The 539473-nt window shown below is 44.0% G+C and overlaps 5 protein-coding genes, 4 long non-coding RNA genes, 1 other non-coding gene and 3 pseudogenes across 27 annotated transcripts; 7 read left to right on the forward strand and 6 right to left on the reverse strand.

Annotated features, from left to right (window-relative positions):
* Positions 1-69817: 69817 nt before the first annotated feature.
* Positions 69818-72249, reverse strand: LOC134477648 (uncharacterized). The gene is made up of 2 exons (XR_010049736.1): positions 71463-72249; positions 69818-70851 (listed from the first exon to the last, which is right to left on the reverse strand). It is a non-coding gene; the product is annotated as an uncharacterized LOC134477648 (long non-coding RNA).
* Positions 72250-87348: 15099 nt separating this feature from the next.
* On the forward strand, positions 87349-94601 carry LOC100714863 (small ribosomal subunit protein uS2-like; annotated as a pseudogene).
* A 52086-nt stretch (positions 94602-146687) lies between these two features.
* LOC134477545 (uncharacterized) lies at positions 146688-170403 on the reverse strand. The gene is made up of 3 exons (XR_010049563.1): positions 170226-170403; positions 151128-151183; positions 146688-149534 (listed from the first exon to the last, which is right to left on the reverse strand). It is a non-coding gene; the product is annotated as an uncharacterized LOC134477545 (long non-coding RNA).
* Positions 158662-160460, reverse strand: LOC100714587 (pyruvate dehydrogenase (acetyl-transferring) kinase isozyme 1, mitochondrial-like; annotated as a pseudogene).
* A 34284-nt stretch (positions 170404-204687) lies between the features above and the next one.
* Positions 204688-242588, forward strand: Tmem45b (transmembrane protein 45B). Of its 6 annotated transcripts, none has more exons than XM_063256078.1 (8): positions 204688-204774; positions 225263-225331; positions 231911-232098; positions 232874-233080; positions 233576-233760; positions 234129-234274; positions 237194-237435; positions 241043-242588. In XM_063256078.1, exons 3-7 carry the CDS (start codon positions 231918-231920, stop codon positions 237411-237413), a joined length of 939 nt encoding a protein of 312 aa, XP_063112148.1. In that variant the 5' UTR covers positions 204688-204774; positions 225263-225331; positions 231911-231917; the 3' UTR covers positions 237414-237435; positions 241043-242588. The 6 variants fall into 6 exon arrangements, with proteins under 6 accessions (XP_063112148.1, XP_063112147.1, XP_063112145.1 ...); XM_063256077.1 differs by lacking the exon at positions 241043-242588 and adding an exon at positions 240040-240175; XM_063256075.1 differs by lacking the exons at positions 237194-237435; positions 241043-242588 and adding an exon at positions 240040-240531.
* On the reverse strand, positions 233050-269988 carry Nfrkb (nuclear factor related to kappaB binding protein). Of its 7 annotated transcripts, none has more exons than XR_010049738.1 (28): positions 268827-269643; positions 267489-267643; positions 264343-264544; positions 261786-261913; positions 260025-260199; positions 259374-259511; positions 257512-257585; positions 256788-256872; positions 256122-256302; positions 255793-255901; positions 255453-255579; positions 255172-255237; positions 251716-251795; positions 251565-251611; positions 250608-250668; positions 250022-250196; positions 248930-249036; positions 248071-248194; positions 247769-247848; positions 247426-247646; positions 247062-247332; positions 246393-246605; positions 243056-243823; positions 240648-240754; positions 239727-239862; positions 238747-239615; positions 237822-237948; positions 233050-233834 (listed from the first exon to the last, which is right to left on the reverse strand). XR_010049738.1 is itself a non-coding variant. In XM_063256071.1 (26 exons), exons 2-26 carry the CDS (start codon positions 267621-267623, stop codon positions 239490-239492), a joined length of 3936 nt encoding a protein of 1311 aa, XP_063112141.1. In that variant the 5' UTR covers positions 267624-267643; positions 269865-269988; the 3' UTR covers positions 238215-239489. The 7 variants fall into 7 exon arrangements, 5 of the variants coding, with proteins under 5 accessions (XP_063112141.1, XP_063112144.1, XP_063112142.1 ...); XR_010049739.1 differs by having other exon boundaries at positions 233050-233907; XM_063256071.1 differs by lacking the exons at positions 233050-233834; positions 237822-237948; positions 268827-269643 and adding an exon at positions 269865-269988 and having other exon boundaries at positions 238215-239615.
* Positions 269989-274608: 4620 nt separating this feature from the next.
* Positions 274609-366342, reverse strand: Prdm10 (PR/SET domain 10). Of its 3 annotated transcripts, none has more exons than XM_063256080.1 (22): positions 366024-366341; positions 331025-331210; positions 328258-328422; positions 326414-326473; positions 317802-318000; positions 315897-316138; positions 314201-314404; positions 309413-309485; positions 307466-307583; positions 304065-304194; positions 302855-303097; positions 297169-297516; positions 295253-295408; positions 291189-291368; positions 290105-290215; positions 288974-289174; positions 287914-288057; positions 287354-287524; positions 285408-285548; positions 284191-284407; positions 280460-280563; positions 274609-277674 (listed from the first exon to the last, which is right to left on the reverse strand). In XM_063256080.1, exons 2-22 carry the CDS (start codon positions 331091-331093, stop codon positions 277471-277473), a joined length of 3480 nt encoding a protein of 1159 aa, XP_063112150.1. In that variant the 5' UTR covers positions 331094-331210; positions 366024-366341; the 3' UTR covers positions 274609-277470. The 3 variants fall into 3 exon arrangements, with proteins under 3 accessions (XP_063112150.1, XP_063112152.1, XP_063112151.1); XM_063256081.1 differs by lacking the exon at positions 274609-277674 and adding an exon at positions 277687-280047 and having other exon boundaries at positions 366024-366342; XM_063256082.1 differs by lacking the exon at positions 297169-297516.
* LOC134477650 (uncharacterized) lies at positions 328407-330801 on the forward strand. The gene is made up of 3 exons (XR_010049741.1): positions 328407-328582; positions 328900-329037; positions 330014-330801. It is a non-coding gene; the product is annotated as an uncharacterized LOC134477650 (long non-coding RNA).
* LOC134477651 (uncharacterized) lies at positions 364663-388617 on the forward strand. Its single transcript, XR_010049742.1, has 2 exons — positions 364663-365131; positions 382638-388617. It is a non-coding gene; the product is annotated as an uncharacterized LOC134477651 (long non-coding RNA).
* Positions 383990-384122, forward strand: LOC111757702 (small nucleolar RNA SNORA2/SNORA34 family). Its single transcript, XR_002791986.1, has one exon. It is a non-coding gene; the product is annotated as a small nucleolar RNA SNORA2/SNORA34 family (small nucleolar RNA).
* A 24793-nt stretch (positions 388618-413410) lies between the features above and the next one.
* LOC111757682 (U4 spliceosomal RNA) lies at positions 413411-413540 on the reverse strand (annotated as a pseudogene).
* A 7518-nt stretch (positions 413541-421058) lies between these two features.
* Aplp2 (amyloid beta precursor like protein 2) lies at positions 421059-482188 on the forward strand. Of its 4 annotated transcripts, XM_063256083.1 has the most exons (18): positions 421059-421260; positions 450911-451084; positions 451824-451947; positions 457791-457903; positions 458790-459013; positions 459417-459628; positions 460565-460732; positions 463496-463626; positions 464611-464685; positions 465919-466077; positions 466837-466965; positions 470415-470514; positions 472190-472342; positions 473707-473742; positions 476614-476699; positions 478846-478920; positions 479223-479378; positions 480815-482188. In XM_063256083.1, exons 1-18 carry the CDS (start codon positions 421156-421158, stop codon positions 480914-480916), a joined length of 2322 nt encoding a protein of 773 aa, XP_063112153.1. In that variant the 5' UTR covers positions 421059-421155; the 3' UTR covers positions 480917-482188. The 4 variants fall into 4 exon arrangements, with proteins under 4 accessions (XP_063112153.1, XP_063112154.1, XP_063112155.1 ...); XM_063256084.1 differs by lacking the exon at positions 473707-473742; XM_063256085.1 differs by lacking the exon at positions 460565-460732.
* Positions 482189-494565: 12377 nt separating this feature from the next.
* On the forward strand, positions 494566-531520 carry St14 (ST14 transmembrane serine protease matriptase). 2 transcript variants are annotated; one of them, XM_063256088.1, is made up of 19 exons: positions 494566-494796; positions 517161-517320; positions 517426-517553; positions 517662-517732; positions 518794-518951; positions 519103-519138; positions 519378-519618; positions 521653-521792; positions 522069-522166; positions 524138-524247; positions 524343-524473; positions 525085-525189; positions 525426-525536; positions 525617-525730; positions 525960-526082; positions 526342-526528; positions 529320-529594; positions 530041-530177; positions 530255-531520. In XM_063256088.1, exons 1-19 carry the CDS (start codon positions 494716-494718, stop codon positions 530414-530416), a joined length of 2568 nt encoding a protein of 855 aa, XP_063112158.1. In that variant the 5' UTR covers positions 494566-494715; the 3' UTR covers positions 530417-531520. The 2 variants fall into 2 exon arrangements, with proteins under 2 accessions (XP_063112158.1, XP_063112159.1); XM_063256089.1 differs by lacking the exon at positions 494566-494796 and adding an exon at positions 506498-506751.
* Positions 531521-539473: the final 7953 nt, after the last annotated feature.

Genomic DNA, 539473 nt, shown 5'->3' on the forward strand with positions numbered 1-539473 from the left:
ACAAAACAGGGTTCTAAGAACCCTGAGACAAGTGAAAAAGGATAGTACACAGAACAGGCTTTCAGAAGGGAAAGAGGGGAAGCAACAGGAATGGGGGGAAATAATGCCTCCAGATTAATATCAAGTCCAAAGACCCAAAAGTTCAGGGAGCATCAGTACGGATAAATTCAACTCCTCTTAAGAAAACTAACAAAATCAGAAAATGTCCATGCGTAACATATTAAAAATACAACGAGAAAAAAAAAAAAGACAAAATCTGAAAGAAGCCAGAGGAGCAAAATATCTTATATAGAATAAAAACATTTGAGTTCTCAAAAGTCATGTAAATTGAAAGTTATTTAGGTGTAAGGAGAGAAAAAGAGAAAAATCCACTAACCTACAATTTTGTACCTCCCAAAATTTGTCTTCAAAAGTAAAGGAGAAATAAAGACTTTCCCAGACAAACAAACTTGGAGGGAATTTGTGGCCAGTATACTAGCTTGGAAGAAGTGTCTCAAGAAAGTCTTTAGGAAAAAATGGTATAGGTCAGAAACTCAGATCTGCCTAGAGAAAGAAAAACCATGACAAAATGATTGAGGATAAGCAAACCTTTTATTCTTCCTCTATGCAATTTAATCAAACAGACTTGAGTTTGTTCAAAATAATAGTAGCAAATAAGTATTTGATTATTCTGGGGTGCGTGTGAGTGTGTGTGTGTGTGTGTGTGTGTGTGTGCATGTGTGTGTGTGTGAAATGACAACAATAATACAGGAACAAGAGGAAGAAATTAGTACTATTTTTTATAAGAAATATATAATATCAATGAAGCAGTATTGTATGATTTAAAAGTGCACTTGGGTTAGTTATAATGCATATTGCAAACTCTAAGGCACTTAACAGTACTTTAAAATTCTAACTGATATGCTAGTAAAAGAGAGAAAATGAAATTATTGAAAATGCCAAATTAAAATCAAAAAAGCAAAGACAAAATTTTGGAATGAAAAATGAAAGCAAAATAGAAAACTATAACAAATATGGTAAATATTCCAACTATTTCAATAATCGCTTTGAACATCAATCATCTTTATCATAAAAGATAAAAGATTATCAGGGTGGATCAATGTGGATCAAAGATTATCAGGCTGTATCAAAACACACAGAAGACCTGGATGGGCCAGGTGTATAAAATGCCTGACAGTCAGGAAGCCCTGGGTTTGTTTCCCAGCCTGAAAAGAGGAAAAAAAAAAAAAACAGAAAGAAGATCCAACTATATGCTGTCTACAAGAAACTAACTCTAAATATAAATTAAAAGTAATCACAAATAAATTAAAAGTAAACATATGAGAAAGATACATCAGGCTAACTATAATCAAAAGAAAACAGAATGGCTATACTAGTTTCAGACAGCAGACTTCAAAGGAAGGAAATTTATCAGAGATAGAAGCAGCAATACCTAATTATAAAGAATTCACCAAGAAGACATAATAATCTTACCATATATGCATTTAACGAAACAGAACCAAATGTATGATATAAAAATTGACAGAATTGTAAGGAGAAATACACAAGGGGCTGGGGATTTAGCTCAGCGGCATAAGCACCTGCCTTGCAAGCAGGCAGTCGTGAGTTCGATCCTCGGTACCGATAAAAAAAAAAAAAGAAATACACAAATCTATTATGGTTAGGGGCTTCAATACTTCCTTCCGCAGACAAGAACAGAACCAGGAGGCAGAAAATAACTGAGCACGGTTTAACTCAACAACATCAACAATCAACCTGCTATAATGGACATTTATAGACTGCTTCAGCCAAGATTAGTCAGTGTAAACACATTTTTCTCATGGAAATCACCAAGATAAATCACACTCTGGGCAACAAAACACCCTTTAACCCTTTTTTTCTTTTGTTCTTTTTCTTTCTTTTTTGGAGACTGGATCTCACTATGTTGTCAAGTCTGATCTTGAACTAGGAGCTCAGCAATCCTCTTGCCTCAGCCTCCCAAGTAGCTGGGACTACAAGTATGTGCCACCATGCCCAGCATCCACACCTTAGCAGATATAAAAGAATGGATATCACACAATCTGTGGTCTCACACCACAATGAAATTAAACTAGGAATCAGTAAGGATGCCTGGAAATTTCTCAAATACATAGAAAATAAGCAACATGCTCCTAAGTAACACCTGGGTACAAGGAGAACACTTCTGAAAAAAATATAAAAATGTGTTAAACTAAACAAAAATGAAAGCACAACTGTTCAGAATTTCTGGGATGAAGTGAAATCAGCACTTGGAGAAGAAATGATAATACTGAGTACACACGTTAGAAAAGAATAAAGGTCTAAAGTTTAAGCTTCCACCTTTGAAGATTAAAAAAGTAAGAACAAATGATATGCTAAGTAAGCAAAAGACAAGAAATAATAAAAGAACAGAAGTCAAAAAATTGTAAATAAGAAACAACAGAGAAAATCTGAAAGCAAATTAGCATTCTTAGGAAAGATAAAAAAATCAATAAGCCCCTAGGGAGACTAAGGAAAAAAGAGAGAGAATGAATTACTAGTGACAAATAAAATAGGAGATACGGTAGTGAAAGGATATTATGAACAACTATGGCCACAAGTTTGATAGCCTAAATTAAACAGCCATATTCCTTGAAATGCAAACTGCTAAAATACAGAAGGAGAAGCAGATGATCTGATAGGACTGACTGATGAGAGAAACGCAGTTAGTCATAAATAGCCTTCCAAAACAATGCACAGAACCAGGTAAGATCACTGGTGACTTCTATTAAACATCAAAGAAGTTATGCCAATTCTTTGCCATCTCTTTCAGAACATGTGGGCAGAGGGAACACTTCCTAACTCATTCCATGGGACCAGCATCACCCTAATACCAATATAAAATAAAGCCATTTTGCCTGTCCTTAATGCAAAATGCAAAAATGGTTAAAAGAATACCAGCAAATTGAGTCTAATAATGTATAAAAAGAATTATACACCAGAACCAAGTGGAATTTATCCCAGATAAACAAGTCTAGTTCAGTCTTCATAATTCATCAAGTCAATTGGCTATAGAAGAAAAATCATATGGCCATATCACTAGATATGGAAAAGTATTTGACAAAATCCTACACCTGTTCATAATAATAAAAAAAAACACTAAAGAAACTTAGGTTTAGAGACGACTTTCTCAACTTGATAAAGAATATCTACCAAAAAAAAAAAATAAAACATCATTAATATTGCCCTTGAAGGTAAGAAACCAGAACTTTCCTACTGAAACAAGGCAGGGATGCCTCATTCTATTTTCCCTTTCAGCTCTGTACTGAAATATCTTATTCATACAGTCAGACAAGAAAAGGAAATTAAAGGTGTGCTTATTGGGAAGGAAAAAATAAAACATGCTTTGTTTAAGAAAAAAACATTATTTTTCTATATAGACTACTTTAAGCAGTCAACAAAAGTCCTTGTAACTAATAAGCAATTACAGTCAAGCTGTAGGATGCTATTTAATATACAAAAGCCAGCTTCTTTCACATATAAAACAGTGAGCACTGCGCTCTTTGATATCCAAAGGAGTTGAAATTTTATGTCCAAATACACCTGTGTATGGATGCTCAGAGCATCTTTATTCATGACTGCTAAAATTTGGAAAATGTTCTTCACAAGAATAGATAAATAAATTTAAGTCAGTGGATTCTAATGGGATTTACAGTAGATTTCACACAAAGTATATAAAAGAACGAGGATGAGCTCACAACCAAAATGTACAAACCATAAAGTCAGGGTTTGTGCATAGACGCTAAGCACATACAAGCAGACATAAGGCATTGGGACCTGGAGATGACTGCACTTGAGAAAGATTATAATATGTACATATTTAAACTGATTAAACAGATAAACTAAGGAAGAGACTTGCATGATTTTGAAAAGCAATACACGTATTATATATCTCAGCACTTGTATCTCTTGGAAGTTAACTAAGAGCAACCCAAGAAACATGAATAATAATGTAATAGTAATGCAGTTCACAATAGCAAAACCTGGAAACAACCCAACTGCTAGAAGACAGAAGAGCAGAGAAATAAACAATAGTACAGTCACACAGAAATACAATAGCGCATTATATTCCGATGACAACAAATGAATCATACAAGTCTGCATAGAAATTTGGATGAATCTTGACAACACTGTAAAAAAAAAAGTCCCAGAAGACTATTTTTACTAGAAAGCTACAAAAAGTTACAAAGTTTAAAATTCAAAACTGAACCACAGTGGTGTTCATTGGAATAAATATATTTTGGGAATATATGCGTTTTTAAAAGTAAAACAATTACCAGTATTAGATTCAGGGAATGGTTACCCTCTATGAAGGAAGAACACAGGCACAGATGTTCTTGTTCATATTCTAGTCCCTTAGATTTTATGCTGTGACTAAACACATACAGGAGCAAACAAGAGGTCCATGCATGAAAAAAGCAACTGAAATGTACAATGAACCAATGATGAGCACCAGTCTCATTCTAAATACTTCAAAAAATCCCCAGTGAGATGTAGCTAAAACACCCTTATGGAACTAATAGGAAACTGAAGCTTAAAACTGAAGATGAAGAGATGATATAGAGAAAAAATGAGAAAACAATATACAGAAATCAGTTGAGATATGGAGAATTTAGTGAATAAAGGCAACATTAGAACAGAGCACACTATTCTGATTAGGCACACTGGGGCATAAAATAGAAAGAATTCAGAAATATTCAAGGAGATGATAGTTGAGAATATCCTAGAACTGAAAAAAAATAAGACTCTAGATTGAAAGAAAGAAATATGATTTTTAGCTGGAAAAGATGGCAGATAGATAATAGCAGATACAGAGGCTCTCTGAGATAGCTAGCTTATATTCCAGAACCGGTGCAGCATGCAGAGTCCTAAGCAGAGGGAGATATAGCCTGCCGACCCAGGAACAAACTAAGCTGAGAGAAACCAATTGGAAACACAGTCCCAGTGCTACGATTGGAACAGCTAAAGTCTCGGTATCGCCACTTAAACTAGCAGATTGAACTCACTGCTGCTGCTGCACCTAAATTGATGCAGCCAGGATAGCCTGCTAGTTTCAACTCACTGGAGATGCGAATGCACTGAGAGCGGGAATCAGTGAACTGAATTGAGAGCAGAGCTGGTGGGGAACCCTACATCAACCTGCAGGGAGTGAGAGGAATAAAGATCCTTCCATAGACAAAGAGGCTCCAACAGTGAAATTCTGGAACCAGGCAGACTGGCCAGAACAGGGCACTGCAGTGACTTCAGTCACATTGTTCCCCTCTAGTGGGATTGGTAGGGAGCGCTTGACCTGGGTGATGCAATGGACTGAGGCCCAGTAGGCTAGTCTAAACCAAGACCCGGCACCTGGCAGTGCACCCTAACACAGTGAAGTCTTCAGTAGGTTGATCTGGAGGGGCAGGCCCAACATAAGCGACCCTGGTCTGTACCTCCTAGCACACTGCAGTGGGTGGGACCACTAGTCAGCGAACTTCAGACAAACTGAAACCAACAAAGAAAGAAACAAAGAAACCAACAAAGAAAGAAACTGGTCCTCCTATATACATCTGTATGGAAGAAACAAAAAATATGAGAAGAGGAGGTAACAAGAAAGGGTCTTCAGTCCCCAATCCTGAGAACACTGATCCAAGAAAGGTAAATGCAAAGGAGAATGAGGACAGCAATATCAGGCATGGCACCAACAGACATAAAGCAGTATCTTTGGGACCTCACAGACAAGTTCAAAAGTTAAGTATTTAACCAAGTAAATCAAGATGTAAGTAAAATAATAAAAGAAATGCTAAGCATCTCTCAAGAAAAAACAGATGGTAGAATGCAAGACCAAAAAAAGGGGGGGCAAATTGTTGGAGAAAATAGAGAAAACATAGAATACATGAAGCAGGTTCAGAGATTACCAGGAAACTAAAAACTCTATTGAAAGCTGGCATTAACCACTTGAAAGAAATTAAAGTTAGATTATCTGAACTGGAGAACAGGTTTGTAATGTGGGAACATGAAAGGAAAACATTTCTTAAAAATAACAAGGAAACAAGCAGTAACAATACAAAGGCTAGAAGATGACAAGAGGATCTATAACTTAAGAATAAAGAATGTGAATGAAGAAGCAGGGGTACAAACAAAGGAACTGCAAAGGCTATTCACAGAAATAATTAAGGAAAACTTACCAAACATAGGAAAAGGAAAAGATGCTCAGATGTATGAGGCTTACAGAACTCCAGCCACCTACAATCAAAACAGAACTATACCCAGGCATATAATAATCAAGATTCCAGAAATCCAATATAAGAACAGAATATTAAAAGCTGTCAGAGACAAGAAACAGATCACTTACAAGGGAACACCTATCAGGATTACAGCAGACTTCTTGGCACAAACAATCAAATCTTGAAGAGCGTGGGGCGAAATAATCCAAGCCTTGAAAGACAATAACATCCAGCCAAGATTGACATACCCTGCACAATTATCCCTAGAAATTAATGGAGAAACAATAAATATGAGAAAACAAGAACTCGATGTGATAGGGAACCAGAGAGTAATAGAAGTAACTGCACCAATATTTATGGATAGGTTGAACAGACAAGCTTTAATAAATGAAGAAATATAATTAGAAATCCAGCCCAGGAGTGAGAAAATTCGGAAACACTTAGGTAAATAGCAGGCTCCCCCCCCCCCAGTATAAAACCATGAGTGTTGGAGAGACCCAAAAAATACACAGTTCATTCTGGGAGAGTAAAGGGGAGGAATAGTCTTCAAAAAAAAAAAAAACAGCAGAAGATATAGCTAATTGTGTATCAGGAATTAAAACCCTTATTACTCTCACCACTCTGCTTGGTTGGAATTTGTTCTGTCCTAGTTTGTATACAAGCACTGGATCTTAGGGCACAGACAGCTGCTGTCCCAAAGATATCAGGACATAGCACAGTGGTCATCTTTAATTTCCTATTAACTCAATCAGGATCCTTGTATGACTTATACTGTTGTATCATGACTGATCTTAGTTAAATCTGACTTGTTTGATTGCTGCTTATTATTGACAGATTTTATTCAAAACTGTTAGGTTGCTGGTATCAAGTTGAGGAGTATAGACAACTACACTGAAAATGAGAGTGATTCACCATGATATCCATTCTGATTTGATTACTACCTGTTTTTGTAGCTCTACACTATCTACAAAGTTGTATTTCTGTTAATTGTGTTATGTACTGATATGTTCAATTATACTTTATCTGATGATGTAGCCGATTCTGTTGATGATAACAAGAAACAGCACAGTAACCCAGTAACCATGGTAGATCTCCTTATACAGCAGTTTTATATATATTTTTAGTTTTATGTGTCTATAGGAAAAAGTTCTGTCCTGCTTTGTTATGTTTCTCCCTCTTATATAGAAAGGATAGAAATACATGTTAGGACTCATGCTTGCGTAAAACCTATAAACAGTTTATGAGAATGATCTTATGACACATGATGAAATGAACAAATACTTTGAAGGAAAGAAAGGGGCACTGCAGTACTCAGTGCTGATTTCAGTGTTATGATGTGGAATCCAACAATATTATTAATCTTTGTTCAGAAAGATTTTCTCTCCCTGAACCTCCCTGAACCTCTGCTCCTCAGCTACACCTAACCTGGTCAGATAGCATCCTCTGATGCCCACTTGAGATAACTTTTAATAATTCCTCTTCTGAGTTCCACATTTTGACTGAGGAAAAATTGGACCATCAGCCCTGATGAGTGAGTTGCCACGAACTTTTCAGAGGTTGCCTCACCTAGAAACAACCCAATTGAACACTTTTCAAAGACACCAAAAAGGAGACAAAGAAGCTCATTAACTATTAGCCACAAATCTGATTTTTAAAAAAGTTACCTGATGTCTGTTAGGAAATCCAGTCTTATAGATGCCATATCCTCTGGCTACAAGTTACAAGGGCTATGGACATGATAGATAGATAGATAGATAGATAGATAGATAGATAGATAGATAGATAGACAGACAGATAGAATGGATAAGATCTCTCAAAAACTACAACCTGGATCAGATGACAACACTTTCATCAGTCTGACAGGCTCAGACTGGGCTTCATTTTTCCACTGCACCACCAGGAGTCCCTAGAACCATCACTGGGGCAACTGGAGATCTTGCCTCTTGTCTTTTCTGCCAGGACCAAACTTGCAGCCTGAGAAGACATCTCAAAAAATGTTAATTCCTATATAAGCCAGTCCCTATATTGCTTCTGGTAAGAGACTTCCTCTTCAAGTTGGAAGCAGACATCTCCTTTGCACCGAGCCAGTCAGCCTTTTCTTTAACCTTACACTTTCAACTCTGACTGCACCCCAAGGGGAAGATGATGTCTGCATCAGTCTGAGATGGATAACTGCAATCCTGATGTTCTGCAAACTCTCCTCACAAAGATATTAACTAAAGACTTGCCTCTGGGTCTGGCCATCCACAAGGGTGTGGGAACTCATGCACTATTTTCAGGGAGACTCCAACAACAGATTTGGCCACTCTGAGATGGTCTTTTTCTCCAATCCTTCCAGTTCCACAGTTCTGTCACTGTCCCCTGGGTCCTGAAGTTGGATCACTGACCACCTGCCTCTGACTGTGAAACTCCATCCCAGGGCAGCCTCACCTGCATCAAACTGTATCCCATTCCATGAGAGACTCGGATAAAAATCCAACCACACATCCAAAGTTTTCAAAATCACAGAATATAGACTGTCAACTGCTGAAATACACCTCTCCTGCCTGTGAAGTCAGTTCAAGATCTCTGAGCTGCCAGTGCCACCACAGTTGCCCTAAACGTAGATTGCCTCAGTCTTCTGCCATCCATAGCGGGCTGGTACACCTGTCTGATCCTTAAAAATGCCTTCTTCTGCCTTCAAGTGAGCTTCTGTCAGACAGGCCCCTTTTGCCTTTAAAAATGGAAAGACCCAAGTTCTGGACTCAAAAACCAACTGACCTGGACTCAACTTCCCAGAGGTTTAAAAATTTGTTTTCACTTTTAAAAAAGTACTTCTAACTAATGGCACTCAAGCTGCCTGCTAGAAAGACACAAAAGTTCTATAGTATCTGGAAGACACTGATTACAAGAAAAACTCCACAAATTTCTTGGAGCTGTTGACTTCTATAGAATCTGGATTCTTGAGTTCGTAAAACAATGATGCTTACTCAGACCGTCACCCCCTGAGAGTGACCAGATCCACTGAAAAATTTACCTGGACCAGACAGCTCACTGTAAAGAAACAACAAACGCAAAGCCTTACTCTGGTCGCTCTGGACACTGACCAGTCCACACATAGCTGAAGCTGAGAACACAGTTTACAGGACTGCTCCATACCTATTCCTCTTTGTTTTTGTGTCTTTCAGGCTACTTACCCCATTTTCCCCACCTCCTGCTAGCTGTGGTTTCTGCCTTAAACTTTATGTACCATTACCCCAAGAGAATAGAGCCATCAATCAAATACTTGACCAAGATTTGATAACTGTCCCAGGCACACTGTACACTCTCCTAGATCAATTAACTCCATCACTAACTTGCCAGAGTAATATTACAGGACAGGCCTAAATTGTGTCTCTTCCAAAAACAATGTTAAAAAAAAAACTCTGTAATAAGACAATCTTGGGGACTGTGGCTAGGACTCATCTTAAAATCATAGACAAACCTAATGCGTCTGCTTCTCATTGGGTCTTGTAATCAAAAGATCATATGTAATATACCTAGCAAAGATTTTCAGGGAAACTAAAAGAGGGGGAAAATGTACCAGATAATGTCCCCCACCCCAGCCAGTATGCTTTGGTTTGTTGGTTGCTAGATAATAGTTCCTGTTCAGTTCCAGTTGCTCCTCTCTCAGAAATAGCCAGTCACTGTGATGCATAACGGATCACTATGATGCACATTGTATAAACCAATCCCCAACTGAGAAGCCATTCTGCCTCTGTATTTCCTGCCTGCTTATCTCATATAAGCCCCAGAACACCGGACATCAGGGCCTGATAATCTGGGAGTGATCCCAAACAGTGCCCACTCACATAAATCTGCCTCCAGATCCTGGGTGTTTTTCAGTGTTTCTGCTTGCCATGGTGGTGAAACACAGACTTGTTTTTCTCAGCTTAGCCAAGGTCCTCTTCTTCTTTTGAATTCTGTTTCACTGCTGATCCTGTTCCAGGTCTCTGACAATCTGTATTTCATGTAGCAATAGATATAGCATTTTCCTCCTTTTGACTACAGAAAATATCATCATAGTTGTCTACAGTTTCCTAAGTCCTCAACTTAAAAAAAATGTAAATATGATAATGATAGAGTTGTGGTTTTATTATCCTATTTGGGAAAATACACACTTATGTCCAGAAGAGATTTATCTTCCTCTTTGTGCTGACTTGGAATTGCTTCTTAACAACTCGTGATTTTCTCAATAGTTGTAGAAGAGATTCCATTGGAGTGTGGGGTTCTTCAGTGGGAAAAACCAACTTTCAGGTTGAGAACCCCAAAGCTGAGGACCACTGGGGAGCGGTTATTCACTGAATGGATGAACACATGGGGACTTTGTTCATCAGCTGCAGGGAAGTCACACGCAGGAAGGTTAAAGGCAGATAGTGGTTCGAGGATAACTGACTTTGAACTCCCTGACTTTGGGTGGTTCAGCAATGGTTTTAGCACTTTATGGTGGTGGGAAAGCACGTTTTCAATAGAAACCACACTTCAGATAGGTGAGACCTGTAAACACAGCAAACGGAAATAATCCTAAATAGTGACAAGAGCTAGTTTTGTTCCTCCTAAGGGAAAGCTGAGAAGCCATAAAAGAAGTAGAATAGAATGGATGCTCCCCTTTCCCAGGGGTGCTGTAATGAAGGATACAAAGTCTTTGGCTTTAAACAACATAGACACCACCTGACCCAGCTACACCAGTGTGCACCCAGGGTGGGGATGAAGGACTTAAGGTCGATACGCATAGTGATGCACATCTGTCTATAGTAGACAATTCATAATAACCAAACTGTGTACACAGACTAGATGCACAGTTATAGATGAATGGATAAAGAAAATATAGTCTATGCATAAAATAAAATATTACACAGCCATAAAAATGAAATCATGCCATTTGTAGGGAAAGAATGAATCAAACTAGAAACCATTAAGTTAAGTGAAATTAGCCAGTCTCAGAAGGTTAAATAGCACATAAACCGTTATATGAGAAACTTAATAAATAAATAAGAAAAGATATGAAAATAGAAAGCACATTTTTGGAGATGGGGATGAGAACAAGTAGGAAGAAAAGTGTTTCAAAGATGAATAAGAGGCTGAAATGAAGTTATATTAAATTCATGCACCAACTTCCCAAAACAAACCCCATCATCATGTAATATTAACATGCACTAATAAAATTTTTAAAATAAAATATTCTAAACAGAAAATTAAAAGTCAAATTGTAGAAAAGTACTGCTCCATAGTGCTGGAGACCAGAAATTCAAAATCAAGGTGTTGGCAGCCATCCTTCCTTCCAGGACTCCAGGGAGACTCCCCCTTGCCCTCCTGCTCTGGTGGTCACCCTCCCTTCCCCCCTGATTGTGTTACTCTAACATATAGGTGTTCATGGGGCCTTCTGCTTTTCCCACATGTCTCTCCTCTGTGTGTCTCTCATAAGGACACTTCCTCATGAATTTAGGGTGAAATTTTTAGCTCAATTCCATCTGCAAAGATTCTCCTCACAGGTTCACAGGGTTGGAACCCCCATGTGTCTTTTTGGGAGCCCAGGACTCAATCCACTACTGTGGATAACAGGATAAAGAGGTTTTGTGATAGCATTTAGGGAGTGTGGTTCATTGATACAGTGCTAACCCAGCATGCATGAGTCCCTAGTTCAGTCTCAGTACTTCCCCAAAATGCAACTAATTTTGATGAAATTTCTAATGGCTGATGGGCAAAAATGATCATTTGAGTGCAGGGATGTCAAACAGGCCATCTGAAATTATTTACATTTCTGAAATATAAATCTTTCTCTATGTTTCCCTAAATCTTATGATATATATTATAAATACATTCACATGCAGGACTTCTTCAACTCTCCTGTTCATACACATAAATTCATATGTGTACTTACATATATGTGTGACCATTTTTACCCAAGTGCATAAAGAAGATGATGGTACTTACCCTTTCATGAAATGTTATAGTTATTAATACATGCAAGATTCCATTTTGTCTGACTCCATTTTTTTCATTCAACATTATATGTTTGGTATATATCACATTATTATATGTACTTCAATTTTATTCCTCCCAAATGCTAGTCAATATTCCATTATATGCATATAATACATTTTACTAAGTTTGCTAGAATAGATCTCCAAGACACTTCCGTCTTTTTCAATACATTCAATGCTGGATAAGTATATCCCTGAGGTCTCCTTGGTCATATGTGAGCTTTTCTACTGTGGGATTGCTTGATTGTCGTGTATGTGCATGCGTTAAGCACAATAACACTAGCTCTGCAGAGTGACTGCACCTGTTTGTGCTTCTCCCAGGCAGTGCATGAAGGTCCTTATTTCTCCTTATCTCTGCCAGCACTTAATTTTATGTACTTTCCTAATTTTTGTAAATCAAATGGATGGAAATGATCATCTTTTTGTTGTTTTATTTTCTCTGCTAATTAGTAATATTAATCATCTTTCTATATGTCTATTATCTGGTCATGTTTCCTTTGCTATGTCTGACCTATTCATATCCTTTTATCTAGCTCCACTTTGGTATCCATGTCTTTCTTGCTGATAAGCCAGATATTAATTCATTGTTACTCACAGTTATTGCAAGTATCTTGTAGTTTCTCATCTTTCTGTTAATGTCTGGTGGCAATATTTGTGATCTTTCATTTTAATATATTCAAATAAATCAATTTTCCCTTTATGCATTGTTTTGAAAGTCTTAATTCCACCCTCATGTTAAAATATACTCCACTGTCTTATTAGCTTTGTAGTTTTATCTTTTATATTTAGCTGTTTATGTCATATAGAATCTTTATTTTCCTATCTGATGTAAAACAGAATTTAAATTAGTCTTTTTCCATATGCAGACTCAATTCCCCCAACATTGTTAACCAAATCACATGTTGTAATATTTTAAAGGTTTTTTTAAACTTTGGCCCTATTAGATAAACAGCTTCTGACCATAAATGACTAAGAGAGCAAAAGATAACACTCAACTGGGCAAAGACATGAATTAGCAATTAACAACAACAAAGGAATTCCAAACAGTTAAGAACATGGCAAAATTATATGGTAAACAAAATTAAAATTAAAACAACAAAAATCCATTTGCACTTCTCAAATTATCAAAAATCAAACGGTTGGGAAAAAATGACAGACAGCTTGATAGGGAGTGGGGATGGAGAGCCTCCGCGGGGAAAGCAGCTCAGATGCTAGAGTTTGACAGCATGGAAAGGGCCAGACGATTGGAGGATGATTTTTATTAATCCAGGAGGAAACCAAAAGGAAAAATAAATTAGGAAGAGAAAGGAAAAGCACAGGTGGAGGGCTGTAGCCCAACAGGCTCACTGAGACCCATTCTGCACTGTGCTGGGCACTAGAGTTCGACAATCCAAAGTCACACTGAAGCCGCAGCTGCTGATAACAGGAGTTGATGAGTCCTTCCCGGCCCTTGACGGGAAGACGCGATGCAGTGTAAGTGGAGCGAAGGGGGGGAGCTTTAGTGGCTCTCGGTGAGTACTGGAAATTGGGTCCCGGGACCCTGCGCTGGAGGAGGCCATGGAGAGGACCATGCAGCCGGGCACCAAAGCCAGGCACCGCGCAGGTTTCTGAAGAGACAGGATGCTGATCTAGACGTGGAAAAACCACATCAAGCTAGAATCTACTTCTGCGAAGGAAGGAAAAATGCGAGTGGAGGTCTGGAGCCCTGAGCGCTCACTGAAACCGGTCTGCACTGTGCTGGGAGCACCATGGAGTCAGATGATTCAAGGTCAAGCTGAAATTACAGCCCCCGATAATGGGAATTGTTGAGTCCTGAGCCCTTGGCGGGAGGACACGGTGCAGCGTGAAGTGGAGTCAAGAGGAAAAACTGCATTGATTCCCGGTGAGTGCTGGGGATTGGGTCCCAAGGCTGCTGTCGCTGGCTGGAGGGCATCTTGGAGTTGGGCAGACCCCGGTGCCACCGCGGCATCAGTTGGCAGTGGACTCTGGTGGGCTCTGCTGGGGCTGAGCTATGCCTCTGGTTGGGACCCAATAGCCAAGGACAAAAAGGTCACGACTCTGTGACGCCCACAAGGTATAACCTAAGTCGCTGAAGGAAATTGCAGGTCGACTGGCTCAGAGGCTCGAGGCCAACCTGCTCCATCCCTGCATCCTAGCCTGTACCTCAGATAACAGCCAATTGGGGAGGGCAGCAAAACCCCAGTCAGCATGGTTCAGAAAGACCCTAAGCAATATGGAGAGGGCCAGAGACCTCCAAGACACACCTGTCTGAAAGAAACCAGAAACATGACAAGAGATAGAAATTAAAAAAAAAAAAAACCTCCAGCCACTGACCCTGGGAAAATAAGCCCAGGAGAGGTAAATACAGAAGAGAACCAGTGCAGCAATCATGCAATATGAGACACAGCATCAGCGGACATAAAGAAATACCTTCATGACCTCATAGACGAATTTAAAACTGTACTTCTGATCCAAGTGAGGCAAGATGTAAAAAGATTAATTAAAGAAATGATGAGACCCTCCCAAGAGAACACAGATGGAAGAACAGAGGAACTCAGAAAAGGAAGAGAAACTTTTGATGAAGAAAATAAGCAAAATCTAGAATACATGAAACAGATCCAAAGAGATTACCAGGAAATTCAAAACTCCATTGAAAGCTGGCAAAATGCCTTGACAGAAACTAAAGTTAGCCTTTCAAAACTTGAAGAGAGATTTATGATGTGTGATAGTGAAAGAAAAGATCTCTTAAAAATAACAAGGAACCAGGAAGAAATAATTCAAAGACTAGATGATGACAAGAGGATTTATAACTTAAGAATAAAAAATGTGAACATAGAAGCAGGAGTAACGACAAATGAACTACAAAGACTATTCACAGATATAATTAAGGAAAATTTCCCAAGCATAGGAAAAAGAAATGATATCCAGATATATGAGGCATACAGAACTCCAACCACCTACAACCAAAACAAATCTAAACCCAGACATGTGATAATCAAGATTCCAAAAATCCACCAAAAGAACAAAATATTAAAAGCAGCCAGAGAAAAGAAGCAGATCACCTACAAAGGACAAATCATCAAAATAATGACAGCCTTATCAACACAAACTCTCAAATCAAGAAGAGCCTGGGGGGAAATAGTCCAAGCCCTGAAAGAAAATAACTTCCAAACAAGACTGATGTACCCTAAAAAACTTTCTCTCAAAATTAATGGAGAAATAAGATGTTTCCAAGACAAGGAGGAACTGTGGGAGTTCATGGCCACAAACTCCCAATCCTACATGGCCCAACCCTACAAAAAATACTGAAGGACATTACAGAGAGAAAGAGAAAAAAAAATACCAGGATTCCAGCAACAGTGGCAGAGAGGCCTCAATGAATGGGGCAGACAGTGTAATGAAGGAGTAAAGTGGACAAATAATAGCAGAAGAATAGAATAGCAGAGATGAGGCAGAGATGGTAAGCTATAATCTTTAATACAGATAGCCTTGATACACTAACAAAAAAGAAAGGCAGAGTAGATTAGGAGGTAGGATCCATCGAGATGCTCTGAATAGGAAATACACTCAGCCTGAAAGAGGGTCAATACACTGAGAGTCAAAGATGAGAAAACAATGCTATATGTGACAGGAAACCAGAGAGAAATAGGGACAACTCATCCAGGAGCTGCAGATAGATTGGAAAGTTATGACACTTTTGTGCAGTGTAGAACTACACAGCCGGAAGGGAGAAAAACCTTTGTGGCTTTAGTAAGTAAAGGAGTACAGCTCAAGATTAATCTCAGGGGTAAAAAGGTTCAGCAATACTCAGATAGGTAATAGGTTGACCCCCTAATCTAAAAACTATAGGAGCTAGTGGGACCCAAAATATACAAAGCATCCTGAGAAGGGGAAAGGTGAGGAATTACCTAAAAAAGGAAGGCAGAGGACATTGTTAAAAGTGTATCATAATTTAAAAGCCACAGTAGTCTTATCGCTCTGTTTAGTTTGATTATATTTTTTTCCAGTCTGTCTACTCATAAGAGATTTGAGGGCACAGACAGCTAACCAAAAAATAACAGGTTATACCATGGTAACTATCCTTAATTTCCTATTAACTTAAACTGAAACCCTGTATTACTTACATTGTCTTACTATGACTAATCTTATTTGAAGCTGGTTTGTTAGACCATTATTTTGCTTTGACCGATTTTATTCAAATTTGATATGCTTGATAGTATCAAGTCTAAGAGTAGAGGCAACTACTCTGAAGATGACAAGATGTAAAAGACATCTATTCCAGTTTTGATTATTAACTGCTTTCAAGTCCTACAATGTCTTCAAAGTTGTGTTTTTATAAAAATAGCTATGTAACACTATGTGTAACTATATAATGCCTGATGATGTGTGTCGGTGTCGCTCCCGGCCGGCAGGAAAAACACACGACAGATTCTGACGGTGTGCAACCTTGTCTTTATTTGTCTCCGCGTGGGCCCCGCGAGGCCTCTGCTCTGCCACCAGTCCTTTCTTACCGGTGGACTTTCTCTATCTCTCTCTGTGCTTCTCTCTCGTAGCGGGAGAGGCACTCACTTTTATAGGGTAACAGTGGCCAATCAGTTCAAAGCGCGCGATGCGGGCTGACTGGCTAACATCAGTTGTTGCTAGGCAGACTATCTTACAGAGCGGGTTGTTTAAGTCGCCAGGGCAATCAGGGGGCAGGAAGCAGGCGCCAACTTGGCTCACTCGATGGGAGGGGTAATCTAGCTCAGGCTTTGTTCTTTCTTACAGGCCTCACGTCCGCCAAGTAAGGCGACCGGGCTCGGCCGCGGCTCCCAACATCTCCCCCTATTTTATTTATTTTGAATGAATGTACGCATCGCAGCCCGCCCTGGATTGAGTGCAGAGGCTTATGCCCTGTGTTGAGGCCCACCGTAGGCCCTTGGCTTGGACCCTGGTCGGCCGTCCCCGGGTCCACCAAGGCCTTGAGACCCTCGTCCTTTTTCCAGGGCCAGGAGTGAACTGGACGGAACCTGGATGCACATAGGCATGCACTCATGCCCCTCCGTGTGATCCCCTCGGAGAGGCATCTAGATCTGGGCAGATTCTAGTAATCCAGCGGCTTTCGTGCAGTATGGGGTAGGGCCTGGCTTAGGTCGAGTCGTGCTGGGGAGGCACGCTCTTACCCGTCATTGACTCACCCACCCTGCTGTGTGGTGTCAATAGGGAAGGAATGCGGAAGACCCGCCACATCTAGACCCGGTCGTAGGCCAGTCGAGCGAGCCATGCGTAGGCCTGGGGGTCATTGTGCCCATCACGGGCTGCTGCCAGGGCCGCATGGGTAACCAGGCGTACTTGACGCCGGGCCGCCGCAAGGCGCCCATTAATAAATGATGTGACCCATCGGAGCAAGCATGGTCCTATAAGCAGGAGCAAGAACAAGGAGCATAGAGGGCCTAACAAGGGTAGCACATAGGGGAGCAAGCCGTTCCAGGCCCCCAAAAAGGGATTGTCCTGCAGTTCTTTTAGGGCTCATCTTGTTGTTGGGTCTGCGGTTGGCCTCTGGTGGAACAGAGGCCTGATCTTCAGTCGAGGGACTTGTCGCGTCAACCTCTCCGGGACCCACAGTGGTTCTCGTCCCGGTTCCTGCGGAAAAACACAAACCGCGCCTCGGTTCCAGCTAACCACCGGATCCGGGCCCATCCATTGTCCCGTCAGGACGTCCTTCCATTTAACCCATCCTTTATTTTTTGGGGATGGGGTACAATGTGCCATAGCTGGGGAGCAATTTTCACTGTTTAAGTTTAACCGTGCCTTTGGGGGTAGGCCTTGGCTTACTCCCCCTTTTTGTTTTTTATTTTATTTTATTTTATTTTATTTTATTTTATTTTATTTTTTTTTTTTTATCGGTACCAGGGATCGAACTCGCGATTGCCTGCTTACAAGGCAGGCGCTTATGCCGCTGAGCTAAATCCCCAGCTCCCCTTTCCTCGACCGGCGTTTCTCTCAGCCTGCTCGGCAGAGAACTCTGCGTACCATGCTCGCCAATCAAGATAACTACCCGAAGGAAGGCATGCCTTGGCCAGCTGCATCCAATCACCCGGTGTAAGAGGCTGAGAGGCAAGATTCTCTAGCATAGCTATGGTATAAGGAGCTGTGGGCCCGAAGGTCGTGACAGCGCTTTTTAATTCTCTAATCTGTTTTATTTCAAACGGTTCCCAAACATTGCGCCCTTGGCCTGGGGCCATTTGCACAGGAAATACTCCATAAGGACCGTAATCTATTCCTTGTATCGGTGGATCCCCTCCAGGCCATCGTCCACCCCTCCATAGCCGCCCATGAAAATACAATCCGCCCCGCGGCGCGACGTCATAGGACGGCGGTCGCGACAGAGTGGAACGGGGCATCACTTCCTGTGCCGGCTGAGAGAAGGGAGGGTCCCCTGTAGCGGCCTCTCGGCGGGGAACCGCTTCTGGAAAAGAACTCCAGGGCGGAGCGGATGGCTCTCTATCTCCTCCCCTCCAGGGAGCGCTCGGGGGTCCTTTCTCCTCTCTTTGCTTTTCTCGGGCGGCGCACGCACACAATTCGCGGCGCAACTCGGCATAGGGGTTTTGGGCCTCTCGGCTTTCTGCCCCACCTTTTGGTTCCTCCTCGCTATCTAAGTCAGAGGACTCCAGAGCTTGGGTGTCCTCTATCTTTTTCTGGATCTTTTCCCCCTGGACGGATCCCTCCCGAGAGCATTTCGATTTTGCCTGCTCAAAAACCTTGCGTGCGTCCATGATTTCCGCGTCTCTAACTGCCGACGGGAACCCCTTCCCCTCCCCTTCAAGACACGCATGGATCATTTCCCACAGGGGGCGAATAGCCGGCGAAATATCGCCTCCCAATTCCGCCGAGGCGAGGTCCCCGCCTAACTTCTCCCATGACGGCAGGTTTAAATGCCCTGTGGGTAAAAACCAGGGAGCCACCCTATCTACCTCTGCTATGAATAGTTCCAGTGTTTTTTGACCTACCCTGAGGTCTCTAGCTTTTAAAAGCTTTCTAAGGGCCTTTACCAAGGGCCGCGCCTCCGCGCTCGGTAAATTACCCATCTTTAACCTCTAAGGGCTGTAACTCACCGCGTGTGACTTAGAGAACCCGTCACCTACGCGTGAGCCTGAGGGGAGTCTAAAAGCCCTGTAGGTGCGAGCCACCCAGAGCCCAGGCTTATCCCCCACTCACCTGTCCGGCAGCACCACGCTGGAGCGTTGCACACCACCGAGGGGAGTGATCAGTCCCCCATACGGGCCACCAGATGTCGGTGTCGCTCCCGGCCGGCAGGAAAAACACACGACAGATTCTGACAGTGTGCAACCTTGTCTTTATTTGTCTCCGCGTGGGCCCCGCGAGGCCTCTGCTCTGCCACCAGTCCTTTCTTACCGGTGGACTTTCTCTCTCTCTCTGTGCTTCTCTCTCGTAGCGGGAGAGGCACTCACTTTTATAGGGTAACAGTGGCCAATCAGTTCAAAGCGCGCGATGCGGGCTGACTGGCTAACATCAGTTGTTGCTAGGCAGACTATCTTACAGAGCGGGTTGTTTAAGTCGCCAGGGCAATCAGGGGGCAGGAAGCAGGCGCCAACTTGGCTCACTCGATGGGAGGGGTAATCTAGCTCAGGCTTTGTTCTTTCTTACAGGCCTCACGTCCGCCAAGTAAGGCGACCGGGCTCGGCCGCGGCTCCCAACAGATGTGGACAATTCTATTGAAAATAACAAGAGAAAGTATAGTAACTACTGTAGATTACCTAATATTGTGGTCTTATATGTCTTTTTCATTTCATGTTTTTCTAAGAATTTGTTATGCTGTCTTGTTTTGATCTGTTTTCCCCTAAAATACAGAAAGGATAAATATACATGTAGAGATTCACACATGGGAAGAATTTCTAAACTATTTACGGGAACAGATTATATAATACACAATGTAATGATCAGATACTCTGAAGAAGAGACACTAAGAAACCAATGCTAATTCTGTAGCATTATGATATAAAATCTAGCAATACTATTATTCACTGTTCAGAGTGATATTAGTGTAGTCTCTTACGTTCAATTTCAGCATATGTAAAGATAAGGACAGCTACTATGAAGAGAATGAGGTACATTATGGTAGTCATTATTGACTTCCCCAAAATCAGGTCTTGAAGACCTAAAAAGCCTTTATCATCCTGTAATGATTTGATTAGTTCTATAATGTTCAGTATATATTCAATATGTTTGAAGATGGGGACAACTATTAGGAAGAAAACTAGAGACAAGATAGACAGTGATCTCCAGTGGACTTGCTTTGAAATTTATGTTTCTTTAAATTGTTTCTTTAGGAACTGTTTTGTTTTGTTTGACATGTTTAATCTTACCCTCTTTAAGATAAAAAAAAAAATGTGTAGGACTGATAACCATATTACTAAGGTTTTGTTGGATCATTGAGCAGAACTGTTTGCAGTGTCATTATTTGAATATCACTTTGTATGCTTTAATTTTGTAACTTGAACAACTATTTCTAAAATGATAATATGTAACTTATTAACTAGTGATTTCTTACTGTTTATTTTTCTGAAATTCTGTATTATTTCTACCCTTTTTTCTGTTTTTTTTTTCTCTTTAAATAAAAAAATCAAGGGGTTAAAATCATGCTTAGTGTTGGTGAGCACATGTAAGAAAACAGGTATTCATGTTCTACTGATAGAAGGCTAAATTAGTACAAATGCTTTAGAGGGAAACTTGGCAATATCTAACACCCGTGACTTATCATTGAATTTTTTTACTTATTATTTCCTCTTGCACGAATATAATTTTAGCAGTAATCATGACAATGCCTATATAATCAGAGTAGTTTTTGCCAAAGGGAGAGGCAGCTGAAGTTTGGTATTCAGGGACTCTATCAAACACGGTGACCTCACACAAGAAAAGTGGACTTTACAAAAATAGTTCAGAAAAGCCGCTATACCAATGGATGACTGCAGCCACAAAAGTGATCCCAAAGAGGAGGAATTTGATTTCCAAAAGTATCACATTGCAATACACAAATTGTCCTGTCACACTAGGAAATTACAAAGCACACAGTATAGTTAGAACAATGGAACTAAAGAAATCATTTTTCTCCACCTGTTTGAGTTTTCACCCTGGAACTCTTACTCTCACCGCTGTACTAAGAGAGGTTGGAAATAACATAACAAAGCCCCACAAAATCTTTGAAGCTCTAGGCCAGAGCTTATGCTATTGGATCTCTTGGCCTGACCTTCAGTCAGCTTTAACATACCTGAACCTTATTAAGTGTTCATAAATATGCACCACTTCTCATACATGTGATGAAAATTGGATTGAATTCTGGGACGAGCTTGTGTGTTGAGATGACTCAGCACCTTGTCAATCATTCCTGTCAATCTTACTTAGAGACTCAGTGAGAGGCACCCAGCCAGGAGTGCATATTCTCTAAATTCCTACAGCCTGACTTCTCTGTGTGCAGCACCTTGCTGTTACTGTCCTGTCACCCCAGCAGCACTGTTCTGCTCATTTCATATTTTTCCATATTTTTGTTGGCATAGACTGGCCCTTAGCACACCGTCCTGTGATTATCAATGAATATAACTGCCTTTCATTTGTCATCATGGGTGTGCTTACAATTCATTGTTCATCATTCAAAAGATCCTGGAATTTATCTGCTGAATTCATCACATGGTAACTCAAAGAAATAAGAAAATATGTCTCATTCATAGCAAAAAGTATTTTAACTGTAAGTATCTTTAAGGAAGCCCAGATATTAAAATTAGTAGTCAAAAATGTTAAATTAGCTATCCTGAGTATGGTAAATGAAACAAAGGAAGCCTTAGACAGGAAATCAAAGAAAATCAGGAAAACCATGTACAAATAAATAGGGAATGAGGAGATAGAAATTATCAAAAGGACCTAAATAGAGTTCTGGAACTAAAGAATATAATAACTGAAATAAAACCCTCTAGAGTGGTTCAGTGGCAGATTTGAGCAAGCAGGGAAAAGAATCATCACTGTGAATTTAAGGCAATTCAAATCCTCTGACATAAAGAAATAAAACATAAAACAATTTAAAATAAACAAAAGGAACTGAGAGACCTGCAGTACCCCCCCAAACGTACTCATATCTTCTTTATCATGGAAGTTCCAGAAAAAGAAGAGAAAATTAAAGGCACAGATGCATTAGGTATTTATCTTTTTTTAAATTTAAATAAAGACAAAACAAAACAGAAAACATGTAGAAATAGTACATACTTTAAAGAAAAAAATATAAACAGTAATAAATCACTAGTTAATGTTTACATATTGTCCCCCCACAAATAATTGTTCACGATACAAAAAAGGAGCATATAAATGGGAATTCAACCAGCGAGACTGCAACAGTTCTGTTCAACTATCCAACAAAAACTAAGTAATATGGCTATCAATCCTATACACTTAGACATGTACGCATTTATCCATACCTTCATTTATGTTGAGACCAAATAAAACAGCAGGTTAAAATCATTCTGAACAAAGCTTAATAGTACTGCTGGATTTCACATCATGACACTCCAGAATCAGCACTGAGTACTGCAGTGCCCCTTTCTTTCCTTCAAAGTATTTGTTCATTTCATCATGTCATAAGATCAGTTCTCAAAAATTGTTTATAGGTTTTACACAAGCATGATTCTTAACATGTGTTTCTATCCTTTCTATATTAGAGGGAGAAACAGAAAAGAATGGGACAGAGCAAAACATTCCTATAGACACATAAAACTAAAAAGACATATAAAACTGCTATACAAGGAGTTCTATCATGGTTACTGTGCTATCTCTTGTTATCATCAACAGAATTGGCTATATTATCTGATAAAATATAATTGAATATATCAGTTCATTACAGAATTAATAGAAATACAACTTTGTAGATAGTGTAGAGCTAGAAAAACAGGTAGTAGTCAGATCAGAATGGGGGAACACCCAAGATCTGACCATGGTAGGACTCAGGCAGCTTATTCACCTGCCCTCTTGGTAAGCACCTGCAGTGTGGGCCTGGAGGAGAACCATTACCTGTGAGCCTACTGCCACACGGGCTGGAAAATCAAGCACCCTTCCCCCGCCTGCCCCCCCCATAGCTACTGGGGATGGATGTCTCAGCATCTCTTGGGAGAATGACCATATACAGTATTGCAAATATGGGGCATTTCCTTCTATCATCTGTTTGAAGGCATAGGTTGTTTTCACTGTTTTGTTTGTTTTGCTCTATTCCGTATTCTCAATTGGTTTTATAATGTTCTATTTTTGGTTTGATTTTGCTATACCTAATTGACTGGACAACTATTGTGAAGTTAAAGAGATATACCATAGTACATATTACTACTATCCCTGTGCCAATTTCACTGCATTGTTTTGATTGGCTTTGTTCTGTCTTGTGCTGTTGCATTTTTACTACTTTCAAAATAAAATTTAAAAAAAACAAATCAGAATGGGTATCATAGTGAATTATTGTCATTTTCAGTATAGTTGTCTACACTCTCTGACTTGATACCATGAACCAATCAGTTTTGAATAAAATCTGTCAATAATAAGCAGCAATCAAATAAATCAGATTTAACTAAGAGCAACCATGATGCAACAGTGTAAGTCATACAAGGATCCAGATTAAGTTAATAGGAGATTAAAGATGACCCACTGTGCTATATCCTGGTATCTTCAGGACAGCTTTCTGTGCCCTCAGATCCAGTGCTTATATACAAACTGGGACAGAACAAGTTCCATCCAAGCAGAGGGGTGCAAGTAATGTGGGTTTCAATTCCTGATGCACTATTAGCAATATCTTCTGCTGTCTTTTTTTTAAGACTATTCCTCCCCTTTCACTCCCCCAGGATGTACTTGTATTTTTGGGTCTCCTCAACACTCTCGGTTTTATATGAAGGGGGCAACTTGTTATTTACCTAAGTGTTTCCAAACTTTCTCACTCCTGGGATTTCTAGTTATATTTCTTCACTTATTAAAGCCTGTCTTTTCAGCCTATCCATAAGTACTGGTCTATTTGCCCCTATTACTCTCTGGTTCCCTATCACATCAAGTTCTGTTTTCTCATATTTGATTTTGGTCCATAGACCCTTCTTCAGGTTAATTATATTCCCTATAAAGAGCCTCTCTGTGGACCCTACCTCTTGATCCACTCTGCCTGTGATTCTCTCTTTTTTCCCTTGTTAGTGTATCTAGGCCATCTATATTAGAAATTATATCCAACCTCCTCTGCCTCCCTTCTGTGGTGCTCTTTTTCCATCATTAGTGTCTGTTTGTCTTCTACATTTCACTTTTCGTTCCATTTGTTGGGGCCTCTCTGCCACTGTTCCTGAAATCTTGGTGCTCTTCTCTCTCTTTAGAATGTCCTGCAGTATTCTCTGTAGAGATTGGTGGTTGCAAATATCTCCAGTTCCTCTTTATCTTGGAAGCACCGTGTTTCTCCATTAATTTCTAGGGACAGTTGTGCAGGATAGATCAACCTTGGCTGAAGGTTATTTTCTTTCAAGGATTGGATTATTTTGCCTCACACTCTTCGAGATTTGACGGTTTGTGCCGAGAAGTCTATTGTAATTCTGATGGGTGTTCCCTTGTAAGTGATCTGTTTCTTGTCTCTGACAGCTTTTAATATTCCATTCTTATATTGGATTTCTAGAATCTTGATTATTATATGCCTGGGTATAGTTCTGTTTTGATTGTAGGTGGCTGGAGTTCTGTATGCCTCATATATCTGAGTATCTTTTCCTTTTCCTATGTTTGGGAAGTTTTCCTTAATTATTTCTTTGCAGTTCCTTTGTTTGTACCCCTGCTTCTTCATATACATTCTTTATTCTTAAGTTATAGATCCTCTTGTCATCTTGTAGCCTTTGTATTGTTACTGCTTGTTTCTTTGTTATTTTTAAGAAATTTTTCCTTTCATGTTCTCACTTGACAAACCTGTCCTCCAGTTTGGATAATCTATCCTTAGTTTCTTTCAAGCAGTTTTTCAAGCTTTCAGTGTTTTTAATTTCCCGGTAATCTCTTTGAACCTGTTTCATGTATTCTATGTTTTCTCTATTTTCTCCATCAAACAATTCTTCCCCCCCCCCTTTTTTTTTTTTGGTCTTCCATTCTTCCATCTGTTTTTTCTTGGGAGGTGCTTAGCATTTCTTTAACTATTCTACTTATATCTTGCTTTATTTCATTAAATACTTCACTTTTGAACTCATCTATGACGCTCCAGAGATATCACTTTATGTCTATTGGTGCCTTGTCTGATATTGCTGTCCTCATTCTCCTTTGCATTTACCTTTCCTGGATCAGTGTTCTCAGGATTGGGGACTGAGGACCTTTCTTATTGTTCTCTCTTCCCATACTTTTTGTTTCTTCCATACAAGCGTATATAGGAGGCCCAGTTTCTTTCTTTGTTGGTTACAGTTTATTTGAATTGCGCTGGCTAGGTGTTCCTGCCTGCTGCAGTGTACTAGGGAGACACAGACTGGGGCAGCCTATTCTGGGCCCACCCCTCCAGGTCAGTCAACCTGCTGAAGGCTTCACTGCATTTCACTGCATTAGGGTGCACTGCCAGGCATAGGGACTTGATTTGGGCTAGCCTATTGGGTCTTAGTCCATGGCATTACCCAGGTCAAGTTCACCCCACCAATCCTGCTTGAGAAGGGAGTAGCCAGCTGAAGTCACTACTGCTCCTTGTTCTGGCCAGTCTGCCTGGTCCCAGAATGCCATCTGTTGGAGCTCCCCTTTCTCTATGGAAGAGATTTTATTCCACTCACTCACCACAGGTTGATGCAGGGTTCCCCGCCAGGTCTGCTCTCAACTTGGTCCACCAACTCCTGCCCTCATTGTGAATGCCTCTCCAGTGAGTTGAATCTGGCGGGCTATCCCAGCTGTGCCATTTCAAGCATCTGTTGGAGCTCCCCCTTCTCTATGGAAGAGTTTTATTCCTCTTACTCGCCGCAGGTCGATGTGGGGTTCCTCACCAGCTCTGCTCTCAATTCGGTTTGCCAGCTCCTGTCCTTGGTGTGAACGCCTCTCCAGTGAGTTGAACCTGGCAGGCTATCCCAGCTGCACAGTTCAGCACAGCAGCAGCAGCGAATCCAAGCAGGGAGTTCAAGCGGCAGCACTGAGACTGTAGCTGTTCCAATCGTATCACCAGGACTGTATTTTTAATTGGTTTTTCTCAGCTTAATTTGTTCCTGGATTGGGAGGGTATATCTCCCTCTGTGTGGGACTCCCCACACTACATTATTTTTGGTATCTAAGTTGACTATCTCAGACAGCCTCTGTTTCTTGCTACTATCTATCCTTCATCTTTGGGACTCCTGCATTAGGTATTTAAAGAAATAATGACTGAAAACCCCTCAAATCTGATAAAAATTTATACCTCCAAGAAACTCAAACTATACAGACAAATTCAAAGAGATCCACTCCAAGGTATACAACACTCAACTTGTTCAAAAACAAGGCAGAGGATTTTGGAAGCAGTGAAAAGTGCTCACCGTGTATAAATGAGCCTCAACAGGTAACAGCTGACTTCTTACCAGAACCTACAGAGGTGAGCAGCCAACGAGATGATACACTTCAAGGACTATGAAAACAACACCAACAAAACTCAAGCAGGAATTCCTCATCTACTAAAAAATACATCGTTTAAGAATGAAGGAGAAATTAAACCATTATCACATAAACAAGCTAAGAAAATTAGTTACCATTAGACCTGGTAGTGTGAGTTACTCAGAACCAAATGAAAGGTCAGTAGTCGGTAAGTCAAAGCTAGACACAGGAAACAGAGCACCAGTAAAGTAACTACATAAATAACCATAAAGCCCAGTGTATTTTAACTTTGTAATTCTTTTCTATTCCTGTAAGATTTAAAATTTAAAAATATAAAACTGGCTGGCACAAGCGATGTGAGGCCTGGGAAGGTCAATAAGAACAAGAAGCCAATTTGCCCTTCCTGTGAGCCAACTAGCACTCAGGCTAGCAGACAAGAACACCCACCACACCCTCCATGAGCAACCAGCTGATTTGGAGGACAGACTGAGTTGATAGCATCCAAGCAGTACCAACACAACTTAATGCTGTCATTGTCTGATTGACTTTGCAGGCCTAAGGCCAGTAGTCTGAGCATCTATTAAGAGGACAATAGTATGCTATATAGCAAAGATGAGGGGGTTCCCTTCTGTCTTGTTTTTTAACTCCAATATGTTCTCACTGTTTTGTTTTGTTCTGTTTTATTGTTTTATTTTATAGAATGCTCTGTTTTGATTGGTTTCATGCTGTTCTGTTTGTCTGATTTTATTATGTCTGATGGTTTGGGAAGCAACTTTAAGGATAACAAGAGGCATTATGGTAGCCATTGTTGATTTCTTATTACCCTGTCTTGAAATCCTATATCATTTTCACTGTTTTCTTTTGAGTGGCTTTATTCTGATTTATTTTTTTTTTGTTTTATTTTCTTCAAAATATGCTTTCATTCTTTTGTTTTGATTGGTTTTATTCTATTTTGTTTTGTTTGATTTTATTAAGTCTGATGGTATGGACAGATATTTTAAAGAAAACAAAGGACATTATGGTAACCATTATTGATTTCCTATCACTTGTTTTGAAGTCCTGTATTGCTTTCATTGTTCTATTTCGATAGGCTTTATTCGGTTTTGTTTTGTTTTATTCTCTTTAAAATAAAAATGAAAAAACAAAACAGTTATAAGTCTGTGGGCACTCAATGTTCAACAATGTAATATGTGGCAATAACTATAAACAGGGAGAGTCAGCTATGCCTAGGAGAGATACACCAGTGTACTCCGGAAATAGTTGGTATTACTTGCCAGAATGTGGTAAGTTTAAGTTGTTGCTTGCAATGTCCAACATAGCCACTAAGAATTTAACTAAAAACCATACTTAACAATGAATCAAATGATGGAGTACAGAAACATCAACTAAACAGAAAAAAAGGAGGCAGTAATGTAAGAACTAAAGAAAAAAACAATATGATACAGAAAAATAGTTAAACAGCAGAAGTTTTCCTAGGAAATGTAAATTATTAAGGAAATAGAAATGGAGTAAAGACATAAACTGGAAGAACTGATTTTAGAAAATGATCCAGCTACATGCTGCCTACAGAAGACTCTTTAGATCTAAAGATATAAACAACTCAAAAATGAAAAGATAGAAAAATATGCCATGCAAAAGAAAGCTTAGTCTGTTAATTGGTTCTAAATACCCTGTAATACTGTCATTCTCTTGAATGGTTTTATATTGTCTTGATATGTTTGATGCTACAGTATACGAAGTTATACTCAAAGATTTCAAGGAAAGAGACACTACGGTAATTACTTTTATGTCGGAATATCTTGTGGTGAAACACTATGTTGCTTAAATTGTTATGTTCTGACCTATGCTGTTTTGTTGCTATGTCCTCTTTTATCTCAATCTCCTTTTTAAATTATTTTTATTATTTTTTATTTTTATCTTTTTAATTACGGGAAAAAATAAATACAAAATAGCAGGATATCTTATAGAAACCCAGTTTGATTTCCTATTAACTTGATTTGAAACCATGTATTGCTCTCACCATCTTGTTTTCACTGATTTTCCTCTATTCTATTTTGCTTGACACTACCAAGTTTGAGAGTATAAACAACAACTTTGAAGACAATAAGATTCATTATGATGCCCATTCTGGTTTGACTACTATCTTCTTCTGAAGTCCTGTAATGTCTCCAATGTTTTGGTTTTATTGGTTTTGTTCTTTACTGTTTTGTTCAATTTTATTATAACTGATGATATAGGCAATTCTTTTTAAGATAGCAAGAGGCAGTATGGTATCCACTGTTGATCACCTGGTATTCTGTTTTTACATCATGTACTATGTCCATCCTTTTGATTTGACTGACTCTGTTTTGTTATGTCACATTTGGTTTTAGTCTCTTAAAAAAAAGTAATAAGAACTGTGAGAGTAATAAAACCCAAAATGTGTAATTGTCATTGTAAAAAAGAAAGGAAAAAAGAAAGTGCTCTAAAGGACATAACTGCATGTATATTTAAGTGTATAAGACAGATAACCATATTACTGAGTTCCTGTTGGATCATTGAACAGAACTATTTGCAGTCTCACTGTTTGAATGTCCACTTTGTATGCTTTAATTTTGTAACTTGAACAACTATTTCTAAGATGACAATATGTAATATATTAACTAGTGATTTCCTACTGTTTTTTTTTTGAAATTCTGTATTACTTGTACCCTTTTTCTGTTTTTTTTTTCCTTTTTCTCCTTAAATAAATTTTTTTTAAATAACAACAAAAAAAGAAAGCTTAGATAGCTATATTAATGCCAACAAGTCTTTAAGTCAAAATCTAGGGAGCAAAGACAATATAAGCGTTTTGGTAAATCACTAGTTGATAAATTACATATTGTTATCTTAGAAGTAGTTTTTCAAGTTACAAAATCAAAGCATAAAAAGTGGACAGACAATAAAACAATGACAGTACAAACTATTCTGTTTGATAAACTAACAAAAACTTAGTAATATGGTTGCCTATTCTTTTTTCTGTTTTGCTTTTTTTTCTCTAAATAAAAAAAAGAGTTTTGGTAAAGAAGATAATTTGCACCAAGAAAATGTAACAACTACAAACACATCTGCACCAAACAAATATTGGCAGAATTGAAGATTGAAAGATACAACTCAACTGTTGTAGGTGGATGGTTTAACGTCACACTTTCAATAATGATCAAGCAGACAAAATTTATTTTAAAACACCAACTAATTATATCCAAAAAACACAGAGCACACCAACCAACAATAGCAGAATATATGTTTTTGCAAATGCACATAGATCATTTTCCCTGATAGATCATATTTTGCCAAGAAAACAAATCATATTAAAATCATAGAAAATACCTTTTCTGATGAATAGGATGAAATTAGAAACCAGCAGCAGAGGAAACAAAGGCTCAAAGAAGAAATCACAGATAATTTAGAAAGTAAAGACAGATAAATAAAACTAAAACACAACATACCAAGCCTAATTCTTCTTTAATTCTTCCAAATATTGAGAAGAATGAATACTTCCAAATTCATTTTAAGGTCATCATTAACTAATGGTAAAGCCAAAGACACTGAAAGAATATAGAGCTGTAGAGTATTCTTTATGAACAGTAATGCAAAAATTCCCAAACTAAAGCCCAAAGAATATTAAAAGGATTACCCATTGAAAATGTGGTATTCATACACAGTGGAGTACTATTTTTCCACAAAGAAGAATAAACTTGAGTCATTTATAGGAAAATGGATCTACTTTGAAACCATTATGTTAAATGAAAATAATTAGATATACAAACTTAAATTTCACATGATTTATCCTATATAAAAAAACAAAATATAAATAAAGAGAAAAATAAAAGATAAGTCTCTGGACCTGGGAAGACAGATCTTTTGCAAATTTGAGGGAAACTGAGAGGTAGATAGAAGGGAGAAAGAGGGGAGAGGAAGGGGACTATAGAAGAACTGAGGTGCATTATGTACATGCACATGTGCCACACACAACTCCCTGTGAAAAACGTGACGGTTACGTGTTCTGCAAATGGACTAACAAAAACCAATTTTACTACTAACAAAAAACAAATTTTAAAACTTTAAATTAAAAATAAATAAAAGGATAGTACATCATGTCATAGGGGATTTATTCCCAGAATAAAGGATGATTCAACATATGAGAATAAATCAATGCACTATGCCACAATAACAGGAGGAAGGAAAGAGCCACCTCATCATCATGAGTGATACAGAAAAGGCCATCTGTCAAACAGAACAGAACAGGACCGGGAGAACATGGTGGATAGATAGCAGCAGCTACAGAGACTCTCTGAGATACCCCACTTAGAGTCCAGCAATGGTGCAGTGCAAGGAGTCCTAAGCAGGGGGAGACGTACCCTGCTGACCCAGGAACGAACTAAACTAAGAGAAACCAACTGGAAACACAATCCCGGTGCTATAACAGGAACAGATAAGGTCTCAGCATGGAAGCTGCAGCCCGCACCGCTGGAAGCTGCGATTTGAATTTCCTGCTGCTGCTGCGTCTGAATTGGCACAGCAGGGAGAGAAACGCACGAAAACTCTGAGAGTGGGAACTGGCGAACAGAGTTGAGAGCGGGACTGGCAGGAAGACCTGCATTGGCCTGCGATGAGTGAACAGAATGGGGACCCTTCCATAGAGTAGGAGGCTTCAGCAAAGGACATACTGGGACCAGGCAGACTTGCTGGAACAGGACACTGCAGTGACTTTAGTCGCATATTCCCCTCTCAAGCGGGATTGGTGGGGAGTGCCTGGCCTGGGTGACGTCACTGACTAAGACCCAGTAAGCTAGCCCAAACCAGGTCCCATCGCCTAGAGGTGCACCCTAGCAGTGAAGCCTTCGGTATGTTGACCTGGAGGGGTGGGCCCAGCAGAGACTGCCCAGGTCTGTGTCTCCCTAGTACACTGCAGTGGGGGGGGGGGGGAGACCTAGCCGGTGCAATTCAAACAAATTGTAACAGACAAAGAGAAAAAAACTGGGCCTCCTATACTTACTTGTATGGAAGGAACAAAAAGTATGGGAAGAGGAAGCAACAAGAAAGGGTCATCAGTCCCCAATCCTGAGAACACTGATCCAGGAAAGGGGAATGCAAAGGAGAATGAGGAAAGAAAACATGCAATATCAGACACAGCACCAATAGACATAAAGTGATATCTCTGGAGCCTCATAGATGAGTTCAAAAATGAAGTATTTAATGAAATAAAGCAAGATATAAGTAGAATAAATAGAGAAATGCTGAGCACCACCCAAGAAAAAACAGATGGTGGAATGGGAGAACAGAAAAAAGGGGAGGATTGTTTGATGGAGAAAATAGAGAAAACATACAATATGTGAAGCAGGTTCAAAGAGATTACCAGGAAACTAAAAATTCTATCAAAGCTTGCATAACGGCTTGAAAGAAACTAAGGATAGATTATCTGAACTGGAGGGCAGATTTGTAATGTGGGAGCATGAAATGAAAAACTTCTTTAAAATAACAAGGAAACAAACAACAATAATACAAAGGCTAGAAGATGATAAGAGGATCTATAACTTAAGAATTAAGAACATAAAAGAAGTAGGGACACAACAAATGGACTACAAAAGCTATTCACAAAATAATCCAAGAGAATTTCCCTAATTTAGCAAAAGGTAAAGATACTCAGATGTATGAGGCATACAGGACCCCAGCCACCTACAACCCAAACAGACCTATATCCAGGCATATAATAATCAAAATTCCAGAAATCCAATATAAGAACAGAATATTAAAAGCCATCAGAGACAAGAAACAAATCACTTACAAGGGAACACCCATCAGAATTACAGCAGACTTCTTGGCACAAACCATCAAATCATGAAGAGCATGGGGGGAAATAATTCAAGCTTTGAAAGATAATAGCCCCCAGCCCAAGATTGATATATCCTGCACAACTGTCCCTAGAAATTGATGGAAAAACAAGGTGCTTCCAGGATAAAGAGGAACTAGGGGAATTTGCAACCACCAATTTAACTCTACAGAGAATACTGTAAGACATTCTAAAAAAGGAAAATACCAAGATCCCAGAAACAGTGGCAGAGAGGCCACAATGAATGGAGCAGAAAGTGAAATGAAGAAGACAAACGGACAACAAACGACAGAAAAAGAGCTCAACAGAAATGAGGCAGAGAAGGTAGGAACAGCTATTTTGGAGAAAACAAGACCTCATAATAGTTAGTGCTGATTTAATATCCTCTTGTTTTGAAGTCCCATCAAGCTTTTGTTCTTCTGTCCCAATTGGTCTTAACATGTGGTATCTTATTGGATTTTATTATATGTGATAATATAAACAAAAACTTTTATAGACAAGGAGATTATACAAAAACCATTGTCCATTTTCTGATAGTTGGTTCTAAATACCCTGTAATACTGTCATTCTCTTGAATGATTTTACATTGTCTTGATATGTTTGATGCTACAGTATACAAAGTTATACTCAAAGATTTCAAGGAAAGAGACACTATGGTAACTACTTTTATGTCAAGATATCTTGTGGTGAAACACTATTTTGCTTAAATGGTTATGCTTTGACCTGCACTGTTTTGTTTTTATGCCCTCTTTTATCTCAATCTCCTTTTTTTAATTATTTACTTTTTTATTTTTATCTTTTTAATTAAGGGAAAAATAAAAAATAGCAGGATACATTATAGTAACGCACTTTGATTTCCTATTAACTTGATTTGAAATCCTGTATTGCCCTCACCATCTTGTTTTGACTGATTTTCCCCTATTCTGCTTTGCTTGATAGTACCAGATTCGAAAGTATAGGCAACAACTGTGAAGATAATAAGATTCATCATGACGCCCATTCTGGTTGACTATTATCTTCTTTTAAAGTCCTGTAATGTCTCCAATGTTTTGGTTTTATTCTTTACTGTTTTGTTAAATTTTATTATAACTGATGATATAGGCAATTCTTTTTAAGATAGCAAGAGGCAGTATGGTAACCATTGTTGATCACCTGGTATTTTGTTTTTACATTATCTATTATGTCCATCCTTTTGATTTGACTGACTCTGTTCTGTTATGTCACATTTGGTTTTAGTCTCTTAAAAAAAAGTAATAAGAACTGTGGGAGTAATAAAACCCAAAATGTGTAATTGTCATTGTACAAAAGAGAGGAAAAGAAAGTGCTCTAAAGGATATAACTGCGTATATATTTAAGTGTATAAGATAGATAACCATATTACTGAGTTTTGTTGGATCATTGAACAGAATTGTTTGCAGTCTCACTGTTTGAAAGTCCACTTTATATGCTTTAATTTTGTAACTTGAACAACCATTTCTAAGATAACAATATGTAATCTATTAACTAGTGATTCCCTACTGTTTATTCTTTCTCGAATTCTGTATAACTTGTACCCTTTTTCTGTTTTTTTTTCTTTTTCTCCTTAAATAAAATTTTTAAAAAACAGAACAGAACAGAGTAAAATCAGTCAAAACAAGATGATGAGAGCAATACAGGGCTTCAAATCAAGTTAATAGGAAATCAAAAAGTTACTATAATATAGCCTGCTAATTTTTTAATTTTTCCCTTAATTAAAAAATAATAATAAAAATTTTAATCAAAACTTTATACTTACTAAAATCCTTCTCTGTATAAAACATTTTACCTTATATCTATTGTTTCATTGAATCTTCATAAAATATACTTTAGGGTTTTTTTGTTTTTTATTATTTAAAGAAAAACAAAACGAAATAGAAAATAGGCAGAAATAGTACATACTTTTAAAGAAAAGAAATAGTAATAAATCACTAGCTGATGTATACATATTGTCTCCCTACAAGTAGTTGTTCAAGGTACACAAGTGGAACATATAAATGGGATTTCAGCCAGGGAGACTGCAAACAGTTCTGTTCAACTATCCAACAAAAATTAAGTATTATGGCTTTCAATCCTATACACTTAGACATGTATGCATTTATCCATATCTTCATTTATGTTGAGACCTAACACAGCATATTAGATTAAAATCCTTCTGAACAAAGATTAATACTATTGCTGGATTTCACATCATAACACTCTGGAATCAGCACTGGGTACTGCAGTGCCCCTTTCTTTCCTTCAAAGTATTTGTTCATTTCATCATGTGTCATCAGATCAGTGCTCATAAACTGTTTATAGGTTTTACGTAAGCTTGAGTCTTAACACGTATTTCGATCCTTTCTATGTTAGAGGGAAAAACATAACAAAGCAGGACAGAACTTAACTTTTTCCTATAGACATATAAAACTAAAAAGACATATAAATCTGCTGTATAAGGAGTTCTATCCTGGTCACTGTGCTGTTTCTTGTTATCATCAACAGAATTGGCTATATCATCAGATAAAGTATAATTGAGCATGTTCTGTTTGATAGTATCAAGTTTGAGAATATAGGCAACTACTTTGAAGGCAATAAGATTCACTATAACACCCATTCCTGTTTGACTACTATCTTCTTTTGAAGTCCTGTAATGTCTCCAATGTATTGGTTTTGTTCCGTACTGCTTTGTTCAATTTTATTATAACTAATGATATAGGCAATTCTTCTTAAGGTAGCAAGAGCCATATGGTAACCATTGTTGGTTACTTTGTATTCTGTTTTTACATTATGTACTATGTCCATCCTTTGTGTTGACTGACTGCTTTGTTTTGTCATATTTGGATCTATTCTCTTCCAAAAAAAAGTAATAAGAACTATGGGAGTAATGAAACACAAAATGTGTAAATGTCATTGTAAAAAAGAGAGGAAAAGAAAGTGCTCTAAATGATACAGCTGCAAGTGTGTTTAGGTATATAAGATAGAAGACCATATTACTAAGTTTTTGTTGGATCATTGAACACAACTGTTTGCTGTCTCACTGAATGTCCACTTTGCATGGTTTAATCCTGTAACTTGAACAACTATTTCTAAGATGACAATATGTAATCTATTAACTAGTGATTTCTTACTGTTTATTTTTTTAATTCTGTATTACTTGTACCCTTATACTGTTTTGATTTTTTTCCTTTAAATAAATTTTTTTTAAAAAAGAGGCCAGAATAGCAGAGGAAATTTTAAGCGGCAAGGCAAGGAAGGAGGCATCACAATCCCTGACTTGAAGTTATACTACAAAGCTACTATAATAAAATCAACCTGGTATTGGAATAAAAACAGATCTGAAGGTCAATTGAATAGATTCATAGACTGCCACAACTACAAACACCCTCGTCCACCTTATCTTTGAAAAGGAGGCCAAACATATTCACTGAAAGAATGACAGTCTCTTTAATAAATGGTGCTGGTAAAACTGGCTCTCCACATGCCGAAAACTAAAACTAGATCCATGCTTATCACCATGTACTAAACTAAAATCTAAATGGATCAAAGATCTGAATATTAAAACAGAAACACTAAATCTGGAAGACAAATTAGGTAAAAATCTTGAATACATAGGGGTAGGTAGAGAATTCATGAACAGGAATCAAACCCCACTGGAAATACATCCCAGAATTAATAACTGGGATCACATCTTATTAAAAAGTTTCTGCATATCAATAGAAACCTACAGCATAGTGAAAAGAAAACCCAAAAACTGGGAAAAAAAATCTTAGTGAACTGTCCCTCAGACAAAGGACTTTTGTCTAAAACATATAAAGAATTACAAAAAATCAGATCCTTGAAATTCAAAGACCCAATCCAAAAATGGGCATCTGAGATGAACATACACTTCAGATGAAGAAATACAAATGGCAAATAAATACATGAAAAAAAGTTTATCATCATTAGTCATTAGAGAGATGCAAATTAAAATCACACTGAGATTCCATCTCACTCCTGAAAGAATGGCCCGGATCAAGAAAACTACCAACAACAAATGCTAGGGAGACTGTGGGGAAAAAAGGAACTCTCCTGCACTGTTGGTGGGAGTGTAGACTGGTGCAACTACTGTGGAGGTCAGTCTGGAGATTCCTCAAAAAGCTGAGATTGGAAGTTCCAATTGACCCAGCTATTCCACTTCTAGGCATATTCCCAGAAGAACTGAAAACATGATACCACTGTGATATATGTGCATCCATGTTTATAGCAGCACAATTTATAATAGCCAGATCTTGGAAACAACCTAAATGTCCATCGACTGAGGAATGGATAAAAAAGATATGGTGTTTTTATACAATGGAGTACTACTCAGCTATAAAGAAGGATCACATTGAGATATTTGTAAATAAATGGATTCAATTTGAGACCATACTCATAAGCAAAATAAATCAAACTCACATGTATAAATACTGTATAGTCTCCCTAGTGCAAAAAAGAGTCAGAGTATATAAGATTTTATGGTAGCCATTATTTCCCATTACATTGCTTTGAAGACTTATAATGTTTTCATTTATTAGTCAGAATGTTTTTATTCTGTTTTGTTTGATTTTATTATCTGTGATTGTATGGAGAGCTATTTTCAAGAAGACAAGACATTATCATAGCCAGTGCTGATTTAATATCCTCCTGCTTTGAAGTCCTACCATTCTTTTGTTCTTCTGTTTCCATTGGTTCTATCATGTTGTATCTTATTGGATTTCAATATGTGTGATGGTTTAAACAAATATTTCATGGAAAATGAGATAATATAGTATCCATTGTTCATTTTCTGTTATTTGGTTCTGAATGCTCTGCAATACTTTCATTCTCTTGAATGGTTCTATACTGTTTTGTTATGTTTGATACTATGGTATGTAAAGGTATGCTCAACTTTTCAAAGAAAGACAAATTATGGTAGCTACTGTTAATGTGGGGTTGTCTTGTGGTGAAGTACTGTGTTGCTTACATTGTTTTGTTCAGATCTGCTTTGTTCTGTCCTCTTTTGTCTTAATCTCTTTAAAGTAAAAATTTTTTTAAAAAGGTCATCTGACCACCCATCACACTCTTACAATGAAAAACACTCAACAAACTAGAAATAAAAGTACGCTACTTCAGTCTAATAAATGTCACATGTGAAAATCCCGTAGCTAACATGGTCCTTGGCAATGAAAGGGTGCAAGTTTTCCCCTGAGATCTAGAACAAGACAAGGGCTACTTTTGTCATTTCTCTTCAATATAGAGTTGGGAGTCTAGGAAGAACAACTAGGTGGTAAAAACAAGTAAGATTCATCCAAACTGAAAAATAAAATTATCTTGCTAAGCGTGGTGACACATGCCTGTAATCCCAGTACTCAGGGGACTGAGGCAGGAGGATCACCACAAATTTGGGGGCAGCCTGGGCTACATAGTGAGACTATGTCTCAAAAAAATTTCTATTTACAGCTTACAGGATCATATGTGCAGGCAATTCTAACTATTCAAATAAAATAAAGAGTTAAAATCTTGGAAACAACCAAGATGCCCATCAGCTGCAGAGTGGATGAAAAAGATGTATTTTTCTACAGTGGAATATTGCTCAGCTATAAAAAGGATGATCTTGAGGCCTTTATTGGTAAATGGAGGCAACTTGAGACTATCCTCATAAGTGAAATAAATAAGAATCATATTTATAAGTATCACATTGTCTCTCGGTGTAAAAAGTAGTAAAAACTGTAGGAGTAGTAAGTTCTGAAATGTGTAATAACTATTGTAAAAAAGGAAGGGAAGGGAAGTGCTCTAAAGGATATAACTGCACGTGTGTTTAAGTGTGTAACATAGATGACCACATTACTAAGTTTTTGTTGGATCATTGAATAGAACAGTTTGCACTCTCATTGTTTGATTGTCCGCTTTCTGTGCTTTAATTTTGGGACTTGAACAACTATTTCTAAGATGTCAGTATGTCATAATCAACTAGTGATTTCTTAGCGTTAATTCTTTTGAAATTCTGTATTACTTCTACCCTTTTCTCTGTTCTGCTTTTTTTCTTTAAATAAAAGAACAAAAATAAAGAGTTAGAGTTAATAAATTCAGTAATGAAATCACATAAAAATGTTTCATTCCTATACATTGTAAATAAATTTGAAAATGACATTAAGAAAATTTCCCTTACAATAGCATAAAAATTCTTAGAAAGAATCTTAACCAAGGTCATGAAAGACAGTATGAAACACTGAAATCTATAAAACATTACCAAAAGAGTAAATAAGATATAAATAAATAGAAGATATTTAATATTCATGAAATAGAAGACTGAAAACTGTAAATCTGTCAACACTGCCCAAGGTGATCTATCAATTCAATGCAGCTTCTATCAAAATCTCAATGACTTTTTGCAGAAAGAGCAAAGTCCATCTAAAATTCATACATAATCAGAAAGGAGCTCAAAGAGTCAAAACAGTTTGAAAAAATAATAAATGTGAGGTCTTACACTCCCAGATTTTAAAACTCAATAAAAACTATAGCAACAAACAGATGCTGGCCTAAAGACAAAATAATGGAATAAAATGAAAGGCCTAGAAACAAATTTCACATATACAGGCAAGTGATTTCCAAGTAGAATGCTAAGACCATGCAGGAAATAGTCTTTTCAACAAATGGTACCAAGTCACCACACGAAAAAACTGAAATTGTAGCCTTGTACAACACTGGACACAAATGTAACTCAAAACAGGTGAAAGATCTAAAACTATAAAGCTCATGGAAGAAAACATAGGAGAAAATTCCATGACGCTGGATTTTGCAATATCTTAGACATGATTTAACTAGCACAGAAACCAAAATTTTTACAACATAAAAAGAGGCCCCTTCAAAATCTAAAAGACACTAGAATGCAGGCTTCAAATCACATGCATGATAAAGGATCCATGACCACAATATATAAAGATCTCCTACGACTCAATAATCACAGCCAAAGAATCCAACTCAGAAGTGGGCAAAGAACCTGACCAAACAGGATTCCAAATAAGGTCTATGAATAAGATACAAAAAATGGATTTGTGTTGCCAGGGGAACCAATGTCATTAGTCATTAGAATGTAGTCAGTTCCACAATGAAACTGGACTTCACATTTACTCAGATGGCTATAATTTTTAAAAAACCAGAAGTGTTTCCAAGGACAGGTAGAAAATGGAACTCTTGAGCCTTGCTGGTGGGATAAACAGTGCAGCTACCGTGGAAAACAGCTGCTTAGAAAGTTAAACATGGGATCACTGTAAAAGCTGGCAATTTCACTCTCAAGGATGCATTCAAAAAAAAAAAAAACAGTGGCACAAGTGCATGTATGCCAACATCTATAGCAGCATTACCCATTAAAAAACACTGAAAATAGTCTAAGTGTCTACGAAAAGATTCCCTAAAGAATGAGATATGTTAGGTTCAGACCACAGAATATTATTTTGTCATTAAAAAGAAACAAAACCCTGACACTTGCTACAACATGGACAGACACTGGAAATCCTATGCTAAGTGCAATTTACCAAACATGAATCGTGTAAGTGATTCCATTCATATAATTAAATAGAATGAAGAAATTCACAAAGATACAAAGTAGGTTACAGAAACTCCGGGAATTTGGAAGGGGGAATGGTGAGTTTGTTCCTTAACAGATGGGAAAGGTTTCTTTTTGGAGTGATGAAAGATTTTGGAAACAGATAACAATGATGCTTAGACAGCATTTAGACAGCGAATTAATATCACCTAAATCACACACTTGAAAATAAGTTTAAAAGAAATGTTGTGTTTCATATATTTTACAATAAATATTTTAAAACTCAAGGAGGGTTTCTCACAACAGTAAAAAAGAAGGAATGACATGATATAGAATGAGTTGGATAAATCTCAAAACTGATGCTCACTGAAAACAGACCAAAGGACATCGGGAAGGAAACGAGACTGCAGGAGAAATCCTCCTAGCAAGGGTGAGGGTGCGGCGGGAGAGCCTTAAAGCAAAGGTGGCAGAAGTGTTCTAAATTGTGTTAATGGCTACTACTGACATTAGTGTGTCGCTACTCACATTAGTGTGTCGCTACTCACATTTGTTGAAACTGAGCTGCACACTTTTAAAAGGATGATTTCTACCCCAGGTGAATTGACACGAATAAACCCACCTTCTAAACCCTACCCCTGTGGGAACGCGTCCCTGCACTGATGCAAAGTCCTAGCTACAGAGACGGACCTGAGCACTTCTCCTGTCCCCGCAGTCCTGACACTCCTGTGCTGGCGCAGTCCCAGCAGCCACATCCACGAACAGCCATGCATGTGAAAGCTCTTGGCTGGATGTCATGTGTCACAAATTGCCAACAATTTGCAGCATGAAATCATTCCAGCCCTGGAAACCTAGTGAACAGGGACCTACTAGCTGGCAGGTGGGGACGGAAAGGAGACAGCGGTTTGCTGGCGATGGCAGGTGCATCGGACTAGAGGCAGAGATGGGCAGATGACCCACAATGGGCAGAAAGCTGGGTGAAGCTGGGAGCGGTCCCTTTCTCCCTCTCGTACCTTTCTACTCCTCCAAGGAACGGGCAGGTCCTCCTTTCTTGCAATCCTGCAGCGAAAGAACTTTTGGCACCCACTCCTGGCATGGGAGCCACTATCTTCTTGGCAGAGGTGCTCATCTCTGACATCCTAGGGCCTGCCTGCCCCAGCCTCCCCTCACTGGCACCCTGCTGCTGCACCCACATCCTGCCATGCTCCCCAGCAAAGGATGCTGCCTGCCACATCCTAATCCCCTCCCAGGGGGACCCGTCCAGGCCTGTCACTTGCTTCCTCTCCCCATCCTAATCCTGCCAGCCTTGTAGGGGTGCTGGGGGCAGGCCATGGGCCTTGCCATGGGAAACTGCACCACCCTTGATCCCAGCCAGGAGAATTAATTGCCTTGGAAGGAGTTGTGCTCAGCTCCTGTGGGAGTGGCAGGGAATGCAGCTGCCTTTCCTGATGTTTCTGGCTCTCGCTTCCAGATGCACCTGGGGACCTGGGCTTGCCTCTAGGCAAACTGAGAAAGGACAGCAGAGAAATTAAAACACTCACCAGAGAGTCTAGGGCTTTCCACAGTCCACAGAGGATCTATGACCAGCTTCCTTGGCTTGGGTTTACAATGGATTGTAGTAACCCAAACCAGCCATTCCACTGACTCCTAAGGCAAGAAGAGATGCCCAAAGGACTGTAAGTGCCTAGCATAGCCAGGACTGGAACCCAGAGTTTTCCTGACAGATTGTATCTCTCTTCTAAACTCACTCGTGGGTTCCTTTTCTTCTAGCGTGAATACTGAGTGTTTATGGTGGCCCTGCATGAACTGCTTCCTCCATCTCCAGAACCTGTTTGGTCTCCAATTTCTTCTCTCCCTGCCCCTCCACCTCACCACAGGGACAGCAAGAAGTCCCCCAGCACACAGGTCCCTGAGCACTTGAGTATGCTCTGCTCTTTTCTCTCCAAGTGGTCATGCGTGGGACATCTGGCTCCAGGTGGTGATGTTAAAAGGTGATGGAGTCCTTAGGAGGTCCTTATGGCTTGCATCTAGATGTCCTCACCAAAGCCTCACGTGCTCAGAGGTAGGGAGTTTCGAAGGTGCCTGGATTACAGTGTGAATGTGGATTAAGGGCGTGATGCTGAGATGCATGCTGTGGATAATGGAAGCCCCAGTCCAGGTGTGGATGGCACCAGTCAGTAGCCTGGGCAGGATGTACAGGGACAGAAAGAAGGCAGGCTGCTATTTCCTTGCTGCCTCCTGCCTGCCCTGCATGGACTGTTTCTCCTCTGCAATGTCCCTCTGCCACACCACCCTGCCTTGGAGCCAGCCAAACACAGATTGAAACCTTTACGGGCTGTGAGCTGAATAAACCTGTCCTCCTTTGACTTGTAGGTGTTGATAGTTTGTCTCAGCAATGAGAAGGTAACCAAGATAGAGCTGGAGCCAAGTGGGAGGTCATTGCCCTCACATGGGACTAATGTAGCTCTCATAGACTCAGTTATCTCAAAGAAGGTCGCTATAAAAGGAGCCAAGCTGGTCCCTTTCTCTGCTCTGGGCTTTGATCCTCCCACTGGCTCAGCTCCTACCAAGAGATCCTCACCAGAGCTGAACAGATGCTAGCACCACACTCCCAGGCCTCCAAAACTGTGAGCTACACAGACCTCTTTACTTTTCAAAAAACACAGCTTCAGATATTTGGATATAGTAACAGAAAACTGACTGATACTTTACACCACTGTTGCCCTGGACATCAGCACCCTCAGCACCCTTACCCACTTCAGATCTTAGTTAAATGAGGCATCTCTGACCACCCTGTCTGCCTTGCCCCACTGATGTTCCAAGTCTCTTACCCAGCTCCATTACTCCTATTAGTGCTTCCCAGGGCAAGTGCATTCTTTTTTTTTTTAATTTAAAGGAAAAAAAAAAAACAGTATAAGGGTACAAGTAATACAGAATTTCAAAAAAACAGAAATCACTAGTTAATAGATTACATATTGTCATCTTAGAAATAGTTGTTCAAGTTACAGGATTAAAGCATACAAAGTGGACATTCAAACAGTGAGACTGCAAACAGTTGTGTTCAATGATCCAACAAAAACTTCACACCTAAACACACTTGCAGTTGTATCCTTTAGAGCACTTTTTTTATACATTGGCAAGTGCATTCTTTAACTTCCTCATTCATGACCCTTCCTACTGATTACCTGCTTCTAACACTTTTCTTGCACACAAGGGCATGAACTCCATCTATTGTGTTCACTGCTGTATCCCAGCATCAAGAGGGGGCCTAACTCAAAGAATCATTAAGGATCCTGTTCAGAATGCATGTGTACAGCCGCCCTTCCTGGTAAGTGGCCCTGGCGCAAGTCAGGAAGAGAACCAGTCAGTATCTCCCATGAGCCTACCAGTGCATGGGCTGAGACTCAAACATGCCATCCCTCCCCCGCCCCAATTGGCAACTGGGGGCAGAGGTCTGAGCATCTCTTAGGAAGGTGACAGTGTACAATATAGCTAATATGAGGGATTTCCTTCTGTTTTCTGTTTGAAGGCAAATGCTTTTCACTATTTTGCTTTGTTCTGATTAATTGTTTTGCTCTATTCAGTATTCTCTTTCAATTAATAATATTCTGTTTTTGGTTTGATTTCACTATAGCTGATTGATTGAATGGTCAGCTATTGTAAAGATAGCAAGATACACTACGGTACCTATTACTGTTATCCCAGTATCCTGCTGTGAAGTTCTGTACCAGTTTCACTGCATTGCATTGATTGCTTTGTTCTGTCTTGTTCTGTTGCATTTTACTACCTACAAAATAAAATAAATTTTAAAAAAGAACACATGTGGGCTACATAGATGCACTTGGCTTTCTAGGTGCCCTTCATAGACTTAATATCATGTGTACCCAATGATACACCTGCTTCTTCAATTCACCCCCTTTTATAAAAGCATTGCCTAAAGTTGGTGGCACTGTCTCATCCTCAGCTGGGCAAACAGTGGCGCATTTCACAACACTGCTGCTGGTAGAAGCACACTAAGACCTTATCAGGCATTGAGTTTCATGCTGCTGCCCGGGAAAGCTGGGTCCCCAGTACCCCTGCTACAGAACTTGGAACACCTCTGAACCTACTTCTTTTGGATATGGCTTTGGTGACTCAGTCACAGGTTCCAGGCCAGTCCTAGGATCCCACTAAAATGGTGTATTGTTTTGTTTTGTTAGAACAATGTACTCAGTTCCTCTCATCCCACCGCTCCTTGATATTTAGGACGTTTGTCTGATTGGCAGCTGGTGGGGTGGTGGTGGTGAGAAGTCAAATTTACTGAGTACCATGTTTTGATTTCTAGGTGCATAAGCCCTCACCATGCTCCCAATAACCCCTGCACTCAATATTTTAGGAAATTGAAGGGACTGACCCAGGTCACAAGGCAAGGCAGAAATGAGGCAGAAGATACAAGTTCCTGTTCTTCCTCCTGCACCCGGCTCCCTCCTGCAGATCAACCAATGAACATTAAGGGATGAATAACTGAAGATGCACAGATGTGAAGGACAGATGCAGGTAACGGACAAGTTTTGGGGGTGGGAGGGTCACAGCATGGAGAACGGGCACAGGGGAAGGCGACAGGGTCAACGCAGGGTGGCAGAGCCCCAGCCAAGTGCTGTCCCAGCTCGGCTCCTGCATGGGCTGCTGGCTGTGGTACCCAGGGCACTCTCAGTGTGTCTCCTCTTCACAGCCTTGAACAATCCTGCAGCATAGTATTAGTGACCCTATCTTACAGATGAGAAAACTGAGGCTCAGGGAGCCACACAGCTCAGCCACCGCCTGAGCAAACGCGGTGGCAGATCTAGGAGCCATCAAATCGTGTACCCCCGCCCCAGCATGGCATTCTTACCACCACAGCCCCAAACGGAGACCCTGGGCCTCACCGCAACAGTGGCCACATCAGGAAGCAGGCCAGGGAGGGACAGCAGCGCACAAGCTGGGACCCTAGCACAGCCTGTGGCACAGGGCCTGGGACCACAGGGGAGACATCCCGCACCCAGCCTGGCTCCCTAGCCCCTAGTGGGTCGGGCTAGACCAATGGCAGCAGGTGCCCAAGGACAGAACCTGCTCCTCTCCTTCTGTCCACTCCCCAGAAACACCTCGACAGCTCCTGACACTCTGCAACTGAGAATGGCAAGCTGGACATCCCGACCTGCAGGGGCACTGGGCGTCACCCCGCTAACGCTGAGCCACCCTCAGCCCCCGGCCCCAAAAGCCTTTCAAAATATGCTTGCCTTCTGTCAAATCCAAAGAACTGGTAAGCGGGAAAACATGCCCCAGAGCGCAGGCTCTGCCTGGCAGGGAGAAAGGCTGTCCGTGGGCCCGGTCCCCTTCCACCGACCTTCCACTTGTCAGACTCCCCAAGGGGGTGGCCTGCCACCTCTGCCCCTGCAACTGCTAGGCTGCCAGCCTTGCTGGCCCAGGGGACAGGGTTGAGGCACCTCCTTCCTTTCCGAGGTGCTCAAGTGGTACAGGCTGGATAACAGAGAGGACACCCAACTGAGAAGTGGGGGACCGGGCAGAGGGGGAGGGGGAGTCAAGGACCATGGGCAAGACTTCTGGTCCCTCATCAGTGAGGTGAAAATTAGCTCACTAGCGTTTAGGTCCAGAAACGCTACCTGGTTGTCATGGGCTATGCAAGTGGCAAAGGTGGCTCAGGTGTTGTGGGTGACGGTGCCGCCCGTCCTGATGGGTGGGGTCCAGCTGGGCACCTGGGGCGGTGCTGAACTGGCAAGGGTCCTGTGGTATTTCTCATCATGCACATTCACATCCTTTCCCCGCAGATACAGACGGAGCCAGCTCTTTTCTGCTCCCTCAGCTGAAGCTGGGCCTGGGAGCTGCTGGCCCAGAGCTGGACCGAGGGCCTGCACAGCGGCCCTCCCTGGGCTCGGGAGAGGAAGGTGGCCCTGCGCAGGGCTTTGCAGAGGTGGACCCGGACGTCCCCGGGCTTGGTGATTCCAGGCCTGGCTTTTCTGGCTCACTTTGCCCCTCCAGACCCGACCAGGGGAAACCGCGTGAAACGGGCTCCACGCGGAGCTGCCCGGGCTGGCCCCCGGGTCAGCAGACTAGCAAGGCCGGGCCTAGGAAGGATCTGCTACGAAGACACCACGACCAGGACCAGGACCGGCCAGGAGAGGTTCTCCCTGCGTCCTCTGAGTGCCCTCCCCCTGGGGAGACCAAGCCCGGCTCCTGCAGGACCCAGCAGGAGGGCTTGCGTTTGGCTCGGTGTTTTCCCTGCCGGAGTAGCTTCGGACAGGCCGGGCTCGGCCGTGCCCCCTTGTGGTCAGAAGGGTTATTGCAGCCCGGTTGGGTTTGGAGCTGGAACAGGGACTCCCTAGGCAGGAGCAGAGCTCTGGCCTAGGACACCGTGTCACATTGATGTCCCGCATTTGGGAAGCCTGCTCTGGCCTCCGGACTGGACTGGGGACTCCCTATTTCCATAGGCGCTAGCACCTGCGTTGCTTAATCATATTCCTGCCGACTGTCCTGGTGTCAGGGTAGGACGCCTCTCCCCAGCACCATCTCCCTTCGGAAAGAAAGCTTTGTCCTTCAGGATAGCATCAGTGCTCAAGGCGTCCTTTGAGAAAGCCGGCTTCAGCTCAGGTCTCCCAGCTCCACTGCATCGCCCCACCTGAGCTGGCGATGCAGACCCAGGCCGCCTGGCTCTGGGCCCTCCCAGGCTGGGTGCACAGCACTGTTCCAGCAGGGCACACAGCTCCCCAGGGGTGGTGCACCCATCCTGGCCCCCATCTCGCCCCGCTCTGTCAAATCAGTTTTACTGCTCTAACATCAGGAACGGGGTGCATCCCTTCTACTGCGTGTGTGTCGTGTGGTCAGCACAGGCCTGAGGGGGACAGCCAACAAGAAAAAAGGGCGTAAGCAGAGGCATGAAGGGCAGGCCCTCTTTAGGAGCCCGCGGCTCGAAGGGGAATGAACCCTGTCTCTTCCTGCATAGAGTTTCAGTCTAGCGGGGGAGACAAGGTAAAAACTGCAAGACAGCAAGGTCTGAGTTACAGGAAAGGCTGATAGGAGCGTGGGAGGAAGGAGCCAGGCGCCTCTGAGGGGTGGCTCACAGCTGACTCCACACAAGAAGAGGTACAGGAGCCCAGAGAGGGACAGCAAGCCAGACAGTAGATACCAAGAGGCAGCAGCACCTGCGTGACTGGAGCTGGCAGCAAGCTCTGCAGAGGAGGGGAGGGAAGCAGGGCATCTGAGCAACTGCTGTGGAGTGCCCAGCAGGGCTGGGCGGGAGGTTCTAAGCAGGGTGTAAGGCCCCTTTGGATTTTTCCACTGAAGATGTCTATGACAGCCATGTGGAGGTGGGAGATGGAAGCAGGGGGCTGGGGGATGATGCTGGCACAGTCTGAGCCAGGGATGAGGGAGGAGTCCAGCAGGAAGTGGCAGTGGGGCTGAAGTAGGAGGATGGACGGAAGGGGAATTAGGAGAAAAGGCTTGGGACCCAAGGGCCAGCTTGGCCTGGAGGAGGTGGGGTGCAGGGGATGCTGGTGAAGGGGTCCAAGGCTTCCAAAGCTTCCCGCTCTTCCTGCTGTCTCCTTGTCCAGAACCTTCACTCCCAAGCCACAGGCCTGCTGATGACAAGGGGACAGGGCTGCACACAGCACCACGGGTTTCTTCTAACAGAAGTGGGTGCTGGTGTCCTGAGCCAACGGGCTGGTGGGAGATGGTCCAAGGGGCAATGTGAGCCACGCGGCAGGAATGACCCAGGGAGGGAACAAGAGTGTTCACCGCTTAGCCTAGGACAGACGCCAACAGGCCCTGCGGGGAATGCCCTGGCCCTGCTGGCCACTTGGGTCTCCCTGAGGTCACTGTCATTTGTCTGAACTGGTTTCTTTGGGCACTGCAGAGCTGCTTCTGGGGTAGAACTCACTCTACACTTTTCTCTACGCAGAGCTAGGAAGATGGAAAAACAGAAGGGTGTAGATTGCTCTGCAGTCTCCTCACCAGTTTGTTGACTACCCTGAAAGAGACTAACTTATTCCCTTTCCTCCATGACCTCACCCCCTTGGACTGGAGATGATTAATATGACCTTTGAGTGCAGGCAGATAGCAACCCAGAGTGAGATCAGAGAAGAGATTAATTCTCTATACAGGGCAAATCCATACTCCTTCTCTCTGTCTCTCTCTGTCTCTGTCTGTCTCTCTCTGTCTCTCTCTGTCTCTCTCTGTCTCTCTCTGTCTCTCTCTGCCTCCCTGTCCCTCCCTCTCCATTCCTTCCCTCTCGCCCTCCTTCTCTCCCCCATCCCTCTCTTTCAGGCAGCAATTCAATAAATAATTAATGCTCGTTAATCTTTTAGCTGTTTCTCTCATTGTAAAAAAAATTAATTGGTCTTCCGTCATCTGTTGCACTGCACCCTCGGGGCCTTGGCACTTCCCTGCTGCAGCACGTCCCTCTGGGGCTCCCAAGGCTATCAGAGACCTCCCAGCGGTGCCCAGTCCCAGTTCAGGGTGCAAGTCAGTGAGCAGCCATTGAGCGGATACCTCTAGGAGACCACAAAATACCGCCTCTTTCTTCCCCTACACTTGGGGAGTCCCCTACACTCGTGCTCACCCCACCTACTAGCTGTTGAGACTCTTGCTTTGCAAGAGAACAAACAAGACAGCGCGGGGAGCAACATGAAATGTCTTCAGGTGGCCTCCTGGCTTTTTCCACTCAACCATGCCTCAGTTTACCTTGAAACGAAAACGCAGAGATATAGAAACCTGAGAGAAGAGGGTGAGGACTCCTCAAACATCTTGCTTCCTCTACCCTCATCTACTATAATTTTCCCTTTTTAGAAATCAGAAACCAAAGGTACCACCTCCTCCAGAAGTTCCTGATTCAACCAGTCTGATTATTCCCATCCCCACGCCTCCCCTGGCTTTCTTCCGCAGAGCCTTTGGAGATTCCAGACAGAGTTCGCCTGATAACTGGGTTGTCTCCTTTCTCCTCACATCAGAGGTGAACTGGAAGGTGCATCAGGGATCACATGGGAGGATGAATGGAGACATCCTTTGTCGACTGTAGGGCACTAAGTCACCAGGACCATTCACTGTGCTGCCGGGGGTGCAGTCCTCTTGCTCTGGAACCATCTTCAGGGACCCCTGTGCTCACCTTGAAAGCAGCCTGAACTCCTGTTTCCCAGCTCCCTCCGGTAACTCAAGGACAGAGCACAAGGTCAGAGCAAGGCTGATCCCTTAAATGCAGCTGGCTCCTCGCTTTACAGGTGAGGAAACAGGAAGTGGGCTTTCTGGCTGCACAGACAGAGCCCTGAGTCCCACTCCAGGCTCCCCATATTTACTGCTTAGTGGGGGACTCCTTAGTAATGGTGTTTTCACTGAGGACGTCCTTGTGCCAGCTGTCCGCTGAGCACTGTGTGGCTTCTGTGACTTAATTTTCATTCAGTTGTGTGAAGTCAACAAAATCACCATCCATTTGCTGCAGACAGGGTCACGGAGGCCCTGTGGCCACATGACTACAGTCAGTGCCAGGTTCTGTCATGCCAGAGTGTGCCTCACAGTGACCGTGCACAGCTACCTCTGCCTGCTATTTTCTCATAGGCTGATTCTGTCTAGAAAAGAAATCATGCAAAAAGAAAAATACCTTGCTAGTCACTGGATTTCTTAAACAGAAGGGCAGAATCTCTGACTTCAGAAGTGGATGATCGCTCTCCTCGTCTCTTGCCTCCTGTGCATTCTCTTCCTGTCACCCACTGAATGGTCTGGTCCTGAATGTATTAGTGAGGCTGAACAAAAATGGGCTTCTATTTCCAGCATGGGAAGATGGTGGCCCAGAACGAAGCATCAGAGTCCAAGCAAGGTAAGGGCATCGAGCTGGGGGTTACCTGGCCCAAGAGTGTTAGAGCCTGCTGTAGTCAGGGGTTGTGAGAACAGTTGCGATCAGGACACAGAATTTATAATACTATTTTATGATGGTCACCTAAAGTTAAGCACAATAAAGTGCAGGAAATCTGTCCACAACACTAAAGACTCAGAATATTCAACCAAGGGCCTGATCCCACAACAGTGTCCGACATGAATCCAAGCTGAAGACCGAGAGCCCATGACAGTGCCTCCCACGAGTCCACCTGCAGGTCTAGAGCCCACAAGAAGGACTCAGGCCAGTCTGTTTTATGGATCTATGCTGAGAAGGCCCAAAGGTCAGCAGGGGAAGCTAGAAAGTCTATGCCGGCAGGGTAAAGGAGTTGTGCTGATAGGTTGAGTGTTCTACACTGAAGCTGAGAAGTCACGCTCATAATAAAGGCCAAGGCTGTACTGCAAAACACCTCAGCAACTCAGAGGTCCCAAGCTCTTCCAATGATGAGAACAGTTGAGTATTTGCCAGAAAGCCAATGTGACAAGTTTCTCCTGAAGACTAAATGGCACAAATCTTCCCCTCAAGAGCCAGGAAGTGATGTTCGATGTAAGGACCAGAGCTCCCCCAAAGTGAACCACAGCCACTCACACCAAGATCCCAAGCTCCTCTAATGACAGTGGTCAAATTCACACTGGGGAAACCAGTCATGATGAGCTCTTCCAGGAAAACCAACGGCTCAAAACAGCAGCACTTAGAGAAACCCACAATGCCTACCTCTTCTTCTCCACGTCTCTATTTATGCTGGCAACTTTCCTCAGCTGGGCCATCTATACTTAGCACCATGCTGATTTAATTCAGCTGGTGTTACTTTGATCACCAGTTTTTAATCCGTAACAGAGTCCAAGCTGGGTTCAGAGGGCATCCCCAGGGAGACCACTGGACTACAGAGCCCAAGCTGAGTGCAGGGCATGTCCACACAGCAGCAGGCCAGCATTGCATGTGGGAGCCCAGACAGAGAGAGGAGAAATGGCCACAAGTGGCAGGATTTCATTACTTTTATGACTGAATAGTATTCCACTGTGTATGTGTTATTGTCCTTATCTGTTCATGGGCTGATGGACATCTTGGTTGCTGTAAATGGTACTACAGTCATAATGGGTCAGCAGGTGTCTCTTCAACACACTGGTTTCCTTTCCTATTATGTATGCCTAAGAGTGGGGTCACTTTGTCATCTGTTTTAGTTTTAGTTTAGTTTTGTTTTTGTTTTGGTACTAGGGATTGAACTCATGACCTTGCGCTTGCCAGGCAGGCACTGAGCTAAATCCCTGTACCTGTTTTTGTTTTTTAAAGAAACTTCATACTGGTTTCCATGGTGATTGTACTAGTTTACATTCCTACTAACAGTATGCAAGGGATCTGTCTCTCCACATCCTTATCAGCATTTGGCGCCTTCTGTCTTTTTGAGAGGAGCCACTGTCACTGGCGTGAGGTGACATGGAGTTTGGTAGCATGGTGGTCAGGAGACAGTGGCGAGAAGAGAGGAAACGAGGTGAGCAAGTTTGACCCTGACTTCTAAGCTACAGAGAAGCACTACAGTGACCACAGGGAACAGCGAGGTACTGAATCTCCAAGAGCCTACCAAAAGTATTTGGAACGTTTTCAACAAAGGTAAATGACAGAAGTGGGAGGAGATAGCTATGTTTATGTTTTCATCTATTGATTCAACAGTTAAAACAAAGGAAGTAGTTGATCCAGATGTACTGATTTGAAATAGGGCCTTCAAAGACTGAAGCTTCTAAAAGGCTTCATTAACAAATGAGTGATTATTGTCATTGCTACTCCTTCTGGCAGCCCAAGTAACCTTGTGGCAAATTAATACCATTGCCGTGCTATAGCCCGTCCTCTAATTCCCCACACTCCAATATTGTTAACATTACCAGCTCCATTTAGTAAATAAGATGTTCGAGTTTTGGCTATTGCATCTTTATATAAAAGTATGAAAAGGAGAGGAAAGACTACAGTCCCTGATTTCAAATGCCCAGAGAGGATCAGATGGTGTAGCTACTGCTCTGAGTGCCTACAGAGCTCACACCAGGGATTAAAATCATCATTATTAAACTCTGGAAAAGCCACAGCTCTCTGCAGTCACACTCACACTGGCCTGTTTTTAAGTGCCTGCAGTAGCGATATGAAGCTCTACTTCCTGTTTCTGGCACGTCAAGGGACCTGTAGTGGCCATGTCAACCAAAGCGCTTCTCCCTTCACTTGCCCTGCAGACTTTAGAGCTAAGAGACACAAGTTCCATGGGTGACACCATAAGAAATCAAATGGGTTGTGGCTCAAAGTCATGAGAATGTCATTTGGAATTAAGTAATTAGTGTTTCCCAATAAAAAAGTCCCAAATGATGGTTCGCTTTTTAAGCACAAACTTGTTTAACTTATAAAGATGCATTCTAATAGTAAAATGTACATCATTTGTGACTGTATTTTCTTAACATGAAAACGATCTATGAACTCCAAATCTGACTGCCAGGAAGCAATGTGACAGTTTACTGGCTCTCTGTTATCAGCCCACTCTAAGGGAGGCTCCTGTTTCTTCCCACTGCCAGGGGTTTTTGAGTGAAAATGCAGCTTAGCAGCGATGTCCTTGAGGCAGCAGAACATCCTGCCTGGCTCCTGCATCCACCTCGCCTTATCTTCCTCTAAGCATAGGGCCTGGACAGTGCCTTCAGTGCCAGGAACAGAGGTGGCCCAGGTGAGCCCAGCAGTGTGCTGTTCTAATCACTTGGATTAGAAACGATGCCCTCTGCATCAAAGATGCATTGAGAAATTACTAATCTCTGTACCTTCATTAAGCCTTAAAACTTTCTAAGAGCATTTGGCACATTTTTCTAGAGCTGTATCAAAGCAAGAAATCCATCCCCACATCACAATGCAATTTTGATAGAAACCTTTTTTTATTTTTACAAGGCAGAATTGGGTGTAACAGTTGAAATAAATCTAATAACTATGAAAAAAAGAAGAAAAGAAAGGGGGAAAGGTAAGAATGAGTCTCACTCGCTGAGTGGAGCTCAGAGTCCTGGAGTGAAGGCATGAATCCCAGCACATTCCAGTCCTGCTGATGGGAACGACAGCTCTCTGAAAGAATTCTGCTTCTCTAGGGGAGTCTTGTTTATTCCAGAGATATCAGAAATCTAGATACAGGGCAGACTTGACATACATATCCTGAGATCCTGGACAAAGGAGCCCAGCAATTCCTTCCTACTCGTCAGAGAAAATGCCAGCAGGTGCAGGAAGAAAGCCTAACATCTTCTCTCAGCTCAGCCCATCCTTCAGATTTCCTCATCCCTCCTCACGGGAAGGCTGTGCGCTGGTTCCTTGTAGTTCAAATCTGTTGTTCCCCAGGGTCCTGGGTGCCACCCCAGAACCATGGGGATCTTCAGAGTGAGGTTGAAGAAGCTGTATTTATAATGATCCTCCAGTTAATTCTTACACAGTCTTCCTACACAATGAGGATGACCCAGGAGTCATTGGCTTCCAAAATGGCATCGATACTAACAGTCATAGTGCTGAAGAAAATGCAAAAGAAAGAAGGGGGAGTAGAAAACTGAAACTTGAGGTAATTCTAGTATCCCTCTTTCAAGCATCACTGATATTTTCTTGTCTAAATTCCCTTCCCATCACCTTTGGGATCTTGCTTTGAGTTGGGCACCCCCGCACTCCTCCCAGATAGCAAGATGCTCCAGGCTACAGAATCATGCGCTTCAGATCCACAAAAAAATGGAATGAACAATTGAAAAATTCTGCAAGACTTTATTGATGTCATACAACTATTCCACACCACTAGCAGAATCCAGGTCTGTCCATCACCTAAAACATTTATCTCTCCCACAAGAAAATCATATATTCTAAAGTTACTAAATCTAATTGGCTGCACCAAAATGCATGGAAGCTTTGCCACCAAATCCCACCTGAACTCCCATCCACAGTTACTCTTGACAGCCCACTATTTGTTAACAACTGCATTAAGAGCTCCTAAAAGTTCAAATACAATTTCCAGATGGCTTTTTAAGTCTTATATAGTACTCTGGTCATACTCAAAGGAAAGATGAGAACTATGCTGGGAAGGCAAGAGAAGGTTGCAACAAAGGCCTGGCATTGAGAATAGAGGAGGTTATGCGTGAGAGAAAGGTACATTGTCCAGGTTGACCAACAAGCAGGACACTACACAGGACTCATATATACATAATAGAATAAAAAATCAATAGGGCCAGACACATTTCACCTCTGAGATCCCACCACTTCATAAAAGTCCAGTGATACCATGATTACTCAATGATTACTCAAGTCGCTGGTATCTCCATTTTGCCTTTTGATGGGCCTGCGATGGATGTAGTGCCTTGCCTAAGGCTGTGAGGCCATGGAAGGGCAGTAGAGGCAAGAAAGACCAGACAGATGACTTGCCAGCACCTCCAAGTGCCAGTGTGCTCCAACACCTCCGACAGCCCTGCAAACACGGGATCAAGGAGCTGAGGCCCAGCTGGCCTCTGCCCCTTCTGTGTTGTGTGACTTTGAGAAACCACTTAGCTTCTGGGAACCTTGAGTCCCTCTTCTATAAAAGGGAAATCACAGAACCCACCCCACTTACCTCACAGCATTTCTGTGAATGAGGCAATGCACAAGTGCCGTGTGAACTATTCAGCCCTGATGAAACACAGTGAGCTATTGTTAACATCCTAAATAGCAGAGACCTCCTCTGCTTTCTGCCTCTTGCCCTCTGCAAGCTGACCTTCTCTCCCTACCACAGGCAAATGATGGCCTCTTTCTTGTGGTCTTAGTTCAATGCCCCGTCAGTCTGAGTCCACCAAGGGATGAGACCCTGACTCTAACCCACACTCTTTGGGCCACCACAGTTTACAGGGACAATACCTCGGGTATATGTCCCTCTTGCCCCAATGGTAGGGCTAACTCAACTGTAATAGCAACGAAGCCCTGCTTGGCAAGTTTTGTCTTTGCCACCCCTTTGTTAGTGGTTGGTGCTGCAATGATAGCTGAGCTATTATTTACCCATCCTATGAAGGTTCTGTTTTCCATAATCCATTTTTCTTGAATTTCATATAGCATGGACTTGCCCAGGGCCCTGGACTGCTAAAGACAGCAGAGTCACGCCAACGACCTCCTAACTGTGAGGAGAACCAGCACCTTCGGGCTGAGACAGAGCAGAGGCCGCTCTTACCCTTCTCCCCTCTTAGGCCCCAAAGAGGAGATCATAGATTGTGAAACATCTTGATGGAAAAACAGCCACAGGGCACCAGCTTAGCAGGATTGTATCCAAAATCATTATGTCATGAAATTTTCTTTCCCCAAGTACATACAGGCTGTTTTCCAGCAATTATCCTAAATCACTTTTTATAGGGAGATGGGGTTAAGGAGGAGGGAGAGAGAGGGGTTGATAGGCAAGGAGATACACAATCCCCCGATTCATTTCTCCTGGCTCCAGGTCCCCTCGCATCAATAAAGGGGTTATTCCCCAACCCCTAGGCACTGGGCTGTCCTCCTGTCCATACCCTCACCACCTTCTTATACTCATTAGGAGGGATTTTTGACAGGAGACTTGCTAAGTTGGCATTAATCACTGGCATTTATACAGCCCTGATGACAGCAAGCTCTCTGAAGATGGGAATGAAAATAATTTATCTCCACATAAAATAAGCAATAGGTCAGGACTTCCTGGGATGAAATAATTGGACTGGGAGAAGATGGAGAGATACAGTGAGATGAAACCCGTGAGGGAATTCTAGTCCCAGCTGCACAGTGAAGTAACAGGTCACTTACAGGATTGGACACAGGACCAAAATGATTCCCCAAGTCCCAGCCATTTACAAAGTCCAGTGAGTCTGTGCAGTTGGGCTAAACAGAGGACCCTTAAGAGATGGTCCACACTCCACAACACGTTGCAGGAGACAAACTTTCCTTACTATTCCTGGAAGACAGGTAAGCACTGTAACTGTAGGGCTGTACTAGAGAATGGGTAAGTGTAGGTGGGAAATAGGCAGGCGCTGAGGATGGAAGATGGTCATTGCATGGAGATGACTTATGAGACAGCCCAGGCACTAACCTTCTGGTTTATGGGTCAGTTTCAATGGCTAACCAATCAGAAATTCAAGAGAAGGGGTGCAATCTCAAGAATGGGGTCACCTCTCCCTCCCCTGTAACAGGAAGGATCTTTAGCAGCAATGGATTCTGAGAGAGCCATATGGGTCAAGAGTATCCTGGACACAAGACCTTAAGCCAGCATAATAACTAGCAAGGGTGCCCCTTCTTACTGCCTCACCTGCATCAACTGTTAGGTCTCACTGGGTTTCAGCGTACTGTGTTTGACAGCAGGTTAAGTTTTAAAATACTATCAAGAAATTAGTAAACACAAAAAAAATACAATATGAGACGTACAGCTTTGAAAGGTGAAGATCTGAGCACTGAGTGCATGTTTCCCTGTGCAGAGCAGCTTCTCTAACCTGGTAAGTCACAGCCTTCTGGGGATAGTGCCGATGGCAATGGGGAATTCCCACAATCCGGCCTCCACACAAACTATTAGTATTAATGACTGTGTTGATATGATAAAGATATCATTAATAAGTTCCTGGTTTCAACACTCGAGCAAGTTAGGGGGAAGTCCCAGGTGCAGAACAAAGTTTAGTCCCTTTACTTCCCATTTCCGTATCATTTATCAAATACCCTGAGCAGCCATAGCTGCAGAACTCAGCCCTCCCCCAGTGAGCCTCAGGAAACTTCTACACAGAATGCAAGGACACAGGCCTCCTCCACAGAGCAGAGACCCTGCAAGACTAGGACCAGAGGGACTGAGTCAAACATTTCTTTGGTTCAGTTGCAAAAACAGCACTAATATACTAATATATATTTTCCATGATAAGAACATGCCTAGACATGAGAGTGACAGAGAATAAAAATCAAGAAATTAACTCCCATAATGACTATAATCCTCATAGCCACTCAGGCTTTGCTAGTTGTCTCACTAAAGCCCAGGACCCCACGCGGCCTTAGGTTACCATGTCTCATGTGTCTCCTTTAATCTAGAACATTTTCTCTGTTTCTCTGGATTCTGGTGCCTGTGCTTCCACTAGAGGCTATGTCGTGGTTGTTTGTAGACTGGTCCTCCATTTGGGTTTGTTCAATGTTTTCTGTAAATGGATTTGGGAGGGCATTTGGGGCAGAAATCTACAGGCACATTCTCCTTGCATTTTTTTGCTGAAACAAGATTGCAGTTTGCCTGATGTCAGCTGGATTGAACTTGGAAGTCTCTGCTGAGGCGCTGTCTGCCAGACTTTTCCATGCTAAAATTGCTCTGTATCCATTGGTAGATCCGACACTGTTTGAAAGCAAAAACTACACCAATCTTTATTAAAATTTCACCCACAGCTATTCACCTTCTGGGTATCTTCCCAGAAGAATTAAAACATCATACCACAGGGATATATGTGCACTCATGTTAATAGCAGCACAATTTGTAATAACTAGATCTTGAAAACCCAGATGCCCATTGACTAAGGAATGGATAAAAAAGACGTGGTATTTTTTATAATGGAGTCCTACTCAGCCATAAAGAAGAAAAAACTTGAGAGTTTTATAGATAAATAAATGCAACTTGAGACCATGATCATAAGTGAAATAAATCAGACTCTCACACGTAAACATTGTCTCCCTAGTGTAAGAAACTGAAAGCATAAATAAGATCCAAAATGCACAGTAGATATTGTGAAATGGGAAGAAACTTCAAAAAGAAAGAGAAACTGGGATGAGTGAAAGAAGAAAAGAAGGAAGGGAAAAGGGAAAAAAATATATACGAGAGTTAAGATAGTTACACTACTAATTTTTCTTGGATCATTGAAAAGAAAGGTTTGTGCTAATATTGTTTGGCCGATTTTGCATGTCCACATCTTGTACTTTGAAGATGATGATACAATGTATTAACCATTTTTACTTCTGTTATTTTATTTTGAAATTTTGTTTCATTGTTTTTATTGTTGTTTTCTCTTTAAGATAAAATTTTTTAAAACTTCGCCTACTAGCCCTAACAATCTTGACACTTCTTGGCTGAATGAACACCAACAATGGTGAACAAATCCATCGTTCTTCCTAAGTGTATTAGTTGATACTCTGTGGTGAGGAAAAGCTTCCCCCTTTCTTCATTTATGTATTTATTTATAAGTATATCAGTACAGATTCATGGATCCTATTGGGCTCAACAGGATAGAGTCAATTATTAGCATTCCTGACTTCGTAGACAAATCACGGCAGATTTGAGAGCTGAAAGCCCTTTCAAGCTGGCGCCTTAGTCCAGACGAGACATCTCCATCATTCATGAATACTTCCCAACTTTCCAGCACTACAAAATAGTCCTAGCTCTTCCTGTTCCTCCCCAGTCACACCCCTGGAACATTTCTCCTGTTAATGAAAAAGAGAATTTGGAGACTAAGATCAGTGAATTTGTAGGAAAATGGATCCACTTTGAGACCATCATGTGAAGTTAAATAAGTCAGACAAACTACCTTAAAAATCATATGGTTTCTAGTGTACAAAAGAAACCCAAGATAAATAAAAGGCAGACAGTGGGAAACAGGTATAGAGATATTTTGATGATAAGAAGAGGACCAAGAGACCAGGACAGAAAGGGAGGGAAAGAGCAAGTTACACGTATACATGTAGCAGCTCCCCATGATGAACATAATCACTACAGACTATAAACGTACAATAATAAATTTTTAAAAAAAGAAACTAAGACATGAGCACTAAGTCTGCTTACTGTTGCTGGAGTATTCCTGTTCTCGAGTCTTCTCGACTTCTGGAGAGAGCACATACTGTATTGGTCAGCTTTTCATAGCTATGACCAGTACCCAAGAAATACAACTTAAAAGAAGAAAGGTTTAGTTTGGCTCATGGTTTCAGAGGATTCGGTTCATGGCTACTTGACTCTGCTGTTTCTGAGCCCGGGATGAGGTAGAACACAATGGGAGAAAGCATGGCACAGGAATGCTGCTCACCTTGTGGAAGCTGGAAAGCAGAGAAAGATTTCCCCCAAGGAATACACCCTACAAACCGTGCCCCCAGTGACCGACTTCATCCAATTAGGCCCCACATCCTAACAGGCCCATTGAGCTATGCACTCAATCTCTGGAGCTTGAACCACTGATGAACTTAGAAGCCTCAGGATAATACCCCTTTCCCAAAGCCCCACCTCTGATCATTGCTGAATTAGGAACCAAACCCCAAACACATGAGCCTAGGGGGATATATCAAACCCAAACCATAGCACACACACACACATATACACCTGAATACAGAAACACAAACACTTGTACACACACAACACTGATACACAATGCACAATACACAGAATGCATTGAGACAGAAAGCAAATCAGTGGTTGCCTAGGGATGGAACGGTAGAAAAGGGTGTGAGAAATCTATTATGGGGCAAGAGATGCAAGGAAACTTACAGGGCAATGAATATATTCATATGTCACAGCCCAACACAGTGTCCATTATAAACGCTTACAGCTCATCACACATGGATTATGCCTCAATAAAACTTGAAAGGAAAAAAGAAACACTTGTTATAGGAAGAATAAAAGATCCTGAAAGGATGTGGAGAGAACAAAATCATATGTAATAAGAGGTTAACATGTAAATTTGCTGTGGTTTTCATCAGTGTGCTCCAGCCAAAAGCCATTAGGAACAACCAAGTTGATTGGATCACTTACTGAGAAAGAACATTCAATATGAAGAACTGCAGGGGTTTTCTAATAAGAACTGGGTGTAGTTTTTAAGATGCTTATGTATGATTTGGGAGAGATTTACAAAAGTGCAGGGCTCATCTTAGACTGGGAGTATCAGAAAATGGGAGTGATTCTATGATAAGGCATCTCAATAAACCTAATCCTTACAGAAGGGGCAGCACTCCCCCCTGGGTGATAAGCAAGTGGCCATCATTTCTTCCAGGTAAGATGGGAGGCGCTGGGCGTGTTATGTGAAATACAAAATGTCTGTGCTTAGATACAAGTGAGACATGGCTTTGCTTTGCCTCTGTGCGGTTGTGTCTTCCCAGAGAAGAATCAGGGCCCATCAGTTCAGCCAGGTCAACTTCTGGATGGTGGAACTTTGTTTTTCACCTCTTTGTCCCCTGGACCTACAGCTGGGGCTACAGTCTGAAGCTCCACGTTCTAAGGAGACACTAATACAGAATTTGCTAAGCATGACCCAGTACCAGCCAAGCAGTGTTCAGCCCATTACACACCGGAGGCCTGATGATTAACAGGCAGAGACTGGGAGAAAAATTCAGCAGAGCAAACCATCTCAGCACCGTAGTGAACTGCTCATGGCCACAGGAGGTGCTTTCCCTGCCCCTAAGCCGTAACCACCAGAAACACTCATAGGAAACTCTGAAGACAAGCAGTCTGACCAGCTTGCAGGCAGCCCAAAGGGACAAAGGCCATGAATTCACAATTCTGTAGAAGTGAGCAGCCTCAGGACAAGGAACACAACAGGTGCTGTGTGCTCTGGGAAGACTGCTAGGGCGGGGGGGGGGGGGAATCCGAGGTGGCCAGGCATTTGTGATGATCGTTCACACAGTTTTTTGCTTCGTATTCATCTGCCCTAGTACACAGTAAACACTGTCAAAGCAAACTGGCAGCTAGTCTTTTTCCTGTGGCCCCCAAGTTCCTGGAAGAGCGAGTTCAATAAATAAACCTGGAATGAATAAGAATTTAATGCGTTATGACAAGATTGTTTGCTCCATGTTAACAAGAAGGACCCATAAATCAGTCATGTTGGTAAGCTCAGAGTACAACACAGTGCCCAAGTCACAGGAAAACATTTAATTCAGACATATTGTCCTGAGTAAGGTGTCAGTCATTTTATATAACTATAAACCTGTGATCAGTGGCAGATAAATGGTCTATAAGAACCTGTAAATATGATTAGGTTAACTAATTGAAGTATAAATAATAAAATAATTTGATGATTATTTTTATTTTGTGTTTAAAAATTGGTCAGACATGGGGAAGTTCTGGAGTCATAGAAACCTAAATGGAACAGCTGCCCTTCCAGAGACCACAAAACCAGATTGCAATTAATCCCAACCTCCCCTTTCTGCAACTCCAGAGAAATCAAAGCAGAGTTTTTGGTAGAAAAGAAAGATGGGGGAGGGAAAGAGAATAAAATAGTGAGCAATCCATGCATGTCCCTTCTTCTCCCTGCAGGTTTCCATTTGCAGGGAGAGAACAAGCCTCGAAGCAGGTCAGAGCCCGCAAATAACTAAATTCACTTTATAGTGCCCTGAACTAACTTCTCTAATATTTGAGAGTAACTAGGGAAGTTCCTACCAACACAGCAAAAAAAAGGGAAAAAAAGGTTCCAAGTGATGGTATTAAAGCACCAGGTTTCACCAGTGGTTCAATAAAACATAACATATACACAGTGATATACTGGTACAGTCTTTAAAATTAGTACACTCCAGTTTTTCAAGAAGTTTTACAGTTACAAAAAGTGAGCAGGAAATGTAGTTTTCATATACTCCCTCTGCCCCTCACTACCTAGTTTTTCTTGTTAGGAACATTTTGCACTGATACTATGCTTTAATATTGTGCATTATTATTGACTAAAATCCACAGTGTGTGTTAGGATTCCATCTTTCTACTGTATAGTCTATGGGTTTCTATAAATATATAATGCTCTTTACACACCAGTATAACATACAATAGTCTTTCCATCCTAAAATCTCATATGCTCTGCCCACTCACTCCTCCCCTTCTCCTCCAGCCACTGGAAACCTCTGATTTGTTTCATTGGTGTATGTTTTCAGTAAATAATAGTTATATTCCTTTTGGGGAAATGGTACGTGCATATCACATACCTTGATCATTTTCTATCTCTTTACCCTCCCCTACCCTTAGCTTCCCTTCTCCCGACCCCCTTCCCCTCTCCAAAGGGTCCACCTTCATGTTTCTACCACTGCTCCTTTATTTCACTCATGTATTTGTGTTCTCATGCAAGAGAAATCATGCAATATTTAACTTTCTGTGTCTGACTTATTTCATTCATTTTCTAGCAAATGACATGATTTCATTTTTTTATGGTTATCTATTTGTCTCTTGATAGGCACCTAGGCTATTTCCAGAGTTTAGTTATTGTGGAGTGTGCTACTATAAACACATACCACTGTACTATGATGTCTTGATTCTTTCACGAATATATACAGGAGAAGTATAGCTGGGTGGAATTTCTGTACTGAGCTTTTTGAGGAATCTTTATACTGATTTCCATAATGGTTGTACATTTTGACCAACAGAATAGAACAAAAGACACAGAAACAAGCTTATGAACAATCAGGCTAAGAAAGGTGGCAAAAATATATTTTGGAGAAAAGATAACCTCCTTAATATGGTGCGGGGGAAACAGGTTGTCCATACACAGAACATGGAAACCAGATCCCTATCTCTCACTTTGTACTAAAATCAAAATGGATCAAAGACATAAATATCAAAACAGAAACTTTGAAATTGCTGGCAGTTTCCCCACTAAGAAATCCTTTAAGCCATAGGTACAGACACGGACATCTTAAACGGAACTCTAACAGCACAGGAAATAATATCAAGAATCAATAAACAGGATTACATCAAAGTTTAAACCTTCTGGACAGAAAAGAAAACAATCAACAGAGTAAAAAGACACCTAGATAACTGTAAAATATTTTTCCATCTACTCTTCTTATAGAAGACTAATACTAATATAGAAGAATATATAAAGAACCTCAAAAAATAATTGAGCCAATTAAAATGGATAAATGAATTACATAGATACTTCTCAGCGAAGTACAGGTGGCCAAGAAACACATGAAAAATGTCCATTAGTCATTCAGGAAATGCAAATCAAAATTGCCCATCAGATTTGTATCAAGAACACAAAAAGCAACAAGTGCAAGTGAAGGCAGGGGATGTAGCTCAGCAGCACAGTACCTGCCTGGCAAGCAAGCACAAGGTTGTCAGTTCAATTTCTGGTATTAAAAAAAAATACAAATAGAGACACTGGGGGAAAAGAACCATTCTACGTTGTTGGTGGGCATGTAAACTTGTACAACTACTGATATTCATACTTTCCAAATCTTTCCTTTTTCCAGAATGCTGTGTTTGGAATCACACAGTATGTAACTGTTTCAGACTGGCTTCTTTCACTTGCAATATGCAATTAAACTTCCTCCATGTATATTCTCAGCTTGGCAGCTCATTTCTTTTACCACTGAACAGTATTACACTCGTTTACCTACTCGTCTGTGCAAGATATTTTATTGCTTCCAAGCTTTGGCAAGTGTAAGCTTTCCCTTACAGGTTTTGTGTAGACGTAAGTGTTCAAATCCTTTGGACAAATACCAGGGAGCACAATTGCTGGAATAAAAGATAAAAGTATGTTTAGCATTATGAGAAACTGCCCAATTTCCTTCCAATGTGGATGTACCATTTGCATTCTCAGCACTGATGAATACAGTTTCTATTGTTCCCTCTCCTCACCAGCATTTGATGTTGCCAGTATTGGATTTTAGCCATTCTCATAGATATGCAAAGGCATCTCATTGTTTTGCTGATAGTTTAAACTGGCTCTCTAGCAAAAGGAAAGCTTTGATTCTTTTTTTGCCAATTTTCACAGTGTAAATGCTCCCACCAAAGAGAAGTAAATAGGTACAACCATTATAACAGTTTCCTCAAAAACTTGAAAACAAAGTTACTATAAGATCCAGCAATCATGTGTGTCTGTGTGTGTGTGTGTGTATCCAAAGTAAATAAATCACCATTCCAAGAAAATATCTGCACTCCCATATTTCACCACAGCATTGTTAACAATAGTCACAACATGGAAGCAAACTAAGTGTCCAACAAAAGATGAAAAACCTACAGAGAAAATAAAAAGAGAAATTGAAAAGACAGATAACAACATAGAAAGGAAAATGACTATCTACACTCTCACTCTGGCTCCTAGCTTGTGGCTTATGAAACAGGCAGACCAAACCTACAGAGACAAAGTCAAAGTCCAGAAAGCTTGAAGGAGAAAAGCAACAGTGGAACAGACCAGTGGATGCTGTGAGCTGCAATAGCTAGTGAGTGACTCCGGCCCAAGTGCCTGCCATAACCCCTTGGTGAGACACCATTCCAGGGAGAGGTTGATTATTTGAATCTAGGACTCAGAACAGTCATGGGATGGCTTCACTTCAGGTTTCCTAACGTTACATTCCCACAGTGACTGGATGAGGGCCATCCATGACAGACAGCCATAGTCAGGAAGCCACTGTCAAACTGACAAAACACCTGTAAAGGGGTTTAAAGTAAAGGCACAGGCCCCTCCTCCAAAGCCAGAGACCAGGCTCAGACTGAGTTGCTCTGGATTTGAAAGTTGTAGAACTGGTGTTGCGGCCGTAACCTACTGCCTGCTGTGCCCTCATCTAGTATGAATCTGGGTCTGACTCCCTTCTTTATACATGTGAGCTGGGACAGGTCTTGATTTAGACACTGGCCCAAAATTTCATATCCTAGAATAAGATCACCAAGAAATTTTTATTTATTTTGTTTTTGTGTTTGGCTTTTGTATATTGTTGTTGGTATTGTTGCTGTTGTTGGGGGGGGGGGTTGCTGTGTACGTGTGTGTATCTGTGTGTGTGAATGTTGTCTTCAGTGGGTTTTTTTTTTTCAATTATTTTTCTCTTCTTTCCTTCCTACCTTTCTTCTTCACTAGTTTATCAGGATTTGGTGAATTTTGCTTTGACCTTCTTCCTGGCTTCTTGTCTCTTTTTCTTTACTTTTCCCATTTTCCCTTTTAATTTTTCTCTATTTAATTTTTTCCTCCTATTTTACTCTCTATATAATTTTTCTCCCTTTACTTTAGCTTCTATGTCTTGTCAGTTTTTTTCTTTTACTTTTGCCTAACTCTGCAAACATCCTACTACTTCACAACTCCAGGATCTTTGGTACCACTTCTCTCTCCTCTTTCTCATATTATAGAGTTTAAGGTTTCAAAATTTTCCTATTGCATTACCCTACTCACAAACCTTGTGAGTGCATCAAAGCTTTGTTAATCTTTGGATAGTTAATTCTGAAAAATTATTGTTGAATTCTTGTCTTCCATTAGCAGAAATATAGCTGTCATATTTAATACATATTAGATATAATAAATGTCTGGTTTGTCTTAATGTTTACACCACAATTGGAGATTTCTTCTCTAGGATTAAGGGTTGTATATAATTGGTTCTTATGCTATTTTAATATCTAGCTTTTCTTGGGTGATAATACTGTAGCTGATTTGCTTGATATTAATGGGGTCACATAATTATTGCTTTTCTACGTAAGCTAACACTCAAACTTGTGACATTAACAATACTAGAGCATATTCCTAAAGAAATTTCTTACTGAGCTACCTATATTGCATCCTCTTCCAAAAATAACAAAGGTGGTCAGATTTTAGGGCTGTGGCAAAGGGTTATAGTTAGTTATCCCCAAATTGTATCACTCAAAAGCAACTAAAAAGATCTCTATACTAGCAAAACTTGCTAGATTACAAGAATCCACAAACTTCAGACCAAAATTAAAATAAACAATCAAAACAATAGATATATGAGAATAAAAGGCAACAAAATGCCTCACAAAACCTGTAAGCCCCCAAGGGGCCCGGAGAGGCAGAATAACATAAGCCACTCACCTAAATTACTCCAACAGATGACTGAAGAGGTTAGAAAACAGAACAAAGAACTTGTACTTTGAACATAATGTGGTACAAAGAACTTCTCTTTGGGTCACTTTGGGGTTTTATATGCCTCACCTATCTATATGTTTATTTCTTTCCCTGTATTTGGGGAGTTTTCTGCCATTATTTCTGTGAACAGATTTTTTTGCCATTTATGCTGTCTTTTGACTTTTCGTTTTCCAATTATAATAAAACTTGGGTTTGTGAGCATATTTAATTCCAGAAATATGCTTGTAATACAAAGAATTTTTATATAAAAGCAAAATTTCCCCTTATCCTTAGTTATGGAAACTCAGATGGCACATTCTGCAACCCAAAAATATTCATATAAAAATAATTATAATATTATAATACAAAATAATAAAGAAAAATAAATTAACATGCATTTACCATTGAAAACCTTCATGGCTTGTGTGAAGGATACAAGAGAGAGGAGGGTTATGGTGTACAGTGACTGTCTCTGTCACTAATGAAATCACTGCTACCTGTTTTGTTTGTTCAATAGAATCTTTTCCTTTTCAGAAACTTTAATAAGGAAGCTATCTAATTATACATACTTTTGCCTCTTTTTGATTATTTTGTAGAAATGTAACATTTCAGCATCATTCAACAGATTCATTGCTTGCACTACTACAGACTTACATGGGTCATACTTTTTTCTACAAAATGCTGCACTCCTTCCCACATTTTACACATCTCTATTATCTCATTTGAAGTGAAGGATTCCTCCATCTTTTTTTCCTCTACTCTGAAGATGAGATCTCCTCCATAACCCCTTGCCACACTATATTCAAAGTATCAGAATCCCACCCCAGAGACAAAATTTTAAAAGCCATTAGAGAAAAGCAATGAATCACATATAAAGGTAAACCCATTATAATTACAAGAAGAGAAACCCCAACAAAGTGAAGAGACAACCCACAATGTGAGACAAAATGTTTGCCAGCTGTACCTCAGACAAAAGATTACTATTGAGAACATATAAAGCACTCAAAAAAAAATCAGTCTTCTCAGATTTAAAGACCCAATCTAAAAATGGGCATTGGAGATTAATATATACTTCTCAGATACAAAAAAAATACAAACAGCAAATAAATATGTGAAAAAATGCTCAACATCACTGGTAATTGGAGAGATGTAAATTAAAACAACATTGAGAGTCCATCTCACCTTGGAAAGAATGGCTGTTATCAGGAAATCAACTAGTAACAAATGCTTGCAGGGAAGTGGGGAAAAAGGAAACTTTCTCCACTGTTGGTGGAAGTGCAGACTGGTGCCACCATTGTGCAAATCATTGTGGAAATTCCTCACAAAACTAGAACTACAGGTCCCATTCGACCCATCTATTCCCCTTCTGGCTATCTTGCTAAGAGAATTAAAAACATCATAACACAGTGACATATGTGCACTTATGTTTATGGCAGCACAATTTGTAATATGCAGATTTTGGAAACAACCTAAATACTCAACAACTGAGTAATGGATACTACTCAGCTCTTAAGAAGGATAAACTAGGGGCTGGGGATTTAGCTCAGCGGCATAAGCGCCTGCCTTGCAAGCAGGCAGTCGTGAGTTCGATCCCTGGTACCGATAAAAACGAAAAAGACAAAAAAAAAAAAAAAAAAAAAAAAAAGGAGAATAAACTAGAGACCTTTATAGGTAAATGGGTGCAGCTTGAGACCATATTCCTAAGTGAAATAAATAAGACGCACATGTGTAAACATCATATTGTCTCACAAGTGTGAGAAGCGAAAGAACCAACATATGTATATGAATATGTGTGTGTGTGTGTGTGTGTGTGTGTGTGTGTGTGTGTATGTATTAGTTAAGATACACTACTGATTTCTCTGAGTTCACTGAAGAGAAAGATTTATGCTGGTATTGTTTGGACAATTGAATGTAGGTATCTTATGCTCTGGGTGAATGATTTGGGGATGACAATGCACAATGTATGTACCATTGTTGCCCCATGAAAAAATAAATAAATAATTATTAAAACAGAAAAGCCTAATCTTCTAGAAGACAAAATAGGTAAAGACATGTCTTGAAGATGTCCCATTGTATAAGAAATAATAGGAAGAACCAACAAATAGGAACACATCAAACTATAAAGCATCTGCACAGCAAACAAAACCACTGACAGAGTAGAGACAACCTAGGGAATGGTAAAAAATACTGCCATCTACTTGTCAGACAAAAGATTAATATCTATAATACACGATGAACTAAAAAAAGCGGACTCCCAATTTTAAAGATATAACCAAAAAATGGGCATCTGAAATGGATAGGCAATTCTCAAATAAAGAAGTACAAATGGCAAATATTTACATGAAAAAAATATTTTACATCTATGGCCATTTGAGAAATGCAAATTAAAACACTGAGATTCCACCTTATTCCAAAAAGAATGGTCAGTAAGAAACCAACCAGTAACAAATGCTGGGGAGCCTGTAGGGGAAAAGAACCCTTGTTCATTGTTGGTGGGAGTGTAAACTGGTACAACCACTATGGAAATCAATATGAAGAGTCCTCAAAAAGCTAAAAATAGGCATTCCATTTGGCCCACCTGGTCCCCTTCTAAGTATCTTCCCAAAAGAATTAAAGACATCGTGCCACAGTGATGTATGTGCACCCATGTTTATAGCAGGACAATTCTTAATAGCTAAATCTTGGAAGTAGCCTATATGTCCATCAACAGATGAATGAATATAGAAAATATTTGTTTCTATGCAATACAGTAGTACTTTGCCATAACTAAGGATAAGCTTGAGTCATTTGTAGAAAAATGGATGCAGCTAAGACTATAATGTTAAGCAAAGGACACAGACACTTCAATAGTGCATGGTTTCTTTTATATGACAAACTCAATGTATAAATAAAGTGCAAATTAAAAACAGACAAAAGGCAAAAAGAGAAAGAAAAACGCATTATAATCTAATATGGGCAATGTATTTACATTGTACCTTTGGTACCAATGTGTACTAAACACATTGATTTGGTATAATTGTCTTACACAGTTAATACAGTTTTTGGCCTGTTAGTCTGGCTGTTAATCTGTTGGTATGATAATTAACATTATAAAGACAAAAAACTGAATGTGATATTGGAAAGAAAGGCTCTGATCTCACTTATACATAGAATCTAAGAAAAGCAAAACCATATAAGCAAAGAGTAAAAAGACACTAAAGGGCAGGATAGGAGTGAAATGGAGAGGCTCTGGTCCAAGGGTACAAACTTCCAATTATAAGATAAGTAAGTTCTACAGATCTCGTTAACAACAATACACTATATATTTGAACTTTACTGAGAAAGGATACCTTAAATATTCTCATCATAAAGAAGAAAAAGAAACTGTTCTGTAGGAAATGTTAATTAGCTTGATTGTCGGGATCATTTCACAATGTATATGGAATTGAAATATCACATTGTAAATCCTGAATATACACGATTTTTATTTGTCAATTATACCTCAACAAAGCTGGATAAAAATAATTCTTAAAGCTCCCGCAGTAGCCAATTTTTGTTTGTTTGTTTGTTTTTCTTTTCTTTTTTACTGAGAATCAAACTCATGACCTCTCACTTGCCAGGCTTGCGCTGTGCTACTGACCTATATCCCCAGGTGCAGTAGCCAATTTCAAGCTACCAAGGTGATATCAGTGAACTCTGCGTTGGTAAGACAGCCCTATACAAACAGGACTTCACCTCCCCACTGCCTGCCCAGTGCCATACAGAGAATGGGCACAGCCCCTCTCAATGCATTCACAGTGACATCTCAATGTCTTGTATTAAAGAACTTCCACAGCTATGGGCAGACTGAATGGACAAGGGTGGATGTCCTAATGCTCAGAGTAGAAAAACCATGGAAGTAAGCAGCTTCCTCCAGAGACCCCAGGATTAACGAGGCTAACTTGTTTTCAAAACAAAGGCACTTGGGGCAGGAGGGTGTCGATGTCGCTCCCGGCCGGCAGGAAAGACACACGACAAGGTCTGGCGGTGGTCAGGCTTTTCTTTATTCTCTCCTTATACAGTCTGCCCCGAAGCCTCTACCGGTCCGCTCTCCGCGGCTCCTTCCGTGCTTCAGTCTGCCCCGAAGCCTCTACCGGTCCGCTCCCCGCGGCTCCTTCCGTGCTTCAGTCTCCCCCGAAGCCTCTACCGGTCCGCTCCCCGCGGCTCCTTCCGTGCTTCAGTCTCCCTCTCGGGGGTGGAGGCACTGGCTATATATAGGATTAATAGCTAGGCAGACTACCCTGTGAGGCGGGAACTTAGTGGGGTGATAAGAAACAGGTGCCACACAGGCGGGCTCGATGAGAGGGGTAATCTAGCTCAGGCTTTTGTACTTTCCCACAGGCCTCGCAATCACCGCGTCTGATGACTTGACAGTGCCACGGCTCCCAACATCTCCCCCTATTTTATTTTAAATGATGGCTACGCGCATCGCAGCCCGTCCTGGATAGAGTGCAGAGGCCTATGCCCCGAACTGAGGCCCACCGTAGGCCCTTAGCGTAGATCCTGGTCGGCCGTCCCAGGGTCCACCAAGGCCCTGAGGCCCTCGTCCTTTTTTCTAGGGCCAGGAATGAACCGGACGGAACCTGGTTGCACATAGGCATGCACTCATTTCTCTCCACGAATCCCCTCGGAGAGAAATTTATCTAACAATCCAGCGGCTTTCGAGCGGAACGGGGTAGGGCCTGGCTTAGGTTGAGTCGTGCTGGGGAGGCACGCTCTTACCCGTCATTGACTCACCCACCCTGCTACATGTTGTTGTCTAGGGAGGAGAATGTGGGAAGCCTGTCACTTTTAAACGCGGTCGTAGGCCATGCGAGCGAGCCATGCGTATACAAGGGTAGCACATAGGGGAGCAAGCCGTTCCAGGCCCCCAAAAAGGGATTGTCCTGCAGTTCTTTTAGGGCTCATCTTGTTGTTGGGTCTGCGGTTGGCCTCTGGTGGAACAGGCCTGATCTTCAGTCGAGGGACTTGTCGCGTCAACCTCTCTGGGACCCACATTGGTTCTCGTCCCAATTCCTGCGGAAAGACACAAACCGCGCCTCGGCTTCCTCTTTTGTATCTCTGCCCTCCTTGACGGACCCTTCTCGGGAGCTTCCTCACTGTGCCTGTTCAAACACCTCGCATACTTCTACAAGTTCTTGAGAGCTCCCCCCGTAACTACCCTCACTCTTTAGGCACGCGTGTATCATTTCCCACAATGGACGAGCAGAGACTGAAGCTCTACCCTCCCGTTCTGCTAGGGAAAGGTCTCTGCCCAACTTTTCCCAGGAGGGCAGGTTTACATGCCCTGTAGGCAGAAACCAGGGAGCAAAGCTGTCAATCTCTGCAAGGAAATTTTCTAAAGTCTTACGCCCCACCTTGAGGTCCTTGGACTTTAGGAGTCTCCGAAGGACCAACACCAAGGCTGTGTATCTTTACTTGGCATGTTTCCCATTTTTAATATATCTTCTGTTATTTTTACTTCTATGTTTATGTTTTACACTCTTTTATTACCTTAAGTTCTGGTGTTATGTTTCATACTCACCGCGTGAGGCCCAAGAAACCCGCCACTTACGCGTGAGGTTGAGAGGAGTCTACAAACCCTGTAGGTGCGCGCCACCCAGGGCCCAGGCTTATCCTCTACTCACCTGTCCTGCAGCTGCAGCACTGTGTAGGAGAATGCAGTCCACCGCCGCGTCTCGGGGTTGATCAATCCCCGTGCGGGCCACCAAATGTCGATGTCGCTCCCGGCCGGCAGGAAAGACACACGACAAGGTCTGGCGGTGGTCAGGCTTTTCTTTATTCTCTCCTTATACAGTCTGCCCCGAAGCCTCTACCGGTCCGCTCTCCGCGGCTCCTTCCGTGCTTCAGTCTGCCCCGAAGCCTCTACCGGTCCGCTCCCCGCGGCTCCTTCCGTGCTTCAGTCTCCCCCGAAGCCTCTACCGGTCCGCTCCCCGCGGCTCCTTCCGTGCTTCAGTCTCCCTCTCGGGGGTGGAGGCACTGGCTATATATAGGATTAATAGCTAGGCAGACTACCCTGTGAGGCGGGAACTTAGTGGGGTGATAAGAAACAGGTGCCACACAGGCGGGCTCGATGAGAGGGGTAATCTAGCTCAGGCTTTTGTACTTTCCCACAGGCCTCGCAATCACCGCGTCTGATGACTTGACAGTGCCACGGCTCCCAACAGGAGGGTATTTGGCAATCATGAAGCCATCCCCATCATTGTGCTAGTGCTATAAAAGGTTTCCCAAGCTCTAGACCCTTATCCCAGTTGTCACAAATGTGCTGGCAAAACCAAAGTGTGACCATCCATACCTTCCTCCTCTGGCTTGTCTGCTCTGACAGGGGGCTGTGAGGATGACCTCTCCATTCCCTTTTCTCCCTTACCTTTCCTTGTTTTTCTTGCTGTAGGTAAAGAATTTAGTCAGTGCCTATTTGGCAGTGTCATGGTTGTGTAATATTGATGGGAAAAGCGTGGGAAATCCCCTGTCTGTTTATCCACCATTTCCTCTGGGCTCCACCCCGCCCTGTTCCCCATAGCCGTTTGGGGGTCAGCCTGTATCTCTGTAACCAGTGGGGTTTCCACAGCATCTACAGGACACCTCAAAGAGGTGTGAACTTTCTGAAATAAGAAGGCAATTGGACGCACACAGGATTACCTTTTAAATCTTCCATGGTGCTCAATTATATAACTGTCTGCTCTCTCCTAGAGCCTTCGTTCCTTATTAGTCACCAATAATTGGAGTCAGTAACAACCGTCTGATGATTTAATGCTAAGCAATTATTTGATTAAAGCTAAATTTAGCCTTTTTATGTGAGAGTATTCTTTGAAGTGCGACCAAGTGAAACCAGGCATCACAAGAACAAAACAGGTGCAGCCACGAAGTCAAAGCAGAGATGTAAGGGAAGAATGCCTGGCTCCTCTGCCCAGTCCCATGGCCATGATCATTGGTCCACTCGCAGAGAGGGGACACTGGAACAATTAGCAAACTGCATTAGTAGGGGTGATCATCCTAGATAAGCAAAGTGATTTGCTTGAAAGAAAAACAGCTCCCCTAACTCTCGAAGGCTGTGCCAGTGGCCGGCTTGCAGTTGGCATCTCCGGCCTACTGAGTGCCTGCCTGAAGGTCTGACCTTGGACAGATTGTGCAAGCCCTGTGAGATTAATTTCCTTGTCTGTTACCTGAACCCACAGCCTTCATGATGGACAGGTGGTCTGGCTCAGAGGGAGCAGCCGCAGTCTGCAAGCAGGCAACAGGGAATTTAAAACCAGACCTCTCACTATCCGTGCCATGTGACCTTGACTGGGCAAAGTACTTCATCTGAACCTGTTTTTCTCTCCCTACTAAACAGTGATGCTGAAGAGAGGGGGCAAAGGAAGAGGAAAACGGAGGGAGGACTGAGGAGGAGTGCAAGGCTTAAGAAGTTACAGAGTAGTCACTGGAATTCCCTAAACCATAAACACACTCTTGACCTGATCTAAGCCTCAATTCCTGGCCTGGAAGAGTTGGAAGTCCTTCCCACAATGTTGCTGAATCCCTGTGCTCACCTCTCGGTGGTTCTCAGCTTCCAGCACCTCTTTTTTGCCTGGCATCAACCCAGCCCCTGATGTCTATAAAAAACTCATTTGCATGCAAGATTCTCATGCATTCTGAGAAACCGCAGCCTCCCACCTCTGCCTGTTCCCCTCACCGCCACCTCTGCAGTGTAACATATGACCCTTCCCATGCCTAGGAGTCATCCTGATTCTACTCAGGCCCGGACCATCTTCATGTTTCAGCTCCTGCTCCAAAGCACAGATCGAAATATTTCTCTAATGAATCATTTCCTGGTACCTATAATTCTCTCCATTTTGTTGACAGAACAACTTCTATGCAAGCACTTTGTTTGTAGGGTGCTTGCTCAGTCATTGAACTTGATCCTCACAGCAATCTTGAGAAGTATGATTTCACGGATGGGGAAACAGAGGCTTGGAAATGTTGAGGGACTGTTATGTTCTACACATGTTCCCTCCAAGCCTCATGCGCTCATAGGTAGGGCTTTTGAAAGGTGACTGAATTGTGGGGGCACCATAGAAAAATAATATTGGGAGGTGGCATCTGATCAGCATAAGCAGGTCACTGGTGTCTCAACAAAGAAGGCTAGATCTCCCTCCCAGCTCACCCCTTTCTCTCTGCTGCCTAGCTATCAGGAGGTGAGCAGATTTCCTCCACCGAGCCACTTCTGCCCTGAAGTCAAGTGACTATGGCCTGAGAACTCTAAAAAAGCTGTGCTGAGTAAGCTGCTCCTCCTGAGTTTGTTGGTCTGGGGCAGCACTGAGTTCCAGTGACAAGAAAGTGACTAAGACACAAACACTGCACATCTGGGAAAGGGAAGCATCTGAATGAAAGCCAGGCTGACACCAAAGCCCATGATTTCTCTGCTCCCTGCCTTCCTTTCTGTCCCAATGAACCCCTGTTCCCAGGAAAACACTGATTGCCACCGCTGTCCCCACAACAAGGGTGAAAAAACCCTTCACTTTGCACCACATCCTCTTTACTCACTTGGATTCTTTGAGAACACCTATTTTCTGACCACTCTGAAGACAGCATATCTTCCAAAGGTCTTTCTCCAGAGCAGCAGGAAGAAAGGCTGCTTAACAGGAAGTCAGGTAGGAAGGAGCCCACCCACTCTGGGTTTTCTCCCGTCTATATTTGAAATTCCATGCCCTTAACCAAGCATCCCACTCTCCCTTCCCTAACTCCACAGGTTCCCAGTGAGGATATTTATGCCCTAGCTGGCGGGCACAACACAAGGAAAGTAAGAGACAGGGGGACAAAGGGTCAAGTCTGGGTTGGGGGACATGGGAATACAATACAGGGTCAGACAAAACTGGAAGCCAGTCATGGGATGGAACCATAGAACCAACAAGTACGCATTCCATGTAAAACCTTTTCTAACTAATTTCAGGCAATCGTGATAAAAAGTAGAGAAGGGGGAATGTATCTTAGCACAGACACCTGGAGACTCTGGCTTTGGATTTCAGCAGGTCTCTTGCAGCCTTTCACGCTGTAGCGCAAGGCGGCTCCAACTGGCCATAAAATGCACTGGCGACTTCCCCAGCACACTCCCACCAGCTGTCAGTGGACGGGAGCGGCAGAGAATGTGCTGTGCTGGTGGTCTGGTTAAGTCAGCCTTGGATTAAAGATTGGCTGTGAGTCACACACGAAATGAGCGCTCGCAGGAAGCTGACAGCTGACCCCGCTACATAAGACAGACGCAACCCCAGCTGAGTGAGGAGACTCAAGACTACACCAAAGCTTTGCTCATCAAATGCAATTTTTGTAACCCCTGCACTGTCCTGTACATATCTTACATAGAGTGCAGAGTGGGGTGCATGGCAGTTAGATTGCTTCATTTGGAAGCCAGTGCCACCACTCTTTTCGGTAATTTTAGGAAAACGATGTCCTCTTCTCTGCCCCAAGGTTTCCATGTCCCTGCTGGAGATGAGAGTGGTTGGTTGAGGGCTAAATGAGATACCCATTCATTCATTCATTCAGGAGCTTAGGGCATCTGCCACATCCCACACTGCTTCAAACATGGTCAACACCTCACACAGAAAGTTCTCTGTGAAGCCTTTCTTCTGGTGGGGGAGACAGATCACCACGATGATGAGTATACTGTACTGTTTAGTACAGGGATCATCATACCCAGTTCCTCAGAAGCACTCAGCAAACATTAGCCTTCTGCTAATATAACCCTGTGAGGTACACTACCCAAGCCCACCACTCGACTTTTATAGACATGCAGAGGCTCAGAGAGGTTAATGACCTGCCCAAGGCCACCCAGGTGGCAGAGGACAAACCAGACCTGCATGAGGATCGGCCCCCAATTGCCTTCCTAGATTCTCTGTGCTGGGAAGAGGAGTCCAAGTGTCCTGAAGGAGGAAGAAGCATGCAGGTGGATCGGGCACAGAGAAGCCACTGTCACTTCTCTCTCAAAGACAGGACCTGCAGTGTAGTTGCCACTGTGCCTGGGTGCCCAGGCATCAGGAGACAACCTGCCACCATGGTTGAATTTCACTTTGTTGAATCCTGCAAGGCTGTGGCTGGGTGACAATGAACAGAGGGCAGAAAAAAGGGGGCCTTGGAGCCCCATCTCGGGGCAGGGCATCCTGGTGAGGCACCGGTGTCTAGCAGCTACGGGTCCTCATTTGTGGCTGCAGCACCAGGCCCTGCCCCCTATACAGGGAGGCAGTACACCCCAGCACAGTGGGCCTAGGGACAGCAGAGTTCGGGCACAACCTGCTCAGAAGGGCCTGTCTGTGCTGGAGCTGCTATGTGCTGAAGTCTCCTTGCCAGACCACCACTGCATGGGGTTCTGTGGTTTTGACTCTTCGCAGCTAGAGACATCTGCACCCTCAGCAACCAAGGCCTTGCTTCATGCGTGATTCAGTCCGACAGCACTGCCAACATGGACGTACCCTGGACATTGGTCAGTTACTGCTGACGTTCACATGGGGATCCTGCCCCTTGCTCTTGGGTGTACTTCTGGCAGCTGTTTCTCCACATCTCCCAACTCGCTGACCCCTTCTGGGAATTCTGATCTCCCAAGGTCTGGCACCTAGTGTGGCTCTTTCCAGATTTCTCTCCCATTCCTTCCATGAAAATGTGTAAGCAGGTGGGCTGGAGATGTAGCTGAGTTACAGAGCATGTGCTGTGCTTATCCTGGATCCCATCTCTAGCACAGTAACAACTACCATACATGTGCGCACACACACACACACACACACACACACACACACACACACACGTGCATGCATGGTCAGAATGTGTACTAGTATCATTCTTGTACAAAGGCTCTGTGACACCCTGACAGGCTTCCAGATGCTGCCTGCTTTCCTACACCTTGGAATGACATGGCCTCTGCTGACCTATCCCTGACAGGCACATTGGAGCACCCTAGGGAGCTTCTGCAGAGGTCTGCACACCTGACATCACGAGCTGCCTCACCAGGGAGACCACCTCCCAGCACCCACATCCTGCACTCATGCAGTTTCTTCACCCCAAGGAACAGAACAGGTTCAGGCCCAGACTGCATCACACCATGCACTGGTGCAAGCACCTGGTCCCTGCTAGGTTATCTTCTGATATGTGGGAGGATGTGGGTTCCTAGCTCCTAAAGAACACTGTGGAGGGGCAGTTACACAAGTTGTTTTATAAATATGTGTCTCTGTTAAACTGGCATCACAAAAATTCAAATAAAATAGGCACAAATAAAGAGTAATCACTCCCCTGTAATCTTCCTCCTTGATCTCTCTCCCACACAGCTTTCATATATGCACAGGCACACACACACACACACACACACACACACACACACATACACACACACATACAGGTAAATACACTAGAATTGTCTTACACAGTGTGCACATTGTTATTTTAATGTGGCAAGGACATTTCTCCTTTTCAGGAAACTTAAAACTAACTCATGGCTTTAGTGATGCTATAGTATTCGTGCTATAAGTGTTCCACAATGTTTGATTGTTCCCTTATTGATGTACATTTAAATTGTTTCCAGTTATTCATGACTGCAAACAACATTGCAATAAACTTTCTTGTGCATACGTGCTTTGGTACTTGTGTCTTCCCATAGGTTTGTTTCCTGGAATTTGTGTTATCCTATTTTAATTAATATTTTTATTATTAGTGAGATCAGGTATATTTTCATCTTTTGGTTGGCTGAGCCCTCTGCGTTACACTTTCTACAATGCCTTTGTCCCTGCTACCTAACTTTGACCCTCGACTGGATAACAGGGTGTGAATGAAAGCAACTCCCTCAAAATCCCATCCAAAGTAAGTACCATCCCACTCTGCTGCCCACCATGGTTCCTTTCTGAACCTTGACTGTCATCCAAATGATGGTGGAGGTGACACTCAGGAAGGCTCAAGCAATGTGCCCTTGGTGAAATGTCCCAAAAGGAAACTGAGGGCTACTGAAAGGAGGTGTGAAGGACCCCGATGAGGAGTTAGAAACACGGGAATGGGAGTGATGAAGGAACGTGGTCATAGGACTTTGCAAACTCTGAGTGCTGAGCTCTTATTCCCTCCCTTCTTTCCCCACTCCCACCAGGCAGCAAGATGATGGGTCAGTTGACTCACATCAGCTCTCCTAATTCTCTGATGCCTTGATGCTTTATGGTGCTTCTAGAACTCCTAGGAAGTGACATACATGAAAAACATAACCTTATCTGGCAACATTTTGGCAACTCCCATCCTACCCTGTGCAGTCCCATCTCTTTGGAACTTTTCACAGGCCAAGAGGTGGGTCCTTGCATTGGATGATCAACTGTCCTTGGTTTATAGCTGGTGCAGTTGCTTGGACAGAGAGCTTTCTTGGTCAGTGTTATGGTTTGAGAACTGGTGGTCACCTTAACACCAGCTGGATTACATCAGCATGCATTGAGAGAAGATGCTCCACCTGAGGAGGGTTGCCAGGATAAATAGGTGGAGAAGAAGGGAGGTGTAGAGAGGGTTGAGGAGTTAAGGAGGCATTGTGAGTTGCTGTCTGAGCTGTTGATTCTCCTGGAGAAGCTTTGGTCCTCACATCGAGTATTGCTTCCTGGCTCCGGAGGGGAAGACGTGTGCTGCTTGGTCTCCAGGATGAACCTGTCACGCTGCTTCCTGGCACGTACCTGACTGTGCTTGTCATAGGAGGAGCTCAGGGCCTCCGTGTCGCTGAGGACAGCTGTGGTGCCTTCAGGACAGCCCCGCTCTTTGTTGTGAGTGTGACTTCTCAGCTCTAGCGTAGAACCCTCATCCCACTAGCACAGCTCCTTCATCCTGCTGGCATAGACTTTCTGGCTTCCACCGCTGACCCATGGGTCTTCCCGGCATGGATCCGTAAAAGAGATTGGCGTGAGTCCTTCTTGTGGGCTCTGGACTTCCAGTTGGACTCGTGGGAGGCATTGTCCTGAGCTCTGGGTTTTTATCTGAACTCATGTGGGACATTGCCGTGGGATTTAGGCTGTTGACTAAATAATCTATGTCTTTGGTGTTGCGGATAGATTTCCTGCATTCTCCTGTGTTAACTTCCGGTGACCATTATAAAAATATCATAAACTCCATGTCCTAATCCTGTTGTTCTCTGTGTACAACCCCTGACTACAACAGTCAATGTGGGCCAGGTTAAGATCATGTGTCTTCACAGATGACCCCCATCATCTCTTCAGAGTAACATGTAAACTTCAGACCAGAAAGCTCCCATAGCTCTAGAATATATGTAAAGAAAGACAGGAGCATGTGGATGGTCTTGTGTATTCAGTCCTCTGGAGTAGTTAGGTGTTACCAGCAACTCTGACAAATAAGGAACATCAGACTTCCAAGGCATCAAGGAACTTGCGGAGGTCTCATCCCGGGTAAGAGGAAAAGCACGGCATTAGCTCAGGTCTTCACTGTCCATGTCCAGAAGGCGCCCTTACACCAAGTTCATGACATAATCTGTTGGTCATCTTACCAAGCATAATTAATGAGCGGTACTGATTTGCCTTCCTTCCCTATCTCTCCATTCTAATATAAAATATCCCAAGTAGATAACAGAGAAAGAACCAGAGGACCGACTGGAAGTCATCCCACTGGCTGAAGAATGGACTACCCAGCGGGGTAGTACTAGTTAAAAGTACAAAATGCTAACTTGCAACTGGGACAGCAGACAAAATGAAAGCTGTCTCTCCCTCTGCAGAAGGAGGTATATCAGCATCTTTGTGTTGCCTAGGAATTGGTAATGTCCTAGACAACTAAAGTGGATAGAAAAAGAGCAACCAATTCAAACTCGAAGGCAAGTTCAAAGCCAGGCATGCTGAAATGGGAGAAATAACTTTCTTCAGTGAGCACACAATTAGCCCCCTGGCGGTAAGGCTAATATGGAAGTCCCTTGCTTTCCCTCCTTTCCAGGCCTTGGGCTGCTGAAGTGGCAGGCCATGGTGTGCCGGTAAACATTTAACAACCAGCTCCTCAGGAAAAATAAAAGTCTTGAGTTTTAGTAGTGTTTCTTTGTTCCCCAAGATGAAAATACAACCCCCAGACCCAAATTAAACTCTGATGTGATCCCACCAGTGAGTGCATGCAGTTGACTCCTGCTCATGCCTGGCAGGTGTGAAAATCCTACAAAGATCAGGGCTCAATCAGGAAAGGGGAGGAAACACCCCAGACAGCAAAAACTCCCACTTTGGATACTCATTTGAAGTCTGCACTGTTCGCATCTGTCCTTCTTCACTATATGTGAAAGGTGAGGCACACTTGCAGGTGACAGCATTGAATAACAAATAGAGGGAGAATGAGCTGCAGAGAATCTTCTCTGTTGTTTGAAAATGCTTTTAAAAGAGAGTGGCCTGTGAGTTCCTGCTCTGCGCCCCTCCAGGGGAAGTCTTTGCAGCTGGAAATTGAACACACATGCAGGGTGTAGCATGGCTGGGGCAGTGCCAACCTGAGAACAGAGACCCCTCAAAGGTCAAGATAAGGCCACAGCTGAGGACAGTTGGCTCCAACCCCAGTTAACAAGTTAGAGACTGTAGATGCAGGCATCTCAGACCTGTAGTGAAAGTCAACCTGGAGGCTGGGGATTTAGCTCAGTGGCATAAGCACCTGCCTTGCAATCAGGTGGTCGTGAGTTTGATCCCTGGTACCGATAAAAAGTTTAAAAAAAAAAAAAAGAAAGTCAACCTGGAGACCTTGTCCTAAGATACTTTTCCTAAATTAACATACGCTGTTACTTGGAAAAGTCCATGAACCACTCCCAAAGTCATGCTTTCCACTCTAACCCCTTCCTTGTTTTTGAAATTTAAATAAATGTGGGCTACCCAGAGACATTTCTTGTCTCAGCCCCCAGAGTCTTGAGCTCTGTTAGAGGGCATTGATCATCCTGGAGCCCTTGTCTCATTTACTTAAGCCTTCACCATACACTTGTTTGGGAGATTGGGGATTTTGGCCAGGTCCCCTATACCTTCATTACATCCTGGAGGGCAGGCTGGCTGCAAGCCAATGAGTTTGTGATCTGGGCCTCATCCACTGCATCCTGGAAGGCGGGTCAGCTGAATGAGTGTCAGACGGATGGGAACTCCAAGACCCAGGGCAAAGGCCAGCACACACACCTCTGGAGGGTGACATAATCAGCAAGGCCAGTAATGTGGAGGGTCTGAAGTGGCAGCAAGGAGACAACATCTGAACTCTGGAGAAATCCACAGACAGAGAAGACCATTCCCCAGCCCCTACACCCAGAAGCCAAGATTAGCTCCATACCTAGCACATCTCTGGGATGCAACATGGACACTATCACAGAACCGTAAGCACTAGAAAAATAAAGTGAACACAGATGCCCTGCAACCCACCAGCTACCATTAAACACCGGTGGCCAGTGCCAGTAGGGAGAACCAGCCAGCTGAGCTCCTGCACACCTGCCACCATCTGGGGAGCCTTGGTGTAACTGCTCATGTCTGGAGAAGCCAGGCCTGTTCCCCAGCCCCTCTCAAACCAGACTGATGTACCCTAAAAAACTGTCTTTCAAAATTAATGGAAAAATAAGATACTTTCACAATAAAGAACAACTGAAGGAATTCATGACCACCAAACTAACCCTACAAAGAGTGCTAAAGGATATTCTAGAGAGACATAAAGATGACCATAGTTCCAGGAACAGTAGCAGAGTGGGACTGCAGAGCAGAGCAGGCAAATGAATGGAAGAGAAAAGTGGGAGACCAATGGCAGGAGGATAGCATGGTAAAGATAAACCAATGCATGCCGGTTATAACCATTAATGTAATTGGCCTTAAGTCACCAATAAAAAGTAGCAGGCAGAATGGATCAGGAGACAAGGTCCATCAATATGCTGTATACAAGAAACACATTTGACTCAAAATAAAATTCATGGACCAAAGGTCAGAGGACACAAGACAATGCTCCATGTGATAAGGACCCAGAAAAAAGCAGCCCATTGACCATGCAATGGATAGGAGAGATATGATTTTCTATACACTGGAAAGCTGCTCAGCTATAAAGAAGGATAATCTCGAGGCCCTTGTAGACAAATGGACACAACTTGAGATCATGCTCAGGGGTGAAATGGTTCAGACTCACATGGGTGAACATCGTGTTGTCTCCCTACTATAAAAAATCTGAAGGAGTTAGTGGGATCCAAAGTGTACAACAGATACTTCGAAAGTGAAAGGGAGTCTAAAAGGAGAGGGTGGTGCCATTGTTAATTTCCTGCTACCTTGTTTTGAAGACCTGTATCATTTTCATTGTTTTGTTTGGATTAGTTTTATACTGTTTTGTTTTGTTTTCTTAGATTCTATTATGATGGTATGGGCAACTATTTTGAAGATAACAAGATATATTATGGTAGCCACTTTTTATTTCCTATTTTCTTGTTTTGAAGTCCTGTATCACTCTCCTTGTTCTGTTTTGATTGGCTTAATTCTGTTTCATTTTGTTTTTATTCTCTTTAAAGTAAAATTTTAAAAAATAATAATAAAAAGAGTGGTCCTGTCCCTCCTTTTGGCCTTTCTGCTCCTTGTGCTAAACTCTGAGCCAGGGTGTGCACTCAGAGTTGAAATTCCACTTCCTTTGCTGGGTGTTTCCCCAGTCCTCTCATCACATGGGCTACCAGGTTACCTCTGGTGCCAGCAGAGCATTTCTTCTAGCAGAAGAATCTGATCATGTCACCTGCTGCTTCACCCTCTCCTCCTCTTCCCCTCTCTTTATTTATTTAATGTCTATCTTCCCCACCAAATGCCAAGCTCCTCGAGGGCACTGGAGTTTTGTTCACTGTGGCATGTGCTACCTAAGATGGTGCTTGGCACATAGAAGTATTCAATAAATATTTCTTAGATGAATCCCAAACTGCTATTTAATAATGCAGTCATCAAATATTTCTAAGCATTTCAACATGCTAAGAACTGAACAAGGCCCTGGAGATTTGGAAATCAATGGGCATTGTTGATATTGCAGAAGATTCCTCCTTTCTTCCAGTTTTCCCACTAAGCAAAAATAGGAACCATGGACCGAACATTCCCAACATGCTACTGAAGGAGAAGCCAGGTGACAAGTGGGAAGCAAGAAGAAAACTATGGGTTCCAGCTATAAATTATACAAATACATGGCATTAAAAATAATTTTAACATTAAATATTAAGTCATTCGTATGCTCTGCAATTACTTTATCTGTCATCAACACACTCGAGCTATTTGAAGCGGTGACAGATGGGCGAGAGTCCATGCCAGTTTTTCCCCAGGTGTGCATCTGGGCTGGAGGGGAGGGTTCTGTACGTGCAGCTAAGGAGGGAGAGGGACGGGTGACTGAGGTTATGAAACTGGAGCTGAAGTGAGAGGCTTGGCAAAAAATAAAAACTGCCAATTTGCATCATGGAGAGCTGCAGGGCACTACACTCCCTGGGAACTCAAGGCGGGCATGAGCTGGGTAGCTCCAGGGAGGTGAACCAGCATGCTCACCACATCGCAGAAGGAGAAAATCAAGGCCCAGCGGGACTGCAACCACGCGGTGACCAGACCCAGGGGGGCATGCAATCCTCTTATTTTAACTCCTAAGCGATTCTGGGAGCAGAGATTTGGAGAAAGTCAGGAGAGCAGGGAAGGTGGAAAGAAGGGGTTGTGAGACCACAAAAGATGTGGGTTTCCCAGAGGCCATCAGGGAAGGGCTCCAGGAAGGATATCAGTAGGACCCAGCACAAAATATGTGAGCTGATCCACAGAATTTTCTAGAGAACAGAAACCACTGGATATGAGATCCACTCTAGAAGGGGTTGAACGGTAACTGTAAACCAACCTGAGGTGGAACGGCCTTGGTCTAAGAAAGATCTACTGCCAGGGCTACAGCACATATGCCCAGACCCGCCTTTCCCCACTTACTCTGCTAGACACCCAGAACCTGACCAGTACCTTTGGCTGCCTTCTGCCAAGTGGGAATCTGTTGCTCACTCTGGAGAACTCAGCCCACCTCGGCTGAGCTCCTTGTGAATACCACCCACGGCCACTCCACCTGCCTCTGCCCACTTTCAGGCTGCACATTGTCCAATCATGTTAATTCCAGATCACACTTTTGATTCTTCTAATTAAATTTGCTATCAGAGCTCAACCCTCCTTACTTTTTTACCTTCCCTCACAAATCTGGACAACTTATCTGACTCCACCGGACAGACTGAACATCCCCCTGTCCTGCCCAGCCCTAGTCACACAGTCCTACATGCGTGCGCATGCGCACACACACACACACACACACACACACACACACACAGTTGCAATGTGGCCAGCCACGAAAGCAAATTCACTCTGTGGGTTTCCTTCTCTGAGGCAATAATCTATTGGGCAGAAGATGAGACTGGATTTCTTCCATTCCATCTTCTTCAGTGGAAGAAGGGTAACACTGAGCATAACAAGAAGGAATGAAAGCCATTGTGAGGAGCAAATTTCAGCCTGTGGAGCTGGATATTCAGGCTTAAAGTAATTTTGGGGTTTTTTTTTTTTTTTTGGTTTTGGTTTTTGGTTTGTTTGTTTGTTTGTTTTTTGCATCACTAGGTACATGGGAGACTTATCAGGTCTAGAAAACTTGGGCAAGATCTTACTTATGGCCGGGGCTTTAGCTCAGTAGCATAATTGCCTGCCTAGCAAGCACAAGGTTTGAGTTCAATCCCTGGTACCAAAAAGAAAAAGGATCTTACTTATGCAACTGCAGATGGACCAGGGACTCTCCCTCTGTGACGGGCCACGGGGACATTTTGCAGAAAGCCAGCTACCAAGGGCCAAAGGAAACAACTGACTTTTTGTGAGCTGACTTTCAGGGAACTGACCTAGCACTCCACGGTAGAGGCCTATTCATAATGAGGAAGCCCAGGCAGATGGATTCCACACATATAGACCGGGCAAGCATGTTCAGACACCACTGTTTCGACTTGTTTTAAGAACCATATTTGATTTATTTGGAAGTCTCAATAGCTTTAAGGAAATAGAAAAGATTCTTATGTTTAATCTCAAAAGAGGGTGTGAGTTTTTAAAAATTGAGAAATTCTGTTCTTAGACAACACACATTCTTACCCGAGCAAAGGCTGGATTGAGATCTTCGCTTTCTTTGCCTTTTCATCTGTTCATTCCTGTAAGACATAGTCACCTGTGTCCTATTGTAGGCAGAGTTCTCTGTGAGGCCTGGGATTATAAAGATGAATCAAGCCCGGTCCCCAGCCTTGAGAAGGGCATAATTCAACAGCACAGAATGGGCATGAGAGCAAATAACCATTTATCACACAGGGCTGGTCCTGGTATGCAGCACACTACAGGAAGAGGATGGAGGAATTAATTGGTCCTGCGTGAGTCAGGGAGGCTGACAGAGGCAGAGAGGTCTGAGCAGGTTCACAGGGAACTCACAAAGAGGGTGAGCTTAGGGCTGAGCGTCAAGGGAGCAAACAGCATGTGCAAAGACGTGGAGGCCGAGGCACCATCCTAGATTCAAAAATGTCCCAAGGGAGTCTGTTACTGGGCAGCAGAGTGAGCATGGCAGGAGCTGACTCAGGGATGGGGAGAGCGGGGGCAAGGTCACGGAGTGCTTGGGTGCCAAGCTAGAGTTACAGTTCACCAGGGACAGGAATCCATTGGAGAGATTTCAGGAGGGGAGCAACATGCTCAGGGTGAGCTCTGAACAGACTGGGGAGAGGGCTGCTGAAATCTGGGTGAGAGAGGGGCCTGGGCTGTGAATCATAACGTGTCCCTGTCTCTCACATTGGACAGTCCAACCACCCTACACTTCCTAAGACATCAGACCGTGGGAATCAAATCCGGGTAAAAAAGCAGAAACTCCAGGAAAAATGAGTAGCTGCTACAGGAGAGAGGTGCATAAAGAGAAGGATAAAAACCAGCTTGAGGGACAAACTCCTGTGAGATGGCACACCAAGAATGAACAATTATTTCTAAGATGGCAATATGTAATCCATTAACTAGTGATTTCCTACTGCGCATTTTTTTATTCTGTAAATCTGTATAACTGGTACCCCTTCACTGTTTTTTTTTCTTTCTTTTCTTTTCTCCTTAAATAAAAAAAAAAAGAAAGAAAGAAAAGGCCAAAAGAAACACCCCTCATATTCATGAAGAACTTGAGCTATATTCCAAAATACTTTAGGGTCTTCCAAGCGTCTGAATTCTCCAGGCCTCCTTCTGCTTTGTCTTGGACGTTGCCCTTCCGTGGGGTCCCAGCCCTATGGGGCTTCGTGCATCAGCTGGCTCCGCTCACAATCCACGCAGGTCACAGACAAGCCTGACCCCCCTGACTCAGCGCTCCGACAAGATCTCTGCCTCGGGAGGTCAGGCTTCCTGGCAAGCACGGACGCCCTCGCCACGCCTGCTGTCAAGAGAGAATGATACATCCTAGGAATGGATGGGGCTGGATTGGGAGACCAAGCCCTTGTCAGTCAAATGCCAACCGAGCAGTTCTGAACCTGCCAGGCTGGGTTAGTCACCACCTTTATAAAACAAAATATCCCAATAATTAATACAGAACAAATTAATTAAAGGAAATTGGAGCATCACAGGGCCCATTATGGACTAGGTGATAATTATTAGCAAACACAGGAAGAAGTTGAGCAAGTGCCCCTCCTGCCTCTCGCTTCATCAACAATGAACTAAGCCCTGAAATCCCTCGAATCAAAGGTCAGGAACAAACAGCGGATCAGCGCAGAGCCCACCCAGCAGAACAGACTTCACCCACTGCCTGACGCCTACCTGGGGGCCACCCAGCCTCAGCCCTTTGGCCTTGGCAGCTTGCCCACCTGAGAATTTCCTAACATCTCTGTCCCTCAGAGTTAGAGCTCTGGCCATCCTCTGTAGAGGTCCCTGTCTACATTTTTGATGGGAAAAGCAAAACTAAGGGAACCTTCTTGCCCTGACAGTCAAGCGTGTCTTCAGCCCGTGCCTCCCTCGTTTTCCAGCACTGCTTCCTGGCCCAGGTGATCCCCTACCTCGGTAGACACAGACCCGTATTTGTCTGGACCACACTTGAAGGGCACCTGAAAAAACCTTTGTAAATGAGTGCAAACAAGAACGATATCTTCTGCCTTCTTAACCTCTAGCTGCTCTTCTTTTACCTCATCATTCACCTGCTTATAAAGTGCATCCATTGCTTTACACGCTCGCTGGGGCTCAATCACCCCACAAGAGCAGGTCCACTCAGGACAAGCACTGCCTCCCTGTCACATGTGGCGTATGTAGAGAATCATGCTTCCTCCCAGCTACATCAGGTTGGATTTAGAGTCTAGAACCTCCAAAAGAATCAAAGAACTGCATTACCCATCATGTTCCACTGTCACAGAGTCTCGTCAAGAGCAAGGATTTTTATTCATTGTTGTACTCCATGACCCTAGAAAACTACCTGGCACATAGTCAATACTCAATAAATATTTATTGAGTAGGGCAATGCATAAGACTATGGCAGGCATTTTCCAGAAGCATACCCTGTAAATTCTATAGGATTCTAAGGGGCAATAGCACTCAACCACAAATGGCCCTTGTGACCTATCCGTACCACTGTTGTAGCTACTGCAGTGGGGGCTGCTGGGAACCAGGAAAAGATCAGGAGACAGCAGCAGGTAACCAGAGAGGCCTGCACAGTCTGAGATTCCCCGTTGGCCTCTGACCTTACCAGAGCCTGTGAGGAGATAAGAATAGACCATCGGATCTGAGTCTGGGGCTCTACACAGCTCTGGTGGTTCTAGAGTTACAGGTCATGTACTCCTGCCTCCTCTGAGGGTTCCCAGGCCATATCTTCAGCAAATTTAAGTCTTCTGTAGCCCAGCCCAAGCTCTCTGAGCGCAGAGCAGATAATCTTGCAGTCCAGGAATGCGGCCCAGCAGTATTCTAGAGCTCAATGGAAATTGGAATCCCGTTGGCCTCCTTCCATCAGAACACCCTTGCTGGTACCCAGTGCTCTGAGCACTTCGGACCCACTTCTGAGGCGGTGCCAAGCTGCTGGTGGGAAACAGCAAGGACAGTTCTTTTACTGGGAGTACATTCTCTGAAAGCAAAGTTCCAAGTGGCAAACTTGGCCAGCCACTGTTGGTGGAAACAGCTGAGCTACAAAATAAACCAATAGATCAGAAGAAAGTGTTTCTTACAGGGAAGTGAGAACTTTCAAGCCTTCCATGGTAAAAGACACCGCTGTATTCATTCAGATCTCTGGTCACTGGCCAACTAAGTCTTATCTCTTACTCCAAGGAGGCTGAAAGTGCCAGAATATGTTAGCAGTGAAGCAAACAGTGGCCCTGGGGCGGGTGGTAGGTCTCTGTAAGTACATGTCTACACAGGTACAGCGATCAGTTCAGGGATCCTCCCACCCCGGCTCTCAGCCGAAAGAAGCATTTCTCCACATCATCCATGTCGTTTGATGGAAATGCAACATTATTAATTTTTCTTCTTTGTCAATGAAGCCACATGTTTGAAAACTCAGTCTGACTACCGCTTAAATATCTCCCACTCTAATTCTCTCCTTCTAACTGGTGTCCCCACCTACAGTGTTGCTCCCTTCCAACCCATTTACCACTCTAGCTGGAAAGATCCCACCCAAAGGCCCTCCTTAAAGCCTTCCAGCTGGTGTGATGATGCATGCCTGTAATCCCAGCATTTGGGAGACTGAGACAGGAAGGTGGCTGCATGCTTGAGACCAGACTGGGATGCATAGTGAGTTCACAGCCAGCCTGAACGACACAGATCTTGTCTCAAAAAAAACCTTTCCAGTTGTTTCCATTCCCATAGTCCTTGAGGTTGAGTTCATTTCAGTCTTCTTAACCTGATCCAGTGCCTCCCAACCTCTGCAGACTCATTTATAATCTCCCCTCTGTCTCTCATCCAATGAAGCAGCCACATTCAACTCATCTCCTTTCCCAGGACACCATGCCTGTGTCCTGCAGGCGCCCTGCGTGCTGTGTCCTTTACAGTGCCACTCTCCTCGGTGCGTTTCTTCCTTCCTTCCCACCTGCTCACTTACTGACTCCTGCATCTCCTCCTCTGACCTCAGGTCGGGCACCCCCAGTCCCCCACCCCTGCTATAGATCCAGCACCTGAATCAAGCCCCTCAAACCTGATGGCACTGCACAAGGACTGCCCCGGTTATTGCCAGCTTCCCATGGTGCTGAGACCTTACCCTTCCTTAGTCCATTTGCTTTACCAACACCCAGGGTGTTCCTGGATCAGCCAGTGTTTGACGCATGACTTTCAGAACAGTTGTGACTCTCTGCCTCTGTGCTACTCCTTTAGCCTCAGGCACAGTCTCGCCCCTGAAGTCTAGGTTCATTTCATACCTGGAGTCCTCCTTTTATTTTATCCTTTTAGTCTTTCCCTGTTCTCCTGTTTTCCCCATGAAATATCTTCTGTGTTACTTTTTCTTGTTCCCTCATGAGCTCAGTCTCAGACTTTTTCTCCAGAGAGTAAAATTTTACTCTATTCAGGAGTTCAGATCCTCAGAAGAACATCAGAAACACTAAAGAATCAGCAGCTTGACTGTTTCCAGCAGCAGCGAGGCCTGGCATGCCCCCTAGAGGTGACCAGGAGGAGTCTTGTAAAACCATGCCTCTTCCTGGGTCCTGCTGATCATCACAAGCCTCCTCAGAATTCATGGCAAGCAAGTCTGATGGGAATGTTAGGAGCCCCGTAGCCCCAGCACTGTCTTCCCATTTACAGGTGGAAACTAGGGCTCCATGGTGGTGCAAGTCTAGAACCCAGTCCCAAACTGGGCGAGTGGTCTCCAGAGCAGAAGTGGAAAGTGGCAGGGTCTCCCCGTGTCCCAGTTAGCTCTGCTCCCTGGTGCAAAGTTCCAGGCAAGAGTATATCTATGGCCTTCAAATTTCAAGAGAGTATTGATGAGGCGAAAAATAAAAAATAATAATCTAACATTGCCCTTTGTCCCTTCCAGCCCCTCCATTCAAATCCAGTCCGCTACAAATTCAAAGAGGAGGGGCTGGGGATTTCGCTCAGCCGTGTAAGCTCCTGCCTGGCAAGCACAAGGTTGTGAGTTTGCTCCCCGGTATCAGAAAAAAATATGCCAAGAAACACCCCTGGGTGATCTGATCTAAGTCTGTTCTCCTTTCCTCTCCCAAGAATGAAGAATCTGTCTTCATGAGAATCTGTTTTCCAGCCAAGGAAGCAGGTCTGAGGTGACCAAACAAGAGTGGGGGCCACTGTCCTGTGAACAGTTTGGAACTCTGTCCATGCATTTCTCTCCCTAAACTATGCACAATATTGCAAAAACTTTACTTTTTCCAGATGTCAATCACCTGCACAGTCAGAGATTCTAGGTAACAGAGTCTAGGTAACAGAACACCTAGAATGTTTCTGCTTAAGTTGAGTAACTGTATAAGTATTTACTTACAGATATTTTGTGGCAACAACAGAGAGCAAATGGGTACTACTTCAAAGGTGTTTGTCTTCAGTTCGGCATATCTATCCACTGTGCCTAGTTCATCCACAATACCCCGGGGTGATGCTAAGGCTGGAGGAAGGAGGAGGAGGGGCTCCGAGCTTAACACATATTAATGTAAAGCCAAATGGCAATCGCACAAGATCAGATGCAGCCGTTAATGAGCGCAAAGCTTTCCCACATGCCACACTTACCAGATTGGCTTTTTCTAAAATAACACAACTGTTGAGTTAAGACATTGAATGTTGATGAGTTTTGAACACTCAGAATTTGCTGAAGAGTTTCTCAAAAGAATAAACGTAGGATACCAAAAGGTCTCAAAACTTCTCCTGTGAATGCTTGAGGTCAAAACTTCTTACAAAATAATATTAAGATATTACTCATCTTTTCACTGCCTTCTATTCTGAATCACACAGATTTTTCTCTCATTTGTTTATTTATTTATTGCAGTACTGAGGATCAAACCCACGGTCTTCACTTGCCAAGCAGGCACTGTGTGCTGAGCTATACACCCAGCTCTACAGCCCCAGACTTTTAAATTTATTTATTTATTTATTTATTTAGGATATCTAAATTGCTAGGTTGCCCAGTGTTGTAGTCAGGGGTTATGAGGAGAACAATTAGAATTAGGACATGGAATTTATAACTTTATTTTATGATGGTCACCCAGAGTTAACTTAAGAAAGTGCAGGAAATCTGTCCACAACACTAAAGACATAGAATACTCAGCCAAGGACCTGAATCCCACAGCAATGTCCTACATGAGTGCAGATGAAGACCTAGAGCCCATGACATTTGGGGCTTTTGAACTCACTACTTATGCAATATGTACGCAATATGTACGCAATATTTACGCAATATGTACGCAATATGTATGCAATATGTACAACAGTCCCAAGAAAATGAAAGAGCTCTGTTAAACACTTTTGAATGAATAAATCTTTCCTATACTAACAGAGATGGAGGAAAGAGCAGACGACAGGAGAAGAACTCAGTAAGAGAACTCTAGTCAATATCTCAGTGGAGGTATTGGTCATTTAATGACAACTTCCCAAAGCTAGAATGCAGAAAGCATAGCCATGGAGCTTTGTAGGACACGGAAAGGGATCTCGGATTCCCGAGACTTGTCAGGATTCAGAGGACAGGAAGGGGCCTTCTCTCTACTTCCCACTGTCGACCTAATGCAACATGACCTCTAAATCCCCTAGGCTAGGACCATCTGTTTGCAACAGTGCACCAATTAGAGTTCCTTAGAGAGCCTGGGGGAGCTCAGACCCAGCAAGTCCATTTGCCAGCCCATCACCCCAAGGCCAGACGGAAAGACTGCCTCCTCCCCATCTCCCTTTTTTGCCAGCTGCACAGTGAACAGTGGACACTGAGAGTGACTGAGCCTTTTTTTTTTCTCCCTAAGAGCAGTTTTGTCCTTGCGTGGTGGTCTGATAACTTTATTCCTCTTTGGTTTTCTCCTGAGAGAGGATAAAGACTACTAAAGAGATGACAGCCCTAAGGACAGAGACTCGGGAAGGTACAAATACCTGCTTCTCCTATGAAAAGGCAGCATTAGTGCCCAAAAGAATTTGAAGCATGTGTTCAAGCAAAGCTCAACGTGAATATTCATAGCATGCTGCTCAATCCTGCCCAAAGACGGAAACAACCCAAACTACCCAACATCAATGAATATCCATTGATGAAATATTATTTAGCTGTAAAAAGAACATTCATGCTACAACACAGATTAACCTTAAAAACACTATGCTGAGTGAAAAAAGCCAGATATAAAAGATCACATATTATATGGTCCCATTTATGTGAAATAATCTACAATAGGCAAATTCAGAGTTCAAAAAGCACAGAAAATGTTGTCAGAGGTTGGGGAAGAGAAAACAAGGAATAATTACTACTGCATATGAGATTTTGCTGGGTGATGAAATGCTTTAGGATTTGATAGTGTCAGTTGATGGTGTTAACCACTGGGGTTGGGCAGGCCACAGCTGGTTCTTTGGGTTTGTTCCCCTGGCCCATAACCACATGTAAGAAATGACCATGCAAATAAAAAATTCAGTTTACCTTATGGCTAAATTGGCAGACCAGCTAATATGCTCCCCTTGGAATGCACAGAAATACCTCAATTTATCAAAGCCAAGAACTAAAAATATGTAGATTTAGCCAAGCATTGGCCCAGAGGGCCACTGAGTCTTCCTTGGCATCAGAATGACCATTGTACAATATTTGAATGTAACGATAGTCACTAGGAGAACCACGACAACCGAGTGGAGAAAGGCACAGAGAACTAAAGGCCAATCTCTTAATGAACGTACACCAAAAAGTCCTCAACAAGACACTGACAAAAACAATGAAACAAACCATCAAAAAGCCCACACATCGTAACAAAGTGGTCTCAGTCCACTCCACAGATGCAAGGATGGTTCAACAAATGCAAACCAATGAGTGTAATACATTACACAAAGAGGAGCAAAGACTAAAATAGAATCATCCTCTCAATAGATGCAGGAAAAGCCTTTGATGAAATACAACACCCATTCCTGACTTTTTAAAACCCTGAAGAAAACAGGTATAAGAGGACCTTATCTGAATCTGATAAAAGATAATCATGATAAAACTACTGTCAACATATTAAATGAGGAAAAGCTGAAAACTTTCCCTATACAATCACAAATAAGAATGTCCATCGTCACTACTCCTATTCAATATAGTATTAACCACAGTATTGAAACACTAGCCAGAGCAATCAATTGAGAAAAATAAATAAAACAAATACATACAGGCTGGGGATTTAGCTCAGCAGTCTAAGAGCCTGCCTGGCAAGCGCGAGGTCGTAAGTTCGATCCCCAGTATCAAAAAAAGGAATACATCCAAGAAAAGAAGTAAAATTATCATTATTTACAAACAATATGATATTCTACATAGAAGAGCAAACAAATTCCACTGAAAGAGTCCCAGAATTAATAACCAAATTCAGTACTATAGCAGAATATAAAAATCAACACAAAAATCAATAATGTCCCTGTACACCAAAGAAGAAATCAGGAAAACAATACCATTCACAATAGCACGAAGGAAAATTAAACACTTAAGTATTCACTTAACCAGGGAAATGAGAGGCATCTACAGTGAAATCTGTGGTACTCTAGCAACAGTGACATCAGAAAACGGAAAGGCGACCTCCGTTCCTGGGTAAGCAGAATGAATGCAATCAAAACGGCTACACTTCGAAAACTGATAAATAGATTTAATGCAATACCAATCAAAATACCAATAGCATTCCTCACAGAACTAGATAAAACAATCCCAAAATTCATAAGGAACAAGAAGAGACTCAACAGCAAAATCAATCTTGGGCACCAAGACCAAAGCAGGAGGAATCACAATCCTAGACTTCAAGTTATTTTACAAAGCTACAGTAATGAAACAACAGTGCAAAAGTAGACAGGAGGCTTCCCGTGCTGCCCAGGGAGGGGTCTACATGGCCTCGGGCTTGACGGGAAACTTTCACAGTGTCCACAGCCCGCGAAGCCCTTCAAACGATGGAGAAGGTTGTGCAAAAAGTCCTCGCCTAGGAACCTGCTTAGGTGGCACCACATGGCTTTCCAGATGGAGCAGTGCAGTGATGGGATCTACAGCATGAATCTGCAGCGGACCTGGGAGAAGCCTCTGCTGGCAGCACAAACCACAGTCACCACGAAAACCCTGCTGACATCAGTGTCACTGCCTCTGGGAACACCGGCCAGCTGTGCTGAAATTTGCCACTGCCAGCGGGGTTGCTCTCCTGGGACCTTCACTAACCAGATCCAGGCAGCTTTCCGAGAGTCACATCTTCTGGCGGGTGCTGATCCCAGGGTGGACCCTCAGCCCCTCATGGAGGTGTCTTACATCAACCTGGCGACCACTGCTCTGCGTCATACAGATTCTCCTCTGAGCTGCGTAGACATCGCCATCCCGTGCTACAGTGTCACACAGTGGGTCTAATGCAGATGCTGCTTGGGAAGTGCTCCGTATGCGTGGCACCACCTCTCATGCACACCCGTGGGAAGTCACACCAGAGCTCTGCTTCTACCGCGGTCCTGAAGAGGTTGAAAAGGAAGAGCAGGCTGTGGCTGAAAAGGCGGTGACCAAAGAGGAATCCCAGGGCGAGTGGACAGCACCAGCTCCCAAGTTCACTGCTGCTCAGCCTGAGGCTGAAGACTGGTCTGAAGGGCATGCAGGTGCCCTCTGTGCCTGTTCAGCAAGTCCCTACCGAAGACTGGAGTGTCCAGGCAGCCACAGAAGGCTGGTCAGCAGCCCCCACGGTGCAGGCCACGGAGTGGGTAGGAACCACCACCTAGTGGTCTTGAGCTGTTTTATAGACACTTCAGCAAAGTGGGAATGAGACTAATGGAAAATAAAACACCAGTCTTTTAACTAAATAAATACATAAATAAAAGTAGGCATGTGGATCAACAGAACTGAGGCATATCTAACTAATCTTTGACAAAGGGGGCAAAAACATACGTTGTAGGAAAGATAGCCTCTTTAACAAATGGTGCTGGGAAAACTGACCATCCACATGCAGAACTTGAGTCTAGAACTATATCTCTCACCATGTAATAAAGTCAAAATGGATCAAGGATCTAAATGTTAAAACAGAAGCAATCTGCTGGAAGACAATTAGGTAAAACTCTTGAAGACGTAGGCATAGGCAAAGAAATTCTGAACAGAACCTCCCCAGCATAAGATAAAGCAAGAGTAAGTAACTGGGCTCATATCAAACTTAAAAGGTTTTCTACAGTCAAGGAAAAAGCCTGCAGAATGCAAAGACAACCTACAGAATGGAAAAACATTTTTCCAGAAGTACAAATGACCACTAAATACTGGCCATTCAAGAAATGCAATTTAAGACATCACTAAATTTCCATCTTACTCCTGAAAGAATGGCCATCATCAAGGAATCAAATATAGTAACCAACCCTAATGAGTCTGTAGGGAGGCTGTAGGGAAAAGCAGACATTCTGCATTGTTGATGGAAGTGTAAGCTATATAACCACTATAGAAATTAGTATGGAGACAGCTCAAAAATGAAAAATAGGAATTCCATTTGTCCCAGGATTTCCCCTTCTAGGTTTCTTGCTGAAAGAGTTAAAGATATATTACAATGATATGTGCACACCCAAGTCTACAGCAGCACAATTTATAATGGCTAAATCTTGGAAGCAACCTATATGTTCATCACCAGATGGGGGATAAGGAAATGTAGTTACATACAACTGGGTACTATTCTGCCATAAAGAAGGAAAATGACTCACTGATAGGGAAATGGATGCACCTTGAGATCATAATTTTAAGTGAAATTAAACAGAAGTTTAAATATTACATGTTCTCTTATACAAGAAAATCAAGATATAAATAAAAAGAAATTAAAAGATAGGTCACAGGAAATAGGGAGATGGATGTTTTGCAGAAGGGAAGAGCCCAAGGGTTGGAGAGAATGTGGGAGAGAAGAGGGATGGGAATGTACAAAAACTTAACATGCATTGTATGCATGTACCAAATCCTGTGATGAGTAATTATTATGGACTGCAAACATGTACTAATAAAATTTTAAAATGAATGCCACCAAATGGCACATTTTAATGGTTAATTTTGTATAACAGTAATCACTATGCTACTGGTTTATGGGTGCACACCTTCTACTCATTTATCGTAAGGCCACATTCTGTGGCCAGCAGCTTCATACATGACATGGTTACCCTGTCTCTTGATCACATCAAGCAGTCAGGTGCAGTCACCCACTGCACCATCTAGATGTGTGAGAACCTCTGTGATGTTTCCACAACAACAAAATTACCTAATTACGTGTTTCTCACCATCAGTCCCCGTAGTCAAGTGATACATGACCATGCTTAGGCAAAAATTACCCAGGCTGACACGCATGACTCTCCTCTGTGTGGTGCAGGTCCTTCCCAGGCTGATGAGGGGCAGAAGCCTGGGAGGACTGAGTACTCAGACTGAGTTTTTCTTGGATCCCAGCCATTCAGTCTCCCCGTGGAGTGTCTGTGCCAGCAAAGAAGCAAGGACTCTTTTCAGCTTCCCTCTACTCAACCCTGAGCAATAGGAGGATGTCCCTGCTGTGTTTGGTAGACTTTCCATATGCACTTTTGTATTGTACATACAGTGGTAGCACTGGCCCAAAAATCGATTAACAGAAAAAATATACAGTGGAGCCTGTGCCTCACCCCAATTACTACACACACACACACACACACACACACACACACACACACACACGTACACACACACATGCACATGCACACTGTTAATCTGTTTTACTAGTATCTGATATCTCCCTTCCCAGAGTGTTTTTAACGTCACAACATTTCTCTTCCTATTTCATTTACCACACAGGTAGCATGTCATATTCATCCTACTGAACTTGTCTTTCACAAAGCCCATAACAGCTTGCCCCAAGCAGCACTCAGCCAGCACACTGGTGTGCGTACTGACCCTCCCAAGCATCATTCAGCTAGTGTATTCTTGTTTTCATGAGACACTCATATTTGTGTTTGATTGTTTTCTGTTAACTATTTTTTGCACCTTTTTATTTAGAATGTTGTATTTGTCTTTGATGTTAGTTTCTAGTGAAATCTTATAAGTTCTAGTTATTTTCTTTTACTAATTCGTGTTTATTTGTGAATATAATCTACAATTTTGTGCTGTAATTTATAAAAACTCTTATTGTAAGTATATTAGATAAAATTTTACAGCACTGTTCTTTTAAAATATAAACAGACAGATTTGAAACACTGAGACTAAATTTGAAGTGTCAAAAGACCTGCAAAAGAGGAAATCAAAAGAGAGATAAATGTTAGCAGATTGGAGAAGAAATGTCTGTATATGAGTTGAAACACAAAAAGATGCCTCCTTATTGACAACTATTCATAGTACAGAAATGATAGAAATTGAAAGAATAAATAAAACTAAAAAGTTCCAGTAGTAGTCAATGATTATAATTTCATGATTGGTACTGATAGAATTGACCAACACCTAATAAGCTACCTTGTAATAAAAAAGCAAGGAGAAAATATGATTATAAAATATGTATGCACTTTCTGAACCAAAAAATATGGAATTCATTTGTTCTTTATTCAAAAAAGGGGATCATAAAATCATTTATAATTTAGATTAGCTCTAATGGACCAAGTGGGATCATGAAATGCCAACCAGGATGTCCATCATCGATGTCTTCACCATTACGTTTAATAGAAGACATTTTATTGAAATTATGTCACACACAGAAAAAAAGAAAAGGCCACTACAACAGTGTACAGTGTATTCTTCAAACAAAGACAATAATGCAAAAAAGATTTGGGAAAATCTAGATACTACTATCCAGACCATAACACTGCATTGTATTGAAAGTTTTCAGGTATACTGTAAATTTAAAAAACAAAGAAACATTGAATTAATGTGTTAAAATTTCATCTTTGCCAGTGTGGGCAGGGAGATGCAGCCAAACATCCTCTACACATCCACCACCACCACTGGAAGACTTGCTTCCTGCAGGCAGCCAGTGTGGGCAGGGAGGCACAGCCAGATAGGCCCTGTGTGCCCACAGGCAGCCACTGGAGACCCTTGCCTCCTTCTGGCAGCCAGTGCCCACTCAGAGAATCAGACAACACAAGCCTATATGCCTACCATCATCAGAGGAGTCCCAGTGTAGACACACAGGCTAAGGGAAGAAGCAGCCCCACCACCATGCACCCTTGGCCATCAGTGAAGCCTCAGTTCAGCTTCACAGGTCTAGAGAAGCCTGTCCCATGCCCTGCTACCTCCCTGGGAATGTTTAATGCCTGTCACATTCCCCTACACTGAGGAGGGGCAGCCAATGGAGGAAGTGCCTGGGACCCCACAACCAGCTTGTTGGAAGGAGCCCAGGAGAATGTCAAGATGAAGGAGCAAAAGGCAATCTCAGGCCTCCAGCCCACACAGAACAAGTCTGGAAGATACAGTCATAGAAGAAAATGGAATCACATACCTGAAATTTCTGAGAGAGCAGCAGCTGAAGTAAAGAAACAACTTCATAAGACTGTAAAAGTAGTCAGATCAAAAATAATGTCTCAGGTAAAAGAAGAAATCACAAACATAATGAAATAACTGCTGGGCATATCTAAAGAATACATAGATTTAAAAGAGAGAGAAACATAGGAAAATATAGAAAGGAATACAATGCATGAAAAAGATTCAAAGAAATATTCAGGAAATTAAAAAGTTGATTGAAAGCTGACAAAATCACTTGAAAGAGACTGAAGATAGACTTTCAGACCTTGAAGACAGGATTACAACTAGTGATCATGAAAGGAAAGATCTCTTAAAAATAACAAGGAAACAGGAAATAACAATTCAATGGCTGCAAGATGATGTAAAGAAAAATAATTTAAAAGTGATAGGTATCAGTGAAAAAGCAGATGTCAACACAAATGAAATAAAAAGGCTATTTACAGAAGTAATAGCAGAAAGCTTCCCAAACATGGGGAAAGGATCTGGGATACAGATAAGAGAGGCATACAGAACTCCAATTAGCCATAACCAAAACAAATCTATACCCAGACATATAATAATCAAAATTCCAGAAGTTCAGCACAAGAACAGAATATTAAAAGTTGTTTAAGAAACAGATCACCTCTAAAGGAAAACCAGTCTGAATCACAGCAGACTTCTCAACACAAGCCATCAAGTCAAGGGTTTCAAATCCTGAAAGAAAACAACTTCCAACCCAGACTGATGTACCCTGAAAAACTATCTTTCAGAACTTGTGGAAAAATAAGATACTTCCAGGATAAAGAACTGAAGAAATTCATGACCAGCAAACCAACCCTATGGAGAGTGCCGAGGGATATTCTAGGGAGAGATAAAGAGGATCATGGTTCCAAGAACAGCACATAGGAGGTCACCAAACAAGACAGGCAATTGAATGCAGTGGATAAATGGAAGGTTAACAGCAGGAGGATAGCATGGCAGAGACAAACCAAAATATGCTGGTTGTAACCATTATGTAGATGGCCTCAATTCACCAATAAAAAGAAATACAGGAAGAGTGGATCAAGAAACAAGATCCAATAAAAAGGGGGAAAAAAGAAACAAGATCCATCAATATACTGTATACAAGAAACACATTTAACTTGAAATTTATAGACTGAAAATCAAAGGAGAGAAAACAATTGTTTCACATTACAGGAGACCAGAAAAAAGCAAAGGTAACTTGCCCATCAACCACAGAATGGATAAGAAAGATATGGTATTTTCATACAATGGAAAACTACCCAGCTATGACGTAGGATAATCTTGAGAATGTTATAGGTAATTGATAAAACTGGAGATCATGCTTGTGGGTGAAATTGTTTGGACTCATATGGGTGAACACCGAGTTATCTCATGAGGCATTATGGTAACCATTGTTGATTACCTTGCATTCTGTTTTTACATCATGTACTATGTCCATCCTTTGTTTTGACTGACTGCTTTGTTTTGTCACATTTGATTTTATTCTCCTCCAAAGAAAAAGTAGTAAGAACTGTGGGAGTAATAAAACCCAAAATGTGTAAATGTTATTGTAAAAAAGAGAAGAAAAGAAAGTGCTCTAAAGGATACAATTGCAAGTGTGTTTAGGTGTGTAAGGTAGACGACCATATTACTTTTTGTTGGATCATTGAACACAACTGTTTGCAGTCTCACTGAATGTCCACTTTGTATGCTTTAATTTTGTAACTTGAACAACTATTTCTAAAATGACAATATGTAATCTATTAACTAGTGATTTCCTACTGTTTATTTTTTTTGAAATTCTGTATTACTTGTAATTTCTTTATATTTTTTTCTCTTTAAATAAATTTTTTAAAAAACTGAAGGAGTTAGTGGGATCCAAAAAGCATATTAAATATTATGAAAGTGATAGGGGAGGAAATGCCTAAAAAGGAAAAGTGGTAACAAATGTTAATTTCCTGTTATCTTGTTTTGAACTCTTGTATCATTTTCATAATTTTGTTAGTTTGGTTTTATTCTATTTTGTTTTGTTAGATTTTCCTGTGTCTGATAGTATGGGCAGCTATTTTGAAGATAATGGGATGTGTTGTTTTGAAGTTCTATAAAGCTTTCATTCTTTTGTTTTGATTAATTTTGTTTTGATTAGTTTTGTTTTGATTTTATTGTGTGTGATGGTATAGACAGCTATTACGAAGAAAACAAGAGATGTTATGGTAGCCATTATTGATTTCTTGTTGTCTTGTTTTTTTTATTTAAAGAGAAAGAAACAAAAAATACATGGATATAAAAAAGGGTAGAAATAATACAGAATTACAGAAAAATAAGTGGTAAGAAATCACCAGTTGATAAGTTACATATTGTCATCTTAAAAATATCTATGCAGGTTACAAAATTAAAGTATGTAAAATGACATTCAAATAGTGACACTGCCAACAGTTCTGCTCAATGATCTAACAAAAACTTAGTAATATGGTTATCAGTCCTACACACTTGTTTTACATCTCAAAGAGGGTAAGATTAAACATATCAAAACAGAACAAAACAGTTCAAAAAAACAATTTAAAGAAATACAGATTTCAAAGCAAGTCCACTGGAGATCTTCATTGTTTATCTAATTGTCTCTAGTTTCTTCCAAATAGTAGTCCCCATCTTCACGCACATTAAATACATACTGCATATTATAGAACTAATCAAATCATTACAGGATGATGAAGGCTTTTTAGGTCTTCAAGATCTGACATTGGGGAAGACAATAATAACTACCATAGTGTCTCTCATTCTCTTCGTAGTAGCTGTCCCTATCTTTACATATGCTGAAATTGAACTTAAGAGACTAGACTAATATCACTCTGATCAGTGAATAATAGTATTGCTAGATTTTATATCATAATGCTACAGAATTAGCACTTGGTTTCTTAGTGTCTCTTCTTCTTCAGAGTATCTGTTCATTACATCTTGCATTATATAATCTGTTCCCATAAATAGTTTTTTAAAAAATTCTCATGTGTGAATTTCTACATGTATATCTATCCTCTCTGTATTATAGGGAAAAATAAATCATAACAAGACAGCAAAACAAATTCCTAGAAAAACATGCAATGAAAAAGACACATAAGACCACAATATTAGGTGATCTACCATAGTTACTAGGCTTTCTCTTGTTATTTTCAATAGACTTGTCCACATCATCAGGCTTAATATAGTTAAGCATAGTATTACATAGCTATTTTTATAAAAATACAACTTTGAAAACATTGTAGCACTGGAGAGCTGTTAATAATTAATACCAGTATGGATATCTTTTACATCTTGTCATCTTCAGAGTAGTTGCCTCTACTTTTAGGGTTGATACTATCAAGCATACCAAATTCAAATAAAATCAGCCAAGGCAAAACCGCGGTCTAATGAATCAGATTCAAACAAGATTAGTCAAAGTAAGACAATGTAAGTAATACAGGGTTTCAGTTTAAGTTAATAGGAAATTAAGAATAGTTACCATGGTATAACCTGCTATTTTGGGGTCAGATGTCTGTGCCCTCAGATCTGATATGAGTGGACAGACCAGAACAAATTAAATTCAAACTAAACAGGGCGATAAGACTACTGTGTCTTTTAAATCCTGATACACTATTAACAATGACCTCTGCCTTTTTTATAATGTATCAAAGCTATCTCTACTAAAGATTATAGCTTACCATCTCTTCCTCATGTCTGCTACTCCACTTTTCTGCAATAATTTGTCCACCTTACTCCCTTATTCCATTGCCTGCCCCATTCATTGAGGCCTCTCTGCAACTGTTGCTGGAATCCTGGTATCCCTTCCTCTCTTTCTCTGGAAGGTTCTTAAGCACTCTCTGTAGGGTTGAGTTGGTGGCCACGAACTCCCACAGTTCCTCTTGTCTTGGAAGCATCTTATTTCTCCATTAATTTTGAGAGACAGTTTTGATGGGTATATGAGTCTTGTTGGCAAATTATTTTCTTTCAGGACTTGGAATATTTCTGCCCATTCCCTTCTTGATTTAAAAGTTTGTGTTGATAAGTCTGTTGTTATTTTTATAATTTTCCCATTGTAGGTAATCTGCTTCTTTTCCCTGGCTGCTTTTAGTATTCTGTTATTTTGGTGGATTTCTGGAATCTTGATTATTATATGTCTGGGTGTAGATCTGTTTTGGTTGTAGGTAGCTGGTGTTCTGTATGCCTCTTTTATCTGGATATCATTTCTTTTCACTATATATGGGAAATTTTCCTTTAATATATCTGTGAATATTCTTTGTATTTCATTTTTGGTTGCTCCTGCTTCCTCACTCACATGCTTTATTCTTAAGTTATGTATCCTTTTGTCATCTTCTAGCCTTTGAATTGTTTCTTTCTGGTTCCTCGTTATTTTTAAGAGGTCTTTTCTTTCACAATCATATATCATAAATCTCTCTTCAAGTTTCAAAAGGCTAACTTTAGTTTCTGTCAAGGCATTTTGCCAGTGTTCAATGGAGTTTTTAGTTTCCTGGTAATCTCTTTGGATCTCTTTCATGTATCCTAAGTTATGTTTAAATTCTTCTTCAGAAGTTTCTCTTTCTTTTCTGATTTCCTCCATTATTCCATCTGTGTTCTCTTGGGTGGGGCTTATCATTTCTTTAATTAATCTCTTCATATCTTGCCTCACTTGGATCAGGAATACAGCTTTAAATTCATCTATGAGGTCATGGAGGTATTTTTTTTATTTCAGCTGATGCTGTATCCAGTATTGGATGGTTACTGTGCTTGTTCTCTTCTGTGTTTACTTCTCCTGGGCTTATTTTCTCATGTTGGGCAGCTGGAGTTTTTTTTATTTCTATCTCTTGTCATGTTGCTGGTTTCTTTCAGACTGGAGTGTCCTGGGGGTCTCTGGCCCTCTCCGTATTGCTTAGGGCCTTTCAGAAGTGTGCTTATTTGAGTTTTTGTTGCCCTCCCCAATTTGCTGTTATCTGGGGTAGGCAGGGATTCAGGGATGGTGCAGGCTAGCCTCCAGCCTCTGTGCCAGTCAATCCACAATTTAGGCTGTACTTTGTGGATGTCACAGAGTCACATTGATTTTGTATCTGCTTCTTGGGTCGCAATCAGTGGTTTGGTTCAGCCCCAGCTGATCCTGCACACTGCACTGTTGCCTTCACTGCATTCCTAACACAGCACCAAATGGTCAGAAAACTGCATGGTGTCTGGCTTCTGAGCTCTGGCACTTCTCACAATCTCCTCCGACATGGCCAGGCAGCCCTGGCTGCTTCACAGGGTCCTGGATCTCAATTTCCAGCAGTTGCCAAAAGCCAATACAGCTTTTCCTCTTAGACCCACTGCTCAATGTGCTGCATTAAAGGTGTGGGATTTTCAGACTCCCGTTATCAGCAGCCACAGTCTCAGCATGACTTTAAATCCTCCAGCTGCGCTGTCTTGATTAATAAGAATCATTATCCACTCATCTGGCCCTCTCCATGTTGTCATATTCTAGCATCTAATATGATTTCTCCACAGAGACTCTCCGCCCAATCCACTAGCAGCCACCATTTTTGAAACTCCTTATTGTCTTATTTTGAAGTCCTGTATTGCTTGCATTGTTCTGATCTGAGTTGCTTTATTCTGGTTTTGTTCTCTTTAAAATAAAAAAATTAATTAATTTTAAAAACTGTCATTTTAGGACTTCTGGGAGAACATGGCAGATAGATAACAGCAGCTATGGAGGCTCTCTGAGATACCCAGCTTAGAATCCAGGAATGGTGTGGTGCGAGAAGTCCTAAGCAAGGGGAGATATACCCTTCCTTCCCAGGAATGAACTAAGCTGAGAGAAACCAACTGGAAATGCAATCCCAGTGCTATAACAGGGACAGATAAAATCTCAGTGCTGAAGCTGGAACCCGCACCACTAAAAGCTGTGATTTGAATTTCTTGCTGCCACTGCTGCATCTAAATCAGCACAGCAGGGAGAGAGATGCGTGAAAGCTCTGAGAGTGGGAATCAGCAAACGGAGTTGAGAGTGGGACCAGCGGGGAGCCCTGCATCGACCTGTGGTGAGTGAGAGGGATGGGGACCCTTCCATAGAGTAGGAGGCTCCAGCAAAGGACATTCTGGGACCGGGCAGACTAGTCAGAATAGGATGCTGCAGTGACTTTAGTTGCATATACCCCTCTCAAGCAGGATTGGTGTGGAGCACTTGGCCTGGGTGATGCCACTGACTAAGACCCAAACCAAGTAGGCTAGCCCAAAGCAGGTCCCAGGGTGTGGCAGTGTACCCTAGCAGTGAAGCCTTCAGTAGGTTGACCTGGAGGGGCAGGCTCAGCAGAGGCTGCCCAGGTCTGTGTCTCCCTAGTACACTGCACTGGGCGGGAACACCTAGCTGGCAGATTCAAACAAACTGTAACCAACAAAGAAAAAAACTGGGCCTCCTATATATGCTTGTATGGAAGGAACAAAAAGTATGGGAAGAAGGAGCAACAAAAAAGGGTCCTCAGTCCCCAATCCTGAGAACACTGATCCAGGAAAGGTAAATGCAAAGGAGGACAGAAAACATGCAATCTCAGACATGGCACGAATAGACATAAAGCGATATCTCTGGAGCCTCACAGACGAGTTCAAAAGTGATGTATTTAATGAAATAAAGCAAGATATAAGTAGAATAGTTAGAGAAATGCTAAGCACCACACAAGAAAAAACAGAGGGTGAAATGAAAGAACAGAAAAAAATGGGAGAATTGTTTGATGGAGAAAATAGAGAAAACATAGAATACATGAAGCAGGTTCAAAGAGATTACCAGGAAACTAAAAACTCTATTGAAAGCTGGCATAACAGCTTGAAAGAAACTAAGGATAGATTATCAGAACTGGAGGACAGATTTGTAATGTGGGAGCATGAAATGAAAAACTTCTTAAAAATAACAAGAAAACAAACAGCAATAATACAAAGGCTAGAAGATGGTAAGAGGATGTGTAACTTAAGAATTAAGAACATAAAAGAAGAAGTAGGGACTCAAACAAATGGACTACAAAAGCTATTCACAGAAATAATCCAGAAGAATTTCCCTAATTTAGCAAAAGGTAAAGATACTCAGATGTATGAGGCATACAGGACCCCAGCCACCTACAACCCAAACAAGCTATATCCAGGCATATAATAATCAAAATTCCAGAAATCCAATATAAGAACAGACTATTAAAAGCCATCAGAGACAAGAAACAGATCATTTACAAGGGAACACCTATCAGAATTACAGCAGACTTCTCAGCACAAACCATCAAATCATGAAGAGCGTGGGGGAAAATAATTCAAGCTTTGAAAGATAATAACCTCCAACCAAGATTGATATATCCTGCACAACTGTCCCTAGAAATTGATGGAAAAACAAGGTGCTTCCAGGATAAAGAGGAACTAGGGAAATTTGCAACCACCAATTCAACTCTAAGGAGAATACTGCAGGATATTCTAAAAAGAAAAATACCAATATTCCAGAAACAGTGGCAGAGAGGCCACAATGAATGGAGCAGAAAGTGAAATAAAGAAGACAAACTGACAACTAATGACAGAAAAAGAGCTCAACAGAACTGAAGCAGAAAAGGTTGGATGGTAGGAACAGCTATTTTGGAGAAAACAAGACATCATAATAACTAGTGCTGATTTAATATCATCTTGTTTTGAAGTCCCATCAAGCTTTTATTCTTCTGTCTCCATTAGTCTTCACAGGTTGTATCATACTGGATTTTATTATATGTGATAATATAAACAAAAACTTTTATAGACAAGGAGATTATACAGAAACCATTGTTCATTTTCTGATAATTGGTTCTAAATATTCTCTAATATTGTCATTCTCTTGAATGGTTTTACATTGTCTTGATATGTTTGGTGCTACAGTATACGAAGTTATACTCAAGGATTTCAAGGAAAGAGACACTATGGTAACTACTTTTATGTCAGGATATCTTGTGGTGAAACACCATTTTGCTCAAATGATTATGATTTGACCTGCGCTGTTTTGTTGTTATGCCCTTTTTTATCTCAATCTCCTTTTTTAAATTATTTACTTTTTATTTCTATCTTTTTAATTAAGGGAAAATAAATAAAAATAGCAGGATATTTGATTTCCTATTAACTTGATTTGAAACGCTGTATTGCCCTCACCATCTTATTTTGACTGATTTTCCCCTATTCTGCTTTGCTTGATAGTACCAAGTTCGAAAGTATAGGCAACAACTGTGAAGACAATAAGATTCATTATGATGCCCATTCTGGTTGACTATTATCTTCTTTTAAAGTCCTGTAATGTCTCCAATGTTTTGGTTTTATTCTTTACTGTTTTGTTCAATTTTATTATAACTGATGATATAGGCAATTCTTTTTAAGATAGCAAGAGGCAGTATGGTAACCATTGTTGATCACCTTGTGTTTTGTTTTTACATCATGTATTATGTCCATCCTTTTTATTTGACTGACTGTTCTGTTATGTCACATTTGATTTTACTCTCTTCAAAAAAAAGTAATAAGAACTGTTGGAGTAATAAAACCCAAAATGTGTAATTGTCATTGTACAAAAGAAAGGAAAAGAAAGTGCTCTAAAGGATATAACCACACGTATATTTAAGTGTATAAGATAGATAACTATATTACTGAGTTTTGTTGGATCATTAAATAGAACTTTTGCAGTCTCACTGTTTGAAAGTCCACTTTATATGCTTTAATTTTGTAACTTGAATGACTATTTCTAAGAAAACAATATGTAATCTATTAACTAGTAATTTCCTACTGTTTATTTTTTCTGAAATTCTGTATAACTTGTGCACTTTTTCTGTTTTTTTTTCTTTTTCTCCTTAAATAAAATTTAAAATAAATAAAAATTGTCATTTTAAATCTTCTTTTATATAATATAAAAATAAATAAAAATCAGGTTTTGGACATCTCTATTTAAGTAATTAGGCTGGTAAGTGATTAAGATGCCTTGGGAATCAGTTGCTAGTGCACTCTCTTATCTTTCCTCACAGCCGTATGGAAGTACGGTACAAAAGTACTCTAAGATGATCATTTCCAACTTCATCAATATGGGGATGAATTCCAGCCATTTGTTATTAAAAACCAGTAGCAATTCATTAACTGTGCACACGGCATTGAGCATGTGTGTAATATTTGAGAAGGCAAATTCAACAGGGTGTGACTGCTGGGTCAAAAACTTATATCCCTTTGTAATTTTGACAAATACTGCCAGATTGGTCTTCAATCTTACTTTCCAACATTAATATAAGAAGTTCTATTTCCCATAGAAACAGCAACACCAATGTGATGTCAAACTTTGGTAATTTTCCCCAGTCTGATAGTTGAAGAATAATATTTCAAGGAAGATTTAATTTGTATTACTTTATTAGGAGGAAGGTCTAGCATCCTCTTTCTATCCTTAAGGGTCTTCTCTGTTTTCTTTTCTATGCCCTGTGTATTCACAACTTTTTACTCATATTTTCTTCTGGGATTTTGGTTTTTTGTTGATTGGTGCCTGAAGCTCTTTGCCTGTGAGGAACATGCACCAATTTCTCTGATATGAGTTCCAAATACTTTACCTGGTTTATCATATTTATGAATGGTATTTTGCTGTGCAGAACTTTTTTGTATTGCTTACCAATCCTCTCTCCCTTTTTCGATTCCTTAATTTTGTTTTTTATATTTTATTTTAAAAAGAGAAAAGTCAAAAAAGAAAAACAAAAAGCAAAAGACATGAACAACAGCAGCAAACTCAAAACAATAACAATATAGGTTTTCAAAACAGAATGAAAGAAATTTAACAATGGTTGTTATATTGCATATTGTTCTTTTTTTCCAAGAAAGAAAAGAAAGTAGAAAAACAGAAAAGAAGGGTAGAACAATACTGAATTCAAAAAAAAATTAACATCATAGAATCGTTAGTTCATACAATACTCACTGTTGTCTTAAAAATTAGTTGCCTAAGTCACAAAAATCAAAGCATAAATAGTGGCTAGACACTCAAACATTGACAGTGCAAATCCTTCCATTCAGTGTTCCAACATAAATTCAGTACTATGGTCATCTGTCATACACACTATACATACCGTTACACTCTTTGGAGCACTTTCCTTCCCTTTCACTTTCACAATATCTATTATACCTTTTGGATCTCATTATTGTCTCAGTTTTTATTATTTTTTACACTATAGACACAATGTGATATTTACTTGTTTATTTCACTTGTTTATTTGTCTTGTTTATTTCACTGAGGATATTTTCAAGTTGCCTCCATTTACCTATAAAGGCCTCAAGATCATCCTTTTTATAGCTGAGTAGATTCCATTGTATAAAAATACCACCATTTTTCATCCACTCTGCACTTAATGGGCATTTTGGTTGTTTCCAAGATTTAGTTATCACAAATTGTGCTGCTATGAACATGGGTGCACATATATCTGTGTGACATGATCTTTTCAATGGAACTTTCCATCTTAGTTTCTTGAGGAATCTCCATACTTATTTCCATGGTGGTGGAACCAGCCTGAACTCCCACCAAGAGTGGAGCAGTGTTCCTTTTCCCCCACATCCTTGCAAACGTTTGTTATCAGTTGTTTTCTTGATGGCAGCCATTCTTTCCAGGGTGAGATGAAATCTCAATGGTGTTTTAACTTGAATTTCTCAGATGACCAATGATGGTGAACATTTCTTCATGTATTTATTTTCCATTTGTATGTCTTCATCTGAGAACTATGTTCATCTCAGATGCCCATTTTTGGAGAAGGACTTTGAATTTGAGGGACTTGATGTTTTACAGTTGTTTATATGTTCTGGTTATAAGTCCTTAGTTGGAGGGGTTGTTGGCTAAAATTCTTTCCCATTCTGTGGGTTTTCTTTTCACTTTGTTGGTGATTTCTTTTGAATTGCAAAAACTTTTTAGAAATATGAGATCCCAGTTGTTGATTCTTTGACGTATTTCCCATGAGGTTTGTGTATTATTCATGAATTCTCTGCCTACCCCTATGTCTCCAAGATTTCTACCTACCTTGTCTTCCATAGATTTAGTGTTTCTGTTTTAATGTTTAGATCCTTGATCCATTTTTACTTTAGTTTAGTATATAGTGATAGACAGGGGTCTATTTTCAGTCTCAGCATGTGGAGAGCCAATTTTTCCAACACCATTTATTAAAAAGGGTATCCTTCTTCCAGTGAACATGTTTTGTCACTTTGTCAAATATCAAGTGGATGAGTCTTTGTAATCATGCGTTTGCATCTTTTAATCTGTTCCATTGATCCTCAGCTCTATTTTTTTGCCAGGACCATGCTGATTTTATCACTGTGGCTTTGTAGTATAGTTTCAAGTCAGGAATTGTGATGCCTCCTGCTTTGCCTTTGTTGCCAAGAATTGCCTTTGCTATTCTAGGTTTCTTCTGTTTCCAGATGAATTTTAGGAATATTTTTTCTAGAGCTGTAAGATATGTTAATGATATTTTGCTTGGGATTGCATTGAATCTGTATAACAGTTTTGGGAGAATGGCCATTTTCACAGTGTTGGCTCTTCCTAACCAAGAGCAAAGAATATCCTTCCATTTTCTAATATCCACTTCAGTCTCCTTTTTTATAGTAGTATAATTTTCAGCATATAGATCTGTTACATTCTTAGTTAGGTTGATTCCTAAGTATCTGAATTTTTTAGATGCTATTGTGAAAGGTGATTTTCCGTAATTTCTCTCTCAGTGAGTTTTTTGTTTGTGTACAGGAATGTTATTGATTTTTGAGTGTTGACTTTGTATCCAGCTATGCTGCTGAACTTGTTTATTATTACCTCTAGTAGTCTTTTAGTGGAGTTAACTTCTTCTTTTCCTACTTTTATTCCTTTTATTTCTCCCTCTTGTCTGATTGCTCTGGCTAATATTTCTAGAACTATATTGAATAGGAGTGGTGATAGTGGACATCCTTGTCTTGTTCCTGTTTCATAGTGAAGGCTTTCAGTTTTTGTCCATTTAGTGTAATGTTGCCTGTTGGTTTGTCATAGATGGCTTTTATGAGATTGAGGTACATACCGTCTATTCTAAGTTTCTGTAGGGTTATCATGAGCAGCTGTTGGACTTTATTAAAAGCCTTTTCTGCATCTATTGAGATGATCATGTGATTTTTGTCCTTGGCTCTGTTGATGTGGTGTATTACATTTACTGATTTGCATATGTTGAACCATCCCTGGAATAAATCTCACTTAGTCATGGTGTATAATCTTCTTGATGATTTGCTGCATTCTATTTGCCACTATTTTATTGAGAATCTTTGCATCAATATTCATTAGGGAGATTAGCCCATACTTCTCCTTTTTGGTTGGGTTTTTCTCTGGTTTTGGTATCAGGATGATACTAGGAAAGACTGCTTTTCTTTCAATTTCATTGAAGAGTTTAAAGAGTGTTGGCATTAAATCTTCTCTCAGTTTCTTACAGAATTGAGCCATGAATCCATCAGAACCTGGCCTTTCTTTGTTGGTAAGTTTTTAATCACGTTTTTTGATTTTATTATATTGGGTTATTCAAAATTGTTATATTTTCTTGATTGAGCTTTGGTAGTTCATACATTTCTAGAAATCTGTCCATTTCTACTGTGTTTTCCACCCTATGTGAGTAGAGATTTTCAAAGTAGGTGTTCATGATCTTTTGAATTTCCATGGGATCTGTAGTAGTTTCCCTCTTTTCAGTCCTTATGGCATGGATTTGAGTTTTTCTTTCTCTTCCATTATAAGGTTGGCAGAGGTTTATCAATTTTGTTTATCCTCTCAAAAAAAACCAGCTCTTTGACTCATTAATTCTTTGTATTTTTTGTTTCAATTGCATTAATTTCTGCTCTAACCTTTACAATTTTCTCTTCTGTGAGCTTTGGGTTTGACTTGCTCTTCCTTTTCTAGGAGCTTGAGATGTAGCATTAGGTTATTTACTTGTGCTCATTCCATTTTCTTGATGTGACTTTATTCTATATATTTTCTTCTGAGGACTGCTTTCATTGTGTCCCATAGGTTACAGTATGTTGTGTCTGCATTTTCATTATATTGTAGGTATTGTTTTATTTCTTCTTTGATTTCATCTGTAACCCACCTGTTGTTCAGAAGGTTGTTATTTAATTTCCATGTTTTTATGCAGGTTTCACGGGGGTTTTGCCATTGCCAATTTTAGTGCACTATGATCAGATATTATGAATGGGATAATTTCATTCCCTTTGCATTAACTTAAGAATGTTTTATGAGTTAATATATGGTCTGTTTTGCAGACTGTCCCATGGACAGATGATAAGAATGTGTATTCTGATGTGGTCAGGTGGAACACTCTGTAAACACCTGCTAAGTCCATTTGTTCACAGGTATGATTCAGTTCTTTTATTTTTTTTGTTGACTCTTTGTCTAGTTGATCTATCTCTTTGTGACAGTGGGGTATTAAGGTCTCCTATTACAATTGTGTTCTTATGTATTTGGTTTTTCATGTCCATTAGTGTTTGTATTACATAGTTGGGTGCTACTGTATTTGGTGCATATATATTTATAATTGTTAGTCCTTCCTCTTGTAGTTTTCCACTTACAAGTATGTAGTGGCCTTATTTATCTCTTTTAATCATTTTAGTTTGAAGCTCACTTTGTCTGCAAACAGAATAGCTACCCCTGCTTTTTTCTGGGTTCTTGTTGCATGGAATACTGTTTTCCATCCTTTGACTTTTAGTCTATGAGTTTCTTTTTTGAGTCAGATGTGTTTCTTGTATACAGCATATTGTGGGATCCTGTTTCTTGATCCATTCGGTCAACCTGCTTCTTTTGATGGGTGAATTGATCCCATCTACATTTATGCATATCACTGATATGTACTGGCTTGACTTTGCCATATTATGTTCCTATTGTTGGTTTCTTGCTTTCCTCCCTTGTTTAATTTCTTGTCGAGCCTGGTGGTTTCTTTCTGTTGTTGTTCTGGAGATTGTGGTCATTTTTATCTCTTTCTAGTATGTCTTTCAATACTCTTTCTAGGGTTGGTTTGGTAGATATGAATTTCTTCAGTTGTTCTCTGTTATGGAAGTATCTTGTTTCTCCTTTAAGTTTGAAAGACAGTCTTGCTAGGTACATCACCCTGGTTTGAAAGTTGTTTTGTTTTAGGATTTGAAATACTTCAAGCTCATCTTAACCTGAAGGTTTGTGCTGAGAAGTCTGCCATGATTCTAACAGGCTTTCCTTGATAGGTGAGTTGTGTCTTTTCTCTAACAGCTTTTAGTATTCTGTACTTATGTTGTATGTCTGGGATTATTAATTAATTATTATATGTCTGGGTGTAAATTTATGTTGGTTATGACCGTTTGGCATTCTATATGCCTCAGTTATTTGTATGTCAGTGTTTATCCCCATGTTTGGGAAATTTTCTGCTATTACTTCTGTGAATAGCTTAGTTACATCCTTTGTGTTGTCTCCTGCATCCTCACTGGTGCCTATTAGTCTGATATTGTTTCTCTTGGCATCATCTTGAAGCTGCTGGACTGTCGTTTCATGCTACTTTGTTGTTTTTGTAAATCCTATCTTTTCATGGTCGCTATCTATGATCCTATCCTCAAAGTCTGAAATTCTACCCTCAGCTTCATTTAAATGGTTTTTCCAGCTTTCAATAGAATCTTTTGTTTCTTGGATGTCTCTTTGAATTTGTTTCATGGATTCTGCTTGTTTTCTACATTTTTCATTCAACATTTCAATCAATTTCCCATGCTCCTGTATTTTTTTATCTATTTCTTTCCTATCTATGTTGACCAAATCTTTTACTAAGGTTGTTATTTCTGTCTTTACATAAGACATTACTTCTAATTTGATTTCTTCCATAGCCTCATGGATTTGTTTCTTTACTTAGTTTGCTACCTTTTCAGAGATTTCTGGTGTATGACCTTTAAAGTCCTCTATTTCGCTGTTGCCTGTTCTTGCACCTGATGGACTAGATGTCTCAGATTGCATTTTGATTTTTTGTTATGTCATTTTCACTTTCTGAGCCAATATCTGATTATTTGATCCCAATAGTCATAACTGTCAACAGTGTATATCCTAGGGTCCTACTGTGTGGTTGATGTCTATCCGCTTGTGGGGTACATAGTGACCAGAACCTGCCAGAGCCCTCTATCTAGGTAAGGGGCCACCAAGTCTCCTGTCAAATCAGCACTGCCAGTCCACTGCAGCTCAAGGTTCTGGGAGGGAGATTGGGAGCCAAATGTTCACAGCAGTGCTTGGTCTAAGAGATGCAGAGGGTAGCCGAGGGCAGCAGGTCGAGCCAAGGTGGGTACAGCAGTCCTCTGGGTCAGCACACAGGAGGAGCATGCTGGGTCGCAGGCACAGCTCAGCTGCCTGAGCTAGGGCAGGGATCAGTGGTCTACACAGCGGCAGTGGGGGGACACCAAGGCGTGCAGGCATGCCCAGTGGCCCAGCTCAGTGTTCTTCCTCCACTCAGGGGTGGTGGGGGGTGCTGAGGTGTGCAGGCATGCTCAACAGCCCCTGATTTGTGAATTTTGAATCATAGCTAGAAACACATTAGGTTACAAAGATTTTAATATGGAAATTCTTGTGAGCTTTCATCTATTATGTATCATGTGGATTTTCTTTTAATTCATCATTGGCTCCTGTGGTGGTGTTTTTTGGTTTTGTGTTTGGCTTTGTTTGGTTTTGACATCTCACCTTTGGAGAGAGGTTCACTGTATCCTCTGCTTTTGCCCTCCCACTCTCCTATCTCCCTTTCCTCCTAACCTGAGCTTGGCCCTGACCTTACATGGACATTATGAAGCTGCCCACAGTGTAGACTTCAGACAAAAGTGGCAGCCCTGGGCCACTAGGCATCTATGCATTAACCTGAGCTGTCTGGGTGAAGGAACTTGGGGGAATTGAAGGGGACAACTGAAAGGACCCCAGTAGCAGGGACCCAGAGATGGTTGCCTCAGCCACTTAAAATTCTTGGAAGCTCTGGACACAGTGACTTGCAAAGGGAGAGAAATGGACTTAAAAAGCAATTCCAGGGTTTTGACATGTGTTCTTCGTTGGTAAAATTCAGAATGAGGATTTGGAGGACCCAGAGGGAGTATCCGCTCACCACTCTGCCCTAATCCTTTCCAAATCGCCCGGCTCTACAGCTGTTGGTTGGCCAGATAAACTATTTGTTCAATTATTCTTGGCCAGGATGGAGCGGCTCGCCTCAAAGGCTCCAGCTTCATAATTCGGGCTACTTCAATCAGCCAAGGCCCTCCCAGGGCTGCCTGGGGAGACAGGGCTTGTTTGAAGACAGCAGTGCAGGGCGAGTCTTCCCTTCCACCCCTTTTCATCTCCGCCCAGACAGGGCTGGGGTGACTGACACCTCCCCATGGACCCTGTGTCGGGGAGCAGAGTTAGCTAGGGAACCATGCCAAAGCAGAGAATCAAGGCGATAAAATAATTACAAATGAAAGGGAGATTAGCAGGCCCTGTAGGGACAAATGCTTCCAAAATGGTTCGTGAGATCTGGGCGGCGCGTTCTCAAAGGAGACCTCTCTGCAGCTGCTGTCTCCATGGCGATGGGAGCAACAGATGCCCGCCTGAGGGCATGTCCACACATCAGGCCACAGGACACCAGGCCGAGGAGACGACAGCCCAGGTCACCTTGGCATCATGGAAATGGACTTGTCAGTAACACGACTTTATATTCTCCATTTGTCCAGGCTGCTTCCCCCTCCCTTGGCTTCAGGGAGCCCCACTAATAAATGGGTGACAGCTGCTGAGATGGGGCCAGCCTGGTGGTTGCTCTGAGGAATCCTCACTTCTGGGGTTTGATGCCCCATGCTGAGGCTGCAAAGTCCTGAGCTAACTTCTCATCTTGGTCCCTTTGTTAACCTTTTCTCAAAACACTGTTCAGCTTCTTATCAAATGCTGAGGCTTTGGATAACGGTGCTCTGCTTCCTGTAAGCTTTGCAAAGAGCACTTCTAGCCAGCAAAAACCAACAGCAGCGAGACTGCCATGCAAGTGCGTACACGAGGTAAGTTCACACGCCTCAAAAACTCCAGACCCATTATGGATAGTGCCTCTAGCTAACATGGTACAGAACCTGAGGTGCTCTCTTCACCCTTCCTTTCAAGTTGCACATATTCCGTGGAAGCTTTTCTGAGGGGCAGAGGCCTGGGCCTCAGTAGTGTAAGCTCATAGTAGCAAAGGTACTTTCTAAACATGCAAATCATGACCTGTCTTGAAATAATGGGTTCATCATACTTTTAGGGATTGAGCATCCCTAATCCAAAATCTGAATTTCCCATAACCCAAAACCTCTGAGCTCTAGCAAAACACCACAAGCAGAAAATCCCACATCTCGCATGGGACAGGGCATAGTCAAGAGGCAGCACAGCAAAAATATTGTATAAAATATCCTTCAGGCTCCATCTACCATGTAAGATGTATATAAAACATAAATGGTTTGTATGGGTGGACTTGGGTCTCTCCCTTAAAATAGCTTATTATGAAAATGCAAATATCCCAAAATCTGAAAAAAATTGGAATCTAAAACACTTCTGGTCCCAAGCATTTTGGACAAGGGATGCTCGATCTGTTCTGACTTGGAGCTAAAATATCAGACCCCAGTCTCCACATCTTTGTTCACAGCTACATTAAATGGCAAACTCGTTGGGATCACATCACATTTCTGACCATCTCTAATGGCTAGTAAAATGCACTTTGCAATCATCAAATGATAAAAAAGGGAAAGAAGGGAGGGATAGAATGGAGGGAGAAGAGAAAAAAAGGGTAGGAGGAAAGAAATAGAGGTAGGGAGGGGAGAAGGAAGGAAGGATGGAAAGAAGGAAGGACATTTCTGTAACGCAGAGTATTTCAAACTTTTCAAATCATATATTCTATTTTCTTTTTTAAATTTTATTTATTTTGCAGTACTAGAGATTGAACCCAGGGTCTTCACATTGAGGTTCACCCCCCCCCCCGCCTTTTTATATTGTCTGAGACAGAGTCTGTCTGACTAAATCACTAAGTTGCTCAGGCCGGGCTTAAAGGGGTGTTTTGTTTTGTTTTTTTCGTACTAGGGATCGAACTCATGACCTCACACTTGCCAGGCAGGCACTTATGCCGCTGAGCTAAATCCCCAGCCAGACTCAAAGTTTTGATCTTCCTGCTTCAGCCTTCCAGAGGGTTAGGATCTCAGGCATGTGCCACTGCACCCGGCTCAAATCATATATTCTTATCAGTAAGCTTTAACATGTGTTCCCAAAGTATGTTTATTTAAACAATCTGAACTACTCTAATAATATAATGAACATTATAGTAATAAAAAAAATAGAAATTGAAAAGGGATGAGGTTAAAAATAAGTAGTTCTAATAATTTCCTTCGGTTGCAGTGGCAAGGAGTATCTTTCCCATGTTAGAGATCCCAGTGTCAACACTCCAGTGTCCTGCAGTCTAGCTGAGGAGACTTGAAACAAAAAACAACACAGAAACTGCTGCAGAGCACAAATTCAGAGGAGAAGGCTGTCATCGAGGACAGGCTCTGGTTCCGCAAAGCCAGGACTCACGGAAACTGAAAGCCCAGATGCATACAGATGTGCTTGTGTGCATTTTTGTAGGAAAGGCCCAGCGCTTTCGTGTGCTTCTGGGCTGATCCACAATGAGAAGGGTTACGCGGAGAAAAAAAAAAAGTGAACTGGCTTACAGGGAGAAAAGAACACGAGGACCCAGAGGGAATTCAGAGGTGACCCGTGCAGGGTGCCCTGCTTTTGTAGAACAACTGAGGCAGATGGGGCTCTGCTCCAGAGTTAGCAGGGAGAGTGAGGCATTTCCAAAGGCTGTTAGAGACTTTTTTTTCCCAACTTCTTTAGCAATGGCTATCTTTGAAGTGAAATCTTACATGTGACCCATGTGCATAAAAATAGATCAAAGTAAAGATGCTCTGGCTGAACCAGGGTTGACCCTAGGTCATCCTCACCATCCCCAAGCTCAGCACCCCCACATCGGGCTGGTCTGCTTGGGACAAGAAGATTTTCCATAGAGTGGTTCAAAATCTATCACCAGAATCACCTCATTGCTTGTGACAGTCACACAGTCCTGGGCACCACCCTGACCTCCTGACCCAGACCTCCAGAGCACGAGGTCCAACTCCATAAAACTCTCAGTGACCTCATGAGCCTTGCCTGGGATCGAGAGAGGCTTCTGAGATGGGGCCACACTCAACATGGCTCTGTGTGTGCCCACTTAAAAGCTAAAGATAGAGCCAGGAGGAGATGGAAATTCCAGGACCAACTGTCCATGGCTCCAAGATCAATGATAACTGCATGTCGTCTGGGGTGACTGTCCTCTTTCTCTGGGCAGTGTGTACAACAGCAAACACTTCTGCTTTTTAGGCTGGGTTAAATATAGTGCCTCATGCTTTGCAGACTTCTGGGAAGGAGAGGAATTCACTGATACAGATGTCGCAGACCCACGAGTGCAGCCAAACCCCATGTGGTTTCAGGATATTTATTCATTGGAAGGGGACATCTCCCAAACCTTGTGCATTTTTCCTGCAAGTGCCTAAGCTGATGCATAATCTGCCTGAGAACTACCATCATGGGAATTTCCAGAGCTAACTGATAAACGTTGCTTTCTCATATAGAAGTAAGATCAATTCACAGAGCTATAAATGGCAGAGTGAAAGGTCATAAAATCAGTTCTCTATATGCCCCCCCCATTGGGGGCCCAAATCAAGTTCTGCCTCTTTGATGAAGCCTCATCCAACTCCGCTGCTATAGTCAGGAGTTGGGAGGAGAACGATTAGAATCAGGACACAGAATTTATATTATTTATGATGGTCACCCAGAGTTAAACACAAGAAAGTGCAGGAAATCTTTCCACAACACTAAAGACAAAATATTTAGCCAAGGGCCTGATACCACAGCAATCTCCTACATGAGGCCAGATGAAAACCTAGAGCCCATGACAGTGGGCTCTGTCCACTGTCTCCAAGTCCAACTGGAAGTCTAGAGCCCACAAGAAGGACACACACCAGTCTCTTTTATGGATCCACACTGGGAAGGCCCAAAAGTCAGTGGTGGAAGCCAGAAAGTCGATGCCAACAGGGTGAAGGAGCTGTGCTGGTAGGTTGAGGGTTTTACACTGGAGCCAAGAAGTCACGCTCATTCATAATAAGGGCCAGGGCTGTCCTTTAAGCACCACAGCCATCATCAGTGACACGAAGGCTCTGACCTCCTGCAGTGATAAAAACAGTTGAGTACATGCCAGAAAGCCAGCATGAGTTTGTCCTGGAGATTAAACAACACACATCTTCCCGTCCAGAGCCAGATAGCGATGCTTGATGTAAGGACCAGAGCTACCCCAAAGTGAACCACAGCCACTCTCGCCAACAAGGTCCCGAGCTTCTACAATGACAATGGTCAAACTCACACTGAGGAAGCTAGTCATGACGAACTCCTCCAGGAGAACAAATGGCTCAAAACAGCAACACTTAGAGAAACCCACAATGCCTCGCTCTTCTTCTCCATGTCTCTATTTATGCTGGCAACTTTCTCCAGGTTGAACATCTATGCTCAGCACCATGTTGATTTAATTCAGCGGGTGTGAAGTTGACCTCCAGTTTTTAATCCATAAATCCTCTCACTCTCTCTCTCTTCAGCCCCCGGGGACACTGACACAGCAGTGACGTCCACTAGGCTGACGTCCACCAGCTTACCCTTCAGTTTCAGGATTTTGCTCTTCTCTCCCTGTCTCTGGCATCTCCACATCATCAGTGGAGCATCCATGAAGATGTGTCGAAGTGAACAGACTACATCAAGGGAAAGAAGCCTGTGCTAACAGTAGCTCATGTTCTACCCTGGGAACTCCAGGGCACAAACACAGAACCTGTGTTCAGCCACACATCTTCAGAGCCACCCTGCGAGGTGGCCCACATCCCAGAAGGGGAGGGTTAGTCACATTGAAAGGGAGCAAAATATGCCCTGTCACACAGCTGCCCAGAGGCCAGACTGGGACTCCGGAGCCTGGCTCTGCCATGCGCTCCAGCACTGACAAAGGAAAGCTGCCTCTCTCCTGCGGCTGTGGGCAGCAAAAGGCTGGAGAAATGGAGGAAGTGAGTGCTTTCCAGAAAAGAGACTCGGCCTGAGGGGCCACGTCCCACCCCAGCTTGCAGGGAGCAGCGGGGCTGCTTTTCCCAAGCAGGAGAAAAGCAAGCTTTGTCCCATGCCTGGCTCTGCCTCTGTGACTGTCAAGTCATAAGGGAGCGGGGACTCTGCCCTCTGTCATTCTGCCTGCAGCCGTCTGCCTGGGAGTCTATAAAGGATAGCCCTAGAGGAACCTTCAGTGGGGACAGGATGATTCTTTCCTAAAGGCGGTGGCTGTTTGAAAAATCACTTACATGAGATAAAAGAAATACAGTCATTGGCACACACAGCAACAATGGCAAAGGTATCTGGCTAGTTGCTTTATACTGCTAAAACCATCTTCCAACTAATTCAGAGACACTGGCTTGGTTTAGTTGTTACGGAAATCTCTGTGTTGTGTAGTCTTCCCAAATGCCAAGAGAAGCACACTTTTATCCTGTCATTCACTCAACAAACCTATCAACTGTGTCTGCCATGCACTGGGTTGGGGTCCTTGGGCTGTGTGCTGGAGACCAATGATGAATATTCATCCAGGAGAGTTTGGGAGACAGAGGAGGATGAAAGCATGTGCAGTAGAAGTTTAGATTTGGGGATACCTGTCTGTGCAGGGAATACATTGTGAAGGTATGTGGAGGGACCCATTAGATGGACTGAGGGGCTCAGAGGGCATGGTGGGCGGACAGTCACTTAGAAATCTGAAGCAATACGGCTCTCAGTCAAGCATAAATTACACTCAAAGAACTACAACTATGTATCAAGGCTGAACATGGAGAAAACATGAGAAGTGAATATTGGAGGTGGAGACCGAGTTGGAGTAAGAGTCTGCAGTTTGCAGGTTACTCCCAAGTTCAGCTCCTATAACCAAGAACTTAAGTCAGTGATTTCTCAGCCTGCATCATCTGGAGCTCTTTGAGGGAGCAAACAAGCCTCAAAGACACACAAACAGGGCTCAGGACAGGACATGGCCGGGACCGTGAGTCGGAAAGGAGCCCGGGCCCCACTGGGGAAGAATGGAGGGCTGCCCTGGGCCTCTCTTCCGCCCCAAGCTCAGGGATTTTCTTTCTTCCTTTCTCTGCACAGTGCTTAGCCCAGTATTTTTCATTTCATAAATATTAACTGGCCCTAAGTTTGGCCATTTTTCATGTGATCCCTTTTGGATAATAGGACACAAATCATCTCTGGATGCAACCCAGCAAGTTGCACAAAGACACTGAACCAGAGAGCATGAACTAGACTAAGTACTACTATTTCTTATGTATCAACCAACCATCAGGCACAATACTCGTGACTTCTTTAAAGTTCATTTCTGAATCACAATATTTGTAAGCCTTTATGGGGTACATTATGGTCATTCAATACATGCATGCAACGTGTAATGAGCCAATCACAGTAATAAACATTTGTGTTATCTCTTCAAACATTAATCATTTTTATGTGCTGGGAATCTTGTGGCCTTCTCGCCAAGTTATTTCTAGACATATAATCGGTTGTTTTAAACTGCAGCCACCCCACCAGGAGCGTGCGTTTCACCGTCTGTGTGATTCCGTGCTCCTGGGGAACTTCTTCCATCCCGCGCCCTTCCCAGGGTCTCATAGACATTGTTTTATTCTGTTTCTCTATCATAATTTGACTTCTTAGCTCCCACAAACGTGCTCTCATGGCTTTTTGTACACATTTACCTCCTCTAGCATTCACAACAAGCCTACACAGCAGGCATCACCATGCGCAGTCTACGAATGATAAAAACAGCTTCCATCTGTATTCACGGCACGCGTAAGTAGCCTCAGCTGCAGGGGTCTCAGCTAAGGCCGTCATCACTCTGCCTGCAGCAGGCTCACGCAGGACACGGAAGCCTCAGGCACGTGTCTCACCAGTGAGTTCACTGAATATTTCATTAATTCCCTTCCTGCCCTTCTTGCACCACCCCTGGAAATGGGGCAGATGCTCAGGGAAGGCTGTCATTTCTAGAAGGAAACCCATCTGGGACAGAATGGAGGACTGCAGAAGACACCACACTGAATGAAATAAGCCAGCCACAAAAGACACACATTGCACGATTCCACTTAACACAAATAGCTACAAGAATTAAACTCATAGAGCCGGAAAATAGTGTGGTGGTTGCCAGGGGGTAGGAGCAGGAAAAGAGGGGTGCCATGGTTCAGTGAGTAGAAACCTACAGTTACACAAGAAGGGAAGTGTTATGGTTTATATCTGGAGGTCTCCCCAAAGCCTCACGTGCTCATAGGTGGGGCTTTGGGAGGGGACTAGTTCATGAGTGCATGATTAAACCCACCGAATTAACCCATCGATGGGTTTACACCTGAGTGTAATGTTGGGAGGTTAAGCCTGATGGGAAGAGGTGAGTTACTGTGGGCATGGCCTGAACAGTATGCATTCCTCTTCCCCCTTGATCTCTCTCTGCTTCCTACCTACAATGCCACGAACTATTGCTCCTATGCCTTGCTGCCCTGCCTTGGAATTAGCCAGTTATGGACTGAAACCTCTGCAAACTCTGAGCCAGACTAAATCTCCCCTCCTATAACTTGTGAGTGTTGGGTATTTTATACCAGGAATGAGAAAGTAACTAAGATGGGAATGTTCTAGAGATCCACTTATCGTTGAAAATGTCATTGTGCACTTAAAAAAATTGTTACATTGGGCAAATCTCATATTGTTTTCACCACAAAAATAAACAGATACAAGAACACTTTGACAGTTGTTGGAAGGCTTTGTTATCTTAGTTGTGGTGATGATTCACAGGCATATGCACATCTAAACCCACCAAATTCTATACATTAAAATGTGTAATTTACTGTATCAGTTATACCTCAATAGCATTGAAAAAAAGATAACATTTTCTTAGGTTCCTTTCCATCCAAAAATTTCCTTCACTCCTTCTCTAATGTTGAAATTGGCTCAGCCCCTACAGGTTCGCGTCTGTTTGTGCTGTTCTGGATTTTTCCTTTCCCTCCTGCTCTACCTGAGAAGCATGAACTTCCCAGCTTAGAATTTGAGGAAGTGTACTGAAGGTCTTCGTACCCTCTGAGGGTACACGGCTTCACTGCTAGGATAACCTGAGGAGTAGGGCCCTGCTCGGGCTGCAGCATTCCCTGCTCCGCCCCAGGACAGCTGGAGAAGACAGATTCGTCCAGGCCTCAGAGACTCAGCCAGAGGCTCTGGCATCTCCTGCAGCCCCAGCCTTACACACAGCAGTGTGAGTCCCTCAGGGCTGGCCTGTTCTGCTTGGCACAATGCTTCCCCTCTGCAGCAGGGTTTGCCAGGGGACTCTGTACTTGTGCTGTGATGGCATGATCCCAGGATCCATTCTGTGTCTCCGTGGCAGTTCTCTGCTGATAGGCCAAGGCCAGGTGGCACAGGGACATCCCTATCAATCACTGTCTCACTTGCTAAGAACCCTGGGTGGCTCAGCTTTTTCAAAACCTGCTGGCACCCTCTCACTTTTCAGAGAGCTAAGAGCTTGACAAGGCAGGAGAGAACAGTATAGTGAGACGATTTTGAAACTAGGGTGTGCGGGATCAAAGAAACATCCAGAAGACAAGGAGGGGCAGGGACAGAGAGGAGTGGAATTTTCCTTAGTAGACAGCATAAAGGGCTCTGCACAGCTTACTTTTCCAGGAAATCTGAGCATCAACAAACCTATAAGCATAAGAGCCCTGGCTGTTTGGAGGCTCGGAAACATGGGCTTTGAGTGTCTTTCTCACCCAGAGGAAAGGCACACACTGATATTCAGTAGCTGGCTGCCTGTTTGGAGCTATGGAGTAAGAGGCTCTCTTCAGCAAGGTATCTGCAGGAGTTGCACAGCGCCACCTGGCGGCCGCACAGGTGTGAATGGCATTGCAGTATCCAGGATCGTGCAATCAGCGCCACCTGCCGGATTCTATACTATGAGGCTTTGCTGGCCCAAACTCCTGGATTTGCTCTCGTAGCAACACTGTGTTGAACCTACCAGAAGTGTACTTGCAAAACCTGTGTGCTATCTATGTTGAGATGTGGACCTGAAAGGGCATGTTGCAGTGTGAATTTTGGAGTCAGATAACTGATAACAAATTCTTACTTACTCTGTGAGCTTGGGAAGAGTAGCTAGCCTCTGGGAGCTTCCATTTTCCTTATCTGTAGAGGTATTATTCTTTCAGTGTTGTAGAAAAGTTGAACGAAATTGTATGCATAAAATAGAAGTGAATGTGCATAAAATAAATGATATATAATAATTATACGTTCCTGAAGTGGGTTCGTAAACAATACAGGAATCCAAGCGGCCAAATTGATAAATTTTGGAATTTTATTAGCTGAGCTCAGCGACCACCCGTGGACCCCTGCTGCAGAGTCAAAACGAGTGGCACTGGAGGGTTACAGGGCATTTAAAGAAAACCACAAAGCAAGACATCCTGTTGGAAATAGTTTAACTAGAATCTTACATTAATTTTTGTTGACACTTATATCCTGCTTCTTTGTTGAGCAGGTTAATTTTTCTCTTGTGGGTGCAGCTCATTCTGCTTTTCTCATGGGATTGCACCCTGAGTAATTTTTCACTCTTCTGGGTCAAATACAGGGCACAAGATGGCATCAGTTATGCCAAGCTACAACAATTACACTGCAATATAAAAATTTCACAATTTTTTTCTAATTCTTAGTATTATTAAACACTCCTGAAATGGATTTAGTGAGTGAAAAGATAGAACCTAAGATATTTTTTGAATATTCTACATTTTCCTGTCTCAGGAATGGTTGTTTCTGAATCTTCTCCAGAAGACAATGGGTTTTGGAGTATAAGCTCTAAAAACAGAATTCTGACAAACTGAGGTCTCATTAGCTTTGAAAGACAATCTGGCAAGTGCTACGCTTTCAAAAATGCTCTTCCATTATCACCACTAAAATCTAAAACTTCAGGATCCATCCCCTCCTTCCACAGGGAAAACTTACCAAGAATATGAGAACCTTTTCTCACATAGCCTCTCAATCACTTTTAGGGTTATTCAGAAAATCACCACACTGGAAACTACCCAGAAGCCAATTAGCAGGAGAATGGATGGTAATATACATACCCACACTGGGGACCATTACGTAGCTACCCACAAGGGATGGCTTACTGGGCCCATCAGCACCATCCAGAAAGCTGACTCAGAAACTTCTAGATTGTTTGCAAGTTGACTGACACCACGTCGGTAGCTCAGAATCCACCGCAGTAGAAAGGTTTACATCACAAATATTACAAAACACAGCTTTTTTTTTTTTTTTTTTTTTTTTTTGTCTTTCTCCTTTTTATCGGTACCGGGGATCGAACTCACGATTGCCTGCTTGCAAAGCAGACACTTATGCCACTGAGCTAAATCCCCAGCCCTAGCACAGCTTTTTAAATCCCCCTCAAGAGTCAGTTATTTAATACTGTATACTCATAAAAAAGCTTGCTAAACTATAAGCTGAAGGTCAGTATACTAAAACATATGAAAATGATATCTCAATTACACCTAGAAAAATAGGTTTCTCGCTATCAAAGTCTGCAGAAGAGCAGAGCTGTTGCTCATTAGAAGATTGAAAACCACCTTTTCTGAGCCTGGGACACCTGAAAAGCCTTTTGGTTCTATCCCAATGACTTTAAAGAGAAGAACCCAAGAGATGGTTCCATGACCCACGAGGGGCGCTGTAAGGTGGGGCCCATATGCTGAGAGACACTGCATGGGTTATGATCTTTGATCTTCCCTAGAGAGAGAAGTCAGAGGCCACACCAGTGCCCACCATCCAACCCTGTCACTTTACTTAGTTCTGTAATTATGACACACGTGTAGGTTTATGTAGTCACACAAACAGACGCGATCAGACCACAATCAGTACACACCACCTAAAATCAGTATCACCCCCTAAAAATCCCTTGCAGTCTTCCTTTGCTTGTCTGTTTGTTTATTTGTTTGTCTAGTGTTTTGAGACAGGGTCTCCCTGTGTCATCTGGGCTGTCCTTGGATTCAAGGCGATCCTCCAGCTCAGCCTCCCACGTGCTGGGGTGACAGGCATACACACATTCCAGCCATGGTCTCCTGTTTTTATCGCAGCCTCCCTAACTGCTGAAAACTATTGGCCTCTTCTCCACCACTGTTTAATCCTTTTAAAACTCATAAAATGACTGAAAAGAAGATTCCAACACAGCTGACTAGGGTCGGATGTTCAGGAGGCAAACTCAGAGGAGAAGCCAGGACCCTGCGCCACCTGGTTCTGATCCTACTCAACTGCAAAGGTAAGCCAGACACAGACCATGTCACTGGGAAGCCCACGCCGATGAGATTTCCATATTAGCAACAGTCACTCCACTCTAATCTCTAGTTCCCAGAATTAAAAAAGAAGAAGAAAGAAAGAAAATAAGGTACTGAAATGTCTCTTAAAACTTCTAACTATCCCAAAGCTGATCCTGTGGGCATTATTGAGAAGGAAATAAAAAGCCAAATGGCTGAATTATCTGAACTGATGAAAGAAAAAATAAACAATAACAAAAATGAAAGAAAGAAAGAAAAACAGACCAGTAAGGTATTCGGACAGCTCAATGATATAACTAAACAAATTATGGATATAAAAAACAAAATGGTCAGTAAGTTTAAAGAAGACACAAATAAAAAGCCAGACTGGGCTACATAGTGAGACCCTGCCTCACACACACAGAGACACACACACACACACACATACACACTATTGAAAGTGTAAGTAGCAAATGTGGCCAGAATGAGGAAAGACTGTTAGAACCAGATGGGGCTGACTAGGTGAGCACACTGAGATCCTTACAAACAACTAGAAGAGAAGGGAAAGGGGCACAACACCTCTCTGAGTCCAACTGGAGTTAAAGTCAGAAGACAGCATGCATGGCTTTAAAAATCTGTTTACAGAAATCATAATAGATTTCCAAGTATAGGGAAAGAACTCAACACACAGGTAAGTGAGGCATGTATAATGCAAAATAGCTATGACCAGAAAAGAACCACACCACGACAAAATCCCTGAAGTCCAACACAAGGACAGAACCTTAAAAGCATTAGAGAAAAGCAACAAATCAAGATAAACACATTAGAATTACAGCATACTTCTCAACACAAACTTTAAAAGCTAGGAGCGCTTGGAGTGAAGTGTTTCATTGCCCTAAAACAAAACAACTTCTAACCCAATAGTTTTTATATATTGAAAAACTATTGAAACTGATGGCCTAAAGAGCATTTAAGAAAGTTATGACTTCCAAAACAGCACTCCAAAAATTTCTCAAGGATATTCTGGTCAGGGATATCAAAGTCAACACTGCCAAGAGTCTAATGGAATGAATGCATCAAAGAGGGAAAACGGTTAAGCAAAAGGAGAACAAATAAAGAAATCAGGAACAGAAAAACGACCAGTGACAGGAATGATTGAGACAATGCTGTTCCACAGTAACTCCAATATAAATGGTCTCAACTTCCCATCGAAAGGCACAGAATGGAACACTGGATCACAAACCAAATCTTTAAAGTATATCATACACAAGATACACATTGAATGCAAAGAGAAATTTATAGACCAAAAATCAAAGAATGAAAAAATATTTCATGCAATTGAAACCCAAAAGCATACATGTGGAGCTATCTTTCTCCACATGAAGTCGACTTCAAGTCAGACCTGGTCAGAAGAGGCAAAGAAGGTCACTACATATTAGTAAAGGGAACAATTTAACAGGACGAGATAAAAATTGTACATGTATGTACCAAACACCACCACACCCAACTTAATAAAACAAATACTCCTGGACATAAAAGATCAAATAAACATCAGCACATCAGAGTGGGAGACTTCAACACCACACTATCACAAATCAGCTAGACAAAAGAGTCAATAAAGATTTTTTTTTTTTTTTTTGCAGACTCCTGGGAGTTTTCCCCTAGGACAGTTGTATCCACTGCAGACAGGAACTGTCTACCTGGGGTGGCATGCAGGGCCAGGGTAAGAAGGCAAAATTTTCCTCCCTGATTTAGGAACTCTAGGGCAGCACTTCCTTGCCTCTGGCCCTTTTGGAAAGCCTGGAAATCCTGGGCAGCAGCAACACAGAGGAGTGAAGTAAGGGTTGTAGGGGAGGGGAGGGAGTCAACACCTCTTATTAACAAGAACAGGCAGGGACAGCGTGGGATGAGGCGAACAAGGGACAGATGAGAGCCACAGACAAGGTGCCCTGCTCTGCAGAGAGGCCATGTGCTGTGTCCAGCATAGCTCTCAAAGTTCCAGGGCAGGGGGAGATGGTGGAGGATGAAGAAATAAAGACAAGAGTCAGAATCCAGAGATCTGAGGACATGTGGCGCCCTCTCTCCTGATAGGAGAAAAGGAACTGCCCAATGACTACAGCACATTTATTTATACACTCTGCGAGTGGATGTCACATGACATCCCCTGCCTATCAGCTTGTTCGCATGTCTCACCTCGGGCACTCCATGTTCTCAGGGCTGGTCTTGCTTTAGCCCCATGCATATGATTGATCTCCAGCTTCAGTTGCTCCCCACATTTCCCCCTTTTCTGTTTGTAGTTGCAAGTAGTGAATGGTCAGTTGAAGTTGGAGGAGCTGTTTCCTGGAGGATGCTGTAGAAGACCCTCTCATTCTCAAATCCCTCCCATTCTGAGGAAACCTGCTTGTTTAGGCTAAAGATTTCCAGTCCAAGGATTTTAGGTGCCTGCATTCAGCAATTTGACCCAATACAGCCCAATAATCCACATGGCAGTCAGTTTTCAGTGTAGCTGGCAATTGTCAGAAGGTGTTAGTGATTTGAGTTTTCTTATAGCCAATGTATTATTATGGCATTGTTTATATATCTTGTGGTTATATTTTTTTGCTAGATGTTCAAGACCAAGTTAAGGTAAGATATATATTAATCATACTATAGAAATGATCCCTGAAAGTATAAGCCTTGACATGTATCAATTAGTTCTTTGCTATCTATCAAGGTCACTTAAGTCTCAAGATTTACCTTGGAGCTATGTATAGCACCTCTTAGTTCTTCTGTCAGTGTCAGCCATCTGGATGCATCTCAGCTGTTGCTTGGCCAAGTTGCTTTCTGTGCAAGCTCGAAAAATTTTTGCCTACTGACTCTCCATAGGCAGACTATACACTATAGATCTCCTTCCTCTGGTCCAACCATCTCCTTGGTCAGAAGATCAGGGACTCACCATGTTATAGCATGCAACAGAAAGATTCTCTTGTGTTGTGGGTCCTCAATGACGTTGGAGGGCTAGGGTTTCCAAGCCCATCTATATTTCTAGTTGCTTGTCTCCAAACTTCAGTTGCTGAACATCCAGAACACAGGGTAGTGACACTACACTGTAATGGAAGCAGTGAGCTTAATTATCATAACATTATCTGAATATTGAGCACCTTGAAATATAATATACAACCATTATTTTCTACCAAACGTTCTAGTTGTAGAATTCTTATAAAATGTTAGCAGACTGTAGTCACATAGTTTTACACATAAAACAAATCCATACATAATACTATGGTATGACAATCATAATGACATTTTTGTAATACATCTAAATTTTTGTTTTGATATATGGTAGCCCTTTTAGTCAATCACCTCTATTCAGTACATGAGAAGATTTTACCTAATTCATTGACCTTTAATGGAATGTCATTGAAGAGATTTATGGCATTGTTTTGGACTGCTTAGTGTCTAGGCATCTCTAAGTTTAATGGCACATATGAAGCATATATACGCATACATTTTGTTAAAGAGAGATGTCTGAATCTGAAAGAAAAGTCTATTACCATAAACAATCCCTGTTTTACATTTTAGAAGAACTGAACCGCTGGAAGGCATAGATACATTTAACACACCACAAAATTAATAACAATCCACAGTCATAGCCTTACAAAAACTTCTGTACCCCTTTCTTTCACATACTTCTACAGTGTGTAGTTATCTCCACACACTATCACCTATGCAAACCTTCAATTCCCACTGTTGGTTACCATCTCCTGGGCATCCTGGGTCAATTTCTTCAATTGGTCCCAAGTCAGGTTTAGTCCCATCCTTGTCTCTCAGTTGTGGCACAGTCTCAGAAGCATGACTGCCACAGGACTGAGCACCAGCCAGCTTCATGAGAGGTGGAATCAACTCTTTCTCTATGTCTGGGTCCTGGAGAAAGGACACAGCTAGGCAGCCTGCTCTGGCACACAGAAAGGCCATTCAGCATTCTCTGGAAAGACACAAGGATAGCTTCTGCCTCACGTGACTACTGGGCTGGCCCCTTCCATTGACCAATTCAAAGATCTTTCCAAAGGCCTCTTCCTAACTTCTTTACCTGATGTCATTGTCTTTATGCTGCTGTGGTCCCATCCCTATTAAAAAATTAATAGCATATATTGCCAAATGAAGTCTATTAGGAAGTGTGAATTTTGTGTAAGGAAAAATTCCCCTTTTCGTTTTGTAGTTGAATTTTGAGTATACAGTGAGTACGTTTAATAATTTCTTGACCTTGAAAGTTAGGTAAGGGAAATGTGAAAAGTATTACAAAACATTTGGAAGGCAGCATTGTATAAGCCAGGTCACTGTCAGTCTTAAGTACCCACAGGCAGCCTCAGGCTACCAGAAGAGGGCACCATGGCTCCACTGCCTCCCAGCAATTGGTCAACTGTGGAGTTTCACGGGCATCATGGCCACCAAGGGTGGCAATGGTGGCAAAGCCAGGTGAGGGTGTCACTTTCCTGTTGCCATCCACTCACCTGCCCACTGGACCACAAGCCTCCAGATGCCTAGCACAGCACAAGTGCCATGGCACTGACAGGCTAGCAGTTTAAAGGACTTGTGTGATGTGGAGCTTGCACCACATCACAGAGGAGGCAGGCAAGCCTGGTTACAGTTATCAGTTTTACTTTGGGCAACTGTGAAACGGAAGTCACCTGGAAACACTCCTCTCATAGGGATCTTTTTGGCCCCATATTACCTTCCTTATCTGACTGAGCAAAGCAAGAAGGTTTAAGCTCTGTGTGGGAGAGGGGAGTTGTCACTCCACTATTCTTTTCCTGCTAAGTACTTAGTTTTAAAATAGTGCTCCAAGTCAAATCCTCTGTGATCATCTCAACAAGTATACCATCATCAAGACACCCCCTAATCCAGGTTCATGAAAAGAAACGTGCAGGAGTCAATGCAGCAAGCATTTCTATTTATAACTGTTGCCCTAATAAACCTGTTTTACTCCATGTTTTACACCTGACGGAATCAATATTGATGACATCCCTCCCCTTTACATCTCTTGAGCCTCTTTTGCTTTTGTGAGCCTGATTTATTTGCACACATACTCAGAGATGTCCTCTCACCTTCTATATGATGAGATTTCACATACCCCAGGACCCTGTTCAAGCATCAAAATGCCACATCCAGCACAGCTCTCAACTTCCCAAGGGGGTGGGAGCAGATGATGGAGGATGAAGAGATAAAGTCAGAAGTCAGAATACAGAAGGCTGAGGTCAGGTGAAGCCCTCTTTCCTGGTGAGAGAAAAAGAATTGCCAATGGCTGCAGCACATTGATTTACACACTCAGCATGTCAATGCCACATAACACCTCTCTGCCTATCAGCTTATTTGCTTGGCTTGCCTCAGGCTCTCTGTGTTCTCAGAGCTGGAACGACTTGTTTATGTGGCTCACCTGGGGCACTGCATGTTCTTGGGGCTGGCCTTACTTTATCTCCATGCATGTGATCCATCTCCAGGTTTAGCCACTCCCCACAGCTGGACTGCACTTAAAGTGAGAACAGGTCCTGTATAGGAGTTAAGCTTGTCATAGTGTGAGAAGCCCAGAAACATTGTTTTGCAGGAATAGAGGTGGAATGTTGCTAGGACATTTTCTGGACTGGGACTCATTAAAAGAAAACACCTAAGAACAAAGCCAGAAGCATTCTGAGCACAGAATAATAAAGTTTCAAGTCTGTAGGATCCTGGGTCACAAGCATCTCTTCTCTGTTACTGTAACTTGAGGACAGACGGTCCCAGAGGCCAATGGGTCATGGTCAATTCTCAGCAGAGTGACATGGTGCTGGGGAGCCAATTTGTACCAGAGTATAGGAAGTGCTTCCATAAGGACCCCAGAAACATTCAGTGCAGACTCTATAGCAGCAAAAGACCCTGTGAGATGGGGGTAGAAGAGCTTGTGATGCAGGGTGTTTTATCTCATGAAATCCCTTTTTTGTAGACCTGTGAGCTCAAGGAAAATTAAAAAGAAAAAGGGAGGGAAGGCCACCTCTGTCCCTCAGAACAGGCTACCCACCTCCTTCATCAAAGCTGCGCAATCTGTTTCTGCCATCTCCATGGCATTACCTGACTACCCATGAAGTTGCTGAAATGGCCCAACAGACAATGGAGCCAGCAAGGGACCTGCACTGAACCATAGTGAGTGCTGGGAATAAGACCCTCCCACGGGAAATGGGTGACCAACTGGACAACATGTGGGAATCAGGCAGGACTGGCAGGAACAAACAACAGCAGTGACTTCAGTCAGTTGTTCCCTTTCCAGATCAGATTGGTGGGATATGCTTGACCTGGGTCACACCTCTGGCCGGGATCCAATAAGTCACCCCAAACCAATTCCATATGTGCAGCACACTCTAATAAAGTCAAGGCCCCCAAAGGTTGACTGGCCCAGAGGAGAGGGGCCAGCATACCCTGCCTCTGCTTGCACCTCAGTGACCAATAGCAAACTGGAGAGAGCAGAAATCCCTAGCCAGCATGCTTCAGAAGAACCATAACCAATAAGGAAAGGGGCTGGGACCTCCTCGATAACCTGTTTGGAAGAAACCAAAAACATGACAAGAGAAAGAAACAAGAAAAAGTCCCCAGCCCCCTGAGAACATTGATCCAGGAGAGGTAAATACAAAAAAGACTGAGGGGGCAAACATGCAATATCAGACACAGCATCAGTGGACATAGATATTTTCAGACCTCATAGACAAGCTCAAAAGTGAAATATTTAATCAAGTAAAGCAAGATGCTGGGGATTTAGCTCAGCGGCATAAGCACCTGCCTTGCAAGCAGGCAGTCGTGAGTTCGATCCCTGGTATCAATAAAAATGAAAAAGACAAAAAAAAAAAAGTAAAGCAAGATATAAGTAGATTAATAAAAGAAATGCTAAGTACCTTCCAAGAAGACACAGACAGAAGAATGGAGGAATGAAAAAAAAGGAGAGAAACGTTTGACGAAGAATATAAAGAAAACCTAAACTACATGAAGCAGGTTCAAAGAGATTACCAGGAATAAAAAAACTCCATAGAAGGCTGGCAAAACTGCTTGAAAGAAACTAAGGATAGACGATCAAAACTTGAAGACAGGTTTGCAATGTGTGATCATGAAAGGAAAAATTTCTTAAAAATAACAAGGAGGCCGACATCCGCATCCCCATTCCAGCTGCGCTCGGAGAACTGTTGGAGATTCCAGCAAGCAGGCGGGTGCACAGTATCCCTGGAGCCCAGCCTATTTGGGACCCTTGCACCATCTGGGTGCAGAGTAAGGGCTGGGCGGGTCTGGGGCACCTGAATCCGCCTCCCCGTGTGTCTGGAGGACTGTGGATTTCTCAGCAAGCAGGCGAGCATCACCAGTTCCAGAGGCCCTGCGGCCTGCAGTAAGTGCTCAGTGCACTCTACCCGAAGCCCAGACTGTTCAGGACCCTCCAGGCTTCTGGGTGCATTGAAGTGCCTAAGTGGGTCTGAGGCATCTACATCCGCCTCCCCATTCTGGCTGCGCTTGGAGTACTGTGGAGTTTTGAGCAAGCAGGCCGGGGCACAGTGTCCTTGGAGCCCAGTTTATCTGGAACTACAGAGTTCTAAACAGGCAGAAGAGGGCCACTGGTTCCAGAGGCCCAGCGGCCTGGGGGAACTGGGTGCCAGAGTACCAGGAGCTGTGAACATAGAAGTGGATTTCCAACAGACCCTGAGGAAGCTTTCAAATAACACTTGAAACACAGAAATACAAGAAAATGACAAAACGAAAGACCAAATTACAACCTCAAACCTCTAGCCCATCTCAAGAAACCATAGGAGCGATGTATATAGAAGAAAAGGTATGCCATACACCTCAAATATTGGATGTAATAGTTACTGAAATAAACAAGCAACTCCAGGAAGCTTTAACGGAATTCAAACTCGAAATAATCTCCCAGGTAAAAGAAGAAATGATACAAGAAATGAAAGAGATTCTGAATATATCTAAAGAAAACACAGTTTAAAAATTGGAGGAAATAAACAAAAAGATAGAATGCCTGGATGAGTAATATAAGAAACAAACAGAATACATAAAGCAAATGCACGAAGATATACAGGAAATAAAAAAACTCCACTGAAAGCTATAAAAACTGCCTCAATGAAAGTGAAGATAGAATTTCAGACCTTGAAGACAGGATTGCAGCTAGCAAACAGGAAAGGAAAGATCTTTTAAAAATAACAAAGAACCAGGAAATAACAATTAAACAACTACAAGATGATGCAAAGAAAAACAACATAAGATTGATAGGGATTAGTGAAAAAGGGGACAACATAAAGGATGTCAAGAGGATATTTAAAGAAGTAATAGCTGAAAATTTCCGAAGCATGAGATCGGAAACTGACATCAGGTTCAGTGAAGCATACAGAACTTCAAATAGCCATAACCAAAATAAAACTACACCCAGGCATATAATAATCACCATCCCAGAAATCCAACACAAGAATAGATTATTAAAAGCTGTCAGAGAGAAAAGACAGATCACTTACAAAGGAAAACCTATCAGAATCACAGCAGACTTCTCAGCACAAACAATAAAGTCAAGAAGAGCATGGAGTGAAGTATTCCAGATCCTAAAGCAAAATGATTTCCAACCTAGACTGATGTACCCTGCAAAACTATCATTCAAAATTGATGGTAAAATACGATTCTTCCATGACAAAGAACAGCTCAAGAACTTCATGAACACCAAGCCAACTCTGCAAAAAATATTGAGAGACAGTTTAGATACACAAAGGAAAAAACCACTAAGCAAAGCAGATAATTAAACAGAACAGAAAAATAAAAATGCAACAGCAGAGAGATAACATGTCAACAATAAACCAGCATATAACAGTAATAACCATTAATGTAAATGGTCTCAATGCACCAATCAAAAGAAACAAACTAGCAGAATGGATCAAGAAACAAAATCCAACCATATGCTGTTTACAGGAAACCCATCTAACCCAGAAGGATACTCACAGACTGAAAGTCAAAGGATGGAAAACAATACTTCATGCAATAGGAATCAAAAAAAGGCAGGAGTAGCCATTCTGTTTGCAGACAACGTGAACTTTAAACCAACAATGATCATGAAGGACAAAGAAAGTCACTACATACTCATTAGGGGAAAACTCCAAGAAGAAGAGATAACTATCTTAAATATATATGCACCAAACTCCAGAGCACCCAGTTATATAAAACAACTATTAACAGAAATGAAAACTCAAATTATCAGTAACACAATTGTAACAGGAGACCTTAATACACCATTGACACCAAGGGACAGATCAACCAGACAGAAAATGAGCAAAGAAATAACAGAACTGAATCACAGCTGTAAATAAATGGACTTGATAGACATATACAGAATATTCCACCCAACAACATCAGAATACACATTCTTCTCAGCAGTATATGGGTCATTCTCTAAAATAGACCATATATTAGCTCACAGAACATGTTTAAACAAATGCAAAGGAGTTGAAATCATCCCTTGCATGTTATCAGATCATAGCGCTTTGAAATTAGAAATTAATGATAAAAGATACTGCAAAAATCCCACAAACACATGGAAACTGAATAACACACTATTGAGTAATCAGTGGGTCACAGAGGTAATTAAAGAAGAAATTAAACAATACCTACAAGAAAATGAAAATACAGACACAACTTACCAGAATCTGTGGGATGCAATGAAAGCTGTCCTCAGAGGAAAATTGATTGCACTGAGTTCCCACATCAGGAAAACAGAATGAATACAAATAAATAACCTGATGCTACACCTCATACAGCTAGAAAAAGAAGAGCAAGTCAAGCCCAAAGCCAAAAGAAGGGAGGAAATTATAAAAATTAGAGCAGAAATCAACACAATAGAGACTAAGAAAACAATCCAAAGAATCAATGAATCAAAGAGTTGGTTCTTTGAAAGAATAAATAAAATCGATAAGCCCCCAGCCAACCTTATTTTAAAAAAGGGAAGAAAAAGCTCAAATTCATGCAACAAGAAATGAAAAAGGTGAAATCACTGCAGACTCTACAGAAATACAGAAGATCAACACCTATTTCGAAAACCTCTACTCTCAAAGGTTTGATAACACAGAAGAAATAGACAGATTCCTAGAAACATATGAAATGCCAAAGCTAGATCAAGAGGATGTAAAACTTCTGAATAACCCAATCTCTATTAATGAAATTGAAAATGTAATTAAGTCCTTACCTACAAAGAAGAGCCCAGGCCCAGATGGATTGACTGCAGAATTCTACAAGAAATACAAAGAAGACCTAATGCCGACTCTCCTCAAACTATTTAATGAAATTGAAAGGGAAGCAATCCTTCCTAAGTCATTCCTGGAAGCAAATATTACTCTAGTATCAAAACCTGAGAAAGACCCAACTAAAAAAGAGAACTATAGACCAATCTCTCTAATGAACACTGATGCAAAAATCCTCAATAAAATATTGGCAAACAGGATACAGCAAATCATCAAGATTATACACCATGACCAAGTGGGATTCATCCCACTTACGTATGTTGAACCACTTATGTATGGTTCAACATACGTAAATCAATAAATGTAATCCACCATATCAATAAAGCCAAAAGTAAGAATCACATGATCATTTCTATAGATGCAGAAAAAGCCTTTGAGAAGGTCCAACATTCATTCATGATAAGAACTTTACAGAAAATTGGAATAGATGGTCTTTACCTCAATATAATAAAGGCCATTTATGACAAACCAACAGCTGGCATCATACTAAATGGCCAAAAATTGAAAGCCTTTACTTTAAAATCAAGCACAAGACAAGGATGTCCTTTATCACCACTCCTATTTAATATAGTACTAGAAGTACTAAGCAGAGCAATTAGACAAGAGAGAGAAATAAAAGGGGTAAAGATAGGAAAAGAAGAAGTTAAATTATCATTGTTTGCAGATGACATGATACTCTACATAGAAGACCCCCTAAGCTCCATTGAAAGACTCTTAGATATAACAAATAAATTCAGTAATATAGCTGGATACAAAATCAATACTCAGAAATCAAAAGCATTCCTATACACTAACAACAAAATCACAGAGAGGGAAATAAGAGAAACCACACTCATCACACTAGTAAGCAAAAAAATGAAATATTTAGGAATTACTCTTATGAAAGAAGTGAAAGACCTATACAGGGAAAATTATAATACATTGAAAAAAGAAATTGAAGACGATCTCAGAAAATGGAAAGACATCCTTTGCTCATGGATAGGAAGAACAAACATTGTGAAAATGGCCATTCTCCCAAAACTGTTATACAGATTCAATGCAATCCCAATAAAAATACCATCAACATACCTTGTAAGTCTAGAGAAATCACTCCTAAAATTCATCTGGAACCAGAAGAAACCTAGAATAGCAAAGGCAATTCTAAGCAGGAAAGGCAAGGCAGGAGGCATCACAATCCCTGACTTGAAGTTATACTACAAAGCAACAATAGTAAAATCAACATGGTACTGGAATCAAAACAGAGACGAAGATCAATGGAATAGATTAGAAGATACAACCACAACTACAAACACACTCAACCACCTTATCTTTGATAAAGGAGCCAAGCAGGTTCACTGGAAGAACGACAGTCTCTTTAATAAATGGTGTTGGAAAAACTGGCTCTCCATTTGCCAAAAACTAAAGCTAGACCCATGCCTATCACCATGTACTAAATTAAAATCTAAATGGATCAAAGATCTGAATATTAAAACAGAAACACTAAATCTATTGGAAGACAAATTGGGTAGAAACCTGGAAGACATAGGGGTAGGTAGAAAATTCATGAACAGGACTCAAACCACACGGGAAATACTTCCCAGAATCAATAACTGGGACCACCTCTTATTAAAAAGTTTCTGCATGTCAAAAGAAATCTCCAGCATAGTGAAAAGAAAACCCACAAACTGGGAAAAGATCTTAGTGAACTCCCCCTCAGACAAGGGACTTTTGTCTAAAACATATAAAGCATTAAAAAAACTCAGACCCCCAAAATTCAAAGATCCAATCCAAAAATGGGCATCTGAGATGAATATGCAATTCTCAGATGAAGAAATACAAATGGAAAACAAATACATGAAAAAATGTTCATCATCATTGGTCATTAGAGAAATGCAAATTAAAACCACACTGAGATTCCATCTCACTCCTGAAAGAGTGGCCAGGATCAAGAAAACCAACAACCACAAATGCTGGAGAGGCTGTGGGGAAAAAGGAACTCTCCTACATTGTTGGTGGGAGTGTAGACTGGTACAACCTTTGTGGAGGTCAGTCTGGAGATTTCTCAAAAAGCTGGGATTGGAAGTCCCATTTGTTCCAGCTATTCCACTTCTAGGCATATTCCCAGAAGACCTGAAAGCATCATACCACAGTGATATATGTGCACCTATGTTTATAGCAGCACAATTTGTAATTGCCTGATCTTGGAAACAACCCAAGTATCCATCAACTGAGGAATGGATAAAAAAGTTGTGGTATTTCTATACAATGGAGTATTACTCAGCTATAAAGAAGGATCACATTGAGATATTTATCAATAAGTGGGCGCAACTTGAGACCGTACTCATAAGTGAAATAAATCAATCTCACATGTGCGAATACCGAATAGTTTTCCTAATGTAAGTAATGATTCAAATATACAAAAGTATGTGGTAATCATGATTCCCCATTATGTGGCCATGAAGCCTTATAAAGTTTTCACCTATTAATTGGAATGGCTTTATTCTGGACTGCTTGATATTGTTGCCTGTGATGAAATGAACAGCTATTTTGAAGAAAATAAGTCATCACAATAGCTAGTGCTGATTTACTATCATCTTGTTTTGAAGCCCCACCAAACTATGGCTCTTCTGTCTCCATTGGTTTTATCATGATGAGTCTTGCCGGATTTTATTATATGTGATAGCATAAACAAAAATTGTTATAGGCAAAGAGATAATATAGAAGCCATTGTTGATTTTCTGTTGGTTGGTTCTTCTTCCTTTTTATCGGTACCAGGGATCGAACTCACAACTGCCTGCTTGCAAGGCAGGCGCTTATGCCGCTGAGCTAAATCCCCAGCCCCTCTGTTGGTTGGTTCTAAAAACCCTACAATGCTCTCATCCACTTGAATGGTTTTACACTGACTTGATATGTTTGAAGCTATAGTATAAGAAGTTATATTCAAATATTATTTTTATGATTTTTTAATTAAGGGGAAAAATAAAAAAATAGTATGATATATTATAGTAACTTATTTGATTTCCTATTAACTTGATTTGAAGTCCTGTAATACTCCCACTATCTTGTTTTGACTGATTAGATGCTGTTACCATTCTGTATGATAGTATCAAGTTTGAGGGTATAGGCAACTACTTTGAAGGTATTAAGATTCACTATGATGCCCATTCTGGTTTGACTATTATCTTCTTTGGAAGTCCTGTAGTGTTTACAAGGTTTCGGTTTTATTGGTCTTGTTCTCTACTGTTTTGTTCAACTTTATAATACCTTAGGAAATAGACAATTCTTTTTAAGGAAGCAAGAGGCATTATGGTAACCATTGTCGATAACCTTGTACTCTGTTTTACATCATGTGCTATGTCTATCCTTGGTTTTGACTGACAGCTTTGGTTTGCAATATTTGACTTTATTCTCTTCCAAAAAAAAGTAATAAGAACTAAGGAGTAATAAAACCCAAAACGTGTAAATTTTGTTGTAAAAAAGAGAGAAAAAAAGTGCTCTGAAGGATACAACTGCAAGTATGTTTAGGGGTGTTAAATAGATGACCACATTAATGTTTTTGGTTGGATCATTGAACACAACTGTTTGCAGTCTCACTGTTTGAACGTTCACTTTGTATGTTTTGATACTGTGACTTGAGCAACTATCTCTAAGACGATAATATGTAATCTATTAACTGGTGATTTCTTACTGGGTTGTTTTTTTTTTTTTTTTTGTAGCTCTGTATTAATTGTACCCTTACACTGCTTTGTTTTGTTTTGTTTTTCTCTTTTACCTTTTAAATAAAATTTTAAAAAGGATACAAGCAGTAACAATACAAAGGCTAGAAGATGACAAGAGGAACTATAACTTAAGAATAAAAAACATGGGGGGCTAGAGATTTAGCTCAGCGGCATAAGCACCTGCCTTGCAAGCAGGCAGCTGTGAGTTCGATCCCTGGTACCAATAAAAAGGAAAAAGACAAAAAAAAAAAAGAATAAAAAACATGAGTGAACAAGCAGGAGTAAAACCAAAGGAAATACAAAGGCTATTCACAGAAATAAAATAACACTTCCCAAGCATAGGAAAAGGAAATGATATTCAGATGTATGAGGTATACAGAAATCCAGCCACCTACAACCAAAACAGAGATACACCCAGCCATATAATAATCAACTATATCAGAAATTCAATATGAGAACAGAATATTAAAAGCTGTCAGAGAAAAGAAACAGATCACCTCTAAAGGAAAACCCATCAAAATCACAGCAAACTTCTCAACACAAACCATCAAATCAAGAAGAGCTTGGGGCAAAGTATTCCAAGCCCTGAAAGAAAATAACCTCCAACCCAGATTGATGTACCTTGCAAAACTGTCTCTAGAAATTAATGAAGAAACAAGATGCTTCCGTGACAGAGAGGAACTGGGGGAATTCGCGAATACCAATCCAACCCTACAGAGAATACTGCAGGGCGTTCTAGAGAGAAAAAAAAGTACCAGGATTTCAGGAACATTGGCAGAGAGGCCTCAATGAACGGAGCAGACAGTGGAATGAGAAAAGCAGACGATTAATGGCAGAAAAATAGCACAACACAAATATGGCAGAGAAGGTTGTCTATAATCTCTAACATAGATGGCCTTGATACGCTAAAGAGAGAGAGAGAGAGAGAGAGAGAGAGAGAGAGAGAGAGAGAGAGAGAGAAACACAGGCAGAATAGATCAGGAGGCAGGGTCCACCGAGATGCTCTATATAGGAAATATAATTAACCTGAAAAAGGGTTTACAGACTGAAAATCAAATATGAGAAAACAATACTCTATGTGACAGGGAACCAGAGAGTAATAGGGGCACTCCACCAGCATCTGCACATAGGTTGGAAAGACAGGTTTTGTAGGTAAAGGAATACAACTTGAGATCAAATCCAGAAGGGAGAACATTTGGAACCACTTAGGTAAATAGCAGGTTACCCCCTCAATCTAAAAACTGAGGGAGGTGGTGGGATCCAAAAATGAACAGTGCACCCTGTGGGACTGAAAGGGGAGGAATAGTCAAAAAAAGAAGGCAGAGGATATTGTTAATAGTGTATCAGGATTTAAAACCCACATTACTCACACCACTCTGCTTAGATAGAATTTATTCTGTCCCAGTTTGTCTACTTGTACTAGATCTGAGGGCGCAGACAGCTATCCCAAAAATAGCAGGACATAGTATGGTAATCATTCTTAATTTCCTATTAACTTAATCTGAAGCCCTGTATAACTTACACTGTTTTATCATGAATGATCTTAGTTAAATCTGGTTTGTTTGATTGCTGTTTGGTATCAACAGATTTTATTCAGAACTGTTACGATTGATAGTATTAAGTGATAGTATTAAGTCTGAGAGTATAGGCAACTACACTGAAGATGACAAGATTCACTACAATATCCATTCTGGTTTGATTATTGCCTGTTTTTGAAGTTTTACACTATCTACAATGTTTTCTTTTTACTAATATTGTTATATACTGCTATATTCAATTATACTATGCCTGATGATATACACAATTCTATTGAAGATAACAAGAGACAACACAGTAACCATGGTAGAACTCCTTGTATAGTGGTTTTATATGTCTTTTTCATGTGTTTATAGGAATATGCTTTGTTTTATCTTGCTTTGTTTTGTTCCTCCCTCTAATAAAGAAAAGATAGAAATACATGTAGAGATTCATGCATGTATAGAACCTATAAACACTTTATGAGAACTGATCTTATAATGCAGATGAAATGAACAACTACTTTGAGGAAAAAGAGACACTACAGTACCCAGTGCTGATCCTGCAGTGTTATGATGTGAAATCCAGCAATATTATTATTCTTTGTTCAGAGTGATTTTAGCCTGCTTTGGCTCGTTTAACCTTAACATACATGAAGATATGGATAACTGCATGTATGTTTAAGTACATAGGATTGTTAACCATATTACTAAGTTTTTGTTGGATAGTTAAACAGAACTGTTTGCAGTCTTACTGTTTGAATGTCCACTTTGTGTGCTTCAGTTTTGTAACTTGAACAACTATTTGTAAGAGGACAACATGTAATTATCAACTAGTTATTTTTTTACTGTTTATTTTTCTTTGAAATTACATATTATTTCTACCTTTTTCTGTTTTGTTTATTCTTTCTTTAAATAAAATTTTAAAAAAGAAACTAAAAATTTATACAATGGAGTACTACTCAGCTATAAAGAAAAATTGCATCAAGGCTATTTTAGGTAAATGGGTGTGACTTGAGACCATACTTATAATTCAAGTAAACCAAACTCACCTGTGTAAATACCATATCGTCTCCCTAGTGTAAGAAACTGAAAGAGCAAATAAGATAAAATCTACAAAATATTGTGTAAGAGTATAAAAATGCTCAAAATGGAAAAGTAACTGAGATAGGGAAAAGGAGGAAAAAAGAAGGGAAAAGACATAAATTAGTGTGTATATATACATAAGATAGGTTAGATGACTGTATTGCTCATTCTATTGGTTCTTGGAAAAGAACAGTTAACACTCATATGATCAGAAATTTTTGCATGTCTGTATCTGGTAATCTAAGCCACCCTTTTGAAGATAACCACATGCAACATAACAACCATTGTTCAAATTCCCATCATCTTTAAAAGCCTATATTGTTATTGTTTGGGGTTTCTTGCTGTTGTTGGTCTCTTTTGTGTTTTATTTTTCTTTTGTCTTTTTTTCTCTTTTAAATTAAAAAAAAAAGAAGAAGAAAGGCAAGAAACCCTAGCATCCCTGTGCCCCCCACAGCCCTGTAACCCAATCTCTCCCATCTTCCTTCCCCCAGCTCACCCATTCCCTGGGCCTTCCTCAACAGCTGGGCCCTTCCTGGTCCCTGCACATCAGCAGATAAGCCAAGGTTCCAAAATAGTGTCCTGAATGATGATGACAACTGTGTGGTTATTTTGGAAAGTGTGTGCGGCCAGAAGCCCAGAAGCACACAGAAATGACAATGGGTGACAGGCAATGGGCTGCCTGGCCAGCCCTGTCTGTGCAAATGAATTCACAAGCCTGGTATTTCTCCAAGAAGATGACCGGGACATGAGTGAGCTTCAGCACCCTACTGAAACCTGATCACTAATGTCCTTTGTCCCTTTGAACACACAATGGCTTTAGAGACATAAAAGTCACTTCGTCTATAACTGACTTTATGACTCTCACAAGGGTGACCAGGGTCCAGAGTTTGTCTTGGAATAGGCTGGGGTGTATTCCAAGCACCTGCTGAATTCAAACTGCAGTTTCCAAAACAGAACAGAATGGAGTCCGATCGGCCGACTGCGGAGGGAGGCCGGAGACCCTCCTGGAAGACTTCCGGCCGCCGTGGGCTCGAGCCCCGGGTCCCTGAGGATGAAGACAGAAGGCACATAAGGATAGTATTGGACTTGCTGTTGCCATTTTTTCAATTGTATCATCATAATAAATCAGATCATAAGTTGTCTATACTGACTTCCGGGAGAACATGGCGGACAGATAACAGCAACTACCGGAGGCTCTCTGAAAGACTCGGCTCAGAAGCCAGGAATGGTGCGGACTAAGGAGACATAAGCAGGTAGAGATATGCTCCGCTGACTCAGGAACGAACTGGGCTGAGAGAAACCAACTTGGAATGCAGTCCTAGTGCTAAAACAGGAACAGAAAAGTCTCGGTGTGGAGGCTGGACCCTGCGCCATTGTAATCCGCGATTTGGGTTTCCCGCCGCGTGGCGGCTGGCTGCCTCTACAGTGGCTCGGCAAGGAGAGAGACATGCAGAAGCTCTGAGAACGGCAATCTGCGAACGGCAGGGAGGCATGCACTGACTTGTGGTGAGGTGAGTGAGAGAAGCTGACACTCTACCACAGTTTGACTCCAGCGGAGGACTTTCTGGGTCTGAGCAGTCCTGCGGGAGCAGGGCCCAGTGGCGACTCCAGCCACACATCCCCCTCTCGGGCGAGATTGGTGAAAAGTGCCTGGCCTGCGTGACGCTGCCGGCGGACCTGGTAGACTGTCCCAACTCAGATCCCAGAGCCTGACGGTGGCCGGGAGGGGAGACGCGTAGACTACCTGGTCCGTAACTCCCTGGTGCGCAGCGGTGAGCGGGAACACCTAACTGGCGCAATTCGATCAGGCTGTGGCTGACTGGGAGAGAAGCTGGGCCTCTTATATAAGCTTGCATATATAAGGAACAGAGAAGAAGAGGCAGCATGGGAAGAGGCAGCAACAAGAAAGGCTCCTCGGCCCCCAATTCTGAGAAACAGGCAATAGCAGACACCGCACCAATATACATAAGGCACCATATAGAGAGCCTCATAGACCAATTCAGGAATGAAGTTATCAACGACCTGAAGCTAGAAGTATGCAGAATAGTTAGAGAAATGCTAAGTACCACCCAAGAAAAAACAGGCGGTGGAATGGAAGAACAGAAAAAAAGGGGAGAATTGTTTGATGGAGAAAACAGAGAAAGCATAGAATACGTGAAACAGGTTCAAAGGGACTACCAAGATACTAAGAAGTCTATAGAAGACTGGCATAACAGCTTGAAAGAAACTAAGGACAGACTATCTGAACTGGAGGGCAGACTTGTAATATGGGAGAATGAAATGAAAAACTTCTTAAAAATAACAAAGAAACAAACAGCAATAATACAAAGACAAGAAGATGATAAGAGGATCCATAACCTAAGGATTAAGAACATAAAAGAAGAAGTAGGGACACAAACAAGTGAACTACAAAAGCTACTCACAGAAATAATCCAGGAGAATTTTCCTAATTTAGCAAAAGGTAAAGATACTCAGATGTATGAGGCATACAGGACCCCAGCTACCTACAACCCAAACAGAGCAACACCCAGGCATATAATAATAAAAGTTCCAGAAATTCAATACAAGAACAGAATATTAAAAGCTGTAAGGGACAAGAAACAGACCACTTTCAAGGGAACACCCATCAGAATTACAGCAGATTTCTCGGCACAAACCATCAAATCACGAAGAGCGTGGGGGGAAATAATTCAAGCTTTGAAAGATAATAATCTCCAGCCAAGATTGAGATATCCTGCACAACTGTCCCTGGAAATTGATGGAAAAACAAGGTGCTTCCAGGATAAAGAGGAACTGGGGGAATTTGCAACCACCAATTCAACTCTACAGAGAGTATTGCAGGATATTCTAAAAAAAGAAAAATACAAAGAATCCAGAAATAATGGCAGAGAGGCCACAACGAATGGAGCAGAGAACAAAATGAAGAAGACAAACTGACAGCTACTGACAGAAAAAGAGCTCAACAGAAATGAGGCAGAGAAGATTGGATGATAGGAGAAAATGACATCTTAATAGGTAATACTGATTTAGTATCATCTTGTTTTGAAGTCTCATCTAGCTTTTGTCCTTCTGTCTCCAATGGTCTAAATAGGTTGTATCTTACTGGATTTTATTATGTATGATAGTATAAGCAAAAACCTTGTAAAGACAAGGAGATTATACAGAAACCATTATTCATTTTCTGTTAGTCGATTCTAAATACTCTGTAATGCTGTCATTCTCTTGAATGGTTTTACATTGTTTTGATATACTTAATGCTACAGTATACGAAGTTGTACTCAAGGATTTCAAAGAAAGAGACAATATGGTAACTACTTTTAGGTTAGGATTATCTGGTGGTGAAACACTATTCTGCTTAAATGGTTATGTTTTGATCTGCGCTGTTTCATTGTTATGCCCTCTTTTATCTCAATCTCCACTCCATTATTTACTTTTTTATCTTTATCCTTTTAATTAAAGGAAAAAAATAGCAGGATATATTATAGTAACCCACTTTGACTTTTCATTACCTTGATTTAAAGCCCTGTATTACTCTCACCATCTGGTTTTTAACTGATGTTCCCCTATTCTGTTTTGCTGGATAGTATCAGGTTCGAAAGTTTAGGCATCAGCTGTGAAGATAATGAGATTCATTATGACGCCCATTTTTGTTGACTTTTATCTACTTTTGAAGACCTACAATGTCTCCAATGTTTTGGTTTTGTCGGTTTTATTCTTTACTGTTTTGTTCAATTGTATTATAACTAACAATATAGGCAATTCTATTAGAGATAGCGGGAGGCATTATAGTAACCATTGTTGATCACCTTGTATTATGTTTTTACATTATCTATTATGTCCACCCTTTTGACTTGACCAATTCTGTTCTGTCACATTTGGTTTTACTCTCTTCCAAAAAAGTAATAAGAACAGTGGGAGCAATGAAACCCAAAATGTGTAATAGTCATGGTACAAAAGAGAGGAAAAGAAAGTGCTCCAAACTATATAACTGCATGTATATTTAAGTGTATAAGATAGAAAATGATATCACAGAGTTTTATTGGATCAATGAACAGAACTGTTTGCAGTATCATTGATGGAATGTCCACTTTACAAGCTTTAATTTTGTGACTTGAACAAGTATTTCTAAGATGACAATATGTAATCCATTAACTAGTGATTTCCTACTGTTCATTTTTTTCTGTAAATCTGTATAACTTGTACCCTTTCCCTGCTTTTTTTTCTTTTCTCCTTAAATAAAATTTAAAAAAAAAAAAAAAAAAGAATGGAGTCCGATCAATTTGCAGCAGTGTATTTCCTTATTTTTCTCTAAGGAAAACATGTGTACAGAAATGAACATAAATTTACAGCTTAATGAATTTCCATAAAATGAATATCCCTGCAGAAGCACCACCCAGACAAAGAGAGAGAGTGCTCCCAAAGCCTGAAGTCCTGCTCACACCCACCCAGTCTCCAACAACCCCAAGGTAATAACCGTGCTCCTGACATCCAAACCTGTGCGCTAGTTTTGCCTATTTTTCCAACTTTCTGTAATGGAATCATAGAAGATATACATTTTGCAACCAGATATTTCCAATCAACATTATGCCATTATGCTTGTGAAAGTCATTCTTCTTATAATTAATTACTGCATAGTATTTCATTCCCACATTTAATTCACCTGTTCTACTCTTGAGCATTTGGATCATTTCCAGTTTCGGGGCACCAATAATAGAAAGTGATGCAAATATTCCAGAACATCTTCTTTATTTTATTTTATTTTATTTTATTTTATTTTATTTTATTTTATTATATGTTATTTTATTTTATTTATAGAGCAAAGAACAGCATTTATTTCCCAGACACAGAGAGTTTAGAGAAAGCCCTGGTCAGGTATGGAGTCAAAGGGGCTGGCCTCCGGCCTGAGCGCGCTGCCCATGACTAGGGCACGGCGGGGAACTCGTTCTGCCCTGGAGAAACCCGTGCAGGTCCTTGGCCATCCCAGGTCCATCTGCTGTCCTGGCGAGGCAGGGACTGTAGTTGTCCCTGGGCACCTCTGCGGGGGGCGGGGGGCGCCTCGGTCCCCTCCAGATTGCAGGGCGCGCCCCGCTGCAGACAGCAGAGCCTGTGTCCGGGGCTGGAGCGAAGCGCACTGAGCCGCGTACCACTTTATGTTCAGCACTTCCTCTCGCTGCTGGGCCCGTATTGCAGAGCTGTCCTGCGCTCAGGACTCGTTAGCTCACATCTGCCTCGCCTAGAGAAGGAGGCAGGGAAGCAGCCCTGGCCTTCCCGCAGGAGCCACCCTCGCCGTGAACCCCAAACACTCCTGGGTCCCCAGCGCAGCCAGCCACACCCCACACCCTGGCCTGCCAGGCGACCCTCCTACCCGCGCAGCCCGCCCTCTCACAGAGCCAGGCTTTCTCCTGCAAGCGGCATTCTTCCCCGGGGCCCCTCGAGTGCCCCAGCCCCGGCGCACCATGGCTGCGCGCTCAGGCGAGGCTCCTTTGGAGGGGCCCAAAGCAGCAGCGCCAGAAGTCCCCGGCTACAGCATGAATCCCAGAACATCTTTTTTAGTAAACACATTCTGTTGCACATGTATACCTCCAAGTGGGATTATACTTCTTAGAAATACATTTCAGAGAAAACAGATCAAAATTTACCAGGACTTGGCCACTGTGAGACACGGATGCCGTGATTCTGGGGCGCCCAGGGGGCTGTTAGCTCTGAACTGTTGTAGTTTGGCATAACTGATGCCATCTTGTGCCCTGTGTTTGACTCATGCCCTGTATTTGACCCAGAAGAGTACTCAGGGTATGAGTTCCATGAGAAAAGCAGAATGAGCTGCACCCCCAAGAAAGAAAAATTAACCTGCTCAACAAAGAAGCAGGATACAGTCAACCAAAAGTAATGTAAGATTCAAGCTACAGTGTTTCCAACAGGATGTCTTGCTCTTCAGTTTTCTGTTTTAAAAGCTCTGTAACTTTCCAGTTCAGTGCCACTGGCTTGGACTCTGAAACAGGGGTCCAGGGGTGGTCACTGGGCTCAGCTAATAAAATTCCAAATTTATTAATTTGGCTGCTTGAATTCCTATATTGTTTACAAACCCACATCAGAAGAAGGGAACTCACTGGGACAACTGTCATGTTGGGGGACAGAGAGATAAGATACTTCTGTGATGATACCTGATAGGAAAGAGCTCAGAATTAATAGAATCACACAGACAAACAGGCTGTCTTCAGAGACAACTGTCTTTGGAGACTGTTTGAGATCATATAGCTAACTGTGATGGGAGAAAAGAGAAAGGAAAGAAGGGAGAAGGAAAAAATATATGTATACACACAAGATAGTTAAGATAGTTATACAGTTTGTTCATTGAAAAGTTTGTGCCAATATTGTTTGGATAATATTTCATGCCTGTATCTTATACTCTGAGCAACTATTATCAATGTAACAATATGCAATGTGTTAATTATTGTTACTCTCCTACTAGCCTGTTTTGAAACTGTTTTATTGTTATTTCCTCTTTAAAACAAAGAAAGATCATATAGTTATTCTCTATTTGTATATGCAGACCTTTTTGTCGGTGAGAGCCGGGGCTGGAGAGTGAGACAAAGGAGGTAGGGAGAGTGTGTTATGTGTATCTGGGGTCTAAAACAATCTACTTTGGGAGTTTTATTAATAAACTTGGATGAAAGTAAGGGAGCAGGTTCAGTCTATGACCTTCAAGTTAAAAGGACTTACCGGGCATGGTGGCACATACCTGTAATCCCAGCACTCAGGAGGCTCAGGCAGGAGGATCTCTGAGTTCAAGGCTAGCCTGAGCTACACAGTGAGTTCAAAGCCAGACTCAACATCACTAATCATCCTGGAGGTGTAACTCAACAGCACAATGTGATGATCATCTCATCCTGCTAAGAAGGCTATTGCAGCAGTGTGGGTGAGGATGGAGAAAGGAGGTGCCCTGCACTCCACTGTTGGGAATATAAATTGATGCCATCATTGTAGAAAACAACATAACAGTGTTCAGAAATGTAGAAATAAAACCACCAGAGGATCCAGCAATCCCGCTGCTGGTTTGCATCCACAGGAAAAGAAGGCCATATGTCAAAGAGACGCCTTCCTGTACGCTCACTACAGCCCTACCCACAGAAGAGTTGAGTCTTTAGGGGGAGGAGATGGGGCACACTAGTTTTCCAGGCTGCTCTTGAATCCGTAGGCTCCAGTGATCTTGCAGCCTCAGCCTCTCGGGTAACTGGACCATGGATGAGCATTGTGCTGCCCGACTTAGCACTCAAGTCCACTGACCAGATGGCTTTGGGAAATCATTTGACCTTGCTGTGCCTCAGTTTCCTAACCTGGGAACAGAGAAAAGAATGAAGCTCGTACTTTCTCAAAGTACTAGATAATCGAGATAAACGTAAATGTCGGTCCCTTGGTAATGTACTCAGCACATGGTAACTTCAAAACAGGACCCCTCAAAGAGCCGCTGGAGGAGGCAGACAGTAAAACGAAGCCAGAAAACCCATCTTAAACACTAAAATAAAAATTAAAATATCCCTGGGATAGTTCATCCACACATAGATAAACATCAAAGCTGGTATTATTCTTACAACCTACACTTAGGAGTGATGCAGTAAGACTTCTTTAATCTCAGATAAAGATAAATAAAATGTCAGTAGAAGACCATGTGTGTGTCCAAAAGACTTTAAGAATCGGTAGTAAGTTATACAGCATCAGTACATTCCTAAATCCTGTTTCTCAAGCCTTAGTTATTCCTTCTTATACTGTGTCAGTCACTTCCCCAACGCTGGGACAAAATCCAGTGCCACCATTTAAAGGGGGAGAAGTTGATTTTCCTTCACGGTACACAGAACACTCGGTTTAGGGCTGGGCGCACCATGGCAGGCACAGCCCAGCAGAGGGCGTAGTGGAGAAAGCCTTTCACTGCGACAGACCCATCGGCAACCAGGCGCTGCCTGCGACAACACAGTCAGCTGCAAACTGACCCACGGATGAATCAGCAGAACACGCCCCGGACGCACTCACCCTCCAAGCGCCACCTTCAAATACCTGAGACTTCCAGGCGCTACTTTAGCTATAAATTATAACATGCATATTAAGATATATGCTACGGTAGTGTCTGGTTGAAGCCTACCCTAGAAAAAAGAGCAATCCCAGTTTCCCCCTAAGGTTGCCTATTCTTATCAGTTTTCAGGTGGCTCACGGATGATCCCTATAACCTCTAAACCCTGCCAACCACCTTCTTTGCAAACGACTCCAAGATTCAGCTTTTCAGCTGGCCCTTCTCATGTGCGTGTGTGAATCACATTTATTATCCTTTACAAAACGTGGCTGTATAACAAGTGCACCTCACGGCTGCTTCCTCTGTTTGCTAAAACTGCTTTTCTTTCTGACATGAAACCGCACTGCCGGCCTCCACGGAGCTCCCCTGTGCTTTAGGCTGAATCCTCCCTTTCCCGTGCATCTCCTCTTGTAGCCACCACAACTGCTCCCAACTGAGCCACTACCCTCAGCCCAGCCCAGTCCGGAGTGGGGCTCCCAGGTTGCCGCTCGAGAACTGGCCCAGGTTTCATTCTTTCTTTCCTGCAACCACCAGAGGGAGCTTCCTACCTAGGTGAGCACCCAACATGGTAACATTCACTGTACCTCCCCCATCAGGTCACGACTGTCAAGGCAATCTCAAATGCAGGAAAAAATGATGCATTAAAAAAAGAAAACAATAAACATGAAAAACAACCAGGAATTTTGACACAGAGTATAAAATAAGTGAAAAAGCATTAAAATCACTATTATCATTGTCTCCTATATGTCTAAGAAGTCAGAGAAGAGACTGTGTGTTGATACAAATATGGGAAATTTTTAAAAATATAATAAAAGAAGAAAAGCATTAAAAATACTCAAATTGAACCAGGCAGTGTAGCACATACCTGTAATCCCAGCTACTTCGGACAGTGAGACAGGAGAATTGTAAGTTTGAGCCAGCCTGGGAAACAGAACAAACTCATTTACACAAATGAATAAGTAAACAAATAGCTAAATAAAAAGAGATTAAAACTACAATGTCTGACATGAAAGTAGACCAAATGGGATTAATAATAGTAGGTTAGACATTGACAAAGAAAAGACTAATGGACTTACAGATACAGCTACGCACGCCACCGAAACTGAAATACAGAGGAAAAATACTACATTCATGCACTGGGAGCCAACTTCAGTCTAATATGTGAAGAATTAAAAATGTTCCCAAATATAAAAATTATATAAATTTTCAGAGAGTCCACCAGAATTTCTTAATAATTGTATTCAAGGAAAGTAAGTCATTTTGTTGTCTGAGGTCCTTGTAAGTAAGTCTTTGTGCCAAATTCCTTATGATATCACTGACTCATTTGTTAATATTTTGAATACTATAGAACAACAGTATACAAAAGAGGGTTTCCTTCCAAAAATGCAAAAGTTATCCTACAATAAGAATGTGATCTACATAAATCACTGTCTACAAATTCAGAAGAAACCACATATTTTAGCATTATTCTAATGCAAAAACATTACCTAATTAATAATAGAAAAAAACTATTTACACAAAACAAAAACCGCTTATCAAAACAAAATTTTGTTTTCAACCACGAAGGAACAGAGACTGGATTCATTCTCCCTTCTTGCATCATTAAAAACTGAACAAGATCCAGGAAGCAAAAGCTTCCTGGCATTCCTGACAACAGGCAGTGAGGACGGTGATTCCTGAGAGAAAGAACACAGTGACATCGGGCACGGCAGGTGCCCCCATCTCATTGCCTGGAGATGTTCCCAGGATAAATGCAAAAGGAGAAACCAGAACAGAGTCAGTGGTCTCCCTGGCTAAGAAAGCAAAGTTCAGTCTCCGCAGGGCACAGTGATGGCAAAGTATCAAGAAGCAGCCGCTGCAGAGCGAGAGCTCCAGTGATCTGTGGAGAGGTCCTGAATGTGGCTGAGAGCATGTGCATGTGAGGAAGCCACTGAGAGCAGAGAAAGGATAACAGGGAATCAGTAGAACATCCCCAGAGCTCACAGAGGCAGGAGCAGTGTTCTCACCAGCCGCAGAGCAAGATCTCCTAACCCACCTTGTGTGTCTCTACCCAAACTACTCCTCAGACAAGGACACCCAGATGTATTGAATTAAGATCCTGCCTTTGTGCAGAATTACCTTGTCTTAAAGTAATTATTTGGCAATAAGCTTATTTCCAAATTAGCTTTCATTCTGAGGTGCTACAAATTAGAACTTCCACATACAAATGGTAGGAGACAAAATCCAGCCTATAATGTCCAGTACAAAATCGTTTCCAGCAAGATGGAGGAATGAGTGGTGAGCAGCAGAGAAAGAGCCTGATTGTGATTTGCTGTCCACACCTTGGAATATAGCAACATGAGGAAGAGAAGAGAAGGGAGGGCCCAAATCAAGAACTAAAGCCTATGGGGAAAGCAAAGAGAGAGAAACGTCAACAAAGTTGAAGGTGGCAGGTGGCACTGCTCTGAGCCCAGAAACTTCATGTGGGAGGGGTGACTCAAACCTGCAGCTATGCTGTGACTACTGGCCACCCCTGAGGCCTCACAGAAAAAAGCACAGGTGGAACAGAGCAGCAGCTACAATACATTGCCGTGGCTGGTGAGTCACCCAGGATCAGGTGTCCCGCAGCAGAAGGTATGTGGCGGGGTGCCATCTTGGAGAAGAGACATCGTGGAACTCAGAGCAACAGCCAGCTCCATCTAGTGGCTCCCAGCCAATTTCAGTACCACAAGAGGCACACAGACTGCTGCAGGCCCAGTGGGTCTGGTTCCGACCTCACAACCAGAAATGAGCCTGAACTTCAGTGGAAACAAAGGTGCCGGGTCACTGGGATTATCCACTTCCTCACTGTAAAGCATCTGCTAGGTTTCTGGAATTAATCAACACAGATCTGGACTCTGTCTGCCTGTGACAGCAGAGATACACATTGAAGTGAACATTTATTTTTCTTGTTTAGAGGTGACCCACATTTTCAGTTTATCGCCATACAGAAGACATTTTACAAAATAATAAGGTAGACTTCCACTTCAATATCTTTATGTAAAAACTTCACCACAGTTCAAGAAAGTGATCATTTGACTTCCGGGAGAACATGGCGGACAGATAACAGCAACTACCGGAGGCTCTCTGAAAGACTCGGCTCAGAAGCCAGGAATGGTGCGGACTAAGGAGACATAAGCAGGTGGAGATATGCTCTGCTGACTCAGGAACGAACTGGGCTGAGAGAAACCAACTTGGAATGCAGTCCTGGTGCTAAAACAGGAACAGAAAAGCCTCGGTGTGGAGCTGGACCCCGCGCCATTGTAAGCCGCGATTTGGGTTTCCCGCCGCGCGGCGGCTGGCTGCCTCTACAGTGGCTCGGCAAGGAGAGAGACCCGCAGAAGCTCTGAGAACGGCAATCTGCAAACGGCAGGGAGGCGTGCACTGACTTGTGGTGAGGTGAGTGAGAGAAACTGACACTCTACCACAGTTTGACTCCAGCAGAGGACTTTCTGGACCCGAGCAGTCCTGCGGGAGCAGGGCGCGGTGGCGACTCCAGCCACACATCCCCCTCTCGGGCGGGATTGGTGAAAAGTGCCTGGCCTGCGTGACGCTGCTGGCCGACCTGGTAGGCTGTCCCAAACCAGATCCCAGAGCCTGACGGTGGCCGGGAGGGGAGACGCGTAGGCTGCCTGGTCCGTAACTCCCTGGTGCGCAGCGGTGAGCGGGAACACCTAACTGGCGCAATTTGATCAGGCTGTGGCTGACTGGGAGAGAAGCTGGGCCTCTTATATAAGCTTGCATATATAAGGAACAGAGAAGAAGAGGCAGCATGGGAAGAGGCAGCAACAAGAAAGGCTCCTCGGCCCCCAATTCTGAGAAACAGGCAATAGCAGACACCACACCAATACACATAAGGCACCATATAGAGAGCCTCATAGACCAATTCAGGAATGAAGTTATCAACGACCTGAAGCTAGAAGTATGCAGAATAGTTAGAGAAATGCTAAGTACCACCCAAGAAAAAACAGGTGGTGGAATGGAAGAACAGAAAAAAAGGGGAGAATTGTTTGATGGAGAAAACAGAGAAAGCATAGAATATATGAAGCAGGTTCAAAGGGACTACCAAGATACTAAAAAGTCTATCGAAGACTGGCATAACAGCTTGAAAGAAACTAAGGACAGACTATCTGAACTGGAGGGCAGACTTGTAATATGGGAGAATGAAATGAAAAACTTCTTAAAAATAACAAAGAAACAAACAGCAATAATACAAAGACAAGAAGATGATAAGAGGATCCATAACTTAAGGATTAAGAACATAAAAGAAGAAGTAGGGACACAAACAAGTGAACTACAAAAGCTACTCACAGAAATAATCCAGGAGAATTTTCCTAATTTAGCAAAAGGTAAAGATACTCAGATGTATGAGGCATACAGGACCCCAGCTACCTACAACCCAAACAGAGCAACACCCAGGCATATAATAATAAAAATTCCAGAAATTCAATACAAGGACAGAATATTAAAAGCTGTCAGAGACAAGAAACAGACCACTTACAAGGGAACACCCATCAGAATTACAGCAGATTTCTCTGCACAAACCATCAAATCACGAAGAGCGTGGGGGGAAATAATTCAAGCTTTGAAAGATAATAATCTCCAGCCAAGATTGAGATATCCTGCACAACTGTCCCTGGAAATTGATGGAAAAACAAGGTGCTTCCAGGATAAAGAGGAACTGGGGGAATTTGCAACCACCAATTCAACTCTACAGAGAGTATTGCAGGATATTCTAAAAAAAGAAAAATACAAAGAATCCAGAAATAATGGCAGAGAGGCCACAACAAATGGAGCAGAGAACAAAATGAAGAAGACAAACTGACAGCTACTGACAGAAAAAGAGCTCAACAGAAATGAGGCAGAGAAGATTGGATGATAGGAAAAGCTATTTTGGAGAAAATGACATCTTAATAGGTAATACTGATTTAGTATCATCTTGTTTTGAAGTCTCATCTAGCTTTTGTCCTTCTGTCTCCAATGGTCTAAATAGGCTGTATCTTATTGGATTTTATTATATATGATAGTATAAGCGAAAACCTTTTAAAGACAAGGAGATTATACAGAAACCATTGTTCATTTTCTGTTAGTCGATTCTAAATATTCTGTAATGCTGTCATTCTCTTAAATGGTTTTACATTGTTTTGATATACTTAATGCTACAGTATACGAACAAACTCAAGGATTTCAAAGAAAGAGACAATATGGTAACTACTTTTAGGTTAGGATTATCTGGTGGTGAAACACTATTCTGCTTAAATGGTTATGTTTTGATCTGCGCTGTTTCGTTGTTATGCCCTCTTTTATCTCAATCTCCACTCCATTATTTACTTTTTTATCTTTATCCTTTTAATTAAAGGAAAAAAATAGCAGGATATATTATAGTAACCCACTTTGACTTTTCATTACCTTGATTTAAAGCCCTGTATTACTCTCACCATCTGGTTTTTAACTGATGTTCCCCTATTCTGTTTTGCTGGATAGTATCAGGTTCGAAAGTTTAGGCATCAGCTGTGAAGATAATGAGATTCATTATGATGCCCATTCTTGTTGACTTTTATCTACTTTTGAAGACCTACAATGTCTCCAATGTTTTGGTTTTGTCGGTTTTATTCTTTACTGTTTTGTTCAATTGTATTATAACTAACGATATAGGCAATTCTATTAGAGATAGCGGGAGGCATTATGGTAACCATTGTTGATCACCTTGTATTATGTTTTTACATTATCTATTATGTCCACCCTCTTGACTTGACCGATTCTGTTCTATTATGTCACATTTGGTTTTACTCTCTTCCAAAAAAGTAATAAGAACCGTGGGAGCAATGAAACCCAAAATGTGTAATAGTCATGGTACAAAAGAGAGGAAAAGAAAGTGCTCCAAATTATATAACTGCATGTATATTTAAGTGTATAAGATAGAAAATGATATCACAGAGTTTTATTGGATCAATGAACAGAACTGTTTGCAGTATCATTGATGGAATGTCCACTTTACAAGCTTTAATTTTGTGACTTGAACAATTATTTCTAAGATGACAATATGTAATCCATTAACTAGTGATTTCCTACTGTTCATTTTTTTTTCTGTAAATCTGTATAACTTGTACCCTTTCCTTGCTTTTTTTTTCTTTTCTCCTTAAATAAAATTTTAAAAAAAATAAAATAAAATAAAAATAAAAAAAAAAAAGAAAGTGATCATTTATAGGCATGGAGACATCAAAGGCCAGCCAGCTCTTCAAGTAGAGGGTGGACAATTTTTACTATCCCTTCCTAAAAATTGTTGGCATGTTCATTAACTTCCCAAGTTATAAAGTCAGCATCTACTTCTTGACCTTCATGTTTTTTTATCTGCCCTGCTTATCATTAAGGCTGGTCAACAGAAGAGTACATGCAAGAGTCTAAAACTGGGTAGCTCAGTGATTCAAAACCAACCAGGAACAAGCTCTCCCAGAATTCTTTTTGTCCATTACCATAAGAACAAAGTAAAAAGACGTTAACCTTAAAAAGCCAAAGGAAAACAAATTCACTTTTCCTTTGAAAACATTATTTCTTAGCTCTTAACTGTACAGAGAAAAACTAATTTTCTTGGGGTAGGAAAAACTGTTTCATAAGTAAAAACACCAAGTTTAGCTGTACAAATGTCTTATTTAGGAAAGCATATTTTAATTCAAAGGATTCTAAAATACTTCATTCCCTATAAGAAGAGTTTAAAGCTAAGAAAACTATAATGCACTGAACTAATATAAGTCAAGCATTAACACAGTTTACTGTTTCCCATAAAACCTCTGCGGGAGAACTGTAGTAAACAAGGGAAGACGTGAATCTTTTCAGCATTCAGTCAGATTAGATACAAAGCCCTGAGCCTCTTCAGGTTTCTGGGGCTCATGGTCCTCTTTTCTTACATGAGGGCCAGGACTAACCTCCCTTCCAAATCTACAGATTTACATACACTTTTTTCTGACAGCTATAAGAATTTCACTTGTGGTGTATGATTTGTCTGTAAAAAATAAAACAGTACCTATTTAGGAGGTACAGTGTGATCATTTGATACACATATAAAATGCGGAGTTTCACAGAATGTTCATAACACCTTAAATGATGAGGAGTGAAGTCCACAGCCTCCTGGACTTGCCTGTGGATGGTGATCGGCGGGGACAGTCTGGACTCTGGTTCCACTTCTGTGAGTCTCTAGATCACGCTGTACCAGTTGCTCTTTCAAGTTTTGCTTTAAAGACCAATAAAGCTATAATAATATCTCAACATATTTGTAATTACACATTACTATACAAATGCAAAAGGTTGTTGTAATAAACACAAGCTGAGTTTTCCCTAATAATGGAATTTGGGTATTTTATGTTCTTTCCTGACTCTTAAACTAAGAACAAACTGGCTGATTGGTACCAAACAATTTTCCTACACTATTTTGTTCTCTTGCTTCTAATAATGTGTCTAACTGCATCAAGTCTGAGAATCAGTTGTGTCTTAACAGTCAAGAAATCTGACCTTTAAATAAGTGGAAACCAAAATCTAAAGATCTCTATTACTTCACAGTAATTCACATTAAAAGAGAAGTTCTAATTAGGCAAAAGTCAGGCTCACCTTGGAAATGTTTTAAAAATTGAAACCCCTGGGCTACAGTCCTGGAGGTTTAGATTATCTCTACAGTGGGACCCAGAAAACTCTGTTTTTGAAGGCTCCCTCAGGTAATCTCAACAACTGATTAATTGGGTTCTGAGAATGTGATGCTTTGCCCTAAATTTAGTGTCTTTAATTTTAATACCTGCAAGTCATTCTTGCACTAATCACAGCCACACTTGGAACACAGGAAGCCTGTCATCAGTAGCTATTTCAATCAAATTGTAAAATGATTGGTTGAATTCAGAGCTAAGGCAATCTACGTAGATGCTGAAATGAGGCTGGTCCTGCACCTACAGCTGCGTTATGCTTGATGCGTAGTTGGTAACTGATAACCAAGAAGAGTATTTTATCAGCACTAAATAAAAGATGGTAGAACTCCAAACAAGACAAGGACAGCTAACCAGCTAGTTAGCATTATTTAGAGAATGTTTCTAGTAGACATAGGTGAAACATACATATTTTTTAAAAAGTACCCACTTCTTATATAAACTCAAACACGTCCATGATTCTGAAGTCTACCATAAAGAACAAAATTGACCAAACTACAATTGTCTAAAAAAATACGTTAGATTAACTGTGAAAATAGACATGTAAAATAGGTGTACCCTTATCCTTTAGGAAGGTTAAGAGGCACACATATAATTCAGTTTCCGATAATTCTACCCAAAGAGAATTGTGAAAGTGACACATGAAGTATTGGTATAGTATAGTTCTGAACAGTATCTCTTCCAAATTTAACATCAGAGCCGCACTTGGATTTTCCAGGTGTCCCAAGTGCATTGGGCACTGCAGAATGTCATCACGTCCTTTGGCTCTCTGCTGGGGACACACCAGCCAGCAGCCTCACTGTTGGCACTGTAATGCTTCCAGGCAACTTTGTTACATATACCCTGAGAGTCTCTCAATTGCTTCTGTTAACAGAGCCTCTATGGAAATAATAGCATCCATGTGGTACTCCTCCAAGAAATACAGCTTCAGGTCCCTTTGGAAGTACTGTGCATACAGACGCCATTCGGGCAACCTATAACCAAAACTAGCCAGGGGTGTACTCGGGAAGTCTCCACACATGGCCATGGCGCAGTTGAATGTGCGTAGTTGAAGAGTCTGTTAACTCTTCCTCAAAGGGCTGCCACCTCCCGGTCTCTCTTCTTCACGTCAAATCCTCGTTACCCAATGTTGAATGAACTTGAACAGGGAGGTCAACACCTTTGTCTGCTTGGCGTTCCATAGTTGCTCTCATGTGCTCTTGAAAAGTTCAAACACCATGAGACAGAGATGGAAAGGCATATCATCCGTTTGTCCTGGTTGTCCTGGTGATTTTGCATCAGTTCAAGTTCTAGTTCAGGAGAGTTAGTGTGATACAGATCACACAGACGCCTAGCATTCCCATAGCCATCTTTAACAGCTCCGGCTACATCATACTTTGGATTTATGCTGCCACTGTGTTTTTGATGAGATGCACTTCCTTTTCCCCCAGACTGTGAAGAGTGCTGAGTGAGTAACATTCTAGTTGCAATACAACCCATATAGAATCAACTCAAAAAGCACTGAACATTCTGTATGGTGACAGGAGCCACCCCAAAGCTCTCTTTGTTCTCAGTCACATCCTGGGCCATGATGGGAATGGCATCATTGTGTCACAGTCTCTGCAAAGCCATAAACAGCTGCAGCACCTTTATCCTGAAAATCAAGAAGCTCTTGAAGACTCGGATTCACCCACTTGTACCAATTGAAAGGCATCCCGAGTAGACCATCTAGAAGGAGACTCATTTCTCTCATATTTGCAAATCTAATAGGCCACTCTTGCCCAAGAAACACAAAGGAGGCCTTTTCACAAGCGTTCACTGATCCAAAGTCCAGGAACTGCTTCCTGGAGAGCAGTGATTGTGAGGAGTATGCGTTGAAGTCCACCTAGTCCGAAGGAGTGGTCCAATGCTGGCGCAGGGCCCGAGTCTGAGTTTCTTGTTTGGTTTGGTTTGATTTGGTTTTCTCTTCATTATGTGTTCTTGTTTTCATGAGTGAATACAGGCTCTACTTTTTGTTGTTGTTGTTATTGTTGTTCTGTCCTTGTTTTTATTTCTTATTTTTCTCATTCCCTCCAAGTTTCCCAAAGTTTGTGAAATCCCCCTTTTCCTCCAGCTGTGCTTCTGATATCTTCCTCTTCTTATATTTCTCTATTTTTCCCATAACCTCTTTTAAATCTTCTCTCCTGAGAATATAACTGCCATTTTGAGGGCTTATTTGCTATATAAAATTTTCTGGCTCATTTTGGATTTTGTTATATAATTGTGTCTTACTTATCTCTCTGTGACAAAATATCTAATACTCAAAATTAAGGAAGGAAGGGTTTCTTTTGCTCACATTTTTAGAGGTTTCAGTTCATAATCGTCTGGCTCCAAGGCAGGGTGGCATGGGGAGGGGCAACAGCTCATGGCAGCAGAAGACAGCAAAAACAACAAAAGCAGAAGGGAGAAAGCAAGCTTCTTTTTCTCCCTTATATTGTGTGCAGACTACTCACCCTGGTGGGTGTAGCTCCCATATCCCTAGTCCCAGCCCTAGACAACAAACCAATCACAAACTCTAGATCCAGTTACCACTGAAAAGCCCAGCCCCCAGGACCTCATGAGGCTTTAGGAGAACATCCAGACACAAACCATAATGAACCACGAAACTACCTCTTACAATTAAACAAAATAAATTAGTAAGTACCTCAGTTTGTGATTTTCTGGGCTGCATTTGATACTATTGTTATTGTTACCACTTTAGCCAAAGTGGTGCAACTTCTCTAGTTGGTCTTCCTGGTACACCAAGACTGAGATTAGCAAGTCATAAAAAATACTACAAGTCACTGCCAAAAATCCAGATGCTGAGCCTATTAGGCATCAAATTTTCATCCCCAATAAACTGAAGAAGTAGGATCCTATAACAAACTCAAAACCTAAAAGCAAACTATACCTGAAAGATACTTCTGAGCAGTTATCATTTCCTAAGGGTTCTAAATACTACACTAAATCTACTCATTATGGGCAATTTATAAGCATCAACCTAGCAATGAAGCTTAAAAAAATTGAAAATGACAAGACACTTAAAAAAGAGGCAACCCAAGTTTGCCAAAGGCAAATCCAAGGGGCAACAAGGTAAAGCAATCCAAAAGACAGCCACCTGGACTCTCTGAAGTAACAACAGCAGAAGTAACAAAACAAATGAATGAGGCCCTAGAAAATATCAAATCAGAAATAATTTCTCAGATAACTACAAAGATAGAGACTGTAACAAAAGACATAATGACTCTAGAACAGATATGGATAAAAACAAAGCAGGGCAGAGTGATAGAAATCATGAATGCCTAGAATATGAAAAAAATGGAATCTAAAAAACAGATTCACACAGATATTCAGAAGATCAAAAATTCTGTTGAAAGCATACATGGTAGAATGAGCCAATGTGAGGACAGAATCTCAGATACAGAAGACAGGATTGTAGCTAGTGATCATGAAAAGAAAGATTTCTTAAAAATAGTAAGAACCAATATCAATATCAATTCAGCAGCTGCTAGCTGCTAGATTATGCAAAAAAGAGTCACATAAGATCAGAGTTAATGAAAACACAAGCAATAGGGTAAATAACACACAAAACCGTGATGTTCACATACATCACGGCAGAAAATTTCTCTGGCAGGAAAAAGATTTGACATGCAGATCAGTGAGTCATACAGAAATCTGTCTTGGTTACTTTTGTCTCATTACTGAGACAAAATACCTAACATCCAAAATTAAGGAAGGAAAAGCATTTACCTCACAGTTTGTGGAGGTTTCAGTCCATAATCAGCTGTCTCCAAAACAGGGTGGCATGGCACAGGACCAACAATTCAAGTTTGCAGAAGACAGAAAAGCAGCAAGAGCAAAAGGATGGAGCAAGCCTCTTTTCCTCACTTATACTGTAAACAGACTACCACCCACTAGGGGGAATGCAGCAATCACATCCTGCCTCCTGTTGTCCAGGCTCAGGATGTTCACCTAGTGAGGATCCTGACCCCCGGCTGAGTTGCTTAGTTAAACTTACAAATATATCAGCCATTGATACAATGTATCATCCATTGTAAACGCCAATCAACCATGATCGAACAAAATTTATGACAAAGCATATAATAGTCAAGATTCCAGAAATTCAACATAAGAATAAAATATTAAAATCTGTTAAACCTAGTAAGCATGAGATCCTGAGTTCAATTCCCACCACAAAAAAACAGAAAGAAAATAAACAAATCCCCTGTAAAGGAAAGCCCATCCGAATCACAGCTGTCTTCTCAACACAAACCCTCAAGGAGAGCTTGGAGCAAAGTTTTTCAAGCCCTAAAACAAAACAACCTCCAACCCAGATTGAGTATCCTACAAAATTATGTTTCAAAATTGATGAAGAAATGAGATACTTCCATGACAAAGAACACCTGAAGAAATTCATGAACAATAAACTAGCACTTCAAATGTTCTGAAGGACAGTCTGGAAATGAAACACAGACTACAATTCCATTGTCCACCGTCACCACTCTTATTGAATAGAGTTCTGGAAACATTAGGAAGAGCAATTAGACAAGAGAAAAAAATAAAAGAAAAAGGATAGGAAAGAAAGAAGCTGAATTATCATTATTCACAGATGACATGATACTCTACATATAAAATCCCAAAAACCCCACCCAAAGACCTTTAGATCTAATAACCAGTTTCAATATCATGACTAGATACAAAGCCCAACACTCAAAAATCAATAGCCTTCTTGTACATGAATAACAAACTCACTGCGAGAGAGAATTAGAGAAACTCCTTTCATAATAGCATCCCCCAAAAATGAAATACCAATGAATCAATCTAACAAAGGAAGTAAAAAGACTTCCACACTGAAAACTTCAGTACTCTGAAAAAGATTGAAGCTGATAACAGAAATATATTCCTTGATCTTCAGGAAGAAAAATTAATATAGTGAAAATGGCCATACTGCCAAAACTGTTATAAAGAGTTAATGCAATGCTGATCAAAATTCCAACAGCATATCTCACAGAATTAGAGAAAGCAATCAAAATTCATTTGGAACCAGAAGAGACCTAAAATATCAAAGGCAATTCTGGACAACAAAGGTAAGTCAAAGGACATCACAATCCCTGAATTGAAATTATACTACAAAGCTACTGTGATCAAAACAGCATGGTGGACTGGGAATTTAGCTCAGCGGCATAAGTGCCTGCCTTGCAAGTGTGCAGTTCTGAATTCAATCCCTGGCACTGATAAAAAAGAAAAAGACAAAAAAAAAAAAAAAAGCATGTTACTGGCAAAAAAAATACCCAAGGATCTATGAAACAGTTTAAAAGATTAGAAATAACTCCAAATATTTAGCTAATTTGTCTGACAAAAGTATCAAACACTCACTGAAAAAATAGCCTCTTTAATACATGGTGCTGGGAAAAACTGGCTTTACACATGCCAAAGATTAAAATTAGACTCATTTTTCATCATACGCTGAACTAACTTTGAAATGGATCAAAGATCTAAATTTTAAACAGAAACATTAAATCTGCTAGAAGAGAGAATAATTAGAATTCTTGAAGACATTGGTGTAGGCAAAGACTTTAAGAACAAATCTCTAATTGCACTAACACAAAGAATCAACACCTGTGATCTCATCCTTTTAAAAAGCTTCTGCACTGCCGGGAGAACATGGCGGACAAATAACAGCAGCCACAGAGGCTCTCTGAGATTACCAGCTTAGAATTCAGGCATGGTGCCATGTGAGGAGTCCTACGCGAGGGGAGATGTACCTTGCCGGCCCAGGAACAAAGTAAGCTGAGAGAAACAAACTGGAAATGCAATCCTGATGCTATAACATGAACAGATAAAATCTCAGTGTGGAAGCTGGATCCCGCGCCATTGAAAGCCATGATTTAAATTTCCTGCTGCCGATACTGCGTCCCAATCCGCACGGCAGGGAGAGAAGCATGTGAAAGCTTTGAGAGCAGGAATCGGCCCAAATGGCATTGAGAGCGGGACTGGCAGGGAGCCCTGCATCGAACTGCAGTGAGTGAGAAAAATGGGGACCCTTTCATAGACTAGGAGGCTCCAACAGAGGACATTCTGGGAACGGGCAGACTAGTCAGAACACAGCCCTGCAGTGACTTTAGTCGCATATTCCCCTCTCAAGCGGGAGTGGTGGGGAGCGCTTGACCTGGTGACACCACAGACTAAGATCTTGTAGGCTAGCCCAAATCAGGTCCCTGTGCCTGGCAGTGCACCCTAGCAGTGAAGCATTCAGTAGGTTGACCTGGAGGGGTGGGCCCAGCAGAGGCTGCCCAGGTCTGTGTCTTCCTAGTACACTGCAGTGGGTGGGAACACCTAGCCTGTGGATTCAAACAAACTGCAACAGACAAAGAGAGGAAAAAAAACTGATTCTCCTACATACGCTTGTATGGAAGGAACAAAAAGTATGGGGAAAGGGAGCAACAAGAAAGGGTCCTCAGTCCCCAATCCTGAGAACACTGATCCAGGAAAGGTAAAAGCAAAAGAGAATGAAGACAGAAAACATGCAGTATCAGACACGGCACCTATAGACATAAAACGGTATCTCTGGAGCCTCATAGACGAGTTCAAAAATGAAGTATTTAATGAAATAAAGCAAGAAATAAGTAGAATAGTTAGAGAAATGCTAAGCACCACCCAAGAAAAAACGGATGGTGGAATGGAAGAACAGAAAAAAAGGGGAGAATTGTTTGACGGAGAAAATACAGAAAACATAGAATACGTGAAGCAGATTCAAAGAGATTACCAGGAAACTAAAAATTCTATTGAAAACTGGCATAACAGCTTGAAAGAAACTAAGGATAGATTATCAGAACTGGAGGACAGATTTGTAAGGTGGGAGCATGAAATGAAAAACTTCTTAAAAATAACAAGAAAACAAACAGCAATAATACAAAGACTAGAAGATGACAAGAGGATCTATAACTTAAGAATTAAGAACATAAAAGAAGAAGTAGGGACTCAAACAAATGAACTACAAAAGCTATTCACAGAAATAATCCAGCAGAATTTCCCTAATTTAGCAAAAGGTAAAGATACTCAGATGTATGAGGCGTACAGGACCCCAGCCACCTACAACCCAAACAGAGCTACACCCAGGCATATAATAATCAAAATTCCAGAAATCCAATATAAGAACAGAATACTAAAAGCCATCAGAGACAAGAAACAGATCACATACAAGGGAACACCCATCAGAATTACAGCAGACTTCTCAGCACAAACCATCAAATCACAAAGAGTGTGGGGGGAAATAATTCAAGCTTTGAAAGATAATAACCTCCAGCCAAGGTTGATATATCCTGCACAACTGTCCCTAGAAATTGATGGAAAAACAAGGTGCTTCCAGGATAAAGAGGAACTAGGGGAATTTGCAACCACCAATTCAACTCTACAGAGAATGCTGCAGGATATTCTAAAAATGAAAAATACCAAGATTCCAGAAACAGTGGCAGAGCGGCCACAATGAATGGAGCAGAAAGCGAAATGAAGAGGACAAACTGACAACTAATGACAGAAAAAGAGCTCAACAGAAATGAGGCAGAGAAGGTTGGATGGTAGGAACAGACATTTTGGAGAAAACAAGACATCATAACAGGTAGTGCTGATTTAATATCCTCTTGTTTTGAAGTCCCATCAAGCTTTTGTTCTTCTCCCTCTATCAGATTTAACGTGTTGTATCTTATTGGATTTTATTATATGTGATAATATAAACAAAAACTTTTATAGACAAGGAGTTTTTAGAGAAACCATTGTTCATTTTCTGTTAGTTGATTCTAAATACCCTGTAATACTGTCATTCTCTTGAATGGTTTTACATTGTCTTGATATGTTTGATGCTACAGTATACGAAGTTATACCCAAAGATTTTAAGGGAAGAGACACTATGGTAACTACTATTATGTCGAGATTATCTTGTGGTGAAACACTATTTTGCTTAAATGGCTATGTTTTGACCTGTGCTGTTTTGTTGTTATGCCCTCTTTTTTATCTCAATCTCCTTTTTATTATCTACTTTTTCATTTTTATCCTTTTAATTAAGGGTAGCAGGATATATTATAGTAACCCACTTTGATTTCTTATTAACTTAATTTGAAACTCTGCCTTGCTCTCACCATCTTGTTTTGACCAATTTTCCTCTATTCTGTTATGCTAGATAGTACCAAGTTTGAAAGTCTAGGCAACAATTATGAAGACAATAAGATCCATTGTGACGCCCATTCTGGTTGACTATTATCTTCTTTTGAAGTCCTCTAATGTCTCCAATGTTTTGGTTTTATTGGTCTTTAGTGTTTTGTTCAATTTTATTATAATGTGATATAGGCAATTCTTTTTAAGATAACAAGAGGTATTATGGTAACCATTGTTGATCGCCTTGTGTTTTGCTTTTACATTATGCATTATGTCCATCCTTTTGATTTGACTGAAGCTGTCCTGGTATGTCACATTTGGTTTTACTTTCTTAAAAAAAAAAAGTAATAAGAACTGTGGGAGTAATAAAACCCAAAATGTGTAATTGTCATTGTACAAAAGAAAGGAAAAGAAAGTTCTCTAAAAGATATAACTGCATATATATTTAAGTATATGAGATAGATAACCATATTACTGAGTTTTGTTGGATCATTGAACAAAACTGTTTGCAGTCTCACTGTTTGAAAGTCCCCTCTTATATGCTTTAATTTTGTAACTTCAACAACTATTTCTAAGATGACAATATGTAACTAACTAGTGATTTCTTACTGTTTATTTTTTCTGAAATTCTGTATAACTTGTACCCTTTTTCTGTTTTTTTTTCTCCTTAAATCAAATAAAAAAAAAAAAAGCTTCTTCACTGAAAGAGAAACCACTAATAGAGTGAAGAGGCAACCCACAGTGTTAGAAGAAAAATTTTCTAGATGTTTGTCAAACAAAGGGCTATTACCTAGAATACAAAATCAAAAACATCAGACCCCCCACCATACACCACATATAAAGACCCAGTCCAAAAATGGGCATCTGAAATAAAAAGACACCTCTCAGATGAAGTGGCAAATAAATACATCCAAAAACGTTCAACACCATTGGTCATTTGAGAGATGCAAATTAAAACAACACTGAGATTCCATCTCACCCCAGAAAGAATGGCTATGATCAATAAATCAACCAATAACAAATGCTGGAGAGGCTGTGGGGAAAAGGTGACTCCGATCTTCTGTTGAGGGGACTACAGCCTGTGCCACTGCTGTGGAAATCAGCGTGGAGAGTCCCAAAAAACTAGGGTTATTAGAGGTTTTCTTTTACGTTTGAATATTGCATTGCATACTGTTTTCATATATGAGGTTCATTGTAACTCAAGATTTTCATCAAAAGGATCAAAGACTGCTTTTTCCTCTGGTGTAAGAAACTGTAAGTGTAAAAAAGGACCAAAATTGTTAGCAGATACTGTGAAATACGAAGAAAATCTTCAAAAGAGAAAGGGAACTAGGGAGAAGGGAAGGGTAAAGGAAGGAAGGGGAAAGAACAAATGATGAGAAAAGGGGGGAAAAGTGAAAGTAAAGATTTTGTAAACAAATAGAGGAATAACAGTCAAAGGGAGAGAATTGGGGAAAAAAGAATTTGTACCATGTCAGGTACAAATTCCCTATGATGAGTGTGATCATGCTCTATACCTAAAATGTGCCAATAAGTTTAATCCATAAAAGAAAATAAAATTCATGAATGAAAATAAAGTATTTTGCAAGCATATAAGAAGGAGACTTTCCATCACCAAATCATCAACTAAAAATTGTTAAAGGAAGTCCTTCAGGCAGAAGAAAAATAACGTCACACAGGTATCTGGATCGAAAAGAAACCAAGACCACAAAAAATAGTAAATACTGAATACACATGAAAGACTCATCTTATCTTGAAATTTTACTTAAAGAACAACTGTGCTTCTGGTTATCTGGTCCAGCAGGTGAGAAACTTGGAAGTTGCCACTGTCAAGTAAAAAGTGAAAAAAAAAAAAAAACTGAAAAATATTCTTAAGATCCATAAGAGAAAGGAGACTGCCTCAGGTTGAAGAGCCAGACAAGGGAGTACAGAGAATAACAATTTTCCTGAGCAGACGCTCGCCATCAGAACGCTCCACTGGGCCTCAGCAGGAAATAATAAATTTATGAGGTTCCCTGTGGAGAAGTTAGGGGGACAAAAGTTCAAGGGGAACTTACAAATGTACTAATGAAAGAAGCCAGTCTAAAGAGGCTGCGTACTGTGAAATTCCAAATATATGACATTCTGCAAAGGCAAGAAAACTATGGAGCTAGGGAGAGACCTTTAGGTGCCAAGGACAATCAGGAGGTAGAGCTGAACACCAGAGCTTATGGGAGTTTGAAGACAGTGAAGCTGCCCCATAGGACACTACCATAGTGACCGCATACTTCACATCTGCTCAAACCCACAGAATACAAACTTTCAAGAGCCCGCCCTGGTATACACTATGGGCTCTGACTCATACAACGTGTCAATGTAGGTTCATCAATTACAGTATCCCACTGTGCTGAGCAGTGTGAAGGGAAACTCTAGGGAGGGTATGCAGGAAATCTCTGTATCTTTTGCTCAGTTTTGCTACAAACTTCTCTAAAACACAGAATCTCTTTTAAAAACAGAAGAAGGATAACTAATTGACTATAAAGCAAAAACAGCAATGCGTTTTAGAGTTTACAGCATCTACAAAAGTACAATGCATGACAATGCAGAAAGACCAGGAGGGAGAGGAAAGGATATTATTCTAAGGCTCTTGCACTGCAAAGAAAGTGCTATAATAGTCTTTCAATGTACATTGTGACAATAAATGTGTGTATTGTAAACTATAGAAGACTTACTAAAAAATAAAAATAAAAAATAACAATGATAGTGTCAAAAGCACACAATGGTAAGTGTACTTGTTAGGAAATTTAAAGAGATGAATGAATTCTTCTATCACCTTTATATTTCCATGTCACTTGAAAAAATAGAGCCCAACCTGATAAAGTGCCACCAGTAACAGTTATTCCTACGAGGGCTCAAATGATTAAAAAAAAAAAAAACAAGTGGGCAACCCAGGCAAACCAGCCCATGCCAGCCCGCAGTCCCTGCTATGCGGGAAGCTGAAGCAGAAGGATTCCTTAAGCCCAGGAGTTCGGGGCCAGATGGAGCAACGTGGCAAAACTCTGTCTTTTTAAGTAAATGGATAAAGGTAGTTTTGTAGCCAGGGGTTGTGAGAACAATTAGAATCAGGACACGGAATTTATAATATCATTTTATGATGGTCATCCAGAGTTAACACAAGAAAGTACAGGAAATCTGTCCACAACACTAAAGACTCAGAATATTCAGCCAAGGGCCTGGATCCCACAGCAATGTCCTACATGAGTCCAGATGAAAACTTATGACAATGCCTCCCACGAGTCCATCTGGAGGCCTAGAGCCCACGAGAAGGACTCACGCCAGTCTCTTTTACAGATCTGTACTGGGAAGGCCGAAAGGTCAGTGGTGGAAGCCAGAAAGTCTATGCCAGCGGGGTGAAGGAGCCGTGCTGGTGGGTTGAGGGTTTTACACTGGAGCTGAGAAGTCACACTCACAACCAAGAGCAGGGCTGTTCTGAAAAGCACCACAGCCATCCTCAGCGACACAGAGCCCCAAGCTCCTCCGAGGAAAAGAACAGTCGAGTGCATGCCAGAAAGCCAGCATAATAAGTTCCTCCCAGAGATCAAACAGCACACATCTTCCCCTCCAGAGCCAGGAAGTGATGCTTGGTGTAAGGACCAGAGCTACCCCAAAGTGAACCACAGCCACTGTCACCACAAGGTCCCAAGCTCCTCGGATGACAATGGTTGAACTCACACTGGGGAAGCTAGTCATGATGAGCTCCTCCAGGAAAACCAACGGCTCAAACAGCAACACTTAGAGAAACCCACAATACCTAGCTTCTCCTTCTCCACATCTCTATTTATGCTGGCAACTTTCCTCAGGTGGAACATCTATGCTCAGCACCATGCTGATTCACATCAGCTGGTATTAATTTAACCACCAGTTTTTAATCCATAACAGGAAGGCAAACCCCGAGTCACAGACTTACCCAAGAGAAAATGGGAAGCAGGGAAAAGAAAAAAATTACCAAGTAACAAAAGGAATGAATAGAAAACAAATACCAACATGGTAGATTCAAGCAGCCTGAAATTGATTATAAATGTACTAAAACTCGACTATAAGCTATGGACAAGAAGCCCATTTTTGCTCACTGTGATGGCTTGTGTTGAGCTGAAAGCCTCTTGCAGGTGGCAACACTGGGTGTGACACTGGCTCAGTCCACTGATGAGGGTGTAATTTGATGTGATGTTGGAAGGTCAGGCCTGGTGAGAAGAGATGAGCCACTGAGGGTGTGCCTGGAGTACACATCCTCCCTCCCTTCCCTGCCTGCTTCCTGCTTCCTGCTTCCTGCTTCCTGCTTCCTGCTTCCTGCTTCCTGCTCCCTGCTTCAGGCTCTCATGCTATGAGCTCTCCTTCCTCAGCCAGAACCCTCTGCCACGCCACCCAGCCTTGGAGCCAGTCAACTATCCACTAAAACCTGTACAAACTGTAGCCAAAATAAACTTTCCTCTTTTATCATATCTCAGCGACCAAAAGGTAACTAAGACACATTTAATTGCACTGTGATTTTTGTGGCTACATAAAACAATATTTGTTCCACTGTGTTACTTTTGTTTGCTGCTGTTGTCTTATTAATGGAAAGTAAGAAAGACCTCGGGATGTCTTTTTCTAAACTCAGGACATTAAACCAAGCTGAAGGGAAAAAAGAGTTTTCACAAAATCACTACAGGAAAGAGGAGTCTTTGTTAGCGTGCCTTATGGCAAAGGATGAACCACTTGTACAATTACATTTCCCTTTTAATACATCATGTGGAAGGCTTTAATTAAGAAGGGATTCCTTCTGAGAGCAGTTGGTCCTGGGCAAGCCATGCACTAAATGATGTAGCTCAGGGCCAACGGGCAGTTGGGGTGGCACACGTCCTCACAGCCAGTACTGATTCCTGGACATTTATCAGGGATAACGCACTCTTCCCCGGTCTCCCATGGGTGCGCTCATGATCCGGAGTAACATCCCCAGGAGCAGCCTAGGAAACAGATTCTGTGACAATCTCCTACAGGCCACTGGTGCAGTTCCCCTCCCAGATGACCACGTGGGAGCTGCTGCTGGCCACCACGAAAGTGATGACAGTCAATCATTTCCCTGGAGTGCAGGACCCGCCCACAGCTGTCATGCTGGCCACACAGGTTGAACATGTGAACACTGACTGTGTCCACCCTCGACTCGGTATCAAAGATCTGAGAAATCAGGATGCAGCAGCAGGGCAGTCCCTGCCACCTGACACACTGAGCCTGCTTGCTGACCTCAGCCTTGTCTAGGAAGCCTGTGATGCTGCCAACTGGTCCTGGATGGGACACTCCCAGCATGCATGTACTCCGCATCCTCCCTCCCAGCCCAGACCTGCACCTGGAACATAAGCAGGCAGGGAGTGGTCACTCCACTCACAATGCAGTCACTGGAAACCAGTTCTCCACCTTGTCCAGCCCCACAACAGCACCTGCTTGCTCACATCAGTCATGTTGACTTCAATAGCTCTGTTCAGGTTGTTTGGTTTGCTTTCCACCATGTCTATGGTTCCTGGCAGCCTGCAGATCCCCTCTGTGAAACCCATTGACATAAAATATCTTCATCTAATTCACTGGCTTTTGCCAGATTCTTGAGCACCCAGCAACTGTCAGGGCCACAGACCTGCTTATATGTCCTGACCTTGTGGTTGGCCTTGCACTGGGTCTTCCACCCATGGCTTAGGTCTACAGTCTTACCATTCATCAGGCAGCAGTTGGTCAGATGACAACTCTGCTCCTCTGCCAAGAGTTTGCCTAGAGTTTGGGGATAGGGATGGGGAGGGGCTTCGAAGTGCGCATGGCTCCAGGTTCCCTGAGCCAAGACCAAGGGGACTGACAACTGCCACCAGCCAAGGTGACAAGAACAGGAACACAATGAGCTGCTCAAGAAGCCAACTTAGAATAGAAAGGCACTGCTGTGTCAAAAAAAACACATGGTGTGGGGCAAGAGCTGAGCACACCCCTTTCTTGTAAGCAATCAGCTGATTCAGAGAAACACAGGCTGAAATGATAGTTACTGAAATAAAAAATAACTTAATGCCTGCATTGTCTGACTGACTTTGCAGGCCTAAAGCTGGTATTTTGAGCATCTATTTAGAGAATAACAACATGCCATACAGCAACTATGCGGGATTTCTTTCTGAAGGTGGTAACCATTGTTAATTTCCTGTTATGTTGTTTTAAAGTCCTATATCATTTTCATTGTTTTGTTTGGTTTGGTTTTACTGTATCTGATGGTATGGGCAGCTATTTCAAAGATAACAAGATATATTATGGTAGCCACTGTTGATTTCCTATTATCTCGTTTTGAAATCCTGTATCACTTTCATTGTTTTGTTTTATTTTTAAATCCATTTTATTTCAAAGAGAAAAAAAGAAAAGTAATTTCAAAACATGTCAATCCGGGGACAACAATGGTATGTATATTGTGTATTGTCAACCACAAATCATTCACCAAGGAACAAGACCTCTGCATTCAATTGTCCAAACAATATCAGGACAAATCTTTCTCTTCAATGACCTTAGAGAAATCAGTAGTATAACTATCTTAGCTATCATTTTTATATGCAGATATACACAGATATACGTATACATTTACATATATATATGTTGTTTCACCATCTCACACTAGTGAAACAATACAATGTTTACAAACATGTGTCTGATTCATTTCACTTATAAGTATGGTCTCAAGTTGCATCTATTTACCTAGTAAAGTCTCTAATATGTCCTTCTTTGTGGCTGAGTAGTATGCCATTGTATAAAAATACCACATCTTTTCTATCCATTCCTTAATGGATGGGCATTTAGGTTGTTTCCAAGATGTGGCTATTGCAAACTGTGCTGTTATTAATGTGAGTACACATAGATCACTGTGGTAAGATGTTTTTAATTCTTTGGGGAAGATATCCAGAAAGGGAATAGCTGGGTTCAATAGACCTTTAGTCTTAGTTTTCTGAGGAATCTCCACACTTATTTCCACAGTGGTTGCACCAGTCTGCATTCCCACCAGCAATGGAGAAGGGTTTCTGTTTCCCCACAGCCCCTCCAGCATTGGTTGCTGGTTGATCTCTTAATAATTGCTCTTCTTTCCAGGATGAGGTAGAATTTCAGTGTTATTTTAATTTGTATCTCTCAAATGACCAATGATGTCGAACATTTTTTCAAATATTTATTTGCTGTTTATATTTTCCATCTGAGAAGTGTGTTTTCATTTCAGATGTCCTCTTTTGGACTGGATCTTTAAATCTAGGAGAAATTATATTTTTGAGTTCTTTATATATTCTAGATAGTAATCCTTTGTCTGACATACAACTGACAAACATTTTCTCCCACATTGTGTGTTGTCTCTTCACTCTGTTGGTGATTTCTCTTGCTGTGCAAAAGCTTTTCAGTAGGATGAGATACCAGTTGTTGATTCTTTGTGATAGTTCCTGTGTAATTGGGGTTTTGTTCATGAAGTCTTTGCCTGTACCAATGTCTTCAAGAGTTTATTTACCCTATCTTCCAGCAGATTTAATGTTTCTGTTTTTATATTAAGATTTTTTTTGTCTTTTTGAGACAGGGTCTCACTGTGCAGTTCAGGCTGGCCTTGAGCTCACTTTGTAGCCCAGGCTGGTCCTGAACTTGCAAGGATCCTCCTGCCTCAGCCTCCCCTGAGTGCTGAGATTACAGGGGTGAGCCACCACGCCCGGCTAGTATTAAGTTCTTTAATCCATCCTGGTTTTAGCTTAGTACAAGGTGAAAGATATGGATCCAGTTTTAATCTTCAGCATGTGTAGAAGAGCCAGTTTTTCCAGCACCATTGATTAAAGAGGCTTTTTTATTTTTTTTTTTGATACTGGTGATTGAACTCACAACCTCTCATTTGCCAGGCAGGCTCTTACACCACTAAGCTAAATCCCCAGCCAAAAAGATGCTATGTATCTCCCAGTGAATGTGTTTGGCACCTTTGTCAAATATAAAGTGGCTTAGTGTGTCTAGAGTTGCTTCTGCATTTTCTAATCTGTTTCATTGATCTTTGGGTCTATTTTTTTTTTTTGCCAGTACACCATTTTTATCACAGTAGCTTTATAGTTTAATTTCAAGTCATGTCTTATCTTTGTTGCCCAGAATTACCTTTCCTATTCTATGTCTCTTCTGGTTCCAGATGAATTTTAGGATTTTTTTCTCTAACTCTGTAAGATATGCTATTGGAATTTTGATTGGGATTGTACTGAATCTGTATCACAGTTTTGGGCATGTGGCCATTTTCACTATTTTGGTTCTTTCTACCCAAGATCACAGAGTATCTCTCCGTTTTCTAATATTCTTTTCAATCAACTTTTCAGAGTACTGTAGTTTTCAATGTAGAGGCCTTTTGCATCCTTCATTAGATCAATTCCTAGATAATTCTTTTTTTTTTTTTTTGGATGCTATTGTGAAAGGTATTATTTCCCTGATTTCTCTCTCAGTGAGTTTGTTATTTGTGTACAGGATGTTCTATTGATTTTTAAGTGCAGAGTTTTTATCCAACTACTTTACTGAATTTGCTTATTAAATCTGGTAGCCTTTTGGTGGAGTTTTCTGGGTCTTCTATGTAGAGTATCATGTCATCTGCAAATAATGATAGTTTAACTTCTTTCTTTCCTATCTTTATTCCTTTTACTTCTTTCTTTGTCTAATTAAAGTTTCCAGGACTATGTTTAATCAGAGTGGAGACAGTGGACATCCTACCCTGTTCCTATTTTACAGGGATAGTTTTCAGTTATTGTCCATTAAGTATGATGTCGGCTGTTGGTTTGTTGTAGATGGTTTTTATCGGATTGAGATAAAGATCATCTATTCTAATTTTCTGTAGAGCTTTAACATGAATGGATACTAGATTTTGTCAAAAGCCTTTTCTCCATCTATTAAAATGACCATCTGATTTTTGTCCTTGGCTCTGTTAATATGGTATATCACCCTTATGGATTTATATATGTTGAAAAGTCCCTGCATCCCTGGGATGAATTCCACTTGATCATGTTGTATAATCTTCTTGATGATATGTTGTATTGTGTTTGCCAATATCAAATTAGGAACTTTTACATCTATATTCATTATGGAAAAAATTGGCCTCTAGTTTTCTTTCTTGGTTGGATGCTTCTCTGGTTTTGGCATCAGGGTAATACCTGCTTCCAGGAATGAGTCTGAAAGTACTGCTTCCATTTCAATTTCATTAAAGAGTTTGAGAAGTAGTAGTGTTAGATCTTCTCTAAATTTCTTGTAGAATTCAGCAATGAATCCATCAGGGCCTGGGCTTTTCTTGGTTGACAGGTTTTTAATTACATCTTCAATTTCATTGATTGATACTGGTTTATTTAGGGTTTTTCTGTCTTCTTGATTTAGCTTTGGTAATTCATATCTATCTGGGAATCTGTCCATTCCTTTTATATTTTCCGTCTTACTAGTACACAAGTTTTCACAGTAGCTATCGATGATCTTCTGGATATTTGCAGGGTCTGTTGTGATTTTACCCTTTTCATTTCTAATTGAGTGAATCTGAGCATTTTGTTTCCTTTTTTGATAAGGTTGGATAAGGATTTTTTAATCTTACAAAGAGCCAACTCTTCAATTCATTCTTTATATTTTTTTAGTCTCTAGTATATTAATTTCTGCTCTGATCTTTATAATTTATTCCCTCATATGAGCTTTTGGTTTATCCTGCTCTTCTTTTTCTAGATGTTTGAAGTTCACTATTGTTTATATGTGCTTGCTCTGTTTTCCTGATATAGGTATTTATTGCTATAAATTTTCCTCTTATGACTTATACTCCTATAAGTTCTAGTATACTGTACTGTTGTTATTCAACTGTAAAAACTGTCTAACTTCTTTAATTTCTTCTGTGACCCATTGGTTGTTCAATAGAATGCTATTTAATTTCCACATGTTATGAAGTATTTGTGGTTTCTTTTGCCATGGATTTCCAATTTCATTGTACCACTGTCTGATAGTATGCCTGGACTGATTTCAATTCTTTTGCATTTACTTAAGTATGTTCTATGGTACAGTACATGGTCTATTTTGGAGAATAGGTACAGTTGAGAAGAATATGTATTCTAATGTTGTGTGGTGCAACACACTATAGACACCTACGAAGTCCATTTGTTCAAAAGTGTGATTTAAGCTAGGCATGGTGGCACACTCCTGTAATCCCAGCACATGGGGAGGCTGAGGCAGGAGGATTTGTGCAAGTTTAAGATCAACCTGGGCTACAAAATGAGACCAAGGCCAACCTGAACAACATAGCAAGACCCTGCTCAAAAAAACAAATAAATCAAAATTTTGATTTAATTCTAATGTTTCATTATTGATTCTTTTGTCCAGTTGATCTGTCTTTTTGTGACAGTGGGGTATTGAGGTCTCCCAATACAATCATATTAGGGCTTATTTGATTTTTCAGATAGACTCTATGTGGAGTCATAGTTGAATGTGCTAGTATTTACTGTGTATATATTTATCATTGCTATCTCTTCCTCTTCAATTGATCCCTTTATGAGGATGTAGTGACCTTTATCTCTCTTAATTAGTCTTGGCTTGAAATTCACTTTGCTTGCAAATAGAATAGCCACCTCTGATTTTTTCTGGGTTCCAGTCACATAGAGTATTTTCCATCCTTTCACTTTCAGTCTGTGAATTTCTTTTCGAATTTAATGTGTTTCTTTATGCAACATATGATTGGCTCTTGCTTCTTGACCCATTCTGCCAGTCTGTGTTTTTTGATTGGTGAACTGAGACCATTCACACTGATGGTTATAACTGATAATTTTTGACTTATCCTTGTCATGCTATTGTCTTGGTGTTGGCTCCCTGCTGTTTTTTCCCCTCCCTCTAGTTGTTTGCCTTCTCTGGTGGATTCCTGTTGGGGTTCATTATCACTTTATGAAATGTCTTTCAGAACATTTTGGAGTGGTTGTTTGATGATGATAAATTTCCTTAGCTGTCCTTTGTCATATTTCTCCATGAATTTTGAAAGATAGTTTTGCAGGATTCACCAATCTGGGTTGAAAATTGTTTTCTTTTAAAACTTGGAGTACTTCACTCCAAACTCTCTTTGACTTGAGAGTTTCTGCTCAGAAGTCAGCTGTGATTCTGATGGGCTTTCTTTTATAGGTGATTTATTTCTTTTTTTCTAACAGCTTTTAAGATTCTATTCTTGGGGTGAATTTCTGGAATCTTGAGTATGATATGCCTGGGTGTAGATTTTTTTTGGATCATGGCTAATTGGAGTGCTATATGCCTCATTTATCTGCATGTCAAATTCTTTTTCTCTACCAGGGAAGTTTTCTGTCATGATGTCTGGGAACATTTTTAATATCATTTGTGGTATCTCCTGCTTCTTTGTTGACACTGGCCAACCTTAAGTTATTCTTCTTTGTCTCATCTAGTAGCTACTGGATTGATTTCTCATGGTCCCTTGCTATTTCTGAGAAATCTTGCTTTTCCTGGTTGCTAACTGCAAGTCTGTCTTCAATAGCTGAGATCCTGTCCTCACATTGGCCTAATCTGCTTTGAATACTTTCAGTGGAGTTTTTATTCTCCTGGATGTCTGCCTGAATCTGCTTTATGGATTCCATTTCTTTCCTATGCTGAGCTTTCATGATTTTCTTAAGCTCATCTATTTTTTGTCTGTATCTGCTCTAACATTACTAAACATGGTGTGTATTTTGGTAATTTCTGTAGTTATCTGAGAGTTTATTTCTGACTTCATCATTTATAGAGCCTCATTCAACCGTTTTGCTGTTACCAGCTCAGAGAGGCCTGTTGCAGGCTGTCAGATTGTCCACCTCTTTGCCACCCGAGTTTGCCTTTGGTGAACTACCTGGGGTTGCATTTTGCTTAAGTGTCTTCTCATTTTCTTTTCTTTCTTTTTGTAGGTTAATTCCTAGGGTGATGCTTGTAGGTTGCCTATGGTGGATTGCTTTATTTTTTTTATTTTAGAGAGGATAAAACAGTATGAAACAAATCAAAACAAATCAGTGTAAAAGATACAGGATTTCAAAACATTACAAAATCAACAATAATTACCATAATGCCTTTTGTTGTCTTCAAAATAACTGTAGATAACTTTGGACATAGTAAAAATCAAACAGAACAAAATAGAATAGAAACAAAAAAAAATTAATGCAATAAAGGAGCTCAAAATCATCCTATAGTAAGTCCAAAACTGCTACCATAATATATCTTGCCATCTTTGAAACAGCTGCTCCTGCTATCAGATTTGACATAAACAAAGCAAAAGAGAATAAAACCCAACCCAATAAAACAGTGGAAATGATGTAGGACTTCCAAAACAAGACCATAGGGAATCATAGAGGGCTGCAACCCTCAAAAGGCAACACCCCCTAGATGTCACACTGCGTACCGCCATCCTCTGAGCCTATGATCAGACTACTGGCCCTAGACCTGCAAGGTCTGTGAAGCACCAAAGCACCACAGGCATCCAATTGCATTTCACCTCCACAGCTATCATCACAGCCTGTGTTCTTCTGGATAAGCCAGTCATTTACAGTGGGGTGGGGGGAATTGGTACTTCTTTTTTGCCAGCCCATGTACCAGAAGGGGCTGGGATCTGTCTGTTCCAGTCTTCCAGTGGCCCACGCATGGTGCTGGTTCTCAGACTGGGCTTGGTTGCTGGTGTGCTTTGTTCTCTCTATGCTCAGTCCACAAAAGCACTGACTCATTGGGAGAGGCTGGAGGTGGTGGGTCGCTTTATTGTTAGTATAGGACCCCTAGGTGATGACTACTTCTCTGAAGGATCTTCCAGATGTAGCTCGCTTTCAAGTTTTGGGTCTGTTGGAAGATTGCATCTCTTCAGTTTTTGGAGATGAGAAGTTGTTGCCCATTTGGCCTAGTCTCTGGTTCCCTGACACTGTGCCACAGTATTTTCTGTGACTCTTAGTCAACCCCAGTCATGGAATCCCAGGGCCAACAGCACCCGCCTGTGCAGGTGCATCTTCTGCTCCCTTCCACTGCTGCGTCTCTCTGCAGAGGCCTCTGGAGTCGCCAGCCATGGCTGTGACTGTGTGTCCGCAGGTTTGAACTGCTCCTCCTGTGCAGTGAGTCCCATCTCAGGGAGGAGGCGTCCTGGATACCATCTCCTTATTTGTTGAGGTTTCTTCACTCTCTCTGTCAGTTTCAGTTCACACTTCAGATCCTTCCTGGGTCCAGTCAACCCACTTCCCTCCTCCCTGTCTTCCTCATGATGCTATTCCAGCATCCAGAGGGTGACTGTCAGAGAATCTGTTTTCTCTGTTGCTTACTGCTCTGCCATCTTTGTCTCTTTTTGTTTTGATTGGTTTTACTCTGTTCTGTTTTGTTTGATTTTTACTATGTCTGACAGTATGGGCAGCCATTTTGAAGATGACAAGAGGCATTATGGTAGCCATTGTTGATTTCCTATTATCTTGTTTTGAAGTCCTGTATCACTTTCACTGTTTTTGTTTTGATTGGCTTTATTCTGTTATCTTTGGTTTTATTCTCTTTAACATTAAAAAAATTTAAAAAAGAACATGGTGTGGAAATCCTATTCTGATGAATGGACATCAAATAAAGTACATTTCTGGACAATAAATATTATAAGGATGAAACCACAAGGACATAACAATCTGAAACATGTGTCCTTCTAACAGCAAAGCTTCAAATTTATTTTTCAAAAACTGATAAAAATGAAAGGACACAGATAAGTTCCATCCATAATTGGAAATTTCAACACACCTCTTTCAGCAACTGAAAAAGAAGTAAACCAAACTTTTAAACATGATATAAATTCTGAGCAACACAAAAAACCAACTTGATCTATCTAACTTTTACAGGGCACTCTTTCTAACCACATAAAACACACTCCTTTTCATGTGTCAAAGGAATGTTTACCAAAATAGTCTCTATGTGGAGCCATAAGACATGTCTTGAGAAAAGGATTCTGGTCAGAATATGTTCCCTGACCACAGTGGAATTAGAAATCAGTAATAGGAAGGCACCTGAAAAACTCTGAGATATTTGAAAATTAAAACACATTTCTTTTCAGTACTGGGAACTGAAGCAAGGGCCATGCACTTGGGAGTGAAGCATTCTGTCGCTGAGTTGTGTCTCCCTGCTTTTTATTTTCCTTGAAAGATGGTCTTGCTACATGGTCTAAGATGGCCTTGAATTTGCTACCCTTCTGCCTCAGCCTCCAAAGTATAAGTGCACCACCATGCCCAGTTAGAACATATATTTCTTTAGAAGAAGGAGAAGCTGGAGGAGCAGAAGGAGGAGCAGGAGCCAGGGGGCAACAAATAAAATTGTAAACTGCTGACACCACTTCCACTAAAAACAGGAGGCACGAGAGGAGAAGGATATCTGCTCTCACTACTGCATTTTATATTGTTTCATAGGTTCTGCTAATGTAAAAAGGCACAAGGAATATTAAGTAAATGATGTGAATATTTTAATTTTCATAAATAGTAGCAAGATTGTTGATAAGTAATGCAACAGTTATTGTATTATCAAACATCCTCTTCTTTTCCATTAGTAGTATCATAAAATTATACATCTTTTTATTTTTCTTGCTATATGCCCCAGACCAGTCTCCAACTGCTAATTCTTCTGGCCCAGCCTCTTGAGTAGCTGGGACCACAACTGTGGAGCACCATGCCCAGCAAAATTATATCTCTCATTCTTGCACTCATTGCATAGATATGATGGTCATAATAGTTACATCTTCAGCGACAGTACTGGTATCTCTCTGGCTAAAATATTTTTAGATGAAGCTACTGTAGTAGCTGCTAACTTAACATTCCCATGTTTATCACATCATCTCCCTCATCTAACTTTTCTTATTTGATTCCTTATAATACTTACCCTAATAGCTGCCTGATTTGTTTTGATTGTAATTGGCACTGGAAGCTACCTCATCTTTCTTGGAAGAGGTACCGTGAATGGTTTTAATTGCTGGACATTTTTAACAGAGCTTTTCAGTATGAATATATTTGGGGAGTTAGTTATAAGGCTCAGTGAGTTTGCTGGTAAAACTTGTGATCTCTCACTCCATGCCTCGGACACTGCTCTTCCATCTCCACTTCAGGGAAACACAATGATCAGCCACTGTATTTACCCAAAATTCCACATTTCTGCTGATAACTAGAAGATTTGTGATCTGAAACTGAAGATTTGTAATAAACTTCCTACCAGTGCTCATGATTTTAATCTCTACTATGTTCTGCCTCCAACAAAGCAATTATAAAAAGATTCTGCATTTTAAGAAATACAATATTGAGGCCAGGGGTTTAGCTCAGTGGCACAAGCACCTGCTTGGCATTTGCAAGGTCGTGAGTTCGATCCTTGGTACCAAAAAAACAAAATACAATATATACTTGTAACTAAGGCACTTTCTCTTCATTCATCCTATAAATACAAAAAGAAGGACAATCAAAATTGATATACATATCCTATTTGGGCCAAATAAGAATTGCTCTGGAACATATTAATGCTAAATTTAAATTAAGTAATGTAAGTTACTCTCCAAAAAAATTAGACCACTCAGAACACTTGTCTTGACCAATTCTTTTATCAATGGAAAGAACCTAAAACCACCTCTAGAAGGAGACTTCAGCATCTCAAAATGCAGTAACGTATTTGGCAGAGCTGCTCCAAGTTCCCAACATGGACCACCATGGACAGCACCCCCAGAGCCCACCAAATTTGCCACTGGGCCATATCCTTGATCAATGCTTGCCTCTGACAATTTGAAAAAGGAACAACCTACCTATTATTGCAATATGGCTCGGGTCCAGTGCCAACTAGGGAATGGTGAGAGATGGGTACAGAATGGCAGTTTAAATTATGTTACTATTTTTTCAGTTAAATCTTTCTACACAAAACATAGAGAATGGAGTCCATTTCTTTTTTTTTTTATTTAAAGAAAAGGAAACAAAAAAAATACATGGAGATTTTAAAAAAGGGTAGAAATAATACAAAATTACAGATAAACAAAAGGTAAGAAATTGCCGGTTGATAAGTTACACATTGTCATCTTCGAAATAGCTGTTCAGGTTATAGAATTAAAGTATTTAGAATGACATTCAAAAAAGTGACCCTACAAACCATTCTGCTCTATGATCGAACAAAAGCTCAGTAATATGATTATCAGTCCTACACATTTGTTTTACATCTCAAAGAGGGTAAGATTAACCATATCAAAACAGAACAGAACATTTAAAAAAAATAAAAAACATTTTAAAGAAATACAGATTTCAAAGCAAGTGCACTGGAGATCTTCATTATCTAACTGTCTCTAGCTTCTTCCTGGAGTCCATTTCTTATATCCAGGTTTTTGTTACCCTTTATCTCTAGGGGAAAAAAATACAAACTATGATAGAACAGAAGAAAGGAATGGTATCTTTGATGATCCTGTCCTTGGATTCCCACCTGTCTCTCAGGGGACGTGAGTCTTCCCATCTGCTTAATGAACACAACTGCATGGGACAGGGCCAACAAATCAGTCACCCTTCCTTCCAGTGACTCGGGGACCCCACCATCCCCTAGCACCTCAGTGCCAGGAATACCCCACTCAGCCTTCCTCAGTCCCCCTCATCATGCTTCTCAGACAGCTGTAAGTCCCACAGGATATCCTCGGAGTGACACTTCCAACTCCTCTAACTCACAACTCATGCTAGCCCTGAAAAAAGTCCCAGGTGCACCGGGGACTACTTGATTCCAGCACCCTTTTTCAGTTGCAGATGAAAATGTAAAGAATGGCTAGGTCAACTCCAGAGGATCCCAGTAGGTTTGTAAATGCATTTCAAATTTTGGCCTTTACTTTGGACCTATCAAGGTAAGATGTTCAGTTCATCCTGGCCACTTTCTATACCCCAGATGAAAAATAGAGTCCTAGAAGAGGCAGCAGGACATGCATATGAACAGTATAGTACAAAAGGGAAACAAATCACTCCCAGAGAGGTTGCTATGCCTTCAAAGAACCAAACAGGGACCTGTGGGATAAACCTGGTGTCTAAGGTGATTACTGCTCCAATCATGGAGCTAAAACGTTCACTAAGAAGTCTGTTATGATAAGGTGAATGCGGTTATACAGGGCAAGAAGAAAACTCCAGCTGTCTGCAATAGCTCTCATGGTAGCCAGCTCTCATCCTATAAAGTGTACTTATTTTCTTACTTTTACTTGCCCTAAATTCACTCTCAGAGCCCTGTTTCTTTTCCTACATTTAATAAGTGTAACCTTGCCACCTTTCAAAATAAAATTCCCCAGCAATTCAGGAGGGGCTGTATCTTTCCTACAGTCCTACATTTGGTGTGGTGATTTATATCTAGATGACCCACCAAAGCCTCATGTGCTCACAGGTGAGGCTTTGGAGAGGTCATTGGATCATGGGGGCTGATACTTATCAGTGAGTTAGTCCACTATGAGTTTATAGCTAACCATGACTTGCAAAGCAAAACTAATTGGAGGAAGGTCACTGGAGGCATGACCTGGAATGATGTCTCTCCCACCCTCCTCCCTTGATTGTTGCCTGCTTTCAGACTGCCATGTCATGAGCTGTTTCTCTTCTGGCATATCCCTGTGCCATGCCACCTTCCTTGAAGCTAGTCAACTATGTCCTGAAACACCTACAAACTGTGAACCAAAATAGACCTCTCTGCCAGGTGTGGTGGCCCCTGCCTGTAATCCCAGAAATTGACAGGCTAATGCAGGAAATTTGGCCATGATTTTGAGGCCATCCTGGGATACATAGTGAGTTCGAAGTCAGCCTAAATACACAAGGAGACCTTGTCTCAAAAAAACCAATCAATCAATCAATCAGTAAGTAAATAAATATCTTTTTCCTTAAATTGTGGATATCACATATTTTGTGCCAGCAATAAAGAAAGTAACTAAGGTAGATTTTGGTACCAGAGAAGTGGGGGTTGTTATTGTGACCACCTAGCCATGTGGTTCAGAAGCCTTTGGAATTGGAGTGCAGAAAGAATTTGGAAAATGCTGACTGGAGAAGTAGCCCTAGAACACTGTAAGACCAGCTTGATGAGAGATTCTTGTCAGAGCTCAGAAGACCACAATGTCCTTAGTAATACAACAAGTAAAGGCAAGTCCCAAGAGGTTCCAGGTGGGGATAAGAACTGCTTGGCAGTTGGACTCCCAGCCATGTGCGTTATGCTTCAGCAGAAAATTGGTCTTTTTCCTCATGTCCTGAGGCTTTGCAAGAGACAGATTAAGGGCAGTAGATTTATTAGTCTGGCAGAGGAAATTTCAAGGCAGCCAAACATTCAGGTTGTGACTTTTACCTGGGGGCTTTTAGCTAGATCTACAATTTGAATCAAAAGCAAACAGCCCTGCAGAACCATTTTAGAAGTTTTGAATTTGGCCTGAAAAGAAGCTCAGGAAAGTTAGGGCCTGCAAAGATGGAGCAAAGGAGAACTTCATTGGTAAACAGATTAGCATTAAAAAGAAGTCAAGGACTTTGGAACAGGGAAATACAAAAAAAATGCCGTGAGGAAATAAGGCTCTGGTGGATTAACTAGTGGTCAATTTGTAATAGCCGTTGAACTGAATCAGCATGGTGCTAGGTAAGGATTGTTACTGGCAGCATAAAGGGGAACTGGCAGGGAAGATGGCGCACTGTTGATTCTTCTGGGGAAGCTTGTCACACTGGTTTTCCTGATATCAACTCAGCTATTCTCATCATTGAAGGACTTTGGGTCCTCACTGTCACTGAGATGCCTGCCGTTCTCTTCAGGAGAACATCACTTCCTGGTGCCAGTGCAGATCCCTCAGTCTGCTGGCACAGATCCTTCATCCCACTGGCACAGACTCTCTAGTTTCCACCACTGACCTTTGGGCCTTCCCAATGCAGATCCTTAATACAGACTTGCAAGAGACTTGTAGTGGGCTCTAGGCCTCCAGTTGGACTTGTGAAGGACATTGCCATGGGCTCTAGGTCTTCAACTGGACTCATGTAGGACATTTACATAAGATCAAGGCTTCAGTTGGATTCTTTGGGTCTCTAGTGTGTGGACAGACTTACTGCACTCTTTCACATTTGACTCTTTGGGTGAATATTTTAAAATACTCTTATAAATTATGTGTCTGTGTTAAATCTATTCCCTTGAAAACCATGATTACAACAAGCTCCATCCTTTGCAGGCTCAAAATTGAAAGATAAAAGACTTTGGTAAGAGAGCCCCAAGGCACCATACTCCAAAATGGCAGCTGCCTAAAGAATGGGCATTGATACCCCAGGATTCAGTTCATTGCCCTCAGCCATCCAGGCACTCATAGGACTCTGCAACCACTGGCAAGATGCAAAAAGACTCAGCTACTACTCCAAGTCGCAGCAGATGCTGACATCATCCATGTGGTGCTGGTTTTACAGGCATGCAGGATGCAAAAGTTGTGGGGTCAAGGAAAGCTTCCACCCAAATTTCAGAAGAAAGCCTGGGAAGCCAGGTAGTGTGTTCCTGAGAAGGCAGTGTGTGAAGCTATAGGAGTAAAGCCAAAAGTGCTGTGGAGACTCCAGGACATTGAAAGATCCAGAAACATGGAAAGCTGCAAGGAATGAGCAAAGCCCACCCATGAGAGAAGCTGTGATGGCTACAATCACCACCAGTAATGCTGGATAGAAAGAGCTGCCCAAGATCCTTGGCATTTACATCTTGCTACAGATCGTCCCAGGTGTTGGATATGGAAAAACAGGATTTAATGTTTGCCCTGCTGGATTTTGGTCTTGCTTGGTCCCGTCTCTTCCCCTATTTCTGTCTTCAGGGATGGAAATGTTTATTTTGTGCCAATGTATTTTGGAAGTGTTTAACTTTCTTCTTATTTTTAGAGGACCCGTAGTTAAGGGTTTGCCTTAAATCTCAGAGAGGACTTTGTAAGACTTGGCCTTTTCAGCAACACTGAAACTGTTAGGGCTTTAGAAACTCTTAGAGAGGGACTAAATTTCTCCTAAAAACCTAATCATCTCTTAAAGGCACCACCTCACAACATCACCAAACTGGGGATCAAATTTCAAAATAAGTTTTGGTGGAGATAAACCTCATTCAAATGATAGCAACTGCAACACTTATTCTTTTAACACATAACCATTAGGCATTTTCCAGAGCAGTAACTTGAAACTAAATAGCTCATTCTTTATCAAATTTCCAATTTATTTATTCATTTAGATCAGTAGGAGCTCAGTCTTCTCATTTATTCAATGGATTGTTACAACAAACTACTGTCATATATTTTGTTATCCAAATGTTCCTCAATTTGGCTATAGAGAACCTTTCAAGTTGGTCATTTAACATGTGCCTTCATCATTTGAGTTTTGTGTGTGTGTGACACAACAAGATAATTCCAGTTTCGTGTTGTACTTTCCCAGCACCAGTCCAGGAATAACCCATTTCTCCAAGGATGTCTTATTCCCTGGAAATGGTGGGAAATGATGCTTAGAATCTAAGACCTGAGCTCTAAGTGTGCTTGTTGCTGTGAGAACACAGTGCTTCCAAGCATGCTCTGACAACCTCCCCAACCTGCTGGTTCCAACCCCCTCCAGCACAGTGGCCTGCTGCACCATGCCCAGGCTCTGACATTTCATAGCAGGCTTCCATCCCTGTCACTGCATGGGCTCCAATACTGGACACTGGGCATCTCCCCTCTGGATACTCCTTTTATCCTAGTTAAACTCTAGTGCTCCACTCTAGGTCACTGGGGCCTCCCAGCATACTACAGAGGTCTACCTTCTCAGCCCCATCTGATGTCTTTGAAACTGAGTTGTTCTGAAAGGAACAGAAGGGAAGGAAGTACTACAATTTGATATTAAAGCTTTATTGTTGATTCTCTTATACTCAGGCCTAGAATCTATTAGAAATTGCTTTTGTGTTTGAAGTTTTGTAGAGGTCCAATTTTCTTCTTTTATATAGATCACCAATTATAACAACACTGTTTATTGAAAATCTGTAATTTTCTTTTTTTTTTTTTTTGTCTTTTTCTTTTTTTATCGGTACTGGGGATCAAACTCACAACTGCCTGCTTGCAAGGCAGATGCTTATTCCGCTGAGCTAAATCCCCAGCCCCAAAAGTCTGTAATTTTCAAATGTTTGCCATGTACTTTTGCCATGAATAAAGTGTCCATGCACATGTAAGTCTGTTTCTCGGTTTCTGTCCTATTTCCTTTGTCATCTCTTCTATTCGTTGTGAAAACCACATCTATAGCATTCTAAGCCTTGATTTCCAGTACAAGTTATCCTACATTGTGTATTGCCTACTTCCACAAAACAATATAATAGGCTATAGATTAAGATTGTATTAGATTTAAAAATAAAGTTGAGGAAATTTTAAATATTTTCAATGAATATCTTTCATTTATAAATGTGATAAATCTGCATTTAATAAAGTCTTTTCTAATTTCTCATAAAAGGAAATTTATGGTTTTTACAGTCTCAATGTCTTAGTTACTTTATGCTCGTTGCTGAGACAAAATACCTGATGCCCAAGTTGGGAAAGGAAAGGTTTATTTCTTACAGTTTTTGGAGGTTTCAGTCTACACTCAGCTGGCTCCCAGGCAGGCGGGCATGGCTGGGCCGCCATTCATGGCGGCCGCCAACAGCAAGCAGGAACCAGCAAAGAGCAAGACACACCTTCTTCCGGCCATTACATCACATCCTGGCTCCATCCCTATGTGGTGGAGCACTGACACCATCAATCCAAGCACTAGACAATGAACCAATCACAAATACACAATGCAAACTCATGGGGCCTGGAGGACACAGACATAAACCGACACTCAACATACCTTTTACTGGGTTTATTATTATACAATTGATATTATGATACATGATATCTTTCATAATTTTTTATTTTCTAAATTTTGTTGTTACACAATAAAAATTTATTTTCTGTATTAATTTTATATTCAGCAACCTTAATAAATTCATTCTAAGACTATATTGTGATACTTTCGAATTTTCTGCATATCTATTGATATTGTCAGTGGCAATTATTCTTATAACTTTTTATCACTTTTCTTAGACTCTTTAGTGAAATGTTAAATGCAGGGGCTGAACATTGGTGACTTTGCTTCTGACATAAAAGAAAAGGTTTTAATGCTTCACTATTAAAAATATTTTTTCAGCATCTGCCTGGCAAGAGTAAGGTTCTGAGCTCAATTCCTTGTATCTAAAAAAGAATGCTTTATGACAATTTCGGTAAGTAACTTTCTTTTTTAAAATTATTTATTCTTTTATTTTATAAAAAGATAGAAGAAAATTTCATAACAAAATAATAGGATAAAAGCAATAGTTAATACAGTACAAGTTGTTATCTTTAAAGTAGTTGCTCAGGGTTCAAATATGGACATAAAAATTGCTCTAAAAGGGGCTGAGGATTTAGCTCAGCAGCATAAGCACCTGCCTTACAAGCAGGCGGTCGTGAGTTCAATCCCCGGTACCGGAAAAAAGCAAGCAAAAAAAAAAAAAAAAATTGCTCTAAATGATATTAGCACAAGCCTTCATTTTTACTGAACTGAGAGACACTAATAATAAAACTGGCTTGCTTTTTCCCCCTTTTCCTTACTGTCCTTTCTCCTTTGGTAACTTCCATGAGATTAAGGAAATTCCTTTCTATTCTGTTTTCTAGAACTTTTAAAAATCATGAACTATTATAGATTTTTTAAATGACAATTCATACCTATTGTGAAAGTAATGTTTTTTATCTTTTATTCTGTTATTATAGTGATTGAGTTGTTAATGCTAATCCACATTTATATTCTGGGTATAGGCTAATTTGGTGCTAATGCATTCATTGTCCTTATCTGTATTTATAAACATATTCAATTTTACATGTGAAGTCACACAGATTAAAAGAAAACAGAATATATTTCATGTTAACACCAATCAAGAGAAAGCAGGAGCAATTATATTCATACCAGAAAAAGAAACATCAGACCTAGAAGTTACAAGGATAAATAAGTGTATTACATAATGATAGAGAGATCAGTTTTCCTAGAAAACATAATAATTGCTAATGTGTATATCCAAACAACAGATCATCAACATACATGAGGCAAAACTGATAGCACTTCAATAAGAGAGAATCCACTATTATTTGGAGTTCTCAACAAGCCCAGCAGACAGAAAATATCTAGAGATAAATTTGAATTCAACAAGACCATCAGTCAACTGGATATAACAGAAATGTATAACCTGCTTCATCTAACAACAGCAGAATATACATTTTGCTTAAGTTTCCATGGAACATTTGCCAACACAGACCACATTCTGGATCATAAAACACGCTTCACAAATTTAAAAGAACAGATATACATTGTGGGAGACAACTCCCACAACTTTGAATCCAAAACAATTACTGTGACTGATTATTTGGAGACTCATTTCCTTGTACTGCTATGTACAAGGCTGGCTAGGGTATTTCCTTCTTTCTTCAATTGGCTCTGAGTATTGTAAATAAGGCTAGCCAGGCACTAATATGCAAAATCTATAGCCATCAAGACAGTCCTGTTTCCTCCAATAGTGTTCTCCACAATACAGGATCGAGCATAGGAGATGTTAGAGTCAATAGCTCCAGAATGTCAACTGGGTATGATCCTCAAGATAAGAGGCTATGACTCCCCCAAGCACAAGAGTCTGCATATCAGAAACCGAAGCAATAGCCCCCAAAACAATTCTACTGCTACCTTAATTGGATTATGTAAATTGATCCTTCTGCATATCTTTATCTCGGCCATTTACAGAGATGTCAATCTTGCAACTGGCCAGCCAGTTCATTGCTCGTGCAATTCCCACCATCCTCACTATCACTCATCCCTGAGCCACCCCCCTTCTTCATAAGATAATAAATTCTGCGAGAGGCCTTTGTCCCCATGTCCTCACAGGGATTGGATTTAGGGCCCCTTGGATGCCCTTAACTTGGAATATGTCTTGGTGTTTTTACTCTCACTGTGGGTTGCATTGGTGGTGGTAGATGGAATTAACTTACTGGAATTCCAATGACGTCTCAGTGGGATTACAAATATAACTTTTTGGATTGTGAGGAAAACTAGAAAGAGAATTACAATACTTGGGTGACTGAACTCGCTATTTGGGTTTACAATAATATGTTGTCTATTTTCATACCACAGTGGAATTAAGATAGAAATCAATAACAGATATCTAGAAAACTCTCAAATTCATAGAGATTAAATACCACATTTGCAAATGATAATATACAAAAGAAGAAATCACACAATAATTGTAAAAACATTTTCAACTAAGTAAAAACACAATCTATCAATATTTGTGGTATATAGTGGAATCAGTACTTACAGGAAATTTTGTAATATTGAAAATATATTTAAAAAGAAGAAATATCTAATGTTAAAAATCTAGGCCTGGGGATGTAATTCAGTGGTACTTCCATTGTCTAACATCTTGAGGCCCTTCAATTCCCAATACCACAAAAGTAAAACAGTAGAGCTTCCATTACTGAAAACTAGAAAAATAAAAAAAAGTTAAATCTCAAGTAAGCAGAAGACAAGAAATAATCAAAATGATGGTACAATTCAATGAAATTCAAAGCAGCAACTTAGATAAACTCTATAAAGTCAAAGTCTTAGAAAAGATCTTACTGATCTTAGGAAAGATCAATAAATTTAATCAGCTCTTAGCTGATTTCTGACTTCACTTAAGGAAGTCAGAAATACACAAATTACTAATATTAGAGATGAAAATTGAGATAAGATATTACTAACAACTATGCTCACCTGATAACCCAGGTAAAATGGATCAATTCCTTGAAGGACACAAAGCACTAAAACTCACACAAGAAAAAACACACAATCTAAGTAGCCCTGATTTATTACAGAAATTGAATGAGTGATGAATATCCCATAGCAAGCACCAGGCCAGAGGGGTTCACTGGTAAATTCTTCCAAACATGTGAGGAAGAAATACTAAGCCTGTATAAGATATTTCCGAACATGTAAGCAGAAAATATATTTCCTACTTAATTCTATGAAGTCAGTATCACACTACTACAAAAACCAAAGATACAACAAGAAAACTGCTTACCCATAACTCTCATTAACATAGAACCAAAACGCAACAAAATATTAGAAAATAATATGGCCAACACTGTTTACCAAGAAGAATACAGGATAATCAAGTTTGAATTATCGCAAATGTGCGAGGCTGGCTCAATATTCAAAAGTCTATTGATCTATCACATCAACAGACAGCTGAAAAAGAATCACACAATCATGTCAGTGGACACTGAAAAAGCTTTTGACAACATCCAACATTCATTCATGATAAATAAAAATAAATCTCAATGAACTAGGAACTGTAGGGGGTCCCTCAACTTCATAAAGAATACCGACATAAATCTTAGAGCTAGCCTCATACTTGGTGAGGAGAAATGTGAAGGCTTCCCACTCATATCGAGAAAAAAGCAAGGTCATTCTGTTTCATCAGCTTTCTGTTACTGTAACAAATCATGAGATAATCAGCTTATAAAGGGAGAGGGTTTGTTTTGGCTTACAGTTTTAAGGGTTTTGATCCAGATCAAGTGGCCCCGGAGGTTCTGGGCCATGGTGATGCAGATGGAGAGGAAGTCCATCATGCAGACAGTACATAGTGAAGTGAGCAATTCACAGCATGGTGGCTGGGAAGTAAATAAAAGAAACAGGAGGTGGCTAGGGGGTCCATGTCCTCTGCAAGAGAATTCACCAGGGACCTGAGCCCTCTCAGGAGGCCCCATCTCTTGAAGACTTCTACCACTGCCCTATAGCACCAAGCCAAGCACTAACTCCTTAACATATGGCCCTTTGGAGGACACTTGTCCAAACCATAGTGCCACCGTTTTTCAACATTGCACCAAAAGTCCTGGGCGGGGTGACTCACGCCTGTAATCCCAGCACTAGGGAGGCTGAGGTGGGAGGATCGTTGCAAGTTTGAGACCCGCCTGGCCTACAAAGTGAGCTGAAGGCCAGCCTAAACTGCATAGTGAGACCCCGTCTCAAAAAAGACGAAAAAAAAAAAAAAAAGGCTGGAACCAGATGCTCTCACTGGGGCCAGTCCCGTGCTGTGCTGGGCATGCCTTGGAGTCGGATGATTCGTGGTCACACTGAAGTTGCGGTAGTGCCCAAATCGGAGGTTGGAGAGCTAGGAATTGGGTGGTGAGTGCTAGGAATTGGGTTCCGTGGAGGGGGTGACCAGCTGCATGACATACTGGAGTTGGGCGGGATGGGCCTGAACCCGGAACGGCAGTGGTGTCAGTCAGCTGCTCCTGGCTCAAAGAGGACTGGAGGGATCTGCTTGGGACCCTGATTGGGACCCCATAGCCAGGGACGAAATTATCCCGAACCTGTGACGTCTGCGCCGGCACAGACTAATGTACTGAAGGCACTCGCCAGTTGACTGGCTCAGAGGAGAGGGCTCAGCCCACTTCAAACCTGTGTGCACCTCACAGACCAACAGTAAACTGAAGAGGGCAGCAATCCCCTAGCCAGCACACTTCAGAAAAACTGTAAGCAACATGGAAAGGGCCTGAGACCTCCACACACACCTGTCTGAAAGAAACCAGAAACATGACAAGAGAAAGAAACAAGAAAAAGCCTCCAGCCACTGACTCCAGGAAAATAAGTCCAGGAGAGATAAATACAGAAGAGATCAAGGGCAGCAAACATGAAATATCAAATACAGCATCAGTGGACATTAAAAAAATACCTGGGATCTCATAGACAAACTTACAACTGAAATTCTAATTCAAGTGAGGCAAAATACAAAAAGATTAATAAAAGAAATGCTAAGCACTTCTCAAGAAGACACAGATGGAAGAATGGAGGAACCCAGACAAAGGAGAGAAACCTTTGATGAAGAATATAAACAAAATCTAGAATACATGAAACAGATCCAAAGAGATTACCAGGAAATTAAAAACTCCATTGAAAGCTGGCAAAATGCCTTGACAGAAACTAAAGATAGACTTTCAAAACTTGAAGATAGATTTTCTTTTTTTTTTTCTTTTTTTAAATTTTTATTTAAAGAAGAAAAGCAAAACAGAAAAAAGGGTAGAAATAATACAGAATTTAAAAATAAAACAATAAGAAATTCCTTGTTGATAAATTTCATATTGTTATCTTATTTTTTTTTCCAGTACTGGGGATTGAACTCATGACCTCACACTTTCCAGGTAGATACTTGTGCCACTGAGCTAAATTCCCAGCCACTACATATTGTTATCTTAGAAGCAGTTGTTCAATACAACATCAAAGCATAAAAAGTGGACAATCAAACAATGACAGTAAAAACAATTGTTAGATAAACTAACAACTTAGTAGTACAGTTATCTATCTTGCACACTTAAACATACATAAAGTTATATCCTTTAGAGCATATTCTTTCCCTTTCATTATCACAATGTGTATTGTACATTTTAGTACAATTTTTTTTACTAGAGAGATGATACGATATTTACAAATGTCAGTCTGATTTATCTCGCTTATGAGGATAGTTCAAGAAGCAGGCTGTTCTTTACTGGGATTTTGCCGTGGTTTCCTCCCAAGCTTCCTGAGCCATGCCTGCCCTAGCATCAAAGCAGGGCCAGCTTCTCCGTGTTGAGTTGTGTCTCATACTCTGTTGCTTCTATCTGCTGTCTGTTGCTGCTGTCCTTCCCGGGCCGTGCATATGCTGGGGAAATTGGGCCTCCCATGTCTGGTGGCCCAGGAGTGTCAGGTGAGGCACTTTAGCCAAGAAGCATGGTAGAGGGAGGGTTGAGGAGGTGATGAGGAGGTCGCTTACCTTTTCCAATCATCCTGCCTGTGTCAGATGCTTCATGCTCGGTTCTTTGTTGGCCCACATAGAAACACGGGTAGTGGCTTTTGTTCTCCAAGTTTGACAGATAAGGAACTCAAGGGCAAGGGGGTAGTTTTGGATAACAGAGCTGAGATCTCACCCCAGAGCATCTTATTACACTTCCCAGTCAGAAGATAGATTTTCAATGTGTGATAGAGAAAGAAAAGAGCTCTTAAAAATAACAAGGAACCAGGAAGTAAAAATACAAAGGCTAGAAAATGACAAGAGGATCTATAACTTAAGCATAAAAAACATGAGCAAACAAGCAACAGCAAACACAAATGAAATACAAAGACTATTCACAGAAATAATTAAGGGAAACTTCCCAAGCATAGGAAAAGGAAATGATATTCAAATATATGAGGCATACAGAACTCCAGCCACCTACAACCAAAACAGATCTATACTCAGACATATAATAATCAAGGTCCCAGAAATTCATCACAAGAACAGAATACTAAAAGCCGTCAGAGAAAAGAAACAGATCACCTATAAAGGAAAACCCATCAAAATCACGACAGACTTCTCGACCCAAACTATCAAATCAAGAAAAGCTTGGAGCAAAGTATTCCAAGCCCTGCAGGAAAATAACCTCCAACCCAAATTGATGTACCCTGAAAAACTGTCTCTCAAAATTAATGGAAAAACAAGATGTTTCCATGACAAAGAAGAACTGTGGGAGTTTGTGACCACCAATCCAACCCTACAAAAAATACTGAAGGATATTCTAGAGAGAGAAAAAAATCACCAGGATTCCAGCAACAGTGGCAGAGAGGCCTCAATGAATGGGCGGACAGTGGAATGAAGGAGAAAAATAGACAACCAACAGCAGAAAAATAGCATAGCACAGATGAGGCAGAGAAAACTGGCTACAATCTCCAACACAGATAGCCTTGATACACTAACAAAAAGAAACACAAGCGGGACTGGAAGTTTAGCTTAGCGGCATAAGTGCCTGCCTTGCAAGCAGGCAGTCGTGAGTTCAATCCCCAGGACCAATAAAAAGGAAAAAGACAAAAAAAAAAAAAAAAAAAAAAGAAAGAAAGAAAGAAAGAAAGAAAGAAAGAAAGAAAGAAACACAAGCAGAGTAGATCAAGAGACAGGATCCATCGAGATGCTCTGAATAGGAAACATAATCTACCTGAAAGAGGGTTTATGAACCAAAAGTCAAAGATGAGAAAATGATCCCCTATGTGACAGGGAACCAGAGAGAAATAGGGATAGCTCGTTCAGCAGCTACAGGTAGGTTGGAAAGTCATGACACTTTTGTGCAGTGGAGAACTGCTCAGCTATAAGGAAGCAAAACCTTAAGGCTTTAGTAGGTAAAGGAATACAGCTCAAGATCAAGCGCAGGGGTAAAAAGGTTCAGCACCACTTAGGTAGATAGCGGGAAGCCCCCCTAATCTAAAAACTAAAGGAGTTAGTGGGACCCAAAATGTACAAAGCACCCTGAGAAATGGAAAGGGGAGGAATTATATAAAAAAAGGAAGGCAGAGGACATTGTTAATAGTGTATCAGAATTTAAAAGCCACATTAGTCTTATCACTCTGTTTGGTTTGATTATACTCTGTTCCAGTCTGTCTACTCATTCTAGATTTGAGGGCACAGACAGCTATCCCAAAAATAGCAGGATATAGTACAGTAACTACCCTTAATTTCCTATTAACTTAACCTGAAGCCCTGTATTACTTACATTGTCTTACTATGACAGATCTTAATTGAATCTAGTTTGTTAGATCATTGTTTTGTCTTGATTCATTTTATTCAAATTTGGTATGCTTGATAGTTATCAAGTCTAAGAGCAGAGGCAAATACTCTGAAGATGACAAGATACAATAGGATACCCATTCCAGTTTGATTCTTAACTGCTTTTGAAGTCCTATAATGTCTTCAATGTTTTGTTTTTATTATTATTGCTACGTAGTGCTATGTTCAATTATATTATGCCTGATGATATAGATAATTCCATTGAAAATAACAAGAGACATCATAGTAACTACTGTAAATCATCTAGTATTGTGATTTTATGTCTTTTTCATTTCATGTTTTTCTAGGAATTTGTGTTGTTGTCTTGTATTGATTTGTTTTCCCCTCTACTATAGAAAGGATACGTGTACATGTAGAGATTCATGCTTATGTAGAACTTCTAAACAGTTCATGAGAATTGATTATGTAACGCACAATGTAATGAACAGATACTCTGAAAAAAATGAAACACTAAGATATCCAGTGCTAATTCCATAGCGTCATGATATAAAATCTAGCAATACTATCATTTTCTGTCCAGAGTAATATTAGTCTGTTTTCTTTTGTTTAATTTCAACATATGTAAAGATATGAACAGCTATTTTGAAGAGAACGAGAGACATTATGGCAGCCACCGTTGACTTCCCTGTTGTCTGGTCTTGAAGACCTAAAATGCCTTCATCACCCTGTTCTGATCAGTTTAGTACTATTTTGTTTGGCATGAATTCACTGTGTGTGAAGATATGGCAACTATTTGGAAGAAAACAAGAGAATATGATGGACAATGAAGATCTCTGGTGGTCTTGCTTTGAATCTGTGTTTCTTAAATTGTTTTGTTACAATCTGTTTTGTTATGTTTAATTTTACCCTCTTTAAAATAAAAAAAATTAAAAAGATCTATATGAGTAAAACAACAAAGGTCTGATAAAAGAAATCAAAGAACAAATAATACAAAAGATAGGACCTAATATTGTCATTTCATCCCAACTTGATCTATAGATTAAGCATAATCGCAACAAAAAAAATCCCAGTTATTTTGCTGAAGAACATCAGCAAACACAGGCTGACGTGCATATAAACAAACAAAAGACCCACCATAGCCGACACAATAAAGAGGGACAGAAACAAAACTGGGAGACTGACACTACCCAACTTGAGAACTCATTATAAAGCTTTGGCAGTCAAGGCAGTGTGATATCAAAGAAAGAACAAAGAAAACAGAATAGAGATGTCCAGAAAATATTCACATAAATGACAAGGAGCAAAGACAACCAAATAGGAGAAGATAATATTTTAAGAAATACTAGAAAAATTGGGCATCTAGGTGCAAAAAAAATGAATCTAGACCCAGAATCTTATACCTTTTGGAAAAATTAATTCAAAATATGCAGATACAAATATAGAACACAAAATTGTAGAACTCCTAGAAAATAATATAGCATAACATCTAGATGGCCTTGAGTTTATCAATAATGTTTTTAATTGTGACACCAAAGACATGATCTTTGAAAGAAATGATCAGCAGGACTTCTTGAAAATTTATTATTTCTTCTTAAAGTTGACCATAACGAGTGCTCATGAGAATGTAGTGGACACTACTGCTGATAGGAGTGTGAAATGAGGGAAGGTTTGGAGCAGACTCACCCTGATCTACACGGCCATACAGTCCATTCACAATGGAAGAAACTCCTCTGTGGGAAAATGTCCTGGAGGTAGGTGTATATTTATCCTGTGGACAGGCCACATTCAAAAATGTTTGTAGATGCATTGTTTATAACCTAAATAAGCTAGAAATAACCCAACGGTCTGCCCATCACAGCAAGACTGAGAACTACAGCCATTCACAAAGGCACAGATGAATTTCACCAACAGAGCTAAGCAAAAGAAGCAAGACACAAACACATAAAGTAAGAGCCCACTGGTAAAGAGCTCATAAACAGGCCAAGCTGAAGGAAATTGTTTAGGGATGACTAGAAATATGATAAATAATGACAAGTAAGAAAATCACTAAAATGAAAGTCACAATAGTGGATACTTTTAGGGTTGAAAATGTGACTAATAACATTAATCTGAGTCTTCTGCATACTGGAACTGTTCCATTTCTTGCTCTGGCTTTGGTTTTATGTGTTGTCACTTTATAATTGTTCACTGAACTGGTTATTTATGTTTAATTTTTTAATTTCTTCTCTACAAAAAATATTGTCAAATGCGCAATGTATATTTATCCTGTGGATAGGATATTTATATATTTATCCTGTATGTACCATTGCTGCCCCCCAATCGATGTGTTTTAAAATTTTGTTTTATTTTTTCTTTTTTATTCTCTTTGAAACAAAATGGATTTGAAAAAGAGAAAATTTCAAGAAAGTGAAAAGATAAGCTACAGACTGGGTGTTATAGCTTGCATCCAGACGTCTCCCAAAACCTCACATGCTCTAGGTAGAACTTTCTGGAAGCGGCTGGACCCAGGCTGTGTGATGCAGGATCAGGGTTTATGGCACTGGGATTGAGGGCATGTGATGACTAAATTGATTTAGCATAGATCTGGGTGTGGATAATGGAAGCCCCACGGTGGGTGTGGATGGCACCAATAAATACGTTTGTAGCTCAGATGGGATAAAGAAAGCAGACTTACTGCTAGCAGCCGTCTGCCTGCCCTGCCATGGACCATTTCTCCACTGAAGTGCCCCTTTACCAGGCTTCCCTGCCTTGGAGCCAGCTGACTGTGAATTGAAACGTCTATAAAATATGAGCCAAAATAAACAGAAAATGAATTATAGGCATGGAAGAACTTTTTGGTCTCCTTTTTTTATTTTCTCTTTTTTTTAAACTCACCTTTTTTTTTTTTTTTTTTCTTTTCTGTTCGTTTGTTGTTTTCCTGTTAGTACTGTGGAATTTTATTTATTTTATACTTTAACTGGGTTTTTAAATCTTTATTCTCTTCCTCTTTCACATCTTTCCCTTCTATTGTTTTAACTAATTTTATTGTTACACTTTTGATATACATAATGATCACGTTCACCATAGGGAATATGTACCTGTACACATAACCTCGGTTCTTCTTTTTACCCCCATTCCCCTCCTCTTCCTTCAACCTTTCCTCCTCTCTTTACTTAGAGAAGCTTTGTTTCCATTTATTTCCTTCTATTCCCTCTTTTTCCTTTTCCCTTTTTGGCTTCACCCTCCCCCGCTCTCCCTCGTTCCCTTTTCCATTTGAATGTTTTCTTCCTACCACCCAATATCTATAATCCACTTGGGCCTTATTTGCTCTTTCAGTTTCTCACACAAGAGAATGCAATATTTAAACAGGTGTGTGCAATTTATTTCACTTAAAAGTACGGTCTCAGGGTGCCTCCATTTACTTAGAAATGTCTCAAAAAATTTTTATGGCAGAGTAGTACTCCATTGCATATAAATGTCACATTTTCTTTAGCTGTTTATCCAATGAGTGGCATCTAAACTGTTTCCAAGATTTACCTCTTCAGTGCTGCTAGTATATACATGGGTTATGTATATATCACTGTGTTATGATGCGTTTAATTCTTTTAGGAAGATACCAAGAAGGGGAATAGCTGGATCAAAAGAACCTCTAGTTTCAGTTTCTTGAGGAACCTCCATACTGATTTCTGTATTTGTTGGACCAATTTACACTCCCACCAAAAGTGGAGAAAGACTGCTTTTTTCTCCACAGCAAATGGATCAAAGACCTAGGCATAAGACCTGAAGCTTTGAAAGACAGATGAGAAACAAAGCCATAGGCACAGGCAAAGACTCCCTAAATGGGACTTAAGAGCACAGGAAACAACAGAAGAATAAATAAATGTAACTATATTAAATTAACTACATTTAAAAGCTTCTGCAAAGCAAGAGAAACAGCCAACAAAGTGGAGAGACAGTCTACAGAATGCAAAAATCTTTGCCAGCTACTCTCCCAGCACATTAATAACTAGAACTCAAAAAAGGTAACAGTAACTAATCAAGCAGCCCAATCAATAAATGGGCAAGAGAATCAGACACTTCTCAAAAGTGACCATTTTTAGATAAGAGGAAGGGAATAAGGGTGGGGAAGGTGGGTAGAAGGGAAGTTCATGGGAGGGCAGATGTGGCCAATATATGTTATAGATATGTATGTGAACACCACATGTAAACTCAGTATTTTATACAATTAATAGGCACTAATAAAAATACAATTTAAAAAAGACCATCCTTTCCCTATAGCACATTGCTACAAATCTTGTCAAAATCAAAAGGCTATATATTTGTCAGTCACTTTCTCAACTATTTTTTCTGTCTCTTCCATTCTATGCAAGCCAGATGCCCTGAGAGCAGGTAGCACTCACACCCAGGGCACGGCACCCTTAATTCTAGACAGAACTACGCCAAACCAATTAGTGGACTAATTTAGTAAACACTGCCCTAGATCCCAGCATCATGCACTCTGAGAAACACCACCACCTGAGGTTTTGGGAGGACATCTAGATATAAGCCATAACAAGTACTATATACCTATAAAAATAGAAAAATACAGTACTGAAATGAAGACATATCCAATGGAATAGAGCCCAGGAAATAAACCCTTTCACACGTGGTCAAATAATTTTAACAAGAGTGTTTCCAAGGCTGGGAAGTTTAGGATCAAGATACCAATGGGTTCTATTTCTTGTAAGAGTCCTGGTCTCTTTCCAAGATTGTGCGTTGTTGCTAGATCCACTCAGTGGAGAGAGTGATCCAACAAATGGTGCTGCAGAAAGTGGCTAGCCACATTCAAAAGAATGAAGTTGAATCCTTCCTATACACAAAAATGAACTCAAAATGAATTAAAGACCTATACATAATAGCTACACTATAAACCTCTTATAAAAAAGGGAATAAGCACCTGCTTTGCAAGCAGGCAGTTGTGAGTTCAATTCCTGGTACCGATAAAAAGGAAAAAGACAAAAACAAGACAAAAAACAAAAAAAGGGAAAAACTTCAGGTCATTGAATTTCACAATGATTTCTTTGATACAGTAGGAAAAGTATAGGCAACAAAAGCAAAAATCGCAAATTAGATTTTATCAAAAGTAAAGCTCTTTGTAGCAAACAACACTATCAACAGAGTAAAAAGCGATTCACAGAAAGGGAGAAAATAATTGCAAATTACATTTCTGGTAGGCGATTAATATCTAACATATATAGACAACTTCTAAACCTCAACAAAATCAATTACCAACTCAAAACTTGACAAAGGACTGAGGATTTAGCTCAGTGGCATAAGTACCTGTCTAGCAAGTATAAGCTTATGAGTTCAATCTCCGGTACAAAAAAAAAAAAAACTTGACAAAGGATTTGAATAGATTATTTCTCCTTGTTTGATTCCATTATGCCTGATGGTATGAGCAATTCTTTTGAAGATAACAAGAAGCATTATGGTAGCCATTGTTGACCTCCTTGTATTTTGTTTTTAAGTCATATACCATGTCCATCCTTTTGTTTTGACTGACTCCATTCTGTTTTGTTTCATTTGGTTTTACTCTCTTCAAAATAAAAAAATAAAATACATGAATGGCCAATAAGCACATGAAAAGATGTTCAACAACACTATTAAGAAAATGCAGGCGAAAACCACGAGATACCACTTTATGCCTATAAGGACGCCCATTACCTAGCAAATATTGGTGGGTACAGATACTTGAGAAGGGAAAATGTTGTAACTGCTGTGGAAAACAATGTAATGCATCCCAGGAACTTACACACAGAATTGCCATTTGATCTAGCAATGCCACTTGGGAGTATCCAAACAAAATAAATGAAGGCAATGGCTCAGGTAATTTATACAACAGTGTTCACAGCAACATTATTCATAGTGCTCAAAGCAGAAAAACAATCCAAATGTTTATCAGAACACGAATGCACCTGTGAAATGTTTACTGGTGCACTTTAGGTATGCACAATGACCACCTTTGTCATAGGGGTTTGTACCAGGTATCGTGACACACCTTGATTCTTTTTCCCCATTTCCCTCCCTTGCCTCCAACCCTCTTTCCCCTCCTTACTTACAAAAGCTTTCTTGTAGTTAGGGGTTGTGAGAAGAACAATTAGAATCATGACACAGAGTTTATAATATTGTTTTATGATGGTCACCCAGAGTTAACACAAGAAAATGCAGGAAATCTATCTGCAACACTAAAGACATACAATATTTAGCCAAGGGCCTGAATCCCACAACAATGTCCCACAACAATGTCCCACATGAGTCCAGATAAAGACTCAGAGCTCATGACAATGCCTCCCATGAGTCCAACTGGAAGTCTAGAGCCCACAAAAAGGACTCACGCCAGTCTCTTTTACGGATCTGTGCTGGTAAGGCCCAAAGGCCCAAAGTCCATGCCAGCGGGGTAAAGGAGCTGTGCTGGTAGGTGGAAGGTTCTACGCTGGAGCCGAGAAGTCACACTCACAACAAAGAGCAGGGCTGTCCTGAAAAGCACCACAGCCAACCTCAGTGACACGGGCTCCTCTGAGACAAGCAGTCGAGTACCTGCCAGGAAGCCAGCACAACGAGTTCATCCTGGAGACCAAGTGGAACACGTCTTCCCCTCCAGAGCCAGGAAGCAATGCTCGATGTGAGGACCAGAACTTCTCTAGAAGAACCAACAACTCAAACAGCAACTCGTAGAAGAACCCACAATGCCTCAATGCCTCAATGCACAACTTCTCCTTCTCCACATCTCTATTTATGCTGGCAACTTTCCTCAGGTGTAGCATCAACACTCAGTGCCATGGTGATGTAATCCAGCTGGAGATAAGTTAACCACCAGTCCTTAATCCATAACAAGCTTTGTTTCCTTTTTGTCTCTTTTCTTATCATTCTTTTCTTTTCCCTTCTTTCATTTCCCCTCCCCCATTCCTAGTTCCCCTTCACATTTGAACATTTTCTTCCTATTCCTGTCAACATACTTATACCACTGAACTGTACACTTAAAAATAAAGTAGTAAGTTTTATGTTATATAGGTTCTACCACAATAAAAGAAAAGCAAAACCCTCCACTACTCCACAAATTTTCAACTTTAACTATTTTCATATCAATAATATAAATAAGCCTGTTTCACCCTTTGACACACCATAGACGTATGTTTATATTATATCATAAATGGTATGCTATAATATGTCTGCCCCCATACTAACAGACATTTGCTATTATAAACAAGGTTGCATGGGCCAAGGATATAGCTTAGTAGCATAAGCGCCTGCCTGGCAGGTGCAAAGTCCTGAGATAGATTCTCAGTACCAAATAAATAAGCAAACAAACAAGGTGGCAATAAGAATCTTTAAAATATCTGTTATCTGTTAGTTCTGTATACTGTACCTTGAGACCATAAATGCTAAGTGAAATAAATCACACACACAAGCTTAACTATTACATGGTTTCTCTTATATGGGAAATTCAAATATATAAATAAAGATCTAAATAAAAGATAGGTAATAGGAAATAGATCTTTTGAGAAACCAAGAAATGAAGGGAGGGGAACAAAGGGAAGGGAAAGGGGATGGAAGAAAGACTTGAGATGTTATGGCGATGTTTCAACCCCCCAGGAGTATGTGCTGCAGACAAGTTCCAATCCAAACTGTGAAAAGAAGCATCTCCACCCACACGATTCAGAGGACCTATGTTTGTTCCGTGATCCTAGCCTATGACAAATAAAACATTACTAAAGAGTCAGGCTGCGAAGGCCTCTTGATAGGAAGCACAGCCCCTCCCAGGATGACAGACATCCCGGAATTCACCCCACCATCCATTTCAACATCCACAGGCTGTAGCAAGTACCAGGCAGAAGCCTAGAGGTTAACAGCCGAAGCTCAAAGCATTGTCCTAGCACTTGTCCACACCCGGGTATTTTGAAATGGGTGACAGGATGGAGCCTGGACGCCTGCCACCTGGGAGAGGCTGCTGTTCCGCACAAGATCCCTCTTAGGAGTGATCCCTTCAGGAGCTTAAGTGGTGCTCGCCAGCCTCTGGCTCCTGCCCATCATGACCCAGGGGCTGCGGCTCCATTATGCTTTTAACTGAGCACCCAGCCTCCCCGACTTGATCGCCTCCAGCCTGCCCGCTCACTCCATTTGACAGAAGAAAGTTCTACCCCAGTCAATGCCCTGTGTTCCAAGCGTCTTCCTTTGCTTTTACGGAAAAGAAAAGGCAATTGATGAAAGGCAGCCGCATCTAGGACCCAACCGCTTCTTTGTGGTTAGTGCATATCTGTTACCTTGTTTTACAGCCCAAACACAAACATTATTTCCTCCAAGCCCTGGACAGTGGAATCAGCTAAAAGGCATTTTACAGAGCTCGATCCACGCGTCTTAACCCTGACTGTCCTGCCTTCTGCGAAGCTTTTACCAGGCTCCTCCCATACACCTATCAGCGGATCAAGAGATGAACACCAGCCCAACGGTGCAGGAAGCCAATATCTTAGTTACAGACACTACAAGGACATTAGATACTTCAAAGAAAGTCCTGCTTGCTAGGAAGAAAGTGAGCCCCTCCCCTGAGGAGGGGGACAGAGACCTTTGTCTCCGCTTACAACGTGCCCGTCTGTCACATTTGTCGTCAGATGAGCACATGGCAGATTTGTTAAATGAATCAATGAACGAATGAATGAGCAAAGAATATGACACTCCAAAGTCAACCAAAAGTGGATCCTGCTCCCGGACCTGCCACAGGAGCCTCTCTCTGCTGAGTCGATCCTCGCGCTCGCGGGAATTGCTTGGCTGAGTATGCAGAGTCCTCCCCAGGAGCTGAGAGTTCTTTGCACAGCGGAAAGTCACCGAGAGGCCACCTAGATGACCCAGGAAGCAATCTGTGCTAAAGTGCTCACCTTAAGGAGTGCCCAGGAACGGGCCATCTCCAAGGAGCGGTCCAGAGGGTGCAGCTGGAGCGACTGGCGGGGCCGGAGGCGGTCGGGGTGCAGAGGACTTGGGTGGGGCGGGGCGGGGCGTGGAAGGCGAGCGCACCTGCTGGGCCACCGCTGCGCACTTGGCTCCGGCGCTGGCGGCGGACACCCAGAGGGCGCACAGGTCAGAGCCCACCGGGTCCAGGGCCGACGCGGAAGGGGTGGGGCGGGGCCGGGGCTCGAGCTGGGCCGGAGGGCTGAGGGTGGGGGGCCTGCAGGAGGGCTCCTGAGACGAGAGGCGCGCTCAGATTTGGAAGCAGGTTCAGACTGGAAAGCAGCGCCGAGATGGGGAGGGAGGCGGAGGGCAGTGGGCGGCGGCGCTGCCGGCGGTGTCTGGAGGGAGGTGCGAAGTGCTGGCCCCCCGCAGCGACCCCGCCTAGCTGCGGGCGCCTGGACCCCGCCGTGGTCCCTAGTTAGCGCTGATCCGCAAACAGCCGCTGGGAGCCGTCCTCAGCCGGGGCATGAACCAAGGGTGGGAGCGGTGGGTGCAGTGGTCCCTCGGGCCAGCGTCCGCTTCGGCGAGGAGCACCAGGAGCAGCAGCCCGGGCCCAGCAGCCGGGCTTGGGGACCTTTATCCAGGTCCGGGGGACGACCCTGGAGATGTGACCAGCCCTCAACGGAAGAAGGCTTCCACTTCAGCCCGGGAAACCCGAGCTCCGTGACATGAAAATCGCTCTTTAGTCCGGGGGGCAGGCCCTCTCCCCCCGGCCCTTCCTCCTCCGGTCCCCTCTGCCGCCGCCTCCCCGCCCCGCCACCGCCGAGGGCTCCGGAAAAGCTATAGCAATCACCTCGCGATTGTGCACCTGCTTTGAAATAGGAACTACAGATTCCTGCCTGTAAGAAACGCGCCTCTGGGCCGGGACCAGGGTCACCAACTCGCGGTCGCGCTCTGCATGGAGCAGAGTGTGGGGTTTGCAGGCTGTAAGCGCCGAGGCGGAGAAGCACAGTCCCCGAGAGGCAGGGACCCAGCGCGCCTCAGACCCAGCTCTTCATCTCCGTGCGTTTCTTGCTTATTAACAGGATCACTCTTGGTCTCCGCCACGGTTTCTGGGAAATCTATGGAAGGCTTTATTGGATGTGTTGAAAGTGATATTCGGGCTTGATTTTACAAGGAGGGTGTGCTGGAGGCAAGCAGAGGGTGAGGCCTTATGTGTGGTTGCTCAGTATTCTGGTAATATAAGAGCCAGCCGTCAATTTCCCACTTCCTAAAGAGTTTTGATTTCCTCTCATTTCTCCCGTGGAAGCTGGAATCAGCTTCTCAAAGCACGCGCCTTTCCCTGTACCTGTGGGTCCTCCCATTGGTGGTATGACCAGATCTCACCAATGTTCCACATAAGCCTCCCCTGTTGTGTCTCTGGTTATGGCTCTAGCTTAATCCTAGCAAGTGGCACTTACAGATAGTGTTCCTTAAAAGACAAGAAGTAGCCGGGGGTGGTGGCTCATGCCTGTAACCCCAACACTCGGGAGGCTGAGGCAGGAGGATCCTTGCGGTTCGAGACCAGCCTGGGCTACAAAGTGAGCTCAAGGCCAGCCTGAACTGCATTGTGAGACCCTGTCTCAAAAAAGACAAAAAAAAAAAAAAAAGACAAGAGGTAAAAAGAAAGGCTTCTGTTTCTCTCCCACATTTCAAAATAACATCAGCCACCATGCGTGTTCAAAGTACAGATGTAGCCTAGGGGTGTAAACAAACTTTATCTCTTTTTCAAATATTTGTTTGGCCCCAATGGGTAAGGGCAGGTTCTTCCACTTGAAAAGCCACTCCCATAAACAAAGTTCCTGCAAAAGGGGAAGCTTTTTCTCTGTAAGAGAAATGAAGCCATGGATTTGTCATCAAAAAGCATTTGTAGGTATGTTTACCATCTACATTTGATTCTATAGACATGACATAAGACACACACCAGATAACTCAAGAAACTACCCATGCTGCATAGGAACAACCAGAGCTGTCAGGCACTATGCTATACTCTTCATCTGAACTCAGCTTTTACCAGCCAGTCCACTCCCCCAGAGCTAGCAACTAACAAAAAGAGATTATTGAAATTTTAATTTGTTTGCCTTTTTTATAATCTGTCCTCTCCTGTACATATTAAGTAGCCCCAAGATATATTATCGAGTCAAAATAACCATCAGCCTCCTGTATGTGATGCAAATGACACTGAAGTTGTCACATTATTCTCCTTGCCAAAACTTAGATATTATGAGCCACTATCAGTATCTTGCTAGTAATTAAATCATAATAGAGCTTCACAGAACACAAAATGATCTTTTTTATATGCAGCACGGTAAGAATAATGTCTCCATGTTATAGCTGAGGAAACTGAGACAAAAGGATTTTGGATCTGGTTCAGAGTTTTCTAGTTATGAAATAGCAGAGCCACGATGTCAACCAGAATTTCTTCAAGAATACCATAGCTCCCATTAGGATATTGTTGTTGTCACTGTTGGTGATGTTGTCATTATTTAGTTTTGTGATGAGGGCTATGATTTGCTTCTTCTGAACAGTTAATATAGTCTCTCACTTGAACCTAGGTTAAGAGACACTTGACCTATATCTTACTTCAGTATAATCACAAAAATGCTTTACAGCTGGGTCTTGCCATAAGGACATGTTTTTCAAAGAAAAAGAAATTCTTTGCCAAATCCATTTTTTTAAAGAATTATTATAGCTAAAACCATTAAAACCAGATTTTCTGGTGTTCAGACTGATGCTGTCTGTAGCACATGATCTCTTGTAAATTCCCCAAACATATATTAAGTGATTTATTCTGTTGAGGTCTGCAGCAGCAAGCCACCACCTTTCTGAATCCCGGTCTCAAATACTGATGTTATTCTGAAGTGTGAGAGAGAAACAGAAGTCTTTCTGTTTACTTCTTTTTTTCAAGTAACCCATCTATAAGTGCCACTTGCTAAGCTAAGTTAGAACCATAACTAAGGACATATCTGGGGAGATCTCAGCGGGGTTATAACCTGATAAACAAATCACAAATTGGAAATACTGCAAATCAAAACTGCATGTACCACATCTCACCCCAAACATCCTAGCTCAGGCAGACAGAACACTGCAAAACACAGGCCAATCCTGGTGTGATCACACGCCTGCTGCCAGCTGGCAGGGAGACAGACTCATACATGTATTCATACATACGGCTCTCGTGGGAGAAGGTCAAAGTTCAAAACCTGGGGACCATGATTCACACCATCTCCTAAATTCAAAAACCCTAAGGCAAACCGTTGCAAGCCAGAGACCTCTGCACTTGTAGATCCTGCCAGTCTAACTACATTCGGTAACAGAAAACATCTTATTTGTCTGACTTTCTAGATGGCTCCTAGCACAGTGCCCACAGGTAAAGGAGAAGTTGATGCATGCAGCCTTTCCTCCCACCACGAAATAGGCACAGCACCTGCAGGCATGTCACTCTGGTCCACTGACTGAGTGGCTTGGAAAGCTGCTCGCTGTGACTGCAACCCAGAATGGGAGAAGGTTCTCCCACAGATCCAGACGGTTGTGCAGGCTGTTTTGCCACTTGTGCTATGCAATCCAATGTGTTCCATACTGTTAGAGGCATTAAATATTTGTTAAATAAATGTCTGAACACACACAAGATGACATTAGAGTTTCATTCAGCTACGAGTAACAGAAAACCTTTCTAAGGTGGCTTAAACAAGAAATTTTTCTCAGCTGGGAGTTTGGAGGTGAGGCGTTTGAGGCTGGGGAAGGTGCCATAGGACTTCACCTGAAACAGATAGGCTGTCACGCCGAGTCTCCAAGGCACCCGAGTTTCAACAGAAGGAGTGCAGAACGCTGAATACCAGGTGTAACCTGTCCATTTGCTATTTCAAGATTGCTTTTCTGGAAGTTTCTTATATCTCATTTCTAGAACTATGTTACCTAACTACTCCACCAACATGTGAACTGAGAAAGCCTAGTGTTTTACTGGACATGTCGCCCATGCAACAAGGAATTCTGTGAATAAGGAATAGAGGGGAATGGGTGGTAGACAAGCAACTAGCAGAGTCAGTCATACTGTGCTTTGTGAGTCAGAGGTTCTGTTTATAGATGCGTGGTTTTTGTTTGGTTGGGATACCACAAAAGCAGTAGACAATTCGCCGAGTCTAAGGGAACTTTTTAAACTCTGGATTCTGTGGGCCACCCCAGGCCCACAGAAAATACTATGACAGTTGTCCTTCCATAGCTGGGTCTTCTGCATGCACAGACAAAAACAAACTGCAGATCGAAAATATTCAAAAATGTGAATATACTGAATGCACCTAGGGCTAGGGCGGGTCTGTAAACTTGGATTAGAGCCTGGCTGTCCAGGTCATTTGAATGCAGGTGAATGCCAGGCAACACGCTGAGAAAATGAAGTTGGAGTAGGTTAGCAAATCGCCTTTATGTTATTCCCAGCAGATTTCTACCCCACTCCTCCTGAGGCTGTGCCTTACTTTATAGCTTTCTACTTGGGTCAATACAACTCAGTGTATTATCTCAGAAGTCACAAGTTAGAAGGTTTTTACTGAGTTGCTTCTCCCTAAAATGCTTTCCTTGTGGTTTCTTTTTTGTTCTAATTGTTGTTAACATTGAAGTTTTTAGTGTCACTGACTATAAACCACCGAAGTGTATTTTATTAGGCAAGTCATGACAGTTGCTGTGTCTTAGATAATTTGGCAGTATGCATTTTCACCAAATAGTGGAGAATAAAGTAGTCACTATATCATGCAGAGATATTCTTGTGTCCTTTTTTTTTTTTCATGCTTTCACTATTGTTTTCCCCAAATTGGATCCTTTCAGCATTTCCATAGATGCAGCTGGCATGTTTTCAGATCTTCCCATCACATGTTCTGGTACTGGATGCTTCCCTGGGGCGTGGGCCTGTCCTTTACATGTAAAGATGACCCCACAGAGGGCAAGTCATCTAAGCATCTACATCTGGGCTACAATGGGCTACAAGCTCTCCATCTCCATTATCAAAATCACACATAACCATCCGTGGAAGATTTTTTCGAAGATTCTTCCAAAGGCTTTGCTGTCTTATAGTGAAAGACAGCATCAACTTAAAAATTGTGTTGGTACATTTTAGGGATTCAAAATGATCATATTCATCATAGGGAATTTGTACCTGTACATGTTATCTCTTGCTTCTTCTCCCCACCCCCCTCTCCCTTTAACCCCTCTCTGCCTCCTTAATTACAAAAGCTTTGTTTCCACTTTTTCCTTTATTCTCTTTTTCTTCCTTACCCCTTCCTTCCTTTCTCTCTCTTCTCTCCCTTGTTTTCCTTCCCGTTTGAACATTTGCTTCATATTTTCCAATATCTATTATGCATTTTGGTCCTTATTTACACTTTCAGTTTCTCATACCAGAGAAACAATGCAGTATTTAAACATGTGGGTCCAGTTTGTTTCACTTAAGAGTGTAGTTTCAAAGTGTACTCATACCCATTAAGCTAGAAATGTCCCCTACTTGGTCATGGTGTATAGTCTTCTTGAGGATTTTGCCAGTATCTTACTGAAGATTTTTGCATCTATGCTCATTAAGGGAGATTGGCCTGTAGTTCTCTTTTTTGGTTGGATCCTTCTCTGGTTTTGGAATCAGGGCAATGTTTGCTTCCAAGAATGAATCTGGGAGTATTGCTTCCCTTTCAGTTTTGTGATGGAGTTTCAGAAGTAGAAGCATTAGGACTTCTCTAAATTTCTTGGAGAGAGCTGGGCGTGGTGGTGCATGCCTATAATCCCAATGCTTGGGAGGCTGAGGCAGGAGGATTGTTGCAAGTTAGAGACCAGCCTGGGCTACAAAATGACCTCAAGGCTATCTGAATACATAGTAAGACCCTGTCTCAAAAAGACAATGAATAAATAAATAAATGTCTTGTAGAATTCAGCAGTAAATTCATCAGGATCTGAGCTTTTCTTTATGCCAAAGTAGTACTTCATTGTACAAAGACAAAAATTTTAAAAACCTTCTTTATTCATTTATCAGTTGATGGGAATTTGGGTTGTTTCCAAGATTTAGCTATTACAAATTATATTGCTATAAACATGGGTGTGCGTCTATTGCTATGATATGATGCTTTTAATTTAGCCAGGCATGGTAGCTCACACCTGTAATCCCAGCACTCGGGAGGCTGAGGTGGGAGGATCATTGAGAGTTTGAGACCAGCCTGGGCTACAAAATGAGCTCAAGGCAAGCCTGAACTGCATAGCAAGACCCGTCTCAAAAAAGACAAAAAAAAAAAAAAATGATGCTTTTAATTCTTTCAGGAAGATACTAAGAAGGGGAATAACTGGATCAAATGAAACCTCTAGTTTTAGTTTTCTGAGGAATCTCCACACTGATTTCCACAGTGATTGCACAAGTCTATGCTCCCTCCAACAGTGAAGAAGAGTTCTTTTTTCCCACAGCCCTACCAGCATTCATTATTGGTTGATTTCTTGGTAATAGCCATTCTGTCTGGAATGGATGGAATCTCGGTGTTTTAATTTGCATCTCTTAAATGACCAGTGATGTTGAACATTTTTTCATATATTTATTTGCCATATCTACTTCATCTGAGAAGTGTGTATCCATCTACTATTTATTTCAGATGCCTGTTTTTGGATTAGGTCTTTAAATTGGGGAAATCTAGCCAGGAATAGTGATGCATGCCTGTAAACCCAGCACTTGAGAGGCTGAGGCAGGAAAATCGTTGCAAGTTTGACCAGCCTGGCCTACAAAGTGAGTTCAAGGCTAGTTTGAACTACAAAGTGAGACCCTGACTCAAAAAAAAAAAAAAAAAAAAAGTTGTGGGGCTGGAGATTTAGCTCAGCAGCATAAACGCCTGCCTTGAAAGCAGGCAGTCGTGAGTTCGATCCCCATTACCGATAAAAAGGAAAAAGACCAAAAAAAAAAAAAAAAATGAGAGTTCTGATTTTTTTGTTGTTGTTATTTATGTATTCTTGATACTACTCCTTTGTCTGAAGAACAGTTGGCAAAATTTTTTTCCCACACTGTGGGTGGGTCGTCTGTTCACTGTTGGTCATTTCTCTTGCTGTGCAAAAGCTTTTTAATAAAGTGAAATCCCAGTTGTTCTTTGTGATATTTCTTGTGTAGTTGGTTTTGTTCATAAAGTCTTTGCCTACACCTATGTCTACAAGGGTTGTACCTATTCTGTCTTCCAGCAGATTTTGCGTTTCTGTTTTAATAATGAGATCTTTAATTTATTTTTATTTTAACCTAGTTAATGGTGACAGACATGGGTCTTATTTTAGTTTTTAGCACATGGGAAGCCAATTTTCCCAGCACCATTTAGTACAAAGACTATCTTTCTTCCAGATTCAGAATGTCATATTGTCCTTATCATTTAATTGTAGAAATGTCTAATTTTTCTTTTTTAATTTCATCTGTGACCCACTGGTTGTTCAGGGATGTCTTATTTAAATTTAAATTTAAATTTAAATATGTAGTCTTTGTGGTTTCTTTTGCCATTGATTTCCAACTTCATTGCACTATGATCTGATAATATGCACAGGATAATTTTTTTGCATGGGATAATTTGCATTTACTTAAGCACGTTCTATCAGCTAGTAGGTGGTCTGTATTGGAGAGAAGAATGTGTATTCTGTTGTTGTTAGGTGGAGTACTCTACTAAGATATCTACTAAGTCCAAAGGTTTGGTCCCACACTGATATTTCTTTGTTGCTTTTCTGTCTAGTTTATCTGTCTATTTGTGATGGTAGGGTATTGAGATTCCTCATTACAATGTACTAGTGCTTATTTAATTTTTCATATCCATTAATATTTGTTTTATTTAGTTGGGTGTTCTGGTATTAGGTGCATATGTATTTATGATTGTTATCTCTTCCTCTTGGATTCCCCCCTTAACAAGTATACCTATGACCTTCTTTTCATCAGTCTTGGTTGGAGGTTGTTTTCTTCTAGGACTTGAAATATTCCACTCCAAACCCTCCTCATCTTAAGGCTTTGTGTTGAGAAATCAGCTATGATTCTGATGTGTTTTGCTTTATAGGTGATCTGTTTCTCTTCTCTAACAGCTTTTAGAATTTTGTTCTTGTGTTGAATTTCTGGAATCTTGACTGTTATGTACCTTGTGTAGTTTTATCCCTAGTTAGAGTTCTATATGCCTCACTTCTCTTGATCTCAAGTTCTTTTTTCATGCCTGAAAAGTTTCCTGCTATTACTTCTGCAGACAGGTTTCTTTTGTCCTATCTTCTGATTCTTCATTGATCCAACTAATCTTATATTAATCTTTATTGCATCATCCAGCAGCAGTTGGATTATTTGTGGTCCACTGCTATTTTTAAGAGGTCTTTTGTTTGATGGTTACTAACCACAACCCTGTCTTCTAGATCTGATATTCTACCTTAACACTGGTTGACTTTGCTGCATATACATTCAGTAGAGTTTTTAATCTTCTGTATTTCTGGTTAGTCTCTTTTATGAGATCCAGTTCTTTTCTATGTTGGGCATTCAGAGTTTCCATGTCTTTCGTACTTCCTCTATTTTGTTTATCTGTGCCTACTCTACATTTACTAATCACTTCCTTCATTAGGATCATCCTCTCTTTAGTTGGTCATCATAGTGGTCAGCATCTCTGTTTTGCTTTTGTCAGGAAACATCGATCTGTTTTGTTGTTCCCACTGCCACCTTTCCCTACACTTCAGCTGGGAGGTTTTGCATTTCTTCCACCTCAGCAGCCCCTTGATTTGCCTTGGGCCAGCTGGAGGCCTGGGTTTGCACTTTCTTCCATGTTCTCTCATTTCCTTTCTCTTTTGGTTTTTGTTTCTTATTAGTTTGTTTTCTGCATTGAAGCTTGTATATTACTTATGGTAGGTCGCTTTAGTACTAGCCTTGAGACCTCCTTAGAAAGTGACTACTTTCCTAAGAAGTCTTCTGGATGTAGCTGGCTTTTAGCTCCCGAGTCTGCTCTGAGATTCTACCTCTTCAGTGCATTAAGGATAAAAGATTGCTGTCTGTGTGTCCTAGTGCCCAGTTCTTTGGAACTGGACTATACTGTTATTTATGACTCCCAAATAATCCAGGTATTGGCATACAAGGAAGATCACAACTACTCTGTCACCTTGGCTAAGTAGTACAGTCAATAATTAGAATAGCATCAAACACAGACTAGAAAATGACAAACTGCAGTAACTAATAATTTTCTACCTTTCACCAAAGGTATAAGATGTATATAAGAAAGCCTAAGATAAATCAGGAAATTATATACAGTAAGTGTCTACTCAATAGAATAATTTTACCCCTGAGGGGAGAAAATTTAAAAGGGATTAGAGGAAAAATAGAGAAATAAAAGAACAGAAATAGATAGGAAGCAAAGCTAAAGGATAAAGGAAGATTACTGAAGCATCAGAAAACTGTTAAAGACAACAAGAGGAGAAAAAGGGAAAACAAGAACAAAACTAAACTAAAAATAATGTTCACCGTCATGAAAAAAAAAGAAACAATAGAAAACAAGAAGAAGAAAGAAAAAGACAGAGAGAGCTCTTTGTGATTTCAAGCCCATGATCACCCTCACTTCTGTAGTACTGTCCAACTCAGGCTACAACACCGCTGTTGGCAGCAGAGAGCCCAGAGCTGTGCTGGAGAATCCCAGCAAGCTACAGGAGGAATGGGGCAGGTGCTTGTAAATCTGCAGAAATTTAGGCTGATCCTGGCCTCTGGCTGTGGGTTGGAACCTGAGTCATTCAGCTTGCAACACTCTGAGTGCCTCTTGCCAGCCTGAGTCTGGCTCCCTGACCCTGGGCATCCCTCATGGCTGTCCCTCCCCCAGTCACTATGAGATTTCAACACTGGGAGCCCTGAGATGAGGCCAGTCCATGGCCGCTCCAAGTCCCAGGTTCAGTTGGCTCCTCCCTAAAATGGCATCTGGCCAGGCACCCTCTCCAAGGGACACAGGGATCACTGGGACTGGAGTCCCTCACCAGCTGTTGTAGCCCACAGAATCCACTGCTCTGTTTCACTGGTGTTTTTCTTCCTGGAGGCCTCTGAAGTCACCCGCCCTCACTGTGTCTCTGTCGATTTGATCCCCAGGAGCTGGGGAGAAGGTGCAGTGTGTGCCCAGCTTTCTCTCAGTCAAGGTCTGTCTCTTCCCTTCCCCCACGGGCTCCAATTCCCCTTCAGATCCTTCCCGGGTCCTAGAGACCCACCTCTCTCCTTCCTTTCTTCCCCAGGATGTTATTTCCCAGAGTCCGGACTCTGAATCTTGCAGAAGTTCCTTTACTGCTGCTCACCACTCCCCATTTCCCGAAGCTCCCAGCTTCCCTTTTGTAAACGCTCAGTATAATTATAAGTTGCTGTTGTGATGCATCACAGATTCGCGTCCACATCACAATGACTATTAAATATCATTCTTATGTGACAAATCCAAATGTCTGCCCTTCCTTCCTCACCGACCCTGTTTCTCTGGAGTCCTGATTGCTACATTTTCTTCAGTTATTTAGTGTTCATCTTAGTTCTTGCTTCAACTTTGAAAGAATGGCAAAATTTCTTTCAATAAAGTCAAATGTTGAGAAATTAATTAGTTTAATTTTTTTTTCTTGAAAGCATCCCTGATCATTCATCCATACTCTGGGACCAGATATTCTTCTTGGGCCCCTGGTGAGCATCTCTTACTGGCCCCCCAGGAATGGGGCTGGGTGCCCTTTTCCTGGAATCCTTGCCATCTCATTCCCTGGTTCTGCTAGAACATAGCTTCCTGCAAAAGGACACGGGGTGTGAGAGGCAGACTTACCCTGCCGTTGAGGAAGCTCACGGGACCCTGCTACATGCTGAGAAATCCTCCTAGTTGTCCAGTGGAGGACATACCTGGGTTGGTATCAAAAAACAACTGGGGCCGGGCATGATAGTGCATGCTTAAATTCTAGCACTCTGGAGGCTGAGCAGGAAGACTACCTCGAGTTCAAGGCCAGCTGGGCTTATGTGTGAGCTCAAGGCCAGTTTGGACTCTGTATGGAGACCCTGTCTCAAAAAAAAAAAAAAGCAACTGGGGTGAAATTTCCAAAGAGATTTTAAAAGAAAGAGCTCTGAAAATCCATGGCCCCAGTTTGTCATGATTTCTTTTTTCATTTTTCAAATACATTTTCACTTTTATACCCAATTTTGTATTTATAACTTTATGATTTTTTTAAAGAGTTCTCAAAATTATTTAAGACTTGGGCCTCACAAAACCCAGTTACTATTTGAAACCTAATTCAGTTCTTTTTATTTTAAAGAGAATAAAACCAAGCAGAATAAAGCCAATCAAAACAAACCAGTTAAGTGACAAAGGACTTCAAAACAATAGAAAATCAACAAGTTACCATAATGTCTCTTGCTGTCTTCAAAATAGATACAGATACCTTCAGACGTAGTAGGAATCAAATAAAACAGAATAGAACCAATTAAAACAAAACAGTAAATGGAATAAAAGACTTCAAAACAAGAATAAATCCAAAATGGCTACCATAATATATTCGCTATCTTTGAAATAGCTTCCCATATCATTGGATATAACAAAATCAAACAAAACAATAAAATTCGACCCAACAAAACAATGAAAATGATACAGAACTTCAAAACAAGATGATAGGAAATTAACAACGGCCACCACCTTCAGAAGGAGATCCCCCATAGGTGCTACATTTACATATGGTTATCCTCTGAATAGATGATCTGACTATCAGCTTTAGGCCTGCAAAGTCAGTGAAACACGAAACACTACAAGCATTAAGTTGTATTTTACCTTGATAGCTATCCTCACAGCCTGTGTTTCTCCAGATCAGCCAGTAGCTTATGGTGGGGCGGGGTGAGGCTTGGCTCTTCCTGTATCCCAGCACCTGCCCCAGAAGGGGCTGGCATATGGCTCTTCCCCCAGTGGCCTACACATGGCGCCAACTCACAGGGAGGGCTTGGCTTCTTCTGTTTTGGGCTCTTTCATGGGAAGCATTTTTATTAAAATATGTAAGATTTAAAATTATGAGCTGTCCTGGGTTTAATCCTTAGTATTTTTTTTAAAGAATGATATAGGTAGTCTGTGAGCTGGCTTGGAGGTGAGTATCCCTATAGGGTATTTAGACACAGCAGGCTTTTTGTTGATTTATCATTAAATGTCTGTTGCAGTTAGACTTTTTGTTTTGCTTGGTTTTGTTTTTCATTCTTTGAGACAGGGTCTCACTATGTAATTAAAAAATTAAACTAATTAAGACTCATTAGACTCTTCCCATTGAGAAAGGCCATTGATCACTTAGATTTATGTAACTGTCTTAACAATGGAGGTTCTTATTGTGAGGTGGTGTGTTAATCAGTTTACTTTGATAATCAACTGATAAAGAGAAACAGGTTTTTTGGCTCAGGATTTCAAAGGCTTCAGTCCCCAATCAGTTCATCCTATTGTTCTGGGCCTAGGTCTGTGATGATGTAAATCACTTACCTCATGGCTAGAATGCAAAAAGAGCAGAAAAGGGGGCAGAGGCCCCATGGTTTTCTCAAGGCTATGCCCTTGATGGCTGGAGACCTTCTGTTACTTCCTGACAGCACCCAGAGGGGGACCAGTTCGCTAACCCATAGGCTGCCAGGAGAGGTCGCAGGCTCAAACTATTGCAGATGAGTAAATGGTAGTCTAGGGTTCAAAACCAGAATTTTGTTCTTGACTCTGACCTAAACTTTTTGTTTCTGACATGTATCTGTGCTTTATTCCCTCGGTTGAAAAGCACCAGGAAAGATTCCCAGGATTTCAGGGTAATGAAAGGTTTTTGAACACACAGACAACCGATTCTTAAAGAATAACTATTTGCAAGACAGTCTGGGTCAAATAGAATTTCTAGTTTTAGATTTTTGAGGAATCTCCGTGCTGATTTCCATAGTGGTTTCCCAGGTTCATGCTCCCACCCCCACTGCAGCTTCCCCACCATGTATTACTGTGTTTGATTCCTTGCTGATGGCTATGGAGGGGTGGTAAGATGGAATCTCAGTGTGGTTTAATTTGCATTTCGCTAATGGCCAGAGATGTTGATTTCTCTTCGTGTATTTATTGGCTATTTGTATTTCCTTTGTGAAGTGTCTCTCTTTCATTTGCCCATTTTTGACAGTCTTTTGCTGGGGGGGTGTTTTTTTTTTTTTTTTTCAGTTCTTCCTCCTGCTCTCTTTTGCTCACAGACTGCAAAGGAGCTATGCTGAAACACCAAGCTGAGTCAGGCAGAGTTGGCCGCACACCAAAGTATACCTATAAAAAGCCTGCCGAAAAGGACAGACTCGGAAAGCATAAGAGCCATGAAGTCTTTTCGTTTTGCTTGGTTTTGTTTTTCATTCTTTGAGACAGGTTCTCACTATGTAATTCAGATTTCCCTTGAGCTCATTGTGTACTCTAGGCTGGTCTTAAACTCACATCCATCCTCCTGCTTCAGCTTCTCGAGTGCTGGAATGTTAGGTGTGCACCACCATGTCTGGCAAAAAAAAAAAAAAAAAAACCATGTTCTGTGGCAAAATAATATGCTATGACCACCGCATAGCCTGCTTCGCTCCTCACCAGACATATCTTATTCCTGTTAAAAATCCTGCTTCTTAGGGGCTAGGGATTTAGCTTAGCGGCATAAGCACCTGCCTTGTAAGCAGGTGGTTGTGAGTTCGATCCCTGGTACCGATAAAAATGAAAAAGACAAAAAAAAAAAAAAAAAAGAAATGAAAAAAAAAATCCTGCTTCTTCAGGGTTAGGTGATTTTAAATAGTGATTTTTTGTTCAACAAGTATATTTCAACAAGAAGTCTGCAAAGTCCATATTTCAGTGTTAATACTGGGACTCCATGTAAGAGCATCCAGAGGAAACTCCTTTCTCTAAGATACAAAGTCCAGGCAGTAGTCCACCTTTTCAGGTATTTGAAGATGGCTAGTAATGTTGCTGTTTCAGGAAGGGAGTACTGGGATTCAGAGGGTTTAAGGAACCTGCCCAGGGATCCGCCAGCCAAAGTAGCAAAACTAGAATTGACCTGAGGTCTGTTACTCCACGACTCCGTCCTTTCTATAGTGTTCACTCTATTCCCCCGCTAAAGGAAGGGGTAGGATAATCTAGGAAGTACAATGGGCCTGTACTAAAATAACCTTAAAGACGGTTCTAACTCGGCCTTCCCAGGGGTGGGTTTGTATCCTCTGTCGGATTCTTGGGCACACAGGAGCATGGTACCTGCTCAGCTGGACTGTTAAGTGCACTCTTCTGGTCAATCCCAACCCAACAGTTTCAAGGTTGAATGAACTTCGAGGTCTATGGGAAATAATGATTCCTGGTCCTTCTTAGTAAAGAGGCGAGGGTAAAGAAAACGGTAACATTATCAAGCCCAACTCTGCTGTATAAATTATTATCTGCCGTAAACTTCATCCTTTGCTCTTCCTGGAACTCGGCCTAGTGCTTGTTTTTCAAGGAAGCCGTCTTGGCATTTCCCTTACTGTCTTTCTGTTTCGCCCCATGAACCCAGCTGAACAAGATTCCACCCTGTATTTTCATGACACTGTAGACTCTAACACAGCCTTTTGGTTGTGTGTCATCATATTTTAATGAATCACTGTTTAGAGCAGGTTAAAGATCCTTCTTGATGATTCATGAAACTTCTTTTTAAAAGTGTTGCTTAGGCACAAGTCGTGGGGTGGGGAGAAGGGTAGGTTGGGGTGCTAAGACAATTCCCTGGGGGAAAACAGTCTCAACCAACAGCTGGGACACCGTGTAATTCTACTTACATGAAATGTCTAAAGTAAGCAAATCTACAGAGATTTAGTGATTGCCAAAGCTGGAGGGTTGGAAGGAAATGGGACATCACTGCTAGCAGGCAGGTATAGGACTTCTTCTAGGGTTGACAGAAGTATCCCAAAATTGTGCTGTTGTAATTTATCTAAAATTAGATATGCAGTAATCATGATTGCTCATCTGTGAATATGTCAGAAGTCACTGAATTATACAATTTGAAAGGGTGGATTTTATGGTGTTTGAATTATAATTATATGATATTCAGGGTGTTATAGGGGTGCCAGAGCAATTGCAAGAAAAAAGTGAGATTTCTATAATCTTCTTAGGTTGACTTTAAAAGATATCAGAAGAAAATTATCCCTGGAATGAGAAAATGGTAATACTGAGTAAGTTGTTGAAAGCTTCCTAGTTTCTTTTTTTATACAACCTACAGTTGTCTTTCACTGTGAATTAATAAATCCATCAAACAGAAAATGCAGCATGAGGGACCAAATCTCCTCAGCCTCAGCAGGCCAGGCTGCCGGAGCCCAGGAACAGGGGTAGGGGACACAGGGTCAGAGCCACTGTCCTATCAGCCTGGAGGACAGGGTGTCCCTGTGAACCCAACAGAGCATCAAGCGCAAGATTATTTTCAAGCCTTAAAACTTAATCAGATTTGTTCTGCTGATTTTTAAAGTTGCTTGGGACCCATAATCACTGTCTTCTTCCAGACCCCATCACCCCTTGCTGGAATGGGAGTCTGTTCTGTGCCTGTCCTATTTTGGAAGCAGGTAATTTCTTGTCTGGTTTTAAAGCTTCAAGCTGAATTATATCTCAACTCTTACCCATACCTGATTTAGATGATGCTAGCAATGGTGTTTGTTTGTTTGTTTGTTTGTTTGAGGCAGGGTCTCCCTATGTAGTCCACACTGGCCTTGATCTCACTTCCTTCTAACCATAACTCACAGTGATCCTCCCATGGCAGCCTTCCAAGGGCTGGGACTACAGACGTACGTCACCACACCCAGCAAGCAAATGGTTTTGGACTCAAGAGTTGATGCTGGAGTAGGTTAAGACTTTGGGCACTGTTGGGAGGCACTGAACCCATTTTGCATTGTGAGAAGATTTAAAGGGATCATAATGCAAGGACCATGGGCTGAATTTTGTGTTTGAAACCTCAAAGGTTGAACTCTTCCCTGCTAGAACTACATGATGTGACTGTATTTGAAGATAGGATCAGCAAAGAGACAATTAAATTAAAATGAGATCTTTAGGACTGGCCCTCAGTGAGTATGACTCATATTCTTAGAAGCAGAGGAGCTCTGGATACACACGTAAACAGAGGGAAGACTGTATGCAGAGAGAAGATAGCTGTCTAGGAGCCAGAGAGAAATCACACAAGAAACTAACCTTGCCAACACCTTCATTTTGGACTTTTAGTCCCCCAAACCACAGAAAAAACACATTTTTGTTGTTTCAGGCTCCTAGTGTGGGAGGGGAACTCTATTCCAGCAGCACTAGCAAAATAAAAAAGTGGTTTAATTCCATACAATGAAATATTACTCACCATAAAAGGGAACTATTAGTGATATGTGGTACAGTGTGAGTGAACCTTGAAAACATGCAGACAGAGATCCAGCCACCAAATACCACACGTTGGGGGTTCAGTTATGAATAGGCAAGTCTATGGCTATGTAGAGATTAGCAATTGCATAGAGTTTGGGGTGAAGGCCTAGGGGAATAAAGACGGACTAATGGGTGGAAGAGTCTGAAGCTGTGATGGTGGCTGCATAACTGTGAACATATTCAGAATCATCTACTCTCACACTTTAAATTGGTAAACTACGTGGTATACGTGAATTATGTCACAATTAAGTTATTTTTTTAAAGGTATAGGCAGTAAGAAAAAAAAATTGCTGAGGAAATGGGCTTTCACTCCATAACAGACCCCTCATTGTGTGAAAGAAACCTCTCTGAAGAACAAAGGAAGGCAGAAATAACAAAGAGAGGGAGGCGGCCCAATCTTAGTTCTTTCAGGACAAAGGGAGTACAGGAAGCTGGCCCAGAACTAAGCAGGGTCTCCAAAACGCAGCATTATGATACTTTGGGCTGCAGAATTCTTTGTTTGAGGAACCATCCTGTACCTTATAGGATGTTTAGCAGGATCCAGATTGTCTTCTTCTTCCGGAACCGCGAGCTCCGGAATAGGGCATTCCAGTAAACTGTTATTTGTACATTGCCCAGTTGGTGCTATCCTGTAGCAGACTAATTTGGGCGCACAATTTCTGCCATTCTCACAAACTCTTCCTTATATTTAACAAAGCTTTTCAATATAAATCTAAGTACTCTTACTCTATAACATGTTAGTCTGGATCATATTTCTGCCATTCAGAATACATTAGGTAATTCTGGTTCAAAACAGTACACAAAGCTTATACTGAATGGCTCCCTCATGCTATGGTCCATCAAGGTTTCTTTGGGGTTTGCTCCATGTGTCTTTATTCTGAGATGCAGGGAGGATGAGGAGGTGCCACTGTGAACACCAGCATCACTGTGGTAGAAGGACATACCTGCCGGGAAGTCTTGAATTTGTGCTTCAGGTTTAAAATACCCTGATACTTCTACTCAAAACTCATTGGCCAGAACCAGGACCAAGACCCTACCCAATCCCAAAGAAACCAAAAAGTGCAATTACTATGTGCCTGGAAGACAGAAACACCCAGTGATTACCATTAAATACCTCTGATAATCCTCCATATTGCTTTTTTGTTCATATGTCACATATACATGTGTATAACCCCATAGACGAGTATGAAAACGGGGCATATTATTAGTTCACAAAGTGGAGTCGCAGTAGTCTTGTTTATCTTGCTTGTCTCTGTGTGGTGGGTTGAAAACTGATGGTCAACTTAAACACCAGCTGAACTGAATCAGCATGGTGCTGAGTGTAGAGGGCCTGCCTGAGGACTGTTGCCAACATGAAAAGGAGCCCTGGAGAGGAAGAGTGGTGCTGTTGCTGTTGTTGGTGTTGTTTGGAGCTGCTGGTTCTTTTGGAGCTGTTGGTTCTCCTGGAGGAGCTTGTCATGCTGACTCCTCTGATATGAGCTCAGCTGTTCTCATTGTTGGAGGAGCTCAGGACCTCATTGTCACTGAGGATAGTTGTGGTACTTTTCAGGGCAGCCCTGATCCTTATTCTGAGCATCGCTTCTTGGCTTCAGTGCAGAACCCTCAACCTACTGGCACAGATCCTTCTCCCCACTGGCACAGACTTTCTAGCTTCCACCACTGACCTCATTGTCACTGAGGATAGCTGTGGTACTTTTCAGGGCAGCCCTGATCCTTATTCTGAGCATCGCTTCTTGGCTTCAGTGCAGAATCCTCAACCTACTGGCACAGATCCTTCTCCCCATGGCACAGACTTTCTAGCTTCCACCACTGACCTTTGGACCTTCCCTGTGCAGATCCATGAAAAAGACTTGCACGAGTTCTTGTCATGGGCTCTAGCCCCCAACTGGACTCATGGGGGGCACTGTCATGGGCCCTAAGTTTTCAGCTGAACTAATGCAGGCCCTTGGCTGGATTTTCTAGGTCTTGAGTGTGCAGACATATTTCCTGCACTTCTTATATTTGCTTCTGGGTGACCATTATAAATAGTACTACAAATGATGTGTCCTGTACTTAATTGTTCTCCTTGTAACCCCTGCCTACAATACTGCCAACAATAACTCATAAGAAACCACTCAGTATAGTTGATAGAGATCTAATTCAGTCTTTGTAGTGGTTACATGGTATTACATAGTGATGATAAAATATAATTTATTCAGTAGGCAGAATGTCTGGTTCAGTTTTGTACGCTGTCACCGCAAATGGGAAAACTGGCTGTTTCGCCTCCTTCTGCCATAAAAGCCAGCTCCCCAGTTTTTGTGATGCTTTGTGGTTTTTTTCATTAGATTAGAAGGTTTTAGTGTGTAAAGACTACACTGTATTTATCAGGAAGCAAATCACTTAAGTATTTACTTAATATTTACTTTAAAAAATAGTTTATTTCAATCATTTTTGAAGCTGGACTTCTGGGCTTTGTAGATTCTTTGGTTATCCAAATTATTAGAAGTCTAAACTTTTATTGTTCTATTGAAAGTAAGTTGTTTCTTGGTTTCTCCTTGTACTAACACTGACCTATGATATATCTGTCTGTATCTACCAATCGTATTCCATAATGTACCTAATATAATGAACTAATCCATTAATTTGGGAGTGGAAAAAATTACCTCCTCTATCTCTTTCTTCCATCAAATCAAGGTACTCAGACTTCCATGTAGTACAGTGTATTAGAACAGTAAATTTAAAAGACTTTTGTGCAGACATGCTGCAGGCCATGTTATCCTCTGCTGTGAATTTTAGACCAGGTGAAGGGGAAGGATGGAGCTTGACAAACCGGAATCACACAAGGTCTCATTCTTTACTTACCACTGTTCAGAAACCTGAGGAAAAGCAAGAGGAGGCACCAGCTGGCCCTCGCAAAGCTTCACAGACATTTGCAAAGCTGGTTTTTCTGCACTTTGTGGCTGGGAGAACAAAGGAATGCAACAGGCTTTTTCTGTGTTGCACATTAAAAGTAGAGATATTTTTACACTGATTTAAAGAGAGTTTCAAAAGAATGAGAAAAGGGCCCTCCAGTTATGGCAGCATTAAGAGGCAGACAATTTCTGCAAAAACTGAAAAAGACATATAAAGATAGACAAAGCTGTCAAAACCAACCATTTCATGGAATTAGAAATTGACCAAATGCGAACAAAAGAACTGAGAAGCAGTTATTCTTGGAAAGCTAGATCTCCCTCTAGAACAGCCAGGGCTACTCCCACTGCTCCCTTGCTCAGTCTGAGTCTTCTAACAGGGAGCTGGCTAGGACAACAGGAGCTTCACTGCCACAGAAAGACCGGACTCAGAGTGATAATACTGAAGCCTTGGAGATCCTCAGCTTTGCTGGTTAGTGTAGGAATGACTACATTTGGAAATAAGCAGGGAAAACCAACAGCTTGGCTAGCCTAAGGCTGCAGGCCTACCTGGGGCAAGCATCAGACTAGTGAGAAGTTCAACCAGGAGATCCTGGAAATAAGAAAGTTACAGAAGGGTTGAAATAACTTCTCCAGGTATCCCTAGCTATCTAAGAAACTATATATACAGTTTATACACACATATGTATGTGTATATATATATATATATATATTTATCTCCATGGTAAGGCTAGGAGCATTTTACATATATTCATTCTTTGCAATATGAAATTGTTTAGATTAGTAATTGCAATCCTGTTGGCTTATAACCCACAATACACATGCCACAGCAGGCATGCAGAGCCTGTCATGTGAGTTTAGACTTCAAGGTACCCAGACAACCTGATACTGAAGTCTTGGCTGCTTGCCTAGGGTGCTCTTCAGGGTAGTGTGACCTTCTGGAAATGTCCTAGCAGAAGGAAGGTCACTGGGTGTGCACCCCTGAAGGGGATATTGGGACCTTGGCCTACTCCTGTCTCTCTGCTTCCCAGCCACCAGCTTTGTTGAGCCAAGCAGCTTTATTCTGCCATTTGCTCCCTCCACGAGAACAAACTTCAGAAAAATACATTCACCGTATTTGTCTGAACCAGCAGCTGTGTAGATCACAGGTGCTTTATGTTCTTAGGGCTCTTTTTTAGATCACCGCTGTGGTCTGTCTTCTCTTCTGTGACAGAATACAACTGACTGGGTCGTTTATAAACAGTGGACATTTTTCACAGTCCTAGAAGAAGGAAGCCTAAGATCAGAAAGAACTTGTACCTGCTGTGGTGTTTGCCTTTCGCCAATTCCACATCTGGGGGTTCCATGCCTTGCCTGCAGCACCCCGACTCCAAGCCCACTCTGTGTTTTGTTTCCCCTCAGCCCAGGCGGTAGAGGCACCATCAACCAACGGACCTGATCGTGGACAAGGCCGACACCCCGTGGGAGAAGGTGAGCCCCACAGAGGCTACAGCTCCAGGGAGAAATAGCCTGGTCTGCAGCACTGGCCCCCAGGAAAGCCCACAACCATTGTAAACTGCAAAAGCAGCCTGAGGTTTTTCCTCCAAGAGACTCCATAGCAGGCTAGAGTTGGAGAAGAAACCCAGTGCAGCGCCCACTGGCTGAACAGACAGGGTTTAAACAGGCGCCATTCAGGGAGGGCTTCCTGAGACTGAGGGGAAGATCAGTGGCAGAACCATCCCACTTCAGGGTTTCCTGCATTGTACCTGGGTAAGAAACACCCAGAGGACACAGGGTGGATAGGGAGCAGGTTAGACAGATCCCCGAGGAGCTGACCCTCAGACGGAGGAGGCCGTGGGCCTGGTCTCCATGGTGAGATCTCCGGCTGGCGAGTGTGACCAGCAGAGGTGACCGAATCTGAAAGCAGTGGCCTTAAGTCTAGCAGACTGCCTGGCTCCCTGCCCACCGCCTACACTCAGCAGAGGCCAGGGGTCTCTACCAACATGAGCGCCTGCACACCTTAGCCTGGCTGGAACGTATGGACACGAGGGCCTCTGGAGCATGGTACAGTGGGGGTGAGGCCACAAAGATAGGCACAGAAAACCATGACTTGCTGAATTCCAAGACTGTGGAACCTGGAAAGACACTCATTCCAAAAGAGGAATATTTTTAACTCACTGTTTCTTTTCTTCTTTCATTGGTTATGGTTGTGTTTTTTGTTTTTAAGTTTAGGTTTTTTTCTCTCACTTTTTTCCCTTTTATTCTTCTTTTAGTTCTTTTCCTTACTATTTTGCTCTTTTTCTTCGTTCTTTTCTGCTTTTATCTAATACTATTAATTTTCTTTCACTCCTCAGTAGGACCCTTTATTTTTCTGTTTTCTCCTCATTTTCCATTGATTGATTTTTCAAATCCTACTCTTTTCATTCTCCAGTTCCTCGCCTCCTTTATCGCTACCTGCATATCTATTAAGCTTTCTGAGTCTTTACACAACTAACTCCATGCTATTACCTTGGATACTGTCCTGCTGTGAATGAGGTATATAGCGGCTAAACTATATGTCAGTGTCAGTGTCTGGCTGGTCTGAGTGTTTATACTATAATTACAAATCCCTATTCTTAGGGTATGTCAACACACAGTTCGTCACTGATGCTATTTCTGTCGCCGACTTTATTGCCTCTGCCGAGGTGGCACAGTTGCTCTCCGTATGCCAATCTCCGGATTGTCTTCATGGCATTAACAGCACAATGGCCTGTGCCCGGAGAACTGGGTCCTGAGCTGGATGCTCTGCAGGCTTCTCTCCCAAATAAACAGAGGGGGGTGGATGTTGGGACAGAAGCAAAGGTAGCCATGCAGATAGCGGAGCGCAGATAGTAACTAAAGAGGTCTCCCTGATGGCAGCGAAGTCTTCCACTATAATCAACCCGTGAACCTCAGCACAAAAACCCCCAGAAACATGAGAAGACAAGGCAACAAAATAACCCCAAAATTCTGACTCCTACAAAGCTGACCCATGGGGAATCAAGGGGGAGAAAGTCACACAACTGAATTTTTTGAAAGGATGACAGAAGAGACAGGGGGAAAAAATCATTAAGTGCTCACCAAGCTCCACGAAGGAATAACTAAACATATAATGGACTTAATAAAATGATTGGCAGATTTACAAGTGACACTGTAAAGAGCTGAGGTAAAACAGTACAAAACACGAATTAGCAAAGAATTAAAGTTCATGAAAAAGCACAAACAGGAGCTCCAGAGATTAAAAATTCTTTTGAAAGTACAAGCAACAGAACCAACCAAAGTGAGGTGAGTGTCAGAAGTAGAAGACAGGGCGTCTGCCAGAGACCAACTGTTTGGGTACCTTAAAAACACAAGATACGAAAAATGGACCCAGCAGCTGATAGACAAACCAAAGATTCATGCAGGATTAGTAAGAATTGATGAAAAATCAGAAGACAGCACAAATGGCATTTAAAAACAGTTTATAGGAATAATAGCAGAAAACTTTCCAAATACGGGGAAATTCCAAACAGCCACAATCAGCAAAGAGCCCCTTGAAGACATATCATAGTCAAAATCCCCAAAGTGCAACACAAGGACCTAATCTTAAAATCTGTAAGAGAAAAGTACCACATCACTTATAAAGATAACCTCATTAGAATTACAACAGACTTCTCAATACAGACCTTAAAGAGCTGAAGAACATGGGGTAAAGTATTTCAAGCCCTAAAAGAAAACAACTTCTGGTAAGCACAGTGGTACATGGCTGTAATTCCAGCATTTGGGAGGCTGAGGAAGGAGGATTGCCCAGAGTTTGAGGCCATCCTGAGCTCCATAGTGAGCTCAAGGCCAGGCTGTACTACATGGAGAGAAATGGTCTCAAAAAAAACAAAAAAGTAAAAGAAAAGAAAAAAAAAAAAACCTTCCCATCCAGATTTATGTATCCTGCAAAACTGTCTTTCAAACTTTATGGAGAAATAAGGTCTTTCCAAGACAATGTGCACCTTAAGAAATTCATGATCACCAAATCTAGACTCCAAAAACTTCCAAAGATATCCTAGAAAGAGACAATAAAGCCAACAATGCCACAAGGCCTAATGGAATATATAAATCAGGAAAGTGGCAGTTAAACAAAAAGAAAACAAAGACAATAGCAACAGAAAAATAATGCAGTGACAGAAATACATCAAAATTTTTCAGTGGTGACTCTCAATTTAAATGGTCTTAATTTCCCAACCAAAACATGTGGATTGGAGAATGGATCAAGAAACAATACCAATGATATGCTGTATGCAAGAAACACATCTAATCCAAACACAAATTCATAAGCTAAAAAATGAAAGGATGTGGCCGGGGATGTAGCTCAGCAGCACAGTAACTGCCTGGCAAGTTCAATTCTCAGCACCAAAAGAAAAAAGAAAAAAAGACAGGAAAACAATATTCCATGCAATGGGAACCTGAAAACAAGCAGAAATAGATATCCTATATTCAGACAAAATTGACTTTAAGCCAGAACTGATCAAAAGAGACAAAGAAGATCACTATATATTGGTTATGAGAACAATTTAACATCAATAGAAAACAGTTATAAACATAATGCACACCTAATTTTGTATCATGAATGCTACTGGACACAAAAGATCAAACATCAATTTAGAAATTTAGAGAAGATTTAATGCCAATACTCTTCAAACGTTTCAATGAAATTGAAAGGGAAGCAATTCTTCCTAACTCATTCCTGGAGGCAAGTATTACTCTGATACCAAAACTAGAGAAAGACCTAACCAAAAAGGAGAACTATAGGCCAGTCTCTCTAATGAACACCAATGCAAAAATTCTCAATAAAATACTGGCAAATAGAATGCAGCAAATCGTCAAGAAGATTATACATCATGACCAAGTGAGATTTATCCTAAGAATGCAGGGATTGTTTAACATATACAAATCAATAAATGTAATACACCACATCAACAGAACCAAAGACAAAAATCACATGATCATCTCAATAGACATAAAAAAAGCTTTTGATAAAGTTTAATACTTGTTCATGATAAAAACCCTACAGAAACTTGGAATAGATGGCATCTACTTCAATCTGATAAAAGCCATCTATGACAAACCAACAGCCAACATTTTATTAAATGGACAAAAACGGAAAACTTTCACTCTAAAATCAGGAATAAGACAAGGATGTCCACTATCACCGCTCCTATTCCATATAGTTTTGGAAACATTAGCCAGAGCAAATAGACAAGAGAGAAATAAAAGAAATAAGGATAGGAAAGGAAGAAGTTAAATTATCACTATTTGCAGATGACATGATACTCTACATAGAAGATCTCAAAAACTCTATCAAAAGACTACTAGAGCTAATAAGCAAACAGCAGTATAGCTGGATACAAAGTCAACACTCAAAAATCAATAGCATTCCTATATACAAACAAAAAACTTACTGAGAGAGAAATTATGGAAATGATACCTTTCACAATAGCATCCAAAACAATGAAATACTTAGGAATCAACATAACAAAGGATGTAAAAGACCTATACATTGAAAACTATAGTACTCTTAAGAATTAGATTGAAGATGTCAGAAAATGGAAAGATATTCCTTGCTTTTGGTTAGGAAAAACCAACATTGTGAAAATGGCCATACTCTCAAAACTGTTACACAGATTTAATGAAATTCAGATCAAAATGCCATTGGCATACCTCATAGATCTAGAGAAAACACTCCTAAAATTCATTTGGAAACCGAAGAGACCTAGAATAGCAAAGGCAATCATGGGCAACAAAGGCAAGGCAGGAGACATCACTATCCCTAACTTGAAATTATACTACAAAGTTACAGTGATAAAATCAGCACAGTACTGGCAAAAAAAAAAAAAAAAAAAAAAAAAAAACAGACAATCAATGGAACAATTAGAAGATGCAGACACACACTCAGCCACCTTATCTCACTGGAAGGATGGCCTCTTTATAAATAAGTATTGGGAAAATTGGCTTTCCACATGCCGAAGACTGAAACTAGACCCATGTTTATCACCATGCATTCAACTAAAGTCAAAATGGATCAAAGACCTAAATATTAAAACAGAAACACTAAATCTACTGGAAGACAAGGTAAGTAGAAATCTTGGAGACATAGGGATAGACAAAGAGTTCATGAACAAAACTCAAAGTAAGTGGAAAGTAATTCCCTAAATCAATAACTGGGATCTCTTCTTACTAAAAACCACAGCGATATATGTGCACCCATGTTTATAGCAGCACAACATGTAATAGGTAAATCTTGGAAACAACCAAAATGCCCATCAAACACACAACAGATAAAAAAGATGTGGTATTTTTATACAGTGGAATATTACTCAGCTATAAAAAGGATGATCTTGAGGCTTTGTAGGTAAATGGAGGCAACTTGAGACCATAGTCATAAGTGAAATAAATCAAACTCACATTTATAAATATATTGTTTCCCTACTATAAAAAAATAAAAATCTGAAAGAGTAATATCCAAAATGTACAACAGATATTGTAACAATGAAAAGGAAAGAAAGTGCTCAAAAGGACAGAACAACTAGGATAGGGGAAAGGAAAAGGTTCTATGTTGCTAAATGTATAAATGTCTTTATCTCTTTGTGCTACATAGATAACTGTACTACTAATCTCTCTTAGGTCACCAAAAAACAGTTGAAATTCTGTATCATTTCTATCCTTCTTTTTCTGTTTTGCTTTTTAAAATAAAAAAAAAAATCAACACATCCCAGAAGTACAAGTGGCCAATAAATACATAACAAAATGTTCACTGGCCATTAGAGAAACACGCAAATTAAAACAACATTGAGATTCTATCTTATCCCAGAAAGAATGGCTATCTTCAAGAAATAAAATAACATACAGGTAAGGCTGTGGGGGGAAAGAATCCCTCTGCATTGTTGGTGGGAGTATAAAGTAATACAAGAATTATGGAAATCAATATGGAGAGTCCTTAAAACAGTAAAAATAGAAATTCCATTCAACCTGGCTATGTGTCTTCCTGAAATAATTTAAACCCCACTGTATTACACATATAACCATATTTATAACCACACAATTCCTAATAGCGAAATCTTGGAAGCAGTCCATCAATAGATGAAGATGTGGATTTATATAGAGTAATACTTTGCAATAAAGATAAACTTGAGTCATTTGGAAGCACGTTGAGACCATGATGGTAAGTGAAGTAAATCAGAGATTACAAGCTTAAATATTTCATGGTTCCTCTTACTTGAAAAACCAAAATATAAAGGGCAAGACAAAAAATAGACTCTAGGAGATAGGGAGATCTTTCACAAAAGGGAGGCCAGGTATGAGGGTGTATGCCTGTAATCCCAGAACTAATAAAACAGATCCTGGGGAGGCTGAGGCAGGAAGGTTGCCACAAATTCAAGGCCAATTTGGACTACATAAGTGAGTTCAAATTCAGCCTGATCTACAGTGTCTCAAAGAAAACAGAAGCCGGTTGTGGCAGCATGTTAGTAATCCCAGCACTTGAGAGGTTGAGGTGGGGAAGATAGGGAAGATCACTGTGAGTCTGAGGCCAGCCTGAACTGCATAGCAAGACCCTGTCCCCAAAAAAACAACATAACAAAAACAAAAACAAAATAAAAGGAACCAGGAGATGAGGGCAGTGTGTGTTTTGCAGTCATTATGCACCGCAAACATGAACCAATAAAAACATTTTTTTAAGAAAAAGAAGTTTAAGGTCAGGTGCCAGCATCTGGTATCTGCTGAGGCTGAATTCTCTCATGGCCCAGGCCAACTCCCTCTACCAAGCCTCCTTTTAGGGCCCCTGGGCCCTCTCACAACGAAGGCCTCCTGTCTCAATCACCTCTTCCTCAGCCTTGTAAGCAGCAGTAGCTCTCCATCATGTTTCTCACTTGCAGGATTTCAACAACAGCTCAGAAAGGCTCATGAAAATGAGAGCTCTTCCTTGATGCTTAGGCTCTGACACCCTCAGGGACATGCTGTTTCCTGCCAAAAGATACACTTCACATAGCCCGCTAACAGCTGACCGCAACTTCTGTGTCCTAGAGTGAGGATGGCAAACTTCAAGGGCCACGCCCTCCCGGGGAGCTTCTTCTTGATAATTGGCCTGTGGTGGTCAGTGAAGTACCCGCTGAAGTACTTTCACCAAAGAGGGAAGAAGAACAAACTGGACCACCTTCAGCAGCGTCTTGAGCTCATTGAAGCCACGATCAAGACTCTGTTCTCAGCCATTGGTAAGCATGGGTTTTTTGATCTAGGGAAATCTTCCCATTACACACAGAAACTTTAATGCATTTTCTGGATCCCATGAAATAGATGAATTAAAGATTCTGGGCCCCCTTCCCCAACATTCTGAACACCCAGCATGAAGGCAAACCTTCTGCCTTTCCCGAAGAGGTCATGCGAGTAGAAGGGACACCGGAGAGCCACCCCAAGGTGCAGCTCTTTGCAGCTGGCTTGACTCGCCTCTCCTTGTATGCAGTATGGGTCTGCCTCCAGTTTTTGTGCCCTCCGGAGGAATTCAGTTCCAAGCTTGCTCTGACCAAGGAAGGGCGCTCTCTGAAGTCTGCCCTGATAGAGTCCCCTCTCCCATCAGTGTTCAGGTTCTGCATTCAGTCTCACTGTCCTTCCCAGCAACACTTTAACTGCTCACTTGGCAGGACAGCCCAAAGCTGTACCAGCCACTGTCACTGAGTAACGATGCCTTGTTTTCATCTCTGCTGCTGGCTAAACGCCCTGGGGAGCTGTGTGTGGCTGTTTCTATAGCTTTTTTCCCGTCTCCAACCCCCCAGTGGAACAACATCAGCCAGGTGTCTACACAGATCACCCCGCAAATACCTTTTCTATATTGAAGTAGCTGCACCTGAGGTAGCATAGTAAGCGCGCCGACCTGTGGGCCACCATCACCGCATCTGGACTCTGTTTATGCTGTTTGTTTTCTTTTCTGTCTCCTATTTGTCTCAAAGCTACTTGGTCTTCCCTCTTCACTTTCTGCCCGTTTTTCTGTAGGGATCTTGGCAGAGCAGTTTGTTCCTGATGGGCCCCATCTCCACCTCTACCATGAGAACCACTGGGTAAAACTAATGAACTGGCAGCACACAACCATGTACTTGTTCTTCGGAGTCTCAGGAATCATTGACATGCTCACCCTCCTCATCGCTCACATCCCCTTGGGTGTGGACAGATTGGTTTTGGCGATGGCAGTCTTTATTGAAGGTAATAGAGAGACATACACAATGTATGAGGATCAGAGTACAAACGTTCACAAATAAAGCAGTCACAAGGACCTTCACAGAAGTGGCTCAATGCTCCGGGAAGTGGGAGAGTAGCCCTTTTGGTTTGGAAGAAAAACTCTACAGCTCACACCCTGCAGTGTTACTGTCCAGCCTCCAAGACAAATCTTAGGAGACCCACTGTACTAGTCAGCTTCTGTCCTTATAATGAAATACCTGCTGTAGACTATAAAGTCAGACTCCTACCATGGATTCTGTAGATACTCAGAAGTTACGTTTTCTGCTAGTCTTTATACCCACAAAATTACATGCATCTGTTTGTTGCCTTGCAATGTTACATAAACTGACTTCCCAAATGCTAAAGAACCTAGCCTTGAGACAGGGATAGGAGGAAATCCCAATAGTCGAACAGCCCAGGGTAATCATCTGCAAGTGGAAAAAAGCAAGTCTCTGATGAGTGTCCTTTGGTTCACTGTAGGTTTTCTCTTCTACTACCATGTTCATGACAGACCTCCGCTGGACAAACACATCCATTCACTCCTGCTGTTTGCTTTGTTTGGAGCAAGTATCAGTATAGCCCTAGAGGTGATCTTTCGGGACAACATTGTGCTGGAACTATTCCGAACCAGCATCCTCATCTTCCAGGGAACCTGGTTCTGGCAGGTGAATACTCCCACCAATGGTCTCCATAGGGCCTTTGCACATGCCCAGGGGAAGTCCTCAGGGTGACATGATGTCTGAAAACACAGGCACAGGAATGGGTTTAGATGGCCTTTTTATTCTCCTCGTGTCCACTTCTCCATTAATGTCCTGCTGGTGCATAAACAAGAACCTGTGTACCTTACATGGCAAGCACCACTGCCTGATATGGGACCATCTTACTAAACTGCCCGCATGAAACACAGGCCCTGAGCTTCTGCTGTGTGAGGGAGTTAGGCAGGGTGCGAGCCACACTGGTGGCCATGGAAGAAGCCCAGGCTGCTTCTTAGCACAACTAACCACAAAACCAATCTCTCCATTTAACCCACCAGATTGGATTTGTGCTCTTTCCTCCTTTTGGGACACCTGAATGGGACCAGAATGACATGGACAACATCATGTTCATCACCATGTGCTACTGCTGGCACTACCTGCTTGCCCTCTGCATTGTGGCCCTGAACTACTCTCTCGTTTACTGGTATGGCTGAGGGGAGGTTTTCCATCCTAGGTCCACGTTTAATATGTGCTAATGACACATCCAACTTTGAGGAGGACACTACAGTTACAGGTCTCCACGCCGCATTTTCAAGTGTGGGTAATGAGGCTTGGTGCAGTTAATGATGTGAGTCCCAGCCAACTTTTAAACCTGCGGTGAAACTGGGGGAAACTGAGCTGCAATCAGCGCCAATGTATAGACCCTGTTCTGCCACTTCCTCCTGGGCCCATCAGTGACCTCTGCGCCTGCCTTGCCCTCTCCTTAGAAATCTACCACGACAGCCAGAGCAGAAAGGGCTCTTCGAAGTGCTTGTCAGCAGGGTGGAGACTGAAACGACGATTACTTCCCAGGCATGCACTGTGCCAGGCACTGCAGCCCATATGACCCATTCTGTCCTCTCCGTTTTATGATGTCCTGTTAAAGTTTTACAGCAGGAGAAACCAAGTGTGCAGCAGGCTGAGTGATTAACCTAGGTCACCCACCTAGTAAATGGCAGCACCTTGCTGCACAAGGTCACTTTTACCACGTGGAGTTACGGTTCTACCGCCCTGGAACTGCCTTACTTCCCCAGACTCAGAGCAGACACCCTTCACCTAAATTCTTGCGCAGACCAACAGAACAGACTAAGGCCAAGGCTTCTCTCAGTTCTCTCTGGCCAACGACAGCAAACTGGGTGGCAGTGGACCTGAATTTAGTCTCAATGATTAAACATTCATTACCATGAGTCCCTTTATTACTGAAAAAGAAAACACTGGTAAGTCAGGTGTGTAAACCTCTAATCACAACAGTGAATACGGACACACAGAAGGATCAATAGATGGTCCTCCAGTGAGGGAACCAGAGACTGTTCTGGCTGGTCTAACTGGTTCTTATGATTTATCACAGCATTCTGACTCGGGTGAGGCGACCTGGAGGAGGAGAGATTATTGGGATTCAGAAGCTGAAGCCCGATCACACGTACCAGACTGCCCTTCTGAGTGGCTCGGATGAGGAATGAGAGGGGGCCACCCATCCCGCTGAGCCCCGAGGCTAAGTGCCTAAGGCTCCTGTCCCTGGCTCTGAGGCCCGCCTTGGATTGCTCCTACAGCACTGTATCTTTGCACCTCCTCACTTAATACGAAGTTGGAGGCTCTCATAGACAAAACTGTGTATCTTGCTGCTTGGGTTTTTGAATCATAACTTAAGACTGTTTAATACCCTTCATAACGAAAAACGAAGTGCCACCTCTAAGCAGCAAGCCTGTGTGTCTCCATGCACAGAAACTAGACTGAAAATCTAAACTAGTAAATTATTTTCTGGACCAAAGAGGGTACGAATCCGACAGGACATCATGCTGCTTTTGATAATCTGCCTCTTTTTCTCCAAAGTAGGTACTTTCTTGTCAAAAAGACATTAGGAGCTATGTGAACAGCAGTGCCTTTGGCTTAGAACTGTAATTCTAACTTTGGTATTTTTTAAAAAACAAACGCTATTCAGACTTTGGTATCATAAATGTTGTTAAATATTATCTAACTAATCATATCAGAACACTGCAGTTCCACTGTTAATAAGGTACAGAACGAGGCCAAAGGTAATTTTTTTAATCAGGAAGCTACTTAGCAGCCGACCTGAGAGCTGGAATCTGCTGTCCTGACTTTGCAAAGCTTCCCTAACACAGGAGGCACATAGGAGGTAAACAGGAATCTGGGTAATAAGGTAGCAAAAACGACGTCAGGTTACATAGAGCTTGGGCTTTAACACAGCTGAAAGCAAAGACTATGGATTCTGAATTAGTAATTTAAGTCTTGATTCTGGGTCTGTTTTTTCTTTATTCCTTCAAAAGGAAGATTTTATTACACATAATAATTTATAATTTATTACATGTAAGAATCTATTAAAACACTTTTCCCCAGCACTGAAATGGCTCTAAGAATTAATCCAGTATGAGTTCAGAAAGGAGCTGAGACTGCTATTAGGGCGAAATTTCCAGGCAGTTATATTCAGTGATGGGCTCTGTGAATGCTAAGTGCAAACCACAAGAGGAAGGAAGGGACGAGTCTGCCATCCGGAAGGCAAAGGCACTTTCCAGGGAAGCACCAGAGGTATGAGCGGTCATGGGGACTGAGATGTGTTCTGTATGTAAGTGGAGAAAAGTGGGTCAGCACAAGGTGAGGGAAACCAGAGGGTCCCTTCTAGGTGCACGGCGCTTCTCCATGTGAGACGCACTCTAACTCACCTGGCACTGATCATTGCCGACACCCTAAGCACACAGGGTCCCCCAGATGCTGGTTAGTTAAAGGTACACAGCTACCACATGGCAAAGCCAGTCTCTAGTCTGACTGGACCATCCAGTGACTGGACCATCCAGTCTTTCTCACCATCCCACCCTACATCATGCAAGTCCAGCAGCATTTACACAAAGCTCTGCACACCCTCTAGAAGGAAAACTGTACTTACAGGAATAAGCAGTCAGACTTCCAGAGCTGAAACACAGCTTAGGGGTTAAGAATGAGCTGCTGAACATTATTAACTTATTATTATAGAACTCCCCTTTCAGGATCTAGCTCAATTCCTCAGCTGAGCAGGAACTCAAACATCCAAGCAAATAGTACCGGGGACCTATTATTAAAGGTGATCCAAAGTGTGCTTTCCTTAGCAACAGAGGTAGCAAAGTAAACCTATTCTCTGCCTTACTGTCACAGAAAAGATGCACATGTGAGATTTCTTAAGTGCAAAATACTTTAATGTATTCTCCAAGTTAAAGACTAAAGTATAAACTATTAAAATTTCTTTTGGTGTCCTTCACACAGCCTGGTTTGGGATATCATCATGGCAGTGCCCGACCCGGCATAAATACGCTTAAATATGCTATTAAAGTAGTCATCGAATCCTGCCTTCAGTGTGTGGTCTGAATAATTTTAGTAACATCTGCCAATCGGAAGCTTCATTGCTCAGTGACTGCCACCAACAGCTCGACAGGAACTGCCCTGCACACAGCCCCAAAGCTTGGAGCCCCGGAGTCTGCTCAAAAGACGCATGTGTGTGCCAACACTGGTGCCATCTCTGGGAACAGCCCCACACTAATGGCCTAAAGCAGGCTGCACGTGGCCTCCTGTTCTCAAGAGGACCGGCAGCCCCGTGACTTCAGCACGCAGAGGTGTGAGGTAGGGCTGGGCTGAATGCCAGAGCTACTTTTGTGTGGGATACTTTGTTAAACACATTCAGAGGGGTTTGTTTTTAACTTGTAGCAATATCTGAGACAGGATACCTCAAATTTCTGTGTCTTGTTTAGAAATAGTCACATGGCTTTTATGTGAAAATGCCTCTGGAAATTAACAATTATGTGCAAATCTGAGCACTATAAAACACACACAAGCTCTCCCGCCCTCGGGTGAAAGGCCGTTCCCCTCGCTTCAGTCCCGTCTCCCACCCTCCCCAGGCTTATTCCAGGCCAGTCTTCTCTACCCATCAGGAGTTCCCTCTTAGCTCATCATCCCTGCTCCATGGAACGGACCTTTCTACCTCCCAACCTCACCACCCCAAAGCTCACCGCAGTATCCCAGCCACCTCCCTCAGAAGGCAGCAGAAAGGGAATGTAGGATCAGGAACCCGGATTCTCATCTTGTTCTCTTCTTCAACTCAGACACATCTTCACAGTTAGCCGAAGACGACGACATCTATTTGACAGATTTTTTTTTTTTTTTGGTGATGCTAGGGATTAAATCCAGGGCCTCGTGCAAGAGCTCTACCACTGAGCCACATGCCCAGCCCTATGTAACAGGATTTAAGAACCAAATTAAATGGTAGAACGCTGGGGCAACCAACAAGTCACTCAAACCCTCCTCTGCCACCTGCCCAGTCACCCACCTCCAGGCCAGCACCATCCGAATCACCCATTCCCACTTAGCTCCCCTCTGACCCCACAAAAGATAATCACTACAGGTTCATGGATTAAAGGCAAAGTTTTAATAATTTGGACATTTTTGAGATAGGGAAATCCTGTCACTGCAGAAAAGTCTGCCCATCCACCTCTGCCACACAACGAACCCATTCACTAGTGCCACCTGTACTCAGGGCTCAGACCTTGTCCCAAGCTCTGCCTACAGCGGCCCACAGGCTGAAAAGTGGAAAGCAGCCAGCAAGAAACAGCTTCCAGGCCAGCCTGACCTCTCGTGCAGTAGAACTGCCAGGCCACACCCGACCCTGCACCTCTGACCACTCTCCTCTGCCAATACCCTGTGGAGCAGAGGTCAACCAGGTTTATTCTCGAAGGGCTACAGAAGAAACCGTAGGGGTCTGAGGGCCATTCAGGCCCTATAGCCTCCATTAATTCTGCCCTCTATTTGAAGGCATCATAAATACTATCTAAATGGATGAGGACAGTTTTGTTTACAGAAACTGGTGGCCTGTGCCAGTGGTCTAATACGTGACTCCTGCTCTACAGAAAAACAGAACGTACAAACGTCTGAACTCACACAAGTCTGTACTACAAAAGCAGCATCCTGCTGTCACTCCTCTGCCCGTTCCACGGCTCTGGGCTTCGTGTGAATGGCTCTTCCGCAGTCCGTGTTGGAGCATAAAAGCAGGGACCATGATTAGTTCCAAGCCTCTTCAAGAGGCAGGGCCAAACTAATCCTGCTTCAGGGAACCCGCACCACCTCACTTCACAGTTTCCCACCTCACAGCCTTGCAATTATACCAACTTAACAAACTTCTTGCTATTTTCTCATTCTAGCCAAAAGAGTAACTTATCAGCTCGGGGTACAGGCAGCCCTAGAGCCCAGGCTTCTATTTGACAAAGATGTACGATAGATTCTTTAAAAAAATAAGTTACATAAAATTTTCTGGACACAAATCTCATATCAAGACCTCAAGTCATAAAGACCAGAGGCTAAAAAATACAGCTGTCATGTCCAACGAGGCTCATTCACTGCCTGCCCACCCTGTAAGCCTTCCCTACTCTCAGGAGAGAACTTTGGCTTCTATGCTGGAACCGGGATCTCCCCACTCTACCGGAACCTTCCCCTGGACTGGTGCAAGGCAGTCAGCCCGAGCTGGGGTTTGACCTGGAGCACAGCAGCAGAACCCAGGCCATTCTCGCCTTCCTCTTCCCGCTGGCCTGCCTCAGACAGACCAGCTCGGGGCAGACACAGTCCCCTGCTGCCTGCCTTCCAGCCAGAACAGATCAGGTGTGCTCCCTTATGGAAGCCACTCTCAGTCATTGCTGTTCAGGTGCCTGTTTAGGAGATGGAGCAGTGGTCACCACAACAGTGGAGACAGCTTTGGAGGAACCAGCTGCTGTGCCCTGCTGGAGGTGGGAGGCGGGAACAGTCTGGATGCGCACCTGTTGGAGAGACAGAAGACCTGATCGGCAGACGGCAGATGCACCTACCAGTTAGGGACCTGAGAGTAACTGCAGGAAACACTGGACCATGCAGCGCTGCCTCAGCCTTACCTGTGTGGCCTGACCTTGCTGCTGAAGCTGCTGTAGCTGCTGTGCAGTGAGGAAGCTGACAGGTTTGTTGCCAGCGATGAGCTTGGTACCTGCTGGCATGGTTGTGAGAATGATATTGCGGCCCAAGCCACTGAGGCTGCAGAGGGAAAGCAGATGTAGGGGAAACTGCATCACAGGGTGTTCCTCCAGCCCAGGCCCAGCACATGACTGGGGTCAACAGGGAGGGCCAGTGCCTCGTGAAATTCCAGCCTTCTGGGTTCAACTGGAAGCAGCATTGAGACCATCTTCTTTCTGCCTCTGCCTCTCACTGCAGGAGCCCCCAGTGTATTCATAGCCCAAGGCTCTGCGCCTTACTAAGCAGCAGTAAAGCAAGGCCCCGAAAGCGTGCTCCGGACAAGGCGCCCCTCCCTGGCTCACCCCAGTGGAACACACCTGCGGCCCCAGCTACGCAAGAGACCGAAGCAGAAGGACTGCTTGAGCCTAGAAGTTCTGGGCCTGCTATCTCTTCAGAAGAGAAAGAGCCCCTGCCCAATGGCTTCTTCACACACGCTTGAGACCGCTGGACTCATCTCACCATGCTCTTTGTTTCTAAGTCAGGGACACAGGAAACTGTCACCTGTCCGAGGGGAGGCTCCTTAGTCCAACCAAAGCCCACATCACCAGTCCTGCACCTCCCAAGCTCCTTCTCCTTTGCTTTTCTACCACTGAATGTATTACTTTTTTAATAATTCCTCCCCTACTCTACCATGTCAGCTTGAATGGTAACAGACGTTCAATAAAGATTACTAATGAGCTCAAAGAGAAAGAGACGGCAGGGTGGGGGGAGGAACACAGCCAAATTTCCATTCTGTGAGAAGGTCGGGTGTTAGAAGCACCCCCAGGCCCTGCTGAGTTGGGTCCTTCACTGCAAGCAGCACTCACTTGGCTCCAAGGTTGCCTTTGATGATGGGGGCCGTGACCACGCTCTTGCCCTTCATTGGCTGGCTAATCACCGACAGCGGCACTGTGATCCGGGTAGGCAGCTTCCCCTACAAAGAAAGAGCAACCAGTTTTGATGGCATAGCAAGAGATGAGAGAAACCAAATGTCACCCTGAGAGGACGAGAAGGGAGCAGCCAGCTCTATGGCTGCTTTTAGCCCCTGTTCCTACCAGGAATTTAGACTTAGACAGCCTAAGAAAGCAGTTCACATGCCATTCGGGTGTCCGGTGACCTTTTACGCTACCTACTGGACAGCTTCACCTATCTGCTTTCATTAGGATAAAACCTGTTCCCGAAGCACAAAGATAAGTATGTGTTCACTCATGCACACTTCCAGGTTCTGAGCCCAAGGGCAGCCTGCACTCCGTGGTGCTCCCCAGTACCTGGCAGCACAGGAACGGTGATAAAACCAACAGGAAGAAGGACAGCGTGCTCAGGAGTTAATGCGCAAGTGCAGAACCAGCCCTCACAGGAATGCAGGCTCAGCGGGGGAGAACTGCAGAGCACACATGGCAGCACATGGAGGAGGACAGAGCACATTCTCCAGGTGCTTTCTGCTTCTCCCAGAACTGAGAGAGGTTAGTTTGGGGACACTAGTAATAAACTTGATCAAGTGGAAAGTGCAACCCCAAAGCTAGTCAGGCCCGAGAAAAACCATAAACAAGGAAGACGGGAGAAACAGAGAAAGCTGAGGCTCTCAGGGGTTTTGGGAGTAGTAAGATTGTCATTGCATCCACCACCTGTTCTCAGGCTGCCTCATTTCTAACACTTGTTTGCTTGGTTGGATTTTTGTGTGTGATGCTGAGGAACAAACCCAGGGATTCAGACATGCTGGGCAAGGGCCCTACCACCGAACTCCTATAAAACCCAGTGTTTCACATTTATACACAGTGAAATCTGGTGCAGATTAAACCTGGTGGCATCTCCCTCCAGGAGACTAACTATGAAGCAGCAGGCATGCACACTGCTGCGGGGCTCACACCACGTCTGCTGAGAGCCTCACAATCTCTGGCCCATTACATACAGATGGCAGCAAGCAGAGACACCTCAAGCTGCTGCCTCCACAGGGATGCACTCATGACTATTTCCTTCTTGAAGGGCATTTATGACAGGCTGGATCAGCAGTACAGTTACTACAACTAGCTTAACTAGGTGGCTGGATAGGAAAAAGGCACTTCCCATTACTTCCTGCCCCTGCAAATACTCTCAGCTGTGTTTGCCTAGACTGAACATGACAAGAACACCCCAATGCAGACTTCTGTATCAGGAGATTTAAGAGCAAGGAGAGGAAAGCAGTTTCCCTACTTTTTTCCTTCTTCATGTGTGATACAGAAAGCTAAACAATGTCCTTTTAACCCATGGTCAGGGTTACTGGTCTGCTTACTTTATTATGTGTATCCTCCTTCCTTTATGCTCAGTATGGCCAAAAAAAAAAGACAAACTAGAAGACATTTCCATACATATACAGTTATAAAGCGCTGCCTTCAACAACGTGAAAAAGCCAAACACTGCAAGCCTAGCCAAGGCCTTCACATCACTAGAGAACAGGCCAGGCTCCACATGAACAGGTGCTCAACCTCGTTGGGGATCAGGAAGCAACACTGGCAAAGAACTGCTTTCCACCAGAAAGGCAGGAACACAGTTAACAAACTTTCCACTTGAACCCACCAGGCCTGACTGCTACCAGAGGTGGCAGCAGGCTGCCCGGCCAACACGTGAGTTGATGTGGCCCGCGTGCCAATGCAACTGGAGCACAAAAGCACTCAGAGCACGCACCTTTATGATGCATCCTAGCCATCAGTCTCCACTTCAGGAATACCCACACATGTTCAGGCACACGTACGAGGGCCTGTCCCGTGCGCTGGGTATCCTGAAGTACAATCCATTCTATGGATTATCTGAGTACAGCCTAGAACAATTCCCAAGATATTTTAAAAAAAAGCAATTTTATATGGCTGGGAGGAGCTCTCAGAAGTCTCAGGGTTTGGTTTTGTTTTCTTTTCTTTCCTTTAAACTATATGTATACAAATGAAAACACTCAGGGAAAGGACCAGAAGGGTAACGACACGTTAGCAACAGTGACTAGCCCTTGTGAAGAGAGAACTGGAGTGGCAATGGAAGAAATCCTACATTTTACCGTGAGCTTCCAGCACCATTAATATTTTATAAGAACGCATGCATGACTACGTTTCTGTAAGTTTTGTAAGTTTCAAAAGAAAACAACAACGAAGTCTCCCAGTCAGCAAATCTATTTGGGTCAAATGAGCCCATACGGATAGGGTTTCTATTTCCACTTCTACAGAGAAGTTCCCTGAGCAGAGGGCTGCTTTTTAACACCGATGCTACTCACAGCCTGGGACGTGGACACAACTGTGGTGCCGACAGGGACTTGCCGCACAGTGGGGGCTCCTGTCCCGATGCTGATGGGGGTGCTTGTGGCCCCAGAAGCCACAGCCACAGTCTTGGACATGGCAGCGCTCATACTAGGCAAAGACACTGCTGGAGAATGGACAGTTCCAGACCCGCTGGCTACTGAGGCCCCTGGCTTGGCATGGGCTGCAACGGTGATGGTCTGGCCTGCTTTGGGAGGCATCACACCCAGGCCCTGCACGATGCGGATTGTGGCAGCTGGTTTTGCTTCTGACGAGGCCACTGTGTTTTTTCCCTTCTGATCTGCCACGCTCATGCCCAAGGCTGGCATCAATCGAAAAGCTGAGCTTGAGGCTTCTGTCGGCTTGAGGTCAGGTGTCACTTTGACCACGGTGGTACCTGCTGGGGCGGAGGCAGGCGCACTGGCAGAGCTGGCCCTGGCAGGGCTCTCGGCAGCATGCACAGGATTGGAGGTGACATGTAGGGTAGCAGAGATGCCTTTGCCTGCAGTGCCACTTCCTGTCCCGAAGAGGTCCTGGGTCAATTTGACAGTGGTAACCTGGGACTTGGCCAACGTGGCCATCATGTCCGGAGTGATTCGCAGAACCGTCTGGCCCTTAGCATCTGTGGTGATAGAGGAGGGAGGCAGCCGCAGCACATCCTTACCCTGGATACGGAAGTTAGTGGCTGTGAGTGGAATGCTGTTGCCTGTCTGGGGCTTCACACCAAGCTGCCCAGTGATAGCCACCTGGATGGGGGAGACGTACACTGATAAAAGGATCCATGACGCTAACCGGGTTACACAGCAGCATCCGGCAAATCTCCACATAGCTTTAATTCTTATTTTGAAAAATGGTAAACATGCACATCAACAGAGAAAAATGTAACAAACCCATATCATTTACTCAGCAACCGAAGTAATCACTTTATGGGTCTTGGTTTATCTTTCCCCGCTTCTGGGAGATAGGAGTAGGAGACTGGAATCTTGTGAGGGGCCTTTAGGGGGCAAAGTTCTGGGAGTAAACCTAAAACCTCACCACTGAGCTACATCTACACTGGAGCACTTCAGGGTACCACAGTTTTCCAGAAATAAGACCTAACTGAAAACAAGCCCTAGAATGGTATGTCAGGGTGCTCAAAATATAAGCCATACCTCTAGAACAAGACCCAGTTAGTTTCACTAGCCAATCAGATGCATTCAGTCCACCCACTACAACACACAGCGAGTGTGCTATAACATTCATATACAGTTAAACATAAATAATTCTCATGGACATTAACACTTCAATGACAGTACAAATTATAATTAACATTTGTAAATACTCAAGCAGGCACCTATGAATAATAAATTCCTATGCAAATAAGTGAACTCAAGCCTTACTGCTGAGTGACCATCGGATACAAACACAATATGCAGGCACCACGCACAGGTGACAGACAGACGTGGCTGTGTCTCCTGTGACTCTTCCTGATTCAATACATCCTGTGTGGCACTGGACACACTTAATACATCTGTGTGAAATAAAGAAGTGTTTTCTGAATTCTGGTGCCGCGATTTTGCACCGTTCCTGTGCACAGCCTCACTCTCGGCCATCACCATTTTTGCGGCCACTCCTGTCTCACGTCCTCAGTGAACACTGCAAAGCCGCCTGCGAGGCCATGCCTTGGGGAAGAATGCACGGGTTAGAATCACGCACGGCTGTGTTGCTAATGCACTGTGAGGAGGTTACATGAGCAAGAAGGAAGCTCTTCTCCTGGACATGAGAGGCCAGGTCAGCAATCAGAGAGGAAACGCAGCTGCAAGAAATTTAGGCCAGAATCCAGGGTTTGGAGAGTTAGGATCGTATTCCAGAAGAAGGCACAACCACATCTGAATAAATGTACATTTTGTACTTGAAAAAATATAGTGCTGTACATGAAAAAAAATAAGACATCCCCTGAAAACAAGTTCTACTGTGTCTTTTGGAGCAAAAATATGTAAGACCCAGTCTTATCTTGGCAACCCAAGATTCATCACCGTACCACTTAAAACTTGCAAATATACCTCCAAACTTGAAAAGATACTTTTAAAATAAAAACTACTCACAATCCCAATGTTACTATTACCCACCATAATCACGCCGGCACACTTGTGTTCCCCAACTGTCTCACACGTGACTGCTGGTGGACGGGCCGCCTCCATTCTGAAAGCAGCAGCACAGCACGACACCTTTGAGCAGGAGCCAGCCTGGTCCCGAACACCCACTCCCCAAAGGCCGATCCCAGGAGCCACAGCTCAGGCCCCACCCTGCTCAGGGCTTCCTATCTCTGGTCCCTCTGGTGCTGTGCTGCAGAGACGCCAACATGCCAGGTACCAAGGGCTCTGCTCCACACCTTCCTCCCTACTCCACTCCCACTCACATTCCTTGCCAGCCCAGTTCTCTGCTCTTCAGATGCGAAATTCCTCTAAAAATTACCTAGCCTTACCGTCTCCGCTTTCTCACCTTACTCTCCTTTGAACCCACTTCTAAGCATCCCACAAGCCTCTTCCAGCTTCATCCACTCCACACAGGAGCTGCTTCTTGATGTAGCCCTATCTCTTCGCCTTAGGAGAACCTGAGCTTCCCAAAGGCACGAGCTCAGTTAATTAATACACTACACACTCCTCAAACCCTTACACAGTGCCTGCCACACGGAAGGAAACTGGGTCACTGAAAGAAAGGTTAGGTCATCATTGTGTGGCTCTATTTCCTCACCTATAAAATGCGTGTAAAGGGCTGGGGATTTAGCTCAGCAGCATAAGCACCTGCCTTGCAAGCAGGCAGTCGTGAGTTCGATCCCTGGTACCAATAAAAAAAGACCAAAAAAAAAAAAAAAAATGCCGTGTAAAGTGCCTCCCCATAGCGTCGAGACAGACCAACACCTAACAGTTCAATGAAGGTGTACACAAAGCACTCCTCTCAGTTCTAAATGCTAGTCTGCATCAAAATTCTTTAATACGCAATAGTTATCCTTCCACATTCACAACCAGGAAAGTTCCAGTGCGCTGACCTTTAGTGGTGATAAACTGAAAAACCAATAAAATATGATCATAAGAACTGAACTAAGTAAGTTCATGAAGCAGTAACTTTAAATCCAGAAATTCAACTATCAAATGCTGAATTATAAGGAAGCAGAAGAAATCTCTTGGGCATCCACAAAGGCTAGAGTGTCTTGGATGGGAACTCAATCCTAAGGGTCAAAGATGACAAATCTTCTCTCCACAGGCATATGACTGATTCAGGAAGCTAGCACCCAGAGACCCTCTGCTTCAGGACACAAGCGTCAGGCCTACCCACCTGCTTGATAATGTTCTGCCCTGTAACGTTTTGAATGACAGCAGTTGTGGAGGCACTTGGAGCCGAGCTTCCGGGAGAACTCGTGGCTGGCTTGCTCACAGGGCTGGCTGCGGCAGGGAGACTTGTCACAGTAAGCCCAGTCTGCCCAGGGCCAGGCCGCTGCACAGTAGCTGCTGTAGACTGCGCTTTGACAGGAACAGTGGTCATGACGGCCTAGTTCAAGACATGAGATCGAATGCTCGGTTGGACAGTGAGCTGGAGACCAGTACTGCAGCAGGGTCTCCCACGCTTCAGCCCCCAGGAGGGGCTCCTCACATTGCCTAAGGCTCAGCACACTGAAAACTCACACAACCGGCCAGTGGCGAGGCTAAGGACAATGGAAGGAAGCTGGAATGAGAATCTCAGGTTTGGACCCACATTCCACCTCTATGAGCACCCTGCCATTGGAATCCCGGATAAACCGCTAAACTGCTGAGAAGGCCTGATTCCAAGATGTCAAGAAGATAAGTGCCTAACTTGCTTTTACTATTAAGGAGTTATTTTAGTGAACTTCATTAGCAGCAACCACCACCTCACTTCCCCACTCCTTCCTGACGATGCCTCCTGACTCATCAGCCAACCTGGGGGTCCACTGCCCCTGTTTCTAACAACTTGAGCTTCCCTGTTTACCTGGGGCACTACTTTGGTCTGTGTGGCAGTGGCTGGCACCCGGATCTGTGGTCCTGCTGGCATCTGTGGCAGTGTCGGTGCTGGCCCTGCTGGCTGCTGGGGCACAGCAGGAAGGCTGGGCTGGGCCACCACTCGCACCTGGGGCAGCCCAGCAGAGCCAGAGTGGCTCACAACCCGGGCAGGCGCCTGAGAACTGGGTGGAGTCTGGCTGGACGCTGGGGAAAGCATCGTTCCTAACTGTGGCATTGTTGGCGAGGACACCAGAAGAACACTGTGAGGAAAATCAGGGAAAAACCATGAACAAAAGCTTAGGAGAACACAAAGGACTCTAGGAAAAAGCTAGAGAAAAAGCAGAGGCACTCACCCTGAGCTAGACTTTGCTGGTTCAGAGACAGAAGTAGGACCACTTTTGTTCACTGATGACACAGGAGGAGGGGAGATGGGTGTAGCAGGCAATGCTGGTGTGGTGGGCGTCACGGGTGTGACTGGGGTAGGCGGCATGCTGGAGTCACTGAGACTCATCTGGCTCTGCTCCGAAGTGCCACTGCTCAGGACCTTCATGGAGCTCTCCTTGTTACTGGATTTCTAGAGGAAGACACGGAGGAATTCACTGTAGGTATCTCAAGAACACAGGCCCTAAGAAAGCCAAGCTGGCATCCAGCTGGTCCACCCCAACCCCTCGGGCAGTGCTCATTGAGGTCACTCACCACCTTGGAAGGGGGCTTGGGCTTCTGCTGAAGGGCTTTCCTGGCTTTAGCTGCAGCTGCTTGTGCTTGGTGAATCCTCTCTGTGAACAAGAGCGGTAACTTCAGCAAGAGTTTGACCATGCAGCGTTAAAGAGGGGGGCTTAGGGTTATAAAAAACTGAGGCCTTGCTGCCAGCCTCACTGCTGGATTGGATCCTGCGTCCATAATCTCTTGCCCAAATGCCAAAGGGAAAAATAATGGAGCTAGGAAAGTCGGAAGCACCCCTAGTCTACCGGGACATGCTGCTCAGAGGCTACACATACCAAACTCCTCCTCACTCCGGTCACGATGCAGGTAGATCCACAACTTTCGTCCAATGTCATACTTTACACAAGGGTCTTTTTCATAATGTAGGCGATCCAGGGCACCACTCACGACTGTGTTCACCTAAGATCAGAGCAGGGCAAAGCAAAGGCCAAGTCAGGACCAACTGCAAGAAGCTGTTTGTACCCTAGAGAAAAATCACTGATCAAAGCTCTGATCTTCTGCAGCCCAGCAGTGTCTTTCTGATGGCCCACCAACACACTTAGCCAAACAGAACTCGCTGTGAACCTGCTGAGAAATTGATCTGCTCCTACTGTAAGGATGATGGGGACTCGGGACCTGCAGCAGTCTTTCCTGTACTAAGCTTGGGGTCAAATTTGTGCTTCGTTGACGAGTCTTTGGTTATCACTACTTGTATATTTCAAGATGCCCTTCACTTCTTTCTGTTTTTCATTGTTATTTTTTATTTGTTTGAGCAGGGTTCTCACTCTGTTCTCAGGCCAACTGTGAGCTTGTGAGCACCCCGCCCTGGCCTCTCCACCTTGATTAACACACTTGCCAACACACCTAGTTTTGTCAGTTGTTTAAAAATTTGTTTTAGGCACAAACACTTGTAATTTAAGGATTCAGGAGGATGAAGCAGGAGGGTCATAAGTTCAAGACCAGCCTGGGTTGCATAGAGAATCCATCTCAAATTCTTCTCCCCATGTTGAAAAAAAAGTTACATTAGCGCTTGTGGTGGTGAGTGTACGGCCCTAGATTTGCGCTTCAGCCCAAAAGAAAAAAGTGATGTATTTCCCAGTGAGTTTTCTTAAATCCACTCTGAGGCAAGCAATTCAAAGCCGTTTCCCAGCTTACCTGAGTGCTGGTGACGTCTGGAGCAAGAAACTGCGAGTCCTTGAGCAGCTCACAGATCTCTGCCCGCGTGCCTTCCCCGTTAGGCAGCCGGGCCGCAGCATCCCGCACTGACGTGCCAGAAAGCAAAGCCCAAGAGTCAGTCAGGTTCCGCTGAGGACTGACAGCCCAACCCAGGGTTCCTTTCCCAGGTTCCTGCTGCTCAGCCTCCCTGAAGAGCATTAGGAACTCACGCCCTCTGGTGGCCAGCGCCCTGCCACTGCAGTTTCCCACATTGCACTCAGGCAGGAGAAAGGGCAGCAGATGCCCTGGCACTCAGAGCAGCCCTAAACTTGGGGAAGAAAAATGCGGTATCTTCACTGAAATCTAGTGCTTCCTTCCATTATGAATAAAGCCTGTGAACCATGTAATGGAAGTCCTGTGACTTAATTAACACAACTCATACATTCTTACTTTACAGATAGTGAGGATTACTCAAAATATAATTTACATTCATTCCCATTTGGAAGTTATAGAAGTTGTAAGACCTGCCACTTAGTATCGTAACAAAAACACATATTTTTGCATATAAACTTTTTCTAACATCTTGATAGATTTTTTTCAATATAAATGATTTCCTTTGTAGCTTTAGGCTTTTATGCCTTTAAAAGTGTACTAAGGAGGGACCCACAGGTTTTTTTCTGCCAAGGGGATTCATGGCACCTAAAAATCATTAGGGAAGAAAATCCCTATCACTTACCCTAACTGTTTAGCTGGCCTGTGGGCAATTTCCAAATAAACATAAACATTAGCCTAACTAACTTGATGAAGAAACACCACCTTGTGGCTTTGATCTTTAGAACCAGATTCTCCACTTCATCTTTCCCACTACAAAGCCCCTACGCAGTAAGAAGCCTGACCCAGGAGAGGGAGGTGGGCAGGTGAGTGAGTTTGTGAGCAGAGGACATGGCTGTCGTTTGTTTTTTTTTTTTCCTGGTATCTGGGATTGAACTCACAACCTAGCACTTGCCAGGCAGGTGCTTATGGCCTCAGGACACAGTTGTCTTGAAAGAAGCTGCAGAGTGAAAATAAATCTCTGATAGATGCATCACATACCAAGAGACAGGATGGTGACATAGGCCGGACGGTCCGAGCGCAGCAGGGAGTGTTCTCGGGCCTTGTTGAGGGAGGTCTCCTTGTCAAACACACCCTTCACTGGCCCCACCACTGACTCGAAGCCGTGCATGCGGAAGGTGAATGCCTTGTGGGGCTGGCTGTATCTGTACCGCTCCTATGCAGAAGAAAGAGAAGGCTCCTGAGTCAGAACTAGGGGCTCCTCTTTGGAGCTCCCGTACAGTGAGGGGATCTGTGAGGGGAGAGATTACAACAGGAAGGAAACACGACTCCAGTGCAGGTCAACCTCAGCAGGAAAAGGACGCTCTTCTGCGCCCACTGGCAAAGCACAAGGAAATAAAATGCATTTTGCTGAAAGATCATCAACATGGTTCTCATCACTTATGGTTCTTCACATCACTCTCACCTGCACACTTCAGCCTCCAACAAGAATCAGACATCTCACCAACAAGCAGGAGGTCTGAGGCACGTCGACCACCCCAGAGTGGACTCAAGGGGAGTGAGCTCACACCTCCCTCTGCACAGCCCTACGGTGCCAAGCCCCATAATCCTGCTAGGAATCCCTTACCTGCTCCTGAAACACCCGCTTCTCCTCGCCTGTGCTGGGCCGCACCACATAGTCAGTTCTTCTGAAACACAGAAGGAATTTCGTAAGAACTCCGAGGGCTGCTGGAGGGACACAGCCCTCTTCCTGCTCCAGCGCATAGGAAGGTTCTTCTAACTACGCAAGGACTGCAGACTCTGCTGTCCAGCTCCTACCCAGCAATTCCTGATGATGTTTCCACTAGTATTGGGTTCTTAGAAACCCAGAAAAATACCTTTACCTAGCATTTTCAGCACTACTGATAAGTAAGCCCAATCTAATGGCAGAAAATTCAGGCCCAGGGGAACAAAGGACTTCAAGCGTCATGGATGACAGGGAAGTGACAATCTCCTGCCTTCTAAACATACTACTTCTCTCTATTATGTAAACACATATATTTATGTTTGACACACTTGGGTCTCTGTGCTGGAGTTCCAAAAATCTTCCAAAAATAGGAGTGTAGCTCAGTGGTTCAGCACTTGTCTAGCATGCACCAGGTCCTGAGTTTGATCCCTAGTAGTGCAAAAAAATAAACCTAACCCAGAACCATACCAGACAGGAAACTCCAACATGATATAAACAGCCCAAGACTAGATGTCAAGGGATATAAACTAGTGGAGGTTCTGTCACTAACCTTTACCAACCCATATAACCTCATTACCTAGTTTCTCGGTAATGGCCAGACTAGATAAATCATTCTCAAATGGGATCCCAGGAGGCACACACATGGAAAACAGGATAACCACGGTTAAGGCAGAGTATGTCCCATCTCCCAACCAACCCATTCCCCCAAAGCTACGCTGAGGTAGGTGAGCATGAACAGCCTCTTAGGCGCCAAGGGCCCAGGAAGCCTAACACACTAAGACGTGTCAGCAGAACCACGGCAAGACTATAAAGCACAGCTTCACAGGAAACCACCCACCACGATGGCACAGTACTCACACCCGAGGGACAGGGGTCGTGGCATCTGAGCTGTCTTCATTTTCTTGCTGAAGAAAAGGAAAATGTTAACAGGTAAATGGTCTAAAGAATTTCCAGTGATTTGAGGGCTCTGGTAACCCAATGAGGAAGAGTTGGTATTTCAAAATCACACCTTACAGAAGGCCTGGTCTTTTGTCTCTAGCCATAGCTGGAACAGTGCAGCTAACTCTTTTTCATTATCCTGGGACTGACCTGGGGGAAGAGGAGACAAAAAAACCAAAAAGATCTAAGATGTTATGCAGAATCTCACTTTCTCCTTACCTGCTCTATGCACGCCAGAGACTACATCAGGCCCTGTAGCAATATGATGCCCACCCACTGGCTGTCCGACCACTACTCCTGGATGTCGCCTAGTTAAATAACTCCTTCGGTAAGCACCTTCACTGAGTGCCACTGTGTGCCAGGGTCACCTGTGCGTTCTCTCCACACCCTCAGGAGTGTAGAGCCAAGTAAGGAAAAGGCCTGTATTAAAAGCAGTTCTAAAAGTGGTGGGAGTCACAGAGGACATCAGATTGACTGCAGGTGGAAAGTCAGCCTGTCAGCTGGCTGGAGGAGGCATCCTGCACCCCGCACAGCAGCCCGAAGGCCCAAGGAGAAAAGAGCTCGACTCCTTCGCCTTGAGACAAAAGCCCCCCATTCTGCATCCTCCTCCCATGTCACTCTGCTCAGACTCCTAAAGCAGCTTTTGGTACACGAGGGTACTTAACACTCCTGCCCAGGCTGGAAGGCAGCGCAGGACACCACCACCTACACCTACCTATGTGAGAAGGCAGCTGCACTTCCCGAGAGGTACTGAAACCACACTCCCTTCGCCCCACCGGCCGACACGCACCACCAGCACCAGCTGCATCCTGCAACCTCCACTTCTACGCCTCGCCCCTCAGGACTTTGCTTTCTGGAAACCTCGTTTCTCAGCCAGTCTGTTCCTCTGCAGCCTCATCACCCCCTTCCCGTACCCTCCTCTACTTGTTTAGAATGAAAGCCTGTTTTCCCTGATCCTGCACCCCGGGGATGCTGCTCACTTCCTCACAGCCATGTCCTACAGAGCAGAGGTAAGTGTCTGCTACACCCATCAGGGCCTTCAGGTCCTGCACTTCTCCCTGGTTCTAGAACAGCAAGCAAACATAAAAACCTGTTCCAAACAGCCCAGAAATAAACAAGCACACGCAGATCACTCGCTGCTTAGCAGGGGCTTTGGAGGTGTGACCAGGTCACGAGAATGCTCACCTGTGGGTCAACACACTGAAGAGCTCAGAACTGAACAGGATGCCGGGAGGGGAGGCTTGGTGCTAGGAGGTGGGACACTGAGGTGTGGCCAGGAAGGGTCCATCTCCTTCCCTCCTCCTGTGGCCACATCATGAGCTATTTCTCTTCCACTGTGCTGCCCAGCCTCGACACCAGCCAACTATGGACTGGAAACCTCTACAAACTGTGAATCAAAATAATCGGCTCCTCCTTTAAATTGTGAGTGTTGGGTATTCTATCCCATCAAGAAAGTCACTAGAACCCCGAGATGTAAAAACGACCTACATGTCCATCAGTGAATGAATGGATAAAGAAAATATGATGGACTGTTACTCAGTTTAGAGCAGGAAACCCTACTGCCTCCAACAATATGAGTAAGGCTGTGTCACAGTTCCCGGACAAACACTGCACCATCTCACTAATTCCAAGAGCATCGTTCCAATAAAGCACTTCCCCATAGAGTCGCACTTGCCCTCTCCCCTCTGCCCTCTTTGTCACTGCCACCTAACAAAACTCAAACTCATTCCCTGCACTTCCAATTGGGCAGCTGAGGGATCCCTGAGGAAACAAAGCACACAAAGAGGCAGAGTACCATGACAGGTCAACAATGAAAAGCTGATACAGACAGTGGCCTGCCCGTCCCAACACTGCCACTGGTCACTGGTCACCCTGCTCTGCATGTTCCCTGAGAGGGTCTCGCTCCCGCCTCAGCCCTCTGCCTCCTTTACACTGGAGAAGCAGCAGACCAAAGCATCACAGGAAACAGACCAGCCCACTGCTGTGGCTCCAGTTTCTGCACTGCCTCCTGCCATCCAGAGCCAAGCCTGGATGTCCACCATGACGCCATTCCCCTGCTCCCCTGCACCTTCAATATCCCACTCTACACACAGCCTTCCCGACAACACTTCAACTCACCCATTCTAAAAACTTCCTCTCCTGACCACAAGTACTCTCTTATTCTTCCCCCTCCAGTTAAACTTGTAGATAGAGCTGTCCAGATTCTCTGGCTCTTTAAACAGCAATGTGCTGGACACATTCCAGCAGCACACGGAAAAGGAGCCCTGACCAACTGTAGCTGCAGACGTCCATGATGCATTCGACAGGGCAGCAACCCACCACTGCCTGTGGAACACAGTACAGAACACAGCTCCGCCGGTTCACCTGCCTACTGCCTGGCTGCTCTGCATCATACGGCAAAGTTGAACACTAGTAACAGAAACAACCCAGTCCACACAGGCTTCCAATACCTAGTACTTGATCCTAAAAGAACTAGTGTACAACCTGATGCCAGAACCCTGACGATGCTGGGCTCCAGCCACCAGTCGGACAGTCACTATGCACAGCCAGCATGAGGACCTTCGGTTCATACTGTCTTCAACCCTCATCACCAATAAGGAGTCATCCTTAATTAAAAATTCATGAAGAGCCAAGCATGGGGGTATATACCTATAATCCCAGCTACTCACAATGCTGAGGCAGGAGGACCGCAAATTCAAGGCCAGTCTGGGCAACCTAGTGAAACCACATCTCAAAATAAAAGTTAAAAGCCAGTGGGAAAGCAGCTCAGTAGTAGAGCACCTGCTAGCAGGAGTGAGGCCCTGGTCTCTCACACATACCCTAATTCTAAGTCAGCAGATCTCATCTTTCTCTCACCAAATCTTTCAGGAACAGTGACACCCAGTAACTGTCACCCACCTTCCTCCAGTCTCCACAGGCCCCTCTCGCACGCACACTGCACCTGCTGCCTCTCTCATGGAGCTGCTCAGGGCTTAGCTCCCAGCTCTCCGTGCCCTCAGGGACACAGAGCCTCACCTGTGTTCTTTACTGCACACAGCTGGCCTCTGTAGCCACAGGTTCCGTATCTGCTGATTTTAGTATAAAGCCGATACTGAACTTCTATCTTACTTGAGATGGATTTTTAACAACATTGTAAGCAAGGCTTTGTTTATTTAAAACAAAAAGACCATGTTCCTTAAAAATAGCTTATTTGGGGCTGTTCAATATCCTCAATAGTAAGGGCCATTTTCAGTGATGAATAAATAAATAAGTAACCATATTACAAATCAATCCAAAACCACTGTGAGATTAGCTCAAATCCTGAAACTCTTATAAAGAAGCCCTGCAGGCTGGCACACAGCAGAAAGGCAATTCTGGTTCAGCTTAGGGAGCTATGTGGGGAGGGTGTGAAGACTGCACCGAAAGGGTACAAAACATCTCAGACCTCTTCACGGAGCAAAGCCAGATCTACAGGCCCTCTCTTGCCAGTCCCTGGGAAGCAAAAGCAGTCTAGGGAAGGCGGTAGAGAGTGATGTGAATTACTTACCAAGCAATTTCCACTGCTGGGTTTTCTCTTTGAATTCAACGAATGGAGAGAAACTGGAAGGAACAGCTGTAAAAAGGAGATCACATGTATAAGCCACAAGGTCAGGAAGTGCAGAGCTCAGGGCAGCCAACAGCTCTGAGCTCTGAGCAAGCTGCTCAGTATTTCACACAAGAGGACAGACATCAAGGGTATGGCAGAACAAAAAGAAACAATGGACCAAATGAGCATAGCTGCCATTTACTGTTAAGAGCTAGACAAAAGAGGAAAAAACAAAACCTTACCTCGGCTTTCTCCAGCAAGATACTGCAGGGCAGGCAACACCAACTCAGCCCAGTTGGGGGCCGCAGAAAACCAGCTATTGAGGGAACTGGCTGGAGATGACTGCCAATCCAAAACACGCTCTTCCAGCTGAGGGAAAGGAAAAGCAGGAGCCAGTGAGATTTCTTTCCTACATCAGGATCCTGGAGATGTGCCGAGCAAGTTGCATGCATTATCTGGTTTGCTGTAGTCCCAAAGCAAGTTAGCCTGGGCCCTGCAGAGCTGCTTCTAAAGCTACAGACCATTGAAACTTTTGACAATTTCAAACCCTCGATGTACATTTGACTTCCCCAATGATCTTACCATAGGAAGGCTAGCCTGATTCTCCAGCAGCAAGATCTCTAACAGAAGAGAAAAGAAACTAGAAGATATCTCATTGATTCCAAGGCAAGGCTTGAGGTCTTCTAAGGGCCTGAGGAGAGAAGGAAATGTAAGAACACACGGTAGGTTAGTTCAGGGCCCCTGAAGCCCTGGCAGTCACAAGCAAGGAGCACATGACACATTTCGCCAGCTCACTACTGGCAGCGCTGGCAGGTTCGACACTTACACCAGCTCACACAACCTCAAGAGACTGACAGCCCTGTGTCCCGCCGCCCGCCCGCCTGTCCCTGGGGTCCCCGCCGATTACTTACTCTTCCTTTATAGCGGGTACTGCCAGCGGAGACGGGGCCTGCGAGAGAGCTGGAACCCCTTCAGTACCACTCAGAGGCTCAGCCAAGTCTTCTGCCTCCGATTTGACTAGCTTTATTTTCTTTTTCTTCCTTTCCTCCTTTTCCTTTGCTTTTTTTTTAAGGACAGCCAAGTCATATAAGGCTAGGAAGTGACAGAAACACATGTCACAGGCTGCATTTTCTAGTCAGGAAGTGAGGGGTCTTACCTGCACACTATTTCCCAAGACCCACCAAAGGCAGCAAAGTTTCATAACAGGACATACGGATTTGTTTTTTTACATTGACCCAGGGTCTTACTATGTAGTTCAGGCTGGCCTTAAATGCTGGGTACCCTCCTGCCTCAGTCTCCTGACTGCTAGGATTAAAAGCATGCAAAACTACACCTGGTCGGACATACAGATTTTTAACCTAACTCAACGAGTGATTCAGGGTTCAATTTTAATGTCTACTGACAGACTGCATTCACTTCAAATTTATAAAGACAGTAACCAAACAAAGGTGACTAGCATAAAGGAGACACTAGTTTCACGGACATTAGCCATACATGGGCAGTCTTGTAACATTTACCAGCAGACTGAAGGCCACTCAAAAGTAACCAACAGTGTTTTGTTTTGTTCTGTTTTTTACCTGCTAGAGAGCCCTTCTTGCCAGCATTTACTCGGGTCATGATGTCACTGAGAGTCAGGTCCCCTGTCAAAAGGTCCGGGTGATCCTACATGTGACAGTCAGAAATTCAGTTATGGAGGCCAAAAGGAACAAAGACCAATGATGACCGCTAATGTCCCTAACAGAAATGATGCCTGCAGGCAGCACGCTGAATCATGGAAGTGCAGAAGCAAGCTCTGCTGCTCATCATATTGGTGCACGGGAGGACCCAGTTCAAGCCCCTGCGGTGTGAAATGTACACTTCACACAGCTCTTCTGTGTTCCTTATCTCATGTGCTCTTCAGGCTTATTCTCCGACATGTTACAAAGTCTAGGAACTGCACAATACTGAAGGGAGGGAAAAGGACAGAGAAAGCTCAGCTCGGCCCCAGCCATCCTGGTGCTCTTCTGCCTTGGAGGGGGTATCCTCTCTCCACTCTACTCTCTGGTTTGGTGCCACCACCCTTCAGGTGTGTAAAATAACAGGACAAGTACAAAGAGGGAAGGGTACAAGGTCAGCTCTTGGTCCTGGAATCTACTGGTTACAGAACCAAGGGTAAGTGCCTTCAGCTCCTTGGGTACCACTAACAAAGAAACTACGAGACGCACTCATGTGCCAAGAGAGGTGGGGAAACTAGTTCCTCGCCCACAATAGCCAAGCCACAGACATTCAAACCCTGAGCGGCCACGTCCATCCCCATCTTACTGGCTGATGTTTCCGCTTCTCATGATGCTTCTTTAGCATTATCTTCAGGTCACTGTCCCCAAGTTCTATTTTATCTGAGAGAAAATGAACCAAACCACATGGACTAGGTCATTCACGACAGTAATGCTCTAACTAAAATTTTCCTGGTCACCTGTGACATTCTTAGGCAAGATACTCCTGAGAGTCCAAGTCCTGGGTACTAAAAGCACCAGAAATCTTTAGTCACAGGATCAGGACTTCCACTCTTCTACAGACCGATAGATTACTTCAGTTACTCAGCTGGTCTAAACACACAGTGTAATTTGCCGACACAGTCCACTCCAAATACAAGTTTTCCAGTTTCACAAGCATTCTAAAGGAATTATTATGGCTCTAGTTACGACCTTTATTCTATTACTGAATCCTCCCCGAGGTTTCTACTTTAAGATTCTGCTCTTTAGTACAAAATACCAGCGGATCAGTTCCTCAGGACGATTTTCAAATCAGAGACAACCCCCAGAATGGGAAGAAATTTCAGCTAGCTACTCATCAAAGGACTAATATCTACAATATATAAAGAACTCAAAAAAATTAGACCTTCTCAAACTTAAGACTCAGTCAAAAAATGGGCAACTGGCTAGGTGCAGCTATGCAAGCCTGTAATCCTGGTACTTGGGAGGCTGAGGCAGGAGAATCACTGAGAGTTCAAGGCCAATTTGAGTTACACAGTGAGTTTATGGCCACCCTGAACTACACAGTGAGACCCTACCTCAAAAAAACAAAAGGGGTGTGGGAGACATCTGAAATGAATATACACTTCTCAGATAAAGAAATGCAAATGGCCAATAAATACATAAAAAATGTTCAACATTGCTGGCCATTAGAGAAACACAAATTACAACCACACTGGGATTCCAGAACTCCAGCAAGAATGGCTATCTTGAAGAAGTTAAATAACAAATGCTGGAGAGACTGCAGAGAAAAATGGTGGTACAATATGTATGAAGAGTCCAAACTGCAGGTACAATCAGTACCTCAAATACTAGAAATAGAAATTCCTTTGACTCCACTATTCTCCTTCTATGTATCTTCCTGAAAGAGTAAAGATACCATATTACAATGACACCTGCATACCCATATTCAAAGAGCACAATTCATAATAACTAAATGCTAGAAGCAGTCTTTATGGCTACCAACAGGTAAATGGATTAAAAAAACATGGGATGGGGCTGGGGATTTAGCTCAGCGGCATAAGCACCTGCCTTGCAAGCAGGCGGTCGTGAGTTTGATCCCCAGTACCGATAAAAATGAAAAAGACAAAAAAAACATGGGATGGAAACACAATGGAGTGCTACTACTCTGCCACAGAGAAGGATAAACTTAAGTTATGTGTAGGGAAATGAATACCGTGAGACCAAGTAAAGTAGATCGGACACACAGGTATAAATATTGCATGGCTTCTCTTACATATGAAACCCAACCCATGAATAAAGTCTAAAATAAAAGACAGATTAATAGGAAGTAAGGAGATGTCACTTTCTCAAACTGGAAGGGGATCAAGAGATGATCGGTGCTAAGGTAGGGGAAACAGATGAGAACATTAATGTGTGTTCTGTACGTGAGGCCCCTTGACAATATAACCTTTTCATACTGTAAACATGTACTAATAAAAAATAAAATAAAATAAACCAAAGGAGAGGAGGCAGGCCTATCTGCAGATGTAAGAACGTGGAACGGTACAGAGACTTCTCCGAATCACCTAATTCTAAAGAACACTGCGTGGCTTCCCATCAGGTAAGAACCTGGTCCCCAGCTCCCTCTAAGGGAGCTTTCACCTCTGCACCGCAGCTTCCAAGGATGGCCGGCACGAGCTCAGTTCTCACCTGCAGTTTTCATGTCCATGGTGGAAAGTGTGGGCACCACCCTCAGGGGTACCGCGGGGCTAGGAGAACGTGCTGGAGAGCTCGGAAGCCATGAGCTGAGATCTTCAAAAGAAAATTTTTCTTGTAAATCCAACGTGGCTGTGGACTCCAATAGGGGAGATTGGGTAAGTGGCCATTTAGGTTCAACAGGGCTAAGCCAACAACATGGAGGCCAGGGTTCCACATCCTTTCTGACCCTTCCCCAGACGAGCTGGAGCACACTTAGGTCACTTAAACGGCTCTTCCAGGAAGAGAGACTTCAACAGAGTGATGGGGTCGCATTGCAGCAGGCCAACAGTCACTACTACTCTCCTGTAAGGGGAAAAGCAGTTCTCTCAAGTGGTACAGTGGGGCCGCAGCCTACTGTGGAGAGACCCTGGCCTGCAAGGACTTGTCCAGGAGTTGCTCGGTCTAACTCCAGTGCCGCAGGCACACAGGGACAGCTAGGATGCACAGTCAGTGCGGCCTCACAGCAGCGTCTCGGGAGCTCAGAGACGGGTGACAGGTCCCCCTCTCCGCCCCCAGACAAGACAACTCAGGTGCTCCCTGGGGGGCGAGTGGCTACCTCTGGCTCCAATAACCCAGCTGCCCCAAGAACCCCAGGACACTCACCCTCTTCGTCAGACGACAGAGCTGTGTCACCACACTCCTCCTTCACTTCCCTCAAAACCTTCAGATAGCGCTGCTGGGTGCGCCACTCCCGCTCCTCGGGGCTGCGGGACGGTGAAGGGCGCTTGTGTCGGAAGGGCAGGGCCGGGCCACTCCTGCGGGCCATCTCCAGCAGATCCTAGGAGGGATAGAGGGGGCACGCGTCAGCGCCAAGCTCACTCTGGGAAGATGGACGGACACTTGGACACTTGCAGGGCCAGGGTCCAGCCCCTTCAGTGCAGGCAAACTCAACTCCCTCCCCTCCAGCGCAAAGGAAGCAGCAGACTAGGCACAACTAAAAAGGGCCTATACAGGTTACAGATTAAGCGTATTTTATCCAAAAATGTGAAATCTGAGATGTTCTAAAACCCACAACTTTATGAGTACAATGAAGCCCCGACTGCCAAACAAGCTCCACTCTGGGAAAATCTTCCTAAGGTGGATTTATTCATACGTCTGACAGTCTCACACATTTCTGACATCCAGACACAATGTTAGTCGTTAAAAACCAAACAGACACACAAAATACTGTAAATAAACTATTTCTACCTTCACAGTGAGCTCAAAGTGGCAGTACAGTACAACTGTGTGTAAGCTACAATCCCTCACTGATCTGCACTTGTTCGCATGGTGCCTGCTCTGCACCTCCTGCAGTCCCCTCCACAGCACCGCCGCTCTTCCTCCTGTGCCTGGACAGCTCGGGCTCCACTGAGCACTGCACTGCTGCACACTCTGCACTGCGCAGGGAGCGCATGGCAGCACAGCTCTGACGATGCCCAGCAGGCACATGAGCTACTTCTGTCACCTCTTGGCATCTGTGAATGTGTGTAACGTGAGGTCCATTTGTAGCTGTCAAAGTTCACAAGTCAAATGTTCGTAAGCCAGGGATTTACAGTACCAACAAAACACCACAATGGAAAATTCCACACTTGACCTCAAATTAGCAAGTGAAAGTCAAAATACATCTACACCAAAAAGTATGTAGAACTGTTTTTAGGCTATGTATATGAGATGTAAGTGAAATATAAATAAATTCTGTGTTTACAATGGGTCCCATCCCCAAGATATCTTACCATGTGTAAGCAATATTCCAAACTCTGAAAAAATCTGAAATTAGAAAACTTCTGGCTCTAAGCATTTCAGATAAGGAATACGCAAGCTGTATCATGTGGTGAAAACACAATGTCTGATGACTTATTCAAAGAGAATAAATACTAGACAACAAGTGCTCTATTTCTCTACTGAAGCTTTGAAAACTCAGAACACTGTGCTCTAAGAGTTAGCAAGCTGGAAAAACCCAGAGACCACTTAGCTCTATGGTCTACAGAGCCATCACAGCACTCGGAGGCCTGTGCACACCTGCACATCGAACTCAGAGCATCCTAGTTTTCCTCGGTAACTTGGTAATGGATTTCTAATCCATCTGTTTATCTTGGTAAGTTTTGTGGGGCTAAATTATTTGATGTTTTTTCATTTGCTTATTGTGGTGCTGGGGATAGAACCTGTACATGCTAGGCTTTCAGGAAGCACTTTTTTTCACATTTTAACACCTCTGAAATCAGAGTACATTTGAAAATTGATCATAAAACAAAAGATGTAATTTAATTAGCAGCATGTTTGTCTTAGTAGTATCTTCTGTGTCTTGCATCTAACCTGAAGTCCTGACACCCACGAGTTCACTTATGCCCAGTTCCCATCTTACAGCCAGTTCCCAGCACTACTTACACTCCGGGAAGCAAGAATGTGCTTCAGCAGCCGGTGGAAATACTGCTGCTGCGAGCTGAGGTATCTCTTGTACTGTGACTTGAAGCATAGCTGCCGGTATTTGACCACCTCAGGGTTAAAGTATCCATCTTTAAAAGAAGAGGTACAGCTAGATATGTGTCTATCAACATATATTTAATATGAAATTATAGTAAAGAACAAAATAGAAAAGTGAATATAACAATCAGGAAACAGAACCAGAATTAAAAGAATGCTTAAAACAGCAATGATAGTTCAATTAACTCTGATAATTACAATAACGATGTTAAAACTATCACTACTGGGCCAGGGATTTAGCTCAGCAGCATAAATGCCTACCTGTAGGACAAGGTCGTGGGCTCAACGCCCAGTACCAATAAATCAATGTAAACAAATAAATAAAACAAACTGTTAGCTGGGCAGGGCAGCATAAGCCCATAATCCTAGCACTCAGAAGGCTGAGGATGGAGGATCACTGTGAGTTCGATACCAGCCTGGGCTACAAAGTGAGCTGAACTGCACAGTGAGACCCTGTCTCAGAAAAAACAGTAACAAACAAACAGAAACAAAAACTAGAACTCAAATACAGCACTAACCAGAGTGAAACACACAGAAATTCCAGCCTTCAGCTTCATTCTTTGTCCACGTCCTCAGCGGGCTACCGTGTTATTTGGGGGAAGCATGCTGCCCTTACACAACCCTCCTAAATCCAGTGAGGCTTCTTTCCCTCACTCTGCTCCACAGGCGAGGGGACAGGGTGCTCCCAGCTGAGGCCTCAGCTTGGGTGAAAGAGGTCTGTGCCAACCAAGAAGGAGAATTCCTCTTTAATAATCCATTAAAAGAGACAATGAAGGCCTGTAGTCTCAACTACTTGTGAGACTCAGGCAAGAGGATGACCTGGGCCCAGGAGTTCAGGGCCAGCCTGGGCAACATAGCGAAACCCTGTCTCTTAAAAATTTTTCTTTAAGAACAAAAGTGGGGTTGGGGTAGGCACTTGCCTAGCGTGGAAGAGGCCTTGGGTTCAATACCCAGCACCACAAAGCAGGAGAGGGTACTGATTTTTAATCCTTAAAATGAGAAATTTGAAATAATAATCTTTCTTGCTCCAGTCTCAAGCAACCATCAAGTTGTCCACTCTAACACCACTTATATTGTTCTACTTCAGGGCGTCTTACTAGGCCGTCACCCAGAAACGGAAAGGTACAGGCTTCTTCCACTCCTCTCAAGACAGAGGGCAGACCATGACTTAAGAATAGTCCCAAATTCCTCTGCAATGCCTGAAGTAATAGTTCATTCAAGCAGGAATCACTTATGGAAGCAAAACTAGTAGGTAACAGAGGGCTTTAAAGAATCATGATTAGTATATGACCCCAAATATCTCCCCACAGATTGCTTAATAATAAAGGAATAGAAGCACCTTTGCCCTCAGAGGTGTGGCAAACATCACTTAACAAAGCAGTCACACATGGCCATAACCAGAAATGGAAAACTGACACCAAGTGCCTCCTGCAGTGACACAGCTGGAAGGATTCTTCCCAGATGGCACCCTTGCCAAAAGTCCTGGATACCAATCTAATCCTGGAGCCACAAGAAGACCAATTCCCAGAAAGCAGAACATCTTAAAGTTCAAGTGTCTTGGGCCCTGCAAATATGCCAGTGTCTAGAAATTTAAAAAGCCAAGGATCCTCAATTCACAGAGCTCTTAAGACCCAAGCAACACATAAAACCTTAACAAACCCTGGATTTAAACAGCAACTTACAAAGGATATTTCCAGAACAACTAAGAAAATTATAATGTGGACTATTCTATGATAATATTTGTTCAGTGATACATTTCTTGGCCTACGTAACAGGAGTATATTATCTGGAAGAAATGTTTGGTAAAAGACACACATGCTGGCCGGGCGTGGTGGCTCATGCCTGTAATCCCAGCACTCTGGAAGCAGAAGCAAGAGGATCGTTGTGAGTGTGAAACCAGCCTGGGCTACAAAGTGAGCTCAAGGCCAGCCTGAACTGCATAGCGAGACCCTGTCTCAAAAAGACAAAAAAAAAAAAAAAAAAAAAGATACACATGCTGGGTTGGGGATTTAGCTCAGTGGCATAAGCGCCTGCCTTGCAAGCACGTGATCATGACTTTGAGCCCCAGTACCAAAAAAAAAAAAAAAAAAAAAACAATATACATGCTCAAAAGATTGGTGCTGAAAGATCACCTTTCCATAGGGTAAAAAAAAAAAAAAAAAAAAAGACAAGCTGGTTTTAGTTTAATTTTATGCTTCTCATTAAGGGATGCTGGACGGTTTTATTTCTTGTTCTGGGTGGTGGTTACACAGCTCAGGTTATATTAGGTATTTTCTATTTATGTCAATAAAATTTTATTTAAAAAGAAATAGTGTAAGCAGCGAAGAATTACCCAGAAGTATTCTGGGCTGACTTAGCTTTCTGTCCACGAGAATGAATAAAATAAAACAAAAGGCACATAGTGTCAGAGAACGTGTCCCCGCCCTCCACCCTATCACAAACAGCAGGCTGAGCTACAGACCTCGGAAAAGCTTCTGGGCGATGTGCAGAGGGTTCCCAAAGCGGAAGTTCTCCCCACTGAACAGCGCTAGGATGAGCTCGTTCTGCTGCTCTGTGCTGTCTGAGGGGAAGTGAGGCAGAAACTGCTGGAGGTGCTCACGCTGGGAGTCACTTAGTACTTCTTGCCACGTCGAGAGGCTGACAACATCAAAGAATATCTCAGGCTAGGAGAGTTTGGGGAAAAAGCAAACGACAGAAAAATAAGCACTTCAGTTTGTAGGTGTGTAGGAAGATATAAAAGAAAGCTTACCTCTCATGTCTTGAAGTGCACAGCACAATGGTTTTGAAGACATTCACACTGCAGCGCAATCATCATTCCAGCCGAGATTTTTTTTTTTTTTTTTTTTTTTTTTGGGTCTTTTTGAGACAGGCTCTCACTACGCAGTCCAAGCTGGCCTTGAGCTCCCTTTGTAGCCCAGGCTGGTCTCAAACTCACAACCGTTCTGCCTCACCCTCCCAAGTGCTGGGATTATCAGTCAAGATTTTTTAGATTTTTAAACAGACTAAAATTTGCAATGATCTTTACTCAATTCTCAAACTTAGAAATTATAAAGATGACACATAAGCCACAATCTTGCATCTAACAGTAAATACTACTCCAGAGGAAAACTATCTCAGTGCAAAGAATCCCATTGGGAAAACATCTATCAACAAGAGTATGACGGTGAACATCTGAAGTCACCTCAGGCTAAGCAGCACGTAAAGAGAGCTGGGGCAAAGGACCCGAGCTGAGGTCACTGCTGAGGGTGAGAGCAGCTGACAGAGTTCGAGTTTAACTCACGGCTACACAATACCACCCACATGCCAGGGACTCCCAGCTAGATTGCCATGTGCACTGAGAAGGCAAAGCGAACAAACGTGCCACCTTCACACGGTGTAAGAAGTAAGAGCGTGTACAAGGGTACAAGAGTCAGGAAAGGTCAATAAAGCGAGACATTTAAGGTAAGTCAAAAAGCTAAGGAAAGGAGAATGATGGGGGAGTTAAACTCACTGAGAAAAACCATAAAAACAAAGGAAAGGGTAAACAGGCCAGCGGAAGAATGGAAAAGACGGAGAAAGGACACACAGGGCTCAGATGGTGCTGGTGCTGTTACCTTAGGCGGGGGACATTGCATGTTTTCCCCTTGTTTTTGTTTTGTCTGTGTGTATCTCTGTTGCTGAGTTCAGTTTTTTTGGTTTTGGGAGTAGTTTTTGAGATGAGTACCTCATTATACTGTTCCAGCTGGTCTTGAACTTGAGCTCCTGCCCCACCTACTAAGTAGCTGAAAATACAGGCATGGACTATAACGTACAGCTTGTATCCATGTTTCATTGGTGCTTAAAGTGTACACACAGTCTATCCCAAAAACGTATACACACTTCAGCAGTTCGCTGTACTAATATCTGGAATTTAATGGCGGCCCCTATAAGCACCTCTTGTAATTGTAGCGGCCAAAGGTAACTTGTATTAACCTCACATGTCACCATTAATTTAGCATTAAAATAGTTAATCAAGTTTATCTTTTCTTAATGTATACATTTTTTGATAGATTGCATATGCATTTCGTAAGCTCTTTTTACGTGTACAGGTTTCAATGAAAACAGTTCAGGCAGTGTCTGGCTAGAGAAACAGCAGAGAGGGTGCGGGAGGCAGCAGACATCAGGGAGAAGCACTGGACTTGTAAACTGTTAAACTACTGCTAACTTAGTCCTAAGGACAGAATAAGCCATAGGAAGGGCATAAGAGGAAATAATGGGAAATCCAAACTGCATCTGAACATGGATGTATCAAAAGCAGCTCAGACTCAATGTCCACACGCCTCTGCTGCAAACCTATTTTTGCACCCCGTTTTACTTCTAGCATCTAACTCAGTTTCTGGCATAGAGTAGATACTTTTTTAAAATGCTGACTAAATGAATTACATACAGAGATTTTCTTGTAAGAGTATTCTTGTAAGAAAATACACACAGGACTGGGCAACACAGCTAGACGCATCTCAAAAAAAAAAAAATAGTAACTATACATACCAATACAGTACAACTGCTCATACAGGTAGGTGGGAGGGTTAAAGAAGCACACAGTGGTGGCTTCTGTTTTACCTATAAATGTACTGTTAAAGAAGAATCTAAACAAGTATGACAAATGAAACTATATCCTAAAGCAGGGTGATGCACCAGTAATCGCTTATTACACTCTACATCTATCTGTACGCTCCGAATATAGCAAGTCAATGAAAATATATACTTAAATCAATGTTTCGAGATACACAGCGCCTTGCACATAAATGCTTAATAAATGGAAGCCACCACAATAACAATGATCACATCTTGCTTCTAAACGAGTCAAAAGTACCTTGAAATCCCATCACGGAACACGTACTAATACTTGACCAGAGGGTTACCTTGTGGATAGCACAGTATGTCAGGGTTTTGTTTATGACTCACCACAGGACAACCATTTTAAAATAAACACACACATATTTCTTCTCTTAAAATACACAATTCTCGGGGCTGGGATTTAGCTCCGTGGCATAAGCGCCTGCCTTGCAAGCAGGCAGTCCTGAGTTCTATCCCTGGTACCGATAAAAACGAAAAAGACAAAAAAAAAAAAAAAAAAAAAACACAATTCTTTTAAATTAATGAAAATTATCTTGTTAAAAATAGAGCTTATATCATCCTACCAAGTTATTCTGCTAGGTTATTAAACAGGTAGACTGCAGCTTGCATTTTCCTCTTCAATCAGAATACTAAGCAGACACTATATTAAAAAAAAATAAGAAATTACTGTCTGAATTTTTTTTTTCAAGACAGTAGCCTGGGCTGGCTTCAAACTTGTGGCAATCTTCCTGCTTCAGCCTCCAGAGTGCTGGGATGACAGTCACAGGCCACCATGCCCAGTCTTTCGAAATATTTTTTTTTTAAGGACAAGAATCACAAAAGACTGAAAGCTTGCAGGCTGGGAATGGTTGTTTTTTTTTTTTTTTTTTTTTTTGGTCTTTTTCCTTTTTATCGGTACCAGGGATCGAACTCACGACTGTCTGCTTACAAGGCAGGTGCTTATGCAGCTGAGCTAAATCTCTTCCTCAAGGCAGCTGACATGGGAGCAATGTCTCTAACATTACCACTTACATCCTCCAGCAGGTCTTCAGGCAGGCTCACTCTGGTGCCTCCCAACAGGCAGTCCTCCATAATCCTGGTGCCTTGGCCATCTCCACACGGACCCAGCTCCAGAGGGTCCGTCAGCATATGGTCCAAGGAATCCATTGCTGCTCCTCCACAGTACCCTAGACAAATTCATTTTGAGGCAGAAAGGAGAAATCTCAGGCATGGGGTTGATACTGACACTCTTCTAGAAACTATTCAACCTCCATTCTATCCTTACATCTTATCCTTCAACCCTAAGGTAAGCCATTCCTCTTCACTGCCACACTGCATTCCCAGTAGAATTTTCAAGTCTTCCCTAGTGTGGTTCTTTTCTCAAAATGCTTCCATAGTAACTCCTAAATTCATAATTTTTTTCATACTCTCAGTTTACAGAAGCATAAAAAGAAAGAGAAACTAAATGATAAGCAAATCAGTTCATAATTTACAGTTCCCAGGTCAACAATCTCTCCAACAGCAACTTCATACTGAATAGTTGGTTTTAACAATTAATTCTTCTTAGAAAGTCAGAAATTCACAACATAGTGGTAAAGCTCGAACATAACAGTAACAGTTACTCAGTTACTTCATGAAGACCTATTAAATCCCAGACCTTTCAGAAACCTCATCTAATTCTTACAAAGGTACCTACTATACTGGTTTTATACATAATAAAATTGAGTCGAAGCAGGTAAGTAGCTGAGATACATGCCTGTGATCCCAGCACTCAGGACACTGAGAAAGGCCAGCTTGCACTACAAAACACCAAAGCCCCCTCCCTCCAAAAAAACAAAACATATAAATAACTTGCTGAATCCCAGAGGCAGCAATGAAACTCAGAGCTGCTTGCCTGCAAATCCATGTCCTTAACATTATATATACAACACCTATTCCATAAACTCTCAATTTAAATCATAAGAAGAAAGATTCTTAATATGGCTTTATTGATCTCTGAAGCTCCAGGGGCTCCAAGCACCTGGCCACAACCACCAGTAAAGTCAGTGGCTGATCTTAGTAACCACATAAATTGCTATTTTTCTCCTTCCTATAAAAATCGAACAGTGCTCATCTCCATTAGAAAAGTACATTCTAAAATATTTTCAGAGTGCATCTGGCAAAGCTGATGGCTGGAAGCAGGTGTACAGTACAGGCAAAGAAGCAGCACAATCCCAACACCACCACTCACAGGCCTGAACTGGATCCTCTACAAACACTTACTAAATCCTTTCCCATTAGCTCCTACACCTACTAAATGGGCTAAACAGAAAGAAAAACGCACACCAAAACAGAAAGAAAAAACAGACTTCGGTCGGTCCAAACACAGACCTTATCCCACCGGGTGTCAATTTCCTTCTTCATAAAATAAAGAGGCTATGGGGCCAAGTCCTCCCTACTATTAATTCCAATCTTGAAATCCTGCAATGAATAATCTTCATTAAATTTATTTTATTTAATGTAGGTACTTCTCCCCAAACTTTTAAATCATAAAAAGCACGCTTGTAACACTACAACTAAAATGAACACCTTTCCACAAAACCATGTCCAGTTCTCTTGAAGAGGTTTCTGGTGTAGGTAAAGATGCCGCAGTAAGATCAGGGTCAGATCAAGGCATCTGGGCGGTCCCCAAGCGGTGGGCCCGCAGCTGGCAGCACATGAAGCGAAGAGGGTGCCCAGAAGAAGGCCGGCGCCTAAGTAACTTAGGCAGGTAAGAAGATAAGGCCTGAGAACCAGAATTCCACCTTTAATACAGGTGGGGGGAAAAAAACAACACAGAAGTAATCTGATGCTTAGAAGAAAGTCCTCTCAGCAGAACTAGCACGGAAGAGACTAGTAACTCCAAAGTGAGTGTCCTTTCTGACACCTATATACACAGTGTGCACAAACTGTTTACAAGTTTCTACAGCCACCGCGGTATGCAGCTAAATTTCACTTATTTCAGTGACACCCTCGGCCCAAGGGTGCCGTCCTGAATAGGCTCTCCAAACGCAAAAAGCAAGCAGCCAGCCAGGAGCTGAGCTCCGGAAGCTCTGGGTTTCCAAGCCTCGGAGAGTCCTGGACTTCCTCACGAAGACCACAGAGCCCTTCCCCAGAGGCCTGTCCTCTGCCGCGGGCTGACCTTCCCACCGGAACCCTCCTGGAGCACAAACGCGGCCCGAGGCCACAAGCCCGCGGCCCGGCGCGGCCTGGCCCGGCCCCACGCGTCGGCCCGCGCAGCCCACGCCCGCCCCTCCTCCACGCGTGCCTGTCCCTAACCTTACCCACGCAGCCGCCCGCTCCCACGCCCACGGGGCGGCGAGCGCCGGCACCCACTTACGCCCTCCACCGCCGCGCGTCCTACTCTCACCACCCCGGGGCCGCCCTCACCTGCGCCGCGGGAGAGGGGCTCCCGGCCCACTCCGTCTGCCCTACCCTAGCCTCCGCGACGCGCTCGCCCCCGAAGGCGTCTGGGTGCGTGCACGCTCGGAGCTCCGGCAGCGGAAGGGGCGGGGCCTGGGGCGGGGCGGTGTTGGTGGGCGGGGGTGTTTGGGCGGGGCTATGTTTGGGGCGGGGCGTGGTGGGGAGGTGATGGGCGGGGCAGAAGAAGGTGCTGCGCGGATTGGGCTGCCTGTGAGTCGCCGAGGCCTCTGAGTGCTGACTGTTTGCAGTGTTATGGCAGCTTCCGGAGGACACAATGATTCGGTTTTGTTTCCAGGCCACAAATCGTGGCTCTGGAAGCAAACATTTGCGGAGAGCATCCCTGCTTCAGGCCTTGTGCTCACCACCTTCTGTCCGCAGGCATTATGCACGAATAGTGCCCTTGTACTGTGGAGGAAACGCGGCTTCTTGAGGTTCGGTGGCCCCTGTGCCACATGAGTGGTAGCCAGGAGTGTTGTTTCTCACATGTAATCCCAGCTCGCTGGGAGGCTGAGACAGGACTATCACAAATTCAATTCCAGGCTAGGCAATCCAGTAGTTTAGCAAGACCCTGTTTCCAAGTGAAAATAGGAAAAAGAAAAAAAAAAAAGAATTCGAGTGTAGCTTAATGAACGGTTTCTGGGTTCAGTACTGAGAGAAAATTTTATTTAGAGCAATTTTTGCTTCATAGCAAAACCTAGTATAGTGGTTAAAGATTTCTTTTATCTTTTGTTTTGTTTTGATTTTTTGGAATCGGGGATCAAACTCACCACCTCATGCCTGCCAGGCAGGCGCCTGTGCCGCTGAGCTAAATCCCCAGCCCTAATAGGGGTGGGGTTTTTTTTTGGGGGGGGGTATTTTATTGTATTTATTTATTTATTTATTGGTGGTACTAACGATTTATCTCAGGGCTTTGTGTATGCTAGGCAAGCACTCTACCACTGAGCTACATCCCCAGCCCTTGATTAGAGATTTCTTGCCAGAAGTGATAGCACATGCTTGTAATCCCAGCACTGGGGAGGCCAAGGCAGCAGGATCACCCTCAATTCAAGGCCAGCTCAGGCTATATAAGTTCAAGGATGGCCTTTTATATTGTAAGACCTTGTCTCAAAAAAATTTTTAAATCTGATTTACCATGTCCCACTTTACCCCCCCACACACACACACATACATGGCCTCTTTTCATCTTTATTTTTCATCTTTATTACCCATGTTACAAATTAGTTTCACTGCCCTACAAACGTCCATGCTCCACCTGTTCATCCTGTCTCTCCACTACCCCAGGGGACCTCCGTTTTGTTGTGTTGCTTTGTTTTATCTTGGTACTGAAGATTGAATCTAAGCCTTCACATTGAACTACAACCCCATCTCCTTTTTGATTTTTATGTGGAGGTAGGATCTCAGTAAGTTGCTAAATTGCCCAGCCTGAGTTTGATCTTGCTGTGCTACTGCTTCAGCATCCCAGAGTACTGGGGTTACAAGCCTGCACCCTAACACTTGGCTACTTTTTTACTGTCTTCATAATTTTACCTTGTGAGGAAGGTGTTTTTTGAGACAGGGTCTTACTATGTAGTTAAGGCTGGCCTTGAACTCAGTGATTGTCCTGCCCCAGCCTCCCAAGTGCTGGAATTTACAGGCATGTATCACCATGCCTGTCTAGTTTTGTTAGTTTTGCCTTTCTCAGAAGGAAATAGTTGGAACCATTCCATATGTAGTTTTCCTTTTTTTTTTTTTTTTTTGTGTTTTTTGTTTTTATGGTACCAGGGATCGAACTCATGACCGCACACTTGCAAGGAAGGCACTTATGCCACTGAGCTAAATCCTCAGCCCCTCTTTCTTTTCCTGTGTGTGTGTGTGTGTGTGTGTGTGTGTGTGTGTGTGTGTGTGTTGTACTGGAGACTGAACTCAGGGCTAGGCAAGCACTCTATCACTGAGCTACATCCCCAGCCTCTTTTGTTTTTTTTTTTTAACAAAACATGGGGAAAGTCTCTTGGAAATTTCCCAAGAGCATCTCTAAAGTCCAAAATTCCATCACAAGGAAGTTTACCCATCTCTGCACAGATATTGTCCATAAAGTTACTGAGTCCCACCCCAAAAACATAGTTTCCTCACTCTAGAGATGATGAAATCACCAGAATGGCCACTGCAGCCCATGGATTCATAGAATTAGAGACGTAAGAACCTTAGCGATCCTTGGTCCCAAGCCTTACCCTATACTGGGGAAGCTGAAATGAAGTGACCGAGAGATGGCGAGAAACTCCGATCTCTGCTCCCTCGATGCTCCACGCCCTTCTCACCCACCTTCAGTGCACCTGTCAGCTCATTTTTTCAGAACCTCTTTCCTCTGGTTCCATCTGTTCTCAGCTAATATGCAGCCTTTTGGAAACCCATGCACCTCCCTCTGGCAAGGACACACCCTTCTTTGCTTCATTCATAACCATTAGGTTTGCACTTGTCAAGGATGTATTTAACTCCATTTTCTATTGTAGTATCTGGGGCAGGGCAAAGGGAGCTCGACGACTTTCTACATATATAATATGCATTATTCCCAGCTGCTTTCTAAACTGATACATAGGAGGTTAATTGGCTTCTTTCACTTAGTAGCATGCATTTAAGTTTTCTCGGTGCCTTTTCATGGATAGAGCATTCCCTTTGTAGCCCTGAATAACGCTCCACTTTCTGGATGCACCACAGTTCATTCTCCTCCTTGAAGTGTAGGGTTGAATAAGCAGAAAACAGCCCAGGTTCTTGTACAGGACAACGAAAGAATGCCAAGTGTATACCTCATAGTATACAGCAAGTAGCTACGCTTATTAAACTCATGGAGTGGTAGAACAGGAGGCAGAAGGGTGGAGAAGAAGAGGAAGAGATACTCGCGGTAGCAGGCAAAGCTGTGGTGGTGTTCTCAGGGAAGGAGCTGGTGGTGGTTTGATGTTGACATTGTCTCATGGGCGAGCTCATGGCTGCTGTGTTGGCTTGTGGGCTCCTAGCTGTGCTGGGCTCAGGAGGAGGAGGAAGAACCCTTGATAACTCAGCCTCCAGGATTTAATGGGTCAGATGCCTCTAATCCACTGTGGTCAGACACCCGTGACTCCAGGTCCTTCCCATGCCTTCTGTCACAGGTGTCCATATCTGCCACTTCAGGTACCCCAACCTCCTATCCTAAAAGGTGGGTAACTTTTAGGGTGGTGCTGTGTTTATGTTAAATGAAGGGAAGGGAGTGGCTCCCTCAACTTTCCTGGAAAGGCCTTCTAACTGCACTAGAAAGACAGCTGATTGCTTCCAGCAATTTGGCAGTTACAGGTAAGATGCTACCAATGTCCATGTGCAGGGTTTTGTATGGACATAGTAAGTTCTCAATTTTTTTGTTTAAAACACCAACAAGGGTTATTCCTGGAATGTATACAAAGTATGTTTAGTTATATAAGAAACTGCCAGAGCTACACAGCCCTCCATGCACCAGCAGCAGCCATGCCAGCCAGCTATGTAGCTCCCTGGGCACCAGCGGCACTCCTGACTAGGGAGAACTAGGAAGGAGGCCATGCCCCCCTTGCAATCAACCGGCTGATTCAGAGGAACACAGGCTGAGATGTTAACAACTGAAATAAAGAAATAACCAGTGTATTGTTTGACTGACTTTGCAAGCCCAAAGCCAGTAGTCTGAGCTACTATTTAGAGGTTAACAATATGCAGTATAGTAACTATTGTGGATTTTCTGTCTTATCACTGTTTTGTTTTACTCCATTTTGTTGTTTTATTCCCTTTAAATAAGGGCCGGACTGCCTTTCAAAGCAGCTGTACCATTTTCATCACCACTAGTAAGTAGCAAATGAGAGTTCCTGTTTCTCTACATTCTTGCCAGCATTTTGTGTGATCATTGTTCCAGATAGCAGACCTTCTAACAGCTCTGCAGTGGTATCTAATAGTTTTAATTTGCACATGTCATAAAATGCGGAAAATCTTTTTATATGCTTCGTGTCATTCCTATATGCTTTTCCCTGAGGTATCTAGTCCACTTTCTAGAACAATTGATTGCTTTATTATTGTGTATCCTTTGTATATTTCAGATAATGTATATTCAAATATTTCATTGTCAGAGTTACAATAAATGACATTGTTTTTAACTTGTTTCCTCTTATTCATTGCTGATATTTAAAAACCATTCACTTTTGTATGTTAACATTTTACCCTGCAACACTGTCTCAGCCTAGTTCCTGTAGGAAGGAGTGATAGACAGGACTGCATAAAGATCTGTTGCTTTGCTTCAAAGGCTACACACATCCGCACCTTGGCTGGATCTAGCTGCACTGTATAAAGCCAGTCAGTGAGGGAGAGCATTTCCCTAGCCAGCTCTTTGCCAATACATGGAAGTAAGACAATGGGAACCAGTATGGAGGCAAGCTTCTCGCAGGAGGAGCTGTCCGGGTGATCCTCCATCAGGGGAATTTAGCAAGAGCCTGTCTCAAAATATAAAAGGCTGGGGATGTAGCTTAGTGCCAAGGCCCTGGGCTCAATCCCTAGTACTTCAAGAAAAAAAAAAAAGGTCTTATTTATTTATTTGTAACAGGAATTAAACTCATAACCCCACACTTGCCAAGCAAGTGCTTGTGCTGCTGAGCTATATCCCTGGCCCTCAAGTTGTAATCTTTAAAAGAAAAAAGTTTAACCATTTCAGCAGATCTTGTAGCTTCAAGCACACAAACAAGAAACACGCTTATTAAAAAAAATATTTATTAATTTTTACACCTGCTGGGTAGCACAAGACTATTAACACTGTAACTCACTGAATGTACAATAAATGTTCACATTTAAATAAAGGATAGGGTCGACATTTTCAACCAATGGGTCAGCTTTAGCATCTCATGAAGTGCTTCTTTTTATTTTAGTCTTAGATATCCTAAGAGTTTTCTGAAAGGATAATTCCAGGTCAGAAAAGAATTCAAGAACATCAAAGAAAGTTTTTCCAGAAGAACAGAGATTTTACATGATGAAATAACTGTTTCTCTGGATACAAATCAAACAAAAATGCAGAGTCTATACCCAGCCCACTCCAAAATATGCACATTGCACTGTGCCAAGTCCACAGCGCCAATGTGTCCTGCGAGAGGCCACAACATAAACACCGGCTATGTGCTTCCAACACTGGGTCTTCAGAGGGGCGATAATCTGCCATCTGCACCAATTCAAGTCGTTACGAAAATCCTTTGCCTTGGCACCTACGTGCAGGACCCCTGATCCTAACGTGACGTTACTGAGGCAGAACCAGGGCGCAGCTCTCTGGGAATGCTAAGTTAGCTTCCAGGTCTGCACCGAGACCACGAAAGGAAAACACTTCGGGAACGGGACGCTCCTCCTCAGTATTTCCCTTGGTGGATTCTAAGGGAATCCTTGAAATAACTGACATAAAATGAACATTCTACTCAGTGATAGATTTTGATTTTAATCAATAAGTTATTCCTGAGAAGAGAGGAAGAATTCTTGCTGGTTCAAATTAAAAAGAACATAATTGGGCCAAATTTAAGTTACAAAAACAAAAACTGGTCCTTTGGGAAAATCTTTTGTCCTTCACCCTAGTAAGTCTTTCTCAGCTGGACACCAGGTTATTTATAATCAGCAATTTGTGAAAACTTTGGAACCACCATCTGCATTCTGTGACTCAGGACAGTATTTTGCTGAAAATATTGGTATCCTTTATGTCACCAAAGATACAGGATCCATGTTGAGTTTCTGCACTTCTGAAGTAACTGTTTCAAGTTCTCTTAGTGCCCAAATTTCCAGAGATAACTATATAAATGAGGTCTCAAAAATAAAGTGCAAGATCTACATATTAGTAAAGTTATTCTAAAAGAATTGTTTCCTTTTCAGAATGGCATTTTCATCAGACATGAGCTAGTACACTTCTTAATTCATAGAACCAGTTTCTACTCAGAAAGGTAACAAAGTAAATGAGTTACCTTCATTTGAAAGGGATTTAAGTCTTTCTGATATGGAGTAATAAATTCACTATACATTCACTATACATTATTCTAAAAATGCATGTCACAAAAGCTTTCAAATGTGTACTGACTTTTGAAATGTTTTCTGTGTGTACAATTTATACAATTGGAATGTACAATAAAAAGAAGGGAAGCATTTTCCCCACTGGATTCATAGTAAACAAGACTCCCAACCAGGAACACATACAGGACGAACTAGCGTCACAGCAGATGTTCTGCCTCCCAGCTTACAACCGTAGCATCGTACAGACTCAGACAGCTTCCAGACCCTTCTGTGGACTATAAATGGTCCCCACATTTTCCCCCACCAGTGTGAAGTTGGTCATCTTACAAAAAGGTCCAGATGAGTTACAATATGTTTAAAGTTGAAGTGTCTGGAAATGAGGAGGAAGGCCGCCTTTCCATCCAACTGTAAAGAATGTTCATTTTAAGACAGCATTAAAAGTACTAAAATAAAATACACTGAACACTAACAAGAATTAATGTAGGTGCTGGAGTCCCTGCTCAGGGTTGGAGCAGGAGTGAGGCTTGGTTTTGAGCCCCATGGTCTCACGTACACACACACACACACACACACACACACACACAGAGGGGAGGAGGAAGAGAAGGTAAAGGTACAGTTGAAAGCACAAATAGGTCATAGTTTCAGTACTATCGATGCGTGTGTGTATACACTAATATTTCCTTCTGAATACAACCACAAACAGAGAATGGGAGGAAAAGCTTTCGTGTTTAAATTCTGCTGACATCACCTCTTTTGGAGGAATCCACCCTTGTGGAGTAACAAAGGGAGAACTGTCAGAATATTAGGATCTGCCCGGATCTGCTGAAGGCCAGCACCTGTGCAAACACTGCTGACCGCCCAGCAAGTTTTCCAACACAGAAAAGTTTTGAAAATCATGGTGGCACCTCTATAGTGCCAGCTGCTTGGGAGGCTGAGGCAAAAGGATCCCTTGAGCTCAAAAGTTCCGGGCCAACCTGGGCAACATAGCAAAACTTCTATCTCAAAAAAAAACGAAAAACAACAATCTGAAATTTTTAAATGCCAGCTTTTCCTTCCGAATACCTCTGTCAAACTTTGTCTCATCATTTTTATTTTCTTACCCAGTAAACTCAAACTCGCAAGAAAAAGCAGCGCTGACCTAATTCACACCTCTGAAACACCCCTTCCGCACTGGTGCCAGGGCCAGAACTCTGGAGTCCAGCGACCACGCGTCCCGTCTCCACCTTTGGTATGAACATAGTATACCGCTCAGTATTTCCACACAGGGAAAGTAAGGCTTATTAGTGAGTTAAAAAACCAACCCAAGAGCAAAGCAAAGCTTCTCCATCCTGATATCTACCTTCCCCTGAAAGATTTCCATCCTGTGGCAGAAACCCTGGGGCTGAGGAGTCCATTTGGTAAAGATGACCTCGGCAAAGCCCACCCCGCTGGCTGTGTGGGTGTCAAAACTGCAGTTTCCAATCTCTTGAGTGAATAACAAATTTTAAAAAGAGGTCTAAGTGTTAGAAGCTTTAGACTTGTAAACGAAAAAAAGACGGGACCCGCGCGCTGACTATAGCTCCAGGAGAACAGACAGCTATGGTTTACTGATGTGGACTTCGCTGCTCCCGCTCCCGTTGGCGGTGGCCGTGATGATGTACTGCGTGGGCTGCTGCTGGCTGCTGGGCGGGGGCTCCAGGGCGTCACTGTGTGTGGGCGGCTGGACCTGGACCCCACTGGGGAGGGCAGAAGTTTGCTTTTCTTCCAATTCTGGTTGACTTTCTGACAACACATAATGACCCTAGAGCAGGGAAAGAAGAATCTGTAATATCTGGGGCCTAAAAGGGAAGGACGGAAAACCAAAGACATGCTACGCTGGGACCGAGACAGGTACTTCTGCTCTCTCCTGTACAGAACGTGGGTCAGCCGCAATAACTGGCTACAAAGGTTAATTCAAAGGAGCACATTAGCGGTATCACCAAATCATACCGTGAACTTTAGGTGCAGAAGTTTGCGCCATGTAATCTACCAGCCAACAATACAGTATGCGCTTCTATAATGTCCCTAAGAATTTAACAGCTGGTCATGGTGGCATACCCCTGCAATCCCAGCACTCAGGAAGCTGAGGCAAGAGGGTTGCCAAGAGTTCATGACCAGCGTGAACTATACAGAGAGTTTAAGGCCAGCCTGAAGAACATAGTGAGACCTCAATCTCACCACACACACCAAAAAAAAAAAAAAAAAAGAATTCAGAAATTCTACCTAAATTCAGAAATCTGTCAACCACATGTTTAGATTAATACAAAATGGATCAAAAGACCAAAGTTTCCTTAAAGAGTCAATCTGGCCCCCAAACAGGTAATCAAGATCAAAGAGCCCCAGATTTAGAATTTGTCAGACCAGAAAAACTAAAAAATACTAACTGGGTCCAAAAGTTTTATTTTGTCAAGTAAAGTTATTCAAAATATGCTACCATCAAATATGCACTTTACTGAAAAGCACAGGACAGGAAATGAAGTGTCGCTCAGTGGTGGATGACCATCTGGCATATATGAGGCCTTTGTCCCAACACCACACAAGAGGGTTAAAAAGGCACAAGGAGACCATGTCTCCAGAGGAAGTTCTTGTATGAGTAAATTTAAGGGGATTCTCATGTTGTCTTTGTTTTCTTTATTTTTCCTCTGAGCATAAAAGCATCACAGACCTGAAAGCTGGCCATTTCATCATGTGAACATTTCAAAAGAAAAGATATGTCTGTCCAAAGGGGGGCTGGTCATCTGCAGAAGCAGAATCCTATGGATTGAGTAACTGTCCCCAGGGCCCTGGGTTGAAGGCTTGGTCCCTGCAGGGTCCTATCAAGGGATGGTAGTGTTTCAGTGGAGCCCTCTCACTTCCTCTCTGCACCTCCTGGTGGACGAGGTGAACAGACAGCTCTGCTGTGAGCTCTGCTGTGATGTGCATGCACCTTGTCCGACGCCCAAAGCAACAGGGCTGCTGGACTGTGAACGGGAACTAGCAAAACCGCAAGCTAGATAGACCTCTTACAATTGTTATATTGTTACAGTAACACAAAACTGCCTAATACACAGGGAGAAAAAGCAGTCACAAGAGAAACTCAGACAGTGGCCTTTCCAAGCACTGTCCAGAAAAAAGGCCATAGCCAAGCACTCATTTGATTCACCTGGGCCCCCACCAAGCAGTGATCCTGATTCTGATTTAATCCCCATGTAGCTCTTCCTGTAGTAGGGAGGGGGTTCTCAGTCTAGCATCCACCAACCCCTAGGGGCCCTGCAGGCATGCTGCAGAAAATCCATGAGCTCCCCAAAATATACAGGAAATATACTTATGTGCATTGTGCAGGGGACAGGAAATATCCTGGGCCATAATGGGGTTCTAAAATGAGTCCCCAATCAAACACACACACACATAGTACATCTGCCAGCAGAGAAGGCACCATCCATGCCAATGGGACAGTTCCACTTTATATCAGTTACCGTGTTCGTTACCAACTTAACAATGTCACTGTGGATTCGCATAATCTCCCCTACCTCTTGTTCATACAACGTGGGATGCTGAGAAAGGAGTGCTTTCTTCATATGTGTTTTTTGAAAATCAGGTTTTTGCAGTCATTTGGCTATGCTGCTTCTCTCTAGGGCCTCCTGGGAAATAACGATCCGCTGGGAATATCCCAAAATCCCTAGCTACAAAATCCCTGGTACTGTTCTGTTATCCCCCTGCATGACTAATGTATAATCGACAAAAGGTATATGCATTTACGGTGCGCAACATGGTGATGTGATAGGCGATGCACTGTAAAGTAATTAAATCAAGATAATAACTCCATCACCTCACATACTTACTGTTTTTTGTGGTAAGAATATTTAAGATCTATTCTCTTAGCAATTTTCGTGTACATCATTCATTATTAGCTACAGTCATGGTGCAGTACATGAGATCTCCAGAGCTCATTCATCCAAGACAATTTTTATTTTCTTTTTTTGCTACTGGGGATGGAACCCAGAGCCTCCTGCATGCTAAGCACACGCTCCCTGCCCCAAGAGTATGTTTCTTTTCTTTTCTTTTTTGTCTTTTTGAGACAGGATTTTCCAAGAATATTTTTTAATTGAAATTTATATACTGTCTTCTAAAAACTTAGAGGCAGGTAACAATAAACCTGTGAAGATAAAAATATAAGCAGTAGATAGAGTCAACATTGTATCTTCCCAAGTTAAATACTAGAGATAATTTACAACAATGTTTCACACATGGGAGACGATGAATTTAAACAGCTCTATCACCACTGCATTATTCTTTCCCAGACCAGCTGAGGACAAGTAATGGTGAGGACTCTAATGCCTCCAAGAAGCACATAAAAATGTGATCACACACAGATGGATCTGGGGCCTGCTCACAGTTACCAGCTGAGTGGGTATTTACCGAGCATTTGCCAAAGCCCAGTCTCCCAAAACAGGATAAAGACCCAGCTTTCGTGGAACTTTGGTGAGAGACACCAGAAAACAGACCTCTCACCAAAACCAAACTGGGATGGGGGCCCCACGGGGGCACCGCGTGGGCAAGGCGCTTACCGGAGCCACCGTCTTCACCTGGCCCGCGGTGACCGGTGCTGCCACTCCACTGTCGGTGATCACAAACTGACCTGGGGGAAGGGTCATCATTTGAATCTCAGATGCTGGAAAAAAGGAAATTATGAAGTTCAGTGACCCAAGACTTAATGTAAGTTCTAGAAACAAACACAGACGCTCCTCTACTCATATAATGGTGTGACAGCCCAACACATCCATTGTTAAATTGAAATATCATAGTGCATTTAATACACCTAACCTACCTGAATGTGCTCAAAACACTTGCATTAGCCTATAGTTGGGAAAAATAATCTAAAACAAATTCTACTTTATAATAAAGTATTCAATAGGTCACGTTAATCGACAATGTATTGAAAGCCAAAATCAAGAAAGAACTGAGTGGTGAAGAACTCCTGTAGTTTTCTCAAGAGGCTGAGGCAGGGAAATCCCTTGAGCCTGGGAGTTTAAGACCAGGCTGGACAACATAAATAAGCCTTGTCTCAAAATAATGAGAAAAAGCTAGGCATGGTGGCTCATGCCTATAATCCTAGCACTAGGGAGGCTGAGGCAGGAGGATCCTTGTGAGTGCAAGACCAGCCTAGGCTACAAAATGAGCTCAAGGCCATCCTGAACTACATAGTGAGACCCTGTCTCAAAAAGACCAAAAAAAAATAGAGCTAGAGAAAAAAATGAATCCAAAATGGGTTTGCTTTTGTACCAATGTAAAGTTAAAAAAAAAAATCCTAAGTCAAACCAGTGTAGGCTGAGGACAGTGCACCTAACTCGTGCCATGCTCCCCACTGGACATTTCCTGTGGGTTTACTTGCTGTGATAGTCATCCGGTGATGTGATTTTTTGGCAGGGTGAAAGGGACTCTCATGAGGATAAATTGGCTGAGTAGAGAGGCTGCCAAAGGTCAGAAACAATGCATCCCCACTCAATGTGGCTTCTGAATATCTACCAACGCAAATATTTAACACTTTTTAAAAAATGTTAAAGTAAGTCATATTTATCTACCTGGCCTAATATTTTTATCTTTTATACTCAGGTATGACTTCGTGGCACAGATGTATCCACTGGTTCTTAGCAATCACAACTGGGTCCAACATGAATGTTATTTCATCACCAGTTTATTAAACCAGACTAAAAACAAAGTTCACCCTAATATCCTCTTCGTGGTCTCTAAATGGCCCTTGGGATTAAAAAGACTGAGATTCAGCCAATTCCAAGAGGCCCCGGCAAAACACTCGTTTGACTGAGCAGACGCCGAACAAGATGAGCGGGAAGCATCTTGCCTGCTAATAGGTTTTACATCACATATTTTTTGCAGAAATTTATATATAATCCTGTAGGTCATTGTGAAAAGACACAGAAATCAGGATAGCCATTTCTTTACTATCCACTTAAAATTTATTCATTCTATGTTAGTGGGACCATTAACTTGCCACCAAAGCAAGACTATTTAAACTGAAATTTAAAATGACTGTGGCCTATCCATAATCACCCTGGTTACCGATGAAGCTTCACCTACTGTGCTTATTCAATACATTAACCAACTGTAAACACAGACCTTCATCGATGCAGGCAAAGAATTAAGATAGACTATAAAGTCATCTAAGTTGAAAAGCAATGTTTCCTTATGGAAGAGCTCTCTGATAAAATAACTGAGCTTAGGAATAAACATAAAAAAGACAGACAACCAAAGTGACGTGTTGCCTGGTCAGCTCTGAGGTAGTTTATGGGAAGAAACTGAACCTGATCCTGCCAGGTCCAAACCTGCAGACCTAACTATGAGGCCATGGGAAGCAAAATGTATGTTAAATGACATGAGGATGCCCCAGCAAAATCCAGGATATGGAAACCAACTCTAGAACAAGTGGCTCATTTTCTTCAATGTGGAAATGGCAACACAAAATAAAGAGAAAGTGAACACATATTAAAAAGAACCCCTCCATATCCAGAATGAGTGTATTAAAAAAAAAAAAAGAACCCCAAACTCAGAGCCAACTATTTTTAAAACTTTGAAACAATCACAGAAATATGAACGCTCACTAATTTTTGAAGTATATTTGTGGGTAAACAATTGTCATTTATTTTTAGGTGTGATATTGTGTTGTGATAATGGTATATTTTTAAAAAATAAGTCTTGGGCTGGAGATGCAGCTCAATGGCAGAGAACTGCCCAGCATGCCCCAGGCCCAAGGCTTGACCCCCAGAAGCATCCCCCAATAGTCTTAAAGACACATACAAAAAATGTATGGATGAACATGATACAGTGGATTCTTATCCAGCTGGAGGATGGGAGAGAACGTCAGGATAGAATTCAGACAAGGTGGCTATGAGTTCATTGCTGAAATTGGATGATGAGAATAGAGGGTTCTTATACTATTCTTCATTCTCTCTATTTTTATATAACTTTGGCATTTTTTTCCTAAGAGAAAAGTTTCAGTTCCAGAATCTTCATTTTGGAATGCTAACTGGTGGCAACTATTGCTACCACCAGTATCTTCATGACTCCACTTTTTTTCTTAGGGATTAAACTGAGCATAAATTCTGCGGTGTCCAGGGCGAGTAAGAGGGTCTTTTCTTGGCTAGACCCTGGCTAGTATTGAAGCCACCAATACTTAGGTGAACAGGTCACACAAATAACTAAACGGTGGAACTTCAGCCTGGCTCCATAGCAAACCTACATGAGAACCAAGGTCAGTCAGAACACAGACAGATCTTCCCCCAAAATAAATCAATACTAGAAGAAAAATCAATACTACTTCTTCCTCTCTCGGCACCTTCTTCCTCTCTTGCCACTGCTAAAGACTGTTACTTCTATTCCTGTCCCTCCCACATCTTCCATGATAAACGGCTCACGGCTTCCAGTCCATACCCCAGACTGCGGTTCCAGCCAAGATTTCCACTTGCTTGACAGCCAGCTGCATGCTAAAACCACAGCAGTGACCGAGGGCTTTAGAATCAAATTGATGCACCTCCTCTGCTAGATGATGATCCTTTTCAGCCAAGAGAGGTAGCATGGGGAGGTGAACTTGGAAGCCAGATTTCCTAGGTTCCAGCCCCACAGACCACTGACTGGCTATGTCAAGCTGTGAATACCTAAAGTGCCTTATCTGTAATTGCAAATAACACTGTGTTTCTCTTGTAGGGTTTTGTAAATGCTGAAGGTGATGCATGGATTTAGAATCATTCCTGGAATATGTAAGAGCACAATGAAAGTTGGCTGACATTACTATTTTGTGGTACGCTGGATATTAATATCAATATTAATCTTTGAATCCTTTGGGTCGAGCCAGTGAGGAATACAAAAACATTCAATAAATACTGGTAGAAGAAACAAGTCATTAACATCAACATACCCTCTATTCATCTATTCTACTTAAATTGCCTGCCTGCACTTCCTCTAGAAAATTAGCTAATGTCTCTGAAAATATCGGCCCTCTGAGATCAAAACAAGGCCTTGAGGTGTGTCGTGAAACTCACTCAAATACATGCAACCATAGTGTGCAAGAAATGGCCAGCTGCCAGGCGTGGTGGTGCACACCTGCAATCCCAGCATTTGGGATACTGAGACAGGAGGAACCCCGTGAGTTCAAGGCCAGTCTGGCTACACAGTGAAACCTTGTCTCAAAGACAAAACAACAAAAAGAAAATGGGTAATTGACATTTTAATCCCAAAAGCCTATCAGAAAGCTGACTGCCCGGCGTGGCCCCCTCTCCTTACTCACAGTAGCCGCGGAAGGAGTTCCAGGCATTGGGGAGGTAAGTGTGTTGTACCGAGGAGCTCTGCTGCTGCTGCTGCTGCTGTTGCTGTTGCTGCTGCTGCTGCTGCTGCTGCTGCTGCTGCAGGGCCTGCCCTTGTGACGAGGAATTGCCTGGAATATGCGAGGGGCTGAGCCCCTGCTGCACCTGTTGGGCAGAGGGACTCAAGGGCTGCCCGGCCACCTAGGGAGAAGAAGGGCACAAGGGCAGGAAATTGAGAAATTCCAATGGATTTAGGACTCACAAATAACAGAAAGAAGAAAGCAGACTGCTGTGAATTATGACTGAAAGTATTAGTGCTAGAGTAGAAATATTTAAATAAGAATCAAATTAGTGAAACCCAATCGTAACTCTGAAATTCTCATTTGTTTCTAAGGATTAGCTGCAAGAGTACTCAAAAAATTAACTTCCATGAAGTTGTTTGAAACACAATGAGTGAAAGTATAATTGCTTACATCATATAAAAGTTTTAAAAGTGAGAGGTGAACCAACTTGCCAGTGTCAAAGGGCTAATCTGCAACCCAAAGGGAAACCATCCCCGTGTCACCGTTTCTTCCAGACTGCCTCGGACACCCCCACCGAGTGGTGAGCGGGTCAGGGGACACGGCAGGCGCCTGGTGGAGTGGCTTGCTCCTCGCTGGCCATTCAAAGCTCTCCACACTCCTACTCCACGCTGCCTGCCAGCTTTCCTTCCGAGCACCGCTTTCTGTTCCCCGCAGAATCCACTACGATTTCCTATAAATATTCCGCAGTTTCCATCTCCCTCTTTTATCACACTGAGCGTTTATTTGGATCACAGTGCCTCCCCGCACGTTAGGTCAGCACCCTATTCTTGTGTTAAGACCTAATGCAAAGATCACATCTTCACAGGTGATTTTAGATTTCCTAACCACACATATTCTCTCCCTCTTCTGAATTCCCACTCTTCCCTATGTATTTCAAAGATGGCTTCCATCTTACGAACACAATAACACACGATAATACTCCAGTAATGTCAGGATTCCAGTGTAGCTGCTGCAATAAGAATCAAGGCTAACGCTGTCTCCAGGTTATGGAGTCACAGGGTTCCACTGGGACAGGGGACTCTAATGACAATGCAGTGTGTCTACCACGAACGGCATCACCTCAATGGTCAGGGATGACGTGCAGGGATGACCGTCGTGGGCACTTCTGTGCAGCGTACCTGGGACGACGCAGGGGCAGGGGCCGCAGACTCGGTCACCTGGATGTGCTGCACCTGGATGGCGTGCTGCGTGTAGGTCTGAGGGTCATGGAGCTGGCCCACGTCCACAGTGGACTGCTGAGACTGGTGAGGGGACGTGGCCTGGAGGGAGAAAAACAGACTCAGAAACCAAAACTGTGCTGACTGAGGTTAAGGGAAATCCTTCCGAAGAGAGAGATCAGAGGAAAGCAACATCCTTAAAAGGGCTGTGGAGGCGCAGGGCTGTAATCCCGGCACTGGCGAGGGGCGCTGAGGCAGGAGAACTCAAAGTTCAAATCCAGCTTGGGCAATTTAGCAACATTAAAAAGGACTGCAGATGTAGCTCAGTGTGAAGGCCTTAAACCCTTCAGATCCCCGCCAAAAATCCCTGGCCAGCAAATAGCAATTGTACAAGGCCCAGGAACCTCAGGTGCTCCCTCGCTGCCGCCGGGATCCCCAGGCAAGAAAACAGGAGACTGGTAGTCCAGCAGGGCAGGTCACCCCGTCCCCTGCCACCTCCCTCCCAGGCCATACCCTCTGGAAGGTATCAGGTTGCCGTCCCAGATGTGAAACCAGCCAAGTGCAAGTTATTTACGCTCTGATCTACTTATAGAAAGTGTGCCAACCCTCCTCTAGAGCAGGAGGATCATTCTGAGTACTTTAAAAAATCCAATATCAAAAAAAAAAAAAAAAAAAAAATCCAATATCCTGAGAGCAAGAGAAGCACGGAGGAAACTTCAAACCCAGTGCTGCACTCCCAGAAGACTCACACCAAGGCCAAACTGGCCAAGAGCAGAGACAAAGACAGTCTGAAGAAGCGTGCTTCTCAAGCAGAGGCTTGCAGCCTTCTGAAGAGGGACAAGGAAAATGGTTGCTAGTACACGTAAACTGCACAAGCCCTCAGAATCAACAGATTTGGTTGAAATCCCCCAGATTTCAAGGAGACTGAATGGCACTCCACCTTGTCTGCGAGATCAGAGCAGAGAACCTGTTTTTAGTTTGTCACTGGTGACCCACTCGGCAGCAGTCTCTAATCTCGTCCATATCCCAGAGACCCCTGAAACACTGGTCAACCTGGGCTCTTCCTCTAGAGCAATGTGCACTTTTATCATGCTTCTAGGCACCTTCAGAGCCTGTGGCTCCCCACAAAGCCGAAAGCTAAGAATCTTCTCATAAGAAAACGACAGAAGGCCGGGGTTTCAGCCCAGTGAGTAAGCACCTGTTCGGCAAGCGCAAGGTTGTGAGTTCAATCCCCAGCACCAAAAAAAAAGGAAACAGAAAATAAGACAGAATGAACAACTGTCAGTGAGATGGATGACTCACACTTTCTGTCAGTTTAAAATCATGTTAGTTTAAATTAATGGTTTTTTTCACAAATGCATTTTTTTAAGGCAAAATTATTCCAAAGCAACAGGTTTGTTCATTTATGTCTTTAATATACTTCTCCAGAGCATAATTAAATGAAAGACAGTCCTGGGAGCATTCCTTTTCATAGGTCCCTCATCATTGAGAATATTCATAATCTGGCAAAAGAACATAGTTATTGTACCTCTGTACTAAAAGGGTACTGATACTCATGAAATAAATCAAAATTATTCTTTATAACTTTTCACTGATACAGGTCGTTTGATGCCCGGCTAAAGGTTTATCAGAATGGCTCATCATCCAGTAATCAAGCTACCAAACGGTGAGGGTGCGGTCGAGGCTCCGAACGAGGTGCTGCTGGTACTTGTGCAGCAGCGCAGGACGACTGCACGCCCTGGAGCCTGGGCTGAAGAGACGCGTCAGCTTGGCAAGGGAGGCGGAGGTGGCACTCACAGACACTGGGCCCTCAGAGTCTCCGCGCAGGAGCCTACCATGCAGAGCCCGTACCCATCTCGAGCGAAGGACATGCACAAAGGTAAAGAGGAAGGAATATCACGCCATACCGGGGCCACTTGCACCACTTGAAGCTGTATATGCTGAGGCTGCTGGAGGCCGGACGTGGACTGAGACACGGGGATGTACTGAATCCTCTGGTAGTCTCCTTGTGGTGTCCGGTAGTCTGTTGTTAAGGTCTGAGAGAGCTCTGTCATTGCTTGGGTCAGCAGGTCTGTTGTCTAGAAAAGTCATGCAGGATACGTGATTAGCTGGTGGCACTGCCATAGGTAGCTGATTTAACACATCAGGCCAGTGGATCATGGAACTGCACATCAGCACTGAGTGGCTGCCTGACTCCATGGAGCCTCCCTAGAGGTCCTGACAGTATCGCAGCACAGAGGCAACACCGAAAATCTCTTGCTATGCCTTTGACAGAGAATTTGGAAAGCACTGACCAGGGGACCAGTCACGCCATAACACCTGTGTGACAAACTGAAGGAAAGTGGGCTCCCTCTGCAGCCAGTTAAATCCCAAGGCTGACAGGGCTTCGGGGTGCACAGATCCGGGGGGCACAGACAGGGGGACAGTGGGAATGGGGAACAAACCCTCTTCCTCCTCACGTGCTCACCACCACAGTCTCTCCAGTGGCACTGTCTGTCGTTAACACAGCTGGGGTGGCACTGATCACAGCAGTCGTTAGCGGGGTGTGGATGCTGTTGGGAAGCTGGGCGTACTCGGGGTGCTTCTTTCGAATATGCTGGACCATCTTGGTCTGAAAAGTTAAGACAAGACCAGGAATAGTAACTGAAATTATTTTCAACCTCCCAAAGATGAGAAGGTTGTTTATTTTATGTGGGTTTTTTTTGTCTCTTTGAGACAGGGTCTCGCTATGCAGTTCAGGCTGGCCTTGAGCTCACTTTGTAGCCCAGACTGATCTCAAACTTGCAACCCTCCTACATCAGCCTCCCAAGCATTGGGATTACATGCCCGGCTCTTTATTTTGTGTCTTTCAAAAAAATAAGAAATCAGTGCTGGGGATGTAGCTCAGTGGTAAAGTGTTTGCCTGGCATGTGAAAAGTCCTGAGCTGGATCCAGCACTGCTAAATAAATACTCAGGCAGATCTGCTGGACAGGGTGGTATATACCTGTATTCTCAGTTACTTGGGAGGCTGAGGCAACAGACCTGTTTGAGCCCAGGAGTTCGGGCCAAATTGAGCAACGCAGCAAGACTCCATCTCTTAAGTTAATTAATTAAAAATTAGAGCGATCCCAAACATATACCTACATTCCCCAAAGTAACACAAGGGTATCATAGGTGGGGCAGTAAAGTCTCACCTGCTCCTACCAGGTAAGGTCCAAAACCTTATGGCACCCCCACCCAGTAATACCGTTGATAAGCAGTCACACAGCAATGACCACCCTGTTTCGGGGATGACCATTTTAGTTCCTACCCTCACCAAGCCAATGGCAAAGGAGAAGTCACGGGTAGGTAGCCCTCATTCTGAGGAATCCACAATATTCTCTTCAAATTCTTTGCCATCGTCCCTACTTAGAGGGGCTGGGGTATCTCTTTTAGCCCCCCATCAATTCAGAGAAGTCACCCAGCCATGTGGATGAGAAGCTGTCTGCTCTCAAGATGCTCCACACGGAGGCCTGCTGCGGGCAGTGGTCGGGAGACTGGGCCTCACCTTGCTGCTGTATTGCTTGGAGCAGTGTGGGCAGCACACGGGTGGGGTGGCGATGGTGCCCGTCAGCTGGGTGTGGGTGCTGAGCATGGGGTCTGGCTCCCCGGGGCCTGCAGGGCGGAGTTTCCGGATGCTTGGTGGGAGCTCAGCTCCTGGATGGTTCTTCAGAATATGGGCTTTCCTCTTGCTGGCACTTTTGTAAACCTGCAAGTACAAACACTGCGCCATGGAAACAGTACATGGACTGTCCCACTTTCTTGCTTAAGGCAACTAACAACTTCATTCTAAGAAAATGAGGAGAAAATACTGATGTAGCCAAAGGGAGGAAAAAGATATTAACCAATTTATTGAAGAACAGTATGGATTACCTACAAATCAGAATAAAGTCGAAGATAATACAGATAATGCCAAGTATCTCTCTTCAAGTTTGTGCATATAACTAAGACAGTAACTTCAAACATACCTTTTCCCCAAAATTTTAAAAGGGAAACATATATAGAAAAAGAATTGTTTGTAAGGCCAGTTTATCCTTTTATCTGTCTGTAAAAGCTCTTACATGATACACATAATACAGTTCTAGGAACCCAAAATCTTCCAAGTGATAAGGTAAATAGCCACTAGTGGCTTTAGTGAGGATTCTATGTTAAAAATATCTTTCTTACTTTTAAGCCGACATTGATGTCTTACATAAGGAGCATTCCCACATGGGAATAATACATTATTTTCTGTCTTTCTTGTAGCTGCACACAAAAAAAGAATGGAATAATACAAATAGCGTACTCCACCACGATAAAGCTTTTTTACAGTCTGCTCAATCCTCTAGAAACTCCAAATCTACCATACTTTACAAGTAAAGTGATAAACATTCATTTTACAGCTTAGGAATTTAAAATAAATTCATATACGAGGCTCTTGGTAATACATCTCTTTTAAAAACCTTGCATGAAGAAGGGATAATATGAAAAACAACAGCAACAAATTAAAAAGACAAAACATTGAAATGAGCTGCATTTCTACTCCCTCCGTGCCTGTGTGTTAATGTACAGCAAGGCAGGGAGCAGGTGCTCACCCACTTTTGCGCAGGAACTGGCTCCAGCCAGGCTTCCCAGGCGGTGCCCAGGCCGGTGCTCTTACCTTATCGCAGTACTGACAGAAGTAGTCCCGGTTGGGCTTTATGATGGGCAGAGTCAACTCCGGCACCTCCTCTATCTTCATGTCTGGATGCCTCTTGGATAAGTGATTTACCTACCGTGGGAAAAGAAATGAATGAAAAGAAGAGATCCCATCAGAGACGCACGCCTCCGACAAGGAGTGCCGGAAGATGAAGCCCCAGCATCCCCAGGGGCGGAGGCGTCTGCCGGGAGCCGGCGCTGGAAGGGAGTTGGCACAGAAGCAAAGGGGATTCAGGTCCCAGTGGATCCCATCAACAGTCTTCCCATCAACAGTTGGAAAAAGGAAAACCACACTCAACGGAATTGCTTGGGTGAGTTCTCCTGACTTAAACTGTCCTTCATTATTTAGTGCCTGGGCCTGACTGACAGCACTGAATGAGACACAAAGTAAGGTCCTGAATTTTAAATCTTGTCCTGTGACTTTCTAGTTCCTAGAAGACACACACTTTACAATTGTAACAAGGTCTGAATAGGTTGAGAGCGGTGACCTGGGTGCTCTGAGGCTTCCACTGACCTGGAACCACACGCCTGGTTCCTAGGGAAAGCTCTCTTCTACTGCTATTTCCTAACTGAGGCAAAGAATCATTAACAGAGAGAAGATGTAGGTAGACCTTACCAGAAAGTATATGTGGGGATACAAAAGAGAGGAGGGAAGTAAAACAGGACAGGAGCAGAAAGACTTAAAATAAGAGTAAAGAAAAACAAAAGCAAGAATGAAAAGTGGCCGAGGGCTGGGGTTGCAGCTTAAAAGAACATGCTTAGGATATGCAAGGCCCTGGATTTAATCTCTAGCATCAAAACCAAACAAACAAACAAAACAGGGGCAGGAAATGATCTCCTTCCAGAGGTTACCTGAAAAGCGATACAGGAGGGCAAAGGTAGATTGGAAAAGAGAGGCTCCAAATGGGGGCTGTTTGCTGGATGCTCCTCCAGACACGGAGCAAACCTACTGACACACGTAATGAGCAGAGTGCACTGCAGCGGCAGAGGCTGGGGAGCAGAGGCACTGACCAGCATGACAGAAGCGGGGGAGCGGAGGCACTGACCAGCATGCCCCGGCGCCGGAAGCCCATCATGCACAGGCGGCACTTGAACGTGAAGCTATCGTAGTCAGTGGACGTGATCCGAGGCTTGAAGGTCTTGGAGCGGCTGATGCGGTCGGCTTTCTTGGCCTCCCTCTCAGGATTGTGCATCCTCTGCATGTGTTCCCGAAGTTTGTCTTTTCGCTGTTTGGAGACAATGTTTGCAAAGGGGATAGAAAATTTTAACCCAAGGGATAATGTTTAAAAATCAATACAAAGTAGCAGTCACCATAGCCTAGGGAGAGGCGCTCAAGTTTCCGGAGCACTGAGACTGAAGGACGTGTGCAGAGGGGCGGAATCACAGCCCCCTTCCTGTGAGCCTGGGTTTAAATATGAAGGGCACTGATTCCTCCTTTAAAGAAAGACTCTGCATTTATGTGGACAAGAACCAAGGGCACCCAGAATAAATTTGGTGTATCTGTGTAAGACACACAGATAACGAGTGACAGGTAATATTGGATTTACAGAGCCCTGTGTGCTCGATTCTTAGACCTTACAATAAACATAATGATGTCCTCCAAAATCCCAAGTGAACTCCAGCAGGAATCTCTTTCAAGTCTCCCACATCATGGATTTAGATATTTAAGCACTCGTATTGTCCACTACAAGATGGAGCATGGCACCATGTGCCCCTATGTCCAGCTGTGTCCTACTTTGGTAATACAATAATCCATGCTGATGTGAGTCCTTAGAACATTCGGCAGAACCCATCCCGCATTAAATAAACTCAAAAGGTGTGTGGCTCAGTGGTACAGTGCTTGCCTGGCATGCACCAGGCCCTGGACACCATCCACTGGGGAGATCACTGCTCTTAGAAATACTATTAAACTGCTACTAACTTGGTAAACACTGGGAATCCTTCTACACAACTAGTTCTTCCCACCTTTTCATACAGAGGCTTTGTTTAAGCAGTAGAATGCTTCCCTAGCACAACAAGGCCCTGGGTTCAACTCCCCGCAAGAAAAAAAAAAGTATCACTGTGTCATCTTATCTATTACTTATGAAGTCACTCCTTTACCCCAAATCAGAGTTAATCTCTCTCTTAACAAATCATCTTTTCCTCAATTTTTTTTTTGGTCTTTTTCATTTTTATCGGTACCAGGAATCGAACTCATGACTGCCTGCTTGCAAGGCAGGCACTTACGCTGCTGAGCTAAATCCCCAGCCCCGATCCTTTCCTCTGTTATAATATCCATAATATAGTTGATGTCTGATTAACCAATTGAAGTGTGCATTCCCTAACGCTAGAAGGTCCTGCCTTATTTTTTATATACACTGTAAAATTTAGTTATCAGGACAGACAACTGCAACTCTAAGTTGTTACCACACGATGGGATCACCAACAAAAGGTGCTATGGGGATTCCCAGGAGCAGTGCTTAACCCAGGGACCGAGCGATGCCCCAGGGAAAAGACAGGTGAAAACCTTGTATTATGTTTTTACATTATCTATTATGTCCACCCTTTTGATTTGACCGACTCTGTTCTGTTATGTCACATTTGGTTTTACTCTCTTCCAAAAAAGTAGTAAGAACCATGGGAGCAATGAAACCCAAAATGTGTAATAGTCATTGTACAAAAGAGAGGAAAAGAAAGTGCTCTAAACTATATAACTGCATGTATATTTAAGTGTATAAGATAGAAAAGGATATCACTGAGTTTTATTGGATCATTGAACAGAACTGTTTGCAGTATCATTGTTGGAATGTCCACTTTACAAGCTTTAATTTTTTAACTTGAACAATTATTTCTAAGATGACAATATGTAATCCATTAACTAGTGATTTCCTACTGTTTATTTTTTTTTTCTGTAAATCTGTATAACTTGTACCCTTTCTCTGCTTTTTTTTCTCCTTAAATAAAATTTAAAAAAAAATAAAATAAAATAGAAAAGACAGGTGAAATGATGCAAGAGTCTGGAAATTCATTTCTAACCAAGGATAGGAAGGAGTGAAATCAAATGAACGGGCCCCAGGAGACACGGAAGTGGATCCATGTGACTCTGTACAGCCAGATGCAAAGCAGTAGTGAGAACTAGAGAGGCCATCAGGCACCAGGTCAGATAGCAATGGCAGGAACCTAGGGCACCCGGGCTGCAGCGGGCTGATCATATCACTGGAAGCTCTAAAAGGTTTACCACCACTGTCCCATGGTGTCTTCTATGTGATAAGAACTACGCCTACAGGAGTGGAGAGATAAAAGCTTTTTCAGAAGGGTCATGGTGTCACACCTATTCTCCAGAAAACTCACTCTGGCTACCATCTTTAAAAATATGCACAAAAAACCAACCAAATAAAAATATGCACTGATGGTATGTCAACTCAGCTAACTCAGCCTGTGTTTAAAAAGAAGCACTTCCCCATATGATTCCAAGAGAGAAACGCACACCAGATGGGAAGGCAGGAACAAAGCAGGCATACCCCAGCAGCTCAAAGTGCCACTGTAGCAGCAGGTATGGAGGTGCCAGGGGCTCCCCACTAACCCTCCCTCCCACTCAGACGGCAGACTCCTTCCTGAGTGCCAGCCCCACTGGCCAAACCCAGGAGCAATGCTAACTGCAGCTCCACGGCGTCCACCGCCTGGAGTGCCTGGGTTCCCAGGTCCTTAGTCAAGCTTTTGTTTGGCCACCTGCCCAGTGCTTCAGAAAGAGCTCTGATACCTGCTTTGATCCCCTAAGTGTTCCCTTCAGACCCTCACTTCCGCATGAGCTTCCATACTTATGTTCTTAGTTCTAGGAAAAAATTCCTCATTCTAAAGTATTCACAAAAGTTTTGCTTCTCTGACTGATCCGTGTCTGATATATTGGGTGAAAATGGAAACAGAAAGTTTGTTATTTTGGCTTTTAAAAAATCCTAAGTGATAAAATGGTATCAGGCATAAAATAATACAAAGATGCTGAATGGATAGGGTGGACAGATGGTCAAATGTGAACATCAAAGAGAGAACTTTTAATATAAATCAGTTCATGGGGCTTTGGGTATAGGTCACCTATAGTGCTACAGCGCATGCTTGGCACAGACAGAGCTCTGGGTTCAATGCCACCCAAAATAAAGAACAGAAAAAAAACCAATGAACGTTTATCCATCCTAGAGTCCTCTATACAGTTCTAAAATCATGCTGCTACACATTGAAAGCCATTGCAATCATGTTTCACAATACACATACCACAATACTCACGCTCTGAAAATCACTTTCTATTTTTCTTCAGTGTCTTCATGTTCTACACAAGTTTTCCCCGCATGAGAATCTGCTTCTGATTCTTTCCAGTTTCTATGACAGTGTGACCTATAAGCTTGCTCAGCCATGTCCCTCAGTGACGTCTGTGTAAAATCACACCATTTCCCAGTGATGCTATATGATTATTCTCACATTTTTGTTTTTCTTTTTTGAGACAGGGTTGGGGCTGGCCTTGAACTCACAGTGATTCTCCTGCTCCGCCTCCCGAGTGCTGGGAGTACAGGCGTGCACCACTAGGCCCGGCCTCTCACATCTGTCTAAGCTGTTCTTACCGCTGAGTCTCCTGCAGGATTTTCTTTGGTTTCCCCTACATTCCAGGAAGGTTACTCACATGCACAATTTTTTATTTTAATCCTGACATCGTTAACAGTCTGCAAAGGGATCTAAGCCTCTCATGCTCATGCTTCCCAGCTGACAGCCCTGCTTCCCCTGTGACACTCTTTAAGTTCTCAGGAAAATTGCCTGGCTTGGAAGGCAGGAAAATGTATGGGTCTCCCAGGAATTACTCAGGGCAGTGAGCTCCGCTGGTCATTGCACACTTGGCACGCTTGGGTTCTTGCAGAACATGCACTACTGGTATATTTGGGAATCTGAATTTGTTTGGGACATTAAGTTTGTCCCCTTCATTTTATAACTAAGCCAAATAGGAGAGCCAAAGTATATTCCAATCTCAGTTCTTGGTCAGAGGTGCTAAGCGGATGAAATGCAGGGACACTGTCGCCTCGCAGCTGGATTCCCAGGGCGCTAAGCACCGCAGGGTGGGCCGTGCCCAGGCTGTGCCCAGGCCACCTACCTTGAACTGCTTCCCACAGGTGGAGCACAGGAAGTCCTTGCGGTCCGAATGCCGCAGCATGTGCAGCCGCAGCTTGTCGGGGCGGCAGAAGGCCTTGTCACACTCCGTGCACTGGTAAATCTTCTCCGAGTGGAAGCTGCGCACGTGCTTTTTTACCTGGCAGGAAGACAGGAGAAAAACTCAGGCACTGGGGCACAGAAGGAGCCGCCCGAGGGGGGGGGGGGGCGGGGGGGCGCTGCCTCCGCTAGGGGGCGCCCGCGCGCCACCGAGGATCCGCGAAAACCCGGGCGAGCCACCCAGGCAGGTCTGACGATGGCCTCCAAAACTGTCCCGGTCACAAGGAAACCACACAAGCTGCCAGAAAGCCCTGCAAATCTCAGCCTCCCTGGGGACAGAGGGCGAAGCAATGTCATCTTCATCAAAGGCCAGACCACTTGCTACTCAAGTGTCTCTTTATCTTAAAAAAAAGGATTCTATGAATTTAAATGAATCTTGCTAAATATTATCTATGAGAAGACAAAAAAATTCTTCCACACTTCTTTCTGCCTTCAGCAAGTACAGAAGCAACTCATCCCCTTGTAATAACCAATCACTTTACTTCTTCTAATGAAAGCAGGATGGGGGCAGCCCAAGTAGCAGAGACCTCACCTAGCAGCTGCAGGGTCCTGGGTTTGATCCCCAGCACCAAAACCAGAACAGAAGAAGCAGGTTTTGAAGAATCAAAGACATGAGCCAAACAATGTAGAAAACATTACCCAAATGTGGTGATGAGACAACACGGTGACGTCATTTCCCCTTAACTGGGACTGTTTCCTTTACGTTTAGGTAACGAATAAAAAAATTAAGATTCATCCTGAGGTCAATTCCTAACCCCATAAATAAAAAGAATATTGCTCTGAACTCTTTTTAGCTATAAAAATCCAAAAAGAACTGAAAAGGAACTGTGGATGGAAGCTAAGCAGTGAGTTACATCAAATTACAGTTTGCGTCACTGTTTTTGGAGTTCTTTCATCATTAAATTCTGCCTTAGCAGCCTTTCTTTTTGTCTGTGTGAAGCAAGAAAATTTACAGGGCTCACAACACTAGCAAATTATTATTAACTCCTAGTTTCTTTCCCTTTAATAATGTTTTATTAAAAATTGTGGCATATACCTGTAATCCCAGCACTCAGAAGGTGAGGCAGGAGGATCATGGTGAGTTTAGCCTGGGCTATAAAGTGAGTTCAAGACCAACCTGAACTGTATAGAAAATCTTGTCTTGAAAAAGACCAAAAAATAAAGAAAAAAAAAGGAAAAGAAAAATTTAAAGTATTTTATAAGACATTTAATTATTCACTAACTAGCATATAAAATTATTAACACTTAATGTCTAATGAAATTATGAATATTTTAGAATTAAACTTCACCCAGTTTGCTCCAACCAACAGCATACAATCAGGGAGACAGTCAGTGCTTGATTCAAAATGTATTATATACCAACTTTTTATGTTTCCTTCCAAAATGCATGACCTTAGTAAAGCAAAACAGAAAACCAGAGACAGGGAGATGTTTTCAGCCACCGAAGCAGGAGTATGTCTTCTACAGGCTCTAAGTTTTAGTGCTAATGGATACTGATAAAGATTTTGATAGACCTTTCTCTTGACAGACTTTTAAAAATTATAACCAAATCTGGGTGTACATTACTTGTTATGTAACTTAAATGTTTAAATATCAATATCTGATCTGGACAATGAAGGGTCATAATACTCCCCCTGTCTTCCAAAAGTAATTTAATTAAGAAAAAACATAGTTTCTCAATTATAAAGTCATTTCAAAGAAGAGTTGAAAATGTAGGTGCTACGCACTTTTGACTTTCTAAAAACCTGTTTCTTTCACCAACAGAAGGGAACAGACAGGAGTCTCAGTAGCGACACTCACCTGAATAAAATCTGGGAACCGTTTCTTACAAGTTGGGCAGGTGAAATAGCCATCATTGATATGAATGGCCACATGATCTTTCAACAAATCAAGGCGGTCAAAGGATTCTGGGCAAAAAATGCAAGAGTAAGTCTTCTGGTCCGAGTGGAGCTTCATGTGGCTCTCCAAGGAGGCGCTGCTGATGAAGCCCTTGTTACAGAGATCACAGGTCAACGGGCAGTTTCCCTCCCGCCCATGGAAGCGCAAGTGTTGGTCCAGTTTGTCCTTTTCCCGGAAGGCCTTCCCACACTGCAAACATTTAAAAGGCCGGAAGGACTTCCGAATAAACAGATGCTGAAGAGCTGCATTCTGAAAGACATACACAAATACGGCGCTGGGGTGAGGACACGGAGAGCTCAGGGGCTCCGCTGCCAGGGGGAAGGGGGTACTCCCTGCAATCGCAGACACCCCAGAAGGCCCGTTCCAGGACGCAAGCGGGGCGAGGAGACTCGGCTGGCAAAGGCGGAAAATGCAGTCATCCCCAAGTGGGTCTTGAAATGTCACACTGTGCGCGTGTGTCATTTCATGTTGATGTCTGTGTGTTTTTCTTCCGAAGAATATAACTTTGAAGAGGGCGTTTTCCGCGGAAGACTGGGATGGAAAACCAGACCCCAGAGGGAAGCAATGCTAAAGCTGGAGATTGGAAGGAAAGGTGGGGAAGCCACTCGGGCATGGAAGGCGGCGGCACGCTGGCCACGTATTACTCCCCGAAGTCCTTGATTAAAATAAAAAAGCTTCATTAAAACATTTGACAAAAAAGAGTCCTAAAGGAAGTGAAGTACAGTTAGTCCTTCCCAGGAGTGGGGTTGGAGAAGAAAATGGACATGGGGTTTCTCCGAGGGGAAATCAAAATATTCTGGAATCGTAACACAAATGTATGCATAGAATATACACATAGTAATATCTCGGTAGTGATGACAGCAGCACAACTTCTGGGAATTATGAAAGCGATGCTTAAAAAGCTTGGGGGTGTGCCCATCATACAAAAGGCCCTGGGTCCAATCCCCAGTAAACCCCTACACACACACTCAAGCGCACACAAGGTGAATTTTTCACTGTATGAATTAAAGATCTCAATGTAAGGAATGAAAATGAAATGAACTTGCTTCCTTTATGTGAATGTGTTTGTTCTTGAGACACGACACGAGTACATATCAAAAATGAAATTTATGCACTGCAGCGCTTTCTACTTAGAAATCTGGAGGACGAGTTCCCAAGGAAGCCAGTTAGTTCTGCTGGTTAGGATGCCATGCTAAGAAAGTTTGCTTTTTTTTTTTTTAAATCACAGATCACACTTCTAATGCTGACCAGCTCTCCTGTGAATTCATGCAAGTGTGAGAGGGAATCCAAGTGAGAAAAGATGGCTCAAGGCAAATCAGTCACAACCACAGGAAAAACACCCCATGCTCCATGGAGAGCCAATCTACAGAATCAACTTCACACGAAGAATACAGAGATCAATATTTAGTTAGGCTATAATGACTCATTCATCAGTTGTTGAAACACCAAAGGAAGATTCTAGTTAGCTCTGAGGGAAAAAAAACCCTTCAAAAAGTATACCTGTGAATGTGCTCTCATGTGACTAGAAAATCACTGTAATTGAAGCCTTAAGGGGGATCTTAATGCATTATACTTGCAATGAAGAAAGTCCAGTCCAGTCCACTCTTTAACCCTTAATTACTTAGCAGCAACTTCTGACTTCAATGTAATGTAAAATATTTATTTTTTTACTATAAATAATTCATTTGATACAACAGAAAACTTCTTTCTCAGGCAACAGGGATAGGAGATTCTTTTATGATGCTGCCAACTTGCTTATCTTGAGTAGGGTAAGATTAATTCTGATGTCCTCTCAAGTTGACTAAGGGTCACGGGAGGGTAGGGGATGTGGGTATCATATTTCATTCTCTTTTGTGTCTAGATCCTTTAAAATTGATTGAAGTGTCCAATACAAGATTGAAAATTAATATAGTTCACAAATGTCTAGGTTCTTTCCTATGGCAACCAGAAACATTTTAAAGAATAAACCTTTTCCAAATCACCCACAATCCTCACACTCCTTAGTGGTCACCAAATCTTTTTCACTCAGAGTGGACACATATTTTTTTATTTGACACAGGAGCTCTTTAGTCTTCAGCCTTTTTTCAAACTTTATGGAAAGATGCCAGAAAAACAGATGCTATTCTGAGGTTCAGAGATGACTCAAGTTTAGAGCGAGCCTGCCATGTCAGGGTCACTTCCTGTGTCTGACTTCAGTCATATTCCCAAGGACGGACATAGTACACAACAGTTGATGATGACCCCAGTGAGGATTCCAGTTCTCATCGAGTGCCCAATCTAGGATTCAGCGTTGCTTTGGCTCACTATGTAAATCAGTTGTCTGTCATTTCTGATTAGCATGAGAATTTTCAGACACTTGATTTAAACCAAGCAGCCACCTGGCTCCACTTCCTTAGTTCTACTGACAATTCTTATCTCTTTAATTTCCATGGAGCCCTGAACATTGCCTAAGTGCTCAAGAAGCAGCCCGTATTTCTCTGAGCTAATGATACTCATATACGATGTAGTAAAAGTGCTAGATCTGTCCCCACTCCTTGGCCCAAGTGCAGACCAATTCTAAGACAGCTTCTGTGGTGCAGTCACATCGGGTCCACTCGCTAAGAGGAGTCATGACAAGTGGGGTGCATGACCGAGAGCCAGCCCAGCTCTCCTGGTCTCCTGAGTGCAGTCAGCCAGCCAGCCCGCCACACCACCTGGTACACTGCTGCTCCAAGTATGACCAAGCGGTATGATCACGGGGTTCTGTGACTCACCCTGCGATGACTTGCTATTTCTGAAATGTTTCTAAAGCTTGAGCTAAAGGTACCTACACAATCGATCAATTTTCATACTTTTTTGATCCTGAGACTAACAGGAAATAAAACAATCAGTGCTTGTTTGTTGGTTTGGGGTTATCGTTAATTTTTAAAAAGCAACTTTTCTTTGTCCTATTTTCTGCCCAACTTTCAAAATCGTAGGCAGCTCAGCCCTGGCCAACACACCTCACCCCCCACTCTCCTTTGCCTGCCCCCAAGGCTGCAGTAAGCCAGTGTGTGCTCTGCTCCGTCACCACCAACTCACTCCTAAGCGTCGGGCCTCTGATCCTCTGTCCACGCTCCGCTGGAATGGTCCCCTTCAAGAGACTGTCTTTCCTCCTTTCTCCCACAATTACTTCCTGCTTCCTCCATCTTTCTTTGGTCTTTCTTCCACTTCCTTGAGCAGTAACGGTGAACCTATGGCACATGTGTCACAGAAGACACACTGAGGCCTCTCTGATGGCAAACGAGCCAAGCTGCACCAGCCGCCGAGCATGGCTAATACTCTGTTTTCCACACTAAAACCTCCACACTCTGATTGCAGTGTTGCCCACAGATAAGTGGGTTCTGGGTTGCAATTTTCACACTTGGTCACTGACAGGTTTGCCATCACTGTCATAGAGCAATTTTATTATATAACTGTACATCACCTTACATTAATACTGACTCTGTACTCAGGCTGTAAGCTCTTAGAGACACAGCCCAATGGACAGTTCTCTTGGGTGACTAGACAGTGCTTAAGACACAGTTAGAACTCATCACCTTTCCATAAGTCACTCGCATTCTTTTATAGCTGGAAGGGACCTTGGAGATCACTTAGTCCTACCCTTCATTTTGTATAGAGGAAGCTTGTACCCTCAACTTACTCACTGACTTATTCACAAGTAAATTACCACTATTCATTAATTTGTATCTACTGTAGCAACCAAATTGTGGTTTCCACCAGGATTTAGTAAGTACAGGTTGCAAAGAATAGCAGGGCAGGCAAGCACTTTAACATTCTGTTACGTGAAACACAGGAAACAAACCTACCTGCAGCTCCAACTGAGCAGGCAGCATTAGAGGAGAGAAAAATAGTTACATTACCAATTGGATTGGAAGACTTCCCTTCAGTTGGTCATTACCCATCTGGATTAAAAAAAAAAAAAAGACGAAAAAAATACATAGCCCTACATTTTAGAATGTGTAATAGGAAAAAACAAGACAGCTCAACTAAAGCAGACCTCCAAAAGCCACAGACAGGTGGCCTGTACTTTGACAAGGAATCTTCTACAGAAACCAGGACCCCAAGCCTTCAAGAGTCCAAGTGCACTTACAGCTAGAACATGCCTGCACATCTTCACTACATGCGTGAGTTTTAGGGCTTTTTTGCCTTCAAAAAAATTTTAAATCTGGAAAGCATTTTTCTGGACCTAGTAAAATATTGGAATGGCCAAAGCAGAAAAGATAACTGTGCAAATGTACAGATTAGGAAATACAGTAGGAGGGTAGACAGGAAGATGTTAATGCATAGATTTAAAGTTTCTGGTCTATAGTTAGGGTGCTTACGAGTCCTATTGAAAGAATATAGAGTGAGCTGAACATTGCATATGTGTAGATTAGAGAACCTCACAGAAAATGCATAGGGTTCCCAGATGCCTTCAGAGCAGCCACGGGGCAAGGAGTGCTTCAGGGTGCTTTTACATGAAGGCATGGACTAGACTGCTTTTCAAGGTCCCTTCCAGGCAAACAAACCAAAAGTGAGAGGCAAACCCAAGAGCTCTCACCCACAGCAAGCAGGGTCCTGTGCAGGACACCTAGCATCTACCCCTTCCCTGAGTACTATCTCCCTTATCATCTTTAAAATGACCAAGAGAAACAGTAAGCTAAAGCAATCACCCATCTAGAAACTGAAAAGTCTCCAAAGGTAATGAAAACGCTCTTCCATCTACAGGTCAGTCTTTTACATCTGGCTGCCACAGACACGGGTTTCAGGTCAGTTTTTTGTCCACACTAGCGCTGCCTACAACCCCAAGGTTGCACACGTGTGTCCCCTGTGGTTCCTGACTCAGACTCCACGCTGCCTGTGTGCTAATGCACAGACACACGTCTGAAGGGAAGCCCTGCAGCTACATGCTTGGAAGCCAAGACACGGGTCACATACGTGAGACCTTGACCAGCCCACAGCTTTACTGTGAGCTCTCCTCGGGTGTGCAGACTACATCTGCCAACCAGCTTGGGCACAGGTCCAGCACACTGGTGGGTACTGACCTTGCCAGTCTCCCCTTAGACACTGTACACAGCCAAATTTAGTCACCCACTATTCACCTGAGAACTGTAATCAGGCCCTGATAAGCCTGGATTAAAGATAAAGAATTACACCTGAGCTGGCACTCAGCAGCAGAGCACCTCCTAAGTGTACAGCAGGCCATGAGCTCAATCCACGGCACAGGTAAGTAATGTTATTAGAGTGAAGTATGGTTTTTTCTCCATTTCCACTCTCGGAGCTCAGAGATGTGGACAGCTATGCTATGTTAATGACAACGGTGCAGGGGCTGCCAACATCCAGGCTTCTGGGTGCTATTACTCAATTGATTCGATCTAAGACCAGCCATGCCAGCCTGCCAAGGGACATAAAGACAGTAAGATATGCAGAAATTGTTAATACTTCTTTGCAAAACAAGGAGATTGAACATGGATTGGCCAGATGCAAGGTTTCCAAGTGGACAGGAACAGCCTGGAACACAAAGAGCCGCAAAAGCCAGGGAAGGGAGCTCCTGGTCGGCCGGTAGGGGGCGTGCTCTCCCACTTACTCGGATGCGTTTGGCCCTGCGCATGTCATCGGCTGTCAGCGTGCTCTGGGCGGGCACCACGCTCTCTTCGTGCTGCGGCTGCAGGTGCAAGGTATGGGTTTCCGGTTCGTGCTCCAAAGAAGCCTGGGCCTCCTGTGGGAGCTGAGGGACGGAGATAGCAGTCTGCTCCGGGGGGTCCAGCCCATTCAGGGGAGCTGGTTCAGCCTCATCAAACTGCTCCTTTGCTGGAAAATGCAGCAAGTCCTGAAATTTGTAACAACCAGAGATTATTTCCCTACCTACAGATCAGTGTTGCAATGACTGTTAGCTCAGTTTCAGAGTTGTTGCTTTAAAACCACCACCACCACAACATATATATATATATATATATATATATATATATATATATATATTTCTATAGAGAGATGGGATCTCTTGATATAGCCCAGGCTGTTCCTGGGCTCCCTCGCTCAAGTGATTCTCCCACCCCAACTTCAGAGCAGCTTGGCGTGTCTGTGCCACCTTAATCGACTACTGCTTATTTTCAAGTGACTGGGTACACGGTGCTCAGGAAAAAAAATTCTCCCTGTGGAAAAGTTAGATAAGTAAATACATACAGAATGCAAAACCCATGAGATATTCCTGAGCACTGAAAAAGGAGAAAACCATGTACAACTCTTCTGGAATATTAGTAATTTTAACAGTTTAAACAAATTAAACAAAAATCCCCCTCTAATAGCTCTGGTCAATTTCAAATCTTTAGGGCAGCAAAGCTAAGTTTTTGTTGTAAGTAACACTTGAAAATACATTCTTTTTTTAGCTGGGCATGGTGGCACATTCCTGCAATCCCAGCAGTTTGAAAGGCTGACACGGGAGGATCACTGTGAGTTCAAGGCCAGCCTGGGCTATAGAGCAAGACCCTGTCTCAAAAACAATAAAGAAAAAAAAAGAAAGAAAATACAGCCTTTTGGGACTGGAGATTTAGCTCAGCGGCATAAGCACCTGCCTTGCAAGCAGGTGGTCATGAGTTCGATCCCTGGTACCGATAAAAAGATTAAAAAAAAAATTAAAAGGAAATACAGCCTTTTTTCCTTTCTCCAATCACGCTTTGATTATTCACAGACAGCAAGCTGTTTCAGGAAGGACTGCACACGTGGGTTCCTGTTTAACCTAACATGGGCTCTGAGGCCTCTAAACGAGCGTCCAAGAGCTCTTTTCCTTCCTCCAGTACCTGTGTCCCCTCATCGCTCTTCTCCCCGTTTTCACTGGTTATTTCCAAGCGGATGAACTTCGGGGGACGCCCTGGCCGCCGACCTGGGCCGAATCGCCTCTTGCCTCGTCCTCTTCCTCTGCCTCTTGTTCTGGGGATGAGAGATAGCGTTCAGAACAGCCCACGACATCAGCCTTCCCAGCCTTCGCTGCACAGTGCTCACTAACGCCAGCCTTTGGGTTCCTTTCATTTTACGACTTTCCCTGATTTCTTTCTCTCATGGAAACTATTACTTACTGAATTTCTCACGGTTGCCCTCTCTACAGCCCAGAGATATCTTAAAATTACTCTGAGGAGGAAAAAAAGAGCCATCAAAAGCACAGACAGTATTCTGCTCTGAAAGGAGGTAAGAATCGGACACAGGACAGAATATGCCAAGCTTCCAGATGTGTGAGGCAGGTGTCACCCAGACAAGGTTCCGTGCCGTCTTTCCCCCTCGTCAAGGCTCATCTTCCTCCCGAGAAACATGGCTGAATTCGAAGAATCTTCTTGTTTTATCAGGACCTTCCAAAGGTCAAAAAACATTTCTAGCTCAATTGTCCTGTATACTGTGAACAAATCTTACCCCCTGTAATGGTTTCTAAAATGTGAAGTTTCCCTATTAAAAGAGACTTTGAAGCATGCACATGTCGTCCCAGCTGCTGAGGAGGTGAGGAAAGAAGGGCACAGGTTTGAAGCCAGCCAAGGCCACTTAGCGAGACCAACCCGACCTCAAAATAACATTTTTAGAAACAGAGAGACATCATGAAATTGTCTTTCAGAAGATGTGGTGTATTACATTAGCCAGATCATGTTTTGCTTTTCCATGCATCTATTTAACAAATACACGATTTTTTAGGATCTTGTTTTGTGTTCGTTTCTGAGATCGGGCTTGCTGTGTCACCCAAGCTGGTCTTCAACTCCTGAGGTCACGGAATTCTGACTCAGCCTCCTAAGCAGCCGAATTAGAGGCACCTGCCACTGTGCCTGGCCTCTGGGAACTCTACACATTCTTCACTATGGAAAATTCTGAACACAGGCAAATATAGAAAACGGTACTAATAAGCCCAAGGCACCCACAACACTTAACACTTATCTTATGGTCATATATGATACATTTTCTATCTATACCTGCACCATGGCTCCACACATATCCATCCCAGACACCCTTTCATCTACAGACACATCAGTATGTGTCTCTAAATCACAGACTCTATGTGTATGCCACACCATAATACTCTGGCCACGGGGCTGGGGATTTAGCTCAGCTGTGTAAGTGCCTGCCTGGCAAGCGTGAGGGTCGCAAGTTTGATCCCTGGTACCAAAAAAGAAAATACTCTGGCACCTAAAAATACTCCTGCTAGACCCTCAGTATTATTATACTATCTAGTCAAACTTCAAGTCTGTCTCAAATTTCTTTTTTTGTTGTTGCTGGGGTTTTTTGTTTTTGTTGGGGTTTTTGGTCTTTTTGAGACAGAGTCTCACTATGCATTTCAGGCTGGTCTTGAGCTCACTTTGTAGCCCAGGCTGGCCTTGAATTTGCAACGATCCTCCTGCCTCCGCCTCCTGAATGCTAGGATTATAGGCGTGAACCACTATGCAAGGCTTTCAAATTTCTTTTAACAGGTGGCTAAAATCATATTATCTACTATGTACCACATCCTGTACTAGGCACTAAAGATATAAAATGTAGCATAGGCAGGAGACATAAATCCAAAGTCACAGTATAAGAAAACATCAGGGACACTCAGGAGTGAGTGACTTAGACCTCACCATGTCCTCCCCACGCAGACACTTCATCTGGTGGTCACATCACAGACCCGCTGTCCTAAATAAAGCCTGGGACCGATTCCACGTGCTGCCCACCATGGTACCATTTCCTTGCTCTCCAGCTCACACCTTTAGCCCCTGGGCCCAGCGTCCCATACCATGAGCAGCGTGCGTACCCAGCCCTTCCTTCCTCCATAGCACATCCTCTAGGCCAATTCGCTGTAATCACTCCCTCCTCCTCGCTCTCAACTCTCACCCCTGCCGCTGTTGCTTCATCTCCCTGCGTCAGACACACTCAGCAAAACCACAGCCATGCGCAACCCAGTCCCCTGCCCACTCACCCCATTCTCCTGCCCTCACTCACTCTTATTTCACAAGCAGGAACCTCCAGTGGGCGCTCAGTGTTACGGGCCACTGCAGGACATTTGCCTAGGACTCTCCCTTTCCCACTTCTTTTTTTTGGATACAGTCTCACTAAATAACTAGAGCTAGGCTTGACTTTATGCTCCTTCTGTGTCCGCCCTTCAGAGTGCTGGAACTGCAGGCAGCTGCCTCCACACCCAGCCGGGTTTGGCTCTTAAATATCCCCCAAAGGCACCTATGCTGAAAGCCAGGTCCCCAACTGGTGGTGCTACTAGGAAATGGTGGCATCTTCAGGAGGTGGGGAGAAGCAGGTCACTGGGCGCCTTTGGAGGTCCGTGCGCACGCTGGCTTCTCTGCTCTTTCCAGCCAGCAGCCTCCTCTGCCATGGGCTCCTGCCGCCATGGCGCTCTGTCTCACCACAGATCAGCCTACCATAGACCAAAACCTCTGGAAACATAAGCCCAAACAAACCTTTTCTCTTTCAGACTTTTTCCTCAGGTGTTCTGTCAGTGCCAGGCAGCTAACACACCTGTCTTTCCAGTTCCTAGAAGTAGACACCCCTACATTTGTCCCTGTTCCAAAAAACCATCCTTCCTCACTTGAACTATCGCAATAGCTTCTAACTGGATCCCCTATTTCACTTTACACCCATATAAACAAACCTGTTGTTTTCATTTTTATCCAGAACCAACCTTTAAAACTGCAATTGATGTAAGTAACTAGCCAAAATCCTGTAAACACTGCCTATCACACTTAGAATAAAATCCTTTTGTGTGTGTGTGTACTAGGAATTGAACTCATGACCTCTCACTTGGGGTGAGACAGGTGCTGTGCCACCGAGCTATATCCCTAAAATCGAAATTTTTTACCATCATCCTTAATATCCCAGCACCTGCTACCCCATCCTATACAATTCTCTCCTCGTCTGTGTTTTGTATACCTTGGGTCATATGATTTAGTTTGATGAAGGAATTACACTACTTGGAAAAGTCTGTAAATCAGAGCTCAGGATTTCAAGGGTATATGCTATCTCAGAGATTCTTATTTCAGAATCTCTAGTTGAAAGAGTCTTAAACAAGGTAAAAGTAGTCTCTCTTACCAGCCTACCTGGTGTCCTACCAGTCTAAACACACACACACACACACACACACACACACACACACACACGAAATAGTTGTTTGTTTATAAACATACAGAAATAATCTGAACCTGTAAGAACTGGTTTATGAGTCCTTGTCCCTCACACATACCTGCTAAACACGTCCAGTTTTTCGTCATGAGAATTGAGATGCTGTTGCAACTGTTCTGAGCTTATAAAACGGCGGTTACATTCGTAGCACGGCCAGTTCTTCTCTTGCTCACGAAGAACTACAGTCACAAGAGAGAAATCATCATAAAGGCTGATGACCAACAGGCACCAGTGAAATTCAGAGGCTCACTATTGATTATCTCACTGCGGACAGGATCTGTTATTTGTATTACTTTTCTGTTGTAAATCAAAGGCTAAATTTTGACAGAGAAATGCTTTTAGGACCTTATTTCTAAAACATTCATGCAAGACATCAAAGGAATAATACCCTTACATCACTCCCTCTCGTTCTGAAACACGCTCAGAAGCCTTACCACTGCAATGGAAAGACAGAAAATGCTACAGCAGAAACCTAGTGATTCAGACCACATTTCACCATTTAAGGTTATATTAAATCACAAATAACTTAAAAGTCAACACACAATATAATCACCTTAGCAAAATATTTCAAAATATCACCCAAGGCAAAATACATGCATGTCCTAGGACCTGGCAACCACCTCCAGCGGTGTATGAAGGCCATGCCAGCATTGGTTAAAAGACATGTACTACAATGGTCATGGTGGCACTCTTCACAATGGCCAAACACTACCAGTGACCCCGTTATGTTAAGAACATGGCTGGCCTTTGTTGCTGGTTCCTGGGAGGTAACCTGCTATCAGCGGCATTTCCACAGAGACAGGAGTGTCTGTTACTCATGGGCTCCTCATCCTACCAACCTTCGTGTAGAGGTGATGACTCAGTGAGCGCAACGGCCGCACCAGAAAGCCTCACTCTGTGACCGGAAAGCTGATGCTTTAACGGGTGATACTCCTCCAAGACAGGAGGTATTGAGTTTAATCCTATGACAGGGATTGAATCAATCATGGCAATGTGATGATGCCACAGTAAAAAGCTGAACAGTAAAGCCCAGGTGAGTGTTTGTGGTAGGTAATGAGACATCAGCATGCCAGGAATGGGGTGCATTTGGAAAGCATGGAAGTTTTATCTGGGGGCCCTGCAGACCTCACCTCATGCATTTCTTCATCTGGCTGATCCTGATACGCATTCTTTGTAATAAACCGTCATCATTATGTAAAACGTTTTCCTCTTACGTGAGTCACTCTAGAAAGTCATCAACCCTGAGAAAGTTATCAACCCTTGAGTTGGTCAGGAGTACAGAGGCCCTGGGACTCACAGATCATGTCCCTGCCATCTGAAGAGTCTGTGAAATCTGATCTGACTTGGGACAGTCACTAATATAACTGCACTGCACAATCAAATGCACAGGAAGGTAGACAAACGGGCGGTTCAAGATTCAGACAACAGAAAAGCAAACAGATGTGAGCATGAACAAATTACAATTATATACGGAACATGATACTGAGTAAAACAGGCCCAGGCACAAAAAGTGTATGCACCATGTCATTCTGTTCATGTCCAATTCAGTAACAAACAAATCCATGTGTGCTGGTGGGTGTCGAGAGAGTGCGCATGCTCAGGAATTCACACAGGTGTGATCACTGCACACTTAATGACCTCTGTGCCTTCCTGTATGCAGACTACCTCAGAAACATTTACATTACAAACAAAGCCATCACCTGCCTTGCTGTGTCCTAGAGATAACTAAGGCCAGATAGGAGTCATCCTCTGATCTATGTTCTAATTTGGTATTTGGAGGTTTTCATTACATTAAATACTATTTTCTAGTGCCCAGAAAAGAAATGTAAATATGTCATTGTGATTCGATCTTAGAATTGGGTGGAGATGGGTAGTGCCAAGAAATCTACTGGAATATCTTCTAAAATATATTAAGATGGAAAAATCAGAGGCTGCCTGACGATGTAACATCACAACTTAGATGCGATATAAACAATTTAGAAAATGGACAGTGTAGGAGTCCAACCACCTTTCCTTTCCTCCTCGGAAATGTCATGGATTTTCCGGTTCACGAACTCAGCGTAGGATGCAGCATACCACACCTGCAAGAACCAAGGGCTTCATTAAGAACAAAGAGATACTGCCAGATGTGCTTTACATGCTTAAATTATTTCCCCTGCTTACATTAAATAACTCTGGCTTTTCCATAGCCCACTAAAAAAAAATAAAAAAGAGAAAATGCACCCCGTGAGCCTTTCCTTGTAACATGTACCTGGCAGGTTTTCTATCAGAAGTCCTTTTACAATACACTGCCTGCTTTTTTCTCCTTTTTTTAAAAAAAAAGTTTTGGCTGGGCATGCGATGCTGCCTAAAACCCCAGCACTGGGGAAGCTGAAGCAGGAGGATTGCCACAAGTTTCAGGCCAGCCTGGGCTGTATAAGTTCAAGGCCAGCCTGAACTACATGGTGAGACCCAGTCTCAAAGAAACCACGACTCCGTAAGAATGATGTTCAGTCCCTTCACAGGTTTTAGTAACTCGGTGATCACAGTGGCTGCCGTGAACAGCTCACAGTGGAATCACCAGGAGGACTCTGTTTCCTGGGGCACTTCTGCCCTCCCTTCTCTGCTCCTGGCTGCTGCTCCCCACTCTTCCTCCACCTAACTCCTGAATACCAGTGCTCCTCAAAGCTGAGTCCAGGGCGTCTGATGATCAGACCCATGTCTACCAACTCTTTGCTAACGCCCCCAGATGAGTAACTCAGGTCCTGCTGATCCACTCACTACCTGGGCATCTCAACAGCTCACACTAACTGGAATTCCTCATGCTCCCCACCCACGGCCCTTGTCTCTGCCTGTCTCCTCTTCCTCCTCAGTTACTGCCTTACCTCCCCCTTGGTGTTCAGACTTGAAGCCTAAAAGGTGTCTCCATGTACCGCCTGGGATACGCCAACACCATGACACACTGAGCTATACCCTACCCCTTTTTCGTTATTTTGAGACAGAGTCTCACTAAGTCACTAAGTTGCCAGAATGGGCTTGGACTCACAACCTCCCTGCCTCAGCCTGCCACAGAGCTGGGATTACAGCTCCACCTGGCCTTCTAACTTGCGCCCCGCCACTACTCTATGATCCACGCAGAAGCCAAAGTGGGGATTCGGTCTTCTCATGTTACGCAGGCCCTGAAATGCTCCGTGACAGTCCCCAAAGGACTGCGGAGGTCCCCTCCAGTGCTAAGCGTGCTTGGCTTATCCCCGCACCCACTGTGTGCTCTGGCAGCTCCTCAGCTGTGCCAGGCCGCCCCAGCCCACGCCTCTGCCCTTGCTGCCTCGCCGGAGGCCTGCAGGCTTCTCCCTGCTGCCTGGCCCTCAGCCTCAGCAGGGCGGCTGCACCTCACTCACTCCAGCCCTCAGCCGGTCGCTCTGGGCAAGTGTCCAGCCGGCAAGTCTTCGCCAGTCCCTGCCTACGATTCACCACTTACGTCCCTAACAGTCCTGCCTGCGTTGGTGTGTGCTCACTGCTCCTGCTTGATCGGTCCCTGCTTTCCCTTCCCCTGCTCTCTGGGGCACGGGTACCCTGAACACACAACTTCTCCAGTGCCCTGACAGCAAACCTGTGCCCATGGCAACCCCAAACCCATTTATTCACCACCCAGTGCCCACACTACAATAAAACCCAAATCCTGGGGTCCCAAATCCTTAGGCCAGTGCTCTAGCACTGAGTTACCCTCCCAGCACTCACAAATATTGAGCTATCTTTAAAAGACAGTTTTTTAGGGGCTGGGGATTTAGCTCAGCAGCATAAGCGCCTGCCTTGCAAGCAGGCAGTCATGAGTTCAATCCCCGGTACTGATAAAAAGGAAAAAGACAGTTTTTTACTATTTGTTTTCTCTTCCCAATAAAATCTATTGCTGGTATTTGTTCAGTTATGCTTTTGAAGATAGTGAGGCTGGATGTACATAACTTCTTCTCTCGCATTACAAATATTTTCTCCATCCTCTGATTGTCCATTACATTGAACTATTATATTTTTATTTAATTCTAACTTTGCCACTACATGACGAGGGGTTTTATTCATGGAAGAGCATGTGTTTAACATGCCTAAGGCCCTGAGTTCAATATCCAGCACAACAAAAAAGAAAATAATTGCTTTAAAGTTAAGAAGTATCCATTTCCAGGGACTATTTGGGCAGAGCAGTTCTCTGTGGTGGACAAATACCGTATTTTTTTATCCGTTTATCTGCTGATGGACATAGGCTGCATCCAGAGTCAGCTATCGTGAACTATATTGCTACACAAATAAAGAGCAAAATAAAAGACAGATAATAGGAAACAGGGAGACAGCTCCTCTGCAAATGGGAACAGGACCAAGAACAGTAGGAAGTGGGCGTGGGAGGCAGAGGGTGATGAAAAAGGAATTAAGATATATTGCCAGGCATGGTAGTGCACACCTGAAATCCCAGCACTCAGAAGGCTGAGGCAGGAGGATCACTGCTAGTTCAAGACCAGTCTGGGCTATAAAGTGAGTTCAAGGCCAGCCTGAACTGCATAGGGAGACCTTGTCTCAAAAAAAAAAGATACATACATGCTCCAACTCCCCATGAGAGATGTAATCATGACATGCTGCAAACATGAACTAATACAAAATACAAATCAGGAAGAAGAAGAAGTAGAACGAAAAGCGACTATTTGGGAAAAGAAGGGGGTCCACAGGAAGGGGAGAGAGACAGGGTGAGAAGGGAAAGCAGCCATAATCCATCACACATTCCATGTCACGATAAACATGTAAAAACACCAGTAAAACTCACAGATTTATAAAAAGCTTTCTTCTGATTGGGAGGCTGAGGCAAGAGGATAGTGTGAGTTCAAGGCCAGCCTGAACTACACAGCAAGACCCTATCTCTAAAAGCAACAAAACACACAAAAAAGTGTTCTTCTTACCAAAAATGGTTGAGGCGATCAGGGTGTAGCTCAGTGGCGCAGCACAGTTAAGTCTGCACAAGGCCCTAGGAGTGGTCTCCAATGCCACAAAAAAAACAAAAGTACCAGGATAGATGGTGTGAGGTGCAATTCTCTGTTTGCACACTTACTTCGACATTCAGGACTTAGGCCTCCCCCTAAAAAGGGAGTATCCAATCTCCAATGTACCATCCCAAGGAAGCACCCACGGCCACATCTGATACACATCACTGACATGATTATTTCTTGACAATATTTTATTTATCTCAGGAAGCTAAAGAGTACTTTGAGCCCTTCTTTTGACCATGTTTCTGATCCATTAAGCTTTTTCAAAAGTAGAGGGAATCTTGGGCCGGGGACACAGCTGTGTGATAAAGCACCTGGCTACTGTACAAGATCCTGAGCTCAACACTGCAACACTGCAAAAAGGAAGGGGTGGGCTGGACTTAGAATAATAGCAGATTTTTAATGTCATCAAGAGTTAATACTTTGGGCTGGGGATTTAGCTCAGTGGCATAAGCACCTGCCTTGCAAGCAGGCAGTCGTGAGTTCAATCCCTAGTACCAAAAAAAAAAAAAAAAGTTAATACTTAGAGAAATTCTAACAGTTAGCCTGAAAATAAGTTTCTGCAACCTAAAGTCAGCATATATATGAATTCCATTTTTCAAAGTAAGTTCACAACTGAGTTCTGCTTCAGTATATGTTATACTAAGTGATACCATCCATAACCCCCCAGCTCAAATACCTGTCTGTCCCCCAAAGCAATTTCTTCCTTACAGATGGACCTGATGCCCACCCGTAGGCACACAGTTTTTGTTCATTTGGGTTGGTGATTTTTTGGATTCTTTGTTTTTCTTTTCTTTTGTAGGACTGGGGAACGAACCCCCCAAAAATGCAATACAATATCCCATCCTTTTTATGTTTTAATTTTGAGCCAGCATCTCAAAGGGTCGGGTTTGTTTTGTTTTGTTTTTGCGACAGAGACTCACACTATGTAATTCAGGCTGGCTTTGCAACCCAGGCTGGTCTTGAACTAGCAACAACCCTCCTCCCTCAACCTCTAGAGTGCTGAGATTATAAGTATGCACCACCACATCTGGCTTCAAAGGTCAAGTTTGAGACCAGCCTTAAACTTGTAATCCTCCTCCGTTAGTATCCGAAGTAACTCAAGTGATATGTGCACTGTGCCCGAGTACAGGCCCTTAATAAGCATAAAAGCCATTTCTTCTTCATTCTCTTTTATTTACAAGATTCCCCCCACCCACCTGGGTGTTGAGGATTGAACCAGGGCCCTGCCACTGAACTCCAACTCCAGCCCTTTTTTTATTTTTCATTTTGGGTCACAGTTTTACTGTGCTACTAAGTTGTCCAGGCTGGGTTTGAACTTGCTATCCTCCTGATTCAGCTTCCCAGGTAGCCAGGATTATATGTGTGTACCACCACACCTGGCTTTCGGAATAGGCCCTTGATTTCATTTTATATAAGGATTATTATGTGTGTATGATACACAGCACAGTCCTTATCTATACCACAGGTTCCATCAACCATACACGAAACGTATTTGAGGGAAAAAGCTATGTCCATACAGAATGTTTTCCTTGTTATTATCCCCTCAGCAATCCAGTAACAATTATTCCCCTATCATTTACACTGTATCAGATATTATAAGTAATCTGGAGATGATTCCAGCTGCATGGGAGGAGCACATAGGTTCTAAGTCCGTACTATGCCACTTTAAGTAATTTTGTTATCTGTGGAGCATTCTCCAAGGACAGGCTACAGCTGCTCAATAGGCAGTAAGTTAAGACTTCAACCTGAGGAAAAGTCCTAGACGAGACGGCACCTGGGATGCAGCACGGTACCTTCAGCTCCTGCTTGGGTTCCACATTCTTTATGGTCGTGTAATACACGTGGTGGCCATACTGATACGCCACTAGGTTCTGCTCCAGGTGGTTCTGGGCGGGACGCACAAACATCATCCAGTTACAGAGGCTCTCATCAGACAACTCAAACCACAGGTCCTCGTGCAAATCCCTGTCTTTTCTGTCCCCCTTTTCAAGAGACACCTGCAACCAGAGAAAAGGTTAAGAATTGCACCAAAACACAAAAACAAAACAATCCCCAACCCTTGCCTAAAATACACATTCATATAGGAAATAGTGCATCCTCAACCAACCATACATCTTGAACCTTCCCCATGCATTTAGCAAGATACAGAAGTTGGGATTTGTCAAACCTAGAGGGAAAGTTTACATACTGCAGCTTCACCTAGAGGAGAATTAGCTGGCAAAACCTATGAGTCCATAAGCTGCTACATGGCTTTCGTTAACATTTCATAAAAGCAACACAACAAAAAAAATGCTATAAATAAGTCAAAAATGTAAGCACAACGCTCTCTAGTTCATTATGACTTGTCTCCTCTGGAGATTCAACTCATTTATAATATGTAGCACAAGGATACATACTTCTCTTTACAGAATCATATTCTCACCTGGAGATCTTGTCTACTCACCAAAGAAAACTTTCCAAGTAGCTAATTTCTTTAAAAAAATATATATCCTAGCTATTCATCCCCTCCCTGCTGCTCTTAGCTCTCCAGGGTGGCTACTCCAACAACAGACAGCAAAGAGAGATGCACAGAAGCAAAAGCACTAAATGTGAAGAACGCAGATCAAAATAAAGCTACCTCAGTGAACTATTCTTGAATTTAAAAAAAAATCAGCAGTAAAAAGCTGTTTCAAAATTGAAAAGTGGTTTTCTCGCAGATTACTAGCACACAGTAGATACATACATCTGTGTAATTCTCTTTATATTCCAAATTAATTTTAAGCACAGAAAAAGAAAATAAAGACTGCCGATGCCTCTGCTACCTGTTGAATTTTGTGTTCTCCTCACCCCCAAATCCACATGGGGGTCCTGTAAGCCCAGAACCTCAGGACGTTGACTGTTGACTGCATGTGCAAACGGCCTGTAGTGGGTCATTATGTTAACATCACCTCTCTAGGCTGGGCCCTGACCCAGTGAGCAGTTCAGATAAGGAGAGGAGATCAGAACAGACAAGGGCATGCACAGAGTAAGACCTTGCCAGAACACAGCCCAGGAGAGCAACCAGAGGAGAAACCTGCCCTGCCCCTTGCCTTGATCTTGGGCCTTTGCTTCCCAATTTCAGTTTAAACCACCTGGTCTAGCATTTAATGAGGGCAGCTTGAGCAAACTGCTTGCCCCTAAGAACTATTCCTGGGGCTGGAGGTTTAGCTCAGCGGCATAAACACCTGCCTTGCAAGCAGGCAGTCGTGAGTTCGACCCCTGGTACCGATAAAAAGGAAAAAGACAAAAAAAATAAATAAATAAATAAAAAAGAACTATTCCTGTTAGAATTAGTCATCTAACGCCTTCAGGGGCTGAGATTACAATCTCCATTTTTTACAAAGACAGAAAAGTTTCTTTGCAATAAATTAATCATACAAGAAAAACACAAGGAATATGTGGCTAATTAGAAAAATGAGTGCCCGGGGAGGAGGGTAGGGCCAGAGTGGAGGAGGGGAAAGCGGAAGTTACCTTCAGGTGGATGTAGCAGTCTTTCAGCTCAGACCCCCGGACCAGCGGTCCCTCCACGGGGCCAAACTGCGTGCGCTTGGGGATGCGTCGCTTGGAGAACACCCCGCCAAGGAACCTGTCTATGTAGAGCACCAGGGGCAGGCTGGCCCGGGCCCGAGTGAGCACAGGCCGGTTGGGGATGGGGTGCAGGGGGCCATGCTTCGGGCACACTGAAGAATGTGCATTGTTGCACTCCTCGCACCCTGCGAAAGGGAGACAGCTTTGAAGGAAAGTCCAGTTCCTGGGCAGGATTTGCTCTCAGGGAAGAAGTGCTGACCTGAGAAATCCCCAAAAGCAAGGTTCCGGGCCAGAATTCAATTACATTTCACAAGAGCACTACTCGTTCCACTGCGACACATTAGTTTTCATAGGCCGGTCATAAAAGTGTTGTCATTTCCTCCTAAAGCAGGCAGAAGTTGCTTATGCCTACCAAAAGTAATGTGCGGGCCATGACTTAGCTCTCTGATGGACAATAATTCAAACCCTGGCTGTCACAATTTACAAATCCATTACAACACTTGGGGAAGGAAAAAGAAGGCAGTCTTTAGCTAGATATTGCAGCATCTAATGAGACAAAGTTATTTCAATAAAGCTGCTAGGGGGAAAAAGAAAACCTTCACAACACAATCGATTTCCTCAAAGGGAGCTAGTGAAGCCTTACCAGAGGGCATATCTAACTCAAGCAGGGAAAGTACTACACAGTTTGAAATTTCAACACAGACTGTCTGATCATGCTAAGATGAGCAAATTCAGCATCCCCTTCCTTCACTTGGACCACACAATCAGCCCCACCTTCACTCACTCTAAAAGAACTCAAATTGCACCAAGCCTGCCACATTCACGTCCTTTCCGGTAGCATCCAGAAAGATTAGTTAGTTGCCAGAAAGAAAAATGCAAACCCACCAAACAGGGACAGTGACAGAATGGAGGCGTCATGCTCATCCCATTTTACCCACTCTGGCTGTGTGGTAACATGGTTCAGGAACAGAACAATCTTTTCAATTTCTACAACTTTCAAACAGAGAGTGACTCTGTATTGACATTTATGAAACCAAGTGGACCTCTGTGCACTTGACTTAGGAGTTGACCTTCAGAAATTCTGACTTCCAGGAGAAACTAAAAGAAGTTCTCTACTGGACAAGGATGAGAGCTGAGGCTGAGCATGGCCCTATGCAGGGAGGCCCAGGAGAAATAGCTTGAGGCTGAGGAAGTCTAACTGGACCTAAGTGACACAAAGGAATGGAGCAAGCACTTTGCCACAGGAGCATGGGCATCCACCAACAGCATAATGGTCTGGGAGGTGGGAGCTGAGCTTAGAGCAGGCGGGAGGGACCAGAGGCCGTGGGTAAGGTGGCTGACCAAAGCCACTGCAGTGCAGCCAGGCATCCTGACCTGGAATTCAGGCCCTCAGCACATGTGTAGGACCTTGGGAAAGTGTCCCACCTGCTAAGAAGGTAGAAGGGGTCAAACACATTAGTGTGGTTCACTAAGCAGGGAACATGTAAGTGTTTTGAAAAGGTTTTATGCAACAAAGAAGGCAACAAAGCAAACTTGTTAGAAATAAACAGTCCATGCCTGGACCAACACACTGGAGCAGTCTGGTAAAGAAAGACCCAGGATCAGACCCCTGAAACCCTAATCATCTTTACACAGCTCCGAGCAGGCAGCCTGTCACCTTCTGGACTTCATTTTCCTCCTTAGTAAATCTGGAAAGCAAACACCAGTGCCAGAGCCTCCCTCCGAGGGTGGTGGGGAAGATTGAGTGGGATGACAGATGCAGAGCGGGTGGCACAGCATGGGGGATGTGGGAAGGGCTCAGCACATGTGACGCACATGCATGAGAAAGAGCCCAGCGCCTGCACTTACACAAGTCATGGGGGTCAAAGGGCCGGGGCGGGTCTGGCTCCCAGTCATCTAGATCTGTGTCTTCACCATCATCTTCCTCCTCCTCCTCAGTATCCTCCTCTTCTTCCTCCTCTTCCTCTTTCGCCTCCAGCCTGGCCATGGGGTTCTGTAGAGTGGCCAGAGGATCGGAACCATCCACACTCTCAATGGAAGGCAGCACCTGGTTAGGCACAGGAAATGGGGTCTGGGCAGAAGTTTAGGTATGAAGCGAGCAGAGAGCTGCTCTTAGTTAGCTGGGACCCAGTATAAGCAGCAAGGACAAGGCTGCTGGGCCGCAAGCTCCAAGATCCCTGCAAGACCCTGGGAAACCTGTTTCCACGTAAGCTGTAAATAAGAGATTGACTTCATTCTGGATGATGCGCACAGTTTTTAAGTTCCTGCTTCCCTCCTCCCTGTGCCTCTTATCCCAGCAGGCTAAGAGGAAGCTAGATCTCTCTCCTTTGAGGCTGCAGGAGGTTCAAGCCCCACAAGGCTCTGACCTTGAGTGTCTGACCCCACCCTTTCACCCATGAAGCCAGGCTCCTCTCCCTGCTCCTGTAGACCATTACACCTGCTGGAGATGCCTGCCCTGCTTCCCCAGAGACTCAGCACAATGCACTCACTAACTAATTCACCGACGTGGAATAGGCGTGGGACCTTAAGCCCGCACATCTGAACTAAAGCTGGCATTGAGGGTCCCTCCAGCCCTTTTAGGGTGGGCTCCACACAGCAGAGGGAAAATCTGGCCTCTCTTCAATAACTTTAATTTTTTCTTTTTTTAATTTTAAGAGACAGGGACTCACTACATGGTACAGGCTAGTGCCAAACTCCTGGAGTGAAGTGATCCTCATGCCTCAGCCTCTCAGGTAGCTAGGACTACAGGTACAGGCCTTTGCACCTAGCCCACATCATCTTCTTCCCGTGCAGGTGCGGTGCTGCAGGGTGAACCCAGAGCCTCACACATGCTGGGGAAGTGCTTCACCACTCAGCCACACTCTCAGCCCATTTCACTTTTAACACTGAACACATGGTACCATGAGTAGCCGACACAGCTCCACAGATAGCAGCTCTCCTTTCAAACACTGCAGAGAAACTCAGGTTTTCAGGAAAGACAAAGTGCCTATTGCTTTCTTGCTGAATCAGTCTTTTGCAAATAAGGTAAGATTTGGATGATGTTCTGGTTAATATCATCTTACAAATATATGGGCAGAAAATAAGCAGCACCTTACAAAAGTTCTCATGCCTGTAACATGAGACTTAGGCATCATATACCACTCTACACTCCTCCTGTCTCTCCCACCCAGTCACCTATGGGTCACACTCAAGTCATGCATCCCTCTATTTGGCCCACTCCCCACATCTCCCCACATGCTGCCTTCCTCCCCTAGCCTCCTAATCCAATCAGGACCTCATCTCTCAGTGAGCTGTGTCTGATGCCGCAGGGCCTGGAACAGTCTTGCCCAGTTCTCCAGAGCCCACATCCTCTGTGCATGTCTTTTTTTTTGGTCCCAGAGTTCGAACTCACGACCCCAAGGCAGCGCTTATGTCGCTGAGCTAAATCCCCAGCCCCTCTCTGTGCACGTCTTTATGTAGAGGTCAAGGCTTGTGATTTCCTTCTGGAGTTAAATCAGAAAAGCCTAGGGCCACAACTCAGCAGCACGGAGCCTGCCTGACAAGCATGAGGTCATTGGTTCTATTCTCAGTACAAAAAAAAAAAAAAACCCCAAAAACAAACAAACAAAAAAAAACAGTCTAAACCTCCTGCCACATGAGTCAAATACCTGAGAACCAAACACCTCGAATTCGTTCAGCCTTTCTTATGTGGGTGAACTTCCGTCTCCCTGATTCGCTTGTCTTCTTCATTCTTCAGTGGGTTCCAGATTTCACAAATACAGCATCCGAGCATATTAGTGTCTGTAACGGTCACTGCTCTACTGCAGCCCTGACCTGGGCTCACAGATAACTAAAATCACCAAGATTGTCTCCTCTCAGAGCACTTTATTAAACTGTCTTCCTCTTCCCTGGGACTTAAATAACTTGTTTTAAATGAGGATTTTGCACCTATCTCTGATAAATTTCATTTGATTGCTTTAATCTGCTCTACTGGTCTGCCAAGGTCATTTAGAATTGTGATTCTGACCTTGCACCTCAGTCTCCACCCCGCATAGCTCTGTGTCCATCACCAAACACCATCTGCTTTGCCCCGGAGAATGTCTCCACCTGTTCTCTCTACCCGCACCCCCTGGCATGGGCACTAGACTCAGACAGAGTTAGGCTAAACGTCTCTGAACTTCATCTCTGAAGTTCAGTTTCTTTATCTGTAAGGATTGAAGAGTACATATTGCACTGGTTGTAGGATTAAATGAAACAAGATGTTCATGAGGACAGTAACAGAATGTCTGGCATTTAGTAAATGTTCAGTATTAATAACAGACAACTATTGCTCTCATAAATCCTGTAAGGAAGGAGGAGACATTGTGTACTTCCTCTGCAGTACCAAAAGACAAGACTCTTGCGCATGTAGTAGGTGTTCATCAAAGAAGAGTTTGTGGAAATACACTTGGCCCTTTGGGAAATAATATCAACCCCTTCAGGCATTGAGAAGGATCCTACATTTAAAGGGATTCCTTGCTGCTGTTCACAGAAACATCCATTTTCTAGTGTGCACTGAAATCTAAGCACTTCTCAGCCTCTAAAAGGAAATACTCTGAATGTGCCCATAGAGCCTGACCTGCTGCAGCAGCTTAAGACCACCACACAACATTTTAAAAGCTCAAACTGCGAGGGGCACATAAAATCAGCTATCTCAAATAGCAGGCACACATGTTACTTTTACTAATTTTAATTTTTTAAGTTAACAGATAGGGTCTCGTTGTATCACCCAGGCTGGCCTTGAACTCCTAGCTCACTACAGTCAACTTGCATGCATATGTGTGTTTTTTGTTTTGTTTTGTTTTGTTTTTGTCTTTTTCTTTTTTATCGGCACCGGGGATCAAACTCACGACTACCTGCTTGCAAGGCAGGTGCTTATGCCGCTGAGCTAAATCCCTAGCCCCGCGTGCATATGTTCTAAGCTGTTATTTGAGCCAGACACCCAGACTTCTGCATGACATTTTACTTCTCTAACTACAGTCTTCAGGAAATTCTGCATGGGAGAGGCTCTATGTTAACTTCAATAAGGACAGAATAAAATGCCTAGTGAAGGTGAGGATCCCACAAGGAAAGGGTTAGAGGGCTTCTGGCAATACAGTGGCTCTGGCCCCTCGCCACATCCTGGAAGGAAATGACTTCATTCCCACTCAGCATTCCAGCATAGGTTACGATACTGTGCTTTATTCAGTCACTTAAATTTTATACCATTAGTGATGAAAGTTATCACACTGAACAAACCAAAGCATACATGCATCTCTGTGCCTCATAAATTCTTTCTCTCTGTAGAGTCGACCTGAAAGAATGAATGCCGCAGCTCAGTTACTCTAGTGAGGCTACAGTGACGTATTTTCCCCCAACAGATGCTGTGAAAGGACTCTAGTTCAGCAGGGTTGTCGATGGCTTCTCACCACCTCTGAGAAAGTGACATCAAAACAGTATCAATACCTCTGCCTGCTCCCCAGTGCTAGAATGCTCCTAGAAGACCGTCAGAGAAAAGATCTAAACGCTTCCACATTATCTTCAAGGACTGACACTGAAGCAGGGTTGAATATATGTCAGCATGGTGAAAATTGTTAAAAAGGCAGAAAAGAGGGGTGGTAATGGTCACTTCCAGGTAAAAACCGTGTATTTTTAGATAGCATAGACCTGACCACATACGTACAGTAGGATGCTTTGCAACTCGGTTACCTAATTCATATTCAGCTGACATTTACTGAGTGCTATTTGAATTCTTTTGAGGCCAGGTGTTACCACACAGCTTCTAAGGTGAAAGATGAAATCCAAAATTTGCCTCTGCCTTGTTTCTTTCTCCAATTCACTATGACTCCTACAGAATTTGGTCTTTCAAGGAGAGTAGCCAGATAAGTAAACATCCCCCACGCCTTGAGTACCGAGCCAGACAAGCTAACACACACAAGCTCCTAAGGTGCAGCCAGGCAGGGGTGATCAGTAACATGTGACTATTTTACTTAGAACAAAAGAAGAAGAAATGAAATGATTCCAGTCCATGCATTTTGCCATATACAAAAAGAATTTGTTACCCTTGCAGTCTACTACTCCTTCCCACCTAACGTCACCCTGTAATTATTTCTGAACTAGACAAAGCATTTTGGGATGCAATTTATCTGAGAAGAAAAATATGAACGCCCCTGGACAGCCGCAAACATGACAGAATGCTTCCTCACCCCTGCTGAGACCAATTATCAGGGCAGTACACCTCCTCTCAGTGTGCAGGAATCACACAGAGGAGCTTTGCTTCTGTGTCTGGAGCCTTTCTTAACGACGAGGGAACGCTTATATAAAAAAGGCTTCAAACAGAGTACATCAGCACTTAAAACAACTGAAAACAAACCTCTAAGGCAAAAAGAAAAAAATAAATATAACCATCACCTATGTTAAACCCTCGCCCAACTTTCCACCCAGAATTTATCCAGGTCACTGAATAAACTGACAACCGCTGAGGTGTGACAGCCAGAAATAAAAGCTGTGCTGGTTGAAAGGAAATTACAGTAAAGAAAGACGCTGGGACTCAAGGTGTCACTCACTGGTAAAGCGCATGTGTAGCACACTTAAGGCCCGGGTTCAATCTTAAGCAACAAAAGAGGAAAAAATGAAAATACAATAAAGATACTGAGCCGGTGGTTATATTATCTTGTAATGCTAGGGTTCACAGAGCAGCATGAGTACAACTTTCCTCGTGCACAAAACATGAAACAAGCAGATTGTTTCTGGAGATTGGAGATGAGCCCTTTGAGTTGCAAACAGCAACAAGACCTTTAATTAAAACAATGCCTTAATTACTAAAACAACAAAATACCACTTCACCTATCAGATTGGCAAAATTTGAAAAAGAATACAAATTATCAGTGTGGCAAGTCTGTGTGGAAATGAGCGTTCCCATATATTGTTGGTGGGAATATAAATTTTTTTCAGTATCCAAAAATACAATTTAGAAAATCTTATTAAAATAGCTTCCTAGTTTAAAAAGACAAATTTCAAAGATATAGAGAGGAAACAGCGTAATAAATCTCAAGTACTCAGCACTCAGCTTCAACAAGGCTCAACTACTCTTACTTCCACTAATCTCCCCCTCTCCCTCATCAGATTGCTTTAAAGCAATACCGACATGCTACACATTTTCATCTACAAATAGTATAATACATATCCTAACTTGACTTTTATATTTTATATCTTATACTTAAAAGTAACCCATCCCTAATTGTTATTATATATCCAGACAGTGCTACATTTTCCAACTGTTTCATAATATTTTTTACATTTGGTTTGTTTTACTTAGGATCTAAACGCAGGTGCACCTCACTGGTAGGTGGAGAATCATGATTATTTTACCATTGTTTCTGCAGCTGACCGAAGAGTCTGTGGTCAAACTTTCCACCTTGCAAACAATCGCACAGGAGCTGTGTATATCGCTAGGTGATCCAATCGCTTGTCCTGTCTTGACACCATTTCTCCCTATCCCAATATAATGTTAAAAGTCCCTTTCAAGTACAAACATATATTTTATTCTGATCCTCTTGATCACTAACCTCTGTTAGTCTCTACTTGTTTATTAATTAATTTTACTTGTAAGGACTGTCTAGCAATGCCAAGGGCATTGGACACCATGAAAGGAAACATTACTCCGTCTCCAAACAACACCTGGCTATCCTCAGAAGTGAGACAAATGGACATGGAGCCACCATGAGCAGGTGAAAGCGTCCCTGGGATGATGTTTCCATAGCCTTCTTATGTTAAAAGCAAATACAAAAGCTCAGCCTTCCACTGCACAGGACAGTCCTCCCAGGTTCACCTGCCGCTCTCCTGTCACACATCGATAAACGATTAGCTTTTCCACAGTCTTGACTGTCAGTAAATTTGTTTTACCACACACACCACACCTTGCACTGCCTGCCATGTGCCTGAAGTCTGCTTCAATCTGTTTGCTCTCCCTTCTTTTCCCTTACAATTTATTTACAGGAAAAATGTGGGGCTGAAGGTACAGTTCAGTGGTAGCATGCTTGTTCAGCATGCAGGAAACACTTGACTTGAGTCTCCAGGACCAGTGCTCACACACACGCACGCATGCACACATGCATACACATACCAAACAGAAAAAGGAAAAAGAAAAAAACCCTGGCAATTTGTCCCAGAGCTTCTCATAGGGTAGATTTTGAAGATTGCACTCTTATATGTCTTTTAATTTGTTCCATTTGTCTGTGATACTTCCTAGAAGCTGATAGTTAAATCCAGAGACGCAATTAGATCCCAGTTTGATGAGAAGAGATGAATACTTTAAATATGTTACAATTCGAGGAAGTATGTAATACCAGAAGTGCGTGATGGATGCTTATGTGTCTTTTAGTGATAATAACAATGGTCAGAGGATTCTACTCTGTCCACCATAAAGTCCTCATCAGCCGTTCCCGAGGGTTTCAGACCGCTGTGGCTGATCACTACTGCAATCCATATTTCACTGGGAGAGGCAAATAGTGTTACATTTGTAGCTGGAATGCTGCTGTACAGAAATATTCTTCCTCCAGCAACTGCTTACTGGATACCTCCAGAGAGAAAGGATGGACTCCCTTTCATTTACCAGCTTTTAGAATAATGTGATGGTGGCCCTGGTTGTTCTCAAAAAGTGACCTTTGAGCTACTTTTTTCAGTATCAGTTATGAATTTATTGACCTGAAATACTGTTATAATTACTTAAATTTACTATAAATATTATCCTTTTCCGATGGTAAAGTTGTCCCATTTTGACCCCTTCAAGTTACATCTTGAGTTCCTTCCACAAGATACCCAAAGTTTCCAACAGCTCCTCGCATGGCAGAAAAGGCGCTCCATGTTCACCTTGGACACTGCCCTCCTCCCCAGTGCTGGAACCCGCCACTCCTCCAAGGAGCCTGGATACCTCGGAGTGGAGAAGTCTATCCAGTCATCACCCCTGGACAACGTGTCTATCTCCCCTCAGTGGACAGAGCTAGAAACCTTTTATGTTGTTGTCAATGTCATATTTGCAATGCTGAGGACCCAGGGCTTCACACGTTCTGGCTAGTGCTCTGCCACTTAGCCACATCCCAGCCTGAAAACACGTTTTTTAAGAGAAATGTACCATGAATTCATACTGACATTCCAGCTCATGTTTAGGGTTCAGGGGTTTTATCTAACTTGCTGCATTTTTATCCCTGCATCTTTTTTCCATTTTCACACAAATATTTGGTTCTTAACTTAGAATGTCAGTAATCTTTGCTTTCAGCCTTTCTCTTCAAAGAATTTATCCTAAGGAAATAGTACATGATATGATATGATATGATATCCTGTTCTCTATCGTAATAAACAGCAAGACAGAACCTACAGTAAAACAGGACACAAAGAATATAAATAATAGCACATCCCCAATAAATATACATCCATAATAATAATAGTCCATTGTTACTTGATAGAATCAATAAATGGACATTCATGCTCACAGACCCCCACAATACTATATTTCACAGCTGGTCAGGAATAAATTCAACCCAACGTAAAACAAAGGCTCCTCAGAATTCACTCTTTCACTACACACATGTCCAAGTAAGAATTATAAACTAAGCTGCAGATAGTGCATCCCAATAATACTTTATCATTCACAGCGCTCAGGTGTACACATTAATAAAAGTCACACCAGTGGACATGAAAATAAACCTCTCTGAATTCACACTCCCTGTGGGCAAGACAGATAATGTCAAATTTTGCCCCTTTTTTATGCTTTCCATATCCTTGTGAGAAACAAAAAGTCCCACAAAGTCAAACAGTACATATTAGAAACATTGGCAGAAGAAAGACATGCTATAAAGGAAAATCCCAGTGTTTCAGAAGACAGAATGAGGAAGGTTGCCACCAGATTCGCATAAAATTTAAGCAGTGTTTCTTCAACATATAAAAACAGAACCAGCATAAAAACATTTCTAAATTTTTTTTTTTTTTGTACCAAGCATTGAACTCATGACCTCGCGCTTGCCAGACATGCACATGAGCCACTGAGCTAAATCCCCAGCCCTCTAAATGTATTTTTTTAAAGGCAAGACTCATGATCATTCTTTGGAATATAAATCAACATTGTACTTATCTGCATTGTTTAGACAGTTCGTTAGTTTGTTTTGGTTCTGAAGACAGGCCCTAAGTTCCCTCCAAGCTGGTAGACTACTCAAGCAGAAAGAGTACATTCTTATTTTTCAAAGTTCTTTGAAAAATCACTTTTTACCAGGTTAATATATCCTGTGTGGAATGAAACAGTATTTATGTTATGTTTTGTTTTGTTTTTTTCTACCAAAAACCTACAGAATGCTTTTAGTATAAATATCCAGAGATGGCACAGATAGAGGGGTACAGGGACATTTCAGGGAACCATGACATTCACAGTATTATTCCCAAACAACAAATGGTAAAAAGGAAACTATTACCTGTTGAGTTGTGGTATCCTGTTGGACATAAGCTACCTGGCCTGGGTCTGTAAACAGAGTCTAGACCAAAAAGAAAAAAATTATCAATAGATCTTTAGACAGCTTGCCTACCCAGAAAAAATTATTCTATTACTAAACACCAACTCCCAACTCTGGGGAGAGTTATCTCCCCTTAAGACTACTAATCCTTCAATATTAAAGAAGATAAAGATTACAACCTTCATCTAAAGCCTTTCATTCAGATGACTCCAGTGAGACTGTATAAATGAACCACCCCGAACAGCTAACAGTATTTCACTATTTCACCCTAAAAGAAAAGCGTCTCCTGAGGTTCAGTGTCACAGCTAATGAGAAAGGCACATCGTGAAAACACAAAAGACATGACATGAACAAGGATATGCACGTGTAAGGCCACACACAGGAATAGATCTGTGATTTAATGAAAATGAATGCAGATATACAGACATACAGAAAAGAACTATAAACACAAAGTTTACAGCTCCTTCAATATATGCATGCATTTATTCTCAGAGAGAGAAAGGACATAGACTGAACTTACTAGTCTATAGGGGATTTTTTGGATAAATTCAGTAAAGTTATCATCATCATTACAAATGGATAACGCAGGCAAACTAATTAAGGAAAATCTTTCAAACTATCATAGCCAAAATACCACAGTTAACATATTGTAGCCAGAAAAATATTCTTTCTTCTGAAGCTTCTAAAGGACTTCAATTTGCTTCAGACTTTAGCAAGAACTAAGGTTGTGCTTTAGCTTCTGGAACAATGTAAAGGCAAGTTTCAGGCAATAACAGATATTCTACATTTTAAAAAAACTATCAAAATTCAAACAGTAACATCATAATTAACTAAAGTTTGGCATTGAAGATTTTTTTGCAGGAGCTATGTATTCTTATTTTAATACAGAGAACAAAAGCTAAGCAGTGGCACTCACAAAAATGTGTTTGTCAATTTCATCTTGACATAAATTATAAAAGTATTGGTTAAGTGAACCATACTTCTTCTTAGAAGTCATCTGAGCCTCTTGATTAAATAATATATCAAATTTTTTATTACCAGGACCCTACTACAAAGCATGAAAAGTGATTTTTAAAAACACATGTTGGAGGTATGGCTCAGGGGCAAAATGCATGCTTATGGCTGGGGATTTAGTTCAGTGGCATAAGCACCTGCCTGGCAAGCGTGAACTCATGAATTCAATCCCCAGTACCAAAAACATAAAAAAAAAATGTGTGCTTAACACACGTGAGCCCCTAGGTTCTATATCTGGCACCTAAAAATAAACAAATTTAAAACATACGTTTTAAACAAGAACATAAAATCATATTTGCATATTGGAGAATAGTTGCATTGCATGTTTGGAAAACCCAAGTCCCTGGCAAAAAATAAAAATAACTAAAATTATACAGAGTAAATATCCTGGCTTTCATTACAGTTGTAAGAATCAGTAGTCAGTAAGCTACTAGGATCTTTTTGCTTATACATTAACTAAAATAATCTGAATATTTTCTTTCACTGAGCACATTTGATTAAACTATGCAGAATTAAGTACATGGTTCTTGATACTCAGCAAAACTAACAAATTGATAATCTAGTAATGAGAAGCCCTGAAACAAAGCCAGTGCTCTTAACTCGTTACTGCACTTAAATAAATCAACCATCTAGTGCTAGCTAGGCCAAGTTGGTTATAAGCTCCCAGAGGGCACAAATGTTACCTAAATGGCTTCTGTACCACTAGCACATTTCACAGTGACTGATGGAAAATAAACACAAGCAATTGGTGAATTCATTAATTAGCAGATTAAAAACAATCCTTCACATGCCTGCGCAGCTTCCACGGGATGGATGTATACCAGTGTGTGCTCTGGACCGTCCACTGAGGTGTAGGAGGCACCATCTGCTGTATACACCACCTGCTGGGGCGGGCGGACCTGCTCATCAGTGTAAACAATCTGAGCCACGGTTCCAGCATCCGGAACAAAGTGGACCTGGGGTGAAAAGCAGACAAGTGTACAGTATGAACAAGCTCAATCTCACAAAGGTACGTGGCCAGCTGAGCACACCTGCGCTTCTCAAACATACCCATGAAAGAAGAATGGAGGTGGATGCACCTTCACCTGCACCGAGTTAGAGACCAGGAGGCTAGAGGTAAGGACCTTGCTACTGCTTTACTGCTTTATGTTAGGCAATGACTTAAATTCTTTTGCCTCAAATGCTCAAGGCAGGTGACTCTTCTGGGGAGCTGTGAGGAGTGGTTAAGTGATCATGGAAAAGTGATTACAAATTCCTACTTAAAAATGCCACCCAAATAGAAATTATTCTGCAATGTGAAAAATAAAAAGTCAAGATTCAAAAACTAATTGCTGTCAGCATTTCATAAAAATTCTATTTTATAACAAACTGTACTTTTCAGCAGACAGTAAACAAGGTCACTTTCTCTTCCTTCTGTCCTTTCCTACCCTAAGGACACAGTGGAAGCAGTGCAGGAAACATCTGCTGAGTGAATGACTGTGACACAAGTCCTCTGCCAGGAGGCGGGAGACAGAAAACCTTCATAACGTACTTGGAAGGAAATTGGAGCAACTCTGTCAGCTGTCACGAGGGTAAGTAACTTTCTGTCTCCCAGGACCTCAAGAACTAAAAGTAGAAACTGAGTTTTGCACAATCCTTTCTGAGTGGCCAGCTGTGGAGCACCGAGTCTATGAGGCCACAGCTGGGACGCAGTCTGATGCCTGATACTCAGGGTCTGGAGCAGAGGGCCCACACGTGCATTTGGGGGAGACCAGTCACGTTAAAGTCGAGCGCTCCCAGCTTGGACTCCGTATTCTCCTACTGCCTTAGCACTAGATCTAACTTGTTTATGTAAGTTTTCTGCAGCGGGGAATAACAGACTCCAGAGATAATATAAAGTTAACAATCCCTCGGAAGAAACCTACAAATACAATCAAATATAGCCAGTTACAGAAAACGTCTGTGAAGGCTGACATCCAAGCAGGTGGAGTTTATGCACTGGAAAGTTTAGGCTGCTAGGGCATTTGCACAGTTTTAGCTAATGTACGGTAACTTTGTAACTTCAGATTTATAATGTTTTAACTTTAGATTTATTTGCTGACAGTAAAGACTAGTTTAGGGCTAAGAAATGGAAAACCCATTTCCTGAAAAGGTTTAGACATAAACCTTTCTGCTTGTTCTCCTTACTCCCCAGATTTCCTGGTCAGGACAGGGGTGACTGGGAAAGGGGGTACAGTGGGACTCCTGAGCTCTGCTATCTGCTGTCTGGCTACCAGATGGAGACCCAGGGCTCAGCATCACAACCAGATTTTCCTGTGTTCTGCTTTTTGATTAGTAAAATATACTGAAATAATACGTCTCAGCTTTCAAACTGGTTGCCATGAGAAACAGAGCACTGTTCTGTTACTCTGCTGGAAACATCTCTGGAACTGCTTTTTTAAAGTTTATGGACTGAGATTTTTAAATCATACCAGAAGATCAATTTTGCTTATTGTAATATGTATTGCTTAAATTAAGATTCTCTTACTTATGTATTTTAATGGTCCTTTTTTTCTTTTTTTGAGACAGGGTGTCACTATGTAGTTCCAACTGGCCTGGACTCACTATGCAGCCCAGGCTGGCCTTCAACTTGTGGTGATCCTCTTGCCTTGGCCTCTCAAGTACTGACATGACAGGTATTTGTCATCACGCCTACCTAATGTTCCTAATTTTGAAGACAGAATTTCAGTTATATAATTTAATTAAAAATTAAATAAAAATTTAAATTTAATACTTTAGCCATGACTACTGATCCATCTCCAAATTCAAATCCATGCCAAAAATGCAGAGATTTGCCTTTGGTAGAAGAGTCGAAAGAACACCCAGTCAGATGGGCATAGAGGTACACCTACAGTAATCCCACTACTGTGGGAGGCTGAGGCAGGAGGATCACAAGTTCCAGCCCAGATTGGACAAATTAGTAACTTGGCAAGGCCGTGCCTCAAAACAAAAATTAAAAAGGGCTGTGAATGTCACTTACTACAAAGGCGGTGGGTTCAACCCTCACCTCCTCAAAAAAAAACCGCTAAAAATAAAACACACACGGTTGGCTGACAGCGACTTAAAAGGCAGAGATCAATGGCAGCAGCAGAGAGGAGCCACCTGGACTGTGACTCAGGCGGAACCATCCTGAACTGAAAAAGAAGAGGCCTCTGGCTTTACCAACATACCTTACACCTCCAACATACCTTACAAAGAATCACAGCACCGCACGGGTAACAGGAGACACACGTTGGAGGGCTCTGCCACCAACTTCACCTGGTGCACGGGCAGTGCAGTGACTGGGGCAGTGAGAGCAGAGACAGCTGCGAGCCTGGGGGTGGGGTGAGCATGAGGCTCACAGCCCTGCGGCTGGCGTGGGGGCTGGCGGGGGCTGGCGTGGGAGGCGTGCTCAGCAGGAGCCCCTCCTCCTCACCTCAGGTCCTTCACCTCGCCTCCTCCCAACCACTCAACACCACAGCTGCTCCCTCTTTATCTGGTGGCAAACTGTACCCAACCAAGGCAATGCCAGCAGCAGCGGGCAGGGAGTGCGCCCCTCACCTGTGTGGTACCCTGCTCGTGCTCCGCGGATGGGGCCCAGACGTGCGCGCCTTCGTCTTTGGAATCCATCTTCCCCTGCAGGCTGGCTCTGCGTCTGGGCCCCCTATAGCAGCACAGCGGGGAGGACAGTCATCTGCCCAGCACGCGTGTGTTCATGAAGGACAGAAGGGTCCGTCTGCAGTGTGCCTGGGGAGACAGAACAGGAGCCAAGATTTGAAGTGGGTGAATACATTTCAATAAATTACTGTTTCAACCTCAAAGAAGGAGAGGGGGAAGTTTTGTTACAAAGCAACATAGCGAGCTGGGCATGGTGGTGTGCACCTGTAATCCCAGCACTCCAGAGGCTGAAGCAGGAAGATCGTCATAAATTCGAGATCAGCTGGGGCTTCAAAGTAAGCTCAAGGGCCTAACCTGCATAGAGACCCTGTCTAAAAAAAAAAAAAAAAAAAAAAAAAAAAAAAAAAAAAAAAAAAAAAAAACCTGGCAGAAAGGTAAAAATGACGAAATCACTTGTAATAATATGATGTATCGACATGTGCCAGGCATTCTGGGTGGGTGTGTACACATATTGTATACACTGTCTATACACACACACACACACACACACACACATTACAGAAAGGCGCTCTTAGTCCTTTTAAGAGGCACCAGGTCAGGGGCTGGAGATTTAGCTCAGCGGCATAAGCGCCTGCCTTGCAAGCAGGCAGTCGTAAGTTCGATCCCCGGTACCGATAAAAAGAGAAAAGACCCAAAAAAAAAAAAAAAAGAAAAAAAGAGGCACCAGGTCCTCAGATGCTAAAATGTAGGCCAGGGGCAAGGTCATGCCCAGGCCTGAGTGCTGCGCAGCCCAAGTTCTTTCTTGGTAGATGCTGATAACCTGCACCTCTGCTGTGCCGGATGAACAGTTCAATAACGAAAAATCACAAAGTAAGGGGAAAACCGAAGGTGAAGGGACACAGCTTGCTTGGCCACAATTTGGTGAATACAAATATAGGCTGCTCTTTGCTTGGTCAACACAAGACTGATGAGTGACCAAATCAAAGGCTTTACTGAACACCAACATGCAGAAAATCTCTATCTCAAAACCTGGTTCCTTTACAAAACAGACTTAAGGGAAAGACCTTCCCTTTCCACGATGACGATACTACGCTGACACTTTAAACATCACAGGAGATTTGCCACATTAAAAGTAAGCAGACTGGGGCTGGGAATTTAGCTCAGCGGCATAAGCGCCTGCCTTGCAAGTCTGTGGTCATGAGTTTGAACCCCGGTACCGATAAAAAAAGAAAAAGACAAAAAAAAAAAAAAAAGCAGACTGCCTGCAACACTTCCTCCTAACCTCCCGTCAAACAGGAAAAGGTAAGATGGGTCAGGATTGGGGGGAATCAGACAGCTGCCAGCCTCTGGGCAGAGTGTTCCCCAGCATTCACCCACACACGCTTAGACACATGTGCTCTAATCTCCAGGAAGCCCAGGGGAGAGGCAGAGATCGGCACAGCCTCGCTGCTGCTGCCACAGCAGGAGCACCCCCCCCACCAGTTGTGCAGGCCTGCCTTTCCCATCTGCCATCCTCGCCCCACCTCACAGCACCCCAACCCCACGTTCACTCACCTGGCATGGCCCTAGACTTCCTGTCCTCATTCAAGCCCTCAAACACTGCTGTGTTCACAAGCAGCTAAACGTTTGAGCAAAGGGGAATGAGGGAATCCTCTGGAAAAGTGAGAACAGTCTACCTTGAAACTAGCTGGGAATGGTGGTAACCAGAAGACTATACATGTCAAAAGTCACCAACCTCAATGTATGTATCAGTCATCAATCAAAATATGTGAATTTTGTCATGTGTAAATTATAACTTAATAAAGTTGATTTCTAGAATAATTCTCCCTTATTTTTAAAATGTATAAAAGACATTCAGGGTGATATATAGTATACAGTATACAGTGCATATAGTATACAGACTATACAACAACAAAGTTATTTCGAAAAGCAAAAAAACTTTAAAACCTAGGCATAGGAGCTGGGGACTTAGCTCAGCGGCATAAGCGCCTGCCTTGCAATCAGGCAGTCGTGAGTTCGATCCCCGGTACCAATAAAAACGGCCCACTAAATAAATAAATAAATAAATAAATAGAAAATTGCGTAATTGAAGTCCTTTATAGCTAAATAAACTTTTTATTCCAGCCCAGATCAGTTGGTGTTGCACACAGCGTGTCCAATTGCAGTGTGCCTTCAACCCCCTTCAGTTCCATGGTATCCTGTGACCTTGACGCCTTTTAAATATATAGATCATTTGTTGTCCAGAATGCCCTTCAATTTTAGTGTCTGATGTCTCTTTGTAGTTAGATTCGGGATATGCATTTTTAGCGGGAACACCCAAGAAAGAGATTCGGAGTCCCTCTGGCACAGGAATTGGGGATGGCTTTGCCCCAGCTTGGCTCTCTGACTGCCTGAAACCTGAACATACTCTGGGGTGCAATGGGGCCCCTGATTTCCATTCCAGAGTGGGACTTCACCTTGGGAACCAAGGACAAACCTATGGGACCTGAGCTCTCTCCAGGGCAAGAGTGCCAAAGCCAAAGGGGTTGGAGGCTGCCCAGTAGCTGTCAGGTGCTGCAGAACTAACCACCAGCTGGGGGTGAGGGGGGTGACCCAGGCGATTTCTGTGTTCATGACTGAGCCAGAGTATAGCAGGAAAGCGGAAGTTTACCACCCCTACTCCCCCAAGATAATGAAAACACTTTACAGTAATTTAAAAAGTGTCTGTGCTGGGCTGTAGCTCAAAGGTAGAATACTAACCTTAGCATGCACAAGGCCCTGCGTTTCACCCTCAGCGCCTCCTCCACGGAGGAAAAGGGGGTCTGGAAAAGCCAAAGCTGCGATACAGGAGATCCAGCGTGCATTTTCACTTTGCGACTTTTAGTTTGTTTTGGGGTGTGTGGTGGTACTGGAGATGGAACCCGGGGCCTGCACACTGAGCTACAATCCCACTGTTTGTCTTATTTTGTTTTTTATTTTGAGCAAGGCCTCACTAAGTGACCAAGCTGTGTTGGCTGGGCTTGAACTTGTGATATTTCTGCCTCAGCCTCCCAGCTTGCTGGGATTACAGGTGGACACCACACACACCTAAAGGTGGCGGGGGTAGAAATGAAGCATATTCTAGACTTCAGCTGGAACAGGAAGCAGAAGAGTATGTGGGAAACCGGCAGGGTCTGAGTAGCACATCCTGGCTTCCAGGTGGGCTCCACCACTCACTCATGTCTCACGACGGTGGCCAGATCACTCATGTTCTCCAAGGCAGGTCATCATCGCATGCAAAATGGGAGATAACAGCGACTTCCTGGAGTTACCGTGAGCACTAAATGACACAGGTGACAATTCTAGCCACAGTGTGGCACATAGCTGATGCTTAAATGCATCAACCTTCAAATTCTATACATGAGCTATATATATTTTCAAAATATCTCACAGCCTTTACAAGCCTGAAAATTTATTAGTACATCTTATGACATGGACCACCACGACAGTCTAGTTACTTTTTTCTAGAACAGTGCTGTAGAGCAGAAAACTGGGAACTTTAGAATCTGACAGATCTGAGTTGTAAGCCCCCAAATTACTGTGTACCTAGTAACTGTAACTGTGATGTTAGTAATCACACAGTCTGATCCTCAGTAGCCTCACTGGAAAAGTCCAAAGTATCGGTGGTGGTAGTAAATTTAATAACCTGTATGTGCTTCATCAAGCCCCACATTTATTTGAACACTGCCCACTAAGCAGCTATACAACACCGAGCGGGCTCTTACAGTCCCCACCATCCAGCCGCCACAGGGACATCGCGTGTGACCCTGCTCACTAGCATTCACTGCTGTGTCTGGCCTCATGTCAACTACGTCAGGTACGTGGCCCGCACAGAACACAATGAACGTCCTCAGGAAGACCTCACTAGAACCGCACACTGAAATTGAAAGGCATGGACACAGCAGAAGGGCACCAATCTGGTTAAAGAAACAAATATCCATCACTGGAGTAAAGACCTTAACACTCAAACCCTTGTGTGAACCGGGAATAAAGACAGCCTTAGTGGGGAAAGCTGCACAGTAAGTTATCATTGCTGAGGTTCCCTGCACCTCAAGCCAGAGAGAAAGCCCAGCCTTGAAATATCAGACGCACACAGCTGCCACCCTCTTTCAACAACGCCATGCCGGGACTGGGGGCTTGCTAGGGCTGGAGGACCTACCTACCCTGGGTGAGGCTCCGGACTCAAAACCAGCACCACAGCTCCCCAAAGAACCATCAGCCACACCGTGCCTGACAGTGCTGAGAGTGACACCAGAGGGGCACCACCACCATCCCGACTCTGGTCAGAAGAGATTCTAAGGAAATCAGACTCTTACAGTGAAGACATTTTAGTCATTTCTAATTTTCACTCACATTTCTCCTTTCTTGCATATATAAAAATGGTAAAATAAGCCAAGTGTAGTATCACAGGCCTATAATCCCTGCACTCCAGAAGCTGCGGCAAGAGGATTGCCATAAGGAGAAAAAGAAAAGAAAACAAAATCATGAAAGACCAAAAGAAAGAAAGAAAAAAGAAAGAAAACAAAAGTATAGTAAAAATTCTAAGGTACAAAAAAACACTGATGCCTGAGTTTAATTGGCCAGGGCTTTTTCCTGTCTTTTTTTTTTTTGGGGGGGGGGGGTTTGTTTGTTAGAGACAGGGTCTTGCTATGAAGTTTAGGCTGTCCTTAAAGTCACTAGTAGCCCTGGCTGGCCTCAAACTCTAAGCAGTTCTCCTGCCTCAGCCTCCCAAGTGCTAGGATTACAGAAATGCACCACCAAGCTTGACTCTTTAGTTTTGTTTTGTTTTATCTTATATATAAAACAATTGTGTATCTTACCATTAGCATCTTAAATCCAGTAAAACATGGCAACATTTGTGAACACATAACACAATGCTGAAGGAAAGCAAGCAAGGGTTTTCGTGCCTGGCAGACATCAAACACATTCCTTAGTACCTGGACGGCACTGGGAATAAAGACGAAAGGTGAGCAGACCTTGTTCCTACAGAGTTCATGGGCCAAGGGAGGAGATGGCTTCCGGGCTCACCCTAGGTGACACCGCAAGGGCCACTGGGAGTAGGCAGACAAGAGAAGCAGGCTCAAAGGCAGGGCCAGGTGCTCCAGACAGTGGCTGACCCAAAGTACCCAGCCTGCACAAACACCCCTTTCCCAGGGGGCCACGTTCCCATGCCTCCGATCACCCACTGCCTCGCCCCACCCTCCCTTCCTGGCTGAAGAATCCCCAGGACTTGGAGCTCAGCAGCTCCTTGTCTTCACTGCTCTCACACAGAGAAGGAAACAGAGGCCCAGCTCCAGCCTCAGAGGTATATATAAACCGGGCATGACGGCACCTGCCTGTAATCCCAGACTCCTGGGAGCTGAGGCAGGAGAATCACAAATTTAAGTCCCACCTGGGCAACTTAGCAACTTAAGGCCCTGTCTCAAAATAAGAAAAACTGTTTTTGTTTTTTGTTTTTTTTTTTAAGAAAAACTGTTTAAAAGAGCAGGGATGTAGTTCAGTGTGAAGGCCCTGCCCATGCCCCGACTACTATAAAGTAAAAATAATAAAAAAGAATCGACAGAGGTTTCTACCTGGACTGATATCCCACATGTCAGACGCAGCATTATTGCCAAGGAAAGCAGCATGTCACATTCCAGAAAAATGCACTTACATATTACAAACCAACAAGGAAGACTTCTAACTCCTTTCCTGCCAGGCAACACTTGACATGATATGCCAAAAAGAAAAGGTACAGGGAGATGGATGGACCTACAACAGGCTCATAAGACCTATGAGAAAGGCCAGGCATGGTGGCACATGCCTGTATCAACACTTGGGAAGCTGAGACAGGAAGATTGCTGTGCGTTCAAGGCCAGCCTTGGCTACATAGTGAGTTCAAGGCCAGCCTGGACTACATAGTAAAACCCTATCTGAAAAAGACAAAAAAAAAATTATGAGAAAAAAAAAATGGAAGAGGCCAAGTCCTGATCTGGAGAGGGAACTATGGATGGACCAGGCAGAAGCGCGGACGGAAGCAGGTGGGCACCATCTCCACCCACCGTGGCGAAGGGTAAGAGATGAAAAGTGCTCTTGTTCTCTCCCCGATGTTACCTAAGCACCACCCCCTTACTCCCGCACCCATGCACAGCACAGGGTGTGCAGAAGCACAGCCACTCTGAGCTACACAGCAACACGAGATGGAAGGCAGCACAGAGGCGGGTGGGGAGCAGAATCCCTGCCAGCCTCTGCCGCCCCCCTGCCACACACTCCCCAGCCACACACTGCATCCTCCAGGGCAAAGCCAGAGAGGCTTGGGTCTCCTGCACCAGCAACTGTTTACTTTGTTAACCTTTCACCCTTCTCTCTATGAATATGTATCAGCTGCATAGGAGCTCTTGCTGATCCATGCACAAAAAGATCATTCTTCTGGAATACTTTACAGAAATTAGTCTCCATTTAAAAGGGTGATGCTTGAGCTCACTTCAGATGAATTAGCATAAATACTACAGCCACTGGACTACAGATTTGGTTTTGCACAGATTGATATTAGAGCAGGCACAGAGTCAGACAGCCTGGCTTAAAACCTTGTATCTGTCACTGGCAGCTTTTAGCAATTCGTTTAATACCACTGAGCTCCTTTCTTGGTCTTTAAGGATAAAGAACCAGGGATATAGATGTATAGTCCTTGTAACTAATGTATTTAACACAAGATACCTTCATGCCAAGAAGCACAAAGGAAGCCTTTTTGAATTCATATTTGATTAGATTCTACCTGGAAACTGAAAAAAGTGATTTTTCCTTTCTACAAAGAAAATACATCTTTATCGAAACACTCAGTGGTAAAAGGGGGAAAGGAAGATCATGGGCAATCCAACGCTACGACCCTGGATAACAAAGCTGGTGCTAGCACTAGAAGGGAAATTCCAGGCCCAGGGTCCTGAGGCCTATTCAGACGGCACCCCCAAAGTAACAGCACCATGAAACACTAATATATTTGTTTACATCACAAGATAAGAAGAGCTCACACCTGTCTATGCACCAGGCATGTTCTAAGTACTTCATGGGCATGGATTCAGTTCGTCCTCACAATAATCTATGAAGTAGTCTCATGGCGATTTATCTCACCGGAAGGCCCAGTTTGCGTCTTTGTTTGACACTGAGTTTCTCCATCTCTCTCCTTCCAATCTCTCTGCTTTCCAATGTAAGATGAGGGACTGAGAAAGGAGAAAGGACTCACCCAGGGCCACAACCAACCTCACTTTACTCTTTTTAAAAAATGTGAAGTTTAGCAACATAAAAGTATTCTCAAGTTTCCCACCAACTTTTTTGCTACTTGTTCGTTTACCATATCCTAGAACTAGCTCGAAGGATCAATAGCAACAAAAAGTAAGGAAATGTTGTGGGATTGAAAGTCCAAAATTAAACCAACTCTTACTTTTCTTTAAATGAAAGCATAGCTAAGGATATAGCTGAATACCAGAGTACTTGTCTAGCACGCATGAGTGTTTTTGATCCCTGGCATTACCCAAAAAGAAAAGGGAGAAAAACAGGTAGGAAGGAAGGAACGGGGAAAGGAAAAGAAGAGAAGGCAAGTAAGCCAGAGCAGGAGAGACAGGACACGTCTTGTCCACCTTTACAACACTACTGTTTTAGGGGGACTGTTGAGAACCAACCATGCAGAGTAACTTCCATTTCATACATGACAAGCCCAAGAGCCAGAGAACCTGTTTGAATGAATCACTTCAACCCAAGGGGCAAATAAAGAACCCAGAAACCACAGCCCTGGAAGTCCGGCACTCTTCCTCTGGCCACTAGACGGGCCATGGAAAGAATTTAGAGAGAATTTAACAAGAGTCCTGCTATCACACACTGGTCTTGGCTTTGTTTTATTTCTTGCAGCTTACTGTCCTGGAAGGAAAGACTCCTCTGCAGCTCATCAGGGAACACGGCTTTCCCTGCATTCAGGGCAGCCTACAAAGGCAGAGGCAGGCAGGGCAAGAAGAGCAGAAACCTGGACCTAAGCGCTAGTGAGCTTGAGGGGGCAGAGAGCTGGGTGTAAACTGAGCAAAGCCTCTGAAGGATGAGGCTTCTCCCGGGAATCACACACCTGGTCTCTCCCTCTCCCTGCCACACCCTCCTCCTTCTTTTTTTTCCTCTTCCTTCCTTCTGCTTGCTCGACACAAAAGTTCTAGGAATTAGCTCCTTAACAATACCCAACTTGAAAATTCTAGAGCTAATCATAGACAGTTACAAAGCCTCAGAATAAAAGCTATACATCAAAGAAAAGTCTGATGCAGAGAATGAAGGAGAAAATCAGTCTCCAAGACTCAAATTAGGCAACTTGCTGAAGCAAAGCATAGCAAAAATCAAGCACTGTAAATCAAGCTCTAAACAAATGTCCAAGGTCTGAACTAAAACGGAGGAAATTAAGCACTTTGACAATGAATGAGGACTGTGTAACTGAGTTAAATAAACTAGTGAGGGAAGAGCTAGAACCTTCTTAGCAAGGAGGCCTGTAAGACAGCACAGTATAGCAGTCAAATGCTAATTTAAGGAATTGGCTAACATTTGCACATTCCCCTTAAAATTAGGTCACACTCCACGTTCTGATTCCCAGAATAAAAAAGCACTTTCTTCATAATTTAAGCAAAATAAAATGAATTAAGATGAAACAAAAACTTTAAGAAAGTTTGAGGCTCTGGGTTCAATTCCCAATACTGCAAAAAGCAAAAAACAAAACCCACAAGTGTATGTTACAATGATTAAAAGAAGCCAGAAAGCAAAACTAAATTTATGCGGCGGGGGATTTAGCTCAGCGGCATAAGCGCCTGCCTTGCAAGCAGGCAGTCGTGAGTTTGAGCCCAGGTACCGATAAAAAGGAAAAAGACAAAAAAAAAAAAAAAAAAACCTAAATTTATGTAGGCAAATCAGTTCCCGCATCATAAAATTCACCATTTTTAGCGCCACAAAATGAAATTAAATGTTTTTTTGTTTGTTTGTTTTTTGTTTTGCAGAGCTGGGTTGAACCCTGGGTCTTTGCTCTGAGCTACCTGCCCCACCACAGCCCTTTTTATGTTTTATTTGGTGACAGGGTCTCAACTAAGGTGTCCAGTTTGGGCTCCAACCTGTGATTCACCTGGCTCCGTCTCTCAGAGTAAGTGATGTTTTTATTTTTGGTTTTGGGGGCCTTTTGCGGGGGTGTATGTTTGTTTGGTACCAGAGATTGAAATTGCGACCTCATGCTTGCCAGGCCAAGGTGGTATTTTTAAGTTGTGGAACCTGAGAACATACTGGCTTAAAAGAGAGGAGTCTCGGCAGACAGAAGACTTCTAGATGCTGTCAGTGCTCCTAAACGCCTGGAGCCAGGGACTGGCTTCCTGTGTTTGATCAGCCGGTACTCCACCCTTGAGCTGGGCGTGGCGCAGTCAGGTGCATCCTGCAGCCAGCCCTGGCCTCAGCCCCTTAGCGACTCTGGGCAGATGACCTAGCATCTATGCCACCGGTGTCCCTGAGAGAACAGTGCCTGCTTCAGAGTGGTCAGCAGGGTTAAATGAGTGGCTATTCGCAAAGTGGCGAGGGCAGCGTCCAGAGCACCGCATGTTTAGTGTAGCTGTTTTCCAGTCTGGGGCGCCACTAAGACCTTGTTCCTGCTAAGCCCGTACTCGGCCACTTGACTAGGCTGCACTGCCAGGGCAGCGCTGAAGGTTACGGGAAAGAAACAACGCTCACAGTCATTTTTGAGTCAGGAATTCAAAACAGTGCAGCAAGAGAAGGTATTTATGGTTTAGGTCTAAACTGTCCCCCGGAAGGCTTATGTGCGTGGAAGGTGACAAGATCATGAGGGCTCTAGACCCAGCACCAGGCTCACCCACAGAGTTCAATAGTTCCCGGCAGGGTGGAGGCGGGGCCTCTCAAGAGGGGCGGGGCTCCTAGGAGGGCGGGGCCTCTATAGAGGGGCGGGGCCTCTTGGGAGGTGCTCTGGCTGGGGCTGGAGCCAACCTGCTCTGCCAACCTGCTGCTTCCTTAGGTTAAGCAGCTTTCCCCTACTTCTCCTGCTGCCCCTGTGGCTTTTGCCTTGAAGACAACCAACCATGGCCTGAATTTTCCGAAATGCGTGGGCCAAAATAAACCTCCCTCTTTTTAAATTGTATTAAGTATTTCATCCCATTCAAGAAAACTAATGCAGAAGTAAATGCAAAAAGAAAGAAGGTTTTGGAGGGCAATGGAGAAGCAGGAGGAAAAGCGCTGAAGAAGTCTAGAAGAGAAAAAGAATGCCGGGAAGAAATGAGATGACTGGACAAGAAATAATGGCAAAGTCCAGGGAAAAAGCACTGGACGAGGAGGGAGGGCACACTGTAAAAAAAGGCAAAATGAAGCAGGCTGTTCTGAGCTAAACGGGTAAGAAAGATACTATATAATGGAGAAAACTGAACTGATTTTAAAAAAAAAATTCAAAAATATGGCAAAGCAAGCCCAGGAGCAGAGCGACCAGGCAAGGCTGCAGGAGGGACCTGGGCAGCTCCCGGCCCGCATCTATGGTACTTCTGCCCTCAGTGCCAGGCGACGTTTTCCTGCTTCTCTTGTGCCCAAAGGGCCTCAGGGACCTTCAGCTATGAATTTTCTTCTGAAAGGTTCTTTTTTCCATTCTCAGTTGTGACACCCCTTTCTTCATGCCTCAAAGGGGCTGCACAAGCCAGTCTTTCTTTGTATGAACCCAAGAAATGTGGATTTTTTCCTGAGTTCAGATAAGATCTTTTCATGGACCAAAACAAAGCCAGACCCTCCCAGCTCATTCAACAGTCTGCTCGCAAATGTATCATGCCCCCCCCAGGTCCCTCAAAAGAGTCTTTGCCGTTTACTCAAAGAAAAGAAAACCCAGGTTAAGAGACTTGTTGGGGGTCTTAGTCTGACAATCCTACATGAAAATCCTCAAGAGTTCAAAAGGAACCAGCAGCACTCAGCATGAATTCTAAGGAACGAGGAACCTTGATGTGTGCCTTTTCCTTTATCTAAAGGACAGCTGACTGGCGGGCAACATGAAAAGGCAATTTCAAAGAAGAATCTGCCAGGAGTCTCTCTCTACAAGTCAGGTAGGAATCCAAAAGCAGCAGAGTGCACCAATCACTATGGTCATCCGGCTTGAGACATAGAAGATAAATGTACATGGCTCAAGGAGCAGATTATCACCAAACCCAGAGCCTCCTCCCGGTGAGAGCACAGCATTGCAGCGCTAGAGCTGCTCCAGGATGGTCTGCAAGATCCATGCAAGACTGTACATGGGTCTGCCCCAGGCTCTAACCTTCCAGGGCTGCTGCGGAAAATGCTACAGTGTGTCTTACTGCTCCTCCCCCTGGGGGGCCTTGGACTCCAGTTGTCTCTCCACCATTGACTTCCAGACTTGAATAGCACAGCTCCGTCAGCTTGGTCAGCAAATCCCTCCTGCTCAGTTCCCTATACCTTGCCTGTTTCTGGGGTGTTGGCCCCTGCGTCAGGACTGCCAGAGCCTCCCCCAACACTCCTATCTCCTCAGTCCCAGGAGAGTGCCTAAAACTTCTCTGGCTCCTCTGCCTCACAGCAGCTCCTTCCTCCAACCTCTTCCAGCCTCGTGTCCTACCCCCAGGGTCAGAAAACACCCCAGTGGGGCTGAGGATTTAGCTCAGCGGCATAAGCACCTGCCTTGCAAGCAGGCAGTTGTGAGTTCGATCCCTGGTACCGATAAAAAAAGAAAAAGACAAAAAAAGAAAAGAAAAGAAAAAGAAAACACCCCAGAGTAAAAAGTCAGCTTGCTCTCCAGGGTCTGAGTGAGACGAGGCCGACTTGGCAGGAAACCCGGGTCAACCCCAAAGAGGTGCAACTGGGAAAGATGCTTCTCTCTTTAGCCTGTAATTGTGTTTATCAACATTTGAAAACCATGGACACCAATATGGTCAGCACCTGGTAAGAAAAACACTGTCACATGATATATATGACACAAGACAGCTTTGTAACCAAGATCTTTGAAACTGAATGTTTTGAATGACATATTCTTTCCATGTGTGTTGTTTCCACATAATCTCTTTAAAAAGCTATTCACAGAATACAAATGAAATCCATTTTGTTAGCCATTATGGAATATATGTCCACCAAATGCCAAACATGGTCTAGGCGTGGCCAAGCCCTTTAGCTCCAGAAACAGGAGCCAGGCTTTTTCTCACACTATCTGTATTACAATCCTGACTAGGTGGATTGTGTTTACCAGCAAGTATGGACAACTTCTCAAATAAACTTTCAAAATTCTGACAATGGTATTAACAAAGCTGGTCCAACATCTGAAAATCAATATAACATGTCATATAGCAATAGAACTTTTAAAAGTGATCATCTTAAGACGAATAAAAATCTGACAAAATCACCATACCAGGAAGCAAGCCCTATCTGGAACCAGTGCCATGTACGGGCTGCCAGAGGAGGGAACAGCCAGACCCTATCCCCTTCCTGCACTCCAGCTGGCAAACAAGAAGTACCCACCCCCCACACATACTCCTATAAGCAACTGGCTGATTTGGAGAAACACAGGCTGTGATGATAGCTATAGAGGCAAAATGCAATTGGATGCCTGTGGTGTTGTGGTATTTCACTGGCACTGCAGGTCTAGGGCCAGTGGTCTGATCACAGGTTCACAGGATAGCAGTACACAGTGTGGCTTCTAGGGGGGGATCTCCTTCTGAGGATTATAGCCATTGTTGATTCCCTATTATATTGTTTTGAAGTCCTATACTGTTTCCATTGTTTTGTTGGGTTGGGATTTCATTCTGTTTTGTTTGATTATATTAAATCCAAAGGCGGGAGCAGCTGTTTCAAAGATAGCAAGATGTATTATGGTCACCATTTTGGATTTACTATTGTTTTGTTTTGAAGTCCTTTATTGCAGTCATTGTTTAGTTTTTACTCGTTCTATTCTATTCTGTTCTGTTTTCCCTATGTCCAAAAGTATCTACAGCTATTTTGAAGACAACAAAAGGCATTACGGTAACTATTGTTGATTTTGTAATGTTTTGAAATCCTGTATCACACTGCTTTGTTTTGATGGTTTTATTCTGTTTTATTATCCTTGGTTTTATCCTCTTTAAAATTAAAAAAAGAGCCGGACGTGGTGGCTCACACCTGTAATCCCAGCACTTAGGAGGCTGAGGCAGGAGGATCCTTGTGAGTTCAAGACCAGCCTGGGCTACAAAGTGAGCTCAAAGTCAACCTGAACTGTATAGTGAGACCTTGTCTCAAAAAGACCAAAAAATTTAAAAAAAAATTTTTTTTTAAATAAAATTTTAAAATATCTGACAAAATTCAATACTCTTTCATAAAAAACGTACTGAATAAGTGTTGGGATATAGCTCAGCAACATAAGCACCTGCCTAGCAAATGCAAGGTCCCGAGTTTGATTCCTGGTATCCCCCCTCATAAAAAACCCTCTGGAAAAAAGTACTGAACAAGCTATGAAGAGAAAAGACATTTCTAATCTAGTCTAATCTAATCTAATCAACGCCACCTACAAAACCTACATTTATCAGGATACTTAATAGTGAGAGAATAAGAAACAAAATAAGAATATTCTTGCCACTTCTTTTTTAACTGATATGTAAAACCTGCACAACTTTATAAGGTACCATGCGCCATATTTATATCACAGTGTCCAAATCAGAGTAAATACATCTTGTTCTTCTTACTGAATATTCTACCAAGGCAGTTAGACAAGAGGAAGAAATAAGAGACATATAGATTATAAAAGAAAGGTAAAACTATCTCACAAATGACATACTCATAATAAAAATCTTAAGAAATCCACTAAGAAACATTTAGAACTCATAAACAAATTAATATAGCTGGAGGTTTAGCTCAGCAGCATAAGCGCCTGCTTGGCAAACATGAGGTTGTCAGTACAATCCCCAGTACAAAAAAAAAAAAAAAAGATTAATATACAAAAATCAGTAATACAATCTTGCAAGAAACAACCCAAATATTAAATTAAGGCAACAACTGCAGTCACAGTAGCATCAAAAGAATAAAAAATGTTTAGTAATAAATTTAGCAAGTGATATGCAAAACTTAAAAACTATGAAACATTATTGAAAAAATAGAAGATCTAAACAAATGGGGAAACCCCATGTTTACAGATCAGACTTCACATTGTCATACAACACTACCAAACTGATCTGTGGCTCAATGCAATTCCGATCAAAATTTTCACTAATCCTTTTGTAGAAATTGCAAGGGACCCAGAACAGTAAAATCAACCCTGAAAAACAAGAAGAAAGCGAGACTCATTTCGCATTTTCAAAACTTCCTACAAAACAGTGGTAATAAAGAAAGTACTCCACTGACACCAAGACAATCATAAGGAGAATGGCATACATTCAGGGTCCAGAAATAATTGCATAAGGTATCTACGCTTAACTGCTTTTAAACAAGGGTAGGAAAAAACAATCTTTTCAACAAATAGTACTGGGACAGTTAGATTTTTACAAACAAAAGAACTAAGTATTTGGGGGCTGGGGATTTAGCTCAGTGACGTAAGCACCTGCCTTGTAAGCAGAAAGTCGTGAGTTCGATCCCCAGTACCAATAAAAAGGAAAAAGACCAAAAAAAGAGAAAAAAAAAAAAAGAACTAAGTATTCCCCAATTACACAAGAAGTAACACCAAGAATCAACAAATGGGATTATATAAAAATAAGTCTTCTGCTTAGCAAAGGAAACAACCAACAGAATAAGAGAATTTACAGAATGGAAAAAATTTTTTGCCAGCTATTTCTGTGATAGAGGGCTAATATCTATGTTAAGGTTTGCGTCCAGATGTTGCTCCAAAGCCTCATGCAGTCATGGAGGCGGGCTTTTAGAGTTTGTGACTGACTCATGGTCCAAGGGTGGGGCTATGGGTGTGAGTACCACACCCAAGTGGGTATGGCCCACATACACTATAAGGGTCAGGGTCTCCTCCCTGTGCTCCCCCCCTCTTTTTTTTTTGGTCTTTTTCCTTTTTATGGTTACCGGGGATCGAACTCATGACTGCCTGCTTGCAAGGCAGGCGCTTATGCCGCTGAGCTAAATCCCCAGCCCCACCCCTTTTGCTCTTGATGCTTGTGTTGTTTTCTGCCTCGGTGACCTGTTGCTCCTCTGCCATGGACCACCCTGCCTTGGAGCCAACTGGTTATGAACTGAAACCTCCACAAACTGTGAGCTAAATAAACCTTCTTTCCCTAACTTTGGGTGTTGGGTATTTTATCCCAGCAATGAGAAAAAAGTAAGCAAGACAACTTGAACATATAGAGAATTCAAACCAGGAATGGTGGTGCATGCGTATAATACCAGCAGTATTATACTGCTGAGGCAGAAGGACTGCTGTGAGTCGGAGGCCAGCCGGGGCTAAATAAGCAAGTTCAAGGCCAGTCTGGACTACATAGTGAGACCCTTCCTCCAAAAAACAAAAACAAAATATTAGACTCCCCCAAAATAAAAATACCCAATCAAAAAAAGAAAACACAGGAAACTGAAACGAATCGACACTTCTCAGAAGAAATACAAATGGTCAGTATGTACCTGAAAAAATGTTCAGCACCTTACATCTTTGAGAAATGCAAATCCAAACAACACCAAGATTTCATTTTACTCCAGAAATAACTGCTAACCTTATGAATTCCAAAAACAAGAAATGCTGGTGGGATTGTAGGGAAAAAGGAACACTTCTCCACTGCTGGTGGCAATGTAAACCAGGACAACCACTATGGAGTTTCCTCAGAAAAACTAAAACTAGAAGTTTCATTTGACTCAGCTAAATAAATCTCTTTTAGGCATCTTCCCCAAAGAGTTAAAGACATCATAATTCAGTGATATACATGCCATGTTTATAGCAGCATAACTCACAACTGCTAAATCTTAAAAATAGCCTATCCATCAACAGACAAACTGTGATACTCAGATGCAATGGGGTACCACTCAGCCATAAATAATATGTAAGAAAATGTCCCTTGACACCATAACACTAAGTGAGATAAATCAGATACAGAAGGTAAATATAACATGACTTCTCTCATATGACAAACCCAAAGTATAAACATTTTAAAGAACAAAATAAAAGATAGATGATAGGACATAGGAAGGTAGACCTTTTGCAGATGGGAAGAAATTTAAGGGAAGGAAGAAAAAGGGAGGGAAAGAAGTGGAGGTAAAAAGAACAAAGGTGTGATATGTATGTGCACCAAGTCCCCACAATGACTGTTTTCATTATATATCACACACATGTAATAATTTTTTAAATGAAAAATAAATTTAAAAATTCAATTAAAAATAATAAAGTTGAATCTTTTATTATATATGAAGTTTAACTTAAAATGGGTTGGCACCTAAATAGAAGAGTAAGACTGAAAAATAAAAAGAAACAAACCCACTTTCCCGCTCTGACACGAAGACCTGCAGAGCCGCCTCCCCAGGCCCACCTGCCGTTGTCACTGGACTCAGCCTCTCCTGGACATTCAGACCCTCCTTAAAGTCCTCCCCCACCCCGTTTCCCTGCCATCTTGGAGGTCTCCTTCACGCCCTCATCAGCAGTCACAAGCTCCAAAGGTTGCAGTTCTGCTGTTTGTGTATCTTCCTTGCACAGCTCCATCCCTCCCTGGTGTCCTTGGCAGCAACTGTCTCCATGTGGAGCCTGTGGCCGCCACTGTCAATGCCTCCCTCCTCCGCCTCATTCACATCTGATAGTCCACATTATTTCCTCAGAGGCCTTGCTAATCGTCCTCTCTCACTCAACCCTCCAGTAACACCTGCAGTTACCATCTAGGATGAGGGGGTTGGGGGCTGGGTACATATACAGCTCAGTGGTAGGGTCTATGCTTAGCTTCAGAACCGCCTGGAGCTTAATCTCCAACTCCACACCGAGAAAAGAACAAAGAGAAAGAAATGGATGGAGAAAGAGATGTGCCTCAGTGGTAAAGTAGTACTTAGCATGCCCCAGGCCCTGGGGTGGGTTGTGCTCTATCTAAATGCAGTGTCTCTCTTTCCCATGGGACCAACACAGCAGGAGCCCACCGCCTGACAAGTATCTGCAGCACCCAGAGCAGAGCCACGCCTGGTGCAGGGGGCTGCTCATAAACACTCCCGAGTGAGCTCAGTGTGGTCTACTGTCTTAGGAGGGTAATGTAACACCAAACGAAAACTCCCAGGATAAATTCTCATAAATTAAAACTGCATTGCTATTAAACATGATGGCGTACAACTGCTATCACACTGAAGAAGCTGTATGTATACAGATACGGTACCGATGTTTATGAGTGAACTTTAATGAGGTGGAAAGAAAAGCCACTTGAGGGGAAAAAGAAAATTACAGATGACCTTATCTAGCACTGTAACCCAGCCAGTCAGACTATCCGGAGGGAGCCTGCTCACAGCAACAGTAGCTGTGTTTGTACCCAGAACTTGTGGCTCCCTGGATACACGAAGTCAAAATCAGTCCCTGCAAACTCAGAGTCACTGAAAGCTAAATATAGTACTAACATGAAGCTCTTGATAAACATATTAACACATAATAAGGTACACATCTTTTTCAGTTCAATATTGGAAACGGAATCCAGGGCCTTCACTCTGAGCTACATTCCCAGTCCTTTTATTCCATTTTTAGTTTTTTTTTTTTTTTTCCGGGTTATTCCATTTTTGAGACAAGCTCTTGCTAAATGACTGAGGCCAGGCTTGAACTTGCAATCCTCCTGCCTCCGCCTCCCAGAGAAAGTGCTGGGATGACAAGTGCACTCCCCCACACCGAGACAAAGTGCATACCCTGAAGTGTAATGATAGAGTTTCTGAATATTTCTTTCCATGGCCACACTTTGTTTCCATCCCCTCTGCACACAGATGCTGCCTCCCAGGATCATCATCGGGTTCTGGGTGGCTTGGCACAGCCCACATCAGGGTAGCTCCCCAACCCAGAAAGCGTCAACTACCAGGACGCTAGGAGAACTGCTGAATTCACCCCAAATATGCGCTGCGGGGGAGCTGCCGGGTAAGTTCCTAAATCATTCCCAATCATTCCTGGCACCGGGTTGCTGACCAACTCTCTCCTCCCCGCGTCGAGGGTGGCAAGCACCGGGCTCCAGCCAGGCAGCAGGGGCCTGGCGGTTATTTCACTGCTTACAGTGCAGCCCCCTCCTCCATAAAGTGCATGAGGAAATAAGGCAGAGCTGGGAGTAACTGAAACCAGGGCTCAGTGTGTGGCTCAGTGGCAGTGCACAGGCTTAGCCTGTGTAATGCCCTGGGTTCATTCAATCCTCAGCAATAAATAAAACCAATTCATCAACTTAACTAAGTTGACTATGCAAATGAAGAACTATGGAAAATGCTTACTGCCGCATCTGACACACTGGGAATACCGATGTTCACCGTGGTGCTCAATGTGGTCACTGACATAATTACTAAGACACCCAAACAACCCAGGTCCTTTGGGGGTTAAAAGCAACGAAGACCACCGTGAGAAAATAAATACTTCCTAACTTTCTTGTTTGTCTTGGATAGGCAGAGTATACTGGAAATGCGAGCCATACAAATATGGATTGTAAACACTCCACGGATAGTAAAGATCTAGAAGAAAATTACAGCACGTTGTAGCCTCAGAAAAAGTACTGAATGCTGGGCCAGCGAGCGTAGCTCAGTGGGAGACTGCTCGCCAGCAGTTGTTCTGTTGTTTCAAGGTGCCGGACACTGGGGCCTGGGGTGTGGGGGTGCAGGCACAACCTTGCCTGCCCCCACATGGAGCCTCGTCCCCGCCATAGGAGAGCCCCCGCCATAGGAGAGCCGAGAAACTTGGCCCACAGCACACACAGCCTAGGGTGCGCCAGGAGAGCTGCGGGACTGCCACAGACTTCGGAGCCCGGAGCCCTGCGCCGGTCGCCCTCCCACAGCCTCCAGCACCTAGTCCCCACCACGCCCCACCCTGGCCCACCCGGCTGGGGCACCACAAGACTCGTGTCCAGGGGCACAGTTCTGCTCCAGAAGTGCAGTGTCACCCTGCCGCTGAATCCGGGTGAGAGGCAGCCGTGGAAGGCTGGCTTGGAGAGGACAGAACCAGACAGAGCTCTCCGGGGATCCCCTAGGCAGCTCGAGCTTTGGCGGGGTAGACCACAGGGCCCCAGATCCACTTAGGAGGGGTGGATCTGAGACGGTGGTCCGCCCAAGCTCCTGCACTGCAGCCCACCTCCAGCAGACATGAGTGGGAGTTTTCCTAACCGAGTGGCCTAAGTCTGGGTAACGGTGGCTCACGAGTGGTTCTCAGGGTTTGCCGGGGTCCAGTTCAGGGTCAGTGATGCCACTGTTATCACTGACTTTGCTACAATATCCAAGGTGACATCATGGGTGCTGTCATAGGTTTCTTGTATCCCAATATCCGGACTGTCTCGGAGTCACAAAAAATAATGAAGCTCACTGGTGGACTAGAAAACTGCAAATCCCAGCACAGAAAACAGATACACAAACAAGCATGAGAAACAAGGCAACAAAACACCTCCCAAAATTCCCAACTCCCCCAAGGTGAATCCAGGGTGCACCAAAGGAGAGGAAATCATAAGCCACACAGCAGAAATATCTGAAAGGGCACCCATGGAGGGAAAAAAACAGTTCAATAAGGGTGTATGGATCAATTCGGCAATTCCTTTAAAATTAGCCACTGAATAGTTTATTCCAGCATCACTCAGGCAGTAAGCTTGTTTACATATGACTAGCCCCATCATCTACTCCTGATTCCTGTATGGAATAAACCTGATAAAACTGTCATTTTATATTTCCTATTGTATCATCTTAAAAAATTAACGGAAAATATGCAATTTTTGGTCACCCTGTATTTATATATTTGGACTGGTAAGTAGTTAAAAATGGAAATTCCACTTGCCCCAGCTACACCTTTTCCAGTCATCTTCCCAGAAGAGTGAGAGGAGCACAGGCATGTGTATATTTATAGGAGCACAATATATAGCAGCCAGATCTTGGGAACAGCATTCATGGTCATCAACAGACAAGCAGATAAAGAAAATGTGGTCTGGGGCTGGGGATTTAGCTCAGTGGCTTAAGTGCCTGCCTGGCAAGTGCGAGGTCATGAGTTCAATCCCCGGCACACACGAAAAAAGAGAAAATGTAGTATTTATATGCCGTAGAGTACTACTCTGTCATAGAGATAAACTTCAGGCATTCATAAGCAAATGGATGCAACTTGAGAAATAATGTGAAGTGAAATAAGTCAGACATGTAAGCTTAAATATACCATGGTTTCTGTTATATGACAAACTGAAACTATATATATAATCCAAATATAAGATAAATAGGAAGTGGGGCTGGGGATTTAGCTCAGCGGCATAAGCGCCTGCCTTGAAAGCAGGCAGTCGTGAGTTCGATCCCTGGTACCGATAAAAAATGAAAAAGACAAAAAAAAAAAAAAAAAAAAAAAAAGATAAATAGGAAGTATGGAGAAGTTTAACTCTCCAAGTTGTTCTGTTGTTTCAAAAATATTTTAAAATAAATGCTAATTTAATTTATACTTTTTCTGCTGTAAATTAAAATGAAAGTTTTATCCTTTAATTTGTGTTTCACCTTTATAAGAATCTTTTTTGTCTATGACTTATTCTCTGGGCAATATGGCCATTCTTTTTAAGATCATGATACACAGTGTATTAATCATTGTTGTTCTCTCACTATTTTGTTTTAAAATTTTGCTTTATTTTTTCCATATTAGTAAGAGTGCTTTTTATATTTTCTTTTTAAATATTTACTTGAATTATACTGAAATAAAAAATTTTTGGATAGCTGAATATAGGTTTTGTGGCCTGAATTTCAGCATATATTTATCTTTATCTTGTATTATTCAGAGTACCAAACATAACACTCCAGAATATATACCTTTTATACCATGTCAACAGATACACAGAATTACCTCTGTTAGCACCACTATGGGTTTGTGTAGTACTATGTATTGAACCCCAGGCCTTCACACTGAGTTACATTTCCCAGCTCTCATTTAAAGTTCTGAAACAGGTTCTTGCTAAATCACTAAGTTGCCCAGAATGGGCTCAAATTTGTAATCCTGCTGCCTCAGCCATCAGTGCTGGGTATAACCCCAATATTTTATTATGCCTTTTTTGTAGTATATTTTCATTGTCTCAATTTCATTCAAAAATTCTGCTATCACTACAGATAATAACATCTGGTGGTGAAGATACCCAGAAACTGAAGTCCTCATACACTTCTGGTGAGAATATAAACTGCTACAGTCCTTTTGGAAACAGTCTGGCAATTCCTCAAAACGCAACACAGAGTTAAAGTGACCCAGGGATTCCTCATTAAGTTACAGTAAACCTAAGAGCATGGATAGAGGTCCCCAAAATACTTGGACATGAATATTCATAGCAGTATTATGAGAGCTAAAACCTGGAAGTAATCCATATAGTCATCAACTAATGATGGATACATAAAATGTGGTCTGTCTGTATAATGTAATATATGGCCACACAAAGGAATAAAGAACTAGGCTTGCTACAACAGGGAGGGACCCTGAAAGCATTATGCTAAGTGAAAGCAGCTGGCCACAGAGCATTAGTCCTGAATGACTCCATTTATTGGAAATATGCAAAATAGGGAAGCCAATAAAGACAGAACACAGAGTAGGGGTGGGCTAGAATCTGAGAGCAGACGGAGACTGTTCCTTTGGGGGTTACAAAAATGTTCTAAAACTGATGATAGAAATCACAGTTGCACAACTGAAGTCACTGAATTGTAAACTTTAAGTGAATTGCATCATATATGAACTATATCTCAATAAAGCTATCTTTTTTTTTTCTCTCTTTTTTGCAGTTCTAGAACTAAAGCCAGGGTGTGTGCACGCTAAGCAAGTGCTCCACTGAGCTACACCTTCAATTCAAATTTTCTGTTAAAAAAAAAAAAATTAAGCAGGGTGGGATAGCACAGGCCTATAATTGTAGCACTTAGAGGCTGAGGCAGGGGGATCATGGCAAGTTTGAGGCCAGCCTGGGTTACACAGCAAGGCCCTGGCTCAAAAACAAAAAGATTAAAAAGATGGAAATTTAAATCTATGAATCTATGCCAACTTTCCTGGGGTTTTGTTTGTTTGTTTGAGTCAGGGTCTCAATATGTAGTTGCCCAGGCTGACCTCAAACCTACAGTGAGCTGGCATTAAATCTACACAAATTTCCTTTTTCTTTTTGTTTTCTTTTCTTCCTTTCATTTTTTTTTTTTAAGACCGGGTCTCACTATGTGTCCAGACTGGCCTTGAATTTGCTGAACTGCATAGGCTGATTTCCAACTCATGGCAATCCTCCTGCCTCAGCCTGGCAAGTGCTGGGATTACAGTGCTGTGCCCAGTCAATTTTCTTGGAAACAATTTGGCTAAAAATATCAAGAACTGTTACATACACATGTACACACACATGTACACGCACACACACGTGCACACATACAGTGTATGATATTTGCACTGGAGTAAAACATGACGATATTTCTAATGAAAGTTTCTTGAGAAAGTTACAGGACAAAATAAATCAGGGGCATGCTTAGGATCTAGTAACTCTGAGAGAGAAAAACTCAAAGGGGAGTTAAATCGAGCCTATAAAAGGCCAAAAGTGAAAAAATGAAGAATTTAAACGTCACTCAGCTGGTCTGCCAAAGTTTATGAGCCAGTTTTACCAGAATCAAGCAGGGAGTCAAGTGAAAGACAAATTCCCACATTGCACTCCTGAACATTTTGAAGCAGTCAATTGCTTCAAAATGGTAGGAAGAAAGCACAAAAATGTCTGTTCACAAGCCTCCTCGGGCAATCCGGTGCCAGCTAGATCTAACTCCTGCACAGCAAGGACAGAAAAGCATCTACCATGGCAGTGGCACATTTTGAAAAATCATTTTTGAAGCAATATGAGGGACTGAGGCCATGACCTGCTTTTGGTAACCAAAGGGCAAAGATTACAGCCCGGTGGGCGTGGTGGTACACACCCCTAATCCCAGCACTCTGGGAAGCTGAGGCCCCAGATCAAAAGTTCAGGCCCAGCCTGGGCAATTCAGCCAGACTCAGTCTTAAAAAAATAAAAAGTTCAGGATGTAGTTCTGTGTGAAGGCCCTATGTTCAATCTCCAGGAATAAAATAAAAATAAGAGCACCGGTCTGAATTCTTACTCCAATTTAGTGGCCCTCAAACTTTTAAGGGCCAAAGTTACCATCAATAAAAGAAAAAAAAAAAAACTTTTTTTATTGCAAGCACAATCTTCCCCAAGAATTGCTACACCTTTCTCAAGAACTCACAGGTTTCCTAATACTTTGTGCGGTCTTTTAGGATTCGGAACCGGCTGCGATAAACATGCGCGGTCTTCCTCTCCGCGCAGAGGCCCGGCCGTCCTCCCCACCTGCACGGTAGACCTGTGCACAGATCTGAGAGAAGCTTAGCATGTGCACGCGGGCTCACGCGGGACGCCTGCGGACTGCAGGGCTGCAAAGGGCTCATAGAGTCAAGCAAGGCACCTGGGTTTCCCCGCGGACAGTACATTTACAAGGTTCCGAAGGCGGGCTCCCTGCATTCATTCATCAGATGGGGACAGGCAGGACACAGCCCATCCGCCGCTGCCTGTGCACAGAGTGCTACAGGCGCGTGTATCAAGGTCTTTTGCTAAAGCAGCTCTGCAGTTCCTAAGCAGCAGCCCTTCGGGTTCATCTTCTGTGACCTGAAAAGCCTTCCTTGCAGGTGGTTCTTTGGCTATGACTCGGCAAATCCCAGCCCAGGCTCTAGATAAAACCCTGCACCATGTAAAACGAGGCTGTTCCCTCAATAAATTCCAGCTTTTGAAATGTTTTCACTGAAGAAAAATATGATGACTTACAGGAAAATTGCTCTAGAGCACGACTTTCCTAATTTAACACTGTATTTGTGATAGGAGTGAAAACAGTGTAATTACTTGCTCACTCTGCCTCGATACCTGAAAAAGTCTTTTATTCAGGGAAACAGGACGGTAACTCTAAGCAAGAATGAGCAAATTAACACTAGTTTGCAGTCATTCCCTTTACAGCCAGCTCACACCCCAGCAAACAGTTTAATGTGGCCTCACCTGACTTCATTTTCAAATCATCATTTTCAAATCAGCACTCCTCATCCTCAATCCCTTCTTAACAAAGACAAACGTGAAACACAAAATAGTTGCTTTTGTTTCTTTTTAAGTATTTTATTAACCAGATGGTAAACCTGGAGTGATCTCAGGTAGATGACACATTAAGACTGTTACAGTCTCCATGAAAACTATTAAGACTTAAAATCTAAACCAGATGCAGAGGCACGTGCCTGTAATTCCAGTACAGTCCTAAACAAAGGCTGAGGCAGGAAGATAGCAACTTCAAGTCCTACCTGGGCAACTCAGCCAGACCTGTTTAAAAATAAAAAGGACTGGGGATCTAACTCAGTGGTAGTGTCCCAAACTCAACCCTCAGTACTACAAAAAACAAAACAACAACAACAAAAATCACCTATCATCTACCAAATATTAACCTTCTCCATCTTAATAAAAATACTGTAGTAGATAGGTCAGCAATCTCTGGTCTAGTACTTACACTTCTACCAGCCAGGATATTTCTTTCTTTCTTTTGGTCTTTTTCCTTTTTATCGGTACCAGGGATCAAACTCACGACTGCCTGCTTGCAAGGCAGGCGCTTATGCCGCTGAGCTAAGTCCCCAGCCCCAGCCAGGATATTTCTTAAAGTGATTTTTCAGTAAGTAACAATAGAAAAATAATGGATCTGAAAGCAAGGAAGATTTTATTATCTTGACAACTGAAATAATAGCATTAGTCCTACCTAACTCATGGGCCACACTTAACATAAAGTAGGATATTTGTTATAATGTAATTGTACTGCATATGTTAATTAAATGTTAAATTTAAACCATGGCTGCCATATGCTAAGTATTAGATCATAAAGACAAATATCCAGAACATTTTTATTTTCATTATTAAGCAATTGATCTGAGAATAAATATCTCTTGACTATAGGCATAAGTTCTTATTTACCCAATGTATTTTACCAGAAAATGTATTTCAGCTTCACAATGAATTTTAAAACTGTGTGGTTGGTATTTTTCCCCCATAGACAGAATAGAGGTGTTCAGATTAAGAAATGTTGCCATAACTATTCACAAACAATCCACTGGATTGGTTCCCTCAGGTGGATTTGCAAAGGAACTGAAGGAATTAAATAAAATCACAAAAGTAGAGTCCTGACAGATGCAGCTCTTTATTTTAAAAATCAGCATAATCACAGTCCAGCTGATTCCAAATGCATGCAGTGTAATTCAAACTTATATAAGTAAACAACTAGTGAAATAATAATTACAGCTATTGCCATTTACAGAGCACCTCTTGGGTGGGTAGTAGGCACTGTGGGATGTCCTTTAAATGCTGGCTTTCAAAGATTCCTTACCACAACCAGGCAAGGCTGCTATGTGCAAGCACATGGCATTAAGCAACACGTAATTCCAGGTCCCTGCTACTGCTAGCCTGGCCCTCTTTCCCACTGTTAAGACTGTGTTCCTCCTGAGCATGGACGTGCTGCTGTGTCCCTGCTGTCCCCCGGGTGATGCAATCAGGAGGCTGGACCTCACTCAGGGGAGCTAGCTGGAGGAGGCTGTAATTCACTAACCCACAAACAGATTGAATTGAGCAAATCACTCAATAGCCAGAGAGCTGACTAACTGCAAAGCGATGGGGATTTACCACTGTAAAAGCTCAAGTAATTTTTTTAAAAGCAGTATTTGTTAAATGTCTACTTTGTATATAGCAATAATTTAGCAACTAAAGAACATATTACAGTTTAATAAAGTATTCAGCAGAAGGAAAATATAAGTTATTCACCACTGTTCTAAAGAGCTACCTGTGTATATAGAATGTAGTAGCCCTCAGGTGTTAATTAATTCATATCATGAAAATAAACTCAGAATGTTTTTTCTAGGTCTCTCATGTGTATGCATGTGTCTAATGGTGCAAACGCTGGGCATCAGAGTACAAATATTCTTTACTTTCTGGTTAATGCTGAATTGTTCCCATAAAAACGCTTACCAACGGGGCAGGGAATTTAGCTCAGCGGCATAAGCACCTGCCTTGCAAGCAGGCAGTCGTGAGTTCGATCCCTGGTACCGATAAAAAGGAAAAAGACAATAAAAAAAAAAAATCGCTTACCGACCATGTACACCAGTCTCTACTGCTAGACACAGGGTACGCACCCGAAATTAGGTATTCAGGAAGCTGAAACACGAGGATTACAGGTTCAAGGACAGCCTAGAGAAATTAGGGAGTCCCTGTCTTAAAAAATAAAAAGAGAGGCAGGAGTATAGCTCAGTGGCATGGCACCTGCCTGACAACTGTGAGGTCCTGAGTTTGATTCCTGGTTCCAAAAAATAAAAAATAAAAAGGCCTGGAGATGTAGCTCAGTGCCAAAACATCCCTGGGTTCGATCCCAGTACCAGAAAAAGTTGTGGTGAAAACCAGAAGAGGGGGTCCTGGGGAAGGGGACTCCTTGGAGAGGAACTATGGGGCCCCAGCCACTTCTCAGTCTCACTTCCGCTAGGAGCGGGGCGGTTTTGCTCCAAACCTTGCTGCCTCACCGCAGCCAAAACCAATCAGTTAGGGACCAAAGTCTCCAAAACCCCAAGCCAAAACAAACTTTTCCTTTTTGTAAGTTGCTTTTCTCAGGTGTTTGTAAAAGAAAGCTGACTACCATACCCAGAACTTGCATTAAGCATATATGAACATGAATATAAACTTGCTTTTTTAAAAAAAAGTTTTCTTTTCGGAAGTGGGGAGGCTGGGTCTCACTTAGTTATTTAGGTTGGCCTTAAACTTGAAATCCTCCTGCTTCAGCATCCCAGAGTGAAAGTACAGCTATGTGCCACCATGCCTGGCCAAATTTCTTAAATTTTTTGAATGAATGGGTACATGTACCCATTCAATTCTTGTATTGAGGAGTACAATTCTTGTATTGAGGAGACTGAGGCAAGAGGCCTATAAATTCAAGGCCAGTAAATTCCAGGCAAGGTGATACTATACACCAGACCCTTTCTTTAAAAACAAAAAAGTTTTCAAATGAGCCAAACACAATTACAGGGAGGCTGAAGCAGGAAGATGGAGAGTTGGAAGGATGTCTGGGGAATTTAGCAACAACTTTAAATGAAACAAAGCTCACCAATGTGCAAGGGCTGTTATAAGATATTCTAGTTGTACAGGAATTGTTTTGTAGTTCAACAGTTTAAGGTATTTGAGAGACCATGCAGGTCACACTAACAAGAATCCTAAACACTTTGTTCACAGGCCCTAATATCTATCAAGTATCATTTAATTTTTTAATTTTAAAGAGAATAAAACCATGCAAAATAAAACAGAACAAAGCCAAGAAAAAGTATAAATGACACAGGACTTCAAAACAATAGGAAATCAACAATGGTTACCATAATGCCTCTTGTCTTCAAAATAGCTGCAGATACCTTCAGACATAGTAGAAATCAAACAAAACAGGACAGACTAGAACCAATAAAAACAAAACAATGAATGTAATAAAGGGCTTCAAAACAAGACAATAGTAAATCCAAAATGGCTACCATAATACATCTTGTTATCTTTGAAATAGTTGCCCATGCCATGGGATATAATAAAACCCAACCTCAAAAAACAATGAAAATGAATCAAGTATCACTTAAAGTCCAGAGCCTGGCATGCTAGGGCTACAGCACTTTCAAAGCATTCTCAAGGCCCTGGGCTCAATCCCTAGCACCACAAAAAAGAACGAAAAAAATCTGTTTTCAAAATTCACAGGTTGAGGGGCGGGGGATTTAGCTCAGCGGCATAAGCACGTGCCTTGCAAGCAGGCGGTCGTGAGTTTGATTCCCGGTACCAATAAAAATGAAAAAGACAAAAAAAAAAAAAAAAAAAAATTCACAGGTTGAGTTCATAGCTCCATGGTGGAGACTTGAGTAGCACGCATGTGGTCCTGGGTGTAATGCTCAGCACCACCAATCCCTGTCCCTATTGGTCGCCTCCCAGCTTTTGTCCAATTCATTCAACCTCTGTCTCTCTGGAAAACTGAACACTGTTCTGTGAAAGTCACACGTTAGGAGCTAAGTGTAAACAGACACTTTGGAAAAGACACTTAAAAAATTAAGCTGTAATTAGTCAAAGGAGTTTTAAATGCTCTCCTATCAGACATTTTATTATGGATGCCTATATCATAGTTTGTGACAACACTGAAAATATCTTCCAATAAATTGCTTTGAAATCTTCAAGGAATGCTAAAACATGGAGGGATTTCCTTTTAAACATATGGAGTTTGGGGGCTTGGGTGTGTTGATACGGGCCTATTATCCCAGCACTAGGAAGGCTGAGGCAGGAGAATTAACCATCAAGTTTGAGGCCAGGCTGGGCTACAAAGTGCATTTGAGGCCAACCTGAACTGCACAGCGAAACTTGGTCTCAAAAAGAAAAATATTTTTGCCTGCACCATATGATGGCTTCCTCCATGTTGGGATGCAGAAAATACCCTCACCAGAGCCAGCACCTTACTCCTGCACATGGTGGGTGGATGGGGAATCTGGCTATGCAGCCCAGTGGGCTCTTGCAGCCATCCTCCTGTCTTGCGCTTCTTTGCTTTTGAATCATGAATTAAACAAATTTCTATTCCTTTTTTCCCTCCCCAGTACTGGAGATTCAACTTGCAGACCCTTTTATATATTTTTTTTTTTGACCCCTTTATATTGAGACAGGGTCTCATTATGTTGCCCGGTTTGGCCTCAAATATGTCTGTGTCCAAAGGAGATGGGATTAGATGCATGTACCAAAATGCCCAGCTAATTCTATTCTTTATAGACTTTTTAAAAAAACTTAGAAAAACATAAAAAGTAAACCTTTCTGCATGTCTTCTTAATTATGTTTTCTTCTTTAGTCCTCAGAACATTTTAGAGTCCGGTCAGCACAAGGCGTACTTTTGCACTGCATTCTACTGGAGGGCTAAACAATGTGTGACTCCTGAGGCTTCACAGTTTGCGAAGCAAGAGAAAAAGCACAAATAACAGTAGTAATGCAGCACAATTCAAAGTAAAGCACTTGCTAACTATTATCACAAGCAGTGCAACAATCCCAGGGGCCTTCAGAGAGAAAGAACAGCTCTCCAATGCAACGGTCAACACTCGTGGTTTCTGCTCGCTCTAGCACGCCCACTGGCAGCCTGGCCCTTGTTCCTGTACAACTTGTGAGTGGAGCTGGGTGCTGTGGGGCACACTTGCTCTGCAGGCACTCAGGGAGGCTGAGGCAGGACTGTAAGTTCAAGGTGACTCAGTGACTTACCAAGAGAGACTGTCTCAAAAACATTTTGTAAAGGAGGTGCTGAGCATAAAGATCAGTACAAAGGTCTAGTCTCCAGTAACACACACACACACACACACACACACACACACACACACACACACTTTTGACATTGTAAAACGATTGAAAGGCTTCAAAGACTATTTCATGACACATAAAAGGTGTATGAACTCCAACTTCAAAATAAAGTTTTATTGGATCACACCAATGCTTCCTAGGAAAAAAAAGGGAGCTACACTGAACAAAAATTGTATCATCCAAACAGAGCTGGAAAAAAAAAACATTTACTGTTGTCCTTCACAAAAAGGCCAGTGCCTTTACTGGCGAGGTGGCGCATGCCTGTAATCCCAGTACTTGGGAGGCTGAGGCAGGCGGATTACTGTGAGTTCAGGTCCAGCCTGGGCTACAAAGTGTGTTCAAGGCCAGCCTGAACTATGTAATGAGATCCTGTCTCAAAAAAAAAAAAAAAAAAAAAGAGAGAAGAAGAAAAGAAAAGAAACATTTCCTAAACCTGTGAAAAATGAGAAATTCTAAAAACCAATGGGAACCTGAGAAACAGCTAAGTGCTAAGAGCACATGCTTAGCATTCTCCAGAGCCTGGGTACGATCCACAGGGGGGCAAAGATAATCAGTGAACATAAATACTGCAGTTTCTCTGGTGCAAGAAACTGAAAGTGTAAATAAGGACAGAAGTGGGTAACAGACATTATAAAATAGGAGGAAAATGTTCAAATGGAAAGGGGAACTAGGGAGAAAGGAGGGGGAAAGGAAGAAAGGGAAAAGAAAAAAATGAGAAAAGAACAAATGAAACAAACCTTTGGAAATGAGGGAAAAATGGGTTGAAGAGCAGGCAGAGAAATGGGAGAAAAAAAAGAATCAAGTTATATCATGTACAGGTACAAATTCCCTATGATGTACACCTAAAATGTACCGATAAACTTAACTAATAAAAGAAAGTCAGTGACTATCTTTTTGAAAATTCAGCTCATCAGGCCTAGCTCAACTTTTTTTCTGATAGATGATGTGCTCACAGATGTCATTTTAAATCAAATGATTAGTTAATATCTTAATCTAGTCAGGTATGTGGCAGGGGTTTTAAGATTGCTTTAGGAGTATGTGGGAGCTATCATAAGCACCAGACCAATCAGATGTGGCTGTATATTACCAGAATCTATTAAAGGAAACTACAGAAACCAAGAGAGTAAATACGCTGTGTCTGCTACCTGGCATACCCTGCTTGTATCAGACCAAACTGAGCTGTCCAACAGCAATATGAAAGCCGCGTAATTTTAAATGTTCTAGTAACCATGTCATAAAAAATTAGGAACATCTGAAATCTCAGTACTTTATTTAACCCAGTCTACTTCACATATTATTTCAGCAGGTATTCAGTATTTAGGAATCGAGATATGCTAATTTTTTCATATAAAATCTCAAAATCTGATCCATCAATGTAACATTACACAGCACTGGCACATTTCAGGTGTCACCGCCAGTACACCTCAGAGAGGGTGCCGCAGGTTTCAGCAGGACAGACAGGTCGGGAAGATGAAGGACACAGGTTAGAAAAGGAACTTACTTAGCTCCTGAATTCTAACATTTAAAATACTAAAAGTGAAAAATAAGAATCTAATCTGGCATGAGTTTTTACCTGGGTTATACTTGGGGTTCTTTTCCTAGAGGACAGGAAAGTGAGACAGGGTCTTGCTATGCAGTCTGCGCTGGCCTCTAACTTGTAGTCCTCCTGCCTCAGCCTGTTCAGTGCTGGGATTGTAAGTACGTACCATCCACACCTGGTTTTGGGTTTTTTGGTTTGTTTTTTGTTTTATTTTGTTCTGTTTGTCTCTTTGAGACACGGTTTTGCTATGACTGGCCTTGAACTTACTTTGCTAGTCCAGGGTGCCCTTGAACTCACAGCAATCCTCCTGCCTCAGCCTTCCAAGTGCTGGAATTACAGGTGTGCACTACCGTGCCCGGTGTTGAGGTTTTTAAAGTACCGTGCAGTAATGTGCATTTTTACTAATCTTGCTGTAACTGTCATGTGGGATTATCCACATCCTCCCTTTTCACTCTCCACGCATTTATACATTTCCTCACAAACCTCCATTTCCTAAACTATTTCAAAATTATGCCAAGTACTCTCTACAAACTGAACAAACTTAGAAATCTATACATGCCTAAAAAATGGGAAGATACTTAGAGATTTTGAAAGTGGACTGAGGGGCTGGGGATTTAGCTCAGTGGCATAAGCGCCTGCCTTGCAAGCAGGCAGTCGTGAGTTCAATCTCTGGTACCAATAAAAAGGAAAAAGACAAAAAAAAAAAAAAAAAAAAAAAAGAAAGTGCACTGTAAATGTACAGTGAGGTGACCATGTCACAGGATGTGTGGGAAGTGCCCTGGAGACAAGCCAGTCCAGAATGATCCCCGAGAGGTGAGAATCCTGAAACACAGCGACCAGATCCCCTTCAGTCACTTAACTAGTGAGTCAACCAAACCATGTCACTAGTTTAACACCAGAATGTGGGAAAATGTGTCTTTCTTGTGGAACAAAACAATGAAAAGCCCCCATGAACCCTCCCACCCCTGCCTGGTGAGCCAGAGAAGATACCCATAGGAGGACCAATTTGCAAGGTTTGGTAGCTACAAATTTTTTTTTCCTTTTTTTTTTTTTTCTTGACTCAGGATTGGGGCATACACTAAGCAAGTGCTCCCCACTGAGCTACACGCCAGCCCCAAAATTCCCTTTCACTGACTGCAATAACCAAATTCTCTTTGCTAATCTGTTTAAGCACCTACCAAAATATCTGGGATTTGGCTCAAGTTTTTGTTTTGCTTGTGAGATGGGAGCTTCACTATGATGCCCCATGCAGTCTTGGACTGAAGGGCTCAAGTGATCCTCCCGCTTCAGCTTCCTGAGTAGCTGAGGCCACACCTGGCTCAGTACCTGTGATAAATCTAAAAACTAAACTGTGTAAACGGCTGGACTGAGTGTCTGTGTACTTCAGGGTGGAGTTGGAAGACTATTTTAGTGCAATAGGTCAAAGTACATCAGTTTAAAAACAAACTCTAGCTAAACAAACTCTGTAAGGACAGAAATTTTTTCCAAATCATTTTTACCAGATGCAATCATGCAGTTACATTTACCAGTGCTCAAAATACAAACTTGAGAAAACCAAACTACAGCTCCGTTTTGTTTTGTTTTTTTCTGAAACAGGATCTCACTATGTAGTCCACGCTGTCCCCAAACTCCACACTATAGTATTGCCTCAGCCTCCTAACTGCTGGGATCACTGGTAGGCACCACCACACCTAGGTCAGCCCAGTAATTCTTAGCCCTTTGATCAATTCTGCTTGTTATTCAGAAACCCATCCTTCTCGATTAGGGTGCTTTCAAGAAAAATGAATCAAAATATTACACTTTAGTTCAAGGGATTTCATGATGCACCCTTTAAATTAAGGGAAGAAACTATTTAAAAAAAAAAAAACAGCAAATCATCAGCCAGGTCTTTACACAGCTTTCCACATCAAAGTAAAACACACTAAACTGCACGATGCTAATTGCATACAAACATTTTACCTGCTCACACAAATATCTGAAACACCAAAATATCAGCAAGGATTGTTTCTGGTAAATTACACGTTCAGGCTTTGTACTTTTCACACTGCCTACATTTTCCACACAAACCACAAATTATCGTTAATTAGGAGAAGAAAATCTCAGGCAAGTGGAAATTGAGGCAGTGCCAAGTTGGGGATTATATTGGATTAACATTCCATAATCCTTAAGTAAAAACCTTTCAAGGCCCTTGAAGAGGCCTGATTATCACACGCTCACCCACTCTTCAGATGTCTGATATGCAATACTCAGTGCGATAGGGGGAAGAACACTATAAAACATTTTTTTAAAAAAGCAAACTTCTCTGGCAAAACAGCAATGTAGTGCCCCTGAAAAGTAACATACCAAAGTGAGTTCTCACGGAATAAGAGGAATCACGAAGTGAAAAAAACAAGACCCAAAATACAAAATGTAAACCCATTAAATGCCGCTGAGTTATTCACATTAAAATGGTCATAAGGGACGTGGCTCAGCGTCAGATCCCCTGCCTAGCATGGTCAGCTCACCCCAGTTCCGGCGAGAGAAAGACACACAAAATGGTCCCAAAGTCAGTGGCACCTCGATTTATTTGTAAAACCTAGCAAAGTCATCTTCGAAATCATTAGACTGAATTAAAAGTTCACATATAGCTTGGTCCCTACACAATTCTGGTTTCTTTCAGCTCTTTTGCCATCCAGAACAAATCAGTCCCCAGTGCAGGAGCCCTAGAGGCGCTGGCGGCAGAGCCTGCTTGCCTTCAGGGCGCTTACCACACCTCTAAAGGGGCCAGAGCAGGCAAAGAGGCCACCGGCCGCAGGACTGCTTTCGACCCCCGAGTTGATGGAGTGGGCACGACTTCAGCAGGGGAGAACAGGGCACAGGACTCGGCGGGCTCTCACTGCCCCTTTATCTTCAAGACTGCACGTACCCTCTCCCTTCCTAAGTGCACACAAATAGTGACTGAAAATGGATCGAAAGCCAATAATCGACATAGCAAGGCTACAGGGACAGACACGCAAGAATCCACAGCTTTGCGTGCGTGCGCCCGCAGGACAGGAGGTAACTGCTCCACTTGACTTTACAGCACCCAGCACCTGGGTACTGACTTTTAAAATGATCAATAAAAGCGGCCCGCCGGCGGGAGCACTGTGAGTACCCACCAACCTCCCCCCAGCCGGCCTCCGGCCTCAGGCCTCCGCTCTGCACGAGGCCCGGAGGACTGGAGCCCAAGTCCGGTCTGCGCCCTACGCCCCACGCCCCGAGCCCCCGGCCGAAGCGGGGCGCTCCGGACAGACCCGCGCGGGCCTCCCGGACCCCGTGCCACAGGCGTGCACAGAAAGGCCAGGGCCCGGCGGGAGGCACGGGTGGGCGGCGCGGCCTCGCCAGACAAAGCTGCGTGCCCCACGCGAGAGCCTCGCGCGCCGGCCGCCCGGCGCGAGAACCGGCCTGCGGATCCGGGGCGCCGCCGCCGCCGCCAACCGCCGTCCCGGCCCAACCAACGCGGGCAGGGGAGGAGAGGTGCGCGCGGTCGGCGCGGCGGGCGAGCCGCTCGGGGGTCGCGGGGAGGCGCGCGCCGAGAGCGCAGGGGCGAGGAGGCGCCGGCGCCGCCGCGGAGCTGCGCCCGCAGGGCCGCCCGGAGGGGCTCGTTCCCCTTTCCCCTAGGACGGTGCAGATGGTTTGACCCCCCACCCGAGGAAGGTGCCTTGTCCCAGCCCCGGCTGGACTGTACCATCGGGCGGTGCCGCCGGGATTTCTCCCCCCCCACCACCACCATCATCAATTCCACCCCCCCAGCCGGGTCCGCGGTCGTTTGGCCCCGGCCAGGCTCTGAGACGCGGAAAGAGCTGGGCGCCATTTTGGGTGGGACTAAGCAAAGACGAAACACCCTCCCAGTCGATGGGGTACTCCGGACCCTGGTTTATCCGGTTCCCTTAATCCTTTAGGTACTTACACGACGTTAGGTGAGGGGAGCTAGAAGATCAGCGGGTCCCCGATCCTCTCTCCCTAGGGGTGATGGAAATCAAACCCCCCCGCCACCTCCAGGTGGTTCTTCCCGCCGCAGAGTGGGAGCAGTATAAAAGGCGGGGCCTTATTAGCATAACCTGCCTGGCAACCTGAGCTCGACGTTTTATGATTGGTTAAACTCTGTAAATCCCATGCCGCGCCTAGAGACAAGGAACGCTGGGCCGAACTGACAGGCCCAGATTTAAGAGTCATGACGAAGATCCTGAGACGCTAATTCAGTCGGCCGCGAAGCCAAAAGGAGATTCGCACAATGGCCCAATGACTGAAGGCCTCTTTATTTCGTGCTCTGCTGTTCATGTAAAATCCAATCGAAGAGCGGGTCTCTGGCTGCGCTCGCCTGCGTCTGTACTCTGAGCCAATCAGAAGGCCCGACTCATCGCATTCAGGGTCGGGTCCCGCGGAGACCCGGCGCGGCCGCGGGCCAAGTTCTCCGCTGTCCGGGTATCGCGGGAGCCCGGCCTCCTCCTCGTGCCGCGGACCAGGGGTCTGCTGGCCGCTCCGGCTCCCCCAGCAAGGGTTCGCGTCCGTAGCAGCCTGCTCGCGGGGGGCACGAGAAAACCCAACACTGGCGCTCGGGCCTTGGTCTCCTGTCGCCCTGGGTGCAGTGCCATGCACCCCGCTGACCCTTGGACCGTGTGTTGGTCCCTGCCAACCGCGGAGCTCCTTTACTGACCTTCCCCTTCGCCAATCTGGAAGTGATTTTCCAGAAACATTAAAAAGTATTATAGTCAAATGATTTAATTCATTTCTTAACCCCAGACTTCTCAGGGCCACGCAGCCTTAACATTGCAAAAAGGCCAGCCGTGCACAGGGCCATCTCAGGCTTTGTAATGCGACGCCTAAATCTAGCTACCCAGTGTCAGTACCTTTGTACCGCCAGAGAACAGCTTTCCCATGTATGGCATCTGCCTTACTATGTGTTTTAAAGATTTAATAAGATCTTAAAAATAATGAAGTGCTTCTCTTAGAGCTTAAACGGAAAATGTTAATGATAAACACCTACAAGATGGCTAACAAAACAGAAGGGAGAAAGGACTATCAAGCAAAAGACCTGAGAATAGAAAGCTCCTGGAAGGGGCTGCAAAATCCATTTTACAGTGTAGAAGATAGCGTTCTGTTTTAAAAAAAAAAAAAAAGATGAGTACCTCAGCAACGTGAAGAATAGCACATGTCTTGTTCTTCCACAATGTCCTATGCAGGCCACGCTGGATTTAAAAGTAAACCCTCTGAGTAATAAGTCTTGCTGCATAAAGCAGATGCAAAGGGTACCTAGTGAGGCAGACCTTGACATTTATATTGCAGCGCTCTTTGCTTGTCTTTCTTTGTGCAGGAAAGATTATATCGGTTTAGAGAGTTGCTGGAATGGTCACCCTTTCAGGGCTTTGGAAGAGCTGCCATCCCTTGTATCCCCGGGCATCTATCTAGGATGCCTCCTTTGGTGATTTAACCTTATTACATCCTCTCTGATGGATTGGGAGTCTCTCAGGCTGTCTGACCAGAAAAGACACAGGAAACTAAAGGGAGTCTTGCTGTGGGATATGGACTGAGTGGGAAAGAGAGAAGCGGACTCAACAGTCCATGCTGGTTTGTCGCTAAACCTGGGAGGAACCTCTGTATGGAGTAGAACAGAGAAGATGTCTCTTCCAGGAGAAGAGGCCCTTTTGATAGCATTGTGGGGCAGGCTTTTAAAGGGGTGGGCCAGAGAAATGACAGGCTTGTCATTGGCTGTGACTGGGTGATATGTCCTCTGTAATCTCCTGAAGTGTCCTTTGTGACCTATGTCCCTGGGATCTGCTGGCGGCCTGCTGACAGGTCTTTTGTGACTTAAAGAAAATGAAACCTACGTTTGTCTAAGATGGGGGTGGGCTCAATTCAAACCCTGTGATGGCCCTGCCCAAGCTCTGTTTTTCTTTTCTTTTTTTTTTTTTTTAAGTCGGTACCAGGGCTCGAACTCGCTCTTGCAAGGCAGGTGCTATGCCACTGAGCTAAATATCGCGCCCACCCCCACCCCCGTCCAAGCTCTGTGGTGGACTGTCGGGCCTGGAGAGTCCAATACCCTTCTGGACTTAGAGAAATGTTCTAAAACTTGCGGTACTCAAATGCTACAAGAAGACATCATTCCACACAGTTATTTTATTCAGGTGATCTGGAGTGATTCTCAGGAATCTACTTTTTGTGTGGCTTAAATAATTTTGAATTTACATACAGTAAAAAGCATTTGTTGTGGTTAGGAAATATCCTTTAAGTGATGGATGCGTACCGATTACAAGTTGCTGTTCCAAACAATAAGTTCCTCCTGTCATGGAGCTGACATTCCAGGGAGGCCACAAAAGAAAATTCATAAATAATTCCAGGTGCTGATGAGTTCTGTGATGAAAGCAAAGTGGAAATGTTGACGGTGCAGACAGGGTGTCAGCAAAGTCCTCTGTAAGGTTACTAAGATTTGGGGACCACAAATTATAAAGGTAGAATCTGTCCACGACCCAAGCTTGCCTTGCCTTGTGGGCCAGTTTTGGAATGCGGAAACCCCATTTTCTCCCGGTCACCACTGAGATCTTGATGATCAGTGAGGAGGTAATGCCCACAGGACAGGATGAAATCTGCTGAGGACATATAGGGAGGGCCCTAGTACCCTTTGTTCAAAGGACCTTATTAATTTGTTTCTTTTTGATGTTAAACTCGCCCCTTCCACTGCTGCTTCCACCTGTCACAAGAAAAGCCCCGACTGCTTCCTCCTGCACTTTTCAATAGAAAAAATAAAACTGAGTGGCTGGAGTTCTTTGTTTTTGCCCATCCTGAGGCACTGACCTCCCAGCCCCTCTTTGGTGCATTACTAAATTTGTTTCTGTTTTTTCTTCATCCTTTGCCATATCCTTCATACAGGCAGTTGGGGACTTTGACCAGGTCCCCTGCACTAACAGGTGAGCTGAGAGTTGAATGATTGGGAGAATGCAGGGGGAGAAACAAATTCAGCTATGTTTTGCTGTGGTAAGATCTTGGAGAACATTTCAGGCTAGCAAGTGTAAAGTCCATTACATTCATTTAAAAAAAAAAAAAAAAATTCAGGCCCTTGCACTTGCCAGGCAGGTGCTTATGCTACTGAACTGTATCCCTGGCCCCAACATTAAAATTTTTTTAAAAAGCATGGCAGGCATATTAAAAAAGTGTTCATTGAGTGTTTACTATATGCCTGGTGCTGTACTAAATGCATTGGGATTCATCAATTGATACTGCAGACAAAATGAAAAAACAAAACTCCATGGCTGACAGAGGATCCTCTCTAACACCCTGAAAGAGTGCAGAGACAAGGGTTGCTAGCTTACAGGGCAAAGGATATAGTGATAAAAGGCAATGTGGGGACGCAAAGACAAATCACATACCACTTCGAAGGCTATGTGAAAGAGTTTTGCCCTAGTATAAATTACTGTACAGTTATGGTGGTGGTCTAACGTGGCGGGAACGCCTACCACTTCCTGCTTCTTCTTCAGCCCTAATTGCAACTCTCCTTCCTGTTTGCACTCACAGAATTCCAATCAGTTCCTGGCACCTCATCAATATCCGCCCCGGGCACCAAGTCAATCAGAGGTCATATAACCCTGTGTCTCTCTGTATCTGGTCGAAGGAGACAGCCCAGCCGCCATGGGTTGTGTGCTCCTTTCCACGTCCTCAACTCAATGAACCTGTTCATTTTGTGCTTTTGCTCCTCTGTTACTCTAACACTATGGTATTGAAGTTTTAAGTGCAAGCAAAGCAGTGGAATGATGGTGTTGCAGCTGTTTTGAGCAAGACAATGAAACAATTATTTTCTTTTAAGGGACCTGGCTGTTCCAGGTGCTTAGTTTGTTGGGGGAGAAACAAGAGACCAGGAGTCTGTCCTGATATCCACTAAGCATCTCGCCCAAAGCAGGGGTGTAAACTGGGGAACTTGTGGCACTCTGGCTACCTTTGGAAGGTGAAGCCATACAACACTTGCAAATGAGGACTGGGTGGTGGATGCTGGTGATCAGAAGAGAGTAGTCAGGAGGGGGCTGGGGATTTAGCTCAGTGGCATAAGTGCCTGCCTTGTAAGCAGGCAGTCGTGAGTTTAATACCTGGTACTGATAAAAAGGAAAAAGAAAAGAGAGAGAGAGAGTGGTCAGGAGAAACCTACAAAGTTGAGATTCTAGTGACCAGGTAAATGCTGACTCTTTTATAGAGACCTGGAAGTTATCTATCTGTTATAGAGACCTCTGAAGTTATCTCTTAGACACCAAAGAGGTGTTGTGTAAAAGCAGAAGGAATGGGGCTGGGGATTTAGCTCAGAGGCATAAGTGCCTGCCTTGCAAGCAGGCAGTCGTAAATTCAATCCCCGGAACCGGTAAAAACGAAAAAGACAAAAAAAAAAAAAAAAAAAAAAAAAGCAGAAGGAATTCAGGGAAGAGATAGGGGAATAGAAATGCAGTGTTAGGATTCACCAGTTTTTAAATCATATTTAAATCACTGAACGTAGTTCAAGGGTAGAACAAACCTGAATACACAGAACAATGGGATGAAGTCTTAGGAGACACAGCCATCTAATGAGGATGAGAAGAGAACATGTATTTGGGAAGAAAGAAGCATGTCTCAAGCCAGCTCTTGAGAGCTGCTGGATTTAGAGGTGAGCCCCAGGAGGGCCCCTATCAAAAGGAGCTGAGCGGTCCCCAGGCATGATGTTATCACCCCAGGAGTCCCAGCTACTCAGGGGGAGATGGCAGGAGAAGTGCGTGAGCCCAAAGTTCGAGGCTGGCCTGGCAACGTTACAAAACACCATCTCAAAAAAAAAAAAAAAAAAAAAATGCTGTGTGGAATCCCCAGTACTGCCCCAAAAAGCCACTGAAATAAAAGCTACTCAAATTTTTAAAAATTTAAAGAGAGACTAAACAGGCCAAATAAATAGGAGAACTGGGAGAGGAAGGTGCAGAGAAGAGAAAGGACACGGAAGGCCCGGGAAGTGAAGCATCACACAGAAGACACAGCAAAGGCAAAGACAGAGCACAGCTGCGGATCCTGAGGGAGTTGCTCGCTTTGGTACCCAAGACCTCCAGAGAGAGCTGACAAAGGGAGTAGGACCTGCCCTGGAGCCCTCAGGACCTGTTTGTCCTTAGAGAAGAGCAACTTGACAGCAACATAACCACTGATCTTTTCTAAGCAAGTGTGTGTTAATATTCCTGGGGGCAAACTTGATACTTAAGTATTGAGGTAGTTTTGAAATAACTCCATGAAAGATTTTTTTTTTTCCAAGCTAGGGACACCAAATTCATAGCCTTTGCATGTTAGGCAAGTACGCATCCCCTGAGCTATACCTTCAGCCCCATAAGAGATTCTTATTAATTATAAAGGGAAAAATAGTAGCTAGGGAGTGGAGAGATTCGGCAGATAGGATCCTAACATAGTGATCAAAGAGTATCTGCTCAGTGCTGGACACAGTGGCACCTGTACTCCCCGTACACAAAAGGCTGAGGTAGGAGAGTAGGTGGAGCCTGGCCAGTGTAGTGAGAACTTTAAGCTAATAAGTGCAGGATACCGTGTGAAAACAGTACGGCTCTGCTTCTGAGATGTGACTACTAAAATTAGTCATTTAAATTTAATTATAAAGGAACAACAGGCAAACCCAAAATTGAAGGACATTCTAAGAAGTACTCTTAAAAAAAACAGTAAGAACAGAGTATGGTGGCTCAAGCCTATAATTCCAGCACTTGGAAGGCTGAGACAGGAGGATTGTTGGAAACATGAGACCAGTCCGGGCTATAAAATGAGTGAACTCAAGGCCCACCTGAACTGCATAGCAAGACAAAACAAAACAACAACAAAAACCGAACAGCAGGGAATCCTTACGTGGTTCATAAGCCTATGGGTTTTTATGCAGTCAGCGTGTGAGACGTACTTCCATCGAGCCTTGTAGGTATGTTATCTGATATGAACAATAATATTAATATTAATATTAATGTGTCTAGGCTGGACATGGCAGCACATACTTGTAATCCTAACTCTCAGGAGGCTGAGGCAGGAGAATTTCTGCGAATTTGGGGCCAACCTGGGCTACAAAGTAAGTTCAAGCCACCCTGAACTGCATAGCAAAACCCTGTCACAAAAAGGCAAAGCAATAATAATAATAATAATAATAATAATAATGTTTTTTGAAAGAAAAAGAAAGCCCACTGAATTGTTTCAGATTAAAGGAGATGAAAATGGCCTATAAATACACGATGTGTCTGGATTGGATTAAACTAAAAAAAGCTACATTTATAAAGACATCCATGAGACGGTTGGTTGCACTGGAGTGTGCTCTACAGATTAGCTGGGTATGGCAGTACCCACCTGCAATCCCAGAACAAGACTGTGCCACAACACCAGACTAGATCAATATTTTTGAAATGTGATTTTTATATGTAATCAGGTGTGTATTATGGAACAGAAAATAAAATCACCTTAAAAAAAAATAAAGGCTGCAAATGAAGTGCCTGTTGTTAGGGGTCATCTGCTTCAGGCTACCGGAGGCTGTTAGCCACTATGGAATAGCCACAGCACTTTTCCTGCGTGCACATAATGCCACAGAGCTGGTTTCTGCATCCAGCTTTCAAGGAGTGGGGCTCCCTACACACCCACAAGTTCTCTGGCAGCCACCGGCCAGATGTCTTGTAACTGCGTTCAGGGAAGGAACTGTCTGCCTGCAGAAGATCAGATCCACGGGTCAGTAGCCTGGCACCCAAGACTGCCCTCGGCTTTGGATGCCAGTCAAGTCACGTTCTTTCTACCCATGATAAACCAAGGTCCCTCCCACAAACCACCTCTTGGGCTGATTAATTTGTTAGGATGACTCATGGAACACAATTACTAGTTTACTATAAAGAAGATTACCAAGTAGTCAGGTGAGCAGCCAGGTGAAAGAAATGCATAAGAAAAGGACTCAGAACATCTGTGGTCCCTCTGGTACACGGCTCTCTCCAGGCCCAAATGGACAATTCTTGCTATGTCATGATATCACAGTCACAAAACTGGTGTCATTTTCAGCTCAGATAGGTTAAGTCATAGATTTTACTGTTGAAAGTATCATCCATGAGGCCAGATCCAGAAGAGGGGAAGTAAGCAAATGGAGAGTGAAGCAGCATAAAAGACCGTATCAAGTGCTATCTTCCCTTGTGAAATAGTCAAGGAAAAAGACAGTGTGTGAAATGGAAAAGTGCTGTACACTAGCAAAAAGAGCTTTGTTATGTTTGTGTTATGCCTAAGTTATATGACCAAAGTACCCGTGACTCATACTGTTCTGTATGTATCATTTTTTTCTGGGTGACCTAATTGATATGTTAATCAATGCTCCCCTCTGTGAAAAACTGTAAATCCCTGGGAATCTGACCTAATTGGTATGTTAAGCATTGCTGCCCTCTGCAAACAACAGACGTCATCTAAAATAAGTTGACAAAGGATTGTTAATTCCTATGAGACTTCTCTGTCCTCTGCAAAGGGAAACAAAGGTCTTCCTCATTCCTTAGCAGATCAAGCATCCTTCATTTCCTTATCCATGCCCATAACCCCTTACTTTGTAAACCATGCTTTCTACAAAAAGTTTGGAAAGTTTTGAGGGAGACACACAGCTTTTGCAAACTCCAACTGCACTGTGTCGCTGGTCCCAAGATAAAATAAATCAGCATTGCTTTTTATAAAAAAAAAAAAAAAAAAAAAAAAAAAAAAAAACATGTCTTGCCCTTTTTGGACTCGAGGTTGGGGGCAGAGGGATCGTTTTTGGGCTATAAGAAAAAGCACTTCCATCAAATATTACTACTTGCAAAGGAGTATAGGGGCTGGGGATTTAGCTCAGTGGCTTAAGCGCCTGCCTGGCAAGAGCGAGGTCATGAGTTCAATCCCCGGCACCAAAAAAAAAAAAAAAAAAAAGCAAAGGAATATGTGATGAAGCATTGTTGCTGATTCTAGAACAGAAAACAAAGGCCATTTAAAAAGAAAAGCCCTAAAACTCAGAGTTGTAAAAGATGAATTTGAGAACCAACATCAAGATGTCTTCTAATTGTATTTATATTTCATTATGCTGTGCAAAATGTCAAGGCTGAAATCATTTTTAAGCTAGTAAAAATGACAAGAACTGGTACACAAAAAGAGTGAAAGCAAGCAAGCAAGCAAGCAAGCCCTGTTTGGATATGATTCAGTGTAAAAGATGTGGATCTCAATCTAGGTTTCCACATTAAGGAAACTGTCTTTTTGTGGGCTAATGAGGTCTCTGGGGACTGGCAGCCCCCAGGCAACTGGAGCAGACTGGGAAGCAATACCTGAAAGGCCACATCAGGATCAGCCCAATCTTTCCATAGCCCCTCCCCAAGGTTAAATCAGATGCCAGTGGCCAGCCTATGACTGATCCTGCCTATGCAATGAGACCTTCCTGAAAACTCAAGAGAACAGACAACTGAGCACATGGAACTTCCATGAGGTTGGTGTACTGGGAGAGGGCACCACTTCTCCCACACTCTGCCCTGTGCATCTCTTCATCTTGTGTCCATCATGTCCATCGTTGTCCTTTGTAAGGTCCTTTGTAACAAACCTGTACACATTAAGTAAGCATTTGCATGAGCTCTGTGAGCTTCGCTCACACATGTGGAAACTCAAGGAAGGAGCGTGGGAATGCTAATCTCTAGCAGGTTGATCAGAAGCACAGATAAAATAATTTGGGGCTTGCAATGGGCATCTGACGTGGGGGTGGCAGTCTTGGGCACTGAGCTGTCAACGTGGGATCCGATTCTATTTGCAGGTAGGCTGTGCCTCAGCTTGCTTGGGTAAGAGGGCACCCAGCTGGCGAATAGTGCTGCTTGCTGAGGGTGGGGGTGGGCTCCCACACATTAGATGACAGAAGCCTTCTGTGTTGAACATCCTGAGGTGGTACAGGAGACAGACTGAGTTTGGTTTTTGCCTACGTATATTTTCAGAGTTGTTTTCATCCTATTTGCAGTGATCTCATTTTAGTGTAATTATTGTGAGAAGAATTATCTCAGAAATATGTCAACAGATACCTGAGAAGTGAAACAAAAGAGAAGCCACAGTGTATACAAAGTGTTAAAAAAAAAAAAGAACACCGGGCCTGGGGATTTAGCTCAGCGGCATAAGCACCTGCCTTGCAAGCAGGCAGTCATGAGTTCGATCCCTGGTACCGATTGTTGTACTCTAAGAAAATAGCTTCGTTATATGTGTATTATAGCAAACCTGCAAACGTGGCTTACTAAATGTGTTTTTTTATCCTTTTTCCCTAACTGATATGTTAAGTGACCTAATTGATATGTTGAGCAATACTCTCCTCTGTAAAGAATTGCAAGAATCTCACCTAATTGATATGTTAACCATTGTTGCCCTCTACAAACTACAGAAGTTGTGCTAAAACAAGCTAACAAGGGTTGTTAATCACTGTTAGGTGCCTCTATTCTCCGCCAAAGAGCTAAAGAAAACTAGAATGGCCCATTAATTTACACTTGTTTAAAGTAACTTGGTTGTGTGCAGAGAGATTTGCGTATGAGTTTAACCCTTTACCTGACCTTGACACATAACCGCCATTTTCTGTTCTGTATGGCACCTTATTGCCTCCCTCTCCCCTCACCTATCTATCTAGGCCATAAAGAATTTGGGTTTCTGGTGACCTCTTCCCGACCCGGTGATGATCTGTCATAAAATGAGCCTGCCCCAAATTTTAAGAACTGTTTAGCTTCAAAGAAATTACTGGGAAATACTATGGCCCAAACCCCAATCGGTGCTTTCCTTTTGTTCTGTATGCATCAAATGAGTTAGATATCAGATCTTTGTAAAACTTAAGTTTCAGCTTCTTGTAACTCTTGACCCCTTTGCACCCACTAGCGAAAACGAGCTGTCCTGAGATAATTAACTGTCCACTTTCTTCTCCAAATATTGCTGCAGATGTGCCACTCCGAGATGTCAGTCTGTAGGATGGGAGTAATTTGAGAAACACCAGGAACTCCTGAGATTGTCACAGCTAAGTGGACAGCAATAGTTTCCAGACTCGGGTCAACAAGTTTGATGGCTCTGCAGGTTTCTTTGTTTCTCTCCCAACCCTTTTCCTCCAGCCTCTTTTTAAAGTCCTCCCTGCAGTCTCTGGGACACAGTCTCCAAATTGGCTCCCAGAGACTTGTCACCAGGCCTGGAAATAAAGCCTTTGCTACCTAAATTTTTGGTCTCTTGTTTCCTTGGATTTTATACCGGGGCCTGAGTTATAACACCGATAAAAAGGAAAAAGACAAAAAAAAAAAAAAACACCTACCCAAAATAAAATACTCAGCATTTTAAAATTATGCTGAAAAGAAACTTATAAATGTAATGAATGTGGAAAAGTCACTAGCCCAAAGCAATAACTCACAGGTAAGTACTCTACCTCTAGTGTCCCGGGTAGTCTTTTGAATCCCATTCCTCACTCTACATTTAAGAAATCATATAAAAGCAATAAATTTTGGGATGGGATGCAGCTCAGAGTTTGAGCATTTACTTTGCAAGGCACTAGATTTGATCTCCAGCACAGAAGAGAAAGAAAGAGAGTTTCAATTTGTGACCCTCCCACCTCAGCCTCCCAGAAAGCTGGGACTGCAAGCAGGTGCCACCACATCCCACTGAGAAAGCTTTCATAGAGAAGCCAGGCCCTGTTAGATACAGAAGTAGTCATAGTACAGCTAAGCCTTACGCATGTAAGAAAGACAAGAAAGCACTCAGCTGCAAATCGGATTTCACTGGGCATGAGAAAATTTGCATTTTCGAGTCCCTGTAAAGATGATGAATATGCTGTTCTCCTCAGGCAGAAGTGATACTTCATTGTCCGTAAAGAAGAAACAGCCCATAAATGTGCAAGAGTAGAGAAGACCTCTCTCCAATCACACTGCTTATTGTACATGTAATATGAATTATGAATGCAAAATGTGTTAAAGCCTTCTCTCAATTTCCGGCCAGGACTTGACACATGAATACCAATGGGAAAAAATTTTGTAACAAACCTGGAAAAACTCTCAGAGTCATGCCACGTTAGACATCAGTGAATTCATACTCATTAAAACCTTTGGATTTAGGAAGAGCCTCAGCAAGGAATTCATAATTCACAGTGCTTCAGATAGTTCATTGTGAAATAAATTGCATTAATAGCAGAAAGCAATTCAATCTTATAAGATACTAGATATTTTTAACAAGGAGAAATTTTAACAAGGAAAAATCATTGCTAAACTTTGAAAGTTCATAAGAATTTTTTGGGTTTTGAGGGAGTTGTTTTGTTTTGCTTTGTTTTGTTGGTTTTTTGAGACAGAATCCTGTCACGTAGTCCAGACTGGCCTTGAACTTACTAGGTAGCCTGAGCTGGCCTCGAAATCACAGCAATCCTCCTGCCTCAGCCTCCTAAGTGCTGGAATTACGGGAATTCACCACCATACCTGGCTTAAGTTTTATTTCTAGTATCCAAAAACTGGAATGGCTTTTGACAGTTCAATGAGAAGAGAGGAAGTTTCTCTTGACCAAATGCAAAATAAAGACATTTTCAGGTTGGAGACATAGGTCAACAGTTGATTGCTTGTGGCACTTGGAAGAGGCTGTGGGATGCCTCCCTACTGTGGCAGGGGGTAGAGAGAGAGAGCAAGTAAATACTACCTACTTGATGCCAGACAAAATAGATCTCAAGTCAGAAAGCAACAGCATAGATAGAGCCACTGTACAGGATAAAACCTTTAGGTGGACAGAACCCACCCCTGTGCCTACACAGACAGACCCACTCCCATGCAGTCTTTGCCCCTGCCAACCCTGTGACTATGGTTTCCATGCCCTGGCCACAGCTACCCAGGTACTCCAGCCAACTCTGTTTTGTTTCTCCTCAGTTCTGGGCAGCACAGGTGCTAAGCAATCAGCCTCCCTGATCATGGAGAGACCAGTACCTTGAAAGAATTGACTGCTCCAAGGAGAAATAACAGATTTAGTCAGGAGTACTACCCCAAGTAGAGCCAACAACTTTCATAAGCTAGAAAAACAGTATGGGGTTTTACTCCAGAAGTGATTCCTTCACATCAGACTACGGTTGGAAAAGAAACCCAGTACAGTGCCTGCCATATTGCCACGGTGTGTAATCTGGATCTACTGGGGGAAGGGGTTGCTGGAGAGTCAGCCACAGAACAACTACAGAACAAGCCCACCTCGGCCTTCCCAGTGTGTTGCCCTCCCACAGTGACTGGGTGAGAGACAAATCCCTGGAGACAGCTGTAGAGAGGGTGTGGCTACACATACATCCCCTGAGAAGTTTAGATTCAGGCCAGGAAGGATGTGGGCTCCACCCTCCATGAGGAGTGGGGCTTTCAGAGGTAGCTGGCCTCACAAGTGCTCCCACCAAGTCCAGCAGTCTGCTTGAGCCTCCAGCGCACTCCTACATCCAGCAGAGACTACTGGTTTCATTGTTTTCCCCACATTCTAACATAAGCAAGCACACACGATGACTTGAATGGTCACCACAGTCTAGGATGTATGAACAGGGGGGCCTCTGGAGCAGAGTGACACATCACAAATCACAGACAAAAAGGTAGGTAGAAAAATCAGGACTCACTGGATTCCAAGAGTGCAAACACTGAAAGAAATCACTCATTCAAAAAGACAGAAATTTTTCTTATTCAGTTGTTTTTTTCTTCTCTCTCTGTCTCTCTCTCTCTCTCTCTCTGTTTCTCTTTCTCTCTCTCTCTCCTCTCTCTCTCCATCACTGGTTTTGGGCGCTCTCAGGGTTTTTTTTTCCTCAAAAGGACAATCAAACAATCAACTAATGCAAAGGAATTGTAAGTACCCCACTCATGTTATTATCACAGCACAATCACAAGAAATCCATGTCAAAAGAAACCACAAACCTGTGCATGGTGGTACACAGCTGTAATCCTAGCATGCCTGAGGCTGAAGCAGGAGGATTGCCGTGGATTTGAGGCCAGCCTGAACTACACAGTGAGTTTAAGTCCACCCTGAACTATGTAGTGAGACCTTGTCTCAAAAATCAAGCAAAACCAAGAAAGCAAAACAACACAAAGGAAGAAAGAAACCAGAGAAATTATGCACATAAATGGAAACTGACTATATATCCACAAGGTCCTAGAGAAACAAGAACAACTCAAATCCAGAGCTCGTACAAGGAAGGAAATTATAAAGATCAGAGCAAAAATTAATGAAATTGAGACTAAAGATACAAAGAATTAATGAATCAAAGAGCTCGTTATTTGAAAGAATAAAATAAACTCTTAGCTAATCTCATGAAACAAAGAGGGAAATGCACAAATTAATTCAACTAGAAATAAAAGGGCTGAAACCACAATGGACATCACTAACTCCAGAATATTATTGGCCAAGTATTTTAAACATTTACACTCCAATAAATTGGAGAATTCAGGAGAAATGGTAGATTCCTAGATATATATGAATTACCAAAGTTAAACCAAGAAAATTTGAAAACTTTAAATAATCGAATAATAGAGAAGAAAATTAAAACTAATAAAAATTCTACTGTTGGGGCTGGGGATTTAGCTCAGCGACATAAGCACCTGCCTTGCAAGCAGGCAGTCGTGAGTTCGATCCCCAGTACCGATAAAAAGGAAAAAATTTTTAAAAATAAGAAAAAGAATGTAATCATATTTGGACAGATTTTGCCACAAGTCAGTTGGACATCTTCTAGGCCCATTCAACTCCCAAAGAGGATCATTTGCTAGCTGTAGAGGTTGATGGATTGTGTCAATTTGAGACATTTAGAAGCTTAGCTAAATTAGTTTAGCAACTTTACACCCAGGGGTGTGGAAGACCCACCCTAGGGTGGCTCATCTCCTGGAGGTATAAAAGGGAAGGAGGAAGGACACATGAGTTCTGTTATTTGGAGGAGCTCCAGTCTTTTTTTTTTTTCTTCTTTTTCATTTTTATTGGTACCAGGAATCGAACTCATGACTGCCTGCTTGCAAGGCAGGTGCTTATGCCACTGAGCTAAATCCCCAGCCCCAGGGGCTCCAGTCTTTGCCTTTGGCTTGCACATCATCTCCTGGTTTCCAGTGTAGACTCTTCAGCTTTCCGGCAAAGACTCTTCAGCCTTCCAGTGTAGACTCTTTGGCCTTCTGTCGGAGAGCCTGCCTGTTGGTGTGGACTTGCATGGACACTGGGCTGAACTCCAGACCTTGGATTGAACCCTTCAGCCTCCAGCATAGGACACCCTCTGCACGCTCCCTCATCCAACTCTGTGGCTGACCATCCTAAGCCAATCGTGTCATTTCGTATACATTTGTCTATCTCGTGTTGTATCTGTTTTCTCTAGTAAAACCCTGACTAACACACTAACCATTGTCTGAGCACTGGGTCATTCACTCCCCTAATATCACTTACTACCCCCAAATTTGTCGTGTCACCATGTCTTCCCTGTATGAAGGAAGCTTTACGAGCACACGTGTAGACTCCAGTGAGTCTGGGTGGTCGCGCTCCTGTGATTACTCCCTAGGCGCCTTAATAAACATGTCCGTCTCTCTCTCCTATGCATATATCCATGGACAGTGCACTGCAGCAAATCTCTGGAAGAGGCTGGGGAGCTCTCCCCTTCCTCTACCTCTGTGTAATCACTGAACTCAGCAGTTCTCTTTTTGGAATTCTGTCTGGAAGAAAGAGATGTACCAATATAAGGATTTGTTTTTCACATTTAGAAACAGTCAGTAATGGTACATACATGCCAGTGAGTGGTACACATGTAGTGGTTGAAGATAATGAGCTGTAACCATAACAATGGGCTTGGAGGGATTTCCAAGAGATGCTGTTCAATGAGAAAGACAAAAAAGCCAGGTGTGGTGGTACACACCTGTAATCCCAACACTCAGGAGGCTGAAGCTGGTGGATCAAGGTGAGTAAGTTCGAGGCGAGCCTGAACTGCATAGCCTGGACCCTGCCTCAAAAAAAGTTAATTAATTAATTAAAATCTCTTACTGAAAAACACAAAGTTCAATAAGTAGACTGTATTGTCAGGGCTTACCCGTAAAAACAGAACTAGTTGGAGATTATTTATTTGTTAGTTTGTTTATTTTCATGGTGTTAATACCAAACCCAGGGCTTCACAATTGCTAGGCAAGTACTTTACCACTGAGCTCCACCCCCAACCTCTGCTACAGTCAGTTTACTGAATGGGGCCCACCCATACTACCTGGGATCATTCCTTTACTAAGCCAGTTGATTATGAACTTAAATTACATATACAAAATACCAAATATACAAAACACCTAGATTAGTAATCGATGGAATAACCAACTGACACATAAAACTAAACATTGCATATATAATGTTTCAATTTTTAAACATTTGATCTTAGCCAAAGGTTAAGAAGCAATTACGTGTTTCGTTTCATAAAATAAATAATTGAGAAAAACCCCGGCACCACCTTAACCAAGGTCAACTGGATAGAATGGCATGGATTTCTTCTGCCTTTGTCACAGTTTCAGATGTGGTCTGCCTGCAGGTCTTATACATATTCTTATCAAACTGAGAACTTTGGCCTTTCAGTATGGCTTCTCTTTGGCAATTCAAATGCTTGGCTTCAATGTTCATGTGCTTTGGCGCCATTATTAAATGAGTCCTTGAACTCAGGGACTTCAATCCTTCAAAAATGGATTTAATAGGTGCCAACATCATTTAACTAAGGAATCCTCAAGGTCACTTCCTCCCTTGTAAGCAAGGGTTTCTCGGGTGCTGTCACAAGACCTTTACAGGTGTTGGGGTGTTCATAGAAGTGGAGGTGCATGTGTGATACTGATTTAATAGTGCCATTAGGTAAAGAAGCTGTTTCCAATTATAGATGCAAAAAGTACTAAATTGAAGATAGTATAAAAGCTTATAGTGGAGAAAAACTCTATTATTTAGAGGATGCCATGTAGTCATTTTCCAGAAATAATCCATGGATATCCAGGGGCACAATTCCTTTTTGAGTTCCATTCAAAATAAATCGTAGGAGTTCTAGGGCAGGATAATAGCCTTTGGGCTTAATTTATGATATCTCTTTGGCCGAATTAGTGTCCCCTCTAGTGATCTGCCCTTTCTGGGAGAAGGCACAGCAAGAAACCTGACTTTATGGGACTTCCACTGACTCTAAAGCTTAGAGATGGAAAAGAGGTTAAAAATGTGGGGGGAAAAGTGGATGTAAGATTGTAAACTTCAATCAAGAAAGAGTCCCATAATGAGCCTACACATTCTTACGTCAGATCCTTTGTATTAAAAATCAGTTGCTGTTGATAACATCTGTACATTACTAGAGAGAAAAAAATTCTCCAGTGAAGAATAGCAGGTTTGTAGTGAGGTTCACTGTGAAACAAATCATTTAGGGCAATGAAAAAATTAAGGAGTCCTCATTTCTTATTATTTCTTAAAAATATTGTCATCAGAGAAGTGGTAATGTTTTTCTTGAGTATTTATTTTAAAGCACAAAAAATATCTCTCTCAGTTTACTAGGTTTATTAGTTTACTATAATCCAAAGGGCATTAACAATTGACATTTGTTTTCTTGCAGTTCCAGAATCCAGATGTCTCAAACGAAGGTGTTGGAGAGGCTCAGTGCCCCTGAAGACTCAGCAGAGACCCTTTCTTGCCTCTTCCTAGCTGCCAGAAGCTGTTGGTATTCCTGGACCTGGGCTACATCGCTCCAATTTCTGCCTCTATCTTTGCATGATTCTCTTGCCTCTGTGTGTCTCTAAATCCCCTTCTCTTGGTGAGGACAAGAATCACTTTGGATGCGGGACTCACCGTTATGAAAGTGAGTCTTAACTTGAAAGCATTAAAGTCACATTCATAGGTGGAGGTGGAATTAGGGCATGAATTTATCTTTTAGGGGGATACAGCTCCATCCACTACAGTATCCCATTTCATAATAACCAGCTGATGCGTTCTTCTGAAAGGAGATAATGGCCTGGGGATGTAGAGCAAATGCTTAGTGTGCTCATGGCCCTCGGCTTAACACACCACACACACACTGAAAGAGAGAGAGAGGGAGAGACAATGATGTCACATTTGTACAGTTATTTAACACTGCCCTGGAAGTTCACACCGAAGCAATAAAATATAAAACAAAACAAAACCATCTGCACTATATGCAGAAATACAAAGGAGGCTTCCCAGAACAGTAACAATAATCACAGGAAACCACAGAAAAGCATGTGTTTATGGAGAATCGACTGTGCACTTAGCCTGGTTCTTCAAAAAGTGGGGTGTGTAAGATGACTCAGTTATGAAGTGTGATTTCAGGGTTTCCACCCCAGGCACACCCGGCCTTCTTCCGGTGGTGTCCACTTGCCAGGGCTCCTAGTGAGTCTCCCTGTAAACCTTACTGGTAGCTGTAAACACAACTGAGAGATCCGTGATTCTCTTTCCTTCTGATTGCACCTGTGGTCCCAAACTGGTCCAAACTGGTCCTGGTGGCTAACAGGAGTGACTGCATTGGTTTTTGGAGAAGGCTATTTGCTAGCCAGAAGTCAAGAGCTGTAGGAAATGCAGACTCTAAAAAAGCTGCGACCTTTGGCCAACTTTCCTGGCCGCTCTGCTTAAGTTTTGGCTTCACTTCCAGCTGAACAAGATTTGGGGAACTGACACAGGGAAATGAGAAGGAAGAGAAAGTCAACTTTAGATTTTGAGCCAGTGGTTTACTTGTTTTCCTTACATACAAAAAACAAAAGATAGAACCGAGGAAGCAAGACAGGAAATGAAACAACTTTAGTAGAACAAGCAAAGAAGATACGAATGACTACTTTTCAAACTGGTGATTGCCACAGAACATGAAACAAAACCATTTCTAAGACTTTTCATCAATGAAGGCTACCAACACCTTTTCTTTCTTAAATTTTAATTTTTTAAAAGTCCATGCAGGGCCTGGCCCTGAATCAAGGCTGGCAGCTTCCTGACGCTGTTGATTTCAAGCAGGAGCCTAATGAGATGTCTTTTTATGGTGTGTTGGCCATTTCAGAACTTGGGCAGTGAAATGGTCAATTCATTAGAAACAGCTTGAAGCAAGCCCCCACTCCTACCCCGAGTGGCTGCGAGTATGGCAGGCTACACCTGCCCAGGACGGGAGCCACCAGCATTTACTGGGACCCACGCCATGCTGGGACTTGGAGCTCCAGGAAACCTGGCAACCCCTCCCAACTCCCTGTTTTGTTTTGTTGAACTTCAATATACATGAAAGTATGCTCAGCTATTTTGAAGAGAACGAGAACCTCTATGACAGCCATTAGTGACTTCCCTATTGTCTGGCTTTGAAGACCTAAAATGCCTTCCTCATTCTGTTCGGATCAGTTTTATACTATGTTGTTTTGTATGAATTCTCTGTATGCGAAGACATGGACAACTATTTGGAAGAAAAAAAGAGACAATATGATAGATAGTAAAGATCTCAGGTCATCTAGCTTTGAAATTTATATCTCTTATGCTACTTTCTTATGTCCTATTTTGTTCTGTTTTGTTGTGTTTAATTTTACCCCCTTTAAAAAAATCTAACAAAACACAACATATTTTAATGGAAAAAAAAAGTCCATGCAGTGTAAGGTATTTCCGTTTTGAGTCTTTGTGTAACATTCCTTAACCATTCTTTAACTTCATTTGATCCAAGTGGGACTGTAAATACAGTGGCTGCCCCAATGCTAAACTAGGGTAAATGGGAGCAAAAAAATGGAAAATATTTTAGAAAACAAAGCTCTAAGCCAAATAGGGCAAAGATTAAGATCCATGGGACATGGCTCTGAATATTTGTGAGTAATCCGCCCATAATCCTTAGAAATAGATATTGCTCGTGCAAATAAGATGGAAACATTTGGGTGGATTTTTCTGTCACATATGGCAACGAAGCCTGTGAGAAGACTCAGTGCTGTTACAAGGGTTGTGGATGCATCACATTAACAATGAGAGGGAATGAAGTGCATTGGTTGGAGGACTAAGCCTCATTTGCTACTAAAAATCACAGTTTTCCGTTTCCTCTGTATTGCTAGGGATGGCGCTAGGCAAGGAGTCTTCCACTGTACTCAGCCCCTGTGAAAAACGTAGGCTGTGATTCAGCAGCTGAGATGGGTTCTAGAATTGTTTCTACCAAACCTCCAGAGGGTAATGCTGTTCTTGCTCTATGCACGCCCAAAGAGGATGTACAGCCTTCAGTTTCGCCCATTAAGAAAATTCTAGCACTGACCGGGCATGGTGGCATATACTGCAATATGCTCCCAGCACTTGGGAGGCTGAGGCAGGAGATCACTATGACTTTGAGACCAGCCTGGGCTACATAGTGAACTCAAGACCAGCCTGAACTACACAATGAGACTTTGTCTCAAAAAAAAAAAAACCAAAGATCCTAACACTGTATTTATTGGTGTGGGCTTTGTCTCACAAAGCCTGGCTAGTAAACAGTTTTGACTGTTGCCACACTTGGAGTGAATACATTTGGCTAGTAAACAGTTTTGACTGTTGCCACACTTGGAGTGAATACATTTGGAATGTATTCATGAGATGCAAAGTTACACCCCTGGGAGCAGAGACCTGAGGCTGAGTTTGCAGATGTCACCATGCCTGGCAGAGTTCTGAATTCCCTCCTTTTCCAGTTTCCTCCAGCCTCTCACTCCCACCCGGATCCACAGATCTGATTCTGTGGGTTTTAATAGCTGCTACCTCTCTTGGGGCTGGGGATTTAGCTCAGCGGCATAAGCGCTTGCCTTGCAAGCAAGCAGTCGTGAGTTCGATCCCTGGTACCGATAAAAAACGAAAAAGACCAAAAAAAAGCTGCTGTCTGTCCCTCTTGTGCAGCCCTAAGGAGATGTGAATGATGTTCTTGGTCATTTTGTCAGCGTGCTGCAGTATCCTGACTCTGTGACACTGCCTTCCCCTTTTTACTCTCAAGCAAACAAAGCCCTGATATAAGTCGGTTTTAGAAACAGGTAAAATAGGGGCTGGGGATTTAGCTCAGCAGTATAAGCACCTGCCTTGCAAGCAGGCAGTTGTGAGTTCGATCCATGGTACCGGTAAAAAGGAAAAGACAGAAAAAAAAAAAAAAAGAAACAGGTAAAATAGCTGGGGTGTAGCTCCCAGTGGGTGCTTAGCATGTGTAAGGACCTGTGTTCAATTCCTGGCACCAGAAAAAAGAAAAAAAAAAAAAAAAAGGGAGAATACATGTTTATTATAGTCTCTATTGTTTCCTAGGTTTATCTAGGATTTCAAGTGAGAAAAAAAAATAAAGCACTGCATCAGTTTCCTCTTCTTCATCTCTAACCAAAAGCCACAGCCCTCCCCTGAGATCTGAGGGGAAGAGGAGTAAAGTGGGGCGGAGGGGGTAGCTCAGGAATAGAGCCCTTGCTTAGCAAGTATAAGGCCCTGGGTTCAATCCTCGGTAACGCAAAACAAAACAAAAAGAGAAAGCAGGGCTAGTCCAAAATGTGTCATGGAGTTGATACCTCAGCTTCAGCGTGAGGCAGGGCCAAAGTCCTTTCCCATTGCACCCACGGTTTCTGAGCCTTTTTTTGTTTGTTTGTTTCTGAGTCTTTTCATGCTCAGTGTCTGCATCTGCAAATGAGAACCTACTTAAGCAACTGCCAAAATAGCCACCCTCCTTATGTATTAAAAGAAAATGCCCCTGTGGCTAGAGGTGACCAAGGAGGACACAGCTCTGACCTTGACGGGGCTCAGGAAGTGTGTGGAGCTGGGCCACCGTTCTTCCCGCTGCAAGGGGCTGCGGTGCCTGAAGAAGTTGCATGACTACTTCATACATTGAGCACTCAAAGAAGAAAGAATGAGCTTGGTGACATCACTGCCCACTGGACACACAGTGAAACAGACTGGCCTCCTCGGTGAGCAGGAGAGACACAACCTGCTGCCCTGATCGCTGGCCTCAGGCTTTTCTGTTACCCATGACACAATCCTGATCCCTGACTCACAGCTCTTGAGGAGAAAGGAAGTGGGATCCTGGGTTTGAATGGTGAACTGGGCTGGGCCTGGCGGGTGAGAAGCCTGCATCAGTGTTAGCAATTATTACCCTCCCCCAAGCCCTCAAGCTAGGAATTGAACCCAGGACTTCATACATGCTGGGTACTTACCGCAAGCTCAGTCCTTCTCCCCTTTTATTTTTTGTAATGGGGATTGAACTTGGGGCCTTTTCATTGAATTATAACCCCACCTTTTATCTGGGGACAGTCACTAAGTCTCTAAATTGCCCAGGCCAGCCATGAACTTGTGATCCTCCTGCCTCAGCTTCACAGAGTGCAGGCTGTAGATGATTACCACCATCCCTGGTTCTCCCTATTTTTTCCCACTCCACTTCATTTCTACATCTTTCAGCCAAACTGAAGCATTCATTGCAGGATTTTTGGATTACAATCAACCCAAAAGTACTTTAGTTAAACCTTGAAAGGTGGATTATTTTAGGTAGGCAGAGGGAGAAAATACTATCAACACAGACAGAGATGGAAGAAAATGGAGTACAGCTTTGGTGGGTTTTATTTTTTTCCTGACTGAGAAAGAGGGCACTAATGAATTTGTAATGTATTTAAATTTGAAAAATAATATTTTTAGCTGGATGTGGTGGTGCATGCCTGTAATCCCAGCACTCGGGAGGCTGAGGTGGGAGGATCCTTGTGAGTTCAAAGCCAGCCTGAAGTGCATAGTGAAAGTCTGCTCAAAAAAACAAACAAACAAACAACAACAGCCTGAATTTCTCACTATTATGCTTTTTTCCTTTCTTTTTCTTTTACACAGAGTGTTTCTATGCAGTTTAGGCTGATTTTTGAACTCAGTAGGTAGCCCAGGCTGGCCTCAAGCTCACACTGATCCTCCTGCCTCAGGCTCCCCAGTGCTGGGATAGCAGGCATGTGTCAAAAACTATTACCATTTTTAAAGAAAAGTAGTATTTAAAAAGAGCCAGGATACTTGATTCTTTCACTGCTTGGTGGTGTTATTCAACTTCTCCAGAACTTAGAGTGCTCCACTGTACTATGAAGTCAAAGAAGCAGATGCTCTCAAATATTGGTCCATAAATTTCCCAGACAGATGTAAACAGAACATCTGCCTCCAATCGAGAGGGCGCTGACCGCACACAGAATATATAGTCATGTCTAGCTTGGCAAGTCAGTGAGCTCACAAAGCAGGAGCAATTTGCAGGCTGCAAAGCCCCTTTTCTAAACTACTGGCTTTATAGTAAGTTAAGCCCTGAGGTAAAGAGCAAAAAAAAAAAAAAAAAAAAAAAAAAAAAAAAAAAAACAGAAACAAGAGACAAGAGTCCTGCGGAAACCCGCGAGAGTTGGACTCCCATCCTTTTGTCTACAAGAGCCCAGTCCGCTGCTGTGGGGGCCGAGCCTGGGCACTGAAGTCTGCACACAGCTCAACATTAGGGGGTGAAGGGGCTGGATGGAAAAACTGAGGCCCACTTTCAAGATGGAGTTGCTTTGGCTTTGGTTTGCCGGACAAACATCCATGCTGCTTCTACAACTGTTAAGTTCCATGGAAATTATAAAATGTTCTAGCAACCTAAACTCGAGTTAAGAGCCTCACATTTACTATGCTCTCTGGCTTACTCTTCTACTCATTTATTCCTTCTTTTAACAAAGTGAATTTATTTTATGCTACATTCTTTGCATGTGAGGAATCCTTCTGTCTCATCAGCTCTGTTTCGAAGCCAGCATAGGTTACCTAGTGTCACCCAAAGTGTGTTCCTCAGGTCCTTCAGGAACATATGGCTCTCTGCTTTCAGCCTCTTTTATAACCCAACTCAGGGACCTGTCAAACCTCTCTCTGTCTTTGTCTCTGTCTCTGTCTCTCTCTCGCTCTCTTCTTTTTGAGACAGGGTTTCCCTAGGCAGTTCAGGCTGGCCTGGAACTCACTGTGGAGCCCGGGTTGACCTTAAACTCACAGCGATCCTCCTGCCTCAGTCTCCACAGTGCTGGACTAATAGGCCTGCACTACCATGCCTGGTTCTCACTCATTTCTGTCTAGTTTCTTTCTCCCACCTTCCACCTCTCACACGCGATGCAGGATTGCAAGCTATGCAGAATATTAATTTACAAGCAACAAAGGGTTTGGTAGCTAGTACATGTATCATGATTATTTTTTAAACAGGTTTATTAGTTTTCAAATATAATAGTAATGTTGGGCCAGATGTGGTGGCACACACCTGTCATCCCAAGCACTTGGGAGGCTGAGGCAGGAAGATAGCCACGTTTAAGGCCAGCCTGAACCACACAGTGAGATCTTCCTCAAAAAACTCCCAAAAATAAATACAAAAGATAAACGGTGATACCAATCATAACAGAAAATTGAAGAAATACTTTGAATGGGTGATAACACCGCCATCCTAGGGGAAGTGGCTAACTTCCGGGGATATTTCTTTGCAAGGTTTTTGAGCGGTTTTCATGTAGCTATAAACATTCTGAATGCAGTTTATGTAACTTAATGTTACAGTACAAACATTTTCCATGTTATTACATTGACTTTCATGGAACTGTTTGATAGATAAAGAAAATTTTAATTAAAATAATGACAGTGCTGGAGATCAAATCCTGGGCCTCGTACATGATGCACAAATAAGCTACAGCACAGCCCAATTTTGTTGTTGTTCTTTATTTCTTGAAACAGGATTTCACTAAGTAGTTCAGGCTGGCATTAAATTCACTACATAACCCAGGCTGGCCTTGAACTCTGTGATATCCTGCCTCAGCCTTCTAGTGTGCTGGGATTAATGCTTATGCCAGCACACCCTAAATTTGTTTTTAATTTGATACCTAAAAACATGAAAATTGTACATATTTAGGGAGGACCATGTGACGTTTCAATGTATGTATACACAGATGAATATTTAAATCAATAAACCATCTATTTCTTCAAACATTTATCATTTCCTTCTGGTAAAAACATTCAAAATGCTCCTTTCTAACTGCATAATAACTTGTCACAAAATATTTAGACATACAGAAAGAGGTAAACACTAATGGGATTAACATCCATTTTTCTCACTGAGTTTAAGAAATAAAATGTAGCCAGATGTTGTGGTATGTACTTGTCATCCCAGCATACCAGGAGGCTGAGGCAGGAGGATCACATACAAGTTCAAGCCTGGCCTTGGTCAAGATCTTGTCTCAAAATAAAAGTATTATTTTTTTTAAAAAGGGGTAGGAATAGAGCTCAGTGCAAAGGTCGTTGGTTTAGTCCCCAGTCCAGAAAAACACAACAGAATAAATGACTGCAGCAGTGCTGGGGTGGAGGGATAGTAGTGTTGGTACAGGATATAGCCCTGGATTTGACCCCTAATACAAAAAGAAGAGAAAAGAAAAGCAGGAAAAAAGGAACACGTTAATAGTACAACTCATGTCCTCTGTATTTGAAACTCCCTCCTTCCCTGACACATGTAACTGCTTCTCAAGGTTGGCGATTATTCAATTCTTTATTTTCTTTATATTTTTGCTCCACTTACACATACCCCTAGATAATATGCAGTATTATTTGCATGTTTCAAATTCTGTATAGTTACTATCATATGATCTCATGCTTGCCAGATAGGCGCTCACTCTGCTGAGCTAAACCCTCAGCCCTACATTGTTCAATATTTAGAAAACTTCATGCAAAGTTTCAATGACTATATTTCTGAAACAGTTTTGGCCCAGACAGGACACTATAGCCGGTAAAGCCTCAGGCGGAACCAAGGAGCTCCATCCCCCACCCCTAGGAATTTATCTATGGCCCCAAAAGAATACCAATGGGCTACCTGTGCATCACTAATGCCCCTTAGGTTCCACCCCAAACCTAGGCCACTTATATACTTCCACTCCACGTGTTCCACAGGGAGATCGCCAACCCTGGGGGGGAGATGCCGCACTCCAGGGGACCGGGGGTGTCTCTTCCCGCATTCTCAAAATAAAGGTCATTTATCTTTCATACTTCTTATCTTTTCAGCCGCCGCTGGTCCCCCACAGTTCTATCAATTTCCACATGTCATATTTATTTTTTCCTAATTTGGAATTATTCCTTATGTATAGATCTCAAAATTGGGCCAGGGGTGGAACTCAGTGGTGCAGTGCCTGCCTAGCAATTACAAGGCCCTGGGTTCAATTCCTAGTACTAAAAATCATACTGGTTTCTCATTGTTGAGGCAAAATATCCAAAAGTAAAAGAGGAAACTTTTATTTGATTCATACTTTGCAAAGGTTTCAGTCCATAGCTGGCTAGCTCCAAGGCAGGGTGGCCCATGGCAGAAGGGCATGACAGGGGACAAATACTCCAGGGTAAACAGACAGGTGAGAGCACATTAGCCTTTGTTCTGTCTCTTATATTTTATGCAAACTACTTGCCCTAGGGCTAGTGTAGCACTCACACTCTTAATCCTAACCTTTGAACTATGCCAAACCAATCAGTGGACTGATTTAGTAATCACACACCCAGCATCACATGCTCTGAAAAGCCCCACCTCTGATTGAATGAGGCTTGGGGGGACATCTAGACACAAGTCATAACATTCCATCCCTTGGACCCCAAAGACTTGTGCACATCCCTTTGTGTGAGTCCAAAGTCCTTGCAGTTTCAGCATTGCTGAAAAGTCCAGCTCCAAAGTCTCCTCTGAGGTGTGAGGCAAACTCTTAGCTACAAGCCTTCCCACGTGTTATGGTTATATATATGACACCAGGATCACGGGTGTGTGATTACTAAATCAGTCCACTGATTGGTTTAGCATAGTTCAGGCTAGGATTAAGGATGTGAGTGCTACACTTGCCCCAGGGCAAGTAGTTTGCATAAAATATAAGAGACAGAAAGAGTTTTAATGTGCTGTTGCCTGCCTGCTTGCCCTGGACTATTTTTCCTCTGAGATGTCCCTCTGCGGTGTCCACCTGCCTTGGAGCCAGCCAGCTCTGAACTGAAACCTCTGTGAACTGTGAGCTAAATAAACCCTTCCTCCTTTAACGTTGGGTGTCCAGCATTTTGTCTTAGCAGCTAGAAAAATAACTAAGACAGGTATACACTCCAGACATGATATTACCAAAATGCATAAGTATTTGGGGGGGGATATTAGAGATTGAAGCAGGGGGTACAGAGCTACATCCCTAATTGTTCAAAAAGCAGAGGCAGAAAAGTTACAAGTTTGAGGCCAGCCTGGCAACTTAGTGTGACCCTCTCTCAAATAAATAAAAAGGGTTAGGAATGTAGCTCAGAGATAGAGTACCCCTGGGTTCAGTTCCCAATTCCCACAAAATAAAATTCATTCATTTCCCAGAAAGCCATTGATGGAAATGTGAAGTATTTATTTCCTATGATTTATAAACCATATGCAACCTATAATAGCCTATGGAGACCTTTCACTTACATTTTTAATTTTCTGTGTTGCTATAACAAAATACCTGGGACTAACACTTTATAAGAAAGGTTTGCTTTGACTCTCATATTCAAAAGCTACAAAGTTTAGGCTTGTTCGGCCTCGTCACGGTGCACAATAACACAGCAGAGGTTATCTTGGTGGAGGTGCGTGTGAGAGCTGTGAGCAGCAAGTGCAGAGACCAAGTAGGGTGGCGTCTATTCCAGTCCGTCAAGAACCAACCCACTCTCCAGAGATGGACATTAGTCCCTTCGGAGTATAGTGATCCCAAAGACCTAATCACCTCCCTCTGCCACCACCTCCTAGAGACTCCGCCCTTTCTCAGTACCTTTACATCGGAGTAGGGCATGGTGGTGAATATTCCTGAAAGTCTAGCACGTGGGAAGCTGAGGCAAAAAGATCATGAATTCAAGGCCATCCTAGGTCCCATAGCAAGATCCTGTCTCAGAAAATAAAACCCAAAATATGAACTGTTACACTTTGAACCAAACCTCCAGCACATGAAACCAAAACCATTGTACTTTCTATTTTTTAAAATATTTTCTTAAGAAAATAACTACCATTTGATGGGCCAGGGATTTAGTTCAGTGGCACAAGCACCTGCCTTGCGAGTGAACGGTCATGAGTTCGATCCCTGGTACCAAAAATAATATTAAAAAGAAAAAGAAAAAAAATAACTACCAGTTGAAGTTTTAATGAGCACTAAATCTTTCAAATTACACTTCACTAAATTTTCTATGTTAGCAAAATTGGCCCTCAGTTGCCATTTCTTTATTAATTTCTTCTACTTTGAAGGAGGCACACTTTACAGTTTTAAAATATGTCACCTTTAAAAAGTTGAGGCATAGGTTGAATGAATCCGTGACTCCATTTGAAGAGGAGTAAAAATAGACAGTAATTTATGTCCCATCCTTACACCTTCTTATGAAGACAGTCCAAAGATTAGCAGGAGGCTTCTTTGAAGCCGTATAGAATTAATATAGCCCTTGACATGTCAAAGCAACTATCAACTTAACAAGAAGTATTTATTTGAAGATTGCTTTATTTTCAGGCTGGAGGCATACGCTAGAAAAATACAAGTAGAGTAAATAAAGGGCTTTTTCAAATTGAGGAAAGAGGAACAGAATAGTGAGAAATAAAGCCTCAGGTTGCTGAACCAGGTTATAAAAGGCCTTTTATGATCCACTTAAAGGATTTGATTTTGTTCCACAGTAATTGAAAGCCCTCTTTCTCTTCCTCTCTCTTTCTCTCTCTCTTTTTACTTTTGACATCTCAAGAATCAGGAGGCATCTTTAAAATATTTACACATGAGCCAGGCATGGTGGTGCACACCTGTAATCCCAGCACTCAGGAGGCTGAGGCAGGAGGATCACTGAGAGCTCCAGGCCAGCCTGGGCTACCTAGTAGTTCAAGCCCAGCCTGAACTACGTATCAAGATCCTGTCTCAAAGAAACAAAAACAAAATACTTAGACATGTTTGGTACTACTTTTGTCCTATTTGGAACTCTATGAATCTACTTAAATTGTAAAATATTGTTTCTCCTTGAATTTAAAAAAGTGTGTAGGAGAAAGATAATTCAAGAGTCGGTATAGGAAGTGGTCTGTGTGGAGAAATGCTGGGAGGGACTACAGGAGCCTGGCCGGTTGTGCAGTCCAGGCGAGACAGGACAGAGGCCTGGGCAGTCTGTGTTACCTGCTCCTGCCTGACACTGCAGAGGAGAGGAAGCTGAACACAGCTGCCCGGCAGCCAAGGATGAGGGAGTGGAAACCAAGCCCCAGGCTTGTTTACCCAGCACAAAGCCTTAGAGAGCAGACAGTGACACAGAAAGCATGAATAAGAGAAGGTGGGATTTTATTAAAATGTTGCTGAAGACACACATTCTAGAAGGCAATCGTTTTTCTCCCAGTCTTTTCAATTTGACAATGTGGTTTCTCGGGTCATTGTATGGTCAATTTACACAGCTTACTGTTGGTGTTTTGACCGACCATACAAAGCAAGGTAAGCCGGGACAGGCAGTCAGCAGCTGCCTAGACTTGTTAGCAAACGTGTTTTCAGTAACTAACTACTGGCTGACTCAGACACAGAAAGAAAGCGGCATCTTCTCTCCCCGGCTGTGGCCAGCCAGGCGATGACGAGCCCCGCTGGGGTCTGCAAATGTGGGAACTCTGTCTGGCAGTCACCCGCTTGCTCAGGTGCTGCGTGGCTCCCTGGTCTACACTGAATTTCTCTTCTGAGCTTTGAGACACAGATGCGTCATGTAAATCGTTTCCAGGACTGGGTGTCCTGGGCCGGGTGACAGAAAGCTGAGACACGCCAGTCTCCTTCCCTGCCTGAGGCTGCGTGCTGATCTTTCCTGTGACTTCACAGAGAGAGCTTCAGCAGAGCCACTGCACCCCAGTTCCTGTCAAAGGAAACAGATCCGCAGCAGCCGGAGTCTGGTCCACGGTGGGGAAAGAGTGGGATTTGGAGTCAGGCAGGGATGAGTAGTTTCCTGCCGGGCAGTTAACCTCTGGCAGCCACAGGCTGCTCCTCCCTTCCCTACTGCACCAGTTCCAGCATGCTAGATAGAGTGGCCCCCAGAAGTCCCCGGCGAGGGGCAGGCTTATCAGGCCAGGCCAGGTGTGTGGTGGCAGGGCGGGCCCCTTGGATCAGCACCACCCCAGGGGCGGCAAGGAGGACGGGGCTCTTGCAGTGAGTGCTACAATGTGGTGGCAACACAAGTGCCTCCTGGGCAGGCTGGGTGCTAGGAGTTTGCATGTGATCCCCAAGGTGACCCTTAGGAAGGGGAGCTGAGGACAAAGGTGATATTAAGCAGGGGCAATCTTCCACATCAGGGGACCGCACAGGGTGACCCGAAGGACTCCTGCTCAGGCAGAACCAGAGTCAGTCAAGGGAGGCCCACAGCTCTCCCTTGGAAGAGGGGGCATTGGGGAGAGGATGCATGTACCCTTTCCCTGGAGGAGGAAGGGGCCTAGAGGGACAGGGGAGGCTTGGGACAAATGTAATTTGAACACAAGATTAAAGTTTTACTTATTTATAATGTTTTATTTTTTGTACTGGGAATTGAACTCAGGATCTCACACTTGTCAGGCAGGCACTTGTGTGTTCCTGGCAAGATTAAAACTTTAGTTTAGGGGCTGGGTGTATCTCAGTGGCAAAGCACTTGTCTGATATTGCAAGGCCCTGAGTCCAATGCCAGGGTCAGCAAAAATAAAGCTAAACAGACTGGCTTTTCCGTATAAGCAGACGTGAGGAGATGTCTACAGGCTCTGCCCAAGAGGTGGGTGAGGAAAACTCTCCCTCAAGCTAATGGTTTCCCAAGAATACAGGAAATGCTGGGAGAGGGAGAATAACCCTTCCTTTCCAGGACAAGAGAGAAACAGTGATAATGGAGAAAAAAGATTTCATTTTGATGTTTGACTCTTCAATAAATGAAGGATTAAAGATTTCAAAAGGTCCTACTTTTGAACTACCATTCAACAAACACACCACAATAACATCTCAAGTTATCTTTGGCTCCTGCCTATTTTGGGAAAGCCGGTGCTAGGGGGTGTGAAGACCCTCCACCCTCCAGCTCCGGGGTGGCCAGAGGTGACCCTGAAGGTGTGTGGTAGACATGTCTAAGCTGTTTCACTCCTCCTTTGCTTTCCCAAGTCTTGGACAACCAGGGCGAAATTAGTAACTTCTGATCAAAATTACTATTGTCTCTTCATGTAGTTTTTCCTATTTGTTTGTTTTCCTCCTATCTTTCTTCCCACTGATTCATTTCATTTTTTGAGACAGAGTCTCAATGCAGTGTGCAGACTGGGCTTTAAGTGACCCTCCTGCTTCAGCCTCCCAGGTAGCCAAGACCACAGGACAGAGCCAATGTGCACACTGTCCTTATGACTTTCTTGATTTTTCACCCTTCTTCGTTCAGCAGCAGAGAATTCTGGCCAGGATTGTGTACAGCCCATTGGAAGTTCCAAGAACACAAAGCACACCCAAGGCATGAGCCACCTTAGGCACGGGGTAAGCGATGTGCTGGGTACTGAGCTGCTCTGTAATGGTCAGGATTCGGCTGCAGGTTCAGACTCTTGTTACCTATTAGCCTTGAGCAAATCCCTGAATTTTGTTTCCTTTCCTTTTTTTTTTTTTTTTTTTTTTTTTTTTGGCACTAGATGTCAGGAGAGTACAGCCCCCCAAACGCTTCTTTTTTAATTGAGGCAGGGTCTTGCTAAATTGTCCAAGCTAAGTTGAAGCTGCAATACTCCTGCCTCAGCCTCCCGAGGAGCTGGGATTCTAGGTATAAGCAATGTGCCCAGCTACTCACTCACTATGACTTGGTTTTTTTAAACAAGTTCTCAGCATGTTGCCTAAACTGGCCTTGCCATTGCCTCAGTTAAATATTTTTTAAAATTTGGTACTGGGAACTGAACTCAGGACCTTGCACTTGCCAGGCAGGCATTTATGCCACTGATCTGTGTCCCTGGCCCTGTGCCCCCACTTAAATCCCTTAATTTCTTTCTTGTTTTTTTTTCTTTTCAAACCTATTTTATTTTACAGAGAAAAAAATTTCAAGACACAATAATTAGGGGACAACAATGTACATTGTGTATTTTATATATACGCACATGCATATATTGTTTCTTTCAGCTTCTTACACTAGTGAGACGATAGGATGCTTACACATGCATACTTGATTTATTTCACTTATGAATATAGTGTCAAGTCACATCCATTTACCTATAAAAGTCTCAAGTTTATCCTTCTTTATGGCTGAGTAGTACTCCATCGTATAAAAATACATCTTTTTTATCCATTCCTCAGTTGATAGGCTGTTTCCAAGCTCTAGCTATTACAAATTGTGTTGCTATAAACATGGATGCACATATATTTCTGTGATATGATGTGTTTAATTCTTTTGGGATGATACCCAGAAGGGGAATAGCTGGGTCAAATGCAACCTCCAACCCTAGTTTTTTGAGGAACCTCCACCCCGATTTCCACAGTGGTTTTACCAGACTACATGTCCACCAACAGTGGAGGGTTCCTTTTTTCTCCACAGCCCCTTCAGCATGTGTTATTGATTGATTTGATAATAGCCACTCTTTCCAGGGTGAGGTGGAATGTCACTGTTTCACTGTTTTGTTTTGTTGTTGTTGTTTTTTTTTTTTTTTTTTTTTTTTGAGACAAGGTCTCGCTATGCAGTTCAGGCTGGCCTTGAGCTCACTTTGTAGCTAGCCCAAACTGGACTCAAACTCACAAGGATCCTCCTACCTCAGCCTCCCGAGTGCTGGGATTACAGGCGTGAGCCAGCACGCCCGGGTCACTGTTCTATTAATTTGCATCTCTTGATGGAGATATAGTTCAGTGACACATGTACCTACCTGGCAAGAGTTAAGTCCTGAATTCAGTTCCCAGTACAAAATAAAAACATTTCGCATCTTTCAAATAACCAGTGACGTTAAAATATTTTCTCATATATTTATTTGCTGTTTGTATTTCTTCAGCTGAGAGAATGTGTTCATCTCAGATGCTCATTTTTAGATTGGGTGCTTAAATCTGAGAGGGCTAATTTCTTTGAGTTCTTTATATGCTCTTGATAGTAATCCTTTGTCTAAGAAACAGCTGGCAAACATTTTCTCCCACACTGTGGGTTGTCTCTTCACTCTGTTGGTGGCTTCTCTTGCTGTGTGAAAGCTTTTTAATAAGATGAGATCCCAATTGTTGATTCTTTGTGACGGTTCCTGTGCAGTCAGGGTTTTGTTCATGAAGTCTCTGCCTACACCAACATCTTCAAGAGTTTTACCTATACTATCTTCCAGCAGATTTTATGTTTCTGTTTTAATAATAAGATCTTTGATTCATTCCAATTTTAGCTTAGTGCACGGTGAAAGATACGGGTTGAACTTTAATCTTGGACCTGTGAAAAGCCAGTTTTTCCAGCACAATTTATTAAAGATGCTATCTTTCTTCCAGTGGATGTGTTTGGCACCTCTGTCAAAGATAAGGTGGCTTAGTGTGTCTGGAGTTGTTTCTGCATCATCACAGTCTGTTCCCTTGTAAATCCTCGAATTTCTTGAATAGGTTTTCTTACCGAAGGGGGGTTAATGATATCCCTTTCTAGGACCGTCCTGGATGTTTCAGGGACACAGTGTGAAATGCACATCACAAACCCTCCCCTCCCGCAGAACCTGAGCTTGGATCCAGGGCCTTGCAGCATGTGCCAGCCAACTTTTCCTACCACAGAGCTACACCTGCATCCTCACTGCTGAGTTCTAGGAAAATCCTGACTGTTGTTATTGGGTTGGTGGTTTTTGGCAGAGCAACTTTTTAAAAACAATTTTTCTTTTTATGATGTGTACCTCTGTTTCAGCGTCTTCAGCAACATAAAATCAACTGAAAAAAGTAATTTGCAAAATTGCACCCAACGTGAGGTGGCTCAGTGGTGCAGCCCTGGCCTCCCATCTCCCGGTGGTGCTGAGTCGGGGGAACGCACCCGTCTGGGCTGTCATCCGACGTCATGTCGGAAAAACTACATGCTGTGTTGCCAGTGGGAATTCTGCATGCTGTTCATGAGAATGTGCCTAAGTAGAAGCACATAAAATGAGTGGGAAAACACTAAATTCAAGCTAATGTGTGTTCTGGGGAAGAAGGGATGGAGGCTGGGAAGAATGCACAGAGTAGTCAGCTGGCTAACGGGGCTTTGCTTCAGGGAAGGAAGGCAGAGTCAAGCAAGTTTAACAAATCTTGAGCAGCTTGGGCATAGGAGTATTTACTGCTATCTCTGCTTTTCTTTATTGAAAAAAACTATGGTTCTTAAAAAATGTCCCACCTTGGGGCTGGGGATTTAGCTCAGCGGCATAAGCACCTGCCTTGCAAGCAGGCGGTCATGAGTTCGATCCCCGGTACCAAAAAAAAAGAAAAAATGTCCCACCTCCATTCTGAAAATCTGGAGAAAACAGAAAAAGGACAGACAGTGAATAACAATAATAACCTGCCAGGGGTGGTGGCACAAGTCTGTAACCCTAGCAGTTTGGGAGGCTGAGGCAGGAGCATCACAAGTTTAAGTCCTGCCTGGTGAACTTAGCAATTAATGAGATATTATCTGAAGATTAACAAAGAGTTAAATTTTTTAAAGGGCTATGAATATTTCTCAGCATGAAAGGCTTGGGGCCGGCCCTCAGCACCAAAACCAAAACAAACCAAGCCAAAACAAAACAAATAAAACCCACCAGAAATAACGCTGCAATCAACGTTTTTTTGGTGTATGTATCGCTTATCTTTTTTATTCATTTATACCCACAAATGCAGTTTAAAAACAACGGATAATTTATTTTGGGATATTCAGGTTGCCTGCTGACTGCTGACTTGCATTTCCTTTGGCTTAGGTGTCAAACAGCAGGTCTTATAACAAACAAAACCAATCCCATTTCCTTTTATTATTGGAACAATGTTTGGTTTATAAACTTGCTCTTTACAAAAGATCTGCTGTGTAGCATGTAAATATTTAATTTAATTCACACCCACTTAGGGCTGCCTGGTGTTTGGTTTTCATCTGTATTTCACTATGTTGCATCATGCCAAATTCATCTCCATTCTATTTATTAAAAAACATTTAAAAATCATAATAGTTTGTTGGTGTCAGATAACAGCAAATGTTTAGGTGATCAACTACATTTCCTTTTTGATCTACTTTGTGTAGAACTGTGTGTTCCTCCTTCTACCTTAAAAGTAGACAAAGATTCTCCTCTCTCTGTCCTTTGCTTTTTAAGCATCTACTTCCTCTGTGTACAATGCAAACTCCAGAACTGGCTAAGTTTTCAACACTCAGTCCATCAGGAAATGTGGCTTTGGCATCTGATATCTGGAAACATCACCCGACGGTACAGAACTGCACGGCTCAGCACAGTAGTCATTAACTCCTTCATGTGGCTAAACTTAAGTTGATTAAGGCAGAGTTGGGAGTGTAGACTGCTGATCTCTCGTTTGCCTGCCATGCCCAAAGCCTTGGGCTTGACCCCACGCCTTGCAAAAAACACAAGCAACCATAACAAAAAATTCAGTTCATTAAAATAAAATTAAATTTAAAATTTAGTTCCCCAGTCACACTAAGTGTATTTTTCAAAAAAATTTTTTTCTTCTTTAAAAATTTTTTGTTAATTTGGTTCTGGGGATTGAACCCAAGGCCTCTTGCATTTTAAGCACATATCTAGCCCTGACCTGTACTTACAGCCCATGTAGCCAGTGGCTACGGTACCGGTACCACAGATACAGAACATTCTTTTCTCTGTTGGATAGTCTGGTCTGGAACAGGGCTTCAAAAGCTATGGTGATTTCTGTACTTTGCAAATTTCTTGCTTGGGTCTTTCTAGCTTTGAAAACCTCTGCAGAAACAACTGTAGATAAGGCATGTTACGGTTCAGTCTCCAATGCTCCCCCAAAGTCTCTGGTGATTGGAAGGTGACTGAATCATGGGGGCGCCCTACTCACCCATGAAGTCATCCACCAGCAAGGAGGTTGTGGGGTCACTGGGAGTATGAACTGGAAAGATGCATTCTTTTTCATTTTTTTGTTTTTGAGACAAGATCTCGCAATGCAGTTCAGGCTGGCCTTAAACTCACTGTGTAGCCTAGGCTGGCCTCGAACTCTGCAATCCTCCTGGCTCAGGCTCCTGAGTGATGGGATGATAGGTATGTGCCACCGCGCCCAGCTTGGAGCGGGGTATTTTTGCCCCTGGCTCCTCCCATCACCCTCTGCTTCCTGGCTGCCATGGGTTGAGAAGCTTTCCTCCTGCATGCACTCTCACCACACTGTCTTTTTCTGGGAGCCAACTGACCATGGACAGAACCTATGGAAAATGTGAGTCAAAATAAACCTTTTCTCCTTTAAGTTTCGAGTGTCAGGTCTTTTGTGTTAGTGAAGGGATGGGGGGGGGGGTCTTAGATGAATGGTGAAGACAGAAGCCCCCACAGGCTGCTGCTCTTTTTTATTTTTATTTTTTGTTGTTGCTGAGGATTGAACCAAGTGCCTAAGGCCTAGCACATGCTACCCAGTTGGTCTGCCACTGAGATATATCTCCAGCCCCCTACGTTGAATTTTGATCTTTTTCCAGATCAGCAATACGTAGTATGATTTTCCTTTATGATTCAGGGCAGCAGCAGCAGCATAGCCCGCGGTCAGCCTTGAAATCAGAAAGGGCAAGAGCTGCCTCCCAAAAGGCTATGATCAATGTGTTCCATAGGTCAGATGTATAAAATGCATTTTTTTTTCCTGTGCTAGGGATTAATCCAGGGTTTCACACATGCTAGTCTAGTGCCCAGTCATAAGCCACAATGCTATTCTTGCCTTAATAATTTATCCAAATTACAATAGACTTATGCAGACATATACCTGTCCTAAGTCAAGGAATAACTATAGTTTCTTTTTGGAAAGAAGGTTGCCTATGGAAGCAGGAAATTGGCCAATAGGTAGGTATTACGTGCCTCTATAAGATCACTAAGTGGTCACAGCGTAGAATGACTCTTACTTTGGTAAAGGACAGGCTCTAACAAAAGATAGGACATGAAGATAAGTTAACATCTGCTCATCTTTGCATCCAGGGAAAATAATTAGCAAATGTAACATCTGGCTAAAATATCTTCCAGTACTCAGGAGGTAGTGGGGGCTTTGTAACTTGTGTGAGGCTCAGAAATCATCGCTTAGTACCAAAAAAACAAAAGAAAACAAACCTCATGACATTTTTTTTACAACTTCTTTCATTGCTTCTGTGATCTCACCTGGTGTAGTATTACTTAATTTGCTATTGGTCTCAGCCTCCCTCTGGTTTTTCCATTTGGCTTTTATAATGGTGGATTCTGTTGCTCTTCTAAAAAGACTCAATATGCCATTTAAACATTAAGTCACTACATTTTATCAGAACACCTATAATGTATTTGTTATTTCAATTAGTAAAAGTATGCCCTTTGTAATAATGCCTTGGGGATAAGTACAAGTTAAAAACACACAATAAGTTATGTGAAACTGTAAAAGCCTTCAGGAGATGATAAATATGTGCTTTAGGCACTAAGCCATTTCAAATCACTTTAAAGCCACTGTCACAAAATATTCTCATATGGAGAGGCTGGCTGAAAAAAGAGAAATATTGACCCAAACGCCAAAGGAAGGCAAGGGAAGGGCTGCCCCAGAATTGGGGCGAGTGAAGCAGGAGGTTATGTAAACGAAGGTATCCAGGGTGAGGCCTCTGCCTTCTGTGTTCCCTCTCCTGCAGGTGGAACTTGGGGACAGTAAGTTGCCATGCCCTGTTGGTCTCAGGTGGCTACCGTGCTACCTCGGAGGAGATGGTGGTCACCAGGTAACCAAACCCCTAACCACTAAAGGCTCTGACAGATGATCAACACTGAATACTCTCCGCCTCAAATAAGCAGCTGCTCCAGCCCCCCAAGACATGTTTGGTCTCATACTCTTGGACTTTCAAAGAGAAAGAAATAAATCTGATTCATTTTTATTTAATTGCATGTCTTCTTCTGAATGCCAGGCAAATATTAGCTCTGTGCACTGTCACTGTTGGTTTCTCCTCAACTCACCAGGGACTAATCACCATTCCCTGTCCTCAGGTTGCTCTGCTTGTGTTAGCAGTGATGAGCTCGGAAGGAGGATCTTAGAGACCTCTTTGATTTTAATTAGCCACACTGAGTTGCTAGCTACAAATAATCTCACTCCTTGTTGAGTGTTATTTCAGACAACGGGCTCGGATTGCCTGAAGAATTGTCATATGCCCATGAAAAAGTACAGGCGCTCCACCTGAGGCTCAGAGGATGAGGATTTTTGAAGATCAATGGCAAGAATTCATATTTTAATAAGCTTTCTCTGTCATTCTTCTGCACAATAAAATTTAAGTTTCAATACATGGAAGATAAAAAGAAGATTTTATATGCTTTTTACCAAGATGAATCAAAAATTCAGATAAATTCCTGGACCAGAATTAATAATTCTGTAATAATTCAGGGCCAAAGGCAGAAGCAGAGGGATTCTAAAAGCATAAGTACTTCTTCTTCTTCTTCTTCTTCTTCTTCTTCTTTTTTTTTTTTTTTTTTTTTTTTTTGTACCCGGGATGGAACTCATGACCATGTGCTTGCCAGGCAGGGGCTTAAAGCGTAAGAACTTCTAAAGAGTACTGCAACTCGGCCAGCCCTTAGTGATGCAGGCCTCCCATTTTTCAAGCTACTACCAATCTCAAACATGCATTCTAGGAGTCAGCAGTAAAGCTCCTGCCCTTCAAGATCTCAGGATCCACTCCCAGCACTGGGAAAAGAGTTCTAGTGGTAAAAACAATCACCAGGTGTCCATCTCATTACTGCCACTTTTCATCTGTAAGATGTCAGTATAAATTTCCATCCCATATTCTACATGATGTTTTCATAGAGATGGAGCAAATGAAATACGTGAACGCAGTTTACCAAGGCTAAAGTGCTTTGCCGTCATTTAGTCCAGGGAGCTCTAAATTGGATTATTCTTTCATTGACTAATTCTTTTATCATTTTGAAAAAAATCAGCTACTAATTCAATGTTCCCCTTTGTGAATGAGGGCCATGTCTTTGAATCATGAGTGAACTATGTTGCAGCACAACCCATTCATTGTCTTTGCAACTGAGTTAACTGGGTGATAACTTACACTGATTGCAGAGATGCTCAGTTGAGTTACTGAGGGCTCTTTACAAGTCTAGACACCATTTAAATCCTCTTCCCTTTCACTATTCTTTTCCATAGCATGCCTTTCTTTTTTGCTCATTTAAAATTATCTAGTTGGTTTTTAAAATAAATAATACATATGAAAGAATGAAAAAGTATTCAAAGCTATAAAATAAAATATCTTTCTCCCACTATTATTTATCCGTTTAGTTCCCACATCTTTTACAGAGAATCACTATTATTGATTTCATGTATATACTTTCAAGCTTATTTTTATTTATACACAAGTAGATAAAAATATATACCACTCTTCTTTTTGCTCCCCCCGCCCCTTGCATTTCTGGGGATTGAACCTCGGGTCTCATACATGCTAGAAAAGTACTCTCCCACTGAGCTACACTTCAAACCCCCCCCCTTTTATTTTTGAGGCAGAGTTTCACTGTGCAGTTTAGACTAGACTTGAACTCACTTCAGAGCCCAGGCTGGCCTTGAACTCTCAGTGATCCTCCTGCCTCAGCCTCCCAAGTGCTGGAATTACAGGAATGTGCCATTACACCAGCCGGTTTTTTATTTTTTAGCAGCATATTACATCCACAGCTCTGTACCTTGCTTATTTCACTGAACAATGAATCTTCAAAAATAAAAATAAAAATAAAAATAAATAAATAAAAAGGGGCTGGGGATTTAGCTCAGCAGCATAAGCACCTGCCTTGCAAGCAGGTGGTCATGAGTTCGATCCCCGGTACCAATAAAAAAAAACAAAAAACAAAAAACATCGGAGATCTTGCCATAATAGAACATAAATTTTCCTTAGTCTTTTTTTATAGCTCTGATGAATTGCACTGTACAGACGTTTACCCTGTCTCATAGTAGTGAACTTTTAGATAGGTTCCAGTCTTGCTACCATGAATGCTATCAGGAATAAATGAGCATCCCTTGTTTCCTGTTTGTGGACATACATCTGTAAGATAAATTCCAGGTGGCTTGTTTTCTAGCCTCTGAATAGTTTGATTGATTTTTCAGAGGATTCTCAAGTTGTGCACATCTTTCTTCAATTGAGAAAACCAAAATTGTACATAATACTCTGAGAATAATCTTCCCTGAGTACAGTACTGAGGATAGTAGACTTATATTTCCCTCTTTTTGTTCTTGCAAATCAGGTCTTCCAGAACTGTAAATTTTTTTTCCCTTTTTTGTCTTTTGCTATGCAGCTCAGGTTGGCCTTGAACTCATTTTGGAGCCCAGGCTGGCTTCAAATTTGCAGTGATCCTCCTGCATCAGCCTTCTGAGTACTAGGATTACAGGCATGCCCTACCATGCTTGATTTGTAAAACATGCTATAAAACGATCTAACAACTATTCCCAAGAAAATGTTTATTAAAAATAATGACCTGGTAAAGTGTAATGGTACACCCTATAATCCCAGCATAGAAAGGCTGGGGCAGGAAGATCACTGCAAGTTTGAGACCAGCCTGGGCTATATAGTGAAATCAAGACCAGCCTGGGCTATATAGTGAATTCAAGACCACCTATACTAAATGTCAAGATCCTGTCTCAAAACTATAATAATAATAACAATGTTTTTGAAGAATAATAAATAATTGAAGACCATGATTTCCAATTATTTTGGTGTCACAGTTTTAGATTTCTCTTTTTTTTGTTTTGTTTTGTTTTGGTGGTTTTGGGGATTAGAATCCAGGGCCTTCTGCATGCAAGACATAAGCCCTACAGGCATACAAAAGCAATTATGAGCAGGGAGCAGAATGGGACACTATGAATTATTAAGAATGTATGGCAGGGCTGGGGATTTAGCTCAGCAGGCAGAAGTGCCTGCCTGGCAAGCAAGAGGTCGTGAGTTTGATCCTTGGTGCCAAAAAAAAAAAAAAAGAACAATGTATGGCGGCTGCAAGTTGTGATTTAAAGCAGTTTCGCATTGTCAGATTATATATTTCAATTTTAGCTTTAACATATGTAACCACCATTACAAACATAGTATTTTGTCCCCAAATTTGATATCTATAACTTGTCACTGTTAAGGTGTCAGCATTAGCTTGTGAGACTTCTCGTGTTCTTTAAGGTTGATTAAAACCCTGTGATTCAAAGTGGTTTTGTGGCAGGCAGAAATGACTACGAATGCTAAGGCCATTTCAAAGCACTTTAGGAGTGTATGTGGAAACACCACGCTGGACTTGTTTGGATAAGAGGTGGGATTTATGTAATGCAAAACCACAAATAACCCCCAAGCTTCATGTTGTCTCACTATGATTTTCCCGAAGTCTTAACTGGCCTTTCCTTTCCTCTCCTCACTCCCATGTGCCCTTTTGACAGAATTGCTCAAGCAGGGGTAAAACCAACTTAAAAACAAAACAAAACAAAATGTCCCTTGTATTTCCCTAAGGGAGTGGCTGAAAAAGAGGATTCATTGTTTGAGAAACCAAGACAGAGGTCTTGGAATAAAATAGACGGATGGTTGAGAGCTGACTGGTTTCCATCAGACAAGTCTGCATTTAAATTAGAATTGACACATATCTGAGTGGGATAAAAAACATAACTCAGGATTCAACACCCAAATTTTCAGAAAGAACTAAGCGAACTGACATATAAGTGAAGAACTGGACGGAAACCCATCTTTTACCTGTTGTTGGAGGCAGAAATCCTTAGATCTGCTGGTGCTACATCTGTCACTATAAATTCAATCTCATAGATCCTGAAAGCTTCCAGCTTAATCTATCTAGGGCAATAGCCAGGAGCAAAAGATTAGAAACAAGCACTGCAAAATAACTTCTCTTTGCAAGCACAGGTGATTGCCCTATACATCAGTCTTTATGATTTGATACTGTTACAATCTTTTTTATCCGGTGATGTTAACCCTATCTTGTGATAGTTAAACATCACTTATTCTCACAGAACATCTCAGCTCTCGATATATGAGCCTTACAGTTATTGAGCCTTATATGAGCCTTATACTTATATGAGCCTTACAATTATTTATACTTCTGTATAAATAATTTCCATCAGACCTGAAGGGTTGCACATATTAGCAGGGTGATTTAAGAGACACATACACATTTTTAATTGCTCATATTAAATATTCAAATCTGTTTCCTTCTTGCAATCTCCTCATTTGGAGTCAACCTCCTGCTCCTCAGTTTCCCCCTTATGATAAAGTATCCTCATAATAAATTCAGCAAAAATGTTCAAGATGAGTCTTAGTTCTGTCACCTGTTACAATGGCTATGTGATGTTGTCTGTGAGTATTAGCAAAGAACTTTGGTTTTCTGAATGGATCTAGTATAAATCTGGACATTCTGAGAAGAGTAATTCCCAACAGGGGGACTGCATTTTAGGCCCCGTGGGGTGATGGTGACACTGAGCTCATCCCAAAGAGCCAAATGCAGCTCATGGTAGGAGGTCTGGAGGCAGCCAAAGTCGTCCCCAGGCTTCATCCTGTAAAACATAACAAGGAATTTCATAACTGATGCTAGAATATGTTTCTGGACTGCTGGACGCAGAACACTTCTATCTCAAAATAGTTCAGGCGTCATCAAAAGGCCCTCCAGGGCAGGCGTCCAGGGGCTGCTGCTTCAAAGGCTGTTGCCTGGGCTTTTAAGGAGTGCAGGGGAATGGGATGGTGAGCCGTCCCATCAGGAGTCAGGAGGAAGAGCAGCAGGAAGGCCCTCCAGAGGCAGAGGCCGGAGTAGAGTTCACATCAAGAAAGCACTCATTTGTAGCTAGTGGACAGTGAAGTATTTAGCAGTGCTTCAGTAGCATAGTCTGGTCTAGTACTTACAGAGGACAGTTACGGAGAGAGGTGGACCTGGATTCAAATTCTGCTGTTTCCACTTGTTTTCTATGTAACGTGGAACAAATTAATAGGTACTGGTGATCAAGCCTAGATCCTTTGCACTAATTTATTAAGCTGCATTCCCAGACCTCTCAAAATGCTGAGACAGGATCTCACCAAGTTGCTAAGCTTGGCTACTTTGTGACAGTCCATTCATTTATTTATTTATGCAGTTTTGAGAGCTACTGCTGAGCTACACTCCCCACTCTATTTTATCTTATGCATTTTATTTTATTTTTTTCCTTGTGTGACGCTCGTGGTGAAGTCACCGCATTGTCTGGCGAAGCAAGCCTTACCCCTGAGCTACACCCCCAGGCCCAGAGCACCATTCTACTGACTAAACGGTGGAAACAAATTTCCATCAGTTGCTAAAGAGGTAAATTAAATATGGTGCATCCACTGGATGCAATGTTGTTTAGCAACAAAAAGTATGAAACCCACTGAGGGTGTAGCTCAGTGGTAGAGCACTTGCCTAGCAAGGCACAAGTGATCTGGGTTCAATGCCCAACACTATCAAAAAAATAAAGAAATAAAGAAGCAAAGGTAAAAGGAAGCAAGACGGAGTCTTTATGCCAAATGAATGAAGCCACAGACCACATGTTTTATGATTGCATTTACGTGAAATGTCTAAAGGAGCCAGATCTACAGAGAATAAACGAGGGACTGTCTGAGGATGAGGGAGAAGCTGCAGGGAGGCGGGCAGTATTTCCTCTGGGTGGCAGAAATGTTCTAGATAGTGGCTGCACCACTGTGAACATATGAACTGTGTATGTTAAGTGGGTGAATTGAGTGGTATGGGAACTACACCTCAGTTCATAAAAGCAATACCAAAACTAAACAGTAAGCTAGGAATAGATCTTAGGACCCCGCCATCAATCCTCTCTTACTCTGTGAGGCTGCTTTACAAGCTAGCAGGGTTTATGTTTTCAAATTAAATCAACAAACTAGCAAATACCGTCAATAGAAGTCAACATGGCACATTAGCCTGTTCAATAGTTTATCTTCAACTTGAAGACTTTCTAGTTTCATTTAAAATTTCAAAGTGATTTAAATCTAGGGGTCTCCGAAGCATTACTTAATCAGCAAATTTTTTTATTTTTATATCTTTTGGTACCAGAGATTGAACTCACAACCTCGTACTTGCCAGGCAGGAGCTTATGCCACTGAGCTAAATCCCTGGCCTAATCAGCAAATATTTAATGATACAGGAAACAACAGAGAACCGAAAGATAAGGATGCAGGAGAGAACATTTGGGAAAGAGGAAATTGAAATTTGTGTCTAGTAGCTGGAGTGGAGGCACACACCTGTAATCCCAGCACTTGGGAGGCTGAAGCAGCAGGGTCATTGCATGTTTGAGACCAGCCTGGTGCTATAAATGGAGCTCCAGTGCAGAGGGCAGTTTGCCACTGAGCGTCCCCGGTTGTCACTTCCATGCATTTCTGGTTGGCTGTCTACCTGTCTCCAATCCCTGGAGAAGCCCGGCTTGGCTCCGGTGCTCAGCCGACTTTCTGTCCCCCTGTCTTCCCTCCACATCCCGGTTACGGATTCAGGGCTGTGTGTGTGACCAGGACTTCACAGCCAGCCTGCTGGTGACACAGCCACGTGGAGAGAATCCTAGAGATGGAAGTCGTGTGTGTTTGCATGTGTGTGTGTGTGTGTGTGTGTGATGCTACAGATAAAACCTGATGTTTCATGTAGGCTAGGCAAGTGCTATACCACCAAACTACATCCTCAGTTACTGATAAATTCTAAATGAATTAATGTCTAAGAGGCTTAAGATAGTGCCAGGCACACACTAAGTATTGACGAGAAAATTTATAGTTATTATTAACAGAAATGTTAGTGTTATAAAATGGAGATTATAATAACTGTTCTTTCTACCTAAGAAAATATTGTTAATAAAAGAGAAAAACAAAAGAGGGCTGAAGCCGGGGAGTGGTAGGGCCGGCCTGCAGTCCCAGCAATGGGAAGGCGGAGGCAGGAGGATCACCATGAGTTCAAGGCCAGCCTGGGGTGCACAGTAAGTTCAAGGATAGCCCAACTATGTAGTAACACCCTATTTCAAAGAAAAGAGAGAGAAAGAGAGAACTAGGGGAAAAAAGCAGTTACCCTCACCACACCACAATAAAAGTAACACATATTCATTACAAAAAAATCTGGAAAACATGGAAATATATTAAGAATAAGAATAATCACTTACAGCCTTATTATCCAGAAAGATTACTATGCTGGTTTATTTTCCTCCAGTTTACTTTAAATCCATAATTGAAATCATTCTATATCTGGAATTTACATCATGCTTTTAAAAATTTATCATCTACCAAGTGTATTTTACATCATGTATTCTCACTTGGAGTTTCTGAAGATGAAGTCCTGGGAATGAAAAAGACTTACAGGTTTCTTTTAAATATAAGATAATGGATACAAAAATTTCAAAATTGAAAAGCATTATACACATGTGAGTTATCATTATAATGTTATTTATTCTCCCGAACTTGTTCTAGCACCCAAACCACCTCCACCTACCTGCTGTGCTGTACACTGCACCTTCGTCAGCATGTCTGTGTGCTAGGTTAATCGTGTAAGCATTTTCTCCATTATTCAATTTAGTCTCTATAAGGTCCCTCTAACAAAAAGGATGGTGTTCTTGCGGATGGTGTATGCCTATAATCCCAGCACTCAGGAAGCTGAGGCCAGACTGTTAACATGAGTGTGAGGCCAGCCTGGGGTACCTGGTAAGTCCAAGGCTATCTTGGGCTGTATAGCAAAGACTGTCTCAAAAAACAAAACAAAAATGTGATATTGTCTTATTTTTCAAAGAGAATGCTGAGTTTTGATGAAGTTAGAAAATCAAAGGGTACACAGACAGCCATGGTAAAGCAGGATTCTAAACTCTGAACCCACCAGATCTCAAATTCCCAGTGTTACCTGCTGTCACACTCTGTCTCCTGCACGGACTCCAGCCCTCGTCATGAATTTATTCTTTTGCCCTTCCAGAGAGGAAGTGGGGAAATTTCCAAGCCCGTTATCATATCACCACTTTCTCTGTCCTGGTTCAGGGTCTCACACTATTATTGCAGTTGTTCTGTAGTGAAGACATTTGGTCTTTTCTAAAGTATAGATCTGACCATCATTGAGGGCAAATCTGACCGTCATTTAATGCAAATAAAAAATAAAAAATGGGGCATGGGTATAGCTCAGTGCAAAGGCCGTGGGTCAGTCTCCAGTACTGCAAAAACAAAGTGCAAATACATAGAGGGCAAAGTCTTCACCTCCCAAGATTCCTCTGTCTTGTTGCCGCATGGTGTCAGGCTGCTTTATGCTTCCATGCTAGTGCCTGGAGAGACGCCTCCTCTAGACAATGTATATTTAGCATGGGAAATGCTGTTTTTTGGTTTTGAATTCCACATTGTGGAGGCTGATTCATGAGTTTAGAAAATAGGTAGAGATAGGATAATCAGAATGTCTGAAAACAATGTCACAGGTAAAGTGATTAAAGTCCGGGATTTAGCTCAGCAGCATAAGTGCCAGCCTGGCAAGCATGAGGCCATGAGTTCAATTCCCAGTACCAAAAAAAAGAAATAAGTATATTTACAGCAGAGCCTTTGAAAGTGAGGGAACCAGTGCAGGACAGCAGGGAGCTGGCATGGAGGGACATACTTGTTCCAGCTCCTGGGGAGGCTGAAGTGGGAAGGTCACTCAGGCTCATGAATTTGAGACTGAACTGGCAATGTCACAAGGCCCCAGATCAAACAACAACTAATTTTTTTAAAATCCAAAATGTCATGCTAATGTTAAGCTAATCTAGTTTAACAGACAGATTTTTAGCCAATGTGTTACGGTTGAACGGGCAAAAATAGTCCAGGTTCTTGTGCACGGCAAGGAAGGAGCTAAGCATACACCTTGTCATAAGTAGCTAAGTTTACTGAAGATCACAGCAGCAGGGATAGGCAGAAGGGCAGAAACATGGAAGATAAAGAGGAACTCTGGAGGAGCCCTAGCACAACCCAGGGTCCCAGCGTGTAAAGGGTCAGGCTCCTCTACCTCTGGGTAGGAACTAAGTCTGCCGTATCACAACCTCCTAAGGGTAAACATGGACAATCACCAGGGTGGGCTGGGCCAAGGCTGAATGATGGGGAGGGAGTGGCTCTCTCAGCTCCTCCGTTTCTGTTTCAAGTGGAGCTATGGGTTTCTTCATGGACACTGCAGCCACAGCATCCTCCTCCTCGTCTTACTCCTCCTCCTCCTCCTTCTCTTCTTCATCTTCTTTCTCCTCTTCCTTCTAAGCAAGGTCTCACTATGTTGACCAAGCTGTTCTCAAACTTAAGGGCTCCAGTGACCCTCCCACCTCAGCCTCAGTAAGCTTGAGTGACAAGTATGTGCCACTGCACCCAGCTCCATCGTGGACACTGGGAAAAGGCCTTCTGCACAGCATGGTAAGAGGAAGATATACTCTCGAGTTTTTGATTTGAGGCATCTCAAACCAAGTAACTTCATTAGCTTTTCTGAAAAGCGAGTACCTTGTACAAATGAACAAAAAGAACATGTAGAGTACACAGGCCCTGACCCTCAAGATTTATCATGATCTTATATATTCTGCACTGAAGGCAGAAGAAATCATTCCAAGAAGGTGCATTAACAAATGTAATACCATGGCCAGCTGAGGAAATAACCACAGCAGAGAGGTAGAACAGACCAAGCAGAGTATAAGGAATGGGATAGCTTCTTTCAAATAAGACTTAGCAACAACAGGAATCAGAACTCCTCCAAGCATGATTGCAGCCAGCGGCAGTTTTCCTGCAGAGTTAATGAACCCGAAGCTCCAGGGCTACTCTTTTGCCCCAGTCTCTTTGGGACTCTGGTAGAAATTCCAGGAATCCTGCACTCCTGAACTATAGGGACCACCTAAGAACCTTACAAAACCTGTTCCCTTCAAGCCTGTAAACCAGGGTTATCAGCAAAACAAAACTTACCATACACAGCGTGTTTAAAGAATGTCTTCAAGTGTTTGCTCTCAGACATACCTACATAGCTGGATTATACCACATTATAACCCACCCAAGGAGCACGAGCTTTGAAACTGAACGCTATGCACATGCTTTGTGCCGCTCTATGCTAGTGACTGCAAACCTTTGGGAGCCTTCAGTGATACAAACAGCTCACCATGGCCTGCCTGCCATAGGTTCATCTTCGATGCATCTATACCCTCAAATGTAGAGGTTTTGCACTGATTCTGTCACCTTAATTTTGATACGTTTTGTTTTTGTTCAGCAGAAAGTAGAAGAAAGGGTTTGTGAATTAAGATGGTTAAATCTTCATTGTCTATCACGTGGGAAAGGTGTGGGGAAGGTGACTCAGTGAGGTTAAACCTGTTTGGCTTGAATCAACCCTTCGGCTTTCCCCTGGGAAGTGATTCCACCCTCACCTTCCCAGCCCACAGCAGGCTGAGCGCTGTGTGCAGCAGAGAGGTGAGACAACCGGAAGACAACTTTCTAACTCCTTTTGAGTCACGTTTTTAATTAACAATAATCACACCTCAGAGAAACATCACTGGCTATGATACTGCCACTGTGCAAAGCTATGAGTCACATCTTTACAGTGGCTTCTCTGTTTATTATTAGCAGTGTGATTTTACAGAATGTCATGAAGCCATATTAAATACAAACCAAAAGAATGGCCATCTCTTGAGCCATATTTCCTATGGCCACTGAGGGACTTATAAGACTGGTATTTTCTGATACCTGGTGAGAGGATGTGATCTGAAGACCATATGTTGCTTTGCTTTTTTCATTTTTGGTGGCACTGGGGACTGAACTCAGGGCTTTTGCCCTGAGCTACACTGTTGAACTTTCCTTTTAATTTTTTTTTTTCTTTAAGACAAGTTCTGGCTAAGTTTCTCAGGCTGAGCTCAAATTTGTGATCCTCCTGCCTCATCCTTGAGAGTGCTGGGATGAGAGGCATGCACCTCTACACCTGACAGAACTATGTGAGTCAGAGGAAGCAGGATTCAATTTCCTTTTGTGCTAGAACCAGTTTTGGCTTTTGATCAGTTTAGCTTCTCTGAGCTTCAGTTTCCTCATCTACAAAATGCTGATAACATTCAACTTATAAATCTCAACTTTCTCTCTTACACTTCCAGTTCTTCCTTTCTACCAGTGTCTTTTTTCCCCCCTCAGTATTGGAGATGGAACTCAAAGAATGCTGAGCAAAATTCCCAGCCCTTTTTATTTTTATTTTGAGAGAGGGTAATACCAAATGCCCAGCTTGGCCTTGAACTTGTGATCTTCTTGCCTCAGCCTCCTGAGGAGCTGGGATTATAGGCATGTACCACCATGCCTGGCTTTCCAGTGCTTTCTTATTCAACAGAAAATAACATCATCAAAAATTCCATTCTCTGCAAGAGTTACTGCCTTAGTTTGTTCCATTTTCCAGCAGAGACTATTTGGGAAAGATAACTGTGCTTGCTATCTCTCTTCACTATACAGCTACTTAATCCTTTGTTTCTTTCAAGCAGCTTTTATTCCCACAAAGAAATGACTAGTGACTAAATTCAGTAGTTTCCAAATTCAGTGGTCCTTTTGTAGTCCCTTGACCACTTGGCCTTTTCTAATCTTTTACCCTGTGCTGTAATAGTAAATATTGATCAAATAGAAGAATTGTATATCCTTTGGATTTCTTTCTTTCCTGTTGCAGTCCCCAGTGGCTGTCTTATGGATTTAATTAATAACCTTTGTGCAGCTAATTCCCCAGCCTCTAATTCTGATTCTGTCCTCTCTCTGAGCTTTCTTCCTATATTAGTCCGTGCTTCCATTTCTGGCATACAAAACTCAGCATCCACAGTTTAAAGGAGGGGAGTGTCAACGTGGCTCAGTATTTCAGGGAATGCAGTTCATCCAAGGCAGAAGCATCATGGTAGAAGAGCAGGTTGGAAGAAACTGCATAATTCACAGGGTCTGGAGAGCAGAGCAGGACAGTACCGGAGAGGAGGTGTGGGGGACCAGATGCGTGATGCAAAGTCACCCTTCTGCGACCTACAAAGACATACTCCACCAGTTCACTGGGTGGCTCCCAAGCTAATCAAGTTGACACAATCAAGCTCACTCCCCCACCAGTAAGTCCTAAGTATCTCCTGCTGGAGATATTGCTGGACTTTCCCATCTCCACCTTCCTGCCACCCCTATATTCTCACTTCCCTGTTCCTGTCAATGGCATCATCATAATGCTTTCCTAGGAGCCATGTTCGGACACGTGAGATTCCCCATGTCTTTTTGTTTGTTTTTATTTTTTGTTTTTATAGTGCTGGGGATCAAACTCAAGACCCATGCTTGCTAGGCAAACACTGCTGAGCTCCAGCCCTTTTTAAGACAGGGTGTTGCTAAGTTTTCCAGGCTGGCTTTGAATGTGTGCTCCCCCTGCCTCAGCCTCCCAGCAGGGATTACAGGCATAAATCACACACTTTTGAGGTCCTTTTTATTCCTTCTCCTCCTTTCCACTCCACTGATTCCTCAGGCCAGGGATTCACCAAGACCATAAACTTTACCTTTGTATGCACCCCCTTCCCAAGCACTCTGCCTCTCTCTTGGGATTCGTCCATTTTAACTTTTATTTTTGGTACTGGGGATGGAACTCACAACCTTACGCTTGCCAGGCAGGCGCTTGTGCCACTGAGCTAAATCCCCAGCCCCTTAACTTTTTTTAAGATCATAGCAGACACCTGGCTGCTTTCTCACTTCTAAGCTCTCACTCTTATCACATGTAGCTATAACATTAATTTCTGCCTAAAAATACCTCTAAGTATGTTATTGGTAAATCCACAAACCATCCCACTTTAAAAATTTTTAAAAACCATTCTACCTTACCTGTGTATTATGAACTGTGCCTAATTAAGTGAAATGCTCACACATCCTCTCATGGGCTTCATAATTTTGCAGTGTTGTTTTTTTCAAGTCGTTTTTTCCATGCTTCTTGTTCTACCCTGAGGATGCTTATTCACATCCTGTGTGCATTCCCAGGAAATCTGAGACACATTTCTTTATGACTTTTGCCTGAGTCCTCATGCAGGTGTAACCAACTTTATCCTCTGTGCTAACAACTTTAGGGAAGCACCAAAAGCAGGTATGACTTTGCACCCAGCACTATACCTATGTGTGCACAAGTTTTCTCCTGTCAGCTGTACTCTGTCACTGAGCTGTCCCCTCAGCCCAGCAAATGCTTTTCTTTTCTTATTTTTTTGAGATAAGGTCTTGCCATGTAGCTCAGGCTGACTGTGAACTCATAGCCATCTTCCTGCCTCAGCCTCCCAATTACTGGGATTACAGGTGTGCACTACCAAGCCCGGCAGTGAATGCTTTGTGAGTGCCCATAAGAACTACTAGGGTAGGGGGCTGGGGATTTAGCTCAGCGGCATAAGAGCCTGTCTTATAAGCAGGCAGTCGTGAGTTCGATCCCTGGTACCAATAAAAAGGAAAAAGACAAAAAAAAAAAAAGAAAAAGAACTACTAGGGTACTATGCTGGGTCAGGACCTACAGAAATGAACAAAACATGATTCCTCTCACCCAGGGACTGGTGATATAAATAAATGACTTAATGTACATTTAGTTTAAAAATAGAGTGATAGAGGTGTGTACAGAATGTTTTGGGAACCACAAAACAGGTGTCCGAACTCAGCCTGCAAGAAGAAAAGGAAGAAGAGAAAATTCCCATGCATGTGTGACAGCTTAACTAAGTCTGAAATTCTGAATCAGCCAAGGGTGCACGGGAAGAAGAGACTGGTAGAAGGAAGCAGATATTTAAAGGCCACAGCACAGACCTGATTCACCTTTACTTCCTACACTGCCATGGTTCCGATGTCTGTGCCAAACCAGGACCATGCATGGTGAAGTACAATATTCAGCAACCTGATTTGCAGAGAGTAACAAGGTCTATATGGAGAGGATCAGGAAGTCACATCTTATGGGATTTTCTTTTTGTTGGCAAGGGTTCCTTCTTTATTGAAATCATGGTAATAATATAGCAGTATCTTAATTTTTAATTTTTTTTAAGAGATGGGCTTTTAATGATGGTCATGGTGATACAGGCCTGTAATCCCAGCAGTCAGGAGGCTGAGGCAGGAGGATCAGCACAAGATGGAGGCTAACTTGGGTTATACAGTGAGTTCAAGGCTAGTCTATACAACATGAGGAGATTCTTTCTCAAAATCAAACAAACAAAAACAGATGGGATGTTGCTATATTGTCAGGCTGGTCTGGAATTTCTGAATTTGAGTGACCTCCCCAATTTAGGTGTGCTTCAGTGTGTCCAGATTATGTGTCTTAATTCAGTGCTTTTATTTACCAAAAGAAATAAAGCAAAGCAAAAAAACCTGGTAATTTTAAATTAGCTGTGGGATTTAAATTTTTTTCCCTTGTCCACAAAAATTGAGCAACTTCTGCAGGCATCAAAAGCACTAACAAGAGGTGTAGCTCAGTACTTATCTTGGTTGCTTCAGGCCCTGGGTACCACACCCAGCATACAGAAAAAAGAAAGAGTCCTAGTTGGAGGGGGAGTCCCGAAAGAGCTTTCAAAATGCCTGCATAAACTGTTCCTTTAGTTCCCTGAAGCCTTAGAGATTTGGAAACTTTGAGGTTGAGCTTTTTTTTTTTTTTTTTTTTTTTTTTTATAAAATTCTTAGTTGATTTTAAATTATCCTGATTTGGGGGCAACTATTATAGCCCAATGCCTCCCTCCCTGCCTCCCACCCCCATCAGGCATGGATAAATAAATACCTGGCAAATAAATGAGAGGACACTGTTCAGATAAAAACATAGATAGGAATACAAAAAACTTTTTTCACAACAGAAAAATGCACACATCTCAAAGGGACAAGAAAGATAACTTTTTAGGAGAAAGTCTGATTCTTTACAAGGCAGAACAAGGGTGGTGGGGTATATTTGTAATCCTAGGTGATTGAGAGGCTGCGGCAGGAGGATCACAAGTTCAAGGCTAGTGTGGCCAGTTTAGCTAGAGATGGTCTCAAAATAGAAAATAAAAAGGGGTGGGGCTGGAGCTCAGTGGTGGACTAACCCTGGCTTGGCTCCTCTGTACTACCTAAAACAAAATGAGAAAGTTTTGAGTATTTTAGGGCCTTTCACTTTTAAGCACAAAAAATAATAAAATGAAAACAAAGCACTTTTAAGCCTTGGTCACTGATGTGAACAAATTGGAGAGGAAAAATTAGCATTTGAAAACTGCAAAGATTAGGTAAACTCCTGCGTATCATTCAGGAAAAAAGAGATGGACATTTTTAAGTTCCAAACACTGATGAATGGGGCAAACAACTTTTATTAATAACCCTTCAGGGACCTGCAAATGTGAATGAACTTCCTCAGGACTTAGCTAATTTTAACTTGAAATCCCTCTGAATCATTTTCCTGTATTTCCTTTTCCCCTCCCTGAATTAGAGGTCATTCTGAAACATGCATTCCCCAAAGCCATTGCTCTGAACTCAAATAATTTTACTGGTTGATAGACATTTGGAGATCCCTGAGTTCAAAGCCCTGATTTTGAACTTGCTCACCTCACCCAAGGTTATAGAACAGAACAGGAATTTACTAGTCACCTGGTATTGTTTCCATATATGCCTTTGTATAAATTTATATTTGGAAACACTGTACACTATTTTATCCTTTCCTACCCATTATATTTTAGACCCCTTATGCTTTTCATTTTTGTACATTTATTTTTGATTTTTGCTTATTATGGTAACAGGGACTGAACCCAGGTCCTTCACACTGAGCTACACTCCCTACCTTTTTTGTTTTTTTACCATTGTTGTTTGTTTTGAGACAAGATCTAAATTGATAAAAGTCTGAGCTTGCAATTCTCCTCCAGGGGGCTGGGCCTGCAGGCACAGCCACCATGCTTGACTTGTGCATTCACTGAGGACAAATTGATGAAATGAGATAGGCCTTGATTTTCACACTTGATAGAGAGTCTAAGGATGAAGGAACTTGTGCATCGTTTTTTGTTTTTTGTCTTTTTCGTTTTTTGGTACCAGGGATCAAACTCATGACTGCCTGCTTGCAAGGCAGGCGCTTATTGCCGCTGAGCTAAATCCCCAGCCCAACTTGTGTATTGTTACACAGCTATGTCAGATAGCTCCCCGTGCTAGAAATAAAGCACCCTACATAGAGCACCATGACAGGAATTCATATCTCACAGTTCCCAAAACTGAGAAGCCCAGGATCAAAGTACCAATTTGATTCTTCAGTGATAGTCCTTTTCCTGACTTGTAGAAAAGAGAAGAGAAAGGAAAAGAAAAGAAAGCAGGGAGGGCCAGCTCTCCCAAGTTCTTGTCTCTAAGTCTTTGCACTTACTAGGGCACTAATCCTGATAGGGGAGCAGCCATCTCCATTCCTTTATCCAAACCTAATTACCTCCTGCACACCTTGTTCCCAAATAAAATCACCATGGGGTTAGGCCATCCAGGTACAAACTTAGGGGAGGAGCCAAATTCAGAGCCAAACTGACAGCAGTTCCAGAACCTGAACTGGCACCCAGGACACCTGGCATCAGTAACACTGAATGAACAGTTGTGGAGGTGTCCACTGTGATGGGCACGGCATATTCAGTCAAGTCTGTCTCATCGGTGACACGAGACAGCTATGCAATAACTAGGGGGGGCAGGTGCCAGACTGTGAAACTATCCCACTCCAGATTCAAAAGGGGATGGCATGACATCCATAAGGGTTGATCCAGAGCGCCGGTGTTTCAATTAAAAAACTCTTAAGAGTAAAAGAAACATTGCCATTAATCACTCCAAATATTTGAGGGCACTTAAAATCCTATCGTTCTTGCCACTTTCCAAAGCATTCCTGGACTTTCTTGGGTGCATGTTCATAAGGTGTGAGAGGGCCAGCCCTGCTGCTCGTGAGATGTGCCCATGAGATGAGACAGACGTGGAAAATGTCACGGCACGTCCTGGGCCCCCTGGCCGCTGGGTCTGAGGTGGAGTGATTTCTGGCTCTCCCCCGACGACGTGAAAATAAGGCGGCTGCGACAGGGCCGCTAGAGACACTCGAGAAAGAGGCCTCCAGATCTGCTCCGGGAAGGGGAATTGGCTGCAGTGTGGTCCAAAACTACGGGTGCATATGTAACGAAAAACAGTATTTTCCATAGAAAAAGACACGCTGCCGCGAGCCTGCCTGGGGAGCTCCCTCTGGTTCCACACTGCAGACTCGCAGAGAGAAAGAGTAGAAACAACGCCACCGGACAGGCAGGCAGAGAAGGGCATGGCCGGCCCGGGTCTGCGGAACAAGGCCGAGCCGCTCGCGCTGCACACGGGGGCTCCGCCTGTCCTTTACTTTCCTCTCCTGGCGCAGGACACTGTCTATTTAACCAGCACCCCCGACCCGAGCGCAGGTCTCTGCAGCAGGGACACAGAAACCGCGGGCTCCCGAAGGGCGAGGCCTGGGACGGCGCAGTGAGGCGCAGAGCGCGGGCTCTGGCGAGGCAGGTGCCCGGCCGCCGACGCGAAGCCAGAGACACCAGGACCCTCTCCACCGCGCGAGGCGCCCTGTCCAGCGCAGGCGGAGGACACGGCCTAGGACTGGGCCGGGCCGGAGGCAGGCGGGCGGGAGCTTCGGTCGCCCTCCCGCACTCCCCACAGCTCATCTTGTTTGTCAGAAAACCATTTCCAGAGCCAAAGGAGAGGGCGGGCCCCAGGGCGACCTGAAAAATAGCCCGAAGGGGCGAGCAGCGGGAGCGTCCGCAACCGGGACCGCAGGCGGGCGGAGCCGCGCGGTGCGGCTCGACCCCGCACCCGAGAGCCAGGCCAGAGCGCGTCCCCGAGCCCGTCGAGCGCGGCCACCTTCCACCTCGCTCGCCGCCTCGCGCCTCTTGGCTGCACCGTTCGAAGCGGAGGCGGGGCCGTGTGGGGCCGGGCGGGTGCGCGCTGTTGGGAAGGCGGGAGGAGCTGGCTCTCTTGTGCTCTGATTGGTTTTTTCTGAATAAGGGGCGGTATCTTGAGGGCAGTTCTGCAGCCGGCATTGGGCGCTGAGGATGGAGGGCGTGGTTTTATGAAGTCAGTTCCGGTTGCTGTAAAACCCCCGGGGCGGCGGCGAACGGGTTTCAGATGCTTCTGGGTCGCGGTGGGTGAAGCGCCGGAGTCTGTGTGCCTGAGCCAGAGAGCGCTGCGCTAGAGCGAAGCGGCGAGGGATGGCGGCCACTGGGACCGCGGTCGTCGCGGCCACGGGCAGGCTCCTGATCCTGCTACTGCTCGGGCTCACGGCGCCCGCCACGGCTCTGGCCGGCTACATCGAGGTGAAGACCGGGGAGCGCTCTAACGCCGTCCCCTCCATCCTCCGGGGAGTGCGGCCTGGGAGTGGGGCCGGGCGGCGAGGTCGCGGTCGGCCGGGCCGGGGGCGCAGCGATGGGTCCGGCGCGCCCTCCCCCGCTCGCCCCGCTTGGCGCAGTGCTTAGCACTGGAGGTCGTCGGGGCGCAGCGCCGCAGAGGCCACAGGAAAGGCGACGGGGCTTTTGGCGCGGGGGCCGCGGTGGCCGCGGTGGCGGCGGTGGCGGCGGTGGCGGCGCGGCTCCGAGGCCTCTCGCGCCTCCTCGGGGATCCGGCCGTCCGCCTCGCCCTCCCCCGGGATAGCGCGCGCAGCTGCCGTGAGCCCCGCAGCCCGCCCGGCGCCCACCCTCGGCGGGGCCTCGGCTCCCAGCCCCGGCTGCCGTGCAGTCTTTGTGGGCCAGGTGGGGATGCGGCTCCGGCCCGCGGCGGGCGGCGGGAAGCGGGGCGGTGCCGCGGCGCGGGCCCAGGCGAGGCGGAGCCGCTGCCCGGTCCCGGGTCTGGGGTTTGTGTTGGCCCCTTTCAGGGTGCGGCGAGGCGGGAAGGGAACCAGGACTGCGTGGGGGTAACTCTTGAAATGTTTTACCGGGGTACGAGGCTCGAGGTTCCCTGGGATTTCTCCGCGCCGCGGGCCGGCGGAGTCGGGCTCTGCGGCGCGGTGTGCAGCTCCGGCCGCCGAGGGAGATGCGGGACTCATTTTTCTCAGGCTTCTCGAAAGAGTGCTGGAGCTGTCGGGCTGGAATGTGTTTCTGGTGGTGTTTGGGTCTTGTGTCGGGTGCCCTTATGTTTAAAACTACTGTTGGTTTTGTGTTGAGCTGATTTCACAGAGACGTGAGGCAGGTTTTGATTAAATAATCATGACCTGAGAACTTTGTAATAAAAATTGCAACTTAGGATGTGTTCATTTCTACAGATCGTGTAAATATTTCCACGGGCAAAAGAACTCCAATAAGCCACCTCTGATGGAACGCTTTAAAAACCTTCGTATTGCTCCTGCTTAAACCTTTATGACTCGAGGGGAAAGGAGCCACGTTTTAAGTAGAAATAGTTAATGTTTATATAAACGACTTTTAGGTTTAGTCTCCACGCTACGGCTAGGACTGGGCTGTATTTGCGATGCTAGCTAATATGCTGCAAGAAAAGCAGCTAGATACATGTGCAGGGTGGGCAGGGAACGAGGAAAAAAGGGTTTTGTTGGGGAGATGCAGCTCACCAGTGAGTAAAGGTGTCGGAAAACATCGTTTACACCGCTAACCTTGTTTCCCAGGAGTATGAGAAACTTCAGACAGGCGAATTCACGATAAAGAATCCATCAGTTTTAAAGAATGTATTAACTCCTGCCTACAGAGAAAGAAAAATAACTATCAGAATGAGTTGTGGGTTAACTTTTATTGTTAGCCCCACATTGCCTATTTGAAAAGTCTGGCTGAACAAGGTAGTAATTTAACTGTTCTGCAAAACGCATTTTAAATGTTTTATGATAGCTTCTATTTTTTGAAAACTGTATTTTTGCTCACACTAAGTTAAATCTTTCAAGTAGTCTTTTGTCAGGCTGGCAGAATTTTCTTAACATGTACTGTATATAATTTGATTTTGTTTATTTGCTGCTAGGCAAAGGATTGCTTAAGCCTTAATTTAGATGAGAATGGCCTAAATCAGGATGTCTTTGGGAAGGCCCTTATTGAGATTAGCCAGAGGGATTCTGGCCAAATCCCTGATCATGTTGCTTGGCACAGAATTATTGATTGGCGAATCTTTAGTGTTGCTTGGTGTTGACTAAATTAATCTCTTACACCTGTTTAAAAAGAAAAAAGACCTACCTCTGTACTCAAGGGCCACTTCCTCTCTTAAATCCAAGACAAGTTCTAGTGTGTTGGTGCTCGGATATGGGAATCGGAAGGCAGCGTTTGTGCTGAAACCCTCAATCCAGTACACAGTGGAAGATTAGGTTTCTCAGGAGCGGAACCGGAGTTTGTATTCCCACATCTCAAGGGAGGGCCAGGGTGCCCGTTTTAAGGAAGCGCAACCCTGAGTTGGAGTATGATAACTCAGAGAGGGGGGAGGGGGCTAGTTGTCATAGTTGTTTTTTGAGACAGGGTTTCACCATTGTTCAGACTAGCCTTGAGCCTGCAGTGATCTCCCCCGCCCCCCCCCCACTGACCTTTTGTTGATATTCTGAAAGGTGGGGTGGGGGATTGGAATAAATACTTGGGTGTGCTCTGTTGTAACTGTTGACAATCAGTCGAGTCCCCCTTTTGTAGAGGGAATTTGTTACCACTCAAAAGCAGGGCTGTTCTGATGTAGGTGTGGATGTCATTTGAGTTTGGGAAGTGGCTAGTGTGGCTGAGAGTGAATTTATTTAATTTTAGTTAACACAAGTTTTTCATTTTAAAACTGAGCAATTTGAAAGCTTTTAACTTTGAGGCAACTTACTTTGTGGATTTTTTTTTTTTTTTTTTTTTTTTTTTTTTTTTTTTTTTGTACTGTGGATTGAACCAGGAGCCCTGAGCTTCCTCCCCCTTCCTGTTTCTAAATTGTATTTTGAAAAGATCCTGTTAGGTTGCCCAGGAGGACAGCCTTGACCTTAGCTTCTCCCTAGGCCTCCTGAGTAGGTGGCATTATGGGGTATACTATTCAGCCCGCCTGTGAATCAAGGTTTTTAGCTGTTCCATTTTATGAAATCGAAATGCAAACCGTGTATTTCCTTTTTATAATTTAGCTTCTAAATTGAGATGTAGTTGGGCAAAGTGATTCATGCCTGTAATCAGGAAATTGAGGCAGGAGGGTCACCTTGACTTACCAGGCTGAACTGCACACTGAGGTCTTTTAAAAAAAAAACAAAAACCAAAAAACCAATTCTAATGTACTATAAAGTATAAAATACACAACAGATTTTGAAAACATTGTGTGAAAATTGTAAAATATATCAATTTTATATACACATATGTGTGTGTGTGTACATTGGGAATCAAACTCAGGACCTTGTGCTCACCAGGCATGCCCTTGTGCCGCTGAGCTATTATTCCCAGCTTCAGTTTTATTTTGATTACATTGAAATGAGTGTTTTAGACACTTGGCTAAGTGCAATGTATTAATACAGTCACCAGTTTTTCTTTTAACTGTAACATGACTACTAGAGAATTTAGCACTACGTATGTAGCTCTCACGTTTCTTGCACAGTGCTTATTTACAGTCTCGCTTACTGTTGGTCCTACATATATTGTTAGCACAATTTTTGAGTGTGTTGCTGTATTTTCTCAATATAGCAACCTATCTTGAAGTTGGCTCAGTATCATATTTTTGTTAGGACGGTTTTGAGTATGTTAATTTTTTCCTGTTCTGTTGAGTTTTTATTTCATTTCATTTTATTTATTTATTTATTTTGGTACCAGGAACGCAAGACCTCATACTTGCCAGGCAAGTGCTGAGCTGAGTCCCTGGCCCTGTTTGCTTTTTGAGACAGGGTCTTGCTATGTAGCCCAGGCTGGCCTTGAACTTTGTAGAATCCGCTTGCCTCAAACTTCTTCGTGCTGGGATGACAGGTGTGTACCACCATGCCCAGTTTTTAGAAATAGCTTTAAATATACAAAAAAATGTAAACCTTGTAGAAAGAACCCTTATACCATTTACCCATATTTACCATTAATATTTCTCATGCACAGGGTTTGTTTGCACAGGATGGGTGGCGTAGAATTCAGTGGTGGAACACCTGCCTTGTGGCCCTAACTTCACTACTCAGCGTTCAAAAATTTTTTTCATTGTATTAATTGTATTTTTGCTGAACTGTTTGAAAGTAAGTTGCATACCCTATCCCTTTTCCTTCTGAAATGCTTAGTGTGTATTTTCTAAGAACTAAGGGCATTCTCTTACATAATATTAGTAAGGGTTCTCAATCTAAGGAAAGTTAATGTTAATATAATACTTGAATCAAGTATTCAGTCTGTATGTACTATTTTATCAGTTGACACAATAGTGTGTTTTGTAAGCATTTGAAAACATGACTATTTTGAAAACCAAAGCAGTTTTTGAATTCATGGCAGTAAATAAGTGAAAGAAATATTTTTTATAAATACAAAAATCAGATTTTTAACTTAACTAATATTATTTTGGAAAAATCAAAATATGACTTTTCAAAGTTCTTTACCTTATTCTCCCTTACCAAGTTCTCAGGCTTCCCCATTTTGTTTTTAAAATTAGAAGAAAAATCATATAGGTAATACATGCTTCTTGTTTAAAAAAAGTTTAAAAGACAGGTAATAAGAAGTGATAAATAACTCGAAATCATACCTGCAGGAAAACTTTACTGTAAACATTTTAGTGTGTATATCCTAGTGAATGCCGGCTGTTTGTGACCATTGAAAGCTCTAAAAGGCTCTCCATATAGGTTTATCATGTACAAAAAGTTAATGAATTGGCACCCGTTGAAGCTGCTGCCTGAGGATTATTTTGCATTGTCCTAAAATGAACTGCTGTGACAAAAATGGAGGAGACAATCTTCCTACAGTAGTCGTGGTAGCTGTGGAGGGTCAATTGAGAGAGAATGCTAAATTGCCTGTAATTCAATTTTCATGATTTGTTTTTTAGTGAGATAAACCAGATTACCTTGAAGCTTAATTAAATTTAGTGTGCGGCACCTTGATTTATGGCCTGAGCTGGAGAGTAGTACACCGTGTAGGTGCACTTTGATGGAAATGAGTTCTGGTCCTTTGTATTGGGTACAATAAAAATTTTTTTGCTAAGGGGATTTTTCTTGCATGAACATTGTGAAGTATTTTATTACCTTTGGAGGGGGCTGTGTGAGGGATTAAACCCAGGACCTTGTGCGTGGTAGATAAGCTTCCTACCACTCAGTTATACCTCCATTCCAAGACTTATTTTTTAATGAAGTTTTTTAAGACCCAACTGTAAGCTGTTTTTAAAATAGGGTTAGAAATGGGGCTGGGGATTTAGCTCAGCAGCATAAGCGCCTGCCTTGCAAGCAAGTCGTGAGTTCGATCCCCGGTACTGATAAAAAGGAAAAAGACAAAAACAAAACAAAAACCCCGAAAATGATACAGGACTTAAAACAAGATAATAGGAAATTGACAATTGTTACCATAATATATCTTGTTATCTTCAAAGCAGCCACCCATATCATCAGGCATAACAAAATCAAGTAAAAATGGTGAAAATGATACAGGACTTCAAAACCAGATAATAGGAAATTAACAATGGCTACCATGGTTAATGCCTCTTTTTTTCTTCAACATAGCTGTGCAGACCATCAGACATAGGCATGTAAAACTAGCCAGTCAATACAAGAACTAAGTTTCTTCTTCAGTTGTTATCCTTTTAGACGTTTCAGGTGTGTGATCTCTAATTTCTACTATGTCTGTGTCTCGTGAACATGTTCTGTGTGGGCTGAGCTCTGAGACTATTTTGCTGAGTCCACCCGCTGTAAAACCCCTCAGGTGTTACTTGTCACGATTGTATCCGGTGCTTCCAGCTGAAGCAAGCCTGAGCCAGGGGAGGGATGGTGTCACCTCAGGAGCCCTGACTGTCAGAGCTTTCTTTTGAATCAGATGGCAAGCTGAGGAGGGTACAGTCTTGACTCAGGGCTTTGGACATTGGTGATGATAACCCGGGATCTGTGTCGAGGGCTTCTCCGATTGGAAAGTTTCGCCCCTGAGCTGGCTGAGAGGAAGCAGTGGTCCTTACTGAATTGCCAGGGGTTGCAGGTTGGCTGCTGGAGCCAGGACAGCAGCCGAGCTTCTCTCAAGGTTGTGCGTTCCATTGCTGCATGTTGTTGGGGGGGAGGTGGGGCAGTGGCATCTAAAGCCAAATGGCTGGAAGAAAGTGGAAACTTTCATTTGGCTGAATTACAAAGGAGACGTTTAGCCCGCCGAAGAAGCGGGGGATTTAGTAATGGTAGTAAAGGGTGGAAATACTTTCAGGTAATTTGCTTTTTCTGTAGAAGACAAAGCAGATTGCAGGCCAAGACAGATGCAGGATTTGTATTTGGAGAGATGAGCTGATAGGACCCTCTTTTATTTTACTCCTTTTAATTGTAACTGTCTCATCTCTAGCAAATAGAAACACTTAGCCAACATCTAATTTTGTTAGATCTTAACACTTCCTGTATTTGCCTTATCCTTAAAAAAAAAAAAAAAATTCTACAGGTACAGAAATAAAACAATAGAAAGGCCTGCCTAGAAATTTCCAGAAGTAACTATTACCTTAAACTGGATGTAACATTCTCATTTATGGCTTTATGAAGCTCGCTCAGGCTGTTAAGAGTTGTAATAAATAATTTATAACTGTTAATTATTTTAGCATGTTGTGATAGTTCTAGAAGGTAATACTGTCAGGATACCTGAACTGAATGTAAGTGCACAGTGTACCCGATGGGGAAAGCCGTAGAGGGTTTCCAAGCTTTTTTAGCCTACAGAAGAGAAAGTAAGTTTCTTTCTTTCTTTTCTTTTTTTTTTTTTTTTTTTTTTTATTTAAAGAAAAGGAAACAAAAAAAAAATACATGGAGATAAAAAAAAAAGGGTAGAAATAATACAAAATTACAGACAAACAAACGGTAAGAAATTGCTGGTTGATAAGTTACACATTGTCATCTTAGAAATAGCTGTTCAGGTTATAGAATTAAAGTATTTAGAATGACATTCAAAAAGTGACCCTACAAACCATTCTGCTCTATGATCGAACATAAGCTCAGTAAAAAGGATTATCAGTCCTACACATTTGTTTTACATCTCAAAGAGGGTAAGATTAAACATATCAAAACAGAACAGAACATTTTAAAAAAAACAATTTAAAGAAATACAGATTTCAAAGCAAGTTCACTGGAGATCTTCATTATCTGTCTCTAGTTTCTTACAAAGAGTTGTCCCTGTCTTCACCCACTTTATATACTTATTGCATATTATAGAGCTAATCAAATCATTACAGGATGATGAAGTCTTTTTAGGTCCTCAAATTCCAAATTAGGGAAGAGAGAAAGTAAGTTTCATGTACATGAAGTCATCCAGAATTAAATATTTTTTTCTGGCCTGTTTTGGAGTCATTTGTGTTGAGTGCAGCGTGGTACTGTGCTGTGTGAATTAGTAACTATATGTTCTGTGGATGGACACTGGTGTTCCCAGCTTGAGTTTAAGATAATGCTGTTATTTCTGTGGTTTGCCTGTTAATGTCTATTATTTCAGTTTTTAAAAGATTTTTTAAATTTTTTATTTATTTATTTTTTTTTATCGGTACCAGGGATCGAACTCACAACTGCCTGCTTGCAATGCCGCTGAGCTAAATCCCCAGCCCCTAGAAAATTTTTTTAAAAACTGTGTTTTCAGAAAGGCTGTTAGGTGTTTTTGTGTCTTCCCTGGGCAGTCGTTCTGTCTGGAGGACACAGAGGCCTCTGTATTGTCCTGTGGGGAGCTCTGTTGCTCTTCACTTCCCATTTGGAGCTGTACTTTACTTGCAGCTGATTTTGTTTCTGTTTTTTGTTGGAGGTGTAGTGTGAAGGTTTTCTCCTATTTTTTCCATATGGATGTACATCCCCTACCACTTGGCTGAGCTCCATTTATGGTCAGAGGTGTCCTTTTCCTTTTGCTCTTCTCTGCCATCTTATTGTAAATCAAGTCTCTCTCTGCATGGCTTTGCGCTTCTGTGTTATAAGCCACTGAGCTCTGGTGTTTTTCTGCATCAAATGATAAGTTAATGTGTCATTCTTGTGTGGCTGCCTCTCTAACCCCATACTGTGGATTGAACCCAGGTCCTTCACCTTGAACTGCATCCCCATCCTTTGTTTATTTTGATTTTTTTTTTTTTTTTTTGGTACCGGGGATCAAACTTACAATCGCGCTTGCGAAGCAGGCGCTGATGCCACTGAGCTAAATCCCCAACCCTTGTTTTTTATTTTGAAACTATCTCAATAAGTTGCTTAGGGTGGGCTCAAGTTTGCTATTCTTCCGCCTTAGCTTCCCAGAGTTCTGGGATTACTCTGTAGGTGTTGCCACACCCAGCTAGTAATGAGATTTTATATGTACCTTGCTTTCCTTCAGTAGTGTTGTGGCTGTTACTTAAGCCATTTCTTTTCGTGTACATTGGCCATATTCCATGACCAGTATCTGCCTGCTGAATTGTGATTGGGATGGCATCGAGTCTGCTGTGCAATTGGAAGAAACTGCATATTTCTCATGTTGAGTCTTCCAACATTGGAAAACGGCTTATACCTTTATTTAGATCCCTTCCACACTCAGTGTTACATGGCTCTCTAAATAGAGATCGTGTGTGTCTTCTGTTAGGTTTGTTACTAAGTTTTAAGAGTCTTGCTAAGTTGCCCAGACAGTCCCAGAGATGAAGATTCACCTGCTCACCATACTTGGTTTGTTATTTGATATTTTACAGTGCTGATATAAATGACATTTTAAAAGGTTTTGTTGTTATTGACTTATATCCTTTAATTACTGGCCTCTGGTTGGGTGTGGTGGCACCTGTCTATAATCCCAGCACTCAGAAGGCTGAAACACGAGGATCACCATGAGGTCAGTCTGGGCTACATAGGAAGTTCAAGACCAGCCAGAACTGCATAGTGAAACCCTGTCTTTAAAAAAAAAAAAAACAAAACTATATATCAATATATATCGATATCTATACCGACAGACAGACCGACCTTGGAGTTTAGCCTGGTGGTGCACACCAGTAATCCTAGGCACTCCATCGAGGTGCGGGCAGCTTGGGTAGTTTTAGCATGACCTGGCACATAGATAGGTGGATGCTTGACCTTGTATCCAGCAGCCCTGTTATGCCTGTGTACTAATTCTCATTCTGTTAATTTAGGTTAGCTTTGAATTTTTCAGTATATACTATGAAGTGTTGAATTTTCTTTCCATTTAATCTTTGTAGCTTTAATTTCTTTTTCTTTATTGATAAAACTGGAGTTCCTTTAGCATCTCTGTTGGATTCTTGGTGTCAGAGAAAGCTGTGTATTTTCTTTTTCTTTCTTTCTTTTTTTGTCTTGTTGAGACAGGGTCTCACTATGAAGTTCAGGCTGGCCTTGAGCTCACTTTGTAGCCCAGGCTGTTCTCGAACTTGAAATGATCCTCCTGCCTCAGCCTCCCGAGTGCTAGGATTACAGGCGTGAGCCACCACGCCCAGCTCCAAAGCTGTGTATTTTCTATATATGTGATCCTTGTTCTCCTTTTATCAAGTAAGAAACGACTCTTACATGCAGTTTGCCAACAATGTGGCCTTGCAGATACCAGAGCTCTGCTACTGAGCTGTGTCCCCAGCCCTACCAAAGACTCTTTATTGCAGATGAATTTCCAGTTATCACCAGGCACCTTCTTTTCACTCCCCTGGTAAGATGATGATGTGCTTTTCACTGCAGTTTTGTGTGGCAGCGTTGAGTACTGAATGCAGGGTCTTTTTCCCTCTCGTCAGTTGAGTGCTCTACTACCAACCTACATCTGTGCACCCCTTGCGTTTTGATCCTGCTGTTTGCAGGCAGCTTGGCATACCAGAAATGAATCAAACTTTATTTGCGTTCTGGATTTGATTTGCTCAAATTTTGCTCAGGAGTTTTGCCTCTGCCTCCAAAAGTGAGTTTGACTTTTAATTTTTCTCATTTTTGTGATACATCTGTCAGGTTCTAGTTTCAAAGTTGCTGGCCTTATGCAAGGAGTTTTGATGGAAGAAGCATTTTGCTTTTGTTCTCATCTCTAGAATATTTAAGATTGGCATTGCTTTTCCCTTAAAAATTTGAGGGAAAGTTATTAGTGTGGCCATTGGAATTTTCTTCGTTGGTTATGGTTTTGAATTGTGGATTCAGAACTTTTGTCAGTTTTGGTAGTTCAGTCTCTGATGGATTACATGACTTTTTATTTTACTGTTTGCTCCTGGATACTGAGCCTAGCACCTCATGCATGCTGTGCATGTGCTTTGCCCCTGAACTAGGAGCTCAAAACCCATCTGTCTTTGTTAAATTGATGACATTTGGCTGATAGAAGTTGTTTAGTGGATAGATTGAGCCTAGGAAATTAAATGCAGTGCCTCTATACTGAGAGCTACTTTTGAAGTCAAGCCTTTATAAATTTTTTTGTTTTGAGTCAGGATTGCTGGGCTGTTCTAGACTAGGTTTGAACTTGGAAACTTAGTGTCCCAGCCTCCCAGTGTGCAGGGATAACAGACATGCGTTGTGACATCCAGCTTTGTGACCTTCTTACAGTCTTTGTATGTCCAAATCTGGGTTCTATGTTGCTCCCCAGCTCCACCCTTTTTTCTTTTAATTTATTTGTGTACATGCAATGTATGTGTTCGTGGACGTGCACACACACGTGTATTTTGAGGCAGTCTGGCTGTGTAGTTTAGGCTTGTGTTGAACTTACTTTGTGGTCCAGGTTAGCTTTAAACTCAGGGCGATCCTCCTGCCTCAGTCGAACTCATGACTGCCTGCTTTCAAGGGAGACACATATGCCGCTGAGCTAAATCCCCAGCCCCCTCCATTGTGATTTTAATTTGACTCTCATCCATTGCAAGAAGTGTTCACTCTGCCTTTTAAACCTTGGTGTTGTAGAGCAAACCCAAGACCCAGATGAGGCAGCAAGTTTTCCACCCCTGAGCTTCATCTGCAATAGGAAGTGCATCTCTAACTACCAAATATGTGGAGACTTCCGGAATGTCCTTTGTTTTAATTTCAAGCTTAATTGTTCTCAGAATATTATTCTGAAATTAATTGAGTTTATCTGAGTTTGATTTCAATCTTTGAAGTTTGTGGCTACCTACATTATGGTCCTGATTTTTTATTTATTTTTAACACCAAATACATTTATTAGAAAAGAAGAACATTACAAAATATCCTCATACCTTTCCTTGAGAAATTAAAAATAAAAGACAGAAGAAAATAATAAAGATTAGAAAGCACAAACCCTTATCAAACTGCCAACATCATTTTTCATGAAGATTAGCATTTTGATTGTTACATTTCTGTAAAAATAGAAGAGACTCAGAATAGTCTAAGCAACTTTAATAAAGGAATAAAATTAGAGCTTCATCCCTTCCCAATCCCACAACTTATCACAGTTACACCAATCATGACAAAACAGCATTGCTATCAACACAGGCAAACCACCAAAGTAAAAATATAAAGTCCCAAATAGATACCCACATAACAGACAATTGATTTCTGGCAAAGATGCAAAAGCAATTAAATAGAGAAAGGATTGTACCCTCAATAAATATACTAGAATAACTGGATATCTACAGGCAAAAAACCCAAACCTTATAGCACACTAAAACTTTTAAAAATATCCAAAAGTGAACTCAGAGTGGCTCACAGTGGCTTAGTTAAAGTAAAAGCAAGTGTGGCCTGAGTCTTTGTTTGGCTGACGTCATTCTTTCTTGGACAGAGTACTTGTTTTTTTTCCTTATACTAATGAAAAAATACAATGTTTATATATGTGTGACATTTATTTCACTAATAAGTATGTTCTCAAGGCTCATCCATTAGCCTATAAAAATGTCCAGTTTATCATTCTTTATGGTGGAGTAGTACTGCATTGTATAGAAACACCACATCTTTTTTATCCATTCCTCAGTCGATGGGCATTTAGGTTGTTTCCAAGCTCTGGCTATTACAAACTGTGCCGCAATAAACATGGGTTCACATATATTACTGTGGTATCATGATTTAATTCTTTTGGGAAGATACCCAGAAGGGGAATAGCTGGGTTGAATGGGACATCCAATTCTAGTTTTTTGAGGAATCTTCACACTGATTTCCACAGTGGTTGCACCAGCCTGCATTTCCACCAACAATGGAGTGATGCTCCTTTTTCCCCCACAGCCACTCCAGCTTTTTTTTTTTTTTTTTTTTTTTTGAGATGGGGTCTCACTGTGCAGTTCAGGCTGGCCTTAAGCTCACTTTGTAGCCCAGGCTGGTCTTGAACTCGCAAAGATCCTCCCACCTCAGCCTCCTGAGTGATGGGGTTACAGGCATGAGCCACCACGCCCAGCTTTACTCCAGCTTTAGTTATTAGTTGATTTCTCAATACTAGCCATTCTTTCTGGGGTGAGGTAGAATTTCAGTATTATTTTAATTTGCACCTCTCAAATGACCAGTGCTGTTGAACATGCTTTCACATATTTACTTGCTGTTTGTACTTCTGAGAAGTGTGTGTTCATCTCAGATGCCCATTTTTGGATTGGGTCTTTAAATCTGAAAGGAGTGGTTTTTTTTTTGAGTTCTTTATATATTTTCAGTAGTAATCTTTTGTCTGAGGAACAGCTGGCAAACATTTTCTCCACGTTAGGGGTTGTCTCTTCACTCTGTTGGTGGTTTCTCTTGCTGTGCAAAAGCTTTTCAGTAGGTGAGATCCCAGGTGTTACTCTTTGTGGTAAGTGCACTCTGAGTTTTTTTCAGAGTCTTTGCCTATACCAGTCTCTTCAAGAATTTTACGTCCTCTATCTGCCAACACATTTTATGTTTCTGTCTTTTTTTGGTACTGGGGATCAAACTCACAACCTCATACTTGCCAGGCAGGCACTTATGCTGTTGAGCTAAAACCCTGGCTGTTATGTTTCTGTCTTAATATTAAGGTCTTTAATCCATCCTGATTTTAGCTTAGTATATGTGAAAGATAAGGGTACAGTTTCAATCTTTAGCATATGAAAAACCAGTTTTTCCAACACATTTATTAAAGAGACTATCACTCTTCCAGTGAATGTGTTTGGCACCTTTGTCAAAGATAAGAGATAAGGTAGCTTAATGTGTCTGTGGTTATTTCTGCATCTTCTGATCTATTCCGTCTTCAAGTCTTTTTTTTTTCCAGTACCACACTGTTTTTTTTACAGTAGCTTTATAATATTTCAAGTCAGGGATTGTGATACCTCCGTCTTGTCTTTGTTGCCCAGGATTGCCTTTGCTATTCTAGGTCTCTTCTGGTTCCAGATGAATTTTAGGATTGTTTTCTCTAATTCTGTGAGATATGCTATTGGAATTTGGATTGGAATTGCATTGAATCTGTATGGCAGTTTTGGAAGTAAGACCATTTCACTATATTGGTTTTTCCTACCCAAGAGCATGGGAATATCTCTCCTGGTCCTCTTTATGATGAAATTTTCATTGTGTACAGAAAAATGTGTATTTTGTGTTTCCTGGTATTTTATGTATCTTCTGATCTTGTTTTCCTTTTACTCTGTCTTTATCCCTACTGAGGTTTTAAAATATCCTTTGTCATTGAGAGAAAGATACATTTAAAATTTTGCAAGTTGAGCTTGGTGGTATGTCTGTAATCTCAGCACTTGGGAGGCTGAGGCTGGAGTTGTTTAAAAACATATTCTGGGGGCTGGGGATTTAGCTCAGCGGCATAAGCACCTGCCTTGCAAGCAGGCGGTCGTGAGTTCAATCCTTGGTACTGATAAAAAGGAAAAAGACAAAAAAAAAAATAAAAAAAATAAAAACATATTCTGCTTGTGAGTGAATTACTTAAAGGTATTTGCTTGTGGAGCTCCTTAAATCTGTAGTTTAATATCTTTCATCAGTTTTAGAATACAGTGATTATCTCTTTAAATATTCAATAATTTATTTAAATATCACTTTACATAATTCTTTCCAGTAGGACTTAAAAAAAATGTTGACACCATTATCTTTTATCTCCTTTCCATGTTTGATTTTCTCTTGACACATCATTCTGCTTGCTGACAATTTCTTTCGCCATATCTCCTAATCTACCATTAAATGTGGCCAATGAGTTCTTAATTTCAGTTGTGTTGTTTTAAGTTTTATAATGTAAAATGACTTTTAAAAAAAAACTTTGTCTTGTTTTTTGTCTTTGAGCATAAAAGGAATTGAAAAGTCCTAGAATAATGCTAGTAGCTAGAACCTGAGTTTGAATCTTTTCCTATTATTTCTGAATGTTTTCCTATATGTGTTTGCCTAATGGTTTGTTGACTGTTTCAGAGACCAGTGTCCTTTTTTTTCTAGCAATCTAGGATCACTAATGTCCTGCAGGGTGATGACTGGGAACCAGCCACGGGCTCTGTGGAGCCCTGTTGCGTTTGGCTTGCCTTTGGGTTGCCTTTGGGTTCGGTGTGCATAGTCCTTCTCCTTCCTCTCCAAGCCATTGTGTTCTCCTAGCATAGTCCCTTTCCCTTGGCCGTCACCCTTGGGTACAGTCTGGTTTCCCTTAGTCTTTTCATGGCTTGCTCTTGTGTGAGTATGTGTGTGTCTGTGTGTGTGTTTGACACAGTCTCACTGTGCAATGCACACTGGCTTTGAACTCGCTGTGTAGCCTAGGCTGACTTCAGAACTCAGCGATCTTCTGCCTCAGCCTTTCAGATGCCAGGATTCCAGGTGTGTACCACCATGCTTGGTCCTCAGGCCTTTCATGTTATCAAGCAATACTGAGCTACTCTCTTCAGAATTCTCTAAGTTCTGCAGAGGAGAAGAAGGCCCCACAGGTTGTCCCTGTCTCCCTGGGCCTCCACCTTCCCCTGCACACTCAGTGGTAATTCTTCACTTTGTTTTGGACCCTCACTGTCTTCAGGCAAAGGGGTTGCAATGTTTTATGTTGCTTTTCCAGTCCTTAATGGGAGGATTGGCAGTAATAAATATGCCAGGCATGGTGGTGCATGCCTGCAATCCCAGCATTTGGTAGGCTGAGACAGAGGATTGCTACAAGTTTGAAGCCAGCCTGTACTAAGTGAGTTCAAGGCCAGTCTGTATGACATAGAAAAACGGCAGGCAGATAAACTATCAAAATTACAAGAGTAATAAAAATGATTATCATTATTTATGGTGCAGTTACTACGTCTCATTTTTTTCTTGTATTCATTGAAACCCCAGAACAATCCTCTGAGGTTGGAAACATGATTACCCTGGCTTTACTGAGGCTTAGGAGATACAAATACAGTGAACTTTGAAATATTTAAACTTGTTACAGTAAAAGACACATTTCACTGCCAAGAACAATAGAATAAGTGTGTGTTAAGAGTAAGGGGACTCTTAACAGTGTGTCTTTTTATTATAATAAAGGATTTTTAAATGTTGAGTATATTTTTTATCACACCCTGCTTGCAGCAATTTCTATCATACAAAAACATTACAGCGGTTCCTCATCCATTTACCTTGCAACTTGCTCTTCCCCAAGGTCAAGTGACCAAGCGGAAGGTTTTGAATCAGTTCAGAATGTGGTGGCCACCAAACAAAACAGTGCCACTGAGGACAGGAAAGGAGACTTGTAGAACCGTTTCACAAGGCTGCAAGGAGAGTGGGGAGAAGCGTGTTGAAAACAAAGAAAAATAAATAAAAATTTTAAAAAACAAATACTTTGAGGAGGTTTAATGGGAATGGGTCTTACACTGTAATAAATTTTAAAAAATGTAAACATTCTCTGTACTTTTCAGTTAAACTTTGTGAAGTAACTGGACCAAGCTCAGAAATCTCAGCACATGGTTAACTTGCTCTTAGGTTTGTGCCTGCTGGGGAACAGATACCTCAGATCAGCATGGAATCTCAAGTTCTAGACCAGCCTAGGCAACTTAGTGAGACCCTGTCTCACAATAAAAAAGTAAATAAAAGGGCTGGAAATGCAGCTCAGTGCTCCCTGGTTTAGTCCCACTGTCACAAAAACAAACTATACAAAGCTTTGGGGTCTGGAGACAGAGCATGGTGGTGTAGTCATTGCCTGGTTTGCTGGTGTTTGAGGCGCCCTGGGGTTAATGGCCATCACCACAGAAACAAAATCTTGAAGCAGCTGGTGATTCTTGCTGTGTATTCTGTGTCAAAGAAGAAATATGTGATTGAAAAGAAAAAAAAAAATACTGGTAAGCAGCTCACCAGATTAGCAAGGCCTTGTCCCACGATACAAGTGTGAAGGGCCTAGATTTAATCTCCAGCACTGCAAAAAAACAAGCCCCCCAGCGGGCTGCCGTTTACCAGTAAGATGCATAACTTATGTTTTTCCGGTTTTGTTTTCTGCACATCTTTATTTATTTCTCAAAAAAATAATTTCCTTTTTTTATTTGTAACCCATTTTCCTCTATTGAACATAATGGGTAATTTTCCAGGCCATTAAATATTTCATAACACTGATTTTAACTGAATTGTGCTTTATGGTCTGGGACTTTGGAACTTAATGATTTTTTTTTTTGTATCAGTGATTGAACTCACAACCTCACACTTACCAGGCAAGTACTTGAGCCTCTGAGTTAAATCCCTGCCCCTCCCAAATCATAAATGTATTATGTCCAATCTCATAAATGGCTTTTTATGCTCTGAATTTGGAATGGGAACTTGTGCTTAATTTGAGTCCTTGTGCAGGCTGCTGCCCAGGAGCTGGGTGTTGTAGCAGTGTTGAAACTGTTTGCGTATTTTACATTGTGCCCTCATCTTTTGTAATATTGAGGAAAAAATGAGAGGTGGTGCTTATTTTATGGACCAAAAGTACGTTATTCGTAGAATTGATGCTTATTTGGTGTTTTTTGTCTAGAAATTCTTTGAATTTAGGTCAGTATTCATTGGGCTCAATTGTGTGGGAATGTTTAGAGAATGCTGAAAGTTCTCTTCTTGCTAACACATGGAAGTAACCGAGTCTGATAATGGCCAGTTTCCTGGTAGCAGAGCACCCTGCCGCACACCCATCTCCATGCCTTGCACACGTTTTCAGGGATATTTTACATGTGTGAGCAAGGGCAGCCTGTGCTGCAGCCAGGTGGGTTCAGGGTTGGGTGTGTGTTTCTAGTGTCTCTGATGCACACTGTGTGCAGTGGATTTTTTCAATCTTTAGCAGTGTTCCAGTTGATGTTTAGAGAACCTCTGGATGTAGCTTAATTAAAAGTGCAGATAATCCATGATAATTGGTTCATTTGGAGTTCTTCAGAGTCATTAAATTTGTATATGCAAGATATTGTGACTAAAGTGATAAATGAAAAAGCTTTTACACTATATTGTCATCACGCTTCCAGCATTTTAATATAGATTATTTTAATCTAGCTTGTCTTTTCTTCCTGTTTATAGGGTTTATTTCCAGGTAGTTTGCATTATGTCAACCACGATAAAAAAGAAATTCTCTAAATTATTCAACTCAATCCACAATTTTTTTGTTTCTATATAAAATATACAAACCATAAAATTTATCACTTTATCCATTAACATTTTTAGTACAGTAAGAACACTTTATGAAGTTCACCCTCTTAAATTTTAAGTGCACAGCATTGTAAACTGTTAAGTACAGTGTTGTACAACAGAGCTCTAGAATGTACTGATCTTTCATAACTGAAACTATATCCTTTGAATAACAGTTTCCTGGCAACTATAGTTGTACTCTGTTTCTAACAGTTTGCTGTTTTAGATATCATGTTAGCGTAATCGTGGAGCATCTGACCTTTCGTGGGTGGTTTGTTTCAGCCGAGATGCTGCACTGCTTTAAAGCCCGTAGCTCTGTGCCGCTTTGTGATACACAGTACTGGGTGAACTTTATTCTTCTGGGATAACCGCTTGTCCTTCTTGCTGGGATTCCTAGTGGATAATTGGAGGACCTGTATCCTGCAGGCAGAGCACGGCCTCTACTGCTGTGTTACCGCCTCTGTGTTCAGCTTCATTGTATCTTAAATGCACAGTGCATATTTCCATTCCCAAATAGAAAGTTCATGTAAAAAATTCTCTCCAGGAATTGAAGATCTGACAGAATCCAAGTAGCAGCAGACTTCCCTTAGTTCAGCAAATTGTATTAATTTATTTCTAGGACTAGGAATCAAACTCAGGACCTTGTACTTGCCAGGCAGGCATTTATGCTGCTGAGCTATGGCCCATACAGCTTGGCAAATTTTTTTTTTTTGGTACTGGGAATCATGGACCGGCAGGCGCTATCCCTGTCCCTCAGCAAGCGACAGTTCCTAATACAATTTTCCTTAATGGATGGGTGAGGCTCCACCCTGTCCTGTCCCCTCTCCAGCAGGATTTCTGCATGAGATACGAACTTTTCCTGTGGAAGGCCATCCCCACTGCTCCTTCTTAAGGGCTGTTAGGAAAGTGATCACTGGAAGCTTTGTTAAGCTTCCTCATGATCCACATTAGTCAGTATTCCCCTGGAAGTCTTTTGAGAGATTAATCTTGCGGATTGATAGAAGTCACTGAAACCAAATGTTGGTTAGTGTTGTTTTTAACAGTAGGAAAAATATTCAGGCTCAAAATCAGATTAAAACATTTTAATGTTGCTCTTAAAAGATTAAATACGAAGCATGGACCCAAACAGTTATCAGTGTCTAGCCAGACGGAACCATTGTTCGAGGTGTCACATGTGTGTATGAGATGGAACGTTTGAGGGAGCTGGGCCCATCGTGGAACAGGGGTGTGTGAGGCACTGTGTGTGGGCCACAGAGGAGGCATGGGGTGCTGGTTCCAGCTGGACAGATGGCTCTTCATGAACATATCCCTAGGGCCATCTGGTTTTAGGGTGCTGGGAACTGAACCCATGGTGTCAAATACAAATCAGGTACCCCATCAAGGAACTATGCAGTTGGTTCAGAACTTTAAAAATTCGACAGTAATCATCCAGGAGGAAGAAAAGAACAAAATCGAGAAAGGAAAAACCAGCTGGAGGATCAGTCTAGAAGGGCCCATGATAAAAAATGGTAGTAACTTGAGAAAGAGCAGTAAGGGTCAGCATTGTGTTGGAGCTGACTTGGTCCAGGGGAGCTCAGGTTGGGAGGTCACACACAGACCACACCGAGGTGCATTATGTGGAAATTTCAGAATACCAGAGGTTGGGGAGACAGAAAAATCAGGCCTGCGTAGGGAGCAGATTAGTTTTAGATTTATCAACAGCAGTGTGTGAAGCTGGAAGACCTGAATTTCTGAAAAAACAATTTCCAACCTATAGTGTAATGCTTATGCAAACCCTAGTAAAGTGTGTACGTTGAAAAAAAAACTTTTTAAAGCCAAGTGTGGTGGCACACTGCTGTAATCCCAGCATTTGGGAGGTTGAGGCAGGAGAATTGTTTGTAAGTTTGAGACCAACCTAGACTACAAAGTGAGCCCAAGACCAGCCTGAACTGCATAGCAAGACCCTGTCTCAAAAAGACAATAAATAAAATAAAATATAGAAACTTTTTGAGATATCATGTTTGTAAGCCCATCTAAGGCACTAAAACTGGAAGGGAGAAAGAGGAAAACAGGAAATCAGAGAAAAGCGCAAGTACTTTGTAAGACAGATGACCTCAGCCCAGAGATCGAGGGGTTCAGGTGAAGGAGGGAGATGCAGGCTGAGGAGGGCTGTCATGGGGAGAAGAGAAGTGGTGAAGCGCTGCGGTCACCTGGTGCATCTGGCTGCACTGGGGAGAATGAGCTGTCAGTGCCTGGAACCCCAGGGGCTTAGGAGGAGAGAGGCAGTTGTTTACTCCCGGATGCTCCTAGGGTATTAACCATAGTGCACAGTGCCTGGTTACAGTGGAAGTAAGGGGCATTGACTTGACTAATGGGGAGAGGGAGTGGGTGGCTGTTGGGTGCCATGATTTAAGAGTTAAAACCAGAGATGGCGCATACCTGTTATCCCAGCGCTCAGCTGGCTGAGGCACTACAATCTTTGTGAATTCACGGCCGTCCTGGATGACAGTGAGACTAGACACACACACACACACACAGACTGTCTGGACTGAAAAGGTGCAGAGTTAAGAGTGTGAGCAAATGTAGTGATACATGCCTGTAGTCTCAGGACTCAGAGTGAGTCAGGAAGATTGTCACGAGTTTGAGGCAGCCTGGGCTATATAGTAAGTTCAAGGACAACTTGAACTGCATAGCAAGGCCCTGTCTTAAAAACAACAGCAGCAGGAGAAATACAACGTGTTGTTTGGAAATGTGGAGAATGTGGGGATGAGCTGCACAGGGAGACCTGCCTGGTGCCTTGGGTTGGGCTGGGGCTGTCGCCCAGTGTGTTGGTCCAGCCTTCTGTTCTGTGCTTTCCCAGACCTCTTTGTGGAGTCATTTGGCAAATATTAATACTGAAGACAGTGACATGTACAGTCCTGCGTTAAATTTTTACTCGTTTAACTTGACATTCTTTTGTGGATGTGCCTATGTTGCAGACTTGTACAGTCGTGGTGACTTAGAAGTCATTTGTTGTTTATTTGTTTTTGGTCTTCTTGAGACTTCTGTGCAGTACAAGCTGGCCCTGAACTCCCATGAACCTCCTGGATCAGCCTCCCCAGATTGTTGGTTTAGCTGAATGTCTTGAAAAACACCAAGGGCTTGGGCTTCAAAGTCTACAGTCACTTATTCAGATATAGATGTTTATCACTGGATGTCAGTGCCAGATGTGGAGTTTAAGTAAACAGGAACTTCTAGTCTGGGGAGGAACATCCTGCAGGTAAGTGAGCAAGGAGCTTTAGGGAAAGAAAGCCCACGTGAGCTCAGTGCTACGGGGAGGACAGGCCTGTTTCTGCCTTTGGGGAGAAGGGGAGAAGGGAGGGACCGGGCAGAGGAGACCCTGAAGCCAGGGCTTTGGCCCAGATGAGACATGAAGAAAGGGTAGCATCAAAGCAGATGGCTGGTGAGGCAGGCAGGACTGTGTGGGTAGGTCTTGCAGGGCACAGGAAGGACCCCAAATGCGGGGGGATGGACGGGCAGTGCCTTCCAACTGCATAATTCAGGGTGCCAGCAGGGACGGTGTGGAGGGCAGGAGCTGGCCTGGCGCCCTGGGGGCCACCTGACAAGAGGAGCAGAAGTGCTGTTGTGCTTTACCTGTGGGGGTGTTCACATGTGTTCACACACGTGTTTGCACCCTTCCTTGTGCTTTTTACTTGAGTGTCGCTTTCCCTGCTGCCCTTTGTGTGTTTATGTGGTAGTTAGGTGGTTGAGCTAAGAAAGCAGATTGATGGCCAGTACAGCAAAGCGCTAGACATACTGACTCATATACTGGGTTTGTTGCTTTATTTTTTAAAATTGCTGATAATTACAATAATGCATATGGGCACGGGTCCAAGACAGGAAGAATTATTGTCTGAAAGCAGATCTGGTGTGAGCTGATAATACAGTCTGTTTACTTTAAATTTAAATGCTCCATAAATCATAGGAAAGATGTCTTTTGACTTGCTTTGAACCCACAGAGGGTGGAATGCTTTCATATTTTTGTGTTCAGTTTTAGTGGGCATTTGAAGTTAAAGTGATTTTTGTTTTATCAAGATTGGTATCTGAATATTATTTCCATCTACTAAGATGTTTAATAGAATAACTATAAAAGTTACCATTTGTGTTCATTTTTCTTTTTAAGTTATGTTTATTAGTACATTTTAGATATATGTAATTATCTCTTTCATCATAGGAATTTGTACCTCTACACGATATAATTTGATTCCTTTTATGTCTTAACATGTAAATTTTCTCCTTCTCTGCCCTGTGGAAATCATTTTGGCAGAGTCATCTTTTCTAGTTATAAAACAAAAATACCAGTTGCTCGTCTGAGTTTCTTGCCTTTCAGCACTGCAGGACCTTAGAGAGAGAGCAAATAGAGAGCTAAGCTTGTGGTTTCCAGTACTTGGTTATTATGGAGTAGTGTAAAAAGAAAGCTTTGGATAGATAAAGTCGATGCTTAATATATTACAAAAAGAGTACTTTAAAAAAATAAAAACAGGCTCCCCTTTTATTATTGCTATCATTTTATAAAATTACTCAATAACAAAAAGTTGAAAGAGTCTTAGAGTTCTGGACTATCCTTCTCCAGAGGGAATACTTAGGAGATTGTTCTGAGGGCACACACTTTCCTTTCTCTCTGTCTTGAGATGGAGCCTTGCTCTGTTGCCCAGGCTGGCCTGTGACTCACGATCCTCCCATAGAGATGGCTGTGTCCACAGCAGCTGGGATCACAGGTGTGGGCCGTCACTGCCTGGCTTGTCTGTCTCATTTTTCAGGGTGCCCCCCCAAACCTGTTGTAGACCTTAATTAGTTCCTTCATGGGTCTGGGTCAGGTCAGCCATAAGGTGCTTGGAGTTCACAAAGTATTGCAGTTTTGTGCTTGGATATTCTGCAGAAAACTCTCCATCTTTTTTATTTCTATCTGTGAATTGATAAAAATCATCTAGAACGGGAACATTTAATTAGCAGTATTTCCTGGGTATTTGTTACTTGAAATCATTCCACCTTTTTAAGGTTTAGGCAGATTTATCCCTACACGTGCTTTCCAATCCTGTACCTGCGGTCAGGCACACTTCTAATGAATATGGTAATTGCCTAAATAATATCAGCCATTGGTTTCAAAGCTTAGACCCAGCCCATACCATTGGATCACCTTACAGTACTCCTCAAGCCGCCTGGCACCCTCACCCTGCAGTTAGCTCGTCATGTAAAATATGACAAATGACTGCTTTCCTGTGGGATCATAGTGAGATGTAAGTCAGTGCGGAAGTTGTGTTTGTTTCCAAAGTATGTTTCTCATGCATTTGAAGTTTTGGCAAACTGACTTTTATCAGTTGTAGTATGTATCAGAATCCAGTTATTAGTGTTGGTATCTCATTTATTAAACTACAATTTGGCTAGTACCCTACCTATGGTGCTCAAAAGTAAACAGCAGGGCCAAGAGTGATTAAATACTTTCTGTGAGGTTATATAGTTATTACAAGTGAATGTCCACCTAGAAAACAGATTTGAAGAAATAACATATATGTAGTATTCCTTGGGGGAGGTGGGGGCGGAAATTGAACTCAGTCCACTGAGCTACATCCTGGGCCCCTATAGTAGTCTTTTGATCAAGGAAATTCCTTAACAGATGTACTGGGGATTAAGCCCAGCCCTTTGCTCTGAGCTACATCCCTAGCCCATAAACATTTTATTTTTTGAGAGAGTCTCCCTAAATTGCCCAGGCTGGGCTCAAAGTTGCAGCCTTCCTGCTTCAGCCTTCCAGAGAGCTGGGGTAGAAGCATAAACCATCATACCCAGCTGTGTGTTCATCTTGACTGTACTTCCTAGCCAGCAGGAAAGTGGGCCAGAACCAGGAAGCCAGCAACTCTGGTGACTTTCTTTAAGTGGTCAGACTGTATTACATTATTTGTGTAAATGTTTGGTGACTGAATTCCCACAAAATAAAACATAGAGCATTAATGTGTGTCCAGATTTAATAGGCAAAGAAGTCCATTTCAGGCCATCTTGAATTTTGAAAGGATAGTTAATCACAGGGGGCTTGCTGTGTGCACGTCCCCTCGCGTGCCTGTAACCTTCTTCCGGTTCTGTGTAATTGCAGTCAGAGAGAATTACATCTTCAGGAGCCAGCTCTGCGATGATGCTGCTTGCTCTGCAGCAGGCATTGTGCCTAGTGCTTTGTGCATTATCTTAATTTAATCCCCATAACAGGCCTGAGAGGAATACATATGCTAATAGTCCTGTTTTATAGAAGAACACATTTAAAGTCTGATAAGAACAGCCTCATCAGTGCTTGAAGAGCTCCATCTTTGTGATAAGCACTCCTTCAAACATGTTAGGGTCCCTTGCAGGCTCAGGCAGGGCAAGGTGAAGCTGCCAGAGATGCGAGTTGGTGGTGGAGCTAGAGCTCGCAGTTTGTGTCTGGAGCCCTGTGCTGACCCACACTGCTCCTGCACCTTCTTCGGAATACAGCACGGGGAGAAAGCTGACTGCCTGAGGCTCCGAGCCCCAGAAGTTAGGCTCGCTCTTAGACTTCTTGTTTCAGAACCGCATTTGGGAAGAAACACAAAAGCCAATGAAGAGCCCATTCATAAGACTATTAGCAAACATAAATTTACATCTTTCTGTATAAAAATACTTCTATATATTTGTGTATTTTCAGTAGCTTCCTTTGTAGAAGATTCTTAGTGCTCATCTCACACATAGCAAAAGGCAAACTTATATTAAATCATGGTGCTTGGATCTTTACCAATGTGATCCAGATGAACAAATTACCATGTTCTATAAAAAGCCCTAGAGATAGGCTAAACCATTTTCAGACTTGGAAATGATATTATACTTTAATATTTAAAGCTCTAGTAAAAGCAAGTGTTATTTGTATAAATCACTGCCTCTGGAAGTAACATCTTACATGCATCAGTGTAAGAATAGTGTCCTTTACTGCTTGGAGTAAATTACTGCACCTAATTTACCAGTTTCTAATTAGAATTAAATTCAATATTTTAAAAGGCCTAGAATTTTCAATTGATAAAATGCAAATTGGTCATTTGTAGACTGAGTTTTATCATATTACTGTTAAAACCAGAACACACTCAATAAGAATCTTGGGCTTTTGTTTGTTTGTCTTTTATTTGAATCTTGCTGTTTTGGTGAAATAGTGAATTGAAACATTTGAGGCCTGTGGTTTTTTAAAATTCAAAGTTGGTGCTGAAGAAGATATTCTAAGGTTCCAAGCTTTAGTCACCTCTCTGACAACAACTAATGTAGAGTTTCTGTATGCTAAGCTCTGGGTCAAAATTCTTAAAGCTCTCTCACTGTCAAGAAATAAAATTTAATACATGTACACGTGGGGCTTTGCAGCAAGAGACTGTGTGCCCACCATGTGTTTAGGATAATTAGTACACTTTTCAGTGTGGGGCCTGCTCTGATTCTGCTTAACAGCTGCTCAACCTAACGGTGTGTATTCTATTTTTGACAGACTAAGACTTTTTTGGGGCGATCAGGACTCACACTCTATCTATAGTCCAGGCTGGCCTCACACTTGTGGTCCTTGTGCCTCAGCCTCCCAAGTGCCGGGGTTATAGGTGTGCACCACAGGCCCCACTGTTAGATGAGACTCTTAAATAGGAAATGTGCCCTTGAGATTGAAATCCAGACAGGTGACAGACAGACTAAAACAAGACCCATTCGTCTCTTTGGGACCGGCAATCAAACCCAGTGCTAGGCATAAACTCTGTCTCTGAACTGTGTCAGCCCTTTACCCACCAAAATACTTTCTTTTTAGTTACTTTTAGGCTTTAAACAAAAGTTACCAAGTTAGTTCAGAGCTCCCTTGCCTTCCACTAATGTTAACATCTTGCATAACCTGTAGAGCAGTTAGCTGAACCAGTAACTTTGCACTCGTGCAAGTAATTGCTCAGTCTTCCCACAGCTCTCCTTTCCCTGTTCCTGAGTCCTCCCTCTGTTCTGTCCTTTCTGCTTAGCCTTAAATGTCTTACTGCTGAGGAAGTTAACCATGGTGTCTCCTGGGTGTTTCCACCCTGAAATAACTGTCTTAGCTTCTATAGCGAGAAAATATCTAGGGGGATATCTTGAAAGTGTGGTAAGAAAAAGATTTATGTCACTTCGTTCACTAAGTAAATCTTTGGTGAAGGTTCGTGGGCATAGATTTAAATCATTAGTTTACGAATCATGAAGTATTCAGCACTTGAACAAGCAAGAGGGAAAATAGTATGTAGGATCTTCAGGTCTTTTAGTAGGCTGCTGCTTTACTGACTTTCTCTCTTCCATGCCTCTAAATAACTATCACTAACGTACCGTGATAATTAGGTGCTATCAAGGCCTGTTTCTTTTCAGAGCTCTTTAGTACTGGAACTGTGTTAGCTTGCCTTCCTAGGACAGGGCGTCTGCGTACGCTGCCTCCTGGCATCCAGGGAACCATGGTTTCCCAGTAGCAGAACCTCTCCCCACCTTGGGGAAGATGCTCTACAGCAGGCACTGTCACACACCCTGGAGTCAGGTTTGATTCCGTGGCAGTATGTTCTCGATTTGCAGTAGAAGGACTGCCTTGGTCTTGAGTAAAGGGAGATGGGGTGTAGATGGTCCCCATAGTTTCATCTCTTCTCTCTTGCAGTGATGACTGAAGGACCTGATTTACCTTAGCTTCAGATTTAGATTTACTATGTTTACACAGTTTATGGTTTAAGCTATTTTGGGGTTTCAACCAAATTACTAGAAGCACTTTTTACCAAGTTAAATTTCTGTCTTTGGATAGCTAAACTCTCTTCCCTGAGCCAAATTAATAAAATGGAATTTCTTATTAAGAATGAATTATTAAGCTAAGTAGAAATACCAGCTAGGAAAGCAGTTGATGCAGTTTGTTTCCAAAGCCTAGAAAGTGCTGCAGTGTGCATAGATCACAAGGGCTGACTTAAGTGCCAGCGTGTGGGACATTAATTTTCTTTCATAAAGGACTCCAGATTCACAGGATAGCAGAAGTGCTGACTTGGCAGAGCAACCCCATTTGTAACATGTTAGATTCGGAAACAGATTGATTTATATGTTGATGTAATGGATCAGGGCGCAGTCTGTGCTTAAGAAAATGGAGAGCACATTAAATAAGAGTATTTTCAAAGTGAGTAAGTCCAAACATTGTAGGAAAAAAACCTTGCCTCACTCTAGGTAAGGTAGGGGTATGTTTGATTAGTCGATTCCTAGATATGGTCCACAGAGGCTTTTTATGTTTCAGATGATACCTTCCTGAGAGTCTCTCATGACCACAGGATTAATCTTTCTGAACTCAGAAGTGAATCACTGCAGCCTATTAGCTGTCTGGATGGATTCCAGTTACTCCTTTTTCTTGGTGGTAACTGATACGAGGATCTCTTGCTACGTAACTCCCCTTCCTGCTGCTTTAACCTCTGGTATTTTAGCTTGTCTTTGGGGGAAGGTAGTGCTGACCATGGCAGTGCAGAGATCAAGTGCACTTAGCACTCGGGCATTGACCCCCGCGGTTGACCCGTGTCGTGACCGCTCACACAGTTGGAGTTCCTGTGGTCTTTCGGCTAACAGTAACCCGCCATGAGTAACCCACGAGCGTTGTCTCTGGTGCCATTGAATGGCTGCCTGCACTAAAACAGACTGCTTCATGGCTCTGGGTTGTGTGAGCACTCATAACTAACTGACACTTTTTTCTTTTCTTTTTTCAACCCCTGTGTTCATTTTTAGAATTTAAGGTATAAATGTTCTGCTTCCCCTCTGTCTTCTGAAAGATTAGATGCCACACTCAAATCCTGTTTAACAAATAGCTGCCTTTAATGTTAAAGTACGCAAGACTAGCAAGAATTAGGACATGTTTTTCTGAATCTTTCAGATGTAGCTATGATAGTTCAGGGAATGTTTGAATTAAGTACCAGTAAAGTATTACTATAAATAAAGTGTGTATTCTTTCCTCTAGATGCCTTTACATTTCTTCCTCCTTTGGAGGGGACAGGAATTCCCATTAGCCTGTAGCCTTACAAGCAATTTTATTGAAGTAAGGCATAGAACTTTCTTCAGTAAGTGATAATTCATCATAGAATTTTAGTTAATAAAGATATCAGTTATTTATTGAAAAACAGATTGTTTTCAGCCTTGGTAGGTCTTAGCAACATTTTAATTCCAAATTAGCTTTCTCTCAGTGATCTACCAAGTGTCTCTGTTTCCTTGTCATACACTAGTAGAATGCAGGCTGACTTTGGTAAGCCACATTCTATTTTGTTGTGTTTCTCTCTGTGTAGAGTAAATCTTTTATCATAGACTTGTGTGCATAGGAAGAAGCATGTACGGTATGAGGTTTAGTGCTCTGCAGTGTCAGGCACCCCGGGAATCTTGGGGTTCATCCTGTGGGTAGCGGTGAGGACTGCAGGCCCTTCTGCATAGATGCCTGTGCCCCTTTAGCACAGTACTTGGCAGAAACCTTACTATCATGGTTCCTGAATGCTGCTTCTCACTGTTAACTTTGACCTGTTAATAATTAAGAACTAGTAACAAAACTAGATGATACTGACCAAAGAAAGACTTTGTGAAATAGTCAATTATTTTACCCAACACAAGATCAAAGTGCTCATGAAATTCCCACTATACTTACAAAAGGAAGGGGCACGGCTGCCTGTGTTTTCCAGGTTGGGCCTGAACTCATGGCTTCAAACAATCCTTCAATGTAGCAGAGACTAGACACTTCGCCTGGCTTATGGGAATCCCTTTGAGAATTCTGTTTCAGGAATGATGCCACTGTATATTGAGTAATGCAAGCTGTGTTAGTTAGCTTTGTGTTACTGTAACAAAAGGAAAGGAAGCTGATATCCCTAAGTACATACCTGTAATCCCAGATTGAGTCAGGAGGATAGGGAAGTTTGGATCCTTTCTGGGTAATTTAGCAAGACGGAAAAAAATAAAAGAAAGGGCTGGGGATGTCAGTCAGTGGTAGAGCACTCTTGGTTTGGTTCTTAAGTACAAAAGAAAAAGAGGGAGAGGTGAAAGGATGAGCCAGGCATAGCGGCAACACACCTATCGTCCCAGCCTTGGAATCAGAGGCAGGAAGGTCATGAGTGTGAGATAAACTGAACTACATAGCAAGATCGTTTTTTAAAAGGAAAAGATGTTTTTGGCTCACAGCTTTAATAGTGAGGGTGGGTATCATGGTGAAAGTGAATGGCCAGAGCTGCTGCTCACTTCCAGGAGGCTGGGAAGCAGAGAGAGACAACAGTGGGTGAAGGTCCCCACCTCTTCTTCAGGGCATTCCTACCGACCTCCCGTGTATTCTATTTATTGATAGAGGTGCAGTGCTGGCCACCTGGGTCACACAAGCCGCAGTGGCCATTTGCTATCATTGAGCACCCTAAAGGGGTCGCCGTCACTGTCCTGAAGGTGCTGCTGCCTCCTAGTAATGGCGCTGGTGGCCATCTTCGCGTGTGGGCCTCAGGAGAATCAGGAGTCAAACCATGGCCCAAGCTGGACTCGTCCACTCTCTCACTACCCATTATATTGTGTAATCTGCCCCCAGCATGCACCTTAGTGTCAACTGTTCTTCTCTTGCACTGTGGATCGAGCCATTCTCCTGGATATGTTCTTGGGGTTTTTAGTTCATTTTTTACCTTCAACCAGAAAAAGCCTCATAGCTTCAGGGTTTTTTTTTTTTTTTTTTTTTTTAAAATCAGTACCAGGGATCAAAAACTCACGACTGCCTGCTTGCAAGGCAGGAGCTTAGGCCGCTGAGCTAAATCCCCAGCCCCATAGCTTCAGTTTTAAAATAGTAACTTTGACCTTAAAAATGTCCCCGCATTCCCAGTGATAAAGACTGGGCTCCTTGCGGGGTGCAGCTCTGCAGACCTGCTTCAGTGCTCTTCTCCACTCTTCTGCATTTTCCCTGGGAGGTGCTCAGAGTTCCTTGATCGCTGCCCTATCCATGCCTAGGTCAGATTCCCTTTTATATATTGTCTTGAGGATGTGATTACACATTTGCGATGATACGTTTTTGACTTTTGACTTGTGTTTCGGAAGTTAAATATGCACATGAACATTCAGAAGAGAGTATGGAGCCATTACTTTATGCTCATTCATCCTAACTGTTTAGCATATTGCTTTGCAAAATAGTTCTTCAGTAAGGACTTTTTGTTGTCTGAGTGAGGTAACTGAAATGCTGGAATGTTAGCTGTCCTTTAGTTTTATGATGTGGTATGCATAGGAATTTGTAGATTGCTTGCTGCAGACTGCAGTTGATTTTAAAGTTCTCAAGTTGGAAGTGTCCCTGGTGGAGTTTGGGGGCTAGATTTCCCATTGACCTTTCACTTTGACCATACATGCCCAAAGGTCATTTTAAAATTCTGTCCTACCTCCTGGGAGAAGGATTTGTTTTTTAAAATGAAAACAGTGAGTAAAGATGATTAACAAAAGACCAGTTCAACTGGAAACCACAAGACATGTTTTTGCTAGTCTTTTTGGGAGTCAACCTGGATTTTTGTGTTCCTCTGTGGTAGGCTCTTGCAGCCAACGCTGGAACAGGATTTGCTGTCGCTGAGCCTCAGATTGCAATGTTTTGTGGGAAGTTAAATATGCACGTGAACATTCAGACTGGGAAATGGGAACCTGACCCAACAGGCACCAAGAGCTGCTTTGGAACAAAGGAAAAGGTTCTTCAGTACTGTCAGGAGGTAAGACTACTGTCAGCAAGTTAAAACGCCTTTTTTCCCTTGGGTTGGTCAGGGTTGAATATCTTAGAAATAGAGGCTCCATTCTTTTGATCCAAGACCAAGATGCTCAGAACTGGAGCTGTAAGTGTCTGGTGTGACTGAGATGTTGCAAGCTTTGCCCTTGTGTGGCTATGAACAAGCGCTGTACAAGGACATACTGACTCTTCTGTCTTGAGAGATGGAAGGCAAAACACGTCATGTGTGTTCTTGTGTTTTCTATTTATTGATAGAAAGCACTATAAATTATCACCTCAGGTCTGACTCACTTTAACCTTTTAGTTCAGAAAGAAAAGGATATAAGATTTCTTATCAAGGGCCAGGGATGAAGAACTCAGTAATTCTATTAATACTTTCTGTTTTTTTCTCCCCAAGAAGTTAGAGATTTATGCATGCCCTATAAGCAGACTTAATACTTAATTGGATTTGTTTTGGGTTAAAGACTGCTGTTTGTTCTTCAGTGCAGATCCATTCTTCGATCAGAATACATGGACATAGTCAGAATCTAAACTGTTAGTCAGAAAACCCCTAAGAGGATCTTTTTACTTGATAACTTCATTTGGTGCAAGGAGTAGTGGAGTGGAACCTAGATTTATGTAGGCCAAGGGTAGAGGGTGAGTAAGCTTGGGTCCTTATTCTTGCTTGAAAGTGCATGCCCACCTGCAGGTAGATTTACCGTGTGTGCACTTTCTTTCCTTAACAGATATATCCTGAGCTGCAGATCACCAATGTGATGGAAGCAAATCAGCCAGTGAATGTTGACAACTGGTGCCGACGGGACAAAAAACAATGCAAGAGTCACGCTGTTATACCTTTCAAGTGTCTGGGTGAGTGTTCTTGATAACCTCGGGAAGTCTTCCCCTTCCTCCTTAAATTTACTTTTCTCTTGGCATTACTGTGAGTTTATCAGAAGCTCCTCTTAGAGATATTTAGTGCTTTTTGAGTATGGTTTACACTCGCAAAGCCAGTGGTTGACTGACTGACTCTTTTGGTGACTTGCTTGGCCTCTTTCCTTGTGAGGGGCCTGGTCTCTGGGGACCAGCCTCTTCTGTGGCACTGAATGTGCACAGTACCTCAGAGCGGTCCAGCGTGGCCCTCAATTAGCAGTTTGAAATGATTTACAGCAGTAGTAGAGAGGGATACTAAGAAAACAGCCGCAGGAAGGAAGGGTTTTCTGCCTACTTCCTCCTACACAGATCTGCACTGTTTCCCGGTTGTGTTCAGGAGGAAAGGTGACTCGTGTGAAAGGCTGTGGACACAGCACCAGGGCCAGATGCCATGGGGCGAGCACAGCTGAGGGCGCGGAGGTTGTGTGAGCGCTGGTGGCTCCTGTGCGGCGGTTACTGTCCAGAGCCGGCTTGAGTGAAGCTGCGGCAGTGTTGCCGGGAAAGGGCTGTTCAGTGAGTGTGGCCACCCTGACCCGTTTATCACCCCACGCATCTGGTCATCGTCACATATCTAAGAGTCTGGGTGGCTCGGGAACAGATTCGGTCGCAGATGCTGAAGAGGACAAAACAATCAAGTTCAAATTGTCTACGATGGCATCAACATACATATGACATCAGCAGATACTCTGAGTAGCTTTGTAGATACATCTAATTTGAGCCATTTGCCTTTTTCTCTTCTTTCCCTTGTTAAAACCTTAAACCACAGAGAACCACAAAATAGAGTACGCTACCTTCTTAGTGTCAGGTGGCAGGGAGCAGTGGCCAGATAAGAGGCAGCAGCACCTGAAGAGCAGTTGTGTAGAACCCAGGGCATTTGCTCGCTTTGACACCCTTCCGAAGGGGGAAGGGACCCTGCGCGCCTGCTCCATTTACTTTAGCGGGGATGTTCACAGTAGTGTGGGACATGAAAATCCTGCGTGATATGTTACTGTTCCCTTCCCTTTGCTCTGAGAAGTCTCTGCCTGTGAAGTTTCATTCATTGTCTGTAAAATTCTCAAACTGCAAGTGAAAGAAAAGAATCCTTCTAGACCATATAAAGAATTTTTAATTGTTTCTGTTTTTGCAGTTTTCCCCTAGAGATGTTACAGCCTTGTCTTCCTTGCAAGATTCCTGTGTAGAATCGAGTAAGGCCTGGACCCAGAGACCCCTGCAGTTCTTCTCAGCCTTTGTCTCCCCTCATGGTTTGGTTTTCAAGTGACCTGATTTTTTACCTCTTCAGTGTGGCTTATATTCACCACCCCCAAACTGCACTGAGACCCCCAAGTGTTCACAGACCCAGAGAGCACTGTGTAGTTGGCATCTGTCAGATGTCCTGCAGCTTCTAGCCGACGGGGTTCCCATTTTCCACATTTTGTACCTGTCGGTGACCTCATCTTGGTCAAACTGTATGTGCAGTGGTTCCTGCAACTGTGCCTTAACCACTTGTATGTTGTCAGGCCCAAAGGCTCTGTCATCTCTGTCCAGGGGAATGCTAACCTTGGCTTTCAGGAGCAGGGTTCCTGGGATAGAAAGCAACACCCTGTGAAAGCCACTGGAGAAGGAGTGGTGTAGATGGTAGTGTTGGATCTGGTTACAGTGTAGGAGTCATGCAGTACCCAAATCACACTAGGATGGCAGGACACCGGATTGTTGGGAAAAAAAAATTGTGACACTAAGGGTATTGTGAATTGGAAAAATTTGCAAATCTCTGATTCATATGCTCCTCCGTCAGATTCCCACTCTTCTGCTTCAGCCTCTTGTCACTGTTTGGACTGCAGTGACAGGTTTGTTGAGACATATACAATTTATCCACTTTAAAGTATGCGTTTTAGGGCTGGGGATTTAGCTTAGCGGCATAAGCTCCTGCTTGCAAGCAGGCGGTCGTGAGTTCGATCCCGGTACCGATAAAAAGTTTAAAAAAAAATTTTAAAAAAAGTATGCATTTTAATGAGTTGTATTCATTTAGTTATGCAGCATAGACACATCTTTTGTTTTTTTTGAGACAAGCTTAATGAACTAAGTAGTTCAGGCTGGCCTTAAACATACTCGCTGTATAGTATGGGCTGGCCCCAAAAATCACGGTTGATCCTCTTCCTCGGCCTTCTGAGTGCTAGGATTACAGGTGTGTGCCACTACACCTGGCAGATGATTCTTTCAACGTAAAAACTGCACTAAAATTGGATTAAGTAAACTGCAAGAGTCTTGTGTAACTGATAGACTGGGAATAACACAATGAATCCTCTTACATTTTTAAAATGAATACTGCATGGTAAGTAGGAGACAGTGTTAGCAATGACCCTACCTCTGAAATCTCATTTAAGCTATTGCTGCTTAGCTAAGTGTGTTGGTGCATACCTGTAATCTCAACACTCTGAAAGAAAGTGGCTGGTGTGGGGAAATTGGGTATGGTGGCGCATACCTGTGATCCCAGTACTCAGGGGCTGAGGTAGGAAGATCACAGTGAGTTCAAAGCCAGCCTGAGCTTCATACCAAGTCCATGTCACAAGAAGAAAAAGAAAAAGCCAGATCTTGTTGCTTAAGCTGTCTTCTCCTCTGGGCTGTAGCTGTGGGTACACCATGAATGACCCGGTGTTCTTGTTTGCAGCTGGGTGATATGCTTGCAGTAGGTTTACTTACACATGTGGGTATTGGTTTTGGGGGCTCCGCCAAGTAGGCTTCTCCAGATTCTGAAAGGAATTTTAGCAGCTCTGGAAAAGCTTTCATGCTTAAAGACTGCTATGGCCTGCTGGAGTGAGGTGGTGTGAAAGAAAACTCTCAGTCTTGGGTAACGTGCAGCGTGTAGGTGGATCATGACTGCCTCTTACCTGGAGCCAGTCTGGATTGGATTTTGCAGTCTTTCCCTATTCATTAAGCAGCAAAAACAATACAGTTTTATGTTTGCGCAGCAACTTGGAATTTTTTTTTTTCCTTTTTATCGGTACCGGGGATCGAACTCATGACTGCCTGCTTGCAAGGCAGGCGCTTTTGCCGCTGAGCTAAATCCCCAGCCCCCGAAACTTGGAATTATTGCCATTACGTTTTTCTTCACTGATCAAGCTGAGGATTGTTGCAAACTTGGACAGAAACTTCTTTGGATTGTTTTTGGTTTTTTTGAGACAGGGTCTTACAGTGTAGTTCAGGCTGGCCTTGAACTCACTATGTAGCTCAGTCTGGCCCCAACACCCAATGATCCTCCTGCTTCAGCCTCCAGAGTGCAGGATTATAACTATGCATCATCACTCCCTGGTTTTTTTGGGTAGAAACTTTTAAAGTGTGACCAAACTATTCTCAGTGTTCTATAAAGGTAACACTGACCTGTCTATATAAATTTCTCCATAGAAGCTTATGAATAAGAGGAGCAGAGGCAAAAAGTAGCAAATAATACAATGGATGCTGGCATTGAAATATGTTTCTTCTTTCAACTTACTTTTTGGAAAAGAGTTTGCAGTGGTACCTTGGTTCACAAGCTGAATTCTTTTTGTGTGTGGAGGGCTATTGAGAATCAAACTCAGGACCTCAGGCTTGCCAGACAGACACTATGCCACTGAGTTAAATCTGTGGCCCCTACAAACTTAATTCTTCCCATAATTCTGGTCGCAAATAGAATTGGATGAGAATGTAATCAGATTCAGTGCTTAGGCTTAACATTGACATTATGGGGAAACTTGATTTAAGTTCTTATCCGGTTCAGTTTGCAACCAGAATCAAGGAAGGAATTAAATTCATGCCAGGTGAGGTGGCCCACAGCTGTAATCCAAGCACTTGAGAAGCTGAGGCAAGAGGATCCCTTCTAGTTCCTGGCCAGGCTGAACTAGCAAGACCCTGTCTTAAAATTAATCAATAAGTCAGTCTTTGTAGTTTGCCTTGTTTAAAGCTGAAATCAGCTTTAAATGCCTTGTTTAAATATGAACATCAGTAGTTAGAACTATAATTACACACAGTGCCTACTGTTGTATCAGTTTCTGTTCTTAGCTTTTCAGAGGTTGTATGGGTTAGGCCACTTAAACCTCACAGTGACAAGATAAGGAAACCGAGGTACAGAAAGGTTAAAAACTCGATTGGGGGATCACTGCTGATAAATAGCAGTGGTGAGATTGAATTGTGGTAATCATCTATATGCAACCTCTTAAGTTATGCTTTTGTTGCTTTTTGTCATGAAGTAACAAAATGCTTGGTTAATACAAAATACAAAATAGTTGGTAACTTGTCATTTAATGTCAGAATTTAGTTTCTATTTAGATCAAGTTAGTGTTGTTTATCCAGTAGAAGAATTTTGTATTTTCTATTAATCTTTTTTTTTTTTTTTTAAATCGGTACCGGGATCGAACTCATGATCTGCCTGCTTTCAAGGCAGGTGCTTATGCCGCTGAGCTAAATCCCCAGCCCTATTAATCGTTTTTAGACACTGGCTGTAAGTCAGGGTGTGTGGAGATAGGTGCACCCTCCCCTAGGGCCTTCAGGGTCCTCAGAGGCAGCATCGGAACCCTCTAGCTTTCATCCTGTTTTCACATCAGTGGGTTTGGGAGGCTATGTGCCCCGAAACTCTCTGTGCTAGTAGTGATATGAAATGTAAGTGCCACTCAGGGCACCTGTGTACTGCTCTAGCCTATAACCCGAGGAACCTATCTTCCTCCCTTAGTGAGCAGGCAGCTGTGTGTGTCCCTTGGCCCCCGGCTTAGTTTTGAATTTTTGTTTTGTTTTTGGTAACGGGGATTGAACTCATGACCTCACACTTGCTAGTCAGGCGCTTGTGCTGCTGAGCTAAACCCCTGGCTGATTTGAATTTTTAGAACTAAATAAATAGCCATTATGGAAATTCCTCTATATCCTTTACCTGTGTTTTCCAGTCTGTCTGATTCTCCTCTCTGTGGGTTATATACTTTTTTGGTTGCTAAACCATTTGAAAGAGAGTTGAGATGTCTTAACATTTCCCTTCTAAATACTTAAATTTGTTTTTCCTAAGAGTAGTGACTGTTTTCTTATTTAATGACAGTATAGTTAACCACACTCAGAAATTTTCCAAAGTGTTTAAACAATACCCTTTATGGCTTCTTTTACAAAGAATATCACACATTACAATCAATCTAGAACAGTTCTCTAGTCTTTTTTATTTTAGTCTTTAGACAGAATTTTTTAGGAATCCAGGCTTAGGGCTTGTGTAAGGTATCACTGAGTTTGTGTTTGTTTTATTGTTTTGATTAGATTTGGGTGATAAATTGTGGTGGAAGTGCTGTATAGGTGCTAATTGCCATGCTCCTCCTAGAATATCTGCCACGCCTACCTGCTTGACCATTACCCAAGATTCTAAGTTAGGCCTGGTTTTCCATGATAAAGCACCTTTGCCGTTTTGTAATTGATCATACATTGATGATCCTTACCCGAAACAGCTATGGTGGAGACTAGTCACAGTGTGGGTCCTCTGAACCTCAGCAGGACACCTGGTCTTAATTGCCTAAGCATGGCTGTGGGCCACATGGGGAAGTAGGAGGTGTGGAATACTGGCTGTGTAAGCTCCACAGTCCCTGAGGCAGGTGGGGTCCCATTCATGTTCCCTCGATGTGGTGCTGGAACCCTGCAGTGTGCCCACAGGGGCTTATGCCCGAGGAAACATGGAGTTTCTGGCCTTGTCGAGGCCCTTGTGGAATGGTGTCCTCCTGTGGTGTCCCCGTGCACTGTGCACCTTGCTGGATCTTTGTCACCTTGAGTCATAGTCAGATTTGCTTGACAGATTTTTTTCTTTCTAGTGGGTGAATTTGTAAGTGATGTTCTGCTAGTCCCAGAAAAGTGCCAGTTTTTCCACAGAGAGAGGATGGAGGTGTGCGAGAATCATCAGCACTGGCACACTGAAGTCAGAGAGGTAAGAGCGCAGGCAGGAGGGGTTTCAGTGTTGTCCCATCTATCAGAAGAGCAGGTGGCACTGGAGTACACGCCTCACCATGATTTTCAATTATTTTCTTTAATTACTTGTACCTAATAAATTAGGAGTGTTTGATAGAGAAGTATATGTTTTTATAGGAAGGTATGGCACAGACCATACCTCCTAAAGCTGAGGCAATTATGGAGCCACTCAGTTGTAGAGCACCTTGCAGGAGCCCCAGGTGTGATGCTTAGCATCATGAAATGGGGTTCCTTCCTTCAGGTGCTGGTGCAGCTCAGTAGTGGATCTGCCTCACGTGTTTAAGGCCCCGAGTTTGATTGGACAGATGGTTACCACTCTGCCACCCAGCAAAAAAAGGCTGTTAAGAACTACTGAACAGGGGTACCATGTGCAGGGCTCCCCAGGAGGGTCCCCTAAGGACAGTGGAGAAATAACCAACTCTGGAAAGTCTGAGCCTCCGCACATACACAGGCAGGATCAGACGGCGCCCGCTCTGCTCTCTGAGTGGAGAGGGCATCCTTTCTTGCCGTGTCTGTTGCCTTTGTGGTCAGAGTTGGAAGTGGTCCCTATATCAGCAGTAAACTAACATTGATCATTTTTAACTGTCGTTGATAAGGAAAACTCCCTTTAGCTTAATTAATTTTTTTCAAATTATGATCTTTTGATGTTTTAAGCTCAGTGTTACAAGTTAAGTAAAATTTACAAAGTCTTCTTAGAATTGTAGTGTTGTAACTTTTTGGCTGAAAATTGTATGTCTGTAAAAGAAAGAATGGTGTAATGATCTGATCAGGTTCCTTCTGGATAAAGCTAGGGACCAGGAAGTCTTTGTGAAGTAGGTTCTGATGTGGCTGTGGATTTCCTTTAGGCCTGTCTGACTCAGGGGATGACCTTGTATAGCTATGGCATGCTACTGCCCTGCGGCGTGGACCAGTTCCATGGCACTGAGTACGTGTGCTGCCCTCCGGTAAAGTTTAGTGACTCTAGCGACTCTCTCGTGTCTAAAGAAGACCAAGAAGAGGATGAGGATGACGACGACGACGACGACGATGAGGATGAGGATGAAGAGGAAGACTATGATATTTATAAAAGGTAACTTGGCCTGAACACTGAAGTCACCTTGCCTGCTTGTTAGCCTTCACTAGAGGTGACCCTCTCTTCTGGGCACGATGGGTTAGGGTTAGGGTAACCCTTATGCTGGTGTTGATTCAGCCTGTATTGCATACTAGCTATAGTTGGTCACAGACGTACCTGTGACTTTGGCTTTCTGTTGTTCTGGGACACGTTACTTTCTGCTGGTTAATGCAATCTGTGTTCCTTAACTCTTCTTTTTCCTGACGTGGCTGGGCTGAGTGCTCTGGTGGTACAGTTACATGTGAATTGAACTTTCTTCCTGTCTCTGTTTCTGTGCTTCAGGAGAGAAAGGAAATCATGCTTGTGCTTTTTGCAGTGGACTTGGCACTAACCTTTCTGTTTTTGTTATTGTGTCCTTTAGTGAATTTCCTACTGAACCAGATTTGGAAGACTTCACAGAAGCAGCAGTGGATGAGGATGAGGATGCAGATGCGGAGGCAGGGGAGGAAGTGGTGGAAGACCGGGACTATTACTATGACTCCTTCAAAGGGGACGACTACAACGAGGAGACCCCGACCGAGCCCAGCCATGTTGGTGCTGTTGCAGACCAGGAAACTACTCGCGATGTCAAAGGTAACCCTTGTGTAAAGCTCAGTGGTCATTGTTGACTTAGAATTTGTGTTTCGCTCACCACTTGTCACAGGTAAGTCTAAGAAAGAAGGCGGGGTCTGAGTGCCGCAGGAGAATCCAGTCCTCCAGCTCGTGGCGGTGAACGGCCAGGCCCGTCCTGGGGGCTGCACAGGCTCCAGTGAGAATTTACATTGCAAGGTTTTCATTCTAGAATGAGATCACACAGTCTGCTTGGCCACACAATTCCTCCACAGCAAGCCTCCCAGTCTCCCACTCTGTCCAGTCCTGCTTAGAGCCCAGCTTCTCGGGGTGGGATGGCTTTGACCCCGGGCTGTGGGCTGCCCTCCCTGTACTGACTAACGTGTATAGCTGGTAGGGTAAAATCGACCTTACCAGTCCAAAGAAAGGAGAGGTGGTGATCGTTCTAGAGCCATTTACCCATAGCTGCTGCTGATTGTTTATTTGGAGCCAAGTAAGGGGAAGAAACATTATTTATGACCCACCAGAGAGAAAATTACTTAACTAATCTAGAAATTTGTGGTTCATTTTGGAGAACATGAAAATTGGCATGCTTGCCTTTTCTAGGTGCTTTAGTCTTGGCTATTGGTGTCACTGTTTAAAACAGTAGCCTCTCCGCCTGCACGGACTCCTCAGGTCCTTGGAACCACCAAAATAAACAGTGTCTCCACTGACAGGAATTCCTCCTCTATGTCAGCTCTTGTGTCAATCTAAAAAACAAACACCTCTTTCTAAATGTCTTCATAACATGAACCATGCACAGATGCCTGCCTGTGCTGGTCAGTAGGTTGACCAGGACCATCCATGCCGTTGTCCCCTCCACACCCCGTCCTGACCCTCCCTGCCCTGGCCGGCCGATAGCACTGTGAAGCATTGGAAGCGCTGCTCTGTCCTGCTGACGCTCTGACCATTTTCACACAGCTGTCTGCTCCCAGGAGGCGATGACGGGGCCCTGCCGGGCCGTGATGCCTCGTTGGTACTTCGACCTCTCCAAGGGAAAGTGCGTGCGCTTTATATATGGCGGCTGCGGCGGCAACAGGAACAATTTTGAGTCTGAGGATTATTGTTTGGCTGTGTGTAAAGCGATGAGTAAGTCCCGCCTCGCGCTGGCCCTGTGCAGCAGCTCTGTCCTGTCCGGCGTGCTGTCTCCCAGCCGTCCTCGTGACCACATCTGTGTCGTGTTTCTGCCGACTCAGGTGTGGGCTGTCACTCGTTCTCCCTGTCTTTGTGCCTTCAGGATCGAGGCTTTGCTTTTCCATGGACGGCTGTCAGCTCAGTCTCGCGTGTCTCGTGCTCCCCGTGTGTCTGCTGGTGACTGGTGGTGGTGTGTCCCCTCCCTGGGGCAGCAGGTGGCACACCCCGGGGCTTGTTCTGCTTCAGCCGGCCTTGGAGCCCGCAGGCTCCGAGGTGCTTGGGGCTGGTCTGGCCGCCGCGGTTCCCTCAGCTGGCTCTGGTTGGAGGGCAGCAGGGCAGTGCGTGGCCCTGAGACCCGCTCGGGCCTGTGTCCCGGCTTCCCTTCCCACCTGAACTGCCCTGTCAGTGACCCCTGGGACGTGTGCCGCCTGCTGGACCCCCACTCTGAACAGAAGTGACAGTGGGGATTTTTCATGAGTCCGGTGTGAAATCCTTTGCTTTGTGCACTGCAGTGAGAGCGCCGCAGCCGGTCGCCGGCTGTTGCTCCGGTGTTTTGCCAGCGCTGGGCCCTGCAGGGCTGCGAAGGAGTTTGAGTTTGTGTGGTATTTTGGTCAGGAAGATTTTATTAGCTATCAGTGGAAAAGTGCCCCTTTCCTCCATAGTCCACAGTCACTGGCTTTTGTTAGGCCCCTGGCTCTCTGCCCTGCTGGGCTGGGGAAATCCTCCCCAGTTTGCCTTGGTTCCTCTCAGAAGTTCATTAGAGTAACAAGTTGCTGCCTGTTGCTGATACTTGGTCTAGAGGTTTTTGGCTACAGCCCCTGATGGTTTTTCATTCAAATGCATTCACCTTCCGTCTTTCTTCCTCCTCTAGAAGAAAGTTTCAGTCCTAATCTAATGGCATCCTGCCCTTCCTCCCCTCCGTCGGTGCACAGGGAGACAGGGTGGTGTGGGAGCTACAGTGGTGGAGGTGCAAGGGCGCACAGGGGACTTCGGGTGCATAGACTTTGTTTATTCAGGAGAGATTACTGCCGTGATGGGTACCACTGTGTAGAGCTGCTCCAACGCTAAACTAAGCCCAGTCAGCAAACGCTGTTTGGGTTGAAGTGTGACAAGCTGGGCCTTTTAGAGACCTTCCAGCGGCAGTGGAGCTCTGTGCCCCTCTGGAGTGGTGGTCTGTGAAGTGGCCTCTTGGGGTTGAAGGGAGGTGTGCCTGGGAGGGCACTGCTGGTGCCTGCAGCAGGCTGTCTGCAATGGCCTTCGTGCTTCTCCTGGAGTGGGCTAAGGTGAGTGTGTGCGGGCTGTCAGAGCCTGTCGGGAGTTGCCCCAGCGTTTTGGAGTAGGCCTCGGGCTGTGCTGTCGGTTGCTCTTGGAGAGCATAGAGGCGTCTGTATTTTGCACAGTTTTTACCACCCTATGTAGTGCCAGGACCCATCCACAGGGCCTAGGCCTTGGCCTGCTAACGAGTGTCAGGGTGGTCCTGTGCACCTGGGCATGCGTGGCTATGCAGTTCTCCCTCTCTGGATGTGGCATTTCTTGGGGATTGTGGTTCCTAAAGCAGTGTACCTCTAACGTAGCCTGAAAGTTGGAGGTTAAGATCTGTTTGGAACATATACAACTCTTATATTCTTCACAAGACTTTATATATAAAGTCAAAGGGAGCAGAGAAAAGATTTCTCTGACAAACTTTAAAGCACTGGCTGATTTGTAGCTGTAGCTATGATTGTTTTAATGAATTAAAATTACATAGTAATGGAAACAAGTGAATTTGTTTCTGAAGTGTGACGAGTTGGGCCTTTTAGAGACCTTCCAGTGGCAGTGGAGCTCTGTGCCCCTCTGGAGTGGTGGTCTGTGAAGTGGCCTCTTGGGGTTGAAGGGAGGTGTGCCTGGTTTCTTAAAAGTTAGTTGGATTTTGGCATTTTCTTTTTTATCCCCCAGTCTGGGAAATCTCACCCGTGTATTGAACGTGAGTAGCATTCCCACAGCTGTGTCTTCAAAGCTTGCTTTAGGTAAACCTGGTCCTTACCATCTGCCAGGGCCACTAGGCGCTTGCACTGACACAGTGAGGTGAGAGGTGTCCTTCTAGTGGGCCTCAGGCCCAGGGTGTCCTTGTATCTGTGGAAAGTAGCCTTTTCAGATACAGAAGCTGAATTTTTTTTTAATCCCCAGTATCCCTGTCTCAGAGGTGAGTGTAAAAGTCTGTCAGTGATGCTAAAAACTCAGAGCTTGACTAGTTGGACTTTCTTTATCCAGCATCTGTACAAAGAACTTTCAAAATAAGACCTAAAGGTAACAGAAGAGAGGAAGGGACTGAGTCATAAGTTCCTTAAAAACAGACATGTAACATTGACTCTAGACGGTCTGATTTCAGCCTTGGTTCCTGTTGGGATGCCAGGAGTGATGAGCAGGAAGATTGCAGTTTTTCAGGTTAAAAAGCCCGGAAGGGAGGCTGGAAAAGCAGCTGTCTCCTTTTCTAACCTGCAGTGCTAGTGTCCTTAGGGCAGAGCCACCCACAGATTGCTGTGCTAGCATGGGCTGTGAGGTTGATGACTGCTAGTGAAGGAGAGGCCCATGCGTGTGGTCTCCCAGAGTGATGTCTTGGCAGATGGCAGCACTTCTTAGCCAGCCAGGAGACAGCTGGGACCCACCCTGCAGATCCTGAGCCTGGTTTTAATAGTGCGCCTGAGCCCCAGGAAGACAGCTTTGTTAATTTTGTTTCAGTTCCCCCGACTCCCCTGCCAACCAATGATGTTGATGTGTATTTCGAGACTGCTGCAGATGACAACGAACATGCGAGGTTCCAGAAGGCTAAGGAGCAGCTAGAAATTCGACACCGAAACCGGATGGACAGGGTAAACCTCTTCATCTTAATGTGCTTGGTACTGGGTAGCTTTATTTTATTCTTTTGTGATGTGGGGTCTGGAACCTAGGGCCTCGCACACATGCTCGGTGAGCAATCTGTAGCCTGCATTTTATAGTTGAGAAAGTGATACTGCTGAGCACAGTGGTGCACTCCTGTAATCCCAACACTCAGGAGGCTGAGGCAGGGGGATTGCCTTAGTTTGAAGCCATCATGGGAAGTCCTCCCCCATATCCTGTCTCCATGAAAATTTTGCTGCAGACTCTGCCATGCATTTCCCGTAACTGTTAATTGCTTACTACTTTTCTTGGTCATCACTGACTTCAACAAATTTTTTTAAAGCCAGGAACTAGGTTTTGTTTGTTTTTTTTGTACCAGGGATTGAACCTGTGACCTCGAGTTTGCCAAGCAGGCACTTAGCCACTGAGCTAAACCCCCAGCCAGGAACTGTTTTTATCCCAAATAGACAACTAGTTAACTGAAAAAAATAGATGGAGACAAATGTTTTAGTGTATTATAGCCAGATATTGTTATAAGGAAAAGGCTCTGAATGAATTGAACGAATTCTGCAGAAACCTGCTTCCTCCAGGGCTTGCTCAGGGCCGAAGGACCTCTGGAGGCCTGGGCTCCACCCTAACACCATCGAAATGCCAAAAGGCTGGTTTTATTTTTCCATATCTCACCTGAGAAATAGCTGCTGACCTCTGTGTTTTGATAAGGAGATTAAGGCATAGACTGAAATAACTTGCCCAAGGTTGGATAATAAGGAGGTCATGGAATTGAGCCTCTACCTGGTCCTCACTAAGGCCTAGAACCTTCCTGGGCGGTGGCTGCTGGGCTGAGAAGGGATCATGAGATGCAGATACAGTTTCTTTCTGCCTGTTTCTGACTCTGGGTTCAGTGCCTGGAAGTATTTTTAGAAAGTACGGAAGTGGTTTGAGAGGATTATTCCCTGATGTTTTGACCTTGGTTCCAGGTAAAGAAGGAATGGGAAGAGGCAGAACTTCAAGCCAAGAACCTCCCCAAAGCAGAGCGGCAGACCCTCATTCAGGTAAGATGCTTTCTCCAGGAACAAAGTGTGCAGCGTGGCCAGAAAATAAGTATGTTCAGAATCAGACTCCCAGGAAGTATGAATTTGATACCTCTTCTTAGGCAGTGGCTTAAATTGCAGGGAAGCTGTTTTCTTTTTCACCTCTAGCATTGCTTGCTTATGATAGAAGGAAACCAAACTCCCTCCCCGTGCATACCTAATTCTCGCCAAGAAGTAACTTTAGCTCAGCTGCCATTTGGTAATTTTGTTTCATTGACAAAAGTCCTCTGCCACCTTCATTCTTGGGATGTGGCTTGTTTATCAGAAGCACTTGATGGGGAGGTAGACTAACTGAAAAGTCAAAAGGCAGAAAAAGAAATGTTTTTAATACAGTTTCATCTCTAACTTTGTAGAAGTATAACCTTAAAATGGCAACAAACTTCATTCTCCTTCAGTAGAAGAGAGTTGCTATTGGTACCAATTTAGAAGGTGTGCTTAGTTTGGGAAAACTGTTTTGTTTGTATTTTGGGGTTCTGAGGTGTGAACCCAGGGCCTCAGGTGTGCCAAGCACATGCTGTACCACAGAGCTACATCCTCAGCTCCTGATGTTTACTTTTAGCTGATTCCTTCATCTTGTGATGGTGAGTCTCTTCCAGAAGACCTTTGCTTTTTTTATCAGTCACCCTGAAAATCTTCTGTATTCATTCCTATAGAAGCCAGTGTGTCTTACACAGTGGGATTTAATTCGACAGCCTCAATCAGTGCCTGTAAGCCTGGCTCCAGTAGCTTATGGATAACTTGCCCTTCACAGCTTTAATAAGCATGATTCAACATAACTTAGGTTATTGTTGGATTATAGTTCATTGGTTACTTCCTACTGGTCCTTGGTTTCACCATTGGGAAAAGTCAGCACCTTGCTGTATGTGGAAAAGACAGGTTTTTACTGAGGCGCACATTGAAAAAGCAGGCACTGAGCCTATGGCACTATTAATTTCATTTACAGAGGTGCTTAGGGCGTCTCTGACACAGGAGATCTGACTTGCTTTTTAGGTGGGGACATGTTCCAGTGGCAGGCAGGCAGGCAGGCAGGCAGGCAGGCAGGCAGGCAGGCATTGCGGATGTGGGGCTCTCGGTGCTGCCCTCTGCACCTGCCTGCCTGGCTGCTGGGTGAGGAGAAGCGCTGGAGTCTGGAACTGTTGCTCAGGCCTCCCCCAGGCGTCCCACATGTGTGGTGTTCCTCTGCTCTTGCTTTAGCACTTCCAAGCTATGGTTAAAGCCTTGGAGAAGGAAGCAGCCAGTGAGAAGCAGCAGCTTGTGGAAACCCACCTGGCTCGCGTGGAAGCCATGCTGAACGACCGCCGGCGGATGGCTCTGGAGAACTACCTGGCCGCCCTGCAGTCCGACCCGCCTCGGGTGAGCCGGGTGTCGGTCTGCTCAGTACCCCCCACCCCCACCCCGTGGTACCCGTGCAGCATCCGTGTGTGGGGTGCAGGCGGGTGAAAACTGTGCTTTTAGGACAAGTTTTTACAAAGTTGTAGGAAGCATTTGGAAAGGAAAAGCATTATGTTTGAGACCTGTGTATATAAGCTCGCTTAACTATGCCACAAACACCACCCTGTGACATGCAAACACTTTATACTAGAGAAACCTAACTGCAAGGCGTGGATAGGGAGCTGTACAGTACAGGGTGTGTGGGAGCTTGCCTTCGGTGAATGAGGCTTTCCAAACACTTCCCTCTGAAGTAAGATTATGGAGAAGAGGATAAAGTACTTTATACTGAAATGTATGCAAGTGGAGACCACTTTTTAACCTCTTACTATCCTGCCTTCCCCTAGGGGGCAAGGACTGTGGGAAAGGAGGATGGGTGTATCCTGTGTCCTTGTGTACGCTAGCATGGCCTTTGCTTTTCGGGTGACCCAAGGCACCGGCAGCTGGGTATCAGACACCCAGCCAGGAAAGGGACGGGTCAAGGAGGCGGTGAGCTGGAGACTGAAGCAGTACTGTTTTAGGAGCCGATTCCATGCTGGGGCTCAGTGTTCAGTGTTTTAGGTAGAAAGGTTCCATTCTTGTACCGCACCCCAAGCTTCCCATTTTTAAGTGAACTTTTCAGCTTTTGTTTTTCTGCCTGTTTTGAGGTCCAGTCTGTGAGTATTAAAATCAGTTTCCCCACAGCCTCATCGCATCCTCCAGGCCTTGCGGCGCTACGTCCGTGCCGAGAACAAAGATCGCCTGCACACCATTCGCCATTACCAGCATGTGCTGGCTGTTGACCCAGAGAAGGCCGCCCAGATGAAATCCCAGGTATGCTGGTGAGGAGTCACGCCTTGGGGGTTTGGGGGAAAGGACTGATAAAGGGCACAGCTTTGCTGGCTGTGTTTCTTTTCCTAGTCTTTAGAAGTGATTTTTTGATTTCCAGAGACATTTGGCACTTGAATTGGCTTTTGCAGTGTGATAGACATCTTTTCCATACTTTATATTAACCACTTTGTGCTTAACAGTTTTTAAAGGTTTAAAAACAAGGATTATGGTGAAGAGATCAGCCAATTTCTATACCAATTTTTATGTAAGTTTATTTCTCTTACCACCAGAATCAATGTTGGAGACACTCTACTAAGCAGAAAAAATCTTTAAGCAGATAGTAAAAGTCGGTCACTAGCTGACAGTGTTGCTCAGACTCAGAGGTTGATCACTTGTCTCGCATGTTCCTGGGCCCTAGTGCTGCCACCTCCCCCAAAAGAAAGGGTTTCTCTGTTTGTGTTGTGCACTGTAGCTTTTACTTAGATGCTTTTCCGTTTTCACTCCTGGGTTTGTCCCATGCTGCACCTAGCTTTACTTTATAGTCATCTGTAGACGCTGATTTCTGATTCCTCTGTCATTTTGCTGTTGTCCATGTATTGACTTGAGTTTTACTTTTTCCATGTATTCCTAGAGAATGAATTTACCTGTGAGGCTGCTAGCTTTCTTTTTAATCCGGAGCCTGGTAGCTCTGCCTGTTAGTTTATCTTGAGGGCCTTGTAGTAACATCAATGATTTTATTTGATTGCTTTCCATATTGTGAATATAATGCCGTGTGATTGAAAATACCAGCACAAAAAAAAAAAAAAAAAAAAAAAAAAAAATACCAGCACATGCAGAATACACTGTTGGTCATTGCTCATCATCTTAGAGATTCTTCTTCCCATTTCTTGTATATGCTGTGGTGATGATATTCTTTTTTTTTTTCTTCCCCAAATCCATTTTATTTCAAGGAGAAAAAAAAAATTTCAAAACATGTCAATCAGGGAGCAACAATGGTACATATATTGCACATTGTCACCCCAAAACCATTCACCCAGAGCACAAGACTTGTGCAAATAATCTGTCTCTTAAGGTTTTGGAATAATAGACAGCTGAGTTCTGCTCCATTTGTTGCACAGAGGAATTTATGTGTGTCCACTTACCTGGCAGATTCCACTGTAGCATCTGATGCTACAGAATTGGGTACTCTTGAGCAGCTCAACAAGCTAGTATGAGATTAACTCTGTAAACTATAAAGATGGAGGATAATTATCCATAAATGCCCAGAGTGGTTCACACTAGAAGTTAGACGTTTAGTGAGATGTGATGGCAGGCACCTTTAATCCCAGCTACTCAGAAAACCTAGGCAAGCCTGGGCAATTGAGGGAGACCCAGGCTCAAAATAAAAATTTAAAAAGGGGCTGTTTTCACCCAGATGGAGTAAAAGAAAAGGGCCTAGAGTCTTGGAAGACTTCAGCGGAAGGCTGGGAAAATGCATCCTTCTGAAGTCTGCTCTGTTTTTAAATAAACTTAATTGTTTTCCAAACTTTTTGGTGAAATATTAGATACTGTATTATACTTTACAGGAAAGTATCCTGTTTTGTGCGGTCAGGATAGAAAGGAAGATGCCAGTCAGTATCTCAGCTTCCCAGACGGTCCCACAGAGTCAGACCACCATCCCACGCACAGTGAGACCACCGTCCCCCCCAGAGAGTCTCTGAGAGCCAGCTCTCCAGCGCTTTCATGAGTTCATCTAATTAAATTATGTGTTGAGACACATTCTCACCATGTAGTTCAGCCTGTTCTCAATCTTGTGAGGATCCTCCCGCTTTGGCCTCCCCAGTGCTGGGATTACAGGTGTGCACTATCACGCCTGACTTGTCTCCTGGTCCTTTCTATATCAGCTGTCAGCCCATAATTCCAGCACAGCATGGCCACTGAGTTACATTAACCTTCCATTATCTGAGCTCTAGAAGAACCCAGGATGATATTCAGCCTTACCCTTATCTGAATGCCTGGACTAGAACCAGACAAATACCTGATTTTGGATTTTGTTCAGATTTTAGAATATTTGCCATTGTACATAATGAGCTGTCCTGGGATGGAACCCAAGTCTATAAACATGAAACATTTATGTTTCATACGTACCTTCTACCTGTAGCCTGAAAGCAATTTTGTGTAGGTATTTTGACTGACTTTCACTTAGTTTTTCACTTAGTAGCATCATGTCAGTGCTCAAAATGTTTGGGATTTTAGAGCATTTCTGATTTTGGATTTGCAAATTAGAGATAGTCAGCCTGCAGAACTTCAGCTGTATCTTGCTGGTTGAAATATGTGATGTGCTCCTTGCCATTTGTCTTAGGACTACTATGGCAACACCAATGTCCAGGGTTCTGTCCTGTGGTTCCTTCCCTTCTCTGAGGCATGAACCAGCCTCTTTGAGACGACTCCCTGTGACTCTGGGGAAGCACATGTGAGGTTGTAACACTGGCTGAGAATGGGTTGTACACGCACTCACCATTTATGTCTCCCCAGACGTACTCTTGTGCTTTCTCAGCAATTTGCTTGATTGGCGGAGTGGCAAATCTAAAATTAAATTGCTTTCATTCTTGCTTTTAAAGGTCAGAGACACATCAGTCTGCAATAAAAGCGTCTTTACATTTATCTTTTTCTTTCATGTTGACCCTTTGTTTTCATGGCTTTAAGCTCACATGATGAATCCGCTGGCCTCGAGCTCCCTCTCTAGGCAGAGCTGGGGAACTGCATGTCTGACCAGGCGGCAGTGGGCTTCGCTGGCCTTCTCTGGCCTTCTCTGGCCTTGGGTGGATGTTAGCCCAGGTCACCTTGCGGTTTATTTATACCTCAGCGTTAATTTTTAAAGAACAGTAACTTAGTTAAGTAGGACTTAATTAGTTCTGTTGTTCACCATAGTAATCATTATAAGCCATTTTTTCATTAAACAAAAGCCTTAAGTGGTCTGCTTTCCACATGCTCTACTTTTTCACCAGTGAGTTCAGTCTCTTTTGCCACAATTACTGACATTTTCGACACTTTCACTCAGCAAAGTGACTTGAACACCCAGCATTATATAAATAAGGGTTCTTTAGCTCAGTGTGGTCAGTAGTAAGTGCCTCCTGTAAAAATCAGACTCAAAACTAGATAGTAAACATTGTTTAAAATAAAGTTTTTTCCTGGGGATTAAGGATATAGCTCAGTGTAGAGTACTTGTCTAGCATGCACAAGACCTTGGTATCACAAAAAAAAAGAAAGTTTTCCTCTGCCTTGGGTCCCTGTCTGAAGCTGAGCGTGTACTGGGTAAACAGGGCTTCGGGATTAACACCTCTGCTCTGGCCAGCTGCTCTGCTGGACTCTGTAAGGGGATGCATTCACCTTCACCTTCACCTTCTGAAGGCATTCCCTCCTAGCTGGTGGTCCTGGGTGATGAGACTTCTCGCCCCTCACTGTGCTTCCAGGTCATGACACATCTCCATGTGATCGAAGAAAGGAGGAACCAGAGTCTTTCTCTGCTCTACAAAGTCCCTTATGTAGCCCAGGAAATTCAAGCAGAAATCGGTAGGTGCTAGGTTCCTTTTTGCTGAGGCTCAGGTGGCATGGTTGGGCGGGAGGAGAAAACCAGAACAAGCAGGGCTCACAAGGTCTGGCCAAGCATGCTGTGGCTGCTGAGATCTGGAATTGGCAGAAGCTCATATGGTGAGGTCCAGGTGTTCCTAAGGACAGCCAGACTGATCGGAAGCCACACAGCCTGGGGGTTCCTTGACCTTCACTCTTGTTAGTGGAAGAAAATCCAGGGTGTGAATTACAAGGGCTGAGAAGCTTCCTGTTAACATTTTCCCTTTAAGGGCTGGGGATTTAGCTCAGCGGCATAAGCTCCTGCCTTGCAAGCAGGCAGTCGTGCATTTGGTCCCTGGTACCGATAAAAAGGAAAAAGACCAAAAAAAAAAAAAAAAAAAACCATTTTCTCTTTAATTACTGATGTATCCAAGGCACTGTGTGTAACACAGATTCCAGCAGCCTCCTATTCTTTGTCCTCTTCAAGTTTTGTTGTGTCCCAGAATAAAGTAGTGCACCAGTGGAGTTCACAGTGTGAGAGAAACTGATAGGAAAATGACCACACACGGATCAAGGGGTTCTGGTGGTGACCATGGTGGCAGGGCAGGTTGTTGTTGCCCTAGCGGGTTCTGGATTGTGGGTCTGAACATGAAAGAACCTCTTGGCTGCTATGGGGAGAACTGATTAAAATTAAAGACCAACCCAGAAGAGGTGATGAAAATCCAGGAGCCAGACTGCAGTAGTGCATTGTGGCGGCCATGGTGAGAGAGGGAATCTGTGAAGTGTGCCCCTGGGGAGAGATGCGTATGTGGAGAGGGGGAGGGCAACCACGCCAGTGCCCCTGCCACCTGTGTGGCTTCAGACCAGAGGCACTGCTAGAGGTGAAAGTGGAGGTCAGAGCTCCGGTAACTACAGGTTAGGAAATGGGAATCACTGTATGCGGAGAGCTTTTCCAATAGACATGGGAGCGGTAGGCCAAAGAGCAGGAGACAGCAGCTGCTTAGAGTGAGGGGGCCTGGAAAGCAAACACACATCGTGAGCGGCTGGGTGTGGTGAGCACTCCTGTCATCCCAGCACTAGGAGACCGAGGCAGGAGGTTCACTACAAGTTCAAGGCCAGCCTGAGATGCCTAGTGAATGCAAGTCTATCCTAAGCTATATAGCAAGACCCTGTCTCAAAGAATATTTATATTGTATGCTGAAAGTTTGCTCGGAAAATAGGTTTTCAGTATTCTTACCAGGAAGAGTGACTGTGGAAGGTGATGGGTATTTAATGTGCATGGCTAGTAGTTATTTTTCTATGTATGTCAGAGCGTCACCTTTGGCCTGGGGATTTAGTGGCATAAGCATCTGTGTGAATTTGATCCCCAGTAAGCCCCCATCACCCTGTACATCATAAATATGTGCAATTTTTTAAAATCCAAAACTGGCATTGGAGCATGTGGAAACTTGGGGAGAGAGGGTTTGGGAGTCACCCCAGGTTTCCTGGTATTGTAGAGTTCATAGGAGGTGTTTGGTGTTGGGGGCAGGGGCACAGAGGACACCTGGGTTGCAGACTGATGGGGCAGACCTTGAGCACCTGCAGGATAAAAGTGAGCCTTTCGCAGGAGATGTGGTCCTCGGTGACACATTAGTGTTCTGAAAATTGTGTTTCTGTCTCCTGCCTGTGTCCTCCTCAGATGAACTCCTTCAGGAGCAGCGAGCAGACATGGATCAGTTTACCGCCTCCATCTCCGAAAGCCCCGTGGATGTCCGGGTGAGCTCTGAGGAGAGCGAAGAGTTCCCGCCGTTCCACTCTTTCCACCCCTTCCCACCCTTGCCTGAGAATGAAGGTGTGTACGGTCCTCACATAACCCTTCACAGTGGGCCAGGGATGGCGCAGTTAGGACACTGAGGGGTCTGTTGCTTGTATTCCTGGTGAGAAGCAAGGAAAAGGGACGGGGGGCTCCTTAAGCACTGCTGTGTGTGAGCGCTGAGCTGGTCCTGCCTGCTAGCTGGCTTCTCTACGCCTCCAGCCTGCTGCGCCTCCTGCTCCCGTGGTGCTTCTTTCATGCAGGAGTCACTTTGCAGGTGAAACAGCACCCTCAGGTTACATAAGGGGTCATTTTTTTGCGGCAGTTTTGGGAGGTAGGGTCTGCTGAGGCACCCAGACTGGCTGAAGGTCACACCTCTGACGTGGCTGGCTGGGAAGCCGTGTCCTCTGAGACCTAGGTGGGCCTGCCTTCCTCCATCTTTCTCTTGCTGTTTCTTGTTGATTGAAGAGATCTCTGAAAGGGATGAGTTTGCACCAGAAGTAAACATATTTCACAGACCAGAATCTTAAATCCAGTGTGCTCACTCAGATTCTGTTTCCTGCTGCCTTAAATGGCAATGGCAGTGATAAAAGTGGCCCACGTCGAGGGTGTGCTGAGGATTTGCCAGCTTTAGTTAAGCATTTGTTTCAGCAGCTTCCACTCAGTCCTGAGAGTAGTCCTCTAGGGTGGATCCCGGGAGGGTCCCCATTGGGGATCCTGAGATTTAAACAGTGCAGATACTTCCCTGTCCCCTGGAGGTGGAGAGTGAGGATTTGACAGGACCTGTTGTCCCAGGGGTGCAGTCTCGTACCCCTGACCACAGACTGCTCAGACAGACAGGCGTCCAGCTTAGCCTTCAGACCTTGATAGAAACGCCTCCTGGGCCAGCTGTCCCAGAGGCCCTGAAGCAGGGATGAGAAAGCACCCAGGCGAATGATTTGACAGCTCCCAGGGCCTCTGGGCTGTAGCACAGTCACATGGGTTGGCCTCTCTGTGCTCATTGGGAGTTGGAGCATCTTGAGTGTAGCCGTAGCTCATATCCAGGGCCTGGACTCCAGGTCAGTAAACCACAATCAGCTATAACGTCAGGGTTTTTTTTTTGTTTTTTTTTTTCTCCGTTTTCTAAGAAAATAAAGTAAGGTAAATAATTTTGCAGTCTCCCATGATTTCCCTTAAAAGGCCCAAGTAACACGGTGGTTCTCTCGTCAGTGATGCTTTCCAGTAGTTTGCTGTGGATCTTAACTTCTGGATTGCTTATGAGATATGTCAGGCATGATTTTTAAATAAAAATGCCTCTCACTCACATTTTAGAGAAATTCTAAGACAGGAATTTGAAAGAAGCCATTTTCTTTCTTAATCTCCTTTTGTGCTATTTTGTTTTTTATTGTTTTCCTTTCTGCTAGACACTCCGCCGGAGTTGTTCCACCCAGTGAAGAAAGGTTGGTTTGTCAAAGCCCTCCATCCCCTCACCTCCCGTGTGTCGGCGGTCTCACTCTCCGTGTCATGCCATCGCCTGACTCCCACCTCACCCCTCCAGCCATGGCTGTGCTGGGCACAGGTGCCCCGGCTGTCCGGACACCTGGAGCTTTCTTTCTAGCTGTCCAGAAAATGCACAGTAACTTTCATAGATGCTTTGCTAAATCCTTCTTGGATTTAGGAAACTTACACAATTTGTTTGTGACTTGCTGGCGTGTAGAATAACAGTGTGTGACAGTCAGGGTGCATCTTTTGCCTCTGGTCATCGTTCTCTCTAATTTTCCCACTTACCTTCTTCCCCTTTCTTTCTAGCTGTCTCTGCTGTGTGTGTGCCACTTGTCCGTGTTCCCCGAGTTGTAGCAAACTTGAGAAGCTGATGATGAGACAGGTAGCAACAAGTGAAGGCTTGGTATAGCAAGTCCCCAACTTTCAAAGATGGTGCACAGCGTGGAAAGCACAGTCCTGAGTCCCTGTGTGAGGTTCACTGAACCTACTGAATTTACGGTTGGGGAGGGATTCTCGGCTCAGCTTTATGGATGAGTCTGTTGAACAACCCTCTGCAGCTGCGTGACGTGTCCAGTCTGCATTTCTGGGGGGACACTGTCCTTGAAGCCCATGTGGTTTCTGTCACCTGAATGGCAGGGTCAGCTGCTGACCCCTAGCCATGTGGACAGTCCCCTCTCGAGTCTGAGCTGTGGAGCCCAAGCTCTTCCTGTCCTCAGTGTGTGTTAGGGGCTTACTCTTGGCTTTGGAGACTGACTATGGACAGGCCAGGCAGTTTCCCCGACACGGAACTGGGGTTTCCGTCTGTGCCACTGCTCACCTCAGAGTGTGGAGGTGCTGAGTGCGCCTCACCTCAGACACCATGGTGCTGCCATTCCTCTCAGCAGCACGTCTGGTGCCTACACACAAGAATGAGACTGCTCGAAATTAACTTGGCTTTTCCTTTTGTAAACTGTTGCGGAGTCGGGACAAGCTTAACCATTAACTTGTGGTCTCTTTAAGTTGCTTATTATGCATTTTTATAAGCCAAATGGTTTCTGTGGTTTTGTTTTGTTTTGTTTTGTTTTTTTGAGACAGGGTCTTGCTGTGTAGCACAGGCTGTCCTTGGACTCCCAGCAGTTCTCCTGCCTCAGCTTCCTGAGTGGTGGGGCTATAGTTGAGCGCCACCATACCTGCTGCTAAATGGTTTGGATATTGACCAAAAAAACCAGTAAGAGCTTGGTGTGCTGGTTCGCACCTGTGATGCCTATGATCCCAGACTCAGGAGCTGAGGAAGGAGGGTCACCTCAAGTTGCCAGCCTGGGCCACTAGTGAGATCAGACCCTGTCTTAGAAAACAAAGAAAAAGGTTTATTCTACCAGAAAAGGAGGATTAAAATATCTGTATTGGTAACAGGCCTTTGAGTGACTTGGTTCGTGCCACATCAGCTTCTAAGTAGGATATTGTCCTTAGGACCTCTAAAATTCTGACAAAAAGAAAATACGGAAGGAACATAGAATTAGAACTTACTGGATTTGCTCATAGCAGCATCCTTGCTGTGGCAACACTTCCAGAGTCGTCTTTCTCAGAAGCAGGAGTGCAGTGCTGCTGTTTTCACTGGCATTTTAAGGCTGCAAAAACCAACTCTGACTTGACTTAATCAAGTCATTCAAGTCTTTTTCAAATGAAAGGCTTAGAAAAAATCACATTTGCTGTGTGACGATGTGTCAGTGAAGCAGCCTGAGCCGCTGCCTGGGCTGAGAATCGTTCCTATTGCCCCATAGTGAGGAGTGGGCTGGATGTGACCTGGACGGCTCTGCCAGACGGGTCCTGCAGTCCCTGCTGCTTCTGATGAGCTCGGACAGCAGTGCTGTGTGGAAACTCATTTAGGGTGTGCATGCAGGTCGTTAGCTTAGCATGCTGTGTATGCCGTCAGCTTGGTCTGCCTGTTTATGACAGGTCTCAAGCACAGATGTGTGGCCTGCATATGTTACTGCAGAGAAGCTCAGGGTAGCTAGAAGTCACATCCTCAGGAGCTGAGAACACAAGGGATTGTCTCTGCGGGGTTCAGCCTCCCCCATATTTGGATGCTGTCAGTCCAAGTGCAGTGCAGATAGCTCTGGTCTGATCTCGGAAAGAGGGGAGCTGATCTTCTTCCTGAGGAAGAGGGAAAGGAGCCTTCTGTCCTGGCGTTAGGATTGGCCCTGCTGATGAAACGCTTTGTCCTGTTTTTGCTGTACTAACCCATGAGGGCGCGCCTGTCTGCGATCTGCTCAGTGCTATACCTGCAGCCCAGTGGGAGATGCAGAAGAAGGAGGCTGAGAATTGTAAACTAATTATAAGAGCTTCAGACTGAGGGCCTCCCATGAAGAAGTGAAGCTCTGACAGGGAAAATAGGGCTTGAGGACAGGGAGTATAGTATTCACAGAAAGAGTGAACTCAAGCTCACAGCTAACAGGCAGATCTGTGCTGGGTGACACCAGAGGACCCAGGTGCCCAGCAAGGCGACCTGGGGAGGGCGCTGCGTGTTCTCCGTGTTAGAGCGCCCTTGGGCTCAGGTGCTGTCTCCCTTCCCCAGAGCATTCACTCAGAGGCATGCATCCCATTTCTCCAGGTAGGAGAAGAGCAAGCACTCCCCCACTCCATCACGCCCACCAGTCCTCCCCCAGTGCCTGTCTCATTCACCCTGGGGTAGAGCACAGTGCAGCCTCAGGCCACGGGAACACAGCGCTGTCCTGAGTTGTGGGGAGGTGCGTGGTGAGGGCTGCAGCCCTCGGCAGGAGCCTGCTGCTTCTGTGAGATCCCCAGAGGGAAGCAGCCTGGACACTCAGCTGTGATCTGTCTCCACACAGGGTCAGGAGTGGGAGAGCAGGACCGAGGACTGATTGGTGCGGAAGAGAAACTGATTAACAGTAAGAACAAAGTGGATGAAAACATGGTGAGCCCATTCTCTCTCTCACCCACTGAGGTGTCGGAGCTGGAGAGTGCCTGGTCAGCCAGCTGCTCTCCACAACTGTGTTGTAATGCCCTGTAAATCTTCCCTCTGTGACTTGGGGAGAGAGGAGTGAACGAAATCTGTCTTGTCTCCAGTAGTGCATCCTGCATCCACGGCAGACAAATATCCAGTGTAAAAAATACGGTGACCGTTTAACCGAAGTACCTTGCCTTCAAGCAGGCTCATCCCGTGTTCTTGCCACCACTTGAAGCGGTTCTGGAAGTCCTCCTCTCTATAGCTGACTTGATGTCCTGAATCACTTCAGAACTTACCCCTTTGGAGGTCATTTTGACTCTGGGAACACCCGAAAGTCACACAGTGCCAGGTCCAATGAACAAGTTGGACAAGGGTACATTATACTGTTCTACCAGCCTGCCTTTCTGTTGGGGGGCACTTGGTAGCAGAGGGCAGATCTTTTTTTTCCCCTATCACACTTCACCATGCAAAAGTGGACTTCCAGAATTTCTTTTAAAAGTAGCAAGAGCCAGGTGTGGTGGCACACGCCTGTAATTCCAGTAACCGGGAGGCTAAGACAGGAGGATTGCTGCACATTTGAGGCCAGCCTAGACTACAGAGTGAGTTTGAGGTCACTAAACTGTGCAGTGAGACTTTGTCTCAAAAGACCAAAAATAAATAAACAACCAAACAATAGCAAGAACAATTTAAGCACTCACTGTAGATTTTGATCAGCCTTGTACCTTTACAACTAAAGGTGTAAATACGTCAGAAGCCATTTTCAAATGAGCAAAAATTTAGTAACTTAAAAGTAGGATAAAGTTGGGTTCATTTCTTTGTGTTTTTGAAACAGGGCCTCACTGTGGTGTTTGAGCTGTCTTCAGTCTTATAGCAGTCCTCCTGCCTTAGCCTCTGTTGTAGTCAGGGGTTGTGCACAGAACAATTAGAATCAGGACATGGCATTTGTAATACTGTTTCATGATGGTCAACCAGAGTTAACACCAGAAACTGCAGGAAGTCTGTGCACAACACAAAAGACATAGAATGTTTAGTCAAGGGCCTAAATCCCACAGCAATGTCTCACGTGAGTCCAGATGAAAACCCAGAGCTTACAACAATGCCTCCCACGAGTCCAGCTGGAGTCCAGAGCCCACAAGAAGGACTCACGCTAGTCTCTTTTACGGATCCATGCCGGGAAGGCCCAAAGGTCAGTTGAAATCCAGAAAGTCCATGCCAGTGGGGTGAAGGAGCTGTGCTGATAGGTTGAGGGTTCTACGCTGCAGCCAAGAAGTCACACTGACAACAAAGACCTGGGCTGTCCTGAAAGGCATCACAGCCATCCTCCAACATGGAGGCCCCGAGCTCCTCTGATAACAAGCACAGTCGAGTACGTGCCAGGAAGCAGCTTGACAAGTTCATCCTGGAGACCAAGCAGCACACGTCTTCCCTCTGAAGCCAGGAAGCGATGCTCGATGTGAGGACTAGAGCTTCTTCAGGAGAACTAACAGCTCAAACAGCAATTCGTAGGAGAACCCACAACACCTCAATGCAATAGCTTCTTCTCCACATCTCTGTTTATGCTGGCAACTTTCCTCAGGTGGAACATCTACGCTCAGCGCCATGCAGATGTAATACAGCTAGTGTTAAATTGACCACCAGTTTTTAATCCATAACAGCCTCCCAAGTGTTGAGATGACAGGCATGGGCCACCACGCCTGGGTTTTTGTAGCCTAGGCTGGTCTCGCAACAAGCCCCCTACCTCAGCCTCCCGAGTGCTGGGATTACAGGCGTGAGCCACCACGCCCAGCTCTTGGATTTGGTTCTTATACTACTGACATTCATACTCTTTATATCCTTTTAGCATTTTCTATTACTGATGTTTCTGGATTAGCTTCCAGATTATATCTACATTAGCTGAATTTGGTATGTAATGTGGCTGCTTTGTGAAAACCCTATGAGACCAGCCGTGGACCCAAGGGTTTGGATGTGGATTTGGGGGAATGTGACAGAACCCATGGGCTAGGAGGGGTCCGTTTGTTTTTCATCACCAGATGGGGTAGAAAAGTAGCAGTGATGTTTATACCAGATTTCCCCTGGCCTCAGGTGCTGGTTGCTGACCTCTCTCCCATTTCAGGTTGTTGATGAGACTCTGGATGTGAAGGAGATGATCTTCAATGCCGAGAGAGTTGGAGGCCTGGAGGGGGAGCCGGTAAGTGCTGAGCTGCAGAACCTGCAGCTCTGGAAGCAGGTTCCATGTCAGGCCAAGTGTCCTCCCACCTCTGGTCCAGGGGGCAGTGAGAGGCGCCTGGCATTTCAGGTTAATATCCTGTACTTGGGAGAGAAGCCCACAAGTGTTGGCAGGATTGGGCTCTGTCCACCGATGTGTGGTTGTTACACAGCAGGGTCTCCATGCTGCTCTGGGCTTTCGGGACCTCTCATGGCCCTTGACTGGCTACCACCTCATCACCAGGTGGTTCCCGGACTGAGTCCCTGTTCACTTTATGATTTTAGGAGTCTGTGCGACCAGTGCGGGAGGACTTCAGTCTGAGCAGCAGCGCCCTGATTGGCCTGCTGGTCATCGCAGTGGCCATCGCCACGGTCATCGTTATCAGCCTGGTGATGCTGCGGAAGAGGCAGTATGGCACCATCAGCCACGGGATTGTGGAGGTGAGGGCTTCACTGGCACACAGTGTCTGCCAGGGTGGTGGGAGGGCGGGGACTGCATGAGTCCGACCTGGACGGTTGCCAACATCAATTATGCTACCAAGTGGCACTGGGGAGCCAGCCTTAGCAGGATTCCACCACGCCTGCTGCGAGGGGCTGCCCTTGCCTTTGAGCACTTGTCTGGGTTTTGACTGAGTATCAGGCAGTCCTAGAGATGCTCTATGCTTTGGAGAATGAAATTGGTTTTCTCAGAGTGTGCCTAGTGTTTTCTTTTTTCAGCCATGTCAGATATTTAAGAACAAAATGAGGCTGGGTGCAATAGTACACACCTGTAATCCCAGCACTTGGGAGACTGAGGCAGGAGGATCACTGTAACTTCAAGGCCAGCCTAACTTATAGTGAGACCTTGTCTTTTTTTTAAAAAAAGAAGTGAAGAAATGAAGGACTGCTGGTGCTCTTTGTGGTGATGCTGCAGACACAGCTGGGTCCTTTCTTACGCTAAGCCAGCAGATGTTCCGCCACTGACCTGTATACCACAGTCCAGCTCCTCTAGGGGGAGGGATCGGAAGAGAAGCAGGAGGTATACTAGGAGCACAGCTCCCATAGCTCAGCAGGGGAGCACTTGCCCAGCACCCCTGGGCTGTGGGGTGTGAATCCTGGTGCTGCACATGTTTGTTTGTTTGTTTTGTCTTTTTTCTTTTTATCGGTACCAGGGATTGAACTCACGACTGCCTGCTTGCAAGGCAGGCGCTTATGCCGCTGAGCTAAATCCCCAGCCCCACATGTTTTAAAAATTACAAAAAGCAACAGGAAACACACAAAGAGCCCAAGTATTTGGGGGAGATGAAGGAAAATGGTTAGGGCAGTGATGGGGAACCTACAGCTCGAGTGCCCCCGATGGCTGGTGGAGTCTTTTGAATACAATCAGAATCGGCATGTGCCCCGGAAGATTAGCCTGGGGCCTGTTTAGTGTTTTTGTTATAGCTGCTCCTAGAGACCATTCAGCTGTGGCATTTCAGAGCTACAGAGGGCCAGAGTCCATCCGGCCCTGCTTCTTATGTCATCACTAATGTGACACTTCCAGTCTCCCTGGGCAGGGACCTGAGCGGAGACTTCGCCTGGCGCTGTGAATCAAGCTTTCAGAACTCTAGTTTCAGAAGGAAGCCTTCTTCCTGGGCTCTTCCCTTTCCTTCTCTACATCCTCGCCACCAGCTCTCACTGAGGACATGTTTACAGTGTGTGATTACACTGTGGGGCGTGGACTCACATGCGGGACACACTGTAGTTCTTTTTCATCCCCTTCCTCTGCCTCATGTATCTGTCCTGTGAGAGGAGGACTCTGTGCTGCTTTCAGTCCCTCGGGCAGTGCAGCAGGGTCTCCTGACTCCCTGGGGCGCCTGCTACAGCCCCTATGACAAGCGCAGTCTTTGTGCTTGCAGGTTGACCCCATGCTCACCCCCGAAGAGCGCCACCTGAACAAGATGCAGAACCATGGCTATGAAAACCCCACGTACAAGTACCTGGAGCAGATGCAGATCTGAGCGGTGGAGGCAGGCGGCACTCGGCAGAAGCTGGTGCGGGCAGGCAGAAGAGCCCCACGTCCTGGATTGACTGCCGCCTGCCAGGGCCACCGCCGGGAGGTCTCATTGTACATCCTGACGTGTTGGCTCCTGAAGACTCTAAAGTACTACTGTAGAATTGCAATTTCCATTCTTCCAAATGGGTGAAAAATGTTAATATAACAATATATGATATATAAACCTAAGTGAAAAATGATCTATTGCAAATATCTGAAGGATGTAGTTTTCTTTTTTAAATTAATCAGAAATCCCACTTCTATTGTATTGTTTCACACATGCTCTATATAAATGGAAAATGTTGATTTTTTAATGATAGATTGTATATGCAGGCTGTTCCAGTTACATTGTATAAATCAACTCTAGGCTCATCCACTGTTCTAGTTTTTATTTAAAAAAAAAAGTAACAAACAGTATTCCCTTTTTAAACTTTGAGAAAGTTGTTGAGAAACAAGCAGAACTGAAAGTGACCACTGCCGCACAGCGCTACCCTGGCCTAGTGGTGTGCGGAGCTTGCCGTGCCCGTGCTGGGCCTGTTGCCGAGACGGGCCAGGGTGTCCTGTGTTCTCCCATCTCTCAGCGAGCTTGACGCATACACACGAGGGTGTCCACCGCTGTTGTCCTAGAAATCCAGTTCTTCCACAGCACCCAGCCTGTAGCGTGTATGTGTGTGTGTGTGTATATGTGTGATGTTCCTCACTCACCGTGGCGTTTCACGCTCCACTTCCCCTCCGAAGTGCATCCAAAGCTTAGTGTCTCCCTCTGGGCCTGCCGCTGCTGCCCCCTGCGCCCTCCACCTCCCCCACTGGCCTCTGCTGTCCGCCCGGGGAAGACCACACTAAGTAGGCAGCTGAGGGCCTGGCGGGAGCCGGGGCTGTGGCTAGAGAGGGGGCATTCTGCTGCCCACGAAGCTGGGTCTGCAGACACTTGTGGAAAGCTGGAAGGGTTTTGTTTGCTTCACACGAGTCTCTGTAATGCTTGTATTGTTGATGTTGTTGCTCACAGCTTTCTGTTTTCTAACCCTAAGGTTCTGATAACCAGTGGTGTTACTTTGCTTTGTTTTTCTAATTTTCTGTAGCTGTTTTTTTTTTTTTTTTTTTTTCGTTTTCCTCCCCTTTGACCTTATCCATGTCTCTTCCCACTATGCACAGGTTAAACTTCACCTGCAGACTTGTTAATAATGATCTGTGGAGAATGTACAGTTTAAACACATAAATAAACACTTTAACCCACCAAGACTCCTTGTTCTGTTGGCTTTGACCCGTGGGATCCTCCTGCCTGTCCTGCCTTCAGGGACAACCATCCAGGAGGATCCTGGGTGTGGCAGCCCCATTAGGTCCTCCCCTCAAGTTCATATTCCCTTTCCCATCAGGAAACAAGGCTGTCTAGGGTGTTCGTCCTGGGAAATTGGAAGCCCATTGCTCAGCAGATAGGAGACTTCCCAATGTTCGTGCGAACAGGAGAGCCGCAGCTGAACTTGAGAAACGTCCGTGGCCTCCACCCCCTGGTTGCTTAAATAACCAGCCACTGGGAGCCCATCTTCTCCTTGAAGGGCGTTGTGTGTGAGTGAGTGAGTTACTGCGTGCAGGGCTTCACCTGTAAGGATTTGCATGAAGCCCTTTTTCTTATTACCATGGTTTTGCAATACTGGGGATTCATTTCAGAATAAAGACTTGGATGCAAGGCAGGTGCTTCCACTGAGCTGCATTCCCTGTCCTCATTGATTTTAAGACAGGGTCTCTAAATCACCCAGGCTGGCCTGAGCTCAGGATCCTCCTCATTGTGCCCTGCTTACTAAGTTGCTTTTTGTTTGTTTTTGCAGCACTTAGAAGTTGAACCTAGACCTTTGCAATAAACTACATCCCCAGCCCTCTCTGAAAGATACTTTTTATTTTTGAGACAGGGCCTCAGTCACTGAGTTGCTGTGTACCTCCTGCCTCAGCCTCTCAAAGCGCTGGGATTACAGGCCTGTGGCACTGTGCCCTGCACGCTCTGTAATGTTCAGCTACTCTAAGAGAGTAAATTCAGGGGCTGATCTTGGCAGTCTTCACCCTCTTTCCAGTGGTACTTTTAAACTTGGAGCAGTCGCTGAGGCCACTTCACTTAGGCCTGCAGGTCGTGTTACACATGCACCTGTGCGAGGGTCTGTTGGAGCTGGGGAAGGGGAGGAGGGTTTCCCAAGCTGTGAGCTGGAGCCGTGCTGGTTCTTCACCTCCCCATCTGCCGCCCTCTCCTTTTGCCCGCTTGAAGCTGCTACTGAGAAAGTCAAGAAGAAGCTTTTTAAGGCCAGAGTGCCATAGAAAACAGTCACTTGGCTGACAGTCCTTTGGGAAAGTGTTCACAGGCTGACTGCAGGTGTAGCAGACCTGCCTGGGCTTCTGCCACGTCAGCCTCTAGCGGACTTCCTCCCTCTGTCCTAGACAGTGGCAGCCCTGTCCCCACACCACCTCAGCTCAGGACCAGGGCCTGGGCCCTGCACTCCTCTGGGTGATGGGCTGGAGGAGTTTGGTTTCCACTTAGTCCTTGTTATGCTGCTGGAGTTGGGGGTAGGTGAGAGTGGGAGACTGAGCACCCGAGGCCCTGGGATGGCTCCTTGATTGGGTCTGCCTTACACTCAGTGGATAGGGATTCAGCTAGTAGAATTCTTATACTGTTAAAGCAGATGTTTACATATGGCAACCATATAAAGATTTCATTTTTAATTTTTTGAGAGCTTCAGACTGGCCTTCAATGCATTTTTGTAGCTCAGAACTCCCAGCAGTCCTCCTGCCTCAACCTTCTGAGTGCTGGGATACAAGCAAACACTACCATATCTACCTAGAGAATAAATGTACGGAAACATCCAGGGAAGGGGCAGGCAGGCGCTGTGGTTGCCTCTCCTTGGGCTGACTGCCTTCTGCTCCTTGGTGGCAGGCCCCCTCCTGGGAGAAACCGACTCCTGGTTTCTGCTCTGTGGCTCAGCCTTGACCTGGGCAATGTGGCCCTGCCCTCCTACCTGCCGAGCAAAGGTCCCTCCTGTCTGCCTGCCTGTGCAAATCAGAGCCAGCCCAGGTATCGTCCATCAGCTCTGATTTCAGTTGCTGTGACAACTGATACTCAACTGTCAGACTCAAATTACGATGCAAGGAGTCTCTTTAGGATTTGGGGCCCCGTGAGCCTCCTCTCTGGAGCACAGTCCTCCCCCTGGGTGGGAGTGTCATGCAAACAAAACCCATGCATGCAAACAAAACCCATGGAACCTGACGGTAGGGCACATGCAGTGAGCAGAGGAGTCCAAAGCTGTGGGTGCTGGGCCCTTTTACCCCGTGACAACAGAGCCCAATGTGTGGCCTCCTTACCTCTGCAGTGAGAGATCAGCTTGGCTTGTCTCTTCTGTCCCCTGGGAGTAGTTGGCTTTGCAGGCCTCAGTCACAGGCTGCTGGGCCCCTCTGCACACAGGAGTGAGTGCTATCAAAGTTTTCTTCTCTAATCTTCATGTTTTTATTTTAAAATGTTTTTATTTGTACATGTGTGTAGTCCATATGATCACAGTCACTGTGTGGAGTTGGCACCTGGACATTGTCCATTTTAAAAAAATTTTTTTTAAATCCCTTTAATGTCATGGATTAAAAAAAACAACAAAATTTCAAAATATATCAGTTGAGCCAACAGTCACGCCCCTCACTCTCACCCCCAAATCATTCACCCAGTGCACAAGACATCTGCATTCAACTATCCGAATAATCCCAGCACAGATCTTTCTCTTTACTGACTCAGACAAGTCAGTAGTAAAACTATCTTAACTATTATTTTTACATACATGCACATAGAGGAATAAGGGTGTAAAGCGGGGAGAAGCTTCTCACATTAATGAAACAATGCGACATCATGCATCTTAACTGTTTTTACTGCCCCTCACCCCCTTCCTACACCTTCCCTCCATCTCTCAGTCCCCTTCTTGTTTGCAAAGGACCCATGGGTGGGCCAGGCTTCCGGAGGAGTCTGCTGGAGCTCTGTAGCCTAGGAAGACAAGCTCTAGTTGAATCTAAAGTTTCGAAGTCAGTGTCTCTGACTAGAGCACACTACCAACACTTTTCCAAGATAGCATGTGTAAACTTTCTACTGTTACTTAAGTTCCTGGTTTTATTAGTACACATTTGTAGTACAGTGGGTAATGATCACATTCATCATGGGCACTGATGAGTCTTAATTCCTTTTACATCCTCTTCTCCCCGCTTTACACCCTTAGTGATTTTTAAAATTCTATACGTGTGCTAATTATAAATACAAACCTAGAAAGCATAAAAAAGTGAAATAATTTTTCCAGGTTTTTTAAGGGTGTAAAGTCTTGGCTCCCCAGCGTGTTGCCAGTTTTAGTGCAGGCGGAGTTGGATACTCCAGTCTCTTCCTCTACCTGGGATGCTCCCTGCCCTGGTCATTGTGATGGTTCTGAGCAGCACTGGGTGGGCCCCACCAGCAGTCAGTGTCTGATTTGTGCTCAGGGTGGGAGCACAGATGAGATAAGGTGTCCTCACTTTGAGAGTTCATGCTGCCAGCATCACTTAGCACTGCTAATACTGATATTGGTCACCTGGCTGGGGCAGAGGTGTCAGATCACCCACTTCTCCCAGCACATCCCCTCTCCTGTGTCCACTGTGTGCAGCCCTCTGCTTATAGAACAGAGTTAAACCCTCCTTGATCTTGCTGAATTAATGTTTTGGTTTCCTTCTTCCTCAGCATCCCAAGTGCTGGGATGCTCCTCCGAAAGCCATTCAGACACAACAAGTGCTGGGATTCTAGGCTTGTACCACCATCCCCATGTCTTACTGTTTTTAAAATTGCATTTTGACACTTTGATAATAGAGCAATTAAACTGGGTTTGGTGGTGCACGCCTATAATCCCAGTACTCTGGGAGGCTAGGGCAGGGATCCAAAGTTCAACCCTGGGCAGTTTAGTGATTTAGCAAGACCTTGTCTTGAGATTAAAGGTAAAAGAGATTCGTATGAAAGCCCTGGGGCCCGTCCTCAGTACTGAAGAAACCAGCATGCTGTCTGGCTCTTAGGTCAGTTGGTCGTGTGCCATCCTCAAGGGCTATCAAAGCTGAGAGTCCCCGATTTTATGCACGTCAGAGCGGACCGCATGTCAGAGCAGACCAAGCGCATGCACAGTTTAGGAGCTGCAGTGGACATTGTGGTGTTTACATTTAAAGATACAGCAGAGCACAGCATTCCCTTAGTTAGGTGCCTCTGAATCCTTCCTGTTCCTTTGAACGCCTTCTGGAAGCAGTGTCATGAGTGCTGCCTTGTGTCCTGAATGGATTCAAAACATTCCCTTTGGTGGTCACTTTGACACGGTCCTTTGAGCTGGCCCTGCTCCCTCCATGCAGTTTTCCTCCGACAATCCACGTTCCTGGTTTCTCTAAACTTCTGGGGCCCCCACTGCCCTTGCAGCTTCACACAGTGCCACATGCCACACCCTTGGGTATACCGCCTGGCCTCCGGGCCTTCTGCTGAAATCTGGGCAGAAGCCACCGTGGCCTGTGTGGTGAGTGGAAGTGAGGCCATCGGTGCAGACCCTAGGAGGTGGCACTGGGCTGCAGGGTCCGAATTAATAGACACAAGCCCCGTGACCCTGTGACAACTGCTCTGACACCTGGGGCACTGCCAGGGCACGGCAGGCAGGCAGCGTACCCCAGGGGCAACATGGCACCGAGAGCTGATACCAGTCCTGCATGGGAAGGGACAGTGAGACTCAATGCTGTATTCTACGACTCAGAATGGTGTGCAATTTAAAACTTACAAATTGTTCACTTCTGGAACTTTCCATTTACTATTTTTGGACTATAGTCAGCCAAAGAATGTGGGGTTTTATTTAGTTGTTATTTATTTGGTCTTTTTTGAGGCAAGGCTTCACTATATGGTTCAAGGCAGCTTTGTACTCAGTTTGTAGCCCAGACTGTCCTCAAACTTGCAGTGATCCTCCTGCCTCAGCCTCTCAAGTGCTGGCATTACAGGTGTGCACCGTTGCACCTGGCTAACCAAAAGTAACTGACATCTCAGAAAGTAAAACTGGATAGAGACTGCTGTAAAGACAAACCTATGGTCTTTTTTTTTTTCTTTTTTATCAGTACCAGGGATCGAACTCATGACCACGCACTTGCAAGGCAGGTGCTTATGCCGCTGAGCTAAATCCCCAGCCCCAAAACCTATGGTCTTGATAGTTTGAACTTTTTTTTTCTTTTGAGGCAAGATCTATGTAGAGCAGGCTGGCCTCAAACTCACTATGTAGTTCAATCTGGCCTTGAACTCATGGCAATTCTCCTGCCTCAGCCTCCTGAGTGCTGGGATTACAGGCATGTGCCCTCACAGTTGGTGATAATTTGAACTTTTGAGGGTCAGCCCCTTATCATATTAGACGTTAACTCTTCACCTGAGCACTGAGCTCAGCTACCAGTGAGTGAGTCACTGACTGAGGTTGTAACAAAACTCACATGAACCTATATGGGGTTGAGGGTCAGGGAGGAGACCGGGCCATAGCTGCCCAGATTATGTGAAAGGGGGCAGGTGTGGTGTACAGGTGGGGTGGACAGGCCAGGGAGGTCAAGGGACGACAGAACGTCTGATAAGCAGCCCAGATGAAGGGCATTTGCAGAGATTCCCTCCCAGTAACATTCCAGCTGTGAAAACACCTGAGGAGACCAGAGGAGAGGGCTGTTTTGGTTCCTGGGTTCGGGCTGTGGTCACTTGGGCCTGTGGTGCACAGAACAGCAAGGTGGGAGGACACAACAGGTGAGACCTACTCAGCAGCTGGGCAGCAGACAGACAAGAAGGGACTGGGGTCCAGATACCTCAGCAGAGCCGGCTCCAGGGACTCAGTTCTCTGCTTCAGTGGGCCTTGCCCTTGGAGTTCCACCACCTCGTCCCCCTAGTGCCACAGGTGAACACTAAGCTTTTAAAGCCTCTTGAGGGATGTGCAAGGTCCCAGTGACATAGTCTGGTGTGGTGGCCCACACCAGTACTCAGGACACTGAGGCAGGAGGCATGCAGTGAGTTTGAGGCCAGCCTGGCTACACAATGAGATTCAGTCCCCACCCCCAAAGACAGCAACTATAGCAACAGAGGCTAGCGAGGCCCTGTCACAAAAAAAAAAAAAAAAAGAAAAAGAGGGGTTGGGTCAAAGGACTGGAGAGTTGATTTAAAGAGGTGCCTGGGGCTGCTCAGCTGTTCTGAACTTGTCTGGTAAGTGTGAGGTTGTGAGTTCAATCTCTGGGACCAAATTAAAAAACAGGCTCCCAGTGCCCAACGAAGGCACTGTTTTGAACATCAGTAAGAGTTAAAATAGCCACAGATAAAAACGTAACAAGCGTGCTTCAGTCCCGAAGTTCTTAGTACTACGAAAGCGAGCAGAAATCTACTGGACCCCTGCAGTTTGGATACCTGAAATGTGCCCTGTAGGCCCGGGTGAAAGGCTGGGCTTGGCCTTGGCACTACAGGGGGAACTGGCAGAAGTCCGAGAGTGAGGCTTCCTGTCCTGGAACAGGAGGGCGTGGTGTGGTCCTGGTCTGCTTTTCTCTTACCCCTGGCCTTGAGGGAGCAGATTCCCTTCACCAGGAGCCCCTGCCGGGATGCTCCGCCTGAGACAGGCCCAAGGCCAGGCAGCCCATTGAGCGCACGCCGAAGCCTCTGAGACCAAGAACTGACCAGAACCTTGGCTTTGCAAAGTCTGTTTGCTTGATTATTTCATGTCCCACTCCTCTGTAAGATGTTAGGGTGTTAAGTATGTAGAACTCGCTAAATGAAAGACTTTCCTTAACTAACGGTACCACTGGTCAGGGGTTGTAGTCAGGGACTGCAAGGCAACCAAACCAATGGGAAGAAATTCCGCTTTCTAGAAGTGTTCCAATGAGTGAACGAACAAGGAATAATACATTGTACTATTACTGTTCTCATTCCCTAACAAATTGAGAATTTGGGGACAAAGCTCACAATATGAAACAAGTTGACCTGTTTCTTCTGTTCAAAAACATGCTACCCTCTGTGAAGCTATTTCTCTCCTCAAGGAAATCTGATGGAGGCTTAAGACACAATTTTCAGAGGATACAAAACACTGGTGAGCTCCCCAAGACTGCTGGGAGAGTCCAGTTAGCAAAACCCTAACTGCTGGAGTGTCCAGTAAACACACTGTAAAGGGAGGAGAGCAAAAAGGAAGTGAGGCACCAGTGGTAAAATAACTAAAAGCCATTCAGACACAACAAGCAAGAGTCATGGGAGGGCTCAGGGGTACACATTTGCCTGGCATTTCTGCGCTCTAGGTTCAACCTCCAGGAGAAAAACACACAAATTTACCAAGGTACAAGTTAGTACATACAGATGTAGGCCTGGGTGATAAAAGTATATTTAAGAAAAAACCAAGAAAGAATTAACACAGAAGTTAGGATAGTTTCTCTTAGTGGAGACAGGAGTAGCTATTGCTTTGGGGACAGGGCAGGATTGGCAAGGTTCCACAGGCCAAGTATCTCTAACCCAAAGTCTAATGAAACTTTCTGACGTAGCAGGTGGAAAATTCTACATGTGGAATGGCATCTTAGTTCTTTCCTTGTAGCTGGTACATAACACTGATGCCCACAGCTTACAGAAGGAGGGGTTTATTTTGGCTCATGTTGTAGAGGCTTCTGCCCCTGCATGGTCAGCCAGCTTTCAAGGGCCGAAGCTCAGCGCAAGGGTCTAATGAGAGAAAGCTGCTCACCTAGGGTGCAGGAAGCCACGCGTGGGCCGTGCCTCTTCTGCAAATCCAGATGGAGAGAAGTGCCAACCTGACTGTTCCTGGGAGCCGTGAACAGAGTGAGCGCATCCTCTGTGTAGGCCTGAGGGAGAAGTGTGAGCTTGTATCACTTTGTTAAACACATTTGGCTTCCTCTTCACAAAATGCTGATCTGCTTTTGTTCCTACCTTGTGAGTGAGTAGCCCAGGCTACTGACCTTTAGCTTCAGGGGCAGACATCACATATTCTGGCCTGCAGCAACATTGTGACCCTCACAAAGCAGAACATTTGATTTTCCTTCCAGTGCAGCAGGGAAACTGGGGTACCCTAAAGCCTGGTGCACCGGGCTAAAAGGTGCTTGGAGGTTTTGGGGAGAAGAGATTGTCTTTGTCTGCAGACGTTTTCACAGACACATGTTTTAGCTGAACTTGTATGTCACCAGGAGGAGGACACAAAGAGGTGGTGGTGAGATGCTGTCCTCAAGCAGGGGCTGCACTGGGAAAGTGATCACCATAATAATCCTAAACCACTACTGCTCAGAAAATGTATTGCTCTCAGCACCAAAAAGCACCTTCCATTAGAAGCCCTAGAGATGTTGAACACAAAAGCAGATATGCTGATGTTTGTGACAAAAGTGCCTTCCGTTCAGTTGAAAGCTCCTCCAACCCTCTTGCCATTTGTAGACTTTTCCTCCTCAAAGGAGAGTGTGTGGTCCACTCCTCTGGGCTGGCTCCTGGGTCTCTCTGCCTTGGAAGGTCACAGAGCTCTGGTGATATAAACTTGGGCTCTCTCTGCACGTGTGACCCCACCCTCTTCCAAGTCATTATTGTTTTTTTTTTTCTGATCAAATCCGTTTATTCAAAGAAAGAGTAACGAATATATAGTGTATTGGAGAAGGAGGAAGTTGGGTTCTGAGACATCAGCAGGTAATTTAGCAACAGTGGCAACATAGGGGTTATAGGGTAATTCAAATCTCCTGGGCTCATAACGCCGGCTGATTAGCATAATCCCTGAATGGGCCAAACCACAGGGACATGTGACCTAAGGAGAAACAGGCTAGGCAAGGAGAGAAGCTTAACTGCCAAATGCAAACTTAACTTCTAGAGGAGGTTAAGGTGGCTGCTGCCTGATGATATAAGGTGGCAGCCAATTACAGGGCTTCCCACAAGGTCCCTCTTTACTTTAAAATATAAGAGGCTGCATCCTTGAGGAGACTGTGCCTGTCTTGGGTCAACACTGGTTTAAGCCAGTTGGCTTGCCTGTGGCAGTGCACCTGACTCCTAGGACATGGGGGTTAGGCAGTGGGCCCCAGGGACATAGATGTCTTTCCCAGCAGGCAGAGTCTTCTTGGGAAATCCAGGGAGAGAGGAGAAATGGCAGCTTGAGAGTGAGTGTTGAGGACTGGGGATGGAGCACAGGTGGGAAGGAAGTTTGGCTAATTTTGTCATGTGTCACCCTGGTATAGAAGAGGAATGACATGGGCCTTGGACTGAAATCTGGACCTGAGCTGGATTTACTATGAAGGAATCTCAGAACTTGGCACTTTTTTTTTCCTTTTTGCAGGCAAATACCCTACCCCAGAGCAACATCCCCAGTCCTTGTGAGGCAGATGATTAGGGCATGGCCAGCTGGCTGGGCATGACCTGTCAATCATGGGGATCCAGGACACATGCTCAGAAGAATAGTTCCCATGCCCTGCCCCTGGGACCAATCAGAAAGCACTACTCTCAGTTCTTCTGGCGTGAGATCATGCAGGTTTTTAATTATTTATTTATTAATTTATTATTTATTTTTGTCTTTTTCTTTTTTATTGGTACCGGGGATCGAACTCACGACTGCCTGCTTGCAAGGCAGGCGCTTATGCCGCTGAGCTAAATCCCCAGCCCCTATTTTTGTCTTTTTGAGACAGGGTCTCAGTATGCAATTCAGGCTGGCATTGGGCTCACTTTGTAGCCCAGGCTGATCTCAAACTTGACACAATCCTGCAGCTTCACCCTCCAAATGCTGGCATTATAGGATCAAGCAGGTTCTTAGTAGGATAGACCAGACCTTATATCAGAATGGGGATGCAAAAGACAGCTACTGTGCCCCCTCTTTCTTCAGCTGTCTCCTCTCCCTCTGCAGAACATACTTCTCTTCCTATCCTTAATAAAGGTAAAACCCAGCTACTTTTTGCATGTTTCTTGACCAATTATTTGTTCAGGATAGTAAAAGCCTTGAAAGAATCTCTAGAAGGATCCCACAGCAGCCCAGAATCCCAGCAACACTGGCCATATTCTTTAGATTGCTCTTGGGCTTCTTCAGTGGCAATTTAGGAACCAAAAACACCTTACATTCAGTTTGATGAGGGTTAAGCTGCATGGTTTGCCATAATAGCATGTGGCAATCCATTTTCCTATGAGGCACATGGGGCACAGGACAGCATACAGCCATGTCACAAGAGCACATGTAGGGTGCACTTGGTACCTGACGTGACATGACAAAGCCCAGGGAAGGATTTGGGCAGGCTCCTCTCTTCCTCTGAACCACATTAAGTGCATTGCTTGTGCACTGCATCAAATGATCACATGAGTGCTTTATTTGGGAAAGACATTTATTTAGCTCTATGAGATAAAAGATGAAGTGCTCCAGCAGGTGCACACCTGTAATGCCACCATTCTTGGAGGCTGATAGGAGGAATGCAAAGACCCTGGGTTTAATGTCAGGCACCACGAAAAAGAAGAAGGAGGAGGAGGAGGAGGAGAATAAAAGAAGAAGAAGAAGAAGAAGAAGAAGAAGAAGAAGAAGAAGAAGAAGAAGAAGAAGAAGAAGAAGAGAAGGAAGAGGAGGGGGAGGAGGAGGCGGAGGAGGAAGAAGAGGAAGAAGAGGAAGAAGAGGAGGAGCAGAGCAGCAGCAGCAGCTCTAGGAGCCTGAATGACAACACAAGCCACCCCTTCCACTGTAGAGTAGCAAGTATAACTGTCCTCAGTGCCATATTGCTTATGCTTTGTTGGATCCACTTATTGTGAGACACTCACCGATTGAAGGATGCTGTGCCATTGTTAACCCAATGCAGCAAAAAATTACTTTTTGAGGGCTGGGGATTTAGGTCAGCGGCATAAACGCCTGCTTTGCAAGTAGGCAGTCCTGAATTCGATCCCTGGTACTGATAAAAAAAATATTTTTTGCTGTCTTCTCTTTGGCTTTGGGGTACTGTTTGTGCTGGAAGAGGGCAGATCCATTTTCTCATTTATTTAATTGACACAATTTATTGTGCTGGGCTCTGAAGACTCAGCTCAGTAGATGGAGAGAAATGCAAAGAACAGGTGATACATTCCATTAATAGTAATATGAACAGACTTGTTTCTAGATTAATGGGAAGGAAGAATCTCACAGCAGAGGTAATGTGTTGACCCAGGCCAGTCTAGATTATTTTTTCAGGTCAGTCTAGATTTGTAGCAATAACAAAGAACCATCAGCTCTCTGTGGCTTACCATCCCCAGAGCCACTTGCGCCACATATTTGGTCACAGCAGAAAAGGTCTCTGCTTACCGTAGCCAACTAGGGTTGTGGGCTGAGAGAGCTTTCTTTCTTTTCTTTCTTTTTTTGGACTCACTGTGTAGCACAGAGTGGCCATGAACTCACAACAATCCTCCTGCCTCAGTCCCCTGAGCAATTACAGGTGTACACCACCACACCTGAGAGTTAAAGTTGTCTTAATCACCAGATTTTATAATTTAATTCCCCCATGTAACAATAAGAAATTGTACTCTATCAAGGGGAAAACCGCTCCCAAATAACACTTTTATCTGTTTTCCTGAAAAGGTGAATGAAAACTCCTATTACCGAACGGCCTGTCATGCCGAAAAGCATTAGCTGGTGACTGAACTTTCCAGGAGACTACCCCCTGGGTAACCAACCGTATTTTTGATGCCGCAGAAGCTGACTGTATACGTGAACTCAAAAAAGTCAGGCAGCACTCTGGTGACAGGACAGCCAGCTCCTGGATAGAACTCGTAAGGGGCAGATGGCAACTGACTCACATGAGACACTCTTTTCATTCTGACCTGGAGCAATAGATCAGTCCAGGCTACCTTCAAATTATTACAATCCTGGGTTGACACAAAAGCAGGACTGGCCCTCTTGGCCACACCCGAGACCCCTATCACTTCCGACGACTGCAGGCCTGCTGATGGCAGAGCTGGGGTCTGTTCAGCACCCGGGACAGGGGGCCGCACACGGAGTTCGCCCAGGAGCTCTGGTGCATGGTGGGGTCCACGTGGAGCCCTCGGGACGTCCAGAAAACTGCGGGCACGCGGGGCGCAGCGCTGGGCCGTGGCTCCCAGGAAGGAAGCCCGAGGGGAGCTGTGTGTGCGCGTAAGGGTGCGTGTGCAAGGGTGCGTGTGTACCTGTGCGTGTGTGAAGAGAGGCGAATGGGTGCGGGCTGAGGGGAGAGCTTTGCAGTCGAAGCCCCCGACGGCAAAGCAAGAGTCTCCAGGGCGCGGTCAGCAGCCGGGGAGCCGGCGCAGGGGGCAGCGGGGACAGGCCGGGGACCCGCAGGGGAGGTCGGGCGCGGAGAATGGGCCCCGTGGCTCCGGCCGTCGCCTGGGTTTGGAGGGGTCACTCCGGAGCCCTGTCACGTAGCAGGGCGGCCTAGGCGGCAGGTCCGGTGCAGGCCGGCTGGGGCCGCCCGAGGACGAGATGTCGGTGGCTACGCTGGGCCCCGGTGTCTCCAGGAGGAGAAGCGGAGAGGCGCGAGCTGCGAGTTGCAGGGCTCTCGCGCGTCGCCTCCCGCTCACCTCGGGGCGGGGTTTCCCGAGGGGCGTGGCCCGGAGGGGCGGGCCGAGCCTGGCCACGCCCAGAAACCACCTGCGCCGCGGCGCAGGCAGGATGAGAGCAAGAGCCACCGCTGCGGGCCGGGCGCGCTGGTGCTGCCTGGAGCTCGGCCGCACCCGCGCCCCCGCCCCGCGCCCCGCGCCCCGCGCCCCTAGTGCCCCGCAGGCCATGGGAGCCGGCTGCCCGCAGGGAGCAGGCCTCTGAGACCATGAAGAGCGACCGCGCGCGCAGGCCCGGAGGGGGCCCCCGGGACCTCGGCGCGGGACTCAAGTACACCTCGCGGCAGGAGGTGGGCGCGCGGGGCCGGGCCGGGCCGGGCCGGGCCGGGGTCGGCGGGGCCGGGATCGCGCTCCTCCCTGCCGCCCGCGGTGGCCGGGCCGGCGCAGGTGGAATTTCCTGTTCGGCGGGTACCTGGCCGCCGGGCCCGGGCGGGGCGGGGCGGACCTTCCGCACCAGACTCGCGCGCGCCCGGCACCTCGGAGGGGGGAGTCCAGGCCCCGGGGGCACCCCCCCCCCGGGTTCCTTCTCGGGCCGTCTTTTTCCCCGGCTTGTTCGTTAACGCGGATCTTTAAGTGGCCTGAGCGCGGCAGAGGGAAGTTTCCTGGGCGCTGGGAGTTTCTCTGTTCGCGGCCTCTGCAGGAGTTTGCTTTCTGCTTTTCGGTCCCTCCCAGGTTGCAACCTGGAGCCAGGCGCCCAGGCTGACGAGGGGAAGAGCCAGGGGGCACGGGGCTGATTTTGCTCGCGCACGCTGAAGGGGAAGAGCCCTTTGGGGAGGGGCTGTGTGGGCAGGTGTGTGGGAGCCCGCGTCTCGGGCCTGCTCGAGCCACTAGGGGAGCTCCTCTTGGGCTGAAGAACAGTGAGACTGCTCTTGAAAGACCTCGGAAACATTACATCTAGTAGACTCGAGGAGTGTTACTCACTTTGCTGAGGGGCAAATTGAGGTGGCAGAGGCCGGACTGGCAGCCAAGCCTGTGTACTCTGTGTCCAGTGAGACCCCAGGTTTCCTGGAAGGCCTGGAGAGACAGCGTGTTTGGTGAGCGAGGTTTGCTATTCTGTAGGTGACCAAATGATGGGCCACTTTTCTGTCCGACCTCCCTCCCTCCCTACTTTTCTTTCTTTTTTCCTCCTTTCTCTCTTCCCTCCCCTCCTCTCCTTTTTTTTGGTATGGTACTGGGAATTAAACTCAGGGCTTTACTGAGCTACATCCCACAGCCTGTTTTATATTCTTTTAAATTTTGAGATAGTATCCTGCTAAGGATGTAAATTGCCCAGGCTGGATTTGAACTTTCTTTCTTTCTTTTTTTTTTTTGTCTTTTTCCTTTTTATCGGTACTAGGGATCGAACTCACGACTGCCTGCTTGCAAGGCAGGCGCTTATGCCGCTGAGCTAAATCCCCAGCCCCTGGATTTGAACTTTCGGTTCTCCTGCGTTAGCTTCCCCGAATGCTGGGGTTATAGCACTGCACACCTGGGCACCACACCTGCATACCACACCCGGCATCTGGTGTTCCTGGTTCCCACGTGAGGATCAGGCTGGATTCAGGAACTGTGTCAGAATTGTGCTTTTTCTCTAAATAGCATCTTGCCTTGGGAAGCTGGCCCAAATGCAGATGGTGGGGCTATGTGTAGGGGTCCCTGCCACACACAGCAGGTGAGGCTGGGCACTTCTGTTATCTCCAGTTTTCACCCGCAGTGCCCAGAGCTGCTAGCCTCGGTGCGGTGCCCTGTGGTCAATGCCTTCTCTAGCTTCCTGTAACTGAGGTGTTTGTGAATCCTTGATAATTGCCTACTTGGGTTTCTAGACTTCTGTCTGTTATTTCTCTGCCCTTCCTGACTTCCCTTTTGGGGAGTCTCCTGCTGAAGTGGAAAGTGAGCCATCCTGGGTTCTGGGCTACCTTCTGCAGGGCACCAGCATCCTCCCCAGGGCTCCCCAGGCTGGGGCTCCTTCAGTTTCTCCATGGCTCCCACCAGCTGACTCATCATCACCTGCCACCCTCACTTCCTTATTTGCCTTCCCCCTCACTCATCTTCTGCTGTTTTGTGGCCACATCGCAGGGTTGCTCCTTTCACTTCCAGTTCTGCTGTCATTTTTCCTGCATTCACGCTTTGTCTTTTCTCTCCCCTGCCGAGTTCTGTTGACCCAACTATGTGTAGTCCTGGGCCAGGTGATGCTGGAGGGGGTGATCTCAAAGACCAATGCCAGTAGGCATTTCCCTTATGAACTTTACGGATACTGAGATGATGCTGAGACATGTGCAAAAGTTAGATGTGAGGCCAGTGTAGGGAGGAGGTGGTCAGAGCTTGTGTGCGTCTCTCCTGGAAGTCTTTACATAATCGGCCCATCACAAGCCTCAGCAGAGCACTTGTTCCCTGGGGTCACTCAGCAGTGCTTTGACTTGTTCTCTTGCTGCTGCCCCTAAGGTTTGCTCTCTGTGTCAGCAGAGCCTGCCTCAGATCATGCTCTAGGGGTACTGTTGCTTTTGGATTCCTTGTTCCTGAGCTGCTTCCATTCATTCACTCACTCACTCCTTTCTTTATCTTTTTCTTTTTTTGTTTGCTTTTTTGAGACAGGATCTCACTATGTAGTCCAGGCTGGCCTTGAGTTCAGTGTGTAGCCCAACCGGACCTCAAACTTGAAGTGTTCCTCTTGCGTTAGCCTACTGAGTGCTGGGATTATAAGCATGTGCCACCTTACCCACTTCCTGCTTCCGTTTGGCATCCCTGTTTGGTGATATTTGTGCATCCAGCTTCATCTTTCTTCCAGCCCCACCTGCTGTGCACCTATAAATGGCACCTCTGTGCTTCTTTGGGTCTCTGGGAGCCTTTGGGGCTGGCATCGGAGGAGCATGTGAGCAGGTGTGAATGCCGACTACTACAATCCTGGGAAATACCTGGGAAGCCAGGCTCACTGAGCGCTTCTGTCCCTGTTGAATGTTGGTGTGGCTATGAAGGTGCTTTGATGTGAGCACATGTAACCATGTCACAGTTTCCTTAGGCACAATGCAGTGTGTCCTAGCCTTGGGGACGGAGGTTGGGAAATCAGATGCCCAGAGGCTGAGAATCAGGTGTCTGGGGCTGAGCTCTACACCCTGGCTGTTCACAGTTGTTTGCTTCTTTTTTTATTTTTATTTTTTTGTCTTGTTCCTTTTTATCGGTACTGGGGATCGAAATCACGACTGCCTGCTTGCAAAGCAGGCGCTTATGCTGCTGAGCTAAACCTCCAGCCCCAGTTTTTTGCTTCTTGACTGCTCAGACACTGACTGGTTTGTTTGGTCACTTGCTGCCATAACATTTACCCACCAGCTGGTTGAGCATGGGCCGGATACTTGGGAACAGTGAGAAGGAGCCCTGGCTTTTGAGCCCTAAGTGTAGAACACATGGAGTTACATTCGTTGTGGATTCTGGAAAGCTCAGAGTGGGCACTTTGCAGGACTGGGCTGGAAGTCCCTGAGTAGGAAGGCTGGGGCAGAGGCATCGGAGAGAGCAGCAGGAGTGTGCAGTGTGGACCCGAGACTGGCTGTCGATGTTGTATAGACGGACAGTCTCAAGTCTTAGAGATGTTGCCTCACCTCAGCTTCTGTGGCTGTAGGGTGGCCAGGTTTGCTGCAAGGGTTCAAAGGCACGGTTTACATGAAAGCCCTTTGTGAGTCACAAGTTATACGGTTTGAGTTTTTGAGTTGGAAAAGGCTCTGAGAAGATCAAGAAGATCATGTCAAATTGTGGGGTGCAAGTTAGGAGGTAAGAACCCCACTTGCCAGGGGGCCCTGACCTTGCACAGGTGCTGGCTTGCCCTTCAGGGTGCAGGAAATGCTTCCATGAGGGGTGTGGCGAGCTAGGCCTACAGTGAGACCCTCTTCCTGTGCTTTTTTTGTTTTTGTACCTTTCCCTTTCCCCAGCTTCAAGGAGAAAGATCTTGCTATGGAAACAAAGAGAGTGGAGGCCGCTCATCTCTTTCTCCTCCTCATTCCCACCCTCCCAGCAGACAGAACCCCAGCTTCCCAGGCTTCTGTCTTAGCTCTTGTAAGTGCCTGTGCTGAGCTTTGGGTGCAGAGAGGCAGTGAGCCGTGAGACCTGGAGGGCCCTATGGGTAGGGACTCTCAGTGCTAGGAGCCTCTGTGGCCTGGAGGGAGACTCTTGCCTCTGCAGAGGTCCTGGAGCCTCTGGAAAGTCACAGCTGCACTTAGGAGTCTGGAAGACAGGCTTAGCACAAGACCACCCTCACCCAATAGCCCAAGCCGCCCACGCCCATGGGAGTTGTCAAGGGTGGGGTTGCTCAGCACCCGCTGGGGGCTCAGGGGCCATCATCACATGCTGCGGGACATCCATCTGACCACTGTGGCCAGTGGCCTATGTCCCTCAGAGCGCTGTGGTTCTGCAGTTCCTCTGGCGTCTGCTCCTTCTCTGCACTGTGGTTCTGCCCAGGTAGTTGCGTCATGCTCTTCCTGAGACAGTTTATTCTTGGAAGGGAAGGGAGACTGGACAGTGTCCCCAAAGAACCCAGACCCCAAGATGTTGCTTTTTGATATTGCACACGTGACTAGTGGAACACCTAGAACACTGCTGAGCATTTCTGGCATGCATGAGCATGTACTGTGTTTCACCTGTCTTGGAGGCGAAGGTTCCAAGACCCTTCAGGAGACCTAAATCTGTGGTGCTCATGTCCCTTATATAATGCGGTGCAGACTTTAATGAGAGACATTTGCTGAGACCTTTGTTTTAGGTGATTTCCTCCAGGTGCAAACTTTGTAAAGTGTACTTACACATATTCGAGTGTTGTGGCCACCCCACACGCGGCCCTCTGGTCTGTGCCTGTGTACATGTGCCCAGCTGTGACTGAAGGACTGTGTGGACATGACTGTTCGCATGTTCGATGGGCACATCCTGCCATGCACTTTTGGTGGTCTTTTACCACCATACTACCTAGTGCAGTGCAGATGCAGTGGGAATCATTGCTCGTATTGTTTAGGGGATAATGACAAAGACACCTGCACCTATTCAGTACAGATGCAATTAAGAAGTTATCTTTTTGCTCTCTGTTGATGCCATCTTCAGATGCAGGGCCCGCAGATGTGGCAGGTGGACTGCTGTTACTCTTTCATAGATAGGGAAAAAAACGCAGCACAGGGAGGCTGAGTCACTCTGCTCAGGGACACAGAGCAGAACTGTTGGGAGCTGTGTTGGAACCCAGGTTGGCTGGGTCTGCCGTGTTTTACCTGGACTGCTCTGTGCAGAACATGGCTGTGGGCCCAATGGGCTCAAGAGGGGAGGACCACTGAAGGTAATTATTCATCCATTCTGGTGAGAAACTGGGTTTTGCTTCTTGGGATATGTCTGAAATGCCTGGGACTAAGATTGATCAATCTATCTTTTTTTTTTTTTTGAGATAGGATCTCACTATGCAGTTCAGGCTGGCCTTAAGCTCACTTTGTAGCCCACCCATGATGTAGAACTCATAATGATCCTCCTGCCTCAGCCTCCCGAGTGCTGGGATTACAGGCTTGAGCCACTGTGCCCAGCTCTATCTTTTTAAAAAATTATTAATTTTTGAGACAAGGTCTCACTGTGTAGCTCAGGCTGACCCTGAACTTGTTGTAGTGCTCCTGCATCAGCCTCCCGAGTGCTAGGATTACAGGTGTGTGTCACACGCCTGGCCCTAAATTATAAATGTTGTTTCTGTGTATGGAAATGAGAATAGAAATGTCTAGACCAGTGATGGCTAGTATTTTAGAGGCTGAGTTCCCAAACTGCAACCCCAAACGCACTTATTTGTTGCAAAAGTGCCAGCACTACAGTTAAACCTGAATGCTGAGATTTTAGTTTAGAAAAAACTGTTGCTTGATGCTGGGCTGCTGGGGTGGCTTGGTGTTCTGTGTGCCCGCTGCGGCACGGGGGCTGTAGCTTCACCACCACTGCCCTCGGCTTCTTACCTTGGTTGGCAGGGGTGAGAAGGGGTGAGCATTGGCTTAGGGAGCCTTTGGGCAGTGAGAGCCTCTCTCCCTTTGTCAAGAATTATTCTAGAAGCAAATCTCTAGTGAGCACACTGTCTTGGGCAATCATATCTTCTAAATTTGCCCTGCTCTGGGGGCTCAGTGGTATGGGGAGCTGGTTCCCCCATCCTGGTGTGAACTGTCCAGTTGGCCGCAGTCTCAGATCCTTGGGTACTCTGTGGCGCACTCCGATGATCCCAAGCTGGTAGCAGTGGTGGAAAGGTGAAGAATACCATGACAGTGACTTCTGCCCTTTACCAAGTCTGTACTTTGCAGTTCAGTGTTTCACAGGCTTCATGGTGAATGCTTCATTTTCACAGAACACTGAGGCCCAAAGGCCTCTGCGAGAGGTAGATTGAAAATTCAAGCCTTGATCTGCGTGACTTCAAAGCCTGTGCCCTCAGCCACACGCTGTTATAAAGCTGTGTTCCGAAGAGGTCCTCAGCGGAACCCCAGAATGCATCATTAGACAGAGACGTGAGCCCATAAAAAGGAGGTGATCACTGCCAGGCGCCAGCGCAGGTGCAGCAGAGTCCCCCCCCCCCCCCCCGTATGTCTGGGCCTCCTTTTGATGAGATTGTCCAGCTGGTGAACCAGGGACACAGCCCAAGGGTGCTCTGCACAAAACTCAGGTTTATTTATTACGCACAAGATTAAAAACCATGGTGAAAAAAAGGTTTTTTCCCAAATCCGTTTTATTTCAAGGACAAAAGGAAAAAATACAACAAATTTTCAAAACACGTCAGTCGGGGCAATCAGTGTGTATACCATTGCACTGTCATCCCCAAATCATTTACCCAGAGCACCAAGACATCAGCATCCAGTTGTCCGAACAATACCAGCACAGATGTTTCTGCAGTGAACTCAAGAGAAATCAGTAGTATAACTATCGTAACTTTTTTATATACACATACATACATATACATATGTTGTTTCTTTCAGCTTGCACTAATGAGACAAAATGATATTCACACGTGTGTCTGATTTATTTCATTAGTGAATATGGTCTCAAATTGTATCTTTACCTATGAAAGTCTCCAGTTTTTCTTTGTGGTTGAGTAGTACTTCATTGTATAAAAATACCACATCTTTTTTATCCATTCCTTAGTTGATGGGCATTAGGTTGTTTCCAAGGTGTAGCAATTACAGACTGTGCTGCTATAAACATGGGTGCACATATATTACTGTGATACGATGTTTTTAGTTCTTTTGGGATGATACCCAGAAGGGGAATAGCTGGGTTGAATGGGACCTCTAGTCCTAATTTTCTGAGGAATTTCCACACTGATTTCCACAGTAGTTGTACCAGTCTACACTCCCACCAACAGTGAAGAAGGGTTTCTTTTTCCCCACGGCCCCTCTAGCATTTGTTATTGCTTCCTTTCTTGATAGTAGCCATTCTTTCTGGGGTGAGGTGGAATCTCAGTGTGGTTTTAATTTGCATCGCTTGAATGACCAGTGATGCTGAACATTTTTTCACGTATTTATTTGCTGTTTGTGCTTCTTCATCTGAGAAGTGTGTGTTCATCTCAAATGCCCATTTTTGGGTTGGGTGTGTAAATCAGAGAGCTGGTTTTTTTGAGTTCTTGATAGTAATCCTTTGAGGAACAGCTGGCAAACATTCTCTCCCACATTGTGGGCTGTCTGTTCACTCTGTTGGTGGTTTTTCTTGCTGTGAATAATTTGCTCACCAAGCAAACAAGTCAGTTTCCCCGTGCTGGGCCTGGGTCTCACTCTGATCCTCTTTGTTCCCTCAGGCAGTGTTTGCTCTGCTGGGTGTGGTGGAGCCTGATGAGCAGCAGAGCCAATGAGGGTCCCTCTGTGCAGGGGCTCGGGGCTGCCCCAGCGCCCTCCTGGGCCCTATGCCATTTCCTCTTAGTAACAATGCAGGTGAGGGCTTGGTCATTCGCTGGGTGGCGTTGTCAGTGACACACAGCTAGGAGGGAAAGGCTGATACCTTGGATGATTTGCTGATGAGTCAGAGAGTGCTGGATGGTCCGCAGGAGCGGCTGCTGGCAGAACGCGTCCATCTGGGTCAGGAGAGTGGGCTGTGTGTCCCACGCTTCCCCGCAGCCGTCAGCACTGGTGCGGCTCCACCACGGTACAGCCAAGATTTTTTCAAAATATAATTTATTTTATTTTATGACTTTTTGAGACAGGGCCTTGCTATGTAGTTCAGTCTGGCCTTGAATCCATTGTTTGGCCTTGGACTTGAGTTAATCTTCCAGCCTCAGCCTCGGAGTGCCGGGACTGTGGTGTGCATCACCTAGCCTGGTTTAGATCAGGAATTGTGAGTTGACAGCAGCCCCGTAAAGTCCAAGCTTGTAAAGTGGGCTGCCTAAAACCTAAAGTATGTTTTACCCTGTATATTTGGCTGTACCTTTAATAATTATTATTAAGAGGCTGATATCTATATAGCCATAGATTTATTGATAAAATATTTTTTGAAAGAAAACTTGGCCAACTGATAAGTTAGGAGAATTTTGAAAACGGGGGAAAATACTGATGCAGAGATGCGATTTGTTACTGCCTACACGTTTTTCTTTTTTTCTGTTTCAGGCGGGGGATCCAACCTAGAGCCTTTTATATGATACCATTATTATTGGTTACAGAAGTTAGGAATTTTTTTTAAAATCAAGTAATATTATGTCAGATTAAAAGGTGAAAATTTTAGGTGAGACTTTTAGGTGAGAAAATCAGACCGTGAGAATTTCTCCCTGCCACATTTTAACTCTTACGCATAGAGCTAAGTATCCTTCAAGGGCCAATATTAAAGGTGTGGTCCCCATCTTGGCACTGTGGGGAGGGGTGTAGCTTTCAGAGCCTGTCGAGGGTGTGAATATGTGAGGTCCTTGGAGGGACCATGGAGCTTGGGCTCTTTCTCCTGTCTGACCACTAGGCAAATGGCTTTGCTCTGCCTGAGCCCCTGCCTTGGTGGTGATGTACCGCCAGAGGCGCCCAGAACAGAGGAAGTGCCGCCACTCACTGAAAAACTGAGAGCAAAAATAAACTTTTCTTCTTTGTAAATGAGTTGTTTCAGGTGTCTTGCTTATCTTCTGGGCATATAGTGATGTCTGTGTGGACCTCAGCAAATACATGTACACATATGCTTCTCCAAATGGAGGCACACTCTTAATTTCACTCTGGAGTTTTGCCATAGTGGTAATTAACTAATTAATGCATCAATCTTTTTTTGCCTATGCTGGACACCAAGCCCAGGGTTGCTCTATTCCTGAGCCACATCCTTGGGTCTTTTTTATTTTGAGATGGCAGCTTGCTCAGGCTGGCCCGGAATTTGGACTCTCCTGCTTTTGCTCTCTGAGTAGCTGGGATTACAGGCAGTGGGAGGCTGTACTTTTTGAATATTTTTTCACTTTATCTTGCATAGCTTTTCCTTGTTAATTATCTGATTTTAAAAGCCCACATTTTCATTGCTGTGTAGGCTCTCACCAAGTGGTTACTCTTGTATTTGCTTAATTGCTTAGGTGTGCTCCTGAGTGGATTCCTGAGTGATAGATGGAAACCCAGGTATCAGGACATGGGAGGTTAGACCTCAGTGGGTCACGCTGTGGATTCAGAGCACATTTACCAGGAGATAGCCTTAATGAGGTTAAGCCAGGTGGCCAGGGTTTGGGAAAACAGTCTGTTGAACCACTAAAGGAACTGCACATGCTCAGGTAGAGGGTGTGCGGGAGTGCGGGAGTGCCATGTGGTGTCTTCTGGCTTTGCCTAGAGCAGGAGACATTAGCCTGGATCTGTTGCAGTACTACAAAACGGAAGTCGGCACACCTGAGAGAAGGAGTGTATGGTAACTGGACACTTAGCTGTTTCTGATAGCCTGGTGCAATGGGAGGTGGGATCCCTCTACTGTGGGGCCGGCGTAAGAATTAAGGTCCAGACCTGTCTCTTACTTCTTGTGTTCTGCAGTGGGGGAAGGGGTTTGTAATTGTGGACCCCCTGGCCTGCAGGGCCCTCTCCTGGGGGCAGGGCTTCCCTGTTAGTTCATTCAATAGCTCCAGAGGCCTTTTAGATCTGTGGCTCAGTTTCCACCGCTTGGGGCCATAAAAGAGGTGTTAGAGAATGCTGTAGGGGGACTTCTGGGTTTCTGGTTAACTTTTGTGTCCCTGGATCCTCCAAGGTAGAAACAAACTGAGGTGCCACTAGAACCAACTGAATAATCTGCAATCCTAAGAAAGAAACTTGTCTTCTGTTGACAGATGCAGTGACCTGAGTGATTCTCAAGGGGGCTGTGTGGTGAACAATCCTCACATTCTATAGGCTGCTTGTCTGTCACATTTAAGAAATGACTCCATGTTGAAATTGGAGGCCGGTGGCTTGGTTGAGGGGAGGTTGAGGGATGTGGGGCACTGGAGGGGAGCTGGCTGAAGTTACAGAAAGTGACCTGAGGAGCCTTTTGTCGGGGATGTTCATAGTGACAGTGACAGTTCATCGGGCTGGGAGCCTGTGTAAGTGATAAAGTTGCGTGGAACCTGACATACACGCAGCTGAGGAAGTGTGAACCAGGGCCATGGATCCCCCAGTAGTGTGACAGGACTGTTGAATGGAGGTTTGCTCGGAGTCTGGGCAAGCGGGTAGAGGGTCTCTCAGCTTTATGTCCTCAATGGCAGGTTCCTTAAGAGTTTCATTCATGAAATAAAACATACTAGCTTGTGAAATCAGGATCGGCTTCAGAGGGAAGTCAGGGAGATGGATGCAAAGTCCTGATGTGAGGCTGGCCACATCTCTTTCTTTTGGGGGGCGGCTCCTTCTGAGCCACACTGCTGCAGCCAGGGCCTCTGGGCACTGTGCGGGCAGGCCGATGGGTTAGGAAATGGGTTTTCTGCAAACTTGTCGGGGTCACCCAGAGCTCAGTAGGTTGAGAAAGCTGGAGATGGAAGCAAAAGAGGGCAAAGCAGGAGAAGGCCAAGTGATGCCCCCACTTGGGGGTATAGAGAGACTATTCCCTCGGCCTCCAGGGTGACACAGGCCTTGAAACTGTCCTGCACTTGTCCTGGAGGGCAATTTCAGCCTGCCTGGACCTCCAGGTAGGTGTGGTAGGCTCTGGGTTCTGTCCCTAGCACTAGAAAACCTCAACAGCCAAATAAAGAAAGGTGAAAAAAATCAAGTACTGACTCCTGAAGGCAGGAGAGGAGACAATCTGGTGCCCTGCGCTGGGACCTCAGCCTTATGCAGCCCCACCCCGCATGCCTGGGGCCCCGGAAGATTTGCCAAGTTGTGTGCTGCTGCTCGGTCTCTGATATTGTTTTGTGTTGTTGGAGACAAGGTCTCGCTGTGTAGTTCAGGCTGTAAGCTCTCAGGGTCCTTCTGCTTCAGACTTCCGAGTGCTGGAGTCACGGGCAAGTGCCACCATGTCCAGCTTGATTTTTTTATTGTGAGCCAAGGCCCAGGCTTGGGCTTGAACTTACCACCCTCCTGCCAAAGCCGCTCAGGGGGCTGGGATGACAGGCTTGTGCCGCCCTGCCTGGCGCCGGCCTGGTCTTTGAGGCCCACACAGGACTCCAACTCTGGAGGACTTTTATTTTGTTTTAACTTTTGCACTCCAGCTGTTCCCAGTAGGCCAGAGGAAGGAATGGGGCTGCCTGGCTTTAGGCAGGTGGTTAGATGTCAGGTGGAGAAATCAGAATCAAAGGGAGACTGTAGGTAGGGCCCTGTCATTACCACGGACCAGCTAATTATGTTCTCCAACTGTCTTTCTGGGAGGACTATAAAGGGTCATTAACCCAATTCTGAGAGCCAGAGACTGAGGCACAAGGAGAAGCTTTGCCCTAGGGGTGGGTCCTAGGGATGAGACCTGCAGGAGCCAGGCTGCCTGGTTTCCGTGTTGCCAGCAGGCAGGACCAGGTTCCTGGGGACTCTGTACTCTGGGCAGGAATAGCGACTGTCAGTGGGACTGGCAGCAGGCCAGCTTGTTTCCTTAGGGGCTGGAGCTGCACAAATACGGAAAATCCTGGTGTCCCCTGGGGGCTTGGAGAGCTCACTGTCAGCTGGCCAGGCCTCCAGAGCCTGGAGGAGGAGCTCCCTGGGAGCCTGTGATTCCAGGGAGACTGGTAACATCTGGAGACTTAGGGGTGCTGTGCTGACCTGCTGAGGGAGGGTCCTCAGGGCCAAGAAGTAAGGTGGGGCCACACGCAGGCACCTCCCGGTGGTGGATTAAAACAGGCCAGCAGAGCTCGGTGTGCACCTGGCAGCTCCTCTCACCTCTGTGGGAAGTGGGCGAGCCTCCTAGAAACTGGATCGGTGAGTAAAATTTCTCAAACTCTGGGTTCCTGAGAATGACCTGGGGCACTTGTTAGAACCTTCCAGATGGGGCCAGGGATTTAGCTCAGCAGCAAAAGCACCTACCTTGCGAGCAGGTGGTTGTGAGTTCGATCCCTGGTACCGGAAAAAAGGAAAAAAAAAAAAAAAAGATGAAAAAAAAAAGAACCTCCCAGGTCCTCTTTGGTTCCTGAGAATGACCTGGGGCACTTGTTAGAACCTTTCAGATACAGGTTCTGCCCCTGAGGGATCTCCAGCAAACAGTACTTGGAAATCTGGGTGCAGAGTAAGTGCTTTTGTTTGTTTATTTCTTGTCATCATTTTTTCAAAAGACTAGACAAGTCTGGGAGGTGCTGGATGGTTGGGTCAGTGGGAACTGTAGTGGCCTCTTGTGGGCCTCTCAAGAGAGGCTGGTGAGTGGGCCTTTTTTCTCCTTCTCAACTGTCGTCTGTCATCTTTTAGTGAACTATCTCTCTGTCATCCCTTGCTCCTCTGCATTAGGCCGTTATTGGGCTCTGACCTAAGTGGTGAGGTGTCCTTGGCTTCAGCTTCAGGAGCCTGCATGTGGGCTAGGTGTGCTCCCTGGAGTTTACCTGGGGAAGCCCAGTAGGTGGGAACCAGTCCCTTCCTGTCAGCAGGCCCATGAGTGTTTTGGTTTCCCAGTGAATATAAAAGCTGTGCCTACCCTATGTAGTCTAATGAGTGTTCAAGAGAATTATATTTAAGAAAAAAGTGTATATGTTAATTAAAAATACTCTGTAGCTCAAAACTGCTATTGATCACCTGAGCTGTTTGAAAGGCGGCACCTATAGATTTGCTCCATGCAGGGTCCAGGGTTTGTGAATAATGCCACCTTCAGTTTGTAAATAGCCCAGGTATCTGCAAAGCGCACAGAAGCCAGATGTAGTAAAACCGGGTGTGTCTTAGTCAGCAGTGTGTGGAGAGGGCTTTCTCTCACTTCACCTCTGCTATCTGGGGGCCACCCACACTTCCAGTGCTCAGTGCTGCCCAGATGACAAATACAGTGTGTGGTTTTGAAAGTCATTCTTGGGTCTGTCAACTGAGGTGGCCTTCAGCTGTGTGGCATTTCTAGGGGCTGTGGCCAAGACCTCAGCGGAGCTGGCTGTCGAGGAGTGGTGGTGAGACTGTGCTGGCTGGGTGAGCAGAGATCTCTGATGTGTGCAGATGTCTTCTGGCCTTGGAAGGCCATTGCCCTGTGCAGTACGTACTTTCTGCTCTCACTTGGACTGTGTGGAATCCCTGGCTGTGGTGATGACATCATGGGATTGCGATCTGTCCCACCTGGTGGGCGGGCACCTGAGTCACTGACCATGTGAGAGAAGAGCGTGCACCATGCCTGAGTGACAGTTGGTAGTGACATGCTTCCTGGTACCCTTGTGGTCCTCTCCCGTCCGAGCCACACACCTGTTCCCAGCTGGTGACGTCACCTCTGCCCCTGGATCTTGATCTTTTGTATCAGAAGCAGGTTGCCCCCGGTCAGGGTCCCAGAGAGTCTGAGTGACCTCCTCAGGTTTGCTGGATGGTCCCCTGCTCTCTAGAAGACCTCACCAACCTTCATGAAATGAGGAGCAGTCTAACAGGACCAGACAGGAAGATTTATTTCATTCCCCATCTGCTTTGGTTGGAGTCTTGTGTAGATTCTGACAGATGGTGCCGTTTTGGGGTTTATAATCATGGAGTCACTTCTGGTTGCTTCTCTGTCATGGGGTAATGGCAGATTCTTTCTTTGGATTTGTGGGTTCCAGGCCTGTGAAGCCGAGGAACTTGGAGGGAGCTCGCCTTGCGGGGAGCTCGCACCTTGGTCGCAGGTCTGTCCGTGTGTGTGGGGATCTTCACGAAGGAGTTCTTCCTGGGGAGCATCTTTTGGATGATCTGAACAGAGCTCTGCTCAGTGTTTACCTTTCAGCTGTGGGTCGTGTCTTACCTAGGGAAGGGTGTCCGCAAGGCTTTCTATATATCAGCAAATAAAATACACTTTTTTTTGGCTTTCTGTAAATGTGTTTTTGTTTTGTTTCAGATGAGCACGTATGTATCACTTGCACTAGTGTGCTCAACAGAAACTATAATTCTACACTCTCTTTTGTGGGTGTCGAATCCCCCCATGTTGGCAGTGACCCTGGTATCTCTCCGGCATCTTTCCTCAGTGCACACCCTGAACCCCTTGTTCTGTCCATCCTCCTGTAAGTCCCACTCTTTTGTCTCAGTGGCCTAGAGCCCCATGTTTTGTGGGGACTTTGGCCAGGACCCAAGTAGGGGTGGCAGTTAGGAAGAGGCGACCTTGACTTTGTGTTTATGGTAAGCGGGCACCTGTCTTCCTAGCATTCTTTGATATGAGCACCTGTAGATTTGTGAGAGAAACAGGCAGAAGCAAGCGTAGATGTACTTTCCCTTCTGTTGGCTCCTGGCTGTGTGGAGCGATTAGCTGTGCAGGTAAGCCCAAGTGGCCGAGCTGGCATCCCTGAGCCCTCTTCCTGCTCCCACCGTCCCTGCCCTGTGTGTGGGCGTGGGCCGAAACCTCGGGCAGTTAGAAGATCCTGGCCCTTGCCCCAGCTTTGCTATCTTTATTACCTTGAGACGCTCACTCCCTCTGGCTCACCCTCAGTTTTCTTAACAATAAAATGAGGTTACACGAGATGATCTGTATTAGGCCTGGAAATGGAGCCAGGGTCTTAAAAGGAAGTGGGCCAGTTACTGATTGAACAGTTGTTTCTGGGCTGAGCCATGCCTGGAAACTCACACCCTCTCCTGCGTCCTGGAAGGTGAGGTCCTGGTCTGTCCGCCAACTCTGACTTCACAGAGGCATGGTTTTTCCTGTCTTCTTGGTAAATTGGGGGTAACGGTGGCTGTTTTGAGTAATCTGCAGTATTACTGTGAGATGGAACAAAACAGCTGGGAAATTACTCTGTAAATTGAAAATACATCTAAATATAATAATTTACTATTCTGTCACTTTTTTTTTTTTGAGGATAGCAGGTGTAGTCAGGGGTTGTGCAGAGAACAACTAGAATCAGACATGGAACTTATAATATTGTTTTATGATAGTCACCCAGAGTTAACACAAGAAAATACAGGAAATCTATGGACAACACTAAAGGCATAGAATATTCAATCAAGGGCCTGAATCCCTTGATTGTGGGCAATGTCCCACATGAGTCCAGATGAAAACCCAGAGCCTATGACAATGTCTCCCACAAGTCCAACTGGAGTCCAGAGCCCACAAGAAAGACTCACGCCAGTCACCCTTATAGATCCATGCCAGGAGGGTCCAAAGGTCAGCAGTGGAAGCCAGAAAGCCCATGCCAGTGGGGTGAAGGAGCTGTGCTAGTAGGTTGAGGGTTCTACGCTGGAGCCGAGAAGTCATGTAGCAAAGACCAGGGCTGTCCTGAAAAGCACCACAGTCATCCTCAGCAGCACGGAGGCCCCGAGCTCCTTTAAGGATAAGCACAGTCGAGTATGTGCCAGGAAGCCAGTGTGACGAGTTCATCCTGGAGACTAAGCTGCACAGGTCTTCCCCTTCGGAGCCAGGAAGCAATGCTCGATATGAGGACCAGAACCTCTCCAGGAGAACCAGCGGCTCAAACAGCAACTCGTAGGAGAATCCATAGTGCCTCAATGTCTCAACACCTCAATGCCTAGCTTCTCCTTTTCCACATCTCTATGTTGGCAGCCTTCCTCAGGTGGAACATCTATGGTCAGCACACGGTGATTTAATTCCGCTAGTGTTAAGTTGACCACCAGTTTCCAATCTATAACACCAGGGATTAAACCCAGAGCCTCCGTATGGTTGTATATTCCCAACCCTTGATTTATTTTTTATTTTGAGACAGGGTCTCACTAAATCATTAAGTTACCTAGCTGGGCTCTTCGAGGCAGTCCTCTGCCTTAGCCCTTAGAATGTGGTCTCACTCTTAATATAATTAGACAACTGAGGGTCATCTGACACCTAAAGGAACCCTACAGCTTGAAAGACAAAGGCAAAGTCCAAAAACAACAACAACAAATCTAAATACAAAAAGAACAGCCACAAATGCACACTTGTAATCCCAGAACTTGGGAGGCTGAAGCAGGAAGATCACTGCGAGTTCAAGTCCATCCTGGGCTACATAGTTTAAGTCCAGCCCAAACTACATAGCGGGACCCAGACTCAAAAAAAAAAAGAAGAAAAAGAAAAAGACTCCCAGCCCCTACACAAAGCAGGAGTGGTGTCAGTGCCTGTAGTTCTACTAAACAAGAAGATGAAGTGGGAGGATCACTTGAAATCACCCTGGGCAACTTTGCCAGACTGCCTCAGAACAAAAGAAAACAACAAAAAGAAAACAAGGAAAAAATTACTTTTATCCTAAAAAGAGAGCAAGAAGGCAGATAAAGAGAAAAGGCCACTCAAATAGGTAACCATCCAGGAACAAAATGCCACTCTTGAGATGTCAAATATATGGCTTGAAATTAAAAACCAAATCTTTGCCTTCATAATTAGCCTGGAAGCTGCATGGTGAGGCCCCAGACTCTGGGGACCTCTGCATCCCCATGCAGCTGGTCAGATTCTGCGAGAAGCCAGCTGAGGGTCTGACTGAGGTCTCGCTGAACCATAGACAGATTTGAGAATGACCATCTCGACAGTGTGGAGCGTTCTGACCCATGAATGTGGTAGATGGCTCTCTTCTTTGGGCCTCCTAAAGTTTCTCTCAGTAGTGTTTTGTGTTTTTTAGTGTACAGGTCATGTACAAGTTTTGTCAGATTTTCCCCTGTGGGTTTATTTTAGGGATAATGTAATTGATAGCAGTCCTGTGTAGCAAGTATGTTCAAGTTTTAATTTCTAGTCATGTATTACCAAAATAGTACTACTGATTTTTGTATATTGATCTTGAATCTTGCAATTTTATCAACTTCCTATTTCAGTAACTTTTTAAAACTTACCGAGCTGTAATAATGAAGGTGATATGGCATTATCATAAAGATAGATTGAGGGAACAGAATAGAGTCTAGAAATAGGACTGACAAATATATGAACAATGGGTATTAAACAAAAGTGCAAAGGTAAAATAGGTAAAGAATACTCTTCAACAGATGCTGGTAGAGCAATTGAATGTATGTAAACAAGAAACAGAAAGAACTTCTGTTCATGTGCTGCACCATTAAAAAAATACAATGAAACAAAGAAGGTAACTTAGAGTGGTTCATAGACCTGAATGTGAAACTTAAAACTATAAAATTGCTAAAAGAAAACATAGAGAAAATCTTCTCTATATAAGAAAATCAAGAATTTCATAGATAAAACATCAAACCATAATCCATAAAAAAACCTGACAAATTGAACTTTATCAAAGTAAAAAAACTTCTGCTTTTCAAAGATTTTTTTTTTTTTTTTTTTTGGTCTTTTTTGAGACAGGGTCTCTCCATGCATTTCAGGCTGGCCTGGAGCTCACTTTGTAACCCAGGCGGTCTCGAAATCACAATGATCCTCCCTCCTCAGCCTCCCGAGTGCTGGGATTACAGGCATGAGCCACCACGCCTGGCTCTTAAAAGATATTTTTAAGGAAATGGAATACCAGCCATAGATTAGGAGAAAATCCATGCAAAGTGTACAATGAACTTGTCCCCAAGGTATGTAAAGAACTCTCAAAACTCACTCCTAGGAAAATAAGCAAGCCAAGAGAAAATAGGCAAAAAATTTGAATGACACTTCCTCAAAGAAAATTAAACTGATGGCAGTTGAGTACTTAAAAATAGATCCGATGTCCTTAGTCATTAAAGAAAATGTGGAAACCACGATGAGAAAGGCTTGTGTGTCTAGCAGGATGAGAATGCTAAAAAGAAGAAACATCCACGGTGACAAGTCCGTGAGGGGATGTGAAAGTTCTCATACAGGGCTGACGGAAACGTAAAGCGATGCAAACACGTTTTAAACCCGCTTGGCAGTTCTTTATAAAGGTAAACGTGTCCCTGTGTAGCGCTTGGAGTTCCACTGCTGCGCGTTTACCCAAGAGAAATGCATGCGGATTCCTGTACCGTGACATGGAAGCATTGTTTGTTGAAGGCTTCAGTGACCCACACGTCTGTCACAGGTGGCCAGGTCATCTCACTTGCACATTTATGCAGTAGACAACATGTACCCAGCGGTAGACAGGGATGTGTGTAGAGCAGTGTCTTGCACAAATCTCATACTAATCGTGCAGAGTAAAAGCGCCCCCTCCCCGCCGCACAGTATGCCCGGAAGCACTATGTACTGTAGAATTCCATTTGCATAACGTTCTAGAAAAAAGGCAGACTATTCTTTGGTGGCAAGAGGTACATAGGTGGCAGCATGGGGAGTTGAGGGGAAGGGCCAGGGGAAGCGGTTTGTTTTGTTTTTTTTTGAGACAGTCTTGCTGTCTGGCTGGCCTTGAACCCACTATGTAGCCTAGGCTGGCCTCATACTTATGGTGATCCTCCTGCCTCACCCCCCAGTGCTGGTATTACAGTGATGTGCCACCATGCTGGGCCAAAGGAAGCTTTAGAGGGTGATGGATATGTTGTTTATTTTGATTGCAAATCACTGAGTTTCATCAGTGTACAGATACATAAATGGGTGCATGTGTGCATATATGTATATATCTACAGCTCAAATATCATGCACTTTAAATATGTAGTTTATTTATTTATTTAGGTACCAGGGATCAAACTATGACCTCGAGCTTGCCACACAGCACTTATGCTGCTGGGCTAAATCCCCAGCCTCCTGTACAGTTTACTATATGTCATTTGTATCTTGGCAAATTCATTTTAACAAAAAGTTTGCAAGAGCAAGTTTACAAATATTCTGAGGAAAGAACTAAGTGATGAGGAAATGCGAAGTTATGGGCGACAGCCAGGCTTGGTAGCATAAGCCTGTAATCTCAGCAGGAGAGACTGAGGCAGGAGGAACCATTTGAGTTCCAGGCCAGCCTGGGCTACCTAGTGAGTTCAAGGCCAGCCTGCACTACATAGCAACACCTTGTCTAAAAAGAAAAACAAATGATAGAGAAGAGCGAGAACTGTGGAGAAGCCATTCTGTATCCCTAATATTCTTTTTGTTGTTGTTATGGGGAATTAAACTCAGGACTTTGCGCTTGCCAGGCAGGTGCTGTGCCACTGAGCTGCACCCCTGCCCATCTCTGGCGTTCTGAAATCTCATGGTGATACATTTAGTTATTTACGCTTTTTCATTTTTTATTCTCATGATTCTGTGAGCCCTTAGAACAAGAAGACGTATGTGTTCCTTTAGACATTGAAGTGCACTCTTGCTATTGCTTTGGTGATATCCTTTTCTTTGCTAGGCTCAGGAATTAGACTTAGGTTTTATTTACAATTTATTTTGGGGTTCTGGGGTCCAAACCCAGCTTTGGGGCAGCTCTTTGAGCTCTCTGTTGCTGCTGAGCCGCACCATCAGCCAGTGAGCATTACGAGGATGCGGTAGGAGATACACTGGGAGAAATCTGCCTCCCCAAGCCACCGACAGCCACCCCGGGGAGCCCTTCTGTGGGCTGATGGGAGACATCTGGACTCCAGGACTCAGGTTAGGCAGGCTGGAGGCAGGAATGGAAAGAAAGGGAAGAAGTTTAGTTTCCTACATGTTCTGAATGCCAGTGGCTCCCCAGCCGGGAGATTAGAAATTGTACTGTCTCTGGAGCAGCTGAACAATCCTGTGGAAAGATCTGTGGAGCCTGACTGTTGGGAATATCCAGTTAAAAACATCCAGCCAGCCACTTTCTTGCATCCTTCCCCCTCCCCCACAGAGCTGCCCCAAAGGCCCCCATTCCTAAATACAAATGCACAGCTAGGGAAGAGAAAGGTACTTACCAGAAATATGAAGATGAAAAGATTCTGTATCCGTGAAACAAAGGCAAGATGCCATAAAAGAGGACAATTAAGAACAAAAAATTCATTGATTAAAGATAATGAGATGGCTAATAAAACAAAGGAAGAAGGGTCAGTGTAATAAGAACTGGAGAAAGGTAGGCCAGACAGTGACGGACGAACATTATCTAAGAACCAAGAGAAGTTTTCCAGATTGCAAGATAAATTTCCATATTCAAAGGACTCAGGGAGAGTTCAGCAAATGACAGTTAAAGACTTAATTCAAAGCTTATCCTCAGGCCTTTCAGAGAAAGGTACCGAGGCTATTAAGGAAGAACTAACAGGACTAATAAGTAAGAACAAATATCTCCCAAAAGCAAAATTAGAGGCAAACCATGGAGGCTTCCAAATTCTAAGTGAAAACTGTTTTAAACCTATAGTTTATAGTTTTTACCAGCCAAACTATTAACAATGCGCATGTAGAATTAAGATGTTTTCAGACGCATGCCAAGTGTCAGGAAAGTTTCCTTCTTAGGAAGCTACTAAAATACATGTTTACCAAAGTGAACCAAGACAGATGTAGATACGGAATTCTCGGAAACAGGGTCTTCCACAGAAGATGGGGGTGAGGGCCCCTGGTGGGGTCTGGGAATCACAGAGAGCCACCCTGAGAAAGGACAGGGCTGGGAGAGGAAGGCCCCAGGGAGAAGGGAAGTAAGTTACTTGGGAGCCCCTGTGTGTAGAAGATGGGGAGAGTGTTCCAGAGCCCTTAGATCGCACGGAAGACTTGGGTGCGTGTACTACAGGAATTCAAGTGAATGAAGATTTGCAGCAAGAAAAATCAGCCTTACAGGAAAGGAAACGCAGTCGTGAACAACTGATGACGAGAAGCACAGCATCAATTTCCTACAACTTTAATCCTGCAACTTTTGGGAGGATGGAGAAGAGAAAGGGAAGGAAGGACTTTAAAACCCGTGCTATTGAGATAATGTTGCTGTTTTAAATAGATAAATCAGGACATGTGGCTTTGGCACTGACTTTGATATTCTTTTCTTCAGTAAGACCTGGTGACCTGAACCAGCCCATTTAATTTTTAAAAAGATTTTAAGTTATTACTATTATTATAGCAGTGTTGAGAATTGAACTCAGGGCTTTCACACTGAGCTACACCCTCATCCCTTTCTGTTTTTATTTTGTGACAGGGTCTCCCTAAGTTGCTTATCTGCCTAGGCTAGAGTCCAAGTTGTGCACCTCCTTCCGCAGGTGTCCCAGGGTGCTGGGGTTATAGGTGTGCGCCACCCTGCTGGGCTCAGCGTGTTGCTTAGAAATACAGAAACAGATGCAGAGTAAGAGGCGGGCACGCATTTTACTCGGTCACCTGTGTTGGCCTTCGTGTGTGACAGTAGGCGACCTTACACCCGTGACCAGTCAGGGAGGGAAGGAGTGGGGAGACCCCTTCCTCCCAGGGCTCAGCGGGAATGCCGGGTGCGGCAGGGCAGGGAGTGGCAGGTCAGAGAATGGCAGCTGGGCACTCAAAGTGGTCTCCGTCTCTAGGGGCCCTCAGGATGGCTTTGGGAAGCTGAGGCTGGCTGGCCGCCCTGTGCTTTGGGGTGGGCAGCTGGTTGGTTAGACTGAGCTCCCCAGTGGAGATGCCTGGAGTCCCTTGGGGGCATGGATGGGCCATGGGGGGCTTCGGGAAGGGAGACATGGCCACACATGCCGGCCCCAGGAGGAGCCAGAGCCACCTGCTGCTGTCACAGGTTTTGCTGGTTTGCTTTCACAGTGAGGTCTGGGTACAGGTCGGGGTCTCAGTGGAGCTCAGTGGGGAGAGGCAGAGGGGGCTCATCCCATGCTGGCCTATAGAGCTGCCAGGCAGGGAGGATGTCGGTGGGGCGAGGCAGAGAGCACTGTGTGCAGCCACTGTGTTGCTTTCGGCCTCTGGCGCCTGTGAGCTGGTGGGGAGGGAGCTGGCAGGGCTGTGTCTGGTGGTGCCAGTGCGGTGGCCTTAGCTTTCCATACCATGGTCTGATGGCAATGGTGCTGCTTTTTTTCTTTCTACCAGACAGACAAGACCTTGAGGGGCTGGCTGTGTAGGGTTTTTGTTTCATTTCTACTTTTCTGTTAGTTCATTTGTTTTTTTTCCCCCAGGGGGTGGCAATGGTGCATATATTGTGGTTTGTCATCCCCAAAGCATTCACCCAGAGTACAAGATCTACATTCAGTTGGTTGGATTTTTGGAGATAGAGCTTCCCGCTGTAGCTCAGGCTGGCCTTGAACTCGAGGCTGTCCTCCTGCCTCTGCCTCCCAAGTGCTGGTCTTACAGGGCTTCTTTTCAGTTTAAACAAACGGTTCTGAAGCCATTCGTGCCTGCCTTGACACTGGGATGGACCTGTGGCCTGGAAGGCCGCCCTCCCCGATCTTGGGGAGATCGAATTTCTGGGCAGGCGCTGTGTGGAGCGTGGGATCAGGGGCGCAGCCCTCCACCTCCACCTCGTCCAGCCCACCTTCCCTGGGTGGAACAGGGCTGTCCCTGAGTCCTGGTGCCTCTCTCCATGCAGAGCATGAAGGGCTTCGAGGAGGGTGTGGAGTTCCTGCCCGTCAACAGCACCAAGCAGGTGGAGAAGCGCGGCCGGCGGCGCTGGGTGCTGCTGGCTGCCCTGCTGCTCGGCCTCCTTCTGCTCGCGCTCGTGGTGGGCCTGCTGGTGTGGCACTTCCAGCGTGAGTGTGGTGGGCACCCCAGGATGCTGCAGTGGGCAGGGGCATGTGGGAGGGGGCGCTGTCTCCCTGGAGCTGCCCCCCAACTGCTCTCCCGGCTGGGTGCAGGCCGGGATGTGCAGGTGCAGAAGATCTTTAATGGCTACCTGCGGATCACCAACGAGAACTTCTTGGATGCCTATGAGAACTCGAGCTCCCCTGAGTTTCTGAATCTGGCCAGGAAGGTGACAGAAGCGGTAAGTTCATTGCCAGGTTATGGGACCCGGTCCCATCAGTACTGGGGGCTGAGGTGGGAAGGGCCATCGCTGTGCTTGCCCTGTCACGAGTCTTGTCCCCTACCCCAGCTGAAGCTGTTATACATGGAGGTGCCAGTCCTGGGCCCCTACTACCGGAAGTCGGCCGTGACTGCCTTCAGGTGGGTGTCGGGGACTTCCGGGTGAGTAGTCCCTCGCCCATGGGTGATGGGATCCGTGTGGTGTTGCATATGGGATGAGGTGCCCTGGCTGGAGAGTGTGTTTTGTGCTGTCCTTCATGTGGGTGGCTTGGCACGCTGAGTTCTGTGTCTCCATGAGGTGCCCTGGTGCCCTGGGATGCTCCGCCCTGTGTGTTGCATCCAGGAAATGGAACAATTATTTTTCCCAAATTTTGGTTTGAGGGTATTGGGGTGCCTAGGAGGGCTTCCTGCAATCATGCTGTTCAAAAAAATAAACTTTGTTCTCAGAGCACATTTTTTAGTGGTACTGGGGATTGAACCTAGGCGGCCTAGCACATGCTAGACAAGCACTCTAGCTTTGACCCACATCCCAAGTCCCTTTGAGATGGTCCCCTGTACTGCCCAGGCTGGCCTCCAACTCATGGTAATCCTCATGCTTTAGTCTCCCAAGTGTGGGGGGTCTCAGGCGTGCCCCACCACACCCAGCTTTTGGTGGAAGGGAGATGGGCATGGCCATTTGTCCAGCCTGACTTTGAACTCCTGGACGCAAGTGATCTTCCTGCCTTTGCCTCCTAAGTCCCAAGACTATAGGCAGGCCTGTGCTGCTGTGGCTGATCTCCGAAGCACTTCCTTTTGCTAGTTCAGTTGACTCCTCAGGAATGCTGGGTGGCAGGTAGCAGTCTCATCTCCCTAGTCAGAAAGCAGTGGGGCTGGGGATTTAGCTCAGCGGCATAAGCGCCTGCCTTGCAAGCAGGCAGTCATGAGTTCGATCCCCGGTACCGATAAAAAAGGAAAAAGACAAAAAAGAAAGAAAGAAAGAAAGAAAGCAGTTCCAGGAAGGCTGGCATCAGGCACCATGTCAGCGGTCAGACTCCCGCTTAAGTACTTGCCTCGAGCAGGCTCCCGAGTGTGTGCAGTGGCCGTGAGAGCTGGAGAGTGGGGGGCGAGTGGTGGGAGTGCTTGCTTGGAGGATCGCAGGGACCCTGCAGCACTGGTGGTCCAGAGGAGACTGTGGGTCCTCAGGCTTGCCCTTGTCTCCCCAGCGAGGGCAGTGTCATTGCCTACTACTGGTCGGAGTTCAGCATCCCCCAGCACCTGGAGGAGGAGGCAGAGCGGGCCATGGCGAAAAAGCGGGTGATCACGCTGCCGCCCCGGGGCCGGGCACTCAGCAACTTCATGGTGACCTCGGTGGTGGCCTTCCGTGAGTGGGCAGGAGGGATGGGTGCATGGAGACCGGCCTGCAGGGAGGGAGCTGGGACACTGGAGAGGACGCTGCTGGCTGGTGGTCGCCTCCTTAGGATGCTAAGGAAGTGTAGATTGTGACAGGGAATATTCTCCCTCTCGTTCTTCAGCCACTGACGCCAGGGCATTGCAGAGGACCCAGGACAGTAAGTATCCTGCCCCCACTCCCAGGTAGAGGAAAGGAGGGGTACAGTCATGTGATCCTTCAGCCAGGAGGTCCCCAAAAATCAGATGGTGGCGATGGCAGTGGGTCTGAGAAGTCACCTGCCAGCCTCCCACTGGGTCTGGCAAAGTCTGGGGTTAGATGGCCCAGGTGTGGGTGTCTCCAGCCTCCCCCAGCTCCGCCAGCTCCAGCCCACACATGCTGCTCCTCTCTCCTGTGCAGACAGCTGCAGCTTCGCTCTGCATGCCCGAGGCAAGGAGGTGACGCGCTTCACCACCCCTGGCTTCCCTGACAGCCCCTACCCGGCTCGTGCCCGCTGCCAGTGGACTCTGAGGGGCGATGCGGGCTCCGTGCTGAGCCTCACCTTTCGCAGCTTTGACGTCGCCCCCTGTGATGGCCAGAACAGTGACCTGGTCACGGTGTACAACAGTCTGAGCCCCGTGGAGCCCCACACTGTGGTCCGGTGAGTGGCCTGGAGTGTTTTCAGGATAGGGCCCGGCCAGGTGTACTGTAGGCGGGGTACAGTTCATGGTTTTAGGCCTCTGGCCAAGGCGAAACTGTTGGGCAGCAGTGACAGGTGTCAGTCTAGGAGATTCGGGGAGGATACCTGGACTTCTCTTTCCCAGGGGTGCCAAGTCTGGCCAAGTGGGGTGCGCATCTCTAGCCAGGGCTGCTATGTAAATGTGGGCTTTGTTATTAATTGGTTCATAGAAGCCCACACACGCGGAGGTAAAGGTCATTGACAGGATGGTTGTCTTTCCCTGGGCATGGTGGCATACACCTATAACCCCAGCCACTTGGGGGCTGAGGCAGGATGGTTGCCAGTTCAGGATCAGCCTGGCAACGTGGGGAGATTCTGTCTCAAAAATGGTAAAAGTGCAGATGACAGAGCTTTGGGTTCAGTCACCGGTACTGGAAGAAAAAATGAAAAGAGAAGAGCCCCCCAGAGAACCGCGGAGGTGGGGTTGTGGGCGGGGCCTTGACTATGGTTTCCCTGGGGAAGAGAGGCAGTGCAGGCGGAGCCTGAAGCATTGGCCCTGGGGTCTGGTATCCACCCTGGGGGGTGCAGGCCCCAGAGGACAGAGCGGGGAGACGTAGGCTCTGAGTGGAGCGGGTTTGCAGGGCACAGCCAGAGCATCAGGAAATGACAAGCCGCATCGGCTGACCTGCGGCCAGCACTGGTATGGGCAGCCCAGCACAAGCATCCGCTGCAGTCCTGCCTGCCTGCTTTTCTTTCTTTCTTTCTCGTGTTTTTTTTTTTTTTTTTTTTTTTTTTTCTTTGTCTTTTGAGGCAGGGTCTCGCCTTGCATTTCAGGTTGGCCTTGAGCTCACTTTGTAGCCCAAGCTGGTCTTGAACTTGCAGTGATTCTCCTGCCTCAGCCTTCTGAGTGCTGGACTTTCTTGATTCAGTCCCAAACCAAGACCAGACCATCTTTTGTCACAACTTAGCAGCCGAGACCTCGGACTGAATGGGCACCTTTCCCATCTCTTTTACTGTCACATAAGAAGGACACAACCCTCAAAGGAAAGAAGTAGCAACCAGCAAGTGGAAGGGGAAAGTCACCCATCCGCTTCCTACCCAGGAGTGACCACTGTTGTGAGTGTGTGTGTGTGTGACCGCAGGCTGAACCCAGGACTTTTATAGCCACCCCCTTTTTTTTTGTACAGTTTTTGAGGAAGGGTCTCACTAAGTCACTATCTTGCTCCGATAGTCCACTTGCACTGTCAACTCTCCTGCCTCCACCTCCCAAAGTGCTGGCTTACACCAGCACGTGGGGCCACCATTGTTAGGCTTTTGATGTCCATTCTTCAGCCTTTGTTTGCTGTGTACTTATGTGTGTTTTCAGAAACAGGATCATACATACCTGCTTTTGCCCAATCAGTTGGCCTCGTTTGTAATGGTCTTGATAATTGCAACACTTCTAGAGCTCAGATACTCAAGTCTGGTTCTAGTCCTGCCACTTACTAACTGGAATCACAGGCAGGTCCCTGACTGTCTCTTTGCCTCCGTTGCCTTCCTGTGGGATGGGTGGTGGTGTCTGCTTCGTAGAGCTATCACAGAGGTTGTGAATTAATAGATATAAAAACTCTCAGTGGCTGCAGGTTAGAGCCGGGGGTTTAGCTCAGTGGCACTGCCAGGGAAGTGCGAGGCCCAGCATTGATTCCTGGTACCAATGAATGAATGAATGCATGAATGAATAAATGAAAATTTTGCCAAGAGCTATGCCTAGCCTGTTCTGTAGTGTCCGTTGTTACTTCTGGACCCTCTGTTGATCAGCCCCTAATTTACCTGCCAAGTCCTCGGTGGGGTCTTCGTCCCTAAGGCTCTGCTGCTTCATACATGGACGCTTGGCTTCTGCCAGGCCCCTCATCCTGGATGACTGGGGTGCAGGTGCAGCCCGGGTCTCCTGGGCCCTGGCCTCCCCCGGGAGAGTGGGTGTGCACATGTTCGAAACTGAGTGTGACCCCGCTGACTCCCTGTTGCTCTGCCCCGCAGGCTGTGTGGCGCCTACCCTCCCTCCTACAACCTGACCTTCCTCTCCTCCCAGAATGTGCTGCTCGTCACGCTGATCACCAGCACGGAGCGGCGCCACCCCGGCTTTGACGCCTCCTTCTTCCAGCTGCCCAAGATGAGCGGTGAGGGCGGGCGTCACTCCTGGCCTGGGAAGGAGCAGCCTCAGAGGGGACCAGGGCCCTGAGGCCGTGGCTCACCCTGCAGCTGGCCAGCTGGGCCTGAGTATCGACAGGGGCTCGAAGCTTGATCAACAGGGTGTCCCCACCCTCTAGCTTCTGGGCCCCCTCAGGGAGTGTCCAGGCGCTGCTAGGCAGTAGTAAGCCTTGGCACAGAGCTCCCATCCGCCCGCCCAGCTCACCAACCTTGGCCCTCACCCTCTCTCTTGCCTTCCCTCGCAGGCTGTGGGGGCTCCCTGCGTGAAGCGCAGGGGACATTCAGCACCCCCTACTACCCTGGTCGCTACCCGCCCAACATCAACTGCACATGGCACATCCAGGTAGGGGTGTGTGTGAAGGAGGGGATGGGGCAGATGAGGCAGGGCAGGGAGAGGCAAGACTCCTTCCAGGGCCCAACGCAGGCGCCCAGTGAGCTCCTGCTGTGGTGACAGGGCAAGGCCCCGGCTCCCTGATTGGTGACCGAGTGTGGGACAGGGCAAGGCCTCGGCTCCCTGATTGGTGACCGAGTGTGGGACAGGGCAAGGCCCCGGCTCCCTGATTGGTGACCGAGTGTGGGACAGGGCAAGGCCCCGGCTCCCTGATTGGTGACCGAGTGTGGGACAGGGCAAGGCCCCAGTTCCCTGATTGGTGACCAAGTGTGGGACAGGGCAAGGCCCCGGCTCCCTGATTGGTGACCGAGTGTGGGACAGGGCAAGGCCCCGGCTCCCTGATTGGTGACCGAGGCCCCGGCTCCCTGATTGGTGACCGAGTGTGGGACAGGGCAAGGCCCCGGCTCCCTGATTGGTGACCGAGTGTGGGACAGGGCAAGGCCCCGGCTCCCTGATTGGTGACCGAGTGTGGGACAGGGCAAGGCCCCAGTTCCCTGATTGGTGACCGAGTGTGGGACAGGGCAAGTCCCTGAAACCTGCTCCATCCTCCCCTGGGTACAATGAGGTGAGGATGCCCACGTGGAGTCGCTGGCCGGAGGACGTCAGAGGGGTGTAAGTCCCAGGGAGAGCACTCGTGAGAAGAGACAAGAGCTGGACAAGCAATCATGCTCTTCTATTTTTTTTTTTTTTTTTTATTGGTACTGGGGATCGAACTCATGACCGCACGCTTGCAAGGCAGGCACTTATGCCGCTGAGCTAAATCCCCAGCCCAATCATGGTCTTCTAAACGCAGCTTCTTACTAGTGCACAGCCGTCCCTCCCTTCAGGGAGCCATGGTCTACCATAGTCCAAAAAATAGTCAATGGAAAATTTCAGAAGTAAGCCATTCACAGCTGTGACTTCTCTGTTCTGCTCGCTCTGCCGGGGTGAGGTCATCCCTTTGCCCCATGTGTCCATGCCCTGTGGCAGTCATGCCAGGAGCCTTTGCTTTGCTGAGCAGTGGCCCCAGGTGCAGGGTCCCGATGCTGGCCCTGAGGACAGGCCAAAGAGTAGCCACAGGTGCTTCCTTAGATAAACAGGGACCAGTTTCACGCCAGACAGTGTTTCTGGGGCTGGGCCTGGGACTTTAGGTAAGGTTTTTATTAGTGTGTGTTTGTGATGCGTGACAGTTCTATTCGCTGGTGCTGGCATCACTGCCTCAACTGTCCTCAGATCAGCAGGTGTTAGATTCTCTTGGGGACCCAATAGCTTGGCTTCCTCGTGGGCACCCTATGGGTTCAAACTCCACCAAGAGTCTAAGCCCACGATGATCTGGCAGAGGCAGCTCACAGGTGGGGAGTGCTCATAAACATGCAAAGCTTCTCTTGTTTGCCTGACACTTCCTGCTGTACCACCTGATGACCCCTCCCAAGCCACTGACCTTTGGTACCTGTCCATGGCCTGGGATTGAGGACCCTTGAATTAAAAAATAAGTTCCCCCCCCCCAGAATAAAACCAAACCTTTACAGCTGGGCACAGTGGCACACACCTGTAATTCCAGCACTTGAGAGGCTGAGGCAGGAGGATCACCTGAGTTTGAGGACAGCCTGGGCTACATAGTAAGACCATATCTTCTTTTTTGGTACTGGGGATTGCACTCAGGATCTTGCACTTGCCAGACAGGCACTTACACCACTGAGCTAAATCCCCAGCCAGTGAGACCATATCTTGAAAAAGAAAAGAAAAAAAGAAAACCAAACCTTTATCATAGATATGTCTACATAGGAGAAAAACCCCTACAGAATACAGAGTTCAGTGCGAGAGCCATCAGCATAGCGATAGCCCATGGATCTATGGGAACACGCCCGCCTGCCCGCCCGCCCTAAGTTTGCAGGGCTGCTGCAGTTTGCTGCCCTGCTCCATGCTGTCCTTCCTCCCCTCCAGGTGCCCAACAACCAGAACGTGAAGTTGCGCTTCAAATATTTCTACCTGCAGGAGCCCAACGTGGTGCTGGGCACCTGCTCCAAGGACTACGTGGAGATCAATGGGGAGAGGTGAGTCCTGGGTGTGCCGGAGATGGGAGGAGCGGGTGCCCTGTGCCCAGCCCAGCCTCTGAGCGAGCAGCTCTTCACCCCACGCTGTCCTCCAGGTACTGCGGAGAGAGGCCCCAGTTTGTGGTTACCAGCAAGAGCAGCAAGATCACCGTTCACTTCCACTCGGATCACTCCTACACCGACACGGGCTTCCTTGCCGAGTACCTTTCCTATGACTCCAAGGACCGTGAGTGACTAGTGCTGGGGTTGAAAGGGCAGGGCCGGCACGCACTGGAGCCTCTGCTCTGTGGCTCCAGATTCTCATGTGTGGGAGAGACAGATGTGTGTTGGGCTAGTGGCTTTTGGAGGAAAAAAATGTTGCCTGCTTGGGTTTATTTAAAAAGGCTGACAGCGCTGGGAGTGACTGTGCAGTGCATGCTTATAATTCCTGCACTGCGGCGCCTGAGGCAGAAGTTCCAAGTCAGCCTGGACACTGTAGCAGGACCCTGTCTCAAAAAAACAAAGAAAAATCTGACAGTGTCTGGGGCAGACGCCTTCCAGCTTCAGAATCACCGAGACTGGCCATCAGCTTAGTCAGAAGGGAGTCTGCGGTGCTTTTCACACTTGGCTAGGGTGCAACAATCACGGACTTGCCCTGCTGAGCCCCTGTTGTCACAGGCAGGGTGCCTGACACCCAGGGGCGAGGACACAGGGCAGAGGGGGCCCTGATGCAGCCCTTTCCCGGGGGTCTGCAGCTGGGGGCATAGGTGTCACCGGCTGGGGGGTGGTGTGGAACCTTATGTGGCGGGAAGGGGGCTGGGAGGGATCTGGCCCTTGATGCTGGCCTCCCGTCCACAGCCTGCCCGGGGATGTTCACCTGTGGCACGGGCCGGTGCATCCGGAGGGAACTGCGCTGCGACGGCTGGGCAGATTGCACGGACCACAGCGATGAGCGCAACTGCAGTGAGTGCTCACCTGGCCGCCACGCCAGGCCAGGCCACCTGGCACCTGTCCCAGGCACTCCATCTTGGGAATCTGCACTGCAGGAGGCCGAGGGGCTTCCTGACCCCTGGGTTGCAAGTTGGGTGGGTGCCTTCCTGGTAGCCCCAGGATGGGAAAATTCCCCATTGAGGCTGCCACCGAAGGCTGGGTTCCAGCATGGCCTGGGTTGAGTCCTGCCCTCACTCTGCTGTTTCCAGGTTGCAACCCCAGCCACCAGTTCACGTGCAAGAACCAATTGTGCAAACCCCTGTTCTGGGTATGCGACGGTGTGAACGACTGCGGGGACAACAGTGATGAGCTGGCATGCAGTGAGTGGGGTTGAATGGGGTGGAGCGGGGGGGGGGGGGGCTGTACCCCAGGCCCAGGGCTGAGGACCTGTGCTCCCCAGAGTGTCCTGAGGGCACCTTCAAGTGCACCAGCGGAAAGTGCCTCCCGGAGAAGCAGAAGTGTGATGGGAAGGACGACTGTGGGGACGGCTCCGACGAGGCCTCGTGTGACACTGGTGAGGCCTGGCCCTGCCCGCCTCCCTGCGGGGCACAGGGACACACCCACCCCAGCACAGTTGCTGCAGCAGGCCCTCAGGTTGCTTAGTGCAGTCAGAAAGAGCAGCCACAGGAAGGAGCTGCAGCTGGTGGGGTCTGGAGCGGGCAGGGCGTGGCTCGAGGTGGCTTCCCGAGCTGCCCCATGCTGCAGAGTGACTCCTGCCTTCCTCTGCCCTCCTCCCTGAGCAGTGAGCATTGTCACTTGTACCAGCCACACCTTCCGCTGCCAGAACGGGCTGTGCGTGAACAAGGGCAACCCTGAGTGTGACGGGGAGACAGACTGCAGCGACGGCTCAGATGAGAAGAACTGCGGTGAGCGGGCGGGGATTTGTGGTGGGACCTGGAGCAGCTGAGGGGCCAGAGGAGGGCTTTGAACTCTGGAGCAGTGGAGGGGCCTCGAGTGGAAGTCAGGACGCCTGGAGCTTCAGGGTGCTTCTGGAGGGTCCCTCATGCCGCCCCTGTTCCTGCACAGCTGTGTGTGACCCCAGTGCTCCGAGAGTGTGGCTGTGGCTCCTTTGCACCAAGCATCCCACACCTGACTCGCCCCTCCCTGGGTTCTATTCTCCCCCAGACTGTGGGCTGCGGTCCTACAGCAAGCGAGCTCGAGTGGTCGGGGGCACTGACTCGGAGAGTGGCGAGTGGCCCTGGCAGGTCAGCCTGCACGCCCGGGGCCAGGGCCATGTTTGTGGGGCCTCGCTCATCTCCCCTACCTGGCTGGTCTCGGCGGCGCACTGCTTTGTGGATGAAAACAGTTTCAAGTAGGTGTTGGGGTTGCGCTGGGTGGGCTGGCACCTGGGTGGGGCATGGAGGGGCAGTGTGTATTCCAGTAGCAGTCCCAGTAAAAGCTCCCTTTTATGAAGTGCTCAGGGTCTGTGGCCCTCTAGGTCCCCTGCTAACAAGCATGGCAGGTCTGTTCCTATCCGCAGGGTCACAGACCCAGGGAGATGGGGCTTTGCTCAGGGTTGGCACTGCTGAGTGGCATGGCCAGACCTGGGCCCAGGTGTGACAATTCCAGACCTGCTGGTCACTTTACGCTGCGTGTCCCTTGGTGAGGGGGGCGGGTCCTGGCTCTGCTTGTAGAGTGCAGGTGACCTGGGGGAAGTTATTTGGACTCCCAGGTGCTGGGCCCCTCCTTGGCAATGGCATGCTGATCCCTGAATTTGACAGTGACCTGGACCGCCTGCCTTGTCCTGTGCCCTGTGTGTAGAGGCACAGGCCTGGAAAAGGTTTGCGGGCACCCCAGCACCAGGCCAGCAGGCTCCATGAGAGGCAGGGCAGTGGCGGGAACAGGATGTGGGGCTGGGCAGTTGGTGCCTTAGCTCCTGGTCTGCCAGGCTCCCTGCTCCCAGCTGAAGGAACTGCTGCTGGGCAGAGGCAGGCGGGGGTGTCTTTGCTGAGACCCCCAGAATAGCTGCCTTCTTGTTGGCCGCAGGGGCACAGGTGTTGGGTGTGCATGGGGAGGGTGAGGGCGAGGCCGATGGTGTCTGCAGAGCCAGGCTTGTCCCCAGGCTTTGGCCACGCAGTCTCCTCCTGCTGGTCATGCTCAACTCCACCTGGGCAGGAATGATTTTCCTGTCTTTTGGGGGTGATGGTGGGAACTTTCTTAATAATTTTTTAAGATTCACTTTAATTTCAGAATCCAGACAAGTTGCAGAGGTGGTAGAGTGCTCTTGTATACCCTCACCCTCGGTGTTAATGTAGGAAACCGGTGCCTGTCCAAGGCCTTGGCCACTGTGGTTTCCAGGTCTTGAGCCAGCGTCACTGCTGTCCAGGACAGGATGTGGCCAGGGCCGAGCTCTCCAGTGCCCTGTGATCCGGGACTCTTTTTAGTCTTCCTTGGCATTTTTAGTCTTCCTTGGCGGCCCTGAGACCACACTGCTGCCCAGTGTCCTCCCCTGGCTTTGTCAGGTTTTTCTGGACCGAGACTGGGATGTCTGGAAAGATGATGACTTCGTGTGACTCCCAGCAGTGACTGTCATTCTCCTGGGGTTGGGTCGTGCTGGCTTTGTCTCCTTTTTCCGCGCTTGTGCTTAGATACAAGCCAGTTCAGAACTTTTCTGTAAGGTGTTGGCCCTTGGCTTTTTTATCTGTTTAGTCCTTTGCTTCTGTTAGACTTCGTGTTCGAGGTTGGATCCAGCAGCTCAGTGTTCACCTCATTACTCAGATTGCTTTGAGAGTGGCTTCTGTGTCATGTGCTCTGTTCTTTTAAAAAATTTTTTTGAGTCACTTGCTTGTTTTCAGGCACTACCAGGCCCTGACCCCTCTTGTGCCTTCTCTGTGCCAGTCCTAGAATCAGCTGTTTTTCCAAGACACACTTTAGTTTTTAAAGGACAAGGTCTCGATATGCAGTTCAGGCTGGCCCTGGCCTCGTGGCCGTCTTTCTGCCTCAGCCTCCTGAGTACTGGAACTACAGGTGTGTGCCACCGTGCTCAGCTCCCAGCGCAGCAGTATCAGGGGAGTGTTTGGAAACCACGATGTGAGCGCTCAGATGCCCCTTGTCAGTGCATGGGTGCCACTTCCTAGCCCTTGGTGGCCCACCTAGGGGACAGGGAGTCAGGCCCTTGTCCCGCCCCTTCTGCCTCATTATTTCATTTCTCCTCCGTCAATCCTCGTCTTCTTCCAGCCAGCAGTGCAGTTAGAGCTGGCAGAGCCTTTGCCTCACACACCCAAGTCCCCAGTTCCATCCCCAACGCTGCAGGGACCTGAAGTGCGATTAATGTTCGCCACATGTGGCTACTGCCGGTGCCAGAGACACAGATGAATAAAACTTGCTTTCTACACTTTGCAGACTCGCCAGGGTGGGGACAGAATCCGTGACACACATGTGAGTGTGGATACACACACACATACTCACACCCACAGTCAGTGCTGTGCCTACGCTGTGTACCCAGGTCCTCAGTCCCTGGGTGGAGCGTGGGGAATTCTGTCTTCAGGTGGGGAAGGCAGTGCCTGGACACCTTGTAGGCCAGGGAGGTCAGCTGGAGCAGGGGTCTTTACCACCCCAGCTATGCGAGGGGTGACTGACCTGAAGTCAGGACACTGGGGCACATTTCCAAGTCTGGTTTTTGGTAGGTGTGGGCATGGGACTGGGTGGTCTTGGGCAGAAGAGTTGATATCTCTGTGCCCAAGGCCTTGTCACAGAACGGCTGGTCAGCCTGACGGGGCCTCGTGTGTTACCTGTGAGGAGAGTGCACCCTTCTGCCCACCGTCACCAGCTGCCCATACATACCTGGTGGTCACTGTGGGGCTCTCAGTGGCCATATCATCCCACCTGGTCTCTGCTGCTGGTGGCCACGCAGACCTAAAGAGCCAGAGGCTGAGCGTGTTGGCAGCTTTCCACTGCCCTGGCAAGTCCCTGAGATGTTCGTGAAGAAAAGCGGGTGGTTTGGGCTCCTGGTTTTCGAGGCTCCAATCCATGGTCAGGCGAACCTCTACTTTCGGCCACTATGAGTGCCGGGTAGCAGAAGCAGGGACCGTGGGATGGAGCGAGGTGCCCGTGCTCTGTGCCGATGTGTCTTTGCCCAGCCATGACCCTTTCTCCCCTCCTAGGTACTCGGACCCCACCAAGTGGACAGCCTTTCTGGGTCTGCTGGACCAGGGCCAGCTCACGGCCACCGGCGTGCAGGAGCACGAGCTCAAACGCATCATCTCGCACCCCTCCTTCAATGACTTCACCTTTGACTACGACATTGCCCTGCTGGAGCTGAAGAAGCCGGCAGAGTACAGCGCTGTGGTGCAGCCTATCTGCCTGCCGGATGCTACGCATGTCTTCCCGCCCGGCAAGGCCATCTGGGTTACAGGCTGGGGGCACACGGAAGAGGGAGGTGAGTGCCTGGGGGGACGCTGGGGAAGCCGTTCCCTCGCTCCCTGCTGAAGCTTCTGTAGCAGAGGAGAGGAAACAGCAGGGCCTGGCTGCCCGGGCTGACCTGCGGGCACCGGTGCAGTTCAGGCTTCTTCCTGTTTTCTTGTACTTTGTGCTTTTCTGTTTTGGGGGTGCTTGGGACCTCATGCAGTCCAGGTGGAGTGCTCTGTCCCTAGCTGTACCCCAGCTTGCCTAGGGGCAAGGCGGACAGCTCTCCAGCTTTCCAGAGCTGTTATACCCCATGGCTGGCCCGACTCAGGCTCATCAGTCCTGGGTGTGAGCTGTTTCTAGAATTTTGCTGGTGAACCGATGCCCGTGGGGAGCATCTTCAGGTGCCTTCTGCCCCTGCAGCACAGCTCTGGGGGAGCTGCCTGCCTGAGTCCACCCCATCTTGCTCCCTCTGCCCAGGCACTGGGGCCCTGGTCCTGCAGAAAGGTGAGATCCGGGTCATCAACCAGACGACCTGCGAGGCCCTGCTGCCGCAGCAGCTCACCCCGAGGATGATGTGTGTGGGCTTCCTCAGCGGGGGTGTGGACGCCTGCCAGGTGAGGCGGGGTGGCCAGGAGGGGGGGCACCAGGAGGGGGCGGGGCAGGTGCTCATGCTTGGGACTTGTCTCCTCAGGGCGACTCTGGCGGCCCCCTGTCCAGCGTGGAGGCCAATGGGCGGATCTTCCAGGCAGGCGTGGTGAGCTGGGGTGAAGGCTGTGCACAGAAGAACAAGCCAGGCGTGTACACGAGACTCTCTATGTTTCGGACCTGGATCAAGGATCAGACTGGGGTGTAGGGGCGGATCCCTCACATGACTGCGATGTACACCCTGTGGGGCTACAAGACAGGCCAGATGCCATCTGAGGACAGGACCCCGGATCATTCCAGCTTTGGACCCTTCCTCCCCTGAACCCAGACTGCATAGGACTCCTCGTCCATCTGGAGAGCCCCATGCCTCAGCCTCCAGCTGTGGCCCGAGCAGGGAAGGAAGAGCCATAGCCCGTGCTCTGGGCCAAGGGCTCCAAGACTGGCTTCCCAGCTTTGGGCCAGCGCCAGCCGGGCTCGGGCTGTGTTCTGCCATGGTGGCTGCAGGCTCCAGGAAAGCTGCTGGGGCCTCTTTCCATGCAAGGGTTGGGGTGCAGGCTTAGAGCGATGGGGTTCCCCTTCAGGAAACCCCAGCCTGCAGGACTCTGGAAAACAGAGGAGTCTAAAAATCGATGCTTCCCCAGCTCCTAAGGTGGCTTCAGTATGTGCCTTGGTGTGTGTGAGTAAAACATTGTATTTCTTTTTAATTACTCGATTTTCTTCTGAAGTTGGCAAGTTCTCCTTCCTCATAGATCCCATGTGCAAGAAACTTCTTTTTTTCCTCTGATCAGATTTTATTGGTACATTTTAGATATATATTTGGTCACACTTCTCATAGAGAATTTGTACCTGTGCATATACAACTTTTTTGCAAGGAACTAGTCTTAAGTTCTCCTCAGGTGGAGCAGACCGACTCTGCTCAGCACCCTCTGGAGGAAGCCTGAGGTTCCCCTGAGGGAACTAGTCTGTCATCTACGCCTGTGGCTGTCACCGTGCGGTCCTGGGGCAGGAACTTGGAGTCCCCAGCGCACCCACAGGGGCGACTTCCCATGCTGCACCAGGTGCCCCAGTGTGAGCAGCTTCGGGCAGGAGGGCAGCAGTGTACCCGAAGCTCCCCGGAGGCTTCCAGTGTGTGCTGGAGTTTGGGAAGCTCTGACTGTGGTCCTGCTGCTCCTGGACAGTGGTGCCCCTGCGTCCTCCCACAGGCGTCCAGACCAAAGCCTGCAGCAGCGCCTTTCATGCTGCCATCCCCGCCAGGATTCATGGCCTTGCTTGAACCCAGGGAAATCAATAAAGTGCCTTCCAGAAGACTGCAGCCCAGTGCAGAATTACTGCCAACCAGAGTGGGACAGGCCTAGATCCGTAACCAAAGCTCCAACACACCCCCCGAGGCTTGCTGCAGACCGCTCTCCGGAAGCCCGGGTCACTGGCACCAGCAGGGTCACAGTCAACCGCTGGGTGGCACCGGGCTGCTGAGTGCCGCAGTGCACTCTTGGAGTGGTCCACCTCTCCTTGCTGGGGCGTTGTGCAGCGTGGGCCCGTACCCCGCAGGCCTGTCCGTGGCTGACCACCCCAGTGTTGCCTTTTGAGTCTTCACCCTGAATTATTTGAGCTGGTTCCACGTTGCGCAGCTGGCCGTGCTCTGCGGTCCAAGGAGAGTTGTGAGATGTGGACATGGCCAAGAGGCCAGCAGAGGGGCCCGAGAGGCCAGCAGAGCAGTGGTCAGGGAGGGCAGCGTGGTGTCCCGTGGCAGGGAAGTGGATTTTGTCCAGCTTCTCAGCTGCTGCCCTTTGCATGCAGAGGAGGCCCCAGGAGCCTCGGCTCCGTGTCCTGCGAATGTAGTTGGCCCATCAGGTGGGATGGGCTGGACAGTGCAGTGCTGCTCACCCCCACCCAGGGCTTGCTTGGCCTGGAACCTCACTGATGCTCAGGAGCTGGACGGCATTTTCTGGTCCTCTCAAGCCACCGTGTATCTCAGTTTTAGCTGCTAACCGAAGCATGTCATGTTTAATGCATGTGGAACTCAGAGTCCTGCACAGGGGGTCGTAATGGTCAGGCCCACACCTCATGCTGCGAAAACGAAGTGAAACAGAGGTTTAGGAGTGTGGGCCTTGTAGAGGAGCTAAAGCTTGGAGCCCAAGGCTCCCAGGGGCCGCTGAGCCCAGGGCCAGGAGGCTGTCATTCGGTCGTCAGGCCACACGGTGGGGATGTGGAGCTGTTACAGTGGACGGGGGCTCCTGGGCACTGGGTGGGGTGGGGCTGCGGGAGATCCGTCCTGCAGGCGCATGCCTTGGTGCGAGGCCTTTCCTAGCCCTTTACCCCTTTTGGTGCTGTCCCAGCTGTGCAGCCAGGACCTGTGGCCTCGGCAGTGCTGCCTGGAGGTCTGCACGTTCCCGGGCCTGGGAGGTGAGGGGAGCCGAGTGGCCTGGCAGAGGTGGCGTCTGCTGTCAGTGGCAACAAGGGCGAAGCAGTACTACATGAGACGCCCCTGACGGGCACCTCAGACAGATCCGAACACCCAAGTGCGCGCACACGTGTGGGGACATTGCCGGGCGGGGCGGCGTGGGGGTGTTTGTGTGTGTGTGTGTGTGTGGCTGCCGCCTGAACACCCTCTCCCTCCCCAGAGGCATCCAGGGCACCTCAGCTGGAAACTCATGCATGAGGTCCAGGCTTGGCGTCCTGGTGGGAACATGTATGTGCTTGCATGTGCATGCACGGTGCACACTTGAAGTATTTAAGGGAAACTGGATCTTCCTGCCCATGCGTCTCGGGCGTGAATTCTTTGGGCTGTGAAATTACAGATGGATTCCGTGATGGTGAATGGCATCTCCCAAGCCATGCTGTTTTAGATACAGGTCCCCTGATGCCCCGGCTGGCCAGGGATTTAGGATCCTGGATCAGCCTCCCGAGTGGCTGGGATTATTTAATCCTCTGGTCATTACCATTGTACAAATAGCCAGTGTGAACTTCAGGATATTGGGTCTGAGATTTTAATTCTGATGGTCTGACCCAGAGCCACACTTGGGCACTGTGTGAGGGTTTATAGGTGCCTTACAAGGGTTTTGCATTATTCACACCCTTCCCTCTTTTCTCTTTTTTCTTTTCTTTTCTTTCTTGAGACAGGGTCTCTATGCAGTTCAGGCTGGCCTCGGGCTCACTCTGTAGCCCAGGCTGGTCTCAAAATTGCAGCAATCCTCCTGCCTCAGCCTCCCAAGTGCTGGGATTACAGGCATGCACCTGTAATCATCCAGCCTTACCTCCATTTCCTGAAGGACCTGTTACCACATATGCTGAAGGCTGTCATGCTTGTAGCACAGCAAACAGTTATTTAAATGTTTCAATTTGGGGGTGCTCTTTTTTTCTGTATACCAGAAACAACTATGTCCCGGCGTAGATGTGAGTGGACTGGTGTTTGGCGACAGTTCCTTGAAGCACCAGCCCCTTTCTCTAGGGAACCTGATAGCACCTGGAAAGGCCTGCTGCCCCGAGGCCCAGCTTGCAGGTGTGGGCATGCTCTGGGCTGGTCCTGTGCTTGGCTGCCACCTGCTTTGTCATTCTGGGCAGAGGAGGGGGTGGCCATGTGTTTGGTCACTCAGGTCCACCTCTGGGAGGGATTTGCATCAGTTGCCGTGCCTGGAAGGGTGGGGGTCTGGTATGGGAAGGGAGGAGGCTGCTGGTGGGAAGGAGACGGGATAACGGCTGTCACAGGCTGGGCCACCGCGCTGCTCCCTCAGGGTGACAGTGAGGCAGCTGAAGACCCTAAATAGCACAGGGAATGGGGAGGGCCAAACCCAAAGCAGGAACGGGGCTATTTGTGTTTGGGTGTAAGCGCTGGGGTTGTCTAAAGACAGTCCACAACGCCCTTCGGCAAGGCAGCTCTGACAGCCGCGCTCTGGAACACTGCGTGTGTGTGTGTGTGTGTGTGTGTGTGTGTGTGTCCCTGGCTGTGCTCTGATGAGCCTTTCTGAGCTCTTGGCAGAGCAGCAAGGAAGGGCAGCCTGACGGTCATGGCGAGCAGGCCGCGCCTGTGTCCGGCCACCCTCCAGCCCCTGCGCACGGAGCCCAGGCCACCAGGCGGCCCTCGAGGTGCGGTGCGCCCGAGCTGCTGCCGCCCTCCCCTTTCCGAGCGCCTTCCTGCCTGCGGCCCGGCGGCCGCGTTTCTCTGTCCTTTCCTGAAAAGCCGATTCCACGCGTAGGCGGCCGGGGCCGCGGACTCGAGGGAGCGGGAGCCAGCGGGAGGTCTGCATGGATTTTCCTGGGCTGTGAACCCCACTTTCCTGTGCGCACTGCGCCGAGCCTGCACCCTGGCGCTTGCCGCCGTTTCCCTGTCCACACCCTGGAATTGGTAGCGCGGTCTCCCCGCCAGGCCTCCCCGGAGCCTCATTCGGTCCATTTAACCCGGCAGGGAAGATTCGTCCTCGCTGGGCGGCCCTTTCCACCAGGCTCAGGCGCGCGGTGTGTGGGCTGCAGGTGGGGTGCAGCGGCCGGAGCAGCAGGCATATTCCGAGCACGGTTCCAAGGTCCCAGCACTGTGCACAGTTAAGGAAAGAGGTCCAGATGTAATCTAGGGGAAAACAGATCTGTGCTTAAAGATTGTGTCTCCTGAAAGAACAGGTTGTGTAAATCAGGGCAAAGGAGGGAAAAAGGCATTCTTTAATTCACAAAGTTGTCGCTACCTGTGATTAGGGCCCATGGGGCCCTGGATGCGACATTTGGCCTTGCAAAGCTCAGCAGGACCCCAGAAGTGCAGTCAGCCTGGAGGCCAGGGACTGGAGTGCAGGGTGGGGAGAACTGAGCCCAGCGAGGGACGGGGGGGGGGGGGGGGGGGGCGCTCCCCGGGGGGGGGGACTCCCCAAAGTGTGTCCCACCCTGCCTCCCACTGTGCACTGAGTGGGCTTCCTGGATTAGCAGCTGCCTGGATCCTGACCCTCTGAGCCCCTCCCTAATGTCCTGGGGCAGGTGGAGAGGCTGGGCTCACTGTGCCTCCACCTGGCCTGCACCCCTGTGCTGGCCACCGGGGGTGGGAGGGACCCTGGTGTCTCGTCCCCCATCAGGGTGCTGTGGTTCTGTAGGACTTGGGTGTGGTCACTCAGTCGTGTGGGCTCCTCTGTCTTGCCTTTGCTGGTCATGAAGATCCGTCCTTCCCCTCTGGGGAGGACACGGGTCCTGGAAGTGGGGGAGCCAGGCCTTCTCCCCTCCAGGCTCTGCACTGTAAGACCCAGGCCTGTCTTGCCAGGTAATAAATTCACTGGCCGAGGCACATGTGCAAAGGCCAAAAGGAACCTTCACAGTTGGGCTGTGAAATGGTTCCTCCAGCATTCTCCGATCTTTCCTGTTCCATTTCCTTGGCCGGGCAGCAGCCCCTGGGCATTTGCCTTTCTCCCCTCAGCCAGGCCATCTGCTTTCTCTTACTCCTTTGCCTGGGGTGGTGTGGACTGGAGGGGAAATGTTTTGAGGTCTTGGCCGGGGGCAGCAGAACTCCATGTTCCGTCCTCTGATTCAGAGGAGCCAGCCCCTGGCTGTCACCCCCTCCCCAGCCCTGCCCTTTGTTTCTGCTGAGTGTGCCTGGCTTCCAGGAGAGGCGGGAAGCGATGGGTACCCTGGAGCCTCGAGTGGAAAAAGAGGGTCAGCAGCAGCTCGGCTGGGTGTCAGGCGAGCCCAGATGTCCCTGTCTCAGAGACCCACAAATCAAATCTGTTTGGGGACAGAATCATTTCTGCACCTCCTGTGACAAGGACTTTCATGGGCCCTAGAACGTGGAGCAAAAGCAATGGAAAACACAGTTCCGCTTGGTTCTAGTTTGCAGGCTTTGGAAAAACAAACAATGTGTTAACAGCTTCAGCTGTCTTATTGGGTACTTGTGTTGGTTACCTTTTGATTTTAATGTTTTGGAAGTTTAGGGTAAGGGTCAGAAGCGAACATTTTGGCTTTAGTCCTTGCGGTGCTCTTTCCAGACAAGAGCAGTAGGGGGCGCTCACACCCCACATTTCAGTGCGGCCCGTGGGCAGCGCGGTGTGGCTGGCCAGCGGCACTGTGTGGTCCTGGAGGAGGCCGGGGTAGCCCACCTCTCCACTTCCCACTCGGCTTATAATGCGTCCTGGCAAAACTCAGGTGTCAAGGGCCTGGACTCCCATGAGCGGAACATGGCAGAGGCGCCCAGTCCGCAGCTGGCTGCTCGGGCTTCTCTCAGGCGCTGGCTGATTGTTTTCCCACGCGGGGGAATCGCCTGTGGAAGCGCATCTGTGAGGTGACAGTGCCCCAGTCCCTCCAGCCCTTCTTTGCTCGCCCGCTCATCTCAGATTCGGACTGCAGAGGACCGAGACTGGGGATGGTGTTGCTAGGGGCCTGCCGAACATCGGGGCTGTCAGGAGCAGTGCTGCTGTGCGAACAGCTTGCAGTCCCTCAGGGTGGGGATGCCAGGGAGGCAGGGAGTGTGCGGTGCGTAGGGCTCGCTAGTCCCCTGCCCTTTTGTTTAGAGAACGCCTTTGCCCCGCTGGCAGCTGGCATCCTCCTACCATGCATGGTGAGAGTGGGGTGGGTGTCAGAGGCGCAGGGTGCCGAGCTGCTCAGAGATAGGTAGGCGTTTGGCTCGGAAACAGGTAAGCATATTTGATACCCGGGGGTCCTGTCGTCCTATAGGAGTCTTAATTCTGTTCCTTTTTGGCCTCCCAGGTACCAGGTACTTCGCACTACCTTGAAATGGTGGGTCTTTTTCTGTTTTGTCTGGGCGACACCACAAGTAGCTTCTGTGAGGTAATATCTGCCCACGCACAGGTAGCAGAGCTTCCTGTGTGCTGGGAGGTGGGTGCCAGGTGCAGGGCCCAGGGCCCATGGGGCAAGGGCTGTGCGGCTGGTTCCTCCTCCAACTGGGGCTACCGGCACCACCGAATGGCCAGCGCCCCCGGACCTGCTCACCTCTCCACCCCACTCCCCTCACCCCATGAGAGCCCCGGTGATCCAAGGCTGTGAGAGACTTTCGAGTTTCGGGTGAAGCCTGAAGCTGAGGCCTTCGAACCACGGCTGAGACTCTAGATGGAGATTGCTGGCTACAGCCAGGACAGGAGTGAGGGGTGGGCAGCTAAGTGTGGGGCGCAGTTGTGACAGGGCTGATGGGGCTTGTGGCTCTGTGGGCCTCGGCCGCGGAGCGGCCTGGGACCGCACACGTGTGTGCTGTGTCCATTTGCATGCTCGGGGCTCTCAGTGCGGCAGTCTGCAGACCACCTGGAAACCCTTGCCCACTAACTGTTGCCCACCTGGCATGCACATAGTGGGTTGGACCCCTCAAAGGTGTCCCATACATGGGTGCCACGGTCCCCTGCTCTGAAGAGAAGTCATGCACAAGTGTGCCAACACGTGTACCAGCTCCCAGTGATGCTGGCCAAACGCACCTTGCCCGAGTCCCCTCTCTGTCACAGGGTTCTGGGCAGAGACATGTCCCTTTTTGTGCCCAGGTCTCTCCAATGGCATTTTAAGCTTTGGCACGAGCCACGAACCTGGATCTGGTGAATGTGCTCAGCTCACTCAGGGACCTGCAGCTGCTGCTCAGGGTGTCTGGGCTGGTGTGGAGGCGGCTTTCTCTGCATCTGTCGGGGAGACTCGGTCTGGAAACTGCCTTCAACCGGTCTTCCGTTTCACTTCCCAATCTCTCTGGCAGTGCCCTCCTTCGGGTGCAGGGCAGCAGCACCCCCTATGACCTGTCCTCGCCTGGGCCACTCCTGCCTCACTCCCATCCTCCTCGGGCAGGACAGACTTACCTGCACAGCACATGGCCTTCCCTGCTGGCCACTGTCCATTAGCTCCCTGCAGGGAAGCATTAGGGCTGCTCTCCCGCCCCAGCTCCACCAGGCAGGACGTGTTGTTCTATGCCCGAGGCTTGATGGACTCTGTGCATGGAGGAAGGTAATGCAAGCAGCAGGGTGTGGTCACTAGAGGCTCCTTAGGGATAACCGTGGTCCCACCAACCTCATTTAGTAAAAGTTAAGCTCTGCTAAAAAGCTATTCAGTCACCAACCAGCCGAAGGGCTCCATTTGTGCGGCTTACCGTAACTCGGCCCTCTTCTCTTCCTACAGCCGGCCGCAGTGCCCCCTCTCAGGTGCTGGAGGCCGAGGAGGCCCCATGTCTCTGCAGGTCCCAGGCACCCCTCCTCAGCTGGGATACCCAGTGAGCTGCATCGCTGTGTGCTCTTTAACCTGCTTTGGAATTGCTCACCATTCCTGAGCAAGATCTGAGTCCTTCCTGAGCCCAGAAGTGCGTGCCAGTTCCCATGGTCCCCCAGGGGTCCCCTGGGGTGCTCCCGGCCTGGCTAATATCGTCCCCCACCCTGCCCCTCAGAGATGCTGTCATGCTTCTGTCCCTTGAGCACTCTAGTGGGCAGGCCCTCATCCCTCCCAGGATGTGGCTCCTTCAGGCTGAAGAACTTGTGTAGCCTGACAATTACTGTTTTTTAATCCGTAGTCTTCTCTTTTACCCCAGGATTGGTAAGCTCTGTAGGGCCAGAGAGTCCCAGTCAGGGGCTGAGCGAGACAAAGTGGGGGTGTCAAGAGGACTCAGAGATCTGGGGAGCTGTCCTCATGTGACACGACAGGTAATGAGGCCAGGAGGGAGAGGACAGCAGTGTGCCAAGGAGCCCGGCTGCCTGCAGCTGTCCCGAAGGTTCCAGTACGGCTCTCATTAGTCTCTGACCTGCGGGAACTAAGGCCTCTGCTGTGCTTGCTGAGGCGCTCGGGCCCTCGGGCAACTCGTCCAGATGCAGGGGGGCTCCAGGTGGGCCGTTTCAGCCTTCCCGGCCAGGCACCTGCAGGCACCTGCAGGCACCACAGGGACGGAACTCCCGGCCAGGATGTGGCAGTGCTGACCCACTAAACAGTCTCTGAATGCTACAAATTTGAAGCACAGACACAAGGCCCCTCCCTGAATTCAGCGTGTGCAATGCCGGAGTCTTTTTTTTTTTTAATCGGTACCACGGATCGAATACCAGCGTCTTTTAATAAGGCTTCGAGTGGTTGCGATGGACCAGGCACCATGCTGAGGAGCAAGGGGAGGAGGGGGAGGGAGGACTACGCATGGTCCTGAGGAGTGAAGCCCGAGCTCTCCTGAAAGGACAGGCGAGCAGGCTTGGATGGAGTTTTGTGGGAGATCGAGGTGGAGACCGAAGTAGGGCAGTACCCTCATGAGACAGGTGATCCTAGGAGCAACAGGGAGCACAGGTTAGAAACGGCCTGACTCAAACAGGGCCCAACAGGAGGCTCTTGGTATTATCTGGCCAGA

The sequence above is a fragment of the Cavia porcellus genome, unplaced genomic scaffold (assembly GCF_034190915.1).
Source record: "Cavia porcellus strain 051 isolate PalLab524CR breed Dunkin Hartley unplaced genomic scaffold, mCavPor4.1 scaffold_9, whole genome shotgun sequence".
Lineage (NCBI taxonomy): Eukaryota > Metazoa > Chordata > Mammalia > Rodentia > Caviidae > Cavia > Cavia porcellus.

What these genes read in the sequence shown, in the direction of transcription:
- St14 (XM_063256088.1), top strand. Translation starts at nt 494,716, where the DNA reads ATGAAGAGCGACCGCGCGCGCAGGCCCGGAGGGGGCCCCCGGGACCTC. An exon ending in TCGGCCGTGACTGCCTTCAG is followed by an intron (nt 517,733 to 518,793) that starts GTGGGTGTCGGG and finishes TTGTCTCCCCAG; the next exon opens with CGAGGGCAGTGTCATTGCCT. An exon ending in GACCTCGGTGGTGGCCTTCC is followed by an intron (nt 518,952 to 519,102) that starts GTGAGTGGGCAG and finishes CTCGTTCTTCAG; the next exon opens with CCACTGACGCCAGGGCATTG.
- Tmem45b (XM_063256075.1), top strand. Translation starts at nt 231,918, where the DNA reads ATGGCAAACTTCAAGGGCCACGCCCTCCCGGGGAGCTTCTTCTTGATA. An exon ending in GATGGCAGTCTTTATTGAAG is followed by an intron (nt 233,081 to 233,575) that starts GTAATAGAGAGA and finishes GGTTCACTGTAG; the next exon opens with GTTTTCTCTTCTACTACCAT. An exon ending in AACTACTCTCTCGTTTACTG is followed by an intron (nt 234,275 to 240,039) that starts GTATGGCTGAGG and finishes CTCTCACTGCAG; the next exon opens with GAGCCCCCAGTGTATTCATA.
- Nfrkb (XM_063256071.1), bottom strand. Translation starts at nt 267,623, where the DNA reads ATGGATTCCTTGGACCATATGCTGACGGACCCTCTGGAGCTGGGTCCG. An exon ending in CAAGAAGGGCTCTCTAGCAG is followed by an intron (nt 256,303 to 256,787) that starts GTAAAAAACAGA and finishes GTCACTTCCTAG; the next exon opens with CCTTATATGACTTGGCTGTC. An exon ending in TCTTGCTGGAGAAAGCCGAG is followed by an intron (nt 255,238 to 255,452) that starts GTAAGGTTTTGT and finishes TCCTTTTTACAG; the next exon opens with CTGTTCCTTCCAGTTTCTCT.
- Prdm10 (XM_063256080.1), bottom strand. Translation starts at nt 331,093, where the DNA reads ATGGATTCCAAAGACGAAGGCGCGCACGTCTGGGCCCCATCCGCGGAG. An exon ending in ACTGCTACATCCACCTGAAG is followed by an intron (nt 314,405 to 315,896) that starts GTAACTTCCGCT and finishes CTCTGGTTGCAG; the next exon opens with GTGTCTCTTGAAAAGGGGGA. An exon ending in AGAGCGATGAGGGGACACAG is followed by an intron (nt 303,098 to 304,064) that starts GTACTGGAGGAA and finishes TACAAATTTCAG; the next exon opens with GACTTGCTGCATTTTCCAGC.
- Aplp2 (XM_063256083.1), top strand. Translation starts at nt 421,156, where the DNA reads ATGGCGGCCACTGGGACCGCGGTCGTCGCGGCCACGGGCAGGCTCCTG. An exon ending in GGCACACTGAAGTCAGAGAG is followed by an intron (nt 457,904 to 458,789) that starts GTAAGAGCGCAG and finishes GATTTCCTTTAG; the next exon opens with GCCTGTCTGACTCAGGGGAT. An exon ending in AACTACTCGCGATGTCAAAG is followed by an intron (nt 459,629 to 460,564) that starts GTAACCCTTGTG and finishes ATTTTCACACAG; the next exon opens with CTGTCTGCTCCCAGGAGGCG.